Genomic DNA, 576,716 nt, shown 5'->3' on the forward strand with positions numbered 1-576,716 from the left:
AGGGGCGGGGCGGCCCTGAACATCCCTGACCTACAGGAAGGTTCCGCCCACCCTCCACAGTGCAGGGCGGGGCCGACTGCACTCAGGGTCCCGCCCCAGAATTGCACGTGACGAGCACTCTAGTGTCTGATTGGAGCACTTAGGACAGGGAGGCGGAAGGCCCTGGTGACCTCTGGAAACAGGGCAAGGAGCGAGTTGGTTACCTAGCAACGTGACTGCTGTACAGAAGGTGAAATTCCTAAGCACTGGAGCAAGGCTTCAAGCCGAGCGTGGACGATGAGATTTTAAAAGGTGAGGCGGAGGGACTGTGAGCCACCAGCTTTGTCACTGCCTAATATTCCACATCGAAGCTGTACCGTATATAACACTGAGTCGAATGAACTAGAAACAAGTCAACTGGCTTCTACATTTTTCTTGAGCCATTGCTTGGAATGTTAGTGTAGAATGCTGTCTGTCCCGCACTTCTTACCATCTGATTGGTTCTCTTAGCCGCATGAGCCACATCTGTAAATGATATTGTTTCGATTAGTCCAGCTGCATACAGTTAAAATATCTATACGGTAAGCAAAACATATTTGCCCTGTGGACTCTGGTGAAATTCAAATGTTTGCTGCTGTTACTCATGTAATTTGGATATGTATTTCTGAAATCGCTTCTTTAATTAGGTCCTTTAGTCAACACATTAGAGGAAATTGGCCTTTATGTACTTGAAACTGACTTAAGCCCAGCGTGGTGGTGAATACCTTTAGTCCCAGCACTCAGAGAAACAGCAGGCTGATCTCTGAGTTCGAGGCCAGGTCTAAGAAGCTAGTCTACCCAGAGCCAAGGCTACTCAGAGAAACCCTGTCTCGAAACGAAACAAAACAAAACAAAAGGAAGAAATTGACCTTTGAAAGCAGAGTATTCACTCCAAAGGAAGTAAGCAAGTGCTCAGAATCCATGTGAGAGAATATGGTCAAAGAACAGGGATTCAGGTTGTCCCAAATAGTGTCTTCCAACGTAGAAATAGTTAACACACTATAGTCACAAAACATCAGGTTAGCAGGTTACACAAAGCTGGGAAATTTATGGGATGCTGTCTAAAGACATTTCTTAGCCTTTGGTTCGAAGAATGGTCTAAGTTAATACGTTTGAAAGGTTTTATGTAATATTCAAAGGCATGTTATATCAGATACTGGACAAAAATACCTATTAGAGTAAAGTGGTCCCAAATAATTTTGGCTATGGATCTTTCCCCAACTCTTTACAATCATGGGAGGTCTATTTAGTTAGCTTCTACATAACTGTGAAAGAAATTCAGCTCACAAAATGTAGTTCACTTATAGCATTTAGACCTCCAATCATATGCTAAGTTCTGAATAACCATCTACCCTACAAGAGAAGTGCTCTGGAAATAATTCCTGCTTACCTGCACAATATATTTTGTTGCTATTTTCTACATATTCTCTAGAGACACTGTTTCCTTGGAGTCACTTATGCTATATTTGTAAATCAAAATCTACTTAAAAGTTAACTCTCCTTGTAGAAAATAAATTTGTTAAATGTTAAGACTAGAGCCAGGAGGGGTGGCGCATGCCTTTAGTCCCAGCACTTGGGAGGCAGAGGCACTGTGAGTTTGAGGCCAGCCTGGTCTACAAAGTGAGTCCAGGACAGTCAGGGTGACACAGAGAACCCCTGTCTTGACAAAAAACAAAAAACAAAAATCAACAACAACAAAAAGTTAAGACTATATCTTACAACTGTTTGCCCTACACTATAATGAAGTGACTAACAATAGCAGGTCTCCAATAGATGTAGAATTAATTAATTAATTAATTAATTAATGGAATCTCAGTGGCACACAACATCCTGAAAGACGATAAGAATTAAAACATAGAACTTTATATTGAACTCTAAATGTACTTATATAAAGATGCTATGTATTTATTTCAGAAGAGAGAGTTATAAAGAAAAAACTCTTTCGAATTATTCAGGAAATATTGTTAGGATTTCATAAGACATAAAAAGGGATGGACTAGTCAGGCATGGTGCTGCACGTCTGTAATCCCAGCACTCGGGGAAGCAGAGTCAGGCGAATATCTGTGAGTCCAGGACAGCCAAGGCTATACTATAGGGAGGGAAGAAGGAGAAGAGAGGGGGGCCCTATGCAACATGGACAGCACTAGGAAAATACACCATGAATTTATTTTGTCCTGCTTGCTTTTTTTGTGGGAGGTAAGTGTGGCTAGCCATAGGTATGAAAGGATCTAGAACTGTAAAAGGAAAACTAAAGCTATAAAAATAAGAAAACCAGATCGGGGTGATATAGAAATCAGTAACTAGGTCAAACAGTAACCTCTCATGGCCATGAGAGTCCATTAAAATTAATAAAAATTGAGCTTTTTCTTAAGGAATGACTTCTAGGGGGTTGTATATAAGGCTACAGATAGATGAAAGGCATGCTTGATTGAGGAGGGAGGGGAAGTCAGTTGCCTGGGCTATAATGATGAAAACAAGAACGACAAGGTCATTTATATGAAAACATTCTACAATGTTTATAATTGGCTTAGAGTACAGAAATGAATGCTTGATAATAGGCCTAAAGAGAAAAAAAAAATATTTCCATGTGAGAAAAAAAAAAAAAAAAACCTGAATGAAACATCTACATCCAGCAGTCTCTAACTGTGCACTCATTTTTTTGAAAGACAAAGAAAATATTGTTGCATAAAAAGATCATGGAGTTTATGCAGTATACACGCCCTGTCTATAAACAGCACATACACAACACAGAGAACCACTTGTGGGAGCTGACTTTCTCCTTTCACTGAGTGAGTCCTGACAATCGAAGACTGGTGGTCTGGTTTGGTAGTGGGCACCATTACCAGCGGGGCTGTGTGTCTAGCAGTTTGGCTCAGTAGGTTTTCAACATGAGAGTGAAACAATTCCAATCAGGGTTAGATCCAGAGCAACAGTATCACCTCATCCCTAAAGGAAGGGTGGCTTCACTCCACTTTCCAGTCTTCTGTTTAGCTAATATCTGAAGGGATGTTCCATGTCACCAGGAAAAAAAAAAGTGCCCATCACTCAGGATGACTGACATGTTCTGAGTCATTATTAGCTCTTGCCATTTCAAGTACATAGTGCTTATCATCATTAAAAAAGTATATAAAATACTCTAACATGGAACAAAAGGTAAAAGCAGAGCCAGACATCTGGTTCCAGCAACTATGCCTGGAGCCTTTTTGCTATGACAACAAAGCAAGATGTAGCTCTGTCTGGGAGTCCCATATGGAGCAATTTGTTGAAAACATTTCAGAAGACTTTGTGTCCCTAGATACAACCATTTTTTGTGTAAAACTGGCTGCCAGCACCTATCTTTAATCCAAGGTCTTTTAATGACACCAGATTAAAGTGAAGTTAATTTTTTTCTTATTTTTTGAATTCTGAAATGATAGCAACAAGTAAAAATCCAGTCTTCATAAAAATTGATTCAGAAAATATGGCCAGTTCCCTTTGGGTATGCTTTTCAGAGCTGTTACAAAACTAAGCCTCAGGGTATTGGCTCTGTTGCCATAGTGTTTTCAGTTTACAGAATGAATGCTTGCCAGAAAGAACATCTCTTGAATATAAATTATGAAATGTGAAAGCAGTATATTACTTTATATTTTTCATGGTTGGTGAATTTTATAATGTAGGTATTTCCTTCCTCCCTTCCTTCCTTCCTTCCTTCCTTCCTTCCTTCTTTTCTTTCTTTCTAATTTTTTCTCTCTTTCTGTGTAACCCTGACTGTCCTGGAGCTCACTCTCTAGACCAAGCTATGCCCAGACTTGGAGGTTTAACAGTGTCTGCCTCACAAGTGCTGGCATCAAAGGCATGTGCCGCCACTGCCATCAGAAATTTGTTTGATATAGTGGGAGGACCCCGTCCACTGGTGGGTAGTGCCATTCCTGGGAAGGTGGTCCTTGGTTATATATGAAAGCAACTCAAAAAGGTTTATTTCTCCATGGTTTCTGCTTCATTTTCTGCCCTGGCTTCATCAGATGATAGACTGTCACATGGAAGTGTAAGGTAAAGCAAACCCTTCACTGCCCAAATTGCCTTTGGCCAATGTTTCATCAGAACAGAGAAGCAAAACAGAACAGAAATCAATTTCTAAGCATTGTCTAAACCTTTACTTGCCAGAGCATCTTATCTTTTTATTACTATCATGCAAAAGAATTTCCCAACTAATTCTTGAAAGACATAGTCAAAGTTTGAAGCGTGTGTTCAGGTGGGAGAACACGACAGATTGTCTCATGTCTGAGTCCAGTGTGGGCTACATAGAAAGTTCTAGGACAGCTGTGGATACAGTGTCAGAAGCTGTCTCAAAAACTTCTTTAAGATTTAAAAAGAAACACAATCGTATGGCCCTTCCACATTTATAAACATTTTATGGATCAGGATATCATAAACAGCTCAAAGGAAAATTAAAACCCACACAAATTCATATAATATGAATATATATATTGCAAATAAATCATGCAGGATGTTAATTTAAAACAGTTCTTTGGGGATACATATTTTAGTGTTTCTTAAAAATGAGAGTAAATTTGCATACCAATGAGACAGAAGTGCTTGTTTAATTTTTATAAATTAATTTTAATAAATAATTAAATCATAGCCCAACAGTTGTCCCTGCAGGACACAGAGCATCTTCAAAGTTTTTTCAGTTGATCAATATTCTTATTTGGTTCTGGTAAATGTTGCAAATCCACTTCAATACTTGGTGCAAGGTGGCAGGCGCATGGTTTAGTCCATTTCAAATGTTGCTGGACATTCTCTCCTAATATGAAGCCAAAAATCTCTTCAACCACTGTAAAATGTTTTTATTTTTCACAACCTCAGAATATGTGCAGCGTACAGTGATTACATTTTCTCACTTCCCTTGCTTGCCCCTTCCACGCTGGCACAACCACTTCTCCACAACAACCACCCCTCCTACTTTTGTTTCTTTTTAATTTTGCTGTCTGTGTGTGACCCACTGTGTGCAGCTAGAATTGCTTGCATTAGCTTAGTGGGGAGTGATTTACTCAAAACCAGAAACTGATCAACAGTTATTCCACCCAGGAATATGGCTCCCAGCATCCCTTGCAGCCTTTAACTGCTCCTTGGGGAGAAGTGGGTCCTCATGAGCCATTCCAGTGCCAGGCCAGGTCAGCGATGACTTTCCTCCTCTAACAGCCTACGTACCGCCTTCCAGAGCTATGTAGCTAACCAGTGGGGAGGAAGCTTCCAGCTCAATTCTAGTTTGATTTCTCTTTGTTCTGCAACCAAAGTGTGTGCAGTATCTCCAGCAACAGGATTTTAGAATTTAGTTCTCGTGAGCAGCCAACAGCAATGGCAATTCCATATATATATATATATATATATATATATATATATATATATATATATATATATAATGTTTGCATATGTATAAGTTTGCATATATATCCCAAAATACATCAACCCAACATGCTCAGTCCATATAATGTTTCTTGTATTTGTGTCTTTTTATTACTTTATTTGTTCACTTTACCTTCCAGTTATAGCCCCTCCTTTCTCTCCTCCCAGTCTCCCCTATCTTACCTCCTCTACTCCTCAGAAAAGGGGAGCCCCCTCTACCCACCCACCCCAGCTCATCAAGTCACAGCAGGACTGAGTTCATCCTCTTCCCACATGGCTTGGCAAAGCAGTCCCATCAGGAGGGAAGTGATGGAAAAGCAGGCAATAGAGTCCATGTCAGAAACAGCCCCTGCTCCTCTTACTAGGGGGAAGTCTGAGCAGCCCATTAGTGACATCTATATAGGGGTCCTAGGTCCAGTCCATGGATGGTCCTTGGTTGGTGCCTCAGACTCCACAGGCTCATCTGGGCCCTGGTTAGTTGTCTCTGTTGGTCTTCCTGTGATGCTCTTGTCACCTCCAGGTCTTTTTATCCTTTCCCCCATTTCTCACTAGACTCCCCTATGGTTCATTTTATGTGTGTTTTGGGCTGTGCATTTAGTATTAGATAACCAATTGGCAGCTTTCAGAGTAGACTTCCATATGCTTTTGCATATATTCTTAATCATAATGAGGTGTGCTCCATCCTCTTCTGCTATCCCATTCCTCCACTCCTATCCCTGCTTAAACAGTCTTGTTCCTAGTAGCTGCTCCCTCTACTTTCATACTTATGTGTCTTACTTTGCTCCCTTTTATTTGTTTCTCAGGACCCCATTCTGGCTTTTCAACCTCTGTAGACATTCATTACAACTGAAAAATACAAATCTAAAAACTCAGAGCTACTTTCTCTCACACCTGAGAGAATGTGTGATGTTTGTCTTCCTGGGTTACCTCCCTTAGTATATTTTCCCCCCAAAAAGTCATAATTCCATATTTCTTTACAGCTGAATAAAATTACATTGTATAACTTTGCCATGTTTTCCTGTCCATCTTTTGATGGAGAGCAAGGCTACTTCCATTACATAGTTATAAGCTAAGAGTGTAGCAGCCAACATGTGTATGCATCTATCTCTGCAGTAGGATGGAGAGCGGTGTTCTGTAGTCGTGCTAGTATGAGTGTTGAGAAGCCTCCACACCGATTACCACGATGGTTGCACCAGTTTGTACTCTCACCAACAGTGAATGTGGCTTTCTCTTTTTCCCCATCTTCTCCCGTGTTTGTTGCCGTTTGCTTTCTTTCTTTCTTTCTTTCTTTTTTTTTTTTTAAGATTTATTTATTTATTATGTACACAGTACTTTTTCTGCATGTATGGGTACCAGATCTTATTACAGATGGTTGTGAGTTACCATCTGGTTGCTGGGACTTGAACTCAGGACCTTTGGAAGAGAAAGCAGTGCTCTTAACCTCTGAGCCATCTCTCCAGCCCATCATTTGCTTTCTTTACTACAACCATTTGACTGGCTAGAGATGGAATCTCTAAGTAGTTTTGATTGGCATTTTCCTGCTGGCTACAAATATTGAAAGCTTAAAAAATAATTAGTGGTTATTTGTAGTTTTTCTTTTGAAAACTCTCTGTTCAGTGATATTGTCTTTTGTTGTTCTCTGTTTTTTGAGACAGTTTTAACTATGTAGCTTTGCCTGTTGGAACTCACTATGTAAACTAGGCTATCCTTGATGATGGATATCATGGAGATCCATCTGCCTTTGCCTCCCTAGTACTGGAATTACAGGTGTGTGCCACCATGCCTACCTGGTTCTGTAGTTTATTTTTATTAGACTGTTTGTTTTCTTGATATTTAGGGCTTTTAGTTCTTTGTATATACTATATGTTAATGCTCTATCAAATGCATATAAGGCAAATATTTTTCCCATCCTCAAGGCTTCCTCTTTACTTGATTAACCATTCCCTCTGCTGTACAGAAAACTTTTAATTTCATGAGGACCCATTTCTTATGCATCAGCCTCATTTTCTAAGCAACTCAAGTCCTATTTCCAGGTCTTTCCTAGTGCCTCTACCTTGAGCTGCAGTTCTTACTATTTTTTTTCTATTGGCTTTGGAATATATATTAATGTCTTGGGGTATTTTGGTTGGGGTGTGTATGTGTGTGTGTGTGTGTGTGTGTGTGTCTAAGGCGACAGATAAAGATCTAGCTTGATCATTCTACATATAGATACTGAGTTTCCCCAACATCATTTGTTAAACAGACCATCCTTTATCCAGTGAATGTTTTGTAAATTTTTGGCTATAAGAAGGTCCCAGATAGTACATGCTGGTGAGGATATGGAAAAAGGGAAACACTCCTCTATTCCTGTTGGGAGTGCAAACTTGTACAGCCACTTTGGAAATCAATCTGGCACTTTCTCAGAAAGTTGGGAATAGTGCTATCTCAAGACCCAACTATACCATTCCTGGGCACATACCCAAAATATGCTCTACACACAACAAGGACATTTGCTCAACTATGTTCATAGCAGCTTTATTTGTAATAGCCACAATCTGGAAACAACCTAGATGTGCCTCAACCAAAGAATGGATTAAAAAAAAAAACTGTGGTACATTTACACAATGGGATACTATTCACCTATTAAAAACAAGGAAATCTTGAAATTTGTAGGCAAATGGATAGAACTGGAAAAGATCATCCTAAGTGAGGTGACCCAGACTCAGAAAGACACGCGTGGTATATATTCACTTGTAAGTAGATATTAGCCCAACAAAGATGTCTTCTGAGAGACTCCACCCAGTGGGGGATCAGAACAGATACAGGGACTTAAAGCTAGACTCTGGGCAGAGTGCTGAGAGTTGTAGGGAAAAGTGAGGAGAAGGAAGGTCCAGGGCGGCAGTAGCTTCACAGGGAGACCATCAAGGCTATGGATCTGGACACAGGGGGCCTACACAAACTGATGCACCAGTCAAGGACAATGCAGGCAAAGAACCAAGACCCCTTGTTCAGATGCAGCCAATGGACTGCCGATTCTCCATGTTGGGGAGAGGGGGGTACTACTCTTGAGCCTCCCACATGCACTCAGGTACACAGGATTGGATCACTGACCATTGGCAATGGTCAGTGGGCACACAGAGGAAGAGGATGCAGGCTATTCTAATGAAACCTAATAGGCTGTTACCCCAGGTCTAGGGGAGGGGAATAGGCAGAACAGGGAGGGTGGAAGGGAATAGGAAGAAAAGAGGGAGGGGATAACAATCAGGATGTAATGTGAATAAACTATAATAAATAAAATACACGTTTTTAAATTCCTGGCAGAGGAGGGGATGCTTCAGAGACTGATGCACCAACCAAGGACCAAGCATGGTGAGGATACTCTGCTCAGTTGTAGTAGATAGGCAGCACAGTCCCCTTGTGGGTCCCGCAGTACGGGGAATGGGGACGACTTCTGACATGGACTCTGGTCCCCCAGCTTTGATCCCTTCCCCCTGGCAGGACAGCCTGACCAGGCTACAGAGGAAAAGGATACAGATTGTACACATGAAGCTTGATAGGGTGAGGTCAGATACAGAGAAGGAAAGCTCCTCTTTCTGAGGACTAGTGGAGGGAGGGAGAGAAGGAGGCGATGAGGGAGGGGCTACAATCGGGATGTAAAGAATTCAAACTACAGAACAAGCAGGTAACTTATCTTGCAAATCCCACTACTTGGGAAAAGGTCTGAGACTGGCTGAAACGTGAATGTCTATGCACAGACAAGGCTTATTGTTGGTCACAGAATCCCTGTTATTACATGCCATTCTTCCTATGGCATGAATGAAGATTTACAGATGTCTTTCCTCTGCTCATACAAAGAACAGAGAACCAGCCTTAATTGTTCTGTGCATCCCTCATCCCTCATATGTTTACATATACTGTTAGGGATGCATGATGCTTGTAAGAAATTATATGTTTTCAGAACAAAGGAACTGGACACTGACACTGGATCAGACCTGACAGGGTGCACTCCTCTCAGCATGCTGGATGCTGACATCCTGCATCCTTCATGTTCCAGCACCAAGTGCTTCCATTGCTGTTCATCATCAGAACAGGACAGCTCCCAGGATGGCTTTGAAGAATGCTTCCAATCCCAACTGATGCAGCATTTCAGACTGCCCCACACAGGATTTCTATTAAGCTTAGAATTTCTCAACATTATTAAACTGAACCACAAATGCTATTCCTAGCTTGTTTAGCCATATTCCCCAATTTTATTTGGGCCACTACAAAGGTATTATTCATCCCAAATCAGCTGGAAGAAATCTTAAGAGAATGATGCACAATTTCCCATAAGCTTTCTTGGGCTATAGATGTTTATTTTCATTGGGAGATGATTTTAAGTTACTGTACTTCTTATTCAGTGAGAAAATAAGGTTGGACTCAGGGATGTCTCTCTTTTCCTTTATCTTTGTTTCTTAGGTTTGGATATAGAGGTTGAAAAGAAAGAAGGGGCTCTCTCCACTCTTTGTCTCTCTTCCCTCTCTTCCCTCTCTCCGCCCCACCTGCTCTACCCTCTTATTTTCTCTCTCTCTCCCTCTTCTTATCTCTCTCTGGGGTATCCCTTCCCTTTTTCTTCTTCCACCATGATCACTTAATAAACCTCATATAATATTAAAAAAAAAGAAAAGAAAGAAGGAGGACTATAGAAGTATATAGAGACAAAAGAACAAAAAGTAGATTATTGAATCTACTCCTCAACCGAAGGCCTTAATTGTTACTCACAAGATTATTTTTAATTCCTTGGTATAGAATTTTGTATATTGATGCAAAGTAAGTTTAATTTTGATACATTGGTATAGAATTCAAATTTAAGATACCCATACAGTTCAAGTAGAATTCAAGGTTTATCTCCAATACTTTAAAAATGCTATTGCAGTCTGTTTAGGATAAGTAGGTTATACAAGTTAGTTGTTAGTTGATCAAATCATGGTCATGTCAAGTACTAGTCTATTTATATTACAAGAATATATATCCTAGATTTAACAGATAGATATGATTCTATAGATAGATGAGGTAAAATAGTTAAAGTCTTCAAAAACTTACAGAATATGGCATTTAAAGATGTTTTTCCCATTTTAAAGATTCATTGACAATAAGACAGGTTAACTCCTCTAAGATGATGAACATCAAAGAACCTCCATATGGAGATGGCTTCAAATATGGCAAACCAGCCTCTGGGAAAAATGTCTTCTCTTTAGCCACTGACAGAATTCTGCTTAAAAACAGGCAAGCTTGCATACAGTCAGAGTCAACCACCAAACTCTGCCAAGACAGGGTAAGTAAGTCCTCAATTGTTCCTGCCCCACAAATATGTATGTCAGATATATTGAGCCAGAAGGCTGAAGATGACACTCCAATGTTATAAAGAGTATTGGGTAACTGTTCAGGCAGCAAACTCTCTGTCATTTTTTTTTTTTTTTTTTTTTGAAACTGCTAACTTGCACTTCCAGTCCTCTCAGGTAATTAAGTTTTATTCCTTCTCAAGTCTCTGATGGGGTTGAAGACCAGATAGTTTAGTCTTACAATTAGGCTTAGTTGTTCAGGATTTAGATGTTTTTAAGTCTAGATAGATGTTTTAAGTAGATAGAGATGAGATATGATATATATTGGTTTACATTCAGAATTTTAGGCTTACTAAGATAGGAAAGATGTTTTCTTCAAGGTTGCCAAATACAAATAGCCAAAACAATATGAATGTAACATTTACATAATTCTTGATTGTTTCATAGTTCTTCTTGCTGTATGTAGTTCATTTTATATATGTGTAATAATATATATGTATATATAAAAATTTAAAAATATATTTAATAAAAGAAGTTTCCAGACTTTAGTAGACCCCCAGACCTTAGCACAATTGACTCTGTGATAAAAGTGCCATTTAGGCTGTAAAAATCAACATGTAGACACCACTGCCTGCCAAAAATAAAAATAAAGACCAAATCCATCAAAGTCCATAGTTATGGGACATCTCTAAATGTACTAACCTTGCCTTTTGGCTTCTGTACCTCTGCTTCTGGCTAAATGTTCTTGTTAACTGAAGTATGTCAACTCAGAACATGGTTGTTGTGCTTTAAAAGCTCACCTCAAAATGAGGACCTTTTGCCTAGCAGCTACTTTGCCACATTTGAAGCCATCTCCATAAGAGATGCTCATCATCTTCTTTGAGGTAGGCTGGGTGTTGCCAGGAATTAACCTGTCTCATTGTCAATGAAATTTTAAAGTAATAAGAACATTTTAAATGTCTGCATGTCTCTAGGGTTTTGAAGACCTTGTCTTTCTATAGAGTCATATCTATCTGCTGTACCTAAGATGTATATTGCTGTGATAAAAGTAGATTAGCAATTGACATGGTCATGGTTCAATCTACTAACACTTAATTTGTATAGCTTATTTCTTCTAACCAGCTTGATAGCACTTTCAAAGCATTGGAAGTAAACCTTGTATTATAATTGAGTTATATGGGTCCAATAATTCATATTAGAGTAAATATTTATATATATATATTTACTATATATATAATGCATACAACAGACAGAATTATGCCTAAAAATGGGCTAGATTGGATGCATGGATGCAGGCAGAGTTGACAGCCAAACTCTGCCAAGACAGGGTAAGCAAGTCCTCAATAGTTCCTGCCCCACAAATATGATCATCAGATATATTGGGCCAGAAGGCTGAAGATGATGCCCCAACTTTATAGAGAGTTTTGGGTGACTATTAAGGTAGAAAACTATCTCTGTCATCTTTTCATTTGGAAAGCTACTAATCTGCACTCCCAGCATACTCAGGTAATCAAGTTTACTACTTCTAGAGTCTCTGAGGGTGTTGAAGACCAGGTAGCTTAATTTTACAATGAAGCTTAATTGTTTAGGTGTTAAGATGTTTTTAGGTCTACATAGGTGTTCTAAGTTGATAATGACCATATGTGGTGGAGATTGATTTACATAAAAAAATGTAGATACACAAAGATAAGAAAGATGTCTTCTTCAAGGCTGTCAAACACAAATAGCAAAAACACTAAGAATGTAACATCTATATAATTCCTGATTGTGTCATGGTTCTTCTTGCCATAAGTAATCTATTGTATATATGTGTGATAATATAAATGTATATGTACAAAAATAAAATAATTTTAAAAATTAAAAAAAAAAAAAGCTTTCCCCAAGAAAGGCTCGGGACTACACTGGGATCCCAAACATCCAGTATAGTCACCAGCTGGCTAATGAAGACTTTCTATTGGCTTAAACTATGTCTGAACAGTCTTCTCTGGTGAATACCCCATAATATTCCTGGAGGTTGCACCAAGATCCCAGAGACCAGACCTCAAGACAGCAGGAGCCTCAGAGTCCCTTGAAGTTAGGAAGAATGCAGTGGATGGGGAACTCCTAGGGAGTTTGCAACCTGAAATGTTCCAGGGCTGTAGGGCTCCCTTTGATCATTCCATGCCTAACACTTCAGAGGGGTCTGACACCTCCACTCCAATAGGAAACAAATTAGAAAGTCACTTTGTGTGTCACCTCTGGAGGTAAGACTAGTTAAAGTGTCTTCTGTTTGGACACATAGGTCTGTCAAGGCTGCTGATCCAGTGTCCAGGATCCATGTGAGACATCATTGGATCCCTCTGTCTCTTTAAGTATTTGTGAATGTGAGGTGGCCACCCCTGGTTTATTTTACTGTGTGTCTCTGTGTATGTGTATGTCTCTATGCGGCTTTCTATGTGTTTCTGTCAGTTTTGTCTCCCTGTATTGATCAGTGATTTTTTTTTTCTGGGTTGCCGCATCCAGCCTTGATATGTGGGTTTGTGCCTAGTGTTATTGTAACTTGTTACGCCATGTTTGTTTGATATCCCTAGGAGGTCTGCTCTTTTGTGAAGGGAAACAGAAGAGGAGTGGATCTGGGGGGATGGGAGGTGCGTGTGGTGGTGGGGAGAGCTGGGAGGAGTGGATGGAGGGAAAACTGTGGTCAGGATGTAATGCATAAGAGAAAATAAATAAATAAGACATCCTTTGTCACCCGGTCAGCCTCAACTATTAAAAAAGTTATAAAAGTTAAAAAAAAAAAAAGAAAGGTCCCAATTGCTGGAGGTAGAACAAAAGGTGTTCAAACCCAGAGAACCGATTGGCACAAGACCTCTTACAAAAACTGAAAGCCACAGCTACCTTCTCTGATGATGAGATACAGTTAGGTTTGCAGACACCCAGAAAAAATTTGGTGTACACTCTCTTGGAACGGAAGGATGCTTTCTTCAGTCTCCCAGTGGCAGAGGGGAGTCAACCCATCTTTGGACAGACTCAGTGGGAAGTTGTAGCAGGCAACTTACATGGACTGGGTTACCCCCAAAGATTTAAACGTTTGCTAACCCTGTTTGATGAGATACTAAGTGATGACCTCCTGTCCTTCTATCAGCAGTTCACTGGGAAAACAGATTAAAAAAAAAAAAAAAAGCCATTGAGGGACTGCTGCAAGATTTAAAGACCTTGGGCTACAAAATGTTTGCTAAGTCCAACTTTTTACATCAGAGGCTGAGGGGAGGCAAAGGAGCCTGTCTCAGAGTAAGATGGTTTCCCAGCCCTCAGATTCCAGAGTGAAAGATCATTCTCTCAGAAACAACTGGCAGAACTCTGCTAACTAGCCTTCACTCAGGTGTAGGGCATTGCTTGGGTAAGGTGGAAGTCCAGCCCCTGATGATTAGCCAGTCTAAGTCTCAGAAAGGGGAGGGACTCCCTTTTTATTCCAGCAGGCCTTTAAATCCCATCTGGTAAGAGGTGTCCCTGGCCTGGGCCTCCTCTGATTAAGCCTTTAACCTAAGCACTTGGTTCCCCTTTACTCTGATACTTGCTATTGTGTTTTAGGGATTAATTCATCTGTTTAACAACGTTGCCAAGGTCCTGAAGCTACTTGGTGGGCTTGGCCCAATGGTTTGACTAAATGACGCCTCTTTTGATGCTTTCTAAGCTAAGTAACAAGTTGATGAGGACGTGGAAATAGCACAACAGCAATTAGATTCCCTTGCAGAAATCATCTGGCAAAATTGGACAGGCTTAGGCTTACTTCTCATAAGATGAAGAAAACCATGTCTGGCTTTTTGGAAAAGAACCGTGTTGTTTCTATGCTGATTCATCAAGAATAATAAATTTTTTTCCATGATTAAAAAAAAAAAAAAAAAAGAAAAAGAAAAAACCCAAAGCCAAAGAGAGAGAGAGAGAGAGAGAGAGAGAGAGAGAGAGAGAGAATATCAGATAATTGATACCAGTCTCTGCTCTTTAGTCCCTTATTCTGGCTAACTATTCTGCTATTTATTAATTACGATTATTCCAAATTTCTATTATCAACATTAAAGTGTCTTCGAGCAGAGTTTTTGGTGGAGAGAAGAGCTAGAACCAGGGAGTGATACATGATGAAATCTGTCTCTCTAGTGGGAAAATAATTAAATTCTTAATAGTAAAAATTATGGGTACTTTTCACTTGCTCAAAGTTTGTATCTTAAAACAATATTTCAGATATCATCTGGACAAATTTATAAATGTGTTATCTAGGACAATGCTAGCTTTTCAAACGCTTTTAAAGTGTGAAACTGTTCTAAAATTGCCACGAGATGGCACTATTGCCTCCTGAGACGAGTTAGCACAGAGGCTGATTTCTCCCTGGAGTCTCTGGGAAAGGAAGCAGCCCTGCCAGCCACACTCCCTGTTCAATGCGTCCATTTCACCCATTTGCTTTCTCATATACTTCTTAATAGCTGACTTTTCCAACCTTGAAACCATGGAGTAATTAATCAAACCAATAGAACTAATAACCCAGGGAGTCCAAGCATTAGACTTCCCCTTCTTCACAGGGTCGGCTTGCCTTGTATTTTGTGTAAAGCAGTGGGTTGATCCTGAGTCCTGTGTTTTACCTGCTTAGTTGTTCTTATCATTTCCTGTGCTACTCTTTTGTCATTGATGGCTAGACAAATAGGCAGAATTAGGCCTGGGGGGTGGCAGTGGTGTGGGGCAGGGGGGATGCTGTTCTGCCTGCCAATGCTGCAGTCATGGGTAAGTACATAATATCCACACATCCAGTGAATTTCTAGTCCCTTCATATTCCATCCTTCAGTACCCTAGTGCTAAATGGTGCATCTGCTTTCCCATGAGAGCTGCTATAACAAAGGAACTTCAGTGGGGTGCAGTGAGTCACAGTGGGGTGCAATGGGGTGCAATGATGCACACCCGTGATCCCAGCACTCTGGGAGGCAGAGTGAACTCATACAGGGAAACCCTGTCTCAAAAAACAAACAAACAAACAAACAAGCAAATAACTTCATGTAATTGGGAAGAACTTAACACTAAAGGCAAAATATGTGTCTCATTACAATTCAAATTCCAAGCACGAAAACAACAAAGTTAAATATATTTTTCAGTGCCTAATGGGGACTCAGAAATTCCTAATCTTGTTATTTTTTTTTTCATCAGTAATTACTACTTTGTAAAATTATTTCCTTCTTGTAGTGGTTTGAATAAAAACTGCCTCCAAAGGGCCCCCATTATTCGAGTGCTTGGTCGTGGGGAGTGGCACTCTTTGAGAAGGATTAGGAGGATGTGGCCTTGCTAAGACTAGGTGTGGCCTTGTTTAGAGGAAGTGTGTCATGGGCTCGGAGGTTTTTAAAACTGCAAGACAGGCAGTGTATCACTCTTCCTGCCAAGTGAGGAGTCACTGGATCCTGCCTAGGGATCCAGCTGTAGAACTCTTAGCTAATTCTTTCTTCCCACTGCCTAGAGATCCAGACATAGAACTCTCAATGGCTGCCTTCTTCATCAACATGTCTGCCTGCATGCCACCATGCTCCCCACCATGATGATAATGGACTAAACCTCTGAAACTAAGCAAACCCCAATTAAATGCTTTCTTTTATAAGAGTTGCTGAAGTCTTGGTGTATCTTCATAGAACAGTGACCAAAACTCTCTCTCTTAAGACTCTCTACTCACTATCTAAAAAATCTACTTCTTATCAACAAAGTTTATTTCTGTTTCAAAAGCCATCTTTGTCTTGTTTCCAAAGTGGGTGTTCTAAATTAAAAAAAAAAAAAAAAAAAAGCCATTCTAAAATACTGCCTTTGTAAGCTATTGAAGGGCCGGCGTGAACCTGGTAAGATCTCCACTGCTCAACTAATGGTGCTAAAATGTCCTATCTGAAGGACAGATCAGGACAAGCCTGAGCCCTAACTGTCACTGATTCCAGCCAATCAGAGAAAAGAGCAGCTGGAAGATAGCCACAAAAGCATGGAGAAATCTTACCCCAAGTCTAGCCATCTATGCTTGGCATCCCTATATGGTTTAGTATTTCATCTTGTGTTGAATGTTCACCTGGGCCCAGGCCCATCAAAATCCAACCCATGTAACTGCCTTGCTACTCTCCAATCTGGTGAAAGATTGCCAAACCCTTACTGGAATTCCTCGTTCTGGCTTTAAAAGGAGCCTTTGAGTTCCATTCAGGGTCGCCATTTTCTAAAGTGGATGAACCCTGCACATAGGATTCTTACTTTCTCAAAATAAAATCATTCTTGCCACTTGCATGTGTGAGTGGCGATCTCCAAACAGCGATTTTGGACTTAAACACTATGAGGTCAGAGGGAAGCAGGAAGAGCAAAGGGGGCATCTGTTCTGGCATAGTCAGTTTCTTAGAGCGAACTTCTATTTCCAGTTCATAATAATAATAATCATAGAAACACATAACCTAGGTTTGTTCCTTTCAAGGTCTTCTGGTGCTGCCTCTGAGCTATGCTTCTCTTTTTTGCTGTCAAGTGAGTCACTGAAAATATAAACAGGAATAACAAGAAAACTCTGAAGACAGGTATCAATTAGCACAGTATACACAACTTAAATTGACAATATGTCAGGCCATGTCTAGCCAACAACCTTCATTGTGTTTAAGCGAAAGGCTTACAGTGTTTAAATGTTTCAGTAGGTCCAGTCTTAGTGTTATGAACATGTTATGGATATTGGAGAAGAAGTAGAAAGGTCCCCAACTTCACCTCTCATTACTCCACACAACTTCTCTCAGAACAAAACAAAAAGCAACCACACTAACTTACTGTTTAGAATTTAATTATCTTCTCATTAGGTAGACAGTTAACATGACATAACCATCCTTATTCCTAGCCTCCCTTCTTTAACCAGAAATGCTATGTTAGCTTTTCTATGCAAATCATACCAGAATCCTTATTACATAGAACCACAATCCCAGTGATAACAATCAGCTGGAGTCCTTGATAAGACTCAGTGAGGTGAGGAAGAAGACTCCAGGTCATCTTTGAAAGCAGAAGCACTGAATGAAAATGAGGAGCCAATGATGACTGAGGAGACCTGAGTCAGCATTTCCAATGAGACTGTACCAGACCACAGTACAGGCATGCCTTACCTTGGCAACCTACTTCTTCCCAACATGTGTTCAATGCTATAGGCTAGCTGTTTTACCTACAGTACAATGTTGGTAAGAAAAGCAAAAACAAAAATGTATTAATAAGCTGTCTCTTGACTTAATACTGTCACCAAGAACTTACGGTTATCCAGGATACATGCCACTTCCTGTATTTTCTTAAAACTACCCCACATCTTTTTTGTTGTTGTTAGAGTTCCCACTATTTTAATTTCAAACTTGAAAACAAGTATTTAAGATGGAAAACACTTCATCAATGTCTCTATTAACATCCTAGTTCCTCCACTAGACCTATTTTTTTTTCTTTTTTAAAAATATTTTTATTTTTACATATACATTTTACAATAAACTACCAATAGCAAGAAGAAGCATGACACAATCAGGAATTATATAAATGTTACATTCATAGTGATTTGGCTGTTTGTATTTGGCAAATTGAAAACATCTTTCCTATCTTGGTGCGCCTAAAATTCTGAACGTAAATCAATATGTATCATATCTCATCATTATCAACTTAAACATCTATCTAGACCTAAAAACCTCTTAACCCCTAAACAACTAAGCTTAATTGTAAATCTAGACTATCTGGTGGTATTCAACCTCATCAGAAACTTGGGAAGGAATAAAATTGATTACCTGAGTATCCTGGGAGTACAGATTAGTAGCTTTCCAAATGAGAAGACAACAAGGACAGTTTGCTACCTGAACAGTCACCCAAAACTCTCTATAACATTGGAGCATCATCTTCAGCTTTCTGGCCCAATATATCTGACAGACATATTTGTGAGGCAGGAACTGTTGAGGGCTTGTTTACCCTGTCTTGGCAGAGTTTGGCTGTTGACTCTGCCTATATTCAATCTTGCCCATTTTCAGGCAGAATTCTGTCTGTCGCAGAAATGAGGATCTTTTGCCCAGTGGCTTGTTTGCCACATTTGAAGCCATCTCCATATGAAGGTTCTTTGACGCTCCACATCAACTGCCAAACCTTTAGCTTTGTGCGTGTCTGGCACTACACTTTCCATTCAATGCAAAGATAATTCCTTTTATATCACAAAATTTATTTTGTATTGCACTGAGAAGAATTAAATATTGAGAAGATTGTTTTGAGATCTAGAAATCTGAAACTTGTTGTTGTTTGGGAAGGAGTGGAGAGTACTTTGTCAATCGATTGAAAACAAGAAAACTGCTGTAGAATGAGCAACAGAAATGTCTAGTTTTCTTGCTGACAAGAGACGGGGGCAAAATCAACAAGATATGATATGCATGCTTTAGAAAGAACTGATAGACCATGTTCCAGGTTCCTGGAATGTGCTTGGATACCACTGACTAGTAACAGTGTTGTTGCCATGCAGACATTGTTGTCATTTCAGCTGTCGCCAAGAGAGGCCATCTTTGTCATTACCGTTAACTATTGTTTTGAATTGAATAAATAAACAAAGATAATTTTTACATTGGTTATTCTTAAGGCCAGCTCTTGGTACTAGTTTACAAATATATCCAGGTTCTTCCAGAAAATTTGATAGATTTACTTGTAAAGAGCTGGAAGATAATAGTTTTATGAGAGAATATACTTATAATGGAAAATACATTGGGAAAGACTAGAATAACCTTGCTTCTTTTGGAGACATCCCAAAATGCACTGGTTTTAATCTACTTTGACTTCATATTGTCATGTTTATTTATTCATTCTTGATTTCACCAACCTCTTGACTAATGATTGTGATGAAGGCTTGTACTTGGTTCTGAGACAATAAACTCAGAAAGACCAATTTTCTACATTCAAGAATGCCACGGTCTAATGGAAACACTGAAAAACAATTCTAACACAGTGTGATAAGTGTTATAATAGACTCAGCGTGTGGGGTTTTAGTAATGGAAAAGTATTTGAGAAGTCAGGATGCCTGAATAGAGAAAACAAACCTCGGGTCAAACAAAACATCATTGTTTCCCAAATGTTTTAATTAAATGACAGAGCAAAAGAAACACAAAATAACATTTAAAATGCAAGTATAATTTATTTGATATCATTTTAAAAAATGAATGATTGATCCTTGTGCTCTCATCACATAATCAGAGAGGCTGTGCTCCCATAACTACCTTTCCCTCATACTGTTGGGATTTTTTTCTTTATCTTTTTCTCCCCACTCCCATTCTTACCCTGGAAGTCTTAGAGTGTAGAATATGAAGGAACACACTAGTATCCAGAGCCTTTAGGAACACATGTTCTCCTTGGAGATAAAGGGATGTGAGCAGAAACAGCAGCTGTTTGTTTTTAAGCCTCTGCCCTTCTGATGTGATGATCTGTTTTCCTATGGCAATCATCTTCCAAACTCCAGCTTCATTCCGCATCTTACTTCCTGCCATAACATTTTTTTTTCCTCTGATTGCTTCTCTAACTGGTAATGCCTCCATCATTATACATGACCTGTCTTGAAGTTAAGCCTCTCGTTTCATTATCTTCATTGTCAGAATTCTGTCCTAACACACTCGGATTGATTCCACAATTCTGAGGGCCAACATATTAAACTTGCAAATATGAAGAGTCTAAGACATCTCCCAACTGTATTGCTAAATGCTGCATTCATACTTAAAACATATCCATGAGTACATATTACATATACATGCATGTGTATATATGTACATATATATATATATATATCACATATAACATACATGAGGTTATGAATGTGCATGTGTGTATGCATATTTGAAATCTCTGACATTGTTTGCAGTATAACTGATTTTGACTCCTTTAACTCAGGTCTCTTGTGGAAAGCAGGGACACATGAGTTGGCTCTTCTACATTCTTAAAGGAAAGAATAAGCAAGCTCCCAAGATGAGGCTTGATAGTCTATGACCATATAGTGGGAGAGGAGGTCCCCCTTAGTCATAGACATAGGGAGGGGAATAGAATGAAAGTGGAAGGGAGGAAGCAATGGGAGGATACAAGTGATGGGATAACAATTGAGTTGTAATCTGAATAAATTAATTAAATAAAAATTTAAAAAAAAGTGAGGAATCCCAAAAGTTTATGTTTATGTCTCATATTTATTGAAAATAATGATAAAATAAAATAGAAAATGCTTATAGAAATACTTATAATTTTATCTTATAAAAGCACTAATAAATCATTTGCAAATAAAACTAGGTAAAATGTGCTTTTTGTTTGGTTTTTGAGGCAGGCTTTCTCTGTGGAGCCTTGGCTGTCCTGGACTCACTTTGTAGATCAGGCTAGCCTTGAACTGACAGCGATCTGCCTGCCTTTGTAAAATTTTCTATTACATATTTATACTTAGCAAAATAGGAAAATTAGTTGATATTTTGAAATTTCCCTCAATGAATGCCTAAATAGAGCATGACTGGTGGGTTGTAATCTTCAGACTGAACACTTTGCATTATTCTTGCTTTGGTATGAATCATGATGAGCCTTCTGGAACACCACCATGAAAACAGGGTACAGAAACAGTAAATCATTCCTAGTAATTTTCATTGTGGATGCTAATGGTAATGACGGCAAGTGTCACACTTTGCAACCCACTGGTCTTCAGTGCAGCCTTGCCTCATCACCATCCTCCACTCTTCTTTTCTACCCGATAGCCAGAGTGGTCCAGCTATTTTCTTTCCATTGTAAATGAAACATCTCAAACACTCTATGAATAGAATTAATAAGTAGACTTTTATGTTACCAAAGTTACTTTTTTTTCCACATTCGTCAGTAATTATTTTGTTTTCCACCTCTCAGTCCATCTGTTTTGGGTATAGCCCATAATATTATTTTATGTGTTGAATTCCGGAATGAAAGCATTGTCTCGATGAAAGTCATGCGAGTGGATTAAAGTTGTGTTTTTTTTCCTGGTCACTTTTGAAAACTGAGATCCCCACTTTTTTTCTTACTTAAGTTAGAGTTATAGTAATTTTGCCTGACAGAAGTAATAGAAAGAAAATCTGTCAGAGTCTGAATGCGATGACAGAAAGTAGGCCCCAACCCCAAGGGTGGGATATTAAACTCACATGCTGTAGCTTGAAAGTGGCACCACTATGCTCAAAGATAGACCCAGCCCTCGGCTTTCTATGTCGCCACCATATTCATGTTGGAAAATGTCAAACACTTACAAAGAATGCTGAAAGATTTACCCACACGGTTTAGAAAAATACTTTTACATTTGCAAACATTATTTTCATTTTGTCAGCAACAGAAGTTACCTTTCTCATCACTATGGCAAAATCATTGACACGGAGCATCTTAAAGGAGGACCAGTTTATGTTAGCTCCTGGGTCTTCAGGGCACAGTCCATCATAGTGCCCAAGGGATGGTAGCAAGAGAGTGAGATAGCTGTTTATATCGTGGGGGTAAAGGAAATAGAGAACAGTGACTTCCAGTGCTTAACTTGCTTTTTCTTTCATTTCAGCATCTGAGCCCATGAAATGGTACCACCCCATCCAGGGTGGCTCTTCCCACCTCAGTTAGAAGCGCCCTGAGTGCCAGCCGCTCATCCCATCAGGCCTCTGTGGGCTTCTGACAATTCCTCTTCTAAGTAGTGACCAATGAGCAAAGGCCTACATTTCCCAGCACTGATTTTTTTTTTTAAAGAGCACTTACTGTTTCTAACCAATTTATCAGGAGAACATAATCAACTATAAAACTATGCAGTATTCTTTTGTATTCCGAGTCCCGGCTTTGGAGTGGTACATGTACCATCCATGGCCAAGAATAATAAACTGTAGCCTTCTAAAAGACATGTTGACTATGTTCACACAGTATGAGTGATAGAATCAGACTTCCTGAGTTTCTCTGTGAACTTGCATGAATTTATTTAAATTTCCATTCTCTTAATAATGTAGGGGAGAAAAGGAGATGTAATGAAAGAAAAGTACTAGCAAATACCATGATACATATTAACACAAAGAGGGCACTTCAATGAGAAACAGTATCTGTGGTGCATTAGCTAAAGCCTTGTTAATTATATTGGATAAATTCAGATGTTTTGCTCTGGGCTAAGTGAATTCTGCGAGATTATATAATTCTGTGGTTTTATTACAAGTCTAATGGAGAGCATTTGGTGGCAGTGGCTTGCTGAAGCTATAAACATAGATACTCCCACACACCAGTGGGTTGGAGATAAAGCAATTGAAGTTTGAAAATAAATTAGGTTAAATATGAAAAATAGAAAAAGGACTGAAGTCTATGCTGAGGGCCAGGGAGAGAGAGAAAATATTTATGTTAGTTCATTGGTTTGAAAGTTTGTTCTGCATCCAGTTGTCTCTGTTGCTTTTGAGGTACAACATGACAGCACAGCGTGGTGGGAGCACGTGACAGGCAGGGAAAACAACTCACCTACTGACTGGGAACAGGAAGCATTCAGGATCCTGTCATCTCCTTTGAGGGCACACCCACTCACCTGAACACCGTCCACTAGGCTTTGTATCTTAATGTTTTTCACTATCTCTCGCTCCCAGTAACCATAGGTTAGGGACCAGGTCTTTTTTGGAGGACATTTCAGATCTAAATTATTTAGGGATCGTGTAACGTGGAATTCTATTGTTATTGTCATTATATGTCTATTGCCTCAAGTAAGTGATAAGAAATATGTTTTTAAATATTCAAGAAAATGAAAAATAATCCAACAATGGAATAAAAAGACAGCCTAAGTTCCATACTTTTAAGGCCCCCAAACTACAATAAGCTACAAACACTAAATTAGTGTGGTTATAAAATAATTATGGATACATGTCAGATACAAAAGGTCAGTGTTTGGCAGCAAGAGCAGGGGACTGATGTAATAATGAGAATCAGGACAGAAGAGGAACGAGTTACAATCAAGAGATACTAAGTTAGATTAAAGTCAGTATTGCCCAGGGGAAGGAATGAAGATCTTGGTGCCAATTCTTACTCTGAAATTCAGCAGTTGCGTAATGTTGGAAAAGCACACAGTACGTTTAACCCCAGTTTTTCTGTCATGACTGATGCTAATGTTACCTTTTCGGTTGTAACGGAGAGTTTTGGTGTATGTGTGTGGGGTGTCTGGATTCGTGCCGGCAGGTACACAAGCATGTGTGTGGCCTAATGTGGAAGCAAGCACGATGTCCTTGAGTAGGTGAAGTGTAGGTAAACGTTCATGTGTGCAGACGGTGGGATATTAGGGGGCACAAAGTCTGTACTAAATATTTGGCTTCTGTCCAGTGTGCTGTGAATATAGAAACCATCATAAAAGTGTAGTAAATATGAAGAGGAGAAAAAGATGAAGAAAGAAAGAAGTACGGACAGATGTCAGGCAGGCACAGCCAGAACTGTTCTTTCTCTCAAACTATTCATACAACCTCTGTGTCTGGAATAATGACATGAAATGAAACTAGCAAAACCTCTGGTGAATAGAAAAGCAGAATTTCTGCAGTGACGTGACAGAATTCTAGGTGAGAAGTGAAACTATGAGGAAAGCTCTCTTCAGCTTTACAGAGCTTAATAATATGCCTTATGGTATCTTGTGTGATGGGCCCTTTTCATATAATTTTGTTCTCTCAGTTAGCCCAAAGGCAAAGGAATTAAATATTTTAAGTGGAGATATTATGCATTCATTAGAAGCCAAAAAGGATGATGGGTTTTCAAACTAAAATAAAGAGTTTTATTTATTTATTTATTTATTTAAAATAAAGAGTTTGATAAACATCCTACATTACTTCTTTTCTATGAGGGCAAATGTGGGTGAATGTAAGCAACTTAAAGAAAATGTTTTGAAGCTGGGTGTGGTGGTACATGCCTTTAATCGGGACATTTGGGAGGCAGAGGCAGGAGGATCTCTGTAAGTTTGAGGCCAGCCTAGTCTACAAAGAGAGTCCAGGACATCCAGGGATCTTGGTACCAGAGAAACCCTGTCTTGAAAGACCAAAGTTCAGTTCCCAGAACCTACAGAAGGCAACTCACAACCACCTGTAATTCTAGCTCCAGGGTATCTGACACCCCCTTCTGGCACCCATGAATACCCCTCTACTTACACTAAATATTACAAACACACGCGCGCGCGCGCGCGCGCACACACACACACACACACACACACACACACACACAGACATAAAAAATAAATTTAAAAAATTTGGAACCCCCTACCCTATACATACTGTTTGATTAACTAGTTGTTGAGATGGCATCAAAATGGGAAAAGCAGGTCTGGTATTTTGTTTGACTGTTTGCTATGACCCTATACTGAGCTATTTTTTCTAAGAACTTAAGTCACTGACCTGGGACATCCTTGATTTGGAACAGAAACTAGTTTTACATGATCTGAAAGGTTGAAACCAAAGTCAGGTTTACTCTTTGATTCAAAACTGGTTCTTCATTACATTTGTATTTTTCTTGTTCTACCTCCTCTTTCTCATTCTTATTTTTTTTTTTTTTTGTTTCCCATCTTCATTGCTAACTATTAATATTTGTTTTCAAACATTTTGATCTTCTTTATATATTTTTTATTTTTATTAGTCTTTCTTATAATTTGCTTATTTACCTTGTTTTTATTTATTCTATTATTATTATTATCATTATCATTATTATTATTTTGGTTTGTTATGTGTTTAGATTCTCTTATAGCCAGGCTTTTGTGGTGCACACCTCTAATCCCTGCACTCAGGAGGTGGAGACCAGGCCAGCCAGGGCTATAAAGAGAAACTCTGTGTAGGAAGAAAAAAAAAAGTATACCAAAATGCTATGGGGGCTAGAGAGATGGCTTAGCACTTTGAGAGCACTGGCTGCTCTTCCGGAGGCCATGGGTTCAATTCCCAGCACCCACCTGGCAGCTCACAACTGTCCACAGCTCCAGCTGTGGGAGTTCTGGCACCTTCACTGACATTCATGCAGGCAAGCCACCGAGGCACATAAAATAAAATAAGTAAATCTTTTTAAAAATTTCTTTATAATACTCATTTCTACAAGCTGACTTTTGACCCTGATCTCTTTGAAAGTAATTTGAGTGAAGCTTCTCACCAGCTTTTATCAAATTCCACCCGACTTTGGGATTCTTCCTGTCTAAATCCAGTAGTAGCCACACCCAGATGGGAAACTGTTGGTCTCCTGAAACCACAGTAGGAGTAACTTCGCCGAGGTGAAAAGGCAAAAGCCTGGGTGTGGAAAGCATTTACAAGGGGCAGCAAAACTTTCCCAGCCTCGTAGAACTATTTCTCAAAGACCACTTGAAACCGACCGGTTAGAGAGAGTGTGGCGGTCGAGATGCTGCAGCCTGGTTCACAGAAGCTGTCGTGTCCCTTTTCCTCTTTGTTGGACATGACCATCTCAGTCTTACAGCAGAGACCCTGTAATCGCTGAGATAATGTATCCCTTGTGGTGCATGTGAATGATTGGCCTACAGGAAGTGGCACCATTAGGAGGTGTGGCCTTGGGGAATAGGTGTGGCTTTTTTTGGAGGAAGTGTGTCACTGCGAGGGCGGGCTTTGAGGTATGCAAAGCTAACGCTATGGCCAAAGTGGGACTTAGTCTCCTGAGGATCAAGGTGTGGAACTCTGGTACTTCTCCATCGCCATGTCTGTCTGCATGCTGCCATGCCTCTCGCCATGGCAATAGGGGCTAACCCTCTGAAACTGTAAGCTAACCCCAAATAATGTTTTCCTTGTCAAGAGTTGCCGTGCTCATGGTGTCTTCTCACAGCAACAGAAACCCCAACTAAGAGAGTCAGGAGGCTTTTAAGATCCTTTCTCTCTCTAGCTTATATAAGTACTGGTGGATATCGGATTACCTAGGAGGTGCAGGATGACTAAGCTGAGGACCCCCAAGGACGCAGAGGACCCCAAAGATGCAGCTTTTCCTGAGTAAAAATTCATCCTGGGGAGGGGCCTTTTAATGAAGCAGCTAAGAGTCATCCATGCTCCTGGAAGTAGCTCGAGTGAGATTTTTTTCCCCCTCCAAGCTGGGCTTGTATGAAATCATTTCTTTGCTCTCCTAATTCTATGTGAAACGAAGAGACACATGACAGACCAGAAGGAGAGAGAGAGAGAGAGAGAGAGAGAGAGAGAGAGAGAGAGAGAGAGAGAGAGACAGACAGAGAGAGAATATGAATTAGAAAGTTTCTAGACATTTCTATCATAGAATGTGTGGTATATAGGATTGCCGCTATGTCCAGGGACCTAAGGGCAGAAATCATACAAAGCTGTCATGTAAACTATCTTCTCATCAAATTGTCTATTGTGTCAATTAGCAACCTCTCTTCTGCTTCCCTAGGCTTCTCTGCACCAACGGTGTAGTCACCAGTGGTAGATGTCTGGAACTTGGGAGCCCCTCTGCAGGTATTGTGGCTGGTTCTTGTCTGTCAATACACAACATTAACACTGGCTATTTTTTCTCCTGCTTGATTAATTTTTTTCTGGCTTATATTTTTATTTAAGTTATTATTATTATTTGTTTGTTTGTTTGTTTTTTGTTTGTTTGAGACAGGGTTTCTCTGTGTAACAGTCCTGGCTGTCCTAGAGACTCCCTTTGTAGACCAGGCTGGCCTTGAACTCTGCCTCTGCAGTGCTGGGATTAAAGGCGTGCCATCTCCCACACCTGGCTTTTATCTGGCCCCAGTTTTTATCCTAATGACAGAGTGTGAAAAAAAGTTGTGTGGACTTGGATTTAGATGGATGAGGAAGTGGAGAGGATCTAGGAGGAGCTAGGGGAGAGGAAGCTGTAATCAGAATATATTGTATTTCTAAAGCTCTATTTTCAACTGTAGGCCGGGCATGGTGGTGCACACCTTTAATCCTAGCATTCGGGAGGCAGAGGTAGGCAGATCATTGTGGGTTCGAGAGTAGCCTGGTCTACAAAGTGAGTTCAGGATAGCCAAGGCTACACAGAGAAACCCTGTCTTGAAAAACAAACAAAACAAACAAACAAACAAACAAACAAACAAACAAACAAGGCTTGAATTCATACAGATGGGGGAAGAGAATCTCTGTGCTTGGGGATTGAGTAGAGGAAGTTCTCACATTAGAGCTTCTGGCCCAAGAAGGACCGGGAGTCATGATAGAAGGCAGGAGTCGGTTCCAGGATCCCTGTTAAAACCCTATTCTGCTAGAAATATAGTCCACCCAACAGCACCAAGCCTTCCACCCTAGCCCTGTGGCCTCCCCTCCACTGACGCACCAGCTCATGCTAGAGCCACACGTCAGAATCACCATGAGATATTCTTTACTCTTCCCAATCTGAGTAGGTAAGAACCAGGCTTTGGCTCCCAGCACCTACATGGTGGCTCACAGCCATCCCTAACTCCAGTTCCAGGGGGATCTGATGCCCTTTCCTGACCTCTGCAGTCACCAAGTATATATGTGTGATACCTGCATACATGTAGGCAAAAGACTCACAAATAAAACAAGTATATCTAAAACAAATGTATCTTATGAGTGGAACTACTGCTTTTTGTAAAGCCAGATTAATCTATCTCTCTACATCTCAAGAATCTGTGACTCTTTTGTGCTTTTATATATGTCATGAGCTCTTTTATTTTTATGACCATCCATAGGCTCTGTTCATTCATTATCTCTGGTAATATTCATAATTGCAATTTAAAATTGTGTCACTTTAAATTTTTAGCATTTCAAATGCATTTTGTTACTTAAAATTTACTGACAAAAGTTCTCCTTTCCGGCTCCTATTATTCCTGTGACATAATGTATTATAGCCAGTGAAAACATTTCTATTATTTATCTACAAAGTCTTGCCTTATTGGGGTGAAGATTGTGTAAGCTGAGCTTTATAAACAAAGACCACTGGTAATTCCAAGTTATTCTAAGGTTGTCAGGCTCCATGACCCTGTATTCTTGTGTAATAATAGCAGAATACCAACTCCATTCCTCACTGCTCTTCTTGCTTTATTTCCACTGACTCTGCTCCCATGTTTTCATTTATGCCTTAAGAACTTGACCTTCCATTTGATCCTTCCTATTATAGTTTAGCCTAAAAAATGAATTATTTAATAGTCACTCACCCAAACACCCACCCACCCATACATCACACACATACATGTGGACATCACATGTACCCACACACACATCACATACAAATGCAGACATCCACCTGTACACACACATCCCAAATACACATGCAGATATCACATGTCCACAATCGTCACATACACATTCAGACATCACATGTACACACACACACACACACACACACACACACACACACACACACACACACACACTTTTTGTTTGTTTGTTTTAGTCTTTCCAGACACTTTTTCTCTGTGTTATCTAGGCAGTCTTAGCCTCTCTCTGTAGACCAGGCTGGCTTCGAACTCAGGATCTGCCTGCCTCTGCCTCCCAAGTGCTGTGACTAAAGGCTTGGGCTTTGCTTTAGAGAACAGGTCTAACTATATAGCTCAGGCTGAGCACTTTTGCCTCAGCTTCACCACAGCCAAGATTGCATAGCAACTTCTTCCACCACCACCACTTCCTCCTCCTCTTCCTTCTAGTTTGTTTTTACAGGCCAGCTTCATAACTGTTTCCCTCAGTGGTTCTCAACCTTCCTCTTGCTTACAGTTCCTTATGTTGTGATGACACTCAACCGTAAACTTCTTTCATTGCTATTTTATGACTTCGTAACTGTAACTCCGCTAGTTATGAGCCATGTAGATATCTGATATGCAGGGTATCTGATAGATGACCATCTTGACCCACAGACTGAGAACTGCTGCTCCACTAGGAACCTAGACAAAATTTCCTAGCCTTTTATTAGTATACATACCCACTTCATCTTTTTTTTTTTAAATCCAAGTTCTTATACAGTGCAAAAATAATCACAAAAAGAATGATTTATTTCCCTGGAATTTCTTTTCAGGCTCTGCTGGGGCCCCAGTGCTGTTCTCTATTTCTTCTACACACTGTGTTCAGCACCCCCACCCACCCCCCCCCCCCCCCCCCCCACTCCACCCCACCTGGCCCCACTCCACCCCACCCCACCCCACTCACCCCACCCCACTCCACCCCACTCACCCCACCCCACTTCACCTCATCCCACCCCACTCCACCCCACCCCACTCACCCCACCCCACTCCACCCCACTCTACCCCACCCCACCCCACTCCACCCTACCACACCCCCACTCACCCCACCCACCCCACCCCACTCCATCCACCCCCACACCCACCCACCCACCCACTCCACCCCACTCCACCCCACTCCACCCCACCCCACTCACCCCACCCCACTCCACCCCACCTCACCCTACCCCAGCCCACCCAACCTCTACCGCACTCACTATGGCAGTTTTGATGAGCTTCCTTACTTTCTGCAAATTGATCTATAGCACTAATCATTTCCTTGTAGGTATGTGTCTTTCCTAATGCCAAAGGGTACTGAGATGATGGGGCCTAAGTTGCTCTGTCTACCTCTGCCTCAAAGCTCTGTACTTCTTCCAGCTTTTCTTCTCTTTACCAGTCATTTGCTTTCTCAAAAATCTCTAACTTTATCATATATTTAAATTCTCCTCCCCCATCATTATATTTCCTTTGGTTTGGATCAATTTGCAAGTGATTCAATATTCACTACCTTAATAAACATTTAACCATGATTTAGCTTTCATAAAATAAAAATTTCTTGATTGTGTATACCTGACTGTCCTGGAATTCACTCTAAAGACTAGAGTGGCCTCGAACTCACAGTGATCTGCTTGTCTCTACCTGCTGGGTGCTGGGATTAAAGGCCTGAGTTGACCCTATACACTTTATAGGCCCTTTGCTAACCGCTTTCCTGCAACCTCCTAGAGTCCTGGGCATTCTCATGTATGTTCGTTTTAGCTATAACCTGATTGTGAGAGCTGAGGCATGCCTATCACCTGAATGACACAAACTGAACATGCCCCAAAGGTTTCCTGCCCAACAATTTTTCTAATATGAGTCTAATGAACTTCAGCACCGGTTATCCTTCCTTGTTGAATTATAACCTCCACCTGACTGTATTCAGGGACACTCCTTAACTGAGCATCTCAAGCCTTGGAAATTGTTATGTGACTATGCATAGACTCCCTGAATAAAGGCTGCATGTTTCTTTATGTTATTTTGGAAATAAGTACCATGCTTTCCTTATCTATTCAGGCTAGACAATAAACCTTTGTTCTCTTTCAGGTACTGTTCTCTTTTGTTTGGATGGGCTTATTTTCATTTGCACTTACCCCAATGCCCACAATGTTAGGATTCAGATTCAGTCTGCCTGCTCGTGATGCCATTGCTTACCTGACACAGGGGCGTGGCCCTGCTCAGGGCCATATAAAAAGAACAGATCCTCCACATGGTCTCTCTCTTCTTATTCTTCTTGTCTCTGTCTCTCTGTCTCTCTCTGTCTCTGTCTCTCTCTCTCTGGGGTATGTCTCCTCCCTTTCCTTCTCTCCCCATGCTCATTTAATAAACCACATATAATAGTGTAATATCTAGTATCTTGTATCTATCATTATCTTACTCTCATATATAAGATATATAAGATGTTTGGTAGCAGATGTTATTGCTAATGTTTTTTCTCAGTGACCTGATTATCAGGTCAAAGTGAAAAATTCCATTCTTGATTTGTCTTAGTTAGAGCTACTTTTTTTATGATGAAGCACCATGACCAAAAGCAAGCTGAGGAGGAAAGAATTTATTTGGCTTACCCTTCCACATGATAGTTCATTATCAAAGGAAGTCAGGTCAGGCACTCAAACAGGGTCAGTACCTGAGGCAAGGCTGATGTAGAGGCCACTGAGGAGTGTTACTGTCTTGCTCAGGCCACTTTCCTTATAGAGACCAGGACCTCTGGACCAGGGATTGCCCCACCCACAATGGGCTGGGTCCTCCCCTTCAATCAGTAATTAAGAAATTGTGCTATAAGCCTGCCCTTAACTAGATCTTATGGAGGCATTTTCTCAGCTGAGGTTGCCTCCCCTCAGATGACTCTAGCTTGTATCAAGTTGACATAAAACTAGCCAGCATGCACATCTTTCTTCTTTAAACTTCCCTTTATGACTTTTTTATGAGTTATTTCCTGCTTTTGCCGCTTCTCTTTTGTCATCCATCATTCTCCCTCAATGAATTTAAAACATTGATAATGTCAAACTGATGTTTGGCTGGGATATGAAGTGCTTAGTTTATGACATGTGGCTCTTCTACCAGGCCCTTTTAGTCTGCAGTAGCTTTTGTAATGAAATTTTCATTCATCTCAGAATTATAGAGTTTCACCCGGATCCTCAATTGTTATTCAAAGGAATGTTAATAACATCCATATTCTAAAATTGAATTCTAGTCTTCAAAAGTAGCCTAGACAATAAGACTAGAGATGATACATGACTACAAAGATGTAAAGAGGACACTTGGGACTTAATGAATATTTGGGGGGTATATTAGTTTCAGAGAGGAACAGAGCATATAGAACGAATCTATCTACATCTCTCTCTATATATATCTCTATATATATCTCTGTATAAAATATATTATGTAATATATATATATATATATATAAATAAAAAAATATAAATAAATACATATATACATATATAAAGGAAACTTATTAAAATAGTTTATCTGCTGTGATTCAGCTAGTCCAACAAAGCCTGTTCACCCATGGATGGTTCAAGGATCTAGCAGTTGTTCTTCCAATGCCAATAGTTTAATTAAGAAAAAAAAAAATACCTCAAAGGTGTACCCAGATTCTTGGGTTTTAATTCATTCCAAATATGGTCAAGTTGATAACCAAAAATAGCCAGCATAGGAAATAAGAATGAAAAATGAAAATAAGAAAGAAAAAGTAGAAGTCGGGGCTGGAGAAATGGCTGGTTTGGTAAAGTGTTTTCCATAATTTCTAGCACCCATATAAAAATGTGATATCCTGGCATCTGCCTGTAATCTCAGCACCGGAAGATGAGGGCAGGAGGATCATCAGAGCTTACTGTTGGCTCTTGCTGACCCTGTAAAGTCCGGGTTAACTGAGAGACCCTTTCCTGCACAAAAGACCCAGTGTCAATCTCTGGTTTACACACACATACACGCACACTTGAAACAAATACTCTAATAAATAATTTTTAAAAATAATTCTTTGTTGAAAATAGATTTTTTTCGTACAGTATATTCTGATTACAGTCTCTACCCCCCCTCCCAACTCCTCCCTGTTCCTCTACCCTCCTCCCTGATCCAGATTCTATACCCTTTCTGTTTCTCCTTAGAAAGTAAACAGGTATCTCATCTAAACAATAATAAAATAAAATAAGATAAATATAAGCAATCTGGAATAGAACAAAGCAAAGAGGAGAAAAAGAGCTGTGGTGGTTTGAATTGACATGGCCCCCCAAAGCTTCAAATGCTTGTCCATAGATGGTGGCATTATTAGGAAATGTTGTTGGAGTAGGTGTGGCTTTGTTGGAGGAAGTGTGTTACTGACTGCTAAGCTCAAGTCCACCCAGTGTCACACACCGTTTCTTTTTGCTGCCTATGGATCAAGATGTAGAACTCTCGGCTCCTTCTCCAGCGTGTATGCCTGGATGCTGCCGTGCTTCTGGCCATAATGATTGTAAAGAGAATGTAATCTTGACTTAGTCTGGGCCCAAGGTGAAAACAGTCTTGTGATGCTTGACCACACTGATACTTTGTCTCTACAAGCTGATAAATAACTTAATATAGACTCAGAGGAAGTAAGTATTAGCCCAAGACAAAAAAAAAAAAAAAAAAAAAAAAAAAAAAGGCAGGGGCCAGTGATTCTGGCCAGGGTATTGTATTGCAAAATGGGGGTGGGGTGGGGTGGGGGGATAGAGGGTGGGGTCCCGGGATGAGGGGGTTAGATAGGAAGTGGGAGATGGGAGGTTCCTCCCCACATTGTCAAGAGTTTCAAGATTGGTGGAGGTGATCTTGGTGGATACCTCCAAGTTCGGTCCATGGATGTTGTGGCTTCTTCTGTCAGATAGATGATCTGCTAGACTCCTAGGAAATATGCCAGGGAAATTGCTGCATAGAAGGTTTCATTATTGTTCTCCTTAATCTTCTTTCCCTCCTAATTAGGGTAGTTAGGTTGTAAGGGAGGTACATGCCTTTAATGACTCCCTAGTAAAGTAGAATCAATCATTAAGGAGTCAGCGTCAACAAGTGGCACTCAGCATGGGGCCTGATGGGTTGTGTAATTTCTAATAGCATGAGGGAAGATTCCAGTTTTGAGGATATAGAAATGCTGTTTCAGGGTATCAGCAAAATTGCAGCTGCTATTGCAAAATTCTTACCTGTTTTATATTTAGAGGGAATTTTCTGTTTTTTTTTTTTCTTTGTCTTTTATTGTATTTCATTCTTAGAAGGATTGGAAGAAAAGCTTATAAGATAGGAAAACCAGAAGTGTTAGTAAATTCTATCCTTTTGGCAAGAAATGCAGACTTAACTGGACAGCTGGAAAAAGTGCAGAAAGAAGTTGAAGGACTGGGAAAGCAAAAATCACCTTTGGTAAAAGGGGATGAAGAAAAACAGAAACTAGAGGAACAGGAAAGCAGACAAACAAAATGGTCTTTGGAGAAAAATATTCCGACAGAGAAACCCTCCAGAGCCACACAGACACCATCAGCTTTTTCAGCTATTTTAAGGCACGTGCCTGCTCATAATGGTGCTGAGGAGTATGACGAAATGTCACGGTGTCCAATAGATATGTGGGACTTAAAACATTTTATGCACTTGGTTTTTGTTAAACAAATGTTAACTAACTGGACCATGCAGCATAGACTTGTTCCCCAAGATTGGAAAAGTTTGGTTTCAGCATTATTAGAAGCAGCACAATAATTACAATGGGTATCGCGGTTGCAAAGTGAAGCCGTGAGAATAGAACAACAAACTATGACAAGGGGGACAAATGCTGATAAAGATAAATTGCTTGGTGAAGGGCAATATGCTGACTTAAGAGAACAAATTCAACCTGAAGATAGAGTAATTGAACAATGTTGTGTTGTAGCCTTAAGAGCTTGGGACATGGTAGAGGAACCTGGTAAGACAACCATTCCTTTTACTAAGGTATTTCAAGGGTGTGGGGAATCCTTCACAGAATTTTTGCAGAGATTGGGGTATAGCTTTAGATAGATTCATACCAGATTCTGAGAGCAAACTGGCACTGAAACTGATCATGGCATATAAGAATGCAAATATTGAGTGTAAGAGGGCAATTAGACCATTAAAGGAAAGAGGAGCTCCATTAGATGAATAGATACGAGAGACAGTTAATAATAACTGTCAGGAGCATCAAAACAATATTATAGGACAAGCTATAGGCAGAGATCTCAGATATCATAATACTCAGTGTTTTAATTGTGGTAAAATTGGTTATGTGCAAGGATACTGTAGAGGTAAAAGTTCCAGACCTCAAAATAACCAGTGCAATAATCTGGAAGAAAATGTTACTTGTAGGAGAAAGCAAGGAGTTTCTGGTCAGGATGGTCAGACTTCTAGGGTACTGTAGCCACTGTAGGAAAGAAAAACATTTGTCTAGGTATTGTCAATCTAAAAGAGATGTGTGAGGTAATATCTTGATGATGGAAAATGGCAGGAGGGGCCTATTAGCTCAAGGCCCCACCAACAATACGAGCTGGTTTTCTCTGGCCAGTCCAGAAGTAACGGGCTTGCAGAAAAATGAGGACTATGTATCAATGGCCTAATGTATGCTACAGAAGGCAGCACAGCCTTGGAACTACCATCAGATAAATCTCGTACACTATCCCCTCAGGTTGGATGTTACAAATTAAGCACTGGTGTTTATGGGCCTTTGCCTTCAGCGACACTGGGACTAATTCTGGGAAGAAGTGGATTGACTTCTCAAAGTCTTATTGTACCTCCCAGTATTATAGATGAGGATTGTAAGGAGGAAATCAAAATCATGGCATGTGTAAAGCAGGAGATACAAATTAATGCAAGGGATAGAATTGCTCAGCTGATACTGTTTCCTTACATCCAGTAGAAAGAACAGGTGCATTTGGGAATACTGGAAAATGTGTATTCTGGCAAAAAATGGTTAATGATCAGAGACCTAAATTAATGATACAAATAAATGGTGTTGAATTAGAAAGTCTGGTAGACACTGATACCAGTGCCACAATTCTCTCCAACAGGCATTGGAATCCAGATTGGCCACTTCAGAAGGTTAATACAGAAATTATAGGAATTGGTAAATTATTTCAAATAAAACAAAGCATACAGTGGATTAAGTGTGTGGGATCAGAAGGGCAGACAGGGAAGCCGAGACCCTATGTGGCTAATATACCCATAAATCTATGGGGAAGGGATCTCTTATGACAAGGGAGTAGTCAGATGAATATTCTTGTAATTACAGAGACAAACAATGATGAGGCTAAGGGTGAAATGGAACATGCTTCTGGGGAAGATATTAATATGAGTAATCAGGAACAACCACAAGCTATGCCCATTGTCCAAACCCAGAACGTCTCAAATATTGAGTTTCCAAGTTTATAGTAGGGGCCACTGCTGATATACCAACAGCCTTAGCCCATAAAATGGATTTCAAACAGACCTGTGTGGCAAGAGCAGTGGCCCATAACAAAAGAAAGAATTACAGGCACTTCATCATTTAGTACAAGAGCAGCTGGAGGCTCAGCATATAGAAGAGTCTACTAGCCCTTGGAACTCTCCTGTGTTTGTTGTAAAAAAGGAATCAGGCAAATGGAGGATGATAAAGAATTTGAGAGCAGTGAATAGAGTAATTCAACCAATGGGTCCTTTACAGCCTGGAATTCCTTTACTTTCCTTGTTACCAAGGTCATGGCCTATAATAGTGATTGACTTAAAAGATTGTTTCTTTAAAATACTTTTGCATGAGAAGGATAGGGAAAGGTTTGCTTTCTCCTTACCTAATTTTAACAGTAATGGTCCAATGAAGAGATAGTACTTCCACAGGGAATGTTGAATAGTCCAACTTTATGCCAATATTTTGTGCAGCAACCATTAGAGATAATTCGTAGACAGTTTCCTCAATCTATCATTTACCATTACATGGATGATATTTTGTTGGCTGATTCTGATGCTGATACTTTAGGAAAAATGCTTAAGGAAACACAAAGAGTTCTGCCATGCTGGAGATTATATATTGCTATAAAAAATACAAAGAGGAAATTAAGTACCTATTTACACTATAAAATAACTGAACAGAAAATTCGACCACAAAAGGTACAGATACAGAGCGATCAGTTGCAAACTCTTAATGACTTTTAAAAATTAATGGGAGATATTAACTGACTAAGGCCTACAATTGGATTAGCTACTTATGAGTTAAGTAACTTGTTTCAAACGTCACAAAGGGATTAAGATTTAAACAGTCCAAAGTGTCTAAGAACTGAAGCAGAAAAGGAGTTAATTCTGAAAGAGCAAAATCTATAAAAGGCATAAGTGCATAGAATTGATCCTAAACTTGGTTGCATCTTTTTATTTACCTTCAACACATTCTCCTACTGGGCTCCTTATGCAAAGGGAAGATAGAATCATGGAATGGGTGTACTTAGTAAATAAACAAAGTAAAAAATTAAAGATATACATAGAAAAAAATTTCTGAATTGATTACAATGGGTAGAATAAGATTGTGTCAACTGTCGAGAACCGACCAAGCAGAAATTGTCATGCCTCTTACTATTGCTGAGATTATGTCATTATGGGTAATCAATGAAGATTGGCAAAGGTTTGTAGTAACTACTTGGGAGAAATTAATAACAAATACCCAAAAAGCAAACAATACAGTTTATAGAAAGAGCTAACTGGATCTGTCCAAGTATTGGAAAGAGGACACTGATTCCAGGGGCACCTACCTTCTATACTGATGCAAGTAAGTTGGGTATGGCTGGTTATAAGTCTGATAATATGACTAAGGTGATCAAAATCCCATTTACTTCAGTTCAAAAATCAGAAGTGAATAAAATCCTTATCGTATTGTTAGATTTTCCTGAATCTCTTACTATAATTACTGACTCTCAATATGTAGAAAGAATTGTATTGCATATAGAAACTGCTGAATTTACTCCTGATAACTCAGAATTAATCACGTTATTTATGGAACTGCAACAGGTCATCAGAAGTAGAAACTATACCTTATATATTATTCATATTTGATCCCATACAGGTTTACCAGATCCATTGGCAAAAGGAAATGAGGAAATCGACCAATCATTAGTAGGAAATGTGTTCGAAGCCTCAAAATTTCATGAAAAACATCATGTTATCGGTAAGGGTTTGACTAAAAGATTCCTTATCACTTGACAACAAGCCAGAGAAATAATTAAAAGGTGTCCTACCTGTTCTTTGTATAATAAAATCCCATTACCTGCTGGAATTAATTTTAGGATTACCAAAAGGAATGAAATCTGGCAGATGGATGTGTTTCATTTTGCAGAATTTGTAAAACTAAGATATATACATCATTACCATTGAAACATATTCAGGGATTCAATGGGCAACTGCCTTAAGTTCTGAAAAGGCTGATTGTATAGTTACTCATTTTTTGGAAATAATGGCAATTATGGCAATACCTGCAAAAATTAAGACTGACAATACTCCTGCATATGTATTCTATAAGATGAAGAAATTCTTTACATATTATAATATGAGACACATTACTGGTATATACACACAATCTGACAAGATAGACAGTTGTAGAGAGAGCTAATTGTACCCTAAAAGAAATGCCAATTAAACAAAAAGGAAGGGTAAAGACCCCAGGGACAGATTAAATAATGCTTTGTTGACTCTAAGTTTTTCTTAATGTCGGTGAAAAAGGGACAACAGCAGCTGAGAGACATTGTGTTATAGGAAAAAAAAAAAATGGAGGAACTAGGCCAACCAATATACTATAAAGATCTGTCGACAATGGAATGGAAACTTGCAATAGTTTTGAGATGGGGGTGTGGTTATGTTTATGTATCTACAGGGAGTGAAAAAATATTGTTGCCAACAAAACTTAGAAAGATTAGATCTGACCAGGGAAGATGTCCTACTACCTGTTTGTATAGCAAGGGAATCTCAATGGCCACCTGGTCCTTATGACATGTCATTCTTTCATACAGCATAGATAGTACAACTCAAACAGGTGTATAAAATTGATGTCTTACACCTGCTTAAAAATAGGGCAGACATTTATCTTTAGATAATTTGTACACCTTGCATATTCCATATATATGTAGAAATGTACCTATACTAATACTTTAAAAAAAAGTTTATTTTCAGAGCAAGCAAAAAAAAAAAAAAAAAAAAAAAAAAAAAAAAAAAAAAAAGAAAGAAAGAAAGAAAGAAAAAAATAAAGAATAAAAAGAAAACCAAAAACAGATAATGATAAAGACAAAGCAGGTAGCCCAGGTGATTCAGCCTCAAAGACTGCCTCAGCTACTGTTTCCTCAAGAAATTGAATTCATATCAACAATAAAAGGGCTAGCCCAAAGGATCGATCCCAAAAAGACTGGACAGAAACAGATACAGCTAGCTTTTCCAGCAGTTGGCCAATATCTTGTTTTTCTAAGGGTATCCAAAAGATTTTTACCAGTGTTTGTTATTGTCTATGGTGGTTGGTTCTAAGTTAGTAAAGGTTATATTTCAGGATATCTTTCTTTATTCCTTCTATGCTTCTTTCTTTGTTATCTTTCTATCCTATCTAGTGTTAGGGGAAAGGAGGGAAAAAGGGAAGGACAAAAGGAGAGGATATAGAATTAGAGGATAAAAGGTAGATTATTGAATCTACTAGCTTCAAATATTTTACATTGGTATTTAAGATTGATGGAAATTTAAGACTATCTTATTCAACATTTACTTAATGTATTATACATGTGCAACTCATTTGAAAAGTGATGTACAGTTCTAGTCTTCTGAAAGCTGTTATAACCTGTTCAGGATGGTCGGAGATAAAAGTTGGTAGTTAGTCACCTGTAAATCTTGCTAGATACTAGGTTAGTTAATTACAGAATAAGCTTTATCTAGTCTCTCATGTATATGTTAAACAAATAGCAAATAGTAAACAGCCAAAAACAAGCAATGTTTATTTATCTAGATACATTAAGATAGATAGATGAGTTAAGCGAATGATAAATTAACAGATATGTAACTAAATAGATAGCTATGAGTATGCATAATAGTAAAAAGAAAGATGGTCTTCAAACACCACAGTGATCTATGGAATATGGCATTTAACAATAAAGGGCTTTTCTAACAGAGAGACCCACCTGCTCCTGACAGCACCTGCATTCTACTTCAAGGGAGATGACGGCATAGAAGAAGTAAGTGTGCACAAATTTCGGGAATTCCTTGTTTTTAATAGCTGAGTAGTATTCCGTAGTGTATATGTACCACAGTTTCTTTATCCATTCTTCTACTGAGGGACACCTAGGCTGTTTCCATGCTCTGGCTATTATGAGCACGGTTGAGCAAATTTTCTTGTTGTGTGCTGGAGCATCTTCTGGGTATATTCCAAGGAGTGGACTAGCTGGGTCTTGAGGAAGTCCTATTCCCATTTTTCTGAGATAGTGCCAGATAGATTTCCAAACTGGCTGTATTAGTTTGCATTCCCACCAGCAATGAAGGAGTGTTCCTCTCTCTCTCCACATCCTCACCAGCATGTGTTGTCACTTGAATTTTTGATCTTTGCCATTCTGATAGGTGTAAGATGGAATCTCAGAGTTGTTTTGATTTTCATTTCCCTGATGATTAAGGAAGTTGAGCATTTCTTTAAGTGTTTCTCAGCCATTCGATATTCCTCTGTTGAGAATTCTCTGTCTAGTTCTGAGTTCCATTTCTCAATTGGGTTAGTTAACGCAGAAGCAGAAAGAATCAAATGGTATATACTCACTTATATCTGGACACTAGCCCAAGGGGCATGTCCCATGAATGTCTTCACTTATCACGGAAGTGGGACAGAGGAGAGGACATCCTATTGGGACTTTAGGTGAGAGAAGCATGGGAGAATGGGGAAATAGAAGGACCCAGAGGGTCTTAGAAACCTACAAGATGAACATTATGCTGGGCAGATCTGGGCCCAGGGGTCCTGCTCAAACTATGGCACCAGCCAAGGATAATACATGCAGTAAACTTCGAACCCCTACCCAGATCTAGCCAATGGACAGGACATTCTTCACAGTTGAGTGGAGAGTGGGATCTGACTTTAACATGAACTCTGGTGCCTCATATTTGACCATGTCCCCTGGTTGGGGAGACCTGGTGGCACTCAGAGGAAGGATAGCAGGCTACGAATAAAAGACCTGATACCCTATGAGCATATACAAGGTGAAGAGGTCCCCCTCAGTCACAGTCGTAGGGGAAGGGAGTAGGGGGAAAATGGGAGGGAGGGAGGAATGGGAGGATACAAGGGATGGGATAACAATTGAGATGTAATATGAATAAATTAATAAAATATATTAAAAGAAGAGAAAAAGCATTGAATGTCAAAAGGAAGAAAACAGAAATGTTTGCAAATAGCACATAAAAATACAATAACCACACAAAAAAAAAGAAGTAAGTGTGGCCGAATGACCACTGGACGGCAGTACTGTTCTTGTGTCTACTGGTTCTAGCAGACTGACAGCCCAAACCGTCATCATAGCAGAGCACTGAGTAACTGGCTGGACCAATTCTTCAAAAGTCTTGATTCACAATTATGTCTGTCAGATATGCTGGGCCAGAAGGCTGAAGACTGGATGCCTCAATGATAAAGAAAAACCTGTGACTGTTCAGGCAGTTAACTCTCTCTGTCCTGTCTTGCTTTTGAAAGTTGCTTGCCTGTGCTTCCTTCATATTAGATAATATTTCCTTCTTAAATCTCTGATGGGGTTGAAGACTAGATAGCCAAAGTGTTACTATAAGCTTTAGTTTAAGACGTTGATAGGTTGATAAATATAGTTTCTAATAAAGAGATTTTAGAAAACTTTGGACACTAGGAAAGGACTCACTATGAGAGGATGGTGGAATACTTTCTCCAAGATTGTCACATACAAAAGGACTGGGTTATGTACATGTAACATGTACGTATGATTCTGTATATATGCATATTTATGTATATAGTTCTTGTTTTTTGCCTGTTTTTTTATTTTTAATAGAAAAGGGGGATGTGTGAAGAGAATGTGATCTTGCCTCAGTCAGGGCCCAAGGTGAAAACAGTCCTGGGATGCTTGACCTCACTGAGACTTTGTCTCTTCAAGCTGATAAACACCTTAGTATAGACTCAGAGTCAGGAAGTATTAGCCCAAGGCAAAAGGCAGGGGCCAGCGATTTTGGCCAGGGTATTGCAAAAAAAAACCCATGGATTTGGAGGAGGAAGGGAGGGGGAGAAGAGAGGAAGATTGGGTTACTGGAGAGGGAGATCAGAGGTTCCTGCCTAAGTTCTCAAGAGTTTCGAGATTAGTGGTGGGAGATAACTCCAAGTTTGGTCCATGGACGGTGCGGCTTCTTCTGTCAAATAGATGATCTGCTAGACTCCTGAGAACTACACCAGGGGGATTGCCCCCACAGAACTGATACCCTTTCTGATACCTTTCCCTCCTAATTAGGGTAGTCGGGTTGTAAGGGAGGTACACGCCTTTTATGACTCCCTAATAAAGTACACGCCTTTTATGACTCCCTAATAAAGTAGAATCGTCAAGGAATCAGAGCCAACATATATGACAATGGACCAAATCCCTGAAATCATTAGGCAGCTTCAATTAAACGTTTTCCTTCATAAGACTGGTCATGGTCGTGATACTTATCGAAGGCAAGAACCCAAGAAAAAGCAGGAGAAACACATATGAATGCAGAGGCACACATGCTCCTGTGTAGGAATCCCATACAATACAAAATAAGCCATAAGTATATGTCAAGGACCTGTAGAGGAAAACAACACCACCACCACCAGTACCCTGACATGACATGAAACAAAGAACCTCCAGAGATATCATTGAGGTAATTTCTGTTGGCCATCTGCTGCTGGGCATCGGGCCTGCACTTCAGAGTGACTTGTTTTCCAAGTGAGACTCCCTTAGAAAAAAACGAAATTTTTATTTGCCAGTTGTTATCAGTTGGAGATTGTCTCCAGGATAGAGACATACAGCCACATCTCCTCTCAGCTGTAGGGCCCCATTTGATGTACACATGTACAGGCCCTGAGGGTGCCCCTGAGGGTGCTGCCTCAGTCTCTACGAGTTCATATGTGTAACGGTCCTGCTGTGTTTAGAAGGCTTTGCTTCCTTGGTATCCTCCATCCCCTCTGGATCCTTTACTCTTATTGCCTCCTCTTCCATAAGGTTTCCTGAGCTCTAGGGGGAGGGATTGGTTAGAGAGAGTCCACTTAGGACTGAGTGTTCCAAGGTCTTTGACTCTCTGCAAAATGTATTTACTCTTATCTGCTGTTGGAGGAAGTTTCTCTGCTGGTAACTTTTTAAGAGTATAAATAAAAAGAAATATGAGAGAGAGAGGGAGTTGGCATTACAAATAGCAGGCATTTACTGAGGCAATGAATAATTCATGTGTTTTATTGAATCTACATATCTCAAGTAGCATGGCATTCTATAAGAATGATCACTTTCAAATAGATAACTAAATCATCATGCCTCAATATATTTACATATAATAGACCAAAAGAGAAAGACTATCATGGTTTTGATTATTAGATGTTGGTATTTGTTGTTTCATATCTTTATTATTATTGTTTATTCTTTGATAACTTCACACATCTTTCAATAAAATGTTGCCATAAGCACCTCTTATTTTCCCCACCAATTCTCTCCATTTTTTAAAATAACACTTCCCTCCCCTACCTGCCTCTTTTTTCCCCCTCTGTTTTGATACTTCATGTCTAATTAATACTGCCCACACATGCATGGATGTGAGACCGTCCACTGCATCATATGAAGCCCATCAGTGGCCATACCTTCAAAAAAGAATGATTCTCCCTTTCTCACCAGCTATCAACTGCCAAGTGTTTCTCACTAAGATGTGAGGTCTGGAGATAACCTTCTGTATCTGTGGAGAAATTTTGGCAGGCTTGATCTTCTATAGGTCTTGTGGCGGTGCAGCTGCTGTGGTTTATGAATGCAGTGGCAGAAACACTATTATACAGAATTCCCCCTGACCCTCCAGCCCTTAGAATCTCCCTACCCCCTTCTTCTTCCATGGTCTCTGAGGCCCTGGGCCAGGGAGAGCTGATAAAGGTTTAGGGCTAAGCACTCATTCTTTTATTCTTGGCAATCTGATGAGTTATGCATCTCAGGATTGGCTGCAGTCCACTGGCGGGGGGGGGGGGAAAGGAGTTTTTCTGACTAAGACTTGGAGGAGCCCAGGTCTATGGGTATAAACATAAATATTTAGAAGGCCACTTGACAACATGTCCATTTCGCAAACTAACGGTAGCAAGATCTACCCTAGGGCTTATGACCTCCTCAGTCATTGGCTTTTGACTATAATAGGCACAGAATTTCCTCCTGTGGAACGTGCCTTATGTCCAATCAGAAATGTGTTAGTTATCCCACAACAGCCAGGTTATTATTGCATCAATGACCATATCTTGCTCATTGGAAAGGCCCATATTGTAGCATGTAGAGCTCAGTGCTGAGTATGAAAAGTACTATTTTCTTCCCCTGCAGCCCTCAACACTTTACAGCATCATTAAAGTTAGCCACCAGAGAAATTCTCCTGTCTCTTCTGGCGAGAGCTGGGCATCTCCTATCTCTCCCTCATTCTGTCAGAGCTTCGTTTGATTTATCACTTTGTCTGCCCTTTAATTAGATATCACTTTCAAACGTGCTTGCTTCCTTCTACAAACTAACCTTATCATTATTTTGGGATTAAAGGTGTGTACTAAGGACGTGTCTGCATTCCAGCCTGAGGGATTAAAGCTGTGTGGCATGTCTGCCTTCTAGCAGGGTCACCTAGACCTATACCTCAGGATGTGATCCCGTGTCCCAGCAGCCTTCTTTCTGGATTAAAATTTCTCTACACAGCTTTGTTGTTGTTGTTTGTTTGTTTTTGTTTTTGTTTTTCACAGTTGTACTTTAAAATTAACTTACAACAAGTGGCCTCTGAATGTCTACTTGATTTAGCTTGGTTCACCCTGCTCCTCCTCTGACCTTTGCTTCATACCCCATCCATGGTTAATCCTTGAACCCTCAATCCTTCTCTTTCATATTACATGTATTCTACCTTCGCTCCATGCATATTTTTTAATTGGGTTGTGAGATAATAAGCTCTGTAGCTTACCAATGAGTTTTTCTTGATTATTGTGCCTGAGAATATTGCCTAGCAGCTATACTCACTTCATGTTGTTATCGTTATTTAATACCTTAGAATCACGACGGCATTCCACAGAAATTCCAAAGAAGTTCCAATTTCTTAAAATTATATTATCTTGGAATGGGGAGGAGGGGGGAGACCTCAGGTACTTGCACATCTGAGCTTTTTAAAGCAGTCTCCAAAATTCATAATTTATTTACGTAGAACTACTGCATGAATGACATGCTTTGCTGTAATCACACTTCATTCGCTCCTGTCATTTTCCAGTGTGGCGACATATTTCTGCATGATACCTTGAACCCTTCTAACTATTATTGACTACTCCTTTCCCCTCCCACAAGAATGACTTTCTATTCCCATTAAACTGAAATGCATTAGCACTGTCCCTGTGAGGAGCATACCTTTTCCTTTGTGCAAGAGATAGCTGAGCAAATGTTTCTAAACCACTTTAATGGTATGGTCTGCATGTGTTCATGTCTCCTGCTAAAGATACTGTATACTTTTTTATAAAAACGTCTTCACCATGAAATAGCAATCTTGTTGGGGTTGGTAACCAGGTCTACTTTATCTTGTGTGCTTGGTATAAATTTGTACACTTTAGGGTGTATGCTAGATGAAACAGAAGCTTGAGAAACTCTAGGGACTTACCAAAATAACCTCTCCAGGATAAATCTTGAAAAAATTAGGACAAATCCCCATAGAATTATTATTATCTCTTTTGGCTTGAAGAGACTTTAGAGGTAATTTTTTTCCCAGATCTCTTATTTTACAAATTAGGAAACCAAATCCCAGTGTATCACTGGTGTAGCAGGGGGCCAACACCAGCCTTTCGTTGTCCAGGTGCCTGTTTGTCTTTTACTTTCAGGTGAGCTCTGCTTAGTGTGTGTGTGTGTGTGTGTGTGTGTGTGTGTGTGTGTGTGTATGTGTGTAAAAGAGATTGCCCAGTGTAAAGGAAAATTTGGCTTACTTTTGTTTTTAACATTCTTATTAAGAAAAAAAAAACATTGCATTAAAAACAACAGAAAAACTTAGACAATATTGAATAGTCTCATGTCACTGTCAATTTTTCTGAAATAATTTTTTTCTCCTGAGTACCTCACCCCATCATTATTTTGGGTAAGTGTTAACTCTTGGACTCCCGAGGTGCTGGGAGAATGTGTGTGTGTGTGTGTGTGTGTGTGTGTGTGTGTGTGTGTGTGTGTGTGTGTGTAGGGAACCAATGTATTTAGGAGGGAGACTTTTTTTGCACGTGGCTCTTTAGAAAGTGAAAGGGGTCAGGGTAGCAGGCCTCTGGGAGCTAGGCAACTGTGAAGCTGAGGGAACTAGGTTTCAATCACAAGAGGCAGGTGGAGAGAGGGAGGGGTCTGCGGGCCAGTGGAATTTCGCTGGGCCCAGCGGGACTGTCTCCGCTGGGAGGGGCCAGGCTGTCAGTGGCTGGGGCACTGGGAGCCTGAGCGCAGCTTGGACAAGTGGACTGCACGCAGCAGCGCCTGCCTGGTCTTTCACGCATCTCTGGGGGCCTCAGGAGAAGGGGGGAAGACTTTTGGATATGGGTGAGTGCCACGGGTTCCCAGGGACCCGCAGGGCTTGTGGGGGAAGCTGATGTTACTGAAAGTGAATGTTTGCAAGCCCATGATTGCGCCCATCTCCCATTGGCCATTGCCTCCTGCGCTTTTCTTTTGCGGCTGACTAGAGCCTGTCTTTGGACTTATTCTGGGAAGGAGGAGAGAGGGGAAAGCCGGCCTCAAAGGCAAAGAAAAAGTGTTTAGGGTGTCTGTTACTTTGGTGTACCTTGCTCAGGATAGTATCTGAGGAAATTTTGAAAAGAGAGAGATTAGGAAAAAGCAAGCGATTCCAGTAAGGAACAGCACCAGGACATGATTGTGGTTCAAGTCCAAGACGGTCAGGAGTAACGAAACTTACAAAACTTTCAGTTCTTAACAGGTTTGGGTGGAGGAGGACACTACCGAAGGGCGAGATTTGGGGACAGTTTCTAGTCCCCTGGGTAAAAGGAACGCCCATTTGCACAGAGGGTTTGAAGTTGTAGCTGAAAGCTTCGTTTATCCTTGCAAGAATCCTGGTAAATGAATGATCTAGTTAAAAAGACGCACCGAGTGGCTCAGGTCACCTCACGGTAGCTCTTGGAGCAGTTCAGCTTCGCTCCAGTTTCCTTGGAGTTCAGCAGCGCAGCTTGGCACACTTCCAAGAACTCTGTGGGGTGCGATGGAGGGGTGGAAGACTGGGTGTCCGTCCTGGAGCTACAAATCCAGCCTAAGAAGGAAGTGGCTTAGGGTGAGAAAAGTTCGTAAAACAGTGGAGAAGTGACCCACTATCTGGGAACTCGGTTGTGTTTGTTCAGCTTTTGCGTAAAGTGCTCGCACAATATTGCATTTCCACGGTTACTGACTAGTGATCCACCAGCAGCCGGGGATGTACTGTGCGAACGCCAGTGGACTCCCTGCTTCCGGTCCAAGTCCATTAGTCTCCCCTCCCCCCCCCCCCCCGCCGCTCCCTTGTCCTTTGTTATAAGTGATTTCACCAAGAGCAAAGGAGCCCTTTGGGCTGACATGCCCTTGTAGAAATTCCTAAATTCCCACAGGCTCAGCGTTAGGGGATGCTCTGACTACCAAGCAGTGTTGGTTTATACACACTGGCCAACTTGGAAGAAAAGAAAACAGAAAAGGCGAAGGACATTTTTGCCTATGAATGTTAGCTGTGATCAAGACATTAATAGTCTCTTCTTGCTTGACCCTGCAAGCGTCTTAGAAAAACTCATTTTTTAAATCCTTTGAATAAAAGTGTTGGGAATGATCTCCAGAATGGAGTCTAAATGGAGTATTTCTTTTTTAAATGGAAATAGTATTTTCAGGTTACAAAATAATACAAACAGCTTTCCCCATTCTCACAGAATGCAGGCTTTTAAAAATACATATAGTTGTATAGAATGCTAGCCCTGAAAAAGAGGGCTCTCTCTTAAATGAACCAAAATAACTGACTTGATGTACTCATGTAATTGACTATTAAAAAGATCAAGATGGTAATATTCAGAAAACACGACATTATTTACCTCGATCATTTTAAGCTTGAATTGGCTGGCCATCAAACGTTAAGTTTTTCTATTTAAAAGTTAATTATTTCTCTAGTTTGTATTTCTACACCATAAAGAAAATGATTGACTCTGGATTTTACTTTGATTCTCCTGGATAAATCACTAACCAAAAGTATAGCAAGTGCTGTGGCAGAAGGTGTGGGGTTAGTACCTGCATTTCTGGAGTAATCTGGAGTTTAACCTTCTTCCTTAAACATACTGTTCTCTCGGGAATGGATTCCATGTTTCTCTTGTATTTGAGACCACTTGAAACTTAGGTAGGTGTTAGTTACCTCCTGGGAAACAGGAAGTAGAGGAACCCACAGGTCAGGAAAAGAAACAAAACAAAAACAAGCAACCAGTGTACAGCAACAGAGAGTGAGAATCTGAAACCAAGACTCAGAATGGAAATTAAGAGAAACAACCCACAGGAAGAAAATTATTAAGAGAGCCAACAAGAGATGGCAGGAGGGAAGCAATATGCACAGAGGCTAGATAGAAAATACTTGATTATTGAAGTCATATCTCTCCTCTTCCTTTCTATTTACTTGTAAAAAAAAAAAAACCCTTCATTTCTTAATCCCTTTCTTATTTACAGGTGATAAGTTGTTAGCAACTCGGAAATGCACTTTAGATTGCTAGGATAAGAGAGAAAAGAATACAGAAAATGCTGGGCTCGCCCAGCAGGCTATATCTTTCTTTTCCTGGTGTCATGTTAATTGAAAATTAAGCCATGAGGTTGTGCTTTTAATTGCAACACACCCAGGAGACAGAGGCAGGCAGATCTCTGTGTTCAGGACCTGCCTAGTCTACGTAGTGAACTCCAGGACAGCCAGGGCTGCACAGAGAAACCTTCTCTCTCAGAAAAACCAAAGCAAAAGAAAAGAAACAAGGAAAAATGGTGCTGTGTGGATGAATGTAGTAATTGTTGATTGAGAACTTATCCTACCATTATGGAAGAGTAAGAGTAACTGGTCAGTCCAATAGCCTGAATAATTTATAGTCACCATATCTATAATGCACATTTCCTAATTCTCAAACAAAACAAAACAACCCAAATTATTTGTAACGTAGGGAAATTGAGACAAGGGGTCTGTTGGGTATTCCTTTTTCAGCAATATCCTTGATTTAGGTAGGAACACTTCCTTTTTGCCTCAAATTTCTCTGAAGAAAGGTTAGGAAGAAGTAGTTTATAAAAAAAAAAAATGCAGGGGTAAGTGTTTGTTAAATCACATCAATGTTTTAGCTTCAGGTTAACTTTAACTACCATTCCTGCTCTCCAAATGTGGGATTTCAAAGTCCAGTAAGACGTAGGTAAGAATATTTAAAATTTTTTCTCATATTAGTTATTCATTACTTAAATACATGTGTATTGATCTATTTTCTGTTTAAACAGTATTAAACATTGTTTAGTGCTTCGACACCTCATTACAGAACATTTTATGAAGGTGGTGGCACTAAACTTGATTTTGGAGAAGGCGGATGGTCTATAGAGAATAAGTGACCCTCTTAAAGCAGGAAGGAGGTAAGTCCTGGAGTAAGTCATGGAGCTGTTCAATAAAATGATCTTAGCTTTGAACAAAATCCCACAAAAAAAATTTAGAATTTTACAATAGCAAATAGGTAGTAGTAGAAAGTCTTTATAAAAACATTGGTGTTTAAGGAAGAAATATTGACTACAGCATTTAAAACAAATAATAAAATGGAAAAGATGTGTTGAATTATTAGCACAATCCTGGAATAATAGTTATATCCAGGCAAACCCAGCAACACTGGATGGAAGGCAAAAGGTGGATGGAAGATGTATCTACAAACTCATGCAATAGAATGCCAAAGAGAACAAATATATGCTCTGGAGAGATGAAAGCTTCACAATGGAGAGAGTAGTGGGACTCTCTGATAGCATGCTTAAAGGATAAAGCAGATGGCTTATTTCCTGGCTATTCTGAACAACTGATGAATTTCATTTTGAGGTGGCTGAGAGGTTAAGAGCACTGGCTGCTCTTTCAGAGGTTCTGAGTTCAATTTCCAGCAACCACATGGTGGCTCACAATGATCTCTAATGGAATCTGGTGCCCTCTTCTGGAGGTCAGACAGAACACTGTATACAAATCAATCAGTCAGTCAATCAATCAATCTAAAAAAAAAAAAAAAAGAATTTATGGCTAGATATTTAAATAACAGTGTTTAATAAGCTGTAGACCCATATTGAGAATATAATAAGGAAAAGTCAGAAGGAAAACAATCATGTAAAAGTTTCCAATCTTTAGTGGAAGACACACTTATTACGTAATGAGTTGATAACTCAGAAGAGACCATACAGGCAACACTACTTAAGGGGCAGGAGAGAAAGGATAAGTGGTATTAAGAGGAAAAAGGTACAGCCTACCAATTATGTACCAAATGCCCTAAATTAGAAGCTTGAAATGTGATACCACAAAATTCAGTAATAGATCAAAAGCTTTGACAACAGAGAAAAAGATCAGAATATATTTTTTCTGCTATTTACTAGCAAATAAAAATGGGATTGGTTAAAGATACTTAAAATTACCTTAAAACTGGACAAAAATAATATGTACTGTTTTCTTGAGCTTCTAAATTAATTTCACGGAGCAAGCAATACAATATAAGCAATTATGAACAATGCACAAGCAGCCGATGTTTAAAATAGGTCGCTCTTGCTTATCTTTGAAAATCTTCTATCCTCTTGCGTTTGATTACAGGGACTATAAATTTATGTAGCTCAGATTATTGTTCAGTAATAAATAGCTAGATATAAATCTGTGAATCTGATAAGTTCAAAATATTTTGTTCTTAAAAAATGTGTAATTGGGGCTGGAGAGATGGCTCAGAGGGTAAGAGCACTGACTGCTCTTCCAAAGGTCATGAGTTCAATTCCCAGCAACCACATGTTGGCTCACAACCATCTATAACGAAATCTGTACACATAATAAATAAATAAATCTTTAAAAAATATATATATATATTTAGCCGGGCGTGGTGGCGCACGCCTTTAATCCCAGCACTCGGGAGGCAGAGGCAGGTGGATCGCTGTGAGTTCGAGGCCAGCCTGGTCTACAAAGTGAGTCCAGGATGGCCAAGGCTACACAGAGAAACCCTGTCTCGAAAAAAAAAAACCAAAAAAAAGAAAAAAATGTGTAATTGTCTAGACTGTAGACTAATAGTCAATAGTGTTTATGTATCATTTACCTCTCTGGTATATTATAGTAACTATACCAATCTAATAACATTGTGAGCTAGATAAAGATAAATTAGTGCCATGTTGCTGTAAGTAAACTATTCTCCAAGTGAGTTTATTAAAACAGTTCCCTAATAACTCTCATGGCTCTTTGTGCTGTCAGCTGATCACTTCTTATATGCAGTCTTGAGCTGTTGCTGGATAATGCCAGTATCCAACCGTCTGAAGGCATCATCTAATTGGCAGACTGAGATAGCTCACAGATAGCTGGTGAAGGCATCATCTAATTGGCAGTCTGAGCTAGCTCACAGATAGCTGGCATCTGATAGTGTGTGTTGACTGAGTGTATGTTCACCTGTGGCCGTCTTTGGGGTTTTCTGAGAATAATGAAGGTTTCCAAGAAATAGCCTTCCAACAAGAGTGTTCTAAGACACACACAGGCTGACTTCCCATCAAGGAAGTGTCCCAGGATATGAGTTCTGCTGTATTTTGTTAATCACAAAGGTCAGAAACAGGGTGTCCAATTCAAGGTTAGAAAACCAGGCCTCTGAGCTAGATGTCAAGTACATGGTCGCTGACCTAAGGAAAGTAGGGACTACACAGAGCTGACGAATCCATCTCATTCTAAAAACAGATGCTTACAGATGTGATTCATCTTGCATTTACAACTAGATACTAGGTGAATGTCCTTGAAACACATATTGCAAGTGACTATATCTTCAGTTTAGAAATGGAAAGCTACCTAGCCAGCCACATCCAAATCTCACAGCAAAACTGAGTGTGGAAATTGGTGCTTGGGGGGAAATATCGTTGTTGAATTCTAGGTTATTTGAGGGTTGTCATGGGACCCTGTTGGCCAGCAACTCAATTAGATGCTACTCACTCCTGGAACTGGAAGCTTTATTTGGTGACGAGTGGTGTCCAGCTGGGACTGTCTCCACCATTGTTTGGTCATTTCATTTAAGGCCACCTTCTTATATGAATACATTTTAGGAAGTTTTTACTGTGTTATCTTTTCACACTACTCCTCAAATAGTGCTTTACTTTAGATGTTTTCCCCCATCTTCCTTCCCTCCTTTGTCCGTTCCTCTTTCTCTTCCCACTTGATCCTCCTATTTGTTTTTACTTTTAAAGATGGTGTCTCACTACGAGTTCTGGGTGTTCTGGAACTAAGCAAACTAAAGTGGCCTCTGATCCACAGAGATCCACCCACCAGTATTAAAGGTGTGTGCCACAGTGCCATGCTCTTTAAATCTAGTTTTGAAAGAAAAAATAAAGCCGGGTGTGCTGGCGCACGCCTTTAATTCTATCACGCCAGAGGTAGAGGCAGGTGGATCTATATGAGCAAGAGGCTAGACTTGTCTACAAAGCGAGTCTAGGGCAGCCAAGGCTACATAGAGAAACCCTATCTCAAAAAAATTTTTTTTAAAAAGTAAAAATAAATTCAAAATTCAAAATAAATTATGTATAAAAGTGTTTGGCAAATGAGGACTTCTCAATGGATTAATAATACAAACTTTATTGGTTGTATTATATTTATTATTCTTATGTTTTTAGAGTTAGCATGCATTAATTAGCAAGATTAAGTAGAAAGAGTACGTAATCTAAAATCAAGCTACTAAGTGAATCAACAGTGAATAAACATCTGATGGTTAAATCCTTATCAGAGAGCTGTCAGGAGGTAACCACTCATATCTCCTGTCTCTTATAATGTTGGTCTATTCTACTGTGCCTCACAGTTATAAGTTCCAGACTTAGGTCGAGAAGTCCATAGGCCCTAGTCAGCTTTGAAACACTGGAAACCAATAACTAAGATAATAAATAAAACAATAGATGCATCCAAAAGTGCTTCTGTTACAGCCAAGTGTCTTATCACAGCACACTAATCTTTTTTTGGCAGGAATTCCCATATGGTTTCCATCCTGACCTTCTAATAGTTAGCAGTCCTAAGGCTTTAGCACACAATTTGTCTTTTTTTTTTTTTTTTTTTTTTTTTTTTTTATAAATGCTACCTTTTATTTCTTTTATCCATATCAAGTTTGGATGAAATAAAAATAAAGCTGAAACCAACAAAACACCAAACACACAATATTCCCAGGAGTTAACAGAGATAACAATAGTTTTACATACACAGAGCTAAGTTTAATGTATTATTAATTTTTGCATTGTAATAATATATTATTATTAATATGTACTACAGTAAGTAAAACATTTTATTTTTATTTTAAAAATTGTTTTATTGTGTGCATGTAGGATGTATGTATCTAGACAGTAAACATGCCAAAGTGTGCATGTGAAGGGCAGAATCCAACTTTGTGGAAACAGTTCTCCCTTTTCACCTTTATATGTGGATTCAGCTATCATTGAATTCAAGGCATCAGGCTTGCACAGCAGCATCTTTACCTAATGAGCCATTTCTCTGGCCTGGTTGGTATTTTAATGAGTAAATTTGTATTTATTTTAACAGTCTAAACTTTTGAAGCACATTGCTATTTATATGTGTGGGGATTTTGGGCGTTTCATTTTGTGTATTTGGTTTACATTTATATATGTGAACACAAGAGAGTACCTCTGTCCTAGGGTAATTATAATGCTACAGGGATCAATTTACAATCATATAAATGATGTGTTAGCCACTGGTAATTCTCTCTGCTGCTACAGTCATAATGTGGTCCTATTCTTTAGATCCTGAGCAAAGATATCATTTTGTTATTATTTAAATATGAAAGTTGGATTTAGGAATGCTGTCAAATTAAATAAATGTTACTACAGATTTACATCTTTCTGGTATAATATTTTGACTTTGTTCTACTTTTAATGAAGAAAATCTTAAATGTCAAAAGTGCTAAATGGACTTAAGTTTTCAAATCAATTTGGAAGGCATATTTTTATTTAGTAGATAATAAAAATAAAAATAAAATAAGCCTATTCTATGCTCCATTCTCTCTTTGACAAGACGACAACACTGAATACTTGGGGAGTTCTTTACATTCCTTTTTTAGTCACTAGACTAAATGGTACAAAAAGAAGGAGTGACCATGTACTAGGCATGCATAGGGTGTATGATAAGGCTATCTGTCACCGCCATCCCGCTAACATGATTGCCGTCTGCAGTAAGAGCTAAAATGAAGGAAAATATTTTATTTGTTAACTGGATGTCAGAAAGCAACTTCAGTATGAAGTCTCTGGAGAGGAAAATAACAGAATGGTTTGTATCTAGGTGTGTACATAGTCTTAACATAAGAATCACTGGGGAAAATTAGTCTTAATTTTATTCATATAACAGTTTCTTTAATTGATATCCATTCACCGATTATAATAAATATAACCTAGCTCAAGTAGGCTGAGACATAAAGTGACACTGTAAAAAGTTAAAAAAATTAAAAAATCGGATCACATGTCTCATTATGTATGTAATATTGTACATGAGGCCACTAACTATTCCATAGTAAGAAAGAATTTCTCCCAGCAAAAAACATCCTTTTGGATTCATTTTAGTGTTGCATTGACTGAAAAGGGAACAGGTGCCTCTAAGAACGAACCCATGCTCACTTTGGTTGTAAACACAGTGACATAATGAGAACTATAGAGTAAGAATAATTTCCATCATTAGAGCGTGCCTGTTTATTGAGATAAAGAAAAAGTGCACACAGGGAACCATGTCATTATTTCGAAGATTTAGCTGCAGAGATAGTGATTAATGTAATAGTTTATTAAAAACATTGGCTAAGAGTGGAAGGGTCTATAGAGGTTATAGTCACAATGAGCTTTATGAAAGAGCACTTTGAAGAGGAACAGGGTGGCTTGTGACTTTCTCAGGAGCTGAAATAGCCCATCGAGAGCAGCAAAAACATCCTTGGGTGTGGGGTGCGCATGCACTGGGACACATCTGAATTTGCTTTCCTTTCAGCTGTTGCTCAAAAAAGTACTACATTTTATCTGCTAAATTTTTCATCCTCTGGAAAGGTATGTGGTACCACACCCTAGCCAGAATTTTATAAACAAAGTAAAAAGGGCCCTGGCAGGGAGCTGAGCAGCGGTTCAACTAACCAACAGTGTCTCATCCTTCCTGTTCCCTGACCCTGTCATCCCAAATCTAGACTTTCCCTCATCTGCACAGCCACCCTACCAGACCTACTGTAGCCTGTCCAGAGTTCTGCCCTATACAGAGCATATGGCCAACCCACAGCTTTTTAAAAATTATCTTCAATTTTAAGTTTACAGCATTAAATGAGGTTCGTTATAGCATTTTAAACACATTTTAATTGCATTTTGTTCTTATTTCTCCCTTTTCCCTCTAGCCTCCTGTTCTTTCTCCCCTCCCTTGGCCTCCCCTTTTTTCTTCCTTCAGTTACCTCTCTACTGCTGCTTTCATGACCATGCAGTTTTAGCATCGCTGAGAGAGAAAGCTGTCCCATCAGATTTTGTTACAAATAGAATAACAAAACGGATACTAGAAATTATATGACCACATACATTTTTTTTCTGGTGTAAAAGAGGTTTATTGGATATTAGGAGAAGTGAGATCCTCGGGAAGGGGTTAGATAAAGTGAGTGAGCCATGAGGGCAGAGGTGGGGGCAGAGAAAGAGCTAAACAGTGGGAACAGAGAGAGGGAGAGAGGGAGAGAGGGAGGGAGGGAGGGAGGGAGGAGAGAGAGAGAGAGAGAGAGAGAGAGAGAGAGAGAGAGAGAGAGAGAGAGAGAGAGAGAGAGAGAGAGAGAGAGAGAGAATGTGGGGAGCAGAGAAAGCCAGAAACATTCTTTTATTGGCTAGAATAAGCCAGGATGACATTCCAATGAGAAAGTGGAAGAAATCACCAAGTATAAGAACAAACTGAAAATATTCTCAATTATGGTGATTTCCAGTTAATTAAACCCTATATCACATCCCTGCAACGAAATAGAATGATTTAGAATACTTTCTGTTGGCCCAGTTGCTCAAAGTTGGTGTGATCACGCATTTATAGATCTTCCCTGACTTCTTGCCACCTGACATGGTCCTCATGGAGGATGTATCAGATGTATCATTTATGAAGACTGTGGTACCAGGCTGACCCCATGTATACATAGATCTTCTAAACAGGGTTTCAAGTCTAGCTATATCATTATGGTGATCCGATTTGAAATTTAGAGCATCTAATCTAGAGATGTAAAGACTAATTAAAAATTAAGTAATGTATCCTATTTAATTATTGAGTATAACTTAATAGAATATTATAATGGCCAAATTAAGTTTTAAAATATAAACTTTAAATGTTTTGGTTGCACATAAATATGGTATATTTCAGTGTCCATAAGGATAGCAAATCAACAGATTGTTTATATTGAGTATTGTGAAAAATTCATTCTGTTCCACTGGGCTTAATAGTCTAATATATGTGTGATTGACTTGATATGAAGGGAAGAGAGAAAGAACCCCCTTTATTTGTAACTTAATTTTTACAGCCTTACCTTTAGGTCTCTAGAATCCTGAAACCCTGTTCCAGTCTCTTTTCTTTTGTTTTCCTAGTTTCTCCTTCCTGGGACACTTCTTGGCTTTTATAACTCAGATAGCACATGCTTGAAGAAGGCTATAATCCTTGGGGTTGAAAAACTCATCCAGTTCTCACCTATCTTCCACGTAAGGGACTGATTCAAAACAGCGTAATTAAAACAAAATGCGGCACAACATAATTAAAACAATGCATTCTGAATAGGTAATTTAAAAAGTAATTGAGTATTTGTAATTATGCCTTTTTCACTTGTCCCTGACTTCTTGTGTTAATATGTGGTGTTATGTGCAGATGAACTTCAAATGCAGTTATGTACAGGGCATATGTCACTAACAAAATGCAGGATTTTTCCGTGTGATCTTCTGTTTCCTGCAAGGACTACAGAACTGAGGTCCAAGTGGCTTTTTGTTTTCCTCAAGTTGAGTCCTTCTGTTTTCTTTGTCACCGGCTTTCATCCTCTGTCCCAGTGGCTGTAGCTCACTGTTTATTTATTGCCTGTTTAGTATGGAGAAACACCCAGCCTTCAACACTGACAACAAATCAGAGTAATGAGCGTAGCCCATCACGCTACACTGGGTATCATCTTTGCCTGTTAGGCTCTTGGCTGGTTTTGCTATACTTGACTACCCTCAAAGTTTGGGAAATCTGACTGTGGGTTGTTATTTTCCTATTTTTATTAACACTTGCCAAAGCTTTTGTCGTGCATCTTTATACTAAGGGCAGCTTCTGGGTCAAATTTTAGTTTTGATCACTGAATCTTTAGAAGGGGGGAGCTAAGGCACTGACACAGCCAGCTCCTTTTCAGTGTTGGCAGTGGATGCTGATTAGCTGTGCACTAGTTGTTGAAGTCATAGCAACAAGTCCCACTTACTCTCTTTTAGGCATCTCAATTAAGTTTCTTTGCGTTTTGGAAATGTAAGTGCAAAAAAGTTTCGTCTCTTGGAGAAAAAGAGTATGTTCAGGAGAACAATTTCATAGAGTTAATTAGGAATTCCTTTCTAATGTCCATTTCTGAATTGGTAAGCTAGGAATTATTTGTACTCTTTCATTTTCATTTTCTTCTTATTTCCAGTTTTTATATAATAGGCTTTTGATGGACTTAATCTTTTAATTTCAAACTGACTATTTGCCAAGATTCTGGATGCCATTGCTGAGCTACCAAGCTAAGTATATGCATCAAAAACCAGAGGACAAACAATAAAGTTTGCCACTGAGGCAACAGATACCACATTGTGTTTTCAACAAAGGCGCAGGACAATTTGTACTCAATAAAATTATTCTGAAAGACAAACATGAATTTAAGAAGACATCTTATTTTTATTTTAAATTTACTACAGTAAAACTGGATTAAAGTAGTTTTTTTACTCTTGCAAAAATGACAAATGATTGTAATTCCTGTCTATATAAAAACTTTATGTCATAAGATTATAAAGTTTAGGCTTTTCTCATGGAGAATAATGTAGAAAAAAGGTTATATTGTCTTTCTTTCTCAAGGAATTAAACAGCTCTTTTTTTTTCAAGACAGGGTTTCTCTATGTAGCCCTCTGTCCTGGAGCTTGCTCTGTAGACCATGCTAGCCTCGAACTCACAGAGATCTGCTTGCCTCTGCCTCCCAAGTGTTGGGATTAAAAGTGTGTGCCACCACCACCCAACTTTAAACAGTATTTTATGTAATCTAATCCATTATTTTCTTAGTCAATGAAAAATTTAACTTTCCTTGGTGAATGTGTTTCATATTGGTTGAACATTTTTCTGAATATATGTTCGTGATATGTATGCATATGTATATGCATATATGCATACATGTGTGAGTGTGTATGAGTGCAGACACATTCATATCAGCACATGTGAGTGAAGGTCGGAAAAGAACCTCAAGTGTCAGTCCCAACCTTTCACTTTGTTTGAAACAGGCATTTTTGTTGTTGATTGATTGATACACATACTAAGTCTCATTTCTTTATAACAACAATGGAATAAAAGGTATGTGTCACTGTGCCATGACTTCACTAGCCCTGAGTAGTTAGCTAGATTTCAGTACCAGATACGACTTCTCTCTTGTTGAACAGTGGGATCATAAGTATAATTGGGGAGCTGTTGGTTACTACCAAGGTGTGTGTGCCACTATTGCACCTTGAGCTCTTGTGCTGGTCATTTTTATGATTCATAGACATCACAGCTGGGCAGGACTGTTGCCGTTTCCCTCCTTTGTAAGCTTGCATGGCACTTTCTGGTACTATGAATGAGGTGTTCTCAAGGAAGAGGCATTCAAATCAGTTCCTCTGGGACCTGTGCCTGAAGTGGATGGTGTCTCCATTCAAAATCTTTGCTAAATGTGTCCAGTGGTTTTACTCATAGCCATTTAGATTTGGAAAACAACTCAAGTTTCACCAGACCAGTGAATGGATTACCACACTTTGTGGCTGCCACCCAGGGGGATTCTACTCAACAGTAAAAAAGGAAGAAACTAATGCCAGTGCAACATAGATACATCTCATATATATGTTAAGTCAAAACATCCAGATAATCAGGGATGTCAACCCACTTACATAACATTAGAAAGTACAACTTTGTAACAATAAAAGGTATCAGTGACTAGCAGAAGCAAGAAAGAAGCAAGGTGATTTATTTAAAGTAGCAATGCCAAAATAAAACATTGTTTCTCTAAGTTTGAAAGATTGAAAGTTATTTTTAGAATAAAATTTGTGTACACTTCTGTTTTTATTCTTTCCATTTTTTCCAGTTTCATCCATTATATGAAATGCATTAACTATTAGATACAGTAGAAGAGAGATTTTTGCAAACTACTTTCAACTAAGATAATCTTTAATTCAATCAATAAGAAATAAAAATTTCAGTTTATTTTGTACTAAAAATGGATTACTTTTGAAGTAACAAATATTTGATTACCTTTTAAATGGTAAATGATAACAAACAAAAATTCTTTTGAGTGATTTGCTGACATTCTGGTTGCGAGGGACCCTATGAACCTTAACTCTTAAGGCCTCATATGTACGGCATCCTTTCCAGTGGTCACTTTACTGCACTTATTGCTGGCTTAATATATTTTATCATATATATTTATCATATATTTTATCATATATACCATCTTGCTGAAATGTGAAAATGCCATCATATTTCTGAATTTTACCCATTAGTGCAATTATTATTATATCCCATCCAACGAATCCAATGATCATTTTAAGAACTTCGATTTAATTTGGGAGAACAATTATGCATTTACTAGAATACTCAAGTTAGAGGAAATCAATCATATATATGAAAGATAATAATAGGATCTGTCTCAGAAAGTAAAAGAGACTGATGTATTCTGGGCTTCAAGTAACACTGGCATTTTTAAAATAACCCTCTGAACATAATTAAATCATCTTACTCAGTATACAAGCCTTGGTTGATATTTAAAACTAAGTGGTATAAGCTTTATTATTTGCTGAAACGATACAACTGATTATAGCTAAAGTGCTAAATTACATAGCTGCAAAGGTAGCTACTGGGAGCAGCTGTGTAATTCTGAAGGCAAGAATCAGATGTCTTTTATAGTATTGCCACCGGTGCTACCAATATTGCTGTTTGTGGTAATAGCATTGCTATAACCGAGATTTCTAGTTTTTATTATTTGTGCCTGGTTTTTAATAACAATGCAGATAAAGTAAGGCTATTTGTAGTATATTAATAATTAGAAAATCACTTCTATTTTCCACAAGATATATGAGGTAAATTTCATTCTCTTTGTCTTGTATTTTCCCGCTGAACTTTTGTAGTTCCAGTTTTATTTGAGTGTCATTAATAACTCAGGACCTGCAGAAGTAAGGGTTTAATAGGATTGATATTTGCTTTTGATCATGGTTTTGAATTAAGCTGCTAAACTTAAGAACAGAATTATTAACTCCATTGACATGCACATTCTACTTATACCACAGCATATAGAAAAGGAGTTTACATAACCCCATATGCAATGTTTTGATTAGACATTCAGCAGTATAAATTTGGTGCCTGCTTGAAAAAAAAATCAGTTATTCATATTAAGATAGAATTGAGGGGAATTTTTTTTGCTGTTTATAGACTAGTGCTTTATAAAACTGTAAATTTTATATGATTGTAGAATTTGTTTCTTAGAGAAAACTAAATTTTCTTCAAACCCTTGATTCTGACCAAACTGATATTTAAATTAATAGAAGACTAACTAACATCTGCTGTGGGTTAAGGTCAGATTTATTGGGAGAGCATAAATAGTTCTGTGCTTCAAGTATGTAATTCTTGACCTGAGTTGACAGTTTTACACTTTACATAAGTTCAGATGAAACAGGTGATGTAATAGATTTGACACCATGTCTAGTGGGAGTCGGTGTATAGACTAGCAGGGATTCCCACTTCTTACTGTACATCAGAACCAACTGGGGAACCTTTAAAATAAGACCTTTGGCTCCTTCATAGAGATGTAGCTCCAGTTGGTTCAAATTAATGCGCAGACATGAGTGTTTTTAAGAGTTCAGTACCGGAATCCAATATGCCACCTAGATTGAGAATGTTTGACTTAGACACAGGGTAAGTGTGTTTGGGGGTGATCTAGTCTCAGGTTCTTAGTCATGCCAGCAATGTCAGTGATGTGTTCCATCTTGTCAGGTGGGTCTTAAGTCAAATCAGATATTGGTTGGTTATTCCCACAAGTGTTGTACCACTGTTGCACTAGCGTATCTTTCAGGCAGACCGTCACTGTAGATCAGAGGGTTTGTGGCTGGGTTGGTGTTTATGTTTTGTCTTTGGGAGTATTCAGAGGTACCTACCTTCCTGTACCACACGTAGCAGCACTGTAGGGCTGAAGGCTCTACGTAGGCACCAGGTCCACTTCTGCATATTCAATGAGTTCTGTAGGTGTTGTCTTTAGGAAGAGAGCCTTATCATAGTTTTATGGAGAGCAATCTAGAGTCTTGGTAATAGTCTGGGTTTTTTTGTTTTTGTTTTTGTTTTTGTTTTTTTTTTGGTGGTGGGAGGTTCCCATAAGACCCCTTTGGCCAACAACTCAATTAGATATAACCCATCTCTGGGACTGGAAGCTTCATTTGATGACAGATAATGTCCAGCTGGGGATCTGTCTCCCCCATTAGTTGCCAATTTCATTTAGGTCTTTATCACATATGTATATGTTTTAGGAAGTTTCTTCTGTATAAGACTTTCATACTACCCCCCCCCCCCAATGGCCCTTATTTTTAGATGTATGCCTCTATATTCCCTCTCATATGCCCATTTCTTTCCCTTCCCCACTTGATTCTTCCATTCCAGCCTCCTGCTCATTTACCCATATCTATCTATTTTATTTCCCTTTATAGAAAGATCTATTTGACCGTGTTCCTGGCCCAGTTCATTAGTCTATTCCGAACCTCTATTGTTTTATGGATTGTAGCTTGGTTAACATTGACTTAACAGCTAATGTCTACATATAAGCAAATACATATCATAATTTTATTTCTGATCCTGGATTACCTCACTCAGGATGATTATTTTTCCATTTCCAACCTTTTGCCTGTGGTTTTTGTGATTTCATTTGTTTTAACCTTAGTACTCCATTGTGTAAATGTACCACATGTTCTTTACCTGTTCATCTGTTGAGTATTCTAAATAGAGCAGCAATGAACATGGTTGAGCAAGTATTTCTCTCGTAGCATGAAGCATACTTTTGGTTTATGACCAAGAGTTGTATACTGACTGACTCCCAACTTTCTGAGGAATTAGCACACGGATTTTCATAGTAGTCATACAAGTTTGCACTCCCACCAGTAATCCACATCTGCACTAGCACGAACTGTCACTTGTTTTATCGATGCTAGCAATTTTGATAGGTGTAAGATGAAATCTCAAGGTAGTTTTGATTTGCATTTCCCTGATGACTAGAATGATGAACATTTCTTTAAGTGTTTCTCTGTCATTTGAGTTCTCTCTAGTGAGAGTTCTCTGTTAAGATCTGAACCCAATCTATTCTGACTAAGAATCTTGATGGGTATAGAAGTCTGGGCTGCCATCTGTGGCCTCATCTTTCAGGCCCCTCTCTGTCTTTTAGAGTCTCCATTGGGAAGTCAGATGTTATTCCAAAAGGACTGCCTTACTATGTTACTTAGTCTTTTCCCCTTGCAGCTTTTACTATACTTTCTTTGTTATGTATATTTAGTGTTTTGATCTTTTTTTGTCAAAGGGAATTTCTTTTTAGGCCCAATCTACTTCTGTATGCTTTTTGTGCTTTGATAAACAACTCCTTCTCTAGGTGAAGGAAATTTTCTTCTATGATTTTCCCCCTTGTTTTGTTTTTCGAGACAGGGTTTCTCTGTGGAACAGCAGTAGTGGACTCATTTTGTAGCCAGGCTGGCTTCAAATTCACAGAGTTCCTCCTGTATCTGCCTCTTAGAGTGCTGGGATTATAAATGTGTGCCACCATGCCTGGCCTTTCTTCTGTGATTTTGTTGAAAATATTTTCTGTGGCTTTGAAATGAATTTCTTCTTCCATTGTACCTATTACACTTAGATTTGGTCTTTTCATAGCATCCAGGATTTCCTGGATAGTTTGTGACTCCTTAGAACTTCCTGTATTTAACATTTTCTTTTAAAAATTATTTTTAGCTTTTACATATACATACAGATAAGTACAATAAACTACATACAGCAAGAAGAACCACAAAACAATCAGGAATTATATAAATGTTACATTCATAGTGTTTTGGCTCTTTGTATTTGGCAGCCTTGAAGAAAACATCTTTCCTATCTTGGTGCATGTAAAATTCTGAATGTAAATCAATATCTATCATATCTCATCTCTATCAGCTCAAAATGTCTGTCTAGACCTAAAAACAACTTATCCCCTAAACACCTAAGCTTAATTGTTAAACTAAACAATCTGATCTTCAACTCCATCAGAGACTTGACAAGGAATAAAATTAATTATCTTTACTGAAATATCCATTTATTCTATTATGTCTTCAATGTCTGAGGTTCTATCTTTCATCTCTTGTATTCTTTTGGTGAGGCTTGCCTTTGAGATTCCTGTTCATGTTCCTAAATTATTAATTTCCAGATTCCTTTATTCCTTTTTTTAACAGGTGTGTAATGCAATTTGATCACTTTTATTTCTTTTGTTTTTAATAATATTTTTATTGATTCTTTATGAATTTCACATTATTCTCACCAATCATACTCATTTGCCAGTCTTTCCATGTCTGACCTCCAATCTTGTGACCTCCCCCTCCAAAAAAATAAATAAATAAAAAGAAAAAAATACTCATTAGTGCATAGGCAAACTCTCAGTGGCCTGCCCCTTAAGTAGAGCTGCCAGTCCCCTCCTGTATCCAGTCTAAAAGCCATCAATTTTGGAGTGCTAACACCAGCATTTTTTTGGGGGGGGGTTGAGACAGAGTGTCTCTGAATAAGCTTGGCTGTCCTGGACTCACTTTGTAGACCAGGCTGACCTCAAACTTACAGTGATCCACCTGCCTCTGCCTCCCTGAGTGCTGAGATTACAGGCATGTGCCACCACACCCAGCAACATCAGTATTTTTATTACACTTCTAAAGAGTTTTATTTGATGGCTTTCTGTTTATGCTGTGTTGGGAGAGGTAAGGGTTGTCACACTTTCATGTCCCCCTTTTTTCCCCAACATTGTGTCTGCTGTCACCAATATCATTACCAAAGTAGCTTCCTTGATCTTTACAGTCAGCAGGAGCACAGATCATGATTTCTGGCAACAGCATGGGCCATAAACACAGTCCTCTGCTTCAGTAGGACCACCGACCCAAACAAGGCCCTGGGAGATAGCCTGGATCACGGACATCACCTAGTCCTCAAGTGACATTCACAGGCCACTCACAACAAACTTGTCATCACTACCATTGTGTTTCCAGTTCTGCCTATTTCCACAGGTCACTTACCACTCTGTTTTCCAATGTTTCCCATCTCTCCACCGCACAAATGAGATGGCCTTGTTTTCATAGATTTTTTAAAAGGGATTTATTCATTTCCTGTTTATTGACCTCTATCATATTCACAGAGATTATCTTAAGGTCCCTGTCTTTTGCCTCAGCTATGTAGCAATAGTGCAAGCCTACTATTGTAGGGTTATTATTGTCCGTGCTGTTATTGTGTTTTTATGTTGACATTTCAGCATCTTGGTTTGGGAAGATTGAAATTCTAGGTTTTGATATCTGGTCTTGTCTTTGTTGGGTAGGTGTTTGTTTCCTTGGGTTCTACTCTCTCTGGTTCTTAGGGGAGTGTGATGGCTGTGTGTTGCCTGGTAGAAAATTCTTCCTGATATTTGTGGCCACTGGAGATTCTGGGTCAAATGTGTTTCTTGGGACTGGAAGCTGACAGTTAGGAATTGGGTTGGACTAGAGGAGGGTGGCTAAGAAGGTCTGGAGAAGAGAAGAAAGCAGGATGTTTTTATTAGTATTTGCTTAGTCACTTAGCAATAGGGACATAAAGTGAGGAGAGGCCACAGCGTGTAGTCTGCTAAAGAGCTGGGCACTGGACTCTGGGATGTGATAAGGAGACTGGCTATCTGAAGCTCACCTACCTGCTTAGCTGGCTTACTTGGTTTTCTGGCAGGCTAGCGTGGTGCTGGCGTTGCCTGTTGGGATAAGAAGATGAGTGGGAAAGAAGGTTGGAGGAGATCCGCATGGTCAGCTAGAGATGAGAGCAGAGAGTAGGGAGAGGTCACGACAGGCGTTCAGCTCGAGGATGAGCATAAAATCAGGAGATTAGAACCGGAGGGGAGGAGTATGAGGTGAGGACCTGCAATTAGCCTGTCTGCTTCCCTGGCCTAAGTGACCTGTGGGTTTCCAGGGAATTCCTGCTGGAGTTGAGGGTTGAGATAAAGCAAGAAGATGAGGCAAGGAAATTTGGAAGCGAAGATTTCTGTGATACCCTGGTGTTGGGAATAGGGGGAAGAAAGGCTGTAGTAGGTAGTCTGCTGAAAATAAGACTTGGGGATTAGATTTGGGGGAGCGGAGGGGTGGGTGATCTACAATTAGCCTACCTGCTTGCCTGGCTGAAGTCTGAAACAGTATTTACACCAATTAGGGTTCAAGTGACCAAATGCTAAATTAGAGGAGTGCAATTTGGAATCCTTCCTCTATGAATATAGCTCTTACAAATCACATACAAGGTTTGAGTTCAAGCCTCCACACTACCAAAAGATAAAGATCAAGTAATATTTCAATATAATGCCTGTAATTCTGAGTGCTTGACTATTTCTAATAGGATAGAACTATTAGAAACGCAGACCCGGGGGGGGGGGGTTGTATCTTAAAATGGTAAGAAGTTTGGGCTTCTTTTGTTGCTATGTTCCCGTGTATATAGTCCCTAAACCACTGCTAATTGAATACCTGTCATCTAACTACTATGGGCCGAACACTATACTAGATGCTGAAATAATGATATTCAAGCCATACATGTTTCAGGGCTGAAGATATGGATCAGTTAATAGTGAGTTTTTGCTGCTTTTCCAAAGGATCTAAGTTTGGTTCCCAGTACCCACACATTGGATGACAACAGTGCCAGGGGACTCATACCTTCTTCTGACCTGTGAATACATCACCACCCCCCAACACACACATGAAAAAAGAAGCTCATTCTGTCTCCATCAAAACTAAAAATATTCACAGGCTAATGGAGAGACATGCAAATAGATAGTTGAAAACCAAAGAATGGAATTTACAAGACCAATATATATTATTGGTCTTGTAACCTTATTACTCAAGATTACTCAAGTTTGGAATGAAGACACATGATCTGGAAAGCCGAGTCAATGGTGTTAGTTTCTTTGCAAACAAGAGTTTCCAGGACCTTGTCTTTGGCCAGTTTATGAGATGGGACTCAGACTTATGCACAAGCGGAGTCCATCGTGTGAGGAGATGCTGGTATAGGCTGGAGCTGCTGGGTGGTAGAAGAAAGCCAGGTGTGAAGATTGCATATAAAGAGGTAGAAGATTGCAGAATAAAGCAGGCAAGATTGACTGGTGAGTGAGGAAGAGTGTTGGTGTGTAGGGAGAGGCATATGGGGGCTATAAGTAGTGTCTATGGCCTTATGTTGAGCAGCTTTAAATTCAGAAAGCAGACAAAGTTATGCTATTTAACACATGATATTTGGGAAGGTAATGTGGGTGAACAAGAAAGAAACAAAACAACGAAGTATCTACTTGGTATGCTTTTCCAGGAGTACAAATTACTAGTAAACTTCTAATGATAAGTAAGATTTATGAAATAAACCAGCGAAAACAGTGTAAACCTTCCCATAATGATGTGTTAAATTTGGAAAAGTAGAGGTGGTGGATGTATGGACAGGAGTGATGTTTATTTGGATGATCAGACTGGGAGAAATGGAATGTTTCATATTTCTTGACCCTCCTTAGTGATTTCACTGCTAACGAACATCTCCACCCATAGAATGAGTGAACAGAGGAGTTCATGCAAGCCTTCAGAACAGATGGACTGAGGAGTAATGAGCAATTTTTTAAATGGCAATTTCCATTTGCAGTGTGGTTTGGGATTCACTGAAAATTTCATTTATTCATCTGTCCCAAGATTTCATTAGCATGTATGATTGAGTCAAATTGATTTTAATTATTTAGTTGACCCTTTTAATTACCTCATTTTGCCTCTGATAATGTGTAAGCTCCCTGCAAATTTATAATGTGACTACATCAAAGCAGCCGTGTCTCCAGTAAGACAAGCCTGCCGATAACCACAGCAGTGCAAGCCACAAAATCGTTTTCTGAGGCTTTGGGAAGTTCATTTGGGGATTGGATGAAATAAAAATAATTTCTTGATTCATATTGTACTTTTAAAGATTAAACTTCTCTTTTTTTGTATAATCACCATTTAAGTGGGTTGCTTTAGTTATGAAGATCAAACATCGACATGTAATGCTTCAAATTTCTTCCTATGGAAGCCAAAATACACATAGAATTGTCTTCTTAGTTTTGTGTCATGTTATTCTTTAATTCCTTATTTGTGTTTTTCAGCTCTGTGAAATGAGTATTCACTATCACGCATGGGCTTTGTCTCTGCTAGCATACTGTGAAAATATTGACGGTCATATACGATAGTTACATCATCTTGTGCCCATGCCCACTAACACTCACGAATACTCACAGCGTGCATAACACTGCTCAGTGCCCTTTGGATTCAATGTTGCCAGCATAGGAAGTTGGTGGGTTAAAACTCTTCATGGAAAGATTACTTGATTCATCTTTTGCCACAGCTGAGAAGAAGACAACTTTTCCCCTTTCACAATCAAGAAAGAAAGATTCAGAGAAGAACGCTAAGAAGTATGTCAAGACAGAGAAAAGAAAGAACACATTCAGTAAAGCTGTAAAAGTAATGGAAAATAAATATCAACACACACACACACACTGATATTGTCTTATTCTCTATGTCAACAGAGAATATTCCCTCTAAACTTTAGATTATAGGGTATACAAGAAGGCAGTGGATTCTAGTTCATATAGTCATTTTGATTGTCTTGATCCAAAGCTTCTTACTTTATTGTGTAGAGTCTGAAAGCCACCAATTTGGAGTAACTTATGTGGGTGACAAAGGTAGAATAAGCTCTACTATCTCAATGGCATCTTCTTACTACACTCCTGAGCATCCACAAGGAACATAGAGGTTCTTACTCTTACTTTCTTTGGTACCTATTTATTTACTTATTTCTATCTTTCTTTCTTTCTTTCTTTCTTCTTCTTCTTCTTCTTCTTCTTCTTCTTCTTTCTTCTTCTTCTTCTTCTTCTTCTCTCTTCTTCTCTCTTCTTCTTCTCTTCTTCTCTTCTTCTCTTCTTCTTCTCTTCTTCTTCTTCCTTCTCTTCTTCTTCTTCTTCTTCTTCTTCTTCTTCTTTTTGGGTGGGAAGTTTTCAAGACAGGGTTTCTCTGTGTAGCCCTGGCTGTCCTGGACTCACCTTGTAGACCAGGCTGGCCTCAAACTCACAGAGTTTGCCTCTGCCTACCTAGTGCTGGGATTAAAGGCATGTGCCACCACCACCACCACCAAGATAAAGGTTTATTTATTATTTATACAGTATTCTGTCTGCCTGTGTGCCTGCACACCAGAAAAGGACACCAGATCTCATTGTAGATGTGAGGTTGTGAGACACCTTTTCGTTGCTGGGAATTGAACTCAGGACCTTTGGGAGAACAGACACTGCTCTTAACCTCTGAGCCATCTCTCCAGCCCCCTTTTCTCGTTTCTAAATTTTGAAGAAAAGTCTTGAAATGTTGATACAAACTCTTAGAATAGTGACGACATCAGGTTCACATTAGACTGCCCCTCTTTTTTCCCCAGACAATTTTCTTTATGAAGTACAGGCTGGCCTCAAGTTTGCAATATACCTGGTTTAACTTCCTTAGTCCTGGGATGAGGGTGTGCATCATCACATCTGGCTTGTCTAAAGTATGGGCTTCTGAAGTTCAGGAAGATCTTTGATCAGAACTGTTCACTAGCCCTGCATTGCATGAGCACAGAAACCTGTGATGAGTTTCAAAAGGATTGTTTATAGTCAGGAATGGTGGTTTCAGTCCCATGGCTCCAACTACAGGTTCACTTTGGGACTTTTTTTTTTAACTGTACTTTTCCCCAATGTGGGTAGAACAAACTAAGAGAAAAGTAAAATTTCATTCTAGATGTATTTTGAGTCTGCAATTTAGGTCTCAATAGATTGCTAGCAGGTAAAGCTAATGTGCAATTTTTTTCTCTCTCATTCCTTAAATAAAAACCAGATAGTATAGGATTTATCATCCTGAATTGTTTTATATTTTTTATAGCTATATGTTCAAAATGAGTGAGCTACAGGGAACAACCTAAATAATTGAAAATCAATGGATATATATATATCCATATATATATATATTTTAAAAACATGAACATACTCTAATTCTTACATGTTGGTTACCAAAAGTCTTAAGGAGATATTTAAAACTTTCCTTTCATGATGTTTTAAAAATATGTGTAATCCATACTTTTTAATCATAAGATTTCCAAAGAAAATTTAAAATGATTATTGCTAAGGTAAGAAACTTTGCAAATAAAAAATTTTGGATTCAGTATTAATTTTAAAACTCTTTGTTTATGGTTTTGTTTTGTTGCTTTATGGGCCTTATTTGAGATTACAACCAGCATGAATTTATTGGTCAATAGTGAATTTATTTTAAGCAAAGTTAATTAAGCAAATAACATAAGTTCTGAGCAAAATATATACAAATAATGATTTTCATGAAAATACCCAAGAAAATAATTTTACTCAAATCCTAGAATATTCTAAATGCATTCACAGCAAAAGACATTCTAATGCTTCTTACTAGCTAAATCTCATACAAATCTGAAAACATTTTGCTGTTTTTGTAACTGTGAGAGCTAAGGCACGAATGATTCTGTGCATGAACTGAGTGGTTAAGTATATGCAAAACACCATCATGTGGAGAGAAGGGGAGATTGAACCACAGCACCACCTTGGGAGAAGCTGGATCAAGTGCAAAGCACGTGACTGTCTCCTGACTGGAAGTACTTGTTAAGTAGACAGTGGGAAACAATGTACTTAGCTGCATCGCCCAGAAGAGTGGCAGTTGTGTCATGCCAAGGAAATAGCTGTCTCCACCCTCCCAAAAGGCAAGATAGCCCATAGCTTACATTTACAAAACTCCTTCTTGTTCCTACTGGTTTCTGTTTATAAAAATCAAAGGCTAGAAAATAGGCTGATTACCTCCATTTCATTTGTAGCTTTCACTACCTTTATTCTACTTGCACATTTTTTTTCCTCTAAAGAAGCATACTATACATATTGTTTCAGAGACTTCAATGTAAGATGGAAACTACCAGAAAGATGAAGACAAGTGTTTTCTCTGCACCGTCTTTCTTTTCCCTTCGTCTCCATCCTCTAGTCTTGTTTGATTCTCTGAGAGGCCCAGTTAGCCATTTGGATGCATCCTGCTTTGATGCTTCTTTCTTACCTGTGAGAGGCATAGACTCATGCTGAAAAAAAAGTATATAAAGCAGAGCTAGAGGAGAGATAAGAAAGAAGAGGTACAGGCCATGGTTTCTCAACAATGTGTCTGGTTCTCATCTGTACATGAATGAGCAGAAATAAGCTTTTTAAAAGAAAAAAGAAAAATGTATTCATACAAGAGTTGACGTGTATTAGATACCTGCTGGTATTTGAGGTTTTGAAAATAAATAAACATGGCTCAACAATAGGGCCCTGTTGAGTAGAAACCGTGGGCACCGCAGTCTTCATTAAATGACACCGTTTGGAGTTGTTTTGTTTTGCTTTGTACAGAAGCATGTCTCAAAGTGGACTTGAATGACAGCATTCATGGGAGTTAGGCAGCAGTGGGAGCAGGGCGCTGAACAATTTTAATCCAAGTCACGATGAAATCAGGGTTATAGGAAATCTTCACAGGCGCTGTGTTAGAATACACGACTCACTGAGCAGAATGTCCGAAGCAGTTGAGTGCTTGATCCTGCAGACAAGCAGGCTTTCCTGGGAACTGGACCCTTCCCAGGGTCTGTATCCTTTACATTGCGAACTGAGGCTGCATTGTACTTGCAACTTTGACTGAATTCCCAGGAGTGTCCTGTGCTGGTCCTCCGCAGGATCTCACATCACACTGGCTTGGGTCCTGCCAGCTGTGTTCTTCAGTTAGAAAGATGGGGCTGGGATGCTGACACTTGGTGGGCATGGGGACATGACTGTCACATCAGTCAGAAGATTAGTTCTTCCAACATCTTATTGATTTAGGTGGGAACAGTGGCATAAGAGTGTTGCTGTTTTTTCTTTTTCTTTTTCTTTTTTTTTTTTTTTTTTTTTTTTTTTTTTTTTTTTAAAACACAAGATGTTTCTTGTGGCTTTGAAGATAAGGCTTTTCTTCTGTTGCCTTCTCCTTTTTTTCTAAAATTTCACTTGGGATTGTGCTAAACTTTGAAACCCTATATATGACCCTTTGATCTCCTTTGACTTAAGAGAAGCAGACCTTTAGAAATAACCTTTTAAAAATAGAGAAAAGAAAAAAGAGAAAGAACTAAACTAACTCCTTTGCTGTATATTCCTTATAGCTCTGTATTTTATAAATATTTGCAAATGAACGTGCGCACACAGAGATCCACACACACACACACACACAAAACTGTATCACACTGTCTCTTGTAATAGTTTACTGTGATTTGTTCTTCATGTAACAAATTCCTTACTTTTTCACCACCGTGTCTCTGAAATGTTGGTGTTTGACTGCCAATTGGCTCATACGCTCCCTGTACAACAGTGTAACCTTCAACCCTCAGTTTCCTTCTCTACAATAAAACAGAAATCTGGTACGTGTTCATAAGTGCCAAAAAAAATTTCCTGTGAAAACAAACATGTTTATTGTAAGGTGACAAAGTGCACGGTCACATGGTCACTTTATTTTGATTTCCAGAGTATTTGCCAAATACATTTAAGTAGGAAAATTTTTCTTCTATGAAAAAGGAAAATTAAAAAGGAAATACATAGTGCAACATTTTAGCATCATTGTGTTTTGAAGAACAACGATACCTAAAAGCCATTGAGGAATTGGCCTTGAAAACAAAAGTAATTTAAAACTTTTCTTTCAAGCTAACTGATTATTCCTCATCAGATATCATTGAACATTGTTCTGTATCATTGGAATAAATGATAGGCATTTTTATTTAAAGACAAATTCCATTGTTAATTCACAGAGAAGCTGAACAGAAAGTGTGAAGAGCTTCATCTGCATCCTCCCTCCCCGCACTCTGACTTCCAACATTGCTCGCATTTTACCTCAGTCTGTGTTCTGGAGATACTGATGAGACACTATTCATACATTATTACTAAAAAGAGATCTACAATTAAGGTCCGCTCTTTATATTGCTCAGTCTGAAGATTATGACAATGTGTAAGTGCCTATCTAACAACATAGCAACATGTCACATAGTTTCCCTGCCTCCAAAACGCCCCGTGTCCCCATCTACTATATATACATGTATGTATGTATGTATGTATGTATGTATGTATGTATGTATGTAAGTATGCATGTATGTATGCATATGTATATATGACTCTGGAACCACTGAATTTGATGATGTCTCTATAGTTTTGTGATTGATTTGTAGAATGAGAACTAGTTGTCAGCACAGAGTATTGGCTATTTTAATTTAAAATATGCATTTAAGGGGTGGAGAGATGGCTCAGAGGCTAAGAGCACTGTCTTCTCTTCCAGAGTTTCTGAGTTGAATTCCCAGCAACCACATGGTGGCTCACAACCACCTATAAAAGTGGTCTCATGCCCTCTTCTGGGCTGCACATGTACATGCAGACAAAGCACTATATGCATAGTAAATAAGCAAATAAATCTTTAAAAAATAAAATATGCATTTAGAGGTTCCTGTCACTTTTTACTACTTTGGTATAAACTATCATTGTATAACACTGTTTCTTTATACAGTTATCTATCAGAGAACATTTCTGTTGCTTTCAGGTTTCCAAAAATGTAAATAGGAGGCTATAAACATACACATACAGGTCTTTATAAGCACATAGCTTTTTAATTCTTGTTGATAAACACCAAGGAGCTAATTACCAGACTTTTGTTAAGAGTGTCTTCAGTTAATGGGATCTGGTAAACTGTCTTCTATAATGCCATAGTATAACATTATAATTAGATTTTGAACATATGAGTTTTTACAATATATAAACATCCAGTCCACTACATAGGTCTACTTAGATTATCAAGTTTTCCTTACATGTGAGTTTTTTGTTTTTGTTTTTTTTTTTTTTGGTAGATGACACATTTTAAGGAATTGTTTTATTTTATCAAGTTTGTAGATATAAGGTTTTCAGTCTGTTTTTAATTTTCTAAAAATTAAAGTATAATTATACCATTTTCTCTTTTCCCTTTCCTCCTTCCATGTACCCCCTTATCCTTGCTTTCCCTTAAATTAATAGCCTTTCATCTCTTCTCATAGATGGATAGATAGATAGATGATAGATAGAGATAGATAGATAGAGAGAGGATAGATGACAGATGATAGAATCCTGCTTCGTCTGCATAAGGTATTATTATTGATTATCTGAAGGGCTAATCACTTGATACTAAATGACCAGTTGGTCTTTTTCCTGGGGAAGACTATTTCTTTAGCAAAAATCTATAGCAAACTGAGGTATAGAGTTTTAAAAAATATGACATGCTCATATTTTTCTTTGATTGCATTAGTTATTGAGTTGGATGCATGTAACAAATATATAGGCATTTTTCCATTTGTGAGTATAGAAAATAATTTTTAGATAAATTATAGTTTATTCAATGACAAGCATGTAAATTTTAAAATTAAATTTATTTATGTATTCACTTTATATCCCAATCACAGCCTCCTCCATCCTCTTCTCCTGGTCCCACACTCTCACCCTCCTCCCTCCTTCTCCTTCCTCTTCTCAGAAAATGGGAACCCAAAGGCAACCCCTACCTCGCCAGCAACCAATAGGGCACTTCAAGTATCATCAGAGCTAAGTGCATCTTCTTCCACTGAGGCCAGACAAGGCAGCCCAGCTAAAAATATGGAATGCTTCACAAATTTGCATGTCAATAATCTTCTCTGTATTATTCCAATTTTAGTATCTGTGCTGCCAAAGCTAGCACATTTTTGTTGCTGTTGTTGTTTTTGAGACAGGGTTTCCCTGTGTAGCCTTGGCTGTCCTGGACTGTCTTTGTAGACCAGGCTGGCCTTGAAGGCACATCTGTTTGCCTATGCCTCCCTGAGTGCTGGCACTAAAGGTGTGACCTACCTACCACACCCAGTTTGCAAGCACAATTTTTTTGACATTTAAAATAGGGAATGGTGAAGCTGTCATGTGACTATCAAAAAATTAATGAATACATGAATTAATTAACTTTACATCCCGATTGTAGGCCCCTCCCCCCTCTCCTCTCAGTTCTACCCTCCATCCCTCTTCCCCTTGTCTCCCATCCTCCCCTCATCAGAAAATGGGGCACACCCCTTTCCCCACCTCCAGAACATCAAGTTGCATCAGGACTGAACATCGTCTTCCCCTGTGGCCTGGCAAGGTAGCCTCTCCAGGAGGAAGTGATTGAAAAGCAGGCAACCGCCAGACACAGAATATTAAACTGTGTATTATAAAGACCAAAACATTGCTTATAAAATATGAGTATATGGAGCGCTAGTAAATGGTATGATTTCCTGCCTCAACTTTACAGTATTTAAAAAAAGATACTCATCATATATCTTTAAGTACACCTGTACAATATGCATTAATCAACTCAGGATATTGAAATTCCCTGTAGTCTCAAGCATTCGTCATTTCTTAATAATGAAGTCTCAAGATTCTTTGTTTTCTCTATCTTGGATTATACAATATAACATCATTACTTATTCACTTTCTGTACAACAAACTATGAAATCATCTCATTCTGGTTAGAATACATTATTGAGAAAGGCAATCCTGGCAATGCTGTGAAGAAAGGAGAAATTCAATGCACTGTAGAAATTCAAAATAGTATAGCCATTATGAAAAACAACAAAGCTCTTCTTAAAATATAATAAATGTAGAAGTACCATATGGTCCACTACTGAACATGTGTAACATACAGCAAATGAAATCAACGTATCACAGAAATGCCAATTCCTTTAAAGAAGTTACTCTTTACAGTTCTTTATGTCTTTCTTTTAAACATTATATACACTCATTATTTTTAGCATTTCTTTTGATCAACGTAGTCTATTTTATATTTTAAATATATGCTTTATATTTATGTGTTGTATATCAGAGTAAGCATATGTATATCTGCTGAAACATTTGTCGTTTCTTATAGTAAAACATTCAGTTATTTCTTCTGGCTTTTATTCTAGTCATATTTCTTGAACACAGAAGGAATGAATTTTCTTCCACCTAATCTGCATAACAACTAGCAAGTGGTTTTTGACACTATATTACAGAAGATTCTTATTTTAAAAGTTGTTATTCTAGTCAAGTTTATTATGTATTCAGACCCTAATTACACTCTTTAGTGATTTATCACACTTGTAGGCATGTGAAATTTAGTCTCCATATGAGAGCAAGAAACCTTCCTTCTCCTGTTTGACAAGGAATTAGAATACCTTTTGTAAGGACCCCAGCAAGAAACTGCCATTGTCATGTAAAATAAAAATAATCCCTTCATTGTAAACCATGCCTCCCTTTGGGAGCATTGACTCCTGGCAAAGTGGATCTCCAGATGTTGGCAGGTACCATGAAGTTCATGTCAAGATATGACCTGGACTGTGGTCATGGACTGCTAGTATATTCACGATGATCTGTGGAAGTTTACTTTCTGGTCAAAGTTTGAAGGAAGAGTAATATCTCTTTAGACTACATTTTGGGCCACTTATTCTATGTGACTCTGAAAAAAGAAATTTAAAAATAGATTTTGAAAATTGCTTTATGGCTTTCACTGGCAGTAGCTTTGAAAATACATTTCAAATAAAATTATAGTTTGTAACCTAATGCAACATGGTAGAACAAAAACCTTGCCTCTGAATGAACAACTGTTTCCTAAACTTGGAACTTGTTTCCTGTTTTTTTTTCCCTTATTGGTTAGCATTTAGAATTTTGAGGTGAAATGTGCCATTTAAGTATTTTCTTTGGCCCAACTAATCTTTTGCCAGAAATTAAAAACTGCGTAGTGCTCTACAATTTCCATTTACTCTGAAACAATATGAAAACACTGGTGACAAACTAAGATTATAGTTGCGTTAATGCCCTAAGTGTAGACATGTATGTTAGGTTGTTTTTATGACTCCTGGTTTCAACACATGGCAGATAAATTGCTTTGTCTTTTAAAAGAGTTAACAAAAGCATTTAATCTACTGCTTTATATTTTATAAATCTGGAAAATTTATTTAACATCATAGAAAATTTTTAGTGTTTATATTTTTCTCCAGTATCAAATTTAAAAGAATTGTCTTTGATATTAATCTCAATATTCTTATGGCTATTGCAGAAAAGACCACTCACATATGGAATTTGTTTTGAATCAATGTTGTGTTCTCTCACATATTTTTGGTTGTCCCAGACAAGAAGTTTAGAGGTATTTTTATATTCATGTCTTTTTAATGCTGTGTTCAAAGCTATTACTAGTTTTAATTTTTGAACTTTTAACCATATGTCTATGTGTGTGGAGAGTGTGGTTTGGGGCAGGTGAGTGCCAGGCTCATGGCGGCCAGAAGAGGCCATCATATCTCCTGTAAGTGGAATTGGAGGCAACTCTGAATTGTCTAGTGTGGGTAGCGGGGACCAAGGCTTCATCTTCTGCATGATCTGAGGTACACACTCTTCACCACTGAGCCAACTCTTCACCCTTCAAAGCTGTTATTTTGATTCACCTTGCACTTTAGAAACTTTATAAAACATTTCATCCTCATGTTGGTCATTTTTGGACCTATTTTATAATATTTACAGTGCTTATTACTTACTCATTTTACAGTATTAAGGACTCAACCCATGGCTTTGCACATGCTAGGCAAGTGCCTTATGTGCTTCAGATACATAATTATAGAAAAGACCTAGCGAACGCTTCTATTATTTCACACACTGCCTATTTCACTTACTGATGTGTGATCAACCTTTCTACCAAGTTACTAATGTGATATTACAGAGAAATTTGCCCACAAACAGACTTTGGTGACAGTTTCAGTGTTAGTGGGTGCAAAGTTGTCAGGTGTTCTACAGCATTAACTATTCTGGGTTATTGGCATGCTCAGAGCTGTGTGCTCGGCCTTATTTGTCCTTATCCAAGATGCAGAGTTTGCATTCGGAAGTTGCTAGAGAGATATTTTCATACTCTTGTATTTATTACTTTTCCTATTCTTTAAGACATAACAATTAAAATAGTTTTAATATTTATATCACCATCCATGAGAATCAGCAAAAAGAGAAATTAGTGGAATTGCATTTGCTCATGTCTTTCCTTCAGACATCAGACACCAGAGGAACTGTGTCATTGAGCCATCTCACTTGCCAGAGGAAGCATGTAGCTCTCCGTCAGCAATCTATTGTTGACTTTTCCCGTAAAAGTGGCATTTATTTGTACTCCTCAGCATTGTGCCTCACTGAACAAGCAATATAGTACAGAGTCATTCGTCTTCTAAAACAACAGAGCCTACGGTTTCATTCGTCAGTTATATAACTTAGCTACTTGAATGTGCAAGTTTCATCATCTCTCCATATACACAGCTGTAATTCATACTTTCATCTTAAACCTTCGTTGTTAAAAACAACTTCCTTTGAGCTGTCTTTGCCTCCAGTTTGTTTTGTCTCCCAGCACATTCTATTGTATGTGTAATTATCTACTCTCTTGTCTTTTAAAGCTTCTTTATAAAAGGACCTTTGGGTCCCGGGTCTATGGTGTACCTGTCACCATTTTTGATTTTCTTCTGATCTTTCATCTTGTACACAAAACATATATGCGTGCATACATACTTTCCTACATCTCTTAGAGTTTTCAAGTCCTGAAGAAATCTGTAAAAGTGTCTGTTTGTCTTTCCTCCTTTTCGCAGGGAACAATTTCTGTGAGTTCTAATGTGTTCAACAAATGGTTGAATTTGACCAGGGTGTCTAATACAAACGACATGACAAGAATTGATTTATCGGATTCGCCATGGCCACTCAACTTCAGTGTCTTCTCCTGCGTGATTCAGAATGCTTGCTGTTGCTCAGCCTCCATGTTCCTTCTGAATCATTCTTTCTCTACTTTGTTTTCAAAGTCTTTCGGATTTTCAAATGGTTCTTAGGTTGGCTATACATGAGGAATTCAATGCTTGCTCTGAACACCTTCAATGTCTTTACAGAAAGCCAAGTGCACAGATACAACTGGACATTTGGCTGTGAATTTCCTTTAGATCAAGAATCCCCACTCTATATTTCCTTCCTTCCTTCTTCCTTCCTTTCTTTCTTTCTTTCTTTCTTTCTTTCTTTCTTTCTTTCTTTCTTTCTTTCTTTCTGCTTTTGAGGCGAGGCTTCTCTGTGTAGCCTTGGCTATCCTGGACTCACTTTGTAGACCAGGCTGTCCTCAAACTCACAGCAATCTGCCTGCCTCTGCCTCCCGAGTGCTGGGATTAAAGGCATGCACCACCGCCCGACTTCCACCATATATTTCTTAGCATGAAGCTTAGTAAAAAGTACAAGATTTTTGACCAGTATGTAGGGTAAGTGAAGGATATAGATTGTAACAGAAGGGATCACAATGTGATGGGTAAAATGTGAGTCATGCACTGTATCTTGCTTGCCCAGCCCCCTTTAGAGCTTAAGGTCCCAATTCCAGAAGCTTCAACAGCCAACACACTCTGCAACACTAGTTATTATTTAACTTTTTCTGCCAGAGAATAGTTCTTTCCCTTTCCCTTTCATTTACGTTAGGTAACTAATTGGACATATACAGATAGCCTACTTTTTTTTTTTAAGCTTTATGATGGGTTGAAAATAGTGAATTTAGTAGAAACCATACTTTGAACATTGATTTTTTTTTTCTAAAAACAAAACAAAACAAAACAAAACAAAAAACAAACTGATATTCTTGGCCAGACAGCTGTGCTGTCAGATTTAGTGATGTATTGCAGGTGACTGAGCTATGATGTTTGATAGGTTAAATTTGTTAAATATGTTTGGGTTAACCTTAATAATGAGTGAATCAGAGCTACTCTAAGGATTATCTGTATTTCATTAGCTTTATCTATTTTTTTTTATACCAAGAGCGAAAATGGATAGAAGGTATTGTAATTTCTGTGTATTCTCCCCACTAAAAGTATTGCGAACTGAATCCCTTAACACATACAAGAGACTATATGATTTATTTCATTTTGATGTTAATGTTAGGGAATAAAAAATAGAATCACATTGTTCCTTCTATGAAGTGGTCCCTCTTTACCCCTTTCCCAATAAACATGTGTTTTGCCTTTCTTGAGATACAGTTTGGATTAAAATTACTTAGCAGTTTTTAAGGAACATGGTATTCAGTTGAAATGAACACTGAACACTTCTCATTGGAAAGAAGACTCCTGCAGTTTCTTATGTACTGTCAGCTGAGTTTAACCATCTGAAAACCTCAAAGTTAACCTCAGCTGATTAGCTACTTCATTAAGTTTGTGCCTAAGTAATTAAATATTTGTATGTGGTCAACAAATAGAATTGGGCAGAACATAATTATGGCAAATTAGTGTTAATTACATCATGATAAAAGTTTAGAATGTATGTATACATAAACCCTAAAATATGAGCAGACATATACAAAGCTAAGGTTCTTAAAATGTCAGAAATTTGAGTAAAAGAAAAATCAGAGCAATAAGGTAAAATTCTTAAGCAGACTGTATATCAAGTTCTGTATTTATTTTCATCAGATTATAAATGATATCTGGTTTTCATAACACTCAATCAGAAAATGAAGACCCAGTTCCCATAAGACTAACACAAGCCAGTATGTGTGTCTTCCTGGTATATTAGAAAGAAATTTCTCTACTAATTCTTCCAAAACTAGAAATGTTTAAGAATTGTTGACAAGTATCATAAAGACCCTTCGATATAGCATACCTGTGTGGGTCCATCTAAGCTCCTAGGAAGCCTCACACTAAAGAGTGGACTTCTGGGTATGGTAGGTCCCTCATCATGTTAATGGAAACAGGCTCTTCAGTGTTTTCTCTTTGACTAAGCATTTTTGTTGTTGTTGTTACCAACTTGCAGGGTTTAACAGTCCACATCTTAATAATTGCTTGGTACAAAGTACTTCCTTATTTCTGGTTAAGAGCAGGACCAGATGCTTAAATAATGATGCAAACCAGAAGTAGGTTACATATTTAATACAGTTTTTCTTTTAAATTGGAAATTTAAAAATAAAATAGGCTTAGAAGATTTTATGTTTTCTTTGTGTTGACCAAAACATCACAACTAACTTTTCATTTGAGTATATGTATTGAGGTATGTTTATTTCTTGACATTCATTTACTTAAACATTTTTTAAAATTGTAAGATTTTACTGTTTTTATTGTTACTCCTTCTATTTCAAGTTAAGAGCTAGTTAGCAGTGCAGTTGGGATTTGAAGCTTGGTCTTTTGGTTCCATAAGGTTATCATTTATAATTTTTGAAGTATGTTCTCTATTTTCATGGAATGGTTTGAGAAAAACAGAGGACATAAGCCGGTGAAATCAGCTACTTCTTCAAATGAGCTAAATGTTTTTTTTCCTTCCTCCTATGGCCTCCAGGAAGAGTAATGGTTTTCATCTGATTGGTAAAAGTGGAAGGGTCAATCCCAGCTTTTGTTTGAAAACTACAGATGTCACAAGTAGGCTTTGTCTAGTCATGCTGAAAGCTAACATCCAAGGTATTCATTTAACTTCCGGGCATTGTCTTTTGGAACAAAGAGTGATTTATCTTTACCTCTCAGGTGCTTTCCTAAGAAAGGTTGCGGACTTCTTTCCAGATGCTCCAATGCAGGGTGCTGAGTGTATTCAGCACCTCTTCACTCAAACACTTTCAGGTCTCCTTAATTTCGAAAGCAGTTTCTCAGCACTAATCAACTTCAGTCTTTATCTCTGTTTTCTTAGATACGACAATCTTCTGCTATCTGCTGTCAGAAAGCCAGGAATGTGCTGCTCTTTTCCTAGTAAAGCAAAAAAAAAAAAAAAAAAAAAAAAAAAAAACTTGAGTTCAAATTCTTTTAAGTCTTAGGGAAACAGAGGGATATGAGTAACAGTAATAGGAAGATGGTTGGACCATGAAAGTTTTTTATTTTTTTAAACTATTTTATGGAATGACAATGGCCTCAGAAGATAGAAGGATAGCACCATTTTTTTCTTTTTTTATTGTTTTTTTTAAAATTTTCTTTTTATTAATTTATTCTTGTTACATCTCAATGTTTATCCCATCCCTTGTATCCTCCCATTCTTCCCTCCCTCCCATTTTCCCATTATTCCCCTCCCCTATGACTGTTCCTGAGGGGGATTACCTATTGGGACTCTAAATGAGAGAAGCATGGGAGAAAACAAAGTAGAAGGATCCAGAGGGTCCTAGAAACCTACAAGTAGAACATTATGATAGGCTGATTTGGGCCCAGGGGTCCTGCTCAAACTAAGGCACCAGCCAAGGACAATACAGGCGGTAAACTTTAAACCCCTACCCAGTTCTAGCCAACGGTCAGAACATTCTCCACAGTTGAGTGGAAAGTGGGATATGACTTTCTCACGTACTCTGGTGCCTCACATTTGACCATGTCCCCTGGAGGGGGAGACCTGGTGGCACTCAGAGGAAGGACAGCAGGTTTCCAAGGAGAGACTTGATACCCTATGAGCATTTTTTTTTTCTTGACTTGAAGGAAGACAAACAATGTCCCTTACTCTTCCTAAAGATTTAATAATCTTTAGGGTTTCCCAGGGCTTTAATTGCTGCTTCTAGTAAAAGCAGTAACCAGTCAAACTTAGTTAGGCTTTACTGATTGCTAGTTGTTAGCCTGCACACTCCTTATACATTTTAATTGCATTTGGTTTTTGTTCCACTGCCCTTGCTTTATGAGATGAAGAAAACTGTTTATGTTCTTACAATTATGGAGTGTTTGAGGTACGGTTCCCAGTGTGGTGACTCAGCTACATGGACAATGTATATAACCACTAGAACAGTGCAGCCAGTGGAACTTTGTGAGCTGAGAAAGTTATCAGAGCCTGGGCCTAAAGTAGGCATTGAACACTTCAAAGGTAGGTGGTGGAACCAGGAGAATGCGTTAGAAATTATTCTACTTTAATTGTTACAAATTTAAATGCTCCATGTGACTGTCTGTCTGATTAGATACGGCCGTCCTAGACACCTCTCTTTTGGAAAAGTCACGTGTATCTGACTAAGAGAAGAATGATCTAAGAAAATTCATTAGGCGAATTTATATCATCAAATGATCCTGGTTGCCAGCGTTTATGATGACTGTTAAATGATGTTTGAAAGACAACCCGGTTAGCATCCTAACTCTATTTTAACAGTCACTGTGGTAATTTGAATACACAGCATAAATCGTCCATGTATCCCATTGGGCTTGAGCTATACAGTGCATCATAGTAAAGAAAGCAAAGATATGCTATCAACCAAGCATAATGAGGGAAATATCCGCCATAAACCAATGGGCTTTGCAGCCAATTGGCTTTATACTTCTTAACCCTTCATGCTACATATCTTAAAATAGATCTAAACCGGGTTTCTGGAAGTGATTTTTCTTGAGCCATTTTCATCTATTGCACAGATTACTGTTTCTTGAGAATGTTTCTCTGTGGGAAATTGTCACAAATTCCAACAGAGTATAGCTATAGGCTTTTCCCTGCCAAACTAGCATCCTGGGACTGTTTTAATGCAGAAGAAATGTGTCTACTTTTGGTAGTGTTTTTATTTTATACAATTTAGGAGTATAGATATTTAATGAGCTTGCTCTGTTTTTGAGAGAAGAAACAGAATCATTCTGTTATGTAAGTCTCATAACAAGGTGATTTATTTCCACTTTGTCCATTATGCATTTGATCCTCTGGGACTGGAGTTACAGGTGACTGAAAGCAGCTGAGTGGGTGATGAGAACTGAACCTGGGTCCTCTGAAAGAGCAGCTAGTATTCTTAACCTCTGAGCCATCTCTTCAGCCCCTTGTCCATCATATGATATAGATATGAACTTATTTATATTTATGGATTATTTATATTTATTTATTACTAATTAAGTTTTTTAATTTATTTATTATTATGTATACATTACTCTGCCTGCATGTATACCTGCAGGCCAGAAGAGGGCATCAGATCACAATATAGATGGTTGTGAGCCACCATGTGGTTGCTGGGAATTGAACTCATGAGTTCTGGAAGAGCAGTCTGTGCTTTTAAACTACTGAGCCGTCTCTCTAACCCCTTAATTAAAAAATTTTATTTTGAGTATGTGCATGTTTTCCTTGCTTGGGTATCTATGTCCCACTGTGTGCCTGCTACCCATAGAAGTCAGGAGAGGCCAGTGGAGTTATAGGCAGTTGTGAGACACCATGTGGGTGTTGGGAATTGAACACAGGTCCTGAGAAAGAACAAGTAGTGCTTTTAACTGCTGATCTATCTCTCCATTCGCTGTTTATTTATTTATTTTTCATTTGTAATTTATTTTCATTAAACTATAATTTCCTCTCCTCCTTCCATCTGTTCTCATGACCCCTCCCATTCCCTCTCAAATTCATGTCCTCTTTTTCTTTAATTATCATTGTTACACACACACACACACACACACACACACACACACACACACACACACACACACAATCACATGTGCTTAAGTATAAAAGTAAACCTGTTGAGTCCTTTTAACATTGCTTGTATGTATACGTTTTCAGGACTGACTACTTGGTATTGGATAACCAATTAAGAAGCTCATCCTTAGGGAGGAATGTTTCTCTCAGTCTTGCTCTTGCAGTCCATAATTGCTTAATTCTTTGTCTATGGCTGGCCTGTATGAAATTTCTCCTGACCTGTTAGCACGGTAGTATTTCCTCCATTCTTGTTTTGGCAGCCATATTGTTATGGCATCATGTGTGAAGCTCCTGTATCGTTTTTTAGGACACTCGAATCGCAAAACCAACTTTCTGGCCCTCTGGCTCTTCTAGTTTTTCTACCCCTTCTTTCACGATGTTCCCTGAACCTTGTGTGCTAGGTTGTGTTGTAGCTGTATCATTTGGAGGTGAGCTATTCCAAGGTCAGTTGTTCTGTGCATTTTAAACCATTTGTGTTTTCCTGTAATGGTCCAGATGCTACAAAGGGAAGTTTCTTTGAGAGATGAGAGCTACGTGTTGATGACCTACGTGATGAGAGATGATGTTGTGTTGCTACTTCTTTTTAAAAGTATTTAAAAAAAATATGTATTATTTTATTTTTTACCATACAGGTCCTTTGCACATATGGCTTCCAGTTCTGTGTTTTATGGGATTCCTAAGAGTGAATGAGTGGATCCCTGCATCTAAATCTGTTAGACAAGGTTTTCTTTGGCTTCTTTCCTTCTGTTTGTTTATTTTTTTCTGATTCCAATGTGTTTATTTTTATTTAACTGCTTTTATTTTATTATTATCCTTTAGAAGCTTGCTTTCTAATGTGAAACAAAAGATGTGTAGATCTGAAGGGGGACGGGTCGGGAGCGGGTGCTGTAGGAGGTTACCCATCACGGTACGAGTGCCATTGCAGTGTCGGGTTATCTTTCAGCTCTAGTTGTTGTTGTGGGTCAGGTGCATTCCAGCTGGGTTGGACTGTTGATTGCTTCCCTCCCTTTGCAGCTTGCATAGCACCCCCCAGCACTATAGAAGGTAGTGCTCATGGAGGAGGCTTGGAGACTCTTAGGTGAGATCCAGTTAGATCCCCCCCAACTCCTGTGTCCAGGGTGCATGGTGGCTTCAGCAGCAGTGACTCACGTTCAACTTCTGGGAGGCAACCAAGGAAAACAAATAGCCCATATTGCTTGTGGGTTTCTTGGACTCCCCTCACCAGCAATTTGAAAAAGAAAAAAGTTTCTTTTGCCTAATAGTACAGTTTTTGTAAGAGTCTATAGATCTTGGGGGAAACATAATCACTCCAAGTGGCATAGATTACACATATGTATAATTATATACTTATATGCATTGTATGTAATTTTAGGTAAATATTAAATAATATAATTACTTATGGCTTTTTCAAATAGCCTTAGTGTTATTTATTCCCTTTTCTCCTTTCTCCATAGCTGAAGCTAGATTTGTACTTGCCATACAGAACAGGGTAACCACAAACTCATGAAAACCCTCCTGCTGTAGCATCTCATGTACTGGGATTATAACTGACAGTTCCCACACCCTGCTAGTTCTTTATTTAATCCATGCTTGCTGGGAAGCTACTTATACAAATATTTGCACGAAAGAAAAATATCTGTGGAATGTGTGAAATGATTAATACTTCCTAATGTTTCTAGTTACCTGTTACTTGGATTGCAGACTTTTTTTTATTTTTTATTTTCTTGGAACTACTCTCCCACTGAAAAAGCAGAGGCTACTGTGTAGCCTCAGCTCCTTGTGACAATGTAAAGCTAGGGAAATAATTGACTGTCTCTTCTACTCAATTCCTTAGGGGGCATCCATTGCCTTACACTAAAATTCTCTGTGGTAATCCATTAGGCTTTCAGATTGCTTGTGCTTGGATTCCTGTCATCTAACCTTGTATTAAATATTCAGAAACAAACATCCTCATAGCTTCTTAAGCATTATATTCCCTTTGACTTAATGAACTGCTTTCATGATTTGTTAGTTCCAAGGATTGAACTCTTATGCGTAAAAAGTATTTTACTAATTTGTCTCAGATAACCCTTGATTTATAGAAGGATGGTTTTTTCCTCCTCTAGAAAATAGCTATAATTAATTCATATTTGTGATCAGTTTATACTGATTCTCTGTGTATATTTTAGGTGTTTTCAATAATAACTATTCATCGTTAAAAAAATCATTCAAACTAGGACGGTGGTGTCTGTCCCTTTCTAGTTAAGGACATTGGTGCTTCAAGAAGTTAGTTGGTTAATTACAAGAGTGAAGGTGCATTTCAGCAAAGGGTCATTTCCCTCCCAATCTCCCCACTCCATTCTTTTCCTGTCTCATTAGGAGCTCAAGGTATGAACATCACTACGTATTTGTAAGGTTTGATCTCCATCATTAGTTCTGTATTTAGAGAACAATAATTGATTTGCTTTTTTTTCCCATTCAGTTTCCTTGCTAAAAATCACATAAAATAATAAAGTGTTAGATGTTTGTATTAATACTGAAAAATTATTTCTTTTATAGGACATATTGTTACATGCTTATAATTTTTTTCTTAATAGTCAAGGGCTCTTGTAATTTATTTTAGCTTTTATAAACTCATTAAAAGAGTATAAATCTTTAAAAATAAAAAATTATTATATTTAATTGGAATATCCAGACTTTCAACAAATATGATTTTATTATTTTTCTTATAGTATAACTACGTACATGTATTTATAAAATATTAAGATACTATAGAAAGCAAATATGTTGATATAGTTGTTACAACATATTGAATCCCACACCATAGTTTTTATTATAAAATGAATTGCATTTCTTAATCATAAACTTTTATATTCTCAGTGATATTTTACCTTTTTTTCTTAACTAAGTAATTTGTCATTTTGATGCTTATATGTTGTTTTAATACTAAGAATTCTTATTTCATGAAGTGATTTGTAAAAGCAAGTAGATACATGTCTTATGACACTCCCGTGAAAGTCTTTTAGTTTTTATTTCATCCACCTATCTTAATGCAGGCAATCAGGATTTTAAAGCATGCTGTGTACAGTACCAATGCTTCCAGGAATGTGCTGAATGCAGAGACAGGGAAGGAAGATACTGTTCACCTTCCTTCTGCATTTAACATGAAATAGAGATGGATTCTAGGAGAAGCCGTTAGCAGCTGCGCCCTCATTTCCCTATTGGTTCCAAGGAATTTCTTTCTGAGGTCAGGTCTTGATAAGAAGAGACAGGGAGTGCTAGGTACCACTTGGCCTAAAAGCTCTTAATGAATGCGTTTTCCAAATTGAAGATAAACAGCTATGTTTATACAAGATGTTTGCCAAACATACTTAAATGACATTATAAGGTGAGATGTGAAAAATTTATATACCTTGACTCTTAATTAAAAAAACCAAACAAACTCTAATTTCCTTACTATAAACAAGAAAAAATAAAAAAAAGAAAAAAAAAAAAAAAAAAAAGAAAGAAAAGAAAAGAAAGAAAGAAAATTCTTTGTAATCATATTATCCACTGATTACTGCTTTTACTGAACATTTGTTTAGAAGATCTGTTAAGGTATGTTAAGTTCATGTAGGACTTTGAGTTAGTTTCTCATTTTAGGCCCTGCTGCCTGATTCCTTAGTTGCATAGAAAGGGGCTCAGTTGTGGGGAAGAGATTTCCACACCGACATTCCTAGCATTATGCCACCAAATTCAGCTTTGTTGGCAGAACAAGAGAAAAGCCTCATTAGGCTGAGGAAGTTAACACCTGAAAGTATTTATAGCTAATTTCACCCACAGTCTAGGTGGCCTTAAGTGGCTTAAACAGCAGACACCCAATTCCCAGAGTTCTGTGGACTAGGCTGGCTTTCAGTGACTCTCCTCTTCCAGATGGTTGTCTTCTCACGGCAGGCACAACAAAACAAGTTTGCTGGTGTCTTTGCAAGAGATAACCTAACCCATCATGACCACACATCGTGTTCTCAGTTTAATTATATACATCCCGAAGTCCCAGCAGCTTCTATTGTCACAATGGGCAGTATAATTTCAACAAGTGAGTGATGGGCTGCACAAGCATTTAGTTTACAGCATGAAGACACCATGTTATTTGAGGAGGAATCCCAAAGGACAACCCTTCTTCATAGGTCTTATAAACTACAAGTAATTGCTCCAGGCACCCCCGGTGCAGTTGGGAAGTCTGTGTCCCCATCACAGGTCTTTCTTCTGTGTTGGCAAAAGAGCAGAGCTGCATCCTTCCTTTTTACATACTAATCCATTCATACACTCGGCAGTTACCCCAATGTGTATTAGGTGCCAAGGATTTTGAGAGAAATATACAACATGATGAGAAACCCAGCCAATGGTTTTCATTTTTTTTTCTTAAAAAGACATAAAAACGGACAAACAAAACAAGAGAAAATAAAATTTTGTTAAATATAAAATACAGTGCACTTAAGAAAAAAATTACTCACCCCTCAGTTTTCATATTGAACAATGAAGCTGTTAGGTGTCTGGTTAAACAGTTTATATTTTACATGAATATGGTATATTTTACATGAATGCTTAATATTATGATGGCGTGATAAGGCCTGCTATACTAGTCGTGCATTTTGCAAACCAAAACAAATGAGGGAATGAGCATGAAAGCCTTTGCAGAATATATATTTTAGCACAAATGCTAATCCTTACTGGCAATACTTTGAAAATGCATGTCGATTCCTGGTATACTTTTCACAGTTGCTCATTTTCAACACATCGCTGTTTTTTGAGATTTTAAGGCTTATGAAACAAGTAAACATTTTAAAATTACTTTCCTCAGTAGCCGTTTTCCCTCTAGTGGTTGCTGTGGAAATCACATGGAAAGTTTCTATTGCTCAGATGAAAATTAGACAACTGAACAGAACAACAAATATCCTGAAATAGAGAGACACTAGTGCTAGGTATACAGAGACTATCCAGTTTAAGGTTACACTATGACACTCAGTTTTCAAAAAAATTAGAATAATTCTTATTACTTTTATCATACCTAGGGGATTTCAGTGAGGATGAGGTTAGGATGTCTGAGGCCCAGGAGGAACAATGGAATCATATATTCCCCACTTCCTCACCTGCCTGAGGCACATTTCTAATAGGCAACGACTTGTTCATTTCCCCTGGTTTCTTGATCCGGCTTCTAGTCAAGAGTAATCTCTGTTGTCTCTCTTCCTGGCTCCCTTTGAAGAAGCTGAGGAGGGCTTCTGCGTGAGTAAGTATATTTGGTTCTCTCTCTCTCTCTCTCATACACACACACACACACACCCACACCCACACCCACACACACACACAGACACCTTCTTTTATTTGCTCATTTATTCTTCTCTCATGCATTATATGCAGATTGAGTTTCCCCTTCCTCCACTCTCCCAGCCCTCTCTCACCATCACCTACTTACACCCCCACTCTCCCTTGGACCCACTCCTCCATTTTCCTTCAGACAAGAGCAAGCCTCCCAGGTATACTGTGGTTTTTCTTAAAGGCACCTCGGAAGAAACAGGTTCAAGAAACAAGAAATCTGTTGAAGGGCTAGATGCACTTTTAAAACTCCACTCCTCTTGCAGAGCCCACCAGGCTTGCTGCTGTCTGTCCTCTGTCATTTTGAAGCCTCTGCCAGCTTCCCCTCCCCTGCGGTTCTGTGCGCTGATTGGGCAATGTTTATCTCCCAGCCTCTGCATTTGCCCTCGCTATGCCCCAGAGGAGGAAAAGGAACATGAAAAGTGACACAATTCTGCCTTAATTAATATGTATTTGAAATAAAAAAACAAACGTTGGAACTAAATTACATCAAATAGACCTAACAGATGTCTACAGAGTATTATTGGTAGATGATCCTTTTTATATATACCTGTATTTTTTTTTTTTTAAAGTCTTGCCTCATCCCCGTACATCCCCTCCAAAGGTTCCTTTCTTCCACTCCTCCCAGTCCATCCTGGAACCTTTCCTCTCACCAAATCCATTCCTTCATTTCTGATTCCTTTCAGAAAAGAGCAGGCCTCCAAAAGATATCAGCCAAATGTAGCATAATAAGTTATAATAAGACAGGTACAAACCCTCATATCAAGGCTGAATGAGGCAACTAAGTAGGGGAAAAGAGTCCCAAGAGCAGGTAAAAGAGTCAGAGACACTCTTATTCCCCCTGTGTGTGACACTTCCACAAGAACACCGAACTATACAACCATAACATAAATTCAGAGGGCCTAAGTCAGACCCATATAGGCTCTCTGATTGTAGATTCAGTTTCTATGAACCCCGTGGGCTCTGCTTAGTTGATTCCATGGACTATGTTTTCCTAGTGTCCTTGACCTCTTGGGCTGGAGAGATGGCTCAGCCATTAGGCTTGGTTCACAATAAAACATATACCAGTATTCTTTATGTTAGAATTTTGTTCAGAAGTTTTGCATCTGGGTATATCAGGAACCTTGGTTGTAGTTTCTTTTGTTGCTGCTGTTGTTATTTTCTTTCATTCTTTTCCTTCCTTCCCTCCCTCTGTTGTTATTGATGTTGTGTCTTTACTTGGTTTTGGTATTAGATTAATATGGAATTCATGGGCATTTGGAAGTGCCCCTTCTGTCTCTGTCTCTGTCTCTCTCTGTCTCTGTCTCTGTCTCTGTCTCTCTCCCCGCCCCCCCCCCCCCTCTCTCTCCTTCTCTTGTAGTTCTTTGAAAATCTAGTAGAAATCTATCTGATCTGGGCATTTTCATTTGAAAGGCTTTTAATTACTATTTCAATCTTATTTGTTATGGGTTTGCTTAGGTTGTTGATCTCATCTTTGTTTAACTTTCGTTTGGATGAATCTAGAAATTCTCCCATTTCTCTTAAAATTTTAACCTAATGAAGTTCTTAAAGTGTTCCTTTATAATGTTCTGATTTTCTTTAATGTCTGCTGTAATTCTTCCCTAATTATACCTAATTTTGTCAATCTGGGTCATATCCTTCTTTCTTCTGGTACATTGGAATCTGTTGATCTTATTTATCTTATCAATGAACCTGCTTTCAGGTTTGTTGACTTGTTTTTTAGTTTTTGTTTTTTCTTTGTTTCTAATTTCTGCTGAGAGGTTTCTTTCTTTTCTTTCTTTCTTTCTTTCTTTTTTTTTTGTTTTGTTTTCCGAGACAGGGTTTTTCTGTGTAGCCTTGGTTGGCATGGTGGATTCCCTTTTAGACTAGGCTGTCCTCGAATTTACAGAGATCTGCCTGTCTCTGCCTCCCAAGTGCAGAAATTACAGGTGTGAGCGTACCCCCCAGCCCTGAGTTTTCTTATTTCTTCCCATAAAATATATAAGAATTTGGCTTGTTTTTCCAAATTCTCGAGTGGCATTGTTAAGTAGTGTGTGTGTGTGTGTGTGTGTGTGTGTGTGTGTGAGAGAGAGAGAGAGAGAGAGAGAGAGAGAGAGAGAGAGAGAGAGAGAGAGAGAGAGAGAGAGAGAGAGAGCGCGAGCTGGTTTGAGCCTCTTCTAGGCAGGTGAGCTCCTCTGAAAGTGTCTCTCAGCAGTGTGCTTGAGGACTGAGGGGCCTAGTGAACCTCATCAGTTTCAGTGACTTTCTTCAGCTATTTAGTTGTTTACCGCAGAGAATTCAACAGCATCCTTCCCTACAGGATGGAAGGTTTCACCTCTCCTTAGAACATCCTGTTGTTTCACTTTGCGTTTTAACATACTGAGTCTTAAAGAGCTTCCAAGCGGAATGCCATACTTTAATCTGTGAGGATATTACTACACAACTGAGCTGTTTCTGATTTTTTTTTAATGTAGGTGCTTAGAGTTGTAAGTTTCCATCTTAGAACTGCTTTTAATTTGTCCTTGTGGTTTTGTTGAGTTGTATTTTCATTTTCCTTTATTCTAAGATTTTTTAAAAAATATTTCTTCTTTGACCCCTTCATCATTCAGTAATGTATTATTTACTTTGAATGAATTCAAGTAATTCCTAGAAATTTGTTGTCTGTTAATTTTAAGCTTACTATACTTAATACTATTATGTATCAGTAATATAATACAGATTATTTCAAAAATTCTAAACTTATTATGATTGTGTGTGTGTGTAAAATCTATTTTAGAAACGCTCACATGGGCTGCTGAATAAAATATAATTTTTTAGTGTTGGGAAAAACATTCTGTAGATATTGGTTAGACTCATTTTATGTACAGTGCCATTTAATTGATCTTCCTGTTTATATTTTTGTTCAGATGACCCATTTATTGGAGAAACTAGTCTGTTGAAAATACCTACTATAGAATTAGAGCCTATCTGTGTCCTGAGGTCCAGTCAAAATGTTTTTCATAAAATGGTGTGCCAGAGCTTGGCTTATATTTAAGATAGTAATTTTGTCTTAGTGAACTGCTCCTTTGATTAGAAGTGTTTTTCTTTATGTCTTCTGGTTAATTGCAGTTTGAAGTCTATTTTGTCAGGGCATAGGGTAGTGACATGTGCTTGTTTCCTGGTCACATTGTTTTGACTTTTTTTTTTTTTTTTTAGTGCTTTCACTTTAAATTGATGCTTATCACTGAAGGTGTTAAAAGTTCCTTATAAACAAACAAAACCACTTTAGGCATCACCCAGAAGTTTATTCCCCTCTTTGAGATCACTGAGGTGTTTGTTTATGTCTTCTTTAAGACGCTTCACCTCCTTGATGATTTTTATTATTGTTCTCTTAAGTTCTGTATCCTGAGATTTATCATAGGCAATTCTCATTGAGCGCCATCTCTCTCTCTTTAAAAATTTTTATGTATTAATACTGTATTCTGCTTGCATGTATGCCTGCACAACAGTAGAGCTCAGCAGATCTCATTATAGATGATTATGATCCACCATTGTGGTTGGTGGGAATTGAACTCAGGAATTTTGGAAGAACTGCCAGTGCTCTTAAGCTCTGAGCCATCCCTCCCACTCCTGAACACCATTTCTATTGGGCTAGTGGATTTGGGGAAGGGGAACATAATGTCTTGGTCTCTTTTAGTCTTTGTGTTTTTCTGATATGACCTGGACACATGGAATTCTTCAGTTGGTTGTGTGTTTGGTGTGAGATTCTATCTTGCTTCAGACTGGGTCGGTGCAGGAGCCACAAAATCAGAGAACCATGCTTGGGATTATGGAGATGGTACCAGCCAGCTAGGCTGTGAAAAACTTTGCAAGCAAGGCTAGTGCATGGTGCTACATATAAAGAGCTAAGCTTGGGAGTGTAGAGAGAGTAGGGGCAGGCAATGTTAATGAGGAAACTCACCAGGAAAGGCAGGTGCGGCATCTGCGTATCCAGAGATAGGAAGATTGAAGAGATGGTACAGTTGGGCTTCATTCTGTGAAGAAGCGCTAGGTGACTAGAAATAGGGCTCAGAATTTGGGCATTGCAGAGGAGGGTAAGATTCTGGAGCATTCACCAGGAAAGGACGGTATATGAGTTGTGTGCTACAGGTAGGCTTCAGAGTCAAAAGGCTTACTTTTCAAATCTTTAATTAGTTTTCGTTGATGTTCTTGTTTAAAATAACTTTAATTATTTCTCATATGACCTGATGGGGTTGAGACTAAGAGGTATACACGAAGGCTATGCAATTGGGGTGTCTGAGGTAGAAAGCTTCTAGAATTGCAGCTAAAGACTGCAGTGGAAAAGACCCATAGAATGCACTAATATGAAATGTATTGCTTTTTTTTTTTTTTGGTTGTTATTGTTGCTTATCTATTCATGTTTGCTGCCTGGTAAGTAGAACCCATTACTTTGTGCAACAACGAGACAGGTGGTTTTGCTGAATTCTGTGGCAAAAAGGCTAATATTCTAAAAACTGAATTCCCTGCGTAAATTTTCTGCTCTGTCATTTTCTTCATGCAGCCTTTTGAAATCATGCATATATTATAAGAGTTCCCTTGATCATAATTTTAAAGAACTCCATGCTCCCTAAATGTGATAACAATTCAAATCTGCTCAGTCTGCTACTGTGTGTGTGTGTGTCTGTATGCATTTAAGAAACAATATGTTTTAATCCATTGTCAGTGAATGGTAAGGAATTATAATAAAATCGATTTGCAGTTTATAGATTGTTTTGTTTATAACAGACTTTTAAAATAAATAGATTTTTTAAAAAATGGCTCATCATTGATTTATTCAAGCTTTCTCCTTTTGCTCTCATCCTTCCCTTTACTTGTTACCATAGTTACTGGTTTAATCATGATGCACACAGCCATTTCTAATTACAGTATATGCCAGCACAAAAATTAATTCACTGCATATCTTAGGCCACAAACAGCTTGTAGCTTGTTTTCTGGTACTTTATTCACACATATTCTGAAAAAGACATTTGTACATAATTTTAAGCATGTTATTATCTGCTATTTGTTATTAAAATGAAAATCTCTAATGTGGCTGGAATTAAAATAGCCAATAAAACATTTCTAAGAGATACAGATTATTTCAAATGAGATATCATTTATACTGTCCTTAATGTGTCAAAAGCAATGTGTTTAATCCTTGCTAATCAGATGTTAATCATTCAGAAGTGAAAATTGCTAGATTATTGTGACTAAGCATTTGAACCAGAAATCATTATTTGAGCACTAAAACTGATTTCCCATAGAGTGCATGCTCCTTTTTGGTTTTTAAAGTACCTTGCAGATCACTCAGCACACCCTCATTTATTTAATGGATTTTTAACTCTTACTAGAGTCAAGAGTTTTTGTAATACCAGGTGTATGATTTTAGTCAAAGAAGCCATGAGAATATAGACATTGCTATTAGTTATTTGTAAATGAACAGCTACTATATAATGTAAAAAAATCAACAAAATAGATTTTAGATTACAATTACCTACATGCATTTTATTTGTCTTTTATGAGCACTGAATTTACATTACTCTCTCACCTCACCCCTACTCCTCCACCCTTTAACCCAAATTTCACATTCTTTAGTGTTATAACTTCTATATCTATCTATCTATCTATCTATCTATCTATCTATCTATCTATCTATTATTCTCTCATATATTACATCCTCCTCTTCCCGAAGCTTCCTTTTCTCTCTTCTTCCCCAGATCCACTCCTCCTCTGTTTCCCTTCAGAAAAGAGCAGGCCTTCCAGAGATACCGAACACACCATAACAAATTACAATAAGACTAGGCACAAACCCTCACATCATGGTTGGCCAACGCAACCCAGTAGCAGGAAAAGGCTCCCAAAAGCTGGCAAAAGAAACAGAGACAGTCCCTGCTCTCATAGTTAGGAGTCCCATAGGAACACCAAACTAGTGAAAACAAACTGAATTCCATTCCTTCCTTAGTAAAATGCTGGATGAGAAACCAATTTCATTTCTTTTTGTCACAAACCTACTCTGTCCTTTTTTCTCTAATCAAGAAGCACAAGTTTCTGTTGATTGTTCAAGGTATCAAGATAGCTTTGTGTTTCTTGGGGTGAATGTGTGGGAGGGAGTCAAACAGAAACACCAATGTTAAGTTGCATTCTCAATCCCCTAGTTATTATAATTTTTTAAAAATCACAAATGGCATAATTTATGAGGCAGCTCTTGAACATACCTGAAACTTTATAGTGTCCGAGAAACCATATGGTGTTTTGGGGAATATTCCTGACTAAGATGTCTTGTATTTCAAGTATTTGCAATATCACTGATGAAACTGGTCGCACTGACAAGAAGCATATTTGTTTTATTAAGGAATAAATGAGCCACTCATATTTTCCATAACCTAGCAAAAGATTTTTGTGAGTATGTGTCATTTTCACAGAAATATCATGTGTAGTCTGCAAGGAGACCATTGGCTGCATTTTTGTGTACGGGAAACTCATGGTTGCCAAATTACCAGTGTTATGGAGCCATTAAGGTTAAAGCACATAGACAAAATAAAAACAAAAACTTCTTCCCATTAAGACAAGATTGTTTTATTGTTGTATCACTTTAAAACCATCCTATTCTTGTCTAGAATGGGATATAGATCCACTCATACATGTTTCATTGAGAACTAAATACTGACTTCTAGTTGACTTTCATTCTAATTTTTTTCTATCAGGTAGACTTCAAGTACAGCTAATGGACCCATACAATGAGTTTATTATGTTGTTAACTGAAACAGCTTTTAAAATTAGGGAGCTATTTAACTGCCATTTGAATTGATGGAGAGTGGCCTCTCTCTAATTTGGGAAGATATATTTATTGGCCTTTTCATGTGGTATTTTTAACTTGCCCAGCAATAAACATAAGCCAGCCAAGAATGCATCGTTCTATTAATTGATTGTACTTATTTGAGATGAAAGTCTCCTAATTTCCATAGCAAGTTCTGCACCAGGAACATGGATTATTAAGTCATTCACAATTCTAAATAGCCCAGATCTGAAAATGCAGGCGTAAAATTTGCTGAAGACATTTGTCAGTTTATTCTCCTTCAGGGCTCTTTGGCAATGCAACAATGACTCAAACTGATCACATTTGCTGGGATAATATGAGGTTTTCCTCAGTTTCCACCCCCCCCCCCCAATCCAGAGGTGTGATAAATGTAATCTGGAATTCTATTTAGATACTCTCATCTGACAATCATAAACAGCATGCAGATTTTAAGGCACAAACATCAGTATCATTTTAATAACTTTCTGAATTATTTAGTTCAAATTCACAGTTATGAGCTAGCATAAGAGAAAAATAGCGTCTACTGTGTTGTCTTAAGCTAAAATCACATCTGTAGAAGTAATAATCAAATTTTAAATTAAGTAGGTCTACTGAGAGACACATTATTGAGCAAAGTATTTACATTATTTGATTTTAGCTTTTTCTCAATGTGACATCTGTCAACCTGGGGACAGTTTTTCATTGTTAGAAAGGAGGATTAAATTAACTTAGCATTTCTCTCCACTTAGTGATTTTTGCATGAACGGTTTCCCTTTAGATCTCTCTGTGGATTTTAATTTGCATTATCTCAGATGTGGAAGGTCGGAATGAAGTGCTTCAGGCTTCATACATAATTTGAGGAGGGTGAATTAATACCACAATATATAAGGAGATGGGAGCAATGATAACTCCTTATTGACAGTCAAGAAATGGATACGTTGCTAATTTTGAATTGAAAGATTATCATTCATTCCTTTCAAAATAGAGTTCTAAATATCCTCTTTAGATCCCATGTGAAGTTGTGACCTTTGAACATCAAATGGCATTTGGACAATAGTGTAACTTTAGCATTGTTATATACAAGGATATGTATATATGATTACTTAGCTTTAGGCACCAGCTTTGAAAGTGGAACTACACCTCCTGGCAAGCTTAATAATGATAGGCCATTTGCCAGTGTACCTGGAAGCATAAAGGTTAGCTTCAGAATGAAGAATGAAAGAAAATAAACAAGATTACATTATTGCCGTGCTGCTAATTAAAAGAATAGCTGCAAGCATTTGCAGACAGTCGATATTTTGTTTTTATTTGTATTTTAAAGAACATATAAATTTTAGAACTGTGAACAAAACACTGGTGCAAAACCGTGAACATATTCTATATTTTAGATTTGAGTGATTTTTGTGACATTTTATTTCATCCTGAAATTACGAACTTTATTGAATGATTTAGGTTTTAACCAAGATGCAAGATAGATGTTTACTTGAAATATAAACAAAAGTTCATTTATCTGAGGTTTCCCAGATCCTCAGATATAACTAACATATTAAGTATTAATTGGACAAAGTTGGTGATCACTGGTGTTCTAAATTAACTTTCTTCATGGTCAACTTTATGAAGAAATTTTTTCCCATAATGGAGGAAGAGCAAGTGACTTTTGACAGAAAGGAAACCTAGGTGACCACTGTCAGTCCTCTCGAGTTCTGCTGTATTTTGGTAGTTACACCCCAGGCCTTTCCACCTCCTAAATCACCCTTCAGCCATCAATCAGTTCTGCCTGCTGCACAAATGAAGTAAAATAAGCATGCCCCTTTGTGTCTGGCTTTTCCCAATGTTTTGAGATGCATGCATGTTACTCTATGTCTTCATAGCCCAAATCTTTCAGTGCTGAATAGTATATGAATGTATAGATTTTCACTGATGAATATATGGATTTTTCCATTTTAGGACAGCAATGAATGAAACTTAGAAGAATAATATGTCAAAGTCTTGGGCTGAAAATACGATTTTATTTTCCTTTGCTACATACCTAAGAGTACAGATTCCTAGATCACACAGCAGAACATATTTAACTTTGGGGAAAACTGCCAATTACCTTCCACAATGCAAGGGCAAGACCCTATTGCCGAGGACACCATAAACTATATATACCATAAACCAAAGAGAGATCTACCTGGTAGTCAACTCAACCGTACAGCTAAGAGTCACTATACACACTATCAGAAGAAAAAGTGATCACCAGTCTCATCCAACTACAAACCCTGTGAGCTACAATAGCAAAGTCATACCCACTGGTGCAATAGTGGCAAGACGCTAGAGAAGTAACCAACTGTTTTTTACTTAGCCTGTTTTTAAAATTAGACCCTTTAACATTCCTGGCAGTAGTATAGGACAGTCGTCTACATTCTCAGTAAGATATAGTGTCAGCTTTATAATTTTAACTATTTCAGAGGGTATTTAGAATCTTTATTTTAATTTGTGTTTTTCCAAAGGTTGGAGTTTAGTGTATTTTCATAAATTTTTTTATGATTTCTGTAGACTATTTTTGTAAGTGCCCTTTTAATAAAATTGTTGACTTTCTTTTAACTTTCATGATTGTCTTTTCTAGTCTTTTGTTCTTAACTTGTGTATTTATAATTAAAGGGCATAATTTGTGAAGAACATACAGTTGGATATTATTTTTCTATATAGCTGATAATCTGTATTTTATTTGTTCAATAATTAGTATTAATGTTGACAGTAGAGGTGGGGCCAAAGTCTTCCATATTATTAATTTTCTGTATATCCCATCTGCATTTTTTATGACTTAACTTTTTCCCTAAACTCCTTTGAACCAATTGATTTTATTACTGTTTTTTTTTTTTATCACTTATACTTCATGGTAGTTGTTTTGGTGTTTTCTCTAGAGTACCCATTATATGCTTTAACTTGTTAGAGTCTCTCTTTAATATTATCATCATGTATATGTGGTATAAGAAGCTTAAATAAGTACACTTTTGTTTTCATCTTTCTTGTGTTGTTGCTGTACATTTTACTTCTTTTTTTCTTTATTAATTTATTCTTGTTACATCTCAATGGTTATCCCATCCCGTGTATCCTCCCATTCTTCCCTCCCTCCCATTTTCCCCTTACTCCCCTCTCCTATGACTGTGCCTGAGGAGGACTTCCTCCCCCTTTATATGCTCATAGGGTATCAAGTCTCTTCTTGGTAGCCTGCTATCCTTCCTCTGAGTGCCACCAGGTCTCCCCCTCCAGGGGACATGGTCAAATATGAGGCACCAGAGTACGTTTGAAAGTCATACCCCACTCTCCACTCAACTGTAGAGAATGTCCTGTCCATTGGCTAGATCTGGGTAGGGGTTTAAAGTTTACCACCTGTATTATCCTTGCCTGGTGCCATAGTTTGAGCAGGACCCCTGTGCCCAAATCTGCCTATCATAATGTTCTTCTTGTAGGTTTCTAGGACCCTCTGGATCCTTCTACTTTGCTGTTCTCCCATGCTTCTCTCATCTAGAGTCCCAATAGGATGTCCTCCCCTCTGTCCCAGTTTCCTGGTAAGTGAAGGCTTTCATGGGACATGCCCCTTGGGATAGTATGCAGATACAAGTGAGTTATACCATTTAAGTCTTTTTGCTTCTGGGTTAACTCACTCATTATGATCATTTCTAGCTCAATCCATTTGTCCACAAATTTCAGGAGTTCCTTGTTTTTAATAGCTGAGTAGTAGTCCACAATGTAAATGTACCACAGTTTCTTTATCCATTCTTCTACTGAGGGACACCTAGGCTGTTTCCATGCTCTGGCTATTATGAATAAGGCTGCTATGAACATGGTTGAGCAAATTTTCTTGTTGTGTGCTGGAGTATCTTCTGGGTATATTCCAAGGAGTGGAATAGCTGGGTCTTGAGGAAGCCCTATTCCCATTTTTCTGAGATAGCACCAGATAGGTTTCCAAAGTAGCTGTACTAGTTTGCATTCCCACCAGCAATGAAGGAGTGTTCCTCTCTCCCCACATCCTCGCCAGCATGTGGTGTCACTTGAATTTTTGATCTTTGCCATTCTGATGGGTGTAAGATGGAATCTCAGAGTTGTTTTGATTTTCATTTCCCTGATGACTAAGGAGGTTGAGCATTTCCTTAAGTGTTTCTCAGTCATTTGATATTCCTCTGTTGAGAATTCTCTGTTTAGTTCCAAGTCCCATTTCTCAATTGGGTTATTTGGTTTGGTGGTGTTTAACTTATTGAGTTCTTTATATATTTTGGGTATTAGACCTTTGTCAGATGTAGGGTTGGTGAAGATCTTTTCCCAGTCTGTAGGCTGTCCCTTTGTTCTCTTGACAGTGTCTCCTGCCTTACAGAAGCTTCTCAGCCTCATGAGGTCCCATTTATTAACTGTTGACATTAAGGCCCCGGGCTGTTGGTAAATACTATTGATAATTCATAATACTTTCCTATTATTTGTACTTTAAAAATCACTTATTCATCAACAACAATTTTAAATTAGAAAATATCTTTAAGATATTTTTATTGTTTCAAGCCGGTTTAACATATCACATACAACCATCTATAAACAAGAAATTTTCATTTTCTCAGTTTCAGTGGCTAGGGACCCCTAAATCCATGGCTATAACAATTCTAGGATCTGGACAAGGTTGCTTTCAAATGAGCCCAAGATATCCTTCCTTTGGACAAAAAAACTGTGGTAGAAAGCTTAAGAGCAAGAGAAACACTGTGACTTCACATGGTTGCAAGCTGAAGAGCAAGCAAGAAAGATCTTTTTATAAACTCCTTACTCCTATATGCAAGCACAGGTTGCCTAATCGTATCTTAGAGGCGCCGCCTTTTACTACTATCCAGTTGGAAACACATACATTTTGGAGGGAACACACTCAAGTCACTGATTACATACTAGAAGTTTTTCTTTTGTATGTTCTCTTTGATACTAATAACATTTTCTTTTCACTGTAAAAAAGTCTTCTGATAGTTTTAGTGGAGCAGAAATGGATTATTTAAGCGTTTAGTACTTTTAAAAATACTTTATTTAATCTTTACTGTGTGCAGAATTTGATTTTGTGAGGGTTTTTTCAAGCCCAGAAATATAAAAACTATTTTATTTTTTATATATTCAACTAATAATAAAATAAAAAGGACCTTTACTATAGAGAACTGAAACCATTTGTCAATTGGCCTACGTTAGACATCCCAAAACAGAAAATGTCAAGAAAGGGCTCTGAATAAATCCTTCATTAATAGAAATGTAGTTGACATACGAACATTTGGGATTGTAGATGGCAATTTCTATAACTAAGGCTTCAACAACACTTAAGTTATAGAACATTTATCAAATATTTCTCTCACTGCCAGTTTTCTTAGCTAGTGAAATGGGCATGAAAATACTAGTTACATAAGACAAGTAAATGCTTAGGATGATGCCTGTCTCAGACTAAGCTCAGTAAAAATTCACTATGATGTTGATGGCAGTAATGGTAGTTGCTGTACCACATTACGACAATTGATGGAGTCAATTATTCAGTTTTTGCTTTTTAAATTACATGTGGCGTCTTGTCCCAAGAATCTGATAGTTTAGGTTGGAAGACCTAACACAGTATCATCACGATGTTTAATAATTAATTTGCAATATGTCTGCGCCATGTGTTGTATAATTCTTACATTGTTCTACACGTTTGTTGGTGGTATTATAAATTATGTAATCATAAAACAGAACCATGCAATATTAAGTGAAAAGGAAAAGCTCTGTGTTTAGGTAACCATTGTACTCCTTTGATATGTGGGAAGAAAGCAATGCTTCCTGGTACCTACAGGAAAAGTGCCAGGATTCTGGATGGAAATCTTCAAATTATTTGAATAGCTTTTATATTTACAAATTCAAAGAGATTAAAATGAGTTTCAGCTTCAGAAACTCAAGAGAGTTTCATGAAGCAAGGAGAAAATTGTGTAAAACTTAAAACTTGAGTATAATTATAATTATCTAAATTTAATTTGTGAAGTGCAGAAAAAAGCTGAATAATATCCAAAATGCTCTTTAGAAATATGAGTTCATGTTGAAACTAAAAAAAAAAAAAAGGAAATTTTATAAAGACTATTTACCATTATTCTTTTTTGTTCTTGTATTATGGTGTATGTTGAGCCCAAATAGCCTTTCTTTCTAAGGAAGGATATTTACATAGAAACAATCTTCAGAGTAAACTAAAACCCTCTTGCACCATTGTTTTGAAACTTCTAATGCTCTTTCCACATTGTAACAAAGGGTACCATTTTTGTGGAATTTTTTGTATTATAAACAGCTGAACACCTCTATAAGACAGGCAATGTTTCTGTTTCTAATAATTGTGAAATTAATCATCACAACAGCTCATATAGAACATCAAATAAACAACTGTTTTTGATTGTTTGTGCTGAGAATATAAAGGTAGAGGTTCTAAAATGTAGGGATTACATATATACCTGTGTGTATATAGATAGGGTGATAGTCTTTCTAGTGTTATTCGATATCATTAAATAGCTTATCATAATGTTTCTACCTGTCAAAAATTAGAAATTCTGCCCTGCAATGCACTAGATTATTGTCTTCTCACTTACACTAAATTAGAAGCATCAACGTGTTTTATTTTATATTTATATAACTAAACTGGTGGTTCGTACATGGCTGGGGCTATGCATATATTTGGAGAGGAGTAGGTTCAAAGGTAGGACAACCTAATTTCATTGTCTTCGAAATGGAAATGTTTGAAGGGAAGGATACAATGGGAAAGATTTGGAAAGAAATTAAAATTGGCAAGTCAAGTATGTGCCTCACTCAAGCCATGTGTCAGTACAAGTCTACAAATGAATAAGATTATAGTTTTTGTATATTAATAATCAAGTAGATTTTTCTTCAAATCCTTTGCCATCCACAGCTTTATACTTTATACAGAAGAACTAAGGGCCCTGTCGGTTATGTGAACATTCCAATGCATCTAACTTCTGGCTAATTAAAGCATAAGATAATGAGATTTCTTTATGAGATTTAGCTTTCAAAATATTTTGACAATTTTAGGTGATTCGGGGCATATGAAAGTGTTCCTTGCAGCTTTTGAGAATATTTTAAACATAGATGCAATCATTAGTGTTCCCAAATGGAGCCTGTTTTTTTTTTTTGTTTGTTTGTTTTGTTTTTTTTTGGTCTTATGTCAAAGGGCCATCGAATTAGATTTCACTGGCATTTCTGGGAAGCCTACTGCTTTTAAAATTTTCATTTATTTCATTTCCTTGATCACGGTTCTGAAACGGCTGAGCATTAACATGTTTATTTATGTCACAGAAGCCTTAGATTGATAGCACAAAATAGCATTTTCTAGTTTTTCCTTCAATACTTATTACCTAATAAAGTAAATTTCAGTATTTACAGAAATATTCAAGGAATATATTTTCCAAAAAATCTTGTTCATGGAAGTGAGCAAAGATAAACCGAATTCTATTAACTTATCTTTAAAAAAAATTTATTTTTTTTATGTATACAGTGTTCTGCTTGCATGTACAACTGCACACCAGAAGAAGACACTAGATCTCATTATAGATGATTGTGAGCCACATGTGGTTGCTGAAAATTGAACTCAGAACCATTGGAATAGCAGACAGTGCTCTTAAGCTCTGAGCCATCTCTCCAGCCACCGTATTAGTATTATAGCCACTTCCCTTAAATTTTGAGAGATTCATATTAAGCAGAAGTTCTAATGATAACATAAGTATATTTAAAATGTGCTCAATCAGTGTTCAATTCTTATTTATTTTATATATTTTTTTTTGTTTCTCAAGTAGGATAACAAAATAGCCAATGTTTTCATGGCTGTGTTTCTCAGTACATTTTTAGTTTTTTGTCCTACCTACCACATGCCGGGTAAGCCTATGCAGTTCCCTCCTGCCTAAGAAGTAGATAGTTTCTTTCTGAAATACGCCTTTCTTTTGTGCTAAGCTCTTAAGCATGGCTTTGGAATATTGATTTAAATTTTTTTTTAAACTTGAGTAACAGTGACATGGAGAGTTATGTTCTACTGTTTTAAATGTACAACGCTTGCTATGATAGTGTGTGGTCAGAATCACTCATGGACTCACACTAAAGAGCACAGAGCTGAGTGATGCTCTCAGTTGAGGCTTTATGTGACTATAGCAAAGTGTCCTTGGTATAGATAATTAAAAGAATACCTCATAATATTTACTCCAACATTCTTATCCTGAGTGCCTATAAGATTAATGAGTTTATACCATTAAAGGGCATTTATAAACCTCATAATGCAAAACCAGCAAACCTAATGGTTAGAGGATTTAACACATAAGCACAAGACCAGTAGAAGGAAGGATTCATCGCTATGAGTTGGGTTATGCAACTCTTGATTTTTCTCTCTATTAAATAGAGACAACCTGAATAAAAGTTTTGCTATAGCTAATGAAGAAGCAGAAATATCTGAATTATCCCTGGCCACCAACAGACATTAAACACCACCATATTCTTTTGAGGAAAATATATCTCTTTTCTTCAAGTGTCAGAGTCTGCATTCAACATGCGTAGGGGAATCTTAATCCAGCAAGATCACTACTCTAGCAAGGGATCACATCTACATACCTTTAGCCCCTCTAGCTAGAATAGACACCTTTAACCTCTCAGGCTAGAATATAGACAGACTCTTAGAATAAATGCTCAATCCCAAGCAATGACGGTAGAGTTAGTTTGTGGAAGGAAGAATCCATGTTTGAAAGGACATCTAATTGAGGGGCACATAAAATGATGAATCAGAGAAAGATTTGACAGAATGAGTGAGACATAGGACACACCCAACTCTCACATGAACAGGCAAAAAATAGAAGCTGCTTAAGAGCAGAGCAATAGAATTGAGACAGTAGAGTAGGGTACAGTAGAGAATTTAGTAGAGAAAACAGTACAGTGGAGTTGAGTTCAGTGCAGTACAGTACAGGCAGTTGAGCGCAGTCCAGTTGAGTGCAGCAGTTGAGTTCAGTTGAGTTAGTGTGGTTCAGTTTGTGGATGTAAGAAGCAGAGCAATTCAGGAGAAGCTGAGAGAAGCCAGATTGAATAAGTCAGCTTGGAGAGGAGTTTGAGCCAGAACAGCTGAATTGAACCAGCTAGCCAGAGTTCAGAAAGAGCTAGAAAGGGCAAGTGCATTCAACAGTAAGTCTTGAAGATGACAATTATTTCTACTGAATAAAACTTACATTTACAAACATGTATTGGTGACCTTGGGCTGTGTTTTAGAGTGAGAGCACATCTACCTTTTATGCCATGGAGCCTCATTTCTTCCCTCTTTCAAGTATGGCTGGGGAATAATACAGTTCTTTCAGAAACAGTGGATATTTTTTTTTTCATTTCTTCATTATTTTAAAATACATATATTACTTCTTTGAGAATTTCATGCATCCTATTTGGTCATATTCATCCCCTTCCTCATCTCCTCCCAGATCCTTCCCCAAATTTAACACCCACCAAATTTTGTATGCTTATTCATTAAAAAAGATCTCAATGAGTCTAATTAGTGAATCCTATAGACTCTTGGGTATGTGGCCATCCACTGGAGCATATTAGACCTGCCAGGGCCTCGCCTTTAAAGGAGCTTAACTTTTCTTATCTCATCAGATCTCGGTTATCAACAGTTCTCAACTGGGGTTAAGGCTTCCTGCCTATCTCCCTTCTCTATGCTGGGAGTCTGTCTGTCTTTGTTGTTGTTGTTGTTTTTCGAGACAGGGTTTCTCTGTGTAACCTTGGCTGGTCTGGACTCACTTTGTAGACCAGGCTGGCCTTGAACTCACAGTGATCCACCTGCCTCTGCCTCCCAAGTGCTGGGATTAAAGGCGTGCGCCACCTGCCCGGCTGAGTCTGTCTGTCTTGCACAGGTCTTGTACATGCTGTCAAAACCACTCTAAGCTCCTATCCGCAACTGCCTTATTGTCTCAGCAAAACACTATTTCCTTGTAATCGTTCACCTCTTCTAGCTCTCACAACCTTACTACTATCTTTTCCACAACAATCCCCGAGCCTTGGCAAGTGAGGGTGTGATATTGATTCAGTTTGGGGCTAAGCATTCCGCAGTCACTTATCCTCTGCTCCCTGACCAGTTGTAAGTCTCGCTGTTAACTCTCATCCACTGCATGCAAAAAGAAGCTTCTCAGTGAAGTCTGAGTGATGTGAGAAATGCTCTAATAAATGTGTATAATGAGACTCCATTAATAGTTGATTAGTATAATGTTCCATTGGCCAGTAATAGTATACGTTCTCCCCTGGTGCCTATGCTCTGTGGAGCCATAAGTTCTTGGCCCCCGTAACTCTATTTGGTATGGGTTTCCTCTTATATTCTGAGCCTTAAGTCTGAAGAGAAAGTGCTTATATACAATGAGACAAGGTCATAACTACCCTTTACTTTTTGATGCAATAATCTAAGAGCAAAATTATTGTTGCTGATATATGCAAGGCTGTGGGCCACATCCTCTCAGCAAAGAATAATTCTTCATCCAGAACTTTTCAAATGCCATTCAACTGCCAATGTCTCTTTAATAAGGGTGTTGCCTAGAGAGCACTTCAGATCAAAACTGGATGTAGAATTTTACAAGAATTTCAAAGAAGTAATGCCAACGCTACTCAAATTATTACATAATTTGAAAAGAGAGAAATGTTTGATACTTTTTCTAAGGTTCATATTTTTCAAAATGACTTTACATTAAAACTTGATTTTTAAAATGAGATGATCTGCCATTGAAATTTGATTTAAAAATTGATTTGACAAATTTTATTTTATAATTTCTAATTTATAAAAATTTTTATAAGAATAAAAAATTCTTACTTAAAAATATAAGAAAATAGTGCAAGGACGCGCGCGTGTCAGTCGAGCCGCCATGGGACCGGTCCTGGCGGCTTACCACAGGCACGCGCACTGCACCCAGCGTGAGGGTCGCCGCCCTGATCAGTGGTGGAGCACGCACACTGCACCCAGCGTGAGGGTCGCCCGCCCTGATCAGTGGTGGAAAGGACAGCTGTTACAACATGCTGTGGTGCATTGCTGCAGGGTATCACATTGTTGCATTAGCAAATATAAGACCAGATGAAAACCAAGTGGCGTCAGATGAACTGGACAGCTACATGTGTCAGACAGTAGGTCATCACGCCATTGACCTGCATCCCGAAGCAATGGCTCTGGCCCTGTACTGCAGAACCATCAACAGAAGTAGCTTGGAAACAGGAAGGACGTGTACCAAATGTGAAGGTGATGAGGTTGAAGATCTCTATGAACTATTGAAACTCATTAAGGAAAAAGAAGAAATAGAGGGAGTATCAGTAGGTGCTATACTTTCTGATTAGCAACGTGTCTGAGTAGAAAGTGTACGGGAATGGCTCATCTCCAGCTTTCAGCTTACCATTGGCAGAGAAACCAGGACGATTTGCTGCAAGAGATGATGGCATCTAACATTGAGGGGATTATCATCAAAGAAGCAGCTTTGGGCTTAGAAATTGATAAACATCTTGGGAAAATCTTGGGTGAAATGGAGCTGCACATTTTATGGCTTTCTAAGAAGTATGCTGTTCATGCATTGGGGGAGGGTGGCAAGTATGAAACGTTCACTTTGGATTGTCTTTTATTTGAGAAGAAAATCATTGTGGACTCCTCAGAAACAGTCATCCTACACCAAAAAGGTATTTTTTTTGTTATAACTGATAAGCCCGTTTTGATAGATCCCCATCACCAAACGTCCATAGGCGGAAGTGGTGGCTCCCTCCTGTGTGTACTGAACTGGAGAGGCTGAGCAGGAGGAATGTTGTGAGATTGAGGCCTGGATTACCTTGTCTCAAAAACAGACAAAAAAAAAAAAAAAAAAAAAAAAAAAAAAAAAAAAAAAAGTCATAGTTTATATAAAGCCTCACAACTGAGGTTTTATATTCCACGAGATTTAACAACATCCAAAGATGTATGCCCATCATTACGGTTATAACACAGTTGTTTTTACTGTAGTGAGAATCCTGCGCTCCGCCTATCCATCCTCTCTCTGCCCTAGCTCCTGACAACTGCTGATGTCTATGCTTTCTAGTTTTGCATTTTTCAGAATATCATATGGTAGCAATATTTACTTTTTAGTATGCATTTTGATCCCCCCCTCCTCGTTTCTAGTCACGGCGTTTCTTCTTTTTGAAGACTATTAGTAAAGCTGCTGTCAACAGTCATGATTAAAAAAAAAAAAAAAAAAAAAAGGAAAGAAAGAAAGAAAATAGACTCTTCTCTCATACAAGACATCCTGTCCAGAGTTTTTCCTCCCTCCACTCCTCCCAGCTGCTCCACACCTCCCTTCTCCACCTGAACCACTCACGTTCCTTTTCTTCTTCCGAAAAGAGCAGGCATCAGAGACAACAGTCAAACAGAACAAAACAGGATACAATAAGATAAGGCGAAAGCCCTCATCTTGATGCTTGACAAGGCAACCCAAAGAAGGCAAAAGAACCAGAGATACACGGGCTTCCACTGTTAGGAGTTCCACAAAACCACCAAGCTAACAGTCATAACACATCAGAGGACCTGGGGGCAGACCCATGCAGGCTCCGTGCTTGCGGCTTCAGTCTCTGTGAGCTAATGTGAGCCCTGCTTAGTTGATTTCCTGGCCCATGCCCTTTATCCCCTCTGAGTCCTGCAGTCTTCCCTCCCCCTCTTCTGTGGCCTTCCTCCATCTCCTAGGGGAGGGACACCACGGAGACCTCCACTTTTGACTCTGCATAATGTCTGGCTGTGGGTCTCTGCACCTGCTCCCACATGCTGCTGCACATAGCCTCTGATGACGACTGGACAAGGCACGGGTCTATGAGGATACCAGAAACAGAATACTGTTTTTAATAAAAAAGTTCTTATTCAAGGCCTGTAGGTGTCACTCAGTAGTACATCACTTTGTTAGTATATTGGAGGTCTAGAGTCAGTCCTATTTTCTGTTTTTTATTTGTTTTCTAAAAATAGAAAAGAAATGAAAGCTCTGAATTTTTATTTTACAATGCAAGTATCACACTGATACTAAAGCAAATAAGCAAATGCAATACACACACACATACACACACACACAAAATACCAAACTCAATATATTTGATTGGCATGAATGCAAAAATTTTCAATAAAATAATGGCAAACTTAATTCAATATTAGATTAAAAAGATCACTCATAATGATCAAGTTGCCTTTATTCAAATGATGAAGAAATTGTTCAACATATTTACACTAATAAATGGATATTTCTTTTGTTTTGATTGTTTTTTTTTGTTTGCTTGTTTGTTTGTTTGTTTGTTTGAAACAGGGTTTCTCTGTGTATCCTTGGCTGTCCTTGATGTTCTTTGTAGAACAGGCTGGCCTCGAACTCACAAAGATCACCTGCCTCTGCTTCCCAGGTGCTGGGATTAAATGCACACACCACCAGGCCTGGCTAATAAATGGGTTTTTCTTAGTATAGAATCATCTTGCTAAAGCCCCTCTTTCGTTTCAATAGGCGGACTCAGAAGAGAACCTGTAGGTTTCATGTATCAGCTGTCAAACTTTAAAGCCTGACTAAACAGGTTTCCTACATGCATATGCAATAGGTATTGAATTATAAAATATGCAGATTATTTTAAAAAGTACAATTATAAAAACATGAGGTTTACAAAGTAAATATTAATTTTTATAGCCAGACATTTATTTGATCTAAATCACATTTAAAAAATTTAAAAATTTTTTACATATACATTTATATTATTACATATATTAAAAAACTATATACAGCAAAAAGAAGCACAAAACAACTACGAATTATATTAATGTTACATTTACAGTGTTTTGACTATTTGTATTTGACAACCCTGAAGAAAACATCTTTCCTATCTTGTTGAGTCTAAAGTTCTGAAAGTAAATCAATATCTATATCTCATCTCTATCAACTTAAAACATCTATCTAGACCTAAAAACATCTTTACCTCTAAACAACTAAGTTTAATTCTAAGACTAAACTATCTTGTCTTCAACCCTGTCGGAAACTTGAAAAGGAATAAAATGAATAACCTGAGTAAACAGGAAGTGCCGGTTAGCAGCTTCCAAAGTGGAAAAAAAATGACAGAGACAGTTTGCTGCCTGAATAGTCATCTAAAACTCTCTATACTGTTGGAGTATCATCTTCAGCCTTCTGGCCCGATATATCTGATAGATGTATTTGTGAGGCAGGAACTATTGAGGACTTACTTACCCTGTCTTGGCAGAGTTTGGCTGTCAACTCTGCCTGCATCCAAGGTTGCCCATTTTTAGGCCGAATGAATTCTGTATGTGCCACAAACAAGGACATTTTGCTCAGTGGCTGGTTTGCCACATCTGGAGCCATCTCCATAAGGATGTTCTTTCATGTTCATCATCTTCTTTCAGATAGGCTGGGTATTGCCAGGAGTTAACCTGTCTTATTGTCAAAGAATTCCTAAAACAATAAAAACAACCAAAATGCCATATTCTGTGTGTCTCTGAGGTTTTTGAAGACCTTATCTACTTTACCTTATCTATCCATAGAATCATATCTATCTGCTAAACCTAGGATATATATTCTTGTGATAAGTCATATTTTTAAATAACATTTTTATTATAAGATGTGAATAAATATCTTAACATGCACACATGAGCATATATTGAGACAATGATTTATGGATTAGAGTCAGCATATAGCTTTCCTACCTAGTAATATTTCTCTGATTGACAATGCTCTGTAGAGCACATTTTGAATTGTTATCAGGAATATTACTGTTATTAAAAAACACTGAGACCAAGCATAGTGGCATGTGCCTTTAATCCTAGCACATGAGAGAAAGAGGCATCAATTTAAAGCAAGCATGGTCTGCATAGCAAGTTCCAGGCCAGTCAAGGAAACATAGTAATACCCTGTCTCATATGACAATGATGATGATGACAATGATGACGACAACAAGAACAGCAAATCTGAGCACTGAAGTGTTACATGCACACGTTCATATAATTGGGGAAATAGAAATTTTGTACCTAATCATTTCATTAAACACAGGCTTTAAATACCGGCACAGTGGTGCTGTGAAACTAACATGTTTTTCCAACACAAATTATGTCGTAGTTGAAGATTTGCTTTGTGTGACAAATGAAAAAAAAAAAATCACTGTTGGCAGATGTTGAGTTGTTTAACTTCTCTTGATTTGGTCTCATGTAGATGTGGTCACTTTCTCTTTCTCTCATGTGTATCACACACATCAAGCTTGTTTACCAGGCCTCCTACTTGTTTTGACTAGTAGTCTGACAGCCCCGCCCTCTCACAGTCTCTAGCAAAGGTCGCACCACATCTGGCTGGAACAACACGTTGTCTGAGCAGCCACTGCACCAGGCAATTCATCACAACTACCTCAGTCTACGAGGAGTAACTGGGGTCAAGGACGCTTCATTTCATCTTTGACTCTGTTGTGTGTTCTTTTCATGAAGACGTTTCAGTAACTTCATAAATACAAACAGGTTATTCATAATTTCATTTATACCTGAGCTTATGTCAAAACGAGAGCGCTGGTCATTGCAGAGGTTTCTCACATATGAGTAGACACTGACATGCCAGAAACAGGAGTAAGGAGTAGAGAACTGAGACTGGAAAAATGGCTTCATGGCTAAGACTAGAATTTCTTTCCCATCAACCATACCCACATCAGGTATCTCTCAACTGCCTGTACATCCAGGATCAATGCATCCATTCCCCTTTCCTGGTCTCTGCACACACCCACACACATGTGCCTTATTCACACTTAGACACTCACACTTAAACATAAATTTAAGTAAATTAAAATAATGTGAAGTATCAAATTACCCAACACAACTTCGATTTATTTGAATGAAGATATTTTTTAAAGATTTATTTATTTATTAAGTATACGATGTTCTGCCTGCTTGTACACTGGATGAGGACACCAGATCTCATTATAGACCATTGTGAGCCACCATGTGGTTGCTGGGAATTGAACTCAAGACCTTTGGAACAGCAACCAGTCCTTTTAATCTCTGAGCCACCTCTCCAACCCCTTTGAATGAAGATATTAATAAATGTAATCTATTTAAAAAGAGAAAACTCAGGTCAAATACATATGCAGGACTCCATATGCTCTAGGAAAGACAGGAAAATGACTACTTTTTTTATTATTATGTTTGTTGTTTTAAATCCTATGTCAAGATGCCATCCATGAGGACTTAATTGAAGAGAGGGAAGGCGAGCTTGCAGTGGGGGAAGTAGAATGTGAAAGCGTTCCAGTCCCTCAGCTGATATCTGCTTACATTTTATCAGCCCGTGAAACAAGAAATTTACCATCTTCCTGTGCATTATTTCCCCAGGCTGATCATAGTGAGAGCCTGAACTCTTAAGTTTAATATTCATGTTACTACCTATTCCCCTGATTATCTTCCATTGCAATAAAGTATTCTTATGAAGAATATTCTCAGGTAATTCATGTTTTACCTTTATACACTTCATATGTATTTGTCATAATAGCCAGTGTCAGGAACTAACCACTTTAGACATAGTATATAAAATCTATGAGTGAGCCTAGATAATACCAGAGACTTCACATTTTTTAATCAGAAAAAATATTTATAAATCTGTGGTGACATGGATAATAAAAACTATAAACACATGTTATTGTAATGTTCTATATGAATAAAGATCATGGATTTTGTTTAACTCATTAACACTTGAGATAGAAAGAGTTGCACTGATTAATAGAACAATATTACTTTCTGAACAATGATGCGTTTCTATTTATAACTTCTAATATAATTGTCTAACATCAGATACTGAAATGAAAAGCTAATGAAAAACATTACAAGGGATTTTGCATATTCAAAAGGTTTTGTTAGGCAGATTTATAATTAGCTAGAAATATCCTCTTTGGTATTTGTAAGATTTAGATAATATAGATATTATTAAATTCCAAACAAATTGACCTCTGTCTAGGTGTTGTGTTGACTCCAATAGAAGGGAGACTATATGAGCTGGTTTCATCAAGATTTATTAAAATTGACATCCCTGAATTTCATCTTCCTATGTTTCATTAGTCTACCTTAAAAATATTTTGTGTTCCCAATATTAAATTTCTTAAGTGTGGGCTTCAGAGTAAAGGTAAAGATAAAAGCTTTTGGGGACTATCTTGCTTTGCTTAAGTACATGGGAGTAAAGTCATTTCTTTGCAACACTTTAAGAGCTTTAGGGCTTCTGGGAAAAACTTCAGCCTCTCTTATATACTTTATAAATGGGAGAACTGGGAATCTATTGCTGTAGTCTTATCTCTTGTGCCATAAAAAGACACCTACAGAGCCTTAAGGGCACTTGAATTCATATAGTTCCCGAGCACAGACACCGGTTTAGGAAGGAAACCAATGTTATATTTCCTGCGTCGGTCAGGTACTCAGATGTCTAGTTGCATGCTATCGTCACATGATCTAGAGAAGACAATACATGTCATCATTCATGTAATTACATCATTTTACTGTGTTTTACTTTAATTGCATGAATATTAAGTATGCCAGTAGGATTTGGAATAGTTTCTCTTGAGTTCCTTAATGCCTGTGTTCAGTTACCACATAAACTATGATATATAATCTACTGATCATCTTTGATGCAAATTTTCCTCCTGCCTCGTCCTGTCTTTGGCCTCCTGAATTACAGTTTTGAGAAATGCACAACTAGAGAAAGATGGACAACCTCAAATGGCTTCAGGTAGCAGCTGTATAAGATCAACAGAATTTCACTGTTACTTTCTCTGGCTTCTTTTGGAAATATGTAACACTTCAGTAGTACATAAAAAGACCACCACAAAGACAATTATGGGGAATTTAGCAGGTAAAATGATAGATCATTGTCAGACCTTGAATATTTTCTGCCAGGTAATGTTCTCTTACCCTATATTCTCCTATAAAACTAGGCCTCTGACAGGTGCTAAAAGCAAGATGAAGATTTCACCCTCCTTTTCATAAGGATTCCTTCATGTTTTAGCTATTTCACATTACTTAAGAGGTTCTAAAACATTTTTCTTTATGACGATTTTTATTGGAAATAATGGTTCATCCATGGCATTTTGATGGGATAGAACTTAGACCTCTTAAGAGAATTGGATTGAAACTAGCAAGTTTCCTGAACATACAAGAACGAAATGGTTCTCACAATCATCAGGATGATTAAAGGTTTTGCAGGGCATCCGTGAAACCATGAGCCCCAGTTCAAGTTCCTATTATACTGCTTGAGTGATGAACCACAAGAGTTTAACAACTTCAGGGATTTCTTTCCTTTTTCCAAAAGAAAATTGGTCATGGTTGTATATTCCGTTTTGTTTTAGAAGGGTGGTTCAAATTTGCTTTTGTGAATTGATATAAATTTAGGGTGTTTTATAGAATCTGCCTTTGCATATGTTAGACGGTTTGCAACTTATTTTTAGTCTTAAGATTTCTTTCACAGCACATAGCTTGCTATCTCTTCACCTTCTTACAGATTTTCTGCTCAGCATTAAGCATAATTCCTGACTTCCTTGTCTTAACTACCAGCTTCTCCCGAGGAACTCATGTGGCCCTTATAAAAGACTACCCTCTTGAGACATGGATCTAGGAATGCTTTGTGATTCCAATACACACACACACACACACACACACACACACACACACACTATCTTTAAATATTTTGTGAATATGATGAATAATGTTTTAGCATGGTATATCTTAAAGTTCTACTTAATTAATCCTGAATTGATGTATGGACCACAGACAGAAAGATGAATTTTAACAGACGCCCAATGTTAAATCATGAAATATATTTATTAGATTGATTTATTTCTCATCTATTTTATTGAAACGACATGATTGCAAGCACTATTACACTATTGCAAACACTCCAAAATCAGTCACCTGACATTCTATGAGAAATTCTTTTCTTCAAACTTTTGGATCTTTGTTTGTATGCCTTTGTAAGTAGCACTTGCTGTGACATGATTAAATATCGTGTTCTATAAAATCGCCATACATTGTAGTTTGGACATTACATTTCCCCTCTCAGGTTTTTGTGTTAAAGACTTGCTTATGATCTTGTGAAACCTTCTGGAGATTGGTTCTAGTAGAACTAAATTAGGTTACTGATGATTTTGGAAGCTCCACCCACCCTTTTTTTTGTCTTTCTTTGAGGCAAAGGGAACATTTCATTGTGGGAGAGTGGATGAGAAAGAGGACTATAAAATGCTGTCTTCTGGATATGTAGTGTGTGCTGGGTAGTTTTACATAAACTTGACATGAACACTAAAGGTGAAAGCTTTTAAAGATACCAAAAGGATGGAACCTCAACTGAGAAAATGCCTCAATAAGATCCAGCTGTAAGGTATATTTTAAGTTGGTGTTTGATGGGGGAGGGAGGGTCCAACCCATTGTGGGTGGTGCTATTCCTAGGCTGGTGGTTCTAGGTACTATAAGAAAGCAAGTAGAGCAAGCCAGGAAGAACAAGTCAGTGAGCAGCACCCCTTGCACACCCCACCCCCACCAACACACACATGACTTCAGCATCAGCTCCTGCCTCCAGGTTCCTGCCTTACTTGAGTTCCTATCCTGACTTCCTTCAATGATGAACAGTGCTGTGGAAGTGTAACCCAAATAAACCTTTTTTGGTCATGGTGTTTCATCACATCAAAAGAATCCCCAACTAAGATGTTGTGGCTCTTGCATCCACAAATACATAACAACAGAGGTTATGCACAGAAGTCTGAAGCCACCTACATTTTATCCCAGGTCAGGAGGAAGCTTCTCAGTCCCTGCTCTCCCAGAAGAGACACAGGCAGTTACATGTTTCATGGAAAGGAGAAACCATTTTCCATGGTAATATAGCCACTGGGACATTACCCACCATTCAAGCAGTGAATCCTCACCCACGACTATGCAAGAAGCTCTAGTTAAATGCAGTGGATCACACACAAAAGTTATATATGCAAGTAGGAGGAAGCCTTGATAAGAAGGGATATAGTGGGAAAAGGGGAATGAGAGATGAGTCAGGGGCTTTGATAAAGAACTATATGTATATATTTATGGAGTTGTAAAAGGATAAATAAGTAAACAGAAATGCTATATTTATCTATGAGGACTCTGTTAAAATCTTAAGTTGTTTTTATGTAGAATGATGAGCAGTAGTACATAAATCCTTATTTACTGATATTTACAAAGCAACTTAATCTTGGTGTCCCTCCGCAGTGTGCAAGCACCTTAGAAATCTTTTCCCTCATTAAGCTGGGGTTTCTTGAGCCATTTGGCATCATTTTTCATTGCCTTTTTGTATGTATTTTCATACTGATTTATTTTCCTACATACCATACCCTACCATTTTTAACATGCCCATCTTGGATTGTGTTAACACCCTGTCTCTATTCTGGATTTATTTTTTAAAATTAGGAACAATGAATATAAAGAAACCATAGATTTTTAATAGTTTTTATGCTGCTATGACAATGGGGGTATAGAGAAATAAAGTTATAGTAGTCTCGTATTGAATTTTTCTTATTGCTAGAATTATATTACCTTTTATAAGTTATGAATTCTTTGAAACTCACCTTTGGTTTTATTGTTTTGCTTCTTTATTGTTAATATTTCATTGCTTGGGGGTGCTGGAGAGATGGCTCAGAGGTTAAAAGCACTGCTTGTTTTTCCAATGGTCCTGAGTTCAATTCCCAGAAATCACATGGTGGTTCATAACCATCTATAATGTGATCTTGTGCCCTCTTCTGGTATACATGCAGGCAAAGCACTGTATAAATAAATCTTTTTAAAAATCCATTGCTTGGAATACTGAATTAGTAAGAGAAAATAAGTTTAAAGAGAGAGAGAAAATAATTACTCTTTTAGAAAATATTAGAATGTAGAAGTCATCTTAAGTTTAGAACCCCTAAAGATAAGGAAATATGATTGTCTGGAAGGAAGACAGAATGAAGCTGTTAGTGATAGAGCCTCACATTGGAAGATATGAAGAAGGGATGAATAAAGAAGATCCAAGTAGAAAATAAAGAAAACCCAATCTAATCTTCAGCAGACTTCCATAAACTAATGATATTTATAAGAATAAATAAATTTTATTTCTTCATCAGGGCGGTTCTATCAGAATATCCATTCATGAAGTAGTGATGACAACAAATAAACCCTGGGTAAATAGTTTTGTTTTTTAATCTGGGCTAGCAAAATTAACCTCAAAGCCAAACCAAGGCTATGCGGAGTCACCGCAGATGTCCCAAACTCTCTGATCTTCACCCTGTAGCTATGTTCCTTCTGAGTGCTGATGGAGGTGGGCACAGTTGGAGAGCACTGGTCTTCAGCTTCTGCTTTAAAAGGTTGAAATTGACGTCTAACTCAGATCATTAAATGTTACTTCTTCATTATACGTTCCTGGGATATTTTCTCCTCTCAGGATGCTGTCGACATAAAAATGAATGAGAGACTTCTTAAAGGCCCCAATAGTAATATCCATATTTAACTTTTTTACAGCTTCTTATACCTTTTCTCTGAGATTGTAGGCACAGAACAGAAACAAAACCCAAATTATTTGAAAAACAGAACTTAAGTATTTGCCAAATACACAATGATTTAGTGAATGTTTAACTGCTGACCTGCCCTTGTCCTGTTTGTCTCATGGCTAAGAGAGTTAGAGAGTGTGCTAAACTAAAAATTAGAGCTGGTGTTCTTAAATCAAAACTTTCTACTATACACTGAAGCTCATAGAAAACAAAGGAGGGAAACAGCGTGTGGAAGAGTGGAACGAGATATGGTCAGGAAGAAATTTGGGCCCTGGATAGTAGGGACTGTTGAAGAGTGATTTTTTTTTAAAAGTTATATGAGAATGCCTCCTAATTGGAGTAGCGGAGATGTTTGAGTGATAGATCGATTGTCTCTCTTGTGTTAGATCTGAGAAGTGTGATGTTTGGAAGATGGTACATGTGTGGATTAAAAAAAAGGAGGAAGGTAGGGATAAAATCTGAATGGATACCTGCATTTGTAGATGCACAAACATTAAAGAACATCAATGAACATTTCCATCCATGAAAATAAGAGTGCTTCATTAAACTCATGCCAAGAACAGAAAGGGAACATTATACATTACTAGTAGGATGATTTTGTACTGTGTTATAATGTGTTATTACTTTGGAGAAAGAAGGCTGAAGTTGACTAAAATTTGCACGGTTTACATAGGTTTAGGATTATAAAGATTATTCTCAGCTCCAGGTTCATTGATAAAATGTTACTGTGTTAAACAGTTAAAGGAATGAATTAACGGGACACAGGAAGATCCTGTGGCAAATACAAGGGCCCCATTAGGATCTTGGAACAGGAACTTAATTGTCAGGTTCTAGAAGCCTTAGGAAGGAGACTGGTGTGCCCAGCTGAAGTGAAGAAGATCAGGATTGGGAGATGGGGCTGGTGATGGAAGGTCATCATGTCCCATACAGCACTGTAGACCATGGTAAGGGCTCTGTCTTTCATTTTGAATGAGCTTGGAGTCTATACAGTTTTGTGAGCAAAGTGACTCATCTGGTGTGTATTTTGAAAGAATTGCTGCCTATTTTGGATTGTCAGTAGGAGAAAGGACACAAGTTGTTAATCAGAAGTGTAATGTGATTGCATACATTTTTAAAAATTATAAAAATGCCTATGCATTCTTGTTTGCCAGAGTAAGTATTAAAGGACATCAAACACATGTATAGCTCCATGAGCATATATGCATCGGATATAATGCTCAGGACAAGCGTGTCTGAATCTGTTAGTAAGAAATTCTATTTTTGTTAGGCATGAATTTATTTATGTACCAAACACTTTCCTTGGAAATTCAGATTATTATCAGAAATGTAAACTCAGTTTAAAATGACAATGGGATAGGGCAGAAACTCACTGACATATTTTCCACTTTTATTTGAAATGACATACATAGTTAGTAAATTTTCTAGAAAAAAAAACAAAACAAAACAAAACACAATTCTAGCTGTTTGTTTCCAGTAGGACTGCTTTGCTCTACACACAAAGAGGCTAGCTGGTTTTGTGGGAAAGTTGAAGAGAAGACAAAATGAGATGTGGTGGTGCACACGTGCTCTCTCATAACTTCTGAAGCTGATATAGGAGGAAAAGAGGCTGAGGGGTTGTCTGGGCTATACCTGTGGGCCAGCCTGGACTACTTAGTCTGGGCTATACCTACGGGCCAGCCTGGACTACTTAGTGAGACGAAAACAACAAAAAAGTTCCCAACAAAAGGTAAGGGGACAAAAGTACACTTGCTCTTGTTTCCTTTATTCATGACTTGTATTATCTCATATAGGTCTGACAATTAATTGAACATATAGGTTTTATTACCACTGTTATGAAAAAGAGGTGATGTTTAAGGAGGTAAGGCAAATTTTTTAGTGCAAAGTATTCACTGACAGTAGCCTGGTATCAGGATGGAAATACTTAAATTATAACTTTATACCTTGAAGTCACATGTAAATTGACTGCTAATAGCTTAAATACATTAGCTTTTTTGTATTTCATTGCACACTGAATCCACAGGCTATAGATGGAATGTAAAATTTAAAAATGCCATAAACTGAATTTAAAGAATATTTTGTCTTTGTCAATTAAGTACTTTACTTTCTCCCATGAATTTTCATGTATAGTGAATAGAAAAAAACTCACTTTGCTGAACTTTTCTCTTTTTATATGTTCCTTTTCCTATCTAGGATCATTAAACTCTCTCTCTCTCTCTCTCTCTCTCTCTCTCTCTCTCTCTCTCTCTCTCTCTCTCTCTCTCACACACACACACACACACACACACACACACACACACACACAGACACAGATATACATAGCTTTACCTCATTATCTCTCTTTTTTCTCCCACTTTGCCATGACAACTCATTAATTTTCTTTGCAGTAGCATCTACTACATGGTTAGCTATCATCTTCTGCTTCTTCTTGTCTATTAATATAACTTCACACTAGGTCTCTCCTGAATGGGATTATCGTCTCTTTTATGATTCTGTTTTTCTTTTTCATGCTTTGATTATCATTCTCTGCTATTGCATGAAAGCATGAAAGGAATCAAAGTTCACTGTTTCTTTTCACTTCCAGGAAGTAGTCCCCTTCTTGGCTTTGCATTCGCTTTTACAGATCCCCTTTTAGGTCACCTTTTCATGCATATCATCTTATTTGGAGTCATGAATTACTTGTATGAATTTTCTACTTGATTTCTCTGCTCCTGGAATGCCTCCTAATTTTCAATACACCCAACTCATTACAAAGTGGATGTTTTCATAGCAAGTAATCCCTTATGTCATTCACAAAGACTCCTAAACTCTATCGATATTCACCAACTAGAGCTAAAAATCTCTTTGCTTGAGATACATAACTTGCTATGGTCTATGCAAGTATTCCACCCTATTTAAGCTTTCACATTGGGTACCACAATGGAAGTTTAGTGTAAAATTTAAGTGATAATAGTTGACATAGGGGATGATTGTCCTTAGCATTATTTAGCTGCTATCACTCAGGTGTTTGGACAATAATTTCCAGTTTGTGGTGCTGCTTTGAGATATTGTGGAACTCTCTAGCATAAGCAGGCTACTGGGCGTGGGTCTTACATGTGTATTCACATCTGATTCTAGCCTGAGCTTTCCACTTCTGAATCTACCAAAGTGAGAATAAGTTGTGCCACCCATTGGTGCATCCCCCTCCTCCGTGCCCTCCCACCACTAACAATAGTGTCCTCTCACCCAAGAGGCAAAACAAACCCTTTCTCCTGAAAGTTGTTTCTGCCTGGTCCCAGTGGTAAAAAAAAGTAAATAATAAATGCAAGCGAGAATGATTAACATACTTCAAGAAGGCACTGGACTGTATGCCATGCTTTCAAACTAGTGGAGGAGATACCCAGGTGGTGGGGTTGCATGTCATTGATCCGAGCACTTGGAAGGTAGAGGCAGGTGGATCTATGAGTTCGAGGTCAGTCTGGTCAACAGAGTGATAGAAAATGAGTTCCAGGACAGCCAGAGGTAGGCAGAGAAACCCTGTCTTACAAAACCAAATGAATGAATGAATGAATGAATAAACACATAAATAAATTTTAATCAATAGAAGAGTTTTAGGAGATTAAAAAAAATATGCCTTGTGCTTTGAGTCTTATCCTTCCCAACTGTCTTTTTTGAAAATGTTTTTGAAACTTTCTACTCAAGTCCAAAAGGAGAAGCACTGTAGAGTAGATTAGTATGGACCCCCCCCCCCGTCCCCCCAGCATTTGGGACATGCAGTAGACTACTATGTAAGATGCTGGGGGAATCTACATGACCAGAATCTGCTCTGTGCAGTTAAAGGAGCATGGGGTTATTTTATTCTTCTGGTTTAGCAAAGCAAGAGACATGTGAGTATTTGCTGTGGGCTGTGTGTAAGGTTGATTCAAGAAGATCATAATTCCTGTTGTCTAAGGCTGTCTGAGAAAATTGTAGACAAGCTATGACCCGCAGGTCAGATCTTATTGCTTCTTTTGTAAATATTAATACATAGCCATGTTCATAATGTTATATTATATGCAATTCCCTTGTGCTAAGGTAGTGAAGTTGCTTCAGAAGCTATCTGGCTAACAAAGTCTAAAATATTTTTCATTTGGCCTTTAACAGAAAAATTTTCTTGAACCCTGGTTTAGAGAAGTAAGCGGACTTTAAAAGCGAAAGCGGTTGTAATAATAATTTAATTTTTCATGCTAGAGGCAGAAAAAAAAGCATAGTAGTACAACCAGGAGGCAATCTCCATGGTTATGATGAGTATAGTGTATAGTTGATGGATATGAAGGAGGCATTTCAAAAATCAAATTAACATGGAAAGAATGGTTGCTTTGTTCATCTTCCATGTTCTGTGGCTAAAACATTAATTTATGATCCTCTTTATCATACATATGGATGCTGAACCTTTCTTCTTGCTATCTGTTCACTGCTACAGACAAGCCTAGGAGTCCCTTACTTGTAGGGGGGGTGGTGAAACACAGGAAAAAAAGAGAAGGTAGACTCTCCCTGGAAATCCCGCCCCTTTATCCAGATTTTAATCAGAATGGAATACTTGTTATTCCATAGGCTTCATTACTTTGATTCCTCAAATGAATCAATTGTTTTTTTCAACTTTGTGGCACTTTGGAAAATTTTCAATGTAAAATTAACCAGAGGAAGCATATCTCAAATCCAACAGTTTTATTCAGAGCAAAGGAGGAACTACTGGCAGGCTGGAGCTGCCCCCTGCTGCGGCTACTGGTTGTTAAATATTCAGGAACAACAGGAGCCTGCAGTTAAAACATTCATGGTTCAAAATTGGCCACATGGCAATATTGGTAAATACTATAAACCAGGACATTTTCTCCTTGAGAAAATAACTTTCCTAGTATATCGCTGGATAGTAACAAACTCTACAAAGGACTTTGAAAGCCCAGAAAAATTAAGCAGACTAACTGTACATTTTACGTTATTCATGCTTAATACCATGAATACTTGATTTTGTTTCTTTTGTTTAAAGAATATTTGTCTCATAATTTTCTTGTACTTTTTGAGATTATAATATAATTACCTAATTTTCCCCATTCTCTGTCCTTCCTCCACACCCTCTCATATTCCCCTCTTTTCCTTCGTTCAAATTCATGCCCTCTTTTTTCATTGAAAATGTGTTTTTTTTTCTGTTGAGCATCTTCTTTAACACACAGTTTCCAAAACTATGCACTGCTTGTGGGAGTTCTAAGCACCCGCCAGCAGGATAAGATTTCCCTGCTCACACTACCTAAAAAACAATGCAAAATCAAGCATATGGAGAATCCAAGGTGTTTTTGTCAGATGTCACATGTGTTACATCACACCGCTTTGCGACAGTCTTGATTTCCAACACACAACATGCCCTTTGTTCTGTGCACCCCTTCATACCAACGTGAAACCTGTGACTATTGCTGGAAACATATGATTCTCACTTGAGCGACCCTACTGCATGCTATGAATTTCAGAGTTCCTATTGTATATTCAAAATGTTCCGATTTCATGGAAAGCAAAACGGTTTCATTACAAAGAGGAAAGGATTTTTAATTCTTTCCCGCCATTATTTCTCAACAAGTTAAAAAATATGGTATATATTTGGATTCTTCTCGAATGTTTGATTCTAAATACTGGTATTTGAGTAGGTGACCTGGATATCTTCTGAAAAAGCTATTAAGTGAACTTTGGCTTGGGATTAGGGCAAAAAATTTTTTTTATTAATTTAGTCTTGTTACATCTCAATGTTTAGGGCAAAATTTTTAGTATGATTTAAGATAGGCCTAATGTTACTTCTGTCATTTTGTATTTATATAAAAAGAACAGTCTCAGAAGGCCTACATGTAAAACAAAGCTGTTTATCAACTCTGAAAAAAAACTGAAGATGCTATACATTCTATGTTTTCAAACATTTCTGCCAATATACATATAGAAAAACAAAACTTACCTGGTGAGCTTCAAGCCAGTGAGCAACCTGTCTCTAACATGGGGAACAGTGGCTGTGAAACAATACAGTGGGCTATCCTCTGACCTCCCAACATTCCTGCAACATGTATTGCACACACTCATATAGGCACATATACTCCCGACATGAACTTGTGCATATGCATACACCAAACTTAAATATAAAAGGAGTAAGAAAGAGGGGCTGGAGAAATGGCTCAGTGTTTAAGAGCACTTGTTTCTTTTGCAGAAGACGTAGGTTCAGTTCCCAGCATCCACATGGTGGCTCAGAACCATAAATCTCTCCAATTCTGAGGGATCCAACGTCCTCCTATGACTTCTGTATCACGAAGCACGTACATGGTGCACATGCATGTACACGGGCACAACCCCTTCTATACATAAAACAAATACATATTTTTTTTTTTTAATTTTGAAAAGAAAGAGAGTAGAAACACTTGGGATGGGTAAGGAGCAAAATTAAGATTAGAGAATTCTTACAGAAGTATGAAGTCCTCTCTGATGTATTGATTTGTGTGCCAGCATGGGCAACTGTTAAAGAATACCATATAGGAAAACAAACAAACAAACAAACAAACAAAAAAACCCAACAACGTAGGTCTGTAGCAGCAAATATTCTGAAAGGGTTACCATAAAGAGGCAAGACGATAAAGTAAAGGGACCAGCACTCACAGAACTTAAACCAGCTTTGAGGCATCATCCATTCAGCCTGTTGTCATGCCTGAGAGGTGAGCTATACTCATGAGACTTAAGGAAGGTTATTTAGCTGTAATGGGCATTTGTCTTTGTGGTAGAAGAAGGTTGTGACATGGCCTCTAAAGGGCACTTTTACACCTTGACAGAATCAGGAAGAAGACAGATAGAAGATGCTGTGCTCATCTGTTTGGCCAGTTTCATTGACTGATCATATTAGTAGCTGAAGTGTCTCAGCTTGATTTGCATTCCTATCAGGGCAAATATCTCCCCATGTCAACAGCAGCATCTGTGCCTACAGCGCTGAGAAGAAAGAGCTGTTATCTTGATGCTCTCTCCCTAGATCAGCAACATCAAATCGGGTTCATCAGACTTGCAAGAAAATGGCATAAAGCAAGACAAACTACATTTCAAAGGATTCTGAGTGTGGCTGCTGTGGGGGAGGTGGTGATATGTAGATAGTCAAGCTTAGAAGCTGTGGAAGGAACAGAGCTGTGGTTCTGAGTATCACCATGGTTACAGTCTATAAAAATAATGAGGAGAGAAAAATAAGAGCACTGGAGTTTGAACATTTTTTTCCCTCTTTGATTGGTCTCATGAAACGAAAAGCTCCCCTGCCTAAGAATTGTCTTGACTTAAGAAAAGACCAAAATCAAATTATAAATTTCTTCTTAAATGTTCACTGCTAAACATGCTCGAATTGTATGCACTCTTCCTTTTTCTCCTCTCGATCGGCATCTATGCTTAATAAAGCATTGTAATATTTCAAGCCATTTTTAGTCTGGCTGCTGAGCTACAATCAGAATGATGACTTTATATCCTTCACCCACTCACTGCTTCTTAGGCTCATCATCCCTGATGCGATGGCATTGGTTCTTGAATTTCAATGTCTCATGCATCCAGCTGTGGCCATTCATTCACTCCTTGAAGTTGATGGTGTTAAGCACAATGAGAAAGATGACTTAATGGAGCTTAATGTTGACTGTTATTGAAGCTATTCTGTAATTTTCATTACCAAGAGAAATCCCTGCTGAAATGTTATTTCTGCTTCCCAAATGCTTCTGGTAAGCAGAGAGATGGGGGGTGGGGGTGGAAGTAGGGGGTGCGGATGCATTCCACATCAGCTGTGCCAGTTTAATTGAGAAAAACGAAGTGTCCATACTCATTTTATCTTTGCTAAAATGCTCTACTTAATGCTGAAAGGACAAAGGCCATTCCATTGCCACAATTTCATGGAAATGGGTGACATTTCTGGCAAGATTAGCATTGCTACACAGGAAGAAAACTCATTATATTTATGTGCATATATATATATATACATATATATATTAATGTTGGAGTGTATCAAAGGGCATCAAAAGTGTATCACTTTGACATAAGGGTTATTTTGAGCTAAGAGCAATTAAGAAGCAACAGACACAGAAAAGTGCTATTATTCCTGAATTTGCCTAAAATATGGACATAAATCTCATGAAGACATCCCTACATTTTCTGTTACTGGATATGATTTTAGGCCATTAATTAAAAAAAAAAAAAAAAAACAGCTCCTGAGAGGAATCTAAATAGTACACTTTAAACAACATTTATTTTCCACTACTTTTCCTAATATAATGGGCGTCCACAATTTGCCCTCCCTAAAAGCCCTTAATATAGTAGTAGAGAGAAACTAAACTTATTTATATACTGAAAAAGAATATACTGAGAAAGAGTAACAGAACTCTGGGTCCTGTCAATGGTGATTGCCTTCAGGGTTTTCCTATTTGTTTGTTTAAATTTGTTTTTAATTTATATATTCACTTTCTACCTTGATAGTAGCCCTATCCTTCCTCTCCTCCTGGTCCCTTCTTCCCACCTCATTTCCCCTAGTGTCCGCTTCCCTTGTCCTCAGAAAAGGGGATTCCCCCACACCATCAACCCACACCAGCACATCAAGTCATATCAGGACTGATCTCTTCCTTATCCACTGAAGTCAGGCAAGTCTGCTCCTTCAGGGCAAAAGCAGGCAATACAGTGCACGTCATAGACAGCACCGGCTCAACTTATTAGGGGACCCACATGAAGATTAAACTGTCCATCAGTTACATATGTGTAGCAGGCCTAGGTCCAGTCCATGCATGCTTTTTGGTGGTGCTTCTGTAAGTCCTCATATGTCTACGTCAGTTGACTCTGTTGGTCTTCTTGCAGAGCTTTTTTCCCTCTCGGTCCTTCTATCCTTCACTCCCATTCTTCCACAAGACTTCTGGAACTCCTCTTTATGCTTGGCTGTGAGTCTCAGCATCTGATTCAATCAGCTGCTGGAGGGGCTTTTCAGAGAATGAGTAAGTTGGGCTCCTGGCTGTAAACAGAACAGAGTATCCTCAGGGGTTGTCTCTCTTCCACGGGGTAGGTCTCAGGTTGAGCTAGGCATTGGCTTGCCCTTCCCTCACTCTCTATCTTTATCTCAGCACATCTTGTAGGTAGGGTAAATTTTGGGTGGAATTTTTGTAGGTGGATTGGCACTCTCCTCCCACCACTATCGGTCCTGCCTGGCCAGAAGATGGCCTCCTCAGTCTCCATGCTAGAAGGGTCAGCTAGAAACATGCCCATATCCTTATGTCTCCAGCTTGTCTCAGTGATGCCACTGCCTTCAGTTCCCTTTTTCTCTTCAGGCCCTGAAATTTCCCCTCCCCCCTCTCCCCACATCTGACCCACCCCTTTATTTCCCTCCTCACACCCTCTCCTATCCAGTTCCCTCTCTTCTTCCTCTTCTGCTGTCTATCCTAGTTTCCCATCTGAGGAGCTCCCTTGGGCTCTCCTTGTTGCTTAGCATCTATAGGTCTGTGATGTGTAGTATAGTTTTCTTGTAATATATGGCTAAAATACACTTAAAAGTGAGTAGATACCATGTGTATCTTTCTGAGTATGAGTTTCCTTGCTCAGGATCATCCTTTCTAGTCCCATATATTTGGCCGAAATTTTTATTATTTCATTGTTTTTAAATTCCGTATTGTAAATGTACCATGTTTTCTTTATCCATTCTTCAGTTTCTAGTTTCCGGTTATTATGAATAAGGTTGCTATGAACATAATGGAGTAAATATCCTTGTATGGTGGAGCATCTTTTGAGCATATGCCAAGAAGTGGTATAGTTGGTTCTTGTGATAATATTATTTCCAATTTCTGAGAAAGCGTCCAATTGATTTCTAAAGTGGTTGTACCAGTTTTCACTGCCACCAGCAATGGAAGAGTCTGCCCTTTCTTCACATTGTCACTAGCATGGGATGTCACTGGAGTTTTAGATCTTAGCCATTCTGTCAGGTAGAATTCATTTTGATTTTCATTTCCCTGATGTCAAAGGATTCTGTACTTTTTGTTTGTTTGTTTGTTTTTTGAGACAGGGTTTCTCTGTGTAGCCTTGGCTGTACTGGACTCACTTTGTAGACCAGGCTGGCCTCAAACTCACAGTGATCTTCCTACCTCTGCCTACTGAGTGCCAAGATTAAAGGCATGCACCACTATGCCCGGCATGCTGTACATTTCTTTAAGTGCTTTTCAGCCATTCAAGATTAATCTTTCTTGTTTAGCTCTGTACCCCATTTCAAAAAATTGGATTATTTGGTTTGATGGTGTTTAATTTCTTGAGATCTTTATATATTTTGGATGTTAGCCTTCTGTCAGATGTAGAGTTGGTGAAGATCTTTGTCCAATCTGTAGGCTGCCATTTTGTCCTATTGATAGTGTCCTTTGCCTTACAGAAGCGTTTCTGCTTCATGAGGTCCCATTCATTAATTGTTGATTTCACAGCCTGAGCTATTGGTCTTCTGTTCATGATATGTCTCCTGTGTTCAAGGCTATTTCCTATTTTCTCTTCTAATATATTTAATATATCCAGTTTTATGTTGAGGTCTTTGAACCACTTGAACTTAAGTTTTGTGCAAGGTGATGAATATGGATTTACTTGCATTCTTCTACATACAGACATCCAGTTAGATTAGCACCATTTATTAAAAGTGCTGTTTTTCCATTGCATGGTTTTGGCTTCTTTGTCAAAAAAGCAGGTGTCTGTAGGTGCATCGGTTTATTTCTGGATCTTCCATTCAGTTCCATTGATCAACTTGTCTGTTTTTATACCAATCCAATGTGGTTTCTGTTACTATTGTTCTTGGTCCTCACTAGGATGCCAAAGAGAACAGACAACTGTGTGCCTTGTGTGTGGGTAGCTGGAGCGGAGCAATGGAAGCCTCAGTCCTGACCTCAGTCTTGACATGTGTATTGGTTACTTTACTGTTCTTGTGATGAAAGCCACAACTAATGCAAATTATAGAAGGAAGGAGTCCTGTGGCTTAAGGTTCCAGAGAGGTAATAATAGGTCACCACAAATAAACACAACAGTGTTCATCAGGTATGTTGGTTGGAAGAGAATCTCTGAGAGTTCATGTCTGTAATTCCAAACAAGAAGCAGAGAGAATTAATAGGGAATTGTGATAGCTTTGAAAGCTGAGAGCCTATACAGAGTGGCATATTTCCTCTATGAAGGCCTACTCACCCAAGCCTTGCAGGATTGCACCACCAACTGTGGACCACACATCCAAATGCCAGAGACTATAGGGAACCTTCTCATTTAAGCCACCAGAGCATTGATATTTTAGAAAGAAGCAAACCAGAATGACATTAGTACACATTTTATTAAAAATAGCAACAATAACAAAACTCTAGACATCCAGGTCTCAGAAGGAAGACGAGAGTTCAATGAGCTTTACCAGACTGTTCAGTTCCGTCTCTCTAACTTCTACAGCAGTTCTTTGATTATGTGTCTTGTGACTCTGCAACCATCACTTGGGAAGTTTAGAGCATATCAGGAGCATTGGAAAGAACAGCTAAGGAGAGTCACTAGCAAGAGAAGCTTGGGGGCAGGGATAATTACAAGGATCTCTGCAAAATAGTATTACTTACAAACTGAGCCAAAATATTAACTGAGTAAATTAATAAAATAATGAACCATATATAAGAGATGTAAAAATAGAGAGCTATACAGTTTCTCAGGGATGACCCAGTACTTCCAGTATGGTTACTCAAGAATGTTTCATAAAATAGTTGGCACATGAATTATAAATTGTAGAACACAGAAACTATAAACCACGTGTAAAGGAGAAAAGGCAATTAGTGAGAAAAAAAAAGAGCACAAATAGTGTTACAGACATAAGAAAATAGAGGAGGCACAGGGTGTAAGAAGGAGCACTATTTTTCTTAACCTGGGATTTTTAGGTTAATAGAGTAGCGTTGAATGAGACAGTAGAGTGAGGTGAGATCCTATGTACAGATTTTGATGATTCAAATTTAAATGTCTGTGTCATCATTTAATTAGGTCATATTTATATTAGCAGCATGTCATTTTATTAATTTTATTTTTGAGAATGTACATTATAATTTTCTGCCATTACCAAAAGGAGGCAAAGTTACTTGCCTGACTGTAGTTTTGAACTTGGCTGTTTCTGGACCAAGCCCTCTGATTTCATTCTGTCTTTCTCTCCATACATGCCACATACAACGTGGCATACAGCGCACACAAGCCATGCCGAAGTTGTTAGAACTGCCTGTGTTGATCTCTGTTCTTGGCGCCATTACAGCATCACAGCTTGCAATATTGTGAATCATAGCCTGCCTTTTCATTTTATTCTTTATTTAGTCCTATAATTATCTAAATGAGCTTTGAAATTATGAGTTGAGGCTTCAGACTAGTCTCTGACTCTGCTATTCCAAGTTTAAACTTGGTTCAATACTTTACATGCCTAAAAAGAAAAGAGCAATGGAGCTGTGAATACAGAGTCCAAATTCCCATCACCTACCATTCTCCCTTTCAACCTGTACAAGGAGTAACCACTGTCTTGAAATAAATCATTTCTTGATGTCTATTTTTGTTAATTACTTGTCAATACCTTCCACGAAAAGACTGTCATGAAGACTTCTCAGTCATTCCTCAGGATGTAAGGACATTCTAGGGGTCCCCAAGGATACCGGTCAAGTTACCTCTATGGAATGGCACAGTATTTACATATAATACACACATAATCTCCATACACTGTCATGTATCTTAGATTACCTATAAAATACATGGTTTTGTGTAGATGCTGTAAATTGTTTTATTGCTTATTATTTGGGGAACAATGACAAGAAAAATCATGACATTCAACATAGATGCAATTTAGGGAAAAAATTGAAATTCGCCATTGGTTCATTACAAGGTGCCCAGGAATATGGAAAGTTAGCTGTATTTCAATAAAATGGCTCATATCTCAGTGACAGAGATAAGAGAGCGAGGACTACTTTAAAAGAGGCTGTTAAAACAGACACGTAATACATTTGAACCCATGTTTAGTTCCAATGGAACCGAAGTAAGACATTCTGAGTTGCTAACAGTAGGAAATATGAATCACTTTGTTATTGAATACTTAGTAAATATTATTGAAAAGGAAGTAATAGGACAAGACTTTCTGTAGTTAGGAAATAGAAAATCCACTCATTTTGGGCAAGAAGGGAGGTGTCTGGTCACCCCTGTGATTTGAAAAAGATTCCTAGTTTGTGGTTGGTTTGTTTGTTTATATTCTTACCATGAACTCACAATTGTTTTTTAATCTGTTGATCACAGTCTAATGTTCACAAAGTGGTAATGTCTGATGCTGGTTTTAGTGCTCTATACGACTATTGTTTGTTCAGTAGACAAACACAAAGGCCATCCTGTACACCTTAAAAATGACTACTAGAGCAGCTCGAGCTTTGTACATATATTTCGAGAGCATCTCCTTTCAAAAGGCGATACATTCATATAAATATGAACACACATTTGCATGCCATTTATGCTACATGTGATTTTGACAGGTCTCCGTTTAAATGGATTTAATTGGTTTGTGCATGTTCCTTAACGACCTGCTTTCCAAAAGTTATTCCTGATGCTCAACTGAAGAGTTGCCAGTCTTCTTGATGTGCCGCCATCCCACTGAATATAATCCGAGATTCTTTAGTCTATAGACAGTCTGCACATCCAATGAGACATTTTTGCCTTTCTATATTTTGGACTTGTACATATTATGTGTTATTTTCCTATTGACTATTGAGTCTTTTGCTTATTGGGCCATAGTATGATTTTACTGCATGCCTGTGTTTTCGACACAAATTATGTGTACTGTGTATGAATCATCTTTGCTCATTTTTGATGGTATATATTCAGGAGGTTTAGTGGGTTTTTTTGTTTTTGTTTTTTCAAGACAGGGTTTCTCTGTGTAGCCTTGCCTGTCCTGGACACACTTTGTAGACCAGGATGGCCTCTAACTCAAAGTGATACACATGCCTCTCCCTCCTGAGTGCTGGGATTAAAGGCGTGCACCACCACACCCGGCTATACTCAGGAGTTTTAAACTTAAATGTCATAATATGTATATATTATAAGTTGTTTTTGCTGTTTGTGCCTTAAAATAACTCCTAACCTAGCCAAGGTTTGGTGCAACATGTCTCTAGTCCCAGCACTTGGGAGGCAGAGGCAGGTGGATCTCTGTGAGTAGGAGGCCAGCCTGGTCTATAGAGTGAGTTCCACCACAACCAGGGCTACAAGAAGAAACTCTGCCTTGAAAAAAAAAAAAACAAAAAACAAAAAACAAAACAAAACAAAAAATCCTACCCTATCCAAATGACATGACTATTTAGTTAATTGACCTCTCTATAATTCATGTACGTGGTGTCCTCAGCAGTAGAATCTTACCATCAAATTCTGAGGAACAACTAAGAGAAATGACAATAGTTTGTAATGTTGGGGGGTTTCTAGGACTCCAGAGGCCAACAACTCAAGAAGATTTAATTCAATCCTGGAACTGTTTGTTTGTTTACGTCTAGCTGCGTTATTGTTCCCTCACTGTGGGGTAGCTACATGTAAACTCGTTTCATATGTGTTTGTGTACATCTTAGGAAACACAGCAGTAGGTTTCTATGTGAACTTTTAAAAAGACTGTTAGAGTACGGTGCCTCCCTCCCTGTATTCCTTCATCAACGCTGTTTTCCCATGTCCAACCCCAAACACACACACACACACACACACACACACACACACACACACACACACACACACTATAGTGAGTCTTCTCTTGTCATTTATGTATATATGAATTCATGGCTGACCACTTTGTATTAGATAACCAAATAGGGGGCCCATCCATGAGAGAGACTAATTGGCCCTCTCAGTGGTCATTGGTGTCTGCAGGATAAGCAGGTAGGTAGCGCTAAGATTTCTCCTTTCCCTGTTAGTGTATCTATTTATATTGTCATTGCTGAGGTCTTGTTTGTGCAGCCACTTCTGGGAGACACTTATGGGAGACTTCCTGGTCCTCTGATTTTTTACAATCTTCCTATTTCCTTTTCCATGATGTTCTTAAGCCTTAGGTGCAGGAGTTGTGCTGGAGACATATTTGTTGGGCCAGGCCTCCCCACAGTCTATTGGCATTTGCAATATGTTTTGTTGTGGACTCTTGTAATGGTCTCCATTTGTTATAAAGAGAAGCTTGTCTTATGAGGTATGATAACTTCACTTGCATAAAAAGATACGTTTTAGAATGTAGTTAGGATTATGCTAGTCCAGTAAAGTGGCAATTGAAGGCTCTTTTCTTTAATCCATGCCCTCACTAGCCCCAGGTATATTGGCTAGATTTCTACAAGTAGGCATAATATCCCTCCTGTGGAGTTGTCCTCAAGTCTAGTTAGATAGCTGTTGGTTAGTGGGACCGACACAGGAGCTCCATTATTGCACATTTAGTAATATCTTCCCATGCTGGTCATTGTTGGGGTTCACAGGCTCCATAGCTAGGTAGAACTGATTGCTTCTCTCCACTAGCAGCTTGCACAGTACTTTCTGGTGCTATGGAAACTAGACTGTTGGAAGAAGGCTTTCAGGTTTGATCTATTTCAGATCATCAGAGACCTTCATCTTGGGTGCCCAGTGTTTCTAGCAATGGGGGTTTATATTCAACCTCTGCTTGTAGAGGAATTTTAATCCTGCACACCTTTAATCCCTCTATCTGGAATACAAATGAAGCTGTAATCCACACCTTTAATCCCAAATAATGTGGGTAAGGTGAGTTTGTAAAAGGAAGAAGCCATATTTGAACGTGATGTCTAATTGAGGGGCAGACAAAGTGACAAATCAGAGAATGATTTGATAGAATTTCTTAGCCAGATGTAGGATATGCTCAATTCTCACAATAACAGAGAGGAAAGAGAGTATACTTAAGAGTAGGGTGCAGAAGACAGAGTAGAGAAGATGATACGACAAAGTAGAGTATAGTAGAGAGAGAGTAGAGAAGATAATACAGTAGAGTACAGTAGAAAATTCAGTAAAGAAGACAGTATAGGACAGTTGAGTTCAGTGCCATTCAATACAGTACAGGCGGTTTGGTGCAGTTCAGTTGAGTTCAATTGAGTTCGTGTAATTTGGTTCAGTTCAGTTCATGGAGATCAGACGCAGAGCAATTCAGGAAAATCCAAGAGAAGCCAGATTGAATGAGCCAGCTTGGAGAGGACTTTGAGGCAGAACTGCTAGGTTGAACAAGCCAGCAATAGTTCAGAAAGAGCTAGAAAGGGTGAGCTTTTTCAGCAGTACTTCTCAGAGGCTGAAAACATTCTAGGCTTAGATTAGATTGTACAGAGGCTAGAAGCTCCCAGGAGTAGGCCTAGGCTAGCAGATGGAAGCAGTAAGCCTCCAAGATGACAATTACATCTGGTGAGTAACAGTATTTTTACATCTAATAGCTACCCTGGGCCTACACCAATTGTAATGTATGAAAAATAATATGCCAGACAATAGCTATGATATGCAGAAGTTTATTTGTAGAAGCATGGGAGAGCATGAAAGGGGGAGGGGCACCTCAAGGGAGAGAGATACAGAGAAAAAACAAGAGAGAGAGAGAGAGAGAGAGAGAGAGAGAGAGAGAGAGAGAGAGAGAGAGAGAGAGAGAGAGAGAGAGAGAGCGCACATGCGGGAGCTGAGTGCTGGCCCACCTAGTGAGGGCAGGGAATGACATCATTGGTTGCTAGGTAGACTGGGCGAAGTATGCTAACACCAATAGCCTATATTGTTTAAGGAGTAACTTGAACTATTCTGACTAAGTTGTTGAACTTGAGCAGAGTTTTTTCATGCATGATACTGGAGTTTGTTAGGCAGTGTATGACTCTTGTGGGGAGCAATGTTAGCTCAAGTGTGTGTGTGTGTGTGTGTGTGTGTGTGTATACATGTATATTGTATAATATTACATATATGACATAATTTTATGTCAGTATAACACAATAAAAATATACATTTCCTTGCGGCTTTATCAAAACCCGTGGTGTTATTTGTCCCTCCTCCCTCTTTGCCCTTCTTTATTGACCTTCCTCTCCCTCCCTAACTAAAGTGTCATCTCTGTTTTTCTTGTTTGTCCCCTTCATATCTCCTCTTTCTTTCCATCCTCTCCCAAGCTCCCCAGCCCATAGTCTTTTCATACTTGCTGGTTTCTGCAGTCATTCCTCGTTTTATTCTCACATCTGGAGATTTGGAGCTAGGTATGGCAGATGACATATAACGTGTGATCAATCTCTCTGTGTCTGGGTTACCTCACTCAGAATGATCCTTTCCAGGAACAGCCATTCACCAGCAAACTTCATAATTAAAGAGAGAATAAGAAAGATAAGAATATGAATGCTGATAAATATTATTGCATCTCTGTAAAATCATTTTAGTGTTGAAACAATAATATTAAGTATTTGTAAAAAATTTAAAGTAAATATATCAGAAAAGACTGCAGTTTTATTTAATAGGTAATAAGGCATTAAAATTCATGATGCTAGTATTGAATCCATTAATTTCTTACCTAAAACTTTTTTAAAAAATTAAGTACCACTCAGTCCTTTCATTGCTCATCCCTACATAAATTCACCAGAAATGTTCACTACCTTCAAATATTTTGATAAGAACACACAAAACACTACACGACTGGAAAAAAAATAATAGTAATATTAAAAAGACACACTATCTTAGATATAATGGAAAGCATGCCTTTATTGTCATGTACTTTCTAGACACGGATAAAACAACACTTATAGTCCCTAATTTTAATAGATTGAAATGACAGTAAATACTGATAAATACATTTACAACAAACAAAATATGGGAAATCATATGCAAATTATTATAACCAATTTCTTGCTTATGCATTTAACCCTCTTTGCTATGAAATATATGAAATTATTTCTTAAAGAGTGGTTTTTTTTTTTTTTATAAAAGACTTGTAAAATATTGTTTTGAGACTCAGCCAGTTCAGAGCACTTGCTGCTTATGCAGATGACCCAGATTCAGAACCATTAGTAAGGCCAGTTTCTGGAGATCTGAGACCTTCTTCTAGCCTCTGTATTGTATCAGGCACACATATGGTATACATAAATGTATTCTGGGACAAAGACTTATACATATAAGATAGATCTAAAAAAGTAAAAAGTGTTCTATTATTATTAAATTACATTTATTACATTTAAAGAAAACAATCAAAATGTTTATTTTTAATTAAAATATTTAATTATTTTTAATTGAAATATTCCCATAAAACATTTATATTATAATATTTATTAAGAGAAGAGTGCCATTTACCCCACTGTTATGGTGTTGCTGCAGAAGGTAGTCGGCTGTGCTATTGGGATCCAAATGTTTGGTGGCTGGCCTTGCACATTTAGTCTCGTTTTTAAAACATAATTTTAAAATTTTATTTTATGTGTATGAGTATTTGCTCAAACGTCTGTTTGTTCAATACGTGAATGACTGGTGCTCGCGGAAGACAGAAGAGGGTTTCTGATCCCTGGAGTTGTGAATGATTTTGAGCCACTCATGATGTAGATGCTGGGAAGCAAACCCAGTTCCTCTACAGAAGCAAGTGACCTTAGCAGCTGAGACAACTTTCCATAGATTGGGATTCAGACCTGGGACGAGTGGCTGAGGTGCCTATTTAACATATCAAAGTGGACCTGGCTTCCAGGTTCTTCCAGGGTTCCTCAGTGTCTCAGTCCCTACCTGTCACAGGGTGTGGCAGACACACTCCACCCTCTACCCTGAGCTTTCCATCCACCAGGGGCTCTTCACTATGTAATCCAGACATTTTGGTCCCCACCCCCTAACCCCATCTCTCTTTATTTTCTCTCTTCTATCTCTGCTGACACACTTCTCTCTCTTTGTCTCACCCTGCTTTTCTGTCTCCCTGTACATGGTGACGTGACTGAGGGCCCTCCTGTGAGGTTGGTGTATGCACTCAAGAGCTGCCCCAAATAAGTGTGCCTTTAGACTGTAACTTGGCTTGAATTGGCTTACTTCGTCGGCCCGAGAATACCTATCGCTAGACCCAGTAACTCTTTAATTATCACACATGTGGCTGCAGTTGCCTGTTAAACCCCTTCACCAGACAATGGAAGTGGAAATAAACAACACCCGTGGAGGCTTGTGCTTCATCCTGTGCCCCACAGCTAAGTCTTTCTATTGCATGGATCTTAGGACAGTGTCATTTCCTAGTACTAGACAGCCGATGGCCCTCCATTTCAGTGATGATGTAGAATCATCAAGACATAGTTCTTCTGACATTTGGAAGTCTGGTTTCTGTCATAGGAGAGATATGTGCTCCCTTGGACCTTGGGAACCTCCTGTTTACACAGAGCTCTATAAGGACAATATCAGCAGTAACCCTTCTTACTTTTTAGCTAGAATCTTACCATTTCTGCCCTTTGTCCTTAACCACCGTCTTCAACTCCAATGCTAAAAAGCAGGAAAGGAGCAAACACCCAAACTCTGACATGATGTGGGGTTAGGTGGAGGGGGTGTGGGCACTGGGTTTCGGTAGTGGCTGGTTTCTCTTCTCCCTCCCCATTCTTGGCATTTCATTTAAGCGAACTCTAAGGAAATCTCCCACTTTTATGTTCAAGCATACCCTTTCATGTCTGTTTGGTGTTATCTTTTTCAGTGGCATTTTCAAATGTCTTAAATTGCGCAGCCCACAGGACAGACTTGACTGAAAGGATGTGGTTACCATGGTACTCAGTTTCCAGAGAGCAGAGTATCTTCTCCACAAACAGAAGTAAAAACTGAAAATAGATAGAGTGACATATTTTCTCTCCAGAAACTAAGGACAAAAAGTACAGTATACGTTAGTAAAATTCAACATCTAGTTTTTTGGCTTTAAACTTCTTTATTACTTTAAGTCCAATTTATTTAATGGCTTTTAATCATGACATTGTCCACCGCATAAGTGGTATGGATGTTCCCTTAGCCCAGTCTGCTAAGGACGTTTATATTCTTGAATTCTAATATAAGTGACTTCACGAAATTCCTCATCTGATACCCATGGGCCGTCACCACACTCCTCCTAGGTTTCTTCCCACATTCATACTATTTTCAGATCTAAGCACCATATGGGAATCAAGCTATGTAGAGAAATCACAGTGCAAACTCTAGAAGGTTTGAGCTTGTTGAAAATTTGTCTAATCTTCTGAAATTATGGGTAAAGAAAGGAAAAGAAAAAGAGGAGGTCATCTGAGTTTTCCAGTTAAATGGATGGCTAGAAATAAAATCAAGGCTTGGATTTATATGTGATTACTTTCCTCCTACTTGTATCTATATTCTGTATTCTGTTTCTAATCATTAATAAGAGCTTCATCAATTTGTAGGCTAAAATTGAGAGTCACTGTTGACCTTATAAACAGCTGCCCTTGAAAGTCAGGTTTTTTTTTTTTTTTTTTTGGTTTTTTTTTGCATTTGAGGCATCTGTTCTCCCTCCCTCCCTCCCCCCCCCCCCTCTCTCTTTTTCTCTCTCTCTCTCTCTCTCTCTCGAGTTTTGTAGTGTAGCCCTGGCTGCCCTGGAACTTCCTTTGTGGACCAGAGATCTGCCTGTCAGTGCTGGGATTAAAGGCATGTACCCAACATCTATTTTTAAGAATGCCTAAGAGATCTTGGGATGGTTTATAATGTATTTATTTCTTAGATTGTTCAGTCTAGAAAAATTCTGTTGGAAATATTTTTTTACATCTGAATTTACTATGTCGTTAGTTGATGTACCTAATGATGTCTTCTGGGATATATTATATGATATAGTTAATAAAAACTAATATCTAGATGAAATTGGTAAACCATCATCCAACTTTTAAAAATATTGTATTGTTCATGAAATGATCATTGTATGTATGATTGATTATACCATAAACATATAAGTGTATATAATTTAGATTTAACTGGGTGTCACCTTTTGTTGACATTGTTATCTTATGACACTTAGAAGTACTTTTTCTTTAGTCTTCAAGTCATGTAACTGCTAATCTTGAAGGCCTGTGGGTAAATGGAGAATATGTTGAAAAGAATACAAATACTTATAGCTAACTTCAGCCAAAATTTTTGCAAGTTTGATTTTTTTGTTTGTCTGTTTGCATGCATATTTTGCATTGTTTATTTATTTCAAGGTCTCTTGTACACTAGACTAGACTCAATTTCCCTGTGTACCTGAAAATGACTTAGAACTGTTGTTCCTCCTGAGTGCTGGGAGTACAGTTGTGTGCCATCTGTCTAGCTTATAGGCTTGATTTCTGAAGCTTATAGACAGGAGAAAGAGCCTCAAATGCACAATAGAAACAAAACTGGCAGCTTGAGTGTGGTTATTCGAAAGGATGTACAAGAACACAGGAAGCTGGGCGTGTCTTCACAATTTCCCTCCATTGCCAGGTCAGTTTCAACGTCCTGGGAGGAAATCTTTCATCTAAGCTCTGGATACAAAACGATTCTTGACTGGAATGATGGCAAGTGCACTCACTGCTTTCGTTGATGCTTTGTAACTCAAAGCATGGAAATAGACTGTGCATTGCAGCACACATGTGTGTTGGAACCTGACTGATTCCATTAAAAGAAGTCAAGGTATATGAAGGAAGTAAGAAAGGAATAGTCAGCAATCTTAAAATATTTACTGATGTGGTCTGAATTTGAAATAGTCCTCAGAGTTCCATGTGCTTGAACACTTGGTCCCTAGCTGGTAGCTCTATGTCAGAAGTGTGAGGAACCTGTGGGAAGCAGAACCTTGGTAGAGGAAGTGTGTATACTGCTTGACCTTGTGATTTTACAGCACAGCTTCACTTCCTGCTCAGCCTCTGCTTCAGGAGTACAGACCTAATGTGACTAGCCAGTATTCTGCTTCACCACTATGCTTTTCCTGCCTGCTGCTCTGTTTTTCCTTCTGTGATGGACTGTAATATAAAATAAAGCATGTTTTCTTGATTGGCTTTTGTCTGGATATTTATTACAGCAACAGATTAAAAAAAATAACCAAGGCACTTATCTTCTAATACTTCCCAGAGGCCATACTGAGATTAATTAAAAAATGAATGCCAATTAAAGGAAGTTTGACAAATGTTTTCCTCTTCACTCATATCTGATTTGTCTTCAAACAAAAATCTTATTGTTTTCCATTCCATCTCCCATTCTGGAAACCGTTACATCATATTCATGTCCCTTTTCACAACCAACCTCATCATTATAACCTTTCTTTTTTTTTTTTTAATTAATTTATTCTTGTTACATCTCAATGGTTATCCCATCCCTTGTATCCTCCCATTCTTGCCTCCCTCCCATTTTCCCCTTATTCTCTCCCCTATGACTGTTCCTGAGGGGGATTACCTCCCCCTGTATATGCTCATAGGGTATCAAGTCTCTTCTTGGTAACCTGCTGTCCTTCTTCTGAGTGCCTCAGGTCTCACCCTCCAGGGGACAGGCATTATAACCTTTCTTATTGCTCTTAAAATTTTACCTTACTTCCAAAACAATAAATAATAGACCAATAGTTTTTACTTTATTTTTTATTGGGTGTTGGTTTTGCTGCTGTTTGGTTTTTGTTTTGATAGATACTTCATTTTACTCTCTCTCTCTCTCTCTCTCTCTCTCTCTCTCTCTCTCTCTCTCTCTCTCTCTCTCTCTCTGTGTGTGTGTGTGTGTGTGTGTGTAAAATGAAGGTATAACCATAAGGAGTATAGATTCTATGCATTCATTATACCACTGGGTTTCACTCCAATTCCAAGCTTGCCAATTTCTCTTACCTTTTAAGATTCCATGAAATCTTTACAACTTCGCTGGGAAAGCCTCAACCTTTTAGGCTGTGCCTACCACTTTTCCAGTCAACTAACCTGTGCTCACAGGGCCTCACAGAGCCTGAGTCACCAATCAAGGAGCCTGTAGGCATCTGACCTAGGCCCTCTGCAGATATGTTATGGTTGTGTAGCTTGGTCTTCTTATGGGCCTCCAGCACTGGAGTTTCAGGTGAATACCTTCATTCAAAACATTTATGTGGGGGTGTTGAGCATCCAAACTGTGGTCCTCAGACTTACACAGAAAGCAACTTACCCACTGAGCAATCTTCCAAGTCACCGTTAGTTCTTCCGACAAACCTACTTAATCCATTGAGCATTGCCACAAGCATATATTATATCCAATAATAATTTTAAAATGTTTTAGTATTTTGGCTTTTCCTCCCCAGAAGATGATACATAAAACCAGAAGGTATATATTTGTCCAGCAAGTAATTTCTTTTTTAGCACTATATGACAGTTAATTAACGTTTCCTTAAACTCAAGGGATGCTCTTACATCAATCCCAATAGGACTTGTGAGAGAAAGAACTCTGATAATCACATTTGGTTTCACATAAGTGTAAAATTTAGAATCTTATTTTCACAGGAAAAGTTATACCATCTGTCTACGTGTTAATTTATTGCTTCAAATGCATTAACTTTTTTACACCTTTTATTTATCACATAAGTTTTGGCATTGTTTACACATTAACCCTTGTGTTCCTATAATACTATTAGGGAACTTTTATTCTAAGATATCTCAGTGATAACTTAAAAACAACAGTATTGATATACTATTCCTTATGAGATGTTATAGATTTTAACTCTCAGGAGAAAGGCAAGCAGAAGAAATTCATTATATGGTCCTTAGAAATACTTTAATATTCCCCCTTTGCCTCAGTCTTATATAATACAAATTGCAATTCACCATGGTGACGTGAGTCTTTCTTTCTCTCTCTTTTTTTCTTTTTAATGCTTCCTGGGAAAAAGTCAGATGGCTAATGCACTCCTCCCCCAATGGGAAATCAGAGACATTCTCCAAGCCATTTGAGAAAGTGTCTGGACCCAGAAAAGAAGGCTGTGTGTCCAGAACAGACAGTGCTATCCAGCGAAAATCATAGAGTATATCATTCTACACAGTGGTGCAGAGTAGGTTCCAAACACAGAGCAGCGGTGTGTGGACTTCACACACCTGTGAATGTACAGAGTTCTAGACTCAAAGCTGAGAGACGATAAACCATATTACTTGTGGAGAACAGGCTGACACAGGCAGGGAAATGGTATTTCATAAACTACAATTGCAAATTCCCAGCGGAATGAGCCAAATATCTTCTCTGAAAGGCTATGTCAGAAACGACTACAACAAAATGTGTTAATTGTGCCTTGGTAATGAAATTGCAGGATGTCTGGGAATAGTGGAGAAGAAAGCTCAGTATCATTTTTTTTTTATCTCTTTCAGTAGCAAAAACTGTGGGCAGATCATATACATTTTGAGTTAAAATGGCCATTCAATCACTTACAACTGTATTAGTCAAAACATAAAGAGAGGCAATGCTATGAATTTTACCCGAAGATCTCAACACATCATTTATCTGTATAAAAGACGTAACAACACAAACAATATTTGGGTGAAACAAAGATCAAAATTAGCTTAAAGTTATTGCTTAATAAAGTAGGTTATAGAGGATGGTTCCAGTATAAAGTAGTCATTAAAAGGGGAGAGGGGAAATTATTTAAATGGATAAGAAATAATACAAAGCTGAAGGACATACAGAAGTCATGGGGGAAAGGTACTTTCTTTTGTAAAACTAAGTTACTCTTTTGAAAATGAAAATTCTGTAAACCATGGTGAATGTAAAGCAAGTGAGACAAATGGCAAAGAGACTCTAGATCGGCAGCTTAATATTAAATTGTTTTTGCTCAGGTTTGAGGACCTGAGTTCAAATCAGCATCTGGATGCATTTATCAGCTCTCCAATACCAGATCTAGGTAGGAGTGAGGGTAGTCAGTGGACACAGAAGGATCCTCATCCTCATTGGCTACCGAGTCTACATAGTCAGTGAACTCTGAAAAACATCCTATTATTAAAAAGCAAAAATAACATTTTCAAGCAGGTATTCTTCAGATTAATAAAGAAAATTATTCTTATTTAAACAGTGATGAATTTATGCAGTTTATTCATATTAATTATCTCTAATACAGGTGCTAAATATGTCTGTACTGTATATTCATCACAATGAATGAAACGGAAAGAAAATAGGAAAGAAGTGAGGGAGGGAAAGAGACAGACTCAGAGAGGGATGGAAACAGAAAACAAACAAAATGAGAAAAATGCTATTAGAGAATCAGAAATGCTCATATCAGTTAAATATTCACACACTACAGCCATTTGACAGTCAATTTATTTATTTACTTATTTTTAGCTACAATTCAAAATAAAAGATTCATCATGACATTTTCATACGATGCAAGCACTTTAGAATATTAAATTTGACATAACTATTTCCTATAGCAAAAATATGTAACTGTATTAATTATTCTTCTGTTACTGTGCTAAAACATCGTGACAGAAGCAACTTATAGAAGGAATTGTTTATTTGAGCTTACGATTCCAGAGGGAAAATAATTCACATGACTAGGAAAGCAACAGCAGGAAGACATGGTAACTGGATAACCAAACCTGAGTGTTCACATCTTCAGTGGCAAGCACAGAGTAAGAGAGAGCAAACTAGAAGTAGCTCAGGTCATCAAGCCATCAAAGTCCTTCCTAAAGGGACATACTTGCTCTATAAAGCACTTCTAAACCTCCCAGTGCTATAAAGTAGGCAACAAGTATTTGAATACATGGGCAAATTGAGGATATATTCATTCAAACCACCACAGTAGCATTTCTATGACCCACTCATTGGATTAAGCTTGGAGTGAATAACTAACACTTAAAACTGAGGGTTAAATTAATCCTGAATCTGAAATTTAATGCACTGCAAAAACTATATGCAATGTTTGCTAAAGCTCATTGCAGGAAGATGCTAACAGGGACAAACAGGTATGTAGTTATATCAGTTAACTGGACTGTGTGTGTGTGTGTGTGTGTGTGTGTGTGTGTGTGTGTCCATCCTAACTCTGTGAGCATGCTATACAACACTCAGGATATTATACACCAGCACCAGAAATCTTCAGCTTAATGTTGCTTACAAAAACTTATAAAGAGTGTCTAGTGCATAAATTCTTTTCGATATGCAATCCTCATGTTTTGTTGGAAGTCAAAATGGTCATCCTTGATGCAAGGTATTGTGAGTGTTCTGGAGGAAATTTTGGCATCATAGAATCTGCTGGTGTAGCTATAAGGTTGTAGTGTAATTCATATGTGGATTTCTGTATCCCCCATATCTAGTTGCAATATTTGTTCTGAGAATCTCCTGTCTCAACATTGTGTAAGCACTGCTCCCCAATTATCCCCAGGTATGCCAATAAAGCAGCTTACAGCCAATTGCTGAGAAGGGGACAGAATAGGTCTGGACTTTCTGCCATCCTGGGGAGAATGAGTTAGAATAGAAAAAAGGGGAATTCGGCCATGGACAGAGGCTCTCTGATGAAAAGAGAGCTCATCAGAGAAAGCCACAAAGTGCAAGTATCTCTGCGATGTATGCTGTGAGAAAGCTATATTAGCTTAGAGAGTTAATAATAGAGTAATAACTGCTCAGGATCGTACTGTGTAGCTTGTGAAAACAATATAATAGAGTCTCAATTATTTGATTGGTAACTGAGTAGGAGAAAAAAGTAAGAGAAACAAACCCAGCTTTTATAAAATTAATCATAACATACTGGTGATATTTACAGGAGTATATCCATTGTGAAAAATCTCTGAGCTTTATCTTTTCAATATACACTTTTCTGTATGTGCTAGATATTTGAAGAAAAACTTTTTAAGAACTCAAAGCTTCTGTCAAAAGCCAAATCTATAGAAGCCATATTTAACACATAAATGCACAACTACAACTTCAGCCTTGAATTAATTTACATAGTAGTTTAATTACAAATGCTACTTTGAGATTATTCGATCACTTATGTACCACATATTGAAAAATAAATGTATATTAATATATTTATATCAATAAAGGCTCTGGAGTAGAAAATATACAATGTGTTTGTGTCACACTATTTAATACTGGTGCTGTTCTACTTCTACTTCTCTTTCACATATGATGAAATGTATATGAACTAAAAAAACAAAGTCAATTTGATAGTAAAACCATTGAAAATGGAAGCATCTCCATGGCCAACTCTAGCAAGCCACTCTGTATATAAATCTTTATATAGTTGCTGATATGTGATGTTACAAATGGATATTATATGTTCTGTTTTCTTGTTCTACTTCAATTTGTTAATTATTATGTGATTATTCTTCTTGTTCTCACTAATTCAAGTCTAGATTAGTTTTGGCGTGCCAGTGGCCAATTTTCTTAATTGGATTAACGGGGTTGGAAGACCCAGCCTGAACGTGGGCAACACCATTTTATGAGCTTGGCATCAGACTAGGTGAACGTGAAGGATCTGACTGAGCACTGACATGAAGACACATATTGCTCTCTTCAGAATGCAGATTTAACTCCACCAGTCCTCTCAAACTGAGTTTCTGCCCATAACCTGGATTGTAACTTGGAATTCTCCCTAAGTAGTCTTTTCAGAGTATTTTTATCACATCAACAGAAAACCTAAGACTATGAACCTGCTATGAACCTGAAATTCTGTTGCAGTGGTCTTGTTTCTTGATATATACATATATATATATATAATATTTTATTATTTTTATTAGTTTTTTTGTTTCTTTGTTTCCTACCATGTGTTTACATCACATTTACCTTTTAGTCCAATATTTTTTTCAGGCCCACCTTCCTCCCCTACTTGCTCAGCTTTGCTCTGGGTCCTCGTAAAAAAAACAAACAAACAAAAAAAAAACACCCCAAAAAACAAATAAAACAAAATAAAACAAACAAACAAAAAAACCCAATCAAGACCAATTTGTGCTGCCCAAATATTCTCATATGTGTAGTCTTTTACTAGAACACAATTGACTTCCATGGTTTACACTCTTAGAGAGAACTGTATTTCCTCCAAGAAGCTAACAACTGCAGGTAGCTATCTCCATGACTGTCCAGCTCCCATTGGCACAATGAGCATACCTAAAAGAGCAGTAAAACGATGTTGTAATTCATGGGTCTAGAATGTGCTGCTATATATCTATTGTGAATCATGTGCAGTCCTTCACTACCTCTGGCTTTTAGACCTTTCGGCCCCTCTTTAGCAACAATTCTGAGTTTTTGGGAGGAGTTGCACTTTACATGTTTTATTTAGAGCTTAGTTTTCTTTAATTTCTTATTCTCTGCACATTGGCCAGTTGTCAGTGAGTCTCTGAGTTAGTCAATGTCAACTAAAAACAGAAACTTCTCAGATCACGGTTGAAATATATATTGATCTTTTCATAAACGATAAGTTGCTAGGGGTCAGCTTACCACTATGTCCATTTAGCAGAATAGTAGTAGTAGGTCCTCAGTTGGGCATGGTGGCGTACACCTTTAGTCCCAGCACCCAGGAGGCATAGACAGTGGATCCATGTCAGTTTGAGGCCAGCATGGTCTACAAAGTGAGTCCAGGATAGTTAAGGCTACACAGAGAAACTCTGAGTTGAAAAACAAAAAACAAAATCAAAATAGTAATAGGTCCTCTTCTAGGTCCTTGACCTATCTAGCTATATGTTCTTGGTCCAATAATGGTGCCAGCTATGGGTCCTATCTTTGTGGAGAAGGCCTTAAGTCTAGTTGTAAGTGGTTGGTCACTCTCATGACTCCTGTGCCAATATTGAACCAATAGGATTGTCTCGCCAAGCCAATCATTACTATTGCTCAAACACGTCTCATCTGGATAAGACTGATGAATAATTTTCTCGTCTGGTAGATTACATAACAACTTCCAATATGATTACATTTGGTTAGGAATTCAGCTTCCAGGTCAGTAGCAGCTTGATTTTTTTCATGACATATTACTCAAGTATGTGGTATTTTTAAGCAATGGAGCCTTACTCTCAAGTTCTGGAAGGTAACAAAGAGCAATTGCAATAATGTGTAATCTTTGGAGTCTATCAAAACTGACCGACCAACAACTTCAAAAGAAGTTACACATTCTTGGTACTGGTCTTTTATTTGTTATCCTCTGCTTTTGAGTTGGGACATGTAAACTTTCATGTATGTGTATATTTTAGGGCGCTTCTACAAGAGTACACTTTAATATTACTCCTTTGGAAGGTCTTTAGTATTATATTTCCTTCTCTACCCTCTCCTCTACCCTGCCTTTTGCTCCCCATACAAATTTAACCCTTCCTGTCATTATTCTCTTTTAATAATGGCAATAGAGCATTCAATATATTCAATTACTTCTCTTTTTTTTTCCAAAATGATTCTCATTAAGACTGAATCTTCACATAGATTCTATGAGTTTGTATGAAAACAAATTAAATCTCAGATAATATTTGATTCCATAAAACATATTAATTTCTAGTTTAGTAACTACAAAAAAATATTTATTTGTGGTTTAGAGAAAACTTTTTGGGCAATATGATTTCTAGGATAACAATTCTCTGTAGCTGTGCTAAAAGTATTTAGGCAGGAAATAAAGTTAAGGTTTTTTTGTTTGTTTTTTCAAGACAGGATTTCTGTGTGTAGCCTTGGCTGTCCTGGACTCACTTTGTAGACCAGGCTGGCCTCGAACTCACAGTGATCCACCTGCTTCTGCCTCTTGAGTGCTTGGATTAAAGGCATGCGCCACTGTGCCCAGAACAAATTTAAGTTTTAATGTCAGAAAAACACGGGCAATTTAGGTTGGGTGTATGTAGCAGAACACATTCTAATGACATTTTAAATATTCCATAAATAATTAAAGCATACAAATGAAATGAAGCTGTATAAATTATTCAGCAGAGTATATTGAAATAGGATTAAGAGCATAAATTTTAAGAAAATGAAAAGTTGACTATGTCAGGACTCCCTGTTATGAGGATGTAGAATAACTAAACAGGGTGTAGCACTGCTGCTGGTATTTATAGACAAAGCCAGATCTGCTGCTCTAGAAAGCCATTCAGAAGAATGTGAGACCTAGTTTGCCTGTGATTTAATAAACCAATCATATCAAAGTTAGGGTTTGGCCCAAATAAATCTAGTGTTTTCCCCCCACGTTGGTGAAGTAGCTTATAAGAATAGCCAGGTGTGTGGCTAGTCTTTCTGTTTTCCTTCTTTTTTTTTTCAAAATAATTTTTTTTTAAATTTATTCTTGTTACATCTCAACTGTTATCCCATCCCTTGTATCCTCCCATTCTTCCCTCCCTCCCTTTTTCCCCTTACTCCCCTCCCCTATGACTGTGCCTGAGGGGAACTTCCTCCCCCTGTATATGATCATAGGGTATCAAGTCTCTTCTTGGTAGCCTGCTATCCTTCCTCTGAGTGCCACCAGATCTCCCCATCCAGGGGACGTGGTCAAATGTGAGGCACCAGACTACGTGTGAAAGTAATACCCCACCGTCCACTCAACTGTTTTCTTAATATGCCTTCTAAATGATGTGTGGGATATTTCCATTTCTTCTTCATTGCTTGTAGGTTACCTTGAACTATGCAGTCAACGTCTCTCATAAACACAAGACTCTTCAGATTGCCTATAGCTCTTGTATATATTTTAGGTACTGTGTCTCTTTCATGGAAGTCATTAATTTTTTCACATGTTCAAATTGCTAGAGAGTGGAGTGCTCATTGAATTCTTCTTCCTTCCCAAGCCCTCATTATTAAAATCTTTCAATGGCTAAGTGAGCAATGGTGCTTCATTGGCTCCCCTGCGCCTTTTCCTACCAACAACTAGTAGCCTCTTAGTTTTTCATCCTCAGTAAGAATTGATCAGGAGTTGAATAAACTAATCTTATTGAGCTTTTGAAAGTTAGAACTCTTTTCTTTTTCTGTTTTTTTTTTTTTTTTTTTTTTTTTTAACCTTTGTTGTTTGGTTCTTTTCAAACTTTATTGTGTCTCTTCCAGTTTTTTATATCTTTCCTTCTTTTTGCTTTAGGCTCAATTTGATTTTCTTTCTCTAATATCTTGAGGATAGGTGTTGGCTATTTGTTTTATACTTTTCTTTTTTAATATGTGAAGTTAAATTTGTACATTCCCCCCTAGGCCTAGAGCTTTAGCACAGTGAGAAAACACTTGCTCAGTATGCCCAAGCCCTGGGCTCTTCCCTAAGCACCAAAGCTAATAAAAAATTATTTTTCCTATAAATTCTGTTTTCTCTGTGAATGAAAATGGGCCCAGTAACGAAACAAAAATAGCCACTTTGTGGGTGAAGAGGGAAAAGTTTATGCCAAACTGCCAAGGCTGTCTCCCAGAAAGCAAGAGGAAACTAAAAGGGAAGCATTTCCGGGGTTAAATGGTAATGAGTGAAGGAAGCTGTGAGCTGGGGGCAGGTGGGGCTTATGAGCAGGAATTGGGGGAGCCTGGAGGCCAGCATTGACCATGACAAGTTAATTGGCACCACAGTCATATGTTTTTGTTTTTTCATTGGAAATTTTAAATTGTTTTATTTTTGTACATATACATTTATATTATTACACATATATACAATAGATTACCTATGGCAAGAAGAACCATGACACAATCAGGAATTATATAGATGCTACATTCCTAGTGTTCTGGCTATTTGTATTTGACAGCCCTAAAGAAGACATCTTTCCTGTCTTGGTGCATCTAAATTTCTGAATGTAAATCAATCTCCATCACCTATTGTCATTATCAACATAGATCACCTATCTACACCTGAAAGCATCTTAACCCCTAAACAATTAAGCTTCATTGTAAATCTAAGCTACCTGTTCTTCAACTCCCTCCTGGAGGAGCAACTGGTTTCCCTTGTGAGAACAGAATGACAGCCTTTTTAGCAAGCAGGAACTTTCTTCCTGCCAGGAGGGAATGGCGGCATTTGTCTAAATGCTCAACCTTGAGAAAAGGGCTTTCTTGACAGACCAGATATTGAATTGTATTTTCTTTGTTTTAAAGTCATTGAAACTGACTCTTGAGATGCTGCCTTTCATCATTTTTGTTTACGCTTGCTCTGTTCCTTTCCATCTTCATCAGTGGTCATGAAGTCGTAAGTCGCCTATAACACATTCACCCAAATACTTTTCCTTTTTTCTTCCAAATGTATTTTCAAACCATGTGTTTATTTCTTAACCCAAATCAGATCCCAAGAAAGGTGTTTAGCAATCTTTTTAGTTCATTTGACCAATTAAGAAATACATCCTTTGTATATTTTATTCTGACTTTTGTTTTATAGGCAACCCTTAGCCTTAAACAATTTAAAGATAAAGTGGTATTACTAAAATTGCTTCTCAGGGGAGGTAACCAACTCCTATCCCTTAGGCTAAAGCTTAGACTAAAGATAAACTCAGGCAAGATTCTGCCAAGGTTCACTCTGGAGAATCATTCAATTTATTGGGCTTCATAACAGAGCATAGGTAAGGGATTATGAGTACTTTCCCAACAGGGTATTATTGAAAAACCCTACCCAGCATGCATGAGTACTTTTCCATAGCTGCAAAGATAGAATGCGCCCATCTCCCAACACGCACTCCCTAAGGGCCTGGGCTTCTCTGCTTGTATATTATAGCCCCTCAGACAGATGTAATTAAGGCAGAGTTGCATAAAACAGGTTGGTGGGAGCAGATGGATACTCTGTGGAGTGATTTAAAAACCCAAGGATCCCAGCTGAGATGATCTGCAAGAGGGGACAGCTAAATGTCCCAAAGTAGTCCTTTGCCTTGGAGGACACACAATCATAGGTGGCCATCTGTAGATCACACTAACCCTGACCAGATATAAATTACCCTGTGTTAATGTTCCTTGGTACTGAAACTGTTAAGCATTTTTAAGCTAGCAATCGTCTGAGCTTGTTAAGAAGGCTTAGAGATTTTTTTCTTACTTTTTATTTTTGGTAACTTAATGGTATTAATACCATAATATCTTCACACAAAAGTACTGCTTAGAAATAAGACCTGAGAGAGTCATGTGAGTTCTCAGGTTGCCAGGACACTTATCTGTTGGCTGTTTTCCTGTCCGATTTCTGTTTTAGTTCCTTAGAACATAATCCTTTACATAAAAGCATAGCATGCCTCTGCAGGTAATCTTACTAATTCTTGTAAATAGAAATGCTGATTTCCTGATTTTCTTCTTGATCTCATTGTTTCTGTGGACTTGCCAAAGGCAAAGAGAAAGAACTTGAATTCCCAGTTTTTGTGTGATTTGTGTTGTACTATTACTTAGTACTTTAAATAAGCTTCAGCTAGAGCTTTTAGCTAGAATCTGGTACACACACACACACACACACACACACACACACACACACACACACCACATACACACTCACACACAGCATACAAAAACGCATAGCACTCATACAACATACACACACTCTCTCTCTCACACACACACACATACACACTCACACACAGCATACAAACACATACTCACATAGCTCTCACACAGCACACACACACACACACACACACACACACACACACACAGGCATGCACACACGCACTGTACGGGAAGGCTTTCTTGCTAGCTCTCTCTCTCTCTCTCTCTCTTTTTATCTTAGCATCAAGCTAAGCTTTTTGATAATGGTGCCAAAAATTTTTCCTTTCAATTTTCTAAGTTCAGTTGAAATAATCACTCTAAATATGTATTAGCTGTTAGTGTAGTCTATTTTTAATGTTTTAGAACCAAAGTGATTTGAAATATTTTCTCTACGTTACTAATAATGGGGAAAAAACAAAAGAAGTGAACTAGCACCGTCTTCTGAAATTTCCTATAAGATTCTGTAGGGCCTGGGTCTCTAAAGAGGCTGTTAAACCAGAGGAGAAATGTGCTGCAGGCAATAACTGAGTAGTCTGTTGGCAGACAGTATTAGCAAAAGAGGCAGTGTTTACTGAGTGTTAACCTAGGCACTTCACTACATGTCATTCCATAAGTTGCTTTGAAAATAGTCACCTATTCTTTGATTTCCATCTTTCTGTAGGAATAAAAGGCATTTGATTAATATTTTCACACTGTTATCAAAGCTTTGAGCTTTTTTTTTTTTGAGAGTTAAAAAAAAAGAATCATCTATTTGTCTGTCTGTCTATCTATCTATCTATCTATCTATCTATCTATCTATCTACCTACCTACCTACCTACCTACCTATTCATTTATTGAGACAAGGTTGTTTTTTTTTGGTTGCAAGATTATCATTATCAATTTATTAGAGCCTGTACCAACAGGTCGGGGCAGGAAGAAGGAACTCTAGAGAAATACACTCTTGATTTTTCTCTTATATCAATCATACACAATAAATGCTAATACACACTTAAATTTTTGGAGTTGTGTATTCAATAAATTCAAAAGAACAGATAAGCAGTGATATACCAAATATAAACATTATAAAGATTTTTTAAAGTAAATGTTTGTTTAGAATAAAATGCTGTTGCAAAAACAAGAACTGGGTTCTAATAAAACAAGGCACAAAGTTTAAGGCAAAATTTACTAAGAAGGTATATAAAGTTAATATAAGATATTTTTAAATGTCCTTTGGGGGAAGAGGCACAAGAACTTAAATAGCTTAAACATTTTTTTTTAAATATTAGCCATTATAAAGTAACAAATTTGATGCAATAGGACTTTATCTTTTACAGAAAACAAACTCCACTGTTGAACTATATTTCTGAGTTACATTTTAATTATGTATATACTTATACAGGTATTTCTAATACATAAGACTTTAAGGACAGAAAATTAAGAAGTCAGAACATACATAGTAATTTGACCAAAGTAAAAGTAACGTCTTTTCAGCATCTTTTGCTTATTTGAAGCCCTCTACTTTATGAAGAGCTAAGACTGGTTATTTGCCCAGGCTAGTGTCAAACTTGCTATGTAGCTGAAAACAACCTTGTACTTTTGAGCCTCCATTTCCTAGGTACTGGGATGATAGGATTGTGTCAACATACTGTATTTATGTGGGGTTGGAGCTTTAAATCAGTGATTCTTCTAAATATTCTGACAACTGACCATGTTCCCAATCCCCTTTAAAAGTATATTTAAAAATCATAATACTGGTCAAATAAGAGAGGTAATTAACTATTATGTAATTGGTGTTCTGAAGATATTTTACACATTTTTATTCATCTCATTATTAAAAATGCTTTAATGCATTTACAAATTTATGTATAGAAACATGTGGTATTATTACAAATTCAAGGTCTTCTAGACTCTAATCCATCCAGAGGTAAAGCTGTAGCACCAGACACATTAAATCTGGCTTACTTTTCTGCTTTGACATTTGATGAACTGGAAAATGGAGCAAGAATAAAGATTAGACTAGGCACTGAAAAAAGGCTTCAATTTAAAATTTTTATTTAATCTAGCCAGGTGAAGTTTGCATCATTTTAATTCCAGTACTCAGGGGGCAGAGACAGACAAGTCTCTGTGAATTTGAGCCATCCTGGGCTACATATTAAATTCTAGGTAAGCCAGGGCTACATACTGAGAACTTGTTTCAAATTAAAAAAAGAAAAGAAGAAAGAAAGACAAAAACCTTAAAGTACTTTTCATTTGCTTTTGTAAATGTTCCTTGCTTCTTAGTAGTTTATCTTCTTTCCTCAACCTTTAAAAATTATAAAATTGCTTTGTTAAATGACCATTTTCTTATTCTCCCCCCCCCCCTCGTTTTTCTTTTTCTTTTTTCTCCTGTCTTGAGAAAATCCTTGTAATGAATACCTCCCACCTCTGAAGCTAGGTCTTGTTGCACAGCTCAGGCTAGCTTGGAATTTGCTAGGAAGTTAGTCTGGACTGACTTGGCTTTGAAATCCTCCTGATTCAGTTTTTTAAAAAAATATATTTTATTAATTTATTCATATTACATCTCAATTGTTATCCCATACCTCGTATCCTCCCATTCCTTCCTCCCTCCCATTTTCCCCTTACTCCCCTCCCCTATGACTCCCCCTGTATATGCTCATAGGGTATCAAGTCTCTTCTTGACTTTCACACAAACTCTGGTGCCCCATATTTGACCACGTTCCCTGGATGGGGAGGCCTGGTAGCACTCAGAGGAAGGATAGCAGGCTCTCTCTCATTTTTCAAGACAAGTTTTCTCTGTGCAATAGCCCTGGTGACCCTGAAACTCTCTTTGTAGACCAGCCTGGCCTCGAACTCACAGATATCTGCCTGCCTCTGCCTCCCTAGTGCTGGGATTACAGGCATGTGCCACCACGCCCGGCTCCCATTCTCTTTTATAAGGAAATTTTATAATTCAGTTTCTCACTGTTTTTTTACCTTTTCATATAATCATCCCAAAGATGAATACTGAACTTTCTGAGTAGAGATCTTCATTTCATTACTAGAATCGCATACCATTTTCGTTGACATGTAAGGGATGATTAAAGCTTCTGTTCCAAGTATTGCCTAGCATCTCTCCTAGGAGCTTTTTTTTCTTGTGTTTGTTCCTTACTTGGATTCCTGCTCATCATTTCCAGAGGCTGGTACTTTCCTTACATATTGTTTTACCATGTATGGTGCCATTGGCATCATTTGTTTATTAGGGCAACGTTGCCCTGTTTTGGCTTCTTGCTTTTTTTTCTGCTTCCTCGTTACACGTGAGCAAATATATCCAAGTCTTCAAGCACCTAGTCATATTATACCTCTTCTCAGAAGCCTTCCACCGGAGCACACGTTCCTTTATCCAGAATGAATTCCTGCTTCTCCATACCTTACCCTATGTTTTCTTGTGAATATTAGCATCTCTACTTTTTTGACACAATGACTTCGTGTGTGGATTACAATGAGATCTAATGTCTATTTTTTCCAATGAAAAACAAGTAGTTAAGTTGCCGAATACTAAATGTGGTTATTAGTCTTAACGGAGTATGGCTATTATTTTTATTTCATTGTCAGTGAAACATCTCTATATTAATTATAGTGGTCTAGATAATACTAAAATCATACTTATCTCCTAATTATGACTACCTTGAGGTATCAATATGTTGTTTTTCTGAGTAGTTTGGTGTCTATTATTGGACAGAAAGGACTTTGCAACTTAAGGCAATGCATCCATAAGTAAAGGTTTCATTGCCCATAACATTAATATAATCTAAAATATGTAAAGATCTTTGCTCTTTTCAGAAGAGACACACGTGTCCTGCGCTTATATGTGATTTTTATGTAATTAGTCCAAAGGCCCGCGAAAGCAAGGCTAGGACGAATGAAGAAGAACATGGATATCTGGCATACTGCACTTATCACCAGATTAATTAGCATGAAAACATGGCTTATGCTTTCATATAAAAATATTTTTGTCCTGTGAATCCCATACATATTAACAAAATAAATTATATATTTTGAAATCAATTGTTTTTTATACCTAGACGTAACTATGATGCATAAATATTTCAGGCAGTTCAACTACCTCCTTTAGTTGAACAATAAAATACCTGAAATTAAAATTGAGTGGTTTATTATTTTTTATCATAAGAATGTGTACACTATTTTTTCATCATTTTCTTATATTTCGTTTATGTATAGGTACTGCATTTGTTAAGATCTAAGATAGAATACAATAATCATAACATTTCTTTTACTTAATGATTATAGCAGTTATACTTATTAGATGTTTTTCTTCATCAGATACTGCATCACAATATTTATCATTTCATATTATATATATCTCAATCTCTCTCTCTATATATATATATGATATTGTATGCATATTATGGCTAAAAATTTTAGAACCATCATCTGTAGAAGATATATTGTGAACAATATAATTTCATATACATTATTCAAAGAATTGCAGGTACAATGGAATACGAACTTTTTCCAAATCACCACAGATAAGACAGGACTTAATGTCCTCTGTTGGTTTTGGAGTCAAAGCTCAGGTCCCCAGCAAAACAGAAAAGAGCCTTGCTTCTTAGCTGCGCCTTCTATCTAACGACAGAACTTCATTCTCATTGTCCGTAGCTGTACTCAGAAAGTGAGACTGAACTCCCGCTCCCCCATTCCACTTTGGTTTTTCCTGACAGGGTTTCTCTGTGTACCCCTGGCTGTCCTGAACTCACTTTATAGAGCAGGATGGCTTCGAACTCACAGAGATCTGCCTGCCTCTGCCTCCCAAGTGCTAGGATTACAGGAATGCGCCAGCATGACCAGCCTCAAGTCACTTTCGTTTTTTTTTTTTTAAGTATTTATTGTTTCAATCTTAATTAATTTATTCAGATTACAACTCAATTGTTATCCCATCACTTGTATCCTCCTGTTCCTCCCTCCTTCCCACTTTTACTCTATTCCCCTCCCCTAGGTCTATGATCGAGGGGGGCCTCTTCCCCTGCTTTATGGGTCATAGGCTATCAAATCTCAGCTTTGTAGTCTACTTATTCTTTCTTTGAGTGCCACCAGGCCTCCCCACCAAGGAGAGGTGGTCAAATATGGGGCACCAGAGTTCATGTTAGAGTCAGTCCCCGCTCTCCACATAACTGTGGAGAATGTTCTGTCCATTGGCTAGATCAGAGTAGGCGTTCGATGTTTACTACTTGTATGGTCCTTGGTTAGTGCAATAGTTTGAGCAGGCCCCGCTGGGCCCTGATCCACCCATCACAATGCTCTTATAGGTTTCTAGGACCCTCAGGGTCCTTCTATTTCACCATTCTCCTATATTTCTCTTATCTAGAGTTCCAGTAGGATGTCCTCACATCTGTCCCAATCTCCTGGTAAGTGAAGACTTTCGTGGAACTTGCCTTTTGGGCTAGTGTTCAATTATAAGTGAGTTTATACCATGTGAGTCTTTCTGCTTCTGGTTAACTCACTCAGTATGATCATTTCAAGTTCTATTCATTTGTCCAAAATTTCGGGATTTCTTTGTTTCTAATAGCTGAGTAGTATTCCATAGTGTAAATGTACCACAGTTTCTTTGGACAACTGAGGGACATTTAGGCTGTTTCCAGGTTCTGGCTATTATGAATAAGGCTGCTATGAACATGGTTGAGCATATATCTTTGCTGTGTGGTGGAACATTTTCTGGGTATACTTCAAAGAGTGGAATAGCTGGGTCTTGTGGAAGCACTATTCCCTGTATTCTGAGAAAGAGCCAGATAGATTTCCAAAGTGGTAGTCCAAGTTTGCATTCCCACCAGCAATGAAGGAGTGTTCTTTTCTCCATAGCCTCGCCAGCATGTGCTCAAGTCACTTTCTAAAGCACCGACTGCAACTTAGTTTGGCCTTTAACTTGAAGAATGTTACCTAATGTATTTTGTTTTGAAGACTGTAAAATACTTTTAGAACTTGAACATAGCACGAAAAGGGGCTTTCCACTTAAAGAAACTATTCCTCTCACTCATTCCAGCAGCATGGACAGTTGGAATTCATCACCTCTAGTTGGCAAATAGGAAGTTACTCCGATGGGAAACGGCTTTCATTAGGAGCGTCTGTCCGAGCCTTGAAGGCCAAGGAATTGCAAACAAAAAGCCGTACACTGACAGTGCTGGTTTTCTTAGAGCTACACAGTTACAGTCGTGGAGTTCTGACAATTATCTGAGAAAGTATCAGAAATTGAGCATAGGCAAGAAGAAATGAAGATGTTACCTGGATAGAGAAATAAAAATTAATGATGTTTCACACCACAATGCTGTTTTTAACTAGGCAGCGGGCATATATTTTAGGGGCACATGTCCACGCAGAAATTATGTTTCTTAATTTTGAAGTAAGTCGTGTGACGCATGTGTCAGACAAGTAGCAAACATGAAGTCATGTGACATATGAGGTCCCATTGAGTAGTTTAAAGACATCTACTAAGCAAAAGGAAGCTTTGCATATTTGAATTAAACTACTTAATGTAATTACCATATATCTGAAGCTATTGGTCTGTAATATGACACCATGAACTAGAGAAAGACCTGACTCCAGAAACCAGTGCATCTGTTCCATTTAAGAGCACCTAGCTTGTAGTGCTTGTGAGCACCAAATACCTCACCTGCCAGGGAAAGATCAGAAGACTCTGCTAATCTACATCCTACAGGATTGCCGGGAAGACTGAAAGCTATTGGATAACAACACCTTCAGACTACAATAGTGCGATACGCTTCACTTTAAATAGCATAGCCAAAATTATCTCCCATGATCCAATGTGAAACTTGCTTTTGGAGAATTTCTTTTAAGTTTAGGAAGTCTTGAAAGCATAATTCCCCAAAATGAAGTCTGGGCAAACATTTCTGTTACCATAAGGAAGCAAAGTTATTTTTCCAAAATAATTTTTAAACATTTTTTTGTATGTTAAACCCAAAATTGCCAATATTTTCACTCTCAGAACTGAGCTTATGTCTCTCATGTCATACAGTTTTCTCCGTTTCTCCTAATTTTCATTAGCTAAAAACCAATATGATTATCTGGATTGTTTTTTTTTTTTTTCATGATAAACTGAATGACGGTTATAGAAGCCATAGCATGCGTTTTTGTATGAAATGTTTTATATTTTATTTTTGTATATTTCAGAACAAATATAAAATCTGTGGTTATTAACATATAGTAGTTTTTACCCCTTTTTGGTTAAAAGGGACATTTGCCTTCATTTGTCCATATGTCATTAGAATTCAGCGTGTATATAAAGAGCTAGATCTCTCCTTGAAATTATTTGAGATGACTTAATGTTTTTGCAACACATTGCAGAGGTATGCCGACCCTTTACTGCTCTTTTTCTGTTGTCATGGAAATAAGATTTTCAAGTAGGTTTATCTGCTGTGCTTTGCTTTTTATAGACTAATTTCGTTGGTTTTGGACAAGCATCCTTAGCCTTCAAATAAACACACTTAACTTTACCATGTTTTTAAATTTTTCTTCCAATAAGATTTTAAAACTTTGAAGAATTAGAGTTTTTAAAAAAAGATATTCATTAATGTACATTAGGTTTATATGTTTAATTATTGCTTCAAAAAACAAAGATGCTTTTTAAAATAAGGACAATAAAAGAAATGTCCAATTCCAATTTTAAGGTTTTTTCTTATTAATTTGTTTGTTTGCTTTTTGAGACAGAGTTCCTCTGTGTAACAGCCTTGGCTATCATAGACTCACTTTGTAGACCTGAGTGGCCTTGAACTCATAGAGATCCTCCTGATTCTGTCTCCTGAGTGCTGGCATTAAAGATGTGTTCCACCACTTCCTGCTTCCAATTTTAAGTTTTTTTTTAAAAAAAGTTATCTTACTATTGGTTTATTATTGTTAATAAAAATCAATTAATACATGAAAGTGTTTTGCATCGTGAATATTATCATAAAGTTCTGTCAAGCACAGATGTAAAATGGTACTCATGGTCTAAATTCAGACTGTAGGTATGGTGCTTGTCACATGTTCTTTTATTTTGACTAGTGTCCTCTGAGGAAATATGCTGTGCTTACATGGGACTCACCTAATAAACCTCTCATCCTCTGGCCATTTAACTTAGCCCTATCTGCCGAATCCTATTTTCTGTATAAGTATGATATTCACAAATCCCAGGAAACAAATACAAGAACACCATAGGGGTGATCTGATTGATAAAGTAAATAAGATTATGTCATTTTTCGCCTTAAAATTCTCATATGATTTTTCAAGCTGACTGTGCCCTGCCTCCTAGCTGTTTTGATGTCATATCCTGCCTCCTAGCTGTTTTGATGTCATGTCCTGTCCTCTCCTCTATGCTCTTGTTCAAGCTATGCTGGCACCCATTCTGTTCACACAAAATGTTCTTGCATACTCCCACATTAAAGTTTGTGCCACGTCTCTGCATGGAATCACTTCTTCCAACTATTGCCATGGCCAGAATCTGAACTTTCACCAAATATTTACTGAAACACGTGTTCTCGATGCTATCTCTTTAACCAGCCTGTCTAAAATATTATCCCCACAATGATATATTTCAATGGTATTATTTTATATCAATCTCCTTAGAATGTACTATCTTATATAATATCAGGAATGCACTTAAAGTTTCTCCCTGATGTCTGCATATAAGTTCCAAGACAGGAGAAATTTTTAAAATCTTTTTTATTGTAATTTTCCATTAACTAAACTAATTTCTGGCAGGTTACACACTTCAAAGGTGTGAGATAGGTGAGAAAATGAGCTACATAATGGATCTTAGAATCAAGTGGCACTGAGCAAAGGATAATAAGGATTGTTTTGTGTTAAGGTGTGTAGTCTCAGTGGAGGGAGGGCTGTGAATAAAAGCATAGAGGGTTTGAAGTATTAAAGAAAAGGAATTGCCTTGTGTCAGAAAACCACGTGTTTACTACATGGTGGTGTGTGTGTGAGCAATGGGGACAACAATTGGAAGATACTCACCTTAACAGGATCCCTTTCCTGTCTCCACACCTGGGAAGTTAGGAATGCCGCGCGCGCGCGCGCGCGCGCGCGCGCGCGTGTGTGTGTGTGTGTGTGTGTGTCCGCGCGCGCGCGCACATGCGTGCACTCTTCACAAAGCCACCAAGGAACATGTGGTGGGTGGATCTGTGGGTGTTAAGCACAAGAACCTGGAAATAAAGATGTAAAAGGACACCTAAGGCAGCATAGCAAGTGTGAGGAAGCACAGAGAGCAGTTGTGATGTGGACAGGCTGGTCACAGGGCTGCTGCAGCATGTAATACAAAGGAAGCAAAGAAACACATCGATTTTTTTTATGATAGAATATTCTTACCCCTCATATATATACATATATATATATCACACATATATAATCCTTTTCTATCTTATTAATTATGTATGATTATTGTATAATTAATAGGTTATAGCCTTATGAATTATATGCAGGTGTATATACAGTCATTATAGGCACATGTAATCACATTATAATCACATATTATCTAATTCATGCAGTTAATTATATATAATGTATAAGTAGTAGTTTAGTAGTACATTTTTTTTCCTTGAGAAAATGGTGATGAGTTAGTTTTAAATACATAATTTTGGAAAGTTAATAAAGTTTTTAATTAATTTGCTTGGCATGAAATTACCTAGCATGTGCAAGGCCCTATAGTTGATCCTTAGTTCTATACCAAATAAATGCGGTGTACTGCAGCAAAGTCAGTGATTGGAGAGAATTAGAAAGGATAGATACATCTAGTTTTCGCTACTATCTTCGATACATTCTTTATGTCTATATGTTTTCATTTCTTTGCTATGAATTAGGCTTAAAGAGTGAATGCCATTTTTCTCCAATAATATTTGTTAAACCTCTGTTACTTGATAAATCTGTAACCCTGATTTTCAGTTGTGTTCAGATACCTTTCTTCTCCCATACAAAGACATACATGCACTTGAAGGTGGGTGTGTCTCCTGACACACACACACACACACACACACACACACACACACACACACAGAGACTGTGTGATTATGTGAGCATCTTTGTGATAGTAGAGTGAGGATTTAGATGCAGAAAGAGAGGACTATTTAAATACATTTTCATGTCCTACTCCTCAGGTTTTATATTTTAGTTTATAAAGAGTAGAGTATAGAGTCTAAAGCTTCCCCAGCACGGTCTTTGGGTTCACAATAAAGAAGATGGCATCAGGACCTGTGGAGATGACTCTGTGGGTAAGAGCACTGGCTAGTCTTTCACAGGACCCACCTAGGATTCCTATCACCTCCATGGCAGCTTACCACTATCTTTAACTCAAGGCCCTTAGGCTCTGTCGCCATCTTCTGGCTGCCAGGCACATCGATGGCAACTCACCACCATCTTTAACTCCAGGCCCATAGGCTCTGTCGCCATCTTCTGGCTAGCAGGCATATCCATGGCAACTCACCACCATCTTTAACTCCAGGCGTCCATGGGTACTGCATGCACAGACACTCATGCAGGAAAAATTATACATTTATAATAAAATCCTTAAAAAGATGATATCTAGGGCTAAAAACCACTCATAGTTAAGAGAACCTTCTTCTCTTGCAGAGGACCCTCGTTCAGCCCCAGTACCCACATGGTAGCTCACAACCACCTCTAGCTCCAATTCTGGGGGTTTTGGTGACCCTTTCTGGGCTCCATAGAGAAGTAAAGACATGTACTGCACTTACAGACAAGTACACAAAGGATGTATATACACAAAGCATACAAATATGCATGTGTGTGTGAGTGCGTGTGTATGAATTAATAAAATAAAATAAAATAAAATAAAATAAAGGCAGCTATATTCTCCAAGGGAGTAAGGCATTTTTGTGAAGGTTAACATACAGAAGTTAATGGTTAAGCAAGTAAGCTTCCACCATGTCACTAAATTTGATGCCTAATCACTTAAATGGGTCTCAGTGAATGATACTCTCAAATGCTGTTTCCATATTGGTATGTTCCCAAGGTGAAACACCATACCTGTGGCTTACCACAATAGAGATTATGTTCACAAGCATCCAAGCCAATGCGGTGTGGCTCTGTGGCCCCGCCTTCACCAGCCAGGAGCACATGCTAGATAGAACCTATAGTGTGAGTCAGCACAAAATGCAGAGAGAGGAGACAACTGATTCCTAGTAAGTGACAGGAAGCAAGGAGAGCGGGGGTATCATAGCCTGGAGCCAGGGCTGCTGATCCAGTTCGCAATATTAAAAAATGCGGAGAAATGCAAGTGATTCATTTGTATCCTTCATTATTCGACCCTATCTTTGAGAGAAACATGTAATATATGAATTGTATATGAAACACTCAGAGTTTCAATAAAATAAAGGAGGGATTTTTTCTATTATATATATTATGGAATTATATGATATATATATGGAATTTTTTTCTTTATGGCAATACCAATTCTAATAATTCTAAATTATATTATAATTAGCATTTTCTATGGTAGGTCTGCTCATGCCTTGTTATTGTAAACTTATAAAAGCTGCTTTTTCCCTAAGTTGTTTTAAATTCTTGACAGGGAAACATGGACAGGTGAGAGAATGCTGAGAGTTTAATCCCTTCCGTTTTGGATTAAAAATATAATGGAGACATTGTGTACATAACTGAGCTGTGTAAGTTTGCAATACACTCTGAATACAAAAGCAGTAAGGATGAGGAAAACAATCTGGGAAGGTCAGAGCCCAAACATTTCAAATTTGTTAGCAGACTGTGTCCTCGAGTAGGAGTGCTGAGATTTCTGTATCCTTTCTCACTATTTAAAGACTTTTTTTCTAAGCACCCTAGCAAATAAACAAGCTAAGAATAAAGCAGGCTATAAAAAGCAGTTGAAGAATTCTAAGGGTGATGGATTCTTTTGTCCCTCTTCAGAAGTGTCAACTATCCCTTCCCCTGTGCTGGGCTGGATGCCAGAATGGAGGCATAGGGGACATTCTATAGCAGATTTTTGCTTTGCTTGGTGAGAGCCAGGCTTCTATTTCCAGATTAGAGCCCTGACAAACAGTTGAGTAAATCTCAACACATCTCTTTCAGGTGAGTAGGCAGCAGTGTCCCTGGCAGCACTGGCTGTCCATGGCAGTCACAGCACATCTTTTGTCCCACATGCACCTGGGAAGAAATCTACAGGAATACCTGGATCATCAGGGACCCTGAAACACACAAACTGAAGGACAGTAAGACTAGCTGTTGCTGAAGTGCACATGGCCCATCTCTTGGCACCAAAGCCTTTCTTAAGAAGATTGTCTCTCACAGCAAAGTTTCCTCATTTATAAATCACAATAAAGTAGTTTGAATCTTGATGGTCAAAGTAAGGCCTTGGGACATAATTTTGTCTATGATTCTCCCTTTTTTAGATGGGTGCTTATTTGTTCTTTGTTCTGGATGTTGCAGTTTGAGGTGCTTCAAGGAACCAAAATTAATTTGGGATAATCAAAGAGAGAAAACAATCAGGGAGTCATAATGAATCAGTGTCTACTGAGACTCTTCCCCATATCCAGGCATACTGTTTAATTTTTTGGTCCCTTAATTATCTTGTTAAATGAAAAATAATAGATCTCAATTTTTCTGTTAGAAACAGTGGAAAACCCAGATGGGCATGGTGGCTCAGGCCTTTAACCTCAGCACATGGGAGGCAGAAGCAGGCGGATCCTTGTGAGTTCGAGGCCAGGGTGGTCTGCAAAGCAAGTACAGGACAACCAGGGCTATACAGAGAAACCCTGTCTCCAAAAACAAAACAAAACAAAACAAAACAAAACAAAACAAAACAAAAAACCAATAAAAGAAAGACAAAAAAGAAAGAAAGAAAAGAAGCAGTGGAAAACCCAATTAAGGCTGCTGAGAATATTTATCCATCTGTATGTTTATGCATTCTTATTATTTGTGTCTATCCATTGGCTAGATATAAAAGCATGAAAAACTGAGTGTTAGTAAGGAAGACTAGAAATCAAAGCACATAATAGAGACCTGCATTAATACAGAGTTCCTGAATGTTTGCACAAAGGTCTTCCAGTGGTTAGAAACTGAGGTCAGGAGATGACGGTGCCCTTTGCTGTCTTCTCTCCCTTGTTACAGTTTTTGAATTGGTTATTTAATCTATTTTCTGCTTCCTTTTTATTATTTTGTTTTCTCTGTTTAATTCTGCCCCTCTCACATCACCTGCAAGAGTCTTTATCTACTAGCTTTAATCAGAGTTACTGTGCTTATTGCTTTTGTCCTTTTGGTAAAATTCTATCCCAAACAATCATTTATCATTGCCTTCTTAGCTTTTCTTAGAGTGTAGGAAAACATCTCAGTCATCTGCAGGAACCAGTCATCTCATCAACATAAAGAGGTGTGTTAACCTGTCTACTGATGCTTTGAAGTATGGCTGTTGAAGCCAACAGCTATTGATAATCAATCATATTTCTCACTTGAAAGAGGTCTGGAATATAGACACATTATTACCATTTGAAAATATCAGAAGTTCGGAGCCTTTCTCATCATTCCTAAATCTTAGGGCTTAAATATGTGATTCATTACATTCAAATATCCTTTTTCTTCTTTATATAGTAGTTTATTTTATTCTGCGTTATATCTCCAAAAGAATTAATTAGTAAATAGCATTTCTCTAAATGATTTTCTGTGTTTTGATAGAATCCGAACTTTAATAACTATATGACAATAAAAGAACAAGAAAAGTAGCCATTATTCTATTTCTAGTAAAGGTGAGTTTTATTCATTTACAACAAATAAGTAAGATGAATAGATCAAATAATTTTGATTCTCTTTTCAGTTTAGGAGATGAAGAAATATTATCTATTAAATTACACAATGTTGATTAGCTCAGAAATTACTTTCTTAGCTCAGTAAGTAAAGGGTATAGTATGAATCCATAGATAAAAATACCAGCAAATACAAGCTAGCAATTCTATGGACAAATATATTAGAAATAAATAGGCAAAATTCTACCAATGAAACTGAATAAATATAAGAATTATATGCAAGCACAAAATGGAGGCATATGGTTTCACATATATAAGAGCCTTCTTTTTTGTGTATGCTCTATTTATTCAAAATTGATGAAAACAATTGACTCTAGATCCTGATCTGAATCTCAGCCCTGTACCTTATTAACACTCTCGGTAAAATTATTTGAACCTTTTGATCCCACTTTTGATGCACTGAAAGGGCGGTAATGTTAAGACATACAGAGTTGTGTTGACAAGTAACTGTGAGGTGAAACATGATTTTAAGCTTTTGTTCCTCACATAAAAAGGAACAATATAAGCATGATATCATCATTGTCATTGTCGTCGTCATCATCATCATCATCATCATCGTCAACTTTCTATATATTATTGCCTGATGGTTATACAGTCATGAGCAACGGTCATATATTTGTATGTGTAACGAATATGTTTGAATAAATATGCTTGTGATTAGTTAGGATCAGACAGTAAAGTTAAACACAGCTACAATAATGTTCAATGATAAATAACAGAAAAGTGACTTCCATTGCTGCTCCTAGCTCATGCTTCTGAATTTGCATGGCCAGCCCAAGACTTCCTGTCCAATTATGAACTCTTGCTGACTTCCATGATGCTATGCTGTTCATACATAAGCGTCCTCTCTGCCTTTCTTTCTGTCAGCTCTTGTTTCCCTCAAATCAACGGCAACCTGAAACTTCAGAGGATGGGTAAAAATTGAAACCTATTACAATTCTCTAGGAAGGCAGCTATGCTTACCGCTACACCACCGTCACCAACCCTACATTCAGCAAAGGGCTAGCAGCCAAAATATATAAAGAGCTCAAGAAATTAAACACCAACAAACCAAATAACCCAATTAAGAAATGGGGTACAGAGCTAAACAGTGAATTCTCAACAGAGGAATATCGAATGGCAAAGAAACACTTAAAGAAATGCTCAATGTCCTTAGTCATCAGGAAATGCAAATCAAAATGACTCTGAGATTCCATCTTATACCCATCAGAATGGTTAGGGTAAAAAAATTCAAGTGACATGCTGGCGAGGATGTGGAGAGAGGGGAACACTCCTCCATTGCGAGTGGGAGTGCAACTTTGTACAGCTACTTTGGAAATCAATCTGGCTCTTTCTTGGAAAATTGGTAATAGTGCTACATCAAGACCCAGCTATACCACTCCTAGGCATATACCTCAAAGATGCTCCACCATGCCACAAGGACATTTGTTCAACTAGCAGCCTTATCCACAATAGCCAGAATCTGGAGAACAACCTTGATATCCCTCAACCAAAGAATGGGTAAAAAAAACTATGGTACTTTTATACCATGGAATACTATTCAGCTATTAAAAACAAGAAAATCTTTACATAGTGGAATACTATTCAGCTATCAAAAACAAGGAAATCTTGAAATTTGCAGGCAAATGGGTGGAACTAGAGACAATCATCCTGATTGAGGTAACCCAGACCCACTCACTTATAACTGGATATTAGCTCAACATAGATGTGCTCTGGGAGACTCCACCCAGTGGAGGATCAGGACAGATACTGAGAATCAAATCCAGACACTTGGTTAAGAGCTGCAAGTTGTATAGAAGAGATGGGGGATGGAAGGATGGGGTGAGGCCATGGTCAGACGCTCCACAAGGAGACTTTCAAGGCTGGTGGATCTGGACCTGGGGTGGAGGTGGTCTGTACAAACTGATGCACCAACCAAGGACATTGCAAGCAGAGAACCTAGACCCCCCTTTCAGATGTAGGCAATGGACATTCTCTGCATGGAGAAGGGGAAGGGAGAGTGAGGAACTGCTTCTGACATGAACTCTGCTGCCTGTGAATCACTGCCCCTTGGCGGAGAGGCCCTGTGGGAACACAGAGGAAGGGGATGCAGGCTACCCAGATGATATCTAGGAGGCTGTGGTTAGAGGGATTGGAGGACTCCACAGGTCAGAGATCTCGGGGAGGGGAATAGGGCAAGAGGGAGATAGGATGATAACAGGAAGATAAGAGTGGGAGGAATCACAATCAAGATGCTATGTAAATAAATTATAATACAAAGATCTCTAGGTAAAAGAGTGATATAGGACAAATTATACCATTGACTTTACTATTTAGTTAAGTGGCTCTCAACCTTCCTAATGCTGCAAGCCTTTAATATATTTCCTCATGTTGTGGTGACCCTCAACCATAAAGTTATTTTTGTTCTTATTTCATAACTGTAATTTTGCTACTGTTATGAATTGTACTGTAAATATCTGATAGGCAAGATATCTTATATATGACCACTGTGAAAGGGTTGTTCAGTACTCAAAGGGTTTGAGACCCACATATTGAAAACTGCTTACTTAGTTTGACATTTGATTTAACTTGGTTGGCTGTGAGGGCTATCTGGCTGTGTCATCTGTCACCCCATTGATCTCCAGGGTTGATTTAGCCTATGTGGCAGGCTAGGCGGCGTCCCTTTCCTCTCTCACCACTTCTTGTGCATCTCTCCCCGCTGCTTGCTCATGAAGAGGATGACCTTTCACAAACAGAGGAGGACTGGGCTTCGGTCAAGGGTATATGAGTAGCTGTGCTTCCCTGCTAGAACCTCCAAACAATTCTCAAAAAGTCCATTTGATCTACTTTTTTTAATTATTATTGATTTATTCTTGTTACATCTCAATGTTTATCCCATCCCTTGTATCCTCCCATTCCTCCCCCCCCCATTTTCCCATTGATTAAATAAGCACATGGAAACATCTCATTCTTGATTTGTTTATGCTTTTATTATTAAATTAGATTCATTTTGTCTTACATAAAATGTTGATAACAATTACTATTTTGTTTATGTGTGTGGGAGTTTACCTGCATGTAAGTGACCATGCATTGGTTGTGTCCACAGAAGCCAGGAGAGGGCATAACGTTGTCTGACACTGAGGTTATAGATGGTTGTGAACTGGAAATTTAACTGATTCCTCTTGAAGAGCTGACATTGCACATAACTGCTGAGCCATCACTCCAGCCTTGTTTATTATTTTACTGCTGAAATAAGTAGTCAAGAAATACTGCTTGTAATCCCTATCAAAATAACTACACAATTTTTTAAAGACATTGAAAGTTCAATTCTGAACTTCATATGGAAAAACAAAAACCCAGAATAGGCTAAAACAATCTTGTACAATAAAAGATGCTCCGGAGGAATCTCCATACCTGATCTCAAACTGTAACTATAAAGCATAGTAATTAAAACAGCATGGTACTGGCACAGCAACAGGCTGGTTGATCAGTGGAATCGAATCGAAGACCCAGATATGAATCCACACATATGGTCACTTGATTTTGACAAAGAAGCCAAATCCATTCAATGGAAAAGGATAGCATCTTCAACAAATGGTGCTGGTCTAACTGAGGTCTATGTGTAAAAAAATGAAACTGGACCCATATTTGTCACCTTGCACAAAACTCAAATCCAAGTGGATAAAGACTCAACATAAAACCAGAGACACTAACTCACTTAGAGAAAAAGTGGAAAGAGCCTGGAACATATTGGCACAGGAGACAACTTCCTGAACAGAACACCAACGGCCCAGGCCTTAATGTCAACCATTAATAAATGGGACCTCATGAGGCTGAGAAGCTCTGTAAGGCAGGAGACACGGTCAAGAGACAAAGCGACAGCCTACAGACTGGGAAAAAATCTTCACCAACCCTACATCTGACAAAGGTCTAATATCCAAAATATATAAAGAACTCAAGAATTAAACACCACCAAACCGAATAACCCAATTGAGAAATGGGGCTTGGAACTAAACAGAGAATTCTCAACAGAGGAGTATCAAATGGCTGAGAACACTTAAAGAAATGCTCAACCTCCTTAGTCATCAGGGAAATGCAAATCAAAACAACTCTGAGATTCCATCTGACACCCATCAGAATGGCTAAGATCAAAAATTCAAGCGACACCACATGCTGGCGAGGATGTGGGGGAGAGAGGAACACTCCTTCATTGCTGGTGGGAATGCAAACTAGTACAGCCACTTTGGAACTCTATCTGGTGCTATCTCAGAAAAATGGGAATAGGGCTCCTCAAGACCCAGCTATTCCACTCCTTGGATATACCCAGAAGATGCTCCAGCACACAACAAGAAAATTTGCTCAACCATGTTCATAGCAGCCTTATCATAATAGCCAGAACATGGAAACAGCCTAAGTGTCCCTCAGTAGAAGAGTGGATAAAGAAACTGTGGTACATAAACACTATGGAATACTACTCAGCTATTAAAAAACAAGGAATTCCCGAAATTTGTGGATAAATGGATTGAGCTAGAAATGATCATAATGAGTGAGTTAACCCAGAAGCAGAAAGAATCAAATGGTATATACTCACTTATATCTGCATACTAGCCCAAGGGGCATGTCCCACGAAAGCCTTCACTTACCAGGAAACCTGGGACAGAGGGGAAAGGCATCCTATTGGGACTCTAAATGAGAGACGCATGGGAGAACAGCAAATAAAAGGATCCAGAGGGTCCTAGAAATCTACAAGTAGAACAATATGATAGGAGATTTGGGCCCAGGGGTCCCGCTCAAACTAAGGCACCAGCCAAGGACAATACAGGAGGTAAACTTTAAACCCCTTCCCAGATCTAGCCAATGGTCAGAATATTCTCCACAGTTGAGTGGAGAGTGTGATACGACTTTCTCACATACTCTGGTGCCTCACATTTGACCATGTCCCCTGGAGGGGGAGACCTGGTGGCACTCAGAGGAAGGACAGCAAGTAGCCAAGAAGAGACTTGATACCCTATGATAAATATATAGGGGGACGTAATCCCCCTCAGGAACAGTCATAGGGGAGGGGAATATGGGAAAATGGGGGGGGGGGAGGAATGGAGGATACAAGGGATGGGATAACATTGAGATGTAACAAGAATAAATTAATAAAAAAAATAATAATAATTTTTCCAAGAAAAATAAAAAAAAAAAAAAAAAAAAAAAAAAAAAAAAAAAAAAAGAAATACTGCTTGTAAAACATACTTTACATCATTAAAGAATGAAGTCAAATGGTCCTCAGGGTTCACTTACTTTTTGTCATCCTCACAGAATTTCAAAGATTTTATGCATGCAACCAAAGTTATGTTTTGGTCTTTTCCCAGGTGAGTGTTAAGTGTAGTTGCCTCTTCATCAATGAGTGTGGGAACAGTGAGATGCAGCTCCCAGGCAGCCATGGGACCAGGAGCGATGGCCTTCTACAGTTTCTGAGAATTGGATGTACTTTTGAATTATGACATTTTCAATTTAAAATTAGTTTGTTTCACTATTTCTTCATTATAAATGATGAAGTATCTGTAACTGAAATCTACTTGAAGATACCAACCTCCCATGAATAGTATAAAGTACATCTTACAATTCCTAGTTTATGTCAATAATTTATATAGTCTAAGATAGTTCTTGAATATGTCTCTAATTCCTGAGTGCTAGAATTACAGTTGTGCCTTACCATACCTGGCTAATCTCTATGAGTTCATCTGTTGTTCTAATAATTACTGTGCTTGCCACTTTTTTTTTCACTATTTGTTTTACCTGAGTATTCCAAAACTCATTTATATATTTAGAACTTAGAAATGTAATTGAGATAAATAGGTACTAATTTTGGTAAGGGATAAGCATTTTGTTGACTCCAATTAAACACTTATCTCAGGGTATTAGGAATTAATAAGAAAAGTCTTCTTATAAAAGGTGTTTTGTACCATTTATAAGTGGCAAAATATTTTTAAAGAACAATTATCTTGTCAAGACACAACAAAATATGATTGTTATCTGTTTGGGTTTTTAAAATAAGGTTTTAAAATAAGGCCATAAAGGCTTCAAAAAATTAAACATATACTATGGCCCAAAACTTTCCTGCTAAAACTTGGAAAGTTTACAATATGAAAAGATAACATATATCTATATGCTGCTTAATAACACAAGATAATATTCCTTGGTGACCAAATTTGTTTAGGAAAACTTATGATGTGAAAAATATAGAACTGACCCTGTAATTGCTAAACCAAATCTCTTAACCAGTTTACCAAGTCAAAGACACTGGCTGTTAGGAAAATAAATATAGATTGGTTTAGGGAGAAAAAACAAACCTCTTATATGTCGAAACGATGCTATTACTTTTACAAAACAAATTACTTGATGAGTTAGGAAAATAAATATTGCTCTAAACACTAGCCATTCAATATTCTGGGGTTCTTTCTTATCTTTCCCTAAATAGTCTAAGGGAGAAGAATAATAGGAACTGACAACACATTTTAGGCTTGAGAAAGGAGACTGAACTATTAAGTGCTACCTATGCCGTGCCAACACCTGTGCAGAACACTTGATCCTCAGCAAATCACCGGTGAATAGGTGTTCTTTTTTTTTTTTTTTCCTTTACAAATGAGAGTCAGGAAGGTAAAGAGGTTATAGAGAATGCAAAGGGCTGGCTTGCAGAACTATCATCTGAACTCTGCTGTACCTGAATTCCATAAACTAACCCAACAGAGCATAGAGAATGGCTGAAAGCCTTCTACGTGGGGAAAATAATCTAGCCAATTGTTCCCTAAGCTGGCTGATGTAACCAAAGTACTTGCAATCATTTTATTTCATAGCACTGTAGTTGCTAAAAATACTAAGAACTGTGATCACCATAAAGTAGTCCTTAACTGAATGATTTATTATTTTTATGAATTAAATCTGGTAAACTACTGATTGGTTGGTTATCAATATTTTTCAGCAATACTGAAAAATATTTATACTCAAGATGCACTTCTTTATAGTTAACAATGATTATAATTATACAATGTTAACATATTTTGTCACGAGCCTTTGTCTCTTCTGTTAACTGATTTCCTTCACAAGTAAAATCATACCTGACACATGAGACATAGAGTTGCATATAAAACCTAATGATAGCGCATAGCATTTTGTACGAATGTCTTAGGAAGGTTAACATAGGACAAGCATCAATATGCTCATTTTCTAAAAAAAGAAAGTAGAGAAAGGACATCTTGATTACAGTCATATAGTGAGCAAATAGTGTACATTTTTGTATAATAAAGTACCTTAAATGCTGATTTTTGCGGAAAATATTGACATTAGAACTAAGTCTAGTGTACTCTCTGTACTTTCTCTACTTCCTGTGTTGTGCATATGGCCATGGCTATTGTAATACATGTTTATTAGCGAGAAAATCAGGAATCTCTTGTCTATTGAATCCTGAGAAACTTTTTTTGGATTTCTTCTAATCTGGGGTGGGGTAGGGCAGCATACAACAGGTGTTTGAATCTCACAAGGTATTTGTTGATTTTAGTGTCTGCACTAGTAGTATTCTGTTCAGAAAGTCTTTTTCTGTGCCAATAAGTTCAAGGCTATTCTCCACTTTTTCCCTATCAGGTTCAGAGTATCTAGTTTTATGTTGAGGTTTTTGATCCATTTGGAGTTGAGGTTTGTACAGGGTGATAAGTATGGATCTAATTGCATTCTTCTACATGCAGACATCCACTTTGTCTGACACCATTTGTTGAAGATATTTTTTACTGGTGTGTATATCTGCCTTTATCAAAACTGTGTGCCCATAAGTATATGGATTTTGGTATTCCATTGATCAACACATCTGTTTTTATGTAAATAACACAAGGTTTTATTACTATCATTCTGTAATGCAGCTTGAAATTGGGGATAATTATACTTCTAGGTTTTATTTTATTACTCAGGATGATTTTAGCTATCCTGTTTAATTGGCCTTTCAAGATCTATGAAGAATTACATTGAAATTTTGGTGGGGATTTCATTGAATCTGCAGATCGTTTTTATTAAGATAGCCATGTTTACTATATTAGTTCTACAATCCATGGGCAAAGAACTTTCCATTTTCTGGTCTTCTTTAATGGCTTGAAGTTTTTATCATGCAATTCTTTCATATGTCTTTCTAGAATCACCCCAACATATTTTGTATTACTTGAGGCTACTGTGAAAGGTGCTGTTTACCTGGTCCCTTTCTCAGTCTGTTTTTCAATGTATAGTATGGCAACTGACTTTTGTGAGTTAATTTTGTACCTATCTACTTTGATGAAAGTGTTTATCAGCTGTTGGAGTTTCCAGTTGAACCTTCTAGGGTCACTTATTTATTCCATCATACCATTTACAAATAAACATAATTTGACTTCTTCCTTTCCAATTCATATTCCCTTGATCTTCTTGTGTCTTACTGCTTTAGCTAAGATTTCAAGTACTATAAGGAACATCTATTGAGAGAGTGGACAACTATGTCTTGTACCTGATTTTAGTGGAACTGCTTTGTGTCTCTCTGAGTTGATGCTGGCTATGAGCTTGCTATAAACTGCCTTTATTATGTTCAGGTATGTCTCTTGTATCCCTAACTCTCCAGACTTTTACCATGAAAGGGTTTTTGGATATTGTCAAAGGTATTTTCTGCATCAAATGAGATGGTCATGTGGTTTTGTCTTTCATTTTCTTTATGAGGTGAATTACATTTATCAATTTACATATGTTAAACCGTCCCTGCATCTCCTGGATGAAGCCTACTTGATAGTGGAGGGTGATTATTCTGATGTGTTCTTAGATTCAGTTTGCAAATATTTTTATTGAGAATTTTTGCATCTATGTTTGTAAGTGCAATTGTCTTGTAATTTTTTTTTTTTTTTTGGTTGAGTCTTTATGTGGTCTGGGTATCAAGATAATTGTGTGTTTTGAAGTGAATTGGACAATGTTTCTTATATTAATTTTGGTTTCTTTGTTTTGTTTTGCTTTGTTTTTTCAGTATAAGATCTCTCTGTATAGTCATCGCTGTTCTGAACTCACTTTGTAAACCGGGATGGTCTTGAACTCACAGAGATCCACCTGCCTCTGCCTCTGCCTCTGCCTCTGCCTCCCTGAGTGCTGGCATTACAGGAGTACACCACCCTACTGGCCTGTTCCTTCTATTTCTATTTTGTGGAATAACAGGAGTATTGGTGTTAATCTTTCTTTGAAAGTCTGGTAGAAATCTGTACTAAAACCATTTTGCTCTGGACTTTTTTTTTTTAAAGAGACTTTTAATAACTGCTTCTATTTCACTAGAGCAGTGGCTCTCAGCCTTCCTAGTGCTGTGATACTTTAATACAGTTCCTTATGTAATGGTGACCCCCCCACCAACCACAAAATTGTTTTTGTTGTTAATTCATAACTGTAACTTTGCTACTGTTGTGAATTGTAATGTAAAAATTTCTGGAGAAGCATACATAGCAACTTCCAAAACTGTGAAAACTATCCAATAGGGATGAGGCTTCCAGGTCTGTACCAGCTAGATTTCTCCATGGATTCAAGTATATGCTATCTTCTTCAGCAATAGGGTTTTAGTATGAAGGTCTGGAGGATGGCCAAGAGCATTGCCAGTAGCTCTTCATGTCTGGGGTTTATGGCACATCACTGGCCAACAACTCTAGAGGAAGAAAACCATTCTTTCCCAGCATTGGGATTTTTATTTGTTCTCGGATGTCTAGTAGGGCATTGCTACCTCATTGTAGAATAACTACATTTAGCTCTTCTAATTTATGTGTATACATGATTTTAGGAAACTTCTACAGTTTAAGTTTCCATATGACTTTTTAAAGAAAAAGGTCTTTAGTGTTAGTTATCCCTTCCATTTTCACTATTACTCAGCCTTTCCAAATTTATTCCTTCTTGTTCCACAATACCATTCTAATCCTATGTACCAGTGGCTTTCCTACCTCTCTTCCTTTGAGAACACCACTCTATGGCCTCCTTAGGTATTCCAAATAAAACAATCCATTCTAAAGATTCAAAGTTAAGATCCAAAAATTACAGAAAATGTACTGTTTCTCTTTTGCGGTGACCATTTCCACCTCATCTTTCTTAATAGTTGAACGACATTCCACTGTGGAAATATCCCACACTTTCATTAGCCATACATCGCTGTTATGTATTCAGGCTGTTTCCTTTTCTTGCTTATTGTGAATACAGCAATGATAAACATGGATGAGCCAACATCTCGCTGGGGTGTATAGGCCCATGAGTGATGGAGGTGAAACATGTGGCAGATATGCTTTCAGCTTTTTGGGGAAGCTCCACACTGACTTCTACAGTGCCTGCGTCAGTGTACAATCCCACTAGCAGCAAATAAGTGTTTCTACTTCCTCCCTTCCATGCCAGCATTTTCTGCTTTTAGTTTCCTTAACTCTTAGCCATTGTGACTGGGATGAGATTAGATCTCAAGGTAGTTTCAATTTATGGTTCCCTGATGGCTAAGCACGTTGAACAATAACAACAACAAAAACCCTAAGACATTTATTTGTATTTCATCTTTTAAGCACTCTGTTTAGTTCTATGTTTCATTAAGAAAAACCAGTTGCTTGCCATCTTTGTGTTTAACTTTTAAGCTCTTTATATATTTATAGGCTAACCTTCTGGCAGATATTCCCCATTCTATGGGCTTCCTCTTTACTCAATTCATTAATTGATATATTTTCCGCTAGAGAAATTTCTAAATTTCATGAGATCCCATTTATTAATTGTTGACTTGAGTGCATTTACTATTGGGATCTTGTTTAGAAAACTCTTTCCAATGAGTTCAGGTGTTATCCCTACCTCTGTGCTCACAGATTCAGGATAATAGGTCGTATGTTGAGGCCCTTGTTTCAGCTGAGTTCTGTGCAGAATCTTGGAAGAACTGAGGAAGCAGAATATGATCAAAATATATTGTATGAAAAATTTTAAATAAAAATTAAAGTTTATAATTGACTATGTAGTATATGTCTAAAATATAATAAATACTAATTTGTAATTTAAAATAATTTATAATTATATTCATATATAATAATACTTATTAATTTATTTGTATAGTAATATAATATAAGTATAAAATAAATATATTTATAATTATTATATTACTGTAATAATTTATAATTAGTTTATAATTGACTATGCAGTACATAATATCTAAAAAGAAAAATGTAGCTTGAAAATGTAGAAACTGAAAATGCCAGATTACGCAATATAGGAAGAGTCTATCTGAACAGAAAAAGAAAATTTATAACCACTGTTAACTTCTCAAGTCTTTGTTTTGTATTCTATCCTGTATAGATCATTTAGCTAAATATCTTATAATTGGCACATTTCAATGTTGAGATTTTCATGTATGTCTTATGACTGTGGATATGTTAAAAAGCATCATATATTGAAGATAGAAGCTAAAAAAGTCCTCTCTTAGTATCACAGAATATTTTTAATATATCATTCTGATTTATTTTCATTATCCCGTACTGCAAAACCCCATAGTGACTTTCTTGCCCATTCCTATTTTGTTGTATAAAATTCAGGAAAGCAGCAATATTTCTGATAGTATACATTTTCAGTGAAGATATGTATTAGAAATAATATTATCATACTATGCCCTATGAACATAGTACATAGTTCAAGAACTCAATGCATGACTGATAAGTTAACTACTTAAAGGTGATGCCCAAGCATAATTACCTTGGATACTACATACTTTCTTTAAAATAATTAATATAATATAAGAAGTTGTTTAATATTTCAGTTATAATCCAATGTCTTTTCAATTATAAAAGTCTGCAGATTATGGTACTAAAATGTCATTCTGGCCAAAATCCTGTGAGTTAACATCCATTCTTTCTTCAGAAAATGACTTATAAAATTTAAATTTATCACACATGATTTATACATATTTAGAAAACCTTTGAGAGCTGTACAAGATAAGTAACACCCTATATAAAATGGTAATTTATATGGTTTCTTTTCATTACTTTCAAATCTTTCAGGTTGTTAAATAGAAATATCATTTAAATATTTATATACATCATGTATTGCAGGCATTGATTAGTTAGCTTCCTGCTAAGTTTCTGTTACTGAGTCATTTCTGAATCACAGAATATAAAAGATTTCTAATGTATATTAAAATTTTTACAGTTATAGAACTTGGGAGGTCATTTGCTTTTCTAAACCCCGGGCTTACAACTTAAAAAAAAGACTTCCTGCTTTCAGATTTGTAAATAAGATAGTGAAACACAACAGGTATCTAGCATGGTCATATGGGATCCACATAAATACATAGTTATTACTAAATAATAAGAGTTAATCAGAAGGCTAAGCACCTCACAGCAAGCTCAAGCTGACTTCATGAGCTGTGAGGAAGAGACAGTGGCCTCTCATGGTTTCTCAATGATAGGCAAGGGAAATTAATACCACGCACATTAAAATATTAAATATTGAAAAGGTGTGTGATACCTGTCACGTAAGAGTTGTAGACAGATGATATTGAAATTCAGGCCGTGCAACGGAGGGAGGGATAAATCATGTCTTCCTTAACATTTGTAGTATTAAATGCTAAAAACAGCTTTGCATTTTATCTAGGACAACCGTAGTGGGATGTTTATTGGTGACTAGAGCATGCTGCTGAAAGCCATAAAGAGCTGTTGCAAGCTGATGGATTGTGCAATTGTTTCAAAACCAGGAATGGATTCAAGTGGTGCTCTGCAGGGTTCACTGGAAACTAATAGCTCAGGAGGAGCAAAGAAACTTTTCACACCAGAAATATGTGCCCTCTTTGAATTTTTCAGTGCCTTGATCTTCCTGAAGTTATGATCTATCAAATGTCTATCTAAGTAGACTATATATTTCATCACCAGGAAAAGTTTCTTTGGAAGATACAGAGAATGTTTTCTAGCTGTTTCTAGAACGTTCAGGATTTGGGCACGTGAGTTCTCCACTCAGTGCAGAATAGATGACAGTGGCTGAAAAGTAGCAATCTTGCAAATATATCAGACATGAGAATCAGTTGGATAGGGTTTGTTTCTCTCAAAAGTCCAAGTTTTCAGCTTAGTCTCCACAATAGTTGGCAGTGTGTGTGTGTGTGTTGTTGTTGTTGTTGAAAATTTGACAGGTGGAACTTAAGGGAAAAAGTAATTAGGTCTTGATGAAACTATCCTTAGAATGAGTCTGCATTTTAGGAGTGGGTTAGATCTTGAAGGACTGAAATTCTTTCAAAATTTTTTATTAAGTATTTTTTCAGTATTTTTTATTAATTTATTCATATTACATCTCAATGCTTATCCCATCCCTTGTATCCTCCCATTCTTCCCTCCCTCCTATTTTCCCCTTACTCCCCTCCCCTATGACTGTTCCTGAGGGGAATTTCCTCCCCCTGTATATGCTCATAGGGTATCAAGTCTCTTCTTGGTAGCCTGCTATCCTTCCTCTGAGTGCCACCAGGTCTCCCCATCCAGGGGACATGGTCAAATATGAGACACCAGAGTATGTGTGAAAGTCAGTCCCCACTCTCCACTCAACTGTAGAGAATGTCCTGTCCATTGGCTAGATCTGGGTAGGGGTTCAAAGTTTACGGCCTGTATTGTCCTTGGCTGGTGCCATAGTTTGAGCGGGACCCCTGTGCCCAAATCTGCCTATCATAATGTTCTTCTTGTAGGTTTCTAGGATCCTCTGGATCCTTCAACTTTGCTATTCTCCCATGCTATTTTTTAACGTATACATTTTTATTTTTACATATATACACAATAAACTACCTATAGTAAGAAGAACCATGACACAACCAGGAATTATATAAGATTTCTAATGTATATTAAAATTCTTATAGTTATAGTACTTGGGAGGTCATTTGCTTTTCTAAACCCCGGGCTTATAACTAAAAAAGAAAGTGGTTTGACTATTTGTATTTATTTGGCAACCTTGAAGAAAACATCTTTCTTATCTTGGTGCATCTAAAATTCTGAATGTGAACCAATATCTATCATATCTTGTCATTATCAACTTAAAACTTTAATCATTTCCCCCTGGTGGGGCGGCCTTGTCAGGCTACAGAGGAAGAGGTTACAGGTAGTACAGATGAGACTTGATAAATTGATAAGGATCGAAATTCTTAACAACAGCAGATTGTTACAAAGCTAGCCTGTTTGGTCTTTCTAGACCTACTTCTTGAGGCTCCTACGTCTGCTGCCATCGTGTGCTGCCCTTTGCGTCGCTGTGCGGAAGTATCTGACTCTGCTCAGAAGTGGCCCCCAGAGATTTCTAGTTTAACTCCTATGTACTTGCAAACACACACACACACACACACACACACACACACACACACACACACACACAAACATAGTTTCTTATTGTTAGCCTTAGATATTTTGTTAGGAAAACATGAAATGGAGATTATACATACACATATATATGTAAATGAAAAATGTGTGACACATGAATAAGAAAATAGTATTTAAAAACACATGTCTCTCAGGAGTAGGGACTGTTCCTTCACTCTGTCCTTTGGAAAACATCCATTGCTTGCTGTTGATTGAGTTAGAAGTTCAGATGTGGCCACAGAGGACAAATTGGAGGATGCGAAAAGTTCCTAATTTGTCAAGCACACTTCAGCACACATCTTCATTCACAAAAGGGACTAGCTGTCTATTGTACAAGACAAAATATCAAAATGTGCATGGTAAAGCTAAGAGACTTAATTTTGCTCATTAGTTCTTCTGAATCATGCAGTGTTGACAGCTTCGTGCAGGCTCTCTTCTTACCATCTGTATGTAATCTAATACCTAAGGAGATCCAAAATCACTACTCAGAAATTCAGAGGATTTGACAGACTTTCTTCTTTTTATATTTATTCTGTCTTTATCCATTCTATTTTCCCCCCTTTTCTCTTCTCTGCCCCCCCTGCACCCTGTTTCTCTTGTTTCCTCCCTTTTCCTTCCCCTCTTTCCCTGCTTCTCTCCCTCCTCAATCCACTCTCTCTTCCTCTTCCTTGTCCCCCCACCTCCTTTGTTTTTCTTTTCTCATTTCTCTTTCTCCTCCTATACCAACCCCTCTCTCTCTGTCCTTCTATTTTCCTCTTCCTTCCTCTTTGGATTATGTGATAGATGAGTTACTTATACATGGTTTTCATATGCGTTTTTCAATAGATGTGTAAGGTCAGGATCTTTAAACCACTAAACTATGATTAGAGTGAACGAAGCAAGACTTCATTCATTTGTCAGATGAGCTATAATCTTTCTCTATTGCCACGAGTGTAACATTAACGCTTTACCAGAAATGATGACGTGCTTGCATAAGATGCCTAATGATTGGGTAGTTTAAACAATGAGTGACTAATCTTCTTGCATGAATATTACAAAGGCTAAAGTTCAACTTAAATTCCATTCACCACTTGTGTAGCCTTGAGGAAGTTCCTTAAAGATTAAAAACCTTTAATTACTTACATGGCAAAAGCTGGTGTTAAAATTTTCAAGTATATTACAAAATGCTTTTTAATATAAGCCCAATGCTTAGATTATATGTGTTTAGTAGCAACAAACTTATTGTTATCACTTTGATTAAGCTGGTAATATTACATTAAGTCACTTAAATGGCATGGAAAGACTGAAAAAAATGACCTTGCTTTTTATATATTAAAAAAAATCACTTTTATTACTTTAAAGGACTCTGTTCTGAATTTCTGTCATATATATGTATATGGTTAATGTGTAAATATAGACTGAGGCTTATATATTGTTCTTCTATCATTTTGTTACAACATTTCATTTGTTGGTGATTTATACAACGTTAATTGTTGTATAGTATTTTTTGACTGTACTAAAATTGTATAACTGATAATCTTCTCCTGGGAATTCTTTGCTCAAACCCAAAGTGATGATAGTTTACAAAGTCATCCTACATTATGTATAATAACTCTGCTATAATTTAGCAAATTTTATAATAATTGAATCCCATAACATGATTGAGATAGAAATTTATATTAATGGTTACAATACATATTCCCAAATTATTATTAAACACTATATAGTACAGCAACCCATAGAATCATTTCTTTAAAAATCAATAGGCAATAAAGTATCACATGGATAGCAGGGTGCACAATAAGACAAAGAAAATAAATACAAAATTATCAGGTATAAACTACTTTTCAATTTTAATATGTGATTGACTGTACAGAAATGCTTAGATATAGACATCACTACAATATGTGTTTAACAAATATATTTCTACCAAGATCAACTGAAATATTTCATTTCATCAAAACAGTGGGAAATTTAATATAAAAATATTAATAGGAAATTTCAAAATGTTTGGGAAGATAAGTAAAAACAGATACAAAAGAATATTATAAAATATCTTTAAAATATACAAGTCTAATATCTATGAAAATGATCAAATAGCTACTAAATGTGATTTATCTGTATAATAATGTCCATCACATCTCAATAAATCTATGATATTGACATTAAATTAACTAATACAATTTTCTGTCATTCTTATGTTTAAAACACATTTCTAGAATGTACATGAATTATTAAAAGGTAAGATTAAGGAAATTGTGGTCTATTAGGAATGGGCAATGATGGAGACTTGTCCTTTCATATAGAATTTTATAGCTAGATTATTTAAAAATGTTATCATCAGAAATAATGAATGAACCAATGAAAGAGAAAAGAGAAATCAGAATGTGACCTGTGCATCTTTGGGTGGAAGATGGTCACAGATGGTATAGGGAACTGGTTTACAGAGTGAATTACTTAGTAAATAGTTTGAAATTATGATCTTCATAAAAATTATATACACTCAATATATAAATATTTTCATTTATAAAATAAAGAGAGCAAAGCATAAGCCACTGCTTATGAAACAAGATATCTTTTTGGCATAATTACTTTAAAGTCAGTGTTTATCAGTTGTATAAAATCATATTTTCATTGAAACATTTTTCATACATTTTTCTTATTTGTTGTTCTACTGATGTGAAGAGACACCACTGTTCCCTTAAAACAGCAAGCATTTAATCGAGGCCTTGCTTCCAGCTTTAGAGGGTTAGTCCGTGATCATCACTGTGGGAAGCAGATAGGTGGCACTGTAGCAGTAGCTGAGAGCATTATGTCCTCATCCACAGGCTGCAGAGGGGGAGGGAGGGAAAGAGGGAGGGGAAGCAGGAGGGAGGGAGAGAGAGGAGGGAAGGGAGAGAGGGAAAGAGTAGAGGAAGGAGAGTAGAGAGAGATGGAGAGAGTGAGAGAGAAGAGAAGGGGAGGATAGGGAGGAGAGAGGGAGAAAAGGAGGGGGGCAGGTGTCATGGCATGGGCTTTTGGAACCTCAAAGTCTACTCCCAGTGACAAACCTCCTCCAGCAAGGCCACATCTCCTAATCCTTCCCAAAGCATTTCCACTCCTTGGTGACTGAACATTCAACTATAGATGCCGAAGGAACCGCACACTGTTATCAATTTTAAGCACCTTTGTTCCTCATCTGTCCTCTGTCCCACTCACCGTTCTTCTTCATCCATAATAGCACCAGCCATCTATTTTGTCTTCTTTATAATCTATAATCTGTCTGTGAGAGAAAACGTACCATATTTGTCTTTTGGGGTTTATCTTCTTTTAACTCACTTGATAATATCCAGTTCTATTTATTTCCTTACAGAAAAGTTAGATTTTACCCTCGGTAGGTTTCTGCTATATTTCAGAAATTGCAGAGTTGCCAAAGGAAGTTGTTTTTTCAGCATTTGAAGACAGATACAATAGAAACTATATTTAGAATTTGTGTCAACTTTTTAGTTGTATAATACATTCATACTGACAAGCGATTCTATTTTAAAAGGAGATATTTGGGCTGAAGAGCGCAGTCCTTGAATTGCTCTTCTTTTAATCAGTGCTTATGAAATTATAGCTTTCCCACTGTATAGGAATCATGTCAAACAACCATTTCTGTGTCCTTTTTGTTTTTCTGCTTAGTCTGTGAAATATATATTTTGTTACTCTGCCATCAACACTGCAAATTGATGTTTGTTACATACAAACATGACACCCCCTGTGAATTTCCGTGGGTTATATTCAAATTCCAAAATATTTTTAAAGAGGCTGAAATTTTTGAGAAAGTGTACTTTAATTCATTAAGTGCATTCATTCACTGATTCATTATCATTCATCCATCCCTTCCTATGTATCGAATGCTTACTATATTCTTAGGTAGTGGGTATTATAACATGGACATCCTGCTCCTTACAGGCCAGAAGTGTCAACTATAGATGCAAAATAAAGTCTTTAAAAAATGACACTGCAGAAGCATATATGACCTGTGAAGACTAAAGGGTACCTTTGCTGTAAGTCAAGAAAGCTTTTCCTGGGGATCACATTTCAGCTTAGATGTAAGATATAAGCAATTCTGGAGACATGGCATTACTAGAGAAAAGCATTTTAGGTAGAAATAGTAGTAAAATTGTGAGAAATTAGGAAGTGCTTAAATGAAGGAATGGGGGGATTTGCTGGAGATGTAGATTTCTACCAGTTCCATTTTCCCAGTAAAGCAGGAGGTTGGATTCATCCTAAGAACACTGGGAAACACGTGGCCAGCTGTGAATTGGCTATATTATTGTTTTCACTGAATTTGTGGTTAAGTCCATTAAAATGCAGCATTAATACATTTGAGAGACAATATCTTGGTGTGAAAGTACCTAACAGACCAGTAATAACAAGGGAACAGTATGCTACATGACTTAGGTAATTTTCTTTTTCATTTCCTTTTATTTCTGGCCTCATTATTTTTTTTTTTACATTACTTTATATGCATGCCCTTTTCATTCATTTTTTCCTCTTGTTAAATCGAATTTTTTGTCATGCAATATATTCTGTTAAAGGTAATTTCTCACGGGCAAATACTAATGTGTTTCCGATCATCTCATGTTTAGATTAAAGTCTTCTAAGGCACAGGCTATATCTCATGAATATTCATCTTTTTTATTCCTTTCGGAAAAACTAAGATCAAAATTCATCTTAGAACTAGGATTTTCAGTACAAGCCTCCAGGAAGCTTTGGGAGACGGTTCCTAATGAACAATAAGGAAGGGATCCCCAAGTGCCGAGATGGTAGTGTACTTTCTGTGGTCAGAAGTGTATTACTACTTCTGAACTTTTTTTTTTCATATTCAATTTGAAAAGTCTAGAATAACTTTCCCCCTCTTCTTTCTACCTACCTCCTTCCTGGATAACATTATTATCTTTGGTAGAAAGTCCTCTAGCAAATCACTGTTAAATCACCTCAAACAGAATCTTCTAGGAGATGATAAAACTTACCTAAAGACTTCCCAAATTGGCTACCCAATATCCAGTGGTTAGCTCTGCAATATAGTGCACATAACCAAGAAGCATAAACACTTTACACACTTCTATTTCTTTTGAAATGTTTCATAGTTAGACAGAGCATCATCTCATGAATGAAATATTTTCTTTTTTTTTAAATTTTTTTATTAATTTATTCTTGTTACATCTCAATGGTTATCCCATCCCTTGTATCCTCCCATTCTTCCCTCCCTCCCATTTTCTCCTTATTCCCCTCCCCTATGACTGTTCCTGAGGGGGACTTCCTCCCCCTGTATATGCTCATAGGGTATCAAGTCTCTTCTTGGTAACCTGCTGTCCTTCCTCTGAGTGCCACCTATTTTCATTGGCACTATTTTGAAAAAATAAATAGAACCCAAAGTAACTGCTACTTTAAAGTAGAGATTAAAAAAAAAAAAAGTAGAGATTAAAGAGCCTGGCTTGGTGGTACACACCTGTAATCCTTAAACTCCAGAGGTTAGAGGTGGGTGGATCTTGAAATCCAAGGCCAGCCTGGTCTACAAAGCAAGTCCAGGACAGCCAGGACTATATGGAGAAATCCTGTCTTGAAAAACAAATCAAATAAAAAAAAAAGTAGAGGTTGAAAATAAAAGCTACATTACCATTTGACTCTTTCTGCTTCTGGGGTTAACTCACTCATTATGATCATTTCTAGTTCAATCCATTTGTCCACAAATTTCGGGAATTTCTTTGCTTTTAATAGCTGAGTACATTTCCATAGTGTAAATGTATAACAGTTTCTTTATTCATTCTCTACTGAGGGACACTTAGGCTGTATCCATGTTCTGGCTATTATGGTTAAAGCTGCTATGAACATGGTTGAACATATGTCCCTGTTGTGTGGTGGAACATTATCTGGGTATATTCCAAGGAGTGGAATAGCTGGACCCTAGAAACCTACAAAAAGAACATTATGACTAGCAGATTTGGGCCCAGGGGTCCTGCTCAAACTATGGCACCAGGCAAGGACAATATGTGCAGTAAACTTTGAACCCTTACCTAGATGTAGCCAATGGCCAGGACATGCTCCATAGTTGAGTGGAGAATGTGGGCTGACTTTCACACGAACTCTGGTGCCCCATATTTGACTACTTCCCCTGGATGGGGAGGCCTGATGGCACTCAGGGGAAGGATAGCAGGCTACCAAGAAGAGACTTGATACTCTATAAGCATATACAGGGGGAAGAGGTCTTCCTCAGTCACAGTCATAGGGGAGGGGAGTAAGGGGAAAGTAGGAGGAAGGGAGGAATGGGAGGATACAAGGGATGGGATAACAATTGAGGTGTAATATAAATAAATTAATAAAATAGTAAAAAAGAAAATAAAAGCTGTATTGGTTCATATAATCATATCTCCCTTATATCTTATTGTGCTCTGACTCAGAAACCATGAACATTTTTTTTCTTTCATTCTTTTTGCATTTGTTTTGGAGTAACTGATGTATTGTTTAATCTATACTTGTTTATGATAATATAGTTGAATATAAATATAAGTACATTATATAATTGAGGAATATACATACAGGTGTTAGTATGTATTAAAGGGAGGTGCATCTAAACTAAAGTTAGGAAAAAATGAGGGGGAGTTATCATGATTTTAGACTAAGTAACTAAGGTGTCCTTTATCTTGTATGGAAAAAGATATATGTCATAAATATGTCTCAGATAATATTTCAAAGAATAATAATTTTTAAAATAAATTATCATAATTTTTAGATGTTCATTTATATACTTAAAATACTAAAAGTGTGATCGAGGGGGACCTCCTCCCCCACTATATGGTCATAGGCTGTCAAGTCTCATCTTGGTAGCCTACTTATTTTTTCTTTGATAAGGATACAAAAAGGGGATAACACTCTAGTTGTAATCTGAATAAATTAATTAAGTAAAAATAAAGATAAAAACTACTAAAAGTAGAGTCAGGGAAAATGCAATTTGTATAATTGAAAGAATATTTGATGAGGCACAAAAACATCATAACTTGTAGATTTGTTGAGTGTCTTAGTTACTTTTGTATTGCTTTGTGAAAACACAAGACACTTTATAAAAGAACGCATTCAATTTCAGACATATGGTTCCAGATTGCCAGAGTCAAGAACAGTCACAGTGGGCACTGTGGCAGCACACAAGCAGGCATGGTCTGGAGCCGAAACTGAGAGCTTACACCTTGATAGGCAAGCATGAGACAGGGAGAGATAATGGGGATTTATGCGGGCTTTTGAACCTTCAAAGCCTGCCCTCATTGGAGAACTTCCACCTACAAGGCCACACCTCCAATTCTTCCCAAAGAGTTCCACCATTTTGGGGCCAAGCATTCGGATATATGTTCCCATGGATACCATTCTAATTTAAACCACCACAATGGGGATACAGAGGTAAAATCATTAGAAGTTACTAAGGTTAACATGTTCTGTTTAGAATTCATAAAGTTAACTTTCTATAAGGTTTCATTATGAACTACTTTTCACATACTTTGATGTTTAAGGGTTTTTAACTTCAAATGACAAAAGATTTTTACAAATGATCCTAAAATATATCGACCAACCCCAACTGTCAAATGGGAAAAGGATGATTGGGAATTTGTGTTCAGTGGGTACAAATCTTCACTTTGGGGAAATTGAAAAGTTCCAGAGAGAGATGGTAGAAACAATGCTAGATAAACATCAGTGTGCTGAAAAACCACAAGAGTGTAGACTTCAAAATGGCTCAGCATTGTGTATGTATCAACTAGTGAGTCTTAGCTTGCTTACAGGTTATTGATGTAAGAATAATCCAGGTACGTATGTGTTTCTTCTCATCAATTTGGAAGAATTCTATTATCATCAACATGATAGGATGCCCTGTGTGTTTTAAACACAAGTATGAGAGGTTTTGTGTTATGAAGAAAACCATTCTGATGAAAAATTGGTGATTATACAAATGTATTATTCCCTTACAGTTTCCAGAAAAAGAAGTTGTAGTCATCTCTCTATTGATCTTGCCCAGAAAATATTTTTAAAAGACATTTTCTACTTCTTTCTCTTTAATTCTTTTCTATTTTTTCTCTATGTGCATGGTAAAATAAAAGAGATATGAACTGGCAGTTGCTTTTTAAAAGAACACTGAAGACACCTGTGATGGACTGGAGTAGAAAGGTAGAACAGTTTTTAAAATCAGAACACAAGACAAAGAATCAGCTGATGATGTGGGCTCTTTGCATTTCTTCTTTCTGGATATGGCTTGGGTAGCAGATGTATTTCCCAACATTCAGGGGTAAAACATTTCAAGTGCATAGAGAGATTATAAAATACTGTAAAATATAAGATGGTGTTATCATTTGGTGAGTGCTGCTGCTAATAATTGCCCACACTGATGTTTTCTGTGTCATAAGATGAATAAAGTAGATAAACAAGAGTGGGGGCTCCATCCTCTTCTGACTGGTGCCAAGATCCATCAGCGCAGAGACGAGTTGAAACAGAGAGAGTGCTGTGTTTTCGCTTCTTGATTTCCCTTATGGCTTCTCGCTCAATCTGTCCTGAACAAGCAACTGGCTCAAAAATCTTTGAACGCAGATATATATATTCAGAGAGAGGACTAGAGGGTTGTTTTTTTTTTTCAATCACACTTAGGTTAGAATTAAACTCATCTGACCCAAACAATAGAAATAACAACTGATTATTAGAGAGAAGTAGACCTTCATTTATGTAAATAAACTCAAATGTTGCTCAATCATTTTCCTTGAAATAACTGTTCTTATAATTGAGAGGGTGCAGTGCAATATGCTGCTGGCAAAAAAGCCTTAAAACCCACATGAAATTTTTCCTGTAACACAAGCGTATGGTAAGGGTAGTGAGGATATACAGTTTTCCATTAAGGGCAAGAGTTTATTCATCTCTGTGTGTGTCTCCACACGCTTGTTTCTCTTGCAATGAGCATAGGCAAAAGAGTCAGTCCTCCTTTAGAGCTACAGGCAAGAGAGTCTTCCTATAGAGCTGACCCAGCCTTGGCAGTGTTTGCTTTCCTCCTGTACCTTTTGTGAAGTAGTGAGACGCTGGTTGTGTTCTGTCACTCAGTAGGTTGAGCCCGATCGCTAATTTATTGCCAGACTGCAGCATTGTGATATGCATTCCAAATCAGAGTGCACATTCCCATTGCAAAAGGCTCTCCTGTTGTTCCTTACCTAGACTCTTCCTCGTTCTTTTTTGTCGCCCCCGTTCTCCAATAATTACCCTTATAATTTCTCCTCTCACAAGATTCCCACTTGGAATCAGCAGCTTCTGTGGACTAAACTAATAATAATCTACAAAAACACCGAATAGATTATTTTTTTCTCGTTTCTTTAAAAGTCCTACGTCACCAAATAAAATACTTTCTAAAACAAAAGGTTCATACTTATTCCTTTGAAAACCATGTTTTTATTTCTCCTTGATTCTGAAAGGTGTGAACTTAAAGGTCCTATCTTAACAATAACCTTTAACAGACCAGCCTCGAGATAGTCTAATTGCATCCCTCCTTGGCACCTTTAAATCAAATTAACTAGACACTTCGTGAGGAGGTAAAAGGAAAGGGCATTTTTGTAATGAAATCTGACTGGGTGAGAAAAAAAAAAAACTACTGCAGCAGAAAGACACGACGAGAATCTGGGCTTTCCCACTGTGGTAGAAGGGGGGGGGGGAATTATGGGTTGGTGGTCCGCTTCACGCTAGGAGGACACCCCTCCATCTGTTCACAGTTCAGCCTGCTTCCAATTTAAAGCTGAGATTTCAACACAAACCTCAATTTCTTTCCCCCATTTTAAATGCAAAGCAAGGCTTGTGAATCCTAGTGTCTCTGCTCCTAGAATTCAGACCACTTTCCACTCCCCCCTCCCAAAATTATCCGGGTGTTTGTTTGAATACCTGCTTGCTGTGGCACACAATGGGCAGCTTTGAGAAGAAAAATTGATAATCTTCACGGAAGAGTAATTTGAATGAAATTACACTTGACAGCCAGTCTCCAAACAAACAAGAGGCGCGAGGGAGCCTCAGCTAAGCTCCAAGGACTTGCCCCAGCCACTGCTGCTGGAGCTGCCCAGGGAAAAAAGAGCACCTGCTTTTTCAACATCTAATTGAGCTTTTGACTAATTCCGGACGCCAGATTCTCCCGAAAAAAGCTAGCCATGGAAGAGAATATGGAAGAAGGACAGACACAAAAAGGTACTGTGCTTTAAAGGGGTTTATTTGTAACAGGGATTATTTTGCGCTTTCCTTCTTTGCTTTAGACACTTGCCAGAAAGGCTGATGAGTCTTTCTCGCTCAGAAGGCATTTTCCCCTTCCTTTTCCTCTGCTCCTCACTTGATGAAGTGTCTGTTGCGATCGTTGTTGTCATTTGAAAATCTTCCATGTATAAGTATCTAAATGCATATTCAGGTATGAATGATAAGAGCAGCACGGTGCCGTAAACTATTCTTTAGTCTAGGCTTTGTCAGACTTCGTTTATTTCGCGTTTTTATCGTTGTCGAGCTCAGTTCCAAAATTCCAGATTTGAGCCACAAACACAATTGGTGCACAAGTTGCAGTTAAAAATTTGATGATGTAACCATTATCAATACCTTAGCACAGCCATCTGATAGAACAAAGAGCAACAGCATTTCGTATAATTTGGTTGGGAGTCATTTAATTTATTTCCTTTTCACAGATGCAGTGTTGTTTTAATTTTTAAAAAGGAGCAAAAGTTTATGGATTTTTGTGGTATTTAGTGATATTAGTTATTCCTTTCTTGTGTGGCTGACTATAATCAACGTATGGCTCATAGCATGTTAAATTTCAGACGCACTTTGAAAGCTTTATGGTCATATCTGGCTATATGTGGCAATTTTTAAAAATTAAAATTGGTCAAATGCTGCCCATTTCAAATGATTCAAACAATCTTAGGGATTTTTTTTTTTTTTTTTATACATCATGCAGGGCTTCAGAGGAAGTTGGTTTCCCCCAGCAGAGGCAGCATTTGCCCTCATGTCTGTGCCCAGGCTTATGTAATATTAGAAAGAACACTCTTTTGTACTTTAAGATTAAAAGAGTCAAACTACATAATACACATAAAGAAATAGCTAAGAGAATTACTGGAAAAGATACGTTTTCAAGAATGCTTTTAAATGTATATAAATGCATTCTTGTTTTAAAACTTCATTTTTTAATGATATCATTGGTAGTTTGGGGGTGCACTATGTGCTTTTTCATGTGTTAAAATGCTGAGCTATGCTTGTCTCTAAGTACGCACATACACACATGCATATGTACACACAATACACACACACATGCATACACACACACAGGGCACACGTACATGCACAGTCACACGCACACACACATACACACACAGAGAGAGAAACACACACATCCTTCTGAGCACATATGCTATACACAGACCCACCTGTATTCAGAGGCTAAATGTGTAAATGTTTTCCATATGCAATCAAGATAATAGATAAGCTAATGATCTCCAAAGCTTATGTTCTCCCTCTTCAAGAGACATTTAAACAAAAACATAAAAACCAGCATCACTATAACATGAAGCTTTTACAATGAAAAATATCAACATCATTTATCATGTGCACAAATTTCTTAAGGGCTCATTAGATATTTTAAAGGGTAAATTTTCTTACCAATATCTTTCCTATACCATACTAAACATTTCAACAGACTGCCTTATTTTATGAATAAATCTCTTATTCTCTATCTTTTATTGTACAATGTCATATTCTTTTTAAGCAAAAAAAAAAAAAAAAAAGACAGTTTCAGTCATTTTAAGTAGACAAATGACATTCAGTACACTAAATAAAATCTTAAGTTAAATTATGGACGTTGGTAACAGGTTGAATGTTTCTCAGCAAGCCATGTAGAGGCAGGAACAAGAAAAATGATGTAATGATGTTATGATTTTTCCCCCTCAGGCCATGCTAAAAATTGTTCATAGAGGGGAGGCAGCAGAGCACTGGCAGGAGAACCTGCCACAGTGGATGTCTCATAATTAACATATGTACATGTAAATCAGCAATAGTGGAGGAAATCAGTGTTAAAAAAATCTGTATGGTGGACTATAAGCACTTGAAGATTCTAAGTAAAATTTCTACAGATTGGCTTGTTTACTTAATTGAGGAAAAGATTTAATTCTCTTCATTCCTGGGTAGATTTTTTTTTTCTCTTCAGCTGTACCCATGACACTTTTTAACATGTTCGATGCTGGCATGTTATATTTGAACAATCTCTACAGTAACGGGGAAGGGACCATTGTGAATTCTGTATTGATCGATGCTAGAGGAACCATTTGATTACCAGATATTGTCATTGGAAAAGCTTTCAGAGTTCAGGTGAACAGAATTAATGATCCAGCTACTGTAAAGGAAAGGAGCCGTTTCTGTTCCCTCTGGTCCTGTTCTTAAGTGGCAAAGGATTTTCAATACAAATTCTGACACCAACATTCTCTTTCAATTGAAAGGCGTTTTCCAGTCCTTCTCACCATTTAATGTCTTTTATTGTACTTAATGATATTGCTTCTTGGCCAGACTGTTTAAACCAAAGACAACATGATTATATTTAATAGATAAGCATTACACCAAATGAACATTTGAATTAAATTGCAGAGTGCGGTAACAGGTTAAATGCATCTGAGCAAGCCTCAGCAGATGCAGACACCAAGAAAAGTGATGTCATTATTTGTGATCCTCTTTTCCACCAGTAACTTTAAAAATCATTTTCCTTCAGCATAAACTATTTTTCCTTGCCTTAAATTGGAAAGATTTAAATGTGTTTCAGCATTTGCCCATAGAATCTTTTAAATTCCACTAGAATGTACAATTGAATCCAGTAGGTTAACTAAACATATCAGGGAAGTGTATTTTGTTGATGGTGAAGGACTCATAAGGGTCCCCATAAAACAAACAAGTTTGTATTTTTATGCTCTTCCCCATATGTTGTCCTTAAAGGCAATCAAGAAAAGTGATCATTTTTATCCTTATGCATATTCAGATCTCAAAAGTGAATAATTTAAGAGTACGGGTGAGTTCTGCAGAATTCTGTCCAGCCAGTTCCTGCGTTGCTAAAATTTTAAAATGGAAGAGTCATTAATCTGTTGCGCCATCCTTTTCTTCAGCCTTCACCAACAGTATCTCATTGCACTGAAGGGATTCTAACATTTTTTAAAAGAAATGTCATTTTTATAAAACATGCTCTCTAAATAAAAGCTAATTCTTTAAATATGTGTTCAGCCACAGGAACAATGTCCTAGAATTAAGTGGAGGAAGCATAAAAGGATACTATTTTGAACTTGGCGTTTGGACATGGGCATAATAAGCCTAATGTAATTGCCTCCAAAGGCATGATGGTGGCCACATCATGGCATCAAAGGCTCCTGGTTTTAGAGAGAGGTTGAACAAATTATTTTTAAAATGATCGTTTAGAAGGCAAAATAATATTCTCCCATTTGTGATTATGTTTATATAAATTCTATTACTTATTATCAGCTGTATTGTGATGTAAGTATACTTGTTCACCAACTACTTCAGTCTGAAAATGTTGAATTGGAAATTTCAGAAATAAACATCATAGCAGTTTTAATTTTTCTGCTGTTTGGGCAATGTGAAGAAAGTATGTTTCCTCAATCCATCCTGTCTAGTATATCAATCTCCCTTTTTCCAGTGTTTCCAGGGTGTATATATCCACCTACCCATTAATCATTATCTTTTTTTTTTTTTGCTTGTTTGTTTTGTTTTGTTCTTCGAGACAGGGTTTCTCTGTGTAGCCTTGGCTGGCCTGGACTCACTTTGTAGACCAGGCTGACCTTGAACTCACAGTGATCCGCCTGCCTCTGCCTCCCGAGTGCTGTGATTAAAGGCATGCGCCACCACTGCCCGGCCATTAATCTTAATGTACAGCCTAGCTGTTGAATACTGGATATTGGTTGTCACAATACCAGGTTGCTTGTACCCAAGAACCCCTTATTTTGCTTCCTCTCAAAGACCAAAAGTAATAATGCTGGCAAGTTAGAGAACTCAAAGAAGTCTCTAAAGGGCATTTTTAAAATGAAAGGTGAAAACTCTTTTAACTTCTTTTGATATTCCTAAGATAGATGACAAGCCGGAATCATCTGGACATGAAATCTGTGCTAGCTTTGTTATCATCATGACACTTAAAAAGTATTGGTTATGGTAAATTTTAAGTTCTTAGTCCTTTATTCCATCTCATTACATATGCATTTTTTCATTTCACATTATCATACAGATAATGGTGAGGATAGTACACTAAGCTATTCTGAGAGAGACATACCCAGAGAAACACTGAAATCACACTTTTATTGCAACATGTCAATTGTTCCATTATATTCTTAGTTTCCTGAGCTTATTATTAGTTGTTACTCTCTTACTGTTCCTTATTTGTTGATTTTTCCCCCTAAATATAAAACTCACTATTGTCCATGGCATCAGATGGCTACTGGAGCTCTTATAATGTATATACTGTCAATAAGAGGGAGTATTGGGATGGGGAGATGGTGAGAATGCATGCTGGTGCAAGCATCAGGACAAGAGTTTTAGTCCTTTGCATCTACATAAAAGCACAGCATGGCATACATGCCTCTAATCCGAGTATTGTGAGGTAGAGGCAGGCAGATGCAGGAGGTCCTCTAAAACACTAACCTCAAGTTCAGGGAAACTATATCTAAATGGAATGAGGCAGAGAGTGGTAAAGCAAGAGACTTGACAGTGCCTCTGCCTTCTACGGGGCATGTGCATCCCCCATACATTTGCATACATAAGCACAAACCACATACACACACCATAAGTATCAACACATGCACATGTATGTGCACACACACACACACACACACACACACACACACACACACAATTGAAAGGGGATACAGAACATATCTTTATTTGTAAACATGCATTTATGCCGTAGACATTTTGTTAATTTCTAACAGGAAAATATATAAGTAGTTTAAGGGTTTCCAGTAATTAGTGAATTAGCAGGTGCACATTTAAGTATGCAAATAAGTGGATGACTCTTACCTTGTATACAATTTCAGCTAAGACATTCCTGAATTAGGAGGGCTTTACTGAGGGAGTCTCATGAAACAATGGGTAGGGGAAGGGATACACACAAAAGAAAGCAGCCACAGTATTACTCACCACATTTTCCTATTGTAACGCATCTGTGCCACATCCGTCTGCTCTCAACTTTCAAGATGAACCAACCAACTACAGACTTTCTGCTCAACACTCATGCCTGTTTTGCCACCTCAACAGTGATAGTCTTTGGTGACCTTCAAATTCTATGTCATTAGTAGAAACAAAAGTTCAGATTAAATACAAATAAAGCCCAGTTTCACCCCTTCAATCCCCGTCACACACACATTCTTAATTCTCATCTCAGTCGACCAAATCCAGCTAATGTGTGTCAGCATACTCTAAACATCTTAAAGCCACCAACACATGAAAGGACAGGGTCTGAGTTCATTTTTTTTTATTCATTTTCAATCCTAGTATCTCTCATAGTCTCATAATTAAGAATACTGTAACTAATAATTTTGTTTTTATTCTTCCATTATTGCCCTTAATTCAGCTATCCAAAACAAAGGTCACAAAGTTGCTCTTCCCAAACATATTTTTAAATTTCTTTCTTTCTTTCTTTATTTATTCACTTTACATTCCTATTGAAGCCCCCTCCCTCTTCTCCACTCAGTCCAACCTTCCAATCATCTTCCCTTTTTCCCCTCCCCTTCTCATAAAATGGAAATCCTTGCCCCACCAACCCTACTGGCACACCAAGCAGCATCAGGACTAAGTGACCCTCTTCCACTGAGACCCAACAAGGCAGCCCAGGTAGGGGAAGTGATCCAAAAGCAGACCATAGAGTTCATGTCAGAGACTGCCCTTGGTCCACTTGTTAGGGTACCCACATTAAGACCAAGTTGCCCATCAGCCACATATGTATAGAGAGCCTAGGCTCAGTCCCTGCATGCTCTTCATGCTTTTCAGTCTCTGTGAGCACTCATAGTCCTCGGTTAGTTGACTCTGTTGGTCTTCTTCTAAAATTCTTGTCCCCTCCCAGGCCCTCTATCCTTCCCCTAACTCTTCCACAAGACTCCCCAAGTGTTCCCTAATATTTGGCTATGGGTCTCTGGATCTGTTTCCATCAGCTACGGGGTGAAGGCTCTCAGAGGACAGTTATGTTATACTCCCTTCTGCAAATAGCTGAGTGTCATTAATAGTGTCAGGGATTGGCTCTTTCCAGTGGGGTAGGTCTTAAGTAGTTTGGCCCTTCCCTCAATCTCTGCTGCATCTTTATCTTGCACACCTTGTAGGCTGGGTAAATTTTGGGTTGAAGGTTTTGTGGGTGGGTTAATATCCCCCTCCCTCCACTGGAAGTCTTGCCTGGCTGTAGGAGGTGGCCACTTTAGTCTCCATATCCTCCACTGGTAGGAATCTTAGCAAGAGTCACTCCCATATCCTCCCAGGAGCCTACCCTGTCATAGGTCTCCAGCTTGTCCAGGAGACATGCACTCGCCCCTCATCAGTTTTCCTTCTCTCTCCCAGCCTTCTCACCTCTGACCCCTGTGCCAAACACATCTTTGGTTAAGTCATTACCTTGTTCAGGTTTCAAGTGTTTTTTTTTTTTTCCCTTGGGGAGATGTTAGTAAGCATCTGTTCTCCCCAGATAGGGCGCCAAAGACAGACCCAAGCAATTACTCTATGCCCTGGGAGCTCGGTGAACCAGAGAACTTATTGGGCTTACATCAAGAGTATAAGTGACCTAGCCGTGAACATGACACTCTCCACCGTTGAGTGGAGAGTGAGATCTGACTCTCACACGAACCCTGGTGCCCCTTTTCTGACCATGTCCCACGGATGGGGAGACCTGGCGGCACTCAGAGGAAGGATAGCTAGTTACCAAGAAGAGACTTGATATTCTGAGAGCATATAGGGGGAGGAGGTCTCGCTCAATCACAGACATAGGGGAGGGGAGAAGGGGGGAAGTGGGAGGGAAGGAAGAATGGGAGGAAACAGGGGAAGGGCTAACAATCGAGATGTAATATGAATAAATTAATAAAAAAAAAGAGTATAAGTGAGGTGTTACTGACTGATACCAAGTCAGCCACATAACTGAAAATATGCACTTATATTTGATAAGTAACCTTATAATTATATTCTGCATTATACATGCAGATACACCTACAACTGAATAGGAGCCTGACTAAAATTAGGCTAAAAGTCTTTGAAAAGAGTGTGTTTTGTTGCTGTTGTTTGCTTTGGTTTTTGTTTTGTTTTTTTTTGCTATTTTTGTTGTTGTTGTTTAGTTTCGTTTTGAGACAGGGTTTCTCTGTGTAGCCTTGGCTGTCCTGGACTTGCTTTGTAGACCAGGTTGGCTTCAAACTCACAGAGATCCATCTGCCTCTGCCTCCCTGCGTGCTGGGATTACAGGTGTGTGTCACATACCCAATTTGAAGTGAGTGTTTTAAAAGGGTTTTTTAAATTGAAAGGTGATTTTTTTCAACATTCCTGATAGTAAGATGTATGAAAAGGAAGGTGATTTTACCTTTACCATACTAGAGAATATTACTGAACCTAATTGCTTACTGATGCCCGAAACAGACATTAGCCTTAGGACTTAACATAAATTAACTCCTTGACTCTTCACAGTAACTTTAATTGGTACTTATATTGAGGAAACTGAAAATCAAATAGGTTAATTAACTAAACCCAACTCACACAGTAGACAGTAGTAGTGAAGCTGGGTTCAATACAATCGCATTTAAGACCAGAATCTGAACTTTTAAACACACTGTCAATAGTTACCTATCTGTCACATGGCCTCCAAAGTGACTGATTCAACCAGGTACTTCTATCAGATGCAATTAGATTTAACTATGTCTCTTTTCTATAATTTAAGACTATATTTTGTACTCTTTATTTTGGTTTGTGACCACTTACAAAAATCCCTTACAAAGACAAAACAATTTTTATATGGACCATCAGTCTACCACATGAAAATCATAATTGTTATCTGAAAAGATGGGCTGAATAAAAAAATAATTCACACGTTGAGACCCAGGAATGATAGTTCCTGCTTCATCTCTTTATTTTTTCACACATCTTCAGAGCTGTTGTCCATGTCTTAGCGAATCTGAGCAAGGTTTAATTGCCATTATCAAATCAGCTCGAACAAACAAAAGTCAACATTAGTTAAGGGGTTTTGTGGAAAAAATAATCTTGTGAAGACTATATTTACTTTACCTTTGTGAGTGGTAGCTCCCTAAATGTATTCCTAATAGATAACTAAATTTCAAATTGACACTACCTTTTAGCACATCCTTGATGCTTTTTTAATTATTTCCCTGCTTCATCTTTTATTTTTCAAAATTGAATAGTATGGTAACACCTACCCCCAAGATAACAGTGCTTACAAATAAATATTGATGGTATGAAACTTTCATGACTGTTCATGACTGAGCTGCCATCTCAAGTATTCAGTTGACAGGCCTCCAAAATCCACCGGAATTTGTGTTTTATGAAGCACATAAAAAAGTATGTCCTGTAACTTGATACCGCTGTATTTACTAGTTTAATGGGCTCTACTTGGAATGTTGTTGTCTACAAAATTAGTTTTCCTTCTACCAAACATGACTCTAAGCAATGGTTAGGGAGGAAGTCATAATATTAATTTAACAGTAATTCTCAAAGCATGTGCATTCCCATAGCTATGATAGTTGGTTTCATTTAAGCATAATTTTTTTGTGTGAGTTTTATCCTATAGAATTTTACTACAGCAGTTAATAGTTACACTTTTTTATACCTACATTACCTTTTCTCCCTGAGCTCTAAGATCCTCATTGACAAGTTTCCAATGTCTTCTTCGGAGGATGGTTGCAGGTGTTTTATTTGCACAGCCAGCTCAGTAAACTGAATGTCTGTTCACTTTTTCAAGTGAAAGGTATTAACATTACTTCATTGATTGCATAAGAAGGACTAATCTGAAGTATATAAGCTTAAGCACCTGTGTGATATGTACAATGTGAAAGACCGAGATAAAGTGGTGTGTCTTAGAAATTAATTATTCTTTTATTGATCAGAAGACAGTAGATCATAGTGGGTTCCTAGCATCAAGAAGATAGCATTCTAGAATGCCAACTTAGGTCTCCCTTTCTCTACATTCCTCATTCCTGCCCTGCCTCAGCACATACACACCTCTCCTAGTTTTCTAAGTACTGATAGATTTTTTTATGATGATAGAAAACAGAATGCCCAGCATCCCTCATAACAGGTGCCACAAGTGTGGAATCCTGACACTGCAAAATCCATGTTTTCCCATGTGCTTTAAGATGAGTCTGAACTTTTGTCTTGGATAGTCTTCACCTGAACCATGTTTCTTTATTGTTCTATAAAACCAAGGAAGGCAGATGATAACTGAAGGGTTTTTCTCTAATAGTGAATGGTAAGTGTAATTTTTATTTCAGAAGAAAACTGGTCCATGACTGTGGACCATTAATAAGGTTCCTTGAGGAGGTAATTTATAATACCAACATATATGAGACCAGAAAACAAAGGAAGGATGGCTGTTGGCTTTAAATGTTCTGTATTTCTCCAGAAAAGAAATTCCAGCATGTTATTAAAGCACTAGATGCTGTCATAACCAGATTACTTTCCAAAACACATATAAAGTATGATGAACTTGAGACTATTGTTAGACTGTATTTCAACAGAATAGAGGGCTCTGATGAGTTCTCTTCATGGGAAGAAGATTGCTACACACACAAAACACTGCTCATGTTGCTCCCTGTTTTGGAAAATACATTCTTCTGCTTTATTTTCAGAATTAGTTTTCTAATGTTTTTATTATGTTTGGTGTTATGGCATCAAATTTAATTAAGAACAATAGAAACTACTGTAGTTTCTGCACATAAAAATTTGCCAATCAGATTTGTCATCCATTCCCCCATTCCTCTCATCATAACACATCGAGGCTATTTTAAAGTAGGTATGCAGTTTCCCTAGAGAGCAAAAAGTAAGAGCTGAAAGGTAAATCAATTTTTGAGTTGTCTCATTCTCTAAATATTTACCATTTAATACAGATCATATCTTATTATTCATCCTTTTATATATGTTATTTCCTGTCTACTTTTTCAAAGTACAAACCTCTTTTCTTTTTTAAATTTATTATACTTTATTCATATTACATATCAGTTATCCCCTCACTTTTATCTTCCCATTCTCACCCTCTATTCCTCTTCTGCCCTACTCCCTTCCCCTAGACCACTGATCCAAGGGACCCTCCTCCCCCTCCCATATGACCACAGCCTATCAGGTGTCATCAGGATAGCCTGCATCCCCTTCCTCCGTATGCCTCTAGAAGTGATCAAGTCCTGTGCACCAGAGCTTATGTTAGTGGCAGTCCTGTTTCCCCAACAACCATGGAGAATGAGCTGTCCACTGGCTATATCTGAATCAGGGTTCTAGGTTCACCACATGTATTATCCTTGGTTGGTGCAACAGTTTGTGCAAGCCCTCTGGGTCCAGATCCACCAACCTTGGTGGTCTCTGTGGGGCTCCTGAGCCCTCTGGATCCTTCCATGGCCCGCTCTTCCATAACACTCTCAGTATTCCACCCAGGGTCTAGCTGCCAGTCTCAGAATCTGTCCAGTTCCCCTGCTGTGTGGAGTCTCTCAGAGAACATCTATGTTGGGCTAGTATCCACTTGCAAGTGAGTATATACCATGTGTGTCTTTCTGGATCTGGGTGTCCTTACTCAGAATGATCATTTCTAGTTCCATCCATTTGCCCACAAATTTCAAGATTTCCTTGTTTTTAATAGCTGAATAATATTCCATTGTGTAAATGTACCGCAGTTAATTTACCCATTCTTCAACTGAGGAATGGGTATGTTTCCTGATTCTGGCTATTACGAATATCTGCTATGGACATAGCTGAGCAGATGTCCTTGTTGTGTGGTGGAGCATCTTTTGTGTGTATGTGCCCAGGAGTGATGTAGCTGGTTCTTTTTTTTTTTTTTTTTAATTTATTCTTGTTACATCTCAATGGTTATTCCATCCCTTGTATCCTCCCATTCCTCCCTCCCTCCCATTTCCCCTTACTCCCCTCCCCTATAACTGTGCCTGAGGGGGACCTCCTCCCCCTGTATATGCTCATCGGGTATCAAGTCTCTTCTTGGTAGCCTCCTATCCTTCCTCTGAGTGCCACCAGGTCTCCCCCTCCAGGGAACATGGTCAAATATGCTGGTTCTTGAGATAATACTATTTCTAGTTTTCTGAGAAAGCTGGAAAAAAGTGATTGTTCAAGTTGGCACTCCCACCAGCAATGGAGGAGTGTTCCTCTTTCTTCACAAGCTCGCTAGCATGTGCTGTCAGAAGTTTCGATCTTAGCCATTCTGTCAGGTGTAAGATGGAATGTTAGAGTCATTTTGATTTGCGTTTCCCTGATGACTAAGGATGTTGCACATTTCAAGTGCTTCTTGGCCATTCAAGATTCCTCTGTTGAGAATTCTCTGTTTAGCTCTGTACCACATTTTTAACAGATAATTTGGTTTGGTGGTGTGTAATTTCTTGAGTTCTTTATATATTTTGGATATTATCTCTTTGTTAGACTTCTTAAAGGTAAGGGTTATATTTCTTTATGAGCCCAACTAATAAAATAAGCCTCTTTATGAAATCTTGTCATGATGAAATGATAACAGAGTGAGAAGAAAGCAGAGGAAGAAAGAGAAGAAGAAGAAGAAAAAGAAGAAGAAGAAGAAGAAGAAGAAGAAGAAGAAGAAGAAGAAGAAGAAGAAGAAAAAAATTTTACACATCTAGAAAAAAGGAAGAGAGAACACGTCTCCTCCCAGAGACTGTTCTTACAAAGGAGCTCAAAACTTAGAATATTGCTTTGACTCTATTTTATGCCATTAGATTTGAACTGAAAGAATCTTTTATTCTTCAATGTGATAGCCATTTTCAACAAACAATAGATTTTCCTTTTTTGTTTTGAAAAATCCCACATATTTTTAGCTTCCAAGTCTAGCAATTAAGTGAAACACATTGAACTGTCAAAACCATCAGTTAGAAAAACTTGAAAAGAAAGATTTTATAACATTTTGTACTATGTTGATTAAGGAATATCAGAATAACAGTTTAAACATCTGCTGTCCATGGACCTTCTCTGTCCATTACTGAGTCAATAAAAGAAATAGAAATTTTACAAATGCCAGTTTGAAATTCTCTAGGAAACTGAATAAGATAAGATTTTCATCATATATTTCTAATGAACCAGTTTCTGGAATAATAAGTTCTAAGAATAACATGTTAGTAATATATTTCTTCTTTTATGCTTGATTTCATTTTTCCTGTTTCATTACATCAGTTTCTATAATTAACTGGTATTTTAAATCTAAATAAAAAGCCTTATGAAATCATAACAATTAAATTCAGGAGGGGAGGGAAATAAGGCAGAAGAGGGAGAGGAAGAGGGAACGGGAAGATATGAATGAGGGAATAACAATCAGGATGTAATCTGAATAAATTATAATAAAAATTTAAAAAGCCCTTTAATATTCTTTTTTTTTCTTATTTTATTTATTTATTTATTTATTTATTTGAGGTTGTAAATCAAACACTTTTTTTTTATTAATTTATTCTTGTTACATCTCAATGTTTATCCCATCCCTTGTATCCTCCCATTCCTCCCCCCCCCCCATTTTCCCATTATTCCCCTCCCCTATGACTGTTCCTGAGGGGGATTACGTCCCCCTATATATTCTCATAGGTAGAGACTTGATACCCTTTAATATTCTTTTGCTTTCATTTTTAATCCCTTGCTACTGACAATGGCCTTTTAAACTTGTTTCTAATTAAAATTGCTGTGGTTTCAACATCCTAACCATATGCCATGATAATGTACTGCTTTCATAAAACGAACATATAGAATAAACTTATGTGAAACTAAAAAAAATTAAGTTTAGGTTAATGATGAATCATCTCATTTACTTAGGATACTTTTAATATTTGTTTAATGTTTGTCTTTTTATCCATCAAATTTTGGTTAACTAGTATTTTGATGCACTAATTCCAAACGTACATATGTAGTACCTGTAAAATCACTACTGTGTAAAGTTGAAAATGGAATCTTAAAAAGTCAAAATACCTTCATAATTTAGATGTTAGTTATATAGTAAATTAAAGAAAGATAATTTTGGGATAATCTTTATTCATGTAAATTCTATCTTTATATGGTGATTTGCTTTTAAAAAACTAGATGAAATTTTAATCCCCAAATAGGTGGCAAATACTTATTAATGACATTTTTGTATACCACAAAGGGTTAATATATGCTATTAATATGTGTCTATGTATCTATTTCATAATATTTAATCATATCAACATTGAAAGTATGACTCATTTTATATGCTATTTAAAATATTTTTCATGGAAAATTATATAAAAGTTTATGTCTTGAGGGGGATCCAAGATGGCGGCGAGCAGTGTGGACCGCGTTTGGAGGCTCCAGTGAACAATTCAGGGAATTGCACAGATTTCTGAGCCAGGAACACCGAGGTCCGAACATCACGGCAGCGGGAGTGCTCCACGGTTCGGAGGGACCAGGGTGCGGAGGACCTGCGTGCCCCTGCACACGGGAGGAGCGTGGTTTTCTCTGATCGGAGCGGCAGCGGTAGAGGCGGCAGCACCAGCGGCACCAGCAGCGGCGGCTGAGGTTTGCAGCTCATAGCCTTCCGTGGAGGCGATTGGTGTGGTGGCTGGTGGGAATTGCTGCGGGAGAGGGGACTCGGGGCAGGATTTGGGTCGCGTGGAGCCTTGGACCCAGATTGGACTCGGCGGACGTTCGGCCCCAGAGTCCCGGGTATTGGCCCGGCCCAGCAAACAATTCTGCCTGAGGCACTAACTCAGCGTGGCCATAGCTCCCCTGCTGTGGTGCAGGCTTAGTTGAGCACGCTGCTCCACACTAGGCACTACCTCAGCTCAGCGGCAGCTCCCCTGCGGTGACACAGTCTGGGCGGAGCACTTGGTTTCACCACAGGCGCTAACTCAGAGCAGCCGCAGTTCTCCTGCTGTGGCGCAGGCTTGGTGACGTGCTCGGTTCCATCCTAGGCACCACCTCAGCTCAGCGGCAGCTCCCCTGCGGGGACACAGTGCGGGCGGAGCACTTGTCCACCACTGGCGCTAACTCAGAGCACCGCAGTTCTCCTCTGTGGCGCAGGCTTGGTGACGTGCTCGGTTCCATCCTAGGCACCACCTCAGCTCAGCGGCAGCTCCCCTGCGGGACACAGTCCGGGCGGAGCACTTGTCCCACCCACTGGCGCTAACTCAGAGCAGCCGCAGTTCTCCTGCTGTGGCGCAGGCTTGGTGACGTGTTCTCGGTTCCATCCTAGGCACCACCTCAGCTCAGCAGCAGCTCCCCTGCGGGGACACAGTGCGGGCGGAGCACTTGTTCCACCACTGGCGCTCAACTCAGCAGCCGCAGTTCTCCTGCTGTGGCGCAGGCTTGGTGACGTGCTCGGTTCCATCCTAGGCACCACCTCAGCTCAGCGGCAGCTCCCCTGCGGGGACACAGTCCGGGCGGAGCACTTGTTCCACCACTGGCGCTAACTCAGAGCAGCCGCAGTTCTCCTGCTGTGGCACAGGCTGGACAGAGCTCTCGGTTCCACCAGCTCTAAGACTCTGGTTGGACACAGTGTACAGTTTGAATCCAGAATTCCTGGCTGAGATTGTGTGGTCAGTTCGGGCCCTGAGTCAATAACTGACCACAGCACGCACTTTGGGCCAAAAGGCCCTAGTGGAGCTTGGTGCGTAGTCCCAGCCCAAAAATTCTGGCTGGGCCCTGTGTGCATTTTGGGCCCAAAATCCCTAGCTGAGCTTGGCAGACGGTTCTGGCCCTGAGAATCTAGCTGAGTTCTGCCCGTGGTTCGGTCCCAGTGTCCTGGCTGGACTTGGCAGGGAACACAGAAGGCTGTGGATACCTTGGCCTGACCCAACGCTCATTCAGAGACCCAGAACAATTGCAGGATCCACAGCAGAGGGGACTGAGGATCACTGGCTGTGAGAGACCAGAACAACAGGGCTAACCTCCTAACATCCACACCAGTGAAGCGTTGAGCTCGCAGCCTAGGGAAATCGGAAAACAAGTGAATCTATCATCAGACCCTCCATTCAACTCTGGAAACTACCCAACAAAAACAAAGACGGCAAGATGTCTAAAGGACAACGAAAAAGCATACGCAAAAAACCCCAAACAACTGGCGTCTCCAGTTTCCAGCTATCCCAAGAAAACCACCCAGAGAACTCAAATACAACGGAAATACAAGAAAATGACCTCAAATCCTTAGTAATGAGGATGATAATGGAGGAAACAAATATTCGTAATCAAATGCGGAAGACCAGACAAACAGGTGAGAGACATAAAAGAAGCACATAGAGTGGAACTGGAAAAATTGCAGGAGAAAATGCAAACAACCAGATGAAGAAATAACTAAAACGGTTCAAGCTCTGAAGACCTATAAAGAGGCAATGGAAGAAACTCAGGAATATACAAAAAATCAGATGAAAGAATCAAAAAATCGTTCAAGATCTGAAAATGAAAATGGATTCAATGATAAACACACAGACAGAAGAAAAACGAGAACGTGAGACCTCAGAGAAGAAGGCGAGCAACACAGAGGTGAGCTTTTCTAACAGAATCCAAGAGATGGAAGAACGAATCTCAGGGCTAGAAGATACAATCACAGATATTGAATCAACCATTAAAGAAAATGCCAAATCTGGAAAACTCCTGACACAAAACATCCAAAGAAATTAAGGACACCATGAAAAGAAGAAATTTGCGGATAATAGGCATTGAAGAAAGAGAAGACCATCAGACTCCAGGGCCCAGAAACTATTCTCAACAAAATCATAGAAGAAAATTTCCCAATCTAAAGAAAGAGATGCCTATAAACATACAAGAGGCCTACAGAACAACCAAATAGAATTGACCAGAAAAGAAAAACTGCCCGCCACATAATAATCAAAACAAAAACATGCAGAACAAAGAAAAAATATTAAAAGCTGCAAGGGAAAAGGGCCAAATAACATTTAATGGTAAACCTATCAGAATTACACCTGACTTCTCAGCAGAGACCATAAAAGCCAGAAGGGCCGGACAGAGATCCTGCAAACCCTAAGAGAACACAGATGCCAGGCCAGACTACTTTACCCAGCAAAATTATCAATAACCATTGATGGAGAAAACAAAATATTCCATGACAAAAACAAATTCAAACAGTACCTATCCACAAACCCAGCTTTACAGAAGGTACTAGAAGGAAAACTCCATCCCAAAGGGTCAGCTACAACCAAAACTACCCAGGAATAGATAACTATCCCATGGCAAAAACAACAACTACACAAAACGCTCGACTGGAAACAACATCAAAATTAAGACTCTTAACAGTCACTGGTCATTATATCTCTCAACATCAATGGCCTCAATTCTCCAATAAAAAGACACAGACTAACCGAATGGGTACATAAAAGACCCAACATTCTTCTGCATCCAAGAAACACATCTCACCCATAATGAAAGGCATTACCTCAGGGTAAAAGGTTGGAAAAAAATATTCCAAGCAAATGGTCACAAGAAGCAAGCAGGTGTAGCCATTTTAGTATCGAACAAATAGACTTTCAACCAAAATTAATCAAAAGGGATGAGGAAGGACACTTCATACTCATCAAGGTAAAGTCAACCAAGATGACATCACAATTCTGAACATCTATGCTCCCAATACAAGGCACCCACATATGTAAAAGATCTCCTAAAAAAGCTTAAACCACACATCGATCCCCACACAATAATAGGTGGAGACTTCAACACCCCACTCTCACTGAAGGATAAGTCATTGAAACAGAAACTAAGCCGAGAAATAACATCATTAACCAATGCCATGGGTCAAATGGATCTAACAGATATCTATAGAACCTTTCACCCAAACAAGAAAGAATACACCTTCTTCTCTGCACCCCATGGAACCTTCTCCAAAATTGATCACATCGTAGGTCACAAAGCAAGCCTCAACAGATACAAGAGGATTGAAATAATACCTTGTATCCTATCAGATCACCATGCTCTTAGGCTGCAATTCAACAACACAGAAATAACAAAAAGCCTACACGTTTGTGGAAACTAAACAACTCTCTGCTAAATGACACCTGGGTCAGGGAAGAAATAAAGAAAGAAATCAAGGAGTTTCTGAAATTCAATGAAAATGAAGAAACAACATACCCAAATTTGTGGGATACATTGAAAGCAGTGCTCTAGAGGAAAATTCATAGCACTAAGTGCCTTTAAAAAGAAATTGGAAACATCGCACATAAGCATCTTAACAACACAACTGGAAGCCCTAGAAAAAAAAAGAAGCAGAAACACCCAAGAGGAGTAGACGCCTGGAAATTATCAAACTCAGGGCTGAAATTAACAATTAGAAACTAAGAAAACAGTCCAAAATCAACAAAACCAAAAGCTGGTTCTTTGAGAAAATCAACAAGATAGACAGACCATTAGCCAAACTAACTAAAAGGCAGAGAGACAGTATTGAAATGAACAAAATCAGAAATGAAAAGGGAGACATAACAACAGACACTGAAGAAATTCAAAGAATCATAAGATCCTACTTTGAAGGCATATACGCCACAAAATTTGAAAATCTAAGGGAAATGGACGATTTTCTTGATCAAGTTCACTTGCCAAAGTTGAGTGAAGAACAGATAAACAAGTTAAATAGTCCCATTTCCCCTACAGAAATAGAAGCATCATCGATGGTCTCCCAACCAAAAAAAGCCCAGGGCCAGATGGTTTCAGTGCAGAATTCTACCAGACCTTTAAGGGCGAGCTAATACCGATACTCTTCAAGCTACTCCAAAGATAGAAAGGATGGAAAATTACCAAATTCATTCTATGAGGCCATAGTCTCATTGATACCTAAACCTCACAAAGACTCAACAAAGAAAGAGAATTTCAGACCAATTTCTCTTATGAACATAGATGCAAAAATACTAAATAAAATACTTGCAAAACGAATACAGGAGCACATCAAAGATATCATTCATCATGACCAAGTAGGCTTCATTCCAGGCATGCAGGGATGGTTTAATATACGGAAATCCATCAATGTAATCCATCATATAAACAAACTGAAAATAAAAAACCACATGATTATCTCCTTGGATGCAGAGAAAGCATTTGATAAAATTCAACACCCATTCATGTTTAAAGTTTTAGAGAGATCGGGGATACAAGGCACTTTCCTCAACATAATAAAGGCTATATACAGCAAACCAATAGCCAAAATCAAAGTAAATGGTGAGATACTCAAGGAAATTCCTCTCAAATCGGGAACAAGGCAAGGCTGCCCACTCTCTCCATATCTCTTCAATATAGTACTCAGTTCTAGCCAGAGCAATAAGACAACAAAAGGAGATCAAGGGTATCCAAATGGGAAAGGAGGAAATCAAATTATCCCTCTTTGCAGATGATATGATAGTGTACATAAGTGACCCTCAAAACTCCACCAGAGAACTCCTAAAGCTGATAAACACCTTCAGCAAATTGGCTGGATACAAAATTAACTCAAAAAGTCTGTAGCCTTCCTATACAAATGACAAGCTTACAGAGGAAGAAATTAGGAAAACCACACCCTTCACATTAGCCACAAGCAATATAAAATATCTAGGAGTTACCCTAACTAAGCAAGTGAAGGACTTGTATGAAAAAAATTTCAAAACTCTGAAGAAAGAGATTGAAGATGACCTGAGAAGATGGCGTGATCTTCCTTGCTCATGGATCGGGAGAATTAACATAGTAAAAATGGCCATCCTACCAAAAGCAATCTACAGATTCAATGCAATCCCTATCAAAATAACTACACAATTTTTTAAAGACATTGAAAGTTCAATTCTGAACTTCATATGGAAAAACAAAAAACCCAGAATAGCTAAAACAATCTTGTACAATAAAAGATGCTCCGGAGGAATCTCCATACCTGATCTCAACTGTACTATAAAGCAATAGTACTTAAAACAGCATGGTACTGGCACAGCAACAGGCTGGTTGATCAGTGGAATCGAATCGAAGACCAGATATGAATCCACACACATATGGTCACTTGATTTTTGACAAAGAAGCCAAAATCCATTCAAATGGAAAAAAGGATAGCATCTTCAAACAAATGGTGCTGGTCTAACTGGAGGTCTATGTGTAAAAAAATAAACTGGACCCATATTTGTCACCTGGCACAAAAACTCAAATCCAAGTGGATGAAAGACCTCAACATAAACCAGAGGCACTAACTCACTTAGAAGGAAAAAGTGGGAAAGAGCCTGGAACTATTGGGCACAGGAGACAACTTCCTGAACAGAAACCAACGGCCCCAGGCCTTAATGTCAACCATTAATAAATGGGACCCTCATGAGGCTGGAAGAAGCTTCTTTGTAAGGCAGGAGACACTGTCAAGAGAACAAAGCGACAGCCTACAGACTGGGAAAAAATCTTCACCAACCTACATCTGACAAAGGTCTAATATCCAAATATATAAAGAACTCAAGAAATTAAACACCACCAAACCGAATAACCCAATTGAGAAATGGGGCTTGGAACTAAACAGAGAATTCTCAACAGAGGAGTATCAAATGGCTGAGAAACACTTAAAGAAATGCTCAACCTCCTTAGTCATCAGGGAAATGCAAATCAAAACAACTCTGAGATTCCATCTTACACCCATCAGAATGGCTAAGATCAAAATTCAAGCGACACCACATGCTGGCGAGGATGTGGGGAGAGAGGAACACTCCTTCATTGCTGGTGGGAATGCAAACTAGTACAGCCACTTTGGAAATCTATCTGGTGCTATCTCAGAAAACTGGGAATAGGGCTTCCTCAAGACCCAGCTATTCCACTCCTTGGAATATACCCAGAAGATGCTCCAGCACACAACAAGAAAATTTGCTCAACCATGTTCATAGCAGCCTTATTCATAATAGCCAGAACATGGAAACAGCCTAAGTGTCCCTCAGTAGAAGAGTGGATAAAGAAACTGTGGTACATATACACTATGGAATACTACTCAGCTATTAAAACAAGGAATTCCCGAAATTTGTGGATAAATGGATTGAGCTAGAAATGATCATAATGAGTGAGTTAACCCAGAAGCAGAAGAAATCAAATGGTATATACTCACTTATATCTGCATACTAGCCCAAGGGGCATGTCCCACGAAAGCCTTCACTTACCAGGAAACTGGGACAGAGGGGAAGGCATCCTATTGGGACTCTAAATGAGAGACGCATGGGAGAACAGCAAAATAAAAGGATCCAGAGGGTCCTAGAAATCTACAAGTAGAACAATATGATAGGCAGATTTGGGCCCAGGGGTCCCGCTCAAACTAAGGCACCAGCCAAGAACAATACAGGAGGTAAACTTTAAACCCCTTCCCAGATCTAGCCAATGGTCAGAATATTCTCCACAGTTGAGTGGAGAGTGTGATACGACTTTCTCACATACTCTGGTGCCTCACATTTGACCATGTCCCCTGGAGGGGGAGACCTGGTGGCACTCAGAGGAAGGACAGCAAGTAGCCAAGAAGAGACTTGATACCCTATGAGAATATATAGGGGGACGTAATCCCCCTCAGGAACAGTCATAGGGGAGGGGAATAATGGGAAAATGGGGGGGGGGGAGGAATGGGAGGATACAAGGGATGGGATAAACATTGAGATGTAACAAGAATAAATTAATAAAAAAAAAAAAAAAAAAAAAAAAAAAAAAAAGTTTATGTCTTATCTAAATTGATATCATCAGTATAATATTTGGTCCTAACTTTGGTACTCCACTTCCTATCAAAATCTACAATTATTAAAACACCATTATAACATAGAGGTGCTGCTGAAATGCTTTCAGACAATTAATTGCCCAAACACACACACACACACACACACACACACACACACACACACACGCGTATATATAATCTCTTCAGCAGAGTAGGGAGAAAGCTTTTAAAGCATTAAGATATAGAATATATTCACTTAACTTCTTCTACTGAAAAAAAAATCATAACATCACTCACTCAATTCCATCTCCAACAGATGCTATTGTCCCAAATTACAGCGGTTTATAATAAAAAAGTAAATATTTTTTAAACAAAAAACTAAATTGCACATAGTTAAGTAAGTAGAGTTCTAGGGACTGTAAGGATCGAGCCAGGAATGCTAACTGAGGCTCCCTAGAGGCACTGAGTGAAGAGTGTCTTGAGAGCTGCCATGATGTTTGGGCGCAGCTCAGTGACCCTGGAAGAGTAGTTTCCGGGATATGTTTCAGGAAGGATACTGTTACTTACTGATGAAAATTAACAATAAGAAATATAGGCTATTATTCTGCTTGTATATTTTAATCATTCTACATCAGAACACTGATATATTTGAGCTACTTGTTATAACAACCCTATGGCAAGGATTTGGCTACTTTTGCTTTCATGCAAAATGCACGTGAAACAGGCTGGACAAAAATCTGAATACTTATTCATGTTCTGGGAAAAATTAATTTTATAATTTATCTGGCAAAATTGTTTTCATGAGGAAACTCACTGTATTACAAGAAGAAAAATGAGAACTTTTGTGTCCATGTTCCTCGTAGGTATTGGCCTATCTTTTCTTTCTTTTTTTTTTTTTTTTTTGGTTGGGACTTTGTCTGGTTTTAGTATCAGGGTAATATTGGCTTCATGAAAAGAATGGGAAAGCTCTTTCATTTTATAGTTTATGTAATAATATCCAGAGTTTAAGTGTTAGTTCTTCTTTGAAACCCTGGTGTAATTCTGCTCTAAATCTACCTGGTCCTGGGGCTTATTTTTAACTAGGATGTTTTTAATTACTGTTTCTATCTCAGTGAATCTTATTGATCTATTTAAATGATCTATTTATTCTTGATTTAATGTTGATGTGCCAAATATACCTAGAAATTCATCCTTTTTTTTTTTTAAGGTTTTTCCAGTGTGTAGAATATAGATTATTTTTTTTTAAGAATGTCATTATATTCTCTGTATTCCCTCAGTGTCTGTTGTAATGTCTCATTTCTCAACTCTGTTTTTATTAATTAAGTTCCTTTCCCTTTCTTTTTGTTCATTTGGCTAACGGTTTGTCAGTACTGTTAATATCTTCAAAAATACATAAGTTTTAAAAATTGATTCTTCATAATCATCCAGAAAAGGAATAAAATCTTTATGTTTGTCTAGGCCCTTCATTTGCTCAGTTAAAGAATTTACTGAAGTTGAAAAAGATGAATGCAAAACTGAGAAGAAATGCCAAATTCAAAACTTAGTGATCTGGAAATGATTTTGTTTCCCCTTCTTCTACAAAAATTCAAAATTTTGTTCATTTTTATAATTTTTGAAGTGTGAGTTTTGTTAAATATACAAGGCAGTTGACAACATTTTACATTATTTTTAATTATTGTTCCTCAAGATTTCTCAGTTCTGTAGCACACCTCTTATGCTTTGTTATTTGAAAAGCAATACTCCTTATTTTTTTTAACATGTGTTGAGTAAGTCAGTTTATCTGCACTAGATTCTTTTTCATTTCACTATCCTTTATTAATTTTTTATTTTAAAGAAGTCCATACAAGTATTTTAATTATATTTGCCTTCACTCAAATTCTCCCAGGTCCACTACCAACTCTGTACCTTTTTCTGTGTGTTTTTAAACTCAAGTCTAATTTATGCTGCCCAAATATAAGTGAGTTTTTTATATTCCCCAGAGCCTGGTTGACAACCAGAGAGGCCCTATCCTTAAAGAAAACCACTCCCAGCCACTGTCCCTTGTCAACAGCTCCTCGTTCATGGGTGGGCTGTTGTACTCACCTGCCCTCCCCACCTTGGGATTCATCTTGCCTTGAATTTAAACAGGTCTCCAGCATGATATCACAATTGCCATGAGGACATATGTGTAACTTCCCTACTGGGCCTAAAAACCTGTTTGCTGTAACCATCTGCCATCATGTTCTTACAATCATTCTGCCCCATTGTCCATAATGATTCCTGAGACTTGGAGAAAGGGAGCTTGTTATAGATGTTCCACTTAGGACTGAGCAATTTATACTCTCTTGTTCTCTTCATTTCTGTGTTACTTGCCATATACAGTACAAAAAAAAAAAAAAAAAAAAAAAGGTTCTCATATGAGGATTGAGAGATGCATTAATCTATGGGTAAAATGATAAGGCATTAGGAATTAATCTAATATTATGTCCATTTAGCATAATTATACTAAGAGGTTCTCCCATAGGATCTGTGACCTATCTAGGCATAGGATCTTGGCCCATGTCACAGCAAAGGTATGTGTTCAAGCTTATTGAACAGTTGTTAAGTCCAATCAGAAAGTGGTTGGTTGCTTACATAATGTCTATGCCACTATTACAGCAGTGGGCATTTGCCAGGTCGTATGGTTCATAGATGGGTAATACTGATGATTGCTTTCTCCTCTGTTAGTATGTGTAGTGCCTTCCAGGACTGTGGAAGCTAGCCAGGGGAGATTATGCTTCTAGAACTGTACCATCTTGATTTTTTTCCATGCTCTATTTGGTACCTTCAACAATAGGGTCTTATCTGTTTACCATTCTTGTGTAGTTAGAATAAAACTAACAAAAACAGATTATTATTACTTTTAAACAAGTAAATAGAATATTGTTAAGACACTCAAAGTTAAGATTATTATAATCTTAAGTTAAAATGAATCAAATGATTTAGTATCACCCTTTGTGAAAAATAAGGAAGAACTTTTTCTAAAGTGTTAGAATGAATAAATGAAAAATATTACAGATGTTTTATAATAAATGTTTCTGACTCTGAGACCCATTTATCTCTATTAATTCAATAAGTATATTCATCACCATCATCTCATGGAGTAGCCATTATAATTACTTGTTTTGCGATGTATTTGCATAGAATTCTAATGTATCACTTTTATAGGTTATGCTATAGTTGCTATCTCTTGGATCACACTTAGAAAACTGATGATCCATTAGATTAATGACTACTGCAAAATATTTCTGATAAATATTCAAACTGACATTAAATTTATGTTTGAACATAAATATAATATATTTTAAGACAAAAATTGAGATAAATGTATGATCAGGTATTGAAATAATTTAGAATGAGAAGTTTAAGCATGTTCTGGACAACATTTTCAAGTTTTTGTTTTGATGGCAGGTGTTATGGCATGTGCCTTTCTAAGTGAACCTTGGTGAGTTCTAGGCCAGCCTAATCTATATAGCAAATTCCAGGGCAGCCAGGGTTACATAATAAGACCCTATCTCATTAAAAGAAGAGAGAGAGAGAGAGAGAGAGAGAGAGAGAGAGAGAGAGAGAGAGAGAGAGAGAGAGAGAGAGAGGAATTTAGAAAAGGCACAAGAGAACACATAGAAACACAGTGACACACATGCTCACACACACCAGAATCCCATAAAAACACAAAACTAAAAGTCATAATATATACACAAGGGATCTGTAAGGTTTTAAAACAATGCCCTGACTCAATACTATGAGTCAAGAACCTCGAAAGATGCTGTTGAGTTTATTGTATGTTGGCCATCTTCTGCTGGGCTTAGGGCCTACCTTTAAGAGTGTTTTCTGTTTTCAATGAGACTCTCTTAAAGAAAATGAATTATTCATATCTAAGTGGTCATCATTTCAAAAGTACCTTGTGGGCTAGGGATGGGACACATGTTGCCACTTCTCCTTTCTGCTCTAGGACTCCTCCTGGTGCAGGTTTGTACAGGTCCTGGGCATGCAGCCAGTCTCTGTGAGTTCGTATATGTGTTGGTCCTGCTGTGTTAAGAAGGCCTTGTTTCTTTGGGATCCTTCATACCCTCTGGCTCTTACACTCTTTCTGCCTCCTCCTCAGCAGGACTCCCTGAGCTTCTGGGGTAGGAATTTGAAGGAGACATCCCATTTAGGACTGAGTGTTCCAGAGTTTCTCATTCTCTGCATATTGTCTGGGTGTGGCCCTCTATATTAATTTCCACCTGCTGCAGGAGAAAGCATCTCTCATACTATATGAGGAAGACGCTGATCTATGAGCAGAATGTTGTTAGAAGTCTGTTTCTTCTGTCCTGTTCCAATACGTTAGCTTTTGGTTTATTTTATTTTATTCTTATTTCTTAGATTCCTGCTTGTTTTTTAATGAGAGACAAAAAAGATGTGGATCTGGATGGGAGTAAACATGGGGAGGAAGAATTAAAATCAGAATATATTCTATAAAATATATTTTGTTTTAAAAATTTATTCTTTCCCCATACATCTATTAAAAAGAAAAGTCACAGATAATTATTTCTTGATTACTTCAAAGAGTAATGTGAAATGTGAAGGGTTTATACATTTTTACCTGGAATATCCACTGGATACAGAAGGAATTTGAATCATGAGATGATGAAGAAAAAGTACTGAAAATACTAATATACTTATAAGTAAATCTATTATGGATTCACTATGCATGAGCACTGGATTATTTGGGGATATTGATAAGCATTGATATGTAATATCGGTGGTTTCATGGATTCTCAGTTTTCTTATCATTGTCAATCTTGAATCAAACTAGTTAATAAAAAAGATTTTGTGCTACAGTTGAAAAAAGCCCCAATGAAGACCATTTCTAAATAATAGTAATTGACATACATAGATCCTCTATGTTATGATTGAAAAACTCACATAGCATTATTACTCACAAATAAATAAATAAATAATGTAACTATTGTTATCTTAATTTTCATGTGCTATATTTTTATAATTTATTTCTGGCATTGTTTTATTAATATATGTGTTATACAAAATATAATAAAATAACTAGAGCCTTATCCTTTATTAATAGGGGATATGACAATAAATCAGTTGATTTTTTTAAAAGAAGAAAACATTTTTAGAAAAAATATATATTTATTTTTTTCTTGTTTTTTTGAGACAAAGTTTCTCTGTGTAGCTTTAGCTATCCTGTACTTACTCTGTATACCAGACTGGTCTTGAACTCACAGAGATCCACCTGCTTCTACTTCCTTGAGTGCTGGGTTTTTAGGTGTGTACCACCATCCCCAGCTGCAAATAGATTTTCAAAAGATATGTAACTATTTGAGAGAATTAAAAAGTATTATGAAAATTGTTGAAGAACACAAAATTTAAACTCAATACATAGATAAAACTTTATAAAAATTCTTGAAACTATTATTTTGGGTTTGAAAACTTTCAAAGCAAGTTTCTCTAGGGAAGAAAATACCCCTGGGATCTCATTAAGTGCTCATTAGGCTAAAACAAACAAGCAAATAGTGTGCATCAGTGGAGGAACTTAGAAACTGTCTTTCCCTCAGCAATACCCCTAGGAGTCATAGCTCAGTACTTCCTCCTAGACTTCCAGATGCGAATACCACTGCTGGATTATGAGCTGTACTCAATAACACAACCTACAGGGAGTGAGCAATTTATATTTTGGCTTGTTACCTATTGATAATGAAAAACTATTCACTGGAGCATAGAATAAACAGAAACATTCCAACATGGATTTTAATCCCAGTTCTTCCTTGTGCTGGCCAAGCACGCGAGGAAAGTGATGTGCCATTTACAGCTGACTGTGTCAGAGGCACTTCATTCTCGACACACTGACCAGCTGTTGAGTCTTTGTATTAATTGCTATCCGCAGAAGAATAAAACATCTCTGAAGAAGACTGAAAGCTGTGAAATATTTATGTAGAAGATATCTTGATAGTATGTCCACCATCTAGCAACTTTATAGTTTCTTCTCCCCTGGGGCCTATAAATTCTCTGGCCATAGCTTGTTAGCCAAATTTACAGGGCCAGGTATGGATTTTTCTCCTGAAGGTCAGGCCTTAATTCTAACCAGAAAGTAGTTGTTTACTCCCAAGAATTTTGAACCCAAGGAAATATATTGCCAGGCACATCACAGAGTTCACAGCTAGGTAAAACTGTTGATGACTTTTCTCCACTAGAGAAAGGCCTACATAGAACCTTCCAGAACTATGAAAGCTAGGCAGCATGGAGCAAGCTTATAGGTAAGTAGCAGCTTAATTTCATTATATTCTGTGACCAAAATATGTTATGATATCAGCAGTAGGCTCCTACCATTAAGCTTTGCTGAACAACCAAGAACAGATGTCAATAGTCTATGTTGTTTTGGACGTCTCTGAGGCCTCCTTGACTAACAGATCCAACAACTGCACTTTTTTAATTGGTTAACCTATTGCATCATAAGTGTCTGAGCAGTGCTCAGTCATAATTGTGACATATGATTTGCGCACTCTCCCACCAAGTGTCAGGGAACATTGTCAAAAAGAAAGGAATTATTGTAAGAGCCTGAGGTTAGGTAGGACAGGTTTGTGATCAGGAGAGTATGGTGCACTCTTGTACTCACAAAGCTATGGTTGCTAGCACAAGATCAAGCCAGCAAACACTCCAGCATTGGTGAGGGAGCGGCACATAGTCTCAAGCCCCATTTTGGAGGAGTTATCCACAGCTGACGGCTGCTAGGAGAGATCGTGCCAGGTTTTTGTTTTGTTGTTTTGTTTTGTTTTTGTTTTTGTTTTTTTGTTTTTTGTAGTGAGTGGTCCTTGGTAGGTTGACCATGCTTCTGTGGATGACTCCACAATCATGAGTGTACAAATTAGGCTCAGAGTCAGTGGATTATATAGAAAAACAAAGATAAGCAAGGAAAGAATGGAGGAAGGAAGGTATGAAGGAAGGGGAAGAAAGACAAGAAAGCTGCACATGAAGTTTGGAGGGGGCACAGGACGGGTAGCAAAGTATGTAGGGTAAATATGATCAAAAAAACATTGTATACATGTTTGATATTCCTAAAGAACAAGTAAAAATACATTTTCTTGAAAAGCAAGTGAAATAAAGTCCATTGCTAAATGAGTTAATATTTTAAAATCATATAATTCCCTACTTGATTGTTGAAATTAGTATATTTGTCTTTTTGACTATTTTATCTTGATTGGGTACTGTTATCTCCCAGTCCATTGTAAAGTTGTTGCAAATTTTTGTTAGGATATGTAACAGAAATGTGTACTGTAATCCTTGAAGTAAAAATTTGTCATTTCTGCTATGTACTATTATTTACAGATAAGTTGATAAACATAACAGTTATTCAAGATATTTCAAAGAGCATAAATACTGCTAAGAAGGCATTACTGAATACCATCTAAGAGTTGCCTACCATGCATGTCAGTATGTGCTTGAGATAGAAGATGTTCAAAATGGAATTTGAACATTTAACATATAAATGTTAAAAGTACTTTATATTCTTTTGTCTCAGATTTCACCATTTTGGGTATCAACTATCTGTGTTTCCCAAGCTAGAAGCCAATGGATTATTATGAATTATTCTGAATTGCTAGTAACTATTAGCTTCACATTTGATTAATATCTAAGTATCCATCATCTTCTTCTAATCATTTGCTAATACTGCTAATCAAGTCTTCCCTTAAGTGATTCTAGTTTTGACTCCTATGTTTCAATTTACTCAATCTTTATCCACATAAAGGCTAGTTTCCCATGTCAAAATAAATATATTCATGAATTCTGTAGTTTATAGGCTTCCGTGGGTATCAAAATGTTGCTCAGAAGTAGAGTGTTTACCTAGCATGCACAAAGCCCCTGCTTTAATCACCAGCACTTTAAAATAAAATAAATAATAATGAATAAATAAATAGCTTACATTATATAAAGGAATTTTAATGCAGCAACATGGCTACTCTGGTAAGGCATCGTATCCAAAGACTTAGGTCTGTGTGGTCTGGCTGGAATACAGACACACCCTACTACACACCTTTAATCCCAAACAGTGAGATCTAATTGAGGGCCAGACAAAGTGACAAATCAGAGAAAGGTTTGACAGAATTAATCAGAGGAAGGAGAAACTCAACCTTTAGGAGAACAGACAGGATGGGGAGAGGCTACTTAAGAGCAGTGCAGGGATAACAATTGAGATGTAATCTGAATAAATTAATAAAATAAAATTTAAAATGAGAGCAATGAAAGGGGAGAGAGGAGAGTCCAGTTTAGTGCATTTCAGTTAAATGCAGTTTAGCTCAGTTGAATTTGTTCAGTTTCATTCAGCTCATGGAGTTCAGAGGCAATTTTTTCAAACAGATCAATTCAGTCATAAGCTGAGAGAAACCAGATTGAGTCAATCAGCTTGGAGAGGAGTTTGAGCCAGAACAGCAGAAGTGAACCAGTAAGCCAGAGTTCAAGAAGAGCTAGAAAGGGGGAACTTATTCAGCAGTAAGTCTAAGAGGCTGAAAAACTTTCTAGGACCAGGTTAGCAGAGGAAGGCTGGTAACTGAAGCCTTCAAGGTCCAGGCTAACGAAAGATTAGATTGTATGGAGGTAAAAAGCTTCCACGTCTCAGCCTAGGGATAGTTAGAACCGAGACAGAAACACTCTGGTCTTAATCCAGTCCACGTATCTGTAAAGTTTGGGTCCTGCTCTCAGCTCATCCCCTCACCTGAGGAAATAAAAGCAACATTTGTAACATTGTTTTATTACTTTTAAAGTATATTGATTATTTTGGTGTATCAGTCTTTTCACTATTTGATTCCAAATAAATTCTATAGCCTCATTTTCTATCTCATATTTCACATAATAATTATTTGGCATTGTCTTCCTTCATTTTTAAGCAGATCATATTCTATTGATGTACTTGGAAGACTTGATAACAAATCTCCCATCGCAAATTCCAGAATTTAAAAAAAGCACTGGTGTAACCCCACTCTAATCATGATATCTCTGTTAGTATAATGATGTCAGTTCAATTCATACTGCAGAGAAATATTGTATGCTGCTACCAATGGACAAAGCCTCTGAATTACAAATGGAAACTCTATAAAATACATTTTAATGAGATTATACTACTTATTCAAACTGAATTATTTAACTTCTGTAGACAAAAAAAAAAAAATGCAGTTTGTGTTTATACCTGCATTAATACGTTATTTTGTTTTTAATGCCAGTTTTACTGATGACTATATTGTGTGAAGACTCTTGATTATATGATTAATATACAAGTGTGATCCAGGTTATAATATCACATTAACAATTTGTTTAAAAATAAGCATTGGGGCTTGAGGATAGCTCGCTTAGTAAATTGGATACCTTGCAGCTAGATGCCCTGAGTTCAGATTTCCAGTATAAGAATCAGAGCACAGCACACAGCAGCACATCTGTAAGCCCAGTGATGGCTAGAAGGGAGAAAGAGACAGCCTCCTTGATGTTCCTTCCAGGTAGCCTAGCCTACAGCATAAAGAGTTCCAGGTCTTAAACAAAAAGTGAAACAAACATATGAAGTTTTTCCTCTGACTTCCACACCCATTGTTGTACATGGGTACAAGTGCACAGACATGTGTACCCATACACACATAAATTATGTTAATATGTGAAGCTGTTTCTGGATTTTTGGAGGACGCTTCATTAATTTTCAGAAAAGGTCAAGATCACTAAAATATTTAGGTTATAATATGATTTTCTTAGAAGTGTGTGAGGGGCACACATGTGTGTACCATTGCACTTGAATAACCAAGTAGAGCATGAATGTCCCAACATTGTACTAAATACTGCCTTGTGCTTTGGCTAGAATTTCCATATGGACACAATTGTCCATGAGTAGTCCTTATTGGATGAAAGGACCATGAGTGTTTTCTCTAATACATAGTTACATTAATTTCTAAGTATAGTTTTAAACATGTAAGTCTCATTTTTAATAAGTTGGTTTCTTTATATAATAAAACTCATAATAGCAGATATTAAACTCTTTAAAAATTCATAGTGAATAATGAAGCAACACTCGCATTCTGTGACTGACACTGGTTGCCATGGTAGCATGTGGCAAGTCACTTAGACTCCATGACCCTACTTTTCTATTTGCAATCTTAAGGAGTCAGACTAGAGTTCCACATTAATTTTAGTCACGTTCTTTAATCTGATGTTTTCAAGAATTATGCAATAATAGTACAGTCTTTTTATTGCATATGTTTTATATCTTATTTTTTAAAATAAAATAAGCATCCTGTAATTCAATATTCTTAAAAAAAAAATAAGCCTGTCTGAGAAGCAATTTTCTGTTACCTAGTAAAGCCTGTGCATAAATTATAGTTAAAAAAACAAAGAAAAGGCTTACCAGAAAACAGCGTTATTCATATTTAATACATTTTTTTCTGCTTTGTTTTCTACTTTTCTTTCTTACACACAAGTATACACACAAATTCTCCTCCCAGAGCTCATTATTATCATACCTATGATAAGAATGATCAAGTGAAGAGAAAATATATGGTACATGTATAATAGATTAGCTTAAATATTTCTTTCATCCCCACACAAGCATATTTTATCTTACTGTCCTCTTAAACAAAGACAAGTAACATACTTTATAAGCAATGAGCAGGGCATTTCCTCTCGTTGCAGAGACCTCCACCCACATCATGTACTGATCTTGTTTTTTAGAAGAAGATCTTCATAGACAATCACTAACAGCATTAAACTCTTTAACCCATGGCTTCAGAAAATTTTATTTTTTATTTAAGAAACTGAATTAATTTTAATTCAGTGAGTTTCAGGTCGGAGAATCGAGCATCTTACACCACATTTATCTCCAAAAGTATTTGTTTTTGAAATGAACAACAACAACAACAACAAAAAAAGCTAAAACACGGCCGTTTTAATATTTTTGACAGAAAATAAGCTCGTAAGTACAATAAACAACAAGAACAGTGGGACTGTGATACTTACAGAATTCTGCCTTTTTATAAAATTGAAATATCTTTCATTCAGTCTCAGGAAATCTCATTAACATGTTAGTCCCTTAATTTTGCTGCTGAATTTGTTGACAGATAGTAATTGGGTCACTGTATTGAAATGCCCCATGTAAGCTCAGAATGCTCTGTGTTGGTTGCCATGACAACCATAGTGGTCGATTAAACATGCTCATAAATTGGGAACCTGGGCTTCTCAGAAGCCACTAACTAGATGGAGAATAGAACACTGTCTTAATAATGTTAAATTGGGCAGAATGTTTAAATTTTTTCTTTAAAAGCACCATTATATAATTATTTATGCATCATTAATAACCTAAACTTTTAACATATAAAAAAGTAGGTGCTTAAATATTCACTCAAATGATTAAAAAATACAGTTTTAATTTTGAGATAACTCGAAGGACATAAGGAGGTTGAAACAGTATTACAATGTTAAATAATTCTGTTGTAGTTAATGCTAATATTAGTCAATACAAATACACTGGCTATAAACGCTGATTTGTATTTAGCTCTTTCCCCATTTAAACTGTTTTGTGCAATGAATGGCAGATGATATCTGCAGATGGCACACAGAATCATACTGGCACTCAAGCAGAGCCATTGCTGGCCAGTGGCTCCCCAGCCAGGTTTAGGGACTTGGACGATAGTGAAAGAGTAGATCATTAAAGAAACAGAGTACTGGGTTGAAATTGAAAATGTAACACATACATGTATTTTTTTTCTTCCTTGGATTAATTCCATTTCTCTAGCTTCTGCATAAGTATTAAGGTAAAGAAAACCTGGAAGATAGTAAATTAAAGCAAGCTATTACAACCACATATCACACAATCCATATTTTTCTCATTCTTTTTTCCTGTGATTTCTAAGACCTTATTGAATTGAGGTAGAAGGAGAAATACTATGGCATTTATCTGTTTAAGAAAGTAATCTCTCTGTGCCTGGTGGAGAAAAACACAAAGACAAGAAAGTGGACATAAGAAATGTACTTGTCCATCCTTGGTTTAGAAGCCAAGAAAATTGGTGTGTGTGATAAATCAAGAAGCATATTTAATTTTATTCTCTTTCATTAATATGGCTGTTAAAACTGAAGTACACGTGCTTTCAATGAAAATAAACAGCCAGTGGATATAAGTTCTGAAAATGTTTTGAGGTAGATCAGAGTTTTTTCTTTCTTTCTTTCTTTCTTTCTTTCTTTCTTTCTTTCTTTCTTTCTTCCTTACTTCTTCCCTTCCTTCCTTCCTTCCTAAACAAAAATCTGTTGTTGAAATATAAAAACAAAGTCCATTTTTAGCATATTTGATAGAATAGCAGAGTACATCATCTTTGTACAAAAGGACATTTGGAACAGGTCTTGGGCTAAAGTCTTGAGGGCCTCGAGCAGATGCAGCTCTTTATATACTGTCAGCATTAGGTGCTTTCCAGTCCCAGTTCCTGCCTCAATGCACCCACATGTCATAACCACCTTATTGAGATGTTCACTTAATATAAATATAACCTACTGTGTTGGTTCTAATGACTTTTATTTAGATATTCCTCATTTTATTTTTGGTCACGCTCCTTGTCTATAGCTAAGATTTTTAACTGATTTCTCTATACACTAATTTTTATTTGTGTTCAATTTTTACTTCCATATTTAATATATTGTTACATTTAAGTCAATAAACAATTATTGAAAATGAATGGAGTTGAGTAGTTAACTATAATTGGATTATATTTTAAGGTAAACATCTAAAAAAGGTCTAGTTTTGAAATTATCCTGTAGTAATATGGTATATTTTGTAAGATTTTAATTTTTTCTTCTATTGAGATCACTAACATTAATAAACATAGTTGATATGTATATGCTGTTAATTAAATATTAAGAGGCGTTTATTTTCTAGTTTGGGGACAAATATTTCCTTTGTTTTGGTTGTACATCTGTCATGACTCTTTGATCAAAGTTTTCTAAGTAATTGAACTGACAAGTGTTACTTAAAAATTTTTTTTTCTGCTAATGAGATGAGTGTTCAGTCCTAATGGGGACATCTAAATCATACCCACTCCTTCCAGGCTCAGGGATCGTGGACAATAAGATGGAAGGATTGTAAGAATTAGATGTGTTAGTGTGGATGACTACAAGGAATCAGCACTCTTTGGTACAACAGAGGATGTGCACACAGGAACTCACAGCAGTTGTGATAGCTTGCACAAGACCATCAAAGCTCAATGTAGACCAAATCCACAGCTTGGAGAGAGAAGCTAGTTCCAAATTCCCCTCAGCTGAGGAGCTCTTGGCATTTGATAGCTACTGGGAGAGTCAGCTGTCTTTAGGGGTGTTGCCTCTGGTAGGTAAAATATGCTCTAGGGTATTTCGTATACCTAAAGCTATACAGATTTCACTAATTAAGCTTAATGGGTTCTTTAAAAAAAAAGCAGGAAATGGAGGCGCTTCTTTCTGAGAGGAAATGATTAAAATACAGTATTTGAAATTCTCACACAACTTATTTATATAAGTGTGTGTGTGTGTGTGTGTGTGTGTGTGTGTGTGTGTGTGTGTAAGAAAAGAAAGTAAAGGCTGAAATGAAGGGGGAAGAATGTGGGTCTCTCCAAAATAGGAAGAAGAGTACAAAAATTTATTTCTGTTTCTAGTAAAAGAATACATCTTAGGTTAACTCCCCACAAACATTTTCTTTTAGAGAAAAATGTTGTGCAGAGTGGAGAATGAGAGAAGGAAGGTATATGCTACTTTGGGGCAGGCAAAGACAATGAGACAGTGGAATTAAATTGGTTCTAGGCACTTTTGGGAAAGGAGACTTGGTAAACGACTCATCAGAGTCATGCTGAAAGAGAAGGAACTTCTTTTTGTCTTGACTGAACGTTTTTTCATTTCCCTGAGTGATACAGAGACTAGGTGTTGAGAGAAGAGCAATGGCTGAAGAAGCCATGGCGTCTTTAGGAACGGGATTTACTATAGATATTTTAACTCCAAGTGACACTGGGAAGCTACGCGGTGATGAGACTAGGCAATAGGAAATGATAGGCTGCGAGTGCAGGGAAGACAAGAGATTTGGACCCCTCACCCAGAGCCTGTCTCTGAGAGACCCAGATGAGAGGTCAACTGAATAGTTGTCCACACTCAGGAGCTATCCTGGATGGAGCCTCAGAGAGGCTGTCTTTATAGGTAACCCACACTGGGATAAGAGGATGGAGAAAACTCAGTGAAAATGGGAGAAAGAAAATCTCTCTCATATATTTACTACTACACAATGTTCATTTTCAGAAGAAAACAAAAATTAACCTTTAATGACTTAAAAAGTTAACCAATGCTAAGTGTCTCCACCTCGGATCCTTAAACATAGTCTTAGTAATTTATTCTTTGGTTTCTTATCCAACAGAAGTGATTAATATTTTTGTCTTAATAAATGCCATTGTGTGTGTATGTGTTTGTTTGTTTTTTTTGGTTAAAAATTGAGATGCCCATAACTGTTCTGAGTTTGATAAAGGATTGTGGTTGGGTGATAGGTTAGGAACCATCAACTGGTGCTAAGCTTTCTCCTATGGTTTCAACTTTTGTATCGGGAGATATATTACATTCTGTCACAATTACTCATGGATGTTTGTCTTTGCTGGACTGCATCTACGAATTATAGAAGGAAAGCACCCACTCCATCTTGTTTCCATTCCATCTATTATGCCTAGTATGGTGCTGTGGTAGTGGCAGGTGTTCAATAACGTGTTGTTTAATTAGTTCAAACCCTGAGTGAGTTAATCTAATTAGTTATTATACACAGTGTAATTGCCTATGTGAAACATGTTGACAGCGCGTAAGTATTATGAAGGCAAAAGCTTCAATCATAATTGCATTTTAAATTTGTATGAAAGAGAAAGAGGAGATTAAATAGGTAATTGGCTTTTGGTAACTTTTAAGAGTATTATGGGTATGAAATAGCTATAAGAAAAGTTAAAGTTACCATACAGTTGTAGGAAGAATTGGCATAACTGGGGAGGTCCGGAGGCATCCAGAGGAACGGGAAGCAGGCTACCTGGATGAGACCTGATAGACTGTGGTCATATTTAGGGGTGGCTCGCTTCTTTCAGAGGTCTAGGGGAGGGGAATAGGGCAGAAGAAGGAAGGAGGGGGGAATGGGAAGAAACAAGTGAGAAGATAACAATCGAGATGTAATCTGAATAAATTATAATAATAATTAAAAAAAAGAAATAGTAAAAGCTACATCTAAAGGGAGTGGTTCAAGAAAAGTGTTTCATTTTTTGTTTTTAAATTTTCATGCCTATGTGAAATATCTTATTCAGCGATCTTAGCTGTAAGACACTTGAACATGTATAGCCACTTGGCAAGTTTATTGAGTTGGAATGTCTAAGCAGTCTCAGTGGGTGCTGGTTGATGGCCGAGCTTAGCTTAGCATGCAACAGAACATCTTTGTGTGACTTGCTCTAAGGATGGAGGGTACACTCAAAGACAACATGGCCAAAGCAAGTGTCCTTAGCCTCTCAGGGACCTGGGCTTCTTACTATGTGACCTTGACATTCAAATTCTTTACTGACACTACATTGCATAGACAAGTTCCTAAAGCTGTCAGTGTTCAAGAGAAAGGAGGTTTAAAACTTCTTGTTTTCCTTTAAAGTAATAGATCTAATGTATGCATCTAAAGAGAGTGACATGGGAATGGATTGCTTTGACTATTACATTGAACTACTAATATTTTTGTATTTTAAAAGTAAGGGAAATAGAGTTATATAGAGTTCTGTAACTCAGATTTGTAGATGACCAGTGGAAAGAAGCAAGAGTCAATAGTCTTTCATAATAACCAGTGCCTCCTCATTCTTTTAGAATACTGTTCTTGCATGCCTGCACACACATGCACATGCCCATGCACACAGAAGGAGAGGAGGGCAGATAGAGAATATACTGATAGTTATTAATGATTGTGCTGGCAACAGATAAATAAAATAATGTTTTATTAGAATTAAATACTGTATTGGTTTCTGGAATAGCTATTTTCATCAGCAGTTTAATTTTGAAATAATTCTGAATTTATGAAATGTTGCAAAGGTAATGGGGAAGTTCTCATACGTACATTACCCAGCTTCCCATATGGCTTGTAAAAATTTAGAGTGGATTTCTTGCACTGTTTCTAGTATTTCTAGTACACGTGGTTACTGCTATTTTGTTGTTTTAGAAAAGAGGAAGTGGTTGTACTGATTCAAAACAAATAACGCCAAGTTTAATAAATTTACATATTTACTGTATTGTGTATTCATCAAAGCCAAACGATTACTCTAGATAGAATACTTCCCAACTAAAGATAAGCTAACTTGGAAATTCATAGTATTATTCACTAATTTTCTTTAGTGTTACACAATCCAATCTAAGACATTGTTTTGTATTTAATTCATATATTCTCAGCTTCACTCCATCCGTAGTATTTTTCTATCCTTCATTATTTTATATGTTCTTGTCTGTTTTCCTTTTCTTTCTTTTTCTTTCCTCATTGGTCAAGGGTTTGTAGAATTTTCCTCTTGACTAGGTTAGGGTTACGCGTTTGGGATGAGAATACTAGAAGTATACATCACACCGCATTGTTCTGCGAAATGCATGTTGTCAATATTGCTTTGTTCTGGAAAAGTTCATATTGATCACTTGGATAATATATTGTCTATCATGTTGTTTCAAAGTAAATTGACGACTTTCCCTTGGTATATAATATGCATTAGAACTAAGTCATTAAATACATCCTACACCTCAAGAACAGGTAGATAAGCGTCCATCCAGTGTGTAGATACTGTTACAGTTGTAATTAATGTACTCATGTGGGAACAATTTCAATCTTCACGAATATGATGCTCTTCGTAGAAGGAATTTTTATCTGTAGTAATTCCATGTTTTCATCTATGATTTAACTACAAATGTAGTTATATGATTCATGTTTTTGTCTTTAAATTCAATAATATCAACACTAGGATCTACGTTATAATGTAGGAAATTGTTATCAGTCTATATATGTCTTAACATAATCTACTGACCAATATATAAAATATTTACATCGCTCACACAGTTAAATAGTTACCCTTATAGTCTATTCTTTTTAAAAGTACTAGTTCCAAGTCTATTGTGTTTCAAGTACTCGATGATGAACAAAAAACAAAGCAGTGCTATTTTAATGTTTGTACTTTGGCTTATGGAGCAGAAAACCTGAAGCTCACTTAGTGATTCATCAGAACTGAGAGAATAAAATAACTTATTTTTCTTACTTCTGACTGTTTTTTTCACTGATTCTACTGTTATCACTAAGTAACCATATGCTATGACAGTTTTCTTATGCTTTCCAGAGTGAAGGCAATCATAGTGTCCTCTCTGCGGGAAGTTGTTCCTTCTGTTAATTTTGAGCTCATACTTTCTTCTTGTCATCCTTTAAAACTTTACCTTCATGCTTCCTTACCTGGAATATACTAAGCCCTCTCCCTTTAGGTCAAATCATGCTACTGCAAGATTGGTACATTATGGCTAATGGCAGCACACACCAAATTGTTTTATGTGCTTAATAGGAAAATATTTTGAGATTGATAGCCAACCTTCCATGTTTGTTTCAGATTTTGGTTAGTAAATTCTAACCTAGAGAGCTATGAGACATACCGATGCAATTTGACAGTGTTCTCAAGGCAAACCCATTCACTCATAATCCTCTTTATATGGTGTGATGAGAATGCCCAGTGGGTAAACAACTTTGGCCACCAAGCCTGATACTTGAGTTTCCATGAACCCACATAGTAGAGGAGAGAGATAGCTTCAACAAGGTGCCTTCAAACATCATACACATCATTCACGTGCGTGTGTGGGTGTGCATGCACCCACAAACACCCACCCCCACACATTTGTACATACATACCCACACACTGTGCATATATGTGAAAATAAATAGAGGATCTTAATTTTAAAAGCATGACTAAATGAAATTAGAAACCTGAAGGATTTTAGCCAGTAGCCAGTTAGTTGACTGATGTACTTTGATTTCTGTTGTGCTCTTTTGAAGTGTTGAGTAAATCTTCACAGTGATCTGCAAGCATCAACACTACATACCATAACACTGAAATAAAACAGAATTCACATGATGGTTTTGAGATTTTTTTAAAATTAGGATGGTTTTCTTTTCTTTTGTTTTAAATTAAACATTTTTTATTTTTTACATATACATTTATATTATTACACATATATACATTAGGTGGTTTTCTTTTTTTATAAAATAATTAACTGTGCCCTTAGAGCTTTCAAAAGGTGATATCATAAAAAATATTAGGGTTTATAGTATGAGTGGGTGAGAAACAAAAAGGGGTAAAGTAGAATGGAACAACGGACCTAACTCATCATTTTTACAAACTTTATGACACAACAGAACATTATTTTTCTTTTTCTTGATTTTTTTTTTTTTTTGCAGAAGTGACAATTCTTACCTTAACTAATTGTGGATGTATAATTTATTCCAATTATATTGTTAAGGTGATAATGTATATGCATATATCCTTCTATTATAATTTGCATGTTGTATAAGTATATCATTAATATGTTTAAGTATTGTAATTATATGACAGTATGTTTTTATTAGACAGCCAATAGTCCATATGCAACCATGGATGGGAAATTCTTAGAAAAATTATTTATAACCATTTGTAGATTTTTTTTTCATTATTTCCTAAACAATTAAGTTAAGCAAAATTTACATAACATATGTATTGTAGTTGGCGTTATAGATAATCTAGAAATGATTCAAAGAGTATTAGAGGGCATGGGTAGGCCCCATTCAAGCCTGCAGCTTTTGAGAGTCACAGGCAACCATTGGGCCAGTCCCTATAGCAGATACTAATGGTTTACCATATATAGCATTTAATGCATTGTATTTGTGTATTTTATACATAACATTTGTTTATAAGTAATGTTACATTTTATAGCAATCTCTTCTGCAATTTTTTAGACAAGGCTTCTCTGTGTAGCCTTGGTTGACCTGGACTCATTTTGTAGACCAGCTTGGCCTCAAACTCACAGAAATCTACCTGTCTCTGCCTCCTGAGCACTGCGATTACAGGAATGCACCACCATACCCAGCATCTTGTGCACTTTATTAAGGAGATAAAAATTGTTAGGTATTTTGCTTTGAACTAGTCTTTCAAAATTAAATCTTTACTACAGAAAACATTATTGTATCTTTATTGTATTTTACTCAATAGTTTTGAAATTATTTGAATTATTTTATCTGGGAGGCACAATATATCTCCCTCCCAACTGCCCACCCTCTCATGTTGTTGTTGTTTGTATAGTTAATGCTGTCCATATATGCACGGTTGAGCCATTGCTACATGGGCAACCTACCAGTAAACCCCTCCTCCAAAGAAAAGTGACTGTTCTTACCCTGGCAGTCATCAACTGACAATAGCTCCCTGGCTAGCAGCATGACCTCAGGGACGTGTGCAATTGTGGTTCATGCCTAGAGGACAGCACTTTATAGCACTTCTCCCCATCCTCTAGGTCTTCTGTTCTTTCTGTCTCTTCTTCTGTGGTGTTTCCTGATCCTTGAGGATGGGGAGTTTGAGATAGCTGCTATATGGTTTACTCTTAGTTACTTATTCTTTCACCAGCTCTGTGTCTACTATCCACTGCAATAAGAAGCATATCCCAATGTCATGAGCAGTACAAATCTATGAATGTAAATATAAATATTTAGAAGGCAATTTCAGGGCATGACCACTTAACAAGACAACATCAACAGGTCCTCTCCTTGACCTGTTTTTTTTTTTCCTGTGTGTGTGTGTGTGTGTGTGTGTGTGTGTGTGTGTGTGTGTATGTGTGTGTTACGATACAGGCATGAATTCCCATGAGATGTGAGGTGGGAGTGAACTATAGCCAAAGAGATCATTGCAGATTCAAACACTCTCAAAAGGTGCTGCCCTATATGTTAGGTAGGCTTTGCACCGTCACCATGTTTCAACTCTGGAACGTAAAGCATTTCCCTGAGGGGAGTTTTCCATTCCCTGTGATTAGCAGGCCCAATTGGATTATGTCTTAAAGGAGCTGTGACCTTGTTTATCCCCCGAAAGCCTCTGGGGAGACAGTAGCATTCTCATCTTCCAAGATATCTCACAATGTTGTATCTCCACCTAGGGCCATTGATACAACACAGATATCAGAATCCAGAGTTTCTGTCTCTGGTTTTACATATTTTACAAAAAGCACTGACTCTCAAACTTGCTAATATTTAAGTAGCTACTTAACATTCCCACTTATTTTGCATTTCTACTACTTGGTCTGAATTTAAATATAATAGCGTATCTTAATTGCATGAAAATACTGGAAAAATAATAGACGAAAGTAATACTAGTTAACTTCATTAAGAGAAGGTATAACTTGTTAGGAATAAAATATACTATGAAATCAGTTTTACTTGAGTAAAGTCTTTTAAAAATAAATTTTATTAATTAATTCGTATTACATCTCAATAGTTATCCCATCCCTAGTATCCTCCCATTCCTCCCTCCCTCCCATTTTCCCCTTACTCCCCTCCCCTACGACTGTGACTGAGGGGGACCTCCTCCCCCTGTATATGCTCATAGTCTTTTTCTATTCACACAATGGATTTCCTAGTGGTTGCTCACCCTTGTCTTGCTTCCAAGATCCATGATGGAATATTTTAGAGACTGCACAAGTTAAAAGATGCTCAAAGGTCCCTTGTACACCTGACTTCTTTGGCAGATGCTCAAGTTTTTACATCCTGAATCCACACAGTTTGCTCTTTCAGAGTTTGAACTTGTGGTACACTTCCTCACATGAAGGCTGGCTAAGCTTTTGTTTGGTAGCCAAGCAGCAAGACACATTTGCTTTTACTGTCAGTTACACGCAAAAGGCACATTAACCTAATTTTCCATAGAATTTGCATATAAATTGACTTAGCACAGGGGGTAAAGTCACTTCAGTATGAGACAGTTTTAAGATAGGTTCTCAGTACATTACTGAATTGAAAATCTAATCTGAGAAAGTTTCAATAAAACCCTTACCACAGACTTCTCTGAAAAAGTCTTTTCTTGTCAACATGTCAGTATCATCATTTTTAGCATCCCTTCAGAGAGAACATTTGATTTCAATGTCTGGCAGTTTTCATGGTAATTTTTATAACTGCAGATTAATAGGCATGCCAGTTGTATTGTGCCTCTGGCTTTTAAAAACCCAATGGCTTCCTTTAACCTCTTGTCAATTGACTAGTGGTTTTTTGGCTTTGGCTTTTGTTGTTTGGGTTTTGCTGTTGTTGTTTTCTTTTTTGTTTGTTTGTTTACATTTTTACTTTTACTCACAGTTTTGCTTTAGCATTCTTGCCCGTTGTCATTCCACACAGAGGAAAATACAGTTCTTTTTGTGCTTTCATTGAAACAGGCTGATTTATGAGCATATACCTTAACTTTCTTCAGTGTATGGGTTCACAGTGGAGAAGAGAAAATAAACATTTCCTTCTTTCTTTTCTGTTTTTTGTTTTGTTTTTGTTTGTTTGTTTGTTTGTTTGAGACAGGGTTTCTCTGTGTAGCCTTGGTGGTTCTGGACACACTTAGCAGACCAGCCTAGCCTTAAACTCACAGAGATCCGCCTGCCTCACCTCCCTCAGTGCTAGGATTGTAGGTGTGCACCACCACACTTGGCTAGAAACATTTCTCATATAAGAAACTTTTATTTATTTCAGTGAGAATTTTTTTAGTGCGTTTCACCCCTAACTTGTTTGATTTTAATTTGCATGAAATTTTTATTGCCAGGAAAATATCTTGATTTTTGTCTTTTATCATGTTGAAAAGTAGTGCAGAGTATTTAAAAGAATACAAGAACAAGACATTTGAAAAAGAGCTGCCATATTTTTCTCCCTTGATTGTCCAACTGATCATTTTCCTCACTTGGCTTTAAAATGAAATATGTGACAGTGAACACTGGAGTGGTGGCTCAGTACTTAAGACTGAATACTGCTTCTGGAGAGGAGCCTAGTCCAGTTCCCAGCAGGTAGCTCATAACTGCCTTCACCCCTCAGTTTCGGGCGATCTGACACCCACTTGTGGCTACCACATATGCCACTCATATGTACACACTGACATCCAGACAGGCATATGTACTGGGACTAAGAAATAAATATTGGAAACTAAAGAGGTTCTGACAATGGATGGTGAGCCTCTGAGTGGGAATCACGTACAGGGCTTGGATGAAGGGGGGCACTCTAGATCATTTAGTAAGATCCTAAAAAGAAATACACTGTACATCAAAACTCTCCTTTGTTTTATTAGACATGACTTTAGAAAAACACGATCATGTGAAAGTCATACCCCACTCTCCACTCATATTTGACCACATCCCCTAGATGGGGAGGCCTGGTGGCACTCAGAGGGAGGATAGCAGGCTACCAAGAAGAGACTTGATACCCTATGAGCATATAAAGGGGGAGGAAGTCCCCCTAAGGCACAGACATAGAGGAAGGGAATAAGGGGAAAATGGGAGGGAGGGAGGAACGGGAGGATACAAGGGATGGGATAACCGTTGAGATGTAATATGAATAAATTAATAATAAAAAAAGAAAAGTATGATCATAGACATATCGCATATTTTGCATTGGTTCTTTTAAGGACAACATGTTGTTCATGAATAATGTTAGGACTGGGTTTTGTCCTTCAGAATGCTAAAGGTTTTCCATTCTGTTTTTTTTTTTTTATATTATTTTATTTTTTTCTTAAATTTTTAATTATTTAATTAATTTATTCAGATTGCATCTCCATTGTTTTCCCTTCACTTGTATCCACCCATCCCTCCCTCCCTCCTGCTGTTAAAGGAAAGGATTTTCTTTCAGTCCTTTCTTCAGGTTTCTCAAGCTCAGGTTTGTCCTTCAGATTTTCTGAGCACTGCAATGCAAGCCCAGGCGGAGCCTTTTGTCTGGAGATAACTATAGCTTTTAGACTAGCTGTTGCTGTGTTTCCATGGAAACCATGCAGGATTCTGAGGTAGACAGGTTTTGGTCCAACAATTCGCAGTTATACCCAGTCAGTTTATTTTCTCTCCCAATTTCTAACACATAGTTTCGGTTTCTGTTGTTCATTACAACATCTAAATAAAATTTTGTTGATTTTCCTGCAGACTATCTAATTTGAACCTATTTGATACCAAGTGTGTGTTTAGTGTGAGGTTTAACTATTAAAGATAATTTAATAAAAATTCACATCTATATATAGAATCTTCCTTTTGTGCATAAAATATTTTCAAAATGCAGAATGCTCTACTGGAAACTGGAAAACTATAATAAGCTTTTAGTATGAAGATTAATTCTACCAGTCCTATTCACAACCCAGGGTGAATTATTGATGAAGAGGGCTCAGGGGTTTGAGCCTTAAAGATGTTATTTTGCATTAATTAGTTTCTTGGCTTCTATTTGATTTCTAAATACTAACTAATTATGTTTCTCTCTTATGGTGAATCTGTAATTCTCTCTCAAGACCCCACCCCCATCTGTCTTCCTTTCCCTCTTCCCCCACCCTTATTTTTGCAACATATAAAAGGTAGATTGCAATAAAAACATAGGCATCTATGGATGATTATAGTAAACAGAAAAGGTGAACTAAAAGTAAGAGTCTTTCCTTCTGACCTCTCTCACGTCCATTCTCACTTTGTTTTCCTTTTTTCCTCTTCCCTCTGTCAATAAGTAGAAACCAAGAAGCTACAAATTTCCCATGAATATTTAGGAAGAATATTCTTCCCAGTCTACACTAGGACTACAGCCAGTCTAGACCGGGTCTACACCCAGGCTACACAGGGGTGATTTAGAGTGGTGGGCAGACATTTCTTCCTGTGTGATTGGCTTTCATATTCTAGATGAAAATCGGTGAGAGAAGTCTTGTCACTGTGAAGCTATTATCCTTTTTTTAAAAAAAACTTTATCTTGATTTTAAGTTTTAATTAATTAATTTTTTTCTGTTGGATGTGGAACCCAGGTTTTCACAGGCTGAGCAAATGTTCTCCCAGTGAGCAGCCCCAGCCCATGTGATGCTGTTCATACTGTTATGATTGTCTTAAAAACAAAAACAAAAACAAAACAAAAACAAAACAAAACCCAAAAACCCAAAAATCTCTCCTAAGCCTTTCCTGGTTATATTAGCATTATTATAATGAAAGTGACTTCTGCCTAGGATTCTTCACTTTCTTCCCAATTAAAACTGCGCAGTGGCTCATGGGAAGTAACTGATACTAAGTGATTGACAGACACACTGACCTCCCAGTAAGAGGTTTGTGGGATGATTACATCAGTCTGTATTCACCAGAAGGAAGCCCCCAGAAGACTATTTTCCCTTCTCTTTGTGGCTGGCCCCGAAAGGTAAGCACATATATCTAGAACATGGGCAAGAGGGGAGACACACTTGTGAGTAATGTGCGCAAGGAAATGACCAAGCAAGTGTCTGAAATTAACCTGGTGGGCCCTCACCTTTAGAGAAACAAGTTCAGATTAATGAATCGCTTTAAATTAAATAAATTAAATTTAATAATTTTAATAAGTAAATTTAAATTAAATTAAACATAATTTAAATAGCATTAGCTTTAAAATCGAAATCAAGGAATGTAAGGGTTTCACAGGCATCTAGTGAGTAGAACCATTAGAGGAAGGTAGAGACCAGCTATACTGATTATTCAAAAATAGTAAATGCAGGGATCTTCTCGGTGTTGTTTATGACTGTGTATCCAGTCCCAGCTCTATGCGTCATGAATAGTAGGAGTGACAGACACTTTAAATTAATGAATAAATAGATGATCATTCTATCTGGGAAAATGTCATGTATTAACTGTCATTGCATTTTTTATCTGTATTTTATTTGTAATTCAACTTGCTCTCTCATGCCTTTGTTTTGTTTTATGTATTATAAATGTCAACTTTATAGCTCTTCTATAAAAACCAATAAAATAAAAAATGAAGACATTGATGGCACTGAGGGACATTTAGCAATTGGAGGGGAAGAGTTCAATTTGAATATGTAAATGATCAAATGAATTGGCTTCAAGGCTGAACACTGGCAGAGGAAGAAGTAGGCACTAAGAAGCTATATCCATAGTCAACACAATAAGGAGTTACAGGGCTAAAATACTTTAAAAAGCATGCCTCTTCTTATCTATAGAGGATGAAAAAGAGGGCTTTATAGAATCTCACCAGATATCTTCAAAATTCCATGTATTTTGATAACAATTTTATTCCCCCCACTCTTCTATTTGTTTCTTCATTCCTTTCTTCCTTCTTTCCTACCTTTCTTTCCTTCTTCCTTTTTCCTATTTCATTCTGCAAACAATAAAAAAAAGAAGTCCTTAAACTGATAATAATGAGAATACGGAACGTACCACAGATGAAGGAATGGAGAAAAAGCAACTGAAGTTGCATGGGTATTTTGTGAAACCCCATTAAATAGTGTGCAGAGATGCTCATATATACAACCCTATTATGGTCAGTGAATTAGCAGGGAGGTATAATATTAAAAACAGATCAGAGAAAATGTTGAGGAAAGTAACTGATGGTGTAGAATAAACAATAATCAGGAATTAGTTCCAGCACAAATACAATACTAGTAAAATACTGAATTAAGAAAAGATAATTGAATAATGGGAAAATACCAGATTGAGAGAAAGGCTAGACAACAATGGACAGATCCTATTGGAAATTATAAGCCATTCTATGTTCTGTAACTCATCCTGACGCTCAGAAGTCTTCTTAGAAGATGGATTTAAAGGAGTGACATGTTACAGTTACTATTTTCAAAATGTTACTGTAGCCACAAAGAGACAAACTGAGAGCTGAGAGTCTAGACAAGTGGCTAAGAGTGCTCTTTGAAATAACTTTCCTAAACCCATAAGTCAAAAATGTAAGTACAAAGAGGCTAAAAGGATTACATCATCTTAATGTAATGGCCGAGGAGGTGGCTCAGTGGCCAAGAGTACTTGTTGCTCATTCCAAAGAACAGATCTTAGTTCCCAGAACTTAACATCTGGGATCTCAAAATCGCCTGCTGCCCCAGCATTGGAGGGTACAGCACAATGAATGCTCTAGCCGATATGGGCTCTGCAGCCACATGAGCACACATACACAGACACACACAGACATAAGCAAAAATAAATCTTCAAGTGAATAAAGCTAACCCACAAGAGATCTACAATCCCGAACGCCTGCTCCAATTACATGCTCTTAAGGAGGTTTTGTGCCTTGCCTTACTGGATATGACAAGTTATCAAGAGCTATACCAGTTACACAGGGCATGGTGGAATACTCACACGCAGGAGGCAAAGATAGGCAGCTCTCAGTGAGTTCAAAGCCAGCCTGGTCTACACAGAAAGCTGCCTCAAACAAAGCAACAAAATGTATTTATTTGGATGATTTGAAGAGATTATGTGGCTTATTGAAAATTCACGTTGCTATCAATTTGAAAATTTTCAAGAAAAAAATCAAAATCTGATCTTCAGTTTGATTGGAAATATGATAGTGCACAACCCTGGGTCCTCAACTAGCATCTTGTTATTTAGCAATGTATTCAATAGTATTTAAAACTACCTTCAGAACGATTATTTTCCTAATTGTAATAGAAATTGCGTATCTGAATTTACCTTTACAAGTTTATGTTTAGATCGATAGCTTTTGATATTTGGCTCAACATTTATGATATTCACAACAAAAATTATGTAATAAAACCTTCAAATTTATAAACTCCATTTTAGTATTTCACAAATTAAAGAGACTTACAATAGTATTCTTAAGTGGCATTGGCCAAATGATATAATTTCCTTATCTTAACATAGTGATAGGCAAGCTTTATCCTCTGACTGTAATTTTAGTTTATGACACTGGAAATCAAGTTCACGGCTCCACACATGCTAGGCAAAGGCCTTCTGAGCCAGCTACAGCCTCACTTCTTCCTACTTCATGCTATTTAAATTTAGTAAGTATATACATCGGTTTTCTTTTACTTTCCTTCCTTTCCACTTACTTCCCCAGTCTTTAAAGACAAACACTTATAACAGTTCTCTGAACTTCCCCAGGTAGCTACTTATTTTCCCTGTATTTAAAATAAGTCACATCTAAAAGATCTCATACAGAAAAAATTATATTGTTTTTCTACTAGCAAGGAATTAGAAGTTACAATGTGTCTAATTGCTGACACAAAACTAATCTACTCAATTCAAAGAACAATTAAATGAATTTATTCCTAAGTCTCTTTTGACCATGTGATATAGTTTCATCATCATTTTGTTTTCTTTTTCTCAAGACAGGGTCTCTCTGTGTAGCCTTGTTTGTGCTGGACTCACTTTGTAGACCAGCCTGGCCTCGAATTCACAGGGATCAGCCTGTCTCTACCTCCTGAGTTCTGGGATTAAAGGCGAGCACCAGCCTGCCCGGCTTAGTCTCTTCACCTTAACATAGTAAAAGTTCTTTCTTAGAATTACATTTGTTAAACTTGGTGCTATCATATTGTTCCTTAAAATTTAGGAATAATTTTAAGTGATGATAATTGAAACAGAAACTCTACTTTGTAAATCAATAAAAAGCACATCCTTGTCTTCAATGTAAATCTCATTTTAGCTGTATTTCATTTTGACCTCTTGCAGGTTGAATGCTGCCTATCCTAATGGTGCTGACGTGAAAGGTGCAGCTCTTCATCCCCAAACTGCCCCAGCCTCATCTTGCCTAGTACAGAGCTTGCTTTACCTGTAACTTTATCTGTTTAATAAGTGACACCCATGACATTTGCTTTATACAAGTTTGTAGTTTCTTCCATTGGCAGAAAGTGGGAAGACCTTGAATATTCCACAATAACTAACACCAGAATTATAACTCTAACTTCATGGATGGCAAGTTCCCTGTGTACTACACAGATTTAAGTAAATTCTAACTTTCTAGCTAGGCAAAATATGGCACAAACCCCAAATCTATTGTTAAACTAAAGCCATGAATGTAGTCATATATTCCATTCAATGGGGTTGCATAAGTGATCTATGAAAGATCTATTATGAAAACCAAATGAGAAAAAAAATCCTCTGATATGTTTCTCAAACATGTTTCTCATTTGGTTGATAAGACTAGATCATGAACGAGGCATGGGTCAATTCAGTTTTAAAGGACGAGCTGCTAAGTCAAGCTTCTGGGTTTGGCAAAGGCTTGCTTGTACAGTGCAAGCATTTTATTTGGCTGGCTTGCAAGCAGTCTTCATGTATAGAGAGCTCCTTTTCCTGTCCCCCACAGCATATGTAGCTCTATTCTGCCAAGTGGGGACCAGATTGGCATTCAAGATCTGCTCCATCTGTGGCTCAGGAGCTTTTCTATTCTCTAATTTTTCCTAAAAGAATAGTCCATATCGTTAGAAGAATCGATGGGATTGCTGAATATTTAAACCATTATGTCTTAATTTCAAAGAACTATTATATGTTCTTTGATTATAAGAAGAAAGAAAGAAAGAATTGCCACCACATTTTGATTTTTACTGTATCTCTTGCTCTCTGAAAGGCAATGGCTGAAAGCCAACAAGACGGTCTCATTAGCTCCTGGAACACGTTAGGATTAGATGGGACACTCTGCTGTAAAGGATGAGTGGGGCACGGATGTGCTAACACACAAGCAGGCAGCATGAGGTGCAGATGGCCTGTGCTGGTGATAAGTAGGTTAGAGCAATGCAAATCCATTTAACTTAAAAATTGGTACATTAAAGCATTCAAATGCAATTGCGTTTGAACAAAAGGAAAGAAGACAGCAAAATGAAGCTGGTGGCCCACACTAACTGATTAGTGTAAATTAAAATTGCTTTAGCTGAAATCACTCAAGTAATTTGGGTTTATTTCTCTCTCTCTCTCTCTCTCTCTCTGACTTTCCTAAGCACCATGTTCTCAACAAAGTTTGGCCTGCTGTCCTTCAAATTCAGTTACATTAAAAATCCTCTCACTTTTTAATCTTCAAAACAGAGCATCTAAAGAAAGAAATTAGTGAAACACTAACCATTTATAAAAATTTTTTTTTAAATCTTTCTGTTTTTGAAACCAAAAATAATATCGACTTAAATAAATAACCACTTTAAAGAGGGATATTTGTATCTTACTGTGAGCATATCCAATGAGCTTGTAGTTTGTTAGGGTAAATGGAGATTGAACAAATAAGCAGTCAGATATGAAGTACTAAACCAGATTCAGTGACGGTAATAGATGGGTTTAGGATAATTCAAAGGAGAAGCATTTGAATATTGTACTCTTGCTTGAGACTTTCAAGCTGATTTGAAGATTATGACGTATGTGTAGAGGCCTCAAACATAAGTCGAGAATTGACAGATTTAAACAGTTTTTCAGTGACCATGAGTTATTGAGACTATTTACAGAATTTCGAAAACGGTAAGATGCAATGCAACAAGAACGTTATGTTGTTGAGCAGTGAGGACTACACTCCTCTGAGGATATAAGGACAAATGTTTATAATGGATATGGTTTGTCCTAGTTTAGTTGTACAGCCATTTTAAGTTCCCTCCTAGATCCATGGCTTCACTGGTGCAGGCGTTGGTGGCTACATTTCTAATTCAAGGCATGATTTTCCCCTTGTTGGGCAGGTCCTAGGGAAGTGCACACCAACTATCCAATGCCAAATCATCCAACCTGAAAACTTGCACATAATAGCATTATACAGACTGAGTATGCTGTATTTATGTATGAGGAATATTCATGCACACACATATATACATATATATTTTGTACATGTATGTATGTAACAACAACTAACAAAAGAAGAGGCCATGAATTTGAAAGAGAGCAAGCAGGAAGGTTGGGTGGGAGGAATGGGAAGGAGGAAGTGATGTAAGTACATCATAGTCTCAAAAATTTTAAAGAAATTATTTTAAAAGGCCTATGTTCCTGCAGTAGATAAGATTTGAGAAGAAGTTAGAGATTGAGTCTTAGAGAAACTAATAGGATGAGGGGTCAATACAAGCTGCACTGCCATGAAGAGTTGAAGAGCAGTAAAGGGCTTCCAGAGGATTGTCAGCAAGAAGCTGATAAGATTATTATGTAAATGCTGTTTCTTCCAAGGAATCTTCAATTTTATTAATAATGATGCAGCAGAATCAAGTAGTATTACTCTGCATAACCCAAATGTAAATTAGGCATCTCTCACAGAGATAATACAAATTCTAATACTAATTCTGACCTATATCTTCTCACACAATATGGCAACACATTCAACCAATGAGAAAGCAGTGGTTGAAATTTTCAAGTAGATTCTTTTTTCTTTTTTTTTTTTTTCTTTCTTTCTTTCTTTCTTTTTTTTTTTTTTTTTTTTTTTGATTTTTTGAGATAGGGTCTCTCTGTGTAGACTTGAATGTCCTGGACTCGCTTTGTAGGCCAGGCTGGCCTCAAACTCACAGCGATTGGCCTGCCTCTGCCTCCCAAGTGCTGAGATTAAAGGCGTGTGCCACCACTGCCTGGCTAGATTCTTTTTTCTTAACAGAATCTCTCCCATAATTCTTATAGAAAACAAACCTAAAGGCAGAAGAAACAGTCCAGGGCAAATATTATGGTGTAATCTGTTGGAGGTTGGTCTGATGTATTTTGATGCTAATTACTTCTTGCTGTCTCTGTGCCCCAAGATTTCTATGTAACCTTGCCTAAGAACTTATTCCTATTTGGCCAATAAAAACACAACACACCTGAGCAAGGCAAATGGGATAAGTGTGGCTAAGATTCCCGGAGGAGGAGCAGGAAGGAAGGAGCTTGGCTCCATAGGTGAGGTGCGGGAAGAACACGGCTGGAGTGGATTTGACCCAGATGATGATAATTAGCAAGAATTTGGGATTATGGATGGGAAATAGCTTGATAGAAATGATTAGAAGCAGATTGCATGGGATTGGGGCAGGTATCCCATTTGGGATCTCCGATATAGGACGTAGTTTAGGAGATTAATATCTGCCCTGCCCCAGGTTAATTAAGGCTATATTAAAATGTAACAGGTGTCTGTGTCTTCATTGATCATTGATTGCTAGCAGGTTAGAAAATATCACCGGAATAATAATTATAGGGCTAATAATAAATATTATTAGGCCACACTTCTAATTTAACTACAACAGTAGTCTAATATAATATGGTGATCTAATATAATTGATGCAGAAATAGGAAGTATGAACTATATTTGAAATTTCTGTATATCAAATAAAAAAGACCTGAGAATGAACCTTGCAGGAGTATTTTCTTACATGTACATTAGAGTTTCAGTTCATGTCTGCCACCAGAGGCCAGAAGAGGATTTTATGTCCCCTGGAAGTGGAGTTACAAAAAAATAAAAAATAAAATGTATCATTTTTAACTGGTAATGAGGGGAGCTTGTGCTAAGAATAACTCCTTGACTCTGCTCTTTCTCATTAAGGAATGGAATGTCCACTTCTCAGATTTGGGGAATGCCAAATGTGGACAGTGAAGTAGGTAGCACAGCTATGATGTGTTGAGAAAATAGTCAAATGCCTAACTAGACAGATGATTCAGTTGTTAAAACATCAGCTGAGGTTCTAAAGAACCCTGCTTCAACTTCCAGAACTCATGTGGTGGCTCACAACCGTCTTTCATTCCATTTCCAGGGGATATGACATGTTCCTCTGGCCTCTTAGGGCACCATAAAATGCACTGGCATAAATGTAGGCAAAATACTCCTGCACATAAAGCATAAAATAAAATGTGTCATTTGTAATCAAAAGAAAATAACATAATCAAGTTATTCATGAGTTTCTTCCCCAAGCTGAGGAACTGTGGAGAGTTGATGGCTTCCACGACAGTAAGAGTGTGATTTTTGTGTGTGTGTGTGTGGGTGGATGTGGATCCTGGGAGGTTGACCATCTTCCATGGATGATCCCATCCCCAGAAATGTATGGACAACATAAACTGGCGTCATAGGCTATTAAACTAAAGAACTATGGAGGACACTAAATTCAGTAGGTTTATAGTCTGGGTGGATCTGGGAGAAATTACATGGAGAAACTGAGGATGAAAATGCCCAACATACTAAATACATTAAAATGTACACTTTAATATAGTCTCCATAAAAGTTTTTGTATTTGCATTTTGTCTCATTATACTACCAAGTAAAATTTTATATGGATGAGTTTTCAGGAAATATTTAACAAATACTATATAAATTAATGGCACTACTTAAGTTCATAATTGAAACCTATAAAAGATCCATTTCACTGTTAAATAAAAAACATGTTGTTAAATAACCCAGAGTTTTCTATACCACTGACTTCTCACCTCTAGATATATTCATGTGTGTGTAAAGTGCATGTGGCGGCCAGAGCAGGGCATCTAGTGTCTACCTTTATCATCTCCTCTTGATCACCTAGACATAGCCTCCCTGAATTAGATGCACATATTTTCCTAGCAACTGGCCTATCTTCCCAAGCCAGATAGACTACATTTATTATGGCCATATTATAAATCCTAGAGAATTTGACTTGTCATTATGTAGAAAGTGAAATGAATTTTCATTGCTCGTTAAGCAAAATTCACGTTGTATTTAAAGACAACAATTTTGTCAGTTGGTCATACAACATTGTTCTTTGGAAAAAATGAAAGAGAATAAAGAGGAAGGGAGAAAAGGAAAGGAGTAAATGATGTAATTATATTACAGTCTCAAAAGAGAATACATTATGAAAACTGTTTACAATTAAAAATAGTCCGTTGTGGCAAATCATGGGAAGGAAATGTATTTCAAGAGTCAACTGATGCTTATTAAAAAAGGAATGTTAACTTAAAAAATTCATTTTAAAAATGGATAGCTGTGAAAAATTTCAAAACCACCAAAAGATGTACTATAAGACATCTTGGCAGCACTGATTTTTAATAAGTTCATTGAGACAAGTTGCATACAATGTTCATCCACTTTGGATTTATAACTTGGGAGTTGTTAGTATGTAGAAACTGTGAGACCATTGTAGAAATCTAAATTTGAGACATTTCCATTGGCCCAGAAAGCAACTGTCTTCCTAAAACTAACTGTTTCTTTTTTTTTCCCTCAAGAACATTACACTGAAAATACCTATTTTAAGGCTGGCGGATTTGGACCCAGGCAGGTCAGCTCAAACTATGTTACCATCCAAGGATAATACATGCAGTAAACCTAGAACCCCTATCCAGATCTAGCCAATGGACAGCACATTCTCCACAATTGTGTGGAGAGCAGGAACTGACTCGGACATGAGCTCTGGTGCCACCTATTAGACCACTTCCCCTTGGTGGGGAGACTCAGAGGACGAGTAAACACGCTACCAGGATGAGATCTGATAGGCTGTGATCTTATAGTGGTGGACAAGGTCCCCTTCTGTCAAAGGCCTAGGGGAGGGGAATAAGATGAAAGAGTGAGGGAAGGGGAACGGGAAGATACAAGTGAGGGGATATCAAATAAGATGTCATCTGAATAAATTACTTAAATAAATAAATAACAAATAAATAAAATAAAATAAAAAAAGAAAATATGTATTTTAGAATTGTACCCCACTTTATGTCATATTCCTGGTGCAAGTTTTTAGATTAAGGCCTCACCTTGATGATTATGAAGGATGAAAATGCACTAGCAATCATTTACACTCCTGAGACAAGTGTTTATGTGTTCTCTTAGGCTTCACCCTGTGGGAATTCATTCTCCCACAATAATTTTTGCAAGTTAAGCAGCTTTTCATACTGTTGCATTGTTTTACCTCTATAGAAAGTCATAGTTAAAATGTGGGGTTAAGTATATAAAATCTTGGACTATATAGCAACCTTCAGGCCAACTTGGGTTACTGGGTGAGACCCTGGCTCAAAACAAACAAAACAGCAACAATTACTTAGCAAATTGTTCTAAGTGACAATGAACATAGGATGAATAAGAGAAATATTTTTATTTGAATAATCTATAATATCTTTTCAGATATTAAGGCTTCATTATTTGGCACAAATCACTTATTGATGATATTATGTGTATAGACTAGAAACAATAATTTAATTTTTATTCTTAGTTTTCCATGAGAAGAAAAAGCATACTCCAACACAAAATGCACTAATTTAAATATATTATTGTTAATTGACAAATCATACATTTTCAAACTATCTTATTTAAAAATTTAATATCTCCTCAAAATATAATTGTGGCAAAGCAGATTTATTGTGGGTATATGTCTACCTGAAATACTGTTAGGAAGATAACATGTTTTAATAGTCATACAACATTGATTATTATAGTATTAATCTTAATTTCATTAACAACATTAATTAAGAATATGTATGTCCTCTACTGGTTAAAATTGGGTCTCTACAATTAGATTACTGAAGTTCCTACTTCATTGTATGCCATAAGTATTGACTTGGAAACATTCATTTTCCAAACCAACACAAGAGATTTTATGTGAGTAGATTTGGGTAACAACAGCATGGTCTTCATATGTTTTTACAAAGACTGGGCTGGCTTAGAGGTCAGTTGGTAGAGTGCTTGCCCAGCACACATAAAGCCATAGGTTCAGTTTTCCGTGCCACATAAAAAAATCTTGTTAGGGCGTATCTAGGATATAAGCACTCAGAAAGGCAGAGACAGGTAAATAGGAAGTTCAACATCATTCTCAGTTACACAGGAAATCCCATGCTAGTCTGGGTTTTCTCAGACCCAATGAAAGAGAAGTTTTCTTGTGACAAAGACTGAACTAAATAATCAGCAAAAACTGTAATATATGACTTCTTATTAAGCTGGCAGCAATTATTAGCTGTAATTGTTATGTCATAGTCTTCATGAGGTAGTAAAAGAGTCTGTGTGTCTTATGACACTGGTACTCACATTTCAAGAATATCCAGGTAACCAGCAGAAAGATTATCTGTCTATGTATATATTTATTATGTATGAATGTGTGCATATCTACATATGAGTCTACCATGCATCAACTATCTTTCTGCCATCTGTCTACCTATTATTTTTCATCTATCTGTATTGTTTATTATCAATCATCTTTCTGAAACTAATGATTGAATAACTCTTCTGGAACTCTAGTTTTACAAACATTTCCCATGTTTTCAGTACATTAGAATAATATTTAATGTTGAGGATAGAGCTTGTGATAGGGCTTGCCTTGCATTACTGAAGCTCCACGTTCCAACCTCGGTGCCAAAATCAAAAGAAAAATGTAGTTTTTATTATAATTTTCATGAAACATCAAAGAAAAATATAATTCCAATTTCACTTTATAATGGTATTGAAGTATTAATATATTTCCCCACATTTATTGTGTCTGTACATCATCAGTTCTGCTTTATATGTATTTTGCTCCTATGGATGATTCATGGCTCATACATGCAAATATCATCTTTGTTCTTTTTGACACAGTGTTTCTTCTTCCACTAATATTTTCCTAATGCACTTATAGATTCTTTTAAAGATTATTCTTTTTATTCACTATTTATTATATGCTTTATGCTAATTTAATCTCAAGGATGTAAACAAATTTGTCCACTCTTTCATGTAACGGTGACAGTGTGCTAGCTACACTTTCCACTAAGAAGTATTCTTGATGTGGGGAATTTGGTCTGCTGGACACTATTAGACCTTATTCTTGCTAGAGGCACTAATAGATAATAAATAAATAAATACATAATAAATACTGATAAAATTAAATCTGCGTATTTCTATTTATGTAATTGATGTGCTTATCACTCTACATTTAGACTTTATTGGTATATGTGTGTTTTGATGTCATAATCCATCAAACACTTTCATGCATTTTGTAGAAAACCAGTTTGGTTTGCCAACTCAGAATGGGGTTGCTGAGATCAAATATTATGAAGTCCTAAGTGATAGGAAAATCTAAGATAGCTAGGGAAACAATTTCAGGTTGTGAAATTGGTGTTGGCTGGTGGTAGGAGGCCTTTGTTCCTCGGCTTGTTTATTTTTCTAGAGGGATAGTTATTTATTCATCTCCCAGACATGGCATCCAGAATCACAGTAGTGACACATTGTCACCAATGTTATACCTTATTGATTACACAGATAATGCACTGTGAGAGAAGACATAAATATATGAATACTTGGAGTAGCAATAGGAATCGACTTGGAAGTTGGCTCTTAAAAGTCCCGGAATAATTTTCATTCTAATTGTTAAACTTTCTATTTTTCCCATATTTGTCTTTACTACTTTGGTCTTACTTCTTTCGAAAATAAATAGTTTCCATTCCTAAAGTTGTGTTCTGTGCCTATATCTAAACTTGCCTTGAGAGGTCAATATCTTCTTAAGGGAATACCTTACCTACCTTGTTATTTTCTTGGTTGTCCTCATGGGTACTGACCAATCCAAAGCTAACACTGTCTAACCCTTACTAATAATTACCTTTATACTTAGGGTATCTCATCAGCAGTGTTCAGATATTTAACAAATTCATGGATTCAGCTCTAAAAAATTTGTCTATATTTCATATTCTACTGCCTAGGAGACGTCTCTATGTTTTGTATGTCACTGCCTTCTAACAACTATGTCAACCTATATTGTTTCTGTACTTAGTTCCATGTCTTGAACTGTAAAATTTAATAAGAATTCTATCATACCCTCATATTACAAGCCAAATGAAACTACCTTTGTCCTATGGAGACTTATTTCTACGAAGCAATCAATAATGGTGTGTATGTTCTACTGCTGTGCCCCTAATTCAAATCTTACCATTTCTCTACTGGGATATATAATCAATCACTTCATCCCATTCATCCCCCTGCCTTCACTTCTTTATGTTTCTCCCTTCTTTCTCCCTTCCCTCACTTCTTTTTCTCTTCCCAATAGCAATGAATCCTTCACCAAATACACATGTGAACATTTTAGAATTTTTATGGCTTCTTATTATCTTTTAACATTTCCCTACATTCCCGTTTTCTTAATTCTACAATTTCCTAATCATGTCTAGTCATTTTAGTTCTCAGAACATGATATATGGATCTCAATCACTCAAATAATATACAATTTGAAAAAAAAATCTTAAATCCTGTAGTGACATGATTAAACATTGAAAGCATATATTTGCTTTCTCTCTTTTACCTACTGAAGGAGAGTTCAAAAGTTATCCCTTTAAGAAATATGTTTCTTAAAGGTATTTTGTAACTGTCACCACCCTGTCTTCAATCATCTCTACTGCTAGTCTGTAAGTCATTTGAACTCAGAGATGTAGACACAGTCATGGGAGTAGCAAGAATGACATGTTTTCTGAATTCACTATAGTGACTGACATAAAGGAGCCATCAAGCAAGTGCTAATTACTGGAAACAAAGTTTACTACATGACTCGAGTAGATGGTTTACCAGAATATTTAGCTCATCTAAGAAGATTACTGAATGACCTATAAAAATTAGTTGCATGTTAGTGGTATTTATTCTTAACTAAAAGATTGTTACATAATTGTCCCCTTCCATTTGCTCATTCTTACCCTCTTGTGCAGGGAGGATTTCTCCTCTTTTTCTTTTTCTTTCTTTTCTCCCTCTCCAAGTCATGGCCTCTTTTCCTTTACTTTTTATTGTCACATATATATGCATATGAATGCCTAAATATATAAATACAACTTAGTTGGTCTGTTTAATATTATCTGTTTGCTATGGAAATAAAATATAATTTATAAATACACAGAAAAGTAATACCAACATTGGATTAAAAAATTCCTTTTTACAATTTTTGAAATAGAGACATTCATATTTTCTTCATATGTCTCCTTTCTGTCACTCTGATAAAAGACTGAATTCAACTTCCTCACTCCAAACCCTGCCATGTAATCCCCTTTCCCTTCTCTATTTCAAACTCATGGCTTTTTTTCTTTAATTGTTATTATGTATGGAATGTGTAATGTGTGTATGTGTGTGTGAATGTGTGCACGTGTATATATGTGTATGTGTATCAAGCATTCTTAGATATTTCAAGACCACCTGCCTAGGGATGGTATTGCCCATAGTGGGCTGGATCCTCCTGTATTAATTAATGATTAATAAGACAAGTCCCTGCCAGGTGTGGTGGAGCATGCCTTTAATCCCAGCCCTTAGGAGGCAGAGGCAGGTGGATTGCTGTGAGTGCAAGGACAGCCTGGTCTACCAGGAACAGGACAGCCAGAACTAAGAGCTACACAGGGAAACCTTGTCTCAAAGGAAAAAAAAAAAAAAAAAAAAAAAAAAAAAAGACAATTCCCCATGGACATGCCCACAGGGCTACTTCACTTTCTTTTTTTCATATTACAGTATTAGAAAATAAACCCTTTCCATTAATGTGTTCCCAGTTCTTGAAAGTAACTATCAGTGTTTGTGAAGGGCTTCAAAGTTGCGTTTTATAACTGAAAACATTCACTTTGCTTCTTATAGACAATCACATACATTTTATGGTGAGTCTTATGAACTAAAATCGAAACCTCAGAATTTTGGCTTTGTGGCACACTTGTAATTAAAGAGCATAAAGTAAGAATTTATCTTAAGTGCAGCTAAAGTACTCATTTAATTTTTTTTATTTTATAATATTTATCATTCTCTATCACAGAAATTCCATTGTTTATGCTATAATTATGCTTTTGTCTCCCTATACCAAGAGATTAAATTTCATTCTTTATGTTAATACAGGAATGAAAGCACTTCAATAGAAAACATGTTAAACACTTTGCTTTTAAAATATTACAGTGCTCAAGGTACACCAAAAAATTTAAATATGTTTGTATGTAATCGTACTTTTCTTGACACATAACTGAGTGGTTCATATAAGTAGTTGATGTTTAATGTATGCATGAACGAACAAGAGAAGAGAAAATTTTTGTGTAGATCAAAAGAAATAAGAAATAAATGACTAGGTTTTTGCCATAATAAAGTTATTGACTATGGAAATTTGGACTAAGTAGTTGAATAGATACAGAATAAATAATTTGCTATATACTTTTAGTTTTGCAGAAGTTTTGCAACTTTGTTCTTTTCCAATCATCATCACTGGATTAAACAATACATTTGTAGTTAAAACAAATGTGAGTGTATTTTCAATTTCCAGACTTGTATAAATTCTATCCTTAGTTTCAGTGCTGTTATTAAGCTATGGAGAAAATAACTACCAACTTTGAAAGAAATTGCATAAAACCAAGAAGCTTGTGAAGATACTCAGCCCTAGTGTTTAATACACAGCTTGTTGGGGGTTTTTCTCTGTTTACATTATGGCTCTAGAATTGGGCTAAATACGTTCAGGTTACACAAATAGAAATAGGAGTCCAAGATTAGCTCACCTGTAAATAAAACGTCAGGGGTTTCGGTAGAATATCATTCTTAAATGTATAGTAGAAGTTAAACTTGGTAACAGTATAAGGATTCTAGCAATGACCAACAATTAATTCAGAATCAAGTGCATAATACACCCGAGTCATTTCTGGCCCCATTCCTTTCTCTTGTACTGATTTCTCTGCAGCCTTAGTTATGTCTATTTTGTAGTTATAAATAACTTTACAACTTAAACATAAGTAGACAGTTCACGCAAAGATGTACACAGATGGCAGAAATGAGATAAAAAGAAAATGAATGAATAAAAAAAGGAAAATGAATATCAGTCATTAGAGTATTCAAAATCCACTACATATAATTATATCCCACACACTTTATTTTCATTTGAAATCTGAGAGAAAAATAGATTTATGTTTTCTTTGTTCATATATGAAATTATGACCCATATTATTAACTTTACAATTGTTTTGAAATAAATGTTTGAGCATCTTTCTCACTGTAAATTTAAGATGTCACTGGATAGTATTTTCATTTGTTTTTATTTTTATTTTTTAAAACAAAGTCCACAGTAACTCGTGTGGACTTTTTTAAGTTACTTTTATTTTCTGTGTATGTTTGAGATCCTGCATATATATCTATGCACTAAATGCATGCCTGATGCCCATGCAGGTTAAAAAAGAGCATCAGATACAGTGGAATAAAGGTATGGATGGTTCTGAGACACCTGGTGGTGTTGAAAATTGAACCCAGATCCTCTGTAAAAGCACAAGTGCTCTGAATTGCAAAACCAGCTCTCTGCAGTCTATATGTCAGATGTGTAGATATAGAGATTGTATTAAAATAAACTGGTTTTCTAGCTAAGGATAATTGAGAAATGCTGATGTGGAATATTAAATATTAATGATGTTGAAAATCCCCAAGATTCTTTCATGAAGCTTAGCAGAGGCATAAGGTTGCAGACCTAGCTCTCAAAAGGATTTCATTTCTGTGGCTCCAACTCTGCCCCATATGGGAAATGCAGACGTTATATTTCAGTTCATGGAAATGTTAATGGAATTGATTAAATGGTGCTTTCTAAACTACAGAACATTCTGTCTTTAGTTATTCGCACGTTGTCAAACATGATACTTTGCTGCCTAGCTGTTGGTCTGACAGGCAACTCTCCCTCTTCTCACAGATGGAACCTTAATGCAGTTTCATGAAGTTAGTTGCTTCCTGACCACAGTCAGGGCTAAGTCCTCAAAACCCTTTTTTAAGGGAACGTTGCTATCGACAGAGCATTCCGGCTGAGTATAGTCCAAATTGCAAGAGGCCTCCATCTTTTAAGCTGTAGTTTCATTCATGACATGGGTAAACAAGCAGAAGGACTGGAATCCAGGCTGTTTTTATAGTGCATTCACACTGGGAACTCTTGGCACTCAACCTCTCTCTTTCAGAAGACATTTTTCTTTGGGCCAATGGTCTCTTCACTGCAGCATAAAGGAAGGCTCTCCATATTCTATGCTAATTAGTAGCCTAACTCTAGTTCAGTCAAATGTGGGAGAACTCCAAGCAGAGAGAACAGCATGTACAAAGGCAGAGGCTTGCAAATAAACTTGTCTAAATCAGGGAACCCTCCAATGCACTACCCACTGACAAGCTTAGACTCTGTCTTAAGGGTAAGCAGAAGGTAAGGGAGGACTCGAAAGAACTTGACAGAGAAAGGAATTTGACAATATTCATTTTAAAACAAATTTTCAGCACTGGTGAGAGAGCACACATTCTGGAAATGAGGGAAGAAAAATCCTTTACAAATAGCAAAATATATGTATAAATGAAGGAAAGGAAAGTTAAGTCTCATGTAGGAAGCATCATTAGGTGGAACAGATTTAATGTGATACACAGGAGCTTTGAATGAAGTAAAAAGGGAAATAAGGCTGATTTCTGGATTGACTAACAGGATATTTCCTGGAGCCCACAATGCAAAATATCAGGGAGGAGGAAGTTGCTATTATTCTAACTCAAGAGTCTTCTTGTAAAACCTAAGCTTAGAACAATATTTGGTTATTATTTCTAGAACAAACACTTTCAACTGCCATTTATTTCTTACTTTTCACAAAACACATGGCTTTGTTATTTTCATTGCTCTTTCTCTGATGTTTGAAGACCTTCTACCACTATCACTGACAAAACAAACTCATTTTCCCCGACTTTGGTCAATTTGACTACCACTAATAGCTATAGCATAACCCATATAGAGCTAAGTCAGTTCTCTTTCCTCTATATTTAGCACTCCTATAGTTCATCCCAATCACAAAAAAACCTTAATTGTTCATAAAGAGATGAATGGACAAAGGAAAGGACACACACACACACACACACACACACACACACACACACACACACACACACATCCTTAAAATGAAATTCTACAAATTTTAGGAGTAGAATTAAAGAATATTACATTAAGTAAAATAAACAAGACGTGGAAATACAAATACTGTGTAAACGTAGTTGAGACACCTGAACTTATACAGGCAGAGAACATGGTTACAGAAACTACAGCTGAGGAGAAAATGGGAAGTGATGGTGAAAGGCACACAGTCTTAGACAAGAAAAACATGCTTTGGTTTTAAGTTTTACCATCCTATGTGATGAAGAGAGTGAATACTAGAGAACTCTGCAGGTCGAAATTGTTTAAATTTCCCATCTTCATCAACACTTGTTATCTTTTTAAGTTATAAACGTCATTGTGAAAGGTGTGAAAGCCTATTCTATTGTAGTGTTAATCTATACTTCCTGATGATTAGGACTCCTGAACATTTTTAATATGTCCACTTTTGAAGAACATTGCTTACGACTTCTGCCCATTTTAATGTTTTGCTTGTTTGTTATTGAATTGAGGTTTTGTGAGTTTTGGATGTTAGCCCCTTATTGGATATGTAGCTTTCAGTTTCTCATTTATAATCAGTTGATTGTCTCTACATACTGTTGTTCCCTTTGTTCTTATTTTAAAACATGTTTTACTACTTTAGAGTCTCATGATAAGAGATTATGCAGAATATTTTAATAGTCAATAATGTGTTTGCTTGTTATCTTTCAGAGGAATAGATTGGACACATTTCACTTCAGTTATTGAATTGGTATGCACATAGAATGAAGACTGAGCTCTCCTCATGACTGACAGTTATGATTTTCATAAGAAATACTAGATCATCCTCTAAGTAATCTAAAATATCTAGTTCTCTTATACAAAGCCATTCTGGCAAAGATTTGACAATATAAACAAAAAGCTGAGGGGGAAGTGAATAAATTAAAATTTCTCCAGGTTTCCATGTTTCTCACCTCCCCATTTAGCACAGCAAGACCCCCAGTCTATTGGAGCTATGCACCATAGACCATTGCCTATAACAATGCCAAATGGACTGTCGCTTCAGAATTTTTATGATTGAGTTCACCATAGCATCTGAAGCTATAAATAACGCAATTGACATCTTAATTGAAAATATCCCCACTAAAGGAAATAAACCCTTAATTAAGAGACCATGGAGAAAATCTTCCTATGACTGTCCTATGTAGATTGTTCCTTATTTTTCATACCACTCCCCAACATATGCACTGCCCCCCTCTGTCTCTGTCTCTGTCTCTGTGTCTCTGTCTGTCTCTGTCTCTGTCTCTCTGTCTCTGTCTCTGTCTCTGTCTCTGTCTCTCTGTCTCTCTGCCTCTCTCTCTCTCTCTCTCTCTCTCTCTCTCTCTGCCTCTCTCTCTTTCTCTCTCTCTGCCTCTCTCTCTCTCTCCAGTCTAGACCTCATACTTACCTGAATCTGAATATGTGCTTTTTTGGGACAGCTGATGTTTTATGAATTATATGGAAGTTTTAGCCTTTCTGTTTGGAACTGCCAAAATGTCCACTTTGAGCTCTACAGATGATTAATTCATTCCTTTTTAATCCTGTTGCTGGTTCGTAGGCCCTAACAGGAGCTCCAGTCATCACTCATTTGGGTTATTAATAGTGACACCCGATTCAGCCCCCGGCCTTATTTCAGCTTAAGTCCATTAATTACACTACAGTGTGGTTTCTATCTGATATAAATCTATGTCAGTCTCTGCAGGAATAAAGCTGAACTTCATCCTCATGAAGAAGCCATCCCGGCCCTAATCTTACTCTTCTAAAATCTCAGTTCTCTGTCTTTGCTTTGCACTAGGAACCCTTATAATATTAGTAAGAATGGCATTTCTACCAACCTACTGTACTCCCCAAGTGATTCATGCATTGGGCATGTTTTTATTCTGTTTTCATCTCATTTCTTTTGTGCTTATGTACTTCCTATGTACCCTAGAAATAAGAATGATCAAGTGTCACCTCTTGAAGGGCTTTTCTCTGAACCAAGTAACATCTTGTTTTATAGAAAGACTCCCTGGAGCTTCTTAGTGCAGAGACATGTGCTTACTTTGTTACTCTTATTTTTTTTTTAAATTTTTTATTAATTTATTCTTGTTACATCTCAATGTTTATCCCATCCCTTGTATCCTCTCATTCTTCCCTCCCCGCCCCCCGTTTTCCCATTATTCCCCTCCCCTATGACTGTTCCTGAGGGGGATTACCTCCCCCTGTATATGCTCATAGGGTATCAAGTCTCTTCTTGGCAACCTGCTGTCCTTCCTCTGAGTGCCACCAGGTCTCCCCCTCCAGGGGACATGGATCAAACTTTGTTACTCTTAAACAAATCAGTAAGATCAAAAATAAAAAGTCTTATTTAGGTCTTGGATATCAATGATCATTTATAGTGTGCTGGATACGTTTATGTCAACTTAACACACGTTAAAATCATCCGAGAAAATGGAACCTCAATTAAGAAATTGACTCCATTGAATAAGGCTGCAGGAATGCCTATGGGGCACATTCATAATTCATGATTCCCTGGGAGGCCCTGCCTACTGTGGGTGGTGCGATTTGTTGGGCTCCTGGTCCTCGGTCCAATAAGAAAGCAGGCTTTGATAAGCAAGGTAGTAAGCAGTACTTTTCATGGCCTCTGCTTCAGCTCTTGCCTCCACGCTCTGGCCTTGTTTGAATTTCTGTCCTGATTTTGGTAATTGATGGACTATGATGTGTAAGTGTAATCCAAATAACCCCCCCAAGCACCCCCACACTTTATTTTGGTCATGGTGTTTCTTCACAGCAATAGTTGGCAGCCATTTTACTAGGATGGTAAGAAGAAGAAATGTTTGTACAATAATGATGACTGCTAAGTAGTTAAAGAGCTGTGAGATACAGACAACAATGCTTATTTAGCGGTTACATTTCTAAACTATAAATAAAGGAGAAGCATAAAGCTAGGTTTTTTGTTTGTTTTTTGCTTTTTTCTTGGAGTATATTTGCAGATGACAGTCATGATTCAAAAAGATGCCTTTTATTTATTTACTGGTATTTCAATGTGATCTGTCCAGTTTATTGTGGACATCATTTGAATTTTGGCATGTGAATGAATACATTCTTCTAAAAGTAAAATGTGGTAATATCAACTATAATGAATAAATTTTTAAATATTTTCTTATGCAATGAGAGTTTCTCATCTCCCTCCTTTCTTCTCTCTCTCTCTCTCTCTGCCTCTCTCTCTCTCTGCCTCTCTGTCTGTCTGTCTGTCTGTCTGTCTCTCTCTCTCTCTCTCTCTCTGTTTGTGTCTGTGTGTGAAATGAAGTTCATCAACCCTTCATGTATAGTTATTTGATAAAGTTCATGTGATTTATTATTGTTTAATTTTAATTTTTATATCATTGGGAAAATCCAAACTCCAGAGGAATAGGTGAGACAAAATGAAAATTTATATATAAATAAGGTAAATAATATGATAAATATACCAAAATTTAACTTGTTGCTTCTTGCCTTCCTAAAATTTAACTAAGTTTCCTGAAAAGAAACTCTTTTTTGGTTGCAATACTCTCATATAATTGTCTTAGCAATCTGTGGATCTCAGAGTATTTATTTCTTGAAAGGCAATTTCATAGTTCTAACCTGGCATATGTTTATAGAACTAATATTTAACTGAGGAATAAAATGATTAGGATAGTGTCTTAACTTTCCTTAAAGGAAATAGGATTAATTTTATTGTTTGTAAGAGTTCACTTACATAGACCTGAATTATCAAGTTCCATGTAAATTCTTTTTTAAAATAGTTTTTCCCATAAAATATATTCTGATTATGATTTTTCATCATCAAACTTCTCACCCACCCAAACCCACACATTTTTTCTTTTTAAAAAATAATATTTTTCTTCTTTTACATACACATTGATATTACTATACATAAATACAATAAACTACATACATCAAGAAGAACTTTGAAGCAATCAGGAATTATAAAAATGTTACAAGATTTCCAAATACAACCAAAACACTATGAATGTAACATGAATGCATTTTCTAAAAGTTCTGTTGTTCTTTTGGCTGTATGTAGTTTATTTTATATAAGTGTAATAATATCAATGTATATATAAAATTAAACAAAATATATAAAAATGCTTGAAATGTTACATTCATAATGTTTTGGCTATTTGAATTTGGCAACCTTGAAGAAAACATATTTCCTATAATTAGTGAGTCTAAAATTTTGAATGTTAATCAATATCAATCATATCTCATCTCTATCAACTTGAAACATCAGTCTAGACCTAAAAACAACCCCTAAGCAACTAAGTTTAATTGTAAAACTAAACTATCTCATCTTCAACCCCATCAGAGACTTGAGAAGGAATAAAAATTAATTATCTGAGTGAACCAGAAGTGCAGGTCAGCAGCTTCCAAAATGAAATGACAGAGATACCACAAAAATAAACCTATGGACACTAAATTTTTGACAAAGAAGCCAAATCCATACAATGGAACAAAGATAGAACATTCAATAAACGGTGCTGGTCTAACTGGTTTGCTATGTATATAAAAATGAAAATAGGAAGTTAAGTTATTAGAGTTGAAATAGGATAGATATTGAATTTCATTCAGGAATTTAGACCCAATAAGACAGGAAAGACGTTTACTTCAAGCTGGACAAATACAAATAGCCAAACCACTATGAACGTAAGATTTATAGAACTCATGATTGTCACATGGTTCTCCCTGCTGTATGTAATTTGTTTTATACATGTGTAATAAAATAAATGTATTTTTAAAGTGAAAATAGACCCATATTTATCAACATGCACAAATCTAAAGACCAAGTAAAGACTTCAACTTAAAATTGGACACAGTAAATCTGTTAGAAAAAAAAAGTGGGGAAGAGCCTTGAACTCATTGGCACAGGAGACAACTTCATGAATAGAACACCAACAGCTTAGGCTCTAAGATCAGCAATGAAGAAATGGGACATCATAAAACTGAAATGCTTCTGTAAAGCAAGGACACTGTTGACAGAACAAAACAACTGCCTATAGACTGGGGGAATATCTTCACTAACCCTACATCCAACAAAGGCCTAATATCCAAAATATATAAAGAACTCAAGAAATTAAACACCACAAAGCCAAATATCCCAATTGAAACATGAGGTACAGAGGTAAACAGCATTCTCAACAGAGGAAGAGTGAATGGCTGAGAAACACTTAAAGAAATGATCAACATCCTTAGTCATCAGGGGAATGCAAATCAAAACAACGCTGAGAGTCCATCTTACACCCATCAGAATGGCTACGATCAAAAATTCAAGTGACAGTACATGCTGAAGAGGATGTATAACCTTTCATTCTCTCTAATTATAATACAAACAGGCATGTAAAAATAGTAATAAAATAAGATAAAATAAAAATAAAGAAACTCGAATAGGATACAGCAGGCAAACTAATAAAAGAAAAAAAGCCAAACAAAATCACAAGAAACATTTCTAGATTCAAAGACATGTGCGTGTATACACACAGACAGACAGACACACACACACACTAGAGAGAGACAGAGAGAGAGAGAATTTTTAGCTTTTGAACTTCTTGAAAACGCTAAGTCTCGAACTTCTACTGGCTTAAGATATTTTTTATGTGGACTTCTTTCTCAATCTTAATAATTACAGCTTCAATGTTTTAGACTAGTTAATAGCAAACTATAACTTAGGAGTGACACCAAGTATTAATAGATTAGCTGAGTGTGGTGGCACACTTTTTTTTTTTAAAATTTTTGAGACAAGGATTCTCTGTATAGTCTTGGCTGTCCTGGACTTGCTTTGTAGACCAGGGTGGGCTTGAACTCATAAAGATACACCTGCCTCTGTCCCCCCAACTGTTGAGATTAAAGGCATGTGCCGCCACGCCTGGCCTAACTCTTTATTCTTAATTGTAACCAATTTTGAAATTGGGAATGCACTATTATGCTACTGGTGCTAGGTATTGGGAGGCTTGGGAAAAAGATACTTTCAGAAATAGATTTTTTTTCTCTTTTGATGGAAATCTCAAAGCACTCATGTCTGATGCTTTATGAAAGAAACCTTCATCTCCAAGTATCTGACAAATCTCAGGTGATTTATTATTACATCGAATTTCTATATCCTTGAGAAAATCTAGAGAGTAAGTGAAACAGCATGCAATTGTGGACTTGAATATGCCAAGTAGAATAACAAACGCACCAGATTTTAAATTCTGATAAGCAACTTAGAGTAATGAGGAGGAACGTATGCTGTCAAATGAAAACTCAAATGAAGTGCCATCTCATCAGTCAGCACCTTGTCAGCCACAGCTGCAGTGCAAATGTGTACTCGAGCCCTTCACCAAATGCTCTGGGTTCTTAAAACAAGATATGACCACCTCCACAAATTATGTCACTTGGGTAGTGAAATGTTCTTTTTGCATAAGGCAGAAGCTACTAGGCTTCAGAAGTGAGTTGGAAGAAATTTTAATTAATATTATAATTCAACTTCTCTATTTTGCCTAAACTTTATATGTTTAAAACAAAATTGAGATTATTTGTGGGTACAATATGAGTATAGAACATAGCTGGAGTGAAACCTTTGGCTTAAATTATCTGGTTTTTAAAATCATGGGTATTTTTCTCCTTTTAAAGAGAGTCATGTTTAAAACAATGTTTTTGCATTCTTTTATTTATTAAATGGTATTTTTTCAAGTGTAAGAAATATTGCAAAAACAAAACAAACAGCAACAACAACAACAAAAAAAAGCAAAAATAAAAAGGTGGTTACCAGGTCATGGAACCTTTTCTTCTAAGTACTTTATTCCCTATTTATTTGGATACAGTTTTGCCCGATTTTACTGTCTTTTTCTTCAACATGTTTATGACGGCTGGCAGGAATTAATGATCCCATTCCTCTGCTACTCACCTTGTGTCTGTGTTGCATTTGTTTACAACTGGAAGACACGGAGAGTATCTTCTTCTCAGGCTTGTGCCGCCAACGAAAACAAAATGGAATCCTGCCAAAGTCGGTCATTTCCGGAAGAGTTGTCTGTGACTGGCAATAAAGAATGAGCAGTGGGCAATACATCATAGCCAAACAGTCTTGAGGTACCTGTGGATTCCAGTGTGAAAAATCAGTGAATTTCTTCAGTATTGCAAAATGTTGCTTGAGAGGATGGCACTTAAGTGAGACTTACCACTGACATCTTTCTAGTTAATGGGCTCCTTTTTCTTTTTCACTTTTTTATATTTTATTAATTTATTCATATTACATCTCAATGGTTATCCCATACCTTGTATCCTCCCATTTCTCCCTCCTTTCCATTTTCCCCTTACTCTCCTCCCCTATGACTGTGACTGACGGGGTCCTCCTCCCCCTGTATATGCTCATAGGGTATCAAGTATCTTCTGCTGGTATGCCATATTTCCATTCTATTTCCCAAGAGGCCAAGGTTATAAAACCGAATATATTTTATTACTATAAGCTTTCTATTATTTTTAAATTGGCTTTAAAACACATAAATGGCTCGTATTTTTAATTATTTACTCACTAATTTCAAAGCATTTGCAAATACATATATTTCTATTATATACAAAACTTTCACAGAACCCCTGATACTCAAGAAATGTACTAGTTGTTGAGATGATTTTTAAAATAGAATACTTGAAAGCTTGTGATTAAAATGATGGAAATCATAATTACATTATCCGTAGGGGGTATTGTCTTGTTCCTGGAGATATGATATTCAGTGATCACTTTGCAGGACTGATTATGAGAATGCTTAATAATAATCCCACATATTCTTATCAGTGTTCTAAGACTGGAGTTATTTTAATCTTGAATGAAATTTCACTTAGTGTTCGTCCCAATCGTCTCTCTACTACAGAAAAGAGAGAGAGAGAGAGAGAGAGAGAGAGAGAGAGAGAGAGAGAGAGAGGAGAGAGAGAGAGAAGCTATTAAGGCCCATCATGAATTACATTGGGATTACAGACATGTACCATCACACCTAGTTTTAAGTAGTGTTGGCGGTCGAAACCAGGACTACATAGTTATTAAGCAAGCATTACACGAAATGAGCCATATCCCCAGACTTGTTTATCATCTTTTTAGGTTAATTAAGCTTTCACCATACAATCAATACTGTAAAAAAAAAAAAAAAAAAAAAAAAAAAAAAAAAAAAAAAAACCTTGGGGGTTACATTCTGTCCGTTCTGCCAAAGAGCTAAGAAAAATCTCCTCACCTGAAAAACTCCAGAGAAAACTGTCACCAATGATTTGGTCGTGACACAATTCTGAACTATATTTTTCAGATTGTTTTCAGAATTCGCATTATACAATAACCTCAACACCACAGCGTCTTTATATCAACTATGTAGTATGTCACCCTCCTGCCCAGTACCTTTCGTCTTCTATTGTCTCCCCATTTCATCCCGACTAAAGCAACATTTCCCATAGCAGCAGCAAGGCACCCACATTGTCTGCCCCACAATTCCTCTGGGTTCATCTCTATTGTCCTCTTCCTATACTCACCTCCAGAAACAGTGTCTGCCCCTCCTTTGAAAACTGTGGCTTAAGGCTTTGTTGGAGTTGTTTTACATGCCTTGGAAAGTCCTCCTTGTAGTAGGAAGGGGCTTTTCCTCCCTTGTCCAAGCTCCCGGACCAATAACTCATGAGACTCAACTGTTATTTACAGACACCTAGACCACATAGCTAGGCTTATTTTCTCACTAGCTCCTAACTTAGAATCCCACATTTATACTAATTTACATTCTGCCGCGTGGCTAGTTACCTCAGCTCAGGCACCAATCATCTGGCGTCTACATATTTTCCCAGTGAATCTGTGTGCCTCACTCAGCCCAGAAATCCTTTCCACCTTCCTGATGTCCCACCTGCTTCCTGCCTCAGCTATAGGCCATAGGTTTTTAATTGGCAGATGTTTCATCCATACAATACACAAAAGATTCCTTTTACACTTCTCACAAACTGTTTACATACAGCCATACTTCCAAATTTCATGTTTCTAAGAATGCCCACTTTCACCATGAAGTCTGCCCCCCTACCAGAACCATCTTATCAAATACTTCCTCCCATATTCCTTCCTGTAGCAGTTTGCATTTATACCTTTTTCTTGTTTAATTGTTTGTGTTGCATTTAAACATTTAAAGTATTTGTCTAATGTATTTTTAGCTGCTGCTGCTGTGTTTGCCATAATCAAGGATATGCAATCTGTAGAATAGTGAGATCTATGCATTTCACTAATGTGGTTTGGATGACAGGGACAACACTACTTAAAATATTCATGAATAATTTAAAGACCATTCAAAGGACTTAAATAATTTGACATTTCCAACAGATCACCACACTTAGACCTTTCAGAAAATAATGCCAGTGAATGATAGAGATCATGTGTCTTATGTGATTAAAAATAGACGACAGGTCTGGTGGTGCCACTCACCCTTAATCCCAGTACTCAGGGAGGCAGAGACAGAAGGATTGCACTGAGTTTGTGGCCAGCTTTGTCTACAAAGTGCGTCCAGGACAGCCAAGGCTATGAAAAGAATCCTTGTCTTGAAAAACCAAAAAGAAAGAAGAAGAGGAGGAGGAGAAGGAGGAAGAGGAGGAGGAAGAGGAAGAGGAAGAAGAAGAAGAAGAAGAAGAAGAAGAAGAAGAAGAAGAAGAAGAAGAAGAAGAAGAAGAAGAAGAAGAAGAAGACGACAAATAGGCAACATTTTTTTTTTTTTAGATTGCTTTAAGCAGTTGCCAGGATGAGCAAATAGGTTGTCTCCTATATTGCTTCTGCTCTAACAAACATTCTCATGGCTTAAACACACTTAAAATACAAGTTCAGCTAATAAAAAATAATGACATCTTTTCTTCCCGTCAAATGTTATACTTAAGTGCTATGTCTCTTTTACCAAGTGTTTCTAGAAATCAACTCAAGGTAAATATCTTCCCTTAATAAATTTACATGGCAATATTAGAGGGAAGATAAGTGAATGAGAACAGAATTTTTAAAAATGATCACTGAAATGTTAAGACATAACTAGAAGTGAGATGGAAATGGGCTATTAGAAGTCTAGGAATTTAAAGTTTTAATTGGGGAATCTTTCATGGAACTAGCTGCTCAGAAAACCCTATTTGAATAAGTACTGAATGCAAGGAGTTGGACTCTGTAGATACCATGTGCTGCATTTGGCATAGAGGCATGGCAAGTGAAAAGCCTGAGGATGCAGGATGAAGACTGTGAGGCTGTGTGGCTGGCTACGGGTGAGCAGAGGGGTAAGGGTCCCAGGGATGATTATCGTTTGTTGTAAGTATATTTGTATTTTGGGATTGTAAATAGGAAAGTTGGTAGCATCCTCTTTATAAAAAAAAAGGAGAAGCAGTATGTATCAGGCAACCAGAAAAGGTTACTTTTCATTATGTTTTAGTTATTAACTACAACACTTCTCCTACTTTATATTTTTAACTGAAAACTTAAAAATCAGACAAAAACTTAAGTTAATAGGTTCTTAGCAGGCATATATTTCTTGAGCTATTAGAATCATTTTCCTAAAGTCAGTTTTTCTCATCGCACACTTGTAAAAAGAAAATGCAAAAGGAAATCAATGTGTTATAAACAACAATGAAGATTTTATTTCTTGAAGTTAGTCTGCTAATAATGTTTGAGGTAGAATTTTTTTTCTCCTTTCCTACAGAGCATGTAATTGTTTAACGTACTTCTAAGAAAAATATATTTTCATTATATAAAATTCTATCTATAATTTTTTTTTCTGTTTGTGGTCAACCCCTGTCCATTGGTCATGTTAAGCAAGTGTTTTAAACTGAGCTACATTCCCAGTTCTATATCCATTTCTCAACTCTAAAACCCAAGAATTGCAAAATGTTCTTCAAAAAGCAAACAAACAAACAAAAAACCAAAACCAAAAAAACAACATGCAGGGCGGGCATGGGATGAACGCCTTTGATTCCATCATTCTTGAGGTAGGAGTCGGCATGTCTTTGTGAGTCCAATGCTAGCCTGGTCTACATGGCAAATTTAAGGCCATCTGCAGCAGCATAAGAGATGGCTCGGTGGTTAAGATCACTGGCTGCTTTTCTAAAGGTCCTGAGTTCAATTCCCAGCAACCACATGGTAGCTCACAACCATCTATCATGTGATCCGATGCCCTCTTCTGGCCTGTGGGTGTACATGCACATTCATACATTAAATAAATAAATAGTTTTTAAAAAGAGAGACACTGTCTTGAAAACAAAAGGGTCAAGTTTGTTTTGTAATTATTGTACTTTGCATGTAAATGATTATTTTGATTTTATTGTTACCAGCCAACGAATCTTTCGAAAACCAATTTTATGTAGGAGTTTCAGCCTTGTTAATTTGATAGAAAGTTTCATTTGGTCAATATAACTATTGGGGAATATTATTAAAATGTATTTTATTTTTAATAGCAAAACCAATGATTTGCAAGGAAAAGTTTCCCTTTTCTTTATTAGAGCATTATACTTTCTTTTGAACAGATGTTTAAAAGTTACCTTGGGGGCTGTGTTGTACACCAACTGTAAGGATTTTGATAATATGGTGCCCATTTTGATAAAATACAAAAAAAAAAAAAAAAAAAAAAAAAAAGACTGAATAGATTCCAACAGGTCAAGATTCTATGCTGGTTTCATTAGGATTTTGTAATTGCCCTCTTGCATCAGTCCTTTCTGTCAGAAATCATTGATATTCTTTGAGGAATGTGAGTGAAATCCAGTAAATTGGGTTTAGAAAGAGAAGTAATTGCCCGAATATATGAATCCTCGTCTATTACATCTATTTGTGTTGTCAAGTATATAAATGTAATAAGGGATGATAACTTGTATTCAGCTTTTGATTAATGATTTTATTTATTGAAAAGCAGTAGTCATGGCATCATTGCGTTCTTATAGCATGAGGGTGATTGTGACTTCAGTGACCCAAGGGGAACCCCAAACACAAGCACTGAGGATGAGCCTCTTTGTTTCTGCTTTGCAGATTAGTCAGAATTTCAGACAAGTGTAACTCAGTGGGCTTTCCAAGCATGTGCAAGGATTTGAGCACAAAAAAAACAAAACAAAACAAACAAACAAAGCAAAGGTGTTAGGACAATGATGTTATGACAAAGGGTGAATAGGGTGAATATAAATATAGTAGTCATCCTTCTGATTTTGAACTTCTAAAGTCTATGCTCATTTTAAACTCCTAAAATCAGCCCATTTGTTTCTTTTATAGCTTTCCTGTTTAACCTGAAAATTTACACTTTGCCCCACAGAGGACAAAGAATGAACACACACACACACAACACACACACACACACACACACAAACAAACAAACAAACACACACACACACACACACACACACACACACATTTTTATTGCTAGCAAACAATACTGCTCCTAATACCAGGCTTAGGAGTGTTAAGTAACTTGAAATACTGGGAAACCTATAGAGGATTGCCTTTGAAAATAGTTTTCTGTACATTGTACTTAATGACACATATAAAGTACAGAATAAGAAGCAAATTATCAGCAAAGATAAATGTTGATTCATATTCAGAAATAGGCATTCAATAACTGCTCATTGACTACATAGCATGAACACTTCTTACAAGCAAATTATTCTCAAAAGTATAATCCACCTTTAGAAAAAGATGTGTTGTTCGCAAACATTTCAAATATAAAAATGAAATAAACCATAGTTTAAAGCAAGTAGTATAGCATTTTAAAAAGGTAAAGATTGATTTTACTGAAATAATTTTATATAAATTTCGAAGTTTTGGAAACTATCGAAGAAGGCTGACACAAACAGGAGTCCACACCATCTTTTTCACAGGAAGCAATCAATTGATGGTTCAGGGTAACAGTTGTTGGATATTTGGGAGTCAACTAGAAATTCCAGAAAAGTGGTCCAGGTCTGTAACCCCCATGACTCAGAAAACAGAGCAAGGATTACCCATATAGGAAGCAACAATGTCTTCATAGCAAGTGCTAGGGCCTCCATGGTGAGGCCCTCTTCAAATAAGAGTGAAAGAGAAAAATAAAATACAAACAGTTAAGCGCATGGAGTGCATCATGAGCCTCTGTGATGATACTGAGTTTCTGACATAAACAAGTAGAAATGAGAGCATTGCATACCATAATGACATCCATAGTATAAAGCGATGGTTGAGTTTTAAAAACATTTTCTGGGAGGCATCTTGCTGCTACTCACAGTCTTATCACTGGAGAAGCTGAGGCCAGAAAATTTCAGGATTAAGGCCTGAGCTACGTAACTAACCTTGAGAGAGAGAGAGACGGGATGGGGTGGGGGATTAAACAATCTAGCTTTAGCACAGACATAGACATAAAAGGAAAGGGGTTGAATGAAAACATATTTAAACATTTTCGAGATTAACATAAATCAAATCCCTCAGTTGGGAAGATTGGCTTCAGATTTGGAGACTGACTTGACATAGCATTAGTCAGTGCATACTCTCCAGGAATTCAGATGTTTGATTCAATGTTCAGTTTAAAATGTTAAGAGCACTGTCTGCTCTGCCAGAGATCCCAAGTTCAATTCCCAGCAACCACATGACGGCTCACAAACATCTAGAATAAAATCTGGTTCCCTCTTCTGTCATGCAGGAGAACAGGCAAGTAAAAACACTATATATAATAAACAAATACATCTTTTATCAAAATAAAATAAAATGTCAAAATACAGACCATGGAGATGGCGCAGTGGCTAAAGGTACTTACAGCTAACCCTGACAAACAGAGTGAAATCTTCCCAGAACCCAGCTCTCACAAGTTGCCGCACACACACACACACACACACACACACACACACACACACACACACACACGCGTTAAAAATGTCAAAATATTATAATTATTTGTGATAACATTTTAATGTTCTAAGTTAAATAATTCTCAAATTTGCTTAAAACATATCGTTTAGACTTAATTTAAAGTTAACTTTAAAATCCAAATCAATTACCCATATTATGTACTCTCCACTCATATATGATCAAGCTGAAAATCTACATAAATATAAAACTTCTATTCTTTCATCTACATTTTTGGGATTTCTTACTTCTATAGCCCCTAAGAGTTTGCTTAAGTTAGATTAATAAGGACCACACATAACCGTAAATTATGAGAGTGGTTTAGAGGGGCAAACCTTCATCAGAGAGTTCTTCTTCCCCGTGGAAGTAAACCAACAGCAACAAAGAAGACAGTTGAATTTTTTTAGTAATAATTTAGACTGTTTAGGTAACTATATTTTCTTTTGCTTTATTTTATAAGCATCTTCCTTTTTGTATAGAAGACTGTTGCACAGTAAAAATTCATTTTGCTACAGGACTATAAGCATCACAAGAGATGAGACGTGTCAATTCCACTTATCTATATGCTGCAAGTCCCTGACATGGGTCTGCTGCATAATACATCTATCCGGCTTATAACTTTCCTCTGTAACTGAAAGCTTGGGCCTTAGGCAAAACAATTCATATTTCTGTGATACAGTTTCCTCAGGCTGTAAAACACAGATAATAGCACAAAAGCCTTGCTTAGCAGTTGATTTAATAGATATTATCTCTTCAAAATTCAAACTCTATATAAATGTAAATCTGAGCATTATTTTGTAATATTCCTCTGAGACAAATGACAGTAACTTAATTCCATGGAGAAATAGCATACAGAAACTAAAAAAAGGTTTTGTAATGTCTGATAATGCAAGGTAAAAAGTACAGCATTATGGATTTGAACTAATCATAGGAGGGACATAGATTTTGATCAAAGTATTTTCCATATTATTTCTCAGACATAGAATATAATGAGTCTTGGTTGCTTGGGTAATGTTGTTTTTGGCAGAGACCTTTATTAAGTCTCCAACTCCCTTCTTTCTCCAGATTGTTTAGCCTATGGGACAAAGGAAATATTGGGAAATGCATATTGAGGAGCTATTGACGAATGATGGCTGGTATGGGAGGGAGTCAATTTTCTTTATTAGTGAGCCCTCTTGGTCAGTCAACTATGCTGCAGTAGGAGGCCACATATTCAGGAGTATATGGGCAGAAAAAAATTGTACTTCATGAGTTAAAAAAAAAAAAGGACAAAAATTTGAATGGCTAGGGAAGGGGGATAGATCTAGCAGGAGTTGTGGAGGGAGATGAATAGCATCAAAACATGAAGGTATCAAATATCTAATAAAAGAGAGAAAGATAAAAATATGTGTTATGGATTAAGTAGGAAATTTAACGAAACAAAAGGAAGGAAGGAAAGAAAAGAAAAAGGAAAAGAAAAACGTCCACCATAGGCTCAGATTTTTTTAGCACTTGGCCCCACTTGGTGGCTGTTTTAGGGGACGTTTAGGAGGTAAATGTTATTTCTGTTTCTGCAGATGAGGGGAGAGATGAGAGCTGACCCAATCTTTATGAATACATGGCTTGGGCTGAGCTTTGTGTGTTTCTATCTACTACCACTAGACACCGGCCTGGAACCTTAGGCCTTTGTACAATCTAATCGTTTGCAATACCAGGCCTTGATGAAGGTTTCAACTAGACTCCATTTTCTAGCTTAGGCCTAGAATGTTTTCTGCCTCTGAAACTTACTACTGAATAAGGTCACCCTTTCTACATCTTTCTGAACTCTGGTGGGTTGGCTCAACTCAACTGTTCTGGATCAAAACTCCTCTCCAAGTTGACTGAGTCAATCTGGCTTCCCTCTGTTTCTCACTGAATGACTCTGCTTGGAAATACTTCTTCTGAGCTCCATGAACTGAAGTGGACTGCCTGAGCTCAAACTCACTCAATTAAACTAACTGCGTGGAATATACTGTACTCATGTACTCTACTCTGTCTCCATGAACTCACTCTCTCTCTGTCTCTATGTCTTTCTCCCTCCCTCCCTCCCTTCCCACCCCCACTGGTCTTAAGTAGCTTCTCTCTCCTGTCTGTTCTTGTGAGAATTAAGTGTATCCTATCTCTGATTCATTTTGTCAAGTCTTTCTCTAGTTCATCACTTTCTCTGTTTCTCAATTTGACATCATTGTTTGACATTAAAGGTGTGTACGAAGGACATGTCTGTATTCCAGCTGGATCATACAGACCTAGGTCTTTGGCTGTGATCCCCCTTGCAAGAGTAGCCAGTTGCTGGGTTAAATTTCTGCTACATTAAGAGGTGCACCCTTGCTGAAGGAAGCATGTCACTGGAGATGAAATTTGAGAATTACCTTATTTTCAGTTTGTATTCTCAACAATTTGTTCAAAGTTAGACATGTAAACACAATACAACAAAACAAAAGAAAAACAAAACAAAGATAAATATGTGATCTCTCAGCTTGCTGCTCCAGCTACCTGCTGCCAAGCTGTCCCTGCCATAAGACAAAATAATTCTTTTGTTATGTGAATTGCCTTGGGTCATGATATTTTATCAGAGCCACAAAAGCAACTGATATGTACATTTACATATATATGCTTATATACACATTTAAAAAGGCATTGGAATTCTAGAAGTAGAATATTAATAAGGAACTTGGAATTATGCAGATACTTTATTAGTCATTAGATGTAATCTGAATGTTTAAAAAAGCAGATAGGTATTGAATATATAAGTGTAGCAAGATTTTACAAAATGTGTCATTTAATTGGAAAGAACCCATGTCCTAATTCTGGAGAAAGTGTAAGCTTACCCAACATAATCATAATAACTGTTAGGATTCTTGGCTCAATTATTAATAAAAACTTCATAGTCTTATAAAAATTTGAAGATTTCATACTTATAAAAGTTAGGAGATACAAAAATTTGCCAGATATCATACCTATAAAAATCTGGTGGTAAATGTTATATGTAACAAACATAGAGTTTTAGACTCTACAAATAAACACCTGGTTTAAATTTAACCACCAAGTGAATGGCTGAATCAGTATTCTGACCTATGTGTTTGAATTTTTACTGCCATTCTGCTCTCCCTTTTCTCGTACCTAGTCCTATACTTTCCAGTGTGCAGTATGATTCATTGTTATACCTGAAGGGAGGCTAAGAGAACCTAGTTATATTACCAGATTTGCCAAGACTCCAAACCTGACAATTAATTACTAATATTAATTTTAGTTTTTAAAATTAAATGTCCTAAATTCACCTTGTATTTAGTTTCCATATAAAAGTTCCCATGGATCCCCAAATCTCTGCTTCACATGTTTTTATTAATTAATTAATTAATTAAATCACTGTTCAGAAATTTATTTTTTAATTAATTTATTCATATTACATCTAAATTGTTATCCCCTTACTTCTACCCTCCTTTTTCCCCTTCCTTTCCTCTTTCACCCTATGCCCCTTCCCTAGGTCTGTGACAGAAGGGGACCTCCTTCCTTACCATACAGTCACAGCCTATCAAATCTCATCTTGGGAGCCTGCTTATCCTTTCTCTGAGTAATACCAGGCCTCCCGACCAAGGGGAAGTGGTCAATATTTTTATGTCAGCTATATATGCCTACAAAGTTTTAGTTCCTCCTTTTGGGTTCTTATTGCTGCTTCTTAGTAGTAAAGAGGAAACAAACATCTGATGTACTTATCTAAAATATAACAGCTTTACAATTATAACAAGTAAATAAAAACATCTTAGTTTCTACAAATATGTATTTCACCATATGCTATATACCAATTAAGATCTCTCACTATAGTCACGAGGAGAGGAGAAAAGGATTTAGTAGTAATGTTTGTAACTTGATCAACAAGAATTTACCATTCTAGGATCTGGACATCCTGCAAAGAATTTAAGAAAGCAAAACATCTTTACTAATTGTAGACTATAGAGACACATCAACATGGAACTGTAAGGCAAAACTACTCTAGAAACAAAATAACAGGAATATTGTGGAATACTGAATATCAGTGTGACAAAATAAACATGTTTGTTAACCAATTATTATAAATTGTGTATTCTATAGTCTTACTAAAATAGTATCTGTGTGCATCATATGAAATTCCAAAGTAATTAATAAAAAATATTATGTTGGGGAAAAAAGGAAGATTTTTAAAAAGTAGTACATACCAACAATTTCTCTAGTTCTGCAATCAAAGGGTTTAAATATTTTTAAGTTTTGTTTTAGAATTTTTTATTTTTCTTTTTTTACAGATACATTTATATTATTACACATATATACAATAAACTACCTACAGCAAGAAGAACCACAAAACAATCAAGAATTATATAAATGTTACATTCCTATTGTTTTGGCTATTTGTATTTGGCAGCCTTTAATAAAACATCTTTCCTATCTTGGTGCATCTAAAATTCTGGTTGTAAATCAGTATTTATCATATCTCATCTCTATCAATTTAAAACATATATCTAGACCTAAAAACATCTTAACCCCTAAACAACTAAGCTTAACTGTAAAACTACACTATCTGGTCTTCAATTCCATCAGAGACTTGAGAAGGAATAAAATTGATTATCTGAGGAGACAGGAAGTATAGATTAGTAGCTTCCAAAATAGGAAGATGACAGAGACAGTTCGCTACCTGAACAGTCACCCCAAACTCAATAACGTTGGAGCATCATCTTTAGCCTTTGGCCCAATATATCTGACAGACATATTTGTGAGGGAGGAACTATTGAAGACTTGCTTAGCCTGTCTTGGCAGAGTTTGGCGATCGACTCTGCCTGCATCCAGGCTTGCCCATTTTTAGGCAGAATTCTGTCTGTGGCAGATGTTTTTAAATTTTTTGTTTGTTAATGCTGGAACTTAAATATATATAAATAATATGTATTTATATATAAAACATAAATATATAAAATTATTTCATATATTTATACATAAATATATATCCTTTCATTTTTTCATAATTTTTTGTATATGTGGGTCTGACTGTGTGAGTATATGCAGCTTGTGTGCAGTACACATGGAGGCCAGAAGAGGGTGCCAATCTTCTAGAGTTGGAGATACAGGTGGTTGCGAGGGGTCTAAAACATTGCCATGTGTTTCCACTCTCTGGATGAGCAATGAGAGCTCTTAAGCACTGAGTCATCTCTCTGCCTGTAAGATCTGTAGTTTGTTATTTTAAAGGGAAATTTAACTGATGTTTTAGGGGAGAATGGATTGAGTGAAAAATTATTCAATATTCTTGCATATGTCTGTATGTTTTACATATAGTTCTACCAAAGACTATTTCTAAATACTTAATCGTAATTTACTATCGTAGTCCTCTTTTGACAGCAATGATAAATAAACTGAATGAGTGAACATTTGTTTTTTATTAGTAGTAGTACTTAAGGAAATGAGTGATTTAAAATTGTTAGATACTTTCTAAAAATGCAGCTGGAAGGTGTTATAATATATTAATAGAAATGAATAAACTTTTAACAATGAAGAGTTACATAACTGTTTAATGGGATTTCTAATCAATTAGCCATTAGGCAAAAATCCATAATGAACCAGACTACATTAGTTAAACATTTTCCCCATAGATAACTCAATACTCTGGTAAATTAAGTATTTAATTTAAAAGGCCAGAAATTGTCCTCTGCTCTCTCATATTTGTGAAAAATTAAAGATAGAGAGCCAGTACATGTGGGAGGAATTGCTTTCTTATTGTACTGTTGTCAAGTAAATTAAGATGTACTTCACATCTTGGAAGTAAATAATTCTTTGACATCATGCATCACTGATTTCAAACAATTTATCTGTCAGTTACACTAACTGAAAACACCTCACGCTATTTTCCTTCATTTCAGAAAACACACTACTGGGACATTCTTTTTCATACATACATACATACATATATATGTATATATATATGTATACAATATATATATATATATATATATATAATTTTATTTATTTAATCACTTTACAGCATGATCACAACCCCCTACCTCTCCTCCCAGTCCTTGATTCTCGTCCTACTCTCTCCTGTCCTTCTCAGAGATAGGAAGGCCCCTAAGGGGTACCAACCCACCATGACACCTCAAGTCACACCAGGACTAAATGCATCCTTTTCCACTGAGGACAGACAAGGCAGCCCAGTTAGAGGAAAGAGATCCAAAGGCAGGCAACAGAGTCAAAACCAGCCCCTACTCCTGTTGTTATGAGACTCCTATGATGACCAAGCTGCACATCTGCTACATATGTGTAGGAGGTCTAGGTCCAGCCCATGCAATCTTTCATTGGTGGTGCAGTCTCTGTGAGCCCCCCATGGGCCCAGGTTAGTTTAATCTATAGGTCTTCTTGTGGTGTCCTTGACTCCTTTGGCTCCCTCTATCCTTCTCCTCACTCTTTCACAGCACTTTCCAAGCTTATCCTATTGTTTGGCTGTAGGTCTCTGCTTCTGTTTTCATCTGCTAAAGGAAGAAGCCTCCCAGAAGGGCATTATGCTAGGCTTCTGTCTGTAAGCATAACAGAGTATTATTAATAGTGTCAGAGGTTGGCTCTCTCCCATGGGGTGGGTCTCATGTTGGGCCAGTCATCGGTTTGTTCTATCTTTATACCTACAATTCTCGTAGGCAAAACAAATTTGGAGAAGGATGTTTTATGGGTGGGTTGGTGTTACCCTCCCTCCACTCTAAGTCTCCCCTGGCTATAGGAGGTAGCATCCTCAGGTGCCATGTCTCCAGCTGTTAGGGATCCTAGCTAGAGTTATCCCAATAGATTCCCTGGGGCTGCCCTTTTCCTGGAGATGGTCCCCCACTGATATTTGTTCTCCAATTCCCCTCTTTCCTCCCCCAACCACTTACCCTCTTCTCCACACACCTGATCTGGCTCCCATTACCCTCCCCACTTCCTCTCCCACATAGCTCTCTCCCTCTATCTACTTCAGATGTGTATTTTATTTTCCCTTCTGCACAGGATTCAAGCATCCTTGCTTGGGCTCTACTTGGCTTCTGTGGGTTCTTGGATTGTCACATGATTATCCTCTACATTAAGGCTAATCTCCAACATATAAGAGAATATATACCATGCTTGTCTTTCTAGGGCTAGCTACCTCACTCAGGATGATATTTTCTAGTTCTACCCATCTGCCTGCAAATTCCATGCTGCCTTTGTTGGCTAAAGGCCAGTGGAAGGAATTATTGGAACATCCTAATCAAACATTTTGAATACTGGAAAGAGAAGTGATGGGAGATTTTTTTCCTACATAATGTTTAAATAACATCTTCCTTTAATGTTTGCTCTTTGCACTCTCTATATTAAATTTAAACATTGGTATGGGATTTCAATTGTACAAACAAAATTCTAAAACCAGTCCTAGAATACATGTATCTATCATAAAGATTAAAATATGTAAATCTTCAAGATATTATCTTAGTTAATTAACTATTTAAATATACAGATTATAAAATACATTTCAGACCAAATTACACAATTGTTAATTGGGATATATTCTTGTTTAGTTTCATACTATACAGAGGAAACACTCCTATGGAAGGGAAATACAATTCTTTATATCTTTTAAGAATTTTTAGCAGAATTTTAATTTAGCTACAGAGAATAAATTAAACTGAGTCAACTAAGGATACATACAGCTTTGAATAATCAATGGTCCCTTAAATTGCATTAATGAAAATATGATACATATAGATAAATTTAGCATTCTCTATGGAGTATTTGCTATAAAAGTTAATTATTTTCAATTAATGTTTTATGTTAACTAGTTCAATTATCATTTGGAGATTTATATGTAATCTGATTATTCCAAGGTATTTGTTTTATTTAAGTAATGAAGATAGAAAAGAAATCAATTTATTGTATATGTTTACTCAAACATTAGACTATACCAAATACCAAAAGGTTTACAAATTACCTTGCTTTTATTCAGTGTTCACTGATACCATTTTAATGGATTTAATTATAAATTTGAGCATTTAAGTATGAATGCTAGTATGACATAGAACAAAATATATTACTATAACACTATATTTGGATAATAAAAATGAGCTAACACATCAAATATAATATAAACAAGTGTTATTTGACATATTATATACTGTATTTAAAATTCAAACCATTTCCTTAGCAACTTACTGCCATGACAAATTTCCTGATAGTTATCCAATAACCAAATGACCAGTTCTGTAACCTTATGCACAGAAGTAATTTTCTATAGACTGATCAGCTTATGTTTATGCATTTAGGAATACATATACACAAGTGCACGAGCACACCCGCCCATACTCACACACACACACACACACACACACACACACACACACATGCACGCACACACAGGGACACATGCACATACACATACACACACATGTACTTGGACAAAAAAATTTGGAGAGAGGAAAAGGATGAGGGAAAGGATGCATTTACATTATTATCTTGAAAATTAAAATAAATTATTTTTAATTAAGAGAAGAAAAACAAGTGAAAGTGAAGGAAGGGTACTTGACCCATGATTTAAAGAGTTATAGCCCATCATGCAGGAGAAGCCATGCTGCTGGCAGCATGTGATGTCTACATCATGGCCGTGGTCAGGACCATACAGATAATCATTTTCTTTCTTTCTTGTTTTTTTTTTAATTCAGTCTTAGATACCAATCTAGAGAGTTCTCTTTTCATAGATGATACTAAATATAATCAACTTGATGGACAAGACCAACCATCATAATATTTCTGTTCTTCTACAAATTTAGGTAATTTCATTATACCTCACAGATTTGATCTGTGACCACAGTATTACCATTGTTGTATGCTGAGCAAGTTTTTGTATTATGGCCTTCCTCCTCCCCTCTTCTTCCTTCTCCTTCTCCTCCTCTCCTTTCCTCCTCCTCTCCTCCTCCTCCCCCTCCTCCTCCTTGTCCCCCTCCTCCTCCTCCTTCTTCTTCTTTGGATGTTCCAAGACAGGGTTTTTCCATGTAGCCTTTGGTGTTCTGGATTTGTAGACCATGCTGGTCTTGAACTCACAGAGGTCCTCCTGCCCCAGGCTGCTTTACTTCTGGGATTACAGACATGCACCACCACACTCCGCTAGCATACTTATTTTCATACTTGCCTTTTCCCCAAGATTTTTTTTCTAAGAGTGTTGCAGAAACAAAAGTCCTGAGTAGATATTCAGATATCAGTCACTGGCAAAGCTCAGTGAGATGAGACCAATAAGCCATGGGTCTATTGTGGAATGTGGGCATGCCTAAGTGTTACGCATTCTAACTAAAATATAGCAGGCTAATAATGGGCAGACAAAACACTGCTACATATCAGGACTGATCCAAATTTAACTTCAAGAATTTACTTTTAAAATCCTACATAATAGAACACAATAGAGGAGAAAGGAAGTGGCAACAAGTTTAACAGTGATTCAGTCCCACATTTCCAAAAATAATGTGTGTTTTTCCTGTTTCTGTTTTTTAAATTAGGTTACCACTTTTTTTCCAACAAGAAAAACATGGGCGTCTATTTTGAATCACTTATTTTTCAGCCTAACACAATTGTGTCCTTTTCCTTATCATTCTCTTTAAAGTCAACTTATTTCTTCTACTGCTACTAATTTAGACTGTGTATTCAGTACTCAGCAGTATATATTTCACAATTTACATGTTTGATAACCATAATACTTTTCTCTTTACCTCAGTTCGGTTTTCCTTCAGTACATTTTGTACCACCCAACTATATTAACAGCTTCATGCATGGCATACATCCAAGGAATTGAATGATTCCCAAGTGCACAAGATAATTAGAAAACATAGTGATGAACATAATGTTTGTTCCACTTCTGGTCAGATCTCCCCTCCCTTGCCCTACTAACAAACGTGTGCTTCATAATTCTCTTTGGTTTACCTTGCATCCTTTGGCAACCAACCCGGTTATATTTTTTTTTTATGTGTCAAAAATGCATGCAGAAAGGCACTTAAGAGATTTTTCAGTCCATTTAGAGTATTAACTGTTCAGTGGAGGTTCTGAGCCTTGCCCATTAACACAAAAGACTACTCAAACACACCCTGCTAGACAGCTGATCGCTAGCTCCCAGTTCACCTACTCAGCCATTGTCCTTAAGTGGAACTCTTTTTTTTGGGGGGGGGGCATTCCTAGGATTGTTTATTTTTTCTTTCCATGGTACACAAATATAACAAAGAAACTTTAAAAAGACAAGGATAGTAAACATCTTTACAGAAAAACGTTGGTGGACAGATATCACATCCCATGGCAGATTGTGGATTTTTTCCTAGTGTGCTGTCACTGATGACAGGTATCGAGAAAGGCAGACGCCAGTTCTGTCATGCCATCTCATCAATTTTCTTTGGGGTAGGAGAAAAGTTGGTATAAATGGTCAACTACACAACCCACAGTAAACCAATGTAACACAGGACCCCACTGGGATCGCCAAGTATCTGCTTCAACAACACTGTCAACATAATTCTTGTGCGTTTATTGTTTGCATAACAGTAACATACTGTTACAAAAATGATAAACAGGACCACTGAGAATGCTCAGAGTTAAAGGCCCTTGTCATCAAGCCTGACAACCTGAGTTGAATGCCCAAGGTACAAATGGAGGAAGGAGATATTTCACTTTTAAGTGGAGCTCTTGTTTTGCATCCTACATATTAATTGAGTTTATATTTCATTTATTCTTATAACCTACTATGAACATGCTCTGCAAAGAGAGAATGAACATGTAGAAACTTCATCCTTACTCCTTCATATTGAAGCAGTAGCCATATCAATTAAATTTTGTGACTGAAAAACTGAGAAGTGGAATATTTCTATATGAACTCCGTTACTAATGGTTTCACATTCTCCAGCAATTGATGTAATTTCACTATCCAGGAGTTTTATGATAATTCTTATAGTATTCTTGAGTATTAGAATCCAAATGGCTTCTCCTTCTTTTCTTTCTGGTTATGTCGCATCTTTTAATGTGAAGTTATCATTTGCTTTATGATTATTGCTATTTTTCATAACTGAAATTTTAATTCATGTAGTTACTATAAACATACATCAAATATAGTTTTTATTGCTAAAGCAAGACGCATGTTATTACCAAACATACATGCACATTGACTATACATAAACTTGATATGGTCAGTTTCCTTGTTTTGAATACTTGATTGTTGACTGTGAACTATAAAATTTAAGTGTCAACTATTTGCTCAGGTTGTTTGAATAAATAAAATACAACAGCATTAAAAATATTAACTGATTACCAATTATATATTTTCCTATGTATTTACCTATGTAGTTACCTAATTAATATATCAGTAAAGATTCAGAAACAAAGGATAGTGAAAAACTAAAATTTCTGCTAGTTATTGCAACAACAACAAAACAAAACCCCCCACAGTTCTGCTACTACTTTCTTCAAGGTCTTTTCAACACTACTCTCATAAAATTATGGAACTTATCACAATGGAATAAGCAGATAGGTAAATAAATAATAAGTAAGACAGAGTGCCAAGAATATGGTGTATTGTGACAGGAGAGATGTCTTAACAGTTGGATTCTGTTCCCAGTTCTTATATGGTGGCTTCAACCTGTTGCAATTTCAGTTTCAGGGTTTGCATATGAGAAACTACATACATACATACATATATATGTACATATACCTATATATAGGGTTGTCTCTATATGACACACAACATATAAGAACATATATAATATAATATGTATATGCATACCCCCCCCACAAAACATATCTTTAAATATACAGCATGTTATATTTAAACAATTTAAACAAAGCACTGTGATGTATAATTGAAAAATACAGAGCAGGGAATATGAGTACAATAGGATGTAATTTGAAAATTGGATATTCAGTAAAGTTTTAGCAAATCTTATAAGAAGTCAAAGAGTTAGTTTTTCAGCTGCTTCAGGAAGAAAACCTGTAACAGATCATACAGGAAGTAGACACTCCTATGTATATTGGGAGCTTGCTGTGCAGCAAAAAAATCACCGCAGTAGTTAAAGGGAGAAGGAGGTAAGATCAGAGAGGCAATGAGGGAGAACATCTGAAGGGTCCCAAAGGGCCACAGAAAGATCTTTCCTCTGTGAAAAATAGCAAGCTGTATCATGGTGAATAAATACACACTTCCCAGGCTTGTTTCTGAGAACATCTGAATCTCTATCTAGTTCAGTTATGTTACCATGAGCATGCATTACTCATGACTAACTAACGCATTTAATGAATAGTGGTTTTTATAATATGAGTTTTCAGTATTTGGATTTCAAACATACCAGGACCAATGTCCAACCCCATATGATAGTCTTTTTATTCCTCATCAGACTCAACATTTATAGTTAATATATCCTTAAATATGAAAAGGCCAGTATGACTTCATTTAGAAGAGTATTCATTATAGAAGAGTATTCCATGAATATTTCATATTTACCTTATATTTAATTTTAGAATGATTAAAATACAACAAGTTTTTAAGTTCAATTTCTAGGACTTTGGTTCAATACAATATTCTAGCAAACTCTCATCAGCAGGTTTTTCTCTTCATGCTTAGCATATCAGTACCTACTACCTTTCAGGTAAACGCATCTCTCCTTAATCAGCTACATCTATTTATGTAGTCTATCAAGTAATGATTCAGACCCGTGTCACGATTGACAGTGCCTTTCGCTTCCATTGTTTTTCTGAGATGAAGCCCAGAACCCATATTCCTGGGATGTATTATTCTCAGCCATGAGAGGACCATATTCAGATCTGCTCCATATTTCCCCCGGATTTCCTAATTCTCTTCTGGTTATGAAATGCTTCACATCTTGTAACGCTTTATGTGAAAATAAAAGAATCATACATGTATGTGTATGTATGTACACAGAAAAGGCCATGAGGCCTCAACCCTACACTAATGGCAGCTAAGAAATGCTGAAAGCAGGAGATATTCCTGAGGGAAGATCACAGCCAGCAGCCATTCACTACCTATGAACAGCCCTGAGAACACATAGAGAAGTCACATTTCATAGAGGAAGTAGGCTGTACTTACGCATTTAGGAATATATATTTATATATACATATATTTATATATAGGCCTACATACTTACCCTCCTGCTGCGAATTGCCAGATGTAAGACCTTCTAATTGTTTTTGTTTTTTTTGTTTTTTTTTTTTTTTTTTTTTTTTGTACAAGAGCTCTAAATAAAAGAAAGCTAGCACTGTATCTTTCCAAACATTTCAATGGTGTTTTTAATTCAGTTTTGCTTTTTAAAATTTAAAACAGGAAAAAAATGCTAAGGAGAATTAAGTGTCTGCTAGTTGTCGGAAAAGGGAAATATAGAGTACAGGCCAGTTAATTTCTGTGACATCCTATCTCAGCAACAAATCATGAGCAAATACAACAACTATCAATTTTATGTATAATGCACTTTTAAAGTTTCAGTTCCATTTTTTGTGACACCAATGTATTTTAACCCCATTATAATCTGGGTTCGTGTTGACCCCAACAGGCAGACATCTTGATGTGCGGTGTTGTTCTTTCTTTCCTACATGATAGTATAATCAAAGGACAACAATGAGACAAATGCTGGACACTGTCCTGTCCTTAGTCTGTGCTTCTTGTATTCCTGAGCCAAACTGTTTGAAATGATGCATACGTAAAGTTGTGTGAAACACGATCCCTGGTCTCAGGAACTATCAATCAAACCAAACTGTATATGTTAGAGGCTGCAAGGAATAGATATCTTATTGAATATTTTTGCTTTGTCACATATTCCATAGACATTCCCCTATCAGCCTTTCAGAAATTCTTGTTGTTACTTCGCCAAAGCTGGAGGTGACTGGAAGAAGCAGAAAATAAGCTTTGTGTGTATTCATGAAATTCTGGAGATTAGTAACTGGAAATAAAAAGACTTAAGTGCAGAGCAGGTTTTCATCCATAGGCTGAGCTCTCTTAAAGATGCACCCCGTGGTGAGCAGAATACAGAAACAGCTACAAGGCGTGCTCTGCTGTGCTGTGCTCACAGGCTCCTTTGTAGTGCCCTCATCTCTATAAACCTTTCCTTTTCAGCCCACACTGTCTAAGGGTCATATGGGATATGATCAAAAGAAGGCAAAGACATCAAGCATTTGGGGTATGGGATAAGTTAGGGGTGAAATTGCAGTAATAAAAAAGCATGCGTCTGTCTTTCATGATCATAGTCGTCATTCAAATGGTAAGAGAAGCCCCAAATTGACAGTCTGAGGCTTGGATCAAATAAAACCAACATTTCCTCCAAACCCTTAAAAAAAAAGATCACGTATTGATTGAATTTTTAAAAAACGAGGCATCTGGCAATCGCGCCTTTAATGAGCAAAGGGGAAGGGGTGTTTAGGAGAGAGCACGAAAATATTATTCTGTTGGTTTAAAATGCAATTTAGCTTTTCGGAGGCTCTGATGCCTGAAAAAAAAACTGCCGCGGCGTCTCTACGTTGAAGGGCTGCCACCAGCCCGTCGCCGATTCCAAAGGCGCGTAGATCATGTTCATGCTGTCGCAGGCAGAGCGTCAGTAGGAAGGAAAAGGGCTTTCCTCATGACAATCGGTGACCATTCGAGTCTAATTGAGTCAAACCAATTATTATATTTGCATTTTGAATATCCTCTTAATGTTACCATAAAAACATAACTAATAATTACCAGGCAAAATGTGTTGTCTTTGCCAGGCATATGAAGCAATGTTTCAGCATAAAAAATGCTTGAAAATATAGTTTAATTTTTTTGTCTGGTAGCTAGTTTTGATGTTTTGTAATAACTATGAAAGACAATTTTAACTACTTCCTTGAACGACATGATCTTTTAAATTTGGAATAAATGTGAAAGCTCCAAAATTCCAGATTGCATTAGAGATATATTTGAGATAAAATGGTTAGATCTGCAAATGTTATTTGTGTTGTGCTGTAGGGCTTGAACAATGACCAACATTTTTTTTTCTTTCATGTCAACTTATGTTTAAGTATGAAAACATTCTCTTGGAATTAGTTTTAATTTTTTTATGACTTTTAAAAATGGTTTGAAAGTAACCATATGGGACCCAAGAGATAGCTTAGGGTAGAAGCAAATACTCAGCCAAACCTGACTATCTACATCTCATGCACAGTCCCTCCTGGTGGGAAGACAGAGCCCATTTCCTCAAGTTATTCTCTGACCTCCACACGCATACACCATGGCATTCATGTATACACACACATTTGATCATGCACATGCACACAAATAAACAAAATAAATAAATCATTGTAATTCAAAAATTTCGGTAACAGTATGTATTACACATCATGTATTCATTCTTGTTATAAAGATTTATTACTTGCCACACTGAGTTCAGTTCAGTTATAGCATCCTCATGAACTATAGAACACAGCTTTAAGTTTATTTTATCATACACATGGTTCATGATATAGCTAAGACATACCACAGCATACCTTGATTTACATAGATGATCATTATTATCAACAGATTCTGCTATACCGCTTAGTTTTCTTGGAAAATACATATTTCAAAAGACTCTTGCATAGTAATTAATTACTTTAATCATGTCTCTGTAAATATATGGAAGTGAAATTTAAATCCACTGTTTTTCTATTATAGTGTAAAATTTTATTCAAAGAACAATTTTATAAACTCTGGAGGCTCACCTTTAGTAACCATACGATAGAACCAAATTAATCACTTAAAGTTTAATGCTTATTAGTAACTAATACATTGTAAGTTACTTTATGATCATGAGAAGTCTAGCTTACTGCCAATGAAGGTGAAGCTTCTGCTAGACTTTTATGTAATAGGATGTTTTAAGCAGTTCCTCCAGTGGCTGAATTGATGCTGTGTGGTATCAGACAAAGGACAGCCATTTCTGCACAGGTATCTCAGACTCGTCCCCCAGGCACCACATTAATCTGGAGCAATATTTACTAATGGCTTTCAGAATCATATAAAATTTTATGGAATACTAATAAATAACTTCTGATAATAAATTCCTTTAGTTAAAAAAAAAAAAAAAACCCAACAACCATTTTCCTAAATTAGTTGCCTAAGGAGCCAATGTTTTTATTTTTATTCTCAGATTTTTCTCATTAGAAATTTAATGGGTTTAAGTCTTCAGGTCCTTTGTGGATGCTCTTCTGTTGTCTTCGTATGTAATTTTGTATTTTATTTTGAGTTTTCTTCAAAGTCATAATAAAAATCCTCCTGTGGTATAATTATCAAAGAAGAATTTTGAAAGCAAATATATTCAAAACAGGTTTAATTACTGATGAAACAGAATATCTCTTATTTTCTCATATAAATTTAATAGTACAAAATATTAAAAGCCCACCTGAACAGTTGCTATTTACTACCTAGGTGATTTTAAGTATATGTGAGGTATATAAGTGAAAACTAGTATTTTAACTATACAATTATTACCAACGTTTCTCATCTTTGTTCCAAAGTAAAATATAGTCAGGAATTCTGCAATCTGTCTGCAGGGAGTACTGGTTTGAGAAAATTGTCTTGGAAATAAGTTTTCCCATTGCTTTTTTATTTGACAAATATTTATTGATCATATACTATGTCCTATATAGTACAATAGGCATTGAGCACACAGAAATAAGCAACATAGAAACTCTGACCTCATGGCTTTTGTAAATCAATAAGCAAAGTCAAAGCAACATAAGCAATATGTTGAAAGACTAGTGTCATGTAGAAAAAGAAAGTAACCTTTAGTGTAGAGATCAGTTTTAAATGGGATAAGCTTGCATAGGATTAAAGACAATTACACACTCAACCATCCCTTGCAAACAGCGTTGGAGTCAGCTTGTTTGAACTTCTCAACTCCATGAAGCTCACACAAATGTCTGTGCCTCCTCTGACAATAAACAGGTGGCCTAGTTTTGCTCTGTCCTTCTCGGACTCTCTCTGTAGGTAGATTATAAAGCGGTGCTTTCTTCTACGATTGTAATGTAACTTATCTTGCATCTCTCACCACAATGCCAGAGTGACAAACTAGTCTTTTATTTAGAACAGTTTTTCTCAACCTGTGGGTCATAATACCTTTTGGGGGGTAGAAAGACCCATTCACAAGGTCATCTAAGAAGTTCAGAAAACACAGATATTTACAATATGATTCATAAAAGTAGCAAAATTACAGTCATGAAGTAGCAATGAAAATAATTTTACAGTTGAGAATCATGAAAACACGAGGAAATGTACCAAAGGGTCACAGCATTAGGAAAGTTGAGAATCACTGGTTTAGAGGGACCACATACTAGCTCTGGTTTCATGCTTGTCATGAAGATTTTCACATACATCCAGCTTAACCTAGTGCGCCTACAGGACTCGAAGTCTGAGCACCCCTTAGCCACAGCTGTATGCAGAGAAAGCTTCCCTGTTGAATTCAGTAAACCCATCAGATCAGAAGATCACAATAAATTGTTGCCATATTTTTTGGACTATAAGATACACCTGACCATAAGACACTCCCAATTTTTAGAGCAGTAAAAACAAGTAAAAACAGCAATAGGACCATAAGGCACACTTTAATCCCTTCCCCCATTTTTAGGATGGAAAAAGTGCATCTTATGGTCCAAAACATATGATCTTTTTCACTGAGATTTATTTAAGAGAATTTCTTAAGCAATGGATATTGTAACACACAAGCAATATGCAAGTGCATGAATGAACAAGTGAATGAGTGAGCAATGTTTTGATAAATGACTGAAGGTCAGGAGGGAGCAAGCCATGGAGCTTAGGTGGTTTATATCAGGAATGAATCCGTTGCAGGAGTAGATGAGAAAGTTGACCTGATCTCCAGACGCCATGTGAGTAAGCATTCTTGGCTCTCCAAAACCTTACATGTGTTTGGAACTCAGACCAGATTTAATATGCTTCAAACAGTTTCCTCCATGAACATCTTTTTTGTTGTTGTTGTTTTGCCATGTCTGAAACATGATTACCCCTGACTGTTCTTTACCCTGGGGGCTTATTTATCACAGCTAGAGGTATATGGTTCTAATCATTAACGAAGCAATTAGCTTTCTGCCTTGAGGAAACAAGCTAATTAATCAAAACATTCTTGCTAAGTCATGTTGACCAGTACAGAATGTTCTGTAATTTGTAGTATAACTCTAACAAAGTACCCGTATCTTAAATAGTAATTAGTATCAACAATTAGAAAGCAAATGTTTTTTTCAAAAGATTCACAGTAAACAGGTTTTCAAATACATTTCAGTATCTATTCTTAATTATCATTTAGCTACCATATAGCTTATGTGGTGCGGAGAGATTACGATAGTTAATGCATTGGTAGACTTGGCTGTGTTTCTGACCTAGTTGTTCCCAGACAATTGAGTTGTTTTATTTAGTTGTATGTTGTATATTTCAGTAAAGCACTTTTTACAATTTCTAATGGTGATATTTGTTTAATCACTGTACTACATATGCCTCATAGTTTACAGAGAGATCTTAAAACATCATGACAATGCATATAATTTTAGACAATGCTACCCAGTGTTCATAGGCCACCACATCTGAACATCAGAATCAGCTAAAACATGTCAAAGTATTGGTTTCTTAACAACAGAAATCTGGGATCTCTAGCTATGACATAATTCCTAGTGGTTTTGATAAGTAACAACAAAATTAAGAGGGCAAAAAGAATGTCTTTAATTACAGTCATTAGAAAATATACATGCTGACAATTAATAAAATGTGTGATAAGCATATTCCAGTTTAAATATTTTATGTTTAATCTTGAACTATTATTGTCCATATTTTCATTATGCTATACTTTATAAGAAGGAGCTATATATATGCTATTATTTGGAGACTTAAAATTTAAGCCCACGTACAGTGATTCTGACTGGCTAAAAAATGTTGTGATCACAATATTAAATAATACATATTTGGATACAATGGTTTTTGAAGTTTCTGGAAAAGCGTTAAATTTTTAAATTTTTTATTTCATTAACATGTAGGAACAAGCAGTGTCCAAATCGTAGTTTTAACCAATTTTATATATAAAAAAAGTACATGGAACTAATAGACATTCAAGAAAACTTTCACTGACTGTTGGAATAGTGATTCAGTGTCCCTGCTGTTAGGCCAGGTAGAGAAAGAGGAGGTCATATAGAATAAACACAGCACAGTGAAGTCCTGTCATTGCTCCTTCACTCCTACCCAGGGGACATATTGCCATCTACTCCATTAAAACCTGAAGGCTAAATTGGAAACTGAGGTGATATTTATAAAAAGAGGTGAAGGATGTAAAGGTTAACTAATATTTTATCTTTAGCTGATAATCTCATTGCCCTTTTCTGAAGATAATGCTAAGACCATTATTGATTCCTGAGATATGTCTAATACCTTTATTGATTTCTGGAGTCTTTTTTTTGAAATCTTAAGACACCTTGAAGCAGCATAATCCAGCATCAGGCCTTGAGGCCTTCCAGGTTTTAGTGTTCTGCCCTGCAGCATTAGAGAACAGGCTTCCAACTGCTGCCCAGGCAACCATCAAAGGGAAACATGGAGATCCGAGCCAAGCTGGAAGCTTATGCTCTCACCCGCTAGGAAGCTGTTTCATAGTCACTGTATTATGGAATTCCGATCTCTGTTTTTACCCTTGTTATCAACATGTTTAACATTGGTAATGAAGGATGATTCTTGTCCTTAAATATCTTGAATTGCTTTTTCCCCCAATTTCCATCTTTGGCTCAGTGCTCTACTTTACTTTTCCTTTTAATTTTCTAATAATGAGAATTCTATTATGATATTTTATTTAATATACCTGCACATCTTTCAGGTATTTTATAGATGTTGTCTCAATCTGTCCTTGGCCCCTTTAATAAAATCGACGTCAATATTTTAATCTTTCTGATCTTCTCTATATAAATTTTCTCACACTTTTCACAATCTCGTAAATACTATCTTAACAAATTCTTCTTTATTCTTCTCCCTCTCTCTTTAATATTGATTTTTGTTAAGTTCTACATCTCCAGAAATTAGCACCATCCCTGGCATCTCTATGAGGATTCTGTAATTTTATACTTAATGGACTAATAAAAACAAAAGTGTTAATAAAACGTTAAGGAAAAACTTCCAACTGCATATTAAAAACACAGCGTGACTACTGTTTTGTCCAGTAATAAAAGTTTAATTTGGAAGTATATGGACATAGCTGATAACAGAAAAGTAGGGAGCATGAATTAAATTTACATTTATATTAAAGAATGTCTTAGAATTCAAAACAAATTGACTTAAATGAGGTAAAGAAGCCAACATTAATAATAAAATCATGGTTTAACCCTTGGAAACACAAAATGATATAATCTTCTTTAAATTTCATTGAGTTTTTCATAATAGAATAAGGTAACAAAAATATAAATGAAAATGTACAAATGTTGACCAAAGAGATGTAATGCTTAAAATTTTCATAGATGATATACAAAATAATCAAACATTATAAAATAATTCTCAGAATCTGGAGAATTTGTTTATATATTCTAAAATAAATATGAAAATATCAATCAAAATCCCCTGAGACAATATGTGATCAAATAGTTTTCTCAAATGTATATGACAAAGTGAGTGCGCAATAATTGGAAGCGGCACACGTGAGAAAAAAATAAATATATTGGAGCAGTTTTCTCTGCCATAAATCAAGACAGGGATGTGATCTGACAGTTGATGTGATGTGGTGAGGTATGATATGCTTGAGATGTAATGGCAGGTGGTATTAGCAGAGAGGGGAGAGAGGGAGAGAGAAGTAATTGCAGGCAAATATTGTGTTTATTTGTCAATATTTAAATAGATGTAAACTGATTATATACTACATAAAAAGACAAACATCCATCAATTAAAAACCACCATATCAGGGGAGTCTCTGTATCCCTCACAAATTTTACATTAGAAGCCACTTTATACTCTTACTAAATAGTGGTAAAGGGTTTTAGAGGGTATGTTGGAAAGAAAACTTCTTGGTTCTTTTCATATTTATCTTCATCTTAAAACTGACAACATGATATTATTTCACTTGAGAAGCTATACCCAGAAAGCAAATTCCCTGTCAATATTTGAACCATAGCTTTATTCGAGAATTAAAAGGCCATATTCTCGTAATATGTAGTGTTGAAAATATACAAAGCTATCATTACTTGTTTTGTAGACATTATTCTCAAGGAATCTATATCCTCCAGTGCCAGAACCCCACTTACTATGCTTCATTAATATTCATTTAATAGAGTGTTTTTGCACTTTCGGTTCAGTAAAAAGCATGGTGCTGGGGGACAGCAGAGTCCTCAGCCTTCAGCAGTGATTATTGGGAGTGCATCCTGGCCCAGGGGCACAGTTGCCATGGCGACGCTACTGATCTGCCAAGGCTGTTACTGATCTGCCAAGGCTGTTTCTCACTGTGGGTGGAAAGAAGCTCCCCTGCCAGCAACTATGTGGGATTCTGGCAGCTGGAGAGAATGCTGAAATGATGTGCTGCTTCTCCATATGCGAGTTCAAAGAGACTTCTTTAAATGCAGTAGGCAACTCTGCTCAGACTCCTAGGAAGAATGGATTTGATTAGGATGTAGTCCCTTACAAGTTCAATATGTCCCCGATGAGACACTCTAAGGATTTTAATTTGAACAAAAGTTTTGCAGAGGGTCAACTCTTAAATTAAAACTTTCTACCCTGACCATGCAGATATGGAAACGTACAGGAAATTGTATGTGTCAGCAAAGGTAACATAATTCTGAGTAGCTTATATGACAGTGTTTAAATGGGGAGTAAGGATATGTTTCCAGGTCTTTTGGACACTGAACTATTTTGGAAATGTGTATTAATTCAGAGTCACCAACTTTAGTTTTCTCTACTATTGGAATTTATCTTATATGCTTCTACACTTGAAAGCTACGAGTAAATTAAATTTCCAATTAATGCTCTGGTCTATGAGCACGTGATTTCTTTTTGGAGAGAAGGAACCTAGCTCTGCAGCTCAGGATGGCCATATACAGCACAGCAGGAAAAACATGAACTAAGTACAAACCAGCTCTACACAGGGAATAAAATTAACTAGAAGTCCTACGCGGCTGTTTTGGTAATGATGTTTTTATGCTTTTATTTTATCTGGCCTTGACCGACTCTGATTTTTTTTATTTTATTCACCTGTACATTCTATGCTCTAGGGTAAAGCAGAGGTGATGGCACTCAGTATTTAGAATCTTGTAAGTGTTTGAATTTATAAGCAGGTGATTGGGTTGAGCATGCACATTAGGTTTTGCCATTTGCAATGGGCTGAGTAGAGTTTTTCCCATGACTGTATGGGATGCTTTGAGAATAGGGGTGGAGAGGAACCATAAAACTGGCACTCCGAAGTCGTTGGAATGATTAAACTTCACAGATTCACAGATTAAAAGAGTCTTCTTCTTCTTTTTTTTTTTTTAGTACTAATGTTACTTGTTTTCCCCTTTCATTTTAAGCAATTAATTGCATGGGGATCATAGAATATCAAAAGAGAATAGTCTAATTTTCTTTTCTGTCATTCTGGTAATCTCTACCCCAAACTGGGCTCTATGACATTCAAACACTCCACACACTGGTCTCAGCCATCTGTTGGTGATTTTTTTTTTTACTATATGAAGTTTCAAGCTGTTCTAACCTTTTCCACTTCCCCATAGTGTGAGTTTGTGTGTGTGTGTGTGTGTGTGTGTGTGTGTGTGTGTAGAAGAAGAAAAGTCCAGTAAGAGATATTTTCTCCAAAAGAAAGAGCAATAAAGCTGGGGAGGTACTCAGACTCTAAAGAAGATGATATGACCTGTTTAATGAGCAATATCAAAATAACAAACTAGTTCATTCTTGAAACATAATGTCCACTTAACACAGGAACTTTTAAATCTCATGTTTTATATATTATTGCATGTAAATATAGAGTCATCAAGATCAAGAACCTGTAACCAAAAAGTACTGCAATCTGAAAGCCAAAATACCCCCCAAATATGTAACTTTTTCAGACCTAATAAGGTGCTGAAAGGCCCCTCAACTAACAGGGCATAGGAGACTGCAAGACCTCCCAAATGAATTTCATGCTGAGATGTCAATTCCATGCTAAAGTTGAATTGTGTCTAATGATAGCAGCTTACATTTATTGAGCTTTTTGTTACACTGGTATTATTTTTTTTATATAGTATCTCATTTAATCACCACAAGAACATTATGAGGTCATTCTCTTCTTTTCCCTATTTGGCACATGATGAGTTCAAAAGGATGTTTGTTAAAAATCACAGTGATGGGATCAGTATTACGCCCTGCCTGTTTTCTGTTTTCTACTATGTCAGTGTCTTTCTCATTTTCTATTAATTAATTTATTTAATTGACTCACAGCCTGATTGCATCCCCTTTCTTCTTACCTCCAAGTCCCACCCTCATATCCCCTTCTCTCCTTCCCCATTTCCCTTCTCCTCAGAAAAGAGGAGGCCCTGGTGGGTGCCAACCCAACCTGATACAGCAAGACTAAGCACATTCTCTTCCTCCGAAGCCAGAGAAGCGAACCCAACTATGGGAAAGGGATGGAAAGGCATGCAGTAAGCCTCTACCCCCATCATTAGTGGACCCGCTTAATGATCATGCTGCACATCGGCTACATATGTGTAGGGGGCCTAGGTCCAGCCTGTGCTTGCTCTTTGGTTGGTGGTTAAGTCTCTCTGAGCCTCCCATGGGCCCCGGATAGTTTTACTCTGTGGGTCTTTTTGTGGTATTTTTGACCCTTCCAGCTCTCTCAATCCTTTCAGCTCCCTCAATCTTTCCTCTCACTCTTCCATGAAACTCCCTGGGCTCTGCCTATGGTTTGGCTGTGGGCCTCTCATCTGTTTCTATCACTTCCTGAATGAAACCTCATTGAAGACAGTTATGCTAGGCAGTTATGCTCTTCCATCTGCAAGCCTTGAAGAGTGTCATTGATAGTGTCAGGGGTTGGCTTTCTCCCATGGAGTGCGTCTCAAGTTGGGCCAGTCATTGGTCTGCCATTCTCTCAATCTCTGCCTCATCTTTATCACTCAATTTTTTGTAGTTAGGGCAAATTTTGGAGAGAGGGCTTTATAGGTGTCCCTCTCCCTCCACCAGAATGCCTGGCTGGCTACAGGAGATGCCAACTTCAGGCTACATATCCAATGTTGCAAGAAGTCTCATATAGGGTCACCCTCACAGACACCCAGAAGCCTCCCCTGTCCAAGAAATGCACCCCACACACCGATTTATATTCCCTCTCCCAGTACTTTCTCCCCACCTACTCTTTTAACCAAAATCTATAAATAGATTTTCATTATGAGTCACCATATAAAGAACACACATACATGAGCTCCTGTATTCAAAAATATTCATGTGTTCAATTACTGTCTAATTTTTTTCTTCTCTACTTTTGAATTTTGTATGTTTTTTCAGTATACTACAAGTTTTAAATAATGATCTGAAAATGCATAAATAGTTCAAAGAAATAGATGTTACTTCAGTAAAGTGAAAAACATGATTTATGAGAACAGTGAATTCAAAGCAAAATGATAAACATGCTTGTATGATGATTAATAATGAGTCCAGATAGAAATGAAGGGCTTCTGTAGGACTAGGAGTAGAGGATGAAATCATAAGCCATATATGCACCCACTTGACTGTGGAGAATGAATTGTCACAATTGACTTCCTCCTTTTATCTTCGAGGACGCTCTACGACTGTATTTAATGTGGTTGACTCCAGACCATCTATGAATACTAATACTGTAGTGTGGAGGTCATAGAAACAGTTTAATAAGATGAATAAATAAAATGACTTTTCCTTTTTTTTTTTTTTTTTTTTTTTTTTTTCTGTTGCTCTTCTACAGGGTGTTTTGAGTGCTGTATTAAATGCCTTGGAGGTATTCCCTATGCCTCTCTGATTGCCACCATCCTGCTGTATGCAGGCGTGGCCCTGTTCTGTGGATGTGGTCATGAAGCCCTTTCTGGAACAGTCAACATTCTGCAGACCTACTTTGAGATGGCAAGGACTGCTGGAGACACGCTGGATGTTTTCACCATGTAAGTCACACTCCATGTCCACTATTTGTGGAGTCTATAGGTTGTTTACATTCCTGTATTTTTTCTAAATACATAGATGTCTACCTAAGTAAGGTGATGATAAGTGAAAATTTTAGAAAGCTGTATGAGGCAAACATGATTGAAAGAATTGACCTGTCAACCAAGACAGAGTACTTTGCATGGAATATGAGACCAAATTAATAGAGGTTTAACCAAGGCTTTGACATCAATTAAATTACCAGTAAGTAGGAAAGTTGTTCCTTGCTCTTTATATTGAACATAGGCTCTTATTTTTAAAAAATGACAAAAAGACAGAAGACAGAGGTAGACACAAATTTAAGCTTAGATGTTAATTTTAGGAAATTCATAAAATTCCAAGTGGGATCAGACACTTCAATTTTTTAACCCAGCCATGCATATGCTATTACATTACTTTCTTTAACACAAAGAAAATAATGTTAAAGGTTTTGTGGTCTTCTGTAAGATAAAAATTTGAGCAACTTTTCTGAAAATACCAATTATGTGTTATGATCCCCTAAAATGTAAAGTACCAGGACTATAAATTATGATGCTGTATAAATAATAATTTTTTTGGTTTTGTAAATGCAATTTAAGTAGTCTGAAAGTGAAATTCTTTTGTTCTGTTTATAGTTTTTTAATGTTTAATATTATAGAAAGTAAATATTTTGGATTTACTTACAGGAGGATTTATTTTCAGATAAGTTGTTAATTCTCATCATCTATTGGGTGATTTCACAATCATGGACAGAAATTACTTATTATTTTAAGTTTTTAAAAAATAAAAACTATCTATACTCCATTTATGCTTGTTAGCCTTGAAACTATTTGTGTTTATTTCATTCTACTCAGTTTTATGTGTTTGAAATATTCATGTTTTTTCTCTTCTAAAATATGCAGTTGTTCTTCTTGCATGTGCACATTTTCTGGAATCAGATTATCTTAATTGTTACCTGGTTAGTTGTGGTAACATTGCTCTTTCTCACATCCTTCCAGGTAAACATAATCAACTACAATTCTGATTTATCCAAGTCAGTTTCTATGATCCTAGTGTCACTAGAAACTCCTTGGTAGGAGAAAACTACAATTCAATTAAAAAACTACAATTCAAAAGTATGCAATATTAAAGACCAGGTGTAGTGGCCCTTTAATCCCAGAGTGTGAGTGGCAGAGACAGGCAGATCTCTGTGAGTTTTAGACCAGGTTGGTCTAGATAGCAAGTTCCAGAGTTAAATAGAAGACCATGTCTCAAAAACAGTATACAATACTGCTAAATTTGTTTACTTTTATAAACTATAAGCAATTTTTCAATAATATTTTTAATATGCTGTATCATTAGTGTAATTAAAGTTAATAATTCTCTATGAAAATTAAGAGAATAGAGTTTCACATAGTCATACAATAGTCCACGATTTTCTAGTCTGAGAGGTGAAGGAAGAAACAGAAGGAGAAACAATGAAAATTTTAAGGAAAAAATATTTAGCTTTTATATTTATCTGAAATGTTTGAAGATTTTAAACACTGACGAATTCTGATCAGCAAAAATGAAATATAATAAAGGAACCCTATAACCCTTCCACAAATGGTGATTAGAAAAAGAGTAATTGCAGAAGCTGTGAGATCAGCTGAGACTTGTGGTGAAGCTCTGTGAGCTCAGCTCCTTATGAGGCTGGGGTTAGGGGAATCTCAAGTTCAAATCCTACCTGGGCTACAGAGCAAGTTCAGCTCCAGCCTAAGAAAATTAATATGAATCTTTCTCAATATTGAAAGCACAAATAGAGCTGAGGAAAGAGCTCAGAGGTAGAACAATTGTATATGTTTTACATAAATATATATACACATACCTCTACATATATGTGTATTTGTCAATTTGGTTCTTCAAATCCAGGTCATGAGTTGGCTCCAACTTGCAATAAGTTTATTCAAGATTAATAACTGTAACACTTATGTTGTACATATGAGAGCTTCATCTAGAAAATATGAGATCTAGTCCTTAGTACTGAAAAATATGAGAAATAATTTTTAAAAACTACAATCCATGACTCTGAAGTATCAGTGTCCCCGAACTTGCAAATGAATATTTACTAGCAAGTTAAGAGTGATCTATTTCTTTTCGTAACTTTATTTCACATATCATTTACAACTTAGCATTATTTATTTAATTGGATAATAACTATATATTCCTGTAATTTATTAGTTGTTATAGAGTTAAACATTAGCAAGCGCATAAATCCAAAACTTGATAGCCATCATCATCTTAGATTAAATTGCTAGAATCCTTCTTTGCTTCTAACTCATACTCATCATATGAAATGTAGTTAAGCTATTTCAAATTCCAACTGGTTAAGCAGGGCACAGTGGCACACACTTTTAACACTAGCATTGGGAAGCAGAGGCAGGCTGATGTCTATGATTTCCAGGACAAGAAGGGCTGCATAGTGAGACTCCGTCTTGGGGTGATGGAGGAAGAAGAGATGAAGAAGAAGAAAAAGGAGGAAGAGGTGGAGGAGAGGGAGGAGGTGGAGGAGGAAAGAAATGAAAAGAAAAAGAAACAGAAAATTCAACTGGATTCTTGCTGGTTAGTTCAGGAGAGTTTTAGTAAGATGATTTCATGGGTATATTTTAATGTTTCAAAACTGACATTTTCTTTTTAGTTATATCTCAGCCTAGCCTGGACAAAATATGTTCTCACTGTTCATTATTTTAAGCTACCACAGATGTCCTTGAAATCCACAGTGTCTCTATATTTAGTCTGCATTTAAGTTGCTTTATTCAGTTATAGCACATAAAGTTTGTAAGGAGTCATAAGTCTAATAAATGAATATATATATATATTAGAAATTACAAAGTTAAGTATTTGATAGTTACACAACCAACTTTAAAATATGGTAGGTCTCTGCTCAAGCTCTGAGGATGCTATCTATGGAAGCTTAGGGAAGGGACTTTAGAAGAGACTTTCGAGTATATATTTTATAGTTTTACATTTGATCCAGTTTATGAGAAATTAAATGTAAAACAAATAAAGGTATGTTCGAATGATGAGACTATTGGCTGGGTCCAAATTATTTCTCTCTTCATAGTTCAGATTCTGTAAATTCATTATATAGGCCTCATGGAGCTTCCGCGTGGATTAAATCCCTCTCCTTGCCAAAAACAAACAACAAAAACAACAACAAAAAAACTCCACTCAAAAAAGCATATGAAAACAGGGAAGATTTGTACCATAGAACTCTCAATGTGATAAGGGAGGACTTAAATTATTCCTATTTTGAGGTTGTGGAGTTCACCCTCAGCAGGGCTGCCTGCAGGAAAAGGGATGTGTAGAGGAATGTTAATTCAGAACATGGCTGTTCTGGCAAAGGATCATATCCAAAGACTTTCTAGGTTTGTGTGATCCAGCTGGGATCCAAATACACCTATGATCCAGGAGACAGAGGCAAGCAGATCTGAGTTCACTGCCAGCCTGGTATTCAGCAAGTATCAGGTTAAAAAAACAAAACAAACAAACAAACGAACAAACAAAAAAACAGGTCCAGGAGAGCTGGTACAAGCCTTTAATCTCAGACAAAGGTAAAGCTAGTTTGTAGAAGGAAGCACCCATGTTTGAAAGTGATGTCTAATTGAGTGGCAGAAAAGGTGAGAAATCGGAGAAGATTTAACAGAATAGAATATGCCCAACTCTCACAAGAAGAGAGAGGAACGGGAAGCTACTTAAAGACAGTTTTACAGAGAGAGGAGGCAGCTTTCCCAGAACAGTAATAGAAAGATGGGTTTGACAGAGAGAGAGAGAGAGAGAGAGAGAGAGAGAGAGAGAGAGAGAGAGAGAGAGAGAGAGAGAGAACTCAGGTGAAAACAGAATGAGCCAGAAAATGAGAAGGAACCAGAAGAGTAGAGCAGATTGCTGAGTTAGCTTATGGTCAAGCAGAGCAATTCCGGACAGAGAGATAAAGTCAGATTAAGTAAATCAGTTGGGAGAAGAGTTTGAGGAGAACAGCTGAGTGTAACCAGCTAGCCCAGACGCAATAAGAACAAGAAAGGGTGGTCTTTTTAAGTCTCAGAGGCTGAAAGCATTCTAGGCCTAGGTTAGATTGTATGGAGGCTAGAAGCATCCAGGACTAGGCCTAGGTTAGCAGCAGGAGGCAGTATGCCTCGGAGACAACAACTGACCAAGGAGAATAAAAGTTACTTTTACAGGGATGTCAGGGGGAATAGGAAAAGTAAAGGAGAAACAGAGAGTGCACAGTAGAACTGTAAGGAAGCCGGGACAAATATTAGGCTTATAGGTTGATATGTCTCTCTACTTTTTCCTCTCCTTTTCTCCCCCATTTCTCTCCCCACCCCTTAAATACATACAAGTATCTAAACATAATCCAGATCTCTAACACTAAAGGGCAGTCTATGGAAGACATGCAACCGTGAAATGTAACCATTGTGTTTTACTAGTTGTCTTCCCAGCTTGGAATTTTACTTGTCACAGATAAGTCGGAGGTTGCTTTCCTTTCTTCTGCAGTATATTTCAGACATGTAATCATGACTGCTATCATTGATGTGTCCTACATCTTAACTTCTCAGTTTGCCATGGTCCCACCAAAGTGTCGAAGCCTTCAAAGAAAGAAGAGAATGAATTTCCAACAGCTTTTTGATCTGTTGGTAAAATGTTTTAAAATATCTTCATCTGTCACTGGTTTCCAAGAAGCATTTTGATTAGTGATATGTCAGTTTGGTTCTTCAAATCCAGATCATGTGTTGGCTCTCAATTTGTGATACATTTATAATTTAATGTAGTCCCATTATTTCTTCCACCTAAACATCATTCACATATTAGCACAACAGCATGGGCTCACACATTCGGAAATGACTCGCTATCTGCTGTGATTAGAGGAGCTCTTCTAATTTGTGACTCAGTGTCTCTTACCCAAGAGAGACTTTGACAGTGCGTTTTGCTGAGTTCTTTAATCATCCTTTGACAAAGCAAGCAGGAGGAGGCTGAGTATTTTACAAGAGTACAACAAATTTATACAGACAATGAAATATGGTGCCTGGTCAAAAGTTAGATATCAAACGATGGTCAAAACGATTTGCTAAGTGATTTGACCTCTTGAATAAACATCCTGAGGTATGGTCACATGCCAGCTTTACTCTTAAATAAAACTTTCCATGTAGTTTATTTCTTAAGGGTTGTTTTCTTTGGAAATTCAGTGAAATGCAAAACAGTTACCAATGTCTTAATGGTTTGATGTAAGGAGTCAAGGCTAAAGCAAGAAAAAGTAAGGCTTAGAAACCATGCTGGCCTGTAAACTCTCTCTACTTAGTGACAGGATTGACAGTTAAACCAGATATTGTCACTTTCTACTGACAATACTCCTCCAAGAGCAGCCAAATTAGAGTTGATAGGAGACAGCTTGTTAGTCTTGGAAATCAGAGCAGACTTAAATCATAGTTAAAACTTGGGTTAGTAAATCTTATTGAATTCATGAGTTCTAAAATAACAGTCGAATAGTGTGCTTTGTTACTAAGCATTTTTTTTTCTGGCTTCTAATCCTTAAAAACATTCTCTTTTAAAATCAGAAACTATTTTTCTTAAAACTATGAAATTGCTTCTTTCACAGTTTCAGAGGTCAGAAATCTAAAGCAGGTCTTACTAGGTTTACTGCAACGGGCTGAAATCAAGATGCTGGCAAAACTGTGCTCCATCTGGAGTCTCTGGAGTTGTTCCATCTTACAGAAGCCACCTGCATTCCTGGCTCCTTGTCCCTTTCCTTCTTCAAAGGCAGCCATGTGGCATCCTGAAATCGCTCTCTGACTTTTATAGTGACACGCTTACATCTTTCATTTTAAAGAGCCACACAGTTACATTGAACCCACTCATGTACTACAGCATAATTTTCCTATCTGGAGATCATTAACCACATCTGCAAAATGCCTTTGATCAGGGTGACTCATGAGCGTTTTCCAGGAAACAGGATGTAGACACCTTCGGATGCCATTATTCTTTACACCACTGTTAAAAGTGGGGACCTGGGGAACTGGGTCTCCATATTGTAGATTGTGCCATAACTTGCCAAACCTCTGAAAAATATGTTCTCCTTTACATGCTCGTAATGCATTGGCTACAGAGTAAGTATTCAAAATAACGCAATTAAAACTTATGTAAGAAATTGGAAGGATGAACACTGATAATTCAGTGTTTCTTTTGTTCCATTTCTCTACATAAAGCATATGTTATTTTTTCCATTGGCTCCACAGTTTTATAAAAAAAAATTGAGAAAATTGAAGGGATTTACAATGAGATAAAATATCTGAGAGGTGGGATATTATAGACCGTCACTCTGTAATTGAATGTAACGGGTCTCTTTGTTTCTAAATGCAAAGTCAAACTAAGTTCAGATAAGAAATAAGAGAGCAAAGAAATATTCATAACATGCAGCAGGTAATGAGAGCCTAGGATTTATGACCATATCAATGCCCTTTCTTATGATTTTTTCAGGTAATCTCTACATATACATATATACATATTATATACATCTAAGGGGTATGTTCTTACGCATGTTCAATTCAAGGTGTGCACTACTGTACATGCTCACTTAAGGTCAGAGTTCAGGAAGAAAAGGTAATATACAAGAAAACTTTTAGGAATAGTTTTGATTTTATTAAATGTGAAACAAAGGAATATCTTGCAAAATATTTAGTATCTGTTTCCTGATAAATTTTTAGCTTCAGCCAAAACAATGGACATTTGAGAGGTTCATTAACACAGAAATCGCCTCTAACCATACCTCCCTTACTTATCTATCAACACGAATTTGAGCATTCATTAAAAAGAATTGAAATTAGGATTCTGAGGAAATAGCTGGACTACCATGTTCATTGCATCAACTTTCACAGACCAGGGTGTACAACAACTTAAATTTTGACGGATGGATATATAGATAAAGAAAATATAGTATATAGGCAGTGAACTACTACTGACCATTAGAAAATAAACCCAGACACGTGGATGAATCACAAAACCTTCATGTTAAGTGAAAGAAGCTACTCACCACAAGAATGGTGATTTAGATTAGCTTTCTAGCATAGTCCATCTCATAGAAACAAAACAAAACAAAACAAAAAACCAACCAACCAAACAAACAAACAAAAAAAAGAATTCTCATTGAAAGGAGCTGGGTTGGAGGGTAAGAATAAATTTGAGTTGTTCAATAAATATGGAGTGTCAGTCATGTAAAATTAAAAAGTTCTAGGAGTCTTCTGTGCAAAATTGTAACATTTATGATTAACCATGCCATTGTGGAAATGTAAGTCTAGTAAAAAAAATAAGTCATGTTCCTTTAGCTGAAATAAAAAATTACTAAATATGAATTTTATGGATCACACCTGTCAATGTTTCAAAGTGAGCTGTGGTAGTTTGAATAGGTTTGACCCCCTTAGACTCATGTGTTTGAATGTTTGGCCCACAGGGAGTGTCACTATTAGGAGGTGTGACCTCATTGGTGGAAGTGTGTCACTGTGGGTGGTGGGGTGGGCTTTGCAGATTTCTGTGCTCGTGCTTCGCCCACTGTGGAAGGAGAGCGTCTTCCTGGCTGCCTACGAAGACAATTCCCTCGTGGCTGCCACTGGATCAAGATGTAGAACTCTTGGCTCCTCCAGCACCATGTCTACCTGCATGCTGTCATGCTTTCTCTGAAACTGTAAGCCAGCCCCAGGCAAATGTACTCCTTTATAGTGTCTCTTCACAGCAATGAAACCCTTAACTAAGACAATAGCTTTACTGTAACTTTCAAAATCATCAATGGTGGTGTTTTTCTGAAACCTAACAGGAAATGGAAAAGATACTTATAATTTTCTATACCTAAGACTTCCAAACTTACTTCCTGCTCAGTTACACATGGAATTCAGGTGACTAGGAAGCAGTAGCCATGTCCTGCTTTTGAAAGTTGGTCACTTTCCAGTTCAGAAGAGATATAGCATACTCTAGCATTATGGTCAAGTCAGTGCATTCTAGTAAATGACTTGCAACCATGTGTTAAACAATGTCAGCATTAGTCATATGCAGGCTTTACATTTAGACAAACAAATGGATGTTTACTGGTACTGCCATAAAAACAAAAACTTCGTGGATTAGAATGTAGGGGCTGTGGGTAGAGGTAGAGAGCGTATTCACAATACACAAGGGGACACTGAGTAGTTCAAACCCTAGCCCTAAAGATTATAACAATGAGAAAAAGAGGAGAGATTTTACACACACACACACACACACACACACACACACACACACACACACACCCCTCACACTCACACACACCCCTCACACTCACACATACTCTCCCATAGTTGCAAACTTAATAATTCTGGAATAATGTTGTCACTAGGGGAAATTTCTTAACCAAGACTGTATAGAAGGTTCAGCTATTTACGTCTTCCAGGTAGTGGATTGATGCCACATCATTCCAACTTGCTTCCATCTTCAGAATGATTTCTCCTCTTTTAAAAATTAAGTGGAGATCGTCTTAGGTCAAATCATCAGAGTGTTAATTATGATGGCAATTGGGAATGTCAATGAAAATGAACAATTTTGTTGAAAGTGTTGTAAACCTATGCTTTACTTATGCAATCCATCCTTTGGGTAGTGCTTCAGTATTGACATTGTATTACAGGTAGAATGTCATATCCATATGACATATTTATATCCAATATGGATATATATAAATATGTATATATACATTCCAAATGTTATACTTGATCTATTCCTGACAGTAAGTGGCAGAGAGCACTGAGTTGATGTCACCTCCACCCCTGCACTTTACTGGCATATTGTATAACTCTGATCACATTGAGTGTAAGCCACTTACTGGTCCTGACAATGTATGAAAACAAGTTAGAGTCCTCTTCATCTACAGTACACCACTATGGCTATAAATATTTCTGTGATTTAAGAAGATATCAAGTGAAACATAAACACAGAGTGACAAATTTCAAAATAAAGAACAGTAAATAGAAACTTAGGTCACAAACATGCTAATTCTTCTTTCTCAATTTCATGAGCATTGGTCTCCTAAAATAGAGCTACCGGGTGACGGTATGTCATCTACCATCTACCCTCTAGCATCTATCCATGCTTATCTCTAGCTATCACATGTGCATCTGTCCTCTGTGTGAATATGTTTATATTTCCTAAATATAAGTTTTGTATTATTTAAAATATTTTTTTTATAATTAGAAACCAACTATGAGAAAGGGTAATTACTGTTTTAAACTTGTCAGGAATTATGCTGTGATTATTTTTGGCTCACTTATATTAAATATTAATTTGTGTTTCTACCAAAAGGGTTTGCTTGTCATTTATATGGAAAATTCTCTTCCTTCTCATTATTGGTACTATTATTGTGAGAAAATATTAGTGACAATTGGTAATAGAAGTTAAATAAAATGCACTTAAAATTAGTGTAGTGACAAAGTATGAAATTGATATAAATTTACAAAAAACTAATAAATAACCTCCAAAACATTCATTATCCTTTTATATATTCAAGACATTCGATATGGATATAAATATGTATATATAAATATATAAATATATACCCACATTATCAATTTTCCCACTCCTACTACACTTAGCAAATTAATTTAAGCAACTTATTAATTATCTAGATAAGACTTCATTAATGTGACCAAAGAACAAGAGAGACTGTAGAGGCCGAGGCAGAGATGTACATACATACCAAAACAAACAAACAAACAAAACAAAACAAAAACCCTTGTTGGCAAGTATTAAACATGGCAGAACAAAATTTATAGGCAAACATTAGGAACATAAAAAAACAAATGTTTTATAGTTCATCTACCATTATGAATACCAATTTTCTTTTGCTTTACTTTTATTATCAAGAATTTCATTTAATATAGTGTGTTCAGATCCAAGTCAATCTATCCCCTACTTCCTCCTCTGCTGTTCTTCTCCTGTCATCCTCTATTTTCCCCTCTTAACTTCATGTACTCTTCCTCTCTATTTTTTAATTTACTACTCACTGAGTCCGGTTAGTACTTCCTGCAGGTGTATGGGTACAGGGCCGTATACTGAAGCCTGTGCAGTGTCTCAGAGGTCACATCCCTGAAGAAAAGTGACTTTCCCTCTCCCACTAGCCATCAACTGCCAATAGCTGCTCCCTGATCCATGCTGAGACTTTGCATAGGTGCTTTTGTGCATATTTTCTGTTTACATTTCAAAAGGCCCATGGACACGAGAGGATCAGCGTTTGAAAACAAGTGACAAAAAGTCACTGAACTAAATCACCTTGTGCCTTGGTTTTCTTTTCGTCTCCAGGATTGACATCTTTAAGTATGTGATCTATGGCATCGCGGCGGCTTTCTTCGTCTACGGCATTTTACTGATGGTGGAAGGTTTCTTCACGACTGGGGCCATCAAAGATCTCTATGGGGACTTCAAAATCACCACGTGCGGCCGCTGCGTGAGCGCCTGGGTATGTCTTTTCTCTGCACTCACCATGTAATGCGGGTTGATGTCAGGATCACGCAAATGTTTTTACTCACCTTAAGAGAGTTAGAACATTCTTTAACGGAGTAACCTTTTCTTCAATGAGGATAGCCCTGCAACTTCATAATAAGATTCCTAAGTTAAGAGTATTTCTTGTGAAATATTGGTTTTAAACTCTCAAGTCATATGCACTGCAACTAATTTTGTTTGTAAAGGAGGCAACATATATTTATTTTTTTACATTACGTTACCATAGAAAATAATTTAAAAATTCTAATCTATAAGTAGTGCAGATGTGTGTACATTTCTGTCTCTCCTCTTAAACATATCTCCACGGTAAGCTATATATTTAGGAGTAATTTAAAAAATCTTTTAAAAAAGTATATTCATTAGTTGGTCCTGTCTTAAACTTTTATTGATGAGATGTTTAATTTTAAATCAGATCTATTTTCATAACATAGAACTAATGCATATTAAAGCATGTATCTACTAATGCATGAAGGTAGTAAAAACCAAATATACCATTGAAGACAGTGTTGCATGTTTTATGCAGAACAGTTTTCCCACAATGAATCACTGAAGCACCCCTCCCTGCCTTGCCTTTCTTACTATTTTGCCGTGCCATACAAGAACATGTATTTAATTACAGAAAAAAAAAAAAAAAGAAACAAAATGTAAGCAATCTGCAATAAGGACCAATAAATTAGTTTGTCTCACAGAAAAATTAAACATACCAGTGAGCAGCAACTCATTATATTGAGCAGCTTGTAACAGATTCTGAGATGCAACTTGGTTGAGTTGTGGACACTTATTTCTATCTGGGGGACTCTTCCTGCAGTTCCTAACAGGTGACATAGATGAATGTGAGACAAACTGAAATTTCAATAAAGTGACTTAAGGCACGGAAAATGGATTGCCACCTAAGTTCTTCGGATTGGTAATAAAATTTCAGGTCTAGAGGAAATAATATGCATAAAGATCTTGGATTGATGTTAAAAGCATGTGTATTCAGTTCTTGATGACACTTAAACAATTTCTCTAGAAAAAGGCAAGTTTCTGACCTTGATTTAACGTCTTTTTTTTTTATTATAAATAGTGTATAATAAATGTAGAGACTGATGAGCGTCCTTATTGTTCAGACAACTCAGTACAGGGCTTCTGTGAGCTTTAGAAAGCAATTTCAGGCTTCTGAATCCTGGTTGACCTACTTTACAAAAATCAAGATCATCTTGAAAGGTCTACGACTATGATGCTGCCGAAGTGCTAGGGTCTATTAACTGATCTCTCATGGCACAAAATGTCCCACCAGCAAGACAGTTGCAGTCAATTGTGATGTTTCATTTAGAATTGGAAAACCATCACATAGTAAAATATAATCACGGAAGAATTTCCACACCTATGTACAGATAATTTTCTGCCTGTCATTCAAGTGTCTTAAAAGGAATCTCAAATACCTATTTTTAAAGTGAATCATGAACCACGCTATTTTTCTACCATAGTAGCAATGTCATCAGTCATACCCAATGCAGCAGAAGGTTGGCAGCAGCTGCGTGGGCTGCCTCGGTGGCTATGCAGTCGGCCCACGAAGATGTGCCTGCCCACACTTGGGACACGTGCTGTGGCATCCAGGCTTGATCAAAGCTGAGCAGAAGCAGCAACAGTAATCTCTAGCCTACTAGAGAGTAAGGCCTGTAATTGTCATTGGAGGGGACAAACTCCTAGTTCCAAGAAATACAGCCAGCTCTACTAAGTCCTGTATGCCTCTTCCTTGGCCATTGTGTGCTGAATCAGAGGAAGAAGGAATTTAGGTTCTCCATTTAGCTGTTACCTTCTTTTTTTATCTTGCAATCTAGCTCACATTCAATGCATTAGCCTGCTCTGCCTGCCTTCCTTAGCTTTGGAAGTGTCTGTGCTTTTGCAGATGTCTTAATGTCTTTATACTTGGAGAACTGAGTAATACTGAAGGTTGGAAGAAATGTTTCCCTGTCGCCATGTGCAAAGTTTCCCGAGTGAACAGTAATAGAAATTTGTTGTGTTATCCCTGTTCCTCTATAAAAACCAAAATGGTTACTAGCTGAAGAAGCTTCACCACACCGCTGCAATTAGCTTTAAAACCGCGTTAGCTTTCCGATCACAGAGTGATGGCTGGTGTTCTCCTCACTCGGAGAATGCTCTGGAAAGCACAGTTTGATTTGCATTGTTTCTTCCCTCATACAACAACAAGACTAATACAAGCTCATTTCAACATTTCCAGGCTACCATTCAAAACTTGGTATCTGAGGCACACCAAAATGCAGAACCACAATGTTAATCTATGGGAGTGGAAATAACTACTTTATTGAGTCATCGTATAAGAGGTTATTATATTTTCAGTAATGTAATTTAGTTATATCATGAAATAAATGACATCAAATTGAATAAATCAAATATTGAGTATGTTTAAACATGCTCTTATTAAACTTAATAAATACAGAGTATTGTGTTCACTTTTTTATTAATCTTCAAATAAAAACAAATTGCTTGTATTGCACCTGGGATGTACTTAATGTACCATATATTGAAATATTGAAATTTGTTATGGACTTTTGTATTCATAATTACAATGACACCACAGGTATCAAAATATATCTATATACACTTACATTTACATCTTTAATATTTACAATTTAATATTTATATTTACCCTTATAAGGTAATTGAAGTTTAAGATTCATTATATTATGTAAAATTGGCTACATTTGATTTTCATGAATGTACTTGCTCCAAAAGTAAAACTGAATAATCCAACCCTTAAAAGTGTACAGGCAACTGAACAAAGCTGGGAGCAGACTAGGTGGAACATGTTTTACTTGGGAGATGTTGAAAATTTTTTGTTGGACAAATGAGGCATGGTACGTAAGGCTACAGTTGATACTAAACTCTCTATAATTTGTAGGGCAATCCATTCAACAAATAATTATCTGGCCCAAATTTTAATAGTGCCAAATCTGAGAAGCTCTAATTCAGAAAGTTTGGTCTTATGCCTCTCTCATCCCTAATACTGGCTGTTTCTATTCCATTGCCATGTGTTTCCTATAATCTTGAAAAACAAGCAAACAAACCAAAAAACGTTCTATTTTGTGAGATCCAGTGGCAAATAGCAAAGAGGCCTTCACATCCAGTACACTCATGAGACCTGTCTTAACCATAGAGCAGCGCTGCTTAAACTCTACACACATTTGGTCACCTACAGAGGTGTTTTAAATATAGTTATAGTTGCCACATAAAATGGCCTAAGCATCTTTTGCTCTCAGATTACCCCAGGCCATCCTCACAATGAGGCTATGGCTAAAAAAACACCCTATTGGCAGCTATGCTCCTTCACAGTGCCTACATGGGACAAGCACTTGCTTGGCAACGTGGTTCACCATTTTATGTCTTAGTCTTTTTATCTGAGATCCCACTAAACAATAGATAACACCTTCAGAAAAATATGTTGAAAACTTTCCAAGGACAGCGAGAAAAATCGAAACAGAAAACCTGGGTTCAAAGCATAGAGATGACTTTTTCTTGAATCATAGAGCCTTTTTTTTAATAACACCTACAAATCCCTGATTCACAATATCATCTTTCATTTCTTTTTTTTCATTTTTTATTAACTTATTCTTGTTACATCTCAATGGTTATCCCATCCCTTGTATCTTCCCATTCCTCCCTCCCTCCCATTTTCCCCTTACTCCCCTCCCCTATGACTGCTCCTGAGGGGGATTTCCTCCCCCTGTATATGCTCATAGGGTATCAAGTCTCTTCTTGGTAACCTGCTGTCCTTCCTCTGAGTGCCACCAGGTCTCCTTCTCCAGGAGCTCTGAACAATGGAAATGTTATGACATCAGGCCTCTGTCTTCACAAAGGAGTGTTGATAATAGGACGTCTTCACATAAGATGCTGTGTGATAGATAGTTTCTTAAGTTTTTTTTCTGTTGTGATAAATGCATTTTGAATAACTTTTGCATATCCAAGAAGTTTTCATTATTTTAATTTCTCCCAATATGAAATTAAGCGTGCTTCACATATTCTATATGGACCTACTCAGTTGAAACACACCATGAATAATAAAAGCAGGTGATAGTTTGTCAGCTTCTTATAAGCCATTGCCTTTACTACATGTTTCATGTGTATCAGCTCATTGAAGTCTGTCTGGGATGTATGATGTCTCTGTGGAGTGGTTTCCACCTTATAAGGGTGGAAATAGAGGCTTGAAGTATATAGTCTAGCCTCAGACAAGGTTAAAATGATGATTTTTAAAAACAATTCGCCATTATGTTTCCTTTTTGTGAAATAAAAGCAATATTTAGTTAGGGATGTAATGAATGAAATGCCATTGTTTAAATAATAAAAAGGGCCCATCAAGATGACTTGGTGGGTGAAGCTGCTTGTATGCAAGTCTGACAACCAGCATTAAATCCCTGAAAGATGGTAATGGTTGGGAGATCAACTATATAAACTTGTCATCTGACCTTTATACATGGCCTTCAGTATGTCCTCCCAACCCTCACACACTCACACATGATAATAATATCCAGCCATTGATTCAAAATTACATGAGAGACTAGATCTTCGTCTTTTATTCTTGAACTAATTTGGAAGATAATGCGCGATGTAGTAGGCAAAGCATTAATGTTAAAGTTGAAGGGACATTGTCATTTTGAATATGCTTTGATGCTTGGCAGACATTTCTAGCTTTTCGTAAGAAAGGAATGATGTGCTGGGTAGACACAGCTTTATGGACTAGTTGTCATGTAACACAATATGGTGAGACACATCTATTACAGTGTTTCAGCTTACACACTCCAGGAAGGGAAGAGAAAAAGCCACACAGAATAGGTAGCTTGTCCCTTTTTCTGGTAGAGACAAGAAAAATATTGGCCTCAAACAATCAACTTCATCTTAAGGCTCAGAATATTCTATGAGTCTTAAGCCACATAGAATATTCTGTTCTTTTGTGCAATAAACCTAGGAGAAAAAAAAATTAGTTGATATAAAATACCATTGTAGCTTTTGTTAGAATAATTAAATAGTTTTATTTTCTAAAAAAAATAAATAAAAGAGTCATGGGACCCTTTTCCTCCTACTGGGTTGCCTCATCCAGCCTTGATATGAGGTATGCACCTAGTCTTATCGTTACTTGTTATGCCATTTTGTTTGTTTGTTTGAGTTGATATCTCCGGGAGGTGTGCCCTTTTCTGAAGGGAAACAGAGGAGAAATGGATCTGGGGGAGGAGGTGTCACAGAGAGTAGTGACTGGGAGGGGAGGAGTGAGGGAGCACTGTGGTTTGTAATGTACAATAATGAGAGAAGAATAAATAAAAAAGAAGAAAAAAAAGAAAAATAAATAAAAGACCACAAGGGTTTTTTTTTTTTTTAACCGATCAATTCTCATATTATAATCCCTAATAGTTCTTTTGAGTATGTATGTATCAGGGTTCTAAAAGCAGTGTGAATTAATTCTGAGGCTTGAGAGCAAAATTGTTTTGCAGTAGCTTACATGTTTTCCCTCTTCCTGTTTTTCCTGTTGTAGTTCATCATGCTAACATACCTCTTCATGCTGGCCTGGCTGGGCGTCACGGCTTTCACCTCGCTGCCAGTGTACATGTATTTCAATCTGTGGACCATCTGCCGGAATGCCACACTAGTGGAGGGAGCAAATCTCTGCTTGGACCTTCGTCAGTTTGGTAGGTAGATAGTGAGTGGGTCAATCTCAAAGGGGAAACATAACAAAACAAGACAAACAAAAAACCATTTTGAATAGCTGCCTTTAAAATACTGTACAGTGTTTTGGAATCACCATGCACATTATCTCATAGATAAATTTATCTGACTAGGCATTTTGCGATATTGTGTAAATTTAAATAGGTAGGAATTCAAGAGTGAATGGAAAGTCCTATCGTTTTGCATACATACACATTTACCTTTGAATATGCTGTCAAATTGCATTTCTGGAATTGGCAGGTCAAAATGGGTTCCCTTTTCCTAATTTCAAAGCCTCTACTACAAATGTAATCTGATATCTGTGTCCTAATTTCATGGATCCATGATTAAATGTACAAATTGAGATATCTAGTATAAAGATCACCAAGGAAGACATACTTCATTGTCCTCTAAGATGAGAAAGGACAACCTGGCATTGAAACTAATGAAGTTAAAGAATGCTAGAGGAGGAGAAAGAGGAGGAGAGGGAAGAGGAGAAAGAGAAGGAGGGGGAAGAGGAGGAGGAGGAGCAGGGGGAGGAGGGGGAGGAGGGGAGGAGGAGGGAAGGAGGAGGGGGAGGAGGGGGAGGAGGAGGGGGAGGAGGGGGAGGAGGAGGGGGAGGAGGACGAGGAGCAGGGGGAGGAAAATAACCCTTGTCTTGTTTTGGCTTTCTTGACATTTCAAAGATTACACCCTAGGCTTTGTGCATGTTAAGACAAGTACCCGACCATATGCTATTCTCTGGCCCTTACTTATCTTTACTTAAGGCTTAAACCTCATATAATCAATAATTATTATTCATACATACGTAGGATAATCATTTGTAATATTAATTTCTAATGTCACATATTTATGTATTTATGTTTTATAATATTGTTTACACTTATAGTGCTAGTACATACAAAGCAAATACTTGAACGGGAAAGAAATTAAAATTCACACAGAAGACTGGAGAGATGGGTGAGACAGTAGTTAAAAGCACTAGCTGTCCTTCCAGTGGTTCTGGGTTCATTTTCAGCACATATTGACTAGCAACTGCCTGTGAGTCCAGTTCCAGGGAATATGATGGCTTTTATGGCTTCTGAGTGCACTGTAGGCACATAATACTACACAAACTTTCATGTAGATAATACAATTATCTACATGAAGGAAAATATTTTTAATGCACAGTTTTTCCCACATAAATTTATTATAATTTATTAAGATAATATCCTGATTCTTATCCCCCCTCTTGTATCTTCCCATTCCCACTCTCCCTTCCTCTTCTGCTCTATTCCCCTCCCCTAGACCTCTGACAGAAGGGGACCTCCTCCCCTACCATATGACCACAGCCTGTCAGCTCTCATCCAGATAGCCCACTTCACCTTCTGTGTGCTGCCTGGCATCCTCAACAAGGGAAATTGATTACAGGGGCATGAGAGTTCATGTCAGAGGCAGTCCCTGCTCTCCTCACAACCGTGGAGAATGCATTGTTATTGGCTAGATCTGAACAGGGGGGTCTATGTTTACTGAATCCATTGTCCTTTCCACAGTTATTTTTTTTCTTTTTTATTAAAAAAATATATCTATTTATTTTACATATATAGGTACTTTGTCTGCATGTACATCAGAAGATGGCATCAGAAAGTTGTGAGCTGCCATGTGGTTGCTGAGAATTGAACTTGGGACCCTTGGAAGAGCAGTGAGTGCTCTTAACCACTGAGCCATCTCTCCAGCCCAGTCCACAGTTATTTTTTATATGCCATTTTCCAGCAGGATTTTTCCTTTGTGTAACTCATTCCCTATTTCTCACATGCCCAGGTTTCAATTGCTAAGAGTATTTGGATAATCCTTTATATCTATTATTGGTGTTTTCTATGTCAAAATGTTGAATTCCCACAAGTATATATTGTAGGCACTATTTTAATCTTCTTCTATACATAGCAAAACAGGGTCATAGCCATTCCTAACTCCAGGCCTGGGGGAACTAATGCTTCTCCTGAGTTCCATGGGCACACACACACACACATAAATGTAGGTGAAAATACTGATTGACATAAAATAAGTAGGATTTATTTCTTAAACCTAATTCATAATTGTCTATACACTACATAATGATTTCTACCAAAGCGTCATCACACTTCAGCTTACTATTCTTATTATCTGGGGAAATATATGAAGGCTCTGTGAAGAGACTGTGACCAGACCAATCGGATACAGTATGCCTCTGCTTTGCTACAGTGTAACTTCCAAAGCTGTCCCTCTACCATCCTTCCAGATGGAGATCTGAGTCTCAGGGTATTGTGACAAAAATTTGGGGCCAGGAAGATGTGCTCTCTGTGTGAAGTTCTTGTCTAGAGGGAATATGAACTGTTGCCTCTGTTGAGGTTGTAGTATAGAAATCAAGAGGCTTGGGACCAAGCCCAAAGGAAAGCCACCACAGTAGACCACAGCCAAACAGGTGCATGAAATCCCAACCCTCAGTGCTTCGTTTCATTTTCCCACTCCTAAAATTGAAATTTGATTGCGATATAACCATCCTTTCATGGTTGATACTGCATGACATGACCAATTTAAGCTGGATTCCAGGTAATCAAATAATAATTTTTAATAGATGTATGATCCATGATATTTCATGAGTTGTGATTATACAGATATTATCCATTCTTAATCTGAAATTCGCATTAATCTGAGCCATTTCGAAGTTATTTTTCTTAAACCTGTTAACATTACTCTTAAAACTTTATTTAGTGTTATAAAACTGCCACCACTGAATTGAATCAAAGGTGAGACATCTTCCTTGAATGGGTCTGTGCTTTCTGTATGACTTGACAGGTCCCATTCTTTGGATGGTTTTCTCTCTGTGGCATGGAAAAATAAACTGTGTGAAGCACAGTGTTGTAAGTTCTCAAGGCAGGGAGAATCAGAAGCCTTTAGCTCTAATAAACAAAGTGAAAAGAACACGCAGGAGGGAAGATAATCAACTATGTCTAACACTACTGACTACCAAAACAATGGGAAGAATATAAATATAATGTATTTTGATGAAGCTCTACTCCGTTCTCTCTCCTCCCATACCACCTGCTATCATTTTCCTTCCCAATTTCGGGTACTCTTTTTAAAGTCACTGCTTTGTGAAAATCATGTAATGTACTCTGGTCATATTCTCCTCCTTCTCAAACTCCTCTGATGTCCATCTCCCTTTCCTACCTACTCAACACAATGTCCTTAAAAAACTACCTAGTCTAGTTTGTGCTGACTATCTACTGTTATGTGTATGTCCAGCTAGTAGGGCATGGCCAACTTATCAGGGTCCTTACCTAAACTAGACCTTCCTATGCCAGTAGCTATCAGTTTCCAATAGTTCCTCACGTAGGCATGGGGCTGGTTGCCTACCTCCCCTCTCCATCCTGGGGATTTTGTCTTCCTGGGATTGTGCAATGTAGGATGTCACTGTCACAGCTTCCCTGAGTTCTAGAAAGTTTGTGAGACACAGAAGTAGTGATTACAAGGCAGCGGTGTTTTCTAGACACTACAGAGCACTTGCTCACAAGCTCATAGTGCTTGCGACCGCATGAACCTTTTTAAGCCCAGAGATTCTATTTAGTACTCCTGCTATGTGTGGCCATCCCCTAGAGCATGGGTGGCCTGTCATAAACCTCATCGGAATAAACAGCAACAACATCCTTGACTTTCCCTCTACCAGCAGCCATCCAAATCACTAATAGCTCCTCATATAGGAGTGGACTTCCTGGGACCCATCCTTCAACCTTGGTAGGACCCTTCCTTCAACCACGATGGGATTTTTGACTGGCTTGGTATTCAGAATGGTTTGTGCACATAGTCACAACCCCTTTGAGTTCAGGTATACAATATCTTGAATATCATTGTTTTACTTATAAATTAGTCACTTTCAATATTCATTAAAAAAGCTTGGTTTTTTTTTTTTCAGTAGATAAACACAGAGACACAATGTACAGGAAACAACATATGGCAGAGTGTTCAACCCTATATGCAATGTCTATATCACACCATGTCTGGGAGTAGAAAGATTGTAAGAGCCAGAGACAGTGGACAACTATGAGAATACAGTGTTTTCAACATACAACAGGGCCATTACACACATGAACTCACAACAGTTGTAATAAGATGCACAATACCTGTGCAAGCTTAAAGTAGACAAAACATGAGTGTGGAGGGGAGGTATAAGAATAAAGTCCCACCCTTGCTTAAGGAGATATTGGCATCTTGTAGCCACTGAAAGAGGGATAGTAAGTTTTCTTTAAGGGAGTGGTCCCTGGTAGGTGTTCACATGCCAGTTTATGGCCAGATACCAAAAAATATGGCAGCACAAATTGGACTTGAGTTTAAAATATAAATGAGGACACACATTTCAGTGGGGAGGACTTCTTGGCATAGTTGTCAGAGGGAGTTAATATAATAAAATATATGAAGTTATCAAACATTGATTAAAATGTTAAAATAAACTTAAGAATGTGTATGTATGTATATACACTAACATTAAGCAAGGGACATCATATGATAAAAGATTAGCTAGACATTGATATGCCTGTAAAACTATCATCTATTATTATTTCATGCATATACGTGTAGTGTTTCAGTAGTTCTCAAAAACAAACAAACAAAAAGCAGAAAACAAAAACAAACAAACAAAAAACAAACCCAAAGTTAATGTGAATGCAAATTGCCTCCATACCCTAAAAGGAAATCTACTGTCAAGGAATAAAAGCAAGTGAGATGACTGAGAGGGTAGAAAGGCCTTGGCACAAATGCCTAAGAACCCGAGTTTTAGCTCAGAACCCATGTAAAGGTGGGAGAAGATAATCACCTTCACAATGCATTCTGTAGGACATGCACTGTGGTACATGCACTGCATGCACACATGCTCTCATGCACACACACACATATACAAATCATACACACAATGATAAAGATGTCTACAATTAAGAGCCCAGGCTTATTAACTCCTAATGTGGAGACAAAGAATGTTGTTGCAGGATATTTGATGCCATTTTGTAGCCAGAGCTTGTGAATTGTAAAAACCTGTTTCTTGTTTGGTATGGTTTAGCCCTCCCACACACCTTTAAAACAAGAACTTTTTTTTTATTGTAAATGGTGATTAGGTATGTCTTAGCCCTTGCACACATCTTTAATCCAAGAGTTTTTTGTATACAGGATTTAATAAAGTTAACCATAGGTGAAGAGGTAGAAAAGAAATCAGCTGTCCGGGATTAAGCAGGTTGGAGGAAGGTCAGCTGGATGCTTTCTCTGCCTCTCTGAGCTTGCAAATTTTCACCCCAGCATCTGGCTCCTTAGTCTTTATTGGTAAAATTAAATTATCTTGGAATTTCTTTGTTATAACAACATAATTTATTTTTATATATACATCAATTTGTACATACATGTGGAGGCGAGAAGGCACTCTTTGCTGTCATTTTTCAATTTGTTTTTACTTTCCTTTTTCTCTGTTTTCCAGGTAAGCTAACTCACTGTTGACATCTGAAAAGTAGATCAGGCTATCTTGTCAGTGTGTCCCAGGGCTTTCCTTTCCCACCTCCTCAGTGTCAACACACTCAGAGTTTTCTAATATGCATCCTGGGGAATCAAACTTAAATCATTATGTTTGCTAGGCAATTTGTTTATGACTTAGCTGTTTCCCTATGTGCTTGCTGCAACACTCCAGACCTAAATTTCATAGATTCTATGCTAAAGAAGTGTTGCAGTCTAGAGATATGTGTATTTGAAAATACTTGCGGGTGATCCTGGTAGTTCATCCATGAGTAAACAGGCAGTTGTCAACATGAGTGAAATAGCAACTTCTTTTTAATTCCTGCTTGCTAATAGCACTGTCTTTTTAATATCATCAAAAGAAAGGGCACTTATGAGCAATATATCTTTGTAAACTAAGAAAAGCCTTGAATGAGCTCAACAAATTTAATCTATTTAGTGTACTCTGGAGCATAAGCACTAAAATAGTTGTAGTGCTTCCACCATCACATTGATGAACCAAAGCAATGAACTATTTACAATCAAATCTAAACAACCCAGTGAAAGGTTCAATTCACTTCTTATGAAAAAATGTTTTAAATTGCTGCATTAACTTTATATCTCATATTCATAATTCTAGGCACAATTATTACAGACAATAAAAGTTGAGAAATACTTTTTTCCATTATAGGTGAGAAAATTTAACATGAAAAATCCTGGGCTTTGAATAGTGAAACATTTTTCCTTTGAGATTCTTTTAAACTTAAATGTTGCTAGCCTATAATTGTCTATGTATTATAGGGATTGTGACAATTGGAGAGGAAAAGAAAATTTGTACGGTCTCTGAGAATTTCTTGAGGATGTGTGAATCTACTGAGGTGAGTATTTCTTGCACTCTAATTTTGTCAAAATTTTAGTATACACTTTGCTATTTAAAGAATGTATTATAATTAAATATATTTTGATATTTTCCTATTGGAGATCATTTTGCTTGCAATTGTTTCATTCAGACTATGAGAGACTAAGTAGAAAAACTATTTTGTATATTTAAATAAAGTTATTCTAAATGCTTGAGGTGTTCTGGAAACTCATTTGGCTGACGGTTGAAAATAATATACCTTAACTTTATATTGCTATAAAATTACTAAAAACCCATCAATTCAAATGGCATTTCCATCTTTCCAATGAAATGATAGTAAAATGCTTCAGTTTTCATGATTTAAGTGATTTTAAAGATAAACGCTATTGTTGATGAAATGTATGACTTGTCAAGAGCTTGCTCTTGTTAATGGTGTACTATGTTTCCTTTATATGCTAGTGGCCGTACCAATCCTCTTCTCTCTGTAACTGACTTTTTTTGTTTTTGTTTGTTTTTTTGTTGTTTTGCAGCTGAACATGACCTTCCACTTGTTTATTGTGGCACTTGCTGGAGCTGGAGCAGCAGTTATTGCTATGGTAAGCTCCTCACAGCCGAACGGTTGACTTAACTTGAATTATAACCTATTTGCTTGAATACATAATTTGTTTCTCATATGATTTCCTTAAAAAATGCCATTGTCTGTCTAATAGGAGAGGAGTCTGGGTATGTGTGTCACGGGTTAGTGGCACTGGTTGCTCTTTCAGAGGAATTGGTCTCAATTCCTAGCATGCCCAGGGTAGCTCACACCTGGGGGTCTGACACCTCATTCTGATCTCCACACACCAGTCAGCCACATGCTACACACACATACACACATACATACAGAACACTCATACATATAAAATAAAAATAAGTCTGATTTTTAAATAAAGGGAAACATTTAAAAATATATTTATTGATGTATTTGGTGGTAGGTGACACTTTGCCATAGTGAATGTATGAAAGTAAGAAGACTGTTTCTGGGAGTGTTTCTTTCTTTCTACCATGTAAGTTGAGGGATTTGAACTTCAGTCACCAGGCTGCAATCTCTCACTTGCTGAGCCATCTCACTGGCCCTAAAATTTTTATTTTGAGTAAAAAGAGTGTAGAAGGTGGTGTAAAAATATCAAACATTCTTTTGTGGTTAATTCCTTCTGGCCATCATCAATTTAACTTTCTGATTGACAACAGTAGGTTAGGTCTTAGGCAGCAGGGTTAACATACTACCACTGCTGTTTCTGGATCTAAGAACATATTTCTTTAAATTTTCATCCATTTAAAGTACTTAAATAATGCATGTACACAAGTACATTCAATATTAATAGCAACAGTTCTTCATACCATCTCATTATGTACCCACTATATTATCTATCATTATTACTTCCCTAAAATAGTTGAGAAAATTCATATAATGCTATTCTATCAAAATACTGATGGCGTCATCTGTAATTGAAGGCAAGGATTTGTAGTACAATTTAATACAGCTGGGAATATGACACCTTATTGTGACCTCCACATAACAGTCATTCATGCGGTACACATACATGCAGACAAAACACTCACACACACAAAATAAAAATAAATTCATTTTTTAAATAGAAGAAAAAGTTTGAAAAATTTATTTGTTGATTTATCTGGGTGTGGGTAGCAGGTGTACCATGGTGTACATAGGAAAAGTGCGTATAGTTTTGGGGAATGTTTTCACTCTTTCTACCATGTAGATTGTGGGGATGTATATTTTATATTTGTGTAATTTAATACAAGGAGCTATATTAAAATCTGCAACTTCTCCACTCCACTGTTTTGTAGCCATATTAGGAAGGACCACATCTAGCAGAATTGTTCCAATATGACAATTGTGTACTTCACCCTAGAAAGGGAACAAGAGCATGCCATCAGCGCTACACTTCTCCCCAGCATCAGAGCTAGATGGATTGGGCTTTCTTTTCATTATTTTACTCATGTATGGCCAATAAATTATATAAATGCAGTAAAATAATGATGTTTAGCAATTTAGGGACAATACTTTCTCATATAACAAAGAGGAAGGTTTCAGACATTTGAAATTGCATACTTTGGCAATTGCTTTGAATAGCCCTTTATTCTTTTGGTATAAGTTATTTACTTTTCAAAACTGACATAAATTCAATATATTTATCTCATGGAGAGATTTGGTAATCTTTGCAATATGAAATTAAAGTTAATGAACGTTTATATTACCTAATTTGCTCTCTGTGGTGAAGGGCAAATCTAGTTGCTAAGTGATTTTCAAGGATACACATTTTTAAACTGTATTCCCACTTTAGAGAGTAGACATGCATATCATATATGTCTCATATCCAGTAACTTCTGTGTCCTTTGAACTGTACCTCCCCCATATTCTCCTTAAACCCTTGGTCATTCTCCTTTCTATTTTCTGCTATGTATACAGTGATTCTACTTTTCTTTGTGGCACTGGATGTATCTAAATATATAATCCAAGTGTTAGACCAGTAACAGAATTTTCTTCTTTTATTAGCAATATTGTTTCTTTGTGAATTATATGATCAAAATTTCACATAAACTCTAGCACCTAGAAATTTTTTTTGTTTTACACACACACACATACACACACACACACACACACACACACACATACACACACACACACACACACACACACACTGACAGTGCTTAAACTTTCATAATGTGAGACCCATAGCATAGAATGCAGGAATATTATCTATGGCACTTTTTCTCAAGGGTCTTACTGCTAATACTAAAACAAAATGTAAAACCTGAAAAGGAATAGAATGTTCTAATAGATGAGAAAGAAGATTATATTTTTTCTACATTTTGGGGTCACAAAAATTAGAAGCAGAAGCTATTGGTACAACTCAGTGGAAGAATGCTTGGCTAGCATGTGCAAAACCTTAAGTTGAGCACCAACATTACAATTAATTAATATTTTGCTATAAATTGATTACATAAATATATGCTAATTTCATTATTTAGAATGGTTTTTATTATGTATGTAAATATGTACTTTTCTAGGATCAGTTGACCTCAGGTCTTGTGATGTTTTCCTTTTATTAACGTTTTTATTGAAATAGAATTACATCACTTTCTACTACACTTTCCTTCTTATATCCCCTCCCACCTACCCTCCCTCAAACTCCTCCCATGCCCCCTATCTTAGTTAATTTTCTATTGGAATGGCAAAACACCATGACCAAGGCTACTTATGAAAGAAAGCACTTAATTTGGGGCCTCACATTTCCTGGAGGTTAGAGTACCTGACTACCATGACAATTATGGCAGCAGGCAGACAGACATGGCATTGGAGTAGTAGGTAAGAGCTTACATCTGATCCATAGGCAGAAATGGGAGAGAGAGAGAGAGAGAGAGAGAGAGAGAGAGAGAGAGAGAGAGAGAGAGAGAGAGAGAGAGAGAGAGAGAGACAGAGAGAGAGACAGAGAGAGAGACAGAGAGAGAGACAGAGAGAGAGACAGAGAGAATGTCAACTTGGAAAGGTAGGGGCTTTTGAAAGTCTCAAATCTCACTCCTATTGTCACGTCTTCTTCAACAAGGCTACACTTCCTAATCCTTCCCAAATAGTTCAGTTGTTGACTAAGCATTCAAACACATGAACCTATGGGGTCCCTCAGACCATTAACACCCCTCCACACCAAAACTGGTACTCCATTTTTCTTTGATTATATTCGTGATGAGTATTACGTTACTTAGTATTTTACATTCTACATGCTGAATAAAAACATTTCCTACCTTTTTAGTCTCAAAGAAAATGCAATTTAGTCATTAACTTATCCATCAAAATCTGTCATGTTGAAACCTTTCATTTTGCAGTATTGAAGACTGGACCTAGGGGTTTGTGAATGCTAGGCAAGCACTTGGCTACTGAACTAGGTGTATGAGGGCATGGTCCTAACTAAGGTGCTCAAACTGACCTTGAACTTTTATCAAGGTTGGCATTAAAACTGTGATCATCACACTGTAGCTAGGGGTACAGGCCTATACCACCAGACTTAGCTTAAGTGATTCATTTTTTTAAACATAATGCCTTTCTGCTTATTGTGAATAAATATTAATATAGAAGGTCCATATTCTATATTTTATCTTGTATATTCTATCTTGTCGTACCTAATATAATATAAAAATCAATTCAAAATCAATTTTGAACACAATTATCATGAAAGTTTACTAAATATACAAGTCTTAGAATTTCTGAGAACATTCTCGTAGGACAATATGAATTCACAACACACACTATGTAAGAGTATTTCTGCTTATGTACCAAAGAGCACAGATAATGGATATGAAGCCTGCAGTCTTAGGATTTGGGTAAATGACAACAGCATAGACACAAAACATAAGTAGCAATGATAACCAATCTGCTTGGATTACTTCAGAATTGAAAAAAAAGAGAGATTTAGCTGAGTGGGGAAGACATTTCAGCCACAGTGCTCTTATTACACAAATGTTTCCTTTTAAAGTGTAAACCTCTCCGGTATATGTATATCATTTGGGGTGTTTATTCTGTCATACCAGTAACATACTGACAGCGAACAGACTTCCAGTATGAATTATCTCGTCTCTCTCTCTCAGGTCCACTACCTTATGGTCCTGTCTGCCAACTGGGCCTATGTGAAGGATGCCTGCCGGATGCAGAAGTACGAGGACATCAAGTCAAAGGAGGAACAAGAGCTTCACGACATCCACTCCACTCGCTCCAAAGAGCGGCTCAACGCGTACACATAAACACGCTTCTGTGTTCCTTACCGCTCGAATGCATTGGTGTTTAATTAAGGGCCATCCAACCATCCAACCTGTGAAAAGCAAACCGAGAGTGCTTCTCATCAAAGAGATCTAGGGTGACTAGCGGAGCCCCTGAGTACAGCTCTTTGCTGTTTAGCATTCAATCTCTTGATTTGTTAAATTGGAATTACCAAATCTCATCTACAAGCTCCTATTCAGTTTTTGCTTTTGTTTTTGTTTTTGTTGTTTTTGTTTTTTAATTCTCAAGCTGATTTAGTAGTTCTGGAAGATCAAAGATACTAACATTGCCAAATGCAAATATTTGTTTGATTTTTAATCACCTCCAACATATCACACGTAACACTTTTTTTTTGCATTGTTTCTTACGTTTTGAAAAGAAAATAACTTTTTATACTTTTTAGTTTTGATTTCAGTAACTAGTTTAACTACAGGTAACCTTCAAAGGGACCATTGTATATTATGAACAAGAGACAGCGATGGCATCATGATGACTCTTCTTGATACGGAAATCTAGTTTGGAGATTAGTGGCCACATGGCTATAAGCCCTGGCTATTGTTTTCATCAATCTAAGGTGCAATTTCTAAATTTATAAGGGTAGGTTAAAAAAAAAAGTGCTTCTTATCTTTGTTAACATTGTATTTTTTTTTTCTTGATGTACTTAAAAGGTATTTCTCTGATTACTCATGTTTATGTTTTGAGCATGTAGAAACAGTGATGCTAATGCATGGCCAGTTGCCTTTCTAAGATTGTGACACCAGGCTTACCTTTTAAAGTTTAGTGTAGAAACCATTATCATGGGAATAACTACTGTGGACTGTTGGAGAATGATCTTTTTGTGATTTATGCAGTGGCTGGATTGGATCTTTTAATATGCTAATGTGGAAAACTAATTACCTTTATGAAGGTGGTATATTAAACATAAGCACACTAACCCCTCAAGACTTGTTTTACCCACTTAAAACTTCTAATGGATTGCACCTCTGTAAGCTATTTCTTAAAATGTGTATGATATATTTGAAAAGACTTCCATTAATATAATAGCTTTGCTTGCAGCCTTCCAATCTATGTCGGTTTACCTGTAGCATTTTCTAAAGGGTGGTCAGAGGCCACTGTAGAATGTATTGTTTGGGAGTATAGAAATAGATTTGTGTTTTTATTTCAAGTAAGTCATTTTAACCGAGTGTTCATTCATATCCATTTATAAGAAGTACCTATATCAGACAAATTTTAAACGAGAAACAATCAGTATTACTGGACCAAATTTGTTTTTGCTTTGTTTTGTTTTGTTTTGACCTTGACTCTCTTTTGATTATTTCTAATGCTACAAGAATGCTGTAAAGTGTCATTTAAAATAAGGATGTAACCTGACAATATATTTTGTCGGTGTATAAACCTAGGTAGTGTTGTGCACTGATTTGATCATTGTGAAATCCTCCCTCAGTGTAAGTGCATTCCCAATAAAATTTATTGAGTGAAACAACTTTTGTGCACCTACTATTCATGCATCATTGGTAATTTTACAAGTTCTTGTAGTAGGTAGGGGGCATTACTAGTGTTATTTGTGGCATGATTATGCATTCTGTAATATTAATTTGGGGGTCCTTTTGCTTTTTTAGCACTTAGCTTACCTTACTGGTTCAACGTTTTTTTCCTGATATATGCAGTATTAACGATATTCAGCAAAAGTATTAATGGGCTTCTTTAAATTCTATATTATAGTGTTTCAGTTCTGTGTCTACAGTTTGTGATGATTTTTAAAACTGTCTTTTAAATTTATGTAACGATGTTGACACTTTGGCTTTCATTTCTGGTTTTAGAGTTTGTATTTTCACTGAGTGCTTTGTAGCAGGCATTAAAAGTAATCTGTTTTGTACATAAATGTGCCAACAGCTTGATGGTGGCGTTTTTGAAATGTAGAACAAAGTGCTTGCAAAATGTAATAAATACACTTGTGTACTTTGTGTACTTATTATTAGTTTCTGCGGTGTTTTTTGTTTGTCTTTTTATTCCTTTTCTTGTGTGTGCAGTCTTTTCCAATGTAGTAGATGCCATCTGGTGAAATTCTCATTACAGGTGAGGAGATCTGACACTTCAACATTTCCTAAAACTTCTCCGTTTGAATATCGGCTGGGGGGAAAATGAGGAATGGCCAATAAATAGAGTCTCTGGGGGTTATTTTGTATTTAAAACATTGTTTGTCTGGTTTGTTGTTGTTGTTGTTTTTTTGCCTGATGTCTATTCTTTCCTTTCTCTAGGGTTTCACAGAATCAGAGAAAAACAAAAGAGAGAATAATGTAATTAAAAAACAAAACGTGATTTCTTGGTTTGCTTCTAAATATCAAGGTGAGAGTAATGGATGGAAAATTTTTGTTTTTAGATCTAAATTACTTTTCTTCTTATGGCCAAAGTCACATAGAAGTTATGACATCAGAGTTACCAATTAATTTTATAAGATGTAGGAAATGACAGTCTTTATTCATGCGTTGCTGCACATTGCAACAGGAAACTTTCATTAAGAACATGGGCATTGTTGAAAATACAACTGTCTTAAGTACCTTAATTATATTTAAAATAATTTTAGGATATTAAGAAAGTATTTCCTTCATGAATCTACTAAGTGATACTTAGAGTTCTGTATCTTCCAGGGTTTATTACTTTTAGCATAGCAGTAAGATAAATTGTTTTCAAAATATCAATGTGAACAAACATTTTGTAATGTTGCCTTCCTACTTTATCCCTGGGAAGTGTGTTCTTAGATTCCCAATGAATATTTGAAACTAGAATGCTGAAACTTATACACATACATGCCATATGTGTATATATATATATAGTATTAGATTCATGTTACATGCAGTAAAAATTAGGAATAATATAATAAAAATGACAACCATAACGATCTAGTAATTAAAACAATATAATCTGCCATATCATTGGTAACATACGCACTGTGGATTCACTGGCACATGGGCAATATGTACTCTGTGGGTTCACTGGACACATGGGTAATATGAACTCTGGATTTTCTGGAAAACCAGACAAATTGTACAGTGGAAACACTGAACAAATAGGTGGTATGTACACTGTGGATACAGTGGACAAATGGGTAGTGTGTACACTGTGGATACAGTGGACAAATGGGTAGTGTGTACACTGTGGATACAGTGGACAAATGGGTAGTGTGTACACTGTGGATACACTGGACAAATGGGTAGTGTGTACACTGTGGATGCACTGGACAAATGGGTAGTGTGTATACTGAAGATGCACTGGACAAGTGGGCAGCATGCCACCGTAGTGGATACTGTGGACAAACAGTGGATAGTATGTACACTGTGCTTACCCTGGGCAAGTGGCTGATGCACAGTGGAATGCAAATCATTACAATACTTATAACAGCAACTTAAAATGTATGGATTTCTGAAAACTTTCTGGCTATTATTGAACATTAGTAAACTAAAACCCCATAAAAGGAGGGAGCGCTGTAATACACTTTTCAAAATCTGATTACTATGGCATTAATATTTTAAGGGTTATTTTTTGTCAAAATTATAATTTAATTGGAACATTTCTTCCTCCCTCTTTCTGATTCCAAACATTTCCATAAATCCCTCCCCACTTTTCTTCAAGTTCATGACATCTTTTTAAAACTAATTTTTATTGCAGTATTTTTAAATGAAATGTCATTTACATTTTATTTAAGAAACCTACAAAGCATCTTTTAAAAGTATATCAGCAAATAGTTAATATTAATACTGAGGAAAATACTAATTTTAATAGTAAGATATGTATAGGCCCACTTTAATCTATACTTATAATGTGTCCTTATATTAAAAGTTATGAAAATATTTTCTGGAAAAGCAAGTAAATCTGACTTTATTTTTGACTTAGCAAAGTAGACATAAAGAGGTTCAAAGTACATTTCTTTTAAGCAAATATATAACTTAAATATAATCACCTTTAAAATATATAATCACCTTAATGAAATTTGAATTATACCATAGTATCGTAAAAACACTTTAACAAATCTTAAAGAGTGTTCAGATAATATATCATTTTCAGTCACTGGAGGAAAATATGCATAAAATTCTACCAGTTCTAGTATAAACAGCCATTTACCAGCAGATATAAGTAAGATGTTGAATTTCATAGCATGAAAATAAATAATAGAGTTTTTTTTTTTTTTTTATCATTGTTCAAGAATTCTGTTGTTCTTTAAAACTAAAGGAATCCTAAAAGGGATCACAAGTACATGCTAATCCCCACCGGGGCCTTCCTTTATAATGTTTACCTGTCTCGTTTTGCTCTGTTCTGATATGACCAAATGAGTCTGCTCCTTTTTTATTGGAAAAAAATTTATACAAGTATACTTAAGAAAATAATTAACTGATATGCTAGTTGGGGAATCTGTGAGTTTACCCAGTGATGCATTGAAAGTACACATATGAAGCATCTTTGTACTTTGTATTAAATATGCATTATTTCCATTTTGGTCTTTTAAAAATTTTAAACTCACATACTTTTACAAAAAAATTGTCTATATATTATATATACATGTGCTTTCTGTGTTTGTGTTTACATAAATATATATAAGTATATATATGTATGATTTTACTAAGAAGATATCAACCTAGCTCTTCAATATATAAAGGAAAATGATTTCTCAAAGCAGTAATTGAATGTTAAAAAGATCAAGCATTATTCAAGGATTCAAAGGAAAGCGTGAACTGTCCACTACACTCTGTCAGCCACAGCCATCCATTTTAGATCCTGTTTTCCAATTAGTGTCTTCACTTCAGTGACCCGGCAAACACAAATCAGGCTTACTTGCTATTACAGCTATAATCAACATCTATTTTTATAGACACAATGTTGAAAATGATTGCTATATTCATCATCTTCCTTTAGAGTTTTGTTTTTAATAAGATAACACCAAACCTTTGAAATCAAACACAATAGTATTTTGAAGGAGGAAATGAGTGTTCTGGGAGTGTGAATGAAACTTAACAAGGCCGTGATTTTCCGAAAGGCCTCTATGGTTTTAAAATAATTCTGCTTTCCAAGCCACCTCGAGCTTAAAGCAGATGAAGCTGCTTTTCCAAACATACTTTCACACACTATTGTGTTACTTGTGAAAGGCAGCAATTGGTTTTAAGAATTTTTTTTTTTTCTTAGCTTTGTACTGTTCTTTATCTTTCAGACATTCCTGAATAGGATCCTTCCCTATTTATGTAAATATAAGATTCATGTGTAAAGTAAAAGAAAAGTGGTGTTTGCTGAGCCAAGCAAAGGTTTTTAATATTAATATGACTTTGGCACACAGTATGTAGAGGGCGAAACTTGTTTTGTCTTCCAGTAGTTTGGTTCTAACTTCACACGAGCTACTCAAATCTCTAAAGCTCACAATTTCCAACCACTTCAAACTACATATAAACTAAAATTAGGTACTTCTTTTTAACTTCTATCCATCTTTTTGAGGTTACTTACTATACTGAAACCAAATAAACGTCCATCAATCTCTCACCCTTCAAGATCCTGCCCTATCACCTTCATCCCGTTAGTACATTGACCTCATCCTGTTTCCAGCATCATTACCTTCACACTAATCCAAGCTTCAATTATTTTGAAGCATCGTCTTTCTTTCACTGACAGGTGACTTAAGTTATTGTCCGTAAACTTCATATATGAACCTACCTAATAAAAAGCAACTAGAGGAAAATCTGTTCTCCGCTCAAGCAAGTAATCCTAATGACTAAGCCCTCAAAACCTCCAATAAGCAGACTAAATTTTTTTTTTTTTTAGAACAAGCGTTGGCAAACCTTTTCAGTCAGTGACCATATATAAGATGTTTTACATTGTATGTGCTGTATGTGTGTATCTCTGTTATAGCTACTGAACTGTGGTCTTTGCAGTGGAGAAAGGAATAACAGTAATATTGGTCTCTACAAGCATGAAGGAGAGTGATTCCAAGACGCATGATTTCATGAAATACCAAAGTTCACCTATGCAAAAGTCTTCTAATAAAATTGTGGGATGGTATAATCTATGTATATCCTGTCATAAATCTTAAACTATACCAACACTACATATAATGCAGTATAAATTCTGTTTTAATAAGACATTATACTATTGGTTAAGCAATAGTATAGTGTTCAGTATAGACACAATTGCTCTTTCCAAAGGAGTTAAAAGATAAAATAATATCATTTTAAGGTGAAATATACTATAGAAAAGAATTGATCATTACGGGATGTTGTAAAGTTGGCATGTGATGGGGAATTCCTATGAGTTTTAACTGAGAAGAGAGGCTCACCAATGTAACATAAAATAACTAAGATCAGCATCCTGTCTGTTCTCATCGCTCATCTATACTTCATAGGCAAAACTCTCCTCTTGTAAAATACGTGAGATCATGTGATTTCTCTCCCACATGCCGAAGCAGGTGTGCCCAACCTGGGATCTGCATGCAGCTTGTGTCCCAACATAGCTGTGACTATGACTCAGTTCATTTGTAGATGATGTCATGGCTTAGTGTCAGGTAGTTAGCTGTCCTTAGTCTAATGTTTCTGCTATACTCAGGAGTAAGTCAATGGTCATATTTCTTTTCTCGATGTTATTAACTCTTTCTATATTTATTGCAGATCTTACACCCCTTCTTATTATTATTTATTATGCAAGAAATTATTATTATTTTTAAAAATATATTTTATTAATTTATTCATATTACATCTCAATGGTTATCCCATCCCTTGTTTCCTCTCATTCCTCCCTCCCATTTTCCCCTAATTCCCCTCCCCTATGACTGTGCCTGAGGGGGACCTCCTCCCCCTGTATATGCTCATAGGGTATCAAGTCTCTTCTTGGTAGCCTGCTATCCTTTGAGTGCCACCAGGCCTTCTCTACCAGGGGACGTAGTCAAATATGGGGCACCAGAGTTCGTGGGAAAGTCAGAACCCCACTCTCCACTCAACTGTGGATAATGTCCTATCCATTGGCTAGATCTGGGTAGAGGTTCGAAGTTTACTGCACATATTGTCCTTGGTTGGTGCCATAATTTGAACAGGATCCCTGGGCCCAGATCTGCCCATCATAATGTTCTTCTTGTAGGTTTCTAGGACCCTCTGGATCCTTCTATTTCCCCATTCTCCCATACTCAACTGACATGGGTAATATTATATACTTTATTAAACAAAAATTTTGTCATTTATTTATATTTTGTTAAACATTAATTTCAACGTTAAACATTTCAGCAACAAAAGGGATGGATTGTACTTTATATTGTATCTTTTACAAGAGTGACACATATTCAAATAACATAGTATAATAGTCACCACTAGGAGAAAACTATAGCTAAATTAAAAGAAGCTTGTCTAATAATTTGGGTGGAGTCAGGTTTTCATAGTGTTAAAAAGCTTTAAATAAGAATAACAATACACATAGTATTGGTTGAAATTTCAATATGGTTCTTCAGATGTAAAAATATGACAAAACTTGGGGTTCTTGCAGAGGATGTGGATTCAATTCCCAGCACCCACATAGCAGCTTTCAACTGGCTATGACTCCAGTTTCAGGGAATCCAATGTCCTCTTCTAAACTTTGTAGGCACCAGGCACAATATGGACAGATAGACACATGGACTTCAACCTAACGTTGAAGTAGAAGAATAAGGACAATCCAAGTGTCATGCTTTCACAGTAAATTAACTAACTCAAAATTTCAGGACAGTAAGTAGATTGTTCAAAGATCCAGGTTGTTGTTCATAGCCACAGAGGTATTTGAATAAGTCAGTGGGTCGGTAAAGCTTTGTTTTGGTAAATGATACTAAGTCAGGCTCTCAAAAATCTATTACATATTTTCTTTTAAATAATGTTAATAGTTTACTTTCTACTATTAAAATCCTATTTCTTTTTTTCAATACGGGATCATGTCTAAGTTTCTAGGATTAATTAGCATATGATTATTATAATTTTAATGAAAAAGTTTGGTAAACAAGGCCTGGTGTAGATCAATCTTTATTGTCTTTACATAGCCATAGAAGAAGAGTAAAATGACAGTATAAACATGCTATAAATTCTACTTTGAAAAGATGAGAATTTGAAGCTAGTATATTTTAGCTAACACATGTTTTAAAAGTCATCAAAAAGTTAAAAAGATGATCCCATGATTAAGTTCACTAATTGCTCTTCCAGAGGACCCCAGTTCAGTTTTCATATGGTGACTCACAACCATCTGTAACTTTAGTCTCAGGGAGCTTGCACCCTCTTCTAGCCTTATTGGCACTGCATGTACATTATGTACATTCAAACATGAAGGCAAAACATTCATGAGCATAAAAATAGAATGAGAGACTATTTTTATCCACATTTTGTAGTATTCCACAAGTGTCCAGGACCATTTGAATATTTGCTATGCACTAAGTATTATATGTCCTTTTTGGAAATTAAGTTTCTATCCTTTTTGTAGATGAGACATTAGTACCAGAAACAGATTATGTTATGTTAGGCAAGAGGTGATGATTGCTTATGACCCTTGCAATAACAATACACATAATAAAAATTGGCCAGATATTAGACACACTACTTAGGTAGAGTCAGGATTTCCAAATGAAGTGCAAAGGGTCTAAAAGAAAAGGAAAAGAAGCAAATCTTACTTCATATTCATTGGCTTAAGGGATGCAACTCTTGTTACAGCGTCAAATATAACTCCAGATCTTGACTGAAGAATTCAAATAAGCCACATCTCTTCTCTTTTGTCTCCTGTTGATTCCTCTTTCTGCTTGCCCACACTGCTGGGTGGATCTTTGATGACTAATGCATAAGTAGTTCTTTGTTCATAGAAAATTTGCTTAATTCCATTTGTCTGAAGTCAACAACTGCCAATAATGATAATGTACACATCTAAAACTATAGCTATTGCCAAGGCAACATTTACCCAAAAATTTCAACAACTGGTCCTTTAGATTAGCAGTCTCTCTGTAGCTCTACTATTGGCAAAAAAAAAAAAAAAAAAAAAAAAAAAAAAATGGTAGAAAGAACTAGAAAAAAGCAAGTGTGGCTTTTTTCTTGTGAGAAAGGAAAAGACATTTCTAATCAAGAGATAATAAACAGCTATGTCATGGATATAAACATGTTTTTGTTTTAATCCCAAGTGTGGAATGTAAAACAGACTTGAGGGTTTATAGTGTTTTTCCTCTGGAAACACACTTGTGAGAGAACAGGTGATGTTTGTCCACTAGAAGAGGAACCACCTCTTGTGAGGGACATGGTTTTTGCCAACTGATAAACATCTTAGTACAGACTCTTATAGGACACATATATATATATAGTGTGTGTGTGTGTATAATTTATATATACATATGTATATATATATATATATATATATATATACTTCATATATATTAATTTGAATTGTGGTGTAGAGTGTATCACAATTGGAATGGGTTGGAAAGGAGGCATAAGCATTAAAGAATAAAGTAGATTTGAAAAAGTTCAAAGCCTACAAAGATACAGCATCCATTAACTAATTCAACAACAACAAAAAACTAGTTAAAAAATTAAAGGCAGGAAAATGCCAAGAAGTACCTTTATTTGTATTTATCACTTTATTATCTTGAAATACAATAGATCTCTGGGATTTTCTCTCAACAGCCAATGATATATGCCACATTCTGCTACCGGAACACCAGAAAAAAAAAATGTATGGAATATTTCATTAGGACTCACTGTATTTTTTAAGTCCACATTTTTTGCAATTATTTCTGATATGAGGTATTGAATATTTTACTGTTATCTACGGAAGGGCAATGTTTTTAATGACATCCAGCCATCTATGGTAGAACATTTGCATTTTCTGCTTTTTCTGGAGTTTCAGCATCTTCTGATTCTTCCTCAGATAACTTCTCAACATTTTCCATTTGTGGCTTAAGTTCTGGTCCAGCACTTTCTTCTTCTTTCATGTGTGGCTTCTCAATACTATGTTTTCTTTCCCTGGCTAGATCTGCAATATATCTCCTTTTTTGCTCATATCTTTTATTCTCTAAAAACAAAAGACAAAGTAAAAAGAAGGAAGATGAAAGAAAAACAATAAGCCAAGTAAGTAGCGCGATGAAAAGCACATGGTGTGGTCTTCTTTGGGGAGGTGGCCCACTGTCAATACTACCCCCATAGCCCTTCTTCAGACAATTGGGTGGGGCCCAATATTCATTACAGTGGCAGTGGTGTTTATTGTTACAGATACCTCTTTTATTGCAGAATGTAGCCATACAAGATTCTTTCCACAGTGGTATAAAGACACACTTCCTTTCTAAGCACAAAAAGTCTGAACCACATTCGGTACCATCCTTCACCTCACCAATATCAGGTGGACTCATCCCAAAATGGTAGTCAGTACTCCAGCAACTGTACCCGTCAATGTGAGTTGAATGCACCGTAGAATGATTGTGCAAACGGGGTACTTCTGTCACATTCTCACACTGCACTCTCCCGCACAGAGCGTCTTGCTGATTGCATCTTACATACTTAGTATTTTTCAAACCACAGTGACCAAAGCGGTCACCTCTGGTGTTCATTGCTAGATAGCAATTCTTATTTGCACTCTTGGCTCCTTCACCAAAAACTTTTCTGCACTGCTCATCACGGCTATTGCATCGCTTACGAAAGCAGACACTCCCGCCCAGACAGTGGATCCCATCTTCCACATACACGTCTTCTGGGCACGCCCCCGAGCTCCCATTGCACCACTCGGGCAGATCGCATAGATTGTCACGTTCCCTACACACTGTGCCTGATGGCAGGAATTGGCAGTTTTTGCAACACAGCCCAGAAGCACATGCTGCCCCAGATGCCAGAGTACAGTTTTCTGAACAACATACATCGTGGGCACACGATTTTAAGGAACCACAGTCACATTCCTCTTCATCTTCAATTACACCATTCCCACAACGTTTTATTGTAACAATACTTTCTGGATTTGGGGGATTTCGTAAACAATTCTTTTTAGAAATAGTCTCTGTAAATTGTTCATAGCTACAGTTGCTGAATGCATCTGAGGGTAATAGCTTTTTGTTCATTACGCACGTGTTTCTCCCACACGTACAATAGGTCCCTTCATCATCCATCATCCCCAATACATGACCAATCTCATGTGTCACATATGTCCTAAATGAAGACAACTCCTCATCCATAATGCACTCTACACCACAATTCAAATTAATATTACATACTCCTGAAAAATATGACATGGTAAGATCGTTGATACAAAAATCCTGTTTCACAATAATATGTGCAGAGTCATGATCCACACGCTTATTGAAGCTGTATTTCTTCCATTTGCAGAACTCTACCATCATATGACGTGTGGTAGTTACTGTAAAGGGGTTTCCTGCATTCCAGACTTCAAATGCAATTAGAACCACATTCATATTAATTGACCTATAAATGTCATCTACTAAATTGACTCCCATGAAAGCATCCATTTCCACAACTGATGAATTACTGTTCCTAAAAACAAATCTCCCATGATCAACCACAATTGCTAGTTCAAGAAACCATTGGTGGAGCCACCACCCTGTGTAAGATCTTTGCATCAAAGTGGAATTATCTTTCTCTTGAAACTTCAGTTGCTCTGTTATTTCTTCTTCGGTTAGTCTGCACTCTATGGGTCTATTCTGTGTGTCCTCCTTATCCATCTTATACACTAGATGTTCAAAGGTGGAAGAAAGGACTTTGGGCCTGATTTCATAGGTGACCCCATTTATCTGCAGCATTCCTTGAAAGCTTCCTAGACAAATACTAAGAGTAACCATAGATTTTGGGTCCCCTTCCACATAACCATGGTAGTAGCAGTCATTCCGGACGAAAGGCTGGTCCTCAAGAAGAGCACCCTGGTCAGTGTAGGTGAACACAGTGAGAGATCTGGATATCAAGTTCTTTTTAGCTTTCATGTGGACAATGTGCCTCTGGCCCCCAAAGTGCAGGCTATAAGAGATCCAGTCTTGAGCATCCATACCACTGTAAGTGCCTGTGACTCTCAAAGGTATCACTACTTCAGGGGGGCTGTGGTATTGGGATCTGCCAGTCCGTGGCCATCCAGAGAGAAACAGAGTTAATTCCAGCCACAGTGGCAAGAGAGTGATCTCCACATGTCCCAGGGTCTCCAACACTCTCATTATGAAGTAAGTGGTGAAAGTGAATTATATAGGGAAGGAGTCACTGCTAGTATGTCTTTTCTCTTTAAGTGCATTCTGTGTCATGGTTGTGATTAATGGTCTGTCTTCTGGAGGAGTCAATCCATCAGAGGAGAACTAAAAGCAAAAACAAAAAGGATGGCAGAATAGGTTTTGGGAGTGAGCATACCAGGTGGAGCATAGGGAACAGAGAATGAGTATTTGGTTAGGCAGAACTTAATTCTAGTGAGCAAAAGCACAGCGACTATGAGTTGGTAATTACATTACCTACATCATGGCCACCGAGAGCCTTCATAATGCTGTTTGTCTGAGTGTGTGTGCGTGTGTGCGCGTGTGCGTGTGTATGTGTGTGTAGTCTTCATTGCAAATAAATCATGTCAATAAAAGATAATTAATACCTTGTTTTGACAGGAAGTCATTATTTGCACATAATGACTTAGGAAAAAATTTCAATAATTCTTCCTTTGTATTTCAAATGACCCTTCATCATAATAATTGGGAGAAATATGTAAAAGGTTTTCATACACATATTTTATTTTATGACACATATTAGTTAATTACATTTATTGTTCCATTAGATGACATGTGGTAGTGACTGTATAGGGGTTTGCTGCACACTAAATTTCAGTTGCAATTAGAACCACATCCATATTGATTGAACTATAAATGTCATCTATTAAAATGACTCCTATGAAAACATCCATCTCCAGAACTGATGAATTATTGTTCCTAAAAACGAATCTTCCATGATCAACCACAATTGCTAGTTCAAGAAACCATCAGTGGAGCCACCATACAGTATAAGAACTTTGCATCAAAGTAGAATTACCATTCCCTTGAAACTTCAGTTACTCTGTTATTTAACACATTTGAATATTTAACTCATATATTAAAAAATGTAATAATGTTTATTCCTAACTGAAAATTACACTTCACATCTACAAAAGACCCAACTGTTTTCTTATCTTTCAAGCTGCTCTCATTGTACCTGTCACTTCTTTTGTCCAGATAAATGTGCCACAAGTGCAATCAACTTTGACCAAAATCCTCATCTCAATCTAGAATGATGTTTTTCCTCTTGTTACAACATGCTAGCCATGCTATTGGAGAGAAAATAATAATCTCCTTACTTGGATATTCAAACAGAAGAAAGACAAAATTAAGGCTAAGAAGAAGCCTTATACTTCACTAGCAAGGATGGAATCCTGAATGGGCATGCATTTCAAACACTCATATATTATTAATGATCTGAGTTTTATTATCTCTATTGTTTCATAATTTTTTTGGTTTTCTGAATTTAGTGGTCAAAGGTACTCATAGTGTTTTGAATAATAATGGCCACCACTGGCTTACATATTGAATACTTAGTCACCAGAGCATGGGACTCCTTGATGGGGTTAGAAAGATTAGGAGGTAGGGACCTGTGTGAGAACGGATGTAACTGGGGGATGCTCATTCCCTCCCCCCCTCTCTTTGTCTCTCTCCCTTTCTCTCTCTCTGACTGTAGATCAGGGTTCAACTCTTAGTTACTACTCCAATGCCCTGCTTGTTACAATGCTTATAATTGTAAGCAAGTACTCAATTAAGTGCCTTGGTCATGGTTTCTTTTTATAGCAACAGAACAATTACTAAGTTGATGCTGGGAGAGGGGCCAGCAAGAGAACAGTGACTAAGACAATGCCTAAGCTGTAAGCTAACATTATCTTTGTTGGAACTAGGTAATTAAATTTTAATAATGATAATTTTAATTGTATAATCAATCATTATATACTTGATTAATAGGGAATCAAATATTATTATGAGTCTTTGCTTAGCCTTTGAAGAGGGGTTGTTTCAGGTTGAAAATCAACCTGATGCTTAGAGTAAAAGAAGTGCTTTGATGACTTGGTAGGTAATCAGCACTTATGGGAGACTCACATCACAGGATGCACAGAGCACACAGGACAAAAACTTCCCCAGGAAAAAGCAGTCAAACCCACACTTCTGGACTGAGAGTAAAATACTGAAGTGTTGTGTTGCTCTCCAGGTTTTTCAACAACATATTTGGTAATTACTACGAAGTGCAAATTTTATTCACCACCGAAGAATCATTTATTATGTAATATATCTATGAGTGAACTTAATCTCTCATAACCAAGTAATAGGAAAATAGACGGTTCACCTGTGACATCATGTTTTACAGTGTCTCCAGAGGTCAAAGTACCTTAGAGAATATAATATTCTGATAATTTTGTGCAAAGTGACATCATAGTAAGATACTTCTAAATAAATGGCCATTCTTAATATTTAACAAATTCTCCTTTTTTGCTATAGTCTTATCCTATTTATTAATCCCTTGACCCTAATTACTACTTAACTTCTCACTCTAACATGTAGCCCTACCTGTTGAGTGTGTTACAAATTATGACTAACACAATAATAAAAATAATTTAGAAGCACTAGCTAAATAAAACTATTATCAATATCACATTTGTCTTCTTAATGGTTTATATTCATACATGTAGAACGTGATTCTTTACCATTTATTTATGTGCTTGTATCTGTGTGTATTGAAATATATATGTGTGCTTCTTTTCATAGAGTGTAACTATTGAATAGCTTACCAAAAGATGAATTATTGGATCCCATGGTCTTAGTTGTTGCAGCCTTATTCACAATTGTTTGTAACATCCACCTCCATGGACTAACATTTTTATTTGAGACCTCACATATTAAAGGTAAGTATAAATTCTGTCCTTCAATTGTCTCTCATTTAAGTTCTAGAATATCTGCCTAGAAACAAGTTTCTCTGAGTTCTACAGAAACAGACAAGTGACTTCCTTTCCTTTCCAACTCTGGTTCTGTATCATGTCTACTAACTCTCATTGCAAAGTATTCCAGTATGAATAAAATTTATTTATTTAGCCCTGTTCAATGGTTTCAACAAATCTTCCATACGGATGAATTTAATTTCCTTCATTGGATATATATATGCCTCCTTCCCACACTATGATTATTTTATTTCTCTGCATATTGTTATCATGGCACCAAATTATTTTCCTAAAATGGAACCATATTATAATATACTCCAAATATATTGAACTCCAGAGAAAGTCCACCTCCATACAAAATACTGTCTCTTGGCTCTGAACATCTGCCATCATCTGTAACTTTCTTTGTAAGGACCCTGAGTAACACAGACACATATCATTATGTAAATACTATCTATATAATACACAGAACTTTGGTCACCAAAAAAAAAAAAAAAAAAAAACAGAAATTGGAGAATAAGACAATGAATAAAATAATAGTATCAGAATAAGTTTAATACCCAAGTTGACTGCTTTACTATTTAAGTACTGCCCTAGAGTAACTACATTAAGCCAGTAGTTGCTGAATATAAAATGAAGAGTTTATTATTCTTGACAGCTTGCTTTTTAGATTCTGAGCTAGAAATCATCAATGGTATTAAAGTAAGTGTTAAGTATGGATATAGGTTTAAGTATGGAAAATATTGGAAAGTTGAAATTCAGAAGTTCAGTTTATAAAGAAAACTGTATTTCATTTAATTGATTCTGGATTAAAGTCTTTGTATCAAAAAAAAAAGTAGACATGTATAGTTTACCATTCTTGGGAGGTGTACCTGGTGTTCTTTGGAGATGAACAAGGATAAAAAGGAAACTGATACAAATACAATGTATTTAGTTAGTGCATTCACTCTGTGAACATTTTGATTATTCCTAGAGCATTTCCAGGGTAACAGGACACCAGTAAAATTTTTTAAAATCTTTTAAAAATTCTTTTACGTAGTATCTATGTCATGGTTTAACTGTGTCACCATGTCTCTAAGTCTTTCAAAGTAATTTTGATCTCCATTTCAGTCATTTTGATTTATCTTATAGGTTATAGATACATGAGGAGTTATGATACCTGTATGTTTGTGTGTCTCCTTCATCTGAATATGATTTTTTTTTTGGACTGGAACACATTACTTAGCACAGGGTAGCTTGAAAATCTCAGTCTTCCTGCCCCAGGCTCTGAAATACAGATTACAGACTTGTGCCAGATCTTGTTCTTAGAAAAGTAACATTTGACTTGCATAGTCAATGGCCAAACCCTGCCAAGACAAGGTAAGCAAGTCCTCAATAGTTCCGGCCTCACAAATATGTCTGTTAGATATATAGGGCCGCAACGTTGAAGGTCAGGCTCCAGCGTTATAGAGAGGTTGGGTGACTGTTCAGGCAGAAAATTGTCTCTGTAATCTTATTTGGGAACTGCTAACCTGCCCTCTCTGTACACTCAGTTAATTAATTTCATTCCTTCTCAAGTCTCTGATGGGGTTGAAGATCAGATAGTTTAGTTTTTACAATTAAACTTAGTTGTTTAGGGGTTAAGATTTTTTTGTTCTAGATAGATATTGATTTACATTCAGAATTTTAGACAAACCAAGATAGAAGAGATATTTTCTTCAAATTTGCCAAGTATAAGTAGCCAAAACACTATAAATGTAACATTTATATAATTCCTGATTGTTTCGAGGCTTCTCTTGTATATATGTGTAATAATATAAATGCCAGGTGTAAGTTCGCTTCCAGGGGATTCAACACCCTCTCCTGGTCTCCATGAGCACCAAGCATGTACGTAGTACACAAGCACATGCAGGTGAAATAATATACATATATTTTTAAAACATAAAATTGACTCTTTCTGCTTCTGGGTTAACTCACTCATTATGATCATTTCTAGTTCAATCCATTTGTCCACAAATTTTGGGAATTCCTTGTTTTTAATAGCTGAGTAGTATTCCATAGTGTAAATGTACCACAATTTCTTTATCCATTCTTCTACTGAGGGACACTTAGGCTGTCTCCATGTTCTGTCTATTATGATTAAGGCTGCTATGAACATGGCTGAGCAACTGTTCATGTGTGCTGGAGATCTTCTGAGTATATTCCAAGGAGTGGAATAGCTGGGTCTTGAGGAAGCCCTGTTCCTAGTTTTCTGAGATAGCACCAGATAGATTTCCAAAGTGGCTGTACTAGTTTGCATTCCCACCAGCAATGAAGGAGTGTTCCTCTCTCCACCTCCTTGCCAGCATGTGGTGTCGCTTGAATTTTTATCTTAGCCATTCTGAAGAGTGTAAGATGGTATATACTCACTTATATCTGGACACTAGCCCAAGGGACATATCCCATAAAAGTCTTCACTTACCAGGAAAGTGGGACAGATGGGAGGACATCCTATTGGGACTCTAGGTGAAAGAAGTATGGGAGAATGGTGTAATACAAGAATCCAGAGGGTCCTAGAAATTTACAAGAAGAACATTATGATGGGCAGATCTGGGCCCAGGGGTCCTGTTCAAATTATGGCACCAACCAAGGGCAATATGTGCAGTAAACTGCGAACCTCTACCCAGATCTAGCCAATGGGCAGGACAGTCTCCATACTTGAGTGGAGAGTGGGGTCTGACTTTCACACGAACTCTGGTGCCCCATATTTGACCACATCCCCTGGATGGGGAGGCCTGATGGCACTCAGGGAAAGGACAGCAGGCTACCAAGAAAAGACTTGATACCCTATGAGCATATACAGGGGGAGGAGGTCTCCCTCAGTCATAGTCATAGGGGAGAGGAGTAAGGGAAAATGGGAGGGAGGGAGGAATGGGAGTATACAAGGGATGGGATAACAATTGAGATGTAATATGAAGAAATTAATAAAATATATTAAAAAAATAAAAATAAAAGATAAAGTTGACCTCGTGAATATTATTCTTTTTTGTTTTCTTAGGTTTTGATAAAGGTAATACACAATAATTAGCTTATATAGCCGACTTAAAATTCTAGAATTTTGAAGACTCCATGACTACTATCATGGTGTGTTTGGAGTCATGCCTTCTCCGAACATTCTGGAATGGTTTATTAGATACTTATCTCCTAGATTTTTATAGTTTCTTGTATGTGGCAACACCAGGCAAATCTTCACCTTCTTTTCTTGTGCCACCAATGGTCTACTTCTAAAGGAAGATTTATTTATATCAAATGAAATAGTATTTAATTAAAGAATGTTGCAAAACTCAAAGTGATCACATAATGATACTATATTTGTTAGGCACATAAATTACAATTTTAAATGTATGTATACTCAACTCCAGATCATGTCAATATGTGAAACAAGTATATGTAGATATTAACTGAGAAATATCGTGCAATCCAATAATAGTAGGAGGCTTCCAAAGACAATTTTCAGTGACTGTCTGAATATGTAGTCAAAGCCAACAAATTTGAACAAAAACTATGTAACAAATGGTCGTAACCACACATAGAGACCAGAGTAAAAATGTTAATTCTTAGATAAATGCAGAATGATATGAAAGATATCCAAATGTTTTACTTAAAGAATAAGCCTCAGAGAACTTTAAAAAATTGAAATCATATCAAATAAGATTTTTGCCCCTTCCCAAAAAGAAAGTCTGGAGTAAGTAATTGTGAGAAAGATGGAAAAATTCACACATATGAGGAAATTAAATAATATATTCTTTTGCTTTAGTTTATTTTATTTCTTGAATGATAGGTCTCACACCTAATATCTCCCTCATATATGATAAACAAACGATGTATTATTGAGTTATATTCACGAGGTCTATATGGTATCTATAACAACTATGAGTCAGTGAAAAACCAAAATGGAAAAACACTGCCCTGGGATATAAATAAAAACAGGACATTCTAGAACCTATAGAATTTGCTAAAACTATACACTGCCGTAAATATGTATATTTAAAGTTTGTATCAATTGGTGTTGACCATGTAAATCTGCATGTATTACACACACACACACACACACACACACACACATGTTTTTATAAACTGGCCCCAAAACAATGATTTCCTGAAATTTTAAAATAGCTTATAGATGAATATGGTAACTTGCTTTATAAAAAATATTTTTAACGGTATTAAAATTGGGTTTACATACTTGAAACAAAAATGTTTATCTGCTCTTCGTTGAATTTTTGTAAAGCATCAGTATACAATGCCAAATCAAAAATTGCTACTTAAATGAAGGATATCGAATAGCTCAAAAACAAAATAATCACACATAATTGCTTCAGTAGAATCTTCCAGATGAGCGTTATTTGAAAAATAAAAAACAAAACCAAAAAACAAACCAAAGAAAAAAACCTTTCCTTCTCTGCTTTATTTCTTCTTCTAAGATAACAGGATTTATAATTTGTTCTGTGTTGGCTTGGCCTTTTTATTATTATTTCAAAGTATTATTTAGCATTATTTATTTGTAAAATAAAAAGGTGATCTACATACTTCATATGATCCTATAAAATGTATATCTTTGCAGTTTTTGCAGAATGTTGGGTACATCATAGAAAACAGACAGCAATGAGACAGGGTCATCAGAGAGACAGCTGAAAGAAAACTGAGCTGAATCAAGAATCTTAAAGAGCTTAGAAGTGGATGTAGTGTGGACTGAGCCTTTGGGTGAAATGATAGTCTGAAAATCGTGAATGCAGCCTGGTGATTCCCTGACTATGGGACTCTGTTAAGCTGTACAGAAACACATGATTGTTCCTCCCCAGGAACAAAAAGGTTCTTTTAAGGAACTAGAATTGAGCTAATTCAATAATACTTACTGTACATTTAGCAAATAAGATTTCTTTCTCTGCTTTATTTCATCTTCTTTAAAGATAACAGGACCAAGTCCCCTGAATGGGGAGACCTGGTGGCACTCAGAGGAAGGACAGCAGGTTGCCAAAAAGAGACTTGATACCCTATGAGCATATACAGGGGGAGGAGGTCCCCCTCAGTCACAGTCATAGGGGAGGGGAGTAAGGGGAAAATGGGAGGGAGGGAGGAATGGGAGGATACAAGGGAAGGGATAACCATTGAGATGTAATATGAATACATTAATAAAATTAAAATAAAAAAAACAGTACTTATATTTTGTTCTGTGTTGGCATAAATTTTTATTATTATTCTAAAAAATTTCTAGATATATCATTATAAGAGATACAAATTTTTAATAGATCATGTTTTATATTAACATCTTGTTTGTATACAAACTTATAGTTAGTTATTGCTATTTATTAGTCCATAATGCCTAAAGAATAAGCAGGATAATGAGTTAAGAGGGAACACACAGTCAATTTACTGAACAAAGCAATCACATTTCCATATAACACATAACACACATGGCACCTTCTATGACTGAAAGGAGAAAATGCAACAGATTTATAAAGTTTATCATCTTTAGTATCAGTAAATATCAGAACAGTAAAGTGAAAGAAATCATTTAAACCCAAACATCGTAGTCACTTTCCACTTGAAAAAGAATACAATATGTTTTTTTAAATTACACTAGGAAAACTTGTCTTAACCATGGACTAAACACAAAATTTTACAATAAAAACTGAAAGTTGTTGATGGTGAACACCAAAAAATAATGCTGAAGAGGTGTGGTTGCATACACTTTCAATCACACCATTCTGGGGGCAGAGACAGGTGTATCTGTGATAAGACCAGCCAGATCTACATAGGCAGTTCCATGCCATTCCAGGCTCTATAAACGGTCCCCATCTCAAAAAAAAAAAAAAAAAGATATTGGATCAGAAACACTTGGAGGAGGCATTAAGACTTGTGAGCTAGTTAGACTTGAAGGTGCGGACCTGTAATCTTGTAATCTCAGCTATTCAGGGTGTTCCATTAGGATGGTCATAAGCTCAAGACCCATCTAGGCTACACAGTGATCTCAAGTCCCAAAAGGACAATTTAGTAAAAGTCTGTCTCATATTAATAATAATATAAATAAACAATAATAAATAATAATAATAAATAAGTTTAAAGAGGCTCTAGCATAGGGGCAGAGCACTTGCCTTTCAAACATGATGCCCTAAAATCAACCCCAAATGTAAAAATAAGGATCATAGTGGCCAAATAGTGAACAAGACCTGAATGTCCTTGCAGTGTTGAAATATATACCTGAAAACCACATAGAGAAAGTTTGAGATGTGTGTTGAGAAAAATTTGAAGATTAATATAAAAACACAATGAGATATTGAATGCAGCAGTTTCTGGGACAAATCTCAACATGATGCATGGCCATATTAAAATGTTTGGTTTGATTTTTTCTCCCCCCCTTAAGAAATTGCATTGGACAGATTTCTTCTTGGATAAATATTTTATTTTTTCTAGTTATCAGATCCAATCCACTTTTATTTTTCTTTATTTCTCTCTCATACAGTTCAACATGACTGCAATGCCCCCTTTCCTCCCTTGGTCCCAGACCTCCCCACCCCCACTCTCTCCAGATCCACGGCTTTTTAGTTTTCCTTCAGAAAAGAACTGGCTTCCTAGTGATACCAGCTGAACATGGCATAAGAAGATGCGATACGACTAGGCACAAACCCTCGTATCAAGTCCAGGTGAGGCAGCCAGTAGGAGGAAAAGAGTGCCAAGAGCAGTCAAAAGAGTCAGAGACACCCTACTCCCATGTTGGGAATCCTACAACACCCCAAGCTAAACTACTACAGCATGCCTGTAGAGAGCAGCCTGGTGCTATGGTGTTGCTTCAGCCTCTGTGAGCCCCTGTGAGCCCTACTTAGTTGATTCTGTGGGCCATATTCTCCTGATGTGCTCAACCCTTCTGCCTCCTACAATCCTTCCTCTCCCTCTTCTGCAAGGTTCCCCATGGCTCCACCTAGTATTTGGCTGAGGATCTCCGCCATTTGGAAAAAAAAATGTTTCTGATGGCACCACTTCATATCTATATCCTGTGGAGATACTCTACGGTGTTTTGCTGTGTCTCTATGCATATATTAAAATAGACCTAGAGACCCAGATTCTATGGATGGATCCACAGAGTTTTTCTTATAGACTGTTCAGGTTACTTACTGTAACAAAACAAATTACTCTAATTTGTGTTCTATAAATCTGTCTCGTCCTTTCTCGGAAATGTGAGGGACAAAAAACTCAGTCTGGTTTTATCTAGTCATATTTTTTTTTTCATGTGATGTCCACAAAAGATCATCTGGAAGCTTGTAGCTCATGGCTTCCTGATAATTGGAGTCTTGGGTTCTTTTCTTAAACTTGGCAGTCTTCTAACAGTGATGTTGGGAATGGTGGGATTAGTAGAGTCGTTTCCCCTAGAGTCTTCAAAAGCATGTACGGCATAGAATCTCCTTCATTACAACATCTCAACAGCAACAAAACAGCCCAGGAAGAAACACAAAGCATTTCTAGATTTTTTTAGCTTTAGAAGTGCTTTTTTTTTTTTTTTTAATTATTCATGCTTTCTGCGTTAGTTGAAACCAAGATTAATGTCAATCAGACCAAAGGGCATCTGATAAAGAGGTAGAGATTCTGCATCACATTGGGGAAATAGTACCCATGATAAAGGGAAAATGTACGTATGGGCTACTTCATTGAACAAAGCTACTTCATTCTATTCACTGGTTCCAATTTACATGACTTTTAATACAGTGTAGTTTTTGAAGTAGTTTTGGTATTACAATAAATCATGTACAGAAACCACTAACTGCTGTAAAAGTTCCCTGTGCACATCCACAAGCTCCACTTCTTGTGAATGCATGCCCCGTCAAAGTGGTCTGTTTGTCACAGCTGATGAACTAATATTAACACACACTGCCACCAAAATATCTGTCTTTAAAGTGTATTAAGATTCACTCTTAAACATACATTTGCAATAATTTTCTTTAGAATGTATCCATAATTTCACGATTTTCAAATATATTGTAGTAATACTACAATTTGTGGGTCTTTTAAAGTTGGACCTGTTTACTTATTAATAATTATTTTAACATTCCCCATGGCTTTTTGTGGCTTAATAGCTCATTTTATTTCATGGTGAATAGTATATTACTTTGAAATTTCATCTTATTCCAAACAGAATCACAAAGATGAACAAATCAATGAACAACAAATGGTGGGGGGATTTGGAGAAAAGAGAACCCCAATTCACTGCTAATGAGATTGCACACTTATTCGGGTACTCTGGGAAACAGTGTAGAGAACTCTCAAAAGCTAAAAATAAGTCTACTATATGACCCAGCTACACCATGCCTTGCCATATGCCCAAAGAACTCAACACCCAACTTCATAGATACTTCAGCCATGTTCATTGCTGCTTTATTCATAATAGCTAGTAAATGGAAACAACCTAAATGTCCTTCAATTGATAGATAATAAAACTGTGGTAAATAGACACAATGGTTTACTAGAGAAACATAAAATGTGTAGGTAAATGGATAGAATAGAAATAATTATTCTGGGTTAAATAACACAGACCCAGAAACAAAAGAAGCTATATGTTTTTCTTATTTGTGAATGCCAACTTCATGTCTTTAGGTATGAAGTACACAGTTAGTCAGGATGAAAAAGTGACCACAGTGGCTGAAGGGAAAGGACCAGGAGCACTAGAGAGGGCAATAGCATGATTTGCTTGCTATAAGGGAACAAATGGAAAAAAAAAAAAACTAATGAGAGAGACTCACCTGGGGAAGTGGAGAGGGAAGGAGGACAACACAGAGAGAAAGGAAAAGAAGAGGGATGACAGAAGGGATGTTTGAAAAGCTACAGATAATTAGAATATTTGGTTTATTTAAAAATCCACACGTATGTTTTAATTTGATTATATTGTGTGTGTGTGTGTGTGTGTGAAAATTGGTGTGTTATAACACTTGTTATGACCCCCCACAAACCAACAAACCAAACAAAGAAACTTTAAGGCCAGGCATGGGAAACTTTTTTCACATTGTTGGTCAGGGGAGCCCTAGAGAACCTCAAAACAATGTAGGCCATTGCTGCTTCCCTTTGTTTCTGTCTGTCTGTCTGTCTGTCTGTCTGTCTGTCTATTAAACAAAGGTAAGCTCCTATTGCTGAAGACACCATATACTTCAAACTTTGGGCTTTCAGGAATAAATCCACAACTGACTTTTTTAAAAAATTTTTAAAAAAATTTATTCATATTATATCTCAATGGTTGTTCCATCCCTTGTATCCTCCCATTCTTCCCTCCCTCCCATTTTTCCCTTATTCCCCTCCCCTATGACTGTTCCTGAGGAGGGTTTCCTCCCCCTGTATATGCTCATAGGTTATCAAGCAGATTTGGGCCCAGGGGTCCCGCTCAAACTAAGGCACCAGCCAAGGACAACACATGCAGTAAACTTCAAACCCCTACCCAGATCTAGCCAATGGACAGAACATTCTCCACAGTTGAGTGGAGAGTGGGGTATGACTTTCACACATACTCTGGTGCCTCATATTTGACCATGTCCCCTGGAGGGGGAAGACCTGGTGGCACTCAGAGGAAGGATAGCAGGTTACCACAACTGACTCTTAAGATTACTTCCTGAGAACTAGTTTTCATAGTGTCAGAGGGATCCATGCAAGGTGCCAAGGCAAAAAAGCAACCAGTATTCCTACGAGGCTATAATGCCTGTGAACAACAATGACTAGCATATTATTTGTTTTTGCGGTGTGTGTGTGTGTGTGTGTGTGTGTGTGTGTGTGTGTGTGTGTGTGTGTGTAGGGAGGAGAGGGAGAGAAACACAAGCTTTAGGTGTAGGAATTGTATTGAAGATGTATCCCTTGGAACTGAGCTTAATACCTCTGTATTTTTATAGGCTGTGGTCCTCTGTGATAGTCTCAGTTGTTGCGGAGAGATGTTTGCTTGATGCAGCATGAGGACTTCAGCAGTTACTCCAGGACATGTCATCACATGTGAAGATCTGGAGCCAGGAGCCTCTGATGAGAGAGAACATGTGACACTTGTCTTTCTGGGTTTGGGTTAATTCATCAAATTGACCTTTTCTAGTTATATTCATTTACTTGCAAATGTCATGATGTCATTTCTTTTTCTTTAAAACTGAACAGTATTATGCGGTGTAGTATATGTACCAAATCTTCATTATGCGTCAGTTGCTTGAAGGACCCTTAGGTTGTTTCCATTTCATAGATACTGTGAATAAAACAGTCATGAATATCTTGTGGTAGGATGACTGAATCCTTTGGTCAGATGCCAGGGAGAAATACAGCTGGGTCATATGACAGGTGTATAACATTTTCAGAATTCTCCACACTGGTTTCCAGAGTGTCCGGATGAGTTTACAATCTTACCAATAGTGAATGAACGCTCCCTTTTGCCCACATTTCCCCCCTGCATTTCTTGTCCATTGCTCTGTTGATTGCTGCTACTCTTATTGTGGTAAGATGAAATCTCAAAAAAATTTTTTGATTTTCATTTTCTTAACTTATAGGGATTATGAATGTATTTTGTGATATTTCTTGGCTATTGTTTTCTTCCTTATGAACTCTCTGCTCAAACCCAAGTCCCATTTTAAAAAAACTGGGTAATTTTTTTCTTCCGATTCTTTGTTTTATACTTTCTGTATATTGATCCTGTTAGATGTATAGCTGAGAAATATTCCTTCCCATTTCGTGGGTGTCCTTTCACCCAATTGGTTGTTTCTTTATCTGTGAAGAGGCTTTTTAGTTGTATAATCCCACTTACCAATTGTTGGCCATAGTTCTTAGTAAAATAGAGTTCTAGTCAGCAAAGTCCTTTACTACATGTCCTGTGGTTTCTTCTAGCAGTTTCACTGTAGAAGTTTTTACATTTAGGTCTTTGATCCATTTGGAGTAAGCTTTTTATGCAAAGTGATAAATAAGGTCCTAATTTCATTTCTTTTGTGTGTAGACATCCAGTTTTTCTACTGTCATTTGCTAAAAATTATTTCTTTTCTCTAGCATATGTTTTTGTTGTCTTTGGCAAATATTAAGTGGCTGAAATTATGTATACTCATGTTTGGGTCTTCAATTTTGTCACAGTTGTTGTCACTTACATTACACTCTGTGAGACACATTTTCTTTGCCAACTTAACACCTTTTCATATAATTCATATCTATGTATGTTTGTCCTAGACAGGAGGTCTTCAAGTTAGTTACACTGTTGCTTAAATATTTTTATTTTCAGAGGGCAACCAATATTTTTATTTCAATATCTAGAAACATAAATTTTCTTTATATAAAGTAAATTGTCTCTCTGAAGATAAATACTGTTTTTTTCAAATGTGTAAGAGTTTTTGATGTCAAAACAATAATCAACAAGTTCTTGCTCAATACTCTTGGCAATTCTATCTTAGAAATGTTGACTAATTACTTACTTTTAAAATTAGAGTTGATTACTCTTTCAATGTCTTGTTTTTCTTATTTGACTAATCAGTATTTTATTTCTATGTTTTGTAATAATTAGTATACATAAAGACAAAGATGTGCACACACACACATACACACACACATTACCTGCAATAAGCCTTATCCAGAATCTTTTTAATATAATGCTGTAAAATATGCAAATTGTAAGAATAAACTTCAAGTTTTCTCATAGGTACCCATGGTACTTCCTCTTTGAGACAAAGGCCACCTAACAAAAACCCAATACCAGACATGAGAAACCTTCTTATTTGTTGTTGGCCAGGGAAGTCCAAAAAACTCCAAAACCACACAGCATACTACTGTTGCCCTTAGTCACCTCCCCATCCAAGAGGTGGAAGATAAATCCTTCATCTTGAAGATATCATCTACTTTAGAAACAGGACCCAGAGACCTATGGTCGGGAACTGACTAAATTTTCCTCTGTGTGAACTAGCTTTCTAGAAGGCAGCATGCAAGCTTCCCAATAAGGGAAGCAACCAATATTCCTACACAGTTATGATACTTCTGAACTACACTGATGATCAGCATGGCAGGATGAACCTAAGGGTGGAATAGTGGCACTCACACCTTGGCAGTAACCAACAGCTCTCTAATTGGACTTAAAACTCACTCCATTAGAGAGATACCATGCCTGGTACTGAAAGCCTAGCTTACTTCTCAAGTCTAGTGAAGTGTTGGCTTTTGGAAGAGAATCTACAACCATTAATTGACTGACATCCTACTCCTCAACAACATTCTATCAGTATTTGCCCTTATACTCAGGGATAAGTGTGGTATTTACTTCCCATCAAGGAAATTTTCCTTTGCAGCAGATTTAAACCACTACAGAAAACCATGATCTATCAACATGCAGAGTTGTGGATCCCAGTCTCTATGAATACATCTGCAAAAACAATCCAGCACCTGAGGTTCAGAGAACATTGAAGTAGGGGACATGGAAAGACTCCAAGTGCCAGAGCATCAGGGAGCTTACTTCAACATTACTTCTCCTGATAATATCAGGAGCCACAGTCATCACTGATCATCAACCTGACTATCCAAATGTGAGATGAACATGGATAATACCAATGGGCACACTGATGTGGATAGAGAAAAATCCAGAAGGTCTTAACCTGATACAGAGCTGTAGACAGCTGAAGAAAGATGGGAGCAGGAGAGGTAGTCTTCCTCAGGAAATAGTACAACAATTGGTTATCCAATGCCAGGACTGAAATAAATACAGACAACTAACTTAATGTGGACTGAACAACTTATATTAAGGATTGCATGTCTATAGATATGTATATATACATATGTAGGCAATAACCATTATTGAAAATGAGGCCATGGATTTGGACACTGGGGAGGAGTATATGGGAGGGTTTGGAAAGAGGAAAGAAATGATACAAGTGTTTCTTGTTTGTTTGCTTGCTTTTTGTTATTTGAAATAGGGTTCTTCTGTGCAGCCTTGGCTGTCCTGGACTCTCTTTGTAGACGAGGCTGGTCTCGAACTCACCAAGATCTGTCTGCCTCTGCCTCCCAGAGTGCTGGGATTACAGGTATACACTACCGCATACAGCAAGAAATGTTTTAATTATGTTATAATCTCAAAAATATTGAAGAATAAACTTCAAGTCACCTAATTCTACTATAAACATTAGGTAGAAGCCACAGGACTCCATGATAGTTTTCCTTATGATGAACAGTGATTAATTAACATAAGAGTTTATGGGGCAGCTCAACATGAGACTTAGTTAAAGAACGCAGCATTTCCATAAAAGCCATAATACGGTGTGAAGGCAGATTGAGAATGAGTTGTCTGTTTAGTATGTTCTTTGAATAGTTCCTAAGGGCTGTCTGTACATAAAAATTTTTATTCCATCTGTTCACTCTGCCTGAGTGACAGATCAGTTCCTCAGCATTCCTTTTATGAGAGAGAAAGAGAGAGAGAGAGAGAGAGAGAGAGAGAGAGAGAGAGAGAGAGAGAGAGAGAGAGAGAGAGAGATTCACATACACAAGAATGCCTCCAAATGCTTATCTTCACAACTATTTTATTAATGTAAAGTATAAGAGGGGGAAAATCCTACATGTTTTCTGAGATAAGCTGAAATAAAGCCTGTTCCAATAAACATTAAATGCCCAGAAGCTATCCCACAGCATTAGCATGCTAACAATGATACTGAGTAAAAAAAGATACTCATTAATTCATATTTGCTGTTTTACCTATTGGTTGACAAATTGGTTCTGATCACGATTTCGTAGAAGTCAGTACAAAATATCAGCAGCATGCTATTGAAAATGATTATGTAATTCCAGTTTCTTCCATAGCCTGGAGCAAACCATTTTTTCTAGGAATTTCAATTACTTAATCTAAAACAGAAATCTAGCTAGTAAGGTTTGATTTCTTTTTATATACAATGTGCCAGTGAGATTTTATTATTTGCAAGATGATTCAATGTCTTTTAACTATCTGTACCTTATGGGTCTCAAGCACTAATGGAATATTAAGACTGATTTATTTGGATCAGGAACTCCTTTGAATACATCTTTGTACCCCCCATAGAACCTCTTTCTCAAAATACCTCAAGAGACATGGGATAAATTGATTTTTGTTAAGTGAATAGATTTTACAGTCAGTCTGTAACTACCATTTTCCAGGGACGAGACTGTATTTATAACTGAGATAGAGAAATAAACAAAATTCCTGAAAGATGAATGGATCTAAACTGCAGTTCATTATCGACTAATGAACATTTAAGACATTTGTGTCCACAGTGGCCAGTTCTGTCCATACTGCACAATATATAGACTGTATACTCTCCCACTGCCAATTGTGGGCAAAGTGTTCAGTAGATCTCTTTTGATTATGTGTGTCTTTGTTAGGATAAAGATAGAATTTCCCCTTACCTTTATTCATCCCCTCTCTGGCTCTGAAATTTAGGTTCTAGGTAGAGATATTAGAGGAAAAGAAGCATGCATTTTCTTAATTGTTATTCAATGATCATAAATAATTATTGTCTAAGGAAATTTAATTTTCTTTCAATATACACATTATATTTAATTATGAATATATTTAATTATGGATATTAAGCACTCTCTCTTGCTTCTGTAGATCTCATCACTTAGTTTAAGTAAAACAACTTGATGTAAAAATTATCCATACAATTAACCAAGTTATGGATTTAGCTTTCATGTCCAGTGTGTAATATAGTCCTCTAGGCAACCCAAAAGTAATATTTGGCAATATCTAACTATAGCCACAGGAAAAGTAGAGAGAATTAACCATGTCCCCTGGAGGAGGAGACCTGGTGGCACTCAGAGGAAGGATAGCAGGTTACCAAGAAGAGACTTGATACCCTATGAGCATATACAGGGGGAGGTAATCCCCCTCAGGAACAGTCATAGGGGAGGGGAATAAGGGAAAAATGGGAGGGAGGGAAGAATGAGAGGATACAAGGGATGGGATAACCACTGAGATATAATAAGAATAAATTAATAAAAAATTAAAAAAAAATAAATTTGCAATATAGTAAAAATGGGAAGGTAGCTGGGCGTGGTGGCACTCATCTTTAATCCCAGCACTCGGGAGGCAGAGGGAGGTGGATCACTGTGAGTTTGAGGCCAGCCTGGTGTACAAAGTAAGTCTAGGACAGCCAATGCTACACAGGGAAACCCTGTCTCAAAAAAAAAAAAAAAAAAAAAAAAAAAAAGAAAGAAAGAAAGAAAGAAAAACAAACAAACAAACAAACAACCCCCCATGAAATAAGTGATAAAGTACATAAACAGTTTCTGAGAGATTTAACAGGAAAAACACATTTTAGGCCATGTTTCCACTATCATGGATATTTAAATCATATTTGCTTGCACGGGGAGGGGCAGACTGGCACTGTTATTGATATCTCTGCCTAACATAACATTAAAACTCATGATCAGAAAATCAGTTAGATCAAAGAATTGTCTGGTGTGTCTGACACTATTAGGGACATGCAATTTTTAGTTTATGTCTTATATACCCAGGAAATAGCTGAGCAGAAAGGGTGTCGCAGAGGAAAATAAAAAGCAATGTAAGTTCTTCTGAAGAATTATTGGATGCTGACATCTAGTGTTCAGAAGAGTTACCATTATGGAGGAGGTTTTTGGATTTTTTTTTCCCTCACAGACATGGTTTCTCTGTGTAGTCTTGTGTGTTCTGGACTTGCTTTGTAGACCAGAGTGGCCTCAAATTTACAGAGATCCACCTGCCTTTGCCTACCAAGTCCTGGGATTAAAGGTGTGAGCCACCACCGCCTGGTTTATGGAGGAGTTTTAACAGCGCAATATACTTCTGAAAAAAAAAAAAGTATGCTACTCAATGCAAACTCATACATGTGCAGGTGGATATATTTAATTTGCATACTTAAATATAGCTCTTTATGTGCCAAACTGCTACTGAAAGAAAAGTAAACCCTTGTGAAATAAGCTTATTTTTGATCAGTGATACTCCACACATTCTTCTTCCTTCCTTCCATCTTTCCTTCCTTCCTTCCCCAATCTGTCTTTGCCAAAATATCTCTGTCTCTTTCTGTTTCTGTGTTTTTTCTCTGCCTCTCAAATGAATATATAAAGATAACACTAATATACTGCTATATATGTTAGATTATATATATAATGCCTATCTATCTATCTATCTATCTATCTATCTATCTATCTATCTACCTACCTATATCTTTCCTTCCTTTGGGAAAACATCCCAAAGACAATCTTGGAAATCTGATAGATTTGGGTTCCTTTTCTTAAATAATTCTGGCTTGCGTCAAGCTCAAAAAAAGCAATTAGTACAAAGAGCTCTTTTTAAAATATTTTAAGTATACGTTTATATTATTACACATATATAAAATAAACTGAACAGTAAGAAGAACCATGGAACAAATAGCTCTCTAATAATATAAAATAAGATTCTTATGTGTTAAATTCTTCTGAAATTTTTACATACTTTTCTTTATGTCTCATTTCTCGCCTGTTTTAGCATGCTGCTTGACGTTACACACACAGAGCGATAACCCTATAGTAATTCCCATTCCTGTATCCCCGGGTATGTGTTTTCAGTTTTAGTTTGATTTCCCCTTTTCTCTTCTTTGATAAATCACAGGTTATAATAATAGTACAATTATCACTTTACATTTTGATAGAGTTTATATGATTTTCATGGATGAATATGCAGAGTAAGACCCTTACTGTAGAAATCAGATCATATTGAAAGCTTTTATTTTTCCTCATTATGCATTTCTCCTTGATATCCTTCTAAAGCTGCATATCTGTTGAATTTCCAAAAAAAGCTTTCTATCTGGAGACTTCCTTCTTCATAGAATTTGCAAGTTATATGGCAATAGAATAGGAAGTCCTTAGCACTGGGGTGCGGGGAAAGAGAGCGAGAGAGCAACAGAGAGAGAGAGAGAAAGAGAGAGAGAGAGAGAGAGAAGGTATGAGTGAATCAGTGAATGAGGCAGGGAGGAAGGGAGAGGTGGGTCAGGAAAAAAGCCCAGAAGGAAGGAAAGAAAGGAAAATATTAATGCACTATAATGTATAATTCTCACACATAGTGAAGGGTTTGACTATGATTATAACCCATAAAAAACTGGAAAAGTTGCTTTAGAAGTGTGCTTGAAAATTTTAAATGTGCTTCAAGATCTACCAGATGGAACATGGAGGACATCCACCTCCCTGAAAACTGGAGTTATGAGAAGTTGCAAGCTGCTGTAGCAGGCGCTTCATGAGTCCTAGGAAGAAAATTTGGGTCCACTGCAGGAGCAGCCAGTACTTGTAACTACTGAGCCATCTCTGTACAAGGGCAGCCGGTACTTGTAACTACTGAGCCATCTCTGTACAAGGGCAGCCGGTACTTGTAACTACTGAGCCATCTCTGTAGCCCTTGGTGGGTATCATTATTTCCTCTGCTTCAACAAATATTCAGGAAACAGTTTTTTTTCCCCAAAAGTCTTGAACGTTAAGGCATTATCACTTATTATTTTTGTGAATGCTCTCTATATGCAATAATTTTTCAGCCTTATCTTCAACCTTCTTTCTTCTTTTTTTCAACCTTCTTCTTTTTAGTGTTTCCTGCTGGAGATATTTCACACTGATAGTTAATCTTCCCTAAGTAGTCAAAGAGGGATGTTTAATAATTTTAAAGTTAAAAAATAAATTTTAATAATTTTAAATGAATACTTTTAGGCATAATTAAATCTACTCACTACCTAATTTAAATAATTTATCTTCTTTCTTCTTTTTCTTCTTTCAGATGTTTCTGTGTGGTATGCATATGTGTATTTGTGTTCAAATGTATTTACCTCTTACTCTTATTCTTTTTCCAGCAGAGTCTCTTAGTCAAATACAGACCTCACTTTTATGTGATCTTCCTAGGTGGTTTGCTCAGGGGTTCTTTATCTCTGCCTTCTGATGCTGAAACCATTGTCCCCTTCTAAGGCCGCAGTCAAGTTTTATAAGTTCATATCTTAGTGGCTATATATGGTTGAAGTTTGTCTAAGAAATCATAGTTTAAAGCCATTGCTCAACATAAAATTATCCATCAATCTCGGCTACAATTACTTATGTGCCATAGCAGAAAACAACTGAATGTGCAATGTGATATGAGTTGAAGCCATATTATTATGAATTTGGTGTTCAGTTTTATTTTGTCTGTGAAGTACAGTGATACGTAGCAATTTTGAAAAGTGTATGATTCCAAGTCTCATTGGCTGTCTACTTTATATCTCTGCATTTTATGTAAATTCTCACCTCTCGTTAATAATAACACTTTATTTTAATCACACATGATTTTTTTAAATTTTAATTTTATTAATTTATTCAGATCACAACTCAACTGTTATCCCATCACTTGTATCCTCCCATTCCTTCCCCTTCCCGCCTTCACCCTATTCCCCTCCCCTGGGTCTAAGACTGAGGGGTCCTCCTCTCCCACTCTCTGGTCATAGGCTATCAAGTCCCATCTTGGTAGCCTGCTTATTCTTTCTGTGAGTGCCATTAGGTCTCTTCACCAAGGGGAGGTGGTCATAGATGTGGCTATGAACACAATAAATGACAATTACATCAAATATACTATATTGTATATACTCTATATAGCATATAATACAAACTATTGTATATTAGAGGTCTATCTGCATTTCTTTTTGTGCATCCACAGAAACCAGAAAAGGGCACTGAATCCAAAGGAACTGTAGTTATAGCCAGCTGTGAGCTGCTGGGTACTGAACCACCATTCTCTGGAAGAACAGTCCACAGCTCTTAAGTGTTGAGCCATCTCTTCAGCCCATCTACTAGTTTTTTCTTTCCTTTTTAAAATTTTATACTTTTTCATTTTATATCTTGGTCAAAACCTTCCTCTTCTTCTTCTCCCAGTCCCATCCACCTTCACTTTCCCCCTTACCTCCTGTATAAAAGGGACCCCCCTTTCTCACCCACCCCAGCTCATCAGGTCACATCAGGACTGTGCTTGCCCTTTTCCCTCATGGCCTGGCAAAGCAGTTCTGCTAGGGGGTAGTGATGAAAAACCTGGCATCAGAGTCCATGTCAGAAACTGCCCCCATTCCCCCTTTCTACAGGAACCACATGAAGCTGAAGTGCTCATTGCCTACATCTGTGTAGGGGGCCTAGTTCCAGTCCATGCATGGTCCTTGGTTGATTCTTTAGTCTCAGAAAGCCCCTCTGGGCATGGGCGAGTTGGTTCTGTTGGTCTTCTTGTGGAGCTCCTCTCACCTTCAGTCCTTTCTACTCTCCACCCCCTACTTTTCCATAAGACTCCCTATGGATTGCCCAATGTTTGGATGTGAGTCTCAGCATCTGTTTGGAACCATTGCTGGGTGGAACCTCTCAGAGTACAACTCTGCTAGGCTCCTTTCTGCAAGCACAGCAGAGTATCATTAATGGTGTCAGGGCTTGGGTTTCTCCCATGGGGTGGGTTTTTGGTTGGGCCAGGCATTGGATCAACAATCCCTCGATTTCTGTTCTATCTTTATTCTTGCACATCTTGTAGACTGCGTACATTTTAGGTCAAAAATTTTTTGGGTGAGTTTGTGTTCCCCTCCTTCTACTAGGAGTCTTGTCTAGGAGTCTACCAGGAGTGTAGTTAGAGGATGTCCTCTCCTGACACTATGGCACCTGCTAGTAGGAATCTCTTCCAGAGTCCCCCTCATATTCTCCCAGGAACCTACCATAACTTAGGTCTCCAGTTTGTCACAGACATGCCTCCACCCAGTTTCCCTTTTATCTGCAGGTCTTCTGTTCTCCCAGTCTCTGCTCTCCCCAGGTCAGATATGCACCCTCATGTCTCTCTGGGCCCCCTCTCCTACCTTGTTTCCTCTCTTCAAACAATACTTCTGTCTTTTTTTATTTCCCCTTCTGAGTAATATTTTAGCATTTTCCCTTAGATCGTCCTTGCTAGTTATCTGCTTTGGGTTTGTGCATTGTAGTATGTTTAGGTGTTTGGGGCCTATGGAGACTGGACTTGATGTCAAGAATTGTCTTCAACTCTTACATCTTATTCTTTTATAGCACAGCTTCCTAATCAAATCCAGATCTCATCTTTATGTTATCTCCCTAGGCGGTTTGCTCAAGGATTCCTTATCTCTGCCTTTTGAGGCAGAAACTACAGTTTTCTGGACACATGCTGGCTCCAGGGGGCCCATATTCAGATATTATTATTTAATATTTTAGTGAGTATATATATATGTTTTAAGTTTGTCTAACAAGTCAGAGTTTAAAGCCATTGTTTAACATAAAATTGTCCATCAAGTTCAACTACAATTATTATGTTCTGTAGCAGAAAGTAAACTGGATGTACAAGGTGATATGAGATATGAGATAAAACCATATTATTATGAATTAGGTGTTTAATTTTATTCTGTCTGTGAAGTACAGTGATATGTCGCAATTTTGAAAAGCATGTGATTCCAAGTTTTATTGGCTGTCCACCTTGTATCTGTGTATTTTATGTAAAATATCCCCACTTATTATTAATAACAATTTATTTTAATCACTTATGATTTTAATATAGATGCAGTCATGAACACAATAAATGATACTGACCTATCAAATACACTAGGTTTTCCCCCTAGTTTTATGTATATTATATATTTGTCTGCATTTGTGTCTGTGCATCCACAGAGGCCTGACAAAGGACACTGGATCTAAAGGTACAGGAGTCATATCCAGTTGTGAGCAATTGAATATTGATCCTCCATCCTCTGGAAGAACAGCCCACACTCTCAAGCGCTGAGCAATCTCTCCAGTGTCTCTACTAGTTTTTCAAAGTTTTATTTTGGGTGTATTTTGTTAGTGTAATGAAATAAGTTTCACTCATTTTACATTGATCATGGGGTCAAGTCTAGCTACAACTACAACTAACCATCGAAGAAATGAGCGCGTTAGTGTAACTTCAGCCACAATGGTTCCAGGTTGGTAGCAATATGCAAATGGTAATTGACATCTCACATTCTTTAGTTTAAATGGATGCTTCTAAATTATTAGTAATAACTTTGGAGCAATTATTACTTCTACAGCAGAGAAAAATGTATGTAACCACTCACTTTAGAGATTGTCCATATCATGTTTAAATTAGTAAGTTGGCCTCACAATATATAAGCAAGAGTGCCTGATTCCAAGCATAAAACCTCCCAGCAGAAATGTGAGCTGTTCACTTTCTTCTTTCCCAAGATCTTTGTGCCCAGGATTCATCTTCCTGCCTTTTTAACAGACTACAGTCTATTGGATGTTGGATTGTACTTCCTGGAACTTTCAGGTTAAAGTTATGGATTGTTTTTTCAAGGTCAATCTGATGTTTGTGTCCTATTTTCTTTGCCCCATTATAAACTACAAAAATAAATGTGACAGTGAGGGTGATGATTGCCTAAGAAAGACTTATAACATCACTGCGTTCTTCGTCAAAATCTGTCAGGTGAAAGAACGTGTGACAGTCAATCTTCACTGACTAGTTTTTATATAGATTTAAAATTTTCATGTAACCATAATCATTATACATATAAATGTGAGCCTGTCTAGTATGTAGGACTATTTAAATACTATTTTTGTTTGTTGTCAGACTTCTTTTTTCTCTCTTTTGATGATGACTTTTGTTTTGTAAAAGTTAAGATAGCATCTGCTGTGTATCCTGAGCTGGACTTGAACTTAGGATTCACCGGCTTCAGCCTTCTGAGTTCTATAAGGTCATGCTCGAAGTGCTAAATAAACTTTTCATATTGAACTGAACATTAACTCAAAGTGGTGTAAATTTACAGTCTAAACTCAGCTTTCAGTTCTTTGAAGTTTAATTTCATTATGTGTAAATGACAAGTTATGGACTTTATAAAATATATGCAAATTCACAATTACAAATGAGTTTTTCTTCTCACTGAAGAAATATTAAGCACAAACCCACTTGGCTTTACTATAATATTTTCCTCAAATGAACTACCTAGATACTGCAGCAAAATAGCAACTTTTAAGAGTACAGTGTGGGCACAATATTTGATAAAGCACAAGTATCCTTTAGACAACTGAAAAAGCCGGGCGTAATGGCGCACGCCTTTAATCCCAGCACTCGGGAGGCAGAGGCAGGCGGATCGCTGTGAGTTCGAGGCCAGCCTGGTCTACAAAGTGAGTTCAGGATGGCCAAGGCTACACAGAGAAACCCTGTCTCGAAAAACCAAAAAAAAAAAAAAAAAAAAAAAAAAAAAAGACAACTGATTGTATATTTCAAAACAGTAACTTAGTCCCCATCCTGTCAGAAGCCCTGAAACCTTCTGATTCAAGTGAGAGGCGGGATCACATGCCCCGTAAATGACATTCTTGGAGAGGAGGGACTGTGGACAGTTCCTTTGACTGAAATTTAACTTCATGAAACAAGTGTCTTGTGGTCATAGGAAAGGAAACACCATTCACCACTAGAGGTCACTGCAAAACAACATCTTTAAGTGACGGTATTCCAAAATATTTATTTTATGGACATTCTTATATTGATGTTATTTATCTTCTGTATACGATTCATTTTTCAGCGGGACACATTGAAGTTATTTTAAAGTTAAATCTGTAAGTGGTATTTCTTTTTTCCTTTTTTTTTTTTTTTTTTCTTTTGGGTTTTGCGAGACAGGGTTTCTCTGTGTAGCCTTGGCTGTCCTGGACTCACTTTGTAGACCAGGCGGGCCTCGAACTCACAGAGATCCACCTGCCTTTGCCTCCTGAGTTCTGGGATTAAAGGCATGCATCATCACTGCCTGGCCTGTAAATGCTATTTCAAACATACAATTTCTTTTATGAAAAGGTTATCACAAGCCTTGGTCAGGAATAAGATGCTTTTGAGACTCCCAAAATACCTGACCATTGTACCAGCTGGAAACATCTTATTATCCATGGCATGAGAAATTAATTAGATGAAATGAATATCTATAAGATATTTAGTTTTATCAAATTGAACTTTATAAAAAGTAGTAAAAAAAAAAAAAGAATAGCAGAACATGTTTAGGTCTTTATTTTTGTATGATAATTTTTTTTTTTTTTTTTAAGTTTTATGTGGGAAGCCATGCCAAATTCTGCCATGTCAGAAATCCTGTGCTCAGGCTGTATGCTGTGACCTTCGAGTTGATGACCTTTGCCTCAGGAGGTCTTGTGTTTCCAGGGTATCCTTGGGCTATTTACCTTTGAAAGAAGTAGGGAAGTCCCAACTTGGAACCACCCAGAGGATCAAGGAAGTTCTTACAAGGAACTGCTCAGAGAACTAGGAAGTTCGACAAAATCAGGCTATTGTATTCTTGCCTGGGGGCTAGGGTGAGTGGGATTAGAATAGATCCTATTGACCTTGCTCTCTCTATATTCTTACTAGTTGGGCATTAAAGTGAATCTTGATCAGAAATTTCCTGACTTGATTCGTTATTTCTCGCGTCTCTGTATCCTACTTTCAATCCCCACTCCCTCTTTCAGGCGAACCCTGATTCAATTTTTCCAGTGGGCTGGGACAGTTTTATTTTTAATTTGTTCACTTTACATCCTAATTGTATCCCCCTCCCTTGTCACCCCCTCCTCCCACCCTCCCTCCCTCATTCCTCTCCCCCCTCTCCTAGTCCTCAGAAAGGCAGAGCCTCCCTCCCCTCTTTTCTGACTTTTCAGCCTATCAAGTCTCATCTGAACTGCCTGTATTCTCTTTGTGGCCTGGCATGGCTGACCCACCAAGGGTAAGTGATCAATGACTGAGCTCCAGAGTCCATGTCGGAGGTAGTCCATCCCCCCATATTACGGGGACTTCAAGGAGACTGTGTTGCCTATCTACTACATCTGAGCAGGTGGACTAGGTCCTTACTATGCATGGTCTTGGTGGGTACATTAGTCTTTGCAGGATCTAATTTTACCTCAAGTTGATGTGTGTGTGTGTGTGTGTGTGTGTGTGTGTGTGTGTGTGTGAAGGATGTAGAAAATACTCTACTGGAAACCATCTTTTTTGTTGTTATCTTTTAATATTCTTTCATGACACTCTTGTATGCTTCTCTGTGTAAAGGAGATGCTTTCAGGACTTCACCACTCAGCTTAATTTTTCTGTGTTTGTCATATAGAAAGTTTATTATGTTCAAATATTATCTTTCTACTCTACATACAATCAGGCCTTTTATTATGAATGGATGTTGAACTTTACCAAAAGATTTTTGGTCTGACATTATTATAATACTCTTGCTTGTGATTCTTTTTATATTCTATAGTTAATTCGTTAATTTGTGCTTATTGAATCACCCTTAAACTACTGCAATGAAAGCAAAGTGATCATGGTATATGACCTTTTAAATGTGCCATTTAACACGGTTTTCAGATAGTTTATTTAATTTTGTGCATTTATAGTAATAAACTAAATACATTGATCTATCTTTTCTGTGTGCCCTTATCTAGCACATTATCAGAGTACTGTGGACTACTTAGACTGCAGTGGGCTTCCCCTTTCTTTCTATTTTGTGGAATTGTTTCAGAAGCCTTGGTGTTAGTTCTTTTTTTTAATAATTATTAACATTTTTAAGTGGGCCTTACCAGTTCTAATGTTTTCGCCATTGGTAGACTATTTTAATTATCATTTTTATTGCTTCATTATCATTGCTTACCAGTTATATATTTGGATTGTGTATTCTCTAGGCTGAAGTTTGATTCAACTACTACCTCTAAATTTTTGTCTACCATTGTTTTTTTCCAATTTCTAGACAAATTTTCCAAATAGACACAAAATGGTCATGTGGATTTCAGTGGCATTTGCCATACTATGCCATTTTTGTTGTATATGGTGGGAAATTCCGCTGGACTGGACAGACTCACTCTCCCCTCACGGAGCACCCAGGCTTTCCAGCGAGTGCACCTGGGATCCCAGCTCCAGCCCATAGCTGCTCAGACTCCTCTGCCTGACCTCTACACCCCCATGAGGGTTCCACCCACCCGAGAGAGCTCCCCCTTGGGGAAAGAACTTTGAGTTCCTAGAAGAACTACTCCCCTTTGCATTTTCCTACCAGCCTCCACCTACTCAAGGACTCTTGAGGGCTGAAGATATAGGCTTTGGAAACCAGCACCAAGAGCTAACTACATTAACCTTCGCCTGAATCTCCTAGTCAGACTACTTGCCACAAGCCCACCGAATGAACTTGATCCACTCATTCCCTCCCGCCTTTCCCCTCCCCCCCATTAGGGAGTGCTGGTCGCTTTGTCGAACTAATCCTTTGCCTGGCACACTTCTCATTTAGCTTTCTCGAGTGCTTGGGCATAGCTTCTCGCCCTAAGTTTTCAGGCCTTAGCGTTTTTCCCATGTCAAGGTACAAAACTGCCAGGAGGAGGGAACGAATCAATGCCACCCGTGTTTGTTTGAGCACTAATGGACTGTTTTCTTTTCTATCCTTCGTATACAAACCCCTTGGTATGTAAATAAAGGAACATATATTAAATATATATACACATATGTTTTCTAAAGATTTCTTTATTCATTAGTATGCAATGTTCTGCCTGCATATACACCGACACACCAGAAGAGGGCACCTGATCTCATTGCAGATGATTGTGAGCCACAATCATCTGGGAACTGAACTCAGGATCTTTGGAAGAGCAGCCAGTGCTCTAAACCTCTGAGCCATCTCTCCAGTCCAATATGCACAACTTTGTTTTTTTTTTTTTGCATAAATGTGTGTATGTATGCATATGGTTATAATGACAGCTACAGTGCTAGACAGATATAGACATAGTTGCTTTGTACATTGCTCATAGATATAGAAAGACAATAGATAGTTATACATGCATACATATGCATTGTAAAATAAAAATAGTTACATAGATTCACAGATACACAGACAATTGTTATGTAAAAATGTGATCGGAGCAGGGCATGTAAACACGCAGTCCATGCTTAATTAAAGGTAAAGTTCAAATAAGTGTATCTAGTAGTAAAAATATAAGGAAATGAATGGCAATGAATTACCACAGGAAGTGTATGTGTGTGTGTATGTGTGTGTGTGTGTGTGTGTGTGAGAGAGAGAGAGAGAGAGAGAGAGAGAGAGAGAGAGAGAGAGAGAGAAGAGAAGAGAAGAGAAGAGGAGAGGAGAGAAGAGGAGAGGAGAGGAGAGTGAAAAGGGATCCCTGGATACCTCAGAAGAACCAATGGCTCAATATCAGAATGGAAAAGAAAAGTGTGTTCACCTGTGTGGACTGCTTTGTTTAACTAGCTTGAGGGAAGGAGGGAGGGAATGGCGGTAAGCAAGATGGAGGTGGAGGCTGAAAAGCTAGGACGTCCAGTATCACTGTGGAAATCCACTTGCCCCAGGAGGCTCAACTTAGTGGGGACAGAAGCATACTCCTCCATTGTGTACAGTGCAAAATCGGAGTGGAAACACGGGTTCCAGGGTCGGTCGGTCGGTCTGTCTGTCTGTCTGTCTGTCTGTCTGTCTGTCCTGTCTGTCTCTCTCTCTCTCTCTCTCTCATCTCTCTCCTCTCTTCTCTTCTCTCTTCATCGTCTCCTCTCTCTCTCTCTCTCTCTCTCTCTCTCTCTCTCTCTCTTTAGTTTTGCGAGACAGAGTTTCTCTGTGTAGCCTTGGCTGTCCTGGACTAGCTTTCTGGACTAGGCTGGCCTTGAACTCTTAGCTGTCTTCCTGCCTCTGTCTCCTGAGTGCTGGAGGATGCAGTCTATGGCTTGCCCCTGAAGATGGCGCTCTCTACTGGTGAACAGGCTCTCGCGAGAGCCTGGACGAGCCAGGAACTTGTAAAAGTTCACTTTGCACAGAGGTCACCTGTAAGGAAGGCAGTGCTCTGGAACGCAAGGGGTCTGTCAGGTTGGGCTCTGAAGGCAGAGAGGAAGGCTTGGGGGCTGTGGAGAGAACATGGCTCACAGACAGAAGTGGGAAAGGCAAACTGGGAACAAGCGGCTTTGGCTTGTGACTAGGTGGTTTTGAGGCCATGGCCCAGCCAAAATAAGTGTCTGAGAGTGTAGAGGGCGTAACCAGCGGCAGGCAGGCAGGCAAAGAAGGCAGCAGACTGGACGAGGACCAGCAGGAGAGCCCAGAATCCATGTCCTCTGCCTCAGAGACATAATTAGCCACCGCAGCAAGAAGGGGAGAAACCTACTCCAATGTGCTGCTCTCGGGGTGCCCAGTCCTGACCTCAGCTGTGGAAATGGAAGCAGGCTGGCACCCAGAAGCCCTGCAGAAGCTACGGGAGCGCCTATGCAGGGAGACTGACCCACACAAGCTCTACAAAAGCCTGAAGAAGCTCTCTTATCTGCCCCTCCTGTCCGACATCCTGGCAGAGATTGGCTTCAGGCAGACCATCAAGGGCTTGAGGAAACGGCAGCTCCTGGTGCCCTTTGCCAAGGACCTGGTGGCCAGGTGGTCAGAGATGTCCCTGCTGGGGCCCCAGCTTGAGGTAGACCCGGACCCGGACCAGGACCCACAGGACTCGACCTTGGTGAGGAACCTGAATTCAGAGAGTCTGAGAAACTCTCCAGAAGAAAAGGCGCCTGCTCCTGCGTCGGGGAAACCCCAAGATAATGAGAGAGAGGTCTTAGAGGTCAGCAGTGGCAGCCCAGGCCCCAGCAGGAAGAAAAGTGCACCCACAAGCACAGAGGGGACTACAACTGGCAGTGGAAGCCTGGAGCCGGGAGGAAAGAAGATCCGAAGGTGCAGAAAGATCCCACTCTGCTGGTCTAAGGGGGATGCCCCCAGTGGGTCTTTTGAGGAATGCTTTAGCTTTGAGAGGTCTCCTTCACCTACAGTGCTGCCCCTGCCCTCCCTGAAGCCCCTGCCACTTCTGCCACCCTGCAAGAGGAAGAGGAAGAGCTCCTGGAAAGCTGAAGCCCGGAGCCCTGGAGTCAAGGTGCTTCGAGGCCAGTCTTCAAGCTGCAATGCTTTGAGTCCAAGTGCTCTGAGTCGTACTCCAGAGTCCCACCGCAGTCGCCAAGCCTGCATCCCCTGGCATGGACTGGAGCCCTCTTCCTGGAGCACCAACCAAGAGGCCAAACTGTGGGCTAACAGGATGAATTTCCAAAAGCCAGTCTACTCGGGTCCCAGGCCTGCTGGTGGACTCCTGCCGAATTCCTGCCAAGGGCTCCTCCTTGTTGAGGATCCTGCTGGTACCTTGGGTGCTCACCATCAAGCCGTCCGAGCTAAGGCCCTGGAAGGTGAATCTGAGCAGTCACAGGAGGAGTCCCCGTCCCAAGAGACCCAGCCGTGCAAGCAAACCCACAGACAGACTGAGACCCAGACACACCTTCAGCTCAAGGTGTCCCAAAAGCTAAGGCTGCAAGCCCTGAGAGCCCGCATCCAAAGCAGACAAGCCGAGGCAAGGCAAGGAAGCCTACAAACTAAGATGGCTGCCTTCCACACCCAGGTCAAAAGCCCAGACCAGCAGGAAGAGTCAGGACCCCAGGCGGAGGCGCCCTTCTCTGAAAACCACCTCCTCCACAAGGCCTCTACCCACAGCCTCACGCAGGAGGCTCCCTGCCTTCCATCTGGGGTGGGCGGCAGCAACAAGAGAGAGGCTAAGAAGAGACCTCCACCTCTCATGGCCAAGGCCCTCCGAGATTATCAGAAGAGCTTCCTCGGCAGGTAAACCTAGGTTGCTCTACCCACTGCTTGGGATTCCACTGGACTGGACAGACCCACTCTCCCCTCACAGAGTACCCAGGCTTTCCAGCACATGCACCTCGGATGCCAGGATCATTGGGTTCCTTGGAGGCCAGTCCAATCCTCAGTCCAGGATATCTCCGACTTATCAAATTGCATCAACAGCAACCAGGAGCAGCGAGGGCAGGGATGCACCAGCAGCCTTTTTTTTTTTTCCTCCTAGCCCCCAGTCTGGCATTTATTGGCACTGGCAAAGACCACGCCCTGACATGATGTAGTTCCAAGATGGGAAAGATCATGTGCTCTCTCATGAGGCATTATTCAGCTGTGGACAAACTAACTCGAGCAGCCTCAATATCACACACCTGGGATTAAAACAAAAACACGTTTACATATAAACCAAAACTTCCTCAACAATTAATACTCCTATGCTTTTTTTAAGTAGAAGAAAAGCCCAGCAGCAACTCCTCACTTTCATTTGGGATATAGCGAGAGAAATGACGTGCCAGATGCATAGCAATATCTTTTCCATTGCATTAGTGCTGAGATGAAAGGCGCTGCTTTTCCTAACCAGTGAACTAATGCAGAATCTTGGCACAAAATTAACTCTAAGTATCAATATATGCCTATTTCATCCCTAAATCCCATAGGTACAGAATTCGTAAGAGATTAGAGTCGTGGATTTGTCTGAAAATATTTATGCTCTGTTTCACATCAACTAGAAAGCATTCTGCATCAGATTAAATCTTCTGGAAAAAAAATCCTACACATAACTTGGAAGAGAAGGTGATACAGAGGGAGGTAGGGAGGAAAAATAAGTAATACAAAGGATGTTTGAAAATAGCCATGCGGAATCATTATTTTATAAGCCTACTTTGAAACACTTATATTTATATGCACATACAGCGTTATAGGCAACTGGCATTTCACTCTGATTCCTACCAGAAGTTGAAGGCAAGTCCTTAATTCTGGAGAAACTACATGGTTCAGACGAAAGACTTGGGAGAATTAAGTTGGAACTGACCTGGAAGACTTTTCATGAGGTCTGATAGTCGTAAAAGATTTGAACACCATCATCAAGCTACTGTTTGTTAGTAACTCTTTCACGTATGTACACTGTGATCCTCACATTTTTATCATTTCTCTGTGGAATTAAGTAGTTGTGGGTGGCCACTCTTGGTTGTCAGCTTGACTATATCTGGAATGAGCTGCAATCCAGAAATAGAGAGCACACCTGTGAGAGATTTTCTTCTCGCTTTGAAGTGGATGAATCCACTTCTAGTACGGATCGTTGAAGTGGTTTCAAAGACATAGCTCTGCTCTGAATCAAGGGCTAAAAGACAACACAATATGCCCTGAAGCAGAACTTGATTACGGGGACACACACTTTTCATCCGGGCCACATCCTTGTGCCCATATAAATACATGGAAGAAGGAAGCTTTCACTCTTCCTACTTGCCCTTACCTTGCTGGCACATTTAATATTTTGCTGGCATTGGAGCCTACTTCTTTAGGATTCCAGCATTAACAGGAGAGGAGCTGAGACCCCTGATCTTGCGGCACTGAGCGACTACTGGATTCCTGCTGTTTTCATTCATAGCTAGCCATCGTTGGATTCGTTGAACTGTAGCCTACTCATCCCAATAAATTCCCTTCTCAAAGATATATGTACTCATTCCATAGGTTCTGTGACTCTAGAGAACCCTGACCAACACAGTAGTGTAGGTGCTTTGTTTGAGGCTTACAATATTGAGGATTGTGGCCTTTCATATGTTTCTATATATCAAATAAGGGTTGGGAGCCAGTGACACTGTAGTCAGTCCTCAAGGCTCCACTCAGGCTTCTCTTGCGTTACTATGACAACCCCCTAGGTAAGCATAAGGTTATTGTGTGATTCAAATGCTGTTTTCTGTACCTCGACCCATATATGGTTGCAATCCTTGTTCTTAGACTTTTCTGTTTCTTGGAATATCGAGTCTCTTCTTGGTAACTTGCTATCCTTCCTCTGAGTGCCGCCAGGCCTCCCCATCCAAGGGACGTGGTCAGAAAAGGGGCACCAGAGTTCGTGTGAGAGTCAGATCTCACTCTCCACTCAACGGTGGAGAATATCATGTTCGTCGGCTAGGTCTTGGTAGGGGTTCGAAGTTTTAATGCCTATATTCTCCAAGAGCATATATAGGGGAGGAGGTCTCCCTCAATCGCAGACATAGGGGAGGAGAGAAGGGGGGAAGCAGGAGGGAGGAAAGAATGGGAGGAAAACAGGGGAAGGGCTAACAATCGAGATGTAATATGAATAAATTAATAAAAAAAGAAAAAAGAAAAAAATAATTTTCTGTTTCAGTGTTGTATAAGCAATGCTCCCCAATTGTCCTTTGACATGCCACTAAAGCATCTTACAGCCAGTCATCAAGCAGGGGAGAGACTAGGGCTGGACTTCCTGCCAGACAGGGGAAGAAGAGTTATAAAAAGAAGTAGGGGATTCAGCCATGGGAGAGGTCCAAGAGACATCAGAAGAAGGAGCTGTGTCAGAAAAGCTATCCTGGAAGTCCAAGGTTCAGGTTCAAACTTGATTTCTTCCAAGGTCTGGTCTCTTCTCTGTATGTGCCCATGCTTTTCTTAAACTACTCAGACTATGGTGCTGGTTTCATTTTGTAACTCAAATGGAATTCCTACCAAAATTATTTTATCTGAATCCAGTTGTAAGGAAATTAGCAAGCCTACAAGGCAAAATAATATGTGAAAATATACTCCAAACTAAAAAAAAAAAAAAAAAAAAAAAAAGAAAGAAAAGCTATCCTGCTGTATACGCTGGGAGGAAACCAGATTAATTTAGATGGTTAAGAATAGAATAATAACTGCTCAGTTACTGTGTTGTGAATCTTATTATTAAGCAAATTTAAAAGAGTCTCAGAGGAAGGATAGCAGACTACCAAGAAGAGACTTGATACCCTATGAGCATATACAGGGGGAGGTAATCCCCCTCAGTCACAGTCATAGGGGAGGGGAGTAAGGAGAAAATGGGAGGGAGGGAGGAATGGGAGGATACAAGGGATGGGATAACAATTGAGATGTAATATTAATAAATTAATAAAATTATTTTTTTAAAAAGAGTCTCAATTATTTGTGTGATAGCACCCCTCTCTCTGCTTTGTTGTTCTATGGAGACTAAAAGTACCAAGCGCCAAAGAGCCCAGGTCACATACTGTGCCATGCCAGCTTAGTTACCTGAGGCATGGCTGTCTGCTGAGAAACAATGGGTTTTGGTCACTTGCAGGGGTCAGAACAGTGTTGGGCATTTCCATACTCACTCCCTACTGCTATGTCCACCCCTTTTCTGATTGACAGGAACTTTGCAGGCCAAGTGGACCAGGCAACCTCAGGGAATTTAGGGTTACTGTGTTAACAAGGGAGTCTGAATAGCTTTTGGATGTTGACTGCTTGAGTCTTGGCTTTGAATTGCATACAGGTTTAGAAAGCTGCAGCTTTGCTGTCTGCTCTTCAATCAGAGAGACAGTCTTTAGAAATTTACCTAGACCCAGTCCTAGTGCTGCTCCTCAGTGGTGTGCAACTTCAGGGAAAACAACCTGTGGTGGTTTCATCACTTGAAATGGAGAAGGAAAAATAGCTAAATGGCATAAAATAGTCTCTTTCATGTAGCACTTTTTCAAGGAGACTATCTATACTCACTTATCTCTTCCATTAGTGTGTTCACCACCTGCTGCTTGCACCATCAATTTTTGAGTTACTTTATTGTAATGTTTTGAGTCCATTGTAAAGTAAGAAAACATTTCAAGACACAAGGGGGTAAAGCGACATTTTTATTTTCAGTTGAGGAACTTTGGAAGAGTGTATATCACTTTAACTAGAGCATTATCAAAAGGCTAACATTGTGTCTAAATGCATATGGATATTTCCCCATATGGGTATTACCCAAGTTCCTCATTGTCCATCTACTACTTTTCTATGTAAAATTCAATGAACATACAGTTTTTGAAATTTCCTGTCTCATTTAAGACTGCCTAAAAGAAAAAAAAAATTTAAACAAACATCTAAGCATTGCTTCTACATATAGACATCCTCTAAATCCAAACTAGAAATATACAAAGTCACAGTCACACATCTATAAAGTAAGTGTCTACTTCTATCTTTATTTTGATAGAATCCAGTGATTCAATATCTCACTTACGACAGAAAGACACAGGGGTTTTCTGCTTAAACTGCATGGACTGTAGTATAGCATGGCCTGAACCCTGGAACTGGAGGTGACACTTGCTCTCCACCTTAGTTCTCCATTGCTCTGATAGTCTTCATGATCTTCAACAGTCTGGCTAGCTCAACTTACATTTTTTTGTATAACTTAGAAACCTCTGCCCAGAGGAGGCAACATCCACAGTGATCTGGACACCCCAGAAATAATCATTAATTAAGAAATTGTCTCACAGGCTTGCCTGTAGGCTAGCCTTGTGTAGGTTATATCAAGTCGACAAGGAAAGCCAACCAGTGCATTTGCATTGCATACTGCATACGTTTATGTTAAATATTATTAGAAACAAAATACTATTAGTAATATTTTTATTTTTTTATTTAAGTAATAAGTTTTGAGTTAGATTTAGTGTTACAGGAAAAACTTCAACACTGTCTTAATTAGCTTCAACTTAAATATTACATTATAGTGCAAATATAAACTTTACTATAAAATTTATGTTTACTGCTTTTTAAATGTGATCATATGTACCAATATAGAATAGCTACACATTTTCTGGAAACCCATAATTGCAGAAAATGGGAGATGGTTTTTAGCCACAAGATGTCACCATTTGACTTTAGTGAGTGAAGTAACTGTGATTTATTTGAGGCCTTTCACTGTTCACAGAAACAGGAAGCAATTTATTCTACTAAACTCATCAATAGTTATGTAGTTTAATGTCTCTCTCAATCCCTGTCTTTGTATGTGTGATATAATTTCTCGTTTCTTGAAAGTTCTGGAGTTAGTGAGAGCAAGGCTCTAAAACTATGTTCAATCTGAGGGTTCCACTTTGTTTTCATGTTTTCCTTCTACTCAGTTCTGTTCCTACTTATTAATATACAAATTACTGCTCTTCCTTAGACAGTACTCCTGGAATTTGAACTAATCCTTCTGAACTCAATTTTACTGTATATTTTCAGGAAAATAGAACAAAAAAAAGGGGGGGAGTATATCTGGTATCTCTGAGATAAAGTCACTTTAATTTTCCAATTCTAGGCTTAGAAGCAGGGACATGATTTCCTTATTTTACAGTAGAAGAGTACCTGAGAAGAGAAATGGCTGGCATTTCTCTTCTCATGATGCCCTTGATTTGAATTCAAACTTGATTCTGTTTTCCAGCTGCTTTCATGTCACCACAAAGATGAATTGACAACATAGCTTGCTATGTGAACAGCTTACAGTCTTGGCTTTCATAACATTTGGACCACCAAATTACGGCCACTGCCCACCATAAGATGCATTTTATGTTTAAGTAAGTAGTGTTTGATGAATGTAATTGTTTCTTCCCAGAGGGATATTTACTACCATTTTTTCCATTGTTTATTCCTAGCATTTCATAGTATTTGAGTAGTAGAAACCTATTTTCAGTCCTAAGAAGTTATTGACTGTTGCTTTTCACACTATTGGCAAATTTTTATCATATGTATATGTATAGATTTTGCAACTGAAACACAGGGAAGGAAAATAAATTGTTTATAGATTATAGACAGCATAATTACAAGTCAGATCATAAACAAATAATTTATGTCTGAATTTCCACTTCTCTAGTGATACAAATATTAAGCATTTTAATGCAGAACAAAGGTATTTTTTCTTCCCTATATACCCCATTGTCTCTCTGTGACTCTTCAATGTTTGAACATTAAACTGTACTGTATATTATGCTCAAATTCTTTTTTTTCCTTTGAGACATGGTTTCTTTGTATACTAGTCCTGGCTATCCTGGCACTCTCTTTGTAGACGAGGCTGGCCTCAAACTCACAGAGATTCACTTGCCTCTGCCTCCCGAGTGCTGGGATTAAAGACATGTGCCATGATGCCTGGCCTTAAGTGTTAAATGAGATATTTACCTCTTGGAAAGAGATAAATACACAGGAATTTGGAATAAATAAATGATATTTTGAAGGCAACCACATAACATTTCATCTTTGGTTTCTTGTCCTTAGAAAATGTATTATATATAAAACTTCTTAACAACAAAGCATATTATTTGATTTAATATCTTTTTCAGATTATAGAGGTATTGTTCCTCAAAGACCAAGCTCATTTTATGATTTGGAGTACAATAAAGCCTTAATTGTTGATACATGAATGGACCACACAGTTGTATGTTATGTTCTTTTTAAGTAGACAATTTTTATGGCAGTTTACGTTCACAGATGTATTGAGTAGAATGAAGAGGGCTTTTTCACATGGCCCCACATCACAGAGGCAGACAATCTCCCTGTTGAGCATCTTTATGAGCATGCCATACTTATTAGAACTGATAAACTAACACGGGCACATCATTTTCATGCAAAGGCTGTGGGGTATCTTCAGTAAAGTTTCACATTTTGATGATTTGCTCATCTGTAAAGGTACATATATACACATTTTGGTACTGTATAGAATTCCAAAAGTGTTCCATAAATCCTATTCTAGCCTGTTCATACCCTCTTTCCCCAAACTCTAAGACAACTATTCTTTTACTATGACTAGTTTACCTGTTTCCTTCAATGTCATATATTTGAAATCTTAGAGTTTACAGTCTGTGGTTTGGTTTCCTTCACTTAATAATGAAATTTAAGGGTTTTTTTTCGTAGTTTGATAACTCATTTGTTTTAGCAGTTTGGACTAGAGTCTGTATGTAGAAGAACAATATTAATTTACATAAAGCACACATTGCTCTTATTAATTTTTTTCAGGAGACAAGCATGTGCTTCCTGTTGTTTTGTAATACTTTGAAATCTAAATGAATAGATTAATGTTTTCTTCCTCTTTGAAATGTAAACAAGTAGTTTCTATAAATTTTGTTATCTGTTGTTCAACAACTCTTTACTTTCCAAAATTTGCTTTTTCAGTCTTTCTTTAGAAAGCACCAGTATAAGCTTTGAACTTTTTCAAACCTACTTCATTTGAGGTTCTTTAATGCGTATTCCAACCCACCTACCCCAGATAGGAGAGAAAAGAGGTTAATGAGAACAGAAGTACACCTTTTTAGACTCAGTTCCTTGGAGTGATCCAATGCTCATCTTCGGAATTCCAGTAGACCCACTAAATATCAACCAGCAATTCAGCAAAGGTGACTACAACCACAGTGGTGGGAATACAGAGCAGCAATCAGAACCTGGAACGTCAAAGCATTCTCTGGGGCAGTTTTCTATAGGAATGTCTCAAAGTGGAGCGATGAACAGTCAGACCATAAGAAGCAAAGCTGAAACCAAAAAGCCAAGCCTCTTGTTTTGCATACACACACACACACACACACACACACACACACACGTATGTATATATGTATATACCATTCCTGTCTTTCTGGGTCTGAGTTACCTAACTTAGGATGATATTTTCTACTTCTATCCACTTGCCTGAAATTTTCAATATTTCTTTCTTTTTAATAGCTGAGTAGTATTCCATTGTGTAAATGTATCACAGTTTCTTTATCCATTCTTTGGTTGAGGGATATCTTGGTTGTTTCCAGATTCTGGCTGTGATGAACAAAGCTGCTATGAGCACAGTTGAGCAAATGTCCCTGTTTTATAGTGGAGGATCTTCTGGGTGTGTTCCCAGGAGTGGTATGGTTGGGTCTTAAGGTAGCACAATTCCCAATTTTCTGAGAATGTGCAAGATTGATTTCCAAAATGGTTGTATAAGTTTTCTCTCCCACCAGCAATGGAGAAGTGTTCCCTTTCTTCCATCCTTGTCAGCATGTGCTGTTACTTGGATTTTTGACCTTGGACATTCTGATAGGTGTAAGATGGGATCTCAGAGTTGTTTTTTATTTGCAACTCCCTAATGACTAAGGGTGCTGAGAATTTATTTAAGTGTTTATTAGCCATTAGGTATTCCTCTATTGAAAATTATCTGAATTAGGTTATTTTGGTTTTTGTTGTTTAATTTCTTGAGTTCTTTATATAGGTTGGGTATTAGCCTTCTGTCAGATGTTAGGTTGGTGAAGATCTTTTCCCAGTCTGTGGGGTGTTGTTTTGTTCTGTTGACAATGTCCTTTACCTTACAGAAGCTTTCCAGTTTCATGAGGTCCCATTTATTAATTGTTGATCTTAAGGCCTGGACTGTTAGTGTTCTATTCAGGAAGTTGTCACCTGTGCAAATAAGTTCAAAGTTCTTACCCACTTTTTCTTCTAACACATTTAGGGTGTCTGGTTTTATGTTGAGAACTTTAATCCACTTGGACTTGGAGCCTATCTTAGGGGCCTTCTGATATACTCCACCCCAGCAGCAGATTGAAGCAGATGCTTAGACTCATAGCCTCAGAGCAGAGGGTGACTTATATTATGTTATGTTATATTATATTATATTATTATATATTATATTATATTTATTATATTATATTATATTCAGTTGCTCAGGTGTGACAGTCCCTGCTAAAACTTGGATGATATCCTGAAAGCCCTCAGTCAAATGAAACACAATCTGAAATCAAAATAGTAGCTAATTTCTCTTTTATAAGTAGCTGAGAAATTAATAGTAATGACATGGTTAAGAAAAGAAAAAAATGGTTAATAGTGTAAATGTCAGTGGAAGAAATTAAGTATAAAATTAAAAGGGTATAAAAAGAAGAAATAGGCAGGATGATGGAGGCAGGAGATTTAGGAGTGTAAGACTATTCATGGCAGCCTGCACAGTTCAAGGCCAACTGGGACTACATGATACCTACTCTCAAAAAAGTCAGACAACAACATGAAGAAGCAAAAATAAAACAAGTTTAAACAGCACTGCTGACTTTATACATGCCAGTGTTATATTTTCTATTATGATTTCATTAAAACAATGGAAATTTTAAAAAGCTTGGAAGGAAACACAGAATAATTTTTTAAAAAATTAGAAGCACATTCATTTGGGAAAAAAAATGTCAGATAGAGATGAGGAGGGTGAAATGTAGTGTGATGTCTCTGTCATAAATTTACTGTTTTCTTCAACTTTTATTCGTTCTGTGAGAATTACACACAATGTGCTTTAATAATGTTTACCCCTACCCTAAAATCTCTTAATTCTGCTTCCATTTCTTTACCCACCCAACTTTGTGTTCTCCTCTTTTTCCTAACACCCATCAAGGACAGTGGTGCTACCAATATACTTTTAGATGTATAGCCTTCCACCGGAGTGTGGTTGACCTATTAAGGGCTACACCCTTAAAGAAAACTAAATCTCTCAATCGTAGGATCTAGTAATTGCCAATAAGTCCTCATGAGGGGCATGACTTCATGCCCACTTCCCCGCTCTGTATTGGATTTTTCTTTGGCTTGAACTTCTACAGGCCTTGCACATGCTGTAACAAGCAACAGGACTTCATATGTACAATTACACTTCCGTGTCTGGGAACCAATGTTTCCTTATAGCCACCTTCTGCCTCTGGCTCTTACAATTATTACATTTTCTCTCCTGCAATTATCCCCAAGTCTTGGCTGAGCATCTATAGTGTTATGTTCGTAGTACCTTCACCAGTTGTCTCTCTCTTAACCATGACTAAAGGCAAAAAGAAGCCTCTGATGCGTCTTGACTGATGTACTCATTTATTGGTTTAAACCTTTAGAAGTTAGTTTACTACTATGTCTATTAGAATAATAATATTAGGTTTTTCACTAGAGTCTATGACTTGTCTATCCATAGATTCTTGGTCATTATAATAGTGCAAGGCATGGTTGCCATTTATAGAGGGGGCCTTATATCCAATGACAAAGTTGTTAGTTAATTTTACAATATTTGTGCAAGAAAGCAAATCTTATCAGACCTGTTGCTATTGTAGCTCACTAGGTTCATAGCTAGATAAGATTGATGCTTACTTTTCCTGTATGGTAGGCAGGACGTTTACCACCTTCTAGCACTATGAAAACTCTCTAGCAAGCATGAAGCTTCCAGGTAAGTGCAGATTTTATTTCTACCAGGCCAGAAATTCAAGTGTCTCAACCAATTGAATTTGTCTGCACAAGCTGTCACACTGCAATGTTCATAAAGCCCATGCTATTCAGTTTCTTGGGTTTGTAGAGCAGAAGCCTGAAGACACTAAGGAGTTTGGGTATCTATTGCCTAAACAAGAGCGCATCGTTCCATGAGTCTAAGCAGTGTTCTCTTGAACGATAGTTTTATAGAGGTCCTATCCTGGCAGGCAGCAGATGAGCTAGCAGTGCTCCTCAAGCGTGCAGAAGGTGTCCCAGGATTAACTTTGTTATAGGGATCTTTGAGGTCAGAAACAGATGGATTTGAGTGATGGAATTTCAGAGGAATTTTAGAACTTGAAGAAAGTTTGAATGGAAGGTGTGGATGTCAGAGTTTTTCATTTTATGGAACAATTAGCTATACTAAAGGAAAATAATTAATTTTTATAATATAATAATTTGTTATGTTAGAAATACTTACATTCAATTGAAGTTTATCATTTCCTAAGAAACATGAATTGTATTTTTTTGTTCAAAGTACCAAATTACCTTTATTTTATTCCCAGATACTTAATATGCAAATTTCAGTATAGTCATATCCTTTTGATGCCACAACACTGGAAAAACCATCACTCATGAAGTAATCTTGAGCAAAGCAGCCAATCGCTAACTTTCATACATATTTCATACTCTTTAAATCTCATATTTTAGAACATCTTTACAGGTTTCTCACAAAAGAGGCACTTAATGTGGAGAACATTCACCACTTCCAAATTCCTCTTTAGCACAAAACAACATAGATTCAGTGCTTAACTAAAAAGAGTCTGAACATTTGTGGAAAAATGGGCTCAAACTAAAGGTATTTTCAGGGACTTCTGAGGTCTCCTTAATCTCAAGTATGTCACCATTCATGGAAAGGTGTGAGTGGACAGAGGACTGGATGATTGATCTGGTTACAAGCGGAGCATCTAGGCTGACGGTATAAGGACTTTGAGAAACAAAAGAGAAGAAAAATGAACCAAGCAACACTTAAATCAAACACTTTCAGTTCTAGACTTTTCAGCTATACCTATATGGAAATAATACTTTAGAATAATCTAAACCAAATTTACAGCAAAATTATGATCTATTGCCTATTTTGTGACTTCTGATAAAATATTTGAGATTTCATTCTTTACTTTCAAACAAAAGTATGTGCACGTGTTACAGAAAACAACACATTGGGACTCTAGATGAGAGAAGCATGGGAGAATAGCAAAGTAGAAGGATCCAGAGGGTCCTAGAAACTTACAAGTAGAACATTATGAAAGGCAGATTTGGGCCCAGGGGTCCACTCAAACTAAGGCACCAGCCAAGGACAATACAGGCGGTAAACTTTAAACCCCTACCCAGATCTAGCCAATGGACAGAACATTCTCCACAGTTGAGTGGAGAGTGGGGTATGACTTTCACATGAACTCTGGTGCCTCATATTTGACCATGTCCCCTGGACGGGGAGACCTGGTGGCGCTCAGAGGAAGGATAGCAGGCTACCAAGAAAAGACTTGATACCCTATGAACATATACAGGGGGAGGAAATCCCCCTAATGAACAGTTATAGGGGAGGGGAATAAAGGGAAAAGGGGAGGGAGGGAAGAATGGGAGGACACAAGGGATGGGATAACCATTGAGATGTAACAAGAATAAATTAATTAAAAGAAAAAAGAACATTTAACCAGGTTTGAAATAAATTTTTTTAACTGTATTCCCCAAATCTTATCTAAACACCAGAGTGTTTCACAGTTATTTAACTTGTAAAATGTGGTAACTTCTTGCTGGAAGAATATGCAGGCAGCATATCTACATAATGAAATTATAAGATAATTGTAGGATAATCTCAGGCTTTTCTTCCGATGTTTGCTGCAATAATTCTAAGTCCTTAGTCTTTTTGCCAAAAGAGCTGAAAAGTGAATACCACAGAAAAGCTTGAGGACATATTATTGTTATTATTATTAACTTTAATAAGAGTTCAATATTTTAACAAATAACAATTCTTATTTTTAATAATTTATTTTAATAATAACTTAGCAGTTTATTAGAAATATGCCCTTGAATTGCTCCAAATACTGCTCCAGGGAAAAACTAGGGAAAATACATCCTCCAAGGGTGAGAGCAGCAGGGCTCCACTGTGAATAGTTGTAAGTGGCTACTGCAAAGCATGGAGTTCTTTTCTTGAAGGGCTAACTAGCAGTACATGAGCCGTTCTTTTCAGACATGCCCTTAGATATGCCATTGCTCTCACCTCATCCTATTATGGAAAACAAAAAAACAAGACCTCTCACCTGCTTTAGGTGGTAAACTAGATTTTTGTTTTCAAGGAAGGCATTTACTGTTTACTCTGAAGGTATCTCATGATTGTCACCAGAACACATTATCAACCAACCAAATTTTGAATGGTCCTGGCATAGTTATGGACATGGTCTAAAAGGAATGACCACACACACACACACACACACACACACACACACACACACAGACACATACACACACACACACACACACACACACACACACACACACACACACAGACACACACATCTTCATTTGCCACATACAGGTACCTCAATACCCTTCACTAAAGCAGACATGTCTTCTAACTATTCAAGAAGTTCCTTGAAATACCAAGTCATTTAGGATTTTTCTATGACCTTGAGACAATTCCCGACCAGGGCTTGGCTGCAGTTTCTATACCACTATTCATTATTAATAGACTCTAGGTAAGAAAAATATAGGGGATAGGGAAGTAGGTGGATCCAGAGGGTCCTACAAACCTACAAGAGGAACATTATGATGGGTGGATCTGAGCCCAGGGTTTCTGCTTGATCAAAGGCACCAACCGAGGACAAAACGTGCAATCATCATCAAACCCCTACCAAGATCTAACCAAGGGACAGAACATTCTCCACAGTTAAGTGGAGACTGGGGACTGACTTTCACCGGATCTCTGGTGCCCCATATTTGGCCATGTCCCTTTGTTGGGGAGGCCCAATGGCACTCGGAGGAAGGATAGGGGACTACCAAGAAGAGACTTGATACCCTAGCACCATATTCAGGGGGAGGAGGTCCCCCTCGGTCACAGTCATAGGGAAGGGGGATTGGTATGAAAGTGGGAGGGAGGGAGAAATGGGAGGATGCATGGGATGGGATAGAAAATGACATGTAATATGAATTATTTTATTTTTCAATAAAAATGTGTTTAAAAAAAATTCACTTCCATATAGCCAAAGTCAAAATATCCTTTATCTCTGTTTTGTATTTAACAAATCACTTTTTTAAAACAAATCATTTCTTTATAATAAGATATTGTGGTGTGTTTGCTATTTACTCCTTCAAGCTTTTTCTAAACAACAGCTTCTTTCACAAAGATGACATATTCAGTTTTCCTCTTAACCTTAACCTCTCAACCCTTTTCTTGAGCTCCATCCATCTGTTTTACTTGCAAATATTCCTGATGTCTCAGGATGTACATGTAGCTGCCTAATCTCTGCCTACTGTTTTTCCAAGATAGTCTTATCTGAACCTATGCATTCTGCAACCAATTAAACCCCGAATGTTTATTTGCAATCCTAAACACTCAAATTCACTATCTATAAATAACAGCCTAATTGAAATCTCCGAGAGAAACTTAAAGAAATTATATAAACTAATTTTTTGATACTCCACTTATGGCTCTACACAGCAAATTAGCCTAACGTTCTACATTTCATGTGCTCACAAGTGTCAGCAGTTGCAACTCTAATTTCTCTGGGTGAAAACTAGTGATCAATGTTGACTCCTATCTCCTTCACTCTTCACCCCTTTTCTTGATCACTTACTATGCCTTTTTAAACTATTTTTTTTTGTTTTTTGATATTGTAATATAATTATATAATTTTCTCTTCTCGTTCCTTACTTTAAACCCTCCTTATTCTTATTCATTTCTTTCTTCATTAATTGTTGTTTTATATTCCAGTGTTCTTTGCTAAAACATTTTCACTTCAGTTTTTAAAAAAAAATTTGCTTTCTAAGCACTGTCATTTCAATTTGATGCAAGCTGTTCATTTCATTATTGTTATTCATATCTGAGCAAAAAAGCTGCCATCTGTGTCATCAGACTCAACACTGTTAAACTAAACGTCTAAAATTGCATTATGGTTCATCTCCTATTCTATTTATATTTTTCTTGTGTGTGGTGGGGTGGTGAAGGGATTATTTTGGTTTACAGTTCCAGGTAATAGAGTCTATTATGGTCCAGAGGACACCACAACTGGCAGGAAAGGCATGGTGCCAAGGAAGGTAAGAAAGGATTATATCGGATCTGATTATATTGGATTATTGGATTATATCTGATTATATTGGATCTGTGCACAGGAAACACAGAAAAGTAGAGTTTAGCCTGGCTATAAAACCTCAAAGGCCACCCCAGTGACATACTTCCTACGGCAAGGTTCCAGTTCCAGAACCTTCCATTACCTTTCCAAACCATGCTGCAAGCTACGAAACACATGAATCTATTAGGCACATTTCATATTCAAACCACAGCATTGTGACACCATTTACAACTCCACCACCAGGGGAGCCTCTATGTTAGTGGTTCTCAGCCTGTGGATTGTGACCCCTTTGTGGGTTAAACAACCATTTTACAGGGATTGTATATCAGATATATACATTATAATCCATAACAGTAACAAAATTACAGTTACTAAGTAGCAACAAAAATAATTTTATGGTCGGGGATCGCCCCAACATGAAAAACTGTATGAAAAGGTTGCAGCATTTAGAAGTTGGAAAACCATTGCCTATCTTCTTCTGCCCTCTATGGGCACTGCATATGTGGAGTACCTTTATATACATATGGGCAAAACCCTTACACACATAAAATAAAAACAATAAAAATGTACCTGAAAAACAAAGAAAAAAAAAAACACAATAAAAAACAAGATGGTAACATCTAAAGTTCAACTGAGGTCAGGGACAACAAGGGAGATAGTATTAAGCTTAGACTAAAATTTAAAAATTCGATAGTGATCATTTTATAGTTGAGAACTCTGGAGAAGATACCCGTATGGAGGCTTATCATAAAGCTAAAAATAGAAAATGTAACCCAGCCATAATGTTCTTAAGTATTTACCCTCTAGATTCTGTATTCTACCACACGTACTTGCACACCCATGTTTATTTGTAATACCTAGGAAATCAAAGCAGACTAGACAGCTGTCAACAAAATAATGGATGATGAAAAATATGTATATATTCCATAGAATTTTATTAAACAGTATAGCAAATGTAATCATGAAACTTCCAGGAAAAATGGACAGATTTGAAAATTATTTTATCAAGTGAAATAATCCAGATTTTATTTTTTTAAATAATTTTATTTATTTAATTACTTTACAGCTTGATCCCAGCCTTCTCCTTCCTCTCCTCCCAGTCACACCCTCATGCTCTGTCCTCCCATTTTATCCTCCCTTTCTTCTCAGAGAAGGGGAGGCCCCTAAGAAGTACCATTCCACCAAGGCACCTCAATTCACAGAAGGACTGACAACATTCTCTCCCACTGCAGCTAGACAAGGGATCCCAGCTAGAGGAAAGGGGTCCAAAGTCAGGGATCCAGAGTGAGAAATATCCCCTACTTCCATTGTTAGTGGGCCCACTTGATGGCCATGCTCTGCATCTGCTACATATGCATAAGCGTCTAGATCTGGCCCATGCAAGCTCTTTGGACGGTGGTTCAGTCTCTGTAGGCCCGCATAGGCCTAAGTTAGTTTTTCTGTAAGTCTTCTTGTGGTGCCCTTGACCCATCCTGCTCCCTTTAACCTTTCCCCAGCTCTTCCACAAAACTCCCCTAGCTTGGCCTAATGTTTGGCTGTAGATCTCTGTATCTGTTTCCATCAGCTGCGGCATGAAGCCTCTCAGAGGGCTGTTATGCTAGACTCCTGTCTGCAAGCACAGCAGAGTATCATTAATAGTGTCAGGGTTTGGCTCTCTTCCATGGTCTCAACTTGGACCAGTCATTGCTTTGCCATTTCCTCAACCTCTGCTCCATTTTCATCCCTACCCTTCTTGTAGGCAAGGCACATTTTAGATAGTAGGTGTTATGGGTGGGCTGGTGCCACCTTCCTTTCACTGGAAGTCCCATCTGGTTACAGGGGTGGCAATTTCAGGGTCTATGTTCCCCTTTGTTAGAGATCTGAGCTAGGGTCGCTACCATACACTGCCAGGGGCCTCCCCCATTCCAGAGATGCTCCCTTTGATTTCTGTTCTCTCTCTAGGTCCTGCCTGTCCCATCCCCCACTGCCCATCCCCCTTCCCTACACCTGATTCCCAATTTTGTTACCCTTCACAACCCCTCTCCCACACAAAAGAATGAATGATAACAATGGGCACATATACTCAATAGAATTTTATTGAACTGTAAAAAAAAAAAAAATGTAATTATTGCCTTCAAATGTGGCAAACAACCCATTGGGCAAAATGTTCTCATTTCTATCACAGACATAATTCTGCCTAAAAAAGGGCAACTTTAGATGCAGGCATAGTCGACAGCCAAATTCTGCCAATACAGAGTAAGCAAGCCCTCAATAGCCTGCCTCATAAATAAGTTTGTCAGATATATTGGGCCAGAAGGCTGAAGAAGATGCTCCAACATTATACAGAGTTGGGTGACTGTTCAAGTAGAAAAGTGTCTCTGTCATTTCATTTTGGAAGCTGCTAACCTGCATTCCCTGTATACTCAAATTTTGCTCAAATGAAAATGAACCAGACATTTTATGTTTCAATTTTATTTTAAATTAAATTAATAATATAATTAAACTAATAAAATGTATAAAATTTTCATTTCAAAGATTACCTGGCATTTGAAAGACTCAATTTTGTTTGTGGTAATACATGGAATAAAAGTTATATTAGGAAAAAAAGCATCTGGGTGCATGCCTGTAATTCCAGCAGTCGGGGTGGCAGAGGCAAGCAAATCTCTGAGTTCAATGCCGGCCTGGCCTACAAAGTGAGCCAGACAACCAAGGCTACACACAGAAACCCTGTGTCAAACAAAACAAAAGAAACAAAAACAAAACCAAATCAAAACAGAAAAAGAAAGAAGCAGCACAGATAATCAGAAACTCCAGTTTCTGTAGTAGGAGGTTTGCATGATTCCAAGAGAAATGCTTAATAAAAGTGGTTAATAAAGTACTGAGACACAGGCCCCACAGCTTCCCACTAAAGGCTGGTCTTCAATAGATGCACATTTCAATCTACAGGTTGCTTGTGAGCAAAGCAGATGTTAATTTTCAACATTTCTACTTAATATTGCAAGTCCTTCTTGGAGCCAGTTTAGAGGTTTGTTTGTTTGTTTGTTTGTTTGTTTGTTTGTTTGTTTTCTTCCAGTGATTTCCTTTGATTTTAAGCCACTCTTTTGGGCAAGTTTCTCAAAATCAATACCAGTTATCAGCAAAATGGGCTGGGATGGTCATTCTCATTTTTGGATCCAAGGGTTTAATGCAATTTGCCTCTGAGCCTGTGGGATGTTTTGTTACTTAAAAATGCTTATTTTTTGTTATTTTTAAGTGTGTGTGTATGTATGGATGTGTGTATGTGTATTGTGTGTGTTGCATATGTACACATACATGTGAGCGGGTGTATATATGCATGTGTGTATAGATGTGTGTATGTACTGTGTAGTGTGTGTGTGTGTGTGTGTGTGTGTGTGTGTATACTACACATAAGTGTGGTATATACAGACCAGATGAAAGTGAAATCCCTGGGTAGGGATCCTAATCAATTATGACATTCTCGAACTTGCGTGCTGGGAACTGAACTCATCAAGAATAGCAAGCACCAAGTCATCTCTCCAACATCAACTGCTTTTTTTTTTTTAAATTACACTTATGTATTTTGTGTGCTGTGAAGGGGAACAGGAACGTGGAGCCCAAAGAATAGCTTTCAGAAATAAGGTTATCAGTCTTAAATTCACAGGTTTCATGATTAGTACTTTAAACCACTGAGCTGTGTCTCTGGGCCCAGCACTACTTTTAATTTGCAGTCTAATATCTCTCCTAATCTGTGGCAGTGGGAGTATAGACTACATTTACAATTAGATAGCACAAAACTATCTGGATTTTTTTGTGTGATTTTATTTTATTTTATTATTTTTTTTTAGTTTTTCTAATATTTTATTAATTTATTCATATTACATCTCAATTGTTATCCCATCTCTTCTATCCTCCCATTAACTATCTGGATTTTTAAAACACCTTCCTCCATTGGCCTTGGTCAGCTTTGAGTTTAGAGAACAAAACTTAAGGAAATCTCTCCCTGGTCTCTTTCAATCCTGTTACTACTCATTATTACTACTAATTATTATTATTATCATCACTACTATTGCTATTATATTACTATTATTATACCCTACTGTATATAAAATAGCATTATTAGCATACCTTATCCATTGACTATCTTTGTATTTTCTCTGTCCCCTCAGGGCACACCGTGAGTGTTGGAGCTTTATAGTTCTATGGTTGATGAGAAAATTTTTCCCTAGCATAAACTGATGTGGTGTAGTAGAGACAGAAAAACAGTTTAATTGGAATAAAAGGATAAGCAGAAAATATTAGCATAGATGGGCCAATGAAAAAAAAATGTGCTGTTGACCATGAAGAACCAAACATTTGAGTCACGGTGACAAGGTGTTTTTTTTGTTTTTTTTTTTTTTTTTTTTTTTTTATTAATTTATTCTTGTACATCTCAATGTTTATCCCATCCCTTGTATCCTCCCATTCCTCCCCCCCCATTTTCCCATTATTCCCCTACCCTATGACTGTTCTGAGGGGGATTACGTCCCCCTATATATTCTCATAGGGTATCAAGTCTCTTCTTGGCTACTTGCTGTCCTTCCTCTGAGTGCCACCAGGTCTCCCCCTCCAGGGGACATGGTCAAATGTGAGGCACCAGAGTATGTGAGAAAGTCGTATCACACTCTCCACTCAACTGTGGAGAATATTCTGACCATTGGCTAGATCTGGGAAGGGGTTTAAAGTTTACCTCCTGTATTGTCCTTGGCTGGTGCCTTAGTTTGAGCGGGACCCCTGGGCCCAAATCTGCCTATCATATTGTTCTACTTGTAGATTTCTAGGACCCTCTGGATCCTTTTATTTTGCTGTTCTCCCATGCGTCTCTCATTTAGAGTCCCAATAGGATGCCTTCCCCTCTGTCCCAGTTTCCTGGTAAGTGAAGGCTTTCGTGGGACATGCCCCTTGGGCTAGTATGCAGATATAAGTGAGTATATACCATTTGATTCTTTCTGCTTCTGGGTTAACTCACTCATTATGATCATTTCTAGCTCAATCCATTTATCCACAAATTTCGGGAATTCCTTGTTTTTAATAGCTGAGTAGTATTCCATAGTGTATATGTACCACAGTTTCTTTATCCACTCTTCTACTGAGGGACACTTAGGCTGTTTCCATGTTCTGGCTATTATGAATAAGGCTGCTATGAACATGGTTGAGCAAATTTTCTTGTTGTGTGCTGGAGCATCTTCTGGGTATATTCCAAGGAGTGGAATAGCTGGGTCTTGAGGAAGCCCTATTCCCATTTTTCTGAGATAGCACCAGATAGATTTCCAAAGTGGCTGTACTAGTTTGCATTCCCACCAGCAATGAAGGAGTGTTCCTCTCTCCCCACATCCTCGCCAGCATGTGGTGTCGCTTGAATTTTTGATCTTAGCCATTCTGATGGGTGTAAGATGGAATCTCAGAGTTGTTTTGATTTGCATTTCCCTGATGACTAAGGAGGTTGAGCATTTCTTTAAGTGTTTCTCAGCCATTTGATACTCCTCTGTTGAGAATTCTCTGTTTAGTTCCAAGCCCCATTTCTCAATTGGGTTATTCGGTTTGGTGGTGTTTAATTTCTTGAGTTCTTTATATATTTTGGATATTAGACCTTTGTCAGATGTAGGGTTGGTGAAGATTTTTTCCCAGTCTGTAGGCTGTCGCTTTGTTCTCTTGACAGTGTCTCCTGCCTTACAGAAGCTTCTCAGCCTCATGAGGTCCCATTTATTAATGGTTGACATTAAGGCCTGGGCCGTTGGTGTTCTGTTCAGGAAGTTGTCTCCTGTGCCAATATGTTCCAGGCTCTTTCCCACTTTTTCTTCTAAGTGAGTTAGTGTCTCTGGTTTTATGTTGAGGTCTTTAATCCACTTGGATTTGAGTTTTGTGCAAGGTGACAAATATGGGTCCAGTTTCATTTTTTTACACATAGACCTCCAGTTAGACCAGCACCATTTGTTGAAGATGCTATCCTTTTTCCATTGAATGGATTTGGCTTCTTTGTCAAAAATCAAGTGACCATATGTGTGTGGATTCATATCTGGGTCTTCGATTCGATTCCACTGATCAACCAGCCTGTTGCTGTGCCAGTACCATGCTGTTTTAAGTACTATTGCTTTATAGTACAGTTTGAGATCAGGTATGGAGATTCCTCCGGAGCATCTTTTATTGTACAAGATTGTTTTAGCTATTCTGGGTTTTTTGTTTTTCCATATGAAGTTCAGAATTGAACTTTCAATGTCTTTAAAAAATTGTGTAGTTATTTTGATAGGGATTGCATTGAATCTGTAGATTGCTTTTGGTAGGATGGCCATTTTTACTATGTTAATTCTCCCGATCCATGAGCAAGGAAGATCACGCCATCTTCTCAGGTCATCTTCAATCTCTTTCTTCAGAGTTTTGAAATTTTTTTCATACAAGTCCTTCACTTGCTTAGTTAGGGTAACTCCTAGATATTTTATATTGCTTGTGGCTAATGTGAAGGGTGTGGTTTTCCTAATTTCTTCCTCTGCAAGCTTGTCATTTGTGTATAGGAAGGCTACAGACTTTTTTGAGTTAATTTTGTATCCAGCCAATTTGCTGAAGGTGTTTATCAGCTTTAGGAGTTCTCTGGTGGAGTTTTGAGGGTCACTTATGTACACTATCATATCATCTGCAAAGAGGGATAATTTGACTTCCTCCTTTCCCATTTGGATACCCTTGATCTCCTTTTGTTGTCTTATTGCTCTGGCTAGAACTTCGAGTACTATATTGAAGAGATATGGAGAGAGTGGGCAGCCTTGCCTTGTTCCCGATTTGAGAGGAATTTCCTTGAGTATCTCACCATTTACTTTGATTTTGGCTATTGGCTTGCTGTATATAGCCTTTATTATGTTGAGGAAAGTGCCTTGTATCCCCGATCTCTCTAAAACTTTAAACATGAATGGGTGTTGAATTTTATCAAATGCTTTCTCTGCATCCAAGGAGATAATCATGTGGTTTTTTATTTTCAGTTTGTTTATATGATGGATTACATTGATGGATTTCCGTATATTAAACCATCCCTGCATGCCTGGAATGAAGCCTACTTGGTCATGATGAATGATATCTTTGATGTGCTCCTGTATTCGTTTTGCAAGTATTTTATTTAGTATTTTTGCATCTATGTTCATAAGAGAAATTGGTCTGAAATTCTCTTTCTTTGTTGAGTCTTTGTGAGGTTTAGGTATCAATGAGACTATGGCCTCATAGAATGAATTTGGTAATTTTCCATCCATTTCTATCTTTTGGAGTAGCTTGAAGAGTATCGGTATTAGCTCGCCCTTAAAGGTCTGGTAGAATTCTGCACTGAAACCATCTGGCCCTGGGCTTTTTTTGGTTGGGAGACCATCGATGATTGCTTCTATTTCTGTAGGGGAAATGGGACTATTTAACTTGTTTATCTGTTCTTCACTCAACTTTGGCAAGTGAACTTGATCAAGAAAATCGTCCATTTCCCTTAGATTTTCAAATTTTGTGGCGTATATGCCTTCAAAGTAGGATCTTATGATTCTTTGAATTTCTTCAGTGTCTGTTGTTATGTCTCCCTTTTCATTTCTGATTTTGTTGATTTCAATACTGTCTCTCTGCCTTTTAGTTAGTTTGGCTAATGGTCTGTCTATCTTGTTGATTTTCTCAAAGAACCAGCTTTTGGTTTTGTTGATTCTTTGGACTGTTTTCTTAGTTTCTAATTTGTTAATTTCAGCCCTGAGTTTGATAATTTCCAGGCGTCTACTCCTCTTGGGTGTTTCTGCTTCTTTTTTTTCTAGGGCTTCCAGTTGTGTTGTTAAGATGCTTATGTGCGATGTTTCCAATTTCTTTTTAAAGGCACTTAGTGCTATGAATTTTCCTCTTAGCACTGCTTTCAATGTATCCCACAAATTTGGGTATGTTGTTTCTTCATTTTCATTGAATTTCAGAAACTCCTTGATTTCTTTCTTTATTTCTTCCCTGACCCAGGTGTCATTTAGCAGAGAGTTGTTTAGTTTCCACAAACGTGTAGGCTTTTTGTTATTTCTGTTGTTGTTGAATTGCAGCCTAAGAGCATGGTGATCTGATAGGATACAAGGTATTATTTCAATCCTCTTGTATCTGTTGAGGCTTGCTTTGTGACCTACGATGTGATCAATTTTGGAGAAGGTTCCATGGGGTGCAGAGAAGAAGGTGTATTCTTTCTTGTTTGGGTGAAAGGTTCTATAGATATCTGTTAGATCCATTTGACCCATGGCATTGGTTAATGATGTTATTTCTCGGCTTAGTTTCTGTTTCAATGACTTATCCTTCAGTGAGAGTGGGGTGTTGAAGTCTCCCACTATTATTGTGTGGGGATCGATGTGTGGTTTAAGCTTTTTTAGGAGATCTTTTACATATGTGGGTGCCCTTGTATTGGGAGCATAGATGTTCAGAATTGTGATGTCATCTTGGTTGACTTTACCTTTGATGAGTATGAAGTGTCCTTCCTCATCCCTTTTGATTAATTTTGGTTGAAAGTCTATTTTGTTCGATACTAAAATGGCTACACCTGCTTGCTTCTTGTGACCATTTGCTTGGAATATTTTTTTCCAACCTTTTACCCTGAGGTAATGCCTTTCATTATGGGTGAGATGTGTTTCTTGGATGCAGAAGAATGTTGGGTCTTGTTTATGTACCCATTCGGTTAGTCTGTGTCTTTTTATTGGAGAATTGAGGCCATTGATGTTGAGAGATATTAATGACCAGTGACTGTTAAGAGTCTTAATTTTGATGTTGTTTCCAGTCGAGCGTTTGTGTAGTTGTGTTTTTGCCATGGGATAGTTATCTATTTCCTGGGTAGTTTTGGTTGTAGCTTGACCCTTTGGGATGGAGTTTTCCTTCTAGTACCTTCTGTAAAGCTGGGTTTGTGGATAGGTACTGTTTGAATTTGTTTTTGTCATGGAATATTTTGTTTTCTCCATCAATGGTTATTGATAATTTTGCTGGGTAAAGTAGTCTGGCCTGGCATCTGTGTTCTCTTAGGGTTTGCAGGATCTCTGTCCAGGCCCTTCTGGCTTTTATGGTCTCTGCTGAGAAGTCAGGTGTAATTCTGATAGGTTTACCATTAAATGTTATTTGGCCCTTTTCCCTTGCAGCTTTTAATATTTTTTCTTTGTTCTGCATGTTTTGTGTTTTGATTATTATGTGGCGGGCAGTTTTTCTTTTCTGGTCAATTCTATTTGGTGTTCTGTAGGCCTCTTGTATGTTTATAGGCATCTCTTTCTTTAGATTGGGGAAATTTTCTTCTATGATTTTGTTGAGAATAGTTTCTGGGCCCTGGAGTCTGATGTCTTCTCTTTCTTCAATGCCTATTATCCGCAAATTTCTTCTTTTCATGGTGTCCTTAATTTCTTGGATGTTTTGTGTCAGGAGTTTTCCAGATTTGGCATTTTCTTTAATGGTTGATTCAATATCTGTGATTGTATCTTCTAGCCCTGAGATTCGTTCTTCCATCTCTTGGATTCTGTTAGAAAAGCTCACCTCTGTGTTGCTCGCCTTCTTCTCTGAGGTCTCACGTTCTCGTTTTTCTTCTGTCTGTGTGTTTATCATTGAATCCATTTTCATTTTCAGATCTTGAACTGATTTTTTGATTTCTTTCATCTGATTTTTTGTATATTCCTGAGTTTCTTCCATTGCCTCTTTATAGGTCTTCAGAGCTTGAACCGTTTTAGCTTATTTCTTTCATCTGGTTGTTTGCATTTTCCTGCAATTTTTCCAGTTCCACTCTATGTGCTTCTTTTATGTCTCTCACCTGTTTGTCTGCGTCTTCCTGCATTTGATTACGAATTTTATTTGTTTCCTCCATTATCATCCTCATTACTAAGGATTTGAGGTCATTTTCTTGTATTTCCGTTGTATTTGAGTTCTCTGGGTGGTTTTCTTTGGGATAGCTGGAAACTGGAGACGCCATGTTGTTTTGGGGTTTTTTTGCGTATGCTTTTTCGTTGTCCTTTAGACATCTTGCCGTCTTTGTTTTGTTGGGTAGCTTCCAGAGTTGAATGGAGGGTGTCTGATGATAGATTCACTTGTTTTCTTACGATTTCCCTAGGCTGCGAGCTCAAAGCTTCACTGGTGTGGATGTTAGGAGGTTAGCCCTGTTGTTCTGGTCTCTCACAGCCAGTGATCCTCAGTCCCCTCTGCTGTGGATCCTGCAATTGTTCTGGGTCCTCTGAATGAGCGTTGGGTCAGGCCAAGGTATCCACAGCCTTCTGTGTTCCCTGCCAAGTCCAGCCAGGAGCACTGGGACCGAACCACGGGCAGAACTCAGCTAGATTCTCAGGGCCTGAACCGTCTGCCAAGCTCAGCTAGGGATTTTGGGCCCAAAATGCACACAGGGCCCAGCCAGAATTTTTGGGCTGGGACTACGCACCAAGCTCCACTAGGGCCTTTTGGCCCAAAGTGCGTGCTGTGGTCAGTTATTGACTCAGGGCCCGAACTGACCACCAATCTCAGCCAGGAATTCTGGATTCAAACTGTACACTGTGTCCAACCAGAGTCTTAGAGCTGGTGGAACCGAGAGCTCTGTCCAGCCTGTGCCACAGCAGGAGAACTGCGGCTGCTCTGAGTTAGCGCCAGTGGTGGAACAAGTGCTCCGCCCGCACTGTGTCCCCGCAGGGGAGCTGCCGCTGAGCTGAGGTGGTGCCTAGGATGGAACCGAGCACGTCACCAAGCCTGCGCCACAGCAGGAGAACTGCGGCTGCTCTGAGTTAGCGCCAGTGGTGGAACAAGTGCTCCGCCCGGACTGTGTCCCGCAGGGGAGCTGCCGCTGAGCTGAGGTGGTGCCTAGGATGGAACCGAGCACGTCACCAAGCCTGCGCCACAGCAGGAGAACTGCGGCTGCTCTGAGTTAGCGCCAGTGGTGAAACAAGTGCTCCGCCCAGACTGTGTCACCGCAGGGGAGCTGCCGCTGAGCTGAGGTAGTGCCTAGTGTGGAGCAGCGTGCTCAACTAAGCCTGCGCCACAGCAGGGGAGCTATGGCCATGCTGAGTTAGTGCCTCAGGCAGAATTGTTTGCTGGGCCGGGCCAATACCCAGGGACTCTGGGGCCAAACTGTCCGCTGAGTCCAGTCTGGGTCCAAAGGCTCCACGCGACCCAAATCCTGCCCCGAGTCCCCTCTCCCGCAGCAATTCCCACCGGCCACCACACCAATCTCCTCCACCGGAAGGCTATGAGCTGCAAACCTCAGCCGCCGCTGCTGGTGCCGCTGGTGCTGCCGCCTCTGCCGCTGCCGCTCCAATCAGAGAAAAACCACGCTCCTCCCGTGTGCAGGGGCACGCAGGTCCTCCGCATCCTGGTCCTTCCGAACCGTGGAGCACTCCTGCTGCCGTGATGTTCGGACCTCGGTGTTCCTGGCTCAGAAATCTGTGCAATTCCCTGAATTGTTCACTGGAGCCTCCAAACGCGGTCCACACTGCTCGCCGCCATCTTGGATCCTCCCTTCAAGGTAAGTGTTTTAAGAGAGAACAGAATTAAATGTTTAGCATTAATTCAACAGGGCAATGCCAAATGCAGGAAAACAAATTTAGAGGCAATTTCAGTGGCTTAGAAAAAGATCACTGTTGGAACTTAAAACAAAAAGGACAATTTTCAGAGATATTTAGGCACTATTATAGAAAAAATGTGAGATTATATAACAAATATAGGAAAACAGAGAAACAGATTATGGCTCTCATTTAGGAACATCCAACGAGGCAAGCGAGGGGAAATTAATACCATGCAGAACATTAGTTGGGAAAGCACCAGGGACTGATTTAGGACAGAAATTATGTATATGTCATTTAAAAATTGAATTCCAATATCATGAGCACAATAAAATAATCAACATGCTTGAAAAAACACTATAGTTATAAAAACCTAACCTTTAAAGGGCCAAATAGCTACTGAAAATAAAAACTACTTGGATAGTTGTTATTTTTCCCAGGCTAAATTGAGACATCTTAAGACTGCTGTGTATGAGCTGATCAAATCCAAAGAAGTTAAAATTTGTTCCATGCAAAACTCCATCCACCCTGTTCTCGTGAACTCGCAGCTGTAACACACTTCACTGTGCCCAGTCTGTATCAGCGATGGTTTTCTGTTTAATTCTGCTTTTAGAATCTGAGTCGTCTGGCTCCCTTGAAATATAATACATGTATGTATGTATATACGTATGTATGTATCTTACATTTCTACTTATTAGGTCTGACATTTGCTTCCTTAAGTCTTCCTAATTAAAGTTTAGAAATGGTCTTGAGTGCATTTAAGAATTCTTAGTGAAATCAGTTCTGTGCCTTTCATTTTCTTTTTATTGAAAGGAGATTTTTTTCATGGAATACATTCTGATTATGGATCCCATCCTGAAAATCCTACCAGATCTTCCTCACTTGCTTCTCCCACCTAAATCCTCACCCTTTTTTTTCTCTCAGTAGAAAACAAACAGACACCTAAAAATAATAATAAAATAAAAACAAACTGGAATAGGACAAAACAAAGAAATAGAGAAAAAGAGCCAAAGAAAAAGAGCAAATAACATAGAAACAGAGATACACATTCCTATACACAGAAATCCCATAAAAACGTAAATCCAGAAAGCAAAATATATTTTCTTTTTTGTTTATTTGTTTCTTTATTTTTACATATACATTTATATTATTGCACACATATACAATAAACTACCTACAGCAATAAGAACCATGAAATAATCAGGAATTATATAAATGTTACATTCATAGTGTTTTGGCTATTTGTATTTGGTAACTTTGAAGAGAACATTTTTCCTATCTTGGTGCATCTAAAATTCAGAATGTAAATCAATATCCATCATATCTCATCTCTATCTACTTAAAACACCTACCTAGACCTCAAAACATCTTATGCCCTAAACAACTAAGCTTAATGGTAAAACTAAACTGTCTGGTCTTCAATCCCATCAGAGACTTCAGAAGGAATAAAATTAGTTACCTGAGTAAACAGGAAGTCCAGATTAGCAGCTTCTAAAGTGAAAAAAAAAAATTGTATATAGGAAGGTTACTGACTTTTTTGAGTTAATTTTGTATCCAGCCAATTTGCTGAAGATGTTTATCACCTGTAGGTGTTCTCTGGTAGAATTTTGGGGGTCACTTATGTACACTATCATATCATCTGCAAATAGGGCTAATTTGACTTCCTCCTTTCCCCTTTGGATCACCTTGATTTCCTTTTGTTGTCTTATTGCTCTGGCTAGAACTTCCAGTACTATATTGAGGAGATATGGAGAGAGTGGGCAGCCTTGCCTTTTTCCCAATTTTAGAGGAACTTCCTTCAGTATCTCTTCATTTCATTTGAATTTAGCTATTGGCTTGCTGTATATAGCCTTGCTCCAGCACACAACAAGGACATATGCTCAGCCATGTTCATATTGGCCTTATTCATAAGAGCCAGAAACTGGAAACAGCCGAAGTATCCCTCAGTAGAATAATGGATAAAGAAATTGGTACATATACACTATGGAATATTACTCAGCTATTAAAAACAAGGAAATCTTGAAATTTGTGGACAAATGGATGGAACTAGAAATGATCATAATGAGTGAGTTAACTCAGAAGCAGAAAGACTCCAATGGTATATACTCACTTATAATTGGACTCTAGCCCACGGGGCATGTCCCATGAAAGTCTTCACTTACCAGGAAATTGGGATAGATGTGAGGTCATCCTATTGGGACTCAAGATGAGAGGAGTATGGGAGAATGGGGAAATAGAAGGATCCAGAGGGTCCTGGAAACCTGTAAGAAGAAGATTATGATGGGCAGATCTGGGCCCAGGGGTCCTGCTCAAACTATGGCACCAAACAGGGACAATATATGCAGTAAACATGAAGCCTCTACCCAGATCTAGCCAATGGACAGGACATTCTCTACAACTGAGTGGAGAGCAGGAACTGACTTTCACACGAACTCTGGTCCCCCATATTTGACCACGTCCCCTTGATGGGGAAGCCTGGGGCACTCAGAGGAAGGATAGCTGGCTATCAAGAAGAGACTTGATGCCTTATGATCATATAGAGGGGGAGGAGGTCCCTTCAGTCACAGTCATAAGAGAGGGGAATAGAGTGAAATGGGCAGGAAGGAGGAATGGGAGCATACAAGTGATGAGATAACAATTTAGATGTAATATGAATAAATTAATAAAGAATTAAAGAAAAATAAAGTGAAAAAAAATGACAGAGACCTTTTGCTGCCTGAACAGTCACCCAAAACTCTCTATATGCTGGCCCAGGCTGAAGATGATGTTCCAGGCATAATATATTTTCAAAAGACCTGTACAGTTTTTAAAAAAATGTCCTAATAAAGTACAGTGCCACAAAGAAGCTCCAAAAAATCTACTGCTGGGCATGGGGTCTGGCCTTAAGAGTGATTTGTATACTCAGTGAGATTCTGTGGAAGAAGACCAGTTTTTCCTTGTAAGCGGTTATCAATTGGGGATAGATTCTGAGTAATGTTTTAATTTGAAGTGACGATAGCTACAGCAATTTTATCTTGCCATGCATCTATTATTTAAAGAAGAATTTATGACAATTTTTATTAAGTACGTCTTTATTTCCTGTTTGTTAGCGGAAGATCCTGGTTATGCATACCCTCCACCTTCTCTATTGTCCTTCCACTCTTGTCAATTCCCCTCCCTACAGGTACTTTTGCCCTTTAATGTCCTTCTGTTTTGTGACACCAAGTTTAACCCTGGTCATGAAACGATCCTATTTAGGGCTGAGCATTCAACTTCGCATTACTCTCAATAGTTTGAGCAATCAATGATCTGTGAATTCACTGCTTTTCAATGTTAAGAGAAGTCTTTATGAAAATGCCAGGAATGATTCTGTCTAAAGATATAAATGTTTAGAAGGAATTTTGATGCCCTGTCTAATTAAACAACAAGAAGTTCCCTGCTGCCACCCCCAGTGCTTATACCCAGCCATTTCTCCAGGTTTACATTGTTTGTCAACATGAAGAGAAGTATTTCTGATTACTGCTAAAAATTCTTTTGTCTAAAGATGTAGGTGTTTAGATGGATTTTTGATGCCATGCCAGTTTAAGCAACAATAAGAAATTCCCTCCTAGTACTCATACCCAGTTATTTTTTTCCAAGTTTATAGTACCTGTCATGAATATTTTTCCTCCTGTGGAATAGGAGGAAACAATCCTGTGATTGTTCCCATAACAGCTGTGGCACTATACAATGGTCATGTCTTTCCTGTTGGATTTTTACTTTCATTTGTTTGAAGGTAATGAAAGTATTAGCTAAGAGATATTTTTGTAGGGGTGTCTCTAGTACCAAATACATAGAGCAAGAGTTCCAAGTTGAATGAATGTTCACTATTACTGGGCAATGTTTTAACAGCTTTCCAAACTATGAACAAAATACATCTTTTGAAGGGATAGGCCTTACGTTCTTTATTTTTAATTTTAAATTTATTTATTTATTATTTATCTAGTAGTTTTACACCCTGATTGCAGCCCCCACCTCTTCCCACACTCATTTTCCCCTCTCCTTCTCCTCAGAAGAGGAGGCGGTTCCCCATGAGTACCAACCCACTCTAGCACATTAAGTCACTGTAGAACTCAGCTCATCCAAACTGGCCACTGAGGCCAGACAAGGGGATTTGGATCCAAAGGAGGCAACAGAGTAAGAGAGGTCCCCTGGTCCAGTAGTTGGGGGATCCACATGAAGACCAAGCTACGTATCTGCTATATCTGTGCAGAGTGCTTAGAAACAGTCCATGCATCTTGCTTACAAGGGGGCCCAGGTTAGTTGAAACTGTAGGTCTTCTTGTGGTGTCCTTGACCCTCCAGCCCCTTCATTCATTTCCCCAACTCTTTCACGTGTCTTTCCAATCTCTGTCTAATGTTTGGCTGTGGGTCTCTGCATCTATTTCCATCAGCTGCTGGACACAACCTTTTAGAGGAGTTTTGATAGGCTCCTGTCTATAAGCATAGCAGAGTAACATTAATAGTGCCAGGGATTGGTTCTCTCCCATGGGATGGGTCTCAAGTAGGACCAGTCTTTGGTTGGACATTTCCTTAGTTTTTGCTCCATCTTTGTTGCTGCACATCTTGCTGGCAGGACAAACCTTGAGTAAAAGATTTTGTGGTGGGTTGATGTCCTTATCCCTCCACTAAAAGTCTTGCCTAGCTACAGGAGGTGGTCATTTCAGGCACCATATCTCCTACAGCGAGGTATCTCAATTAGGGTCATCCACATAGACTTCCAGGAACCTCCCTTATCTCAGGCCTCTGACAAATCCCAGAGCTGCACCCCACTTCTGATTTCTGTTTTCTCCCCTGGCCCTCTTCCCCTCTCCTAACTCTTAGTCCCCACCCTCTCTACCCTTCCCATCCCCTCTCCTACCCAGTTCACTCCCTCCCTCCACATCCAATGACCATTTTATTCCCTCCTCTGAGTGAGATTCAAGTATCCTTCCTTGGGTCTTTCTTGTAACTTAGCTTCTTTAGGTCTGTGAATTGTAGCATGGTTGTCCTGTACTGTATGGCTAATATCCACTTATAAGTGAGTATATACCATGCATGCCTTTGGGGGCTTGGGTTACCTCACTCAAGATGATTTTTTTTCTAGAGCCATCCATTTTCCTGCAAATTTCAAGGTGTCCTTGTTTTTAACGGCTGAATAGTATTCCTTGTGTAGAAGTACCACATTGTCTTTATCCATTCTTCAGTTGAGGGACATTTGGGTTGTCTCTAGTTTCTGTCTATTAGGAATAAAGCTGCTGTGAATGTAGTTGACCATGTGTCCTTGTGGTGTGGTGGAGCATTTGGGGCTATATGCCCAGGAGTGGTAAAGGTGGGTTTTGAAGTAGAACTATTGCCAATTTTCTGTGAAAATGGCAGATTGGTCTCCACAGTGGTTGTACAAGTTTTCACTCCCAACTGCGATGAAGGGCTGTTACCTTTTCTCTATAAACCTCACCAGCATAGATGTCACTTGAGTTTTTTATTATATTCATCCTAATGGGTATAAGATGGAATCTCATAGTTGTTTTGTATTTCCCTGATAACTAAGAATGTTGAATATTTCTTTACATGTTATTCCAGCCATTTGATATTCCTCTGTTGAGAATTCTCTGTTCTGTTGACAGTGTCCTTTGTTTTACAGAAGCTTTTCAATTTCAAGAGGTCCCACTTATTAATTGTTGATCTTTGTGCCTGAGCTGTTGGTGTTTGGTTTAGGACGTTGTCTCCTGTGCCAATGAGTTCAAGGCTATTCTCTACTTCCTCTTCTATTAGATATAGTGAATCGGGTTTTATGTTGAAGTCTTTAATCCACTTGGGCTTTAGTTTTGTGCAGGGTGATAAATATAGATCTATTTGCATTCTTCTATATGTACACATCCAGTTAGTCCAGCACCATTTGTTCAAGATGCTTTATTTTTTTTTCCATTGTATGGTTTTGACTTCTTAGTAAAAAGTCAAATGTCCACAGGTGTCTGGGTTTATTTCTGGTGCTTCAATTTGATGTCATTGATCCACCAGTCTGTTTATGTGCCAAACCATGCAATTTTTATTCCTGTTGCTCTGTAGTACAGCTTGAAACCAGTGATGGTGATATCTCCAGAAGTTCTTTTATTGTACAGGACTGTTTTAGCTATTCTGTTTTTTTGTTTGTTTGTTTGTTTCTTTTGTTTTTCCACATGTTTTTTCAAAGTATTTAAAGAATCATGTCAATCTTATACACAAAAACAACAAACACAGACACATAAGTATGTATTTATATAATTTACTTGTATTTAAATATGTATTATATGTGTGTGATGATGGTAATTAACAAGAAGAAGAAGAAGAAGAAGAAGAAGAAGAAGAAGAAGAAGAAGAAGAAGAAAGGTTATTGACTTGAGGGTTTGGGGAGATATGAAAATTGCGGAGATGAAACTTGGGAAGAGCTGAAGGGAAAAAGGGGAGTGATATAATTCTCTTTCAACTAAAAAACATACTTTAAAAAATATTAACCTAAAGAAAAAAAAAGGAATCATGTTGATATTTTCATGAGAATTGCATTGAATTTGTAGATTTCTTTTGGTAAGATGGCCATTTTTACTATGTTGATCCTACCTATCCATGACCATGGATCTTTCCCTCTTCTGATATCCTCTTCAATTTCTTTCTTCAGAGATTTGAAATTTTTGTCATACTTTCAATTGGTTGGTTAGAGTTATACTAAGATAACTTATTTATGGCTATTTTGAAAGGTATAGTGTCCCTAATTTATTTCTCAGCCCATTTATTGTTTGTATACAGAAGGGTTAGTGATTTTTTTTTTTTTTGAGTTAATTTTGTATCCACCCACTTTTCTAAAGGTATTTCAGAAGGTTGGAGTTCTTTGGTAGAATTTTAGGGGTCACTTACATATAGTATCATATAATCTGTAAATAATGATGCTTTGACTTTTCTTTTCAAATTTGTATCCTTTTGATCTCCTATAGTGGTCTTATTAATATATATAGGACTTCACATACTATATTGAAGAGATACGAGGGAATGGGCAGCCTTGTCTTGTCCCTGATTTCAGTAGAATTGCTTTAAGTTTCTCTCCATTTAATTTGACGTACATTGCTTTTATTCTTTTCTAGGTATCTTCATTGTATTTCTGACGTTTCCAAGATTTTTAACATTAAGAGGTGTTGGATTTTGTGAAAAACTTTATCAGCATCTAATGAGATGATCCTGTAGTTTTATTCTTTCGATTTGTTTGTGTGGTGGATTATATTGATGGATTTTCATATATTGAACCACCCCTGAATTTCTGGCATAAAGTCTACTTGATCATCTTGGATGATTTTTTTTTTATGTATTCTTGAATTCAGATAGTGGGTATTTTATTGAGTATTTTTGCATCAATGTCTAAAATTCTCTTTATCTTTTGGGGGTTTTGTGTGGTTTAGGTATCAGGGTGAATTTGGCAATGTTCCTTCTGTTTCTTTCTATTAGGTGGAATAGTTAGAGGAGTATTGGTATTAGCTCTTCTTTGAAAGTCTGGTAGAATTCTGCACTGAAACCATCTGGTCCTGGGCACTTTTTTCTTTTTCTTGGTTGGGAGACTTTTAATGACTGTTTTTTTTTTTAAATGGGTTATAGAACTATTTAAATTGTTTACCTGGTCTTGCTTTAACTTTGGTAAGTGGAATCTAATCAAGAAAATCATCCATTTCATTAAGATTTTTCTATTTTGTGGAATACAAGCTTTTGAAGTAAGACCTAGGGATTCTTTGGATTTCCTAAGTCTCTGTTGTAATATCCCCCTGTCTTATTTTGTTAATTTGGATAATGTCTCTCTTCCTTTTATTTAGCTTGGCTATGGGTTGTATAGCTTGTTGAAAATTTTCAGACAACTAACTCTTGGTTTCATTGATTCTTTGTATTGTTCTGTTTCCAATTTATTTTATTTTATTTTATTTTATTTTTTATTTTTCAAGACAGCCTTGGCTATGCTAGACTTGCTTTGTAGATTAGGCTGGCCTCAAACTCACAGAGACACATCTGCCTCTGCTTCTCTGAGTGCTGGCATTACAGGCTGTGATACTTCGTCTCACTTTCTACTTTACTGATTTCAGCCTTGAGTTTGATTATTTCCTGCCGTCTACTCCTCTTATTTGTGCTTGCTTGTTTTTGTTCAAGAGGCTTCAGGTGTACTGTTAAATTGCTGGTATGAGAACTCTCCAATTTCCTTATAAAGGCACTTAGTGCTATGAATGTTCCTCTTGGCACTGCTTTCATTGTGTCTCGTAAGTTCGTTATGTTGTTTCTTCATTTTCATTGAATTTTAGGAAGTCTTTAATTTCTTTCTTTATTTCCTCACTGACCTAATGATCACCGACCAGAGAGTTGTTCAGTGTCCATGAGTGTGTAGGAGTTCTGTTGTTTCTGTTGCTGAAATCCACTTTTAATCCCTGGTACTCTGACAAGGTATTATTTAAATTTTCTTGTGTCTGTTAAGGCTTGCTTTGTGACTGAGTATGTGGTCAGTTTTGGAGAAGATCCCTTGAGGTACAGAGAAGAAATTATATTCTTTTGTGTTTAGGTGACACATTCTGTAGATATATGTTTGGCACATTTGATTCATGACATCTGTTAGTTTCTTTATTTCTTTAGTCTCTGTCTTGATGACCTGTCCATTGTTAAGAGAGGGGTGTTGAAGTCTGCCACTATTAATGTGTGGGATTCTATGTGAGATTAAGCTTTAGAAATGTTTCTATTATAAATATGGGTGTTCTTCTATTTGGGGCCTAGATGTTTATTGTTCAAAATTGAAATGTCCTATGTGTGTATTTTTCCTTGATGAATATGAATTATCTTTCCCCATCTCTTTTGATTAATTTTGGTTAAAAGGCTCTTTTATTACATATTAGAATGGCTACTCCAGCTTGCTTCTTATGTCTTTTTGCTGGGAAAATGTTTTTCTAGTGCATTACTCTGAGGTATATGTCTATCTTTGCTGCTGAAGTGTGATTCTTCTATGTAGCAGAATGATGGATCCTGTTTTCACATCCACTCTGTTATCCTATGTCTTTTTACAGGGGGGAACTGAGCACATTGCTGAGACCAATGATTGTTAGTTCCTGTTATTTTGATGTTGTTGTTGGTACTGCATGCATGCGTGTGTGTGTGTGTGTGTGTGTGTGTGTGTGTGTGTGTGTGTGTGTTGGGGAATGGTCTGATGTATTTTGATGCTAATTAATAAAAAGCCATCCCATCCCACTTGGTCAGGGAAGATGAGAGAGGTGTGGCTAAATTTACTGGGCTGAGAGAGAGAGAGAGAGAGAGAGAGAGAGAGAGAGAGAGAGAGAGAGAGAGAGAGAGAGAGAGAACAATCCCGGGAAAATGAAGAAAGACCTCCATGAGAAGAGAGAGGGTCCCAAGGAGAAAGAAGACCACCATGGGTTAGATACAGGAGGAACACATGGCCAGCATGGGTGGAGGATTCAGCCCAGATGAAGAACATTAGCAAGTATATGGGATTATGGATGGGAGGTAGCTTGATAGAAGTTATTGGAAGCAGATGGCGTAGGATTGGGGCAGGTATCGCATACCTTCCCCACAGTGGGAAGTAGTTTAGAGGATTAATGTCTGCTCTGCCCCATGTTAACTAAAGCTATTTTGAAATATAACCAGTGTCAGTGTCTTAATTAAATGCTAGCCAGGCATACTGATAATACTAATAATGCACAAAAATTTAAAACAACGTGTGTGTGTGTGTGTGTGTGTGTGTGTGTGTGTGTGTGTGTGGATTTGCTGCAGTGGAGTTATTTATTTCTTGTGTTTCTTGGGTATTATTAACCTCCTTGGGTTGAAGTTTTCCTTCTAGTATCTTCTGTGGGGCTGGATTTGTGCATAGATATTGTTTAAATTAGGTTTTATCATAGAATAGCTTGTTTTTTCCACTATGGAAATTGAAAATTTTGCTGGCCAGAGTAGTCTTGGAAGCCTGTGGTTTCGTGGGGTCTGCCAAACATCGCCCTAGGCCCTTCTGCTTTTTAGAGTCTCTGTTGAGCAGTCAGGTGTAATTCTGAATGGTCTGCCTTTATATGTTACTTGGCCTTTTCCCCTTGTGTCTTTTAATATTCTTTTTTTCTTCTGACCGTTTAGTGTTATGATTATTATGCAGGAGGATTTTTCCTTCTGGTCCTATAAGAGGTGTTTGTTATTTGGTGTTCTGTAAGCTTCTATAATGTTTATAGGCATGTCTTTCTTTAGGTTGGGGAAGTTTTCTTCTGTGATTTTGTTGAAAGTATTTTCTGGTCCTTGGAGCCAGAAATCTTTTCTTTTTTTCTATTTGTATTATACTTAGGTTTCATCTTTTCATACTGTCCCTGATTTCTCGTATGTTGTATGTCAGGAACTTTTACAATTTAATATTTTCTTTGACTGATGTATTAATTTCTTCATTTGTATCTTTAATTGTAATCTTCTGAGCTTATCTCCCCCATTCTTGTATTCTGTTGATAATGCTTAGGTTTGTAGCTCCTGTTCTGTTCCCTAAGTTTTTCATCTCCAGGATTTCCTCAGTTTGTGTTTTCTTTGTTGTTTGTATCTCTATTTTCATGTCTTGAATAATTTTATTCATTTCCTTTACCTTTTGATTGAATTTTCCTGTATTTCTTTAACAGACTTATTAATTTCTTTTTTAAAGTCCTCTATTTCTATGATTGTGTTGTCCTGTATTTCTTTAAGTGATTTATTCACTTAATTCATTAAAGACCTCTATCATCTAAAGGAATAGATTTAAGGTCATTTTTGTGTGTTTCAGCTGTGTTAGGATATCCGGGGCTTATTGTAGTAGGGTAGTTGGGTTCTGGTGGTGTCACATTACTCTACCTCTGGTTGTGTTCTTACACTGGCCTTTAGCCATCTGGTTGTCAGTAATGTTGGCTAGGTGTTTCTGAAATGTGTAGGACTCCTCAGAAGGGCCGGCAGAACCCTAGGCTGGAGGCTGTATGTTCCCTGGATCCAGCAGCTTTCCTCTTGGTAAGGTGGGTAGGGCTATGGACCAAAGGCTGGAACTGTGTGCGCCTAGGGCCCTGGCTGGGCTGACTTCTTTAGGTAGGCAGGTAGAGCCATAGGCTGGAGGTTAGATGATCCAGGGGCCAAAAGCCCTCTTTGGTGAGGTGGATAGAACCTTGGGCCTGAGGCTGGAACTCAGGGGATAGCCCACAGCTCTCCTCTGCTGGCTGTGTGCTAGTAAGCCCCATACGCAGGGAGTTGGCATGGAGATGTCTAACCTGGATGACCCTGTGGTCCAGGCTGGCAGGTCTTCTATCATTCTTTATGTATTATAATTTCTAAGGTTCGCCTGGGAAAAACAGGTCTAGGCTCATCAAATTCAGTGGCCTGGAAGCTGTATTCACATACCTTTATAATTTTTTTAAATTAACTTGACAAGATACTAAATGTGTCATTTTAACTGTCGTTAGGATGATACTGATTTTTGTCTTTTCACTAGAACTGCACTAAATTCAGATCATTTAAATGAGAGACGCATGGGAGAATAGCAAAATAAAAGGATACAGAGGGTCTTAGAAATCTACAAGTAGAACAATATGATAGGCAGATTTGGGCCCAGGGGTCCCACTCAAACTAAGGCACCAGCCAAGGACAATACAGGAGGTAAACTTTAAACCCCTTCCCAGATCTAGCCAATGGTCAGAATATTCTCCACAGTTGAGTGGAGAGTGTGATATGACTTTCTCACGTACTCTGGTGCCTCACATTTGACCATGTCCCCTGGAGGGGGAGACCTGGTGGCACTCAGAGGAAGGACAGCTGGTAGCTAAGAAGAGACTTGATACCCTATGAGAATATACAGGGGGAGGTAATCCCCCTCAGGAACAGTCATAGGGGAGGGGAATAATGGGAAAATGGGGGGGGGGAGGAATGGGAGGATACAAGGGATGGGATAAACATTGAGATGTAACAAGAATAAATTTAAAAAAAAAAGGAAAAAAAAAAAGAAAAAAAAAAAAAAATAAATTTGTTGAATACATTTGGGAGCAACCAGACATTTTCAATTTGGAGATAGTCATCTTATAGTCTCCCTTTAATGTTTTATGAGACTTTCCTAATATTTAAAAATATAAAATATACAAAATATACTACAGAGGGAACACATGGATAAAGAGAGTGTGGTTGACATTAAAGGGTTCTAAGGTGGACCTTGAAAATTTATACTGCCTTTTGAAAGTACAAGAGTTAGTGTTCCATTTAAAGGGCATGAGAGAGGAACAAATTCTATTTGTCATCGTGACATGGAGAGAGGAGAAAGAAGTAACAGTAAGAGTGTTTGAGAGAGTCATAAAGAAGCATAATATTTTATATTTACCTAGAAATGTATATATAATATATACATATGAATATTAGTCAGGGTTCTTTAAAGGAAGAGACCTGATTGTATTGAATACAGTTATGAAATTCTCAAAAATACATTTAAAAGGAGATTAACTTATATAAATTAATTTAAGTCTCGAAAGTAATTTAGGAAGGCAAATTATCTAAGGAAAATAAAATAGACAAACTACTTATTAATTAATTAGTTGTGTTCCAGCTATAATTCCTTTTTCCTAATACAACACTTCCTGTTGGATCTCTATGTGGAGAACAGGGTTAAGGAAAGGTACACTACTGGGCAGGGTCCACACACTTTCAATGTATCACTGCTCTGTGTGGATAATTTATTTTACTGAATTTTTCATTTAGTATACCGTATTGGTTATGTTACTTTTATTTTTAATGTTTTAATACAATATACTAATTATACACAACAATGAATTTCATTTTATTTTCATATATGGTCTTACTGTACCTCTGTCATATTCACATCCACTCATTGCACTTTCTTGCCCTTCTCCCATATCACTAATCAGTAATACACATCCACCTTTCCAACTAATCCTCTTTCTGCTTTCGTGTGTGTGTGTGTGTGTGTGTGTGTGTGTGTGTGTGTGTGTGTGTGTGTGTGCGTGCGTGTTAATCAAATATCCAACTGCATAAAAATCTTTACATTGGAGGGGAGTTTCAAGACTCCATCCTTATTTCATGACAAGATACTCATGGGCCAATATTGCGCAGCACTTGTGTAATCACAGCTGTTGTGAATGCCAGAGTGCAACTGACATGCCATGCTTAGTAATTAGCATTTAATACCACTCCTCATCTTTCCTGACTCTTACATTCTTTCTGTCCCTTATTCTGTGGTGACCAACCCTTGAACCCAGAGGGAGTGATATAGTTGTCTCATTTAAAGCTGAACATTCCAGAAGACATCACTGACAGGCACAAAAATAATTTCTCTAATCAAAGCACACAGCAGCACTAATCTAAGATCATAAAGATTATAATTATGCAGAGACCAATTTTATGTGCACATTATGCCTATTTAACTAAACAGCAGCAGTAACATTTCCACTAGAGCCTATGATCTCTTGAGCCACAGATGTGAATTTCCACCAGTGGAGTAAGAATGAACTCTAATTAGAAAGTTGTTGATCATCTTATATCAGAATTTTCACTAATGCACCAGCAGCCTCATTCTGCTGGGTTGATAAATACTGTTGCACATAGGACCCATAGCTGAATAAAACTGTTTATAATCTTGTCCCAGCCACTAGCATTGCACTTAGAGCATTGTGAAAGCTATATAGAAGGGGGAAGGTTTTCAGTCCTGCTCCAGATTGATTGTTTGATGTCCTGTGATCAAGATACATGGCAACTTCATCAATAGTGTCCTACCATCCAGTTGGTTACCAATGGCAACAGCAATTGCTTACATTGGTGTGGAGGCCTTAAGAGCCTCCTGACCAATTACTCATAAGGAGGTTGCACACCGCTGACAGTAGGATTTGTATTTATTACATCAATATAAATTCAATACAATTCATTTTAGCTCATAAAAATGGTAGCATTTATGAAGTTCCTGTAATTTGAACACATTTCTGTAAAGTTTTACCTTTGTCTCTTATCTTGGAAAAATAAGAAGTATAAGTCCTCTTTTGGTATTTTAAAGTAAAAATTTTTCTCCTTTTCCTTCTACTTATGTGTATTCAATCATTCTGTTACTATAATTGACATGTTACCTGTATTGCTATATGTAAAGTATGACTTTAAATTTATTAAACATTAAGTAATATTAAATAATCTTCCATATTATTAAGATGTTAATATTTGGGAATTATTTTTATGCATTAAGTAAAAATAAACTTTTGACCTTTTATGATGTTTGATGATCCTAATAATAAAAGATTAGAGCTCATCTGGTTTCAGTAATAAGTTTCTACATAGTTCAAAGCAGTTAAAATTCATTAAAAAACATTACATAATCTCTTACAGTAGACTAGTCCAGTTCTGCTTTCATAACATTTTGATTATGTAATTAAAAATGTCAATTTGAGACATGGTAATTATGACAATATTATTCTCTATTGTTTTCTGTAAAGAAAATCTATTGTTAGTCTAATTTTGAAGAAGACAATCTGTTCTTCCGCACCAGAGTTACACAGCCCTGCAGCACACAGCAGTAATAAATCACACAGTATGTCAGGCTAAGGTAGTTTTCAGATATGTTTATAGTTATGCCTCATTTTATATACATTTTGAGATACATTTACACACTGATATACCTTACTTCAGGGTAATGAATGTGTTTCATGATGCTGATTATGGGTAAATAATGTGTGCATTTTGTTACTGGACACTGTTTCCTAATTCATTTTGCTTGGTTAGCACAATATTGTAGCCCACGTTGGCCATCTGCCATGACCAGATTTGTCAAGACCAAATGTGTTATATTTACTAAAGTAAAATCCAATACAGTGTGAATAAAACATGATTATTCACCCGCAGAGACACTGTTCTGTTACTGGTTTTGGTTCGTGTTTTACAAATATAGAAATCATGATTAGAGTCTAGTCATGTGATTGTCATGGAAACAGAGCATTTATCATTCCACGTACTATATCATTAAGTATAATTCTCTTGAATTCAGTTGTATGCTTTAAATATTCTTTAATTACTGATTTGCTTATTGTTATATGTAAGAAACCCTTTAAATGTCTTATGCACTCTGTATAGGTGATTATAAAGGTTTCTTGTTCAACAGGGCTAGAAGATCTAAGTCTCAAAGATATTATAAATAAATGTGCATACAAATAACATTATATGAACTAAACAGGTTATATTTAGGAATTTATATTTGTCTCCATATACATACATACCTATGCATGCAATAAGAATTAATGAAAAAGGACATTGAGTTTGAAGGAGAGTGGAGAGGGTATTGGAGGGTTTAGATGAAGGAAATAGAAGGGAAAATGTAATTATATTATATATATATCAAAAATAAAATAGAAGTGCTGATGCTTCCTTACATTTTTTTCACTCTGTTACTTTATTTGCTTCCCTACAAACTCTACGTGGTGTTATTTATTTGTAAGCTCGGTAACAAACTCAGATTTACCCTGGCAAATGAATATGTTCATTTATTGTTACTGTAACTATTATACCACTTATTTATTTATTAATACAGTAACCAATCTGTAGGCTGGAGTTCTTTGTTCTACTCAGACAGAAATCATGGGGATAGTAAAAGAAACACTTCCTATCCTTAAATTGTGAGATTTGCAAAAGTAAAGATTACAGCTCCAAACCTGTTATAAACCTGAAACTCAGGGCTGGAGACACCCTGATTGGAGGGTTCTTGATCTGAGACTTAACTGGGCCCAGCTGGTGGTGTTTTTTGTAACCTCAGCTCTGGCAGCAGTGGGAAACAGCAGGCAGCAGCTGACACAGCAGGAAGTACTTTCTAGTGGTAGCAGAGCTTTCTCTCTTGCACTTGTGTTTCTCACTCAGCTTTCTATTTCCCATTTAAACATGCTGTTGGTATTAGTTTGTCAAACATGTGCTTGTCTAAGGTTTATATGATAAGGGAGTATTTATGCTTTTGAGATTCTGTACTCTATATGCATAATGCTCCGAAACAATTTTGAGATGTGTGTCTTGGAGTTGGGCCATAATTGGTACTGGGCAACGGGAGGATAAATACATCTCATGGTCAGATTTGAGACAGTTCTCTCTTATATAAAATAGCTTGCTGATTGCTCATGCAACAAGACCTTATTTAAAAATCATTTCTTCATTCAGAGCTATACGTGAGACTGTAACCAGTCTGGGTGAGTCATAATATCCCTGCATAAATAATAGAGGCAGGAAAGAGAGCAAGATAGATGATAGTTAATAGAAGTCATCATTCATCTCCTTAGAATCCTTGCGGGGAGATAATAATGGTGTAAGGCAGAGTGAGAAATAGATGTTAAAGATCATTTTATAAAAGAGCTGATATTTCCAAAACAGAAAATAATGATATAAAATATCCACTTTAAACAAAATCTCTTTATAAAAAATGTCATGAGAACCGTATGCTTTTCTTCTCCTTCTTCTTCTCCTTCTTCTTCTTCTTCTTCTTCTTCTTCTTCTTCTTCTTCTTCTCAGGACATATATGCAAATTATTAAAAATACTTTACCTGCCCATCAGCATTTTTTTAATATCAAGAGATAGATTAAGTTGATTTCTTATAAAACTAAAAATAATTTGATGCTTTCATAGGATATACTCATCATATATATATATATATATATATATATATATATATATATATATATATATATATATATATATTAAGTTGTGAGTAGTTTTCATGACCTATAATGTAAACTTACCATTCTGATTAGACTCCAATGAACTTTCAGTGAAAAACATTTGTTTTCAACCTTTGCTAACTGAAAGGAATACTATATTGTCTTTGAAACTAATTTGGACCCAGTGAAAAGGGAAAAATAACCTAACTGACTTTTGAAGCCTTTGAAATCTTCCCTTATGAAACACTGGTGTGGATATATGGGGTAATGGATTAGTGCTCAAGATTTTCTCACGCAAAACTGTCCTTGAGAATCTGCACACAAATGGAGTCACACAAAGTGCTTGTTTTCTATCCGCTGTGTTATGGACAATTCAGACAGCTACAGGCTCCGCAAATATACAGGACTCATACAGTCACACTGAAGTCTTTTTTAAAAAAATTTTTTTATTAATTTATTCTTGTTACATCTCAATGGTTATCCCATCCCTTGTATCCTCCCATTCTTCCCTCCCTCCCATTTTCCCCTTATTCCCCTCCCCTATGACTGTGACTGAGGGGGATTTCCTCCCCCTGTATATGCTCAAAGGGTATCAAGTCTCTTCTTGGTAACCTGCTATCTTTCCTCTTTAAATCCCTACCCAGATCTAGCCAATGGGCAGATCATTCTCCACAGTTCAGTGGAGAGTGGGGTATGACTTTCACACATACGCTGGTGCCTCATATTTGACCATGTCCCCTGGAGGGGGAGACCTGGTGGCACACTGAAGTCTTAGAGTGCAAAATGAGACAGTGCTCAGAGGGAATTTGAAGGAGAAGCATGTCTTGGAGAAAGGAGATTCAGCTTTTGAGTTTCTCATGAAATTTAAAATTATTAGTTGGATAGTAGCATGGAACTCTAGATTTTATGTGAGGAAGCATCTCCTAAGCCCCAGAGAGGGTTGTCTATAACCCACAGTCTTCTCAACAGTAGGTTATGAAGAAAAAAGAAGCAACACTATAAGCTTTCTAGGCATGCAGCTCATGAAATGAATTCAACATCAACTGTATAATGGATTTAGCATGCCTCTTGCAGTTTGTACCCATGTTTCATTGTGTCATTTTCCCCAGCCTTCATTGGGAAAACACCTGTATTTTGTACTTTGGATGCCTTCATACCATACAATGCTCATGAAGCTTCCTAAAACACCTTGCACTGGATTTTCATCTACCATATGCCATGAATTATGGTGTTGTTACTATGTATGAAAAGAGTTCTGCTCTTGTAGAAGTTAATAGTTTAATACAGAATAAATGCACATACTTTTAATATTTTCCTGACATCATCAGAGGTTATGATGGACTTATCAAAAATATTTTGCCTGTGTAGTATCAGCATATTTTATTTTGTTTTGCATCACAGGCTTGATTTCTGTAACAAGCCATTAGATAAAGTTTGGCTGGGATTAGAATATAATTTCCAACAAGTCCTCAAATTGTCCTAAAATACTTTTGCTCTATTGTATTACATATTTATAACAAGCAGCCTTCTTAGCAACTATGTTTACAAAGGCAAACTATAAATCATCTTTGACAAACTGAAGAGTTTCAGTGTCCCACAGTATCAAATAGTCAGCCAATATTTAATACTTTGTATGAAAATGGATAAGCATATACATCTCATTAGTACACAAAGTTAATCCCATCATAAACAATAAGATTTGGAACTGCAGAAATGGCTCAGTGCTTAAGAGCAGGCACTGTTCTTTTAGAAGACCTAAGTTTGTTTTCCCACGTCCATATTGGGTGGTTCAAAACCAGCCTATATGTTCTAGCTCCATGAAATTTGTGGCCTCTGAGGGCACCTGCATTCATGAATGCCTACCCTGACCAAGGCATGCACATTTGCGTCCATGTGAACACACACACACACACACACACACACACACACACACACACACACACACCCCACATACAGACTCTCCACGCACCACACACACACACCACATAAACACACAATACACACACCACAAACACCACACACACACACACACACAACACCACATACAGACTCTCCACGCACCACACACACACACCACATAAACACACAATACACACACCACAAACACCACACACACACACACCACAAACACCACACACAAAAACACAAACCACACATGCCACACACACTACACTCACACACAGCACACACACACCACACCACACACACACACACACACCACACACACACACCACACTACACTCACACCACACACACACCACTCATATACACACACCACATACACACACACACACCACACACACCACACTCACCACACACACACACACACACCACAGACACACACACCCCACACCCCACACCAGACATCACACACACTATACACCCATACTATAAACACACACACACCACACACACACACCACACACACACCACACATACACACCACAGACACACACACCCCACACCACACACCACACACCACAGACACACACACACCACAGACACACACACCCCACACCCCACACCCCACACCACACATCACACACACTACACACCCATACTATAAACACACACACACCACACACACACACACCACACACACACCACACATACACACACCACACATGCAAATGCATAATAAAAAGGAAAATAGTTAAAGAAATAGTAATTTTTATGCATATCAAAAACTTAAAAACAAACTTCTTTATGGTTATCAGCAAATGTTTAATTATTATACCTATTTATATTTATACACCTGGGATCACAGAAATTTCTTACTGAGCAAAGTCCCATAGAAAAAGTTTAAAAATATGTGAATTTATTTAACAACAAGGCTAGGAGACAAAGTAGAGCCTACCAGAGTCATAGCAAGCAAAAGATCCTTATCTCACAAGAAGCAAAAAGGTTTCCAAAGTCCTTGTATGAGCAGCAGAAAAGTGTTTAGAGGATAGGAAATGTGTCTTGGAGGGGGAGATCTGGTGGCACTCAGAGGAAGGACAGCAGGTTGCCAAGAAGAGACTTGATACCCTATGAGCATATACAGGGGGAGGAAATCCCCCTCAGGAACAGTCATAGGGGAGGGAATAAGGGGAAAATGGGAGGGAGGGAAGAATGGGAGGATACAAGGGATGGGATAAACGTTGAGATGTAACAAGAATAAATTAATAAAAAAATTTTAAAAACCTCAAAAAAAAAAAAAAAAAAAAAAAGAGAGAGAAAATCAGATGAGGTGTATATCCCAGATGTCTTGTTTTCCACTTGCAATGGGTATGCTAGGTTTTCTGCCAGCAACTCAGCAGGAACATTTATGTCCATACAAAATACCAGTTATGAAAAATTAAAATAAAAAAATTTATAGTTGAGGTAAACAGACACAACTGACTCAGCATTAGAAACTGACTACCTTAGACCTTTAGAGGCCAGAGGTCTGTGCTCAAGACTTTGGCAGGGTGAGGCTTTCGTTAGATATATGGAAAGAGTTATCACTGAGGTCAGAGGTAAATATTGGTCATTTAATGTAATTCCTCCAACAATATTTATTCAAAGGAAAGCACGCTTTTCACCTTCATTGCTCAGTTTATCCCATCATTATATTTAGAAACCTTTCCACATCTCACTCTGGATAAAGCACGCATCTATCTATAAACACTTGATCTAGATGGAGAAGTGGGAAAGGAGACTCTACACCAATTCTACACATCACTGGGGCTCTGGGATTCCTGAAGGGGGCGGTGCTGGAAAGTTGTTTTACCTCATCATGGTGCACATGATAAAGGCTAGAGGGCATCCTATAGTTTTGCACAAAATAATGGCCCTCTTAGCTCAATTTCAGCCAGATATTATATTTTAAAAAACCTTCTGTATTTCACCTTGCAAGCTGCCATATCTATACTTTTTCTTTTATTGTGATGAAACCACAGATCCTGGGTGGGTGAATATTCCATTCCAGAAAAATTGTGATATGTTAAGAAATAAAAGCCTGTTCTGTGAAAAGAAACCTGAAGTTTTCTTATGGAAAAATGCTTCTTAGTGCTTATGTGAATTGTAGCTCTGATAGGTATTTTTGGCATTTTGCTCAACCAGAAATATATTATTATCATATATATATATATATATATATATATATATATATATATATATATATATATATATATATATATATGACAAAAGGAACATGAGTTATGCTAAGATTTTTAAAATTTTTAAAAAAAGAGGAGAATAGTATTAGTGGGTTAAAATAAATTACCTTAGAATTGTAACAGGGCATGAATATAGCAAGCGTTATATGTCAAAAGAAATACAAGATGTTCAAACTGCACAGTATTGCTTCAAACATTTGAATTAGCTGATGGGGATCTTTCTCATGAATCACTTAACATCTGCTTAAAAACACCTGCTTATTACCAAACATTTACAACAGATTGTGATTTCAGCAGTTAAAGCTATAAATTTTTGTGGAGTGAATTATAATTCTGCTGTGCAGAACATTCAAAATACTTGTTAGAACTAGATCAGTTAATTGTCACTTGTCACTGGCAAGTATATGATATCTGATATGTGTATATATCTAAAGAAAACTACTCAGCTGTATTCATTAAATTCCAAAACTAGTAACTGTTGGTGAAAATTCAGTTGAAACACAGATACTTCTATATTTTCTTTAAAAGGAAGTAATATAATGTTAATTTTTAACTAAAAATAAAGTGTACTTCCTCTCTAGCCCCATCTCGAAAGCAGACTTTCTTCTCCAGCGTTCCTTTTCTCTTACACATCACTTTATCCCAGACCCCAACTTCGGCAAGTGTTCTCTGGGAACCCAGGTCCCTCTGCCTAGGGAGGCAGGAAGGCTGGCCCTAGATCTTTATTTCTTCCTTCCCTCCTTCAAATTCAATCTCCCAGTCTCATCCCCAGCTCCGGCACAGAGCACCTTCTGCAGCATCACTAGGCTCCCTGCCTCCATCTGCAGTGGACCACAAATATCTTCCACCCAACCTTTCTTCTTCCTCTTCCTCTTCTCTCTATCCCAGTCCTTAATGCTAGGTATCAGCACCTAGAATTTCAACTGTCCCAAACCCCGATGCTTACACCCCAGTGTAATAATGCACTCAGTATCATTCAGCACAATATGGCTTGACTAGAGCCCAAGAATTCTGTCGCAGTAAGCCCTGAGGAGTGCAACATAGCTGAAACACATGATAAATCACACTAAAATAGCCTTTCTGAATATCACAGAGATTTTAAAAGAGGAAAGAAATAACTCTCTTGAATCTATGAAAACACGGTGGAAAGAAATTAATAAAATATAAATAGAATCAATAAAGAAAATAAAAACTGAGGTAAAAACTGAAAATGAGTTTAGAAAGCCAAACAGGAACCTTGGAATCAACTTTTGCCAATAGAATATAAGAAATGGATGTAGTCGTACTTTTGGCTACTTTGTTTGGGTTCTTATTCCTACCTCCCTATACCAATCCTATCCCTTCCAATCCCCAAACAGTAGGTAGGAGATAAAGGATACCCGTGAATGGGGCTGTAGATCATTTTAGTTTACTTTCTGCTGATTAGGAGTATCAAGCTCTTTGGGGCATGTCCAATCATCATCACCAAGATATCTCCATCATCCAGCAATCTGACAACCAACAAAGGCATAGCTGGAACCAAGAGCAACAGTTGGAACAGAATTTGGCCTTCTCTCAGGGCTTTGGCATTTTATACCTTCTCAAGAATCCCCACAATTCCAAATGTAAACTATCTTCAGCTAGCAGAATCACTCTCCTGCCAGGACATGAGTCAAATCATAGTCAGCTGCTGTGGAGAGTCCGAAGCAGCCTCATATCACACACCTGGGATTAAAACAAAAACGTATTCACACAACAGAACTGTTTGTTTTTTAAGGAACCAAATTTCTCACTACAGATGGAAGACATACTCTCACACACTGAAGTCATAGTAGAAGAAATGGATAACATGGTTTAAAAAATGTTGAATCTAAAAGCTCAAGGCAAAAACACGCAGAAAAAGTGGGACACTATGAAAAGACCAAATCCAAGAATAATAGGAATAGAGGAGGGAGAGGAATTTCAACTCAAAGGCGCAGAAAAAAAAAGTTCACGAAAGTCATAGAAGAAAGTGTTCTTAACTTAATAAGGAGATACCTACCAAGGCACAAGAAACCCACGGAACGCCAAATAGACTGTACCAGAAAAGAAAGTTCCTTTGGTACATTATAATCAAAACATTAAACATAGAAAACAAAGAAGTATATTAAAAGACTAAATAAACTATAAACCAGACAAATTAGAACTCTGTGACTTCTCAATGGAGACAGTAAAAGCCAGAAGAGCCTGGACAAAGATACTACAGATTCTAAGACCACAGGTACCAGCCCCAAATCAATCAATCAACCAGTCTGTCTGTCTGTCTGTCTGTCTGTCTGTCTATCTATCTATCTATCTATCTATCTATCTATCTATCTATCTATCTACCTATCTCACTTATCTATCTACAAATCCAGCCCTAAATATGTTACTAGAAGGAAAACTCCAACCTAAAGGTGCTAACCACACCCAAGAAAACCCAACACCAATATAAAACAGTAAAATCAAATGAGGACAAACAAACAAACACACACACACACACACACACACCCAGGAGGTAGAGAGAGAAAGTCAGATGGAGTGACAGAAATACACACAAATACCACAGACAAGATCTCAACATCATTGATCTCAATTTCCCAATAAAAAGACACAGACCAACAGAGAATGAATATTAAGACAAGATCATCCCTTCTGCATCATCCAATAAACACACCTTAACATTTCTTAACTTCTATGAATCAAGCATAAGGGAAACAAAGTTCACAAAATAAACATTACTACAGCTTAAATTGCATATTGACCTTAAACATTCATAGTTAGGTACTTCAATACTCCACTCTTGCCAATCAGACAAATATTAATCAGAATTACTGGAGTTAACTGATGCTATAAATCAAATGGACTTAACAGATATTTGTGGAACATTTTACCCAAATACACACTCCCGACTCCTCTGCCCCAACACACACAATACCTTGTTTGCAGTACCTCATGGGACTTTCTTTAAATTGACCACCTAATTAGACAAAAAGCAAGTCTCAACAGGTACAAGAAAATTGAAATAACACCCTGCATTCTATCTGGCCACCATGAACTAAAGCTAGATACCAGCAACAACAAAAAACAAGAGAAAATTTAAAAACTCATGGAAATTGAACAACTCATTACCGAATGAAAAATAGGTAAAGACAGAAATTGTGAAAGAAATGAAAGTCTGGCTAGAACTGAATGTACATGAATACACAGTATACCCAAACTTAGGAGACATATTGATGGTGGTTCTACGAAGCTAGTTCATAGCACTAAGTGCCTACATTTTAAAAAAAATGGAGAGCTCTTCTTCTAGGAACCTGACAGCACACCTGAAAGCTCTAGAACCCAAAGGAGAAATCAACATCAAAATGAGCAGACAATAACACATGGCTGAAACAAACAAAACAGAAACAACCAAACACAACTATCAAAGTATCAGTGAAGCAACATGTTTTTGAGAAAATCAATAAAATTAACAATCTCTTATCCAAATTACCTAAAAGGTGGAGACCGAATAGCTAAATTAAGAAAATTAGAAATGAAAAGGGGAACATAACCTCAGACATTAAAAAAAATTCCAGAGAATTTGATTATTTTCTTCATACATACCACAAAAAGATCATAAAGCATAATCAAATTTGTTTTGTCAGAAAGATACAGAGGTGATCCAACATCATACATTAATAAGTATAATCTGCTATTTAAATTTCGAAGACAAAAATTACACAGTCATGTCCTTAGATTCAGAACAGGCCTTTGACAAAAATCCAATATTCTTTCATGATAAAATTCCTGGAGATATTTAAGATGCAATGTATATACTTCAAAACAATAGAGGCTATTTACAAAAATCTCATAGCCAACATCAATTCAAACAGAAAAAAAAAATTAAAAGCAATTCCAGTAAAATCATGGATAAGATTAGTTCATTATCCAAATACCACTTTAATATAGTACCTGAAGTCTTAGAGCAGTAAGGCAACTAAAGACATCAGAGTGACACAAATAGGAAAGGAAGACATAAAATCATTTTTATTTGCTGATGATAGGATAGGATACATAAGTGACCTTGAAAATTGCACTGCAAAAACCCTACGACTTGATTTCAGGTTGTATCACAAGATACATTGATCAATTGGATCGATTTGAAAATTCAGAAGAAAATCCACCTATATATGGACACTTAAGTTTTGATAAAGAAGGCTAAAATATACACTGGGGGAAAAATACAGCATCCTCAAAGAATGATGTTGTCCCAACTGGATGGTTGCATAAAACAAATTCAAAGCAAATAAATAATAATATTTATTACCCTGACAAAACTCAACTTCAAATAGATCACAGATTGCAACATAAAACCAGACACACTAAATCTGACAGAGAAAATAGTGTGGACTCGCTTTGAACTCATTGGCATAGGAGAAGACCTTCTGAGCAAAACTTTATTAGCATAGCCTCTAAGATCACCAATTAATAAGTGGCACCTCGTGAAACTAAAACTCTTCTGTACAGCAAAGGACACTATCATTTGAACAAGACAGCTGCTTATTATTATTATTATTTTTTTTTACCAAATACACATATGAGAGAGGGCTAATATCCAAATTATACAAAGAACTCATAAATGAAGATATTAAGAAAACAAGTAATCTATTAATAATGGGATACAGATTTAAACAGAGAATTCTCAAAAGAGGAGACTCTAATGGCTGAGAGACATTTGAAATGTTCTACATCCTTAGTCATCAAGTAAATGCAAACCTAAATTACTTTGAGATTTTTCTCTGACAATCATAAGAATAGCTGAGATAAATAAAACAGCTCATACTGTGGAGAGTGTGGAGAAAGGGGAATACAAACTTTGCATATCCACTCAGGAGGTCAGTGTCATAGCTCCCCAGGAACCTGAAAATTGTTCTACCTCAAGATTTCCTATGCGCCTTACCACAGAGACACTTTCTCAACCATGTTTATTGCTGCTCTATTCATAGTAAGCAAAACTTGGGAACTACCTATATACCCATCTCCAGATGGAGGGATAAAGAAAATATACATTTACACAATTATTTAGCCTTTAAAAAATAAGATTGTGCATTCTTAGATAAATGGATATAACTAGAAAAAGTCATCCTGAATGACTTGACCCAGAGCTGAAAGGCAAATAAGGTATAAAATCACTTATGTGTGGATATGAGCTGTTAACTCAATGATAACCAAGCTACAACCTGTAGAATCACAGAGGTTATATGATATGTAAGGAACTAGGGGTAGGCAGATAAATGTCTATGGGAAAGTGAAATAGAACAGTTATGGACAGATGGGAGTGGGCCCGTTGTAGTGGGGCCGGATTATCAGTGATGCGACTTGTTACGTAGAATTTATAATCACAGGTTTAGTAATATTTCCATCATTCTGAGCAACACCATTCATATTTATTACTGTGCTAGTATTAGATCCAAGGCCATGTATATCCTAGACAAATGCTTTACCAATGGACTACATTTTTGGTAAACATTCACTTTTAAAACTCACCATATTGTTGTTTGTTTATTTGGCCCATTTTGGTTTTTATTTAATTTATTTTTGTTTGCATTTCATATACCATTGTATTTACAACATTTCTTACTATTCATTTCTCCCATGATTCTTCTCATCTTTTCTATTACTGCGATCATTATTTAGACAGAGTCTCACTGTACAGCACTGACTGTCCTGGAACTTTTTATGTAAACTAGGTTGGCTTTGAACTGACAGAGAGCTACCTTCCTCTGCCTCCTCAATACTGTGAATATATTGCTTTACTAGTTATATTAAGTAAGTATTTTCTTAGGTAAAGATGCTACTAATATGATTTTAGTACATCGTATTATTAAGCAACATATGGCATTTTTTTCTTTTGATATAATTTTAGATCCCTACACAGAAATCATTATAAACATTTAATATACTATTCTATACAGATATGAAAGTGTAAATCTTCTAATACATACTGATTCATTTAAAGTAATTTTAGTATTCTGGACTCAATTTATATCACTTATTCCTTTCAGAGACTACACTAAACCATACTCACTTTATTAAAACAAGAGGCATGATTAAATCCATCAGGGGAGAACTATATGCCAAAGAATGGCATTAAGGTAAAAGACAGAGTTGTTTTTATTTTCATATTTATGGATATCACATCAATGAACTAAATCAAACAGGGTTTAAAAAAAAAGCCCAAATTGACTCAAGGTAGTAGACAGTGTTACCAAGTAAAAAGCCCTGGGCTGTGTGTGAGTGAATGTATGTGTGTGCGTGCGTGCATGCGTGTGTGTGTGTGTGTGTGTGTGTGTGTGTGTGTGTGTGTGTGCTTCTTAAATAGAATTTTCATTGTGTCAGTGTTCAGGTACACTGTATTTTTTTCCAAAGTACTTCCCCAAATATTCTTATTTTGTTGCCTTAAATGCAATTTTTTGTAATCCTGGCATGCACAGATGAATTGTTACATGCATCCCAACAACATGCACTTACTTTATAGATATACTATATTCTGGTTATTATAATATTTTAAAGATTTAGGTATCATTATATGTTAAAATGATCCATAATAGTTGATATTACTAGTGTAATTGTTTTGGGATGCCATAAGTAGTGCCTATATAAAACAGTTAATGCAAAAGTATATGCTGTCTGAATCCCCAACTCATATGTTGGTTGCTCTTGTCTATACCTGTACTGAGACTCGGTGAACAATATTGAAGTTAGACATATTAAGAAACCCACTATGGCCAACAGTTTAAATGAATGGAAGATCTACATGTCTCTCATTTTAAATCAAAAATCTAGAAAACAAATTAAGATTGGTAAAGAAGACAAGCTAAAAGTAAAAGCAGTTCAAAAACTAGTCCTTATGAATTGAACAGCACATATGTAAAGGATAACATCAATAAAACAAAACCAAACCTAAAACCAAACCTTGAACAAAACGCAACTTCTGCTTTGGGGAGAACACAAGAGAGATAAGAAAGTACAGCTGCTCATAGCTAACAGAGAAGGGACGAGTGGTCTGGAAAAAAGAAAGAAACCAATCCTGAGGTTTTCTTAGGGTGAAGCATGATTCACAGCAGGGCTCCACGTTTCTCTAGGAAGGACAACAGAGGTAAGGGAGGAAGCAGATAAAGAGAGGCAGCAGAGATTTGTTTGTTAAAGTTTAACCTTCGCCTCAAAAGAAACGCAACCACTGAAATAGGAAACTTATTGTGCCATATAGGCAGGCTTTGGCTGGGGGCTTCTTTCTTAGATTCCGTTCTCCCCCAATCTCTTCCAACCCCCGACACTAGGCTGGAAAAAAGAAGGTTAGAGGGGAAAGGGGACACAGACCTCTTTGTCCGTGTCTACTTTCTGCTGATCAGGTATTGCACTCCTATGGGCAAGTCAATCTCCTTCGTCAGAATATCCAGCAATCCAGCGAACCAGCAAGCCAACAATAACAAAAGCAGTAGCAGGGACCAGCAGCATCAGAGTCCAGCAGCAGTAGGGGGATGCAGTGACCATCACAGGCCCTCTCAGAGCCCTTGGAATTAAACTATCTGCAGCTGGCAAAAACCACACCCCTCCTAGAGGATGAGACAGTTATGGCAAACATCTGTGGACAATCTGAAGCAGCCCCATATCTCACATCTGGGATTAAAACAAAACTACATTCACATAACATAATTGGGTTAAAGAGAAAAAAACAAACAAACAAACAAACAAACAAAAAAAACGAAAATTCTCACTATATATATATAGTGCCATCCAAAGTTATGAGTCACATTCTGAACAGGGGTGCACACTTATGATCCAAACATTAGGGAAGCTGAAACAGGAGAGTCACAAGGTTGAGAAGAGTTTTATGGTGAGCCAGTCTCAAACAACAATGCCATCTACATAAAAACCCCAATATAACACAAGATATGACACAATGATCATGAATACTACATTAAACAGCAGGTGTGCAATGGAGACAGCAAAACACCTCTCACTATAGTAGAGGAACTGGGAGCTTTCCTGGCTGGAGTGGAAAACTCACTGCTTGTCTTTAAAACTTTAAAGTGCAGGTTGACCTTTTTGTGAGGAACTAACAAGCCTGGTGACTTATAATAAGAGTCAGTTATAACTCATTGTTGTAAAATTTCAAGGACCTTCAGCATTTTTCTTACTCTGGCATGACTACAGCTTCAATTGGGGAAAAAAAAAAGGCTGGATCATAACACATCTGATATGTTGTTGAACATTGTGGTTGAGGTAATATTTTATGGTCATTCTTGAACCAATAAGTGAGAAAAGGAGACCCCTTTCTAAATATCATTTTCTTTAATGACAATGAACCTAGACCCTCAAAAGAGCTGATATAAATGTGAAATGATATGAATTATGTTTTCATGCCTCATTCACTATGTAGTCTATGAATCAAGGAGCAATTTCAATACTGAAGACTCGTTATTTAAGAGATACATCCTATAATATAGGTAATAATTCCACTGATGAATCTATACAATTAAAATTAAAAACATGCTAAGGATATTTGTGATTCATAAGAGCCAGTAAACATATCAGTATCAATGTGAGTTCAGAAGATGTTGATTTTAACTTTCATGAGAGAATGGGGGCCCTAGACATTAGTTGAAGAACTCTCTGCACACGCAGCAAAAGAAACAAGAGAATTAGCAACAGAAGGGAGCCTAAAGTGTGTGACTGTATTGCTATTACTATAGCAACTAAAATCCTTCCACAGAATGAGAAGATGCAGCTTAGGAATGGGCAATCTCATTGACTCCTTGAGAAAGAATCTTCTTCTGATAGATGCTGTGAACAATTAATGAAACAGCAGCAACATTGGGGAACTAAATTCTACTCTGAGGAAATTATTGCAAACAATAATGTATATTACAGAAGACTATTTTGTAATAGAAAGGCCAATTGATGAAACAAAGTTTATCCACATTCACCCAGCCTTTCTCTATCACAAGTAACTTTCAACTCAAGGCAATATCTTCCCCAGTGCAAGAATTCTGTCTAGTTTACCACTAGGCTTTTCTTAACAACCAAGAAATTCTCCTTTTACTAACACATATTAATTATACAAAATAATGGGTTTATTATGACAATTCACTAGAAGTATGTAATGAATGTTGATTACAGTCAATGCTCATTTCCTTGCCCTGACTTGTCAGTCCTTCTGCCTCCATGTATTTCTAAACAGTGTCTTTTCTACCCCAATGTATTTCTAAAAAAATAGTTGTTTATTTAATCTTATGTGTATGTGTTCCTGAGTATATGTCTGTGAATGACATGCATGCAGGAGCCTGTGGAGATCAGAAGTGACTTCTGACTCCCTGGAATTGGAGTAATTAATATTGAGTGTTAGGAATCAAACTCAGGTCCTCTGCAAAGGCAACCGATGCTCTTAATCTCTGAATCATCTCTCCGGCCTCATAATTTGTTTTTAAAGCTAAATAATGTGCCTTTGACATAAAACACACAATGCTTGTGTTTCTGAGTCTGGCTTAGTTGACAAGGTTTTATTTGCTTTCAAAATTAATATTTTTGAATAATAAATGAACAGTATTACACTGTGTATGCTTATTACATTTTCCCCACTATGCATCAATGTGAATAGATTAATTTCCTAATTTGGTGAGTAGTGAATTGATATCCATTGGTGCGCAGTTATCTCTAGTGTTTGAAGGTTTTGGCTGATTTTGTTGTATATCTAAGAGATGTACCTGAATTATGATTCAATGATATTTCTTAGACTTGTAAGGAACTTCCATACCAATTTCCTCACTGGATGGATGAATTGACACTTTCACAGGCTGTGTTTTAGCATTTTCCCCCAGGGCTTCGGCAACATTTGCTGATGGGTTATGAGTCATTTTCCCACCTCTGAGGTGCAAACAGGTCAGATCAGAAAGGAACATTTGATGGCTCAGCCTGTTCTTACATTTTTGAAGGCTTACAGGAGCTGCTATGACTATTGTTAGGCTGAGTTCTTACCAGTGTTTTCTGCACACAAATGTTTCAAGAGAAGAAACAGTTCTTAAGCTGCCCCTCCCAGAGGAAAATGTTGACTGCCCTGTTCAATACCCTTGTATAGCCAAGATATTTTTCTAGTACATATTAGGGTTAGAGAAATGTGTGTGGCAGAGGTTGCGTTTTAACCAAATATCTCTGTGGTCATGACAATGTACAAATTAGTCCAACAAAAGCAATCTACACTGTGTAGAGGATGAGGCAAAAGCGCTGAGAAATCACGGTTGCCATGGACACAGTCATCCCAGTTGAGCTTTCGGGTCATATTCACTCACAGCTCATCTTGTTCCTGCTCCCGCAAGTCAGGCTTACACTCTCAAATGGAAACAGCTTCTCTTTTTCTCTCCGGCACAAGTCACTTCTCATCACATAGAGTTGTATCTCTGGACCTATTTCCTTTACAACCCATTTCTGGTCCCACATTGATTCTTAGCATAGTCACTCATCTTAACAGTGAACAGGAAAAGGGTTTGAGATACTTAAATGAAGATGCCTCCCTTCTGTCTTGCCAAAATGATTATCTGTAATACCTCTCAAGATTATTCTGTTCCCATAATAGTAGGGAGTAAGCTGGGGAAGTCTCTAATATTTGTTTGCTACAAGATTATAGATCTTAAATATGTTTTTATAGCATGATGAATATCGATGGGATTTGCTGAGCCTTTTCTCCTTCTAATGTCACGTAGCCTCCTGTCTAAGTTTAGGATACTTCATTTTTGTTTCGTTTTGTGTTTTTGTTTGTTTGGCTTTTTTTGTTTTACAAACTTAAACCTGAACATTTGAGGATTTTATCTGTATATTTTTACTATATATCGTTGCTCTCTTACACTGTCTCAAGCCAACCACTTCTCCCTGAAACTCTGTTTTGTTTTGTTTTTTTTTTTTTAGAATTATGAAGCTGCAACAAAGTATTGAATATTTCTTCTCTGACATCTTACTTCATATTTAGTGTTAAACATTTACATATTGGATATAATTAAGCTTCAAATTCTTTCATTTTTGTCATTATTTTTTCAAACATGTTTGTTATTCCTGACATTTCTATTCTACTGTGTATTCTTGTGATTCTAGAAACGTAAAACAAAACTTTAAAAATGTGCCTTATGATATGCCATTGGAAAATAAATTGGGCAGATGCTAAATCATAAAATAGACTAATTAAATTCATTTGTTTTAGATGCCAAATTCTCTCTGCTTCAAAAATGAGCAAGTGCCGTAATGGATATATCTTGATTAATAAGGTTATTATAAAAACAAAACAAAATACTAATTAACAGAAGGGACAGAAAAATGAAAGTATGATCATGAAAATGTTCTATATTCTTCAATGTCAAACACTCTTCAATACTGGAAAGGACATATTATTATACCTTATTTCAAGAGAGCTAAACGCCCCATGAGACATTGGTTCAACCTAGGTGTGCTAAGGCAGTAGAGAAGGTTACCAACAGACCAAAGAATCTGCTCATGGGCAGTCGGTAAGATATAAAGTTTATTAAAGCTTGCTAAGAGAGAGGGTAAGAGCTTAGAACTGAAAGAAGAGACAACATACTGTACAGGAATCTCACAGAAGCCAGTGACACCATGTCAGACCTGATGATCTGACTTGGTCTCCCAGATTCGAGAAAATTGCATAGGAGAACTGAACTAAGTCTTCAGAACATGCTTGGTACAAGCACGTCATGCCACACATAAGACTGCACATGCACACCCCACACACACACATACACATACACACACCTAGTATGATCAGTGCTCCAACACTCAGCAGGGCTGCTATGATCTAGGGACCTCCAGTACTTCTATTGCCCACAGAGTTATGCTACTGTTGTATTTACCACAAGGAGAGAGTGTCTTATTAGTGATCTCATGTACCTACCTTGTCCTTAAATGAACACAATTCTAATGAAGAGCCAACTTATGTGTGCATAAAGCAGTAAACTTATGTTAATAATACTAATAAGTTCAGTTCCATGTACTTGTAATTTTATCTGAACACTCTAGGTTGGGCCTACCTATCCCACTTGTATTGGACCCTTACTTTTGGGAATATTAGTTAAGATTACCTCACAGATAGGTATAAACCCTCTATCATCTAGTCAACCAGATAAATAAAATTGATAACTTTACCATTTTATATTAATATTTTCTCTAGAAATTAATATTAACTTAAATAGTGGTAAAAATACAAAATATATAGAAATTTATATTTTTAAGTGACTAGAAAAATAAAATGATTTGGCTAGAGATTGACAAATAGCAAACAGTGGACTACTATAAGAGAATTACAAATAACATAAACATAGGGAACATATAAAGCTTCGAAACACAATGATGTGGGTTGCCTGCAAATTTCTCTTCTTTTATTGAAAATTAATTTTTTTCATACAACATATTCTGATACATAAGATAGATATATAGTATATATAGTATGAGACAACATATTCCTTAACTCCTCCCTATTCCTCCTCACTTTCCTTTCCATCCAGATCCTCATAAAATAAATCAATAAGATAAAACAAAAACAAACTTATAAGAATAGGACAAAATATCCAACAGCAGTAAACTGTACCTCATACCTTCTTCTTCACTTTCTGCTACACAACTCTGCCTGCTTTCCTGGAGGCTTGCCAGACTGAGGGACACCAGGTAAGCCTCCCCACCTCCACGACCCTGTGCCTTAACTTTCAAGAAAGGAACATCTATGAAGGAAAACTGCACCTCATATGCTGTGCTACGTCCTTGCCTCACTACTCTGCCTGTGCTGCTGGAGGCCTGGAGTCACCAGGGATAAACAGGCAAGACCTTGCCCCAACCCATTGACTGCCATTTTAACCTAAAACTTACCCATAAGTGTTAGAATACATGATACTCCCTGGAATCCATTTTCCAGGCCATAACCTAGCCTGCTTTTTCTGGAAGCACACCAGCACCAGGTATCTCAGGCCAGAGACAAGGGCAGCATCTCAAACTCCAGAGACCACAAAAACCCCAGAGGAGACCCTATTGGACATAAAGATTAGATAGTCACCAGTACTCTAGGCTACTCAGGCCAGTAGACAGAGAAAAAACAGAAACCAAGGGGAGAAAACCCAAAAAGCACCCATGAAGCAAAGGTACACTCAGATGTCAGCATCTAAACCTATAAAAACTATAAAGTCCAGAGAGAAACCTAGAATTGGTGTGGGGGGAGGTTACCTATTGGACAAGCTAGAAACCTAACACAATGGAAACTCCCAGGAAGCTATGACAGCTTCTCCTAACAATGGGAGATGTGGAGCCTGAAATAGTCATCTCCTGTGAACAGACAAGGTTTCAAAGGAAAGACCTGGAGACCAACCCAGAAAAAAACCAAAACAAAACAAAAAACCAACCAAACAAACAGACAAAAAAACCCTTATACTCGCAATTTCTCCTGCCAACAAAATGTACAGGAGTAAAGATGGAGCAGAAATAGGTCCAGCTTGAGGGAGAGAGAGAGAGAGAGAGAGAGAGAGAGAGAGAGAGAGAGAGAGAGAGAGAGAGAGAGAGCCTAGCTGACTCTATTAATGATATTCTGGCACACTTCCAGACAGGTGCTTAGCATAACTGTCATCTGAGAGGCTTCACCCAGATACTGATGCAGAGACTCACAGCCAAATGTTAGGCAGAGCCTGCGGAATTCTATGGAAGATGAGAATGAAGGATTGAAGGAGCAAATGAGGTCAAGAAAACAGAGAACCAACTAATCTGGGCCCGTAGGGACCCAGAGAGACTAACCACCAAATGGAAAGCTCACTTGGGTTGGACCAGGCCCTCTGAATATATGTACCAGTTGTGCAGCTTGGTCTGCATGTGGGACTCCCAACGTCGGGAGGAAGAGCTGTATCTGACTCTGTTGCCCACCTTGGTGTCCTTTCCCCTAACTGGACTGCCTTGCCTAGCCACCGTAGGAGAAGATTTACCTAATTCTACTACAACTTGATATGCCAAGGTGAGTTGTTGGTATCCATGGGAAGCCTCCCTTTTCCTGAGCCTTTTCTGAGGAGAAAGTGAGGATGGGAGGATGACTAGGAGATGAAGTGAGAGGGAGGGACTAGGAGGAAAGGATGGGGGAGGGGGGAAACTGGGATCAGGATATAAAATTAATTAATTATTTAATTACTTAAAATAAAGCTAAACAAATAGGAAAGAAAGAAAAAGATCCAAAGAAAAGGCACAAGAAACACACATTAACACACAGAAATCCCACAAAAATACAAAACCAAGGCCATATTATGTATGCAAAAGATATGAAAGATTAAAAAAATGTTCTGACTCAAAATTATGAGACAAAGATGCTCTAAAGATGCCATTGACTTTCTTTTTGTTTGTCATCTAATACTGGGCATAGGGCCTAAACTTAAGAGGTGCTTGTTTCTCCAGTGAGACTCTCTCTAAGAGAGTAAGAAAATGCTTCTTAGTTTGAAGATCATCTTTCTAGGCCCTTCTGGCTTTTAGTTTTTCTCGGCCTTTATGTGTTACATGTTCTTTTTGTCTTGCAGCTTTTTAATATTCTTTCATTGTTTTGTATATTTAATGTTTCGGTGAGACTGTACTGAGGGGATTTTCTTTTCTGATTCTAAATGCTTCTTGTACTTTAATAGGCATTATCTTCTTTAGGTTAGGAATTTTTTTCTATGATTTTGTTTAAAATATTTTCTGTGCCTTTGACCTGTGTTTCTTCCTCTTCCTCTATTGCTAATATTCTTAGATTCAGTCTTTCCATAGTCTTCCAGAATTCTTGGATGATTTGTGCAATGATTTTTTTTTTTTAGATTTAACATTTTCTTTTGACAGTGGTATTTTCTTCTTCTATCTTGTCTTCAATCTCTGCGATTCTCTTGGTGAGACTTGCCTCTGATGTTCCTGTTTTAAATTTTTTATTTTCAGATTTCCTTCTATTTGCATTTTCTTTTTTATGAAAATTTTAATTTTACATAGACATTTATATTATTACACATATGCACAATGAACTGCCTACAACAAGAAGAACCATGAAACAATCAGGAATTATATAAATGTTACATTCTTAGTGCTTTGGCTATTTGTATTTGGCAGCCTTGAAGAATTATTTGGATTTTCTTTATTGATTTTATTTCTAATTTTAGATACTGAACTGTTTTATTTCCTTTTGCTGTTAGTTTATGTTTTCATATATTTCTTTAAGAGAATTATTCCCTTCCCGTTTAAAAATCTCTAGAACATTCATAAAGGCAATGTGTTGCAATACTCAGAGCCTTCTGTGGTAAGGTTGCTGAGTTGGAGTGGAGACATTTTATCCTTGCTGATCTTGAATGTGTTTTTCAGTTGGTGGCTGTGCCTCTGTGTTTGAGGAGTCTCTAATTCTATGTGATAATATCTGTCTTGTCTTTGTTGGGTGGTATTTTCCTCGTTGGGTTCTTGTTGCCCTCTATGGATCTTCGGAGAGTGTATTGGCTGTCTGTTGCCTGGTAGAAAATTATTCTGGGATTCTGTTAGGTGTGGCCACTGAGGGTGGTAGGCAAAATAGTATCCTAGGTTTAGAAAGGGGATTGGCTCAGAAGGGAACTTTGAAGGAATCCAGAGAAAGTAGGAAAGCAGGATGTTCAACTGGGCTCTGCTTAGTACCTTTGGAATGAAGAGAGGCCCCAAGTGGTAGTTTGGTATAGACCTGGTGGTGAGACTGAGGAATTGGGTATGGAGGAGAGGATAGAGAGTGAAGGTTTGAATCTGGCCTACCTGTTTCACTTGGCAAGCTTGAAGGTGAATTTCCAGGGAATGCCTGCTGCAGTTTGTGGCTGGGAAAAACGAACACGTGGGGAGGAAGGTTGAAGGAGACCATCTGCAAGGTCCCCTGCAGATGGAGACAGAGAGGAAGGTAAGGCCTAAGAAAGTAGTCTGCTTTAGAGCTGAACGTGAGACCATGGAATTGGATTGGAGGAGAGGAGGGAGGGGTGGAGAACTGTAGCTAGCTTACCTCTTTCTCTAGCCAGTGAGACTGATTGGTTGCCAGGAAGTGCCTGCTGGATTTGAGGGCCAGGACAACTGAATGAGTAAGGAGGAAGGTTGAAGGAGAGCTATGTGATCTCCTGGAGATGGAGGCAGGGAGGGAAGGGAGGCCTTATCATGTGGTTAGCTACAGTATGGAGGGTTAAACTAGGGACTTGGCTTTGAAGTAGAGGAAGAAGTGTAGATTTGTAGTTAGCCTACCTGCTCCCATGGTTGGTCTGCCCTTCAAGTTCCCACTGTTACCTCTCCTTTTATATGAGAATCCAAGTAAAACTTTTGCCCACTTAGATGTGTGTTACAAATGGTTTCATTAATAGGGTTGAAACCACAAAAAGCTTGGAATCTAGCAATTCAAACCTTTATTTATAATTTAAAAGGTGAACTCTATAGGCACTGGAGTTGGTGTTTGGATGAGTCCACATGCACAATTCTTTTATTGCATATACAGATCTTTAGATGGACATGTGTCCTTTAATTTGTGTTGCATTGTACAATTACTTTGCCTTAGTGCCTCTAGCTTGGTTTAGTTTTATAGTAATGAGCATACACTTTTAAAAACAGTGTATAAATAACAGGTAGAAAAAGTGATAGGCAGAGGATAAAGATTAACAAATCTGTTAGAATAATCAAGAGAAGAAAACAACATTTATCATAAATAGTGTTTGGTCACAAACCTGAAGCCCCTGTCCTATTGCCACGTATACAAATATCTGAAAATGTTATGTTCTCTCAAGAGATGTGGTCTTGGGGTTAAAGAGATGGCTCAGTGGTTAAGAACAATTGGCTCTTTGCGGAAGTCCTGAGATTTGTTACCAGCATCCATATCCTGAAGCACACAATTCCATAGAACTACAGAAACAGTAGATGTAATGCCCTCTTCTGGCCTCTTGCACACAGACATAGAAAGAGAGGAAGGAGGAGGGAGGCGGGGGGAGCTGCTTCTGAAGACATAATGACATGACCAAAGACAGTTTGGTTCACATACTTTTTCATGTAGGCTTTATATTATTTAATTATCAGTAGTGCTACATTAGTGAGGAACCTTTTTCCTTTGCAGGAATAATTCATTTTTCAAGAAAATATTGTTAGAAGAGACAGGAAAAATATATATCATCTCTTGACTCCCAGGTTAGAAATTGTCTTGAATACTTCCTTGTGGTAATTCTGCTTTCTTTTATGGGCTCTCAGCACTGTGATATGACTGATCCCTTTGACTTTTCTTCATTATTTACTGAAACATCAAGGTGGGTGATTCACTGTTTCTTCAGTACATAAGATTTTTTTATCCTAAGATGACTTTCCTGTTACCTATCTGAAAAGACAAAGAATCATAAGAACTGTTGTTATTTTTATATAACCAAAAATTAAATGGATAGGGGTTAAGGAGTTGGTTCATCAATTAAGTGGACTATTAGTCTTGCAGAGGGCCTTGGTTCAGTTCTGAACCCCACAAGATGGCTTACACCCATCCATTTCTGCTATTCCAGGGTATCTCTCACTGTCACCTAATCTCTGGAGAATCAGGTGCACAATGCATGCATGCATGCATACATACATACATACATATTGGGAAAATAATTATACATGTGAAATAAAATATTTCTTAAAATTAAATGAACAAACATTAAAAAAATTTCAAGCTATCCTTTTAAGGTTTATTAAAAGTAACCAATCAAAAAATTTTTAATGTCAGCTAAGTTTCTTATATATTAGGGAAATTTAGAGAGTAGGAAAGCTGAATAACAAGGTGGGTAACAAAGCTCATATTATATACATTATATGTAGTACTCCAGAAAAACATATCTTGTATTTCATTTTGTGAAACATATCATAACCAAACATCTGGTGCATAAGTATGGTATACAAGAATTCTCTATACTATATGATTTTTGATAATTTATTCAAAAAGCAAAACAATAATAATTGCTAATCAGTATTGTACTGGTAGCAGACATATAATTTTAACACCTGTATTATTGAGGGTCATGGTTATTGATTTTTGTATGATACATATGCTAATATTTTTTAATTTGTGATAAATATATTTACATTTTCACTTTAAAAATTCGTGAGTGTCTAAGGCAAAATAGCAGATATTAACGCCTTTGTTTCAGAGTCAAAACAGTCCCATCATCACCTGTCTTCTTTTCTCTCAAAACCATTTGTCCAAATTCCCATTTCTGATGATACTGTTATGTCTGAGTTTTTCTCTCTTATCAACCCATTATTTTCCTAGATAAAGTTATTTCCTTTGTGTTAATCTATACAGAGGCTTTTAAAATGGATAAAAATTCAATTATTTTTTAATATCCTTGCATCTATTGCTATTGTAATTTTTTGTTTTATATAAAATTAAACTCTAGTCCAATAGACTATCCTATACTTAAACATATGATATTTGATGTTTTTCAATTTGACAGGATTAAAAGAAATGAGAGGAAGTAACAATTTATCACATATGAAGACACATTAAAGACCAAGAGGAAAACGTGAGTTATTTCTACGTATTTTTACTGATTACTTTACCTTGAAATTACTTTAAAATAGAAAGGAATATGATATTTTAAGATTATTGCATATAAATCAACACTTTTTGTCAAGATAATATATGCTTACTTTTCTATTGAGATATGTAAATACATAGTATGGAAACCTAGTTCGGATTGCATACATTTAAGCAATTATATAATACATCTATGTGTCTTTCACTAAGGTTTAATAGTTGTCAATCTGTTGCCTCTTGACCATTGCTTTTCATACCAGAGTAAAATGCTACCAAGACAGTACTAAAAAATAAAATTCACAAAGCATGTCCAGGATAGCCAAGCTGCACAGAGAAACCCTTTCTAGAAAAACCAAACAAGAAACTGAAAAAATTCAATCATTCTGTTGAATCATGACTCGAGTCAATTTTATACCACACCTTGCGTTTTACGGTTTTCTTTTAATTTCTAAAGGAATTTGGTTTTCTCTTAAGCATTTTCCTGTCATCCTTTCCAAATTAATTTGAATTCCATTTCATTTTAATCTATGCAAGATTTTTAAAAATAACAAAATCAGGAGTAAAACATACTATAAACAACCTCAATTGCTACCATTTCCGATACTAATCTTATTATTTTATTAAAATAAGATGACCTAGGATGTATATATGACAGTAGATATTAAAACTTTTGAAGTATAAGGACAATTTTGAAAACTCAGAGTTTGACATGCTTAGATTAAAACAGGGCTAGTAGTAATTTGTTTCATGGAAGTACGTTTCATGGACCATGAGAAATATATGTAAATTAAAGGAAGAATCACATTATCCTTAGTTGCATATAATGTGATATTTTACATAGCACGTCTCAAGTGGTAGAATACACAATCAACTCAAAAAGGCCGTCACTCTTTACATAACAATAACAAAGATAGCGAGAAAGAAATAATGGAAACATTCCTATTCAGCATAGTCTCAATGCAATAATAAACACAACATGTACAAATAAGCCAGAGAGTAAAAAGGCATCTACAATGAAGTTTTTAAATGTATGAAGGAAGAGACTTAAAAGGAAGAAGGGAAGACATCCCAGGACTAGTAGAATTAATATAGTGAAAATGACCATCTTACCAAAAGCTATTTCTGTTTTCAGTAATCCCAGTCGAAGTCCGCATAGAACAAAGAAGTCATCCTAAAAGTCCTAAGGAATCAGGAATCACTTCAACACTCTGGAGAGTCAAGGAAATTCTGAGGGGGAAAAAAAAAGCAGCTCTGAGGATTGATTTATGATTTCAAGGGATATTACAGAGCTTTAGTGATAAAATCAGGATAATACTGGCAGAAAACCAGACATGAGGGCAAATGGAACAAGATAGAAAAACCAAAGCATAAGTGTGTTTAACTACATCCACCTGATAATTGATAAAGATGCCAAAAAATACACAGCAGAGATAAGATAGTATCCTAAAAATATTGTACTGGGAAACTAGATGTCCACATACAGAAAAATGTAATTGTGTGTGTGCACGCATGAGCACACAGGAGTGTGTATGTATGTATGTATGTATGTATGTATGTATGTATGTATGTATATATGTATGTATGTATGTATGCATGTATGTATGTATGTCATCATGCACAAAATGCATTCCAAAAGGATAAAAAACTTTAACATGAATCCTGAAATGCTGAAAATAATAGAAGGAAATATAGGCGTTGCTCTGTAAGATACAGTTATATGAAAGGACTTTCTAAATGGGACTGTATTTGCTTAGGAATTAGGAATAGTAGTTGATAGTAAGACTATAAAACTCAAAAGCATTTTGACATAGGCGTTTGCATTGTTAACAATTAATGGAAAAAGAGACCATGAATTTAAAAAGGAGCAAGGAGCAGTATCTGGGAAGGTTTGACAGGAAAATGGAAAGGGAGATATTATATTATAACCTGAAAAAAAAAAAAAAAAAGAAGAAAGAAGAAAAACCTAAAAAGCTGTGTATAGCAAAGGAAATAAAGTTCAAGTGAAAAGGAAGCCAACAGAATGTTAGCACTTCCTTGCAGTTCTATATACAATACAGAATTAATATCCAGAACACAAAGAAGTCAAGGACAAATAATTAGGAAAATTAATAATGCAATTAAAAATGGACTATGATAACAGAAGATGGGGAGAGGAAATTACAGGAGCAAGAAGACCCAAAAAGCTACTATGAGATTTTTTTTTTTTTTTTTTTTTTAATATCTAGGAACTTCACCTATGCCACTTCAATAATACACCTCCCTTAGAGAAGGAGCTGTTTCTGACATGTTTGCTTGCTTTTGGGACCATTGTCCTCCTATTGGTGTGTCCAGTCTTATTATTATGAGTGGAGGTGCCAGCCTTATTGTAGCTTAACATGCCTTGCTTTGTTCATATCTCTGGAAGCTTGTCCTTTTCTGAAGGGAAACAGAGGAATGGGTGTGGGGGGAGGAGATGAGGAAAGGGACTGAGAGGAGAGGAGGGAAGGGAACGTTCATTTCAGATAAAATATATAACAATGAATTAATTAAAAATTTTGCATATAATATGTTTTCTTTATTTTTAAATCTTTATAAGAAAATAAAGTTTCACTAACGAGAACTGAATGAATAAGATCAAAACCAATGGACATACCAGCACGGAAGAATATATTAAAGTGGGAGCTCTATCTATAAGCAAAGACTATAGGTAACTAAGGAATATTTTATTGCTACTCTAGTCACAATGACTAAAAAGAGCAAACAAGCTAGATGTCCTTCTAAGGATGAATGATATGAAAGATATAAATAATGAACCCCTACTCTGACCTACCCAATGTGGAGAGCAGGGACTGACCCTGACATGAACTCTGGTGCCCCATATTTGACCACTTCTCCTTGGTGGGGAGGCCTGGTGGCACTCAAAGAAAGAATAAACAGCCTACCAAGATGAGACTTGATAGCCTATGACCATAAAGTGGGGCAGGAGGTCCCTCTCGGTCATAGACATAGGGGAGGGGAACAGGGTGAAAGCGGGAGGGAGGGAGGAACAGGAAGATACAAGTGATGGGATAACAATTGAGATGTTATCTGAATAAATTAGTTTAAAAAAGGAAATTATTTTTGGGTGTAAAAAATTGAAATCGTGTATTTTGCAGGTAAATGGCTAGAACTAGAGAAAACGTATTAAGATAACCCAGACCTTGAAAGACAAACACATGTTTTCCCTCATTTTGGATGAGGAAAAGAAGGGAAGAAGTAATGTATTTACATTATGATGTCAAAAGATAAAGACAGTATAATATGTACTACATATACACATGTGTATATCTCGGTGTGTATGTGTGTGCATACATGTATTTTAATAAAGTCATACAACTTGGGGTGAATGTTCCCCCTCTCCTTCAAGTGGTATAGACTATTTAACAAAAACCCCACTTCCAGGCATGGGAAACCTTTCTTAAAGTTGCTGGTCAAGGAAGTCCAAGAGATTCCTAAACAATATCGGCCATTGTCAGAGCCCTTGGCTGCCTCCCAGATTTCTAATGTAAGACATTGTACATGATGGACACAGGACTTAATGATATCAATCTGGAAGTGAACTCAAATCCTCTTCTCTGAGAAGTAGCTCTCATATATTCAAAGGTGCTATGGAAACTGCCAAGGGGGAAAAAAAAAAGCAATCAGTAAGCCGACTCCACTGTAAAATCTTTGAATCGCAACAATGGCCAGTATGGCCCAATTTCTCTAAAGGTGAAATAGTGGTGCTTATATCTTGAAGGTAGCCAAGAGCTGTCTAGTTGAATGCAAGACCATCTCCATAGGAAGGAATTTATGTCTGGTACTTTAAGCCCAGACAGTTATTCATGACTGGTGAGATCATGGGCCCGAGAGAAGTACTGAGTGTTTACCACTCTAGAGGTGATGAGACCTAGGAGAATGGAGCTGATAAATGAGGCAGACTAATGTCTCACACAATAGGCAACTTTACTCACAGCATTTGACAATTTATACTCTGGGGTCTAAGAAAAGCCACATGAGTAAAGTGTTCAAACGCAAGGATAAATCGCACATGGCAAAAATCATGTTTTTCCATATAGGCATATTAAGAACAGTTTACACCAGTGGTTCTTGACTTCCCTAATGCTGCAAGCCTTTAATACAGCTGCTTATGACGTGGTGACCCTCAACCATAAATTTATTTTTGTTGCTACTTCATAATTTTGCTACTGTTTTGAATCCTAATATAAATATCTGATATGCAGAATATCTGATGTGAATCCCCTCAAGGGATTGTGAAGCACAGTAATTTCGATACTTATAGCTGGTAAAAACTGTAAATTAATTATGCGTTTATATTTGTTGACTTTTTATTTTTAAATTCCCGGTTTACTTTTCATGGGTGCCAAATGGTGCAGAAGAAGTTTTGAGGTATGACAGCATTGTCAAACATTATAAAAGGTAGGGAAGGCATTTCTGCCTCTGAATGTTAAGATAAATCCTGAAAGAAACACAATTGAATTGACCATTAAAATCAGAAGAGATCTGACAGATATGAAGTCTGTTGTTTTGTTTTTACATTTGCGAGGAGCACAGTTATCAAGTGAACTATATTAATAATGACACTATTTTTCAGAATCAAAAATAATGGAAAATGAGCTTATGCAAATAAGTGACATTTCAAATCCATCTGTCATAGAGAGAAGTAAAGTGATAAGTGAGCAACTTTTCTCTAGAGATGTCAACACCTGGCAACAAATCAACAGGATTCCTAAGGTCTCTCATTAATAAATTTTTAAAAAGCCCAAAATTCTCTCAGTGAGTTAGGAGTCGTCACCAGAGATTAAATATATTTTCCTTGCTGTTTGGAGGATGAAATCTCTCAATAGAACACAATCATGCAGAGCTGGAGAGATGTCTCATAAGTTAAAAAGCACACCCTGCTTTTAAAAAAATAATAATGTATTTATGTATTCACTTTACATCCTGATAGTATGCCCCTCTCTCCTCTCTTCCTGGTCTCACTTTGCTCGTCTTCACCCTCCCTATCCCCTCTCCCCTACTGCTCACAAAACAACCCTCCCCCAATCCACCCCAGCAGGTCAAGTCTCTTTAGGACTGAGTGCATCCTCTTCCTCTGTGGCCTGGTCAGGGAGCACCACCAGGGGGAAGTGATCAAAAAACAGGCAATAGCGTTAGAGAGCCCCTGCTCCCCTTGTTAGGGGATTCACTGGAAGACTGAGCTACCCATTTGCTGCATCTCTGTAGGGTACATAGGTCCAGTCAATGCATGATCTGTGGTTAATGCTTCAGTCTCCACAAGCTCCCCCTGGGTCCTAATTAGTTGGCTCTGTTGGCCTTCTTGTGGAGCTCCTGTCCCCACGTGCCTAGGATATGCCTGATGTTTGGCTGTGAATCTGAGCATCTGTTTCCATCTGCTGCTGGGTGGAGCCTCCCAGGGGACAGCTATACTAGGTTCCTGTCTGCAAGCATAGTAGCATATCATTAAGAGTGTCAGGGGTGAACCGGAAGTGCAGGTTAGCAACTTCCAAAAAGAAAACATGACTGAGACAGTTTACTGCCTGAACAGTGACCCAAAACTCTCTATAACACTGGAGCATCATCTTCAGCCTTCTAGCCCAATATATCTGACAGACATATGCGTAGTTTATTTATATAAATGTGTATATTAGAAAAAGAAATATCTTTTAAAAATTGGAAAAAATAGTGTCAGGGGTTGGCTCTCTTCTACGGGGTGGGTCTCAGGATGGGCCAGGCATTTTATCCCTCAATCTCTGTTCAATCTTTATCCCTGCACATCTTGTAGGCAGGGTAAATTTTGCTCCAAAGTTTTTGTGGGTAGATTGGTGTTCCCTTCCCTCCAGTAGGAGTCCTGTCTAGTTAGAGGGTTACCTCTTTGGTTTCTGTGGTCACTGCTATGAGGATTCTCAGCGAGACTCACTCCCATATCCTCCCAGAAGCCTACTCCAGCTTGTCTCCAGCTTGTCACAGAGATGTGATGTGTGCTTTTTGTCCTCCCGTCCTGCTCCTCATATTTCTCTCTGTGCTCCTTCTCCTACCCTGCTTGTATAGGAATCAAAATTCAGTTTCTTCTGTGCATATCACAACCAAAAGTGACTTCAGGAAGAAACCTATGCCTCTGGCCTACATACACACACACACACACACACACACACACACACACACACACACACACACCCATAGAGAAAGCGAGACAGAGAGAGAGAGAGAGAGAGAGAGAGAGAGAGAGAGAGAGAGACAGGGGGGGGGGAGGGAGGGACAGAGAGAGAGGGACAGAGAGAGCAATATTTTAAAATATATTTTATTAATTTATTCATATTACATCTCAGTTCTTAGCCCATCCCGGGGACCCCCTCCCCCTGTATATGCTCATAGGGTATCAAGTCTCTTCTTGGTAGCCTGCTATCCTTCCTCTGAGCGCCACCAGGCCTCCTCATACAGGCGATGTGGTCAAATATGCAGTATTTTTTAAAGTGAAAGTAAATCTTAAAGAAGATTTAAAAAGCAAATCGATTTCCGTATGTTAAACCATCCCTGCATGCCTGGAATGAAGCCTACCTGGTCATGGTGAATGATGTCTTTGATATGCTGTTGTATTCGCTTTGTGAGTATTTTGTTGAGTATTTTGCATCAATGTTCATAAGAGTAATTGGTCTGAAATTCTCTTTTTTTTTGTTGGGTCTTTGTGGGGTTTAGGTATCAATGTGACTATGGCCTCATAGAAGGAATTTGGTAATATTCTATCCATTTCTATCTTTTGGAATAGCTTGAGTAGTATCGGTATTAGCTCCTCTTTGAAAGACTGGTAGAATTCTGCACGGAAACCATCTGGCCCTGGGCTTTTTTTGGTTGGGAGACTATCGATGGTTGCTTCTATTTCTATAGGCAAAATAGGGCTATTTAATTTGTTTATCTGGTCTTGATTCAATTTTGGCAAATGGAATCAGTTGAGGAAATTGTCCATTTCCCTTAGATTTTCAAATTTTGTGGCATAAATGCCTTTAAAGTAGGTTCTTATGAGTCTTTGTATTTCTTCAGTGTCTGTTGTTATGTCTCCCTTTTCATTTCTGATTTTGTTTATTTGGATAGTGTTTGTCTGTCTTTTAGTTAGACTGGCTAACGGTTTGTCTATCTTGTTAATTTTCTCAAAGAACCAGCTCTTGGTTTTGTTGATTCTTTGTATTGTTCTCTTTGTTTCTAATTTATTGATTTCAGCCCTGAGTTTGATTATTTCTAGGCGTCTACTCCTCTTTGGTGTTTCTGCTTCTTTTTTTTCTAGAGCTTCCAGATGTGTTGTTAAGTTGTTTATGTGGGATGTTTCCATTTTCTTTTTAAAGGCACTTAGTGCTATGAATTTTCCTCTTAGCACTGAGATTCCATCTTACACCCATCAGAATGGCTAAGATCAATAACTCAACTGACACCACATGCTGGCAAGGATGTAGAGAAAGAGAAACACTTCTTCATTGCTGGTGGGAATGCAAACTAATACAACCACTTTGGAAAGCTATCTGGCACTTTCTCAGAAAAATGGGAATAGGGCTTCCTCAAGACCCAGCTATTCCACTCCTTGGAATATACCCAGAAGATGCACTACCACACAAAAGGACATATGCTCAACCATGTTCATAGCTGCCTTATTCATAATAGCTAGAACATGGAAACAGCCTACGTGTCCCTCAGTAGAAGAATGGATAAAGAAACTGTGGTACATTTACACTATGGAATACTACTCAGCTATTAAAAACAAGGAATTTCTGAAATTTGTGGACAAATGGATTGAACTAGAAATGATCATAATGAGTGAGTTCACCCAGAAGCAAAAAGAGTTAAATGGTATATACTCACTTATATCGAGACACTAGTCCAAGGGGTACGTCCCTATGAAAAACTTTACCTACCAGGAAAATGGGTCAGAGGGGAGGACATCCTATTGAGAATTTAGGTGTGAGAAGCCTGGGAGAATGAGGACATAGAAGGATCCAGAGGGTCCTGGAAAACTACAGGGGGGTCTGGGCCCTGGGGTCCTCCTCAAATTATGGCACCAGCCAAGAAAAATATAGGCAGTAAACTTTGAACCCCTACCCAGACTAGCCGATGGACAGGACATTCTCCACAGTTAAGTGGAGAAGGAGATCTGACTTTCACAAAAACTTTGGTGCCCCATATTTGACCATGTCCCTTGGATGGGGGGGGGGCCTGGTGGCACTCAGAGGAAGGATAATAGGTCACCAAGAAGAGACTTGATACCCTATGAGCATATACAGGGGGAGGATATTTCCCTCAGTCACAGACATAGGGGAGGGGAATGGGGGGGGAAAGCGGGAGGGAGGGAGGAATGGGAGGATACAAGGGAATGGCTAACAACTGAGATGTAATATGAATAAATTAATAATAAAAAAAGGAAAAAAAGAAAAGTATTCTACAGAGACAAAAAAAAAAAAAAAAAAAAAACGCAAATCGAAGTATAATCTAATCAACAGAAAACAACAACAATAAACCTCCCCAAAATAACATAACATCTACAGGAGAAGTAGATAGAATGGCATCCCAAAATGTTTAATATGGTTTTGCTTAAAAATTTCACAACAAACTGTATGAATTGATATGATGGCAGTGAATTTATGATTGCACAAGGCTAGATTTTTTTTCTACTAGTTTGTTTTGATGAGTTACATTAAACATTATCACTCTATGTTGAACAAAAATGATTAATTCCCCTGTTCATTACATCATATAGAGAGTCATCCAATACTTGTGGAGATTAATAAATGGCATATAATACATAATAGATGGTCTTTTATTTATAGCTATGTCTTGGTGTAAAATCCAGATATGATTGCCATCATTGATGCTTCCATAGTTTTTGAGATGAACATAGGAGTGCTTTAAAAAAAAAAAAAAAACAACACTGTAGTGACCAATATCTACATGTCAAGTGTCTTAACTTGTTTCTCTGTTGATGTCATAGACACCATGACTTAAAAAAAATCTTGATAGAGAAAGGATTTATTTTAGCTTACAGGTTAGAGTCTACCAAAAAATAAATTGACAGACTCAAGGCAGGAGTCTGGAGGGAGGAACTGTTAGTGTTTGTTCTATGAATCTTTCCCCCAAAGGAACATGTGGCCACATAACAGGGTGATTTTCTGAGCAAGAATCACCAGCACACAGGAGGTACACATTGCATTGGACTCATACCATTTTTTGGGAAACTCATCACCACTGTTTTCAACTTGCTAGGTTAGTATAGCTATCCTCTCTTGTCTACCCCACAGTGAGGACTCTGACACAAGAAGTGTGAAATTGTCCCAGAAAATGATGCTAGTCATGTTTATTTTCCCAATCCCATTATGCATGTGTGAAATTGAGATACATAAACAGTGGGTTGCTATACTAGGAAAAGACAAATGGAAGAAAATATTTTTTTTCTACTCATCAAAATACTAAATGAAAGAGAATACTAATGTGTCCTTGGAGGCACTGTACCAGTCTGTACCAATGTCCAAACGAAGTCTGACATTTCTTGCATACAGTTTGCCTTTGTGGATAGAGCAAAACACAAGGACTACTAGGGAAAAAAAAAAACCACATTACAGTAAATTCTGCTCAGGTGGTGTTTCTGAATAAACTGTGTTTTCAATTTGACTGAGTTACTAAAGAGTCGCTTGGGTCACAGGATGCCAGTAATGGATACGTTAAGGACTCTGTGACTATTAGTAATTTCCTAGTGTAAAACATCAGTCTTCACATCTAAGTCATCTCATCTGGGGAAATGAACATCTCTTCACTGTACAGAACAGCAAACTGCTCTACTTCCTTTCTGGAATTACAGTGATTAGCTAACTCACTCCTCAATTGCTGTGAAGAGACACCATGACCAAGGCAACTTTTATAAAAGAGAGCATTCAGTGAGGACCTCAGTTACAGTTTCAGAGGTTTTTGCATATTATCATCTTGAAAAGGAGTTGGCAGCACCCACTAGATCAGTAGCTGAGAACTGCATTCTGTCCTGTAGGCACACAGAAGGGCAACAGTGCATGCTTGGCCAGGTGTGGGCTTTTGAGACCTCAGAGCCCATCCCCAGTGACATACTTACTTCAAGGGCACATTTACTCCATCAAGGTCACACTTTTTAACCCTTCTAATCCTTCCCAAATGTTCTCATCCCTGATAACTAAGAATGTATGACTCTATGCGGGTCATTCTTATTTAAGCCACCACAGAGGATATCAGGATAGATCAATGACTATCAAGGTTCATAGGCATTTCTGAAGGAGGTCTCTGTTATTTTGCTTCTGAGAATACTGAAAAGAAATATAGAGTTGCAGACGCAGAGACAGTTTATTAAGAAAAGAAATAGTTCCAGCTTTGGGTTATAGCTTGGTTAGTGATTATTAGAGCCAGAGGCAGTGGATATATAAGGAAAGAATGTTTTCTGGATACAGCATGGGGGTTGGACATATGAACTCATATTAGTTTCAAGAACTATGAAAGCTAAAGCCAGACAAAAGTCCAGCAAAGAGACAAGGCTACACACGATGTTAACCCAACTGAGAAGCTATTGGCAAGTGACAGTTGCTGGGAGAAAATTTTCCTTAAGGATATGGCCCCAGGTAGGTTGAAGGCCATACATCCAAGATTATATAGGTAGCACAAATTAGACTTGTTGGATTTAAAAAGGGAAAAAGGACACAAAGTATTGTGAATATTACAGGGAAGTAGATCAGGGCAGGGTTGGTGGTGAGGCTGAATATGAGCAAAATACATTGTATAAGAGTCTCAAAGAATTAATACAAATGAGAAAAATGAAACAGAATGTCTGAAAAGATCAGCAACAGGCAAAGAGATTAAATAGAAAATAAATAAAACTTTCTATCAGTGAGAACTCCAGGAAGAATATAGGTTTTAACATTTAACTCTAAAGAATATACCAGACCTTCTAAAAATTTTACAACAAAGAAGGAAGACAGAACATTTGCAAACTCTCTTTACAAGAGGGGCATTATCACCTCTATAAAGAATATACTTTTTTTTTTAGTTTTCTTGCATGACAAGGTAATTATTTTTTTTTTTATTAATTTATTCTTGTTACATCTCAATGTTTATCCCATCCCTTGTATCCTCCCATTACTCCCCCCGCCCATTTTCCCATTATTCCCCTCCCCTACGACTGTTCCTGAGGGGGATTATGTCCCCCTATATATTCTCATAGGGTATCAAGTCTCTTCTTGGCTACCTGCTGTCCTTCCTCTGAGTGCCACCAGGTCTCCCCCTCCAGGGGACATGGTCAAATGTGAGGCACCAGAGTACGTGAGAAAGTCGTATCACACTCTCCACTCAACTGTGGAGAATATTCTGACCATTGGCTAGATCTGGGAAGGGGTTTAAAGTTTACCTCCTGTATTGTCCTTGGCTGGTGCCTTAGTTTGAGCGGGACCCCTGGGCCCAAATCTGCCTATCATATTGTTCCACTTGTAGATTTCTAGGACCCTCTGGATCCTTTTATTTTGCTATTCTCCCATGCGTCTCTCATTTAGAGTCCCAATAGGATGCCTTCCCCTCTGTCCCAGTTTCCTGGTAAGTGAAGGCTTTCGTGGGACATGCCCCTTGGGCTAGTATGCAGATATAAGTGAGTATATACCATTTGATTCTTTCTGCTTCTGGGTTAACTCACTCATTTGATCATTTCTAGCTCAATCCATTTATCCACAAATTTCGGGAATTCCTTGTTTTTAATAGCTGAGTAGTATTCCATAGTGTATATGTACCACAGTTTCTTTATCCACTCTTCTACTGAGGGACACTTAGGCTGTTTCCATGTTCTGGCTATTATGAATAAGGCTGCTATGAACATGGTTGAGCAAATTTTCTTGTTGTGTGCTGGAGCATCTTCTGGGTATATTCCAAGGAGTGGAATAGCTGGGTCTTGAGGAAGCCCTATTCCCAGTTTTCTGAGATAGCACCAGATAGATTTCCAAAGTGGCTGTACTAGTTTGCATTCCCACCAGCAATGAAGGAGTGTTCCTCTCTCCCCACATCCTCGCCAGCATGTGGTGTCGCTTGAATTTTTGATCTTAGCCATTCTGATGGGTGTCAGATGGAATCTCAGAGTTGTTTTGATTTGCATTTCCCTGATGACTAAGGAGGTTGAGCATTTCTTTAAGTGTTTCTCAGCCATTTGATACTCCTCTGTTGAGAATTCTCTGTTTAGTTCCAAGCCCCATTTCTCAATTGGGTTATTCGGTTTGGTGGTGTTTAGTTTCTTGAGTTCTTTATATATTTTGGATATTAGACCTTTGTCAGATGTAGGGTTGGTGAAGATTTTTTCCCAGTCTGTAGGCTGTTGCTTTGTTCTCTTGACAGTGTCTCCTGCCTTACAGAAGCTTCTCAGCCTCATGAGGTCCCATTTATTAATGGTTGACATTAAGGCCTGGGCCGTTGGTGTTCTGTTCAGGAAGTTGTCTCCTGTGCCAATATGTTCCAGGCTCTTTCCCACTTTTTCTTCTAAGTGGCTTAGTGTCTCTGGTTTTATGTTGAGGTCTTTAATCCACTTGGATTTGAGTTTTGTGCAAGGTGACAAATATGGGTCCAGTTTCATTTTTTTACACATAGACCTCCAGTTAGACCAGCACCATTTGTTGAAGATGCTATCCTTTTTCCATTGAATGGATTTGGCTTCTTTGTCAAAAATCAAGTGACCATATGTGTGTGGATTCATAGCTGGGTCTTCGATTCGATTCCACTGATCAACCAGCCTGTTGCTGTGCCAGTACCATGCTGTTTTAAGTACTATTGCTTTATAGTACAGTTTGAGATCAGGTATGGAGACTCCTCCGGAGCATCTTTTATTGTACAAGATTGTTTTAGCTACTCTGGGTTTTTTGTTTTTCCATATGAAGTTCAGAATTGAACTTTCAATGTCTTTAAAAAATTGTGTAGTTATTTTGATAGGGATTGCATTGAATCTGTAGATTGCTTTTGGTAGGATGGCCATTTTTACTATGTTAATTCTCCCGATCCATGAGCAAGGAAGATCACGCCATCTTCTCAGGTCATCTTCAATCTCTTTCTTCAGAGTTTTGAAATTTTTTTCATGCAAGTCCTTCACTTGCTTAGTTAGGGTAACTCCTAGATATTTTATATTGCTTGTGGCTAATGTGAAGGGTGTGGTTTTCCTAATTTCTTCCTCTGCAAGCTTGTCATTTGTGTATAGGAAGGCTACAGACTTTTTTGAGTTAATTTTGTATCCAGCCAATTTGCTGAAGGTGTTTATCAGCTTTAGGAGTTCTCTGGTGGAGTTTTGAGGGTCACTTATGTACACTATCATATCATCTGCAAAGAGGGATAATTTGACTTCCTCCTTTCCCATTTGGATACCCTTGATCTCCTTTTGTTGTCTTATTGCTCTGGCTAGAACTTCGAGTACTATATTGAAGAGATATGGAGAGAGTGGGCAGCCTTGCCTTGTTCCCGATTTGAGAGTAATTTCCTTGAGTATCTCACCATTTACTTTGATTTTGGCTATTGGCTTGCTGTATATAGCCTTTATTATGTTGAGGAAAGTGCCTTGTATCCCTGATCTCTCTAAAACTTTAAACATGAATGGGTGTTGAATTTTATCAGATGCTTTCTCTGCATCCAAGGAGATGATCATGTGGTTTTTTATTTTCAGTTTGTTTATATGGTGGATTACATTGATGGATTTCCGTATATTAAACCATCCCTGCATGCCTGGAATGAAGCCTACTTGGTCATGATGAATGATATCTTTGATGTGCTCCTGTATTCGTTTTGCAAGTATTTTATTTAGTATTTTTGCATCTATGTTCATAAGAGAAATTGGTCTGAAATTCTCTTTCTTTGTTGAGTCTTTGTGAGGTTTAGGTATCAATGAGACTATGGCCTCATAGAATGAAGTTGGTAATTTTCCATCCATTTCTATCTTTTGGAGTAGCTTGAAGAGTATCGGTATTAGCTCGCCCTTAAAGGTCTGGTAGAATTCTGCACTGAAACCATCTGGCCCTGGGCTTTTTTGGTTGGAAGACCATCGATGATTGCTTCTATTTCTGTAGGGGAAATGGGACTATTTAACTTGTTTATCTGTTCTTCATTCAACTTTGGCAAGTGAACTTGATCAAGAAAATCGTCCATTTCCCTTAGATTTTCAAATTTTGTGGCGTATATGCCTTCAAAGTAGGATCTTATGATTCTTTGAATTTCTTCAGTGTCTGTTGTTATGTCTCCCTTTTCATTTCTAATTTTGTTCATTTCAATACTGTCTCTCTGCCTTTTAGTTAGTTTGGCTAATGGTCTGTCTATCTTGTTGATTTTCTCAAAGAACCAGCTTTTGGTTTTGTTGATTCTTTGGACTGTTTTCTTAGTTTCTAATTTGTTAATTTCAGCCCTGAGTTTGATTATTTCCAGGTGTCTACTCCTCTTGGGTGTTTCTGCTTCTTTTTTTTCTAGGGCTTCCAGTTGTGTTGTTAAGATGCTTATGTGCGATGTTTCCAATTTCTTTTTAAAGGCACTTAGTGCTATGAATTTTCCTCTTAGCACTGCTTTCAATGTATCCCACAAATTTGGGTAGGTTGTTTCTTCATTTTCATTGAATTTCAGAAACTCCTTGATTTCTTTCTTTATTTCTTCCCTGATCCAGGTGTCATTTAGCAGAGAGTTGTTTAGTTTCCACAAACGTGTAGGCTTTTTGTTATTTCTGTTGTTGTTGAATTGCAGCCTAAGAGCATGGTGATCTGATAGGATACAAGGTATTATTTCAATCCTCTTGTATCTGTTGAGGCTTGCTTTGTGACCTACGATGTGATCAATTTTGGAGAAGGTTCCATGGGGTGCAGAGAAGAAGGTGTATTCTTTCTTGTTTGGGTGAAAGGTTCTATAGATATCTTTAGATCCATTTGACCCATGGCATTGGTTAATGATGTTATTTCTCGGCTTAGTTTCTGTTTCAATGACTTATCCTTCAGTGAGAGTGGGGTGTTGAAGTCTCCCACTATTATTGTGTGGGGATCGATGTGTGGTTTAAGCTTTTTTAGGAGATCTTTTACATATGTGGGTGCCCTTGTATTGGGAGCATAGATGTTCAGAATTATGATGTCATCTTGGTTGACTTTACCTTTGATGAGTATGAAGTGTCCTTCCTCATCCCTTTTGATTAATTTTGGTTGAAAGTCTATTTTGTTCGATACTAAAATGGCTACACCTGCTTGCTTCTTGTGACCATTTGCTTGGAATATTTTTTTCCAACCTTTTACCCTGAGGTAATGCCTTTCATTATGGGTGAGATGTGTTTCTTGGATGCAGAAGAATGTTGGGTCTTGTTTATGTACCCATTCAGTTAGTCTGTGTCTTTTTATTGGAGAATTGAGGCCATTGATGTTGAGAGATATTAATGACCAGTGACTGTTAAGAGTCTTAATTTTGATGTTGTTTCCAGTCGAGCGTTTGTGTAGTTGTGTTTTTGCCATGGGATAGTTATCTATTTCCTGGGTAGTTTTGGTTGTAGCTTGACCCTTTGGGATGGAGTTTTCCTTCTAGTACCTTCTGTAAAGCTGGGTTTGTGGATAGGTACTGTTTGAATTTGTTTTTGTCATGGAATATTTTGTTTTCTCCATCAATGGTTATTGATGATTTTGCTGGGTAAAGTAGTCTGGCCTGGCATCTGTGTTCTCTTAGGGTTTGCAGGATCTCTGTCCAGGCCCTTCTGGCTTTTATGGTCTCTGCTGAGAAGTCAGGTGTAATTCTGATAGGTTTACCATTAAATGTTATTTGGCCCTTTTCCCTTGCAGCTTTTAATATTTTTTCTTTGTTCTGCATGTTTTTGTGTTTTGATTATTATGTGGCGGGCAGTTTTTCTTTTCTGGTCAATTCTATTCGGTGTTCTGTAGGCCTCTTGTATGTTTATAGGCATCTCTTTCTTTAGATTGGGGAAATTTTCTTCTATGATTTGTTGAGAATAGTTTCTGGGCCCTGGAGTCTGATGTCTTCTCTTTCTTCAATGCCTATTATCCGCAAATTTCTTCTTTTCATGGTGTCCTTAATTTCTTGGATGTTTTGTGTCAGGAGTTTTCCAGATTTGGCATTTTCTTTAATGGTTGATTCAATATCTGTGATTGTATCTTCTAGCCCTGAGATTCGTTCTTCCATCTCTTGGATTCTGTTAGAAAAGCTCACCTCTGTGTTGCTCGCCTTCTTCTCTGAGGTCTCCCGTTCTCGTTTTTCTTCTGTCTGTGTGTTTATCATTGAATCCATTTTCATTTTCAGATCTTGAACTGATTTTTTGATTTCTTTCATCTGATTTTTTGTATATTCCTGAGTTTCTTCCATTGCCTCTTTATAGGTCTTCAGAGCTTGTACCGTTTTAGTTATTTCTTTCATCTGGTTGTTTGCATTTTCCTGCAGTTTTTCCAGTTCCACTCTATGTGCTTCTTTTATGTCTCTCACCTGTTTGTCTGCGTCTTCCTGCATTTGATTACGAATTTTATTTGTTTCCTCCATTATCATCCTCATTACTAAGGATTTGAGGTCATTTTCTTGTATTTCCGTTGTATTTGAGTTCTCTGGGTGGTTTTCTTTGGGATAGCTGGAAACTGGAGACGCCATGTTGTTTTGGGGTTTTTTGCGTATGCTTTTTCGTTGTCCTTTAGACATCTTGCCGTCTTTGTTTTTGTTGGGTAGCTTCCAGAGTTGAATGGAGGGTGTCTGACGATAGATTCACTTGTTTTCTCACGATTTCCCTAGGCTGCGAGCTCAAAGCTTCACTGGTGTGGATGTTAGGAGGTTAGCCCTGTTGTTCTGGTCTCTCACAGCCAGTGATCCTCAGTCCCCCTCTGCTGTGGATCCTGTAATTGTTCTGGGTCTCTGAATGAGCGTTGGGTCAGGCCAAGGTATCCACAGCCTTCTGTGTTCCCTGCCAAGTCCAGCCAGGAGCACTGGGACCGAACCACGGGCAGAACTCAGCTAGATTCTCAGGGCCTGAACCGTCTGCCAAGCTCAGCTAGGGATTTTGGGCCCAAAATGCACACAGGGTCCAGCCAGAATTTTTGGGCTGGGACTACGCACCAAGCTCCACTAGGGCCTTTTGGCCCAAAGTGCGTGCTGTGGTCAGTTATTGACTCAGGGCCCGAACTGACCACCAATCTCAGCCAGGAATTCTGGATTCAAACTGTACACTGTGTCCAACCAGAGTCTTAGAGCTGGTGGAACCGAGAGCTCTGTCCAGCCTGTGCCACAGCAGGAGAACTGCGGCTGCTCTGAGTTAGCGCCAGTGGTGGAACAAGTGCTCCGCCCGGACTGTGTCACCGCAGGGGAGCTGCCGCTGAGCTGAGGTGGTGCCTAGGATGGAACCGAGCACGTCACCAAGCCTGCGCCACAGCAGGAGAACTGCAGCTGCTCTGAGTTAGAGCCTGTGGTGAAACCAAGTGCTCCGCCCAGACTGTGTCACCGCAGGGGAGCTGCCGCTGAGCTGAGGTGGTGCCTAGGATGGAACCGAGCACGTCACCAAGCCTGCGCCACAGCAGGAGAACTGCGGCTGCTCTGAGTTAGCGCCAGTGGTGGAACAAGTGCTCCGCCCGGACTGTGTCACCGCAGGGGAGCTGCCGCTGAGCTGAGGTGGTGCCTAGGATGGAACCGAGCAGGTCACCAAGCCTGCGCCACAGCAGGAGAACTGCAGCTGCTCTGAGTTAGCGCCTGTGGTGAAACCAAGTGCTCTGCCCAGACTGTGTCACCGCAGGGGAGCTGCCGCTGAGCTGAGGTGGTGCCTAGTGTGGAGCAGCGAGCTCAACTAAGCCTGCGCCACAGCAGGGGAGCTGTGGCCACGCTGTGTTAGTGCCTCAGGCAGAATTGTTTGCTGGGCCGGGCCAATACCTGGGACTCTGGGGCCGAACTGTCCGCCGAGTCCAGTCTGGGTCCAAAGGCTCCACGCGACCCAAATCCTGCCCCGAGTCCCCTCTCCCGCAGCAATTCCCACCAGCCACCACACCAATCGCCTCCACCGGAAGGCTATGAGCTGCAAACCTCAGCCGCCGCTGCTGGTGCCGCTGGTGCTGCTGCCTCTGCAGCTGCCGCTCCGATCAGAGAAAAACCACACTCCTCCCGTGTGCAGGGGCACGCAGGTCCTCCGCTCCCTGGTCCCTCCGAACCGTGGAGCACTCCTGCTGCCGTGATGTTCGGACCTCGGTGTTCCTGGCTCAGAAATCTGTGCAATTCCCTGAATTGTTCACTGGAGCCTCCAAACGCGGTCCACACTGCTCGCCGCCATCTTGGATCCCCAAGGTAATTATTTTTAATTGTTGAACAGTACACATTATGGTTTTGCTAAAATAAATATCAAATGCTCTCATGACAAAAATATAACATCAAGAACTTATGGTGATAGGACAAATAACATTATTTATGGTTATACATTGTTTTAAAAGTCAACGTATCATTTTGTATAACATATGTAAAGAATAGTTGGTAAATGTGTATTTTTAGAATATTAATGAGTACATAAAAGGGAACTTGAGGTTAGAAGCTGTATGTAAATTTTACCCCGTGTCTTGCAATGATTGATTATAATAACCACACTGTCTACTTCAGCTGTTCTAGTTCATAAGTACCATTCCTTCACACCCAAGTCTATTCTATCTGGGACCCTATCCTATATTATAAATATGAGGCCTCAGCGTGAGTTACATCTTAGTCCAAAAGTGAGGCTGTAATCCTAAAACCCCTGGATACTAAAATCCCAAAAGGAGTTCACAAATCTCAATTAGGTCCATGTGTTGCAAAGACAAATAAATCTACAAGTGGGGAACGCATCAGCCAGGCTGATCATGGAACCACATAGGCAATCTTCCCCCTCTCTCCTCAGCAGGCACCCCCTCTTGCCATTTACCATTCTTAAGTGTCAGTGTATTACACCTAGAAACACATTATAACCAGAACTCCCAGTGAACAAGTACAGTATAATCTCAAAAGAATTCCCTCTTAGGCAACACGCAGTCTCCTAAGAACCAAGGAGGACAACAAAAACCAATGAACTGAGCATGCCATGAAAATGGCATACCATTTTATTACTTTACAAAATAGAATTCAGCCCACTATACACTCATCAAAGAAAGGAAAAGGACATTGCAATTCTTACAATTCATGCACTAAGAACAAGAGCAACCAAGTTCATAAAAGAAGCACCACTACAGATAAATCATATTTTGACTCCCCCATATCGATAGTTGGAGACTGCCTGCTCTAGTCTGCACCAGTTGGAGTCTTAGAGCTGAAAGAAGAGGACACAAGTCCCATTTTTAAGCCATGAGCTACTTTAGTTGATAACCACTTGAGAGTTAAAATTTAGTTTTCTCCAAGGGAGTCTTACTCAGGAAACAAACTACTGCATGCCCCGCAGAAGATGGCCAACAGAAAACAAACTCACTGGCACATTAGGAAGTTTTGTGCCTTGTGGTATTGTGTCAGTACTCTTTCTGCCTTTGTTTTGTTTGTTTGTTTTTGTTTGTTTTTATTTGTTTTCTTTCTTTCTATCTTTTAATTTTCTTACTTTAAAAATTAATTAATTTTTTCCTTCATGTCTTTTGAATATATATTATGGCTTCTAGTTTTGTTTTTATGGGTTTTCTGAGTGTGCCCATAATTTGGTCTCTGCATCAATATTTGTTTCTTGTGTTTTCCTCTCTTGGACCGTTTTTCATCTTTGTTTTGTTTTGTCTTATGCTGATGCATTTGTTTATGTTTTGTCTTATTTTACAATTGTGCCTCAGAAGACTGCTTTCTAATGAGAGCTAGAAAGGGGAGTGATCAGATGCAATGAGAAGTGTGGAAGAACTGGGAGGAGTACGGGGAGGGGAAACCAGAAAGACACACATATGAAATAAACTTATTTTCAGTAAAATAACAAAAAAAGAAATACAACTTCCCTTCTACTGCATGTGATTTAAATTCTAGAACTGGCTGTGTAGCATCAAGTCTTTCTCAGTTCTACAGAACTAAACAAGAGGCTATGTTTCCTAAATTTTTTTTTTTTTTTTTTTTTTTTTTTTTTTTTTTTTTTGTCTTTGCAATCACGGAGACACAATTTCAATACTCCTATGCAACAAAATCTTCAATGTGAATAAATTTTATTTTCCTGTTATATATGCTCTCTACATATCATGTATATAATTTTTTTGTACTTTGCTCGTACTGTTACCATGGCTACAAATTACTTCTTAACGACGAGCCATATTATAGGTCATTTGAAATGAATCAAATTCCAAAAAAGTTCAACCCAGTTTACATTTTCAGTCCAGATCGGGCACATTCAGGGGGATGTGACTGTAGAGCCAATTTCCATTTTCCTATGGCAACCAAGCATCTTTAATCATTTGCAACTTTTCTTTTTGAGGTCACTGAATAACACAAATTAAATTCCTATTTTCCAATAGTTATACTTTACTTATTACAGAACATTTTGTTTAGTAAGAAAAGACAAGAATAGAAGCTAGAGGAGAGACACGGTGAAGATAATATGTAAGAATATGTAAGATAATATATAGGGTACCTGGCCATTTACACCTTGCTAAAACCTGCAAATAAGGAATGACAGTGTTAAGTAAGCTGGCTGTCATAAAGTATTGAAACTTATTTATTGTCTTTCAGGTTTCACCTTCCTGGGTGTGAACCAAACACCACAAATGTTCAAATAAAAACGAAGCAAAGACGAATTTTTATTCAGGCACAAAATGGGTTTACAAATCAAAGTACAAGGTAAGTTTAGACAGTGAATAGGTCTTTATTGTTTTGCAGTTGCTATATTGTTTCCTTCATTTGTTTTATTGTATATTCTTTGTAGTAATTAAAATTTGTTCTTAGACAATTTCACACCTGTGTATTGTGCACACTGAACACGTATTCTTTTCCTCCTCCTCAAGAGCTCCTAATCTTTTACATTCCTCTTGTGCCTTCCCTTGGGGATCTTTTATTTTTTCCACTGCTATCTTGTCCAATGTCAACTTGATGGCGTTTTAAATCTTATTATGTTTTATATCTCTTGGAAGCCTGCTCTTTTGTAATAAGAGACAGAAAGGGAGTAGATCTAGATGGGATAAGGGGTGGGTAGTAGTAGGGGGAAGGGAACTGTATTCAAATCAGACTGTATGAAGAAAGAATCTGTGTTTAATGAAAGGGGAAAATCTTTTTCTCACATTTTTTCTATTATTTTTGGTTTGTGCACCTACTGTGTTTAATCCAAACTGTCTATCTAGTTAGGTCTGGAGCTGGTAGGCTCAGCAGGGCCACACAACCGAAAATAATGACTCTTCTTCTCCTAGAATTTATTAATAGTCAGTACTGTAGGCATAGGTGGTAGAGTCTCAGGAGTTCCTCATTCATTCTTGCACATGCTCAGTGTAAGGATGTGCAAAGGCTGAGTTCATAATTTCAGTGAATGAGACAAGTCTGCAGGATTGAAATTCATAGCCTTTTATCCTATCTTCTGGCATTTATTGATTATTTATCTATTTTAGCATTAATTTATTAAAGTTCTTGGTTCATTGGCTTGTGCTTAGTTTCTATATTTAGCTGCAATGTGTGACTTTTATTAATAAAATAGTGTAATGTGGATAGTGGTAAAAGGCTTTAGAACCTAAGGTGCTTAGCTGATGTAGTATAGTCCTATTTCATATGTACTTGGAGTTTTAGAGATAGTTTGATGAATTGAAAGTTTAGCATTAAGTTAAAAACCAAGCCTTTAGACTGCAAATGTAGAAAAATAATTTGTCATAAAGCAAAAAAAAAAAAAAAAAAAAAAAAAAAAAATTAAAAATTAAAAATAAAGAAGGGGCCTGGTTTCCTTTTCTGAGATGTTTTCAAAAGAAATAGCTTTCCTTCGGTTTAATGAAGCCTTTATTGCTCACCTGTTGAAACATAACATCATGAAATTTGCAGGCAAATGGATGGAACTAGAAAAAAATCATCCCGAGTGAGGTAACCCAGACATAGAAAGACAAACATGGTATGTACTCACTTCTAAGTAGCTGTAATTCACATACCCAGAGAGGCTAAGTTACAAGAAAGGGATGCCTCAATCTTCATGGGAAAGGAAAATAGAATGGGTATCAAAGGTAGACTGAGAATAGGGATGGGAATTGGGATGGGGATGGTAACAGGAGATATCAGGTTAAGGAGGATGGAAGAAGAGAGAATTGGGAGAGAAAACAGGAATGGAGGGGGGGTGTGCATCTTGAGGACAAGCTGCAAACAGTACAATGAAGACTCTCAGAAAGCTATGAGGGTGATCCTAGGTAAGACTATCTCCTATCACCAGTCAAGACTTCCTTCCAGTAGAGGGATTGGGAAACAAACCCAGTCATAAAACCTTCTACCTATAGTTTGTCCTGCATGCAAGATGTGCTGGGGTAAAGGTGGTACAAAAATTCTGGGAGTGTCCAACCAATGTATGGTCCAGAGAAAGCCTACCCCTAACCTGCCTGAGGGCCAGGGATCAGGGCTGATAATCCAGATAACTAGGCTAAAACCAAACGTGACCTGCGAAAACAAAACAAAGCAAAACAAGAATCAAGAAAATGACTTCTAACAGTATTCTGCTGTGCTTGTAGACAGGAGCCTAGATTAATCATCACCAGAAAGACTTATCCAGCAATGGATGGAAACAGATACAGAACCCTACAGCCAAACATAAGTTGCAAGCCTGCAGAAGATAGGGTGAGGGCAGAGTAGCCAAGGACACCACAAGAAACCCCACAGAATCAACTAACCTGGGCTTTTAGGAGCTCATTGAGACTAAACTGACAATCAGGGAGCCTGTGTGGGTCTAACTTAGCTCCTCTGCATATGTGTTATGATTACGTCGCTTGGTCTTCTTGTGAGACTCCTCACAGTGGCAGCAAAGTCCATTTCTGATGCTTTTACCTCCTTTTTGGATACTTTTTCTCCTACTGGGTTGCCTTATTCAGCCTTGATACAAGAAGAGATGCCTAGGCTCATTGAATCTTGATACGCCATGTTTCATTGCTATTCCTGGGAGGCCTGCCCCTTTCTGAAGAGAAGGAAGTATGGATGGGAAGTGGCGAGGAGAGAGACTGGAAGAGAAGGATGGAAGAAAAACTGCAGTCAAGATATAATATATGAGTGAAGAAACACAAAAAGATTCAGAATAAAAGTTGATGGCTGACAGTAAACCTTCTGAGAAGTATTCACTTGCTTCACCTGCTTCTCTGGATTACCCTAGTGGCCACTAGAAGCTTTTGTCCCTCACACCCTGTGAGTACATGGAAATAGCCAGCCAAGCATTGACTTTCACTTCTGTTTGGTTTCTGAAGGCCTTTGAAGGACTAATCCTGCCAAAGAAGTGACTGGAAGAGTAGCTGTGTTTTTTCTTGGTGTTATTGTTTTGTTTTTGAGTTTAGGTACTTTGTAACATAAAAATTTGAGGGCCTCACAGACTTCTAAAATTATTTATTTATTCATTTCTGTGATAAGAGCATGGATAGAAAAGTTAGCTGTCACACCTGTTCTTTTATTGCCCAGGCACGCAACCTCAGACTAGTAAGGAAACCCCAGATGCTTTTTGTTCTAGCCACAGGTCAGGCTGATTTCTAGGGATGCCTACAAACTTGGAGCTACCAAGAGTGACAGGTTTGCTTTTCTATATACATCTAATCCTTGGCAGAGGGTTCATAAGTGTCTTTATTTTGCTCACTCCCATTTCAGGCTAAGTGACGTTTTGTCAGGGTGTGTATAACTTTTTCCTCATAGTTTAAACAAAGCATCATTTGTTCAAGAGTTACCTTTGAAGCTGTCGTTCTGCATGATATTTAATCCAGCAGCAACTTCTGCCTGCTTGTCATCTGCTCAGTGTTCTCAGCAATGATGACAGTGAGGAGTCTATCTTGCTGTCGCTAATGAGGGAGCTGATGTGACTGTTGGTATTGGGACACTGTAGGCTGCCTTTGGGAGGCTATGGTACTCCCCGTGTGCCACTGAAGATGGGAAGGGATCTTAAACAGCACTGTCCTGCATTCACAGTACTATCCATGCCAATATGGCTGAAAGATGAGTTCTCTTCTTTTCATCTCTTTTTCTAGTCACCAACAAGTAAACATTTTGTGTGTGTGTGTGTGTGTGTGTGTGTGTGTGTGTGTGTGTGTGTGTGATGTATGTTAGCTTTTCTTTGTATGGGAATGTGTGTGGAGGTCACAGGATGATCTTTTGTGTGACTTTTCAAAAGTTCTGCCCCTTACCTTCTGAAATGAATTCTCTCACTGCGCTTAGAGATCAATCATTCATTAGACTAGCTGGCCAGCCAGTGAGCTCCAGAGATGTGCTGGTCTGTGCCCCATTTTCTGTGCCAGGGGTTGGAATTGTAGGCACATATCATATTTCCTTCTTGTCTTTTTTGTTTTACTGTGCTTTGCTTTGTTCTCTTTTGAGACAGGATTTCTCCGTGTAGTTGTGGCTGACCTGGAACTCACTCCATAAAACAGGTTGACCTCAAACTTAAACATCTGCTTGCCTCTGTTTCCCTAGTGCTGGGACTAAAGTTGTACACCACCACCCCACAGCTTCCATGCTTGCCTTTTTGAATTGGTTCTAGGTATGTGAATTCAGATCATCATGTTTACATGGCAAGAAACTTTACACAGAATGGAAAAATTGAAATTTCCATCCCTCTAGCTGTGTTAAGAGAAACAATGAAGGTAGAAAAATAGAACAGATTAATATAAAATGTATAAATGCTGCTGCTTTGTTACTAGAAAACTTGGAATTCCAAAGTCTAGAAATCTCATAAAAAGCTAGACAGAAACAAATGTTGCCACAAATTTGCTCTGACACTCTGCTTCCTACTTGCTCTACATCAGAGGGACATAACCACTTCCTGTGTTATGTAAGGCATATGCCATAAAGGACAACCATTTTTCAACCTCTGCAACAAAGCAAGGGAAAATGTAATTAGCTTCCAAACTCTTTAGATTTGTGTGTCTTCAATTTACCCAAATAAATTGGCTGAGACTTTGAGACATAAAACATATGAGTGGGTGACGCACGAACTGAAGAGCAAAGCAATAACCTGAAAATGAGCACAGAAAATAAATGGATGAGTCCAGGGCAGGAGCCATGAAATGGTTTTGTTTGCAGACAGAGGCAGAGAATGCCTCTACCTGACATGCATTTTATTTTGAATGACCTTGCTCTCTTCTCCTATGTGAAAATACTCACATTCCAACTAGGCTGAGGGGAAACCAATATGCTGGAAGTCATAGTTTATGACATCTTGAAGATCTATGGTCCTCTTCCTGAATGCGCATTGTTTTGTGAGTCGCATTTTAACAGTAGGGGAATGTCTTTGGGTAAAAGGGAAGATATCAAGTAAGAAAAATGCTTCCTAGAAAAATATAAATATAGGAGCTAGAAGGATGATTCAGCAGTTTGGGGGCTGGTTGCTCTTATAGACACCAGAGTTCAGTTCCAACCACCCACACTGTGCAGCTCACAACTTTACTTCCAGGATCTGATGCTCTCTCTGGTCTCTGTGAGCACTTAATGCTCATGATCACAGACACACATATATGCACAGCCAAAAAACAAAGCAAAATTAAAAAAAAAAAAATCTAAGTATAGTGCTGCATTGTAAAGGCAGTTGCCAACAATTCTTATAGAAGTTCCCTGCAATGATTCAAATTATAATTTGCTTAAAACAGTTCTTAAAATCTCAATGTCCACAAATTTCGGGAATTCCTTGTTTTCAATAGCTGAGTAGTATTCCATAGTGTATATGTACCACAGTTTCTTTATCCACTCTTCTACTGAGGGACACTTAGGCTGTTTCCATGTTCTGGCTATTATGAATAAAGCTGCTATGAACATGGTTGAGCAAATTTTCTTGTTGTGTGATAAATGGATTGAGCTAGAAATGATCATAATGAGTGAGTTAACCCAGAAGCAGAAAGAATCAAATGGTATATACTCACTTATATCTGCATACTAGCCCAAGGGGCATGTCCCACGAAAGCCTTCACTTACCAGGAAACTGGGACAGAGGGGAAGGCATCCTATTGGGACTCTAAATGAGAGACGCATGGGAGAATAGCAAAATAAAAGGATACAGATGGTCCTAGAAATCTACAAGTAGAACAATATGATAGGCAGATTTGGGCCCAGGGGTCCCGCTCAAACTAAGGCACCAGCCAAGGACAATACAGGAGGTAAACTTTAAACCCCTTCCCAGATCTAGCCAATGGTCAGAATATTCTCCACAGTTGAGTGGAGAGTGTGATATGACTTTCTCACGTACTCTGATGCCTCACATTTGACCATGTCCCCTGGAGGGGGAGACCTGGTGGCACTCAGAGGAAGGACAGCAGGTAGCCAAGAAGAGACTTGATACCCTATGAGAATATACAGGGGGACGTAATCCCCCTCAGGAACAGTCATAGGGGAGGGGATAATGGGAAAATGGGGGGGGGAGGAATGGGAGGATACAAGGGATGGGATAAACATTGAGATGTAACAAGAATAAATTAATAAAAAAAAAATCTCAATGTCTATGTTATGGAGTTTTCAGAGGATTCATTCTCTTCAGGGATTTCTTGACTGTTATAAAGAAAGGAAACCCTAAATGTTCGATTTTAGCAGTGAAGCTTAAGGAACCAGCTGATGGGGTGAAAACTTGTTAGCTCAGAAAGGCAGAGAAAGCACCCAGCTGACCTTCCTACTCAGCTCATGATCCACAGGGAAAAGTGCTTTCACCTTCTCCAGAGTCTTAAATATCCTTAGCTCAAGGCCCCTCCTTTTTGTTTACATATTCTCAATCCTTTCAACTGGTTACCTGTTCCACCTCTTTGACCTTTGGCTGAATTTATTTAACTCTTGTTTACAGAAAGCTCTTGGGTAAAAGGTGTGTGCTAGGACTGAGCCACACTGTATCTAGAAACAGGTTTTCCCAGCACACAACCTTAGGGTTCACAGTGCGAGCAATTATCCTGCAACCCTTGACCTACAGAACTTCAATATGTTCCTTAATATTTGGAGTGATTAATTTTGGTTTTCAACTTGAGTGAGTTTGGAATCTACTAAAAAACATGAATTTGAGAAGGTCCTGTAAAGATGTTCCTAAGAAAAATGAGCCCCCTTCTGTTCTATGAGCATTTTCTTTATATTCCTGTTAGATTTTTCCAGAATTGTTTATCCTGTAAGATTGAAAGATACATCTGTAACATGTTCTATGTCATAATTTCTAAAATATTGTTGTATTATAATGGATACATATGTTACAGTATCATCAGCTTCAATCTATAAAGGCATTTCCAAGATTAAAAAAAAAAAAAAAAAGAGCCGGGCGTGGTGGTGCACACCTTTAATCCCAGCCCTCGGGAGGCAGAGGCAGGCGGATTGCTGTGAGTTCGAGGCCAGCCTGGTCTGCAAAGTGAATCCAGGATGGCCAAGGCTACACAAAGAAACCCTGTCTCCAAAAACCAAAAAAAAAAAAAAAAAAAAAAAAAAAAAAAAAGAAAGAAAGAAAGAAAAAATGAGTTGCAGTATGAAAATCCTCTAGTAGAACTGGCAGGCAGTCCGGGTATAAAGATCATCAATGGAAAAGTGATTGTACTTGCCTGGTGACTCTACCAGTGGCTCTACAGTAGGTACGCCAGACTATAGTACCAGACTGCTGAAATATCCAACTTCATGGTCTGAGTACCTACTAGATCCCAGCATGCAGGTGACCATTGTTGGCCTATCCAGCCCCTATCCTATCATGTAAGTTAAATTAATGCATGTTCTTTTATAAAGTCATTCTATCAGTTCTGTTCCTCTGGAGAACCCTGATTAATATAGAATTTAATGACTACTAGGTTGGTTTTTTTTTTTTTTTTCCTCTCATTTAACTTTTCCCTAGTGTTTTATATCACAATTGAAGAAGAAGTTATTTCTTTGTTTATCTATTTGAAGAATGACTTTATTTACCAGTGTCTTCACTAGAATGGAAATATGTTACTGTCTTGGTTAGGTCTGCATTACTATGACTGCAGTACTTGAACAGAAACAATTTAAAGGGGAGAATATTTGTTTTCATTCATGATTTTGGAATATTTCAATCCATCATGTTGGGGAAAGCATGAAGGCGTTCAAGGGAGCGGGCATTTATGGCAGTATCCTTATAACTAGGAGTTGGGAAGCAGGGAATAGTAAAATAAGGACCGGATACCACCTTTGACTCCTGATGGCCTTTCCAACTATCTAGGCTGTAGGTTGCATCACATAAAGGACCCACAACCTTCCAAAAATAGTGCAACCAGTTGAGCAGTATGCATTAAAACCTATAGGGAACTGAAGAGTCGGACCACAGAAGGCAGTGACCATAAGTCATTTCTGGTCTGTTTATAAGTTTGAAAATCTTGGAGAATCTGGAAAGTCCCCCATTGTGTTAAGAATCAGAATATGTACTTTCACTTAAGAGCAAACAATGATCAGTAAGGATTATTGTCTTCCCTGAAACATGAAGGAAATTCTAATGACAGCACTTCAGGTTTATTAATATTGTAAATGTCTTAGGTTAGTAAAAACAGATTATGGTGTGATTTATGAAGGGTGAATTTGATAGTCTAAGAAAGTTATGTAGTAAAAAAAAGGATTTTGTTGACAAGTTATTAGGGTAAAAGCATGGACTTTAGAGGTACATTTAATACCAATCACTTGTATACCTCCATAATTTGGGAGCTGGAAGAAAGTCATAATGTGCTTCATGTTGGGTGTCATTTAATGGCTTATAGTTTATTAATTTGAGAAACGCATTCTCTAAACCTTGGTACCAGATCTTTTAGCAACAAAATCTTGAACGCTCCTTCCATTAGAATTTTTCATAATAAAACATCTACAAAACGAATTTTCTCCCTGAGTGCTAAAAACTAAATGACAAAACACAGTGTACTCTTGAACATTCAGAGACACAGAAAATAAGCACATTTGAAATCATCTAGAGCACATCTGAAATTACCCATGTTCCTATTAGGTAAAAATATATGAAATGGTATCTAATTCCATGGTCACCCTCCCACTGCTGCTGTCAAGAAAATGAGATCTCTTACTACAATAATGAGAAGAAACTCCTGTCCATGAAACACTTGTTCTTCTTAAATTTAATTTCTTCTGACTTTGTATAATAGGACGGCTCATTTTATTTTACTGTGCTACTGAAGAGATTTCTTAGCAGCACACATACAGTTTTCTTTTTTTGACTCAGATCTTTTAGAAATTCTGGACATATTTTGGAGCATATAACTTGATTTTAGTATAAGCTCTATAATTTCTTCAATTTTTCCATGTTGGCCTAACTGAGCAGGCAAGTAAGCAAATTGGAAAAAAAAAAAAAAAAAAAAAAAAAAAAGACAAAGTTCAAAACAAGGAGCTAATTATATGTTGACAAATGGCTGATTGTGTAAAACGCAAGCTTGCAAATGGTGCTTTCTCTTTGAAGATTAGCTTCTTTAGTCTTGATAACCTCATAAACTGGTATAATGAAATATGTTCATAACTCACCACTTACTTACCTCCTCCAACTCCTCCGTATTTCCCAATCTCACCCCCCTTCCAACTTCATTGCTCCTTTTTTTTTCTCTCTACCATTGAAGCCACAAAGTCCACTTTGTGTTTCCAAGACCTGTAAATATCAAGGCAGCTAAAATTCTGTCATAAACAAGGAGACCTAATGCATACTGAATGGGTGTAGTCAGTTGACAGCAGTTTGGAGAGAGGGAAAATCATTCTCCCTTTCTTTCTGTCTATGCTGCATCTTAATTTGGCATCAATTTTTGATCTACTTTGTATGTAATATACTGATGTTTGTTAGATTGCTCAGACTGCAATCTCTACTTTGACATTGTGTGACATAAAGAAGACATACCATGCCAGGCTTGGGAACATAGGATGAATAAAGTGTACCTGACTACAATCTTATCTATTTGCCCCGCTGTCTTCTCTGACGAACTTCCTTCACAGTGCCTCTAATAGTGTTTTATGATAACTGCCTCTCTGTTTTCCTGATCTGTTAATGTTTCATTTATAGCAGAGAACATTGAAAACAACGTTAGCACAAAATTTAAGGATTAAAATAAGAATTGTAGCATCAAAAATCCCATACAATTCCAATCACTTTCATTTTAACTTCTAAAAATTTGGTAAATACATCTGTAAACACCCAAACAAGAGGAGGAATGACTCAGATAACATTCCTGCATGTATACTAGTTATTTTTCTATCATTGTGACCAAAATATCTGTCAGAAGCCACTTAAAGGATGAGATGCTCACATTGGCCCATGATTTCAGAGGGATGCTCATGCATCATGGTGGGTATGGTAGCTGGAATAGCTCTACGGCCGTAGGAAGGTGTGGTGAGGCTGTTCACATGGCTGCTGTAAAGGGAGCAAAGAATCAACTTGGAGCCCGATCACTTATGATCTTGAAAGGTCTGCCCTTTGAAACCCGCTTCAGCCAATCTGGCCTTTTCAAGACTCCACAGACTGGACACCCAGCTTGCAAAACAAGAACTTGTGGGTGTACTGAAGATTTCAGCCATCATAGCTAATTTAGAGGAAATAAAAGCTCAAGGTGATGAGAGCTCAATTGCTTTCTGAGGCCAGTGTGATGGCTTCGAGGCAAACTGCGGACATTTGCCAGTGCAATGGGTGTGTTGAGAATTCTAGAGAAATAAACCAGAAGTGAGAAATGAAAGCATAAGACATACCATTCCTTCTCTGAACTTCCCTCTGTCTTCTTTGCATTTTACTCTAGCTCTAGTACAGTTTAGGAGTTGTGGGTGCTGTATGGTAACAACCAGGCATGGCGAAAGCACACCAAGGATTACAGATTAAAAAGAAAAGTGAGTCCCTGTGTCTATCTGCTTAGGTTAACAAGATTCTGCTTGATTTTAAGACACTTATATAATATTAAAACTGATGATTATTCTTCACTTAATGCCAGTGTGTCTCTCCACTTTGAGAATTCTGATTACTAAATGGGTAAGGTGCAGTCTTGGAGTTATATTTAGTTTCCAATATTAGTCATTTTTTTTTTCCTGTGGATTTATGTTTTTATTTTTGTTTGTAGATTTTTTTAAATTAATTTATTCTTGTTACATCTCAATGTTTATCCCATCCCTTGTATGCTCCCATTCTTCCCTCCCACCCCCCATTTTCCCATTATTCCCCTTCCCTATGACTGTTCCTGAGGGGGATTACCTCCCCCTGTATATGCTCATAGGGTATCAAGTCTCTTCTTGGCTACCTGCTGTCCTTCCTCTGAGTGCCACCAGGTCTCCCCCTCCAGGGGACATGGTCAAATGTGAGGCACCAGAGTACCTGAGAAAGTCATATCACACTCTCCACTCAACTGTGGAGAATATTCTGACCATTGGCTAGTTTATTAATTTATTTATATAGCTCTATGGCATTTGTTATCCCAACTTTTATATCCTCCCATTCCCTCTCCCTCCCATTTTCCCCTTACTCCCCTCCACTATGACTGTGACTGAGGGGGACCTCCTCCCCCTGTATATGCTCATAGGGTATCAAGCCTCTTCTTGGTAGCCTGCTATCCTTCCTCTGAGTGCCACCAACCCTCCCCATTCAGGGGTCAAATATGGGGCACCAGAGTTCGTGTAAAACTCAGTCCTCACTCTCAACCCTGAGACAATATCAGACATTTGAGCACTGCAAATTGATTTCAAGCAACATTTACACAGGTTTGTGTTCAGTGTCTGATGTAGACTGAATTCAATATCCTCTAAGTTGCTAAGTCCATGATGTTTAGATATGTACCTAATTAAAAGGCAGGATCAAGTTAAACAGTAAAGACAGTTTTACAAAGCTCAAGTTACTGTATTAATCTCATTTCCTTATGAGTTTTCTGCACTGTTTTCACTAACAAGTTCTAATTATGCCCTTTAGGAATCGAGAATATTTACAAAACGATTTCTAAAGGCAGATTGCAAAAAGCTTTATCTCCTTCTTGGGGGTTAGGAATATTCTTGAATTGTGAAATGATGAGAAGACAGAAAAGAGTAATGGAGGTAGAGCAAAAAGATACAAAAGGAGAAAAATATGGAGTATTTCTTTTTTACTAAATTTAAAAGAAATTTGTGTGCATAAGAATTACAGAATCGTACATGTTCCACTTCCTCATTGTCATTTTACCATCATGAATAAGAACACTATTCAGTATTTAATACTTAGTAAACAAAATTAGGTCTATACCATTCCAGAGACACAGGACATGTTGATATAAACCATTGAAAATTTAAACTGTTGAAAAATCTTAATTTGTATATTCTTTGAAAACAATCTCCAATACCATTTCATGCCTCTTTGAATTTCGGTGTTATAAGCTGCAGAAAATAATTGCTAAGATATTTTTTCTATTTCTTTTAGTTTTCATAATTTTCATTTAGCTTTCAAACTGTCAGCTTTTCAGTTCTCCAATTAAGAAAATAGTGTATTAGTCAGGGTTCTCTAGAGTAACTGAACTTATGGAATGAATCTCTCTCTCTCTCTCTCTCTCTCTCTCTCTCTCTCTCTCTCTCTCTATATATATATATATATATATATATATATATATATATATATTTTTATATATATGATATATATGCTAGATATATCATATGTACATATGTACATGTACAATATCTATATTATGCACACACACACACACACACACACACACACACACACACGGCTCAGTGTCTGTCATCCAACAGTCATTCAGTTGCTGATGCTGGATGTCTCAGCTGGTCTTCCAGTAAAGGAATGAACTTGCTAGTGAGAGCAAGAACAAGAAGACACACACACACACACACACACACACACACACACACATACACAGACACAGAGAGAGACAGAGACACAGAGACAGAGAAAGACAGAAAGAGATAGAGACAGAGAGAGAGTGAATGAGAGAGAGAGAGAGAGAGAGAGAGAGAGAGAGAGAGAGAGAGAGAGAGAGAGTTCATCATCTATGTCCTTTATGTATAGGATTCTAGCAGATGGTGTGGTCCAGATTAGAGTTGGATTTTCTGAAAAGGACTGTTTAAAGGTTTATATCTTCCTACCCGAAAAATCTGGATTAGAGGTGGGTCTTCCCACTTCAAATGATATAATTAAGAAAAAAAATCCACAACAACTGTTCTCATTCGTTTGTAATTTAGTTAATTTCAGATACAGTCAAGTTGACAAACAAGAGTAACCATTGTATTTTGACAGATTTTTGTACTATTTTCCTTCCTTCTCCATAAAAAAAATCCTTCTTTTCTACCTAGTGAAAAGTAAGCAAAAATATTTCCTCAATATCTTTCCTGAACCAATGATTGAAAGCAGTAATGATAGAAAGATAACAGTAATATGCTTTCAATTCTTCAATAATATTGTATTGAAATATTACTCAGTTTGGAATAGTCTGACACTCTAGAAGTGTTGTCTGGAAATTGCTAAAAAAGTTTTTGTCTCTTGTATGAGCTTCAATCTGTACTCAACTCAGTTTGTGTTTATAGGTCTGTCATTTAATCTCCCTGGAACATTGCTATGACTTAAATGAAAGAGTATAGATATTCTTTAGTTTTTGCCCCCGGAACTAATCTTTAAAAATAGATTCTTTTCCTCTATCTCTGAGATCTGCAATTTAGGTCACTGTCAGTTGTACAGGGAGCCTGCATCACTTTTCCTATACTTTATGGATTGTTCATGCTGAATCTTTCAGTGGGGTGGACATTATTGGACATTATTTGCCATTGTTCACATAGGAATAAGTTCATGTTAACCTAAGATTCCTTATAAGAGATCCTATTTAAAATTAGCAAGATTCAGGGTGTAAAACTATTTAAGAGGTAAAAGAAACACAAGCTTTTTTTTTTTACTTACTTTATGGCACTCACAGTTCTAAGTTATGAATTCTGTAGATGGTTACTCATGTTCGAATGTCAAAAGGACTAAACATGTCTGCTAATATGCTCTAAGATATTTGGTTCCTATAGTGAATATTTATGGAATAAAGCACATGCAGATCCATGGAACCAAACTTTAATTTATTTGTCTTTTACATAATTCTCTTTATTAAAAATAACACTTACCTCATCCATTGATTATTAATAATTCTTTTATCTTGCATGTTGAGAGTTCAACCTTTCACTAAATTATACATTTTTGATGTGATCTTATTAGTGATGAGATATGGAATTTTGTCTCCTGGTTTACCGCTTCCTTGCTGAGTATCTAGGATTCAAAGTTACAAGTAACATTACAGATAGAATTCATATATCAGCTCATGGTTATAAACTTTACTTACAGTGTGTCATTCAAAACAGTTCTTATAGTTATTATCATTCAGTTCTATAAATTTGAGAACTATAAATTGGTTATACATAGTAAAAATGGAACCTAATTAAAAATTCCTTGCTATTTGAGTATTTCCTTTTTATTTGAACTTCTCTTGTTTGGAGCCCAGAAAATATATTTTTAAAATGATTTATTCAGATTACATCCCAATTGTTCTCCCCTCACTTGTATCTTCCAATTTCCCCCCTCCCTCCCTCTTTCACCTTATTTCCCTCCCTCAGATCTCTAATAGAACAGGACCTCCTCCCCCACATAAGATCACAGCCTATCAGTTCTCATCTGAATAGCTTTCCCTTCTTCTGAGTCCAGACAGGTCTCCCCACCAAGGGGAAGTGCTCAAATAGAGGGAACCAGAGTTCAGGTCACAGGCGGTCCCTGCTCTCCCCGCAACCATGGAGAATGAGCTGTCCATTAGCTAGATCTGAATAGGGAGTCTAGGTTTATTGCATGCATTATCCTTTGTTGGCACAATAGTTTGTGCAGCACCCCCTGTGCCTAGATATGTCAGCCTTGATCTTCTTCTGGGGATCCTGGACTCCCTGGGTTCTTCTATCTCCCCATTCTTTCATACCCCTCTCACCTAGAGTCCAATAGTGAGTCCTAGCATCTGTCAGAAAACATATTCTAAATATTGTGTTAAGTCTGTTGACTTGTTGGTAAATACAAGATTTGTGTTCTAGTCATAGTAGAACTTGAGAATTTCACTTGGGTGCTCTCATCACCCCACTCAACCACACCATTACTCAGAATGCCAGCAAGTAACCGGCACTCATGAAATTACTCCTTCATAGAGGGATGATTACTCTCAATTTTAAGGAACAATAGATTTATCTCACATATTTGATCTTCAGTGACCATAATTGAAGGGGTAATTATAAAAGGCATTGTTATATCTGAGTCCTTTAATGTTAACTAAAGAAAGAGGAAACAATATTGAGGGGATAATTAAGCTTTGTAAAGGAAAACAGGACATAGTTGAAAAAAACTGTAACAAAATCACATGTATGAAGTAAGTTCAGAAGTTTGTGTTGGCCAGCATTCATACCTATCCTCAGCCCCTGGGCCAGAGCTGGACACACATGGAGGCAATCTGTCATAAAAGAACGTTACTGGAGCTTGTCCTACCTTTCTGCCTTGCCTTACATTCACTCAGGGTTGTTTTGTTTGCTTGTTTAGTAGATGCGATGAGACAATAATGATGAAAGATCAAGTTTTTTGTGCATACATATAATTTCAGAGTATATGAAGAGGTAATGTGCAGCCATTATGTGCTGTTTTTCTTTTTCCAAAAACTCCCTTTCCATCAAGAAAAAAATTTTTTTTGCTGAAAGAGGAATGCGGGTTATGTTCAAACATCTTGAAAAAGATAGAATCTTCTTCATCCTATTTACTTTGTCTGCTTCTCTCCTTTTTATTGTGCTAGCTTCTTTCCTCTCCCTCCCTCTCTGTTCGTCCCCATCCTCTCTCTCCATTCCTCATATTCCTGTTCCTATCTTTTCCACCCTTTTCTTTTCTTCCTTCCTTCATCCTCCAGCCATTCATCCATCCCTTATTTTTCCTGCTTTCATCACCTTCCATTTCCTCTTTAATTTTATTATTTTCTTTTTTTCCATCCTCTGTTTTTCCATGAGGTGGAAATCACTCTGACTTGTTCATTTTATTATATTTTTTATAAATCCTGAATAACAAATTAAATCAGCTGAAAGTGATTAATCCCAAGATCCTGACAAACCTGTCACACCTTTTATAATTGCCTTGATGTCTAGAACAATATTTTTACATAGTTATTATACTTCTAATCCAAATATGAAAATGGCTTAAAGTACTGTGTGTTCACGTATGATTATCCTATAAGTAACCTCTTTTCATCACTAAAGAAAGGCTTATTTATTTTCTTTTGTGTGTGTGTATGTGTGTGTGTGTGTGTGTGTGTGTATGTGTGTGTAGAGGCCCACAGTTGATGTCAGAATGTCAGGAGTCCTTTTCATTATCCATCACTTTCACTAAGACATGGTCTCTAAATTGAACTCAAAACTAGTTGATTGGCCTAGTCTGTCTAGTAAGCTTGCTTTAGGGGCTCCCATACTCTGTCTCTGAGTGCTGGAATTATAGAAAAAAAGCATCATAGTCATGTGAGTTATCAGAATCCAAACTCCAATAGTCATACGAATATAAAGGAAAGTTATCCACTAGGCAGTACTTCTTTAGACTGTGGTGCAATTGATGTACCATTGTCTTTCTCATACTGTTTCTCCTTTATGGATGATTTACACATACCTGCATCATTTGTTTACACACACAACTATTGATAATGTTTGAACACAATACTGGGAATGAATTGTCCTCCTCCAGCATTTGGGGGACCAGCTTTTCCTGCCGAAGGTCAAAAGCACCCTGACTCATGAAGGTGTCTTTTTCCTTAAAATTACATGTCCTGAGTTGGGGCTGAAGGACTCAGTGCTGTCTGTACTCAGGCAGCCTTCGAGGGAGAAGTAAACAGCGATCTTCTTCTGGCAGCTGTACCCAGAGCAGAAACTTGATATGCATAGCTTCTGGAAATGGCTTTGGAGCGGGCCATGGGGAAGCCTAGGCAGGGTTGGGATGATGCCTATGCCCTATCAGATATGCTGAAGTCTGTGAAGAGGGAATCCTGGGACCAGGTAGAGCTCTCAGCTTTATTCCCAAACTGACTTGAAGCTGCTGAAGGCTGTGAGTGATGACGCACATCACATTTAGACCTCATGTTTCTTTTTCTTGGTTGTATACTCAGCTACATGTTTCCTACCTTAGGAGATGGTAGGCAGCACCTGAAATGACTGTTGTAATTTTTCTGAAAGTCTAATTATGAAAGAAGTATAGCATTGGTTATCTCTGCTTCTGGAGGTGTGCCTTTGAAAGGGATTTGAGACTCTGACCTTTCTCTTTGCTCTTTGGCAAAATGTGATGTGAAGAGAAGAGCTCCTTCCATTATATCTCCCCCTCCATAATGCCCTTCTTTATCATGGGCCTAATGACAATGGGTCTCCCTATTCATTGCCAGGAATGTCTAGACTAATCCAAACAAACCTTTTTCCTATTTAAAAAAAAGTTCTTTCTGTAGAAGTGATAGTCACGTAATTGTTCGAATCTGTATATGTGCTGTGTGTATATATACGCAAGTACTTTGAGTAGGGATTATATATTTCTGAATTTTTTCTTTAACTATTAATATAAGTTATGCTTCCTTATTTTATTTTAGTTTAAGTTTCTTCTTAGATTGTATCCAACATTTTCATTACACATTAGGTTTGAAGAATTGGTGGTGGTAACCTCAACAGAGAAAGGGCATTTGTTATTAGCTGACCAGTAGATCTAGTATATGCCAGATACTCTCTAAATGCTGAACAAGTAGGTCAACAAATAAACAGACTATCTCAATATGAGATTGCTGATGTGCATGCGCATCAAGAGTTATTCCCTACCTTATCTGCATCTCATTTACTAATGAAGAAAAATTTTTTAAGATAGGAATGAGCAACTCATCTAACAGATTTTTATTGCAAGCTGTGGTTTTCTGAATATTTTTTCAATATAAAATACTTCAGGGTAACCATATGAAAAAGTAATGTCATCAGAAATAATATGAAAATTTCTCAAGTAGCTAGAAAGCTGCAGAGATTTCTAAATCATAAATCGTATTAGTGATGGTGTCAGAAATTCTTGGAAATCCCCCTCTGAGTTGTTCAACTTTTTATAAATATCTTTTATGCATCAAATTCCCTTCCTATAGCCTTTTGAGACAATTAGAGATAAGTTTAAGATTTGTCCAAACTGCTATTGTCTAAGGCAAAAAACCATTGTATCTTAAATTGATAAACAAGCCAAAAACTTGTTTCACTGAATGACATTACAGAAAAATTGGTTTGGGGAATTTGCAGACATAAAAATAGAAGACATTTGTTCTAATCTTTGCTATTTTTCCAAGAACAAAACTTCTTTGCTATGGCTTATTCTAAAACTATGTTAAAAAAAAAAAGATTAAAGAAAATATTTAAATATTATCCATCTGTTAGCATAGACGTTGGCATATAAACATTTCATGACTGATTGTTGTAAATAATTCACAAAATGTTTCCCTCAAGTCATTGTCAGTTTTTAAATTGCATTCCTCTTATTGAGATAAGGTGCTTTAAAACTAAAGGTGTAAGTAGCATATAAATAGAAATGCAGTTTCTAGATGCTATTTCATCTAAAAAGAAAAGTAGTCATTATCTAAAATGAATTTAAGTGAATGTAACATTTTGTTTTTCTGACTTTACTTCCCAAACTATTGAGATGTAAATTTTCTGTATACTTATTGATTTGATACTGTTTTTAATGCTTATAATATTTAATGGAGTGGTATTACTCTTCTGCTTTAGTAATGTATATCTAGTTTAGAGACTTTCTTGTATTCAGTACTTCACCTTTTGAGGTCAGTCTGAGTGATAATGAAACAGCATATTCAATAGATAACCTCTAAAGTCACTGAAATAAATAATTATCTCATAAAACATATGCTAGAAAATCAAAGAGAAAACTCTACTCTTATTCTTGTAGTATTTTGTCTTAATTTGTAAATCAGTGTTTAAAAATATCTTTAGAAAAGTCTAAATGCTATAAATAATGGCATATGAATTTTGAAAATTGTCAAAAGGATGGCCCGGGCAGCTTTCCTTTTGTTGCTATGGCAACGTGGCTAAGATAAACATCCATCGTAAGGCTATAAAATTTTTTTGCCATCAGGTTTCTGGCCTTGGTAGCTTGTTCTAGATGTTCTTGGGCCTGTGGTGAAGCAGAGCATTATGGGAGAAGGCAGGAGGAAAGACTGTGTTCATCTCATTTTCTGCAGAAAATACAGAGAGAAAGACTTTACATAACATAGACCTCTCTGCCATGTTTGCAGGAAATGTGTTAAAATGGAATGATTTTACAGATTTGGCTTTTAGGTTACATTGTTAGATTTATAACCAAAGAAATAAAACCAACACCTTTGATTATATCTTAATGTGTTTTGACTTGTTGTGGTTGAATTGAATTGACATTATTGGAAATATATTTATAAGTATAGCAACCCAGAAATATTACTTAATTATGTTTAATCATGTTATTATATTAAATTAAAATTTTTAGTCTCTTATATATTTATTATATCTAAAATTTGACATTTGGCTTAAAAAAACAATTTCAGGATCATTGTTTTTAGTAATTATTAGAAGAAAATGTAATGAAATAGTCTGTGAATCTACATGTGACCATAGTCCAAATAAATCCAGTGTTACTCAAAAAACCTGGAAGAAATGCCTACATATTTTTTAAAGGACAAAAAGTGTTTGCATGGAAAAAGAATAGTTTTAAACAATATTAAAAGATCACCCATAATAGAAAATAGTGAGATCTGAGAGTCAATATTTTCAACACCTATCACAGATATACACATAATATCTAAAATAAATGTTATGGTTTGAGACAAATATCACGATTCAATAGAAAAGGAAACAAATATGAAAGCAAAAAATGTTTTGTGTTTGTTTAACACACATATAGAAGCATAACTCAGAAACTAATGAGATTACTTATTGATGGAGTATGTCTGTCAGAATGATTTTAAAACGGTGGAAGATGAATTTCTAAACAAATAGTTTATTTGGGAATAATGAAAATGCACAAGAGTTTCAGTATAGAATGGGTGCAGGGGCAGGGGTGGACAGAGACACACACAGAGACAGAGAGACAAAGACAGAGACAGATATCAGAGTGTTTTCTTCTGCCCTGCAGTTTCTAGGGTAACTATATGTGATTTGTACGCGTTATTTCTTTCTCCACTATATTCACATTTTTTTAAGGCAAAAGTTACTGTAATTTGCATATTCACTTTTTCTTTTGGGAAATTGATAGAGAAAAATAGACTTTTAGGAGGGTTGTGGGTATGATATTTCTCTACTAGATGGAATCTTATTATTTCATGTAACTCTAGAACCAATTGAATAAGCAATAAGTATACAAAAGAGTAAAGTCAGAAAGTTAATTCAACCAGAAATAAAAGAATTGAACTGCATTTCACATGAAGAAAATTAAAACACTGATGGAGAAAAGAAAAGTTGTATATTTTTCCTTAATTTGACTCTACATAAATGAAGTCAAATGTAATATTTTCCCTAACTGCATTTTAAATCTTATTGAGGGTTAGTGATTACTTTTAAAAATAGAGTAATGTGGTCATGTGGTAATGAGGCTATAAGAATTAGAATCCTACAGGAGATACCATGCTAAGAGTGAAAACCAACAAAACAAAACAACAACAAAATAACATCACTATCTTCTGGAAAGAAGAATTAGAGTTACATTTATATATGCGTAATTTTTGATTTTTGTTTAATATTTTGTATAGGTTATAAAATTGTACTACAAGGGAGAGACATTGAAGACTTGTCTTTCCCTAAGATTTCACAATAATTTGCTCTTAATTTAAACAACAATCTGGGCTCAGAGCCAAGTTATGGGCAGGATGTTTGATACCTTGGCATGATATTCATTTAACATTTCAAATATCAAAGTGGGAAAGACGGAGAAATACCAAAGGCCTATTTCTTTTTTTTATTAATTTATTCTTATTATATCTCAATGGTTATCCCATCCCTTGTATCCTCCCATTCCTCCCTCCCTCCCATTTTCCCCTTATTCCCCTCTTCTATGACTGTGACTGAGGGGGACTTCCTCCCCCTTTATATACTCATAGGGTATCAAGTCTCTTCTTGGTAGCCTGCTATCCTCCCTCTTAGTGCCACCAGGTCTCCCCCTCCAGGACAATACAGGCCATAAACTTCACACCCCTACTCAGATCTAGCCAATGGACAGGACATTCTCCACAGTTGAGTGGAGAGTGGGGTATGACTTTCAAAGGCCAATTTCTAATACCGTCTTCTCTTAGAATTTTTTTCTTCAATTTATGGAGGAGAAGATAGCCAATTTCTCATAGTTCCTTACCTCTATGGATACCATGTTACCCTCCTCCTGACAGTCAGATAAAAGGGAAAATGTTTTCTTTTCCCACTAAGCACAGATGCAACTGACATCATCATTTTCCATAAAAAGTGATGACTGCATTTGCTCTGCTTAGAACACATTCCCACCGTATTTCTTGTTCATGGTGATTAAAAACTAGAATCATATTTGCCTTTAGTGCATTTTCTGTTAAAGAGAAATGCAGTGCCCCTTACTTGAAACATTCTTCTAAGCTAAGATTACATACACCAATGCTTTTCTGTGATGAACAGCACTTCATCTTAATGATGGCGAGAACTTATATGAATAATTCCCAGGAACTATCTCATTTAACAGCCAGCAGTTAAGGTTTTACAGAAGACCAGTTGAAGTTCAGGTACTTTGACTTTAATACACATAGTGCTTAGCTCCGAAGAACAATCAGGATTCAACAGTAGAACTTTCTTAATATAATTTTCCCATGGTGTCTAGTCTTAGGTAACAGATAAACTTTGACAAATCATGATTCCTTATTTCAGTAATAGAACTCAAGTATTTAAATAAAAGCTTTTTAGGTTATTGTTATTGATAGTCTGCCAGCATGATTTTAAAGTGCAGAAAGGTGAATTTCTAAATAAGTGATTTATTTGGGAATAATAATAAAAATATACAGGAGTCTTAGGTTCAGTTCCAGTTTCAGACGCGCTTGCACACGCACATACACACAACACACACATACACACACACACACACACAGAGAGAGAGAGAGAGAGAGAGAGAGAGAGAGAGAGAGAGAGAGAGAGAGATCAGAGTGATTTCTCTTGCCCTACAGCTAGTTGAGTAAACATATTTTACATGACTGATAATTTTTCTGTATATATGATTAATATAGGCTTCAGATTTTTAATATTCAACAGATCAATAATTTAGTATGTATTTTGTTGATAAAGCAATCTTATCATTGTGTTGTTTTCAAGTTTTTTCTTGAATAGGTTTTTAAATTATATTTAATTACTTACTTATTGTGTTTCTATATTTGGACAGATTTTTAATAATTTTCTGATTAAAGAAACCTTTAAAAAGAATATTTACTCAAATTGGCTGTAATAGAAGAATTTGTGTCCCCTGTACCTTGAGCAATAAAAATAGCTCTCAAACACTATGTCTTAGGTAGAAGATGTTAATTCTTGAGTCACGTAAATAGAAAAATCCTCATGGAAACATGAATAATTCATATGTGATTGTGACTGGTAGGAATATAAGACTAGGGAGAGCCAAAAGGTAAAACAGGAGGCATATGGGCCAAGAGAAATTACACAATGATGATGGGTATTTATTTATTTATTTATTTATTTATTTATTTTTATTTATTTATTTTTTTTGCAGAAACCCTGAGTTCAGTTTCTAGAACCCACACCTGGTTACTCATAGATACCTGTAATTCCAGCTTCAATGACACCTCTTGCCTAAGAAGACACCTACACTCATATGCACACATTCCCTACATAGAACATATATGTATATATATACATATATATATATATATATATATATGACGTAAATATATAAAAATATACTGCATGAGGTGGAGATATTACTCAGCTAAAAAAAAAAAGGCACCTAGATCAGTGAAATAGAATAGAAAACACAGAAATGCATGCATATTATTATAGTCAAATAATTTTTGGCAAAGAAAACAAGAACTTACATCTGGACAAAGATGCTCTCTTTGCTAAATATTATGAAATACTTCCCATATGCAGACAGCACCAGCTATTCTTCATACAGCAAATGCATATGAAAATGAGCTAAAGTCTTAAATACAAAGCTTTCAAATGATAAAACTATTCAAAGAAATGAAAGAAAGCACTCTACAACATCCCAAATGGTTAACACTAAACACACACACACACACACACACACACACACACACACACACACATGCACACACACACACACATGAAAAACAATAAATGGACTCAGGTTGTGTGTTTATATGATATAAATGCATATATATGTAGCAATATTTATGAAAGAGGAAGACGTCATGAATCCAAAAGGCAAGGACATGAGGGGAGTCGGATGAGAAAGAGAGAGAGGTGGAAATGATGGGTACTGTATTCATGTTTGAAATTCTCAGAAATTAAATTATAAAGCAGACACGTGTGACGACACTAAATTTCAAGGCTTTGACATAGAAAACAAAACCACAACATGAAGAATGGAAACAAAACTTTCCAAGTACACATTTACAAAGACATTAATGCCCACAATATTCAAAGAATCCAACTTGCAATAAATAATAATCGGATTTAAAAAGTGGCTACAATTTCTGAGTAGAAACCTCTTAAAAGGATAGTAGTTGGTGGGTGTAAAGAAAAGTGCTCAAGGTCACTCACTCATTATGAGAGAGTTCTAAATGGAAACCACCTTGCGAAATAATTGTGCTTCCGTTAGAATGGCTCTCAGAAAAAAAGAAGATACAAGATTCGGTGGGCTCTTTACACAGCTTCAGTGAATGTGAAGTAGTGAGGTCACTGTGGAAAACTGTATGGAGGTTTTTGTTTCATTTTGTTTGTTTTTTTTAAAGAATACTATGATTCAGCAATCTTACAGCTGGAAATACACCCAAAAGATTTGAAATCATGTTGAAAAGGGATCTGTATTTCCATATTCACTGTAGCACTATTCTCAGTGGGCAAAAACACAATCAGCCTAGGTGTCCATCTGCATATGAATGATAAAATACAGTACAAATTCACGATGGGGTGATATTTATCAGTAATACAAACGTTGAGATTCTTTTAGTCATTGCAACATACGGAGGTCTGGAGAATATAATGAATCTGAAACAAACCAGGCTCAGAGACATAGATTATGTGGTTTCTGTAACATGCGTATTTTAAACAGCTGAGCTCATAGAAGAAGGAAGAAGAAACATGGTTAACAATGGCTAGTGAGAGGGAGGGGATAAGACAAGCTGCCTAATGCGTACAAATTTATAATTTGACAGGAGAAATGAGCTCTGGTGTATATTACATAGACTGAAAATAATTAATGTTATATGTTTCAAAAAGGTTCAGCAATTAATAATAATTTTTAAAGCTATTGGGGAATATTTCTCAATAAAAATGAGGGAAAATTTTTTAATTTTCCCACCACAAAGAAAAGATTAAATTGTTAAGTAGGATGCGCATGTATGAAACACAGCACATCCCGAACATATATGGCTATTATTTATAAAATTTAAAATTAATAAATACCTCTCTTTGAAGATCAGACCTTCGCCTACATATTCTCATTTTAGTAATTTAAGAAAGATTATGTTGCAGTGGTATAGCAGCAGGTTTGTCAATTACTGAGAGTATAAAAAAGTAATTCTAGGGTAAGGAACTTATTTAGTAGGGAAGTTTTCAAAGTATTAAATTAAAAAAAAAAGCTACTCAGGTCAGGGAAGCATGAAAGCCAACTGTAGATCTACACCTCCCCCTCCTCCAAATCCAGTCCTCCAGTCTTATCCCCTGATCTATAGCAGATCACCTGCTTAAGCCTACTATCCTCTCTGTGTCTGTCTCCAGTGGATCAACTTAGACCTCCTCCAAATTTCCTTCCTCTCCCCATTGCTTTATCCCAAACAATAACTCCAGCAAATGTTCCTTGAGAACCCACTCCCACTCTGGCCAGAGAAACAAGTAGCCTAACTGCAGACCTGTACCTTCTTCTTCTTCTTTTCCCAATCCAATTTTCCAGTCTCACACCCCCAACTTCTGCTGGAGCATACCACCCATTGCTTCTGGCACCTCATCTCTGCCCTCATCTTCAAGGGATCAGGCACATCTCCTGCAAAATCACTCCCTACTCATCCTGTTATACCAACCTCCAAATCCAGTTGGCATTCTCTGGGAACCCAGCACCTAAGCCAGGCAGAAGCAAGTAGGCCAGTGAGAAAGGTAGGCAAGCATCAGACCTTTATGTCCACTCCTATCCTGTGCCCCAGTCGCATCCTCAGATCTGTAACAAACTACTTGATGTGGCTTCTACTCATTTTCTGTCCCCATTCTTCAAGGAATAAGATGGTCCCTGTGAAACTCCCTGTTTTCCTCCTGCTTGTGGTTCCTCTCAAGACCCCACCCTAGCCAATCTCCATTCCTAAGTGTCGCCTCCCAATACCTAGGAATAAAGTTTACCCAGAACCCTCTGTAGTCATACCTATCAGGACCTCAGAAGAATTTCCTTCCAAACAAGACAGTCACTTCTCTCTCTTATGACAACAGAAACCAAGGAACAAAACACCTACCCAACAAAGACCAAACCAGATATCAGCACCTAGAATTCCAATCTTCCCAAATCCAGATGCCTAGATGCCAGCATACCTTAATGTCAAAGACAAATATCATGTCAGGGCAAAGGAACAGAAAAAGATATACTAATCAAATGGACCTGAGAAGCAAGAAGGAGTGGCCATTTAATAACTAATAAATTAGACTTTAAACCATGTCAAATCAGAAGAAATATGGAGGGGCACTACATACTCATCAAAGGAAAAATCCACCAACAGGATATCGCAGTTCTTAATACCTATTCACAAAATACAAAGTACTCAAGCTTATAAAAGAAATAATATTACAACTTAAACCACAATCCGACTCTCAGACTCTGATAGTGGATGACTTCAGTACTCCGTTCTCTCCAATAGACAGGTTATCCAGACAAAAACTAAGCCGAGAATCACTGAAGCTAACCGACATTATAAACTAAATGGACCCAACATTTACAGACCATTTCTCCCAAATGAAAAAGAACATACCTTCTCCTTAGCAGCTCATGGAACTTTCTTGAAACTTCATCACATTCTCAGACAAAAGACAAGTCTCACCAGATACACAAAAAAAATTGAAATAACTCCTTACAACCTATCTGACCGTCACAGATTAAAGTTGAATGTCAGCAACAGAAGAAATAGCAAAAATCTTACAAAGTCATGGAAACTGAACAAGTCACCACTGGAGGAGAAATATTTTGAGATAGAAAATAAGAAAGAAATTAAAAAACGTGCTAGAATTGAATGAAAATGAATACTGGAACCCATAGGACAAACTGAGTGTGGTTCTAAGACTAAAACCAAGAAAATAGAACACACACACACACACACACACACACACACACACACACACACACACACACACACACTACTTACTAAGAAGCAACGAAACAAAGAGTTGGTTCTATGAAAAAAAATCAATAAAATTGGTACACTCTTAGCAAAATTAATTGCATGGCAGACATAATATGCGAATTAACAAAATTAGAAATGAAAGGGAGAATATAGCAAAATACAATGAGGAAACCCAGAGAATCACAAGGATGTACTGTAGAACCCTGTATGTCAACAATTGAACGAATAATTCTCTCAATACATTCCACTTACCAGTTTTAAATCAAGATCAGATAAACAAACTAAATAGATCTGTAATTTCTAGTGAAATAGAAGCAGTGGTTAACCACTCCAGTAAACACTGAACCCCTACTCAGATCTAGCCAATGGACAGGACATTCTCCACAGTTAAATGGAGATTAGGGACTGACTTGATAGTATACAAACGTGACCCTAGAATTCTGCTATGAAACTCCTACAACTGGTAAACACTTTCAGCTGGATACAAATTACCTCACAAAAATCAGTAGCCCTCTTATATGCAAATGACAAATGGACTGAGAATAAAATCAGGGAAGAGACACCCTTTAGATAGCCTCAAATAAATAAACTATCAATAAAGAAATAAATAATAATAAATGAAAAAACCTATTTTGGGAGTAACTCTAACCATACAAGCAAAATACTTGCATGATAAAAACCTTATGATACTGAAGGAAAAAATGGAGATGACACTGGAAGAAGATGGATCTCTTCCTGCTCATAGGTCCACAGGATTGGGATAGTAAAAATGGCCATCCTATCAAAAGGAATCTACAGATTCAAGTAATCCACATAAAAATTTCACCACAATTATTCTCTGATTTTATAAGGATAATTTCAGCTTTATATGGAAACACACACACAAATAGGGAGAGAGAGAGAGAGAGAGAGAGAGAGAGAGAGAGAGAGAGAGAGAGAGAGAGAGAGAGAGAGACCTAAAAACCTGAATAGGAAAATAACTGTTAGAGGTATCACTATGTCAGATTTCAAGTTGTACTACAAGATTATAGTAATAAAAACAGCAATGTGTTGGCAAAAAATAAAATAAAATAAAATAAAAATAGACAAATAGATCACTTCATAACATGGCTTCCTGGAATTTGCTTTCATGCCCCTCCCAAGAGTAGTAAATAGGAGTAGGTTTACTTTAGATTACCCATAGTCTTCCTCATTATTAGTCATAATGTTTCCAGGCAGGAGCTGTCTTCCTGACTATATACTAAACTCCAGTGAACTTGCCCTTGTGACTGTATTCAGCTTGAACTCACGTGAACTTTTTTCATATTTCATTACCTAACTCTCAGAATACCCTCAATATAAATTATCTGATGCCAGGAATAAAAAATGGGCATTGCATGAGACTTACTTTATATTAAGAATCGACTCCCCCAGCTTCATGCTGCCAACTAGAGCAGAAACAGGATATAGATCTAAACAGTGGGACGCTAGGTGAGAGAAGCATGGGAGATTGGGGAAATAGAAGGATCCAGAGGGTCCTAGAAACCTACAAGAAGAACTTTATGATGGGCAGATCTGGGCCCAGGGGTCCTGCTCAAACTGTGACACCAGCCAAGGACAATATAGGCAGTAAACTTCAAACCCCTACCCAGATCTAGCCAATGGACAGGACATTCTCCACAGTTGCATGGAGAGTGAGGTCTGACTTTCACATGAACTCTGGTGTCCCATATTTGACCATGTCCCCTGGATCGGGAGGCCTGGTGGCACTCAGAGGAAGGATAGCAGGCTACCAAGAAAAGACTTGATACCCTAGCATCATATACAGGGGGAGGAAGTCCCCAGCAGTCACAGTCATAGGGGAGGGGAATAAGAGGAGAATGGGAGGGAGGGAGGAATGGGAGGATACAAGGGATGGAATAACAAATGAGATGTAATATGAATAAATTAATAAAATATATTTAAAAAAGAAAAAGAAAAAAGAAAAGAAAAAAAAAGAATTCTCAAAATATACTCAAAACACTTAAAGAAATGCTCAACATCCTAAGTCATCAGGGAAAAGCAAATCAAAAGTACTTGGAGATTTCATCTTATTCCAGCCAGGATGGTTAATATCAATAACACAATTCACAGCTCATGCTAGAAAGAATGTGGAGTAAAGGGGACACTCATCCATTGCTGATGAGAGTGCAATGTACAGTCTCTATAGAACCTAGTGTGGATCAGTGGAAGATGGACCCAGCTATACCACTGTTAGATACCCAAGGGATGCTTCATCCTACCACAAAGACTCTTGCTCAACCATGTTCATTGCTGTTCTATCAATAATAGACAGAAATTGGAAGCAGCCTAGATGTGGATCAGTGGATGAATGAATAAAGAAAATGTACATTTTCACAATGGACTATTATTCAGCCATCAAAACCCCTCTATGGACACTTGATTTTTGACAAAGAAGCCAAATCCATACAATGGAAAAAAAAGATAGTGTCTTTAACAAATGGTGCACGTCTAACTGGATGTCTACATGTAAGAAATGCAAATAGAAGCCTGTTTTCTGAGCGATAGGAAGACTGTGTATACACTCTGGAGGAGGAGAGGACCTGAGGAGGGTAGTATACCTTAATGAGGACAAAATGAAAAAAAAAATATCTATATAATTGAGTGGTTAATAAATATGGAGGTCATGCTCAAAAAGTGATATAGACAATGTTGCTTGTTTAGTAGTTATCTTGAGATATTGTCTCACAGAGGCATCCTTTGCTCCATAATTCCTTTTTCCTTAGTACCAATGGGATTTGGATTTCTGGTGAAGGAATAGCTAACATAACAAAATCAAAAAAGTAGTGAAAAATGACAGCACATAATACTCATAGAAAAGCTAATTCGTGAAAAAAAAAAAAAAAAGAGAGAGAAAATAATGAATGTAATCCTTGGGGAACTTTTAAGGAAAAGACAATAATGACAAAGTTTTGCTTGTCAGATCAGTTCGTGGTTTGTTGTTGTTGCTTTGTTTGTTTGAATTACCTTGAAAGAAAAAGAAGTAAATCACTTGATTTTGTGGTGTGGTGTGTGTGTGTGTGGGGGGTGGGTGGGTGGGGGTGGGGAGTATATTTCTGTTCTGTGATGTTTTATAGTCTATGCTTTCAGTTTAAGAATAAAGTACCCTTTAGAGAATTCCTATCCTGCTTAGGTAAAGCAAGGAAAAATTGAGCCTACATGCACATACCTCATAAACTATAGTTCTCATAGAAGTAATAAACTGTAGCCATTATGGAAAACAATGTGCGTGTAAGCTTCTCAAAAATAAAATAGATCAACCATATGATACAGCTATACTGCTCTTGAGGACATTTCTGGAAGAAATGACGTTGTTTGTATACAGAAAACAGACCTGAATCCCCATGAGTTTTAATTTCTTCTTCTATTGGAACGATAAAATAATCTACCAAATGCAACTGGAAGGAGAAAGAACTTTTTTGGTTCATAGTCTTAGGCTGTAGTCAATCATAGCAGGGAAGGCACAGCAGTGGATGTTTGAGATGACTGGTTATGCTGCATCTGCAGTTAAGAAGTAAAGAAAAAGCATCAGAAACAGCCCCTGCTCCCCTCTGTTAGGAGTCCAACAAAAACACCAATCTACACCACTATAATATAGATGCAAAGGACCTAGGTTAGACCCATAAATGCTCCCTGAGGTTCCCTCTGTGAGGACCTGTAAATGCAAGTTTGTTGACTCTATGGGTTTTCTTGTTATGTCCTTGACACCCCACCTCCTACAATTCTTCCTCCCTTATTCGTCAGGATTCACTGAGTTCTGCTTAGTGGTTGCCTGTGGGTCCCTGCGTCTGTGTCCATCAGTTGCTGGATGAAGCCTCTCTGATGATTATGCTAGGCTCCTTTTCCTCACTCAGATTTAATACTAGGGGAAGTACCTAATTTTATAGAAGTTGGTTTGGTTGTTTGGTTGATATCTTTGGAAAGGCCTGCTTCTTCCTGTAGGCAAAAGGAAGAAGAAAGGATGGGGAAGGAGACCAAGGGGGGGGGGGGGGACTGGAAGGAGAGAATGAAGGGGAAACTGTGGTCTGGATATAATATATGAGAAAATAAAATAACAACAACAATAATAAAGAATTTACGAAAAAGGAATCCTAATGTTCAGCTCATTTTTATCCAGTCCCATGGCATGGTACTATGCCACCTTCTTTTAGAATGAGTTTTCCCACCTCAGTGAATCTAATCAACAGAATCCCTTGCAGGCATGCCAAGAGGCTAAATCCCTCGCAAGTGCATCTGGAGGATTGTCTCTTAAGTGACACTAAGCATTATGATTCCACCTCTTGTCAACTTGAATATCATTTTTATGATAATCTTCCATCCTTAGTCCTCATAAGCTTATGGTCATTTTATAATGCAAATGTACGTACCCAATTTCCAGAATCCTCACAGTCTTTAACAATTCCATTGTTATTTAAAAGAACAAATTTCACCCACAGGAAAAAAAACATAACCTCTTAACTGTAAGCTTCAAAACCAAACAAAAGCACACCAAACCAGTTATATGCTTCCATTATAGAGTGGCAAAGATGAACTATTCTCATTCCAAAATGGAAGAATTGACACATACCCAATAATGATCAAATCACAGCCAAGTTTCATGGGAGGGGGACCTCTAAATCCTGCGGTGCCATACCAGCATCTGGAGGTCATGAGACAGTCACTTAGGCATCTGGAAGCTTGAGCAGCCCTACTCTTCCAGCTCTGCCTCCTGTAGCATAAATTCTCTTTCTCTCTTTGGCTAGTTCCCACCCATGCCTACAGAAGATGTCCCAGGAGTGTTCATATCTCCAGCATCCTGGAGTTTCCTTTCATCATAGCCTTAATAGCTTCAGATAATGACCATTAAGGTCCTCCTTGCAGGGACTCCAAATCTGTCACTCATCTCTTTGCCTCAGGTGCAGTCTGGAACCTTGGAGCAAGACTTCACACTCGACTACTCATATTTGTTATCTTTCATGCTTCCAAAACCAGTAACATGTGGATGGCACCGCCAAATTATGCTGGCAGCTTGGAATGGGACCTGATCTGTGGGTCCACCTACATTCCAGTAGCTTCAGTGACAACTCTAGTGAGATACTTCTCTAAGAAGCTGTTGCTGAGGGACAGGGAACCCTTTCAGAGTTGGCATCAGTTGAAGATTGGGCTCTTTCTCTTTGAATATGCTGGTGTTCCCATTAGAGGGAGCTTCTGGTGGGTGGGCTTGGCTCTCAGGACACTGCTTTGTCCCAGTGTATTGCAGAAGCTTTCCCTAGGGAGGTAACAATCCCTGCAACAATTCCAGTTTCTCTATCAGTACCAGATCTGTCTTGAAATCGTATCTCTCAAACTGATCAGTCCATTGTGTTTAAATACATTGAATTTTATTCGCTCTCTCAGAACACAAACAGTATGAATGTAGATTTTTAGGCCAAATATTTTATGAAAAAAGCCCTAGTTCTGTTCCTGATAGAATTTCCATTTCCCCACTGTCCACACTTCTCTTTGCATTCTCTCTTTTAGAATTATTACGAGAGTGACTTATTAAGCTCGGCTTCCATCATTAAACAGCTCTCTGTACCAAAGTGGCAAATGTTTCAATCGTGCAGTCACAGAACAGTTCCTAAGAACCACATGCTTAGGCTTATCATAGCAATGTCCCTTCTTCTTGGCTTCAAGTTTCTGTTTTGTTTTTTATTTTTGTTGTGATAAAATGTCCTAGCTATGGTTTCCAAGAGGCTTCCAGACTATTTTAGACATGCTAATGGGGCTGCAGTGGGAGTAATGGCGTGGAGATGGAAAGAACTACAGGCAACTAAGGAATGTTGAAAGTTGGGGAAATAGTCTTCCCCAGGTCAGAACACACTGATTGGTTATCCAATGTCAAATAATTAGCCCCCCCAAAAATATACAAATAGGTAACATTGTACAGACCGAGAAATTTGTATTATGTATTTAGCAACACACACAGACACAGACACACACACAAACACACAAACACCACTCTTTCATATTCATACACTCATAGCTACAACTAAATAGAGGCCTTGAATTTGAAAGGGTGGCCTGTAGCTCACAGAGATCATAAAGAAGAGAGGATCAGGAGTTTTTCTATGAGGTGTGTCTCTTAGCAACATCAGAAGCTATACCTGTAAAGTCTCACCAATATGACTGCCCAAATATGAGCTGAGCAGGGAGACCAGTGAACATGTCAGAGTGCATAAAGAAATACCCACATCAGCACACACACACACACACACACACACACACAAACAAAACAAAAAAACACCCTACAGACAACTGAAAAAAGCTTGGAGCAGCCTTATATTTAGGAATAAATATGAGTGCAATAAAATTGCAATAAAAAGAGGCTGTGAATTTGAAAGAGCCTGGGGAAGGGTTTATGGACGTGTTTGGAGGAAAGAAAGGGAAGTAAGAAATGTTGAAATTAAAATATAGTCTCAAAAATGAACAATACAGAGAGAGAGACAGAGAGAGACAGAGACAGAGAGAGAGAGAGAGAGAGAGAGAGAGAGAAAATAATTAAGCGAGAATTAAAGAGTCCTAAAGGAAGCTTTAGTTTCTCACAAATATATAATAGTTGACAGTTATAAATAATTTCAGGATTTGAATATATTTATCTTTGGGGCAATGATTAACAGAAATTTCCATTTTGATCAATGTTAGCATTTACAAATGCCACTAGGCTAATATGTGTTTTTTGTTGTTGTTGGGTTTTTATTTTTGTTTTGTCATTGGGTCAGTGAATTTTGTCCTATGGCCAAGCAATTATATAAGCAATGACTAAGTATTCCCCTATAATTCTCACATCTGTGTACTTTACTAGCTAACTAAACTTAACCTTTCTTCTGATTAATGCTTTTGATCTTTAGAGATGATACTGTATTGTGCAACTAAATCATGTTGGCCTGGGAATCAATAAATGTCTTTAAATTTAATTGTGCATATCTCTCCCTTAAATGTTAGGATTACATTATATTATTTTTCATTTAAAAAGGAGCTCTAGTCATTTAGCATGCTTCTCAGAATCTAATCCATGATCAAGTAATAAGAAAGGATATATATTTATAAACATTCCATATCTACTTGTCTGTTCAAAACCTTTGACAGTCACTGTGCTCCATAATGATGTGTTAATTAACTCTGGCATTGACCTCAATTCCTTTAAAGTCATCCATTCAAATATATTTATTGATATATTCATAAAACACCTGCAGGCTACAAAGCAAGTTTCAAAATTGGTTTATTTAATCAGAAAACTGAGAAAGTATATGCCAACAAAATAATATCACATTCAAAATAAGCATGTAGTTATTTAATATGCTAGATGGTACTGTGCCTTTCAAACAAAAAAATAGAAGAGGATAAACAGGATGTGAATAAACTTTGTAGGGATAGTATTATTTTGCATGAAGGATAACTAAATGCCTTCACAGATAAGATTATATTTTAGAAGAGACCAGAATGAAATGAAAGCAAGACTTGTTTATGGACTGTGATAGGTGCTTTAGTTTTTGACTCAGTGAATGTGATGGCCCTGTGAGAATTGCCTGGCATAGCCACATTATTATAAACAAGAGTAGTATGGTTTTGATCTTTGTTAGAGTGAAATATTGAAACTCATCATTACAAGGACAAACTAGAGACATAATAACTGCATGTAGCACTAAGGACAACGAAGAAGACATTTTCTATCAACTCTACTTTCTATTCAATGTTACTTAAGACAAATAAGTACTAACATAATTGTAGCCATTGGAGTCGTGGTTCTATAAGGTACCAATAGAATCCACTTATAATAGTGGACAATATGTTTAAAGTTCCTTCAGATGGTCCTTAGTCTCAGGACACTATCTTTCAAACCACAGTTTGCTTTAAGAGCAGGTGATCTCCCCCATGTGTACTGTGCTTTAAAGAATCGGCTTGTACATATCCAGTAGCCAGAAACTCAGAGTAGAATTGGTTCTTGTATTATTTCTCCTAGTGACCATTTTTGGGACTGTGCTAATAGCTCTATGGCTTTAAATATAGCAGGTTTAAAAGTCATGTTTTTGCAGTGGGTAAGGTGGTGCCTGACCACCTGTTTAGCATATTTAATTCAGGAGGCCGAGACAGGAGAGCTATAAATTGGAGTTCTGCCTGAGATGCATATCTAGACTGCACCTAAAAAAGAGTGTTGCATCTTTTTGGGGGCAGCACATTAGTCAACAACATTAATACACATCTCAGTAAAATGGAAACTGCTACTGCCCTTTACTTAGACACCTTATCCAGCAGGTTAACAAACGAAAGGATAAATCACCATACTTGAAGTAATTATCATTGGCATATACAGAGTTTTTGAGCTTAACGGCTTTAAAAGGGTGTATTAATTATGAAACAATTAAAGCAAAAACTACTAATAAGAAATTGATTAAAATAAAAACTCAATCAAATTAAAGAATAGTTGTAGGGTTGGAGAGATCACTCAATAGTTTAGAAGACTTGCTATTGAGAGGAACAGAATCCAGAGGTCCAAGCTCCCATCAGTTCAGTACCAGGGAATATGGAACCCTTTCCAGACCTCAGTGGCACCAGGTATGCGCATTGTGAAAAAACACACACAGAGGCAAAATATCATACACATGAATATAAAATAAAAATAATCAATACTTTTTAAAAGTCACAGAGGTTTGGAGGGAATCCATAAGTGTTCAAGGCAGTGGTCAGCTTCTCACCTCTGGAAATTAGTATTTACTGTTACAAAATGGAGCATAGATGGTGATAAATGAAGCCTGAAAAATTTTACAGGCATTTTTTTCTGAGGCACAAATGCTCTACACTTAAAAATATGAGTAATCATAATACCCTACTTTGCTAAGTAAGGGGTCTTGAACAGGTCTTGACTCTCAGTCACAGGAATTAGACCACGTATGTTTCAGACTAGAATGGAGTATGGAGTGGGAAATCGCTAAAATGACGAGGACTACAGTCACATTGTAATTCCCAGAGCTGTAGTCTTAGGTCTTCAGTTAATAAACCTCATTTTTATTGATATGTGCTTTCTCTCCCGAGGCTAGAAGAATTAGCAATAGCTTTGAATAGAGCATGAAAGGATATATGGGTACCATGGCTACACTTTGCCAAACTCAATGCAAGTGTTGATCCAAATCACTCAGCTGTGCGTTTATGTTCAGCATTTCTGGTGAATTCAGAAAATATATAGGAATGGAATATCAGTAGTTTAATATTAAAGAGTAGAAAGCAGAAACAAGCAAAGAATATTAAGCAATGGAAGAGAGGAAGAGATTTCCCTTCATTCTTCACTATAAAGAAGGGAAAATAGCCATTGCTTTTAGTGAATCTGTCACTAGTTCAGCTCCACAAACATTGTTTGCAATCCATCCTTTTTTGACTTACTTCCCTTTTCTCATTCTCTTGTTGTCCTGAGGTTGTAGCAACCAGTAAAAGGTTAGCACTATTTTTTTTTTTTTCACAGATTCTGTTTCCTAGGGAACCCATAGCGAGACTGCTCAAGCACTGCATGGAAAAACACTGCACCAGTAAAATGTTCGAGTAACAGCATCAGTCTGGGATGGCTGGTTTCTAATTAATAAGCAAAGGGTATTTAGAACTCAGTGGAGAGTTAATTAAAAACCTCTCCTCTCTTCTCCTCTTCTTTTCTCCCCACCCCTTCCCACCCTTTCTCTTTGCTAACTCTTTCTGAGAAATTATATGCACAATGCACAATAGGGAAAAACATAACTAAATTTGTATTCACTTATAACAATAGGTAAATAAAATCAATACTGATGAATGTGAAGGGAATTCATTAAATCTTGCTCTCTCTCTCTCTCTCTCTCTCTCACACACCCTCTCTCCCTTCTTCCCTGTGTGTGTGTTTGTTTGTGTGTGTGTGTGTGTACAAATAAACTTATTCAGTCTGTATAATGTTACTAGTATGTGTGTTTTCAGTGCTGATCAGTTGTTATTAGATAATCAGTTGTTATGTAAGCAAGCGTTATGAATACATGGCTTGCACTGAGCCCAGAGTATTTCTATCTAATTATCTCTAGGCTTTGGCCTAGAAGCTTCTCACTGCCACACAACTTAACCTTTTGCAAGCCTGGACCTTGAAGGCTTCAGTTTCTGGCCTGCATCTGCTAACCTAGGGATAGAATGCTTTCATCCTCTGAGACTTACTGCTGATTGAACTCATCCCCTCTACTTCCTTCTGAACTCTAGATGGATGGTTCAAGTCAGCTGTTCTGGATCAAAACTCCTCCCCAAGCTAACTGATTCAAACTGGCTTGCCTTCACTTCTCATTGATTTGTTGTGCTTGATAAAACTGCCTCTGAACCCCACAAACTTCACTGCACAAATTCAAGTGCACTCAACTGAATGGCACCAAACTGCACCAAGTAGTACTGTACTCCAGAACTCTGTTGTACTGTCTCCGAGTCCTTGCTGCGCTCCCTCTGCCTCCCTCTCTCCTTTCTCTTTCTTCTCTCTCTCTCCCTTTTCTCCCTCTACTGATCTTAAGTAGGTTCTCTTTCCTGTCCTGGTGAGAGTTGGGCGTATTCTATCTCTGACTCAGACTGTCAAATCTTTCTTTAATTCCTCACTTTGTCTCAATTAGACTTCACTGTTTGTGATTAAAGATGTGTACTAAATTACAGCCAGAGGGATTAAAGGTGTATACTTATGGGTGTGTCGATATTCCAACCAAATCACACAGACCTAGTTTTAGGTCTTTCAGTATGATAACTTGCTGGATTAAACTTCCTCTACAGGTGTGCTATTCTCACTCACGAATCCTTAGTTGCCGATAGTTCTTTGTCTAGGGTTGAAACCTCATTGCCTTCCTCTTTCCACTTAAGTATGTTTGTTGGTGTTTTTCTCATTCAAGTCACGTTTAAGCAGTAATGCTGGTGAGACTTCATAGGTGTAGCTTCTGATATTTCTAGGACACATAATCTCACAGTAAACACCCTAACCCCTATAATCATTTAACCTGCTCTTCTGAAATGATTCCTGAGCCTTAGGAACAGGAAATTGTGTGTCTCATTGAGCTAGAGTTAGTTTAGTTATGATACCCAGGTAACAAACTCCAAGCTTCTTCCTTTCTCTGTTCTACACCCACCACTGGAGTTATAGACTGAATTGCCCTTAGGAAAGTGCTTAGAATCAAAACTCAATTCTTCTTGGTTAAGTGGTAAGTGATTTACTGAGACAGCACCCACCAAAATATTATGGACACCAAAATGTTATAATGGATTTTGAGATATATATATATATATATATATATATATATATATATTCAAGCTAAAGTATAACCGTAAAATAAAGTAGAACCTATATTGAGATATGAAGGTAGAGTTAGGTTGATTAATGAAAAGTAAATTCATTAGAACAAAGTATAATATTTTAAAATATATTTTATTAATTTTTTCATATTACATCTCAATTGTTATCCCATCCTTTGTATCCTCCCATTCTTCCCTCCCTCCTGCTTTTCCCCTACTCCCCTCCTCTATGTCTGTGACTAAGGGGGACCTCCACCCCCTGTATATGCTCATAGGGTATCAAGTTTCTTCTTGATAGGCTGCTATCCTTCTTCTAAGTGCCACCAGGCCTCCCCATCCAGGGGACATGGTTAAAAATGGGGCACCAGAGTTTGTGTGAAAGTCAGTCCCCACTCTCCACTCAGTGATGGAGATTGTCCTGTCCATTGGCTAGATCTGGGGAGGGGTCAGAGAGGAGGACATCCTATTGGGACTTTAGGTGAGAGAAGCATGGGAGAATGGGGAAATAGAGGATCCAGAGGGTCCTAGAAAAATACAAGAAGATATTATGATGGGCAGATCTGGGCCCAGGGGTCCTGTTCAAAGTATGACACCAGCCAAGGACAATACAGGCAGTAAACTTAGAATAAAATATAATATTAATATAATATATTAGAAAATGAGTAAGTACTCAGATCCTCAATTTAGAAAATAAAGGTTGGTAAGTACTACATTCTTAGTTTATTTAAAGTCATAGAAGCACATGAGTTCACTTTGGATGACAATAAAGAGAAAATACTTTCTGTATTGAAATCAGGACATTTTAATTTTAGAAAGATAGAGACAAAAAGTAGACTAAGAAAGAATAGTCATGGAGGTAGTATGACAAAAAACTATGCGGTGTCCTAGAAGCTAAGTTGTGGAAGAGTTTCAGAAACAAAGGAAAGGTCAGCTGCTTAAAGGTGTGGTAATAATCCTTTGTCAATATGGACACTGTTCTCCACAGGACAGCCACTGCTATGAGGAATAAAAACTAGATAGTTAACTCCTCGTTAGTTTAAGTCCTCTATTTCTCTCCTGATGCATTTGTGTAACTTGACTACTCTCCACGTCCTTGTTCTAATGCAACAATGAGACATTAAAGGCCTGATTGATCACTCCCAAATCCATACTTTCACGTCCACATACCCACGACCTTCTTAAATGCGTTGTCATCAAAGGCAGTCTGTAAAACTGTTCTCTAGAGGAGGGCAGGCATACAGAGCAAAGGAGCGGATCCTCCTTCTCCTCCAACATAAGCTCTCAGAAGCTTCTAATGACAGCTTAAGAGAGAAAAGAGTCTTTGAACTCACATTAAAGCTGAAGAACGCCTGGTGGACTAAGAGTTTTAAGTTTCAATGCTAAGCCACAAAATAGGGACTATTTCACCATGCTGATGGAAGTTATTTCTACTTAAAGCGTTTAAATTCAATGAAGTTATTGGATGAAAGGAGAAACTCGCAAGGGCGGCTTCCGATGTGACTTTTTAAATGTTGATTTTCTTGAGGAGCGTCTGTGTGGAAGAATGTTTCCCTCTTCCTTACCTGAAAAAAACAAGTGAATCCATAAGGAATGCAATAGAAACCACGACAATAAAGGAATTCCAAAGCAAATGCTTCTGAGCCAAGTCCTAATTAGTAGGTTATTAATTGATGAGGGTAGGTCTCAAATAGGATGAGGGTGGCTTATAGTTTCTTTTCATGCACTGGGAAACATTACTGAATATTACTTAGGTCTACCAGACATGTTAAGGAAATCTGCAGCCTGGCAGAGGTCTGTGATCATAAGGAAAAGCATGCCTACTCAAAGTACAGAGCGTAGCAACCACTTTTACAGCTTACAATTTTATCTACAAAGTTCTGCGATATGATAAAAAAAAAATGTGATACACACAGCTTCTCCAGCTGAACTGGAAGTATACTATTCTTATTCTTCTAAATTATGTGTGGAGAGGATTTGGGCCCCCCAATCTTCCTTGTGTACAGAAAACAGAACACCTTCAGTACACTAACAACACAGAGGTTCTGACTTAAGGGACAGCTGCATAATGCAACGCTGGACAGTCTTTCTGTCTCTCTATACATCTGGTCCTTACAATAGAAAGAAGAGTCAGCAGAGGGTGTGCTTTGCTTTTCTCCCACCCAGATTTATCAGATGACAAAGACTGGGACAGATAAGATCAAGTAGAAAAGGTAATTCTGGCTAAGACAGTTGCTTAACACTGATTGAAAATAACGAAGAGGCACAAATACATGCACCTTTACTGTTGCCAGGCAGAAATGAACCGCATAACATTTTAGATCTCATAAGATTTAGAGGGAGAGGCTGGTCATCTTTTAATCAAAAGGAGAAACATTATTGTTAACTACAAGGTGGTATTCTGCTATGGAAATAAATAGAGCACACACACATAAATTGAGTTTCTTTTTGAAAATTGTCCTCTCATTGCACTATTCGCTTCTCTAAGGGCTTTAAGATAATTGTCTGAAAAATTCATGTGTGAATATAACTTGTTTGCTTCAAAATCCACTGTTGTGTCCCTCCTCTCCAACTCCAACCACACCAATCCATGACATTTCCCCCCCTAACTTCATGTATCTGTTTAGAAAGCCTACTGTGCCCAGTCAGTGCTGTTAGCATGTGAAGGTAAAGTCGGCCCACTGGAGCGTCAGGAGACTATCAAGGGACATATATTAAAACAAACCAAAAGTAAACAATTGACTCCCTCCCACTAGCCATGCATTTCCAATAGCCCCTTGGCCAGATGCAAGTCCATCCATGCTGGAAATTGGCTTGCTCTTGGTTTTATGTGGACCAGGTGGGTGCAGTCACAGCTACAGTTTAGTTTGTGGGTAAATGGAAACTTCAAATTAACACTGTTAAGTAGATTGTTTTTTCTAAGGAGATCCCGGACTCTTTACATTGTGGGGTGAGATGATAATATAATATAATATATAATACATTATATATATATATATATATAATTTTGAAACAAGCACTCTGTATTGCCCTTGTTGTCTTGGAACTTATTCTGTAGACCAGGCTGGCCTTGAACTCACAAATCCATCTGCTGCTGATTTCCGAGTGCTGGGATCAGCATTACCTCCTGATTGTTAACCTCTTACTAATATCCTCCTGTTCCCACCCTCCCTCCCTCTTCTGCTTTATTCCCTTCCCCTAGACCTCTGACAGAGTGTGCCCCTGTCCTCCACCATCTGACCACAGCCTATCAGATCTTATCAGGATAGCCTGCAATTCCCCTTTCTCTGTGTGCCAGCAAGGCTGCCACACCAAGGAGAAGTAATCAAAGAGCAGAAAAAAGAATTCATGTCAGAAGCAGTCTCCACACCTGCCTCAACATAGAGAATGAGTTGTACGTCAGCTAAATCTGAATAGGTGGTCTAGGTTTGAGTGAGGTAACCCAGACCCAGAAAGACATGCATGGATATGAGCCCAACATAGATGTCCTCTGAGAGCCTCCGCCCAGGAGTAATGGGGACAGATGCTGGGCTCTGGGCAAAGATCTGAGAGTTGTATGGATGAATAGGGGGATGGAAGGACCCAGAGGGGTCAAGAACTCCACAAGGAGACCATTAAGGTTGGCAGATCTGGACCCAGAGGTGCCTGAGCAAACTGATGCCCCAACCAAGGACAATGCAGGCAGGGATATTTTAATAATTGTTTTTATATTCTTTGAAAGTTTCATACAAGTATAAACTGATAATATAATTATATTTAGCTCATTTCTCCCTCCAACTTCTGTATCCCCCATAACCCCTCACAAATTCTTCTCTCTCTCTCTGTCTGTCTCTCTCTGTCTGTCTCTCTCTGTCTCTGTCTCTGTCTCTGTCTCTGTCTCTGTCTCTCTCTCTCCTTTCTTCTCACTGTGTTGAATTAGTGATGCTCATATGGTCTTTGTAGGACTATCTACTAGGGCATGAGAAACCTAACAGTGGCTGTATCTTCAAAGAATGATTGTTCCTTCCTAAGAAGCTATCAACTGATTATAGTTTGTCAGTAACAGGAAGGGCTTAGATTCCAACATAGGCCATCTTTTTGGAATTTTGTGTGGCTTTATCTTGTATTTAAAACTGCTTTTCAAAGCACTGCTGAAACTCCAACTTTTATTTGTGTTACAGGTGAAAAATTTTTGGAAGCTCCATGGAATTTCTAATTTGAACATATCAGGAAAGATTTGGGTGTACACATTCCTATCCCTTGTAGTACAGAATAAAACAAACATGTCCTCCTTCTTCCTTTTTAGTCTCTATTATGTGCATTAGAAAGACCAAAAAAAAAAAAATGCACAGTGGGTTATATATTCCTATTGGCTAGTTTTATGTCAACTTAACATAAGCTAAAGTCATTTGAGAGGAGGGAACCTGTATTAACAATGCCACCCAAAGATCAGGCTGCAGGCAACCACACAGGGCATTAGTGACTGGTTGTGGAGGGCCTAGCCCATTGTAGACTGGACCGTGCCCTGGCTCTTGGTCCTAGGTTGGTAAGAAAGCAGGCTGAGCAAGCTATGTAAAGCAAGATAGTAAGCATCATGCTTCTATGACCTCTGCATCAGCTCCTGCCTCCAGTATCCTGCCCTGTTGGAGTGCCTGTCCTGATTTCCCTTGGTGATGGTGAGGAATAGCATATACAAGTGTAAGCCAAATAAACTCTTTCCTCCCCAAATTGCTTTAGTCATGATGTTTTATCACAGCAATCATAACTCTAAGATACTATATAAAAAAAATAATTATCAAAGGTGAATGACAGCATCACATCACAAATCTATCAATGTAATTTATATATTTTGTTTACCTATTTCTTCCACTCAATAATTTAGTACTCATTTATTTGGATATCAGTCTGGAGGTTCCAGCACTTAATTTTATCATTTTGCAAATATGCATAGAAGGGCTGGAGAGATGGTATTATATGTGAAAGCATTTACATTGAAAGCCTGATGACCTGAATTTGATCCCAGATACCATGGTAGAAAGAAAGAAGCAACTCATCTACACACAGGATATGTATGTGCCTGTACCCACACACACATATCACACACATGCACACAATAATAAAAAATTTTAAATTTTGAATGTGTAAGAGATATTTTGAATGTAATCACCATTTTTTTCTTAAGAACAATTCCAGGTTGTTGCACGAAAACAAACTAAATGACGGTACTTCTAACGCAAGCACATTTGAGTTAAGCTAAGCCATCTTGACACTCAGAAAACTGATAGGCAGTGACATAGCTTAGACATGCATACCAATAAGGAGATCCTTGGCAGTTGCTGCACGTCTCCGAGCTTTAATTTTTCCATTTGTAAGAAAGAATCCTGAAGATTAACACATCATCAAGAAGATCATATCAAATTACATTCACAAAGCCTTCAACTGCACAGTGTTAATGCTGTCAGTTCACTACAGTGTCCACTGCCCAGTAGAAATGGGAACTTCTATCCATGAAACTTTAAGCGTACATTTTCAAAAGTGTTGTCAGACACAAGAGGGTGTTAACAAAAAAAGAAAGATGAGTAATCATAAGTGATTTTTTGTCTAGTTGTTCATGTTTCACGTCCAAATCATATTTTAATTACATAAAATATTTAAAATGATTTTCATATATAAGCCTAAAAAATAAACAAATAGCCTAAGGCAAAGGAAATCGTTAAATACAGTGAAAAAAATCTTCTGAGAGAAGTTATTAACAGATTTTTTTAAATATATGAAATATGTCTTCAATAATCATTGAGTGTAAATTATAGATGTGTTAAGTGTAATTGTACTTTTTTTTCACAGTTCTATGTAAACCATGTCAGTGGAAACAAAAGGTCTTGCCCCAGGTTACTGTATTTCAACATCCATTTTGCATGATTTTGACATTTATAGGCATTTCATATAAGTGAGAATCATATCCTATTTGTTCTTTTGTAAATGGAATATTTTAGTCAGAATGGGAGCTTCATTTTAAATCTATATTCTAACATAAAAAATTTTGTTTTCTTAGCCATTGAATATGGTTCCATAGTACAAGTTAACTGTTATAAAATGTTATTTCCTACTTCTTTCAAGTCTAATGTGTATTTCACACCTGCACCACATTTCACTTTGGACTAGTCAAATATTCGGTGCTCAGCAGAGTTCTGTGGCAAGTAGTTAGCATATTTGATATCAGAAATGTTGAGAGACAAATTTAGAAAGCTAAAGTCTGTTTTAAAGCTCTACGAGGTTTGATTTGACCAAAACATTAAGGGTTAATATTCTCTCTCTCTCTCTCTCTCTCTCTCTCTCTCTCTCTCTCTCTCTCTCTCTCTCTCCCCCCCCTCTCTCTCTCCCTCTCTCTCTCTCTGTGAGTGTTCCATGTGATTAGGTGCCTGTGCAGTTCTGAAAGAACACTGATAACTTAAGCATCTATATCTGCCTCTCCAAACCTTAATCAATTCTTTGTGCAAAAAGACTGAACCTGGATTCTTAGATCCTCTTGCCTCTGCCTCCTCAGTGTTAGAACCACAGGGATCTGCCATCATGCCTTTGCTTTCCCTTTCTTTTGAGGGATACTACAGGGAGCTTTCATAGATATAATAAGCCTCAGATTTCTAAAAGGTAGAATAAACTACTTGAAAACCATGCAAGAAAAACATGTTCAATCTACAGAAAGACAAATTCATATTAACAAACAATATAAGAAAGAATAAATAAATTTGCAGTTTTTCTTTGGGAGCAGTGCAATAAATGTGCTTACTAATCTTATTATCTATCTACAGATACCTGAGTAAACATCTCCTCTTATAGCTGTAATGTGAGTGTAAATTATTATAACTATGCCAGAAAACAGTCTTCATCAAAAGTAAACTTCATGACCTCAATATTTCAGAAATTGAGCAAAAGTCCATACCCTCTGTACCATTTCAAGTGTTATTGTGGGCTTTGAACTTTTTCAAACCGACGTTATTTGGGGTTCTTTAATGCTTACACCTCCCTTCCAAGCCACCTACTCTAGAAGGGAGAGAAAAGAGGTTAATAGGAACAGAAGAGATAGACCTTTTTTTTTTATACTCAGTTCCTTGGAGCAATTCCACTGGCATAGTCTGCAGGATTCCAATAGACCAGTTAAACAGTAAACCAGCAATTCAGTGATGGTGACTGTAACAGTGGCTGATGGAACCCAGAGCAGCAGCTGGAACCCTGAGCCTTGAAGCCTTCCCTGGAGTGGTTCTCTCTAGAAGCATCTTGAAGTGGAGTGATGAACAGCCAAGACCAAAAAATCCCCACCTCTTGTTTGTACTAGTCTTTACTAGGATGTTTATCGGTTGACAAAGACCATGCCCCCAGAAGAGGTGGTTCCTCTTCCACTGGACAAACATCACCTATTCTCTCACAAGTCTGTAACATCGCATACCCTCACACAAGTCTGTTTTACATCCACACTTGGGATCAAAACAAAAACATGTCTACATTCACTACATGTTCCAATATACATATGCAAGAATACTTTTTGTAGCTTAGTAAGAGCAAAAGTTGGAACATGATCTAAGTAGTTAGGAGAATAGCATTGACTGCCTAACATTTTCTTTATGCCTGAAGTATAGCTATGAAATACAATGAGGAGAAAGAGGTGTGTGTGTATATATATATATATATATATATATTAATAATATGTTATTAAATAATTAAAATGTAGCAGAGGATATATCTAATATTATTATAATTGGAAAATTGAATATATGCATATATGTGTGTGTGTGTGTGTGTGTGTGTGTGTGTGTGATTTATCTGTATGTATATCAGTGCACCATTTGTGTACCTGGTGCTCACAGAGACAAGAGAATGGTGTCGGATATCCTGGAAGTGGAATTACAGATGATTGTGGGTTGCCGTGTAGGTTCTGGGAACTGAACCTAGGTCCTTTGGAAGATAAGACAGTGATATTAGTTGCTGGGCCATCATTCTAACCCCTACAATGAGTTTCTTACAGAAATTATCCCCTTAAACAGGAAATGAAAAGCAAGGCATGGTGGAGCACACCTTTAATACCAACACTCAGAAGGCAGAGGCTGGTGGATCTTTGTGAGTTTGAGACCAACTTAATCAACAAAGTAAGTCCAGGACAGCAGGGCTTGAAAAACCAGCCAACTAATCAAACAAACAAACAAAAAAAGGAAGTGAAGCAGAATAATATGTAATTTTTCTTCAGTCCCTATATTTAGTTTTACGTATATCTCTCTATATTATATATATGCATATTTCATTCATTTTTAAAACATAATCAGAACCACTGAAGTTATTGGGGTTGTTCTTAGGACAGAACACCTGAGGACATTTTTTACTCCACCTCCCGTGTGTGTGTGTGTTCACTCATAATTGTATGCATGACACATGTGTGATAGAGGTCAGAGAACAAGTTGAGATACCTGCCTCTCTCCTTCCAGAGTTATAGGAATTGAACTCTGGAAGTTCAACAGTGCATCGTTACCCATTAAATCACCTCATCAGGCCTAGCACAGAACATTTTTTTTAAAGAAACCATTCATTTAATCATTTATTTTCCAGTGTGCTTCAGTGACGTTTTATAATTCCAGTGAACATTTGTTTTGCAGATAGCCATACTTTTGAAATGTAACATAATCATGCACCACATAGTGATGAGATACTTTTGGAGAAACATGTCATTTGTGATTTGTCACTGTTTGGACACACAGTGTATTTATACAATCTTAAATCATATAAATCACCTTTTTCATGTAGCCTTTTGATACAAAGCAAAATATGGAGAAAAAGGATGTACAAAACTTCTGTCAGCATAATGACAAATGCTGTATTATATTAAAGCACTTTAAAATAATACCTCTTAAAATAATGATAAAACATAGCATAGCAAATATGTAGTAAAAAATGACATTAATCAACCCTACCATTTGTTATATGATGTGTATAGAGAGTACATAGTGTTACAGTTTTATATGATTCGTGTGCAGTTGATTTCTTGATATAATTACATTATTTCCTGGTCTTATTTTTGTGATGAAACAATTGGTGAAAGCAACTCAATGATGTAAGGATTAATTTTCACTCTGAGTTCAATGGCACAGTCCATTTTGTCAAAGAAGTCAAGGTGGCAGGAGCTTGAGGCAGCTGGTCACATTGCATCCACAGTCAGAACACCTAGATGAATTCTTGTGTTCACCTCTAGTTTTCCTTTTCCCCCCAACTCAGTCCAGGAGGCTGGGCATAGAGTACTGCCACCTCCATTTAGTTTGGATCTTCCACTTCAATTAATATAATTAACAAAATCATTTACAGACATTCCCATTCCCAAAAGGTGGATCCCCCAAATGGTGATTTTCCTTTTGATAATTTTTAATTTTCTTTTAAATTAAAATATAATAAGATTCATTATTTCCTCTCCCTGCTTGCCCATTGCTCTTTCAATGATCCCTTGCTCCCTCCTCTGGCTTCTTTTTCTTTTTCTTTTTTCTTTTCTTTTTTAAGTCTTATGTCTTTAATTTTAATTATATTTCAATCTAATTCTTTTTTCAAAATTTTTATTAATTTATTCTTGTTACATCTCAATGGTTATCTCATCCTTTGTATCCTCCCATTCTTCCCTTCCTCCCATTCTCCCCTTATTCCCCTCCCCTATGACTGTTCCTGAGGGGGATTTCCTCCCCCTGTATATGCTCATAAGGTATCAAGTCTCTTCTTGGTAACCTGCTGTCCTTCCTCTGAGTGCCACCAGGTCTCCCCCTCCAGGGGACAGGGTCAAATATGAGGTATTAGAGTTCGTGTGAAAGTCATACCCCACTCTCCACTCAACTGTGGAAAATGTTCTTTTTTCTTTTGTTGTTTTATTTATATTTGTATATCCCATCAAGCTGATAATCAAGATTAGCCGTGGCAATCTGCATCACCACAAGCATAAGTGCAATGAATCAGTCACTACAAAATAATGGTGGCAGAGCGGCTGGGCAACAAAAAGTGTTCTGGTTCACTTTAATCTTGTCGGGCCACCATCGTGCCCATGCCACATTGCTGACTGGAGCATCATATTAAAGCACATTTACAAAGCTCCAAATTAGTACTGTGCAGTGCTTCTGCAAAACAATATGCAAATGCCCTGTGTACCTTATAGTAACCTTGCAATATATTTAGGTCTGCAGTTTCAACAGTCTGTAAAATCCAGAAAAACACCAAAAAGGAATAAAAATGTTGGTCTTTTATCTCTTGACACTAAGCATAACAGCATGTACTAGCTCTACCTCCTGTATAATCATTAAAAGGAGCCTTATTCCAAGAGTTTGGTTATCTTTACTGGCAACCATCACTCTAATAAGGAATCCAATGAGACAAAATGATACAGTCCACCAGATTAGTAGAGGAGGCTTATCCAGAAAAAAAAAAAAGCATTAATGTTGTAACACAGTCAAAAGAATGACGTAGACTTGGTGGCACTCAGAGGAAGGATAGCTAGTTACCAAGAAGAGACTTGATATTCTGAGAGCATATATAGGGGGAGGAGGTCTCCCTCAGTCACAGACATAGGGGAGGGGAGAAGGGGAGAAATGGGAGGGAGGGAAGAATGGGAGGAAACAGGGGAAGGGCTAACAATTGAGATGTAATATGAATAAATTAATTAAAAAAAATCTAAAAAAAAAAAAAAAAGAGTGACGTGTGGTGAACAATGCCTTTGGGAATTGTGAGAGAAGTGTCAGGAAAAAAAAAAAAAACCAAAAAACAAAAAACAAAAACAAAAACAGAGAGCCTTTTACCTCAAGTGCATTTTGCTCCCTGGGTTGTTGTTGGACATGATTTAATGCCTCCTGTGGTAAGCATTTACATTCAGGTATAGTACATGTTTATTCTTGTTGGGTGTCAGAATGTTGCTATGGAACCCATCTGGTCAGTGTACCCTGAATCTGGATTTGTCCTTCTGTGTGCTTTTGTGCTTTCTCGGATACAATCTACAGTATATGTGCCAGGTAATTTGTGTTTAAATTGTTCTGACTTTAGAAGTTCTGGTAAAGGACTGCTTTTTCAATATTTAGTATATTCTTACTGGCGTTAATTTACCTGTTGTTTTTCTGATTATGTTTTTCTGAACTCAAACACCCTTGTATATAAAATGCACTGAGGTGAAGTAAGATTGTTTACAGCATTACACTGTGACTCACCCCATTCTTCAGGTTCTCAAAGTCCAGGTCTTGCACATTTACAGATCTTCATAGAGAGGCCAAAAACTTGACATATTACAAAGACACAAACACTTTCTACCCTAATCCTCAGGAAAGGAAGCTTGATGCTGACTTTATTTTCCAAACAGAAGTCTTAACATGAACCATCTGGGAAGCTTTGAAACATGATTTGTTTGAACTTTAAAACTAAGCACATAACAGCAAACTGAGAATCTATGATATACTGTGCTCAGAAGGTACCACGATCTGGTTTCATCACAGCTATCTGAAGTAGAGCAACTAAACCAGTGTGTTTGTACGTTCTTTTCTCATCACATGTTGAACTCACTGTGCCAAATCCCACAACATTCTGTGTTTTAACGACTGAGAACTATGCATCCTATGTATTTCATTAGACTGGAGCATCCTGTCATGTAGACAAGCACCAAGATCAACTCAACTAATTTCCCTTTCTTCCCCAAGAACTTCCTTGTTCTCCCACTTAAAAAAAAAAAAATCTACCTACACCACTTTCACTGATCTATTTTTTAAATATAAAGATTGGCTTTAATTCCCTTTCCTATTATTGATTCTTTTTGTTTGGAACTTATAAAAGCATTAAAACACATCATGAGACTGCCTAAAATTTGTGTTTACTGAGTTGTAACATTGATGGGCCCAAGTAATCTCCCTTAATTTATTAATAAATGTGTTTCTCCTAAGAATCAAGAGTTTCCTGCAAATTAGGACTACTCTGTATGTCACAAAGACAAGGCTGAATGAGAGAAAAAGCATAAAGCAGTCTTGAGAAAGTAAGAATGGATGTCTCGGAGCCAGACATTTCCTATTGCGGCCTCCATTTTTTCAATTAAGTTTACTGGAAGAAGACTAGCTGAAGTTTTTGAATAGATTCTAATCTGAGGCCGAGTGTAGTGGCTGGCGGCGCCTTTAATCCCAGCACTTGGGAGACAGGCAGGCGAATCACTGTGAATTCGAAGCCAGCCTGGTCTACAATGCGAGTCCAGGACAAACTGTCTCAGAAAATCACACACACACAAAAATATTCTAGTCTGAGATCCTTCAGGAGAAAGATCTACATGTGTAGTTTACAGTATCTGTCTTTTATGAATGCTTGAATTCATAAAAGTCAATACAAAGAAGATGAAGAAGGATAGAGTTGAGTAAGGATTACATCATCTACCTGGGTCAAAGGAATTTTGAATGGGAAGAATTCAACAAAGAACTTTTACCTGCTGCAAAAACGAAACTTCACTGATGGCGTGAGTGCTACACTCCTCTATAGATGAGTATATAAGTAAGTGTTAAGAATGTGATTAGCAATTGTACCAGTTTGATAAGTGGTGGTACTAGGTTCCAGTGTAAATTCTATGGCCTTATTTCACAAGGCTCTGTCCTTATATGAAGAGCTATAAGGCAGTTAATGACTGCTGAGAGAGGGAGATTTAATATTCCCCAAGAATAATCTCCTTAATTGGTTGTCTTATATGAAGTGGCCAGCCCTAAACTCATATATATGAGCAACACTAAATGGACTCAGTGGATTTTAGCCATGTATTTAAATATATAAATTATAAATTGAAAGTATATAAATTATATATTTAAATATACATATATATTTGTAATAATAATAGTTACAGAAGAAGATACAATGAATTTGAGAGGGAGCTAGATGGGGTTGTAGGGACAAGAGTGGGAAAAGAAATAATATAAATGTGGTACACATAGATGACATTTAAAATCAGAAAAAGAAATAATAAGGACTTCCCATCTCCATGGAACTAAAAAAAAAAAATTCAAAAGAACGAAAATGCTTTCAGTGTCTCAGAAATGGAAAACCCTAAATGATGAAGCTTTACAACTGACCCTATCCTGTTATAAGTGTCCTCCCTGCTGTAGAACTTAGCACTGTACCTGGGAGACAGAAACAAGAACAACTTGTCACGAAATTTGGATTCTTACAACATTCTAGTTACTGCAAGCACGTTAATTACAGGGTGAAATTGCTTTCAGTGCTAAAAGTAATAAGAAAATGTTTTCAATTGTCTTATAGTAATCATGGCCATGATTTTCCATCAAAGGGAATGGATAGATTATTCTTACTGAACCAACTTATGCTCAGAAATAAAGTAGTAAGTTTGTCCTAGGTATATATAGTAGTGATATGAGTATTTTCTTTATTTTCAAAGGCAAAATATCGATAGAATATGAAGAGAAGATAAAGTGTATTTTCAGTATTTTTGTCTATACAGTGGTTACAAGTGTTTGGTATAGTCAGTTTAGGCTGGACTGACAGTGGGTTATTTGACTTCTTGCATAGTGCTTGTATATTGTTACATTAACAACAAAGCCAATATGTTGTCTATTTACAATTTTAAAATCGTTGTATGCATCACTCTTCCTATGTCTTCTTTTGGAGTTGTTCCCTTTCAGCCACCCAGAATCAGAGACTCCTTGTGATTCATCGGATGCCAAAACCCTCCCCACCAGAAACCCTTTCAGTTGCCCCATATTATGCTCAATATAGGCTACCCAAGCTCCTGGCCACAGGCTCCACCCTCCGTTAGGCTTTGCCTTAAAGCTGCGTGGTTGTTTGCCAAGGGCAGCCACCTCCTCCAGGACCCTTACCCTCCCTTTGGAACTCACCAGTTCCAAGCCTGTTTTCAACAAAGAATATAACAGCAAGTAAATGTGTTAGGTTGCTTAGAGAATAAAAGCATGCACATACATACATACATACATACATTCATTCATATATATATATATATCTCCAGTAAAAATAAGATTAAGATTGTGACAGGATGTTCTATTCTAGGTCACATAAATTGACATGGATGCTAACATGGCAAACTAATTCTTCTAAAGGAAAAAAAAAATCAACCCTAGTAGCCAACTTCCTGCTATTTATAACAACTGCTCCTACTCCAGTATTGAGGAATCGTACTACATTCTTTCTTTCTTTCTATCTATCTATCTATCTATCTATCTATCTATCTATCTATCTATCATCTATCTATCTACCTATCTGTCATCTGTCTATCTTTCTGATTTTTGAGACAGGGTTTCTCTGTTTGTAACACTGGCATACCTGTAACATGGTGTAGACGAGGCTGCCCCTTCCAACCCACCCCCATAAGCAGTAATAAGTAATAAGAAAATTATCAGCTAAACTTTAAGAGAAATGCTCAACTGCACTTCTCAAGCTGGTCCATTTTCCCTGCTGTTAACAGTCAGGAGTAATACATGTATATCTGTTTTTTTTTTTTTTTTCTTCTCCTGACTGAGGCAACCCTAACAAACAAACCTTCAAGAGAGGAAGTGGAGAGAGGGAAATGAGAAAGGATTTATAGGGAAAGCTACTGAGCACTGCACCAAAGAGGTTTCTCCTACCTGCTCCTGCAGGAAGGTCTTCTTTTGAACAATTTCTTTTTAATTTTAAAGAAGATTTAATTAAATGTTATGTGTCCCTGTGTAGGTTTGAACACAGGAGTACAGGTGCCTGTGAAGGCCACAAAGGGGCACTTGATCACCATCCTACAGTTGGTTGTGATCTCTGGGTGTGGTAGCTGGAAGCTGAACTCTGGATAAAATAATAAGTCTATCCTTGAATAAAATTTTATTCTCTCATCTCCCCACACTTCTCTTTTCAAATCTAGTCATTCAGCCCAGGACCTCATATATAAAGCACTAAAGTGGCCTTGAGTTATACTCAGCCCTCGGTGAAACTGAAAGTATTTGTTCACCTGTGATTTGAAAAATACTTTTTAAAAAATTTTTTTTATTATTAATTTATTCTTGTTACATCTCAATGGTTATCCCATCCCTTGTGTCCTCCCATTCTTCCCTCCCTCCCCTTTTCCCCTTATTACCCTCCTCTATGACTGTTCCTGAGGGGGATTACCTCCCCCTGTATATGCTCATAGGGTATCAAGACTCTTCTCGGTAACCTGCTGTCCTTCCTCTGAGTGCCACCAGGTCTCCTCCTCCAGGGGACATGGTCAAATGTGAAGCACCAGAGTACGAGAGAAAGACATATCCCACTCTCCACTCAAGTGTGGAGACTGTTCTGACCATTGGCTAGATCTGGGTAGGGGTTTAAAGTTTACTGCCTGTATTGTCCTTGGCTGGTGCCTTAGTTTGAGCGGGACCCCTGGGCCCAAATCTGCCTATCATAATGTTCTACTTGTAGGTTTCTAGGACCCTCTGGATCCTTCTACTTTGCCATTTTCCCATGCTTCTCTCATCTAGAGTCCCAATAGGATGTCCTCCCCTCTGTCCCAGTTTCCTGGTAAGTGAAGGCTTTCATGGGACATGCCCCTTGGGCTAGTATGCAGATATAAGTGAATATATACCATTTCAGTCTTTCTGCTTCTGGGTTAACTCACTCATTATGATCATTTCTAGCTCAATCCATTTATTCACAAATTTCGGGAATTCCTTGTTTTTAATAGCTGAGTAGTATTCCATAGTGTATATGTACCACAGTTTCTTTATCCATTCTTCTACTGAGGGACACTTAGGCTGTCTCCATGATCTGGCTATTATGAATAAGGCTGCTATGAACATGGTTGAGCAAATTTTCTTGTTGTGTGCTGGAGCATCTTCTGGGTATATTCCTAGGAGTGGAATAGCTGGGTCTTGAGGAAGCCCTATTCCCAGTTTTCTGAGATAGCACCAGATAGATTTCCAAAGTGGCTGTACTGGTTTGCATTCCCACCAGCAATGAAGGAGTGTTCCTCTCTCCCCACATCCTCACCAGCATGTGGTGTCACTTGAGTTTTTGATCTTAGCTATTCTGAGTGGATAAAGAAACTGTGGTACATATACACTATGGAATACTACTCAGCTATTAAAAACAAGGAATTCCCGAAATTTGTGGATAAATGGGTTGAGCTAGAAATGATCATAATGAGTGAGTTAACCCAGAAGCAGAAAGAATCAAATGGTATATACTCACTTATATCTGCATACTAGCCCAAGGGGCATGTCCCACAAAAGCCTTCACTTACCAGGAAACTGGGACAGAGGGGAAGGCATCCTATTGGGACTCTAAATGAGAGACGCATGGGAGAACAGCAAAATAAAAGGATCCAGAGGGCCCTAGAAATCTACAAGTAGAACAATATGATAGGCAGATTTGGGCCCAGGGGTCCCGCTCAAACTAAGGCACCAGCCAAGGACAATACAGGAGGTAAACTTTAAACCCCTTCCCAGATCTAGCCAATGGTCAGAATATTCTCCACAGTTGAGTGGAGAGTGTGATACGACTTTCTCACATACTCTGGTGCCTCACATTTGAAGATGGAATCTCAGAGTTGTTTTGATTTGCATTTCCCTGATGACTAAGAGGTTGAGCATTTCTTTAAGTGTTTCTCAGCCACTTGATATTCCTCTGTTGAGAACTCTCTGTTTAGTTCCAAGCCCCATTTCTCAATTGGGTTATTTGGTTTGGTGGTGTTTAGCTTCTTGAGTTCTTTATATATTTTGGATATTAGACCTTTGTCAGATGTAGGGCTGGTGAAGATCTTTTCCCGGTATGTAGGCTGTCGCTTTGTTCTCTTGACAGTGTCTCCAGCATTACAGAAGCTTCTCAGCCTCATGAAGTCCCATTTATTAATTGTTGACATTAAGGCCTGGGCTGTTGGTGTTCTGTTCAGGAAGTTGTCTCCTGTGCCAATATGTTCCAGGCTCTTCCCCACTTGTTCTTCTAAGTGACTTAGTGTCTCTGGTTTTATGTTGAGGTCTTTAATCCACTTGGATTTGAGATTTGTGCAAGGTGGCAAATATGGGTCCAGTTGCATCTTTTTACACATAGACCTCCAGTTAGACCAGCACCATTTGTTGAAGATGCTATCCTTTTTCCATTGAATGGATTTGGCTTCTTTGTCAAAAATCAAGTGACCATATGTGTGTGGATTCATATCTTGGTCTTCCATTCGATTCCACTGATCAATCAGCCTGTTGCTGTGCCAGTACCAAGCTGTTTTTAATTAAACTTACGCCCTTTAAGCTTTTGTGACTTCAGTGCTTGTTTTGAAAGGAAAGTTGCATTTTTGAAAGTCAGAGTACATTTAAATTTCACAGGGAATTTATTACCATCTCAATTATTGGTGAGTACTCTGATTATATAAATTTATAAAGGTTTTAAGGAAGAAAACTAGAACAAGTATTATTTCAGACTGATAGTCAACTAACTACCTGTATATACTAGTTTACACATTCTATTTATTCTCAGTATATTGGTATTGCATTGGAAACTACAGGAAATAAAATGAATTAGCTGGAGGCACAGTAAGTTGGCTGGAAAAAAATGTTTATCCCAGTCTTTTTTTTTTTTTTTTCCTTAACCTACATGCTCCTGAAGTAGAGCCATAGCCAACAAATTGAATTTCAGATTGCTTTAACTTCAGCAAACACATTCAATTCTCTGCCTCAGTAGAGAGGAAATGTTTTCAAAATATTGCTTATTTATAAGCTTTCTCAAACAGAGGTGGTATTATTGGCCCACACCCATTAATTGTATTTACTTTTAGCTATTATTTAAAATGTGAGAAGAATTTATAACAGTTCAGGAAATGGCTCCTATTAAATGTTATTTGATCAATGAAAATTAATGATTGTGAGGACTGAGGATTTGGCATGAAATGAAATAAAATTCAATAGACTTTTAGAAACTGAACTAAAGTAAACACTGGCTTTATATCAGCTTTCAGGAAACAATTCGTGATGTACTCTTTTCCTAAAAGATATTGTAGATGTATTTTATACCAATCTAAAGCTACTAAATTTATGAATTTGAATTTTATTTCATTAGCTGAATTGGCTACTAGTATTTGAATTTCAGAATACTGCTTAAACTTTGTTTGAATTATCTGTCAGGAGTTTAGTAAAATGTATAGAAAGTAAAATGATGATTGTTGACAATAAAAAGAGAAGAATTATTTCAAGTGAGATTACATTAGATTCACTTGAGATGAGATTAGATTCAGAATTACTATTTTATAAATACATATTTAGGCTCCTCACTATTTTATTTTATTAATTTGTCTATCTCTCTAATTGCCACCATCCTAAATCACTGCACGAACAATAGTATGGTAAGATAAAATGCTTTCAAATGGGAAACTCAGAAAGGCTAGCATGATTTCAAACAAGTTAAACTTCTCACCTTCGTCATGGCTTTAACCAAATGCAAAAACAAACACGAACAAAATGTATTATCCACAGTATGAGGTTGTGTATCCAGCTTAAGAGTTAGCCATGGTACATTCACACAGCAGTCTACCAGATCAATGATATCATCCATGCATGTATTCTTCACTCCACTTGCTGATGGAATGAAGCACATATGAAGCACACTAAGAATCATGCTATTTTCTACCTTCCTTTTAGAAAACATTCAGCCATAGATTTCAGATTCCAGAAGAAAGGCATACTTCAGACTGGCCTTTGATGTATATAGAACACATTGAGTGGTTGATTGGCAGTTAATAGCCCAGAAATTCTATGGAATGTATTTTCTATGTTGTCCTGTGTATAGATCCTTTGATTATAGGCCAATTATTTTTAATAAGTTTAAAGTAGTCTATTTCTCTTTCTATGAAGAGCTATCCATTATTCCTGCCTGTATACTCATATGTTTCTCACTGAGTTTAGCATATTGTTTGTGTATTAACATCTTGTACTCTTAAGAAAAAAGATCAGTACAATCTTTGGTTTATTAGATTATTCGACTTGCATTTAACCTAAAAATTGAAAACTCTGGGATCAGCACTATATAATTGATTTGTATATGTGTTGTGTTAATATATGTAGCTTTCATTATTAGACTATAAATCTTTTTGTACTTGATAGAACCCTGAAGATCTTAATTGCTATCTGTAATACAGAACTTTCTGAATAAATACATTTGAAACACACACACACACACACACACACACACACACACTTCAGTATTATAAATAAACAAGACACAGTTACCCAACAAGTTTGAGGTTGAAATGTGTTTGAGATCATCATTATGACATTTATGTAGAAATGTTTTTACTTTGAACATAAAAGCATAGCCCAATTCTAATGCTGTCAACTCCATTAGTCACAGAGGCCTTTAATAACAATTCAACTTTTTTTCTTATCTGACTATTCTATGATATTGACCTATATAACATGTTTACATTAAGAAATACATAGCTTTTGAAAAGAATTTTATTTATTGAATCTTGAGGTCATAATATAATAATCGGGATGTTACTGTAAAATATTTTATCAGTCAATAGTTGAAAGTCACACAAGCCTAATAATGCTGAGACTATTTAATAACTTCCTCTCTGTTCCAGAACACACTGAAAAAAAGGAACTTATCAAAAGTGAGTTTTACACTCTGTCTTCTTCAAGCCCTCTTAGACGAGGAAATTATACTCATCAGGACTCAAACATAACTTCTAAGTGTGCAAGCCACATATGTGGATATGTCTTTAAGATAAATTTTCTAAAGTTAAATGTCAATGCATATTTAGTCATTATAAATATTGCCATATTTCCTCCATGAATTTTGTAACAGGTTTTATACTGTCTGATTGTGTGTGTACATGTTTTTCAACCTGGAAAGTAGAAATCAAATAGGCAATCTTTTTTAAATGAACTAAGTGAAAACCTGTACATAACTGTATTACTTTATCTTATTGTGAAAGTATTTGTGAGGTCATTTCAGCATGTAATATGTTTTAATATGGAAATGACTTTGATTGCACTTTAATATTTTCTATTACAACATTTACATTTTTGTGTCACTTTCAGAAGAACATTCTATACATTCAAGTTAAAACATAATTGTTTCAGGATTTCTCTCAGTGCATATATAAATATGTAATCGATATTATATTGTATATTTATATATTACATTTATAATATATAAACAAGATATTACAGGTATTTTAATATATAAAAGAGCAATAAACAATTCTTTAATCTTATAACAAATAATGGCTTATGTGAATTCTGAGATATATGTTTTCCCAAGTGTTAATCCAGTTGTTGCAGCACTGTTGATACAAAAGTTTTTTAAACTATGTTTTAAACTTAACACAAAAGTTTTAAAACTATTATAAACTGTTGCTTATTTAAAACAGTAACCATTTTATGTCACATTCTTATTCTGTGCTCTATCACAGTGACAGTATTCTTTAAGATCCCTGGCATCCTTTGCCCTCAGGTAGTAGTAGCCTAGGTTTACAATTCCAGGAATGATTTCACTTCTGTTGAGTGAGTTGTTTACTGCCTTTTTGAGATGTTCTCTTGTCTACTAATCTGTTTTCTTATTAATGTGGCTTATATTATGTCATTTTAATTATTAAAGTACTTTTAATTCAACATATAATAGATACTTGTAATTTTACATACTTTAAAATTACTTTACAGAGAATCGTTGACTTTCTGGGCTTTGATTTTATTTAATGAAGATATAGTACCTGAGTGTCCATTTGGCCTTTCATTCATTTATTCAGGGTTTTTATAAGTTATGTTTTTTTAGATATGTGTATTTTTGGAGAACAGAGGATTCTTTTTTATGTTTTCGCTGCATACATATGAATGCTATTATTCTGTACTCTAATTAGTGTATTCATCTGCAAAACTACCAACCAACTGACATAATTGTTTACATCACCCTAGAAAGTTACCACTATTTACTTATGGACAGTGGCTGCCTCCAGATCTAACCACTCATTACTTTCAGCTATGAATATTACAGATTAGTATCATCATTCTATCTATCTATCTATCTATCTATCTATCTATCTATCATCCTCCTATCTATTATTTATTTAGTGTGAGTGTATGTACATGGCAGCATATGTGTAAGTATGCTGTGTGCACACTTGTCTGTGTGCACATAAATGTACATAGGCCAGAAGATGTCCTCAGGTGTTATTAGTGACATTCTTTCAAATTTTGAGGATAGTCTCTTATTGATTTGGAACTCACCAGACTTGACCCATAGGGAAAAACCTCCCTCCATCTCCCTAGTGCCAGGAGTGCATTCTCCACATCTAGACTTTTTAAAATATGCTTTTGGTGGCTCTAACCAGTTCCTCATGCTTACAGAGAAAATGCTTGGCTGACTGAGCTATCCCTCCAGCACATTTATATTTAGAAATTGTTTTGTTGTTGGTTTTTTTTTTCAAGGCAGGGTTTCTCCTTATAGCCTTGGCTGTCCTGGAACTCACTTTGCAGACCAGGCTGGTCTCAAACTCACAGAGATCCTCCTGTCTCTGCCTCCCGAGTGCTGGGATTACAGGTGTGCCCCACCACACCCGGCTTAACAAATTTAGTGCTGACTCTGTACCACTTAGCTGCTTTCTGTCCAGCAATACACTCCCACAGACCTTAGGTTTGTTTGAAATTAAATTTTGGATAAGTACATTATACCAAAGGCTTACATTCTATGCATCTTATGGGGCATCTCTATCTAGTAATCTATATATTTAACCCACAAACATGAAGGAGTTCTACTTAATGTAAATAATCAGAAAATTTTCCATATGGAAAAAGAACAGTTTATCCACCAGGACTAGGATATCTATCTGTTGAACAATGTTTACACAGGTAAAGTAGATGTCTGAGTCCTAGGTGGATACATATGTAAAAGTAATGGTTTACTGCTGACTACTAATGATTCCTTTTATTGGAAATAGACATTTTTCTCACATATTATATCGTGATTATGGTTTTCTCTTCTTCTACTTCTGTCAGATTCTCCATATTCCCATCCTGTTTGGATTCACCTTATTTTGTATCTCATTAGAAAAAAAAAAGGCTACTAAGGGACAATAATAAAATTAAATTTAAAAATGAGATTAAAAACAAGAACACACTGAAGCTGGACAAGACAAATAAACAGAAAAAAAAAAGAGTTCAAGAGGAAGAACAGGAATCAGAGACCCATTCATTCATACTCAGGAGTCCCATAAAAACAAGAAACTGGAAGCCCTGAGCACGCTGCTTCAGTCTCTGGGAGTTCATATGAGCTTTCATTACTTTGCTTTAGAGGGCTTAGTTTTCTTGGTGACCTCCATGCCCTCTGGCTCTTACACTCTTTGTGCCTCTTCTTCTATGGAGTTCAGGGGAGGGATTTGATAGAGACATCCCATTTAGGGCTGTGTGTTTCAAGATCTTTCATTCTTTGCATAATATCTGTCTCTTAGTCTTTTTATTTTTCTCCTCTGCTGCAGGAAAAAGTTTAGCTGCAGATAAAAAAAAAAAACCCAATATTTTCCCATTTATTGAAAATAGACATTTTTTTTCTGACATAATATATCACGACTATGGCTTCCCCTCCCTCTAATGCTCCCAGTTCTTCTCCCTCTCCTCTGCCATCCTGATCCACTCCTGTTATGTTTCTCATTAGAAAATAAATAGGCTTCTAGAGGATAATAATAAAATAAAATAAAACACAAAGTTACACATCAGAATTGGACAAAACAAGCAAACAGAAGGAAAGGAGTTCAAGAAAAGAAGAAACACAGACGTACTGTTTTGCACACTCAGAAATTCTATAAAAAATGAGAAACTGGAAACATTTCAGTGTCCTTTTCAATCTAGCTTCTCTCCCTCCCTCCCTATCTCCCTGCCTTCCTCTTTCTCTCTTTCTTCCTATTTTATTGTTTAGGTCAGGTGGACCTTCTGATCCTCCTGCCTCAGCCTTTACAGCACTGGAATTGTAAGCAGTTACTACTGTGTTCAGATGAACATAGCTCTGATTTTCCAATGTAACAGAATGTTACATTGGAATGTAACAGAAAAACAAAATATTCTGAATTGTAAGGGTCAGTCAGCTATCCATTAACACCTGACTTTCTTCTCATGAGTAACCATTGGTTGCTTAGACAGTATGAAAACTTGCTGGAAAATAATGCGGTCTTCCTACAGCACATTCTGTCCAGTGACCTGTAAAGAGTATACGTTGCATGTCCAGGTTGACATGAATAAAATGTTTATATTCTCTATCTATCTTCTTTTTGGTTTTCCAGCTGGAACTAAAGGAATTTCGTGTCCCAGAAGATGGGAAGATGACAAGTGGAAATGAAGAATAAAATTTTGAATTGCCAGATAAAATTCACTGTGCCTCATAGCACAGTGAATTACAGTGTGAATGACAAGATCAGTGTCTTTAGCCATGGGATTATTTGGGTTTCTCCACAGCATTTATGCATCCACATCCATCACCATAATGCAGACTATGGAAATTAGATCTTCTTCTTTATTCCAGACATGAATTAAGAATAAAGCCCTCTACTTCATTTTACAAACTTATTTGTATTTATGTACATTATACATATTTTTATGTTGTGTTGCCAACAACGATACATTATGGACAGTGATATAAATCACTGAAAAGTTCACACTTAAATCCTGTCAGTCTTCCCTCGAGGCAGCCTGGTCTTGCTCCATTTTCAGTTTAGTGAATTCCAAATTCTTAAATTATAGTGGGATAAGATGGGTGCGTTGAAGCATGCATACAATCTTAACACCAAGAGAGGCAGAGGCTGGCAGATCTCTATGAATTTGAGACCAACCTGGCCTACAAAGCAAGTCTAGGACAGCCAAGGCTACATAGAGAAACATTGTTTTGTAAAAAATAATATATATTTCATATGTATACATATATGCATATGTATATACATACATTGGCATATATTCTTAATGGGTTTGCAAAATATCAATCTTACAGCATCTCTCATGAATCTTCTCATGAGAAATCCCACAATCAACATACTAGTCAAAGCGTACATTAAGAAAAACATTCTCACATCTCAAAATACACAGGTATTAAGTGGATGACCATTTCAGATATTTTCCTGTGAGTTAAGAAACTTCTTCAGTGGCTGTTTCACAGTCATTGTAACCAGCAGCAGCAATTTCAGTTCTAAAATGACTTCTTTCAGTTGTATCTCTATTGTAATTCTAGCCAACTTAAATGACATGTAGTTGGGTTTTTTACTTTTGTGGTGTTACCATCACACAGATGTTCCTTTTTTGAAAGCACAGGTGCCCATTCCAATGCACTTCCATCTAAAAGCACCAAGATATAAATTAAATAAAGGTATATAATTTCAGAGGTTTTACTTTTTAATTATAAGATACATATAAATTTGATCTTAGTAGACTCTAAGTACCTTGCACTAATTAAGATTTTTTATAGAAAGGAATGATCAGATAAAATATTAAGACTATTTCATATGCACCCTAGGAAAGAGTTATAAATATAAATATAATATTTTAATGTATATTATTATATTGAATTGCAGTTGAGAATTAATGATCCTGAAAACGTCTTCAAAATATATTTTAGTGTTTTTTGAAGTACCCTTCTAAGTCACTTACAGAGGCACACTGGATAAGTGTGTTTACTAGGTCTATAACGTATTAATTGCACTCCCTTTGCTCAAAATATTTCACTTTCTTCTGACTTATTAGTGGTGGAAGCTATGCCAAGGCAATTGAGTTCTGCTTATGGTTTAATACAGGAACACAAAGAATTATTTTATGACATCAATTTAATTGTCACAATTGATAATCACTTGTACACTTGACTCTTTTATATTCTTAGGAATCCCTCCTGTCTAGTCCAGGAAGTGTTACAAAGTTATAAAGGTTAAAATTAGCTCTCATGTTCTGTCTTGCTGAGCTGTCACTAGATATTGTACTGGTTTCTTTCTTATTCTGTGCCCATAAATCACCACATTTTACATCACTTGTCAGAAAAGAACCTCAGACTTTTTTTGCACAAATACTCTGTTTTAATGGCTAAGGACTCAGTTTGACATGGAGGTCATATCGTTTTAACGTCAGCATCTACATTTTGTGACATGATATCAAAGTTTTCAACTGTTGGTGAAACCTAGTCTTTCTAGCAGTTAGGTGGATGAAAGTCTGAAGTCCATTCTGAAATATGATAAAACATCAGCAGAATGAAAAGAGATATCCTTGGCCCAGTGAAGCAACAGTATGCATTTCTTGTGTGAGAATAGCTGTGTTGGGTTGTCATCCTTCTGTGCATGCTACAAATAGTCAGGCACTAATGCTAGATGACACAGTCTTGGAACTTCTTGTTTGATGCTGAGAGCTAACACATTTTCCTCTTTGATAATGAGAGCAAAACACTTGCCCTCTTGTGTTGGCTGCCAAAAACCTTAGAGCTAGCTTTTAAACTTCATTAAAACAACAAAGATGACCATTTTCATTGGTTCAAGCATTGTCTTAAGCAGTTTTGACTGTTTTCCTTGTCTTAATTTAATTCCTTACAATGCTTTGTTGAAAACTCCATATTAGCACACTTGGAATGAGAAAGGGCATATGGGCTTCATTCTGAAGTGTACTTTTTTACACCTACATGAAATAACATCCTTAGTACAGGAAGGTACTCTGCGTGCTATCAAAGGAGAAATGCAAACACCAACCCAGTCACATACAAAGCTACAGTGGTGGCCTACCTGGAAAATATGCTAGTGTAAAGGTGACACAAAGTTTCTGGGAGTAACCAATCAATATCTGATTTGTTGAAGGCCCCCACTTCACAGTATTGAACCCATTCCTGCTTGGGTGATCACGAGCCAAAGACTAGACAGCCCAGGGCCCTACTACTACTGTTCAAAGGAGCAACTACAATAAACAAGTACACACACAACAAAAAACCCTAAATAATAAAAAATAAACCAAAAACATAGCAATAAAATGATGTTCTCCTGTGCTTCTAGATCAGTCAGTGCCTTGCTCAGACATAATCAGAGAAGCTTTTTCTTACAGCAGACTGGAACAAATACAGAAATCCTACTTCATGCAGAAAATGAGAGACCCTGCAACACTCATCTCTGTACTTGAGGTCTTCATCAAATCCCTTCCCTTGAGGCTCAGGGAACCCTTAATAAAAGGGAGTGAAAGAGCAAGAGCCAGAGGGGACAGAAAACACCAAGAAAACAAGGCCCTCTAAGCCAACATGATTTTTTTCAAATGTGAACTCACAAAGACTGAGATAGCATGCACAGGGTCTGCAGTGGTCTGCCCCAGATTAGGTCCCCAGAGCTGAAAAGAGAAATGGACACATGGCTTCATCCCTAATCTCAGAGCAGTCTTCAATGGATAACAATTGGAAATGAAAATTTAGTTTTCTCCAACGGAGTCTCACTGGGGAAACAAACTACTTTTAAGCGTCAGCTGCATATCCAGTGGTGGTGGCCAGCAGAAAATTAACTGAACGACATCATTGGAGGTTTCTTGTCTCATATTATCATTTTAGGACTCTTCCTTTTACTTAAATTTTACCTTACTTACTATTACTTACTTATTTTTATTTTATGTATATAGTTTTTTCTCTCTATTTTATGACTTAGTGTTTTTATGGTTCTCCTCAGTATGCAAATGAGTGGGTCTCCATTTTGTATAACTTGTCTTGGGCTTTTTTTTTTTTTTTTGTCTGGTTATTTGTCCCATTCAAATGTGTTAGTCTTTTATCTTATTATATTTTATTATAGTTTGTTTTGTTTTATTATTATCTCATAGAAATCTGTTTGTTTTCTAATGAAAGTCAAGAAAGGAGTGGATTCTAATGGAAGAGGCAGTGGGAAGGAGCTGGGAGCAGTAGAGGGAGGGAGTCAGTAATGAGGCTATATTATGTGAGAATTACATAAAAGTACAGGAAATCATATATGTAACTTCGTAGTCTTTATGACTAACACCCCTTATTGTCATGAATATAATATTTTCATTAATAAGTAACTAATAAAATATCTGAATTCATTTGTTCATTTCCACTAAACTGAGGTCACAAAGAAGAAAACCATGTACAAATATCAGACACCAGAGTTTGTGTGAAAGTCAGTCCCCACTCTCCACTCAACTATGGAGAATGTCCTGTCCATTGGCTAGATTTGAGTAGGGGTTCGAAGGTTACTGAATGTATTGTCCTTGACTGGTGTCATAGTTTGCGCAGGGCCCCTGGGCCAGATCCACCCATCATAATGTTCTTCTTGTAGGTTTCTAGGATCCTGTGGATCCTTCTATTTCCTCATTCTCCCAAGCTTCTCACACCTAAAGTCCCAATAGGATGTCCTCCCCTCTATCCCACTTTCCTGGTAAGTGAAGACTTTCATGGGACATGCCCTTGGGCTAGTGTCCAGATGTAAGTGAGTATATACCATTTGACTCTTTCTGCTTCTGGGTTAACTCACTCATTATGATCACTTTTAGTTCAATCCATTTGTCCACACATTTTGGGAATTCTTTGTTTTTTAATAGCTGAGTAGTATTCCATAGTGTAAATGTACCATCATTTCTTATCCATTCTTCTACTGAGGGACACTTAGGCTGTTTCCAGGTTACCAAGAAGAGACTTGATACCCTATGAGCATATACAGGGGGAGGAGGTCCCCCTCAGTCACAGTCATAGGGGAGGGGAGTAAGGGGAAAGTGGGAGAGAGGAAGAAATGGGAGGATACAAGGGATGGGATAACAATTGAGATGTAATATGAATAAAATATTAAAAAAAGAAAATTATAGGCTTAACATTAATATATTGACAGAACTAAGTAGCTCTCACAAATAATCTGTCTAGTGGCATAATTTTATTGGGTAGGACAACTGAGTGAATATTGAAATATTAATCTAAGACAAGGTTACTTTAAATTGATTATGACTATCACGTACTTGGGAAAAAATGGAAGTCTTTTTTCCAGAAAGCATCAGAAGGCATACTTTAATCATAATTTCTTCTTTCATCTCAATTTCACTTTGTCTCACGAATGCTAATGATTTGAATATAACTGCATTGAACTTAGATCTTTGTTAAAATTCAATGTCATATTATTACAAAGGGGAAAATGGAAACTGTTCTTAGTGGAAACACTTTAAGAGGACCATTTGACCTCGTAGCCTGCACAGGATCAGCTTTTCCTATATGCCTTGTCATTTGAAGTGTTCACTACAGTGGAGAGACCATGCCTAATGGGTAAATTGCTCTCTAGAGCATTAAAGTGCTAGAATGTGTATTAGAGCAGAGATATTCTAGCATCCCAATAAATATGACTTAATGAAAAAATACATCATCTTTCATAAAAGTATATCCATACCATAACCTAAGGAAATAAACAGTATGAAGAGCCCGAAGCTTTACTATCACCAAATATTGACCATACAAGCAAGAGCTGGTTTAGTGTAATTGAGAATCCTAATGTTTCTTAGAATTGGCCAAGATTAAATCAGAACACTGAAATCTTTTATTCAAAAGTATGTTTATTTTAAAACTGATAGATCATGCTATACATATTTTAATATATTTGAATATTGGTTCACTATGCAATTTTGTGGTTTTGAAAGTTTGCATGTATTTAAATAATACTTACCATAACCTCTCTAAGACTTACTTACATGTTTTCATTATTGCTGCTGCTTTTAAAATACTAGCAAAGTCATAGTGAACATAGTTATATCTAAACAGAGGAAGAAAATAGTTTTTCTGAACTCCTGTCCTTTATGGGGAGCTTAGGCACATACTCCACCATGACCTCATAAGATGCAGCACATTGCCTGTCCATTTTGCTATTTCAGCATAGTGCCCAGAGGAAATAGCATCTGCTCCAGACTCTGCTGTTTCCAGCCTACTGAAGAAGGTGCTTGCACAAAGTCTGCAGTCTAACAAAGCATGTTATGCACTCTTTCAATTAAGCTAGCAGCCCATGGAGTCTCCACGTTTAATGCTCCAGTAAGAATTGCAGTGGATATTGAACTGGAGGCAAGGGAACCATCTCTTTCCCATAGAAAGTCAGAGTTAGAAAGCGTTTTTGCTTGTGTCATGTAGTAGAAAGAACATAGAGCCTCAGAGAGCTCTGCCCTTATTTCTAGACCCTGCTCTATAACATAAAATTGTGTCTACTCATCAAAAGAGATGCCTGTCTTACATCAGAAAACTGAGTCGTAATAAAAATATAAGACAAGGTCTTTAAGATGCAAATTTCCCTGTGCCAGCTGTGAACTACTGGGACTTCACAGTTTATCCTTCACACAAGGATGTCTTAGAAAACCCACACTGTCTAAGTCAGTTTTTCCTTTCACCATTCCCCTTGATAAATCTTCAAATGGAATTGCCAGAAAGGTTTAAACACTTTCATCATTCGACCCCTCTCTCTCTGTTTCTAACGGTCTCCCTTGTCTTTCCTCCTGACACTAATATATTCCAGACAATATAATGGCCCAAAGCATGCCCACTTAGCCAGAACATTGCAGATGCTGACCCGAATTCAGCTCCAACATTTCACAGTAGCTATAATCATTCCCTTTTGTCTGTGTGAGAATTCTTTAAAGTGTAAGAACACTTAGTTTCCCAAATACTCACTGGCCTCTTATGCCTAAATAAATGGTTGTCAAGTAGGTTTTCTTTCTTAGTGACAGTTAAGGGTTTTTAAGACAGATGGTCTCATTAGCTTGAGATATTTAAAAGCATCTATCTTTTCCCTAACTAATTGGCAGCTCATCGTTTTTTTAAAAAACAATATTATAATAGAGGCAGGCAAAGTTATTCAATATAAAAACTCCCCTGTTAATATTTTTCAGTTTGAATTTTTAATCCAAATGAATGGAATTTTTATAGATTGTAATTTTCCTAAAGCGAGTAACTAAAAATTTGGTACTAGTTTCAGAATGCCACTGAGAAGGGGTAGATAGAATGTTTTACAAAAGTGTTATTTATGACCTTGAAAAAGGTCTAGTTTTTATTCATAGGACACTAATACCACTGTTTTTATTGTGATTTATCTTTGTTCTTGTTTCTTGTGCAAGACACAGTCTCTACTTCTCACTGTATTATATAATTCAGTTACACGCATGTCTTAGTAGAGAATCAGTACCTCTTGAAATTATTTCTGTAATTGCTGCTTTGAGAAAAGATGAGGGTTAAGAAGAAAGGTAAATGGGAGAAGAAGGTAGTGCATTAAAAAAAAGGTCCTCTTCAAAGTTGATCCCCTTCAGGAAAATCCGGAACATAAAGCTTACGATTACTTTGCGTTGACACACTTCACAGACTTATTTTTGTATGCTCGTGACCAAGCAAATTATATTTATAAAAATCCAATGAGGATCTCCACTTACATAAGTCAAATTTGCTATGTTTGTAGATTTTCCAGATAGGTAATCATGCCTAGATTTAGCTGTGCTTTTTAAAATATATGCACAATGATTTGGTATTAGCAGAAAGTGATGAATTCATCCAGCCAAATAACAAACCAGATGAGGTCCCTTTGCACCTGAAGTTGCTTTAAAGCAAAAAAGAAACAAGTAAATGCAGTGACTAAAATATATATTGATGATTCATACATACCTACAACCTGTCTGTATGGTATATATGTACAACAGCCAGTTAGGCAGAAGACTGTCTTGCTCAAGCTATCTGGTGTTTTCTTTTGTTTTGTTTTTTGAGATAAGATTCCCATGTAACACAGGCTAGTCTCAAGCTCATTAAGTAGCCAAGATTGGCCTTGAACTCTTGATCCTTTTGTTTCTTCCTCCCAAATCCTGGAATTATAATCACTTGACACCAGTTGTTTTTATAAACTGTCTGACCCTATATAAAGCATTATGTGAGCATCGGAAACACTGTTTCCCTTCTTTAAATGATGTTATAAACTGCACCCTTATTGACAATGTATAGTCTTGCATAGTTCAGCCTGCTCATAAGATTAGTTCCATTCATCAAAATAAAATGTGAAGAACTATCTTAGATAATTGCATATTCAGGAAAAGTCAATCTCTAGACAATCTATAGTCAGGAAAGCATATCTTTTTATCTACTGGAAAGTCAAAAGAGCAAATGAAATTGCAGAACCTTATAGAAGCTTTAATGGCTGTATTCATGTGTTTTTCCACAACTCATGAAAACAAATGGGTGAGAAGCACAGATGGTAAGCTCAAACACAAGCAAATTTTAGCTCTTTCTTGCACCATCCCCAGCATCAACATTTTGCTGATCATAGCCCCATGCCAGAACATGTACAAGTTTTTAAGAACAGCTTGCATGTAAGTGGTGTGAGCCACCCTCCCTCATTGTTGAACCAAACTGAGGCAGGAGGGTTGAGAGAACATTGAGGCTTTCCCCCCACCATATCATTTCTGCATATTGATAGGGTGCATTCTACAGATGGTGCTCTCTCCATAGTAACTGTTCCAGATCTTCGACCTTCCACAAATAAAGCTTTGGAAACTGTACCATTCCTTGTGCGTTTCCACACCCTTTAAATACTCTATTGTTAGTACAAATGATACCACTGAAGTATACCATCTATTTCAAGACAGTTTCAACAGACTTGGGCTCAAATTTATTTGTTTCCTTGTCCAAAGAACTCTAGGACAGACACAGAGGGTACTCAAGTAAGGACGTATTTATTGATCTAAAAGTGAAAGCACACTCACATGATGGAAGAGAGAAAGTGGGTAAGCTGAACTGCCCAGTGTCCAGAATTCTTGTGAAAGGATGCTGTTATGGGTTGAAAGTAAAATTTATGTCAGTCCATCATAGAATTTTTTTTGGAAATGGAAGAATATTTCCAGGAACTGGGGGAGGATAATGGTTTGGACAAACATTGAACCCTGTGAATCTATTCAGAAATACCATGAGCTGGAGCCCTGTTTTTCCTGTTTCTCTCAGAATCTTTACCTTTTATACTCTTACCAGAGTGGCCAATATGCTTTGCTAGGACGTTTCTAACAATTTGGCCATCAAATAGTACCAAAGTCCAAGATCCTCATTCTCAGATTTATCACAGCAAGAAACCCATGCCTAGCACCACTTTGTTAGTTATTTTCCAAGTTTCTATACTCTGACAAAGTGACAAGAGTGAATGGATTATTGTGGCTCACAGTTCAATAATACATCCATCATGGTGAGGAGGCAAAGCAGCAGATGCTGAGAGCAGCAGGTCATACAGTTTCACACCTACAAGCTTGAACATGTAACAATGAATGGATGTTGCTGTTCATTTCCCTTTCCCTATTTACACAACCCAGGATCCCAGACAATGAATGGGTAGTTCTTCCAACCTCACTTTTAGTAATCATCATAACACTACATAATTACATCCAAAGCCCACCTCCCATGGTATTCTAGGTTCTGTCAAGTTGACAATTGGCCCATTTATTATATTGTCTCAACGAAACAGCTGATTACATTTTTATTCAGAAACTACATAGGTCTCATTAAGGTTTATACATTTCTGGTGTAGTTGTTTGTATAACATTTCACAGGATTTGTGTTTATTTTAACATGTTCATTTGGAGATTTTTATTAGTTTCCCTTTTTCAAGTCATAAGTGACTTAATGAACATATCTCTGCTTAGAGCTTGTCCTTTGACTAATTTCTTTTGATTTAGTGATTATGTTAAAATGACTGGGCAAAGTATATGAATAACGTAAAGGCACATAACTAAAAATGGAAAACTCCTACCAATATGTAGTCCCGATTTGGACTTTGAAGAAATAGCACTCAAATAATGCCTTTCTAGGAGTATTGTCAGTTTCTATTTTTAGTAATGATCTTGCTAATTAGGTGTTTTGTAAAATTGACACAAGATAGAGTAATCTGGAAAGAAGGATCCTCAATACCTATGGGGAAGTCTATGGGTACCTTTCTTGATTGAAGATTGATGAGGGAGGACCGAGTCTATTGTTGACAGTAGCCTTCCTACAAGTGGTCTTGTTTAAATCTTTGAAGGTCTCTCTATAACTAATCCCAAAGACTTTTGGAGCCTATGATGACATACAGTTACAGCTGTAACACCAGTTCCAATTGCTAAATCACTGCCCAGCATCATTGCATGACTGTGGCAAAATATCTAAATTACTCAATTCAAAAGAGGAAAATATTTGAGTTCGGTCTTTCAAATATTTAAAATTGAGGTCAGGTGGGCATGTTTTTGTGGGAGTCATGGATGAAGTGTGCAGTAGAGGGAATTGTTCATCACACAGTGGCCAGAAAACAAAAGAGAAAATAAGAGATAAGGAAAGGATTAAAATCCCAATATTATCTTTAAAGGGGCATCCGGAATGATTCAGCTTCCTTCCTGTAAGTCCCATGTCCTAATAGTTTTTTTTTTTTTTTTTATCAAATCTGGTGATTCAATCACCGGGGCACCAATTTTTCAGCACATAATCCTTTGGGAGACATTTATAAATCAAACTATAACAGTCTGATTCTGTAAGGATCATGAATGATTGATATTCTGGTCTGGTTTTGAATGGGCTCATTTGCTGAGTGCATCCACTTAATTTTCTGTGCATCAGACCAAATAATTGCTTTTCTCCCTCTTTTTTTTGTAAATGAAAATATTATAGTGTTGGAGGTTGGTCTGGTCTGGTTAAATGAATAGACTCACATACCCCAAAATGTTTGTAACCTTGCTTAAAACCTTGTTCCTATTTGGCCAATTAAAAGCAATGCATCTGGGTGAAGCAAATGGGATAGGTGTGGCTAAGGTTCTGGGGCTTTGAGAGACAGAGAGAATCTTGGGAGAGAGAAGAAGAGACTGACTGGAGGAGAAGAACAGGAAGAAGGAAATCCAGTGCTATGGGTTAGGTGAAGGAAAAACCCATGGCTGCCATGGATGGAATATTTGGCCCAGACAAAGAACATTAGCAAGTATTAGCTTGATTTGGGAAGTAGCTCGATAGAAATTATTAGAAGCAGATGGCATGAGATTGGGGAAGGGTATGGGATACCTGACAAATATTGGATGTAGTTTAGGGGATTAATATCTTCCCTGCCCCAGGTTAACTAAGGCTATTTTAATATATAACAGGTGTCTGTGTTTCATTGATTGCTAGTGCATTAGAAAATACCACCATAATAATAATTATAGGCCTAATAATACACATCTTAAGCCATTCTACTAAATTAACCACAACAATAAAACAAGGCTGCTTGTAGCACAATACATTTATGTGGCTATAATGAATGATTAAGACATGGAACCGTGACTTAACTAGTTGAGGATGTGCAAGTTGAGCATATGGATGGCATTTCTAAATTTCTACTCTAAGAATGCAAAAATATGTATCACAGAACTGTGGCCAAAGAAACTGACACCTAAACTGAATTTCAACTTCATTCAGTCTTTCAGAATTTCTATGTTCATTGATTAAATCAACACTGAACATCTAGCTAAGCTTCATGGCCTTAATCCTTGAGAACCTACTGGGTAAGTGTTGTGTTTCCTTGGTATCTGTTGGCCAGACATCTACTTTACCCAAATCATAGTGATGTGTGTTACGAGAGATAAATTATGTTTTAAAATTTCAGTGTACTGCTCATTGGTTAGAGCAGTCAACATTTACTTAATGTTGTCTAATTTGACCCAATTATCAATCATTGTTATGCCTAGATGTCATAAAGAAAGTTGACTTCTTAAGATTTAATTTTCTTGTCTGCAAAACTTGAATTTCTATTTAAAAGATTATGGTAAATAAGTGAAATGTTTTCTACAATGCTTATCTAAGAGTAGGATTGATATCAAGCATTTATTATCAGTAAATATTTTTTATAACTGAAACATTTATTTCAAACCCCTACCCAGATCTAGCCAATGGACAGGACATTCTCCACAGTTGAGTGGAGAGTGGGGTTTGACTTTCACATGTACTCTGATGTCTCATATCTGACCATGTCCCCTGAATGGGGAGACCTGGGGACACTCAGAGGAAGGATAGCAGGCTACCAAGAAGAGACTTGATACCCTATGAACATATACAGGGGGAGGAAGTCCCCCTCAGTCACAGTCATAGGGGAGGGGAGTAAGGGGAAAATGGGAGGGAGGAAGGAATGGGAGGATACAAGGGAGGGGATAAGCATTGAGATGTAATATAATAAATTAACAAAATAAAATTAAAAAAGAATTATTTTCTACAGCTTTAACACAGTTCCAAGATTATTCACTTTCTTTTCAAAAAAGAAAAAAATCACACCTATTGAAGCATGTAAACTTAATTAAGAATGCTAATTTTCCTTAATCAATCTCAAATAGAATTATGGCTGCAGGATTTCCTAGAACTTATATTCTAATGTACTTTACTATCGTGTTCTTTCTTTACATTTTCCTTTCTATTTATTTATTCATTTCTCTTCTGTTCACTAATGTGGAACTATGTGAGCCCCATGTCAATGTGATGCTGCAATCTTAATAAAACAAGATTCTCATATTGTCCTTTCTGAGTTCTTGAAAATACTTACAATGTCAAAATTTCTATCCTTTGACTCATGACCAACATTGATAAAAAAAAAAAAAAGGAATTGTAGAAAATACCTTTTCCATTCATATAGACTTTTCATCAATTTTTATGTGGAAAAAAGAAAGTTTCAGATATCTATCCTACCCTCTTTAAAGAAGTCATCTGGCCTTCACTGTCAGTAAGTGACTTAGCCTCTTGTTAAACACAGCTAGTAGTCAGAAAGATTTACAAGGTCACCTATTCTGTTATTTAAAAGTTTTATTTGCCTAGGGGAAAAAATCTAAATATTTCAACACCTATCTCTCTGGAAAAAATCCATCATTTGGCCTTTACTGTGATCTCTGGAGCAAATAAAACATGTCTGTTGCTATCACCCTTGTGCATTTTTAAAATGCTGCTGAAGGTAGAATTTCTTACAAGAACACATATAAGTTTAATAAAACCTGAGGCAGAATCTTAGCAGGAAGTAGCTCAATCCAATAAGATGAAAAGTTACCAGAAAAAAGGAAAAAAAAAAAAAAAAGATAGCTACTTTCTGTAAACCATTTTCATTATTTTCTAGGCTCTACCTGGCATTTTTTGTTTAGCAGAGCAACAACAAAGAAAGACTGCCATGGTCTCAGAAACAAATAACCAGTGAGATATGGTCAATTGGACTACAGATTAGTAAAGATACATTCTTATAGGTAAGAAAGAATTAAAGCAAAGCATTTTTCCCTTTCTTCTTTGTCTTCCTTTTCTTACACATTGAACTCAGGGCTTCATGGCTGCCAGGAAAGTATTCAAATACTAAGCTATATCCCCAGACCATTTTAAGCTAAAACCTCTTTTTTTTTTTAAGTTTGTTGAGAGTTTAATACAAAATCTTTTTTTTTTTAATACCAGAGTAACATTTTACTGGGTAAATGTATCACAGTTTTTTCTACTATAAATTTGTTTCTTTTATTCTGTTACAGATATTTTTTAAATTTAATTTTATTAATTAATTCATATTACATCTCAATGTTTATCCCCTCCCTTGTATCCTTCCATTCCTCCCTCCATCCAATTTTCCCCTTACTCCCCTCCCCTATGACTGTGACTGAGGGGGACCTCCTCCTCCTGTATATGCTCATAGGGTATCAAGTATCTTCTTGGTAGCCTGCTATCTTTCCTCTGAGTGCCACCAGGTCTCCCCATTCAGGGGATGTGGTCGAATATGAGGCACCAGAGTACATGTGAAAGTCAGACCCAACTCTCCACTCAACTATGGAGAATGTCCTGTCCATTGGCTAGATCTGGGTAGGGGTTTGAAGTTTATAGCCTGTATTATCCTTGGGATCCAGAGGATCCTAGAAACCTATAAAAAGAAAATTATGACAGGCAGATTTGGTATCACAGTTTCTTTATCAATTGTTCCCTTGTGGGATTTTTGAGTTGTTTCCACTTTTGGGGTTATTATGAATTAAGCTATTATGAAGATAGTTGAGCAAATGTCCTGGTATGGTGAAACAAATTTTGATTATTTTCCCAGTAGTGGTGTAACTGAGTCTTTTTTTTTATTAATTTATTCATATTGCATCTAGATTGTTAGCCCTTCCCCTGTTTCCTCCCATTCCTCCCTCCCTCCCACTTCCCCCCTTCTTTCCTTCCCTGTTCTGTGATTGAGGGAGACCTCCTCCCCCTATATATGCTCTTAGAATATCAAGTCTCTTCTTGGTAACTTGCTAGCCTTCCTCTGAGTGCCACCAGGCCTCCCCATCCAGGGAACATGGTCAGAAAAGGGGCACCAGAGTTCGTGTGAGAGTCAGATCTCACTCTACACTCAATGGTGGAGAATATACTGTTCATCAGCTAGGTCTTAGTAGGGGTTCGAAGTTTAATGCCTATATTCTCCTTGGCTGGTGCCTTAGTTTGAGGAGGACCCCAGGACCCAGATCTGCCTGTCATAAAGTTCTTCTTGTAGGTTTCCAGGACCCTGTGGGTCCTACTATTTCCCCATTCTTCCATGCTACTCTCGCCTAAAGTCTTAAGAGGATGTCCTCTCCTCTGACCCACATTCTTGGTAAGTAAAGTTTTTCATGGGACGTATCCCTTGGACTAGTGTTTTGATATAAGTGAGTATATACTGTTTGTCTCTTTTTGCTTCTGGGTGAACTCACTCATTATGATCATTTCTAGATCAATCCACTTTGGGAATTCCTTGTTTTTAATAGCTGAGTAGTATTCCATAGTGTAAATGTACCACAGTTTTCTTAGTCCATTCTTCTACTGAGGGACACTTAGGCTGTTTCCATGTTCTGGCTATTATGTATAAAGCAGCTATGAGCATGGTTGAGCATATGTTCCTGTTGTGTGGTAGGGCATTTTCTGGGTATATTCCAAGGAGTGGGATAGCTGGGTCTTGAGGAAGCTCTATTCCCATTTTTCTGAGAAAGCGCCAGATAGATTTCCAAAGTGGTTGTACTAGTTTGCATTCCCACCAGCAATGAAGGAGTGTTCCTCTCTCTCCACATCCTCGCCAACATGTGGTGTCATTTGAGTTTTTTATCTTAGCCATTCTGATGGGTGTAAGATGGAATCTCAGTGTCATTTTGATTGGCATTTCTCTGATGACTAACGAGGACGAGCATTTCTTTAAGTGTTTCTCAGCCATTTGATATTCCTCTGTTGAGAATTCTCTGTTTAGTTCTGAGCTCCATTTCTCTATTTGGTTATTTGGTTTGGTGGTGTTTAGTTTCTTGAGTTCTTTATATATTTTGGATATTAGACCTTTGTCAGATGAAGGGTTGGTGAAGATCTTTTCCCAGTCTGTAGGCTGTCGCTTTGTTCTCTTGACAGTGTCTCCTGCCTTACAGAAGCTTCTCAGCCTCATGAGGTCCCATTTATTAGTGGTTGACATTAAGGCCTGGGCTGTTGGTGTTCTGTTCAGGAAGTTGTTTCCTGTGCCTATGTGTCCCAGGCTCTTCCCCACTTTTTCTTCTAACTGAATTAATGTCTCTGACTTTAAGTTGTGGCTTTTAATCCACTTGGACTTGAGTTTTGTGCATGGTGACAAATAGGGGTCTAATTGCATTTTTCTACATGTAGACATCCAGTTAGACCAGCACCATTTGTTGAAGATGCTATCATTTTTCCATTGAATAGATTTGGCTTCTTTGTCAAAAATTAAGGGAGCAAATGTGTGTGGATTCATCTCTGGGTCTTCAATTCGATTCCATTGATCCACCAGCCTATTGTTTTGCCAGTGCCATGCTATTTTAATTACTGTTGTCTGTAATACAGCTTGAGATCAGGTATAGAGATTCCTCCTGAGGCTCTTTTATTGTATAGGATTGTTTTTGCTATTCTGGTCTTTTTATTTCTCCATATGAATTTGAGAATTGATCTTTCAATATCTTCAAAATATTTTGTAGGAATTTTGATAGGGATTGCATTGAATCTGTAAATTGCTTTTGGTAAGATGGCCATTTTTACTATGTTGATTCTCCTGATCCACAAACAAGGTAAATCCCTCCATCTTCTGATGTCATCTTCAATCTCTTTCTTCAGAGGTTTAAAGTTTTTTTCGAATAAGTCCTTCACTTGCTTGGTTAGAGTTACTCCTAGATATTTTACATTGTTTGTGATTATTGTGAAGGGAGTAGTTTTCCTAATTTCTTCCTCTGCCTGTTTGTCATTTGTATACAGGAAAGCTACTGACTTTTTTGAGTTTGTTTTGTATCCTGCCAATTTGCTAAAGGTGTTTATCAGCTGTAGGAGTTCTTTGGTGGAATTTTGGGGGTCACTTATATACACTATCATATCATCTGCAAATAGGGATAATTTGACTTCTTTTCCCATTTGGATCCCCTTGATCTCCTTTTGATGTCTTATTGCTCTGGCTAGAACTTCAAGAACTATAGTGAAGAGATATGGGGACAGAGGGCAGCCTTGTCTGGTCCTTGATTTTAGAGGGATTTCCTTAAGTATCTCTCCATTTAATTTCATGTTGGCTGTTGGTTTGCTGCATATAGCCTTTACTTTGTTGAGATAAGTGCCTTGTATTCCTGAGCTCTCAAGAACTTTATACATAAATGGGTGCTGGATTTTGTTAAATGCTTTTTCTGCATCTAAAGAGATGATCATGTGGTTTTTCTCTTTCAGTTTGTTTATATGGTGGATTACATTGATGGATTTCCATATGTGAAACCATCCCTGCATGCCTGGAATGAATCCTACCTGGTCATGGTGAATGATGTCTTTGATATGCTGTTGTATTCGCTTTGTGAGTATTTTGTTGAGTATTTTGCATCAATGTTCATTAGAGAAATTGGTCGGAAATTCTCTTTTTTTGTTGGGTTTTTGTGGGGTTTAGGTATCAATGTGACTGTGGCCTCGTAGAAGAAATTTGGTAATATTCCATCCATTTCTATCTTTTGGAGTAGCTTGAATAGTACCGGTATTAACTACCCTTTGAAGGACTGGTAGAATTCTGCCCTGAAACAATCTGGCCCTGGGCTTTTTTGGTTGGGAGACTATCAATGGTTGCTTCTATTTCTATAGGCAAAATAGGGCTTTTTAATTTGTTTATCTGGTCTTGGTTCAATTTTGGCAAATGGAATCAGTCGAGAAATTTGTCCATTTCCCTTAGATTTTCGAATTTTGTGGCATAAATGCCTTTAAAGTAGGTTCTTACGATTCTTTGTATTTCTTCGGTGTCTGTTGTTATGTCTCCCTTTTCATTTCTGATTTTGTTAATTTGGATAGTGTTTCTCTGTCTTTTAGTTAGATTGGCTAACCGTTTGTCTATCTTGTTAATTTTCTCAAAGAACCAGCTCTTGGTTTTGTTGATTCTTTGTATTGTTCTCTTTGTTTCTAATTTATTGATTTCAGCCCTGAGTTTGATTATTTCTAGGCATCTACTCCTCTTGGGTGTTTCTGCTTCTTGTTTTTCTAGAGCTTCCAGATGTGTTGTTAAGTTGTTTATGTGGGATGATTCCATTTTCTTTTTAAAGGCACTTAGTGCTATGAACTTTCCTCTTAGCACTGCTTTCAATGTGTTCCACAAATTTGGGCATGTTGTTCCATCATTTTCACTGACTTTCAGGAAGTCTTTTATTTCTTCCCTTATTTCTTCCATGACCCATGTGTCATTAAGTACAAAGTTGTTTCGTTTCCATGTGTGAGTAGGCTTTTTGTTATTTCTGTTGTTGTTGAAGTCCAGCCTTAGACCATGGTGATCTGATAAGATACAAAATATTATTTCAATCTTCTTGTATCTGTTGAGGTTTGCTTCATGACCAACTATGTGATCAATTTTAGAGAACGTTCCATGGGGTGCTGAGAAAAGGTATAATCCTTTGCGTTTGGGTGGAAAGTTCTTTAGATATCTGTTAGATTCATTTGATTCATGACATTGGTTAATGAAGTTATTTCCCGGCTTAGTTTTTGATTCAAAGACCTATCCTTGAGTAGCAGTGGGGTGTTGAAGTCTCCCACTATTAATGTGTACGTATTGATGAGTGGTGCAAGCTTTGTTAATAACTCTTTTTTAAATGTGGGAGCCCTTGTATTCGGAGCATAGATGTTCAAAATCGTGATGTCTTCTTGGTTGACTTTACCTTTGAGTACGAAGTGTCCATCCTCATCCCCTTTGATTAATTTTGCTTGAAAGTCTATTTTATTAGATATTAGAATGGCTACCCCAGCTTGTTTCTTGTGACCATTTGCTTGGAATATTTTCCCCCAACCTTTTACTCTGAGGCAATGTCTGTCCTTGTGGTTGAGATGTGTTTCTTGAATGCAGAAGAATGTTGGGACATGTTTATGCATCCACTCCGTTAGTCTGTGTCTTTTTATTGGAGAATTGAGACCAATAATGTTGGGAGATATTAATGACCAGTGATTGGTAAGTCCCTTCATTTTTGGTATTTGTAACAGTCGAGATTTTGTGAGGTTGCTATTTTGCAATGGTATAGTTACCTATTTCCTATGTAGTTTTGCTTGTAGTTTGACCAGTTGGGGTGGAGTTTTCTTTCTAGAAACTTCTGTAAAGCCGAATTTGTGGCTAGGTACTGTTTGAATTTGTTTTTGTCATGGAATATCTTCTCTTCTCTGTCAATGGTTATTGATAATTTCACTGGATATAGTAGTCTTGCCTGGTATCTGTGTTCTCTTAGAGTTTGCAGAACCTCTGTTCAGGCCCTTCTGGCTTTCATGGTCTCTGCTGAGAAGTCAGGAGTAATTCTGATAGGTTTGCCTTCATATGTTACTCGGCCTTTTTCTCTTGCCACTTTTAATATTTTTTCCTTGTTCTGTATATTTTGTGTTGTTATTATTATGTGGCGGGAAGATTTTCTTTTCAGGTCTATTCTATTTGGTGTTCTGTAGGCCTCTTCTATGCTCATATGCATCTCCTTCTTCAAATTGGGGAAATTTTCTTCTATTATTCTATTAAAGATGCTTTCTGGGCTGTGGAGTCAGTTGCCTTCTCTTTCTTCAATCCCTATTATTCTCAAGTTTCATCTTTTCATGGTGTCTTTGAGTTCTTGAATGTTCTGTGTCAGGAACTTTTCAGATTTAGCATTTCCCTTGATAGTTGTTTCCAGTTCTGCGATTGTATCTTCAAGTCCCAATATTTGTTCTTCCATTTCTTGCAATCTGTTAGATAAGGCCACCTCTGAGATGCTTGCTTTCTTCTCTGATGCCTCTTGATCATGTTTTTCTTCTGTGTGTTCCTGTATCATAGCTTCCATTTTTATCTTCATGTCTTGGACTGTTTTAATGATTTCCTTCATCTGGTTATTTATATTTTTCTGAAATTCTTCAAGTGCCTCTTCATATGACTCTTTTAACTCTTCAGCCCTCTTGTTTGCCTCCTCCTGCATTTGTTTACAGATTTTATTTGTTTCTTCCATTATCATCTTCTTTACCAAGGACTTGAGGTCATTTTCTTGACTATCCATTGTTGTTAGGTTCTCCAGGTTGTTTTCATTGGGAATGCTGGGATCTGGAGATGCCAAACTATTTTGGTTTTTGTTAGCGTTCTTTCACTGTCTTCTTGTCATATTGATGGCTCTGATGTTGGAAGGTATTTTGTAGTGACCGTTGCTGGTTGAGGGTGGATAATTGATTACTGATTATAGGTCAGGTGTTCTTGCCTGTGGGGATCAGGGAGTATTTCTGTGGAACAGGCAGGTGGTCCGGTTTCACTCCTGGTGATTTTCCTCTGCACCGTGGGCTCCAGGCTGAGTCAGCCAAAGTAGATTTCTGTTTGGACTTTACTGTTGTAATTCAGATCAGCAGTTTTGGGACCTAGAAAAGGTCAGCACACAAATGTTCTGGTTGTGTAGGTTGATCCCAGCTGCCTGTCCTTCCTGTGGATTTGTAGTCAAGACCCCAGGTAGATCAGATCTTCTGGGGTGTAGCTGTCTTTTAGCTCTGTCTCTGTACCCTGTAGAAGTGTCCAGCCTCTCCCAGAACTATATGCCTACAGTTCTCAAGATCCAGCAATCTGTGGCTCCACTTATGTCCCTGGTCTCCTCGGAGTTGATCAGACACGTGACTTATTGGCCGGCGCCATCTTGGAATCTGTCTACAAAACGTTTTTTATTGTGTTCACCCCTCCCTTCAATTGTTCCCAGAGCCACCCATCTTTGTGTGCTTTTCTTTTTTTTTAATTCATCAAGTTTAGTTTGTGCAGCCAAACTATTCATGGGTATATAGTCTTCCGTTGGAATGCATCAGGTTCTACACTCATAGGGAATACTCAGTATCTTGGAGCCAGCAATTGTCAATGACTTGGCTGAGATTTTGCTCCGAAGTCAGCCTCATGCTAGATTTGGTTTGGCTTGTTCTTACACAGGCCTGTGCAGGCTGTCTTAATTGCTCTGAGTTCATATGTGCAGCTTCCTTGCTGTGTCAAGAACATAGTATTTCCTTGAAGTCACCCACTACCACTACCCTTTGAAAATCACTTTTATGAATATCTTAAAATATATTCTTTAAGATTTTCATGTTTTTACAAAAATGTATCTTGATCACCATATATAACTCTGATTCTTACCCCCCCCCCAATACTCCTTCCAGAATTCTTCCTGTGTTGAAAACTGAGGATGGTTGGAAATGCAGTAGAAGCAGGAAGGAACTAATTATAGGCAAAAAGAAAGGATAGCATCTTCATCAAATGGTACTAGTCTAATTGGATGTCTAAATGTAGAAAATGCAAGTAGATCCATATTTATCACCATGCACAAAACTCAAGTCCAAGTGGCTAAAAGACCTCAACATAAAACTAGAGACAGTAAATATGTTAGAAGAAAAAGTGGGAAAGTGCCTGGAACTCATTGGCACAGGAGGCAACTTCCTGAATAGAACACTAACAGCCCCAGGCTCTAAGGTCAATTAATCAATTAATCAATAGGACCTTATAAAACTGAAAAGCTTCTGTAAGGCAAAAGACACTGTCAAAAGAACAAAGCGACAGCGTACAAACTGGGAAAAGATCTTGACCAACCCTATATCTGACAAAGGGCTAATATCCAAAATATATAGAGAGCTCAAGTAATTAAACACCAAATAACCCAATTAAGAAATGGAGTTCAGAGCTAAATAGAATTCTCAAAAGAGGAATATCGAGGGGTTGAGAAACACTTAAAGAAATGCTCAACATCCTTAGATATCAGGGAAATGCAAATCAAAATGACACTGAGATTCCATCTTACACCCATCAGAATGGCTAAGCTCAAAAAGTCAAGTGATAACACTTGCTAGTGAGGATGTGGAGAAAGGGGAACACTCTTTCATTGCTGGTGCAGTGCAAACTTATACAACCACTGTGGAAATCAATCTGGCATTTTCTTTGAAAACTGGGAATAGGGCTACCTCAAGACCCAGCTATTCCACTCCTTGACATATACTGAAAAGATGGTCCACCACACAACATTTGCTCAACTATGTTAATAGCAGCCTTATTTGTAATAGCCAGAATCTGGAAACAACCTAGATGTCCCTCAGTTGAAGAATGGATAAAGAAACTGTGGTCCATTTACAGTATGGAATATTACTCAGCTATTAAAAACAAGGAAATCTTGAAATTTGCAGGCAAATGGATGGAACAGAAATGATCATGCTGAGTGAGATAAACCAGACCCAGAAAGATACATATGTTATATACTCACTAATAATTGGATATTAGCCCAAAATGAATGTTCTCTGAGTGTCTTCTCTCAGAGGGAGATCAAGACAGATGTTGTGACTCACTATTGGACTACAGGTGAGAATGGTGTGGAAAATGGGGAGATAGAAGGACCCGGAGGGTCCAGGAACCCTACAAGAAGACCATCAAGGCTGGCAAATCTGGACTCATGAGCTACACAAACTGCTATGCAAGCCAAGGACAATTCATGCAGCAAATCTAGACCCTCTATTCAGATCTAGCCAACTGACAGCTCATTCTCCATTCCCTCATTGGAAGGGAAACAGGTTATCCAGATGAGACCTGATAGGCTGTGATCATATGGTGGAGGAGGAGGTCCCTTTCTGTCACCGATCTAGCGGAGGGGAATATGGTGAAAAAGGGAGTTGGGGGAACGTGAAGATACAAGTGAGGGGATTACAACTGGGATGTAATATAAATAAATTGTTTTTAAAAGTATCAAAATAGAAATATGGGGTGGAAAAAAGAAGCCAACAAAGAGGAGCAGAATTACAAAGTGCATCTCTGCAAAAGTAGCAAACAGCACACAAGAAAAGGTGTTCATAAAGTGACAAATCTATTATCATTGTGTGACAACAGAGAAGCCATAAAGTGCAAAGGAACATTGTAGGGAAGGAAAAGAGGACTATTTTATCAGGGAAGCTGTCACAAGGTATGATAAACTATGCTATGGAAAGATAGTATCCTGAGAATGAGTCGATAAAGGCAAGCCCTATCCCTGCTCCTTAGGAACTACAATGCATTTCTCTCCAGTTCACACTCAGAAGACACAAGTACTAAATGTCACTACATTTAGAGATGAAATGGAAATCAATGAAATCACACTTGCATGAGTCTAATCCCTCAAGACTGATATGTTAATATAAAGAGAAAGGGACACCTGAGCCCTCTACCCAGAGTACAGACAGAAGGCTGGTTTGTCATGGCAGCCTTTGCAAACTGATCGTCTATGTCGGATTTCTACTTAACTTGTGTGTTTTAATTAACAAATATATATATATCTAATTTAAAATAACTTTAATAAGTGGTAAATAGTATGACTGACATAATTATATACCTAAATAAGTGAAATAAAATATGTCCACTCAGAAGACAACTGCTGCTCTGCAGTATGTTTATTTCAAAGGTCAGAGTTACACATTTTAGTACAGATGATTTTCATTGAGGGAGAGGTTAATTCCTTTTCTAGTAATCAATAAATCTACTAGATAGAAAAATGCATATGACCTAAGTTAGACATTTCATCAGAACAATTCAGTCCACATAATTTCAAATTAATTTTTTAATTGAAATTATGTCATCGTACAGTCATGCCACTTCTCTTAGACTGGGACAATATACTCAATATAAAAAGTGATTAATAGACCCGTAATCCCAAACAAAGACACATTAATCAGAAATCTAATTTTAAGAACTGGTAAATCAATATAAAATATTCTAAGCTACACTTGCCACAAGGAAAACATATTGTGTAAGGTATGGCTATACTTTTAAATTTCCCAGAGTTACTTTTCAGAAATGATCACATTTTTAGTACTCTTTCTCTCTTACATTGTTTTGAGGATTTCATTCATTATATTTTGATCATAATAACTCCTCTTTCAAGTCCTTCGGCATCTGTTTTTATTCCATACCTACCCAAACTTTTGTATCTTCATAAGAATAAAAGAAGAAGGAAAACACAGCCCATGAGCTCTAAACTCGCTGTGTCTATATTTTAGATTTGTGGTCATTCACCAGAGCACAGTCAGCCTACCAGGGACCATAATATTTAGAAAACCTATTCTCCCTTTCCAGGAAGTGATCAGTTGCCAATAGATCCTTATTATTTACTAAATTAAAACCTGCCAAGGACAGCAGTAGGTACTGAGGTTTCTGTTTGTTTGCCCATTAAGAAGTCATTTATCGTAAGTAAGTAACTCTGCCATTAAAAATCAAGGGCTTACTATTTACATTATGCTATATTAGACTGTGTGCCACCAGACAAATTCTGTCTGTGAAATTGTTGCTGAGGTGGGCATACACAGTACAGGTTGCTGTTTCCCATCTCCCCAGAAGTGTCCTGAACATTTTTAAGCTGGGTAGTGTTAGAATATTTGAAGTTACAGAACATTGTGTTATGTAAAAGAATGTATAAACTGTATAAGACAAAATGGAAGAGTAGTTTAGAGACTGTGAAAAAACCAAAATAAAAGGGATGAATATAGGTTTTAGGAGTGGTTGACTGAGTCAGTGTGAGGTTTAACAGGGATTCACTGTAGCATCTCTGACTTGGACCACAGCAATATTTAATTTGAATTTGCCATAAATTCCCATAATCCTTTAATACTTAACATGATTTATATAAAATAATAGGAAATAGGAAAAGAGAATAATTGGGAAAAACCTGCTTCTGCTTTGGAACAAAATTGTCTGTTTGCTACCAGGGGAACAGTAAATAGCCCAGCATGAAAAACTCCCTGCTTCAATAGTATCTCCTCCGGACTCTGAATCCATCCTGGCCACAAACTCTGTCAACAGCACATTTATTTCATAGTTGATTGAGTTAAATTGTTGATATTTCAGTTACTTAACCAGTTCCTTTGGAATATGATGTTTGGAATAAATACATTAGGAAAAATATTAAATATAAAACGAATAAAATATATTTCAAATCTAATTGGTTTGAACAATTGCTGAAATTTTGAATTTCATGATTAACATAAAAGAAACTTATAATATCCCTTTTATTATTGTGTTCTATATAAGCAATATTTTCTAATACAAACAATTTTATAAATCTACAACACACTCCTAGAGATATGTACATCATAACTCTACACTGCTAGATTTTTATGAAGGGTCATTTTCCCCTTCATAAAGGTGACCCCACTCCAGAAAAAGAACACAGACATCTCTTCCAGTGGTTACTAGGTAGAAACCATTACATCACTACAAATATAAAGGTCACTGCCACTCTGGCCTTTACTACTTGCTCTAGTTTGCTTTTTATTACTGTGATAAATACTATGACCAAAATCAACTTGGCAAAGAACAAGTTCTTTTGGCTTAACATTTTTCCTCAAGGGAAACCAAAACAGGAGCTGAGGAAGAGATCAGGAAGGAATACTGCTCCCTGGTCTGCTTTCCCTGACTTCCTCAGCTCTCTTTCTTATACAGCCCAGTCCCACCTGCCTGGATGCATGGAACAGCCCACAGTAGGTAATTTTTAAAAACTGCCCTACAGACAAGCCCATAGGCTAATCTGATGGGGCTAATTCCTTAATCGAGCTTCCCAAATGTAGGTATGTCAAGTTGACTACTGATGCTAACAATAAAACTACTATAGCCTTGTTCCAATTTAAAATATTTATAAATCATATCACTTGTAGAAAGCTTCCTTTTGCTCTGAGGTTTTACTTTTACATTGTATGTAGGAATTCAACTCATGGAACTGTATATTAGAGTACTTTGTTCAACTTGATTGCTGCATAGTGGATTTGTAGTGTATTTAGTGTACTAATTTGATTCTATTGTGGTGCTATTTTAAAAATACTGTTATTAGCATTTACATATATTTATAAGGTGTATATCACACACGCCTATTGATTTCACATTTCTAAGAGGGAAATTCTGGGTCATCTTCGATACATATTATCAAGCAGAGATTTTTTAAAAGTAAAAACAATGCAATTGTTCATCAACAGTGTGTAACTGCATTTTATACAAGGAAAAGTTAATATAGTCTGTATCTTAAACTATTACAGCTCAAATGCGTGCATGTAAAATTTCATTATAATTTTGTCTTCCTATGGAAGATGACCTTGTTGTGAGCTATTTATTTAGATTATTTAAGATATTTTATTTAGATTTTTCTACTTCTTTGTATTTTGATGAAATTGTTAATTTTTTCTTTTATTTGTTTACTAATTTATTGAGATTACATCTAAATTGTTATCCCATCACTTGTATCCTCCCGTTCTTCCCTGTCTCCCTCCCTCCCACTTTCAACCTATTCCCCTCCGCTAGGTCTAAGACTGAAGGGGACCTCCTCCCACACTATATGGTCATAGACTATCAAGTCTCATCTTGGTATCCTGCTTATTCTTTCTTTGAGTGCTACCAGGCCTCCCCACCAAGGGGAACTGGTAAAAAATGGGGCAGCAGAGTTCATGTCAGAGTCAGTTCCTGCTCTCCACATAACTGTCCATTGGGTAGATCAGAGTAGGGGTTCAATGTTTACTGCTTGTATGGTCCTTGGTTGGTGCAGTAGTTTGAGAAGACCCCCATGGGCCCAGATCCACCTGCCATGATGTTCTACTTGTAGGTGTCTAGGACCCTCTGGATCCTCCTGTTTCCCCATTCTCCTATATTTCTCTTACCTGCAGTCCCAGTAGGATGTTCTCACATCTATCCCAATCTCCTGGTAAGTGAAGACTTTTGTGGGACATGCCTTTTTGGCTAGTGTCCAATTATAAGTGAGTATATACCATGTGAGTCTTTCTGCTTCTCGGTTAACTTATTCAATATGATCATTTCTAGTTCCATCCATTTGACCACAAATGTTGGGATTTCCTTGTTTTTAATAGCTGAGTAGTATTCCATGGTGTACATGTACCACAGTTTCTTTATCTATTCTTCAATTGAGGGACATTTAGGCCATTTCTAGGATCTGGCTATTATGAATAAGGCTGCTATGAACATGGTTGAGCAAATTTTCTTGTTGTGTGCTGGAGCATCTTCTGGGTATATTCCAAGGAGTGGAATAGCTGGGTCTTGAGGAAGCCCTATTCCCATTTTTCTGAGATAGCACCAGATAGATTTCCAAAGTGGCTGTACTAGTTTGCATTCCCACCAGCAATGAAGGAGTGTTCCTCTCTCCCCACATCCTTGCCAGCATGTGGTGTCACTTGAGTTTTTGATCTTAGCTATTCTGATGGGTGTAAGATGGAATGTCAGAGTTGTTTTGATTTGCATTTCCCTGATGACTAAGGAGGTTGAGCATTTCTTTAAGTGTTTCTCAGCCATTTGATATTTCTCTGTTGAGAATTCTCTGTTTAGTTCCAAGCCCCATTTCTCTATTGGGTTCTTTGGTTTGGTGGTGTTTAAGTTCTTGAGTTCTTTATATATTTTGTATATTAGACCTTTGTAAGATGTAGGGTTGGTGAAGGTCTTTTCCCAGTCTGTAGGCTGTCGCTTTGTTCTCTTGACAGTGTCTCCTGCCTTACAGAAGCTTCTCAGCCTCAAGAGGTCCCATTTATTAATGGTTGACATTAAGGCCTGGGCCGTTGGTGGTCTGTTCAGGAAGTTGTCTCCTGTAATCACGTTCTTTTATATGATGGAATTTGATTTGCTGGTGTGGTGAGATTTTAGTTGTATTTTCATGATTGAAATTGGCATGTAAATTTAGTTCATAGAATCCTTCTCAGGTGTTAGGGAAAAAATCAGTTATGTAGGCCTCATGAAGTAACTTGAGAACCATTTACTTTTTTCCTATATTCTGTAATATTTTGTTTTTAGAGAAGCCATTTAAATCTGAAGAAGGTTTTGAAAATGTTTTAAATGTGAATTCAATTTGCATAATGTACTTAAGACTATTTAGAATTTATAACTATGTTGTCAGTTTGGTAAATTACATTAAGTTCACTTTTTACTCTCTATGAAAAATTTCTAGTTCATTTCCATAATTGTACTTATAGTATGTTATTCTGACTAATAATTTTATAAAATGTAGTGATATTTTAGAAAAGCTTTTGATACTAATATCATCTTTTCTGCTGATAAGATTATTTTGGGGACTGTATCCTCATAACTTTGGAAGCCAAGGCAGGTGACTGAGAGTACAAAACCAGTCTGGGCTTCCTAAAATAGGAGGGGGTGGTTTTCAGCTATGTACACACAGGGAACAATATCCAGATTACAGACAACTGCAAAAATTAAATATAAAGAAACAAAAGTGCTGATCAGCAAATAGGCAATGAAATGAACAGTTTTCAAAGAAGAAATACAAATGACTAATGATGATTTTCCGAAGTGTTCAGTATCCCTTGTCATAAGGGAAATACAAACTTAAACTACTCCAATATACCACCTTATTTTTGTCAGAATGACAATCAAGAGATAAGAACAAATATTGAATATGCTTTTTCCCGATAAAGAGTCTAAGAGTTTTCATTTGTGAGTCTCAATTCTAAAACACCATTAATAAAATGTAAATTAAAATAGTATTTCATATCCTGCTAAGAAACAATTACAGAATAAAGAAATTAATTGAGGTGAACATTTCAGGGACAACTACCCCAAGCCCTCATTGTTCATCTGAATACATTCTATAACAAATATGAGGGAATTTATGATTGCAACTTAAATTGGCAAAATTAAAAAGGCCATGAATGCCAATAAAAACCATTAATGAGGCTCTTTACTCTCTATTCTGTCATTATTATTTTAACGATAATGTAATTGGAATTTTCTTTATTTCCATTTTGGTTAAAGTCTATATTATGCAGGTCCCCTTTTAAAATAAGATGTTTAAAAATTTATTAGCATTTTATGATAATAAAGTTCATGTCTTGACATTAATGGCTTAAGCGCTATTAAACATATTTTTCTGAAACAATGACCGTAGTATTACTGGGGTTGGTGGTGACGATAGTGGTACATGCATACAAAATTTTATTTCATGTTAGAATGAAGATAATGTGCTTTGTAGGTTGTTTTTTTTTTTTTTTTTTAACTTGAAACAGTCTAAAATCATCTGAGAAAAGGTAATCTAAATTGAGGAACTGCCTCTCTCACATTGGTCTCTTAGCAGGTTTGGGAGGAATTTTCCTAATCTGGAATTGATCTGTGAAAGTTTCAAATGCTGTGGGCTGTGCTATGCCTGAGAAGTTGAACCTAGATTGTATAAGAAAGCAGACTGAGCAAACTAGGGGAGAAAAGCCAGATAGCATTCCTTCATGGCCTTTGCTTCAGTTCCTGCCTTCAGGTACCCCCCTTGAATTCCTTCTCTGACTGTTCTTCATGATGGACTGTAAATATTAATATGAAATAAATGCACTCTTCCCCAAGGTCCTTTTGATCAAAATGTTTGTGACAGGAATAGAAAGCAACCTAAGGGAGAGATAGTCTTTGGAACATTCTATCTCCAACAGGTGGTTTTGCTATACGTTTTCAAGCAATACACAGAGAAAATCTTATCTTTTATAGCGATGTGTTATTACTGTGTGGTACGCCATCACCTCTAACCTTATGCTAAGCTTACAACTACACTAAAACAACTTTAAAGAAGAGATGAACATTTTCCCCTCAAAGTTCATGACATTAAGGGGCTCTGTGACATAATTCTTCACGTGGAAGAAAAATAAAAGTGTGATTTCTCTTCTTCTGTGTCATTCAGAACTCAGCACTTCCATCTTTTTGCCAGAAAATAATTATGGATATTCCTAATAAAAAGACAGAAATAACAAGTTCTCAGGTGAGTAATATTTCAATAGATGATGTAGGCTGAAATTGTATTTGTGTGTGCGTGTGTGTGTGTGTGTGTGTGTGAGAGAGAGAGAGAGACAGAGACAGAGACAGAGAGAGACAGAGACAGAGACAGAGTATCTGTGTTTTTAACAGTTATACTCTGCCCTGCTTTGTTGCATATTATAAGTGTTTATTGAATGGAATTTTGAAGATAAGAGATTTATTTGCAAAAGAAGTTTACAGGATGAAAGTTTAAGTCATTCCATTATTTTTAATTTGCAGAACAAAATCACTTTCAGTGAAATCTAAAGTATATTCTTGAACTAAATTTGGTTCTTGGTGATTACTAATAAATCTGAATACAAGCAAATGGCGATTATAAAGAAGAAAGCACTTCTTATATACCTCCCCATCCCAGGTTATCAGAATTTCAGTTCTCTACAGAAGTCTGTCTTGTATTCAGCAACGAGACATTGACACCTTAATGAAACAGAAACATCCCCATGAGGAAACATTTGCTCAGACAAAAGTCCATCCCCTTGTCACTCTAGGAGTTTGAAATTTTCTAAGACTTTGTTCTACTCGGTGATAGGTTAATAAAGAACACTTATATTTACTATACTAACACTTCTCAATTTCATAGTTGTTGTTTCAAAATGTGTGAGAAATCTAGTAATTTCATTCATCTAGATCTTATTAATGTCTTTTGAGACTACAATAAGCATATGCCAGTTAGTTATTTAAAGTTCTGTTAAATTAATATCAATGGTTTGGGAATGAAAAAAACATGTACAGAATATTTTCCCCATAAAAATTGCAACACATCAGGACTGCCCAGTTTTCATGCATGTAACTAAAATGTCCTTATGCTTTTAGTTTTTTTAAAAACTGCACAATTATCCAAAGCTAATGAGGGGAAAGCATCTTAAAAGAAGCCATTGCTGTAAGCTGTATACACGTATATAAATATACACTTCTTAGTCTCTTAATATGCTGTAAATTAAAATATAACTGCAACACTCCTTTCCTTTTCAATGTCAATGCAGAGGGTCTAGATATGATAAATCCAAATCTTAGAGAAAGTATATCAGAAATTCAGTTAAAATCAAGAGCAGAACACAGTTTTCTGTACCTTTATTCTTTTCCCAAGTAGCGACCAAAGCAATAAGAAAAAATGAGGAAAATAAATGAATACAAATCTGAAAATAAGAAGTCAAATTATTTGCAGATGATGTGATATTATACATAAAACATCCCAAAAATTGCAGCAGAAATCTTCTAGAAATAATTGAAAAGTTTAACAAAGTGGCAGTATACAAAATCAAGTTACAAAAAAAAAAAAAATCAGTAGGCTTTTTATACAATAGCAATAAACATGCTAAGATACAGATCATGGGCGTATTTTCGTTTACAACAGCTTCAAAAACAATAAAATATCTTGGAATAAGCCTAACCAAGGAATTGAAAAAATCTTCAATAAAATCTTTAAATCTTTATAGAAAGAGATTGAGAAAGACATTAGAAAATGGAAATAACCCACAAGGTAATGGACTGGTAGGGTTAATATTGTGAAAACAAACACCCTAAGAAAGTAATTTACAGATCTAATGCAATCCCAATAGGAATAAACACAATATGCACTGAAATAAAGAAAATCATAAAATTCATGCGGAACCAGAAAAGACCACAGAGAGCAAAAGCAATCCTGAGAAAAAAGAATGATACGAGGGGGGGGGTTTGCTATCCCGAAGTTTGAGACAAATTATAGAGTTTAGTAACAAAAATAATGTGGTGCTGGACAAAAACTAACATATAGACAATGCAATAAAATATAAATTTGACAAAGAGGAATGAAATTAGACATGCTTCCAAAGCTTCTCACAAATGTGAACTCCAAGTGAATCAAAGATGTCAGACTGAAATCTGCTGCACTAAAACTGCTGGAAGTAGTCCTCATAGCCTGCAAGATAAAGATGTAGAGGAGACCTTCAGATCTGGACACCAATTGCCCAGAAATTAATTGCAACAATGAACAAACGGGACTTCATAAAGCTGAAAAACTGTATAGCTAACAAAACAAGCAATCTAGTGAAGAAGAAATAAGAATGGGAGAGAATCTTTACTGTCTATGTATCTGACAGAGGGCTAACACTCAGAATATACCAAGAATTGAAAAGACAGAGCCAAGGAAACAAATGACCCAGGTTTTTAAAAACGGGCTAGGAAACACAAACAGATAATTCACAATACATAAGAATGGCTAAGAGTAGCTCAAAAAATGTTTATCATCTTTATAGCAACTAAGGAAATTCTAATAACAACATCTTTAAGGTTTATCTAACCCAAGAAAGATGAGGTAAGATTAACAAAACAATTGAGGATGTGGGGAAAGGAAGCCATCATTCATTGTTGCTGGGAATGAAAATTGGTGCAGCTACTCTAGAAATCAAAGTAGAGAATTCACATAAACCTAAACATACCATATGATCTGGTTATACTAATTCTTCATATGTGCCCACAAGACTTGACATAATATCCTAAGACACTTGCTTATTATTGTTCATTGGCATTCTATTCACAGAGTCTAGAAAATGGAAACAGCATAAGTATCCTTCATTGTGAATTGACAATCACAATGCAGTATATTTGTGCAATGGAATATTATTCAGCCGTAAGAAATAAGGAGGTTGTGAAAAATTTAGGTACACTAATAATATAGATCATAATGAGTGAGTTGATCGAGAAACTGAAAAACAAATGCTTAATATCCTCACTCATTTTCTATCCCTAACTTCCTCAGATATGAGTGTATAAAATTGAGGAGCTACAAAACCCAAGAAACATAAAAGGACCATAGAGGAGGGCCCTTGAGAGTTGGATGCCTGGGAACAGGTGATGTGGACTAGGAAAATGGAAAATGAAGCTATGCCACTTGGGTTAACACTTTTCCACTCAAGAACCATAGAGTATCTAACATAACCTTCTGTATCATGTGTAAGAAACTTCTATCCAAATAGTTAGTCAGGTAGTCCAAGGAAATCCCAAAACACTATAGGCAATTGCTCTTGCCTTTTTTGTCACTCAGAAGTTGTAGGTAAATCTCCTGCTGAAGAACTTGTATACCTAACATGTAGGATTCAGACAAATGGAGCTGGGTCTAACCTGAAAGCTGCCATCTTGCCTTCTAACTTTCATAGTGCTAGAATTATTATGCAAGCTGCAAAGGGAGGAAATCAGTCAATTATCCTATCCAGCCCTGGTGCTATGAACCATAGCAATACCCACTGTGGGAAGATATTTCTAAAGGTGGCGTAGTGGCACTCATATCTTGACAGTAACCAACAGCTATCCAATTGGACATAAGGCCTCTCACATAGGAGAGAAATTATGCTTGATATTATAAACGACCCGGGGCAAGCAAGGTCAGGGGTTTTAGAAGAGTACATAGTCCACTATAAAAATCCTTTCATTTTTTGTTTGTTTTTTTTTTTCTTTGTTTGTTTTTTGAGACATTTGGTCTGGAACTAACTCTTTTCACTAGAATGGCAGTTGGTAAGTGCCCAGGACTTGTCTGTTTTTAAACCCCAGAGTTGGTAGAAGCCTCAACCTCCAAACATGGCTGTTTTACATAGGTTCTAAGAAGCTGAACTTAGCTCACCATTCCTGCGTGCCAAGCAGTTTACCCCAGGAACTATACCCACAGCCTCTAGTATAAATGCTTTTAAATGTTCACCTTTGTTTTCTAACTATAGCCATGTAACTGCATGACAAAAATACAAGAAACCAAACCAAAACAGAATATGGTGAGTTTTCAAAATGTCTATTTATCAAAATTTCCTCTAATTTGTTCAACTTTGAAAGTCACAAGGCCATAAACAGAAATTCTAATTCGTTATTTCTCAGGTTTGGGTAACAGATTTTAGTAAGCATTGTGATGTGTTTATGGGCAGTTCTATACATTTTTCTGGAATTTTCATTTGCAGCATTACACCACTGACTTTCAGGACTTTTATTTGGTTTCGTATCAAAGGCAGACTATTTTTCCTTGAACGCCAGTTATTTTGTGTCACTACACTTTTAGCCATAGCTTTGGATTATGTCTCATTCTGAAAACATAATCTTTCAGAAGTAGAAAAGAAAATCTTTTATTCTCGTCTCAATATTCTGTACAAGCAACCACAATAAGTTATTCATGTGTAATTGTCCAGGCTTTTGTTTGTGATAAACACAGACAAAAATAGAACATGGCTGCTTTACAGGCCTCAAATTGAAAACAAGAGATGTTCATAACCTAGTGACTCTCCCTTGGTACCAAGGAAGTGTGACAATATTCTTGTGACCTCAGCTGTCAGCTTGACCATTAAGCTAACTGAACTAAACTGAGGAAAATGTACATGTTGGACAGTTTTAATTTATGTTATAGTATGTTTAATCTTACTATCCTTACATCTATCAAATTTATATTGAAAGAGGAAATATGATATTCAGGTCTCAAAAGTTGAGATAATATTTATGAAGATATTTTACTGTCTTGAATTTTCTAAACAGAATTGATCAGAAGTGAAAAGCATCATAGTGTTGTAATATACTATTCTTAATCAGCAAAAAATCTCAAGGTCACTAAGAGAAACTGTGAAAAGCATCACTTGGTAGGTAAATGAAAGTATTGTTGTTCCTAAAGTTCCAGACATAGCACATGCGACTGTAAATTGAAATCTTTCCTGAAGGCACAACAATCACACAAGTAGTAGTTGTTTAGTTACCCTGGATATCTGAAACAGCAACCTGACATAACATTTATATTTATTAAAATATAAAACTAGTTTATTGGGGCTAGAGAGGTAGCAGTGGCTGCTCTTCCAAAGGAACCAGGTTCGATTCCCAGCACCCAGACAGTGGCTAAGAACTGTAACACCTCTTTCGGGTAATCTGATGCCACCTTCTGGACCCTATTGACACTGATTAAATTTTGTACACACAGACAAAATGCTCATATGCATAAAATAAAAATTAAAAAACTTTCAAAACCTGATATACATTTTTACATAGTAAATGTAAGACCAAAATAAAAGATATGGTTTGTTCTGTTTTTATTGCTTTGTGAAGGAATTTTTCTTTAAAAAAATTTCATATGATTTATTTTGGTCACATTTTTCCCTGCTTCCACAACCTATTAACCCCCCTAATTCATATATTCTCCCTCACTTTCTCCCTCCCTTCCTTTCTCCTTCCCTCCCTCCCCCTCTTTCTTCAATACAATACACTCCAAGCAAAAAAACAAAAAACAAGACAAAAAACCAAAAAAACAACAAACAGAAAAACAAAACCACCAAACCAAAGAAACAACATAAAAGTACATAAAAATTACAAATTACAATCTTTATTGTGATATTCAACTACTCCTGAGCACATGTCTAGTCCTGGAGTGGGATTGATCTACCCGGTGTCACTACAATGAGATAACAAATGTTCCCTCTCCTAGGAAGTATCGATTGCAAATATCAGTTTTCAAATTGTAAAACTGATTAGAGTTGGAGTTGGTGCTCACCCTTCCTCTTCCATGCTGATAATTTAGCTGGCTTGAATCTATGTAGGACTTGTACATGCTGTCACAGTCCCTATGACTTCACCAGTGCATAAGCTCTGTTATATCAGGAAGATGCTGTTTCCTTGGAGTCATTCATTACCTCTGTCTCTTAAAGCTTTTCTGTCCCCTTCTCTTCCTAGGTTCTTTAGCCTTAGAGAGAGGGTGATAAAGAAAATCCATGTAGACATGAGAACTTGAAAGTCTCTGACTCTCCACACATTGTCCATGTGTCGGTCTTTTTGTTAATACCTATCTTCTGCAAGGAAAAACTTCTTTGGGGGCTGAGCATGGGGTACTGATTTGTGGTTTTATCAATATGTCATTACTCTAATTTTAAAACAACCGATTTCTCTCATAAGGATCCTGTTTAGAAAATATGAATATACTCTAAGAGATATTAGGCTTCCTTTCCTCTTTGACAATTAGATGGTTGAAAGAATGGACACACACACACACACACACACACACACACACACACACATCAGGACCTGGAGAAATGGAGAGATGTTTCAGTGATTAAAAGTACTTGCTGTTCTTCTAGAAAGACCCCAGTTCAGTTTCCAGCACCTACATTAAATAGTTCCTGATCTAACCAATGTCCTCTTCTGTCTTCTATAGGTACCCACATGTGTGTGGCACACACCCACACAAACATACACACATATATACATGAGGTTTTAAACAAGTCTAAAGATAAACTTAAGACTGATTCTCACAATGTAACCCAGGCTAGTTTTGAACTTCCTATATAGACTAGGCAAGTCTGAAAATTCTGTTCTGCCTTCTCAGGTGTAGACTTACAAGAATATACTAACAAGTCTAGTGGATATGAGCGTCATTGAGATTTCTTAAGTGTCAGGTTGTATTGTGAATGAAATAGAAGTAAACAATATTTTAGTAGAGCTTAATTTTTTGACCGTGAGTTTTAAAAGTATATTAGCATAATTTTTAAGAAAAAGCTTTGATAGAAATTATGGCTTCTGTTTCTACCACCGGGCAGTACTGACAGCTCTTATTTATGCTACAGGTCTAAGCTACAGAACTGAGCTTCTCCAACTGCAGCAAAGGCAACTGCCAGTCATACAGACAAGGCTTCAGCAAACTTTCCATTTAACTAACACTTCAGTGCAGTAGAGATATGTGATAAGGACCATATAAAAGCAATGTATAAGGACAAAGAGAAATCAACCATCTATATTGTATAGGAACATTTTTTATGTATTCATGATATTGTCTTGAGATTTTTTTTAAATCTTCTTTTATTGAAATAGTATAAAGCTTAAATTTTCATTTCTTTGCGACACACACAGTAAATATAATTTATCACATGTTTCTGTGCATTTTACTCAGTCTATTAATATCAAAGTCTTTATACTCACCTAAAATCACAGCTAGTTCTATTATAGACCCTTCACTGCATGACTCAGAAAGAGTATAAATCAATAGTTCATAGACAACTTGATTCTGGGAATAATTAGCAAATGGCACACATTTATTTTTCCATGTATAAAGATTCAGTGTATTTACATAATAATTTAAACATAGTATATAGATGGAATTCGGATCTTCAAGGTAGAATGATAAACGTGCCTGACCATCCATGGAAGCAACCTGATACATTTCCACTGTAGAAAGAAAGACCTATGCTGATTGTTTCCAGGAGACAGAATAACATCTTCAAACCCTTCAAGGCAAAATACATTTTATGAATTTAAATGTCAAGTAGAGGTGCATATAGTTGATATTGTACTCTTCTTTTGTGATTATGAACTTTAAATGTGTTATATGTTGTTAATTTTTATAGTTTCTCGTCATTAATGGAAATCACCAATCAAAAATATGGATAAGTAAATTAAAATCTTTAGCAAAATTTACAAGTCGTTCTTTGTTGGCTGTTAAATTATATATTTATAGATTTTTATCACCATTAAGTAATGTTTTATCACATTCTCTAAATTTTATCTTTCTTTTATTGACATTTGGTTTTATGTGTGTGTGTTTAAATACATATAAAAGTTAGCTAAGTCAAGACTATTTATAATAAGTTTAACTATAAAATTATAGAAATTTGTTGTATGTAGTCAAAGTAAGGTTCCTATATTTCTATTTGAGAGTTTCTTGTTTTGAACACTGAAAACTCATTTATGTTTTCTTCATTATTTTTAACAATTCCATCCTTAAACGTAGTAAGTGGGATTTCTTTGTCAACATAATAATTACTTCCATCCTAACCAGGATACAGGATATTTTGCTGTGACTTTGACTAACAGTTCTTATCCATTCTAAATCATATACATATTATATTAGTTATGTTTCTGCTGTTCTGCCTGACCAAGGTAACTTACAGAAAGAAGGGCCCATGTGGGCTTATGATTCCAGAGGGGTAAGCATCTTCACAGAGAGGAAGGAGGGCAGCAAGGATAGGAAATTCAGTACTCATTTTCTTCCTTCCTTCCTTCCTACCTTCCTTCCTCTTTTCCTTCTTTCCTTCCTTTCTTTCTTGTGTCTGTCTCTGTCTCTCTGTCTCTCTCTGTCTCTGTCTGTCTGTCTGTCTGTCTGTCTGTCTCTCTCTCTCCTTCCCTCTTTAAAAAATTTTAATAACAGAAAAAAAGTATACTTAAAAGTAAAGATTCTGGAAAGACCATTTGCTCTTCTATGCTTTGTATCATTCCTGAAACTTGACCCTGGCCTCTTGCCTGGCCTTGTGTTTCAGAGCTGGGTCTCTAAAGACATGCTTGTTGGCAACAGTCTTGTATAAGTGGATATCCACAAAGTACCTTGTGGGGATGAGGTGATTGTGGTTATAAACTTTCACAAAGGACGTAATATTTGCTCTTTTGCTGATTTTCTTCTTGCTCATGGCAGCTGTAAGTTTTCAGGGATAGTTTTCAATTTCAGCCACCAGTGCATGTAAGGGTAATCTGAGGTGCCATCATCAATATTCTTCATGATGAAGATGACAGATTTACCTCCAGAGTAGCAGCCAGCCTGGACCAGCACCACTTTTTGGGTCTCATGAACTTGTCCATTTCTGCCAGGCACGTTCAGAAAATTGTAAAGTGAAAGTCTCCAGAGCTGACTTCTCCATGTGAGCCCTGGCATAGGCCCACCACTAAGCTCTCTCACTGAATTTTCAACAACAAACTCACAGAAGTGAGAGTGGACTGGAAATAGCTCAAGATTTTTGCTCTCACAGCCTACATTCAGTGATGTACCTCTTCCACTAATATCATACCTCTTAAACTTCCCCCAAATAGCATCACCAACAGGAGACCAAGTGTTCAAATATCTGAGCTCATGGAAGACATTGGCTTTCAAGCCACTACATAGATAATCAATTAAAATTAACAGTATTTACTTTGAAGTGATAGATTTTTCATAAAGCATATATTTCAGAAAAAGAGGAGGTTTGAGTAATATTATTGATAATTCCTGTCTTTTATTTTTATCAATAAGCATATATTTAATGGCTATTATATACCAGGAAGTGTCAGATTTACAAGTGGAAAAGGAAATTATAAACGGGTCATTTGAGGTTAGGATTTACTAATTTCAATTCCAGCATAACAGGAAATAATACAATGAGAACAGAGACAGCATTTTCATTGTGATACCCTAAGCCCTGGATCCCAAAACAAGAGTATAACAAGGGAACCCTCCCCCAATCAGCTATATGACGCTTGAGATATATCTCAGTTCAATTTGCTGTGCTATAGAGGCTAATTAGCCTATACATGCACATTTGTTAGCTTGTGTTCAGTTATATATTGGAATATTGATATAGAAAAGATGCAAAGGAACTAAAAGTTCTCTTCTTTAATAATGTAGGTAAATTCATTTTCTCTATATGCTTTTAACTAACTTTTCTTGTTGTTCCTGGGGTATAGGATCTGGAAGAAAACCTTCATTGCCTTTAATGGTGAAATCTCTCTTCATGATCCTTGCATGTGATAATGTTAAGTTTCCATCATTTTGAAAAATCTGCAAACTCTAGAAATAAGACTTTTAATAATGCAAAATCAAAATTGTTAGAAAAGTTCAGATAGTGTCACAACTGGGAGACTGTAATGTAAAATCTCATTTACTTAAAAAATTAGCTATCCAGAAAAATTAAACCCTGAGAAATTAGGTTGTATTTTGAGATCAAAACTCTGCAACATCTATACAGTATAGAGCAGAATCATCAGTCTCATTTTTAAAGTAAAAGATTGCTATTTATATAAAGAATGTCATGAAGTATTTTGTACTAAATCTGTAAATTGGTTTTGATAGGCTGTTCATTTTTACAATATTAATTCCACAAATCCATGAGCAGAAATCCATGATTTCGATCTTCTAGTGTTGTTTGGTTTTGTTTTTATTAGAGGTTTTAGTCTTTCACTATACAGGTCATCCGCTTCTTGGTTAGGTATATACCTAGATGTTATTCATTTTGAAGCTATTGTGGATGGGAGTATTTACATTATCTTTATCCCCCACATGCGTGTCATTGGTAGACAGAAACATTATTAATTGTTGAGTTGCTCCTATTCCCTGTCACTATGCTGAAACTATTCATCATTTTCGGAAGTTTTCTGATGAAATATTTGGGACATTATGTATAATATTATATTATCTACAAATAGACATAGTATTATTTTGTTCTTTTCCTATTTGAATCCCAATACAAAAATAAATTGCCTTTGTATATAGTAATACATATTATATACCATATATTATTCCAATATACACATATATTATAGAAATGTAAACTATAATAGGATTATATATATGAATTTATAATACATACACAGTCATACACAGAAACGCACACACACACATACACACACATGACCTAATTGCTAAGCACCATACACACTTTGGCCATAACACTTGGAGGAAGTGATCTGGAACTGACGTAGAAGCTTTCCCACTGACAACTAGCTCTCATACCATCAGAAGATGTTAGGCAATTTGCCAAAGGTGAAAAGCAATCAATAGTCCTACCCAGCTGTAAAGTCTTTGACTCCCAAAAATGGATGGACAGGCAAAGCATCAATAGTGCCATAGTGGTACTTTTATGACAGCAGTAACCAACAGCTGTCTGACTGAACTAAAGTGTCACTCTATAGGAGAGAACTAATAACTGGTACTGTAACCCTGAACAACTACCCATGACTAGAGAAATCATAGACTCTCAGGAAGAATCTGCTACTGACATTTCCCTAAACCATATAGTTTTCTACCTCTATTATCTTATACCTCAAAATAAATGTTGTTACCTCTCCTCAAAGAAGCTTTTGACTTTGTAGCAGCCAGAAGCTCTTATAGAGAATCTTCATTGGTCAAAATGCAGAAAATATTGACTATCAGGTATTTAAGTTCAATTGGAACAACTACTACACCTAGGGCTCAAGGAACATTATGGTAGATGGGAACAGAAAGATAGTAAGAGCAGAAGGGTCAGGAGGTCTGCTGTCAGAGAGTGTCTTCTAGATATGATGGGCGAGCTGCGTCAGTGAAATATAACAATATGGTTGCTTAAACTAGACCTGCACAATGATAATACCAATTGACATGTCATCACAGACAAAATTTCATGGGGCTTCATGTCTAATTGAAGACCTACAAGCAATCAATGACTTCTAAGAGAATAAGAATGAGATTTCTCCCAGGACAAAACCCTAGAAAGATTGTCCAATATCAGGTGATCAGTCCTAACCCTCCATATATATACATTTTATATACACATATAATTATTCTTGGGCATATGTGAAAGAAAAAAATCTACTCACCCCAGTATGGAGTATAGTATAGATTCAAGTAAAGATGCTATCAATCTCTAACTTGTTAAGCCATTGAGTTTTATTAGTATAACTTATAGGAATAAGGGGGCAGGCTCTCTTTCAGGAGCAGACATCGCTCACTCCAACAACCCAGCATATACTACACAATCTCTAGAAAGCTCAGTAGGTTGAAGAGTGTTCTTTCTAGGTAGCTCAACTGTTTTGAGCCTGTTTCAAGCATCTTGGTTAGTTTATTCTGCCTTCAGATATTTCAGCATAAATGTAAAATTATATTATTATGAGGTACCTGTCTATATATGTTTTCAGAATTACAAAATAATATTTTTATAGTAAGGAGCAGTTAACAAAAAAACATGCATGAGAGAAAATAATCTGTGACTCTTGTATGAGAAAATAGTTCTGTCTGCAATGAGCTAACTACTATCTGTTTGTTATTAGTTGTAGCAATATTGTAAACAATATGCCTCTATTCTTGTCCAACTGCTCTGGAAATTTAACAAGATGACTACGTAAAAACTCTTCTGTTCAACAGTAACCAAGGTCCTGAACTTTTCCCTAAAAACTGTTCAATTCTTAAGTGTATCCTCTTAAATTTACAGAGACCTTCACACTTTAAAATCTTGGTGTCACATCCAATTCCTTGCTTTCCACTAGCCTATATTAATGAAATAGAGAATGTTGCTAGAAAGCATGCACATGGTACCACTATGATGTCACCTTGAACTGAACCTTTATGTTTTGTTTATATAATCATAGTATTCTTCACATTGGCCTATGGATCCCTGAATATGCCCCAAGACTCTTTGAAATGGATACTCTATGCTTTTCAACTGAAAACTACAGAAGCTTTTTTAGAATGCCATTTTATATGTATACTTTATCTAATATAATTTACTCACTTTCCATTGCTATTGATATCTGCTTGCTCTTATCTTCCCGATCCCACCCTCCCTCCACCTTCTGCCCTTTTCCCCACCCCTAGACCTCTGATGAGGGTCCCTCCTACCGCACTGTCTGGCCACAGTCTAATAGGTATCATCACGATTGCTTGCATCCCCTTCCTCTGTGTTCCCACAAGGCCATCTTATGAAGGGGTAGTGACCAAATTGCAGACACTAGAATTCATGTCAGAAGTTCAGCAGAAGTCCACCCCTCTCACATTGTGGAGAATCAACTGTCCCTTGGCTACATCTAAACAGGGGGTTTTGGTTCTTTACACCCATTGTCCTTGGTTGGTCCTCAATTTTTTTCTACCTCCCCTCCATATCCGTAGGCCTTGATGGTCTTCCAGTGGAGGGCCCAGCTCTTCCAACCTCCCATTCTTCTCTACAACATCCTTAGTCATCAGGGAAATGCAAATCAAAACAACTCTGAACATTTCTTATTCTTCCTCCACCATTAGTATTCCTCTGTTGAGAATTCTCTGCTTAGCTTTCTACCCCATTTTTAAATTTGGATTATTTTGTTTTTTAGTGTTTAATTTCTTGAGTATTTTTTAAAATTAGCCCTTTGTGGGATGTAGGGTTGGTGAAGATCTTCTCACAGTCTGTAGACTGTTGCTTTGTTCTGTTGACAGTGTCCTTTGCCTTACGGAAGCTTCTCAGTTTCATGAAGTCCCATTGGATAATTGTTGATCTTAGAGCCTGAGCTATTGGTATTCCATTCAGGAAACTGTCTTTTGTGCCAGTAAGTTCAAGGTTCTACCCACTTTTTCTTCTAGCAGATTTAGTGTGTCAGGTTTTATGTTGGGGTCTTTGATTCACTTGGGCTTGATTTTTGTGCAGGTTGATAAATATAGATGTATTTGCATTTTTCTACACATAGACATCCAGTTAGACCAGTATCATTTGTTGAATATGCTATCTTTTTTCCCATTGTATGGCTTTGGCTTCTTTGTCAAAAACCAAGTGTCCATAAGTGTGTGCTCTTATTTCTTGGTCTTCAACTTGGTTCCATTGATCAACCAGCGTATTTCTATGCCAGTACCATGCAGTTTTTATTACTGTTGCTCAATAGGACAATTTGAGGTCAAAGATGGATATTCCTGCAGAAGATCTTTTATTGTACAGGATTGTTTAATCTATTCTGTTTTGTTGTTGTTGTTGTTGTTTTTCCATATGAAGTTGAGAATTGATCTTTCTATGTCTGTAAAAAATGTGTAAGTATTTTGATAGGGATTGCATAATATGTAGATTGCTTTTGGTAAGATGGACATAGGGGAGGGGAGTAGGGAGGGAAGCGAGAGGGAGGGAGGAACGGGAGGATACAAGCTATGGGCTAACAGCTGAAATGTAATATGAATAAATTAATAAAATATTAAAAAAGGTAAGATGGACATTTTTACTCTTTTGATTTCTCCTGAACCCATGAGTAGGAGAGACCTTTCCATCATGTGATATCTTCTTCAGTTTCCTTCTTCAAAGACTTGAAGTTTTTTTCATATAAGACTTTCACTTGATACAAGTTACTTTATGTTACACCAAGATACTTTATGTATTTGTGGCTATTTTGAAGGGTGTAGTTTCCCTAATATCTTTTTCAGCCCATTTGTCATTTGTATACAGGAGGACTACTGTCTTTTTGAGTTGATTTTGTATCCAGCCACTTTGCTGAAGGTGTTTATGTGTTGTAGGAGTTCCTTGGTAAAATTTTTGAGGTCATGGGTATATATTTATAATATCTATGAATAGCAATACTTTGGGGTTTTGTTTTGTTTTGTTTGTTTGATTTTCCAGACAGGGTTTCTCTGTGTAGCCTTGGCTGTCCTGGATTCACTTTGTAGACCAGGTTGCCCTCGAACTCACAGTGATCTGCCTGCCTCTGGCTTCCAAGTACTGGGATTAAAGGTGTGCACCCCCAAACCCAGCCTTGAATAGTGATGTTTTGGCTTCTTCCTTTCAATTTGTATCTCCTTGATCACCTTTAGTTGTCTTATTACTCCAGTTAGGACTTCAAGTACTATATTGAAGAGATACAGAGAGAGTAGAAAGCCTTGTCTTGTCCCTGATTTCAGTGGAATTTATTTAAGTTTTTCTCTGTTTAGTTTGATGTTAGATATAGGCTTACTGTATATTGTCTTTATTATGTTTAGGTATGTGCCTATATCCATGATCTCTCCAAAACTTTTAACATGAATGGGTGTTAGATTTTGTTTAATGCTTTTCAGCATCTAAGGAGATAGATGATCATATGTCTTTTATCTTTCAGTTTATTTATATGGTTGATTACACTGATGGATTTCTGTATGTTGAGCCACACCTGCATGAAGAGGACAAAGCCTACTTGCCCATGGTGGAATGATATTTTTGTGTGTTCTTGGATTAGATTTGTGGATATTTTACAGCATATTTTTACATCAATATTCATAAGAGAAATTGGCCTGAAATTCTCTTTCTTTGTTTGCACTTTATGCAGCTTAGGTATAAAGGTAACTATGGCTTCATAGAATGAAGGTAGTAATCCTTTTGTTTCTATTTTGTGGAATAGATTGAGGAGTATTGGTATTGGTTCTTCTTTGAAGGTCTGGTATAATTCTGTGCTAAATCTATCTGACACTGGGCTTTTTTTTTTTTTTTTTTAGGAAGACTTTTGGTGACTTTTTTTTTTTTATTTCCTATGGCATATAGGACTATTTAAGTTATTTACTTGATCCTGATTCAACTTTGGTAAGTGGAATTTATCAAGATAATTGTCCATTTCATTTAGATTTTCAAATTCTATGGCATATAGGCTTTTGAAGTAAAACCTAATGATTCTTTGGATTTCCTTGTTATCTGTTATTATATCTCCCTTTTTGTTTCTGATTTTGTTGATTTGGATACTCTCCTTTGCCTTATAGTTTTGGCTAAGGGTTTGTCTAGCTTATTGACTTTCTCAAAGAATGAGCTCTTGGTTTCATTGATTCTTTAAAATGTTTTCTTTGTTTCTAATTTATTGATTTTATCCCTGAGTTTGATTATTTCCAGCCATCTACTCCTCTTGAGTGTGTCTGCTTCTTTTTTTCTAGGGCTTTTATGTGTTCCATTAAAGTTGTTTTTATGCAATGTACCCAATTTATTAATGAAGTCACTTAGTGCTATGAACTTTCCTCTTAGCACTGCTTTCATTGTGTCCCAAACGTTTGGATATGTTGTGCCTTCACTTTCATTGAATTCTATGAAGTCTTTAATTTATTTATTTTTCATACCTGACCCAGTTGTAATTGATTATAACACTGTTCAGTTTCCATATGTCTGTAGGCTTTTGTTAATTCTATTGTTGTTGAAGTTCAGCTTTTGACCATGTGGTTTGATAAGATGGAGGGAATTATTGCAATTTTCTTTTGTCTATTGAGGCTTGCTTTGTGACAGATTATATCGTCAATTTTGGAGAAAGTTCAATGAGGTACTGAGAAGAAAGTTCAATCTTTTGTGTTTGGGTTAAAAGTTCTGTGGATGTCTATTAGATCTATTTCATTTTAACCTCTGTTAGTTTCAAATTTCTCTATTTAGTTTCTGCCTCGATGATCTGTCCATTGGTGAGAGTAAGGTTTAGAAGTCTCTGACTATGTATGTGTTTGGATTGATGTATGATTTAAGCTTTAAACATATTTCTTTAAAGAATGTGGATGCCCTTGTAGCTGAGGCATAGATTTTCAGGATTGTGATGTCCTCTTGGTGTATTTTTCCTTTGATGAGAATGAAGTGTGTCTTTCCCCATCTTTCTTCATTAATTTTAGTTGATATTAAATATTAGAACGGCTACACCAACTTGTCTTCTTGGGACTGTTTGCTTGGCAAACCTCCTTCCATTCCTCTTCTCTCAGATAATAACTATCTTTGTTGCTGCGGTATGTTTCTTGAATACAGCAGAATGTTGGATCTTGTTTTGCATCCATTCTCTTTGTTTGTGTATTTTTATTAGGGAGTTGAGGCCATTGATGTTGAGAGACATTAGTGAGCAATGATTGTTAGTTCCTTTTATTATGGAGTTGGTAGCGATAGTGTTAGTTCCTTTTATTATGGAGTTGGTGGTGATAGTGTGTGTCTGTGTCTTTTTTCTTTTGGTTTTACTGTTGTGAGATTATCTATATCCTGTATTTTCTTGGGAATAGTTGACTTCATTGGGTTGGAGTTTTCCTTCTAGTATCTTCTGTAGGGCTTGTTTGGTACACAGATATTGTCTGAATTTTATTTTGTCACGGAATATCTTGTTTTTTTTTTCACGATGGTGATTGAAGGTTTTGCAGGGTTGGCATCTGTGATCTCTTAGTGTCTGCATGACATCAGCCCAGGATGTTCTGTCTTTTATTGTCTCTGTTGAGAAGTCAGGTATGATTCTGATGGGTCTGCCTTTATATGTTACCTGGTCTTTATCCATTGCTTAATATTTCCTTTGTTCTGTAGATTTAGTGTTTTGATTATTATGTGGTGTGAAGAATTTCTTTTCTGTTCTAGTCTATTTGGTGTTCTGTAGGCCTCTTGTATGTTCAAGGGCATCTCTTTCTTTAGGTTTGAGATTTTTTTTCTATGATTTTCTTGAAAATATTTTCTGGTCCTGGTCATTTTTGTCTATTCCAATTATTCTAAGATTAAGTCTTTTCTTGATGTCCTTTCTTTCTTGGATATTTTGTGTCACAGATTTTTCTCTGTTAATATTTTATTTGAGAGATGTATTAATTTCTTCAATTGTATCTTCAGACCCTGAGATTCTCTCCTCCAACTACTGAATTCTGTTGGTGACACATACCTTTATGATTCCTGATGTCTTCTCTAAGTTTTCCATTTCTAGGGTTTCCTTGGTTTGTGTTTTCTTAATTGATTCTAGTTCCATTTTCATGTCTTGAACAGCTTTAATAATTTCATTCATCTGTTTTGATTATGGTTTCCTCTTTGTCATTGATGGTCTTTGTTTCTGTTTTCCTGTAATTCTTGAAAGTATCTATTAATTTCCCCTTTATAGTTCTCAAATATTTGCACAATCATAGCTTTAAGCTCATTTTTCTGAGATTCGGCTGCATTAGAGTGTCTGGTTTTTTGGGGATTTCTGGTGGAGCCATACTGTGCTTGTTTTTGTTGATTGTGTTATTACACCTTCCTTAGCCATCTGCTGAAGGGCCTCAGGTTTGCTAAGCTGGCAGTCAAGGAGGCAAGTCCCTTTGGAATGTAGCTGTGTGGTTTACTGGCTTAGTGGACACTGTCCTCCTGAAACTTAGTCTGAGGTCTGCCTCCTAGGATCCAGGATTCAGCAAGATTCCTCTGATTATGTGGTCTCCTCAGGGAGATGAGCAGTAAGTTATACAGTGACTTGGAGGCCAGAACACTATACCTGGATCCAGATGATGTTCTTGAGGGTGCCAGCTTTCATTGCCCTGATCATCTATTCTCCAGGGTGCCTGCACTTGCTCTAGTATTCGAAAGGTGCACAGTGCTTGAGGTTTGTGACTCCTGAACCCAGGGGGGATGTCCAGCCATGATGGGGGGTGCAAAGACTGGTTCTGATTCTTCCCAACTGTTCAGACTGAGAAGACCCCAAGTTGATGAATTGGATTCAGCAGCCAGTTCACTCACTGGTTTTGCTTTGCCAATCTTCTATTCCCCAAGGGGACCTGCACTTACCTCAGTGGAGCTGAGGGGGGAGCATTGCGTGTGCTCCTGTGTTGTTCTCATCAGTATGTTTCATGTCTTCTGACTCTCTGTACCCTAAACACGGTACTCACTAGGTGCCACCGTCTTTGAATTTCCAGAATATATGAAGTTTTTTTTTTTTTAAGAGTTCAAGTCTTCATAGATTATGTCTGACTGTCATATCTCCAACCCTTCTCCTCACTTCTTCTTGTAGTCACACTGACTGTCCCTCTGCCCTAGGCTTTCACTGTAGGGCATTCCTGAATGGCTAATTCATTTTTCCATAACTTCTGTGAGCTGCAATGAGATGTAATAAAGCGGCCATGAATTATTATTTTTGTCTCCTTCTTCTAGCTATTTCCCTACTCGTGTAGGGACATTCTTTTTACTAGGAAATGATTCTTTTTCCAATGGGAATAGCAAAGAACATGTCAATGAAGAAGGGAAAAATTACTGGGTCCTACCACTAGGTAACTAATGACTGCTGGGAGAAGGAATAGTTTCCCGTGGCTGATGTCTCTTGTGGTTGTGCTGTAAAGAGTGCTCAACTTAAATTAATACACAAACCAGCAATTAAAAAGGACTCATGAAGTTGCAATTATATGCATTTGTGCATACACATAAATAGATAATTATATATGTATGTATTAATAGTAATAAAAGAAAAAGAAACTATTAACTTAAGAGTGAGAAGTCATAGCAAGTTCCCAAGAGAGTTGGTGAGAGAGGCTGGAGGGAAGAAAAGGAGAGGGGAAAGTGATGTGAGGAAAATCCATTTGGAAGCTTATTGCCTTATAAACTTTACAGACACACACACACACACACACACACACACACACACACACACACTCCTCATTTAAAAATCATTTAATTGAAGTTACACTACAAAGAGGACAACCCTTTATTGACTCTATCACCGATGGTTTCCTTTTGCTGTGCAGAATGTAGTTAGTTTGTTACTGTCTTATTTGTCTAATTTTGGTCTTGTTGCCTAGCATTTTGGGACCCATCCAAACATCAGCAAGGACATACTTTCTTGGATCATTGTCACCATATTTTCTTTTAGCAGCTGTTCTTTTCAGGTGCTACGTTTCCATCTGGTAAGGTACATGGATGTAGTTTTATCCTGTTTGTGTATCTCTATCTCTCTTGGATGCATTTAATGAAGCATCTTGTTCTCTTGTATTATAGTAAAATTACTTCTATTAATATTCAAAATTCCTTTTATCTATATCATTATGGACCTTTTTTTTTTTATAAAAACACACATATTGGGGAGCTTAAAGTTAAAGCATAAAATACATTGAAACTGAGTAACTACCTTCTCTGTGTCAAAGAGTGAGTACTGTACAAGATTTATAAAGTTTTTAAAAGTTTCTTACTCTTACCTAAATTCAGAACTGAGGTGTTTTACTGACAGTTACCTTTTCCTTAGCATCTTGATTCTCTGCATTTCATTATTCTGTTCTTTGTCACAGCTGCCTTATTTTCCTGTGGTTTCTAATAGTCTTTAAATATGACAAATTTCAACATTTTGAAAGCCTTCAGAAAATGCCAAAATTGCCTAAAAATTGGATATAAGATTTCTTATATTAGTTGTGAACTAGGCTTTAACAGCTATCTTTCCAGTCTGATATAAGACTTTTAAAATCTCTTTATGGATATGTCTAATGCACAGTACCTGTATAAATACATATATGTAATGTTCACTTATATGAATGCAATCTATTTTGTTGAAACATCATTTTTATTTCTATATATTATATAAAAGTCACATTTAACTTAGGAATAGTCTTACAATTCTCTGGTGATAATACTTTTTTCAAAAAAGTATCGTTACTTGACTCATCTGAACTATTAAATTTTAGAACATAAAATGGAAAGAAATCAATTTACTGAAAGCTCAATGTGAGTTTCACAAGTGACTAGTCCAAATGGAATTCTTATGAAGCATTTGCTTAAATGAAACCTAAAAAGATTGTCTTAGAATAGATAATTTTTCTTGGTAGGACTCATATAATAGGTTTATCTTATCAATTTTAATGAAAATTGAAAATGTCATTTCAAAAGCTGAAATTCATTATATTGAATTGTTAGCCCATGTTATTATACCCAGAATGATTTTATATTTCAGAATTTTAGTTGAAACTTCATGCAAGAAAATGTGATTATCTGTCAATACAGATTTTATAAAGGTACTTGAGTTTCTACCTCTAATTTATATTTCAATAGTCTATTAAAGCATGAGCACCTTGTTTGAATTAGCCTAAATTTCTTATGGAAAATATTTCTCCGCTCTGTTCTCAGTTGTATGTTATTGCAGGCCATATGTAATATTCTTTTCTGTGCATGTATGTGGCATTACAAGGTGTCTTAGCCAGGTGGAACGAAACATAGCTGCATTTTCGCCACTTAGTAGATGGAGGACAACAAATAGTTGAAGGTCACACTCAGAATTTGAGGTCAGTCCCACCATTGGTTGGTTGTAAGAAATGTCTCAAAGAAACAAAAAACAAAAAAATGAAACACCAAACAAACTCACAAAGCTGCAAAATATAAATTATGCTTCAAACTGTTATTTGATGGATATTTTTCCTTTATATACACCTTTGATCTCTACAATACTACCCACATAGAACTATCTCTATTCTCTGTAGTCAACTACAGTTATTGCTCCAGTAGTCAAAATAAGGTGACAAATAATCAACAATCATTGATGACTGAATTACTCTTATGTATTAAAATAGAAATGACTTTATTGATTTTATATTAAAAACCATTAGCTGCTGGGTAATTATGTAATATATTCTCAAGCTAAAAATCAAGAATTTTGTGGTTTTCATGCTTTCCATTGTATGAATGTAAATAAAAGTCAACATTACTATTTGTAATACTGTATTATATACTTGAACTTTGCCCATTAAGCTTACCTTAAGTGGTTGGACATGTACACTGATGGTGATGACGACAACAGGAGGCAGAAGCTGGCCAGTGGGATAGACACCACAAAGCAGCATCGGGAGGAATATCCTTGCTGAAAGCCAGGGATCCAGGAAAGATTTGGGTTCTAGTTTCCTTGTTATATTTTCTCCTTTGAAGCACCTCAACCTGCATGCTACCTATGACTGAAGGAGAGGAAGCAGCTGGACACCTTATAGATGGCCCTTCTAATCCCTTGTGCCTCACCCCAGTTTCATATCACTCCCTCCCCCTTTTGAGGCTCCATCTATATAAGTCTATAATACTTTTCTATCTAAAACTCACACTGTCATCTATGAATTTCATTCTAGAGTCTCAGATAAAACAGTGGAGATCCACTGGTTTGTGTGTCTTTGGTGGCTTTCTGGTTCTCAGGAACCTTAGACTCCAGTGCAAACTTGTCATGAGCCAAAAAAGCTCTATTGCTCTCAGACTTACTATCTCCATAAGAATAATAGATAACTACCTTCACTGACTTGATCTTGGCAGCCATGTCATACTATTTACATAATGAAATCATTATAGTGTATCTTTTATTATAAGAGATTTTGTCAATCATACCTCATTAACTGTAGAAGTAAAATTTCAGTATTGTTTATTAGCTATGATTGACTTTGTTTCAATTAAGGTATCAAATGCTCCTAAGATACATTACATTGGAAGGAATAAACATTTCTGAAATAGTTCAATTAAGAACAGTCTTCAATGTTTTGCATTCGGCTTAGAAAAAGTTGAACTCATAAGAATATGCAATATAAATAAATAAAGGAAAGCATGTTGTATGCACATTTTTTGAAAGTACTTGATTCCCCAGTTTTAAAAAGTAATGAAAAGGCTTTTAAAGCTTGAGTGTAAGCATTCAGTAGAAACAGAAACATAATATAAGGGATGAACACAGCATTTTTAATGTGATAAATAATGTAACTTTTGGTTGTTACCAAGAGACTGTGTTGGATTGCTGGTGTAAGATGCAAGTATTTTTCTATCAACATTATCAGTGAAATAAGCCTAACATTAATGTTTTAGATAAAATCGTGTACTTGGTGAAATTAAAAGAAAGATAAAAGTGAAAACTACCTTGGTAAACTATTTACACATAATCCCCTCAAATATTTCACTTTGTGGTAATGTAATAAAAGATACAAAATTGTTCCACTGTGGGTGAGCTTCTCTCACCCACAAGATCACAAACTGAGTTTCATTCATTGTCCTGAGCTAAATATAACTATAATTTTTGCTTACATCTCCTTCTGTACTTCTAGATGTTTAAATAATTTATAGATATTTTATCAAAGCAAAGAGAACAGATTTTATGCTCTGACTATAGAAGTATGTATTATAAACATATATATATATATATATATATATATATATATATATATATATATGCATATGAAAGTTTTAGAAAGTTTATTTGCATTTGGAACAAAAGATAATATGTTTCATATTTCTTTGTAAAATAGAAATAGTTCTTTTTCCTAAAAAGCTGTGTGAAGAATTTCAAAGGGATCTTTAGATTCAAGTAAACAGGATTTTATTTATTTATCTACTTTTGCCAAAACTGGCACATACTGTGTTTCATAGAAAGAGTATTCATCTGTTTTGACATAAATATCAAATTTTTCTTATATTTATACTTGTTGTTTGTATTTGCTCATTTTGTAATATTGGAGGTTGAATGAGGACCTTGAACACAATATGAAAGTCCACCTTCACTGAACTATATTCCCAGTCCCCTTTCTTTTTTTAATGAATTAAAACATTTAAATTAATTATAATTTATTCAGATTACATCCTGACTGTAATCTCCTCCCTTGTATCTTCCTGTTCCTACCCTCCCTCCCTCTTCTTCCACCCTATTCCCCTCCCTTAGACCTCTGACAGAAGGGGACCTCCTTCCCCACTATACAGCCATAGCCTATCAGGTCTCATCCAGATAGCATGCTTCCCCTTCCTCTGGGCCTCCCCACCAAAAGAAAGTGATCAAATCATGGGCACCAGAATTTATGTCAGAGGCAGTCCTCACTCTTCCCATGACTGTGAAGAATGAGCTGTCTATTGGCTAGATTTGAACAGGGGGTGTCTAGATTTACTTCATGCATTGTCATTGATTAGTGTAACAGTGTACAGGCTCCCTATCTGGTCCTTTGCCACTCTAACAGGGTTCCATTTTATGAAATCGGGTTTAAGTTCAATCAAAAGCTGGTGGAGTAGTCCAATAACATTTGAGTCATTAATATATTTGTATATCTTGTAGGAGAGTCACCATCATAACTCACAGTGTTTATAACTGAATGTTACTATGCTTCCTCTGTACTGTCTGCAGAGTATCTTTCAGCACTAAATCCTTGTAAATAGGGATGAAGTTTCCAGTTGAGCACCACCTTGATTTTTCCACATTTGATAAGTAGTGTCTTCAGTACTAAAGGCTTGCTATTGGGTTATAGATGGTATCCAATAGCCTTAGAAATAGCCTGTGAAGTTCATAAGCATATATAAGACCTCTTTGAGTAACATAAAAAAAAATGAATCATTCTAGGCACTGAGAGTGTTACTTGGTGGCATAAGGTATCTAGTTGGGGCTTTATTTCTTCAATCATATTTTGAGACAGGGTCTTACTGCAGTGTCCTAAAGGGCATTGCACTGAATGTTATGAAATGTTGTTCACTGGGCATAACATTTCCTAATTAAAATGTCAGCAACTGTGAATATACTAAAGAGAATTGCACAGGATTAAGGCCCTTAATTTCCCTAATGGAAGAAAATAGGATTATGATGACCTTCTCTTCTCAAAAGATTTGTAGATACTGGTTAAAAGTGAGAGGACAATGTCCCTTCTGTTTTTTTGTGGAATATTTATGGATGTATTGGGGGCAGGTGAAAAGGAGGATCAAGTAGGTGAAGAGGAAAAGGAGGGGAATTCATGGAGAGACTTAGTATGGAAACCTAATATAGTAGAAGTTTATTAAAACATATACACATATGAAGGCCATCTAATGAAATCACCAAATAATGGGTTAGACAGAGCTCCAATTCTTATCAGCTAATGAAATTTCAAGTACCTTGATGGGGTTAGATCTAATTGAGTTGCTGGCCTAGACTGGAGTTGCCTAGACCTGAGGTTGTTCTCACAAACTGAAGGCAAGACCCCACTACTGAATATAACATGTATATAACTCATTGAACATGGAGAAGTCAAGCCAGTGCATCCATAAAGCCTGTACCGCTATGTGCCAGTTTGATACAGGAAGGTACTCTGCACACTCCCAAAGAAGAAATGTAAACGCCAGCCCAGCCGCAAAACATTTAATCTACAGTGGTGTTCTGCCTGTAAAATATACCAGTGTAATGACAGCATGCCTTGTGGGAGTGGCCCACCAATATGTAATCCAATTGAAGACCCACTCCACGAGATGAAACTCATACACAATGTTGCTTGGGTGACCAAGAACCTGAGACTAGATACCCTGGGAACCTAGGCTAAAATAGTATTGTTCTAACACAACAGCAGCAAAAAAAATGTACCAATAAAATGACTACTAAAGACATTCTGCTCTACTCATAGAACCTCTGCCATCACCACAGAAACTTCCTTCTGCAGCAGATGGGAACAAATACAGAAGCCCACAGGCAGACATCATGCAGAGGGTGAGAGACCTTAGAATACTCAGCCCTAGATGGGACATTTGTCATATCCCTCCTTTTAGTGCCCAGGAAACCTGTGGAAGAAGAGGCAAAAAGTGTGTGTGTGAAAAACAGAGGGGACGAAGAACACCAAGAAAGCAGAACCGTGTAAATCAACATGTTCAATGCACATATGGACTCACAGAGATGGAGGTATTTGTAAAATATACTTGTACGTCAGCTTCGACTGTAAAAATGTCTTATCGCATGTAATATTTCTTGGTCAAAAATGGCTCTCTGGGATTCACTTTCCTGCACATCCCTACAGGGTACTGTCCACCTTCAATCTGAGCTCTTATTTTAAGAACACTTTCGTAGCACACATCTCTGGAATGTAGCCTTTTTAAAAAATACATCAAAGATCAGTTTGATTTACTGTTTCATAATATAAAAAGCAATGTTTCACTCTCACTCCCTGAAGCGAAAGTCAGGTGAACTTAACTTGGGGTCAGCCTGAAAATTTTTAGTTCTGCTCCTATAATACAGTACACTGAATGTGTAAGAGATTAAAAAAAAATTCTCCTCTGTTCTGTCAAGAAGGATGAGCACAGCAGGGAATTTGCACAAGGGCTTTTATTCCAGCTAGTATTGATGAGATTAACAAAGACATTCTCTGGCTTAGATGTCAGCTATATTCTGCTAACATCCCTAAGACTGAATCAGGATAATTTGAAATATATTAATGATTAGACTAAAAACACACCACAATAAAATTATAAGCTACTATAGATGATGAATAAAGGTGTTAAAATCCTCAACAAAATGTTAAAATGTCAAATTAAAAAAGAATGATTTTCAAAGGTAGATTAGAATTAATACATTTGAAAAGTTTCAGGTATAAATCCACAAAGAATCATAACATGCATATAGATGAATAAGATATCAAGAAAACAAGTCCATTTTGATAGGTTTTAAAAACACCGAGGAATAATTTAAATCAAAAAAGGAGAATCCTCTGTGCACTTCAGATTATAAAAATTGATAAAGAAATAAAAATACAAGTAGATAAAATTTCTATTTGTTGGTTAGAAGAACTTACATAATTAATATGTCCTTAGTACCAACAACAATATGCAGGTATAATGCAATTCATATAAAAATTCCACTAGCATTCCCTAGAAAAAAAAGTTCATGGGAAATATAAGAATCAAGTGGATAAGATGGTTCAGTGGGGAAAGGTGTTTTCTGCCTCAAGGTAGAAAGGGCCTAAGTTTGACTACCATGGCCTATATAGTAGAAAGAGAGAATTTATCCTGGTCTGTTGGTCATGTCATGCCCCACACCACACATACATACACATACAAATAAATACATTAAATGTAATATTTTTTTAAAGAACTCTAAAAAATCCCTGAATAGTCAAAACATTACTCAGAATGAAACAAAGCTGGAGGTATTGCTCACCCTCATGTAATTTTTTTTTTTTAAAGCAGCTAGGCAATGGTGCCACACACTTTTACTACCACCACTCAGGAAGCGAAGGCGGATGAAGCTCTGTGAGTTCAAGGCTAAACTCATCAATAGAGTAAGTTTCAGGATATCCAAGCTATAGAAACAAACCCTAGCTTAAAAACAAAAACAACACAAAGTTATAGCAATAAATTAAAGTGCCGTAAAGGTAAAAACATAAAATAATGGAAAATGTATACAGCAACCCATTCCCTGACATTTAAATTGGTCATCTATTCATAGTCATGTCAAGTATAAGAATATACATGCTAAGTTTAACATATGATTCTATAGATATGGTAAAATAGTTAGATAAGGTTTTAAAAAACCTCAGAGACCTACAGAATATGACATTTAAAAACATTTCTACTGTTTTAAGGATTCTTTGACAATAAGACAAGTTAACTCCTGGCAATAACCAGCCAACCTCAAAGAAGATGATGAGCATTGAAGAACCTCCTTGTGGAGATGGCTTTGAGTGTGGCGAAACAGCCACTGGACAAAAATGTCCTTGTTTCTCCCAAAGACAGAATTCTGCATAAAATGGGCAAGATTGGATACAGGCAGAGTCGAAGGCCAGACTCTGCCAAGACAGGGTAAGCAAGTACTCAATTGTTCCTGCCTCACAAATATGTCTGTCAGATATACTGGGCCAGAAGGCTAAAGATGATGCTCCAACATTATAGAGAGTGTTGGGTGCCTGGTCAGGCAGTAAACTGTCTCTGTCATTTTTTTCATTTTGAAAGCTGCTAGCTTGCACTTCACTTTTACTCAGGTAGTTAAAATTATTCCTTTTCAAGTCTCGGATGGGGTTAAAGACCAGATAGTTAATTTTAGAATTAAGCTTAGTTGTTAAAGAATCAAAAAGATACTTTTAAGTCTAGACAGATAGATACTTTTAGGTTGATAGATTTGAGCTTTAATAGATGTTGATTTAGGTTAAAAACTTTAGATTTACCAAGATAAAATAGATAATATTTCTACAAGGTTGCCAAATACATTTTGATAAAAAATTATGTGTGTAAGTCTTACCTATTAGTTTTTATAATTTTCCATAATTTTACTTACTGTATATAAAAATGGCCTTTTTTATTTAGACAGAAAAGGGGAAATGTTAGGGGATGGTCTGTTGTATTTTACCTTTTACTGTCTCTGTGGCCAACCTTTTGCTTAATAAAAAGCCATCCCACCCGGGCAGGGCAGAGGAGATGGGTGGGGCTAGGAGAGAGAGGAATTCTGGGAAGAAGAAGGACTGCCAAGAGGAGGAGAAATGAGAGAGATCTGAAGGGAAGAGAGGAAGGCCGCCGTGGGTTAGTTGGAGGAGAAGCACATGGCCGGTGGTGTGGATGGAGAATTCAGCCCAGATGAAGAACATTAGGAAGTATTTGGGATTATGGATGGGAGGTAGCTTGATAGAAGTTATTAAAAACAGATGGCGTGGGATTAAGACAGGGATCCCATGCCTGAGGCCCTACTGTGGAAAGTAGGTTAGAGGATTGATATCTGCCCTGCCTCAGATTAACCGAGGCTATTTTAAAAAATAACAGGTGTCTGGGTCTTGATTGCTTGCCATCTGTGCCTATAAATAATACTGATAATACAGATAATTTTAAAAATAATATTTGAATATATTTGGTAAGTTAATTTTTTTTTTAAATTACTCCCAGACTGAGTGAAGAAAGGTAGTCTTACGAATAAAGCTGCAATGAACATGGTTGAGCGAGTGTTCTGTAGTAGGATGAAGTATCCTTCAAGTATATGTCCAAGTTGTATGTTGAAATAAATGGATTTTTATTTTCTGAAGAACCACCACACATGCTGCTATAGCTAATGTACAAGCTTCACTTCCACTATAGATCTTAGCTATTCTGACTGGTGCCAAATAAAATCTCAAAAGTAGTTTTGACTTGAACTTTCTTTCTTTTTTTTAAGTTGGTGATTTTTTTTTTATTAATTTATTCTTGTTACATCTCAATGGTTATCCCATCCCTTGTGTCCTCCCATTCTTCCCTCCCTCCCATCTTCCCCTTATTCCCCTCCCCTATGACTGTTCCCGAGGGGGATTACCTCCCCCTGCATATGCTCATAGACTTGAACTTTCTTTATGACTAAGGATGTTGAACATTTCTTCAAGTGCTTCTCATCATTTGAATTTCTTCCTTTGAGAATTCCTTTCTTGGACCTATATCCCATTTTCTGTTTGGGTTATCTATTTTCTTGATATCTAGTTCTTGAGTTTTTCATACAGTTTGGATGCTATATATTTATCATATGCATAGTTGAAAAATATTCCCATTCTGTAGGCTACCAATTTGCACAAATAATGATGTCCTTCACTCTGCAGAGGCTTTTAACAAACTGGAAATTTTTATTGATAGGCTTTAACTGTTTATGTTGCAAGAAAAGATAAATATGATATATATATATATATATATATAATAAGTTATATCAGTATGTAAGTCAGTATCCAGACAATAACCATCACACTATCTATACAATATGTATCACACACACACACACACACACACACACACACACACGAGCATAACACTTTCATTTGGCCACATAACTCAGTGGCTAAAGTACTTCCCATCAAGCCCAATGAACTGAGTTTCATCTCCAGAAACCACAAGGTAGGAGGAGAAAATTCTCTTGCATGTTGTCTTCTGATCTCCATATGCACCCTTTCCATGTACAACATGACTTCAGCACCCACACATATATGTACATGCACATATAAACAAAATTAATAAAAATGTTATGATTATTCAGACTAAAGCAAACTTCGGTTATGCAAAACTTGATTATTTTCTGTAAATAAGCAGGACAAGCAGAAATTATTTCCATGACTTATCTTTTAGGTGAAATATGCTTTTTCTTAACAACAGAGGAAAGAACAAAATGAAAGAGCAATGTGCCAGCTGAATAAATAATATTTGTAAACTTGTACCTAATAAGGGATTAATAACCAAATCTTATGAACACTAGCAAGTCAGTGGTCAAAACAAAGTGCCTAATACACATCACTCCAAAGCAAATATAAAAAAGAAATAGCTGAGTAGGTATATTAAAAGGTATTCAAAGCACAGCCTAAGGAAAAACATCAGTATGTATCACATGCTAATTAGATGACATTAATAGCTTAATTATTCTTCAAAATAACTCAAGTAAGAAATATGTTTTCTACACTTTCAAACTAGAAAAGTAAAATCTTTTGTTCCATCCTCCATATATATATGTTTTTCATCTCCTATTTCCTTACCTACAGATGAAAGATAAAGGAAAAGAGAGACATCCCTGAGTTCCACCTAGCTTTTTTTCTGTATAACACCAATAATAACTTATAACCACCTCCCAATGAAAATAAGCATTTGTAGACCAAGAAAGCAAACAAAAACCTACCAGACCTGCATTGGAGGGAATGGGACATCATTCTCTTGAGATTTCTTCAGGCTAAATTAAGGCAAATAATACCTTAGAAGGGGCCCCGAAAATGGGGGAAATGGTTAAGCAAGCCAGGGATTTAATTTGTGGTTCAGTTTCTAAATGTTGAATGATTCCTGGCTTAATAGGAGATTGTAGATGATTAAATCTACTCCTTAACTCAAGGCCTTAATTATTACTCATAATGAAGGTTATGTCTAAATCATTGGTATAGAATTTGGTATATTGATACAAAACATGGGCATGTCAAAAACTTGTCAGATTCTAACACAAGAATATATATCCTAAATCTAAGAGATAGATATGTCTCTTTAGATACATGAGGTAAAATAGTTAAATAAGGTCTTCAAAATCCTCAGAGACACACAGAATATGGCATTTAAAAATGTTTTTATTATCAGAAAGTTTCTTTGACAACAAGACAAGTTAACTCCTGACAACACCCAGCCGACCTCAACGAAGATAATGAACACCAAAGAGCTTCCTTATGGAGATGGCTTCAAATGTACAAACAAGCCACTGTGAAAAATATCCATGTTCCTGCCACAAACAGAATTCTGCCTAAAAATGGACAGCTTAGATGCAGGCAAAGTCAATGGCCAAACTCTGCCAAGACAAGGGAAACAAGTCCTCAATAGTTTCTGCCTTGCAAATAAGTCTGGCAGAACTTATTGGGCCAGAAAGGCAAAGATGAGGCTCCAACATTATAGAGAGTGTTGGGTGACTGTTCAGGCAGTAAACTGTTTCAGTCACTTTTTTTTTTCACTTTGGAAGCTCCTAACCTACACTGCTGGTTCACTCAGGTATTTAAGTCTTATTCTTTCTCAAGTCTCTGAGGAGTGTTGAAGAAGATAGTTTTGTTCTATAATCAAGTTTAGTTGGTTATGGGATATGATCTTTTTAGATCAAGATAAAGGAGTTAAGTTAATAAAGATGAGATAAGATAGATATTGAATTTCTTTCAGATATTTAGACCCAACAAGACAGAAAAGATGTTTACTTCAAGTTTGCAAATAAAAATAGCCAAATCACTATGTTATGGAACTCATGATTGTCAGATGGTTCTCTCTGTTGTATGTAGTTTGTTTTATGCATGTGTAATAAAATGAGATTATATGAAAAAATTAAATTAAAATAAAATAAACAAAATATAAGTAAATAAATAAGTAAGTAAAATCTTAGAGGTATTAAGTAATGAACATGCTAATAGTTATTGAGAAGAAATTTGAATTTTTGTTATTTGAAATTTGTTATTTTCTTGAAAATTAATATAGGTGGCTCTCTTCTCCAGCTGAGAAATAGGTCCAAAGGGAAGAAGTCCAAAGGGAATAGGGTGATAGGAATCATGAAGAAGAAGAAGAAGAAGAAGAAGAAGAAGAAGAAGAAGAAGAAGAAGAAGAACAAGAAGAACAAGAAGAACAAGAAGAAGAAGAACAAGAACAAGAACAAGAACAAGAAGAACAAGAACAAGAAGAAGAAGAAGAAGAAGGAGAATCTTCTATTTGAGAAAAGTCCTAAGGACTTTCCCATTGGACAGGACATCCAGACAAGAGGAGATCTCACTCACTTCACTAAATGCCCCTGTTAGGTCGGGCTTTAGTGACAAAGCGGCATCATCTATAAGTAGCTAAAAGTACCTCCTGCCATTATCTAGTTCATTCAGGTATTTGACTGGAAAACAGTTACCCAGCAGTTTAAGCTTGCCCACAAGCCAGAAGAATCAAGGCTTTTGTCTGTGCTGAGAAGAGAGCTGGTGGGAAAGTGGATGCTCTCTCTAGGAGACCATCTGTCCTTTGAGCAGGGGTCAATACAGTCACTACCTTGGTGGAGAACAAGAGGGCTCACCTGGTGTTGACATCCCACAACATAGACACCATTGAACTGTTTGTTTGTTTTCCTCCTTATCCTATGTAACAAGATGGCAATCCTCTAGTGAATCGTTAAAAGGAACGTTAGGCTGGTGCAGCTGGTGCACAGAAAGATATGTCTCACTATTTTAAAAATGTATTAAAATGCTTATTCCCCATAAAGTATTGTTTAATCCCTTCAGCATTAATTATAAACAGGAGAAAGCTCTTTTTTAATTTATTCTAATTCATTCAGGTTATATCCCGATTGATATTTCTCCCCTTGAGGAGTCTCAATCCATAGCCACTCACCTACAAGCTGGACTCAACAGCCAGTGAAGTACACCAGAAACTACCACCCAACATCAGAGACAGCTAGATGGCTAAAGGCAAGTGTAAAAACACAAATAACAAAAGCCAAAATAATATGGCATCTCCAGAACCCAGTTATCCCAAAGCAGTCAGCTCTGGAAACAATATGCCCCACTATTATCTTTACACAGGTTAACTCTGAAGAAAAGGGTGTTCTGGCTAAGCAGGTGGAAGCTAATCCACACCAATTACAACGACAGATTCAATGAGATCTTCTGCTCCTGATGAGGCAATGTTGGGTCCACAATCTGTGGCTCTTACTGCCAAGCTGGGAAAGGAAAAGGCCAAAGAATTCTCCACTGTACTGGATTAAATGTACACTGTTAAGTTTTCTGTACATAATATAACTTAAAATTTGCCCTAGAAATTTATATAGTTAACTTAATGTTATTTACCTTCCCCCAATTTCAGCTGCAACTTTAATAGAAATGGTTAAAAAAACATATGCACTCTAACATTTGGTTGACCTCTCCAAATTAATAAGATTCCATAATTTCAATAGTATATTTCTACATAAAATCTGAAGATAGTACAATATTTTTACATAAACTTCTGAGTAAAGAACAAGGAGAACAAAATTAATCACATGAATTTAATATTTATTAAAATGATTATTAACTGTACAGCTTCTTGGAATACAAGTGGATTTTTCAATAATTGTAATAGAGAACAAGAATGCCATATAGATATTAAATAACACCATAGAATGACTTAATATAGTTTAAAAAATAAAATAAAATTTAAGTAGTTTAAAACATATGGAAAAACATAAAACTAAATGTTTCTCTAGTTCTCAATTTTGGGTAGACTGTTTTATAGAAAACTGAAGTCACAAAATTACAGATTAAGGTCCAGATGTATCATGAGCAGGATTTATCAATGCTAATACAGGTACATACAGACACAAAAAAGAATGTACACCATATACTGTATTATTATTTGCATACCAATAATATGCTATAATTAGTATTTATTCTTTGTGTATATTACTTTAAAGATAAACAAAGTGAAAAGATTTCACAGCACAAAATTAAAAGGGAAATAAGAAATTTGTCAAGTACTGTTTTTCTTAATAGCAAAATGAGTTATAGTTAGAAGCTTTTAGTAGATAATTTACAATGGAAAGAAATACTTTGAAGCAAATTTTTACATTTTTAAATGTTTTCTTGCTGTTGTTGTTTTTAGGAGTCAGGGTTTCTCTGTGTAGCCTTGGCTCTCCCAGATTCCTTTGTAGAGCAGGCTGGCCTTAAACTCGAGACTTCCTCTGCCTTCCTCTGCCTCTCTAACAACTGGGATTAAAGGCATGTGCCACGATGCCTACTGAAGCAAATAATTTATTAACACCTAACTTTGGCTTTTTTCTAAAAATATACATCAACATGTATATTTTCATGTAATATCAGCTATGCTAGTAAGTTGAGATAACCATGTGACAATAAAACAAATTTACATGTTATATGTGTAACACTAAATTCTAGAAACCTTTTGCTTCCTTTACAGATTACAAAGAACTCTCTCTAATTGCTTTCCTCTATTAATCTCTATGAGGCAATATAGTTTTGTATATGTAAATGTATTCAAAATTATTTATAAGCACATTATTTTCATGCAGCCTGGAATAAAACAAACAATATATATGCATATTTACATAAGATTCGTCCTGTGCGTTAGTACTGTTTACTGATTTTAAAATAGATTTGAAATAATAAGAGATGTTCATTTTAGGACATTATTTCCATTTTCTAGAAGAATATAAGATATTAGAAAAGAATGTAGCCATAAGGTGAATATATATAACATTCTATTAAGCGAGATATTTAAATGATAGTTAGTTCACAATAAATATTTTAGTAAGGTAATTGATAACAATATTAGGCAAAATGTAAAAACTTAAAACACTAAATATGCTTTTGCTCCCCACTTGATATTTTTAAGCAAACATATTGTGCATTCTCCCAAGTGTGGAAGTGTAGAAGGGCTAGATTTATTGAAAATATGTATATATGTATGCATATATACACATACATATATGATATTCAATTATTGTTATGCATGAATTTCTTTAGAAGACAACCTGAGGAAACTAAAAAAAAAAACTTAAAACATGCTTATTTTTTAAATAATTAAAAGTGAGATCATCATATATACAGATATACAGCTATTATTTAATTGTATTATTTCCTCTTTCCTTTCTCCTTTAGGTAGAAAAACAATAAAACAACCAATTCATTAAGCTGCCTTAGTATCTAGAAAAACCCATGTATTTATCTCAAATATCAGGAAGCGGTTAAATGAAAAAATATAGAGATATGAATACACAATTTATTATTGTAGAAGATATAGTTATACATTCTATAACTGTATGGAATGTTACATATAACACATATGTAACATACATATTTAATATCAAACCAAGCTCCTGATAAGATATCTGAATATATTTATGCTAAAATGAAAACAAAGTTTATTAGTGGCTTTATAAAACAGCAAGTAATTAACTCATTGAAGAATTGGAATTGCAAGCAGAGCCTTGCAACTTGAGATGTCATGTTCTTCTTGAGTAGCCATGCTTATTTTATATCAATGGAATTTCACAAGCACCATTTAATGTCTTTGTGCTTTCAAAATGAAAATAAAAAGCCATTAAAGAATCTGAACTATTATGCAAATTCATTGCATTTGTATCTTAGAAAATCCATTGCTAGTTATAAAATGAATTGAAAGACATTAAAATATGGTTTTCATACACTTACTGTTGTGTGTAATGAAAGATGACTATGAATACTACAAAACAAAGTGAAAGAATTGAAGAGTAAAAAATACTAGTGAAAGAATAAAAGAAATTAGACATTTTACAGTAGCCACATAAAACAGCCACAAATAACAATTTGAGGGGTTACTATTTCCACTAGAGACACTTGTATGTAAAAAAGAAATAATTTATATATACATATATAATAATTTATATATATAGTTTACACACACACACACACACATATATGTAACAACAGCTCATGAAAAAAGCCATGGATTTGAAAAAGAACAAGCATAGCTACATGGAAGGATTTAGAGGGGTTAAAAAAGACTAGAGAGGAGTTGTGTAATTATATTCTCAAAAATAGAAGAAATAGAAAATTAATGAGTGTATTCCATAAGTAAAATCTCTTTTATCCATAAGAAACATAACAATTAAAATAAAGTCCAGTGAAATAAAATTAGACAAAAACAAAACTGTGACTTCGTATAACAGTAAAAAATAAGAAAAGGGTAAGCATTTAAGAAAATCAGATACCAGATGTTGGCAAATAACTAATTAAAATGGTAAAAATATTATAAAATTTTTAATCTTAAACTAAGTAAAAATGAACAATAAAGCTAGAAAACACCACTAAAGAAGGAGTTGGTTTAATTTTCAGGTGAACTTTTGTTACAGTAAACCAGTGGCATATATGTGCTGTAGTAATTGAAAGTATCAAAGGCAAATCAGTGCATCAAACAGAACTGTCACAGGCTGACATAGTTTTGTAGAAGGAAACTCTGATGACAGTTCAACACATGATTCAAGAATTCCAAGACGTGTTTGGCTTATCTTAGGGTAGTAAATGGTGGAGGCAGAAAACATGGAGAGTAATGGGAGAGAAAATGTATTTAAGTTGATGAGCTAGATGTAGTTCTTTTAATAAATGAGAGATGTTAGTAAATTTTCTTAGGGTTTTGCTATTAGCTGGCAGTCTCAACATTAACAAAGAGAAAACCTTATTAATAAAAGGAAGAGCACTTAACCAACCTACTTAGCAAACATTTCTTCAAATCATTAGCAAACGAGTCTCAAAAATGGCTAGGGGAAAAAAGAATACATTAGACAAAAGAGATTTCTTCCTTGAGAATATTTCAAATCCCAAACCTATTCATAATTGAACTGTCTAGGAAAGATAACAAAGTTTGTGTTCTACATTTTTGTTTTTGTTTGTTTGTTTGTTTTGTTTTGTTTTTAGGTTTTTGTTTTTTTGTTTTTTTGCCAGTCCCTATGTAGACAAGGCTGGTGTGGAAGTTTGTGTGTAGATAAGCTGGTCTCATACTTGCAATGAGCCTCCTGCCTGTGCCTACTGACTGCAGGAATTACAAGCATTCACTACCATTTCTGGCCAATATACCCAGGGTATAGCACAGTAAAACATACATATACATGCAGGCACATGTTTACTGGTCATTTGTCAATTGGATACAAGTTAGAGTGATCTGGGAAGAGGGAACTCAATTGAGAAAATGCCTCCACAGGATCGGCCTACAGAGAAGTGTGTAGGGCTTTTTCTTGATTGATGATTGATGATTGATGATTGACATGGTTTGGCCAAGACCACCGTAGGCAATGTCATACATGGGATTGTGGTCTGGACTGCAAAAAAAAAAAAAAAAAAAAAAAAGCATGCAGAACAACCCATGGAGATCAAGACAGTAAGCAGCATTCCTCTTGCTCTCTGCTTCAGTTCCTCCACTCTGGCCTGAGTTCCTTCTTCGGTGTTCTCTGATGACGTAATATATAATCTGAGAGACAAACAAACCTTTTCCTCCCCTTGTTGCTTTCATTATGGTGTGTTATCACAGTAGAGAAGTACTCAGACACACGGGAACTATATGCTTCATGCCTCAATTAGCATAGACCTATACGCCCTCAAGTAAAGTAAGTTTTTTTTTCTATGAGTGCATTGGCATAGGCAATATTTCACAGATGATCATAGCATAAAATCTGTCTTTAATCTGCCTTGTATATTATTTGATTTTTAACCCCATTATTTAGATTTTGTAACCCCACTGAATAAAAAGCACATAGATAACATTATAAATATTGATAATAAATAGAGAAATATGTAATGTCAAACATTATATTTGTGATATTAATTGCATAAACGATATTACTCTCATTTGCATCCATGAAAATGCAAAAAGCTATAGAGAAAAGTAGCCACTTTTACACTTTAACCAAAATATTATATCAAAATGTAAAGAATGAAATGCAAAATATATGCTCCTCTGCTTAAATTTCTACCCCTACTGTTGGTAATATTATCATTTAAACAAGATTATTTCATAGGTGGTCCTGGTATAAATATGCATATTGTATGTTCTCTGACCTAAGTGTTATTACGCTGATTTTTAATAGATTCAGACACTTAGGTAATCATTCTATTTTTATAGATTTTATTAAGAGGAATACATCATTTAATTGAGATCCAGAATATGTCAACAAGTATTCAACAATTTTAATAGCTGAGACTCAAAGCTTTGGTACAAAACTTTGACTTTGAGATTTCTGTCTTGGATGGTGAACTTTGTATTTTACATGGATTTTCCAACATGATTGTTTAATGACGCTTTGGTATACTTTTGTTCATATATTCAATCAGTAGTGAGGAAAGAAAATATTGAATAGGATTTAAAATGTATCATAACAATAATTTTTACACAGTCAGTGTATTTATGAACGTTTTGTGAGTTTTAAGTGGCTTTAAGTGCTGAATAGAACAAACAGTGTCTCCTCTCACAGTTTTTATGGGGTAATTACAACAGATATGAGGTCATCATTTAATACACAATGCGGGAGCAAGAAAATCCCCAGAGTATAATGAAAGAGCATCAGTTTCATCATTTCACTTCAGGTGGTTTAAAAAGGTCTCATCAGGGAATGAACAAAATTTGCATCAACTTAAAATTTAGAAAAAAATAAACTTCACTAAGATAAAGTTTGTTATTACACCTGGTAACAACTACTTTTAGAAATCATTCAGTGGGAAGACAGAAACAAATAGAGTCTTATAAGTCTAGATAAAATAGCAGAACGTCATTTTTGTAAAAACTATTAAACCACATAATTATATTATTAAAATCAATAGCAAGAAGAATTGGCAATTCCTCACAGATATTACCCAAGGACTGAGTGATTAAAAGTTCCCTAAATTCTTGGTGAGACTTTTAGTAAAGCATTTCTTTATAAAATCTCACACTAATTTCTCTTGTATTGTCAATTTTAATAAGTTTTTGTAGAAAATAGGAAAGTTAATTCTGAAATCATTTTATGACACTATTAGATAAGAGATATTCTCATAAGAGAACAAATATGAAGGCGAGAGCAGTGAAAGTAATTAGAATTGATTATCTCGCGTAAGGGAAGCGATTTTTTTTTTTTTTTTTTAGTATTTTTCTAAGTGTTGCTTTATAGCCTTTGCATTTAAAGGTGCCTATTTTATGCCACAATCATATGCTATGAATGCATATTTAATATTATGTTCTAAAGAAGTTCTAAAGTACATAGAAAATAAACATTTTTTAGTGATCATAATTTATTACTTTCATAAACTCTGAGGTTATTTTCCTTATGTAATATTTATTTGTTTCTGTTTATTTCAAAACTTAAAATGTCTATTATGTGACAAATATTATGACAGATGCTCAGGATATGATACGCAAACAGTAGACTTCTTGACTTGTAGAAATTCACATGCACTATAAACTGTTTAGGTGTATGTACGTGTGTGAATTCGAATGATAATCATTGACATAAGTTTGTATAAATGTCAACAACGTGGCAGTTATTACAATTACAGGAAATCTTAAGACTTCATCAATTGCCATGTTTAATAAAAGGGGAAATTTGACTGCAAATACCTCTGTGCACCACAATGAGACTTGAATTGCTGAATGCTTAAATATGTTGTGGAAATGGCACCATGTAAGATGATAGACAGGTATGCTCATCCCACTCCAGTGGCAGGATCTTGTCTCCATCCTACAAACCAGGGAACAATTTTAAAAAGCTAACATTTTTGAATCCATAAAAGCATACTCTGGGTACTGGATGTATACTCAATTCATCGATCACAGGAGCATGCCAATAATGAGTTACAATTCTAAAAAGGAAATTTACTGTGTGATATTTTATATATTTTATTGGTATCACACTAGGGAGCAGGTTTGAATACTATTAATAAGAGAGAGAGAAACACAGTATAATTTAATACTCTTGGAACTAGGTGGCAAGACTAAAATTTGAAATTTTCCATAATTTAATAATACGGTGTATGGTCCTCAGAGGCCTTAAATATTAAGAATCATTGCATACATGGTGATTGCCATCATCGGGGAGATAGTGATAATTGTGTTAGATGCTTGAAAAACCTACAGGTTCAATTTTGGTCAATTCAATCATAAATCATAAAATTCTTAATGGGTGCATAAATTTCTTAATCCTTCAGGTACAAATGGTACATAGTAGCACTGGGCTATATTGTTGAGTCCAATTAGAAACTTTTAAACATAAATTCTAGAGCCACATGTATTACCAGTATTTTCTCTCTGAAAAGGAAAATGGTTTTCTTCTGATATTTGCATCACAAAGCACAGGTGATTTAGGCATTCATCTCATAGCTTGATAAATATATTGGTCAGGAAAAATAAAAAAAATAAAAATAAGGAACTATCTACAGTAGAAAACTGCATAAGCAAAAAACTAATTTAATAAGACAGAAGATGAATAAAAATATAAGTTCATGAATATTTAAAGCTGCTGGAATTTAAGAGCTTAAAGATTTAATACTACTGTTATTATATGTAGCAGCTTGCAATGCCTTGATTAATTTTCTCTCTGATTTCCCAGATTCACCCCACAATAGTCCTTGCAAATTGCATTTTGGCTACTTCTGCTATACTAAACCATTATTGCACAGGATTACTCTAGAGAATCATTAACACTAGGTCATTGGTACATACTGTAAAACATGTATCTTTCTCCTTCCCCAGGGGCAATTTTAGAGTTACTTATTCGCAGCTTAATATATGAGGAAATCAATACCACTTCCCACATGAATCTTGTCTCTCAAAAGTATGGTCTTAACTGCTTTTAGGAAATAGTCAAGTCATTCTATAAGGACAATTAATCCAGCATATATGAGGCAAAGGGTTTATCAAACCAGTATGAGGATGATCACAGGGGATGGGAGATTGGGGTGGGGTGGGCATAGGGATGAGTTCTAGCCATTTAGAATAACATTTTCTATGAATGGTGTCTGAACTGGTTGTACTTTTATTGATAT

At 37.2% G+C, this 576,716-nt stretch overlaps 3 protein-coding genes and 2 pseudogenes across 5 annotated transcripts; 3 read left to right on the top strand and 2 right to left on the bottom strand.

Annotated features, from left to right (window-relative positions):
* Positions 1–46,424: 46,424 nt before the first annotated feature.
* Gpm6a (glycoprotein M6A) lies at positions 46,425–318,263 on the top strand. Of its 3 annotated transcripts, none has more exons than XM_051169675.1 (7): positions 46,425–46,592; positions 290,450–290,642; positions 300,982–301,138; positions 306,710–306,863; positions 313,168–313,244; positions 313,756–313,821; positions 317,870–318,263. In XM_051169675.1, the coding sequence occupies exons 1-7, from the start codon at positions 46,589–46,591 to the stop codon at positions 318,020–318,022; spliced, it is 804 nt and encodes a 267-aa protein (XP_051025632.1). In that variant the 5' UTR covers positions 46,425–46,588; the 3' UTR covers positions 318,023–318,263. The 3 variants fall into 3 exon arrangements, with proteins under 3 accessions (XP_051025632.1, XP_051025630.1, XP_051025631.1); XM_051169673.1 differs by lacking the exon at positions 46,425–46,592 and adding an exon at positions 81,180–81,216; XM_051169674.1 differs by lacking the exon at positions 46,425–46,592 and adding an exon at positions 188,870–189,388.
* LOC127210391 (uncharacterized) lies at positions 74,402–74,489 on the bottom strand (annotated as a pseudogene).
* LOC127209789 (diphthine--ammonia ligase-like) lies at positions 107,165–111,727 on the top strand (annotated as a pseudogene).
* A 9,765-nt stretch (positions 318,264–328,028) lies between the features above and the next one.
* Positions 328,029–330,204, bottom strand: LOC127210106 (disintegrin and metalloproteinase domain-containing protein 25-like). Its single transcript, XM_051169797.1, has 2 exons — positions 328,153–330,204; positions 328,029–328,073 (listed from the first exon to the last, which is right to left on the bottom strand). The coding sequence occupies exons 1-2, from the start codon at positions 330,202–330,204 to the stop codon at positions 328,029–328,031; spliced, it is 2,097 nt and encodes a 698-aa protein (XP_051025754.1).
* Positions 330,205–360,089: 29,885 nt separating this feature from the next.
* LOC127210107 (elongin-A3 member D-like) lies at positions 360,090–361,523 on the top strand. The gene has a single exon (XM_051169798.1). The coding sequence runs from the start codon at positions 360,090–360,092 to the stop codon at positions 361,521–361,523; it is 1,434 nt and encodes a 477-aa protein (XP_051025755.1).
* The last annotated feature ends 215,193 nt before the right edge of the window (positions 361,524–576,716 follow it).

Source organism: Acomys russatus, chromosome 27 (assembly GCF_903995435.1).
Source record: "Acomys russatus chromosome 27, mAcoRus1.1, whole genome shotgun sequence".
Taxonomy (NCBI): Eukaryota; Metazoa; Chordata; class Mammalia; order Rodentia; family Muridae; genus Acomys; species Acomys russatus.

Bases quoted from the DNA above. Each gene is read 5' to 3' on its own strand.
- Gpm6a (XM_051169674.1), top strand. From the start codon at position 189,352: ATGGAAGAGAATATGGAAGAAGGACAGACACAAAAAG. The intron at 189,389-290,449 runs GTACTGTGCTTT...GCTCTTCTACAG, and splicing joins AGAAGGACAGACACAAAAAG to GGTGTTTTGAGTGCTGTATT. The intron at 301,139-306,709 runs GTATGTCTTTTC...TTCCTGTTGTAG, and splicing joins GCCGCTGCGTGAGCGCCTGG to TTCATCATGCTAACATACCT.
- LOC127210106 (XM_051169797.1), bottom strand. From the start codon at position 330,204: ATGAGAGTGTTGGAGACCCTGGGACATGTGGAGATCACTCTCTTGCCA. The intron at 328,074-328,152 runs GTGCTTTTCATC...TTTTGTTTTTAG, and splicing joins CCCAAAGAAGACCACACCAT to AGAATAAAAGATATGAGCAA.
- LOC127210107 (XM_051169798.1), top strand. From the start codon at position 360,090: ATGGAAGCAGGCTGGCACCCAGAAGCCCTGCAGAAGCTACGGGAGCGC.